The sequence below is a fragment of the Mus caroli genome, unplaced genomic scaffold, assembly GCF_978045245.1.
Source record: "Mus caroli unplaced genomic scaffold, Mus_caroli_1 scaffold_12, whole genome shotgun sequence".
Lineage (NCBI taxonomy): Eukaryota > Metazoa > Chordata > Mammalia > Rodentia > Muridae > Mus > Mus caroli.
The window spans coordinates 75,028,408-75,564,845 of NW_028227267.1; the positions used below are offsets into that span (position 1 = coordinate 75,028,408).

The 536,438-nt window shown below is 43.2% G+C and overlaps 3 protein-coding genes, 1 long non-coding RNA gene and 1 pseudogene across 4 annotated transcripts; 2 read left to right on the top strand and 3 right to left on the bottom strand.

Moving 5' to 3' along the window:
• The first annotated feature begins 29,661 nt into the window (after positions 1-29,661).
• LOC110308979 (protein kish-A-like) lies at positions 29,662-34,507 on the top strand (annotated as a pseudogene).
• Positions 34,508-60,528: 26,021 nt separating this feature from the next.
• On the top strand, positions 60,529-420,666 carry Vwa8 (von Willebrand factor A domain containing 8). Its single transcript, XM_021181216.3, has 45 exons — positions 60,529-60,921; positions 86,481-86,558; positions 126,473-126,603; positions 130,780-130,890; positions 142,310-142,477; positions 154,872-155,036; positions 155,748-155,797; positions 156,347-156,455; positions 158,302-158,406; positions 170,274-170,405; positions 172,412-172,546; positions 172,628-172,705; positions 204,342-204,502; positions 206,315-206,428; positions 223,562-223,730; positions 224,236-224,313; positions 231,657-231,772; positions 241,872-241,978; positions 243,827-243,933; positions 249,247-249,318; positions 261,158-261,234; positions 279,124-279,199; positions 281,146-281,281; positions 283,154-283,273; positions 285,132-285,337; positions 287,501-287,652; positions 303,493-303,601; positions 305,152-305,290; positions 308,996-309,195; positions 315,762-315,872; positions 317,034-317,098; positions 317,509-317,634; positions 319,005-319,114; positions 319,722-319,876; positions 321,529-321,724; positions 325,606-325,687; positions 326,879-327,083; positions 386,473-386,581; positions 389,372-389,528; positions 394,292-394,400; positions 405,323-405,448; positions 407,588-407,746; positions 415,822-415,920; positions 416,628-416,866; positions 419,466-420,666. Exons 1-45 carry the CDS (start codon positions 60,531-60,533, stop codon positions 419,572-419,574), a joined length of 5,949 nt encoding a protein of 1,982 aa, XP_021036875.1. The 5' UTR covers positions 60,529-60,530; the 3' UTR covers positions 419,575-420,666.
• On the bottom strand, positions 403,735-405,233 carry LOC110308882 (uncharacterized). Its single transcript, XR_002379624.2, has 3 exons — positions 405,069-405,233; positions 404,766-404,988; positions 403,735-403,845 (listed from the first exon to the last, which is right to left on the bottom strand). It is a non-coding gene; the product is annotated as an uncharacterized LOC110308882 (long non-coding RNA).
• A 10,959-nt stretch (positions 420,667-431,625) lies between the features above and the next one.
• Positions 431,626-433,581, bottom strand: LOC110309782 (transcription factor 20-like). Its single transcript, XM_021182520.2, has 2 exons — positions 432,668-433,581; positions 431,626-432,577 (listed from the first exon to the last, which is right to left on the bottom strand). Exons 1-2 carry the CDS (start codon positions 433,533-433,535, stop codon positions 431,679-431,681), a joined length of 1,767 nt encoding a protein of 588 aa, XP_021038179.2. The 5' UTR covers positions 433,536-433,581; the 3' UTR covers positions 431,626-431,678.
• A 72,591-nt stretch (positions 433,582-506,172) lies between these two features.
• Positions 506,173-519,359, bottom strand: Rgcc (regulator of cell cycle). Its single transcript, XM_021182070.3, has 5 exons — positions 518,777-519,359; positions 518,048-518,233; positions 509,114-509,221; positions 507,672-507,734; positions 506,173-506,542 (listed from the first exon to the last, which is right to left on the bottom strand). The coding sequence occupies exons 1-5, from the start codon at positions 518,823-518,825 to the stop codon at positions 506,535-506,537; spliced, it is 414 nt and encodes a 137-aa protein (XP_021037729.2). The 5' UTR covers positions 518,826-519,359; the 3' UTR covers positions 506,173-506,534.
• Between the last annotated feature and the right edge of the window lie 17,079 nt (positions 519,360-536,438).

A 536,438-nucleotide genomic window follows, 5' to 3' on the forward strand; every position in this document is an offset into this window, starting at 1 on the left:
CTTCTCCTTTAGGGTCTGCACCAATTTTAGATCAACAACTGTACTCTGTTTATTTGTTATTTGAAATCCTTAGAATGGTTTCTCTTTAAAATTTAAAAGAATATATATGCAAATGAGCATTTTGCTTACACAAATGCCTGTGCACCGCCTGCATGCCTGGTGCTCAAGGAGGCCAGAATAGGGCATCGCATCCAGTGGATCTGGAGTTACAAATGGCTGTGGCTGGAACTGGAGTTACAAATCATTGTGAGGTGCTGGGAACTGAACCTGGGCCACCTGCAAAAGCCGGAAGCGCTCTTAACCTCTGAGCCATCTCTCCAGATTGTTCCTGTTTGCCTAAATGGATACTACCTAATATATAGGTACCACAAGGGTTCGAATGTGCCCCCTTCTGCATGTATGCATGTTTGCCTGTGCATGTCTGTCTGTCTGTCTGTCTCTGCTCCGGTGTACTCAATTCTTTCAGTTTGCCATGTATCTCAGTTTCTTCCAAGTGATGGGATACTTTGGCAATCTATACGATATGCTCTTCTTCAGTCATGTGATCACAACTCTACCCACTCATTTGTTTCAATGTCTATCAGTTACCTACAGTGCTGCAGCTAACGGGCCGTGTGCACATGTGCATGCTTGTTCGGATAGATTTGTAGGACGACATGGAATTTCTGGATTGCTCTAGATTTACCGTGTGTATTAAGGACCCCGCCTCTGCCTTGTGGCCTACTTCTGGTAACTAGGTCGGAGCTGTTATTTTCCATGTAGAAATCCTTGTCTTTCTCTCATCAATGCTCTAATCTCCAAAGAACTAAAACTGACCTTTTCTGTGATCACAGCTACCTACAGACACAGACAGGCAGGCAGACAGACAGACAGACAAAATTTAATTACAGCTAAATTTCCTGCCAGGTTCATTGCCACCTTGCCACCTCCCAACAGACTTTCCTGACATCTGTTTGAGTCTTGAGATGGTTTCTGCGCCTTTATTCCAGTTCCAAGTCTGTGCGTCTCCCGGGATGTCTAGCTGTAAGCACTGAATCTCATTGTTCCTGTTTGCACCAACTTCCATCTGTTACCTGGATGTGTGTGCCATTCTACCTGTGAATCTGGATTGTTTATACCCATAGAGGAATTTCTAGAAAGTAGAGACTGAATTGCTAAATGATTCCTCCTTGTAGCTTCTGGTCTGGTCCTGTGACGAGGGTTTGCTGTATGCTGTGATATACTTGTGAATCTGAGGACTAGAGAGGACATAGGTGCTTAAATTGTCCTGCCTAGTTTTGTGTCAGCTTGACGCAAGCTGGAGCCATCTGAGAAGAAGGACCCTCAATTGAGAAAATGTCTCCATAAGAACAGGCTAGAGGCAGGCAAACCTAGAGGACATTTTAAAAATTTATTGATAGTTGGGGAGGACCCAGTCCATTGTGGGTAGAGACACCCCTGAGCTTGTGGTCCTGGACACCTTTAATTCTACACACCTTTAATTCCAGCATTTGGGAGGCAGAGGCAGGTAGATCCCTAAGTCCATCCTGGTCTTCACAGTGAGTTCCAGAACAGCCGAAACAACAATAGTATGATCCTGTCTGAAAAAACAAAAAAAAATCAAAAACAAAACAAGAGAGAGAGAGAGAGAGAGAGAGTAAGAAACAAACAAACAGAGGGTGAGCAAGACAGTAAGAGCACTCCTCCATGGCCTTTGCATCAGCTCCTGCCGCTTGGTACCTGCCCTGTTTGAGCTCCTGTCCTGACTTCCTCTAGTGTTGGACTGTGATGTGGAAATGTATGCCAAATAAACCCTTCCCCTCCCCCAAGTTGCTTTGGTCACCATATTCTGTCATAGCAACAGAAACTCTAAGACAAATACTATACTAGGATTAGAAATGAGACAGCATTTGGCTGAGAAAAGAGGTGAAGGAGAAAGGGGAAGTAGATGTGGACGGTGTTCATATCCAATTTCATTTTAAACAAAGAGGAAAGGGGCACTCGGTGCTGGGAAGGAGGCATCAGGGAAGTCAGTGGTCTCATGTGAAGATAACAGGGAAGTCCCGATATCTTGGTCCTGAGGAGAGACTCAAGAAACAGCTACTGAGGTGGCATCCTGAGATCAGATCCTCATCCTCATGACAGAGATCTCAGAATCCAGAAGCAGAACTGAGACCTCAGTACTGTGCAGAGGTGGTAGCACATGCTGTAAACCCAGCACTCAGATCACCAAGAAAGGAGGAGTGTGGTCTACACACTGAGCACACGAAAAGACAGGGTTAAAAGTTACTTTAAAGAAAAAAAAAGCCTAGTATATTTGTCTAAGGCTACAAACACATGCCACATATATGCACATATATGCACACACAGGCTTACAGGTATCTCTGGAAGAAAAGTGGATCTTTTTTTTTTTCCTTTTTTTTTTTTTTTAAAGACAGAGTTTGTATCGCCCCAGCTATTCTGTCATTCACTCTGTAGACCAGGCTGGCCTCTAACAAAGAGATCTACCTACCTGCCTCTGTCTCTTTAGTGCTGGTATAGGCCAACATGCTCGGCTTTTAAAAACAAATGAAATGCTTAAGGTATCTAGTTAGTAAAGACTAGGAAGTTTATTTTAAAGCACATTATGGATTGTTGCCAGTATGTTGTACCAAATGTCATTGTTCTAAACATTTTTGCTTGTTCTAAAGACTAATGTGTCTTCTACAGTTAAGAAAGTCCAAGATAACTACTTCCTTGTTGCAGGCTCAGTGATGGAAAGATCTTGTTCCCGGCTCCCTTGGATTGCTACTATAACAGATACCCAGACCTCAGCCTCAGACCTTAGCACAACTGACTCCATGATGGAAGTACCATGCATGCTGTGAAACTCAGTACATAGCCAGCATCATCTGCCAAAACTAAAACAAAGACCTAATCCATCAAAGTTCACAGTTCTGGGAAAGTCTCTCAATGTTACTAATCTTGCCTTTTGTCATCTGTAGTTCTACTTCTGGCTAACTGTTCCTGTTAACTGAAGTATGTCAACCCAGAATATGGCTTTGTCCTTACAATCTCACCCTGAGAAAGGCTCAGTGCTGTCTCAGTATCCAGGACACCCAGCATATGTGTCTCTTACAGGGGACTCATGTCACATCCCAGGCAAACTCTGAAGTTTAAGGAACTTGGATGTGAAAAGTATGGCTATTAAAAAGACAAAGTAGCCAAGATGAACTAGCTTATGAACACAGAACGATGAAGCTACCACGGCCAGTTTCGTGGTCAGCCACTAAAACAGGAGATTGCAGATATCTGCTATCATGTGACTAAATGTTGCAGACATTTGGCTAAGCGAAAGATGTCAGTAGAACTTACCTGAGATATCTGGAATGGTCTTAGACAGAAGAGAAGAACTGGTCCTTACCATGGGTAAAGAGTAGAGTGGAGTGTCTAATGGTTAGTAGTTTATGTTTAATGGCTATTGAGTATCGGTTTAGGGAGAGGAGGAGCTCCAAGGACAGATCTTGAGGCAGTTTCCATGTCAGTACGCCACCATAAACATGCTTAGGATGTTACGTGTTGTGGTGGTTTGAATAGGAATGGTCCCATTGGCTTATTATATATTTGGATTAGGCTTGGGGATTAGGAGCTGTGGCCTTGTTGGAAGTGTGCTGTTGGGGGTGGGCTGTGGGATTCCATAAGCCCAAGCCAGGCAGTGTCTCTCTACTCTCTGCTACCTGTGGATTCAGATGTAGACCTCTCAGCTACCTCTCCAGCGCCATGTCCGCCTGCCTGCCACCATGCTTCTACTATGATGACTGTAGACTAAAACTCTGAACTGTAAGCCAGCCCCTAATTAAATGCTTTTCTTTATAAGAGTGGCTGTGGTCATGGTGTCTCTTCACAGCCATAGGTCACTGAGTAAGATGCATTTTAGGTATATTTTACCACCACCACAATAACAATAAATAATAATAATAACAGCAGCAACAACAACAGCAATAATAATAATAAAAGATTTTCAAGGAGGAATGTATGACTGGAAAGTCTAAGAAGTCTTCCCCCAGGAATTTTTACTATGGTCTCATAAAACTGAAGCACTTCTCGGGGGGAATGGAGTGTGAGTGAAAATGACTATATTATATACATGTATGAAAATGTCAAAGAATAAAAAAGTGGGGGAAAACACTCTAAAGTACTTTCCTTTAAAAAAAAAATCCAAATAAGTTGGTTTAATGATCTTAAAAACTCAGGTCAAGTAGGAATGATAGCACATACCTGTAATCCCAAACTTGGGAAGAAGAGGCAGGAAGGTCAGAAGTTCAAGGCCATGCTCTGCTACTTGAGTTCAAGGCCCTTGGGGAGAGGAGTAGGAGCCCCTCAAAGATTTAGTCACAGGCTTCAGGTTAGAAATTTGTTGAAGTGTATTTATTTTGTCATGTGGTTATTTATCTTAAGGAAAGGGTCTACCCATGTCATGGATTAAGCATGGGAGTCAAAGGCTAACTTTCAAGCCTCAGTTCTCTCCGTCTACTACACGGGACCCAAAGATTGAGCTCAGGGAATCAGTCCTGGCCGCAAGCCCCCTGACATGCCTGGCCATCTTGCAGGCCCCTATCTCATTTGTCTGCAGAGGTGATGAAGTACCCACTTACCTAGTCTGTTACATAGGAGGAAGATACAGTCACCAGGACTGATTTCAACAGAAAGTCTTTGCCGCGACCACAGGCTATCCGCATCAAGACTTCTTCATCCAAAATAAGTGAGCAAATCACTAAGTACCGCATGGGAGTGCTGTACACGACCGCCTCCATGCTCCTGTCAAGGGGCTGAGCTTGCCACGCTCCATGTGTAAACCCATAAGGGGTGTGTGTGTGTGTGTGTGTAGCATGACCCAGACCCTCAGCAAACAAGCACCATTATGGTTAGAGCGTTCACTGCTATTCCTTTTCTAGAAGAACTCTGTTTGTCATATATTAATCTCTTCCAAAGCCTCCTTCCTTAAATTCTCATGTGCAACCTTAGATTTAACAGGCTTTGCCTCTGAGGCAGTTTAGCCAGCCGATAGCATGCTATTTTTACTCCTGCATGAGTCAAGTTCTCATGCCGAGCTCCACAAACCCTGCTTCCCAAACCGAAGGTTTTCAGCAAAGGATTGCATTTCACTGAATTACGTTTCTATAACCAAGCTCTCTCTCTCTCTCTCTCTCTCTCTCTCTCTCTCTCTCTCTCATTCTCCTCTCTCTCTCTCTCCTCTCTCTCTCTCCCTCCCCACCTCTCTCTTCCCTCTCCCTCTCCCCCTGCCTCTGTGTGTGTGTGTGTGTAAAAGTAGCAAATAGACTGAAAGCAACCTTAAAACAAGTACCCACCATAAATATCCAAAGCAACAAGTGGATGTAGGCTGCTAATGTGTTTGTGGCTTTGAGGGCTATGCTGTATCGGTGAAGTTGCTTTTTCTCTTGTAAAACTATGTTCAATTTTTCATTAATAAAATTATTCATTCATTTTCCATATCACATTTTCTGTGCTGCTCAATAAATACCTAGCAATGTCCCATATTACAATGACAGACTGCTGGGTGGTGGTGACGCATCTTTAATCCCAGCGCTCCAGAGGCAAATGGAAGTGAATCTCTGAGTTCAAGGCCAGCCTGGTCTACAGAGTGAGTTCCAGAACAGCCAGGGCTACACAGAGAAACCCTGTCTTGGGGGGTTGAGGGGGAAAGCCCAACAACAACAGCAGCAGAAAGAAACGAGAGACCTCAGACATACACACAATAGACAAACGACAGACAGAATAGAGACCACAGAAAATAGGCACAGAGAGACAGGTGGAATACTCAGATTTGGGCTTGTTTCTGATATAAACTACTTCAAAGGAAGAAATTTTTAATTCTTTAATGCAACTTGAATATGTGATATCATAAATATGCATTTATTTCTGGTGAGGATTAGCCATGTACATTCTAACTCGTTATGTAGGCACATGTGTAATCCTGGCTTGGAAGTTACTGAACCCTACATCAAAAGGCCTGACTCTCTAAGTTAACTTTACAGCGTAGCTAGCCACAAAACGAAAATAGTACTACTACAGGTGTCCCCACCCTGTGTCCAGTTTGTCACCTCCCTGGGTACACTTTATAGGTTGGAAGACCACAGTTTCATCGACTCCTCAGGCATCATCCCAGGGTATTTGATACATCATCATACTCTGTCTGTGTGTGCATGGCCGTGCACCAGCCAGTGGGGTTGGCTGGTGGCCACTAAGACCATTCTGTTCACTGACTACAAGGCCTAATGACGTAGATGATCAGAACTCGGGCTCTAATTCAATTATTTGACTCCTCAAAATTATTTACCTTCATAGTAATGAAGTTACTATGTAATGAAGTTACCTTTACACTCTAGTAATTTTTGTTGTTACTTTTTCCACTTGGCTATGTGTCTAAGCCACTGATTTCTTATTTAGTTCTATTGGTAGCCATGATATTATAGTGGAGCTATTTCCTGTTTAACTGTGGCATTAAGAAAAAAAAAACAACCCCATTTTTAATGTCTACTACATGCTACTATTTAACTTTTTTCATATGAGTTTCTCCTTTAAACATGTATAGTTAATTTAAAAGGGAGAAGGGATTTCTTAAAGACATGGGAGATAGCTAACATGGCATTGTGTTTGCTATGTTATTGACATTTCATGCTTGACAACTCAACTTGATGTGCTTGGCTGGATAACAGAGCAACTGCTATAAGGAGTGCAGCGGGTCAGTGCTCTCCAATGTGTTCCACAGAACTCAGGTTTCATAAAATGTTCCTACTTGCTATGCCTCGAAGGGTTCCTTTATCCAAAGAACCTGGGCAGCAGCGAGATAAAGAGAGTAAGCGGGTCTATTTATAGTATGATGTCTCTGTGTGTAGCAAGTGAAGAAAGGAGATTTTATCAATGCAGGCACTGGGTGCGGGAACAGATAACCATGCTCTCAAGCCCATCTTCAGGATACAGACATACGCTTGGTGTTTGGGAGAATTTGGGACTAGGGCAAAAGGGATGCATAACCAAGCAATTTTAACCAAAGTTAAAGTGTAGCATCCTCTCTCTCCCCTCCCCACTCCTCCCACCAGTATTTTGGCTCCAGTCCTGGAAGGTGATTGACTAAGAAATTGCCATCATTGTCATCTGTCTCCATAAGATGATCCCATCTGTTCCCAGGCTATAGTGTGTGTGTGTGTGTGTGTGTGTGTGTGTGTGTGTGTGTGTGTGTGCGCGCGCGCGTGTGCGCGCGCGCCTCCGTGTGCACCTATGGGAGTGTCAAGGAAGATGTCTGTGTCCTGCTCTGTGACTTTCTCCCTTACTAAGACAGAATCTCTCACTGAACCTGGAGCTAGCTCACTAGGCTAGCTCCTTCCCCTGACTCCCACAGCACTGGGGCTGCAGGCATTCAGAGCCATGCCTGGTTTTTATTTTATATTTTATGTGAATGCTGAAAACTTGAACTCAGGTCCTCATGCTTGTGCAGCCACCTCCCCAGTCCCTTTGGGATTACCCTGTAGCACCTTTACTGCAGTGCCAGAAAGCATCATTAAGCTCTAAGGGTCAGGAATGGAATGTGGCATTCCCAGCATGTGTCTGTGCCTCTTTCTAAACACCAGAGAGGAGTGATCAGTGTTGTACAAAACACACTTTGAAAACTACTGGCCTAGCAGGTGAGTACCTGACACCACGAGCAGCCTGGGGTAGCATAAAGCTAGGTGATGTCATGACCTAACGTATTTTCATGACTTTCAAGTGCCACATTGAGAATTTTCATTAAAGTTTATAATGCGTTAAACCATCAGTTTTTAAATATTAGATTGCATTCTTTGAGCTATAAATGTATTAATTTCATCAGTTCATGGGATTCAACGGATTTCTGTAACTGTCTATGTGGTACATTGGTGTCCATCCACATGTCTTCTCCTCTCAAGTCTGCCCCCAATGCTGGTTGTTGTTTCCAGTCCCTAGAAGTCCCTCTCTATCTCCTCCTGTCCCCTCTCCCCTTCCTTGTGCCATTTCTAGTGACTTTCATCCCCTTCCTTTCTTCTATAAATGTCAGAACATGTCATTTTCTTTTCTGTGGCATTTTTCATTTAACAGAATCATCTTTATTTCTATGCATGTTGTTGCCAATAAGAGGATTTCATTCTTCTCTTCTTAAAAAAAAAGTTTATTATCGTTGGTGTTCTTGGGAAGGGTGAGCATGGGGAGTGTGGCCATGTGGACATCATGGCATCATTGTGGGGTTCAGAGAACAGCTTTTGAGAGTTGGTTCTCCTTGCCCAGGAGGTTCCAGAAATTGAACTCAGGGCATCATCAGGCTGGCACAGAATGGTTTTGATCTGCTGTACTATCTTGCTGGCCTGGATTTCATTATTTTTATGACTGAGTAGTATTTCATTGTGCAAATATATCAACCTTTTCTGTCTCCATTCATCCCTTGATGGGTATTTAGACCAGCTCTGTATTTTGACTGTTGAAAGTGATGCTGTAATCAAGATGGAAGTGCAAGGATCTTTTAGGTATAAGGATCATGTCTCTTTGAGCATTGCAAGAAGTATAATTACTGGACCATACCATAGTACTAGTTAAGTTGGTTATTGACACTGCTATGCAGCCCTAGGGGATCAGGCCGGCTCCAGACTTACAAGGAATAACAGTGATCACCTTGCTCCTACTCACAAGTGTTGGATTATAGATGTGAGTCACCGTACTTGGCCAAGTTGTCTATTCAGTTAGTTAAATCCATGTTGCTATTTAGACAAAGATCATGAGCCATGAAAGTGGCCTGTTCTGGAACTGGGCTTCAAAGTGCAAAACATGAGAGCAACTGCTGCATAAGCCTATCTAATGAGACAACACAGCAGGTGCCACAATCATGCTTAGTCATGCATAATTGGGGAGGGCTCTATTTTCCCTTGGATCAGACACAACACACATTCCACTTGTGGCAGGATGACCACTAAGGGCCAAGAATCTGGTGAAGAAATTGGAAGTGCCAGTCGGAGGTCTCTTCTCTATCTTTCTCACACACACTACTGATCTCCCTCTTCCTCCCTCACTCCCCCTCCCCCTCCGTCTCCCCCTCCTGCTCTTCCTTCCCTTCTCCCCTTCTCCCTCTTCATATCTCTCTCTCTCTCTCTCTCTCTCTCTCTCTCTCTCTGTGTGTGTGTGTGTGTGTGTGTGTGTGTGTGTGTGTGTGTGTGTGTGAGGGGTGGCAGCAGTAGCTATATGTAAATCATGAGGAAAGCATAAAGGCCAAACCTGGCAGGCTAAGAAAGGAGGGCAGGAAGATGGATAGCCAGCCCAGGTTTCCTGCAGCTTCTCTGAGCCATGCAGGAGCCCTCGACTGCTTTGCTGTCAATGTTTTGTTTTGAGACATAAGTTAAACTATTTGCTTAAGCTATCATTCATAAGGCCTCTTCTCATTTGCAGCTGGAGCCCAATACTCTGTCTTGATTAGGAAAGGGCAAACCTTGAAATAATAACTAGATGGCAGGTATACCAAAAATCACACGTCTGAACATTGCTCACAAAACAGTAGGATGAACTTCCCAGAGGGCCATTTGCTCTGCGCCTAGGAAGCCTGTCGGGGTGTGTCCTAGTTTACAGTGTATAGTGCTGTGATAACCAAAAAGCAAATAACCATAACCAAAAGCAACTTGGGAAGGAGAGAAATGATCTTACAGGGTCTAAAGTAGCATCAAGGGAAGCCAGAGCAGAACGGAAACTGAAACCGTGGAGGAGCACTGCTTATGGCCTGCTCCTGCTGGCTTTCTCTGCTATCTTTCCTGTACAGCCCAGGCCCACAAGCCCAGAAACAACACTGCAGTGTCTAAAGACAGCGATGACTGGGGCCAACCTGCAGGAAGCAAATTCTGTGACGTAAGAGCTGTGCTCAAAAATAAAGCTTTGGTAGTTGGAGAAGACTCATTATAGAAACAGCACTTATACATTCAAATAGTAATGGTGTTATTGTTGTTCTGGTTTGGTTTCATATATTTATATTATTGTTGTTTTGTTTTTGTTTTGTGTTTTGTTTTTTTGAGACAGGTTTTCTCTGTGTAACCTTGGCTGTGCTGGAACTCATTTTGTAGACCAGGCTGGCCCCAATCTCAGTGATCTACCTGTCTCTGCCTCCAGACTGCTGGGATTTAAGGTGTATATTATCACTGTCCTACTGCCCCTCCAATCTTAATCTGAAACATTAAACTTGGATATTCAAATTTCTTTCCTGACTGAAACCCTACTGAGCACATGTTGGGTAAGTCAGAGTTGGGGAAAAATCCATAAAGACAGAAGTGACAGGAGGTACTTACTTAGCTTTCTCTAACACCAAGTTCAAGCTCAGCACCCCCCAAGTGTGTCACACATGAGGCCCTCCCTCCCCCCCACCCCCACCCATGTTAGTAATGCAAAGGTGCAGAACATGGGTTTCTCAGATTCCCTCTCCATGTATCAGCTGCATTCGAGGTCCTGGACTTCCAGGAAGTTGATGGATAGCAGGTGTGAGAGGCGGGTCCGGGAGTAGTGGGGGAGAGAGATGTGTTTGCAATAGTCCCTAGATAAATCCTCCGAGGACTGCTCAGAGTATTTGCAGAAGTCTTTTCAGGGAGATTAAGGGAGAGCTGGATGATGCCAAGTCCATGTGTCTGAAGGAACCTGGGTAGATGCTGTTGACACAGTCTCTAGGGCCCTAGAGAAGCTTTGGTGCTCACAGCGCAAGTCATTTGTGCCTCCTCCCCCCAGCAAGGGCTCAACAGAGCTGGTGGCTAAACCAGCTGTGTGCAGAGGTGACAGGATTCAGAAGGTCACTTTCTGGTTTCTTATGGTTTTGCTCTTGCAGAAGGAGGCATGATAGTGTGTGCCATCTTAGGCAATGCTTTGAAAAATACAACATTTTGAACCCTTTTGAGAATTTACACATGCATATGGCATATTTTGGTCCTATCATGCCCCACTGTTCTCCCTGATTCCTCTCACATCAATCTCCTACCCCACTCCCTCCCAATCTCTCTCTCTCTCTCTCTCTCTCTCTCTCTCTCTCTCTCTCTCTCTCTCTCTCTCTCTCTCTCCCCACATACACACACACCCACACCCTTCTTTTATGGTCCACTGATTCCAGTTTGTGCTGCCCATATACAAATGGGTGTGGAGCTATCCACTGGAGCATGGTAGACTTATTAAGGACCACACCTTAAATAAAAATTATTCTTTCTTCTCCCAGAAGCCATCAGTGGTCAACATCTCCTAAGGTGGGGGTGGGATAGCCACTTGTGAGCTCCTCCTCCCTCCATGCTGAAATGGGAATATTGACTAGCTGGATCAGGTAACATTTTTGATTCCTTAGTTTTAGGAGAGTGCAGAAAATGCTCCTGAGAAACAGACTGCTCAGAGCAGGCCCTGGGCTCAGAAAGATGACAAGTTCTGCTTGTCACGCTATCATGTTCTCTAGTCAAGGTCAGTAGGATGGAAAGCAGGTAAAGACACAGGGAAGAAATGAGGCAAGTAAAATAGTGCCCTGCTATTTATTCTTATAAACTGCAATATAACAAGAGGGAATCTACCGGACCTAGGCTCATTGCAATGGATTTATGGGGGAAAATAAAATATAAATATAAAACCTAAATGGGAGCAAAATTGAGCTTGTTTGATTTGTTCTCCCCTACACACCTTTCCCTATCATAGACATGCACACACACACCTATTTGTGTGCACACATTTACTGAGCATTTCTCAACCCTACCCGGTAACGGATTGTCTTAAAAGGGAGGAGACAGGGTAACCCTTGGGGCGAGGACAAAGGAGTTTATAGAGTAGCCTGGCAATTCTAGCCTCATGGCCCTAGTCACCTGAATGTGGGTAAGTCACTCTGGCTTTCATTTGTAGCTTCCTTACATACACTTCCCAGTCTATCTCATAAATGTAGTTTGATAAACAACTAAGGTACATGCATGTGCTGCCTAGTTGTTTGTTGTTGTTGTTGTTTGTTGTTGTTGTTTTGTTTTATTTTGTTTTTGTCAAGTTGACACAAGCTAGAGAGGTGAAAACGGGTTAGAGATGGTTGCCTTGTGGGTGCTGAGACTCAAATTCCTGGTCCTCTGCAAGAACAACGATTTTAACGTCATCTCTCCATCTCCTTCCATTTCTGTGATCACAGGAGGCAGAAGAGCACTAAACTGTCCAATACAGCAGAATGTCTAAGCAGCACTGGCTGAAGTGTTTTCTGTGGACCTAAGGGTTTATTTCAGTGCCCTGTGTGGGATGCAACAGCATGCCCAGAGTAAGATAACAAAATTAAAAAATTCCTGAACCATGGTAAATCAAATAAAAGAAAAATTCCTTCAGACGCAGTGTAGTGTGAAGGGCTTGGAGCACAGTAGAGGTCTGTAGCATTCCTCATACGTTTCTGTATAAGATGTGGGGATGAGAAAAACAAAGAATCTCCAGAAAAATTAATAAGAGAGAAAAGGAAACGTGATATTTAAAAGCCAAAGTCAGGAGATGAGCTAGCGAGCATCTCCACTCCTAGAAGAAAGGATACGCATAGTTGTCCTTAGGCACTCATTTAATTTTGAACGGAAATCTCACTCTGTAGCCTGTGGTCCAGACTTGTCTCAAACCCACAGAGATCCTCTTGCCTTAAGCTCCTGAGTGCTAGGATTACAGCCAAGGACCACTGGATCCATCCTCCCTGTCTGTGTTGAAAATGTACCATCAAAATACGCGTGAGGTTGACTTGATGATGTTAACAAGGTCCGTGTCTCCAGCAACACTACCACCACTTTACTAATTCCTAATTAATTCATTAATTAATTTCTTACTATGTTTTATATATTTGCCCACACTGATTTATTGCTGTGACAAAACGCCATGACCATGGTCACTTATAAGAGAAAGCATTCAACTGGTGGCTTGTTCAGCTTCAGAGTGTTAGTCCATCATCATTGTGGCAGGGAGCATGGCGCTTGGAGAAATAGCTGAGAGCTCACATCTGAATCAAAAGTTGCAAGCAGAGGTAGAAACTGGGCCTATACAAAGGTTTAAAGCCCTATTCTGGCCTCCAGGGCACAAGGCAGGATAATGGTGCAAAAATATAAATGCCAGCAAAACACACATACAAATTAATAAACAAACAAATAACGCATGTGTACAGGTAGCTGAAAAATGCTAAGAGTGAGAAAATAGCCTTCCCTAGGGAAGAGCCTCTCTGGTGGCTATCCAACGCCAGTGGTCATCCCTGAAACTGTATGTCTACAAATAATATTACAGAGACCAAATATATAAGTTGTGCTTATATATTTAGGGACACACACACATAAAGAAAAAGAAGCCATAAATTTGAGAGGCAGGGTACACAAAGGGCTTGAAGGATGGAAGAAAAGGGGAAATTATGCAATGACAATAATATTTCAAAAAACAAAAAATAAAGAAGTTAATGAGAATAATGCAGTCCAAAAGTAATTGAAAATGAGAGCCACGTGGCAAATCCTTGAGAGAGGAAGCACGAGGGGCCTGCTCCTCCACTGACCGAGCTGGCCCAGCTCTTAGAAGAAAGGTATTTATTGTTGAGAAAACGCATACAGGACATATCAGTCCCAAGAATAGGTTCCAGATGAGAAGAAAACCTGCATTCAAAAAGTTTAGGACAGTAGGCTATGTCTGTAGTTCATTTGAGAAGTGGAAGCATGGTCCCTGTGTGTCTACTAGATGAGTCAGAATCTGGCCTGCTCAGAGGATGTCTTAGGTATCTGTCCCCATGTCTGCGTTTACTTGTGTGTCCCTAACAAAGGGCTTTATTTTTTCTTATTGAACAGGACAGAAAGCACCGCATCAGGAAGGAATGAGGGATGTCTTGCAGAGAACTTTAATGGAGTTTTTAAAAAGGGATGAAGTCACTGACTCCAACTGGCCCAGATAACAAACAAACACACCATCAAGTAGTATTGGAATGCTGCCTTCAGCGTTTATGGTGGATGGTCATTTTATAAGGCCACTTTCGACCTATTTTTTATTTCCAGCAGATGGTTATCACAATACACACACACACACACACACACACACCCATGCATCGCTCTAGGTCAGGGTAGGAAGAGCACATGACTTAAGATAACAGCTATGTATTAGCTTAGATTGTAGAAGTTGATTTCACTGGAAATTCAAAGCAAGTAAGGTTGGTCATCACGTTGTTCTCTTATAGGCAGGTGAAACAAAGAGTTTGGGTACACAGCAGGATAACAATCGTAGGTGTGTTATTCACTCTGGCTGTGAGATCCGGCAAAAGTTTCTGTCTCTTAGAATGGAAGAGCTATCTTTATCATAATGCATCTCTTCAACCTCCCATAAGAGTGGGGCCTGTCCCCTGACTGTTCTGACAATCTTTCCATGGTCTAATGCCAACATATTACATCAGAATTGGTTATTGTATTTGCAAAGTTCCACAGATCATCACTGGATCCAAATGGCCCTCTGTCAAACTCTGTGTAAACTCTTAGTTACTCATACTCCCCACCCCACCTCCACCTCAGAGGAGTTAAAGCTGAAGAATCTAGTTACATTTGAGGACACCTTATTCATGTTAACTCTCATGTGACTTCAGACAGTAATCAATAGGAACAAAGTTTAACAGAACATTACAAGTGTAGTCTGACATTCCATCTTTTCTCCCCAACCCCCAAGACAGGCTCTGGTTATGTATCCTTGTGCCTCAATCTCATGGTCCTCCTGCCTCAGCATCCTGAATGCTCAGACTACACATGCTTACTAACATGCCCAGTCTAATATTCTTCCCAATATGTGATTGATAGTGTTAGCACTGAACTCAAACACATTTTCCCTAAAAGTATAAGTTATAAGACTATTTGCAACTCAAAATCTGTTTTTTGAAGCAATGGCATTCGCTTTCCTAGGTGAACACAAAAGATAAAGGACTTAGACCCCTAGAGAGTTGTGTCTTTCTTCTACTGTAAGATATACTTATTGATAATATGCATTTCAAAACACGTTCAAGTCAGCAGGTACTCACTGGTCTCCATAATACAAATCAATATGGCTGGTTAACTGTAAGAATCTCCAAATGGGAACATAAATGACTTAAAAGGAGCAGGGGCTTAGAGAGTGGCCTGAAGGGAAAGGCTAGAGGAAGCTCTAAATCTCTTTTCTATCCCTCCATCTTTAATTATTTGGTCTTTTTCAATGATCTGCCAAACAAAAACTCAGACTGGTGGGCATGGTGAAGAGCATCATGGGAAACCAGTCCCTTTCCCTATCTCCCTTCCACGCTCTCTCTAGCTCCACCTCTCATCTCCACTTTCTTCCTCCATATTCCCTTCCATCCTAACCTCCTAGTTAACTCCTCAGTCCTTCCCTGAGCTGCATCTTCATTGAGTGTGTGTGCGTGTGTATGTATGTATGTATGTATGTATGTATGTATGTGTTCATGCATCTTCACCTTCTACCTTGCTTTGAGGCAGGGCTTCCTTTGTTTGCCCCTGTGTACAACAGTGAGCTTCTGGGGATTCTCCAGTCTCTGCTTTCCATCTTGCCACATATTGCCTGCCTACAGTTTTTGTGCGTTCTAGAGATTCAGATTAATGTTTGTGTGCCTGATGGCAAGTGCCTTAACCCACTAGAACAACCCTAGGTCTCTTTTTTTCTTTTGAGACAAGGTCTTACATTGTACCCAGCATGGCCATATACTCATCACAGTCCATGAGCTTCAGTCTCTCCAGTGCTGGGATAACAGGTGTGAGCCACCATGTTGACTCTCCCATCATTTCTTATACTGTATCATTTCCATTTATATGTGTCTTTCACATGTTTATTTGTATGAGTCAATTCTGAACTCTTTCTAATTGAGTTCCCCCAGTATTTTGAAGATTGGATTTTGTAAGCTTAGATTAAAAAACAAACAAACAAACAAACAAACAAACAAAACCCTACTTTTAATAAGGGTTTTCAAATGCTTTGACCCCTTTTTAGCCCACCATCTAAAAGTAGGAGAGAAAGAATAGTAAATGGGACAAGGAGGTATGGACCTGTTTAGAAGTAGTTCTTTGGGGTGATTCCAATCTCCATTTGTCAGGATACCAGCAGTCCAGTCCTGTAGTGTCAGGATACCAAACATGAATCCGCAATGGTGGCAAGATCCAGCAGAAACTGCCAGGCCTCTGCTGAATCTGCACAAGACAGCAGGAACAATCAGACTCTGCCATGCCTCTCTCAAGGAAGTAAAGATCAGTGAAGATAAGAGGCCAAAGACGCATTGCAAGGCTAGCTATGCAAGCACCCTTCACTGTCTGTTGGGTCCCACTTATACTCTCTCCAAACATCATGTGTCCTCCCACAGATCTTGCCTCAGCAAAATACCACATGAGTATATCACATGACACAACCGGAAACTTCTACTTCAGGATCTAAATGCCCTATGCCTGTCTCTCCAAGCCTCTTCACCCCCATCGCCTTCAGTGCATCTGATTGATTTATTCTTAGATTGCAGATCATTTTATGTACATCCTCTTCAGACCTCTTCAGTGTCTATTTCTCACTTAACATTTGGAATACTTTCTTCCCTGTAGCGTACCAGACAATGGACACTTTGAATGCAAACATTAGGTCTTTACTCTGTAGTAGAGTGGTACACAGTTGAGCCTACTAGCAAGTTTGGGATACAAAGACAAGTAGAGAAAGCAATGCTGGGATGAGGAGCAGCTGCAGGTGTCTAAAGTATGATGCTCCAAATACAACTGGTTGGCATTAGCAACAACAGCAAAGGAATTCTGAGATGATGGACATTCCCTGCATTTGATGAAGGAGGGGACACTTTAGAGCAGCCTCATGCTGTATAGGGTTATCTTCCAGGCCATCATTAAGATGCCATCATTAAGAACGTGGACTGGGCTCTTCCGGCCGGACCAGCACCAGGGTAGCTAGAGCGCAGGGTCGGCTGACACCCGCCAACTACCCACGACCCCCGCCTCAGGATTTTGAGACTGCTGGTGAGTGGAACACAGCTTCTGCTCCAGTCCAATCACGCGGGACCTGAGACTGCTTTGGTTGGGGAGGCAGAAATCCGGCCTGAGTGGGGCCACAAGCCTCTTCCGGTCAGAAAAGCACCGGGGTAGCTAGGGTGCAGGGTCGGCTGACACTCGCCAGCTACCCACAACACCCGCCAGAGGATCTTAAGACTTCTGGTGAGTGGAACACAGCTTCTGCTCCAATCCAATTGCGCACGGGACCTGAGACTGCATTAGTTAGGGAAGCAGAAAACCGGCCTGAGTAGGGCCACAGGCCTCTTCCAGCCGGACCAGCACCGAGGTAGCTAGAGCGCAGGGTCGGCTGACACCCGCCAGCTAACCACGACACCCGCCACAGGATTTTGAGACTTCGGGTGAGTGGAACACAGAGTCTGCTCCAATCTTTAAACAGTGACAACTATAACAACTAACCCCAGAGATTACCAGATGGCGAAAGGTAAACGTAATAATGTTACTAACAGAAACCAAGACCACTCACCATCATCAGAACCCAGCACTCCCACTTCACCCAGTCCAGGGCAACCCAACACACCGGAAAAGCTAGACACGGATCTAAAAGCATATCTCATGATGATGGTAGAGGACATCAAGAAGGACTTTAATAACTCACTTAAAGAATTACAGGAGAACATGGCTAAAGAGTTACAAGTCCTTAAAGAAAAACAGGATAACACAATCAAACAGGTAGAAGTCCTTAAAGAAAAACAGGATAACACAATCAAGCAGGTAGAAGTCCTTAAAGAAAAACAGGATAACACAATCAAACAGGTAGAAGTCCTTAAAGAAAAACAGGAAAACACATCCAAACAGATGATGGAAATGAACAAAACCATACTAGACCTAAAAAGAGAAGTAGACACAATAAAGAAAACCCAAAATGAGGCAACACTGGAGATAGAAACCCTAGGAAAGAAATCTGGAACCATAGATACCAGCATCAGCAACAGGATACAAGAGATGGAAGAGAAAATCTCAAGTGCAGAAGATTCCATAGAGAACATCGGCACAACAATCAAGGAAAATGTAAAACGCAAAAAGATCCTAACTTAAAACATCCAAGAAATACAGGACACAGTGAGAAGACCAAACCTACGGATAATAGGAGTGGATGAGAATGAAGATTTTCAACTCAAAGGACCAGCAAACATCTTCAACAAAATTATAGAAGAAAACATCCCAAACCTAAAGAAAGAGATGCCCATGAACATACAAGAAGTATACAGAACTCCAAATAGAATGGACCAGAAAAGAAATACCTCCCGACACATAATAATCAGAACAACAAATGCACTAAATAAAGATAGAATACTAAAAGCAGTAAGAGAAAAAGGCCAAGTAACATATAAAGGCAAGCCTATCAGAATTACACCAGATTTTTCACCAGAGACTATGAAAGCCAGAAGATCCTGGACGGATGTTATACAGACACTAAAAGAACACATATTCCAGCCCAGGCTACTATACCCAGCCAAACTCTCAATTAACATAGATGGAGAAACCAAAGTATTCCACGACAAAACCAAATTCACACATTATCTCTCCACGAATCCAGCCCTTCAAAGGATAATAACAGGAAAAAACCAATACAAGGACAGGAACCACGCCCTAGAAACAACAAGAAGGTAATCCCTCAACAAACCTAAAAGAAGACAGCCACAAGAACAGAATGCCAACTTTAACAACAAAAATAACAGGAAACAACAATTACTTTTCCTTAATATCACTTAATATCAATGGACTCAACTCCCCGATAAAAAGACATAGACTAACAAACTGGCTACACAAACAAGACCCAACATTTTGCTGCTTACAGGAAACTCATCTCAGAGAAAAAGATAGACACTACCTCAGAATGAAAGGCTGGAAAACAATTTTCCAAGCAAATGGTATGAAGAAACAAGCTGGAGTAGCCATTCTAATATCTGATAAGATTGACTTCCAACCCAAAGTCATCAAAAAAGACAGGGAGGGACACTTCATACTCATCAAAGGTAAAATCCTCCAAGAGGAACTATCAATCCTGAATATCTATGCTCCAAATACAAAGGCAGCCACATTCATTAAAGAAACTTTAGTAAATCTCAAAGCACACATTGCACCTCATACAATAATAGTGGGAGACTTCAACACACCACTTTCACCAATGGACAGATCATGGAAACAGAAACTAAACAGGGACACAGAGAAACTAAGAGAAATTATGAATCAAATGGATCTGGCAGATATCTACAGAACATTCTATCCTAAAACAAAAGGATATACCTTCTTCTCAGCACCTCATGGTACCTTCTCCAAAATTGACCACATAATTGGTCACAAAACAGGCCTCAACAGATACAAAAATATTGAAATTGTCCCATGCATCCTATCAGATCACCATGGACTAAGGCTGATCTTCAATAACAAAATAAATAATAGAAAGCCAACCTTCACGTGGAAACTGAACAACACTCTTCTCAATGATACCTTGGTCAAGGAAGGAATAAAGAAAGAAATTAAGGACTTTTTAGAGTTCAATGAAAATGAAGCCACAACATACCCAAACTTATGGGACGCAATGAAAGCATTTCTAAGAGGAAAACTCATAGCTCTGAGTGCCTCCAAAAGGAAACTAGAGAGAGCACACATTAGCAGCTTGACAACACACCTAAAAGCACTAGAACAAAAGGAAGCAAATTCACCCAAGAGGAGTAGATGGCAGGAAATAATCAAACTCAGGGGTGAAATCAACCAAGTGGAAACAAGAAAAACTATTCAAAGAATCAACCAATCAAGGAGCTGGTTCTTTGAGAAAATCAACAAGATAGATAAACCCTTAACCAGACTCACTAGAGGGCACAGGGAAAGCATCCTAATTAACAAAATCAGAAATGAAAAAGGAGACATAACAACAGATCCTGAAGACATCCAAAACACCATCAGATCCTTCTACAAAAGGCTATACTCAACAAAACTGGAGAACCTGGATGAAATGGAGAAGTTCCTAGACAGATACCAGGTACCAAAGTTGAATCAAGATCAGGTCAATGATCTAAACAGCCCTATATCCCCCAAAGAAATAGAAGCAGTCATTAATAGTCTCCCAACTAAAAAAAGCCCAGGACCAGATGGGTTTAGTGCAGAGTTCTATCAGACCTTCAAAGAAGATCTAATCCCAGTTCTTCACAAACTATTCCACAAAACAGAAACAGAAGGTACTCTACCCAACTCATTCTATGAAGCCACAATTACTCTGATACCTAAATCACAAAAAGACCCAACAAAGATAGAAAACTTCAGACCAATATCCCTTATGAATATAGATGCAAAAATCCTCAATAAAGTTCTTGCTAACCGAATCCAAGAACACATCAAAACAATCATCCATCCTGACCAAGTAGGTTTCATCCCAGGGATGCAGGGATGGTTCAATATACGGAAATCCATCAACGTAATCCAGTATATAAACAAACTCAAAGACAAAAACCACATGGTCATCTCGTTAGATGCGGAAAAAGCATTTGACAAGATTCAACACCCATTCATGATAAAAGTCTTGGAAAGATCAGGAATTCAAGGCCCATACCTAAACATGATAAAGCAATCTACAGCATACCAGTAGCCAACATCAAAGTAAATGGTGAGAAGCTTGAAGCAATCCCTCTAAAATCAGGGACTAGACAAGGCTGTCCACTTTCTCCATACCTATTTAACATTGTACTTGAAGTCCTAGCCAGAGCAATTTGACAACAAAAGGAGATCAAAGGGTTACAAATTGGAAAAGATGAAGTCAAAATATCACTTTTTGCAGATGATATGATAGTATATATAAGTGACCCTAAAAATTCCACCAGAGAACTCCTAAGCCTGATAAACAGCTTCGGTGAAGTAGCTGGATATAAAATTAACTCAAACAAATCAATGGCCTTTCTCTACACAAAGAATAAACAGGCCGAGAAAGAAATTAGGGAAACAACACCTTTCTCAATAGTCACAAATAATACAAAATATCTTGGCGTGACTCTAACTAAGGAAGTGAAAGATCTGTATAATAAAAACTTCAAGTCTCTGAAGAAAGAAATTATAGAAGATCTCAGAAGATGGAAAGATCTCCCATGCTCATGGATTGGCAGGATCAACATTGTAAAAATGGCTATCTTGCCAAAAGCAATCTACAGATTCAATGCAATCCCCATCAAAATTCCAACTCAATTCTTCAACGAATTAGAAAGTGCAATCTGCAAATTCATCTGGAATAACAAAAAACCTAGGATAGCAAAAACTCTTCTCAAGGATAAAAGAACCTCTGGTGGAATCACCATGCCGGACCTAAAGCTTTACTACAGAGCAATTGTGATAAAAAAAAAACTGCGTAGTACTGGTATAGTGACAGACAAATAGACCAATGGAATAGAATTGAAGACCCAGAAATGAACCCACACACCTACGGTCACTTGATCTTCGACAAGGGAGCTAAAAACATCCAGTGGAAGAAAGACAGCATTTTCAACAAATGGTGCTGGCACAACTGGTTGTTAACATGTAGAAGAATGCGAATCGATCCATTCCTATCTCCTTGTACTAAGGTCAAGTCTAAGTGGATCAAGGAACTTCACACAAAACCAGAGACACTGAAACTTATAGAGGAGAAAGTGGGGAAAAGCCTTGAAGATATGGGCAAAGGGGAAAAATTCTTGAATAGAACAGCAATGGCTTGTGCTGTAAGATCGAGAATTGACAAGTGGGACCTCATGAAACTGCAAAGCTTCTGCAATGCAATAGACACCATCAATAAGACAAAAAAACCACCAACAGATTGGGAAAGGATCTTTACCTATCCTAAATCAGATAAGGGACTAATATCCAATATATATAAAGAACTCAAGAAGGTGGACTCCAGAAAGTCAAATAACCCCATTAAAAAATGGGGCTCAGAACTGAACAAAGAATTCTCACCTGAAGAATACCGAATGGCAGAGAAGCACCTGAAAAAATGTTCAACATCCTTAATCATCAGGGAAATGCAAATCAAAACAACCCTGAGAGTCCACCTCAAACTAGTCAGAATGGCTAAGATCAAAAATTCAGGTGACAGCAGATGCTGGCGAGGATGTGGAGAAAGAGGAACACTCCTCCATTGTTGGTGGGATTGCAAGCTTGTACAACCACTCTGGAAATCAGTCTGGCGGTTCCTCAGAAAATTGGACATAGTACTACCGGAGGATCCAGCAATACCTCTTCTGGGCATATATCCAGAAGATGTCCCAACCGGTAAGAAGGACACATGCTCCACTATGTTCATAGCAGCCCTATTTATAATAGCCAGAAGCTGGAAAGAACCCAGATGTCCCTCAACAGAGGAAGGGATACAGAAATTATGGTACATTTACACAATGGAGTACTACTCAGCTATTAAAAAGAATGAATTTATGAAATTCCTAGCCAAGTGGATGGACCTGGAGGGCATCATCTTGAGTGAGGTAACACAATCACAAAGGAACTCACACAATATGTATTCACTGATAAATGGATATTAGCCCAAAAGTTAGGATACCCAAGATATAAGATACAATTTGCTAAACGCATGAAACTCAAGAAGAATGAAGACCAAAATGTGGACACTGTGCCCCTTCTTAGAATTGGGAACAAGACACCCATGGAAGGAGTTACAGAGACAAAGTTTGGAGCTGTGATGAAAGTATGGACCATCTAGAGACTGCCGTATCCAGGGATCCATCCCATAATCAGCTTCTAAACGCTGACACCATTGCATACACTAGCAAGATTTTGCTGAAAGGACCCAAATATAGCTGTCTCTTGTGAGACTATGCAGGGGCCTAGCAAACACAGGAGTGGATGCTCACAGTCAGCTATTGGATGTATCACAGGGCTCCCAATGGAGAAGCTAGAGAAAGTACCCAAGGAGCTAAAGGGATCTGCAACCCTATAGTTGGAACAACATGATGAACTAACCAGTACCCCTGAGCTCTTGTCTGTAGCTGCATATGTATCGAAAGATGGCCTAGTCGGCCATCAATGGAAAGAGAGGCCCATTGGACTTGCAAACTTTATATGCCCCAATATAGGGGAATGCCAGGGCCAAAAGAATGGGAATGGGTGGGTAGGGAAGTGGGGGGCGCTATGGGGGACTTTTGGGATAGCATTGGAAATGTAATTGAGGAAAATATGTAATAAAAAATATTAAAAATTAAAAAAAAAAGAATGTGGACTGGGTGGGCTTGCTTGCCCAACATCATCACAGCTGGGCTTGTTGACTGTTGACATCACCTCTTGGAAGGAAGGGGCAGTCATCAGACTCTTACCTGATTATTTATCCATTCCTCCCAACCAGTTGTATGCAATTCTACCCTAATTTTCAGCAGACTTGTGGTACCTGGAAAGGGTTGGAGGACATAGGTGGGGAAGGATTAAGGCAGGGGACTATCTACAAGGCTAGGGAGGAGTCATCATGCATGCTGGATAGAGAATATTTCCCAGCCCTTTGTTGTTCTGGTGCTGCGAGTATTCAAATGCCATATTTTGTAAAACAGCCATTGGAAATAATTCATAAACAATCCATAATTAAGCATTATATGGATGACATTTTGCTGGCTGATTCAGATAGAGAGACCTTAGAAGAAATATTTAATTGAAGCAAAGAAAATTTTACCTTACTGAGGATTACAAATTGCTCCTGAAAAAAAATACAAAGCGGAGATTCTACTAATTTTCTAGAATATAAGATAAGTCTACAGAAAAGCTGACCAGAAAAGTTACAAATCAGAAGAGACCAATTAAGAACTCTTAATAATTTTCAGATTTTGGGTCTGGAAGATGTTTTTAGGACAAAAATGTTTTTAGGTGAGTGATACTAGTTATGATAAAACGTGATTTAGATTCAGAACTCTGGACTCACCAAGATAGGAGATGTGATAAAACACCTTATCCAAAGATTGCCAAATACAAATAAGACTAGACCTTTTGAATATAACTCTTACCTAATAGTTTTCATAATTGTTTTATAATTGTTCTTACTGTATGCTGTTTATTATTGTAAGAAAAAGAGCCTTTTTATTTAGACAAAAAGAGGAAAATGTAGAGGGTTAGTCTGGTGCAGCTTATATTCAAATGCTAAATTCTGTACCCCATTATCTGGTGCTCCAAGATGAGTGGATCCTCACATATTCCAGGCTTTGCTGTGCAAACCTTGTTTACCAACTTAAAACTATTGGTTAAATACTGGTGACAGCCAATTACTGGGGGAATAGAGCGAGGTGGAGTTTGAGTTACCAGGCTGGGGTTTGCATGTAAGGACCATGAGGAGAAGGAGAGAGGAGAAAGGTGAGAGAGAGAGGAGAATGGAGGAGGAGAAATTGGAGAGAACAGGAGGTCTCCCGCATCATCTGCCAGACTGAAACGCCTCCCCAGGATGATAAACTGCTGGAGCAGAACTAACCCAGAGAATTTCAAACAGCAAGTGTTTGGGGAGCACAGCTGGGGAAATAGCCAGATTAGGGCCAATCCCTCAGTAATTGCACAGAGCCTAATAATTAAATATCAGAGTTTGAGTCTCATTCATTTGAAGTTAGATGGCTTTAAATTTAATTGTAATATTTTCCAATAAGGGGCAACATAATCTCTTCTGTAACTGTTTTCAGCTGAAAGTAGGATGCCACTGTCAGAGCCCAGGAAAACTGGAATTCCCATCAAAAGTGGGAAGGGGAAGGGAATTCAGGCAATGTAGGAGCATTTGTCAGAAGCATCTGGTTCACTGACCCAGCTGGAAAAGACAGGGAGCAACCACATCTGCTATTCTGATTTACATAAGTTCCTGGACCACCTGGGGTTGGTGTGTTGGAAGCAGTTTTGGAGCAGTTTGCAGGCAAAGTTGCTTCCTAGATGATATCAGTTGCCTAGTGAAAATTTGCTGGGACAGATATACAATAGGGACAGAAGGTAAAGTCAATGAGCTTAGGGGGGCTTTACCTTGGGTGTACACTAGAAATCTCCAGGCCTGTGGTCCTGGTTGTTGGAGGTGGTGGTAGTAAGAGCCCATCCTCGGGCAGTAGTTGGGAAAGCTTAAGCTTCTGGCTGACGTCTGGCCACTGTCTGTAATATTCACTGAAACTCTCACTGTAGAAAGAGCAGCTAACAAGTGTCTCTTTGTTACAGACACTTGGTACAGACCCATGCCTTTGAGCTATAGCAAAACCTTGAGGACCCCAAAGGACAGTTCTGAGTTTAAAACATGAATACTCTTTCCTCTGCCCAGAGTGACTGATATATAAAGATTGAACAGAGATGTTTTTAGCACAATGAGAATTGCTTTTAAGTCTATATTTATAGACCAGCCAAAGGAAATTTAAATTTTTGAGCCTGTAACTATGATAACAATAGCAGTGTTTTCTCAAGGCTCGATTAATAGCTTCTCAGAACTTCGTTGATTAATATGTTAAAATTCTGAACTTTTAAAGTCTTAACATCATGTATGAACTTTAAGCCTTATTTTTCACATCTCTTAAATCACCTTCTCAGACGTCTACAACTTACATTTGCTTTTCTTAATCACTTTCTTAGACTCCCACATCTTACGTAAGCTTTAAACCCTTTCCCCATCCAGTCATTTACCATGAGACAGTGAATAGGTAATTGATTACTGTGTTGGTTTGAACAAGAATGGTTCTCATAGGCTCATATATTTAAATGCTTAGTTGCCAGGGAGTGGTACTGCCTATGAGGAATAGGAGGTGTGGCCTAGTTGGAGTAGGTGTGGCCCTGTTGGAGGAAATGTGTTACTGGGGGTAGGCTTTAGGGGTTAAAGAAGCCCATGCTAGGCCAAGTGCCACTTTCTTTACCTACTGCCTGTGGATCAGCATGTAGAACTCACAGATCCTTCTCCAGCACCATGTCTGCCTTGATGCTACCATGTTTCCCACCATGCTGATAATGGACTGAACCTCTGGAACTGTAAGCCAGATCCAATTAAATGTTGCCAATTACTGAGAGCAGTGACTGAAAAGCAAGTATTTCTAAACAGAGGAATATAAAAAGTATTTTACTGAATAGAAGCACGATAGTTTAAGTTTGTCTTTACACTGAAACAAGTTTTGTGAGTTTATGTTTTTCAGAGTGAATCCTGTTAGAAAGGTAAATCCATCTGTGAGTTGGCCTTTCTTAGCAGGAGACCTAGTAGCTCTAGAAAAAGGAAGGCCCAATTTAAACTCATTGACTGTGCATGCTGTGGCAGCATTGGAAGGAGATTTCTGGCTAAGATGGCTTCCTGAAGTTAAACTAATAAAGCTACATGCAGCTTGCCACTGACACTGTCACAGAGGTCTGGGAGGCATAAATTTGATCAGGAAGTGGAATCCAAATGGACTCTGTATCAATTAAAATAAGAGACTTGCCTGATACTGGAAGAGCCAGCTGAGAATCCTCCTTGGTGATCTTAATGGTTTGGTTGGGGACAGAGGTCATCAGTCTTTGGCTGTCACACAGGGTAGCATCAACCTTTGGCCACCAAACCCAGAGTGACTGAGAGATTTTCCTGTGGTGGAGGAACTGACCCACCTTGGCAAGGCAGAGCAGAGCAATCGCCCCAACCACCCATAGTTTGAACAAGGCCCTGGTGGTGTGTTAGGCGTGGGCATCTCTTTTCTCAGTGGTCACAACAGTTGAAGTGAGCTCCAGTGGAGTCTGTTGAGGCCCACCTTCGTTGGAGACAGCCTCAGTTACTGATACCATAAACTAATAGTTTTGTCTATCAGCGGAAGCCTGTTTTCATTAAACACCTTAAATGCCATATTCAGCAGACCTCTCCGAGGGGCTTGAAGGCAGTCATGTAATCAATTAAGTTCTCCTGATTTTAAGCAAACTTTACAAACTTTTAAGCACTTGATTTAGGCTTAACCTTGACAACATACACAGGAGGGTGAATCTTGTCTATGTAAATTGACTAATTTTTTTACTAACATGATGATTTTTTTAATTATTTAGAAATTTTATAAAACGCACTCCAATCATATTTGTTCCCCATTCCTCCCAGGTCCACCCCCTGACCCTTGTGCCTCCCCCTAAAGAAAAAAGAAAAGAAAAAGAAAAACCACCAAATCACATTTGTGTTGCCCATGACTTCTGATGGCAACACAGGCCATGGACATCAACTGAGACTCTGGCATCAACACAGATCACGGACATCAACATGCCTTCTGGTGCCAGCACACCACGGACATCAATATGGCCTCCTGCAACATCATGGACCATGGACACCAACATTGCGTCTGTCGCTAGCATAGACTATGGAAGTCTTTCAAGAAGGGTTAATCCAGAAAATGAACCATTGCTTGTCTTGGATATCTTCTCATTGGTCAGAGTCAGGGTTATGCTGGGGTTGGGAAGCATAGCAGGAGCAGGAGCAGTGCAAGCTCCAGGATGCTGTAAACTACCCTGCTGGTACCCTGGCATGCCTGTCATGTTTGCATCCAGAGCAGTGGCTCCATGCAGCAGGCCGAGCCTGAGGGCTGAGTGGTGACAGCAGCATCAGCCTAGTGGGCCAAGATGGGGCAAGGAAGCCTGGTGGTGGCCAGAGGCCCACTCAGCAATGACATGCTCCTCTGACTGATGTGGCCGCCTCCCGCATCTGTCACTGCTGCCAGTGCATCTGTGGTTCCACTTCTCTCTCTTATGTACCCACTCCATCCTGCCATCTTTCCCATCTCTCTAGCCATGAATTTCATTTTTAATTAGTATGACTATATGCGCGTAGTGCTGAGCACACTGAAGAATATTGTCATTTATAAGGTGACTGAGCATTAATTTGCATGCCTCTCTTTAATAGTTAGCAACAAGTTACTAGCTTTTATAAGATTAGGATTTTACAGTTGTTATCCCTGTTAAGTTTGAGCCTTAAAACGTCAAGATTTAATTGAAGATTCTTTAGCATCGAAATAGCACTTTAAACTATAAGTGCAGTTCACAGAAAGATTGGGCTCTCCTGACTTTACTGATCCTTACATAGTGTAGCTTCACAGGAAGTCAGGTTCTGCTAGTCTGATTAGACCTTAGGGATTCATAAACCTTATTTACCAAACGTAGCTTTTTCATCAAACATATGTTGTTACTTATCTAACATTCTTCTAAATGCCTGGTGTTGAATACAGTTAGCAAAGATATAAGTGTTTACACACCCATCTCTAAGGTTCTGTTACCTTGAGTAGATCTTTATAACCTGAGGAATTTATAAACCTTAATTAAACATACCTTTTTCATCATATGTATGTTGTTAAAAGTCCCATATTTTATGAACAATTGAATCTCTATACAGTACACATATACAGTATACATATACACAAACATTATATATGCATATACCAAATCTATTTTTTTAACCAGAGTCAAACCCAATTACATACAAGTGTGTTGTAGAAAATTAAAATTACCTATGTATTGATTTTTAAACTATCAACCTTTGGTTAAACGTTTTAAATTCACTTTTAGTTACAGATTTTATGATTTTAACCACACCCAATAGATTTACAAGTCCTGACAGAGAGTTTAAACACTAGTCTTAAGAGGCTTTGTTTTAAGAGTGGAAAGTAAAAAGGGCTTAGAGATAAGAAAGTTTCCAGAGTGAAGAATAGAGAAAGCTTAGCCCTAAGAGGCTTTGGGGATCATTTGCTTGTGAGGTAGCAGAAGTTGTTATAGTCGGCAAGAATTTGGAAATGTAGTGTGCCATTCTGTGGCCAGTGAGCGGTACTGAGGCCAAGCCATTTGCAGTCAGACAGCAAGACTCTCACACACGGGGCGTGGTGGCACACGCCTTTAATCTCAGCACTTGAGAGGCAGAGGCAGGCGAATTTCTGAGTTCGAGGCCAGCCTGGTCTACAAGACAGTCAGGGCTATACAGAAAAACCCTGTCTCCAAAAACCAAAAATCAAAAACAAAAACAAAAACAAAACAAAATAGACTCTAATGAAATCTCTGAGTTTGAGGAGGACAAGAGATGAGAGAAGGCAGGAGACAAATCTGATGCCAAAGGGGAAGAGCTCAGGGTTAGAGACCAGAGACAGAGTAAGCACAGAGTAAGCAGGGAAGCTGGGGATAGAGAAGGTGGGGAGGCTTAGGGAATAGAGTCGGGAACAGGAACTCTGCTAAAGGAAGCTTGCAGCAGCGGAGCCGGTTAAGTTCTTTAGCAGAGCGATGCCCTCAAGTGAAGAGGCATCCAGCAGACTCCGGAAAACCCACAGGAGACAGAGTATTTCCATGTGATGGGATCCCAGGAGGGCAAAGCAGACTCCAGGAAATGACACTTACGGAGTGGGCAAAGAGAGTGGAGTGGTTCGAGCAGACGAAAGAGGAATCAGCTGAAGGGGCAGAGAATCCGGAGTTGACTATGGTGGGCAGCAGAAGCCATCAGAAACAAATGATCCATACTTTAAAGGAGTCAAATCAGTAGCGGATCAGTTATAAGAGGCTGAGACCCTTGGAAAGGAATCCATTGTGCCCCTTCTGGGTATTTGGTGCCAGGTATTTAAGCTGACAAAGTGAATATTTCATGGTATGGTTAAGGGGAAGGTTTTTATTGTAGATGTGGAGCGAGAATGGCCAGAGGCATCCAGAAGAGTCCAGAGCAGAGAGAGAATGAAGTAGATCGAACATGGCCAGCACACTGGGTATGGTGAGAGCTATGGTGAGAGAGGGCAGAAGGGATATAAAGCATAGCAGGGGATAAAGAGCAGAGAGAGAGAGAGAGAGAGAGAGAGAGAGAGAGAGAGAGAGAGAGAGAGAGAGAGAGAGAGAGAGAGAGAGAGAAAGAAACTAAACACACACACACACATGGGGTGGGGAGCATAGCTGAAATGGCGAGGTTCTGAGGAGAATGAATAACTAGGGGAAAGAAGCCTGTGAGCTGGGTGGAGTTTAGGGTGGGGGAAGAGGTGAGAGGCAAGAGCAGAGGAACAGGTACTCCTGACTCCATGCTAACAGGCACCAGGGGTATGAAAAACTCCTGTTGGAACCTGCTTCACAATTTCCTGAGGAATACTGGTTTTTATCTAGTCACCAGAAATCCTCCGATTATGCAGTTTGAGCTCATTTCTGGACCTATGGACTGTCTTTTGGAGATGGGGGGATGGAAGTTTCCTTTGGACCCGGAAAAAGACCTTCTGCGGTGGCTGCTTTCTGCCTGTAATCTCTCATCCATTGCTCTGTAAATAATAAATTTATTACCTAATAAGTTAATTGGTTTCTCGGAGTGAACTTTAGTGGGATTTCACCAAATTGTTGTGTTATTGGAACCATAGGAGGAGGGAGTCTCCCCAAGAGAAGGAATTTTAGCAATTACCCCACAAGACCATTTACAAGGAACTGGGGTTAAATCAGGTGCATGGTAGTCGGGCACTTCCTGTGTTCTTGTCTTACTCAGTTGCAGTGTAAACAAAAGCAATTGCTGAAGCCACAGCCTGATGCTTTTGTCATACAAGCTCCATTGCAAATATGTGTTACTATTGCAATTTAGTTTTTTTTAAAAATCCTTGTAGTGAAATTTTTGTGAGAAAAACTTCTGATAATGATTATATATATATATATTGCATATATGATTGTATATACATTATATATAACACTATATATTATATGTAATATGCATATAATATATATGTTTCTATAAAATGTACAGTGAGACAAACCAATTGCAAGTGCTTTCTCATGCAGCATAAGTTAAGATTGTCTTTTGTGCTGGGAAAACCTCTCTCAATAGACAAACCACTCTCTTTCAGTCAACTCTTGTCCTTAAAATAACCCTATTGAGCTGTTTGTGGTATTATCTACATGCAATTCCAATGCTCTGGAGGAAGAAGCCGGGGATTGCCACAACTTCAAGGCCAGCCTGTTTTCCAAAGGAGTTCCAGACTAGCCAGTGAGACACGATGAAAACATGTCTCAAAATAAAAGTAAAAATAAACACTTTTGACTAAAGCATCAAAACTAACCGAAGATTCCTGGTAATAGTTATATTTGCTAAAAACAAAAACAAACAAACAAACAAACAAACAAAAAAACCCTTATTCTTCTCTAGGACTCAGAGGTGGCCACACATTAACTATGTCTGGCCACAGGGAAAACACTAATTTACTAATTCTGAAGTAGATGTTCACCTCTAGCCTACTTTGCTACCCACCCAAACCTGCTGGCCAAAGGCTGCACCAACACAATCAGGGCTACGTAGACAGGTAATTTAACACAGACTTTAAAGAGAGAAGAAAGTGTTCTCTGACCTGCTTTTGTACAGTAAATATTTAGTAAACATTCCAAATAAGATATGTTTCTTTTTATGAAGAGGAAGTCAGGAGTCAAGGAGAAATGAAGAAGAGATGGGGTTGGGAATTACATCCTAAAGAGAAAGAACTAGAGCTAGAGAGCTACCCAGAGCTCAACAAGCAAGTGGACAGGTCAGGAAAGACACAAGCCAAGTCAGGGGAAGTGGAAGATTCCACCTCAGTGGTTACATAAAGGTGAGGTGCAAGATGAGAAAGGCTGGGAGAAATGTTATCAGGGTAGAGGGGTGAAACCGAGGAAGAGAAAGGGGGCTAGTCTAGGGAGAGATGGAGTCCCAGCTCTGCTGTGGACATTTGCATTTGAGGGACCCACTGAAGATCAGGGCAGAAGCTGAAGCAAGCTGAAAGATGTAGCAATATAGAACGAGGAAGAACTTGGGTAGAAAAAGAAACAGAAATAACAAGAAACAATTCCATTCTCTTACAGAAGTGTTCACAAATCTTTCAAGTGGCTTTACAAATGCCCAGGAAGTAGGATTTCTTCTTTCTCTTTACTAAAAGCATAAATAGTGTTTCTATTTATAGGAAAGAAGTGGCTGATTGAGCGTGAAGAAGGGTGTGGAAAGGTGAATATCAAGGAGCGGCTCCATTGAAATACTGAAGTGGCATGGCTTGTTTTAGTAGTGAAAGAAATGGGATGTTGAATTACTCAGAAATATTTTGGCTTTGTGTTTTGTGGTCCATTGACCTAAATGCCATTTCTAATGTCTTATTATTGTGCTTGCCTTCAATGGTGAAATACTCAATTATATGGTTGGCACTTACCAAATAATGACACTTATATTCCTGTTTTACTAGAACTCAATGGTCAACTTCTGTTGCCCCTGATACCAATTGACTGTTCTCACAAATCAGTTGGAAAGTGATATTAATGAACTATTCTTTGATATGGCTTTAAAAAAAGTCAGGATTTTGTAACATGTCTTAGGCTAGCCTTGAACTCACTATGCATCCCAGGCTGCCCTTAAACTCTTGGAAATCCTCCTGCCACCACCTCCTTAGAGGATAATAGGCACACACAATGACATCTGCCTAAAAGTTGTAATTTAAACTTTTAACAAATGGGCTCAAGTTCCACTCAAACTCTTTCATTGGAAAGATATGAGAATTGGCTTTGAAATCCTTCCTCCCAGTGTTTTAGGTGTGCAGATAACAGTAGTGTCTGTGAGATGAATGTTTACATTTAGACGACAAAATCATCGATGGATGGGAATACTGCCAAAGCTTCTGTTGTCAGAATTCTCCCTCCATAGCACAGTGTTCTCTTTAAAAGGCAGCTAATCAGTGTCTCATTCATTGTCTGCCTTGAGTTCAGACCTGACTAGATCAGCACTGCTTGGCAGTTGGTTGAAAATCAGGGGTGAGAATACAGAGAGAATGAAGAATAGCAAGTTTTCTTTCTAAGATGCTCAATGGCAGAAATTTCTAAATTATCAGCCAGTTTATATCCCTTTGGCTGAGGTTGCTACTCTTATCCTCCATCAGTATCATAGTTCTGGAGATTGATAGAACTATTTGTCCATGTTTCATGGATCTGTCTATTTAAAACTTGGCATTGTACGCCATAAATCCATGTAGCCTACAGAATGTAGTAGTTTTCTGAATGAGTTCATAGTGGGCTACATAAACACCCACTATGCAGTTCTCAGTCATTCCCAAGGACTTTCCAGTGACAGATGGACAGATGGCAGCAATGCCATTCTCCACATAAGCATCAAGTGAGATGAAGGGGATGCAGACCCAGGATCTTTCACTAACTAATTCACCTGACAACTAGTTCTCTAGGGTGGTCTTGTTTCCCAAGAAATATGCAAAAATGGGTCATCAGGAAGGGCTAAAGCCTCCTACTGCTGAAGAGGTGACCTGGATAATAATTGAAATTCAATATCTACCTGTGCATTTTACCCATTTGAGTCCCCTCAATCTCAGCTAGGATATGTGCCAGTGGCTTTTCTAACACTCTGACCTCATTCCTGCAGTGTTAAAGTGAGCTTGCAATTTCTAAAGTTGTTTACTTACCATTTAAATGAGGCAAATGGAACTGAAGGATTGTTTCCATGAACCTGAGCTCCCAGAACATTCTCCTGGCTGTATGGTGTAGAAACTTCATGGCCTAGCTTGCCTCCTATACCTTCCACACAAAGTTCACTGAGAAGGGACCTTGATAGAAGCATCACTATATTTTTGAAGCTGGGTGAGTTTCATATAGCTATGATACCTTAAAGATGCTGTGATGGACAAACATGGTTTCTCATATCTGTAATGCTAGCTTTCAGGGAGCTAAAGCAGGAGAATCACTGAGTTCAAGGCCAGCCTGGGCTATCTTATCTCAGAAACCAAACGATACAAGCAAGCAAACAGACAAATGAACAAACAAATGAACAAGAAAAACCCAAAACAAAAATACTAAAAAACAAATCTATAATTTTAACTTTCTTACTTAAAATGTCCTAGATCAAAAACACATAAATTGAAGAATTTCCAATCTTGTTCTAACTTCCCCATTTTTTCCATCTAGATATTGATATTGATCATGAACCCCTGTCCAATGCTTTCTTTTCATGTTTATTACCTAAATCTTCAAAAGAATAGCTCATATCAGAATTTCCCAAGCATGAATGATAGTTGAGGTGGCTGGACCAGCCAAATGGGTAAAAGGCACAGGTAGATATGGAATATCAATTATAATATCCAGATAACCTCTTCAGCAGTAGGAGGCTTTAGTCCTTCCTGATGACCCATTTTTTGCATATTTCTTGGGAAACAAGACCACCCTAGAGAACTGGTTGTCAGGTGAATTAGTTAGTGAATTAGTCTGCATCCCCTTCATATCACTTGATGCTTATGTGGAGAATGGCATTGCTGTCATCTGTCCATCTGTCACAGGACAGTCCTAGGGAATGACTGAGAACTGCATAATGGGTGTTTATGTAGCCCACTATGAACTCATAGTCTGCCATTTTCAATTTTCAGAGTTTATTGACTGTAATCTTGCTGCTTATATGTATTTGTGCTTATATCCAATCCCTGGCACCCAGCGTCCTGGACAGAAATAAAACTGGACTATTGGGAATATTTTGAAAGTGTGCCCGAATTGGTGAACACAAGAGTCCTTGTTTCGCCATATGCTGTATAGTGGTGGCCCTCAGCATCCTCTTCATACAGTAGCTTTGGAAACTACCAGCACATGATTGCCATCAGACTGTAAACAAGGACTTGCCTCCAGAAAATAGTGAGAAGAATGGTTAAGCCATTTGTCTCTGAACATGGAATGAGATAAAATTCAAGATGCCGTTCTCTACTTTTATGCTATTGGACTAGTGAACTGAATGAATAATTAAGATGTAACAGTTTAATACACAGGAATGTGATTGTAGCCATCAACCTCGGTTCTCTCACTCGAGTATTACATTCTGCAAATGTCATTCTGTTGTGTCAGGACTGCTTTTCATAAGGTTCTCCATGCATGAAGTAGAAACCCAGTGGCAAATTTAGCAGGCTCCTTTGACTAGGGCTTCAAAACAATGTCTTCACAGAATGGTACCTTCTAGCCACTGACCTATTATTGAGAAAAAAGATTGTTCTATTTTTGTTGTTGTTACTGTTCTTATGGCTTGCATTCATATTTAAACCCTTTGGATTGCTAACAGAGTACCTCTAGTCTTGGCAAATTCTGTAGTTTATTACAGATGTTTAAAGTATTTTTTAAAAAAGGAATGATAGTTGAATTGTATTAATTTTTTTATACTGAATGCCTTTGGGAATGTTAATTACAAATAACAGCTTAGCTTCGCTGATAGCTTACTGCAAATCAGGGATTGTCCTAAGAGCTTTAAACTATCATTCCTGTTATTTAGAAACCCGGCCAACACACATTGACTCTGCAGCTCAGGCAGTCCTGGAACTTGTGGTCTTCTTCCCTCAGCCTCAAGCATAACAGGAGCTGGAGTTTTTTTGCCAGTGGACCAATTCAATAAACTGAGTTTATTTACTGAGTTTCTACTCTGAAGAAGCCATCTTGATAGGTTCCAGGAACAACACATGGCAAAACACACAAAAATAGAGCCTCTACTCTCATGGAGGTCTTGCTGTAGCTGGAAGACAGCTGTCATTCAACTGAGCTCACTAAGGCAGAACCATAGTGTTGTCTAATATACTAAAGGAGAGACATCTAACGCTAAGATGATACAACTGGGAAGCCAACTTCAAAAAAGCCATGAATGGCTTCCTTGGGATTCAAAGTTGGCCTGGTGTAAGAATAATGACTATGAGATGAATATATTCATATAATATATGCATATATAGTTATCATATATATGTACATATATTAACCAAATATATATCTTTGGTTTCTAACCCCCAGATTTCCTGTATTTGATTTAAAAAAAAATGTCTGTAAGCTAGAAATCTCAGCACACTCTACAAAGAAAGTTGTACTTACATTATGAACAGACTCCTAACAGTAAAATATTAAGAAAAAACTTAGATGCAGCTAAAATTTAAAGACGCTTTTCTGTCATTTCTGTATCTGTTTCCATCCTACCCCCTTACACACAAACACAATGAAAGAGTAGAGCTGACTTGTGATCAGCTTGGGGGTCTAGGTGATGGTGTGAATGGCCTCTTTGGATAGTTGGATACAGAGGGTTAATACAGAGCTCTGTGTTCTGAAAATGTCCTTCAGAAAGGAAGAAGAGATTCCTTTTATCCCAGTTACAGATGAATTGAGAGATGGTATTCTTCTGAGCAAACTTTTCCGGGCTGAAGGACATTATTAGATGGGAAAGCAGACCTAGAAGATGAAATGTAACACATTGAATGTGGTAAAAACAAATAGTGGACCACCATGCCTGGGTTTTCACCGAGTTTGGTTTTAGTGAGGGTATCTTTATGTAGCCCTGGCTGGCTTAGAACTCATTACATAGGCCTTGCTGGACTGGAACTCACAGAAACTTTAACTGCCGTGTTATGTAATGCTATCCTGTTTTTAGTTCCTATGTCCACTCTTTACGGGTCTGGGATTGTTCAGAGATTCACCGATCTCACCATGAATACATTTTTAAACAAAGAAGAGGCTTTATTCAGATACTGGTGCCAGGTGTACACCCCAGATTCATGATCCCTAAGGTGTGATGCCAAATTGCATTAGTCAGGGGCTCACAAGGCTAAGCTCTTCTTGCCTTCATGCGATCATGAACAATCACACATGCTGATGTACTTCCTGCACACATGTAATCAAGCACACATCCCGGTATGTGCAGTCAAGAGCAAGCAAGCTAGTTTATAGAAGCGAGAACATACATAGTGTTATCTTATGTGAACAAAAGTTCCGTTAAAATTGTATAAGGGCAGGCAATTAGAAGAACAGCCCCCAGCATTCCAGGAAGCTATCTGCCCTTGAGTAAAGGGGGTTATAGGTTAGGGGCATTTGTCTTTTATAGATCTCTTAAGCACAGTAATTTAAATGTAAAACAACATATTTGCCATCACACACTGACTTCTCTTTATAGTATTAGATGGCCATGTTTTCCTTCAAACCATTTCCTGTACTTTGGGCTTTGCTGGTTCCATGTTATCTTGGTTCTGTAGCTAATACTACTTTCCACCCCCACCCCCCACCCCCCAATTTTACTTTTCTAAACATGTGCTCTTATGCTCAGACCTGTATATGCCCCCCTTAATTAGTTCAATAAACAAATTGGATCTGTTCATGCTGAAAGAGGTCCAGAGATTCTAGATGATGGTTTTACCTTAGGGTCCAAAGTCTACCAGGAGAGGCAGGCTATCCTTGGAAGAATGCTTACAGTACACTAAAATAAGAAAGGAGAAGGCTGGGAATAGTTCATCTGATGGCTAAGGAATTTTGGGTTAATCTTTTTTGTTTGTTTTGTTTTTGTTTTTCCAGTCACTGTTTCACCCTGTACCCCTGGCTGTTGTAGATTCCGCTCTGTAGACCAGGCTGCCCTCGAACTCACAGAGATCTGCCTGCCTCTGCCTCCTGATTGCTGGATTAGTGAGTGCACCACTACCAACCACCCTGCGGCTCTTAAAGGTAAAATGGAAAAAGTGAAAGATTTCATGCAATGAATAACAGGAGATTCATATTGTAGAAAGTTTCTACTGAGGAAGACAGCAGAGGCTCCTGAAGCCCTGACTACGGTGTTACCAGGGGAACGGATTATGTGGATGTGAAAGAATTACAGTTGATGGATTTTGCCTGTGTATGAGAAGTACAAACACCGAGGGAGGGCCAAAGATTTCTAATTTGCCTAAAAAATGAAAATGGATGGGTTTTTTTTTTTTTGGTTGCTTTTGACTTTTGTTAACAAGTCTCACCTTTTCATGCATTTGGCTGGCCTGATATTACATTGCCAGGGTAACCTTGGCCTCACAGCAATCCTCTGGTCTCCAGTTCCTGAGTACTGGGGTTTCATACATGGGTCAGCACACCCAGTATAAAGTGGGTTATGATTGGCAGGAAAGGAGGCTTGGGAGGGAAAAGGAAAAGTAAGTTTTGAAGGAGAATGGACAGGTTCAGTTTCTTCTTTGAATTAGCTACTCTTCCTGGTTGGCACTATTCAGCATAGAGACGACTGACATGGTGGGCCAGCTAATTATTTTCTGTGTGGTCAAGGCTTGTCTTGTTCACTGCAGGTTGTTTGTTTGAACTCTGTCTCTGACTTCATCTTACTAGATGCCAAAAAGGGCATAGCCACAGTCAGGAACATCAGAGATGGCTGCAGACATACACCTGAGGGTCAGAACCTCTCCCTCTATTGCAAAGAATCACTGGTTTAGGTGGAGATTGTGTTCCTGGCTTCAACTGTCACACTAATGACTTGAGTATTTGCTTCTTTGTCCAGAGCTCTAGACTCAAGCAATAAACACTCAGATTGGCTGAACAGGATGAGGGTCACCGCAATCCAGGGTGACAGTTAAAGCTCTTCTGCTTTCCTTCTTGTGAGGATCTGAGTTGAGTTTCTCTGGGCATAAACTGCTGTGAAATTCTTAAATGAAAATAGAACTGTTTCCCTCCCTGCCTGCCTCCTTTCTTCACTTTGTTCTTTCTTGGTTTCTCCTTTCCTTCTTTCTTAAGATATAGTCTCACTATGTATTCCTGGTTGCCTGAACTTACCATGTAGACCAGGCTAGCTCCGACTCATTAGATCCACCTGTCTCTGCCTCCCAGATGCTGGGGTTAAAGGGATGAGCCATCTTATGAAATAGCATTTTTTTTTGAGAACTATTTAATTTTTCCCAGGAACTAACTAGGTACATCTTTTAGGATGTCAGCAAAATGTACGAATTCAGAGACAGAGTGTCCAGATAGCTGGCATTGCTCAGATAATAGCTTGTCCTAAATTCATGGATTTAAATGTGTCAACAATCCTCTCTGTATGGAAATAGAATAACATTTTCCCCCTCTCCTTTTCTTATTTCCTCAAGAATCTAATAAGTGCATTCTTATAACAGAAAAAAATAGTTTTATATACATATATATGTGTGTGTGTGTGTGTGTGTATGGTATGTGTGTCCCCCATGGAGGCCAGGAGGAGGAGTCAGGCCTGCTGTTGCTGAGTTACAGGGAGCTGTGAGCTACCAGGTATAGGTGCTATGAAACAAACTGAGATCCACTGCAAGAACAGCGAAGACTCCTAACACAGAGTCATCTTTCTAATCTTTCCATAATAGAAACATTTTGAAACATAAAAGATCCAACAGTAATGTGTGGCTATTCTTGGACTGGTCATTCAAATGATTTTGTTTTCTGTTTCATATCCTTATGCATTTAAAAATTTAGAATTGTGTTAGGTGTGTAATCTTGTTTTTGTACATTTTAATCATAATGTAAAATTTTTATGGCTGGAGAATTGTAAGTTATAAATTTACTTCAGTTAGCTATTCCTATGGAATAATTTTCAATGTTTAGTACTATAAATAATGTTATGGGAAACAGTCTCATTCCAAATGGTTTAGAACATCTCCGTTTCCTCCAGCCAGGCTCATAAAGGAGTATAAAATACTTCTAGGTCAGTGACATAGGTTGCTATAGCGCATCCAAGAATAACTACACCACTTTCCACAGACATCCTCAGCAACGTATAGGATAATCCTCTTAGCTTGCGCTCATCTTTATTACAAAGGCATTTTATTTTTATTAAGTTCTTGCCCAGCTGCTGAGATAGCTCAGCAGGTAAAAAATGCTTGCTCTGCTGTCTTGGTAATCCCTGTAAGGTGAAAGGAGAGACTCAGCGCCACAGTGTTTTCCTCTGACCTTTCTCTCTCTCTCTCCCTCCCTCCCTCCCTCCCTCTGCCCCCCCCCCTCACACACACAATTACAACAGTGAAACTTGTCTGTCTATAACATTTTTTTGTTTTTGTTTTTGTTTTTTTTTTTTTGGAGACAGGGTTTCTCTGTGTAGCCTTGGCCGTCCTGGAACTCTCTTTGTAGACCAGGCTGGCCTCGAACTCAGAAATCTGCCTGCCTCTGCCTCCCAAGTGCTGGGATTAAAGGCGTGTGCCACCACACCTGGCCATTTTTTTTTTTTTTTATCTTATGTTGAGGGATAGAATTTGTGCTGTTAGGCAGTTTCTAAGAGGTCTGCTGTCCACTGCTATATTGTGTGTATTGTGTGTATACTTTATTTTGTGTGCATGAGTGTGTACCTACATGTGTGTATATGTGTGTTCCTGGTGCCCGGGGTGAGAGCTCCTGAAACCAGAGTTATACAATGTTACCATATGGGTGCTAGGAACCAAACCTGGGTCCTCGGTAGGAGCACCTAGTGCTCTTAAGAGTGTGGGCTGATGTGGTTACTCAGGGAGGTGCAGACTGTTCTCATGGGCAAGACTTTGACAGTAGTTTGTATCTCTACCTCCCTCATGCTCAGGGGCCTCCTATAACCTACGCTCTTCCCTCAGGAGTCTCAAGATCTTTATTATTATTATTATTATTATTATTATTATTATGTTAATTCAAAATTTTATTTAAAAAGGTTTAATAGATGCTGGGCATAGTTGAGTTCCTTAATTGCAGATGGACATTTAAATGTTGGTTTTGGTTTACTTACAAATTCAAATGATATGTTCTATAAGCCTTTGAAGGTTAATGGAAGATGCCCGTGGAAAGACTGTGAGAAGAGAACAAACCCAGGAGGGTGCAATGCTATGGCTGATGCGTAGTGTACCTACGAGATACTTGTAGTGGGAGCGTGGTCTCCAGTACCGAGATGTAAAAGGGATCTTTAGGTGGGTGTGTGTTTGTGTGCGTGTATACACACAGTTAGAAGGAGGCTCGCTCTCAGAAGGATAACATTTAGTTTAACTTATGTCTGAAGGGGCTTCTACTCTCCATCTGTCTTCTTGTCTCACTGTGAGATGATTCTCTACCCTTCCGTGAACATGTGATGCCAGCTGCTAGCAGGCCTAATCCTGAGTCCAGAAGTGCTGATGAAATGCCCCCTTGGACCCCTAGAACTGTGACCTAAATTGTTCTTTTTCAAAATACTTTTATCTTATGTGTATGAGTGTGTACATGCATGTGCTCCACGTGTGAGCCTGGTGCCATTGGAGGTCAGAATTGGATATTAGAGTGCCTGAAAGTGCAGTTATGGGTGTTGTGAGCCACCTATGAGTGCTGGGAAACAAACCTGGGTCCTTTACAAGAGCAGCAAGGACTCGTAACCACAGAAGCACCTCTTCAGCAGTAAACCCTGTTCTTTATGAAGTAAAAGACACGGGGGAGGGCAGAGGAGCAGAGGCCACTGGCTTAAGTGGTGCTATCTAGCTCTGAAATGGGAACTTGAGAACAAAGAAGATGAAATACCTGACCCTCAACCTGCCCTGCCCTGCCCCGCCCTGCCCTGACAGACCTGCTTATGGAGCTGTGGGCCTGTAGACTTGGCTTGCTGGGACTGTGATCGAGGTCATAATGGAAGAAGCCATTACTCCCTTTCTTCCACAGTTCTTTCTTTTCTCCTTTGAATTACATAAAAAGTAGCACCCGTCAGCTTTGTGATTTAATAAAATAATACTAAAGGGAATCACACTTTTCTTTTACCCTACCATTCACTTGTCTGAGATAATCCCATGAAAGATCATTCCATCAGAAAGCATTCTTCAGAGTTTTACATTTTAATTTATTGATCATAATGGAGTCTCTGAAGCACCAAGGTAACCCCTGATGCATGGACCAGCACTTGGAACATGACCGTCGTGGAGCACTGGCTCCATGGAGCTCATGGAGCAATGGCTTGGGTTTCCTTGTCAAGTTTTTGCCTTTATGAGGACCCTTCTTATGCAGCAAGTAGTCTTGGATCTTCCCCAACAACTTAAAATTCACAAAAGGCTGGGTGGCATTCGGGAGTCAGAGTGTCAGAGAGTCAGAGAGTCAGAGAGTCCGAGAGTCAGAGAGTCCGAGAGTCAGAGAGGCAGAGAGGCAGAGAGGCAGAGAGGCAGAGAGGTAGAGGCAGAGAGGCAGAGAGGCAGAGAGGCAGAGAGGCAGAGAGGCAGAGAGGCAGAGAGGCAGAGAGGCAGAGGCAGAGAGGCAGAGAGGCAGAGAGGCAGAGAGGCAGAGAGGCAGAGGGAGGCAGAGGGAGGCAGAGGGAGGCAGAGGGAGGCAGAGGGAGGCAGAGGGAGGCAGAGGGAGGCAGAGGGAGGCAGAGGGAGGCAGAGGGAGGCAGAGGGAGGCAGAGAGGCAGAGTGTCAGAGAGGCAGAGAGGCAGAGAGGCAGAGAGCAGAGAGGCAGAGAGGCAGAGAGGCAGAGAGGCAGAGGCAGAGAGGCAGAGAGGCAGAGAGGCAGAGAGGCAGAGAGGCAGAGAGGCAGAGAGGCAGAGAGGCAGAGAGGCAGAAAGGCAGAGGCGGGCAAATCTCTGAGATCGAGGCTAGCCTGGTTTATAGTGTGAGTTCCAGAACAGCCGGGATGATGTCTATGTACCCTGTCTGTGTAAGAGAGATTATGTCAAAAAAAAAAAATCCTAAAAGTCATTTTGCAAGAAAATACCAAAGAGAATAAGATTTTCACTTTTTAGTGTTTTAAAGTAAAAAAAGAAACAGAGGAGGAAAAAGAAAAAACGTGTTAAGGGTCTTCCTTCTCCCAAGTCATTTTCACTAAAATAAAGTACATGTAGGTGTGAATGCTGTAGATCAAGTGTGTCTCCCTGATGGGTAACTGCAGGGTTCCCTGGTGCCCCATTTCTGCACTTCCTTTTTCATCACTCCTGCAGCCCTGGTGACAATTGCTGAGCCTGTCAAGCCCTTTTGTCTAAAAGAAGACCCACATCTACCAGTTTGTTCTGTACTTCAACCAAAATTAGAGGTTCAAAGATCAGTTTCCATGACTATTTAAATTACACTTGGTTTTGACAGGAACCATCAGGATAGCATTCTCAGTGGGAACCCTTAAACCTATCTTCATCATATGCCAGTTTATCCATGAGAATCATGCCAGCTTCCCAGGGCTCATTGGAAGATGCTTTGCACCAGATACTGCCAGGACCCTTATGAGTGTTAACAAACATATGGATAATAAGTCATACCCTGGTCCATGTAGGTAATCCAGGCCAGACTCCTACAGAGATAAATGAGCAAAAGAGTCTAGGATGTGACCTTTGGTTCTAATTGAAAAAAACAAAAAAACAAAACAGCCCTACTCTGTGGATGTGGCCTTTGAGGACATATTTGAAGCATTCCCCCTCAGAGACCTAAGCGGGGGGTGGGGGGTAGGGGGTGGGGGGGAGAGTCCACAAAATTTAAGGTCTTATAAAGAGCACTCAAGTCAATGTGGTACACCTTGTCCAGGGACAAGGTCCTATTGGCACATAGTGAATACTGACACTGTTGGGAGCTGTGTTGGAAATCACTATGAATCTCAGGGCTACAAAGTCGGTCTCGACTGCAACTGAGACTCAGTTTTGTCTCAGCAGCTCAGATCTTGGTCATGCCGTCTTGGAGAACCTCTTTCTCCTCCCACTTGAACGCACAGCATCTTTAGTGTTGGAAGCTATTAAGACAACACAATTGTCCTGATCTCTGAATTGGGCCTCTGCCCCCGAGAAGAAAAGGGGGTCAAAAGCAGGCCACCGATGCACTGCTCCAAGAACAACCACACAATGTTCCAGCCCTAAGTCAGTGCCAGATGTCCTGACCACACCCTGATACCACCAAGTTCCTGCTTCCCCATGTAGCTGCCAAAAGAAAAATTTCCACTGCCCCACCCCTCCTGCTGAGAAGTACTTGTACTTCCCCTTTTGCTTGTGCATTTCCACTGCCCCACCCCTCCTGCTGAAAAGTACTTCCCCCTTTGCTTGTGCATTTAAGCCTTGAGTCTTGCTAATACAGTGACACCTTGATGCTTCTCAGACTGTTTATGTGTCGTTTCTCGCACTTGGTGTCCGTCCTTCTCTTCCCCCCATTTGGTTCTTAGGAGAAGGTCCCTCGAGACCCTCAAATAACTGGACCTGCTGGACGGGTCACTTTAGTATAAGACTATCCTGATGCCTTATGAATAAGCTGCCTTCACGTGGCTTTGGCCACAGCGATAGGTTTTCAGGGCACACAGCAGTGATGATCCTTGTGGATGTCCTCGAAGCATAGCCGATCTTGTCACTGGTGCACCTTTTCTCCCTCGTAGAGTGGTTGGTACACAGGGTATTGACCTCTGCTCAGGAAGGGCACCTGAATTCTAGATTCTGCCTCTAGACCCAACTCAAGAGATAGGTTCCCTTTCACTTCAGGAGCATTTATACAGACCCATTGATGGTTGCATAGGAGAAAAATACTGTTTTTTTTTTTGTGGTGGTTTGAATATGCTTGGTACAGGGAATGGCACTATTTAGGAGGTATGGCCTTCTTGGAGTAGACGTGGCCTTGTTGGTAGAAGTGTGTCACTGTGGGGGTGGGGTTTGAGCCCCTCCTCCTCGCTGCCCATGAGACAACTTCCTGGTTTCCTTTTGGTGAAGATTTAGAACTCTTGGCTCCTCCAGCACCTTGTCTGCCTGCACACTGACCTGTTTCCTGCTGTGATGATAATAGACTGAACCTCTGAAAGTATAAACCAGCCCCAATTAAATACTGTCCTTTATAAGAATTGCCTGGTCATGGTGTCTCTTCACAACAATGCAAAACCTAACTACAAGAGTTTTGCTCCTTAGAGATCATCCAGGGAAGTAAACAAAATCCATCCGATGTTCTTCCCCTCAGCCATTTCCACTTGAAGGCCCACAACCTTCTCCTTCTCGGAGATGCCTATATAAGCTGTTCACAGGGTGCAGGGTGCATGCAGAGCCACCCAGAACAATTTGTCCAGATTTTATTGACACATTTCTCCTCCACAACCATGAACGTGGTGGCTGGCACTTCTCAGACCATGTTCTTATGTGGGAGTAGTCAGTGGGTCCACACCTGCCCTTCATCCTTCCTCAGGCACACTTACCTCCCAGTCCTCGTGACTTAGCATGTCCTTGAGTCCCAGCTTCATGAGCATCAGTTAATGGGTGTCTGCTTAGCAGCTTGAAGAATGAAGAACATTTGTGTCTTAGTAGCCACATGGTTTTCTCCAATAATAGTGGTGCCTGCAAAGCCATTGCATCTAGAGACAAAGCCAACTGACAGTCACACTGAGCAAAATAAGATGACAGATGCCTGCGTTAGCTCTGCCACATACTCTGAGTTCCTCATGGCTTGTCTTAGTTGTCAAGGCAGCACCAAATTCACTCTTTAAGTCACTCAACTGTCTCTTATCACACCACTGTCTCCTGAGGGTGTCATCTTGTCAGGTTCCATTTATTCTTAGCTTTGTCAGTTGAAAATCCTGGAGATCTGTTCTTATTCACGGTGGCTTTCTGGAGGCTGCCATTCACAGTGATGTGCACTAGACCATTTCAGGGGAGCATGGACTTTTCATGCCTTGTCTCCCATTCATGTAACACATTCAATATGAACATGGAGAAAACATTCATGCCTTCCCTTCCATTGTCCTGCCTGTTCCATCAGTACTGTCAAACCCAGCACTGTACTGCTTGCTCTGCAATACCCCTCATCCCAATTCAAGTGATCAGGTATGGACGAACTTATTCCTCCTCCCTTAATGAATAGGCACTGTGATGGCTACTCGTAGTTGTCAATGTGGACAACCAAAATGAACTACAATCCTGGATTGGAGAGCACACCTGTTATCCAGATCTTAAGGCCGGAAGACACAGGCTTTTGATTCAGGTCTCTAGACATAGTGGCCATGAAAAGCTTAGGTTTAGGCTAGGTGGTACATACACACCTTTAATTCCAGAAGTCAGAGGCAAGCATGTCTCTTGAGTTCAAGGCCAGCACGTGACAGAGCAACTATTGACAAAAGGAACGCCCATTGCACATTCTGAAGACTCCAGCCAGTATCTTGACTAGCAAGCATACTTTGTAGTATTTCAGGAGGCAGGATGGTGAGACAGAAAGGAGAGCAGAACAAGTGCTAGTGCACTAAGCAAATCATAATCACCTGCTGTGAAGCAGCCTCTTATCCCCACCAGGGACTAAAAAAACATAACTTTTTTTTATTTTTTTATTTTTTTATTTTTTTTTACATTGAGGCTGTCCATTTTGACAACAGAAATATTTCTGTTTGTTTTGCACAATCCTGTGTTTGTGCATATTCAAAACATAAAACAACAGTTAGAAATAGTTTTTGGCAGCTGGATGTGGTGGTGTACAATTTTAATCTCAGCACTTTGGAGGTAGAGGCAGGTGGTTCTCTGTGAGTTTGAAGTTAGCCTGGTCTACAAAGTGAGTTCCAGGATAGCTAGGAATGTTTGACAAAGAAATCCTATCTCAAAAAACTGTAATAATAAAAAAATGAATAAATAAACAAATGAATGAATGAATAAATAAATAAATAAAGATAATGATCAAATATATAGTTTTTTTCTTCTTCTTTTTTTTTAAACCAATATCTGATATATGGATGAATCTGTTTGGTTTAACAATGTTGAAATCATGCTTCTTATTCATTTTCTGCATATATCAGAACAATTTTCTCTTAACACATGACATTTCCTCTTACTGTAGACATCACAACTTCCTGTAAACTGACATCATGTCATGGTTTCAGTGGTTTTTTAAATTATATTTTATTGATCTCTCTCTCTCTCTGTGTATGTGTGTGTGTATGTGTGTGTATGTGTGTGTGTATGTGTGTGTATGTGTATGTGTGTGTGTGTATGTGTGTGTGTATGTGTGTGTGTGTGTGTGTGTGTGTGTGTGTGTGTGTGTGTATGTGTGTTGTGTGTGTGTATTATGACTTATGTATAAAGGTCAGAAGACAACTCGTAAGTAGAAATCTGTTCTTCCATCATGTGGGCTCCGGGGATCAAATTTAGGTTATCATGACTGGCACCAAGTGTGTTTACCTATTGAGCTATTTCATAGGTCCTCAGTGTGTTCTTAAAATTCATCTTTAGTATATAGTATGTCTCTTGTGTTTTTATATAAATAACTAAGAACAATTTCTCTCACTGAATATTCTGAAAAGACAGATGGATCTACCTATGCACATCCTGGAAGAACAAGTTCAAACATTGCATTCTCTGTGAAACCTCACTGGCCTTTCCTAGGTGTAGTATGGTTTGAGAGCCTTGAGCCTGCATCTTACACACACCAGTCTGTGTACATGTGTTGAAATGTCTGCTTTCTGTATTTGCTGTGATCCCATTGTCTCACAGCGAATGGCTGAATGTACCACAATGTCTGAATCTCTTCATTGTCTCAACTCTGAGAGCACTTGGATCATTTACTTTGTTAAACTACCTTGGATTCTTCTTACAGTCCATACACCTCAACCCCTGGTGTGTACTGAGATCTACTGAATTTAAATCAGGAGGCCTTGACTGTGGTATCTAACAGAGCCTCAGTTTCTTCATCTCTAAAATGTAGGTGTGCTGGATAGGGTTGTGTCAATTTGAAACAAGCTAGAGTCATCTGAGAGGAGGGAATCTATCTCAATAGAGAAAATGCTCACTCCCACAATGTCATGCTGTAGTAGGCAAGCCTGTGGGTGCATTTTCTTAATCAGTGATTGATGTGTGAGGCCCACACAGGTGAGGCCTCCCCTGGGCTGGTGGTCCTGGGGTTTGTAAGAAAACAGGCTGAGGAAGTTAGGGGAAGGAAATGAATAAGCAACACCATGGCCTCTGAATCAGCTCCTGCCTCTGGGCTCCTGTCCTATTTGAGTTCCTGTCCTGACTTCCCTCAGTGACCCATAACAGTTACCTGGAACTGTAAGCTGAAAACAACGCCCCCCCCCCCATACACACACATCACCCCTGCAAACTTGCTTCTGGTGATAGTGTTTCATCAGAGAAACAGTAACGCTAACTGAAACAGTTAAGTAATAGTACCTCCTATTTGTGAATTGTGTCAAATAAGATTGTTAATTAAAGTGTTTAACACAATTTCATGACATAGAGTATGTGCTCTGCATTAGCCAAGTTTCTCTAGAACAATCAGAATTGAATGAATATATGTCTCACAAAGGTGTTTAGATTAGTTTGCATTGTAGGAGCTGGGAAATCCAATATTGGATGTCTGTACATTAGAGAGGTGGAGAATCTGGTAGCTGCATAGTCCACAAGGCTGGGTTCTTCAGCATTCCCTGCTGGTGGTGAATTGGATTCTGATGGTAGTGAATTATGATCCTCATCAGCCAGAGACAGAGACAGGTAAGCAAGAGAAAGGCTTTTTCCTGCCCACTCTTTCTTTTCAAGTTTTCTCAGGAAGATACTGCACATGCTAGGTGGGAGAGTCTTCCCCTTTGAATTACTGCTTCCTTGAAATGTCCTCATAGACAGTTCAGAGCCTTGTCTCTTAGTCAAGTCCAGACCCAATCAAGTTGACTGTAACAATGGTCAACTATCTCAGGCTGAAAGGGGGAGAAGCAATTTGTAAGTTTCTATGCTGTTGCATGCTTGCCATTAACCCAAGTCACATAGAGGTTGACTGAAAAATAAAAGAAAAAAGAAAGACAAAGAAAAAAGGAAATAAAAGGACCTGGCTGCTGCTGGGTATCATGGAGGAGAATGTGTATTGTAGATGTGAGGGAGAAAACTCTCAGAGGCAGAGGCATCTGGCAGGGTCAGGAGTGGATATGACCAGCTGACTGAGACTATGTGTGTGTTTGGGTGTGTGTGTATGTGATTAGATTATTCCTCCTCCTTTTACAAATTGGCACTGTGTCAGCTATTCCCTGACATCAACTTGGATAACTTGAATCAACTACAATCCAGGAATGGAGGGCACACCTGTAATCCAGATATTGATGTGGGAGACACGGGCTTTTGGTCTGGATCTGGAGGCATGAACAGTGGCCATGAAAAAAAGCTTAGGCCTAGGCCAAGTGGTCTACACCTTTAACCCCAGGAGCCAGAGGCAAGCATATGTCTGAGTTCAAGGCAAGCCTGGGACAGAGCAATTTCCAAGTAAAGAAGAGATTAGGTTCAGGTGTGGTGATGCACACCTTGGAATGTGGGCCATACCTTCTGATGGAGGACTATCTATATAAGGACAGTGGAGGAAGGAAGGTTTCCTTCTTTGCCTGCTTGCACTTACTTGCCAGTCCATCTATTGAAGCCTAATTCTTCCAGGTTCCAGTCCCAGTTACTACAGAAAACCAGCTGAAACACCAACTGTGGAAATGAGAAACGTTTAGATTCTTGGACTTCCCATTCACAGCTGCCCATGGTTGGGTTAGCTGGACTGCAGAATGTAAGTCATTCCAATAAATCCCTTTACTATCTAGAGACATTCCATAAGTTCTGTGGCTCTAGAGAGCCCTGACCAATACAGGTACCTTATGTATATCAAAACAGCACATGGCACCCCATAATTATGTATATTGTTTTTTTTTTTTTTGCTTCCCATTGACCTTATCTTAAAAGTCAAGATGCTACCAATTTTTATATCCTCATGTATCAGCTTGTGAATATACTTTAGAAAATAATAGACAACTCTAAGTTGCATAAAGATATAATTTCACATGATATAATGTCAAGCAGTCCAAGAAGCAACTGCCTGTGGTAACACTATGTTAAGAAAGGCATTTTTTTTTTCTTACTAGACTTAGAAAGTAAGCATAGAGGACATGAAAAGCTTAGGCCTAGGCCAAGTGAAACACATCTTTAATCCCAAGAGTCAGAGGTAAGCATATCTCTGAGATCAAGGCCAGCCTGGGACAGAGCAACTATGGACAAAAGGAATATCCATTGCACGTTCTGAAGGATCCAGCCAGTACCTTGACTAGCAAGCATACTTTGTAGCATTTCAGGAGGCAGAATGGGGATGTGAAATAGAAAAGAGAGCAGAACAATTCCCTAGGCCTTAATGGGAGTGTCTCAGGAGACAGCTATATCAGGCTCCTCTCAGCATGCATTTCTTGGCATCCACAGTAGTGTCTGCATTTGGTGACTGTATATGGGGTGGATCTCCAGGTGAGGCAGTCTCTGGTTCTCCTTTCCTTCAGTCTCTGCTCCACACTTTGTCTCCCTATTGACTCCCTTGAGTATTTTGTTTCTCCTTCTAAGAAGGACTGAATCACTCACACTTTGGTCTTCCTTCTTCTTGAGCTTCATGTGGTCTGTGAATTGTATCTTGGGTAATCCTAGCTTTTGGGCTAATATCCACTTATCAGTGAGTACACACCAGGTTTGGTTTTTTGTGATTTGGGTTACCTCACTCAGGATGATATTTTGTAGTTCAGTCCATTGCCTAAAAATTTCATGAATTCATTGTTTTCATTTTTTAAATTTTATTTCACTTTTAATGTAGTTTTTACACTCCATATTCCATTCCCTGCCACCCCCAATCCAACTGGTCCACATCCCACACCTCCTCCCCACCCCACCCCATCTCTACATGGATGCCCCCACCGCCTACCCCACCTGACCTCTAAACTGCCTGGGGCTTCCAGTCTCTTGAGAGTTAGGTGCATCATCTCTGAATGAACACAGAACTGGAAGTCCTCTACAGTATGTATGTTGGGGTCCTCATATCAGCTGGTCCGCAGAGCTCAAAAAGCTCAACAAGCTGAAAGTGCCTGAGTGAGGATGCCTCAGTCCCACTTGGGAGAAAGAAGAAATCAGTCACAAGTGGGAAGGGAGGGAAGGAGGGAGGGAGAGAGTGAGGGATCTGTGAGGGAAAATGGATGGGGGGGGGAGTGGGAGGAAAGTGTGTGTGGGGGTCTGATTTGGTATTGTGTGACTGAAGCCCTGAGGGCCAGCAGAAAGAATGTAAACAGGCAACCTCAGGACATTGGAGGTTGGGGGGACCTCCTAGAATGCACCAGAGACTTGGGAGGTGAGATACTCCCAGGACTCAAAGGGAGGGATCTTATATTAAAATCCTAACAGTAGAGAGCTTACCTCTTATTGAGCCCACCTCCAGCAGGAAGACAGGACATCAGGTGAGGGATGGGGTTGCCATTCCACAGTCACTTCTCTGACCCATAATTGTTCCTGTCTGAAAGAATTACATGGATGGAAATGGAGAGGAGCCTGAGGAAAAGAAGGTCCAGCAACAGGCCCAAAGTGGGATCCAGCTCAAGGGGAGGCCCCAAGGCCTGACACTATTACTGAGGCTATGGAGCACTCACAAAAAGGAATATATCATGACTGCCCTCCTAAAGACCCAACAAAGCAGCTGAAAGAGTCAGATGAAGATATTTGCACCCAACCAATGGACACAAGCAGCTGACCCCTGTTGTTGAATTAGGGAAGGCTGAAAGAAGCTGAGGAGAAGGGCAATCCTGTAGGAGGACCAGCAGTCTCAATTAAACTGGACCCCCAAGATCTCTCAAACACTGAACCACCAGATAGACTTCTAAAGAACCTTTGATACAATTAGAGTTTTCATTTGAACAAGGCCGAAAAAGAGAGTAACAATGAGTACAATTATTTATCTAGAAATAGTGGTAAGTAACAGGCAGAGGATCCTAATTGTACCCAGGAACGTAAAGAGAGCCAGTCTCTTTGCCCCTGCCAAAACCGTATAATCAGTGGAAGGTTTGTGTTGTTACTGATCTAGTGAGTTCTACTGAAGTACAGTTCCTACATATTGGGTCAGGGATCAGGGATGCTAGAAAACACACAGTATACAAATAATATCTCACCCCTTGCCCCATAAATAAAGAAAAGTAACCAATGACATCTCACGTCAAGACTTTTTGCATTCAACTCTTCAACATACATCTACTGATTCAGGTTCTGTTTTAAGCCTTGATCATATTTTCTTCTAAGTCTATCAACAAGAAGGAAAGGGGAACTGCTGTCTATCAAGTACCTGAAATACCAGGGATCTGCCCAGAGCTCTCAGGACATAGGAACCAAAGAGCAGCCTAGGACAGGATCCTTCCGGTTTCTGTCTGTGCCTGGAGCTGATCCTCAGCCACAGTGCTCCATACCCAAATAAGAGCAGTAGAGAGCTGGTCTCCAAGGAGTGCTGACACACCTGTGAGGACAGGAAGGACCACCACTTCTGCTCAAATTCCTGACCCAAGAGGGAACTGCCCAAAGCCATCAGGACACAGGAACCAAGGAACAGAATCCTTCAGGTTTTTGTCTGTGCCCGGAGCTTATCCTGATCCACAGCTTTCCACACCCAAATAAGGCTAGGAGAGAACTGTTCTTCTAGGAGTTCTGACACACAGGCTTGCAGGAGGGATAAGCCACAGTCAGAGACAGCAAGACCAGCTAACACCAGAGATAACCAGATTTCGAGAGGCAAGGGCAAAAACATAAGCAACAGAAATCAAGGCTACTTGGCATCATCAGAACACAGTTATCCCACCATAGTGAGCCCTGGATAGCCCAACACACCAGAAAAATGAGACTCTGGTTGAAAATCACATCTCATGATGATGATAGAGGACTTTAAGATGGACATAAATAACTCCCTTAAAGAAATACAGGAGAACACAGGTAAACAGGTAGAAGCCCTTAAAGAGGAAACACAAAAATCCCTTAAAGAAGTATCTGAAAGGTCTAGAGAGATGGCTCAGCAGCTAAGAGCATTCACTGCTCTACCAGAGGTCCTGATTCAACCTCCAGCAACCACATCATGGCTAACAACCATCTATAATGGAATCTGATGCCTTCTTCTGGTGTGTCTGAAGACAGCAACAGTGTACTCACAACTATAGATTAAATAAATCTCTCTTTTAAAAAATAATTATAGGAAAACACAACAAAATAGGTGAAGGAATTGAACAAAACCGTTCAGGATCTAAAAGTGGAAATAGAAACAATAAAGTAATCCCAAAGGGAGACAACTCTGGAGATAGAAAAACCTAGGAAAGAGATCAGGAGCCATAGATGCAAGCATCACCAACAGAATGCAAGAGATAGAAGACAGAATATCAGCTGTAGAAGATACCACAGAAGAAGTTGACAAAACAGTCAAAAAATGCAAAATGCAAAAAGCTCCTAACCCAAAACATCCAGGAAATCCAGGACATAATGAGAAGACCAAACATAAGGATAATAGATATAGAAGAGAGTGAAGATTTCCAACTTAAAGAGCCAATATATATTTTCACCAAAATTATAGAAGAAAACTTCCCAAACCTAAAGAAAGAGGTGCACATAAATGCATTTGGAGTCTACAGAACTCCAAATAGATTGGACCAGAAAAGAAATTCTTCCATTCACATAATAGTCCTAACACTAAATGCACGAAATAAAGAAAGAATATTAAAAGCAGTAAGGGAAAAAGGTCAAGTAACATATAAAGGCAGACCTATCATAATTACACCAGACTTCTCACCAGAGATTATGAAATCTAGAAGATCCTGGGCAGATGTCCTACAGACCCTAAGAGAACACAAATGCCAGCCCAGACTACTATACCCAGCAAAGCTCTCAATTAGCATAGATGGAGAAAGCAAGCTATTCCATGACAAACCCAAATTTACACAATATCTTTCCACAAATCCAGCCCTACAAAGGTTAAATACATGGAAAATGCAAACATAAGGAGGGAAACTCCACCCTAGAAAAAGTAAGAAAGTAATCTTTCAACAAACCCAAAAGAAGATTGCCACATAAACATAAAAATAACATCAAAAGTAACAGGAAGCAACAATAACTATCTCTTAACATCAATGGACTCAATTTCCCAATAAAAAGACATAGACTAACTGGATAAACAGACCCAGCATTTCGCTGCATACAGGAAATCCACCTCAGTGTCAAAGAAAGACACTGCCTCAGAGTAAAGGTCTGGAAAACAACTTTCCAAGCAAATGGTCCCAGGAAACAAGCTGGAGTAGCCATTCTAATATTGAATAAAATCAACTTTCAACCAAAAGTTATCAAAAAGGATGAGGAAGGATGCTTCATACTCATCAAAGGAAACATCTGCCAAGAAGTCCTCTCAATTCTGAACACCTATGCTCCAAATGCAAGGGTAACCACATTCATAAAAGAAACTACTAAAGCTCAAAGCACACATTACACCTCACACAATAATTGTGGGAGACTTCAACACCCTACTCTCATCAATGGACCAATCATGGAAACACAAACTAAACAGAGACAAGGTGACACTAACAAAAGTTATGAACCAAATGGATCTAACAGATATTTATAGAACATTTCATTCTAAAACAAAAGAATATACCTTCTTCTCAGCACCTCATGGTACCTTCTCCAAAACTGACCATACAATCAGCCAGAAAAGAGGCCTCAACAGATACAAGGAGATTCAAATAATCCCATGCACCTTACCAGGTCACCACAGACTAAGGCTGATCTTCAATACCACAACCACCACCACCACCAACAACAACAAAAAACCCTAGAAAGCCCACATACACATGGAAGCAGAACAACCCCATACTCAATCATAACTTGGTCAAGGAAGAAATAAGGAAAGAAATTAAAGACTTTTTAGAGTTTAATGAATATGAAGGCACATCATACAAAAACTTACAGGACACAGTGAAAGCAGTGGTAAGAGGAGAACTCATAGCTCTGAGTGCCTCCAAAAAGAAACTGGAGAGAGCATATTTTAGCAGCTTGACAGCACACATGAAAGCTCTAGAACAAAAAGAAGCAAATACATCCAAGAGGAGTAGACAGCAGGAAATAATCAAACTCAGGGCTGAAATCAACCAAGTAGAAACAAAAGAACTATACAAAGAATCAAAACCAGAAACTGGTTCTTTGGGAAAATCAACAGGATAGATAAACCCTTAGCCAGAATAACCAGAGGGCACAGCGATAGTATCCAAAATAACAAAATCAGAAATGAAATGGGAGATATAACAACAAAAGCTGAGGAAGTTAAAAAAATAATCAGATCCTACTACAAAAGCTTATACTCAACAAAAGTGGAAAAATTTGCATGAAATGGACAATTTTCTAGACAGATTTCAAATACCAAAGTTAAATCAGAAACAGATAAACCATCTAAACAGTCCCATAACCCCTAAAGGATTAGAAGCATTCATTAAAATTCTCCCAACTAAAAAAAGCCCAGGACCATCTAGATGGGTTTAGTGGAGAATTCTATCAGACCTTCAAAGAAGAACTAATACCAATACTCTTCAAACTATTCCACAAAATAGAAACAGAAGGAACCTTAACCAATTCATCATTCTATGAAGCGGCAGTTACACTGATAACAAAACCACAGAAAGACCCATCAAAGAAATATAACTTCAGGCCAGTTTCCCTTATGAATATTGATGTAAAAAATTCAATAAAATTCTCACAAACCAAATCCAAGAATATCAAAATGATCATTCACTATGATCAGGTAGGCTTCATCCCAGGGATGTAGGGATGGTTCAATATACTGAACTCCATCGACATAATCCACTACATAAACAAACTCAAAGAACAAAACCACATGTTCATTTAATTAGGTGCTGAAAAAGCATTTGACACAATTCAACATCCTTTCAGGTTAAAAGTCTTGGAAAGATCAGGAATTCAAGACCCATACCTAAATATAGGAAAATATACAGCAAACCAGTAGTCAACATCAAACTAAATGGAGATCAGGGACTAGACAAGGCTGACCACACTCTCCATATCTATTCAACATAATACTTTAAGTTCTAGCTAGAGCAATTAGACAACAAAAGGAGGTCAAAGGGATACAAATTGGAAAGGAATAAGTCATAATATCACTATTTGCAGATGATATGACAGTATATTTAAATGACCCCCAAAATTCCACCAGAGGACTCCTAAAGCTGATAAACAACGTCAGCAAAGTGGCTGGATATAAAGTTAACTCAAACTAACCAGTAGCCTTCCCATACTCAAAGGATAAATGGGCTGAGAAAGTAATTAGGGAAACAATACTCTTCACAATAGTCACAAACAATATAAAATATCTTGGTGTGACTCTAACAAAACAAATAAAAACCTGTATGACAAGAACTTCAGGTTTCTGACAAAAAAAAAACTGAAGAAGAGGTCAGAAGATTTACTCACTGATAAGTGGATATTAGCCCAAAAGCTCAGAATACCCAAGATACAATTCACAAACCATATGAAGCCAAAGAAGAATGAAGACCAAAGTGTGGATGCTTCATTGTTTTTTAGAAGGGGAAACAAAATACTCACAGGAGGAAATATGGAGACAAAATGTGGAGCAGAGACTGAAGGAAAGGCCATCTAGAGACTGCACCACCTGGGGATCCATCCCATATACAATTACCAAACCCAGACACTATTGCTGATGCCAGGATGTGCTTGCTGACTGGAGCCTGATAAGGCTGTCTCCTGAGAGGCTCTGCCAGAGTCTGACAAATACAGAGGTGGATGCTCACAGCCAATCATTGGACTGAGCACTGTGTCCCCAGTGGAGGAGTTGGAGAAGCAAATGAAGGAGCTGAGGGGTTTGCAGCCTCATGGGCAACAACACTGTCAACTGCCCAGAGCACCTGGAGTGGAGTCAAGTGCCCAGAGCACTGGGGACTGGACCACCAATCAAAAAGTACACATGGAGGGACCCATGGCTCTGGCCACATATGTGGCAAAGGATGAACTTGTTGGACATCAGTGGGAGGAGCAGCCCTTGGGGCTGAGGGTGTTTGATGCCCAGTGTAGGGGAATGCCAGGGTAGGAAGGCAGGTGTAGGTGGATGCATGGGGGGAGCACCCTTCTAGAGGCAGTGGGAAGGGGAATGGGATAGGGGTTTTCTGGAGGGGAGACCTGGAAAGGGGGTAGCATTTGAAATGTAAATAAATAAAATGTCCAGTAAAAAAAAAAAAGATATAGAAGAAAAAAAAAAAAAGAAGAAGAAAAAGAACCTGAAATTGCAAACCTGGCTGTTGGTCTTTGCCTTTGATCCCAGTATTTAGAAGGCAGAGACAGGGAGATCTCTGTGGGTTTGAGGCCAGTCTGGTCTACAAAGTGAGTATATACAGCCAGGGCTATTACAAAGAGAAACTCTATCTTGAAAAGACAACAACAACAACAACAACAAACCCCAAACAACAACAATAAGCCCCCTAAAAAACCTAAACAAACAATCAAACAAAAACAACCAAATCTTGAAGTAACTAATGATGTCCTTGGACTTGCTGCTCGTATGGTCACTGATGGTTTATGCCCCATTTTCTTATTGAGGAGTGTAAGACACTAGTTAGAGGAAAACTACTTCCTTTAGCGACCCTTCCTTCCCTGTTTCTATTCTGCTCACTTTTAACTTCAAATGTTTTGCTTCCAAGTCGGCTTTTCTCAAAGGGACATCCCTGTCCTTCAGAATCTCGTTTTCTCTGAATCACAACCTTAAATTAACTTGGAATCTTCTCCTTTCTTCTTCTTTTCATTTGTCATCAACCAGTTGATAATTCCTCATCTGTGCAGCTCTTGGATTTAAACTCCTCTGTTGTCATATTTTCTCTTAGCTATTGTATGGGGTTCTTATATTTAATACCCTTCCAACATTTATTCCACCCTGATCTGTTCCAAACACCCAACACTGGGTAAGAGGGAAAGAAGGTTAGAGAGGAAAGGGATCATAGACTTCTTTAGACTACTTCCTGATTAAAGATAGTGGGCTCCTTGGGAGCAAGTCTGATCTTTGGTCATCAAGATAACCAAATTTTCCTTCTTGTGACTTTGCTCATGACCACAGGCCCTCATGAGGTTCTCCCATTTATATTCTTTCCAGATTCCCCAGAATTAAACTCTCTGCTGCTAATGCACTAAGTAAATCATAATCACCTGCTGTGAAGCAGCCTCTTATCTCCACCAGGGATCTCCACCAGTTCGCGCAAGTGTGTGTGTGTGTGTATGTGTGTGTGTGTGTATGTGTGTGTGTGTGTGTGTGTATGTGTGTGTATTGTGTGTGTGTACTATGACTTATGTATAAAGGTCAGAAGACAACTCGTAAGTAGAAATCTGTTCTTCCATCATGTGGGCCTCCGGGGATCAAATTTAGGTTATGACTGGCACCAATTGTGTTTACCTATTGAGCTATTTCATAGGTCCTCAGTGTGTTCTTAAAATTCAGTTATAATATATAGTATGTCTCTTGTGTTTTTATATAAATAAGAACAAATTCTCTCACTGAATATTCTGAAAAGACAGATGGATCTACTTATGCATATCCTGGAAGAACAAGTTCAAACATTGCATTCTCTGTGAAGTCTCACTGGCCTTTCCTAGGTGTAGCATGGTTTGAGAGCCTTGAGCCTGCATCTTACACACATCAGTCTGTGTTCATGTGTTGGTATGCCTGCTTTCTGTATTTGATGTGATTTCATTGTCTAATAGTAAATGGCTGCATGTGCTACAGTGTCTCAATATAGGTCATGCTGTAGTAGGCAAGCCTGTGGGTGCATTTTCTTAATCAGTGATTGATGTGTGAGGCCCACACAGGTGAGGCCTCCCCTGGGCTGGTGGTGGTCCTGGGGTTTGTAAGAAAACAGGCTGAGGAAGTCAGGGGAAGGAAATGAATAAGCAACACCATGGCCTCTGAATCAGCTCCTGCCTCTGGGCTCCTGTCCTATTTGAGTTCCTGTCCTGACTTCCCTCAGTGACCTATGACAGTTACCTGGAAGTGTAAGCTGAAAACAACCCCCCCACCCCCCCACACACACACACATCACCCCTGCAAACTTGCTACTGGTGATGGTGTTTCATCAGAGAAACAGTAACTCTAACTGAAATAGTTAGGTAATAGTACCACCTATTTGTGAATTGTGTCAAATAAGATTGTTAATTAAAGTGTTTAACATAATTTCATGACATAGAGTATGTGCTCTGCATGAGTCAAGTCTCCCTAGAGCAGGAAGAATTGAATGAATATATGCTTCACAAAGGTGTTTAGTTTCCCCAGTAGGGGCTGGGAAATCCAATATTGGTTGTCTGTACATTAGAGAGGTGGAGAATCTGGTAACTGCATAGTCCACAAGGCTGGGTTCTTCAGCATTCCCTGCTGGTGGTAGAGGTTTCAAGGCCTCCTTTCAAGCCACTTGGTCTTCAGTCTCTGTTTGAGAATTGGATTCTCATGGCAGTGAATTATGATCCTCATCAGCCAGAGGCAGAGACAGGCAAGCAAGAGAAAGGCTTTTCCCTCCAATTCTTTCTTTTTAAGTTTTCTCAGGAAGACACTGCACATGCTGGGTGAGAGAGTCTTCCCCTTTGAAATACTGCTTCCTTGAAATGCCCTCATAGACAGCTCAGAGCCTTGTCTTTTGGTCAAATCCAGACCTAATCTACTTGACTGTAACAATGGTCAACTATCTCAGGCTCAAAGGAGTAAAAGCAATTTGTAAATTTCTATGCTGCTTCCATGTTTGCCATTAACCCAATTCACATAGGGATAGAAAAGAAAAGAAAAGAAAAGAAAAGAAAAAGAACAAAAGAAAAAAGGAAATAAAAAGAGGATATGATTCCTCCTGGGTAAGAGGGAGGAGAAGGTGCATTGTAGGGAGAAAACTCTCAGAGGCAGAGGCATCTATCTGGCAGGGTCCAGAGTGAAAATGAACACCTGAGTGAGGGTGGTGTGTGTGTGTGTGTGTGTGTGTGTGTGTGTGTGTGTGTGTAGAGGGGAAGCCGGGAGAGGAGAGAGCCAGGATCCAGGAAGCCAGACCAGGAGACCAAAAGAAGACCAGAGTAATCAAAGAGGCTGATTGTTGATGGAAGAGCAGCTTGGGGGAAAGGCAGCACTGCCTTCTGGGTTGGAGAGTTCAGAGTAGGGGGCTGAGTGCCTCTACCAAGAGGATCCTGTAACAGCTGGGGATGGAGAGATAGGAGGAGGATCTGGTGGCCAGCACCAGCTTTGATGTGTTAATAGGGACCTCAGTTAGCTTTTACCTGTTAACTGGCACCTCCTATAGCTGGTCGGCTCAGATTTGAGACCTAACAGGTGTGGTTGTGAAATAGTGAGAATCTATCCATGTAATAATTATGCTGTTTTGACATCTTACATGTTCACTCCGGTATTTTCGACTTCTCCAAACTGGATTAAATTGTTTCTCCTCCGCCTCCATTTACTTCTAAGTTTAGTTCCTCAGGAAGTTTAAGTGCTTGGGAGGTGGGTGCTTAACATGGATGTAAGACACAGGTAGGTCTAGAATTGGCAAGGCCATTCTCTGAGAGCCAGGCCTGCATCTTGTTTGTTTGATTTCATTGTGCAGAACTTCATTAAAACTTTTTGCTTTGGTTAATTCACTCTTGACATTTTGGGGAGGCAGCCTAATTACATTAGACTTTGTTTGCTTTATGGAAGACTGCCGCTGCTTTTGGAATGCATGGAAGGGAGGGAGCCTTAGTCAAGTGTCCTACTTTTTGCTCACTAAAGACATAAATTATGTTTATATAACCCTTGCCTTGTAACCTGACTGGATCCTTCTGGTAGTTGAACGTTTTTTCATTCACCATTATAGTGTAACATTTCCTCTTGCAGTTTAGAAGATGATAAAACAGGAGCGGCAAAGGAAGGCTAAACTAAGGCTTTCAATGCCTGTAGTGTGGGAACCCTGGGAAGATGACAACGAATTAAAATAGGTGAAGTTCCAGAATCTCTTGAATATTTTCTCCATTCTGAAAAAAGATCCGAAGCAGTATCGAGGGGAAAGCCCACAGTGCATCATAACACAGTAGGCTAGCAGCCAAGAAAGAAACAGGGCATGCGCTCAACTGTGCTAAAGGTCTTTGGCATCTCCCCAGCTCCGGGCGTCCCTGGGGCGACCATGCCTGGGGCGGCGTGCCGTGCCGGTGTAGCGGATCCTACCGGCTGGCGCTCGGCCTGCCCTCCGCCCCGGGTCGGGCCCATCCCGCGGAGCCCGGCGAGCCGGGGGAAGGAGTTTCCGGCGGACCCGCCTCCCTGCCGCTTCCTGTCCCGCTCGCCCACCGCCTCCTGCCCGGTCCAGGGACTGTGCTTGTCCGAAGCCCCTGGAGGTCCCACGCGTGCCTCCTGCACCATGCAGTCACGCCTCCTCCTCCTAGGAGCCCCGGGCGGCCTTGGGGACGTGGCTTCCCGGCGCGTGCGGCTGCTCCTGCGGCAGGTGCTGCGGGGCAGGCCGGGCGGGGACCAGCAGCGGCTGGAGGTCAGGCTGCTGCACGCTGGGGCGACCGACTCAGGTAACTGGGCCCTCCGCCTTCGTTGCTGCTGCCGCTGCGGCTGCCCTCCCTGCTTTGTGATGTGGGGCAAGGCGCTGGCGCCCCCTGGGCTCCACTCTGAAACCTTAGGGGTCCGGACTAAGGTCTCTGATGCCTAGGAACACAGTTTTCTTCTCCCACTGGAGATTTTAGTACAAGAATCCTCACGTAGACTCTAGGACACTGAGAGGTTTATGCAGCAGCCTTTGGGGGCTGTTTAGACTCGTGCTTGACCTTGATCTTTGACTCCGGAGAGCTTGGTTTTGTGTCCTGAGCCAACCAGGGCTCGTGATGGCATAGACACGTGTACAATCTTGCTGGAGAACCTGTGCCCATGTTCCTTCCCAATTTTAACAGAAGACTCGGTTTCAAGCACTCTTAGAACTGAAAGTCATAGCTTTAGTTAAAACCCTATACTATAGTCGGAATAAATGAGTCCCAGAAAGGGGGGAAAAAGTGCCTTGCCGAGGATCACAAGGTGAAATTACGATTCAAAACTTGCCTGTCCTCGATTATAGCTTCTAGAGCATGTACTTGCTTTCCACTCTGTTACTCAGTTTTCATCTGCATGACAACATTAAAACACACACACACACACACACACACACACACACACACACACACACACAGAGCAGCCTAAAACAAGGGAAGATTTCTTGGCTGGAAGTTACAGATGTTTCAGTGTATGCTTAATACTTCAATCACTGTGGCCTGTGGTGAGGCAGAAACTCATGATGACAAGTGGACTTAGCAGAGCAAAGCTGCTCTCTCAGGGAGGCAGAGAGAGGGGAATCGGGGATAAGACCTACTTTTCAAATATAGAATCTACTTTGTCTCACTAGGCTCACCTCCTTGTGTGTGTCATCTCCAGACAGTGTCATTTCATCTAATAAATCCATCATTTCACCAGTCCAGATGATAATACACTCTTATCAGAGAAGGCAGATGTCAAGGGTAGAATGTGGTACAATCTGCCAGGCTTTGAGGCTGAGCAGTTTTGGGTAGACTTATTTATTTATTTATTTATTTATTTATACTCTCTAGCTAACTATAAGAGCCATGAGTCAGCAGATAGGACATTTAATTGAAAAGAGGTTTTTAAAAAAGTGAAAAAAAATTTCGTTTTGTACTGATAAGCCTCAGTACAACAAGGGACACTGAAGCTGAGAACTTGTGTATTCACCAGAGACCTGGGCACATGGAAGAGCCCTTATGACAGAGTGAAAGATTAACTCTTGGCTATCCAGACGTGTAAGGTTAAGGCTTTCAAGGTGAGAGTGGCACAGTTGGAACCAGAGGTCATACACAGGCCACAGCCGTAGCACAGAAAGCAGCAGGCTGTGATGGGTGAATGTGGATGCTGGGAAGACTCTCAGTTGTATTCCAGCACGTGACCAGACGCCCTTTGTCCTCAGTTGTCACTGCTTCGTAGCAGTGTGACAGGAGAACAAAGTACATGAAAAACAAACTGAAGTTGTAGACTTTTCTTCTCCCGCACTGTATGCCTGTTTGTCTTGTCTGCACGGTCCTTTGGTGCCTGTCATCACTGGGTACCTAACAAGCGTTCAGTGGCTTACTGGGTCAAAGTTCATGGAGACTGTTTTTGTAAGAGGCTGCAATTGCTTTGCTGGCTTTCATGATAGTACCTTTACTAAGCTTGATATGAAGGGGGAAAAGGCCATTTATGTAAACGGTAAAAAAGAAGTTGGGCAACTTTAATCCCAGTACTGTGAGTTGAAGATCAGCCTGGTCTATAGCAGTTCCTGTATAGCCAGCTCTATGTAGAGAGAATCTGTCTAAAAAAAAAGCTTAAACCAAACCACCCCAAACAAACCAGCGGACTCTCGCAACCCCTGCTTAGCATCCTTTTCCGTCGGATGGGGTAGAGCCTATAACTTGTAAATTCTTTATCTGTATGCTTTAATCAGTAGGAGTGGCATCTCAAGGGTTTAGAAACAAATGGTCAGTCAGCAAGGAGGTTATCACTCCACAGCATAGTTGACGGATCACTGTGACATCATCATAGATGGGGCCAGCTGGCTCAGTAGGACTGGATCTCAGAAACCAACGAGCTTGGAGACAGTTCTCTCAACCTGTGGCTTTCCTTCACCACCGTTCCATGTTCTGTAGACTTCACAGGCTTTTCCTTCTGTGTGTGTGGAACAGATCTGTTTATACAGACAATAAAATGTTCCTGCATAAGCTGTTTATTACTTAGAAAATTGAGAAATGAATCCTGTAAAACAGCCCTCAACACACCAATCAATAATAATCATCAGTTTTCTGTATTGGTTCTGTCAGATTATATATATCTAACTATACAGGTAATTATTTGTACAAGTATGTATTTGTGCAAATTGGATCATTATTTTTCTGTAATTTATCAGTGTATCCATGGTTGGTGACATTAGCATAATATTGCCCTTTATGATCACTTAAATTAGTTATTCATTTCAGACATTTATCCCTATAATTTATTTTATCAGTTTCTTGTTCATGAACATATAAAATGTCTATTTCTAAATATTTTTATATAAAAGCAGTAAAAATGATTTTCATTCTTATACATGTTTTATGACTTCAAGATTGTCATTGGGCCATAATAGCAATAGTCATGCGACTTTGGGGAGGAAACATTCAGAATTCTGTTTCAACGGAGAATAACTATTATGGTTTAGCTTTGTCTCTGTATTTACCAGATATTGAACCTCATGGAATTCACTGGCTACTTTGACCTATAGCAGAGTATTAGACCTGCGGCTCTCCCGGCTTTGTTGTGTGTATTAAAGACTTTAACAATAAGATTCCAGAACAGCTATAGCCAGATAAATCATTAGAAAGATTTGTATCAGGAGCACATAGACTTAAGATATATGTTGTTGATACATTTGTTTTTTAATCTGCTCTAAGTTATACATTCTTCTTAAAAAATGAAGCTCAGTGAGAGATTGCTTGCCTAGCATGTTCGAAGCCCTGGATTCAGCCCTTAATACAAAAACAACACAAAGCAAAAGTGGTGTCACTGAACGATTTGTTTCAACCTGATGTGATTCCTCTTGCCCTGGGGACTTTGGCAATACCTGAGATGAACCAAGGGAGAGGGATGCTATTGACATCAATGGAACTAGGGTGCTCACGTGGCCGACAGTCTGCAGCACACAATATCTCAAAACAATATGCATTCTAAAATGCCAGAACTATCACTCTTGCGAACCCTGAACTGAGCCAACTTGTCCATGTGGCTGCTAAAATAAAAACTCAAAACAATTTGACTTTAATAGAATCGGCAGCTCAAAGCAGAAGGTGCTCAGAGAGACCTGCTGGACGATGTGGGCAAGCAGCTTACAGATCACAGAAGAGGTGGAAACAGCTTGCTTATGCTCTGCTCTTGTTTTATTTGAGCCTGTTCTGAGCAGTTGACAGCTGGTGACTGACTGTAACTAAGCTACCGTGACTGACTCCGATTTACTTGATAAAAAGTCAAATAGCTTGGGCTTTCATTGTGTAGGACTCAAAGTACAAAGGTATGCTCAACTTGAAGTCCAAGTTGATTTTAACATTGCGATTGTGTCCTGAGGAAGGTTCACAGAACCAAGTGCCAAGTGGGGTAAAAGTTAGTGTGCTCACTAACAGGATCCATGGTCTCTAATCTGTACTACAAGCATTTTTACTATATATACATGAAATACAGCAGTGTTGAGATTGGTGAAGATCTTGAAGTATCTGGGCAGAATATTCAATTTTTTTCAGGGGTTTACAAACAATCTAATTAAAATTATTGTTATAGCAACATTTTATGTATGTATGTATGTATTTATTTATTTATTTGTCAGGGTCTCTTTATTTAGTGCAGTCATTCAGTGCTGGGGTTGAAGGTGTGATGCCACCGTGCCTGGCATTGATAATTATTTTTTAACTCTTACACCTGGTGTGTGTGTGTGTGTGTGTGTGTGTGTGTGTGTGTTTCCTTAAAATGCTGCTACACAGCATTCAGAAGGCAGGGGCAGAAGGTTCTCTGTGACTTTAGGCTACCTTGATCTACATAGGAAGCTCCAGGACAGCCAGGTCTACACAGTGAGTTGCCAAATGGGTTCGTGTAAGATTAATTACTTTTTATTATTTCAAACATAGAAGTATTACCTTTGAGCAATCCTTTTAAATAAGAAATATTCTGGAAAGTAAGATTAAAACTTCCTACTTTAAATATTTTCTAAATTTAATTTCATTTGGAAGGTTTTAGCCTTGAATTCCTTTAATTAAAAATTTCATCCAAGAGACATATAGTAATTGACTATAGCTATCTGTGGCAATTTTGTACAATATATGGATCTAGCTAATGTGTTTTATTTCCATATTTGTTATATAAGTGCAGTTAAATACTCAGCAGTATTGTTTTTGTACTCCTAAAATGAGCTCATTCTGGTTACTGAAATCATTCTAGCAGTAGTAATTATTCTAGAGTAGACGGCTACTCTTAGGCAGGTCTCACGTAGTCTAGGCTAGCTTCAAGCTTTGTATGTTGCCAAGGCTGTCCTTGAACTTTTGATCCTTCTACCTTCAGTATTTCTGCTGTGCAGGGATTAGAAGGTGTACCTCCACGCTTGCCCTGTCTCTTTATATTTCTTGACAGGGTTTTATGTAGCCCTGGCTGGCCTGGAACTCACTATGCAGACCAGGCTGGCCTCAAACTCACTGAGAACCACTTGCCTCTGACTGCAGGGATTAAAGGTGTGGACTACCCCATGTAGCTTTCTTTAATTATTTGATTTTTTTTTTTTTTTTTTTTTTTTTTTTTGGATATAAAGTCTTGCAGTGGTGCCTTGGGCAGCCTGGAGCTTGTGGCATCCCTTCCGGGATTATTCACACCTGTGACTGCATCTGACTTTCAATTTCTTAACTTAGAATTAACAAAAAGCTTCTCTTCAAGAAAAGCCTGTATTGGTTTCTTCTGCATAAATTGTTACCCATTGATTTTTACATTCCACCTTAACCACCTCATTTAAAGAGATCTGTTTCAAATGACTTCACTTATGAGCATGTCCATAGATAGTATGTGTTCAAAAGATGCAGAAAAATTACCATTCATGGCTTAAAAACAGTATCTTAGAAGACAGTAGTTAATTTAAAACTAATCACTTGTTCACTTGTCAAACATTTGTTGAATATCTAGAGTTTGAAATACTATATTTGGCACAGGATATAGTGATGATTAAAACATTCATCCTCTACCAAGAAAAACACTCTTGAAAACTAAACAGTAGTCTTCAGGTCTTCAGACATTTTCCCCATCTGCTAAAAGGATTTGCAAGGATGTATGTTTTATACATTTTTAGGTTGCTACGTAGAATTTTTCCTTATTGGTACAAATGGTAGCAAAGGGTATTGTTTCTATTACACTGTAAACGCTGACATTTTAGATGATTTCTGTTTCATATTCTTTTGAACATGTCTCTTAAGAGGACCCAGTGGTTGGTTTGCCACTGTGTTTTGGAAAAACTGGAGGCTCTTGGCCATCAGCTAGTCCTTACACCGTTATCTCCCTGAGTTTGTATTCCAGCTTTAGGTGGATTATGATTTTTATCTGAATATGCCTTTTCTCCTAGAAGCTTTATTTTTATATTACTTTTCTGCAACAATCCCCCCTTTAAACCTTTATGTTATTATAGTACTTGGTTGTTCAACATGACATCAGTGTCAAAGATAACACTTTGCTATACTCTTTAATGACTTGAGCTACTCTCTCAGCAAAATATTACTTAATATTAATTAACTTATTAATACGACTCCTATTCCCCAGTTGAATGTTAATTATTGTTGGTGTTAGCAATTCCATCCAATGTAGCAATGTCAATTACATCTTTCCAGACCTTCTAAATTATATGTCAACAATAATATGTTGATCTATATTAATTGGCATGTTGATTCGGGTCTTATTTAATATTGTTGGTAACAGACATAGAGCTGGTTAGATTTTATTAATTTGATACAAACTGAAGTCAATTAAGGAACTGCCTCCATCACATTGGTCTGTGGCGAATTTTCTTGGATAGTGGTTGTGGGTCAGCCCAGCCCATTGTGGGTGGTCCCATTTTCTTTAAGGAAGCAGGCTGAGCAAGTCATGGAAAGCAAGCTAGTAAGCTGTGCAACCCCATGACCTGTGCTATAACTCCTGCCTCGGGTTCCTGCTTGAATCTCTGCCCTCGCTTACCTCAGCGAGAGGCTCAAAGCTGTGAGATGCAATAAACCCTTCTCATCAAGTTCCTTCCGGTCATGGTCTTTATCACAGCAACGAGAAGTAAATCAGGACAGACAGATGCCACCTGACTTGCAGAAGAATGGTGTGCTGGCTTAGTGAAGTCATTTGTGTCTCAATTTCTTAGAGGGTCGTCAAAATCACCTCGCTATAATTTATCATATGGCTTTACCAGTTCTTTTCTTGGTGGCTCCTTGGTTAGTGTGTTTTACTAGGATTTGGGGGTAAACTAAAATTATTATTTTCAAAGTACTTTTGCTAATACATTTTTTAAATTTTTGAGAAAATACTTTAGTCTATATTTAATACATTTTTGTCAAATTCTTAGGTTTTTGCTATTAACAAAGGTATCTGTTCTGTCAGACTAGTCACTCAAGTTAGCTTTTCTGACAGAAAAAGCAGTTACACCTTTTAGTTAAAAGGAGTGTAATATAGTTTAGGGAATGGGATTTTCAAAAACTATTGGGGAATAAGTTATGGGATTTCTGTGAACTGGTTTACTAAAACCAGTAAAGCCAAAAGTAAGGGAATATTGTGATTATATTTGTGACTCTTTTCATTATATATGTCATATTACATTGATAACATATTTCATAATAAGTGATTTTGTACCTTTGATATTTTTAAAAATTGACAAAAAGAATACAATATTAAGGTAAGATTTTCATGAATTAAGGACTCTAGTAGAGGCATGGTGTCCTGGTAAATGTGTAGTAAACTGTAGTGGCCATGTTTGAAGAATAATTAGATGAAAATCACAAGAATTGGAAATAAATTTGTTGTTTTTTTTTTTTTAAAGCTTCATGTCCATACATTTGATCTATTTAGTGAAGCAGAAAACGAATTGGTTCAGTGACTGGAGTTCATCATTCTCACAATAAAAGCATGAAAATAGAGTTTTATATGATGGGGGATAACTAATGGGGTTGAATATTTCATTGTGTTTCAGGAATATGTTTTTGCCTGTCTATTTGAAAGGTATACATTTGTTCTGAAACACTTAAGTTCCCTCTGATATTTAGTCAGAGCATTGTGAATATTTGTGTAGTACTCTTCCAGGAACTATGCATGACATCAAATGGATCTGCAGCCATGATCAATTATATGAAATATTTAAGTTGTTCAGTAGTCCTCTTAAAAAGGTATCTTATTACTTTTTGTGTGAGTGTGAACATGAGCACAGATCTCAGTCCAACTTTTAGGAGTTGGTTTTCTCCTTCCACCATGTAGGTCCAGGAATTGACTCTGGTCTTCAGGCTTAGCAGCAAGCACTTCCCCTACCCCATGCCATCTTGCTGGCCCTCAACAGTGGTTTTTGTTTTGTTAAAGCAGTAGCGTGAGACAAGCTTATTTTCAAGTGTGCAAAAAAGCTGTGTTTGAAGTTTTTTGTGCTTTGCTGTTTGACATTTCCCATCTTGGCTTCTTGGTAATACTCATTTCTCCACTCTGTAATATGCTTTATTTGACACAAGCCAGCACAAACCCAAAATAGCTCTAAAGCAAATCTTTACTTCTAGTACAAACATTAATATCTAGAGACAGATTTATTTATATTGACTTGAATATTATTATAGTGTTCAAAGGATGCTTAGTTTTGACCATACACATATATGTCTCTTTAGCTGATGCCCTGACACAGTGTACTCTTGGTAAAATAAGTCAGGGAAGGGACTATTCTGAACACAAGGACTTGAAAGTCTGAAAATGGATTCTGAAAGACTGCTGTGTTCTGTAACCGTAGAACATGCTCACATAGCTTCATCCCAAGCTTTTAAATAGGAAAGCCAATAAGTACTTATTACCAATTTTAAAATGAATTAAACCCTTTCGGCACAGAACAGCAGATGGGTAAGATGTAGCTGCTAGAGTTTCCTGGTATCATGTCAGATCCGCAAGGATTCGCCATCAGAGGAATCAGATTTTAATAAGGCTTACAAGATTAGGTTTTAGTTGTTACGCCCAGAAATTGAGTTACCATTGTTTCTGAACTAAGTTTGTGTTGCATTTTCCTTTACCGGGCAGCTGGTCTTGGTTCAAGAGAGAAAGGTACAGCGGCAAAGCATGGGTTTGCCAGATGTGCAACACAAAGGCCGTGGGGAGTTTGAAGCATAGGATTGGTGGAAACCTAGTGAGCTGGGTGGAGAGATTGTGGAGATCTGAGTCAGAGGCTAATGACATAAAAGCGAGGCTGCTTGGGGCAGAGGCACAATCCCGGGAGGGTGTGCGGTTCGTTCTTTTTAAAATATTTCCTGCAGCAGGTGGTGAACCAATGTGTTGGGCAAGAATCCACTAGAAGTTTAAGATTATTAGCCTGAGAGTTAGAGTTTTATTTTATTTCTTTTCTTTTTTTAAGTGAGTAGCTGGATAGCACTGAGACAAGTCACTTGAGACTAGTCATGGACTCAAGCACAGGAATTGAAACAAACTGCTGGCAGACTCTGAAGTCTCCTGCTGTGGGGAGTGCAGGCTGCTCTGAATCAGAGAACTGTAGAATTGAAGTTGCCTACTTCTTGGAACAGAAATTGATTGCATTTATAAAATTGGGATTATTTGCTTTTAGGATAGATTTATATACAGATTTTGTCTGAATCACGAGGGGAATTTTGCCTGTGGTTTGGAACTAGGATAGGGAAAATTAGTCATTGACTTCAAATAGAGAGGGCAGTGAACAGGTATTAATAAAATAATGTCTGTGGCTCTAGGCAGAGAGCCAAACAGATAGATAGTATAACAAGATGGCTGCTGTAGGCAGAGAGTGGAACAGGAAGATGGTATAAGGATATATTGCTCTATCTAGTACATCTTAACAGGATACTCAAATTCTGTCTAATGTGCACTCCACGGGAATTATGGGTTATTATCCTGCATGGCAAAATAGAAGAGACCTAAGAATAGGCACATACAGTATTTTAGTTTTACTTCATTTGTTTTGGATTATTTTAATTTGAACTAGGATAGGGGATATTAGTCTCTGACTCCAGAGTAGAGAGTGCAGTGATAATCATTGCCTGCTTTGAACAGGTATTAATTATCTATGTCTGTGGCTCCAGGTAGAGAGTTCAACAGACAGATATTATACAGGTATTAATAAAATATGTCTGTGGCTCTGGGCAGAGAGCCAAATGGAAAGATAGTATAGAACTAGCTACAGAAAGCTCATATTCTGCTAACGTGGGCTCCACGGGAATCTTGACTGTCTCTTTCTGCTTGGCAAGATAGGAAAGGCCTAGTATAGGCACATACAGTATCTTAGTTTACTTCATTTGTCTTATATTGTTTTAGTTTTCAAAATGGGTATGATGTTGAGTTCTGTGGTTATATTATACCTCTAGGAGAAAGATCAAAATAATTTTTTTCTGGTTACTGGCTTAAGGATATGCTGATTTGAGAAAAAGGTTTTGTCTTTGTGTTTTTGGAAAAAGTGATTAACGTATTTATACCTTCCAGAGTTATATGGATCAGATTTGATAGAGGGAGACCCCCTGAAGAACTAGATTCCAGAGAATCAAACAAAAAGGTTATCTTGATGATACTAAAATTTTGCTTTGAGATTTATACATTACAGAATATACAGCCTTAGTGAGTCTCATTGTCAAATATGCTGAACTGACCTGTTTGAACTCCTGATGTCTTGGACTTTCAGCCAGATCCAGTCAGGACACAGACATCAGAGACTAACACAATCATTGGTGTGACCTTCTTAAAAGGCTGACCAACTCCCCCATTTCCCCTACCTCACCCCCTTAAAAATATCTCAACACCCATATTCATCTTGAAGACGTTATGAAGAGTTGTTGCCCCAGCTCCCTGGAGGGGGTTACTATAGGTTGTCTTTCTAGGGAATATAGAAATGATCATAATTGGGCAGGGAGGAATAGCTAGAATTGATTACATAGCCATAATCTCATTTTGTAGAAATCTTTTTAATTGTTATTAGGTTGAAGTCATAGTTTCTTCTTTTGGTACAGAATTTACTTTGATGCAAAAATCAAGGTTTTCATTGGTATAAATTTCTTCTATTGATACAAAAAATTTAAAAGTACAGGGCTTAGACCCAGTCCTTCTGTAACTGTTATTGTAAACTGATCTGAGATGATTAAGCCTGTGAGTTAAGGACCGAATAGCAAATTCATGGCTCTGAGTTTATTGTTAGGGTGTTTTCAGAGACTTAGAATTAGAAATAGCTAAGAGTAGTTAATGGAGAACAGTCCAGATTACTTTATATAGATAGTTGGTTTTCAAAAATGTCAGAAATCCACAGAATCTGACATTTAATGTTATTTATTCATTTGCTGTTGAGACTAGTCTGCTCCTGACAACTTTTCCTGTCTTGGATTCAAAGAAGAAATTCAGCATCTATGAGTTACTCCAGTTGTTGTGAGATAGCCACTAGACAAGAATAGTCTTTTTTTCATCTACAGACATAATACTGTCCAAAGAGAGGACATAATTACAGGTTTAGGACAGCTTAATTCTGCCAAGACAGAGTAGGCTAGTCCTTAATATCCTGTTTCTCTAGGTCTGTCAGATGCTCCTGGGCCAGAAGGCTGAAGACCTGCTCCATCTTTTTGACTTATTGGGGCTGTATAGGTAGGCACTGTCTCTACAGTTTTTTTCAGTTCTGGAAGCTGTGTTAGGCTTTCTATATATTTTCAGTTAATGTTGGTCATTCTCGGATATCTGACAGGGTTGAAAAATTACTTATAGTTTCATAGTCAACCCAGGCTATTTACTTTGAGATAATAGATCTGCGAGGATAATTTTCTGATGGTATACCATTTAAAGCCAGGATATGAGTCAGGTGTAGAATGATAAGTCTTTTAATTTAGGATAAATGATAAAGTTCTATCTTAATGAAAAAGATGATGGACTGGATGTTAGGTCTCTCTTATGCCTTATAAATTGCAAAATGGTAATAGCTGTGTTCTATATTGAGAGAAAGGTTTTGTTTTTTATTAGAATAGAAAGGGGGAAATGTTGCGGATGGCTCTGTGCTGCTTGCTCTCCTGGGAGAGGCTGTCTGGAATGAGGAATGAGTCACATACTCAGGTGGCTTTTTGTAAACCAATCCCCTAATGAATAAAGGAGCCAATCGCTGGGCGAGTAGGCGGGACTTTTGTTGGAAGGAGGAAGAGAGGAAGCAGGGGAGAGTTAGGTCCCTTTGGGAACTGGACAGCAGAGGGGTAAGAGGGTAAGGGGTAGCTGCTAGAGTTCTGCAGTATCATGGCAGATCCGCAAGGATTTACCACTGGAGGAATCAGATTTTAATAAGGCTTACAAGACTAGGTTTTAGTGGTTGTGCCCAGAGATTGAGTTACCATTGTTTCTGGGGGGGGGGGGGAAGGGAAGAATTAAACAATGTATGTGTATGGGTGTTTTGCCTGTGTGTATGCATGTGTACTGCTTGTCTGCCTAGTGCTCATGAAGGCCAGAAGAGGGCACTGAATACCATGGAACTGGAGCTTAAGACAACTGGGAGCTGCTGAATGGCTGCTGGGAATGAAACCGGGGCCCTCTGCAAGAGCAACAAGTGCCAAGCCATCTCTCCAGCCTGCACATTCAGTAATTATAATACAACACGAGAAGTGCTTACAGAAAGGAATGGGATGATACGTTCTTGAGGGAGAAGGAGATGGCACCAGAGGAAAAGTTGGCAAAGATTCAGTGGAGGAGATGAAGCTCTCTGAGGAGCAGCTGAGTGAAAGAAGTGTGAGATGTATAGAAGGCTGAAGGTTCAATCAGTCACTGAAGCAGGAATACAAGGGTGGAGCTGGCTGGAGATAGTTGGGCGGACAGAGAGGAGAGTTCTGTTTTTTCTCAGGTTGAAGAAAGCTGTCTCTAGACAGAGGGTAACTGTGCGGTAGTCCACTGACAGCTGTGCAGTGCAGGGGAGAGTAGTGAGCCCAAGCCAGACTTTTGGGAACTGTGTAAAGACAGAGCTATTGGTATGGCTTAGATGGCTCCCAGGTCTAGCACTGTAGCCAAAGATGGACAAGCTCATGATTTCTAAGGCAGAAATGATTAAATGCCTGGTTCATCTCGATGTCATGCCGCCTCCTCTTTGTCTGCTGGAGACATGGTTGATTGATCATTGCCCCATTTCTCAATGAAAACAGTTTCCATTGTGGTTTCTTCCTCTGTGTTTTTAAAAAGCCTCTAGCTTGATGGTTAAATGTTAGGGATCTTCCATTTACTTGTTTTGTCATTGATTTCTACTTTAATCCTATTATGGTCAAGAAACATACTTCAGGGCTTTAGTCCTTTGAAGCTTACTGAGGCTTGCTTTATGCCCAGCCCGTAACATATTTTGGTTAATGTTACTGATGCACTAAAAATACGGATCATGCCGTTATTTGCCGTTATTTAGATTAAACAGTCTGGGTGGGTTCGGAGTGTCTCTGTCCTCAGCTCTCCCCTTGGCTTGGCAAAAGTACCAGGAAGCATCTTCCTCGGTTCTATAGCCATTTATCCCCTACTTCCTCCCTAACTTACGGTGATGAACATATTAAATTATCTAGGCATATTTCGAGTTTATCTTATTTCTACTCCCAGTTGTGTTGAGATTATTATTTTTTTTTAAATAGTTATTCTCCATTTCTCTCCTTGTCAGGTTACTCCCAAGGGTTTGCTGTGTTCTTTCACAAGAGGACTTAACCGTTAGGAGAGTGAATCATTTAGGTACCTGCTATGCTTGCTTTCTCCAAAGCCCCTTGGGCCTCTGGGTGGCCAGGACTTTCTGTTATTGTTAGTTTCAGAGTACTGCATTCCCCTTATTTTTCTTGAATTCTACCCTCACCTTCATGTGGTTCCTTATCATACAACAAAATACAATAAATTGACATTTTACTGAGTGGGAGGCCCAAGCTAGCAATAAGAAATAAGAGTGGAGAAGGATTTCTTTTTTTTTTTTAATTTTTAATATTTTTATTACATATTTTCCTCAATTACATTTCCAATGCTATCCCAAAAGTCCCCCATAGCGCCCCCCACTTCCCTACCTCCCATTCCCATTCTTTTGGCCCTGGCATTCCCCTATATTGGGGCATATAAAGTTTGCAAGTCCAATGGGCCTCTCTTTCCATTGATGGCCGACTAGGTCATCTTTCGATACATATGCAGCTAGAGACAAGAGCTCCGGGGTTCTGGTTAGTACATCATGTTGTTCCAACAATAGGGTTGCAGATCCCTTTAGCTCCTTGGGTACTTTCTCTAGCTTCTCCATTGGGAACCCTGTGATACATCCAATAGCTGACTGTGAACATCCACTCCTGTGTTTGCTAGGCCCCGGCATCGTCTCACAAGAGACAGCTATATTTGGGTCCTTTCAGCAAAATCTTGCTAGTGTATGCAATGGTGTCAGCGTTTAGAAGCTGATTATGGGATGGATCCCTGGATACGGCAGTCTCTAAATGGTCCATCCTTTCATCAGAGCTACGAACTTTGTCTCTGTAACTCCTTCCCTGGGTGTTTTGTTCCCAATTCTAAGAAGGTGCACAGTGTCCACACTTTGGTCTTCATTCTTCTTGAGTTTCATGCGTTTAGCAAATTGTATCTTATATCTTGGGTATCCTAAGTTTTGGGCTAATATCCACTTATCAATGAATACATATTGTGTGAGTTCTTTTGTGATTGTGTTACTTCACTCAAGATGATGCCCTCCAGGTCCATCCATTTGGCTAGGAATTTCATAAATTCATTCTTTTTAATAGCTGAGTAGTACTCCATTGTGTAAATGTACCATAATTTCTGTATCCATTCCTCTGTTGAGGGACATATGGGTTCTTTCCAGCTTCTGGCTATTATAAATAGGGCTGCTATGAACATAGTGGAGCATGTGTCCTTTTTACCGGTTGGGACATCTTCTGGATATATGCCCAGGAGAGGTATTGCTGGATCCTCCGGTAGTACTATGTCCAATTTTCTGAGGAACCGCCAGACTGATTTCCAGGGTGGTTGTACAAGCTTGCAATCCCACCAACAATGGAGGAGTGTTCCTCTTTCTCCACATCCTCGCCAGCATCTGCTGTCACCTGAATTTTTGATCTTAGCCATTCTGACTGGTGTGAGGTGGAATCTCAGGGTTGTTTTGATTTGCATTTCCCTGATGATTAAGGATGTTGAACATTTTTTCAGTTGTTTCTCTGCCATTCTGTATTCCTCAGGTGAGAATTCTTTGTTCAGTTCTGAGCCCCATTTTTTAATGGGGTTATTTGACTTTCTGGAGTCCACCTTCTTGAGTTCTTTATATATATTGGATATTAGACCCTTATCTGATTTAGGATAGGTGAAGATCCTTTCCCAATCTGTTGGTGGTTTTTTTGTCTTATTGATGGTGTCTTTAGCCTTGCAGAAGCTTTGTAGTTTCATGAGGTCCCACTTGTCAATTCTTGATCTTACAGCACAAGCCATTACTGTTCTATTCAGGAATTTTTTCCCCTGTGCCCATATCTTCAAGGCTTTTCCCCACTTTCTCCTCTATAAGTTTCAGTGTCTCTGGTTTTATGTGAAGTTCCTTGATCCACTTAGACTTGACCTTAGTACAAGGAGATAGGAATGGATCGATTCGCATTCTTCTACATGTTAACAACCAGTTGTGCCAGCACCATTTGTTGAAAATGCTGTCTTTCTTCCACTGGATGTTTTTAGCTCCCTTGTCGAAGATCAAGTGACCATAGGTGTGTGGGTTCCTTTCTGGGTCTTCAATTCTATTCCATTGGTCTATTTGTCTGTCACTATACCAGTACCATGCAGTTTTTATCACAATTGCTCTGTAGTAGAGCTTTAGGTCCGGCATGGTGATTCCACCAGAGGTTCTTTTATCCTTGAGAAGAGTTTTTGCTATCCTAGGTTTTTTGTTATTCCAGATGAATTTGCAGATTGCACTTTCTAATTCGTTGAAGAATGGATTTGGAATTTTGATGGGGATTGCATTGAATCTGTAGATTGCTTTTGGCAAGATAGCCATTTTTACAATGTTGATCCTGCCAATCCATGAGCATGGGAGATCTTTCCATCTTCTGAGATCTTCTATAATTTCTTTCTTCAGAGACTTGAAGTTTTTATTATACAGATCTTTCACTTCCTTAGTTAGAGTCACGCCAAGATATTTAATATTATTTGTGACTATTGAGAAGGGTGTTGTTTCCCTAATTTCTTTCTCAGCCTGTTTATTCTTTGTGTAGAGAAAGGCCATTGATTTGTTTGAGTTAATTTTATATCCAGCTACTTCACCGAAGCTGTTTATCAGGCTTAGGAGTTCTCTGGTGGAATTTTTAGGGTCACTTATATATACTATCATATCATCTGCAAAGAGTGATATTTTGACTTCATCTTTTCCAATTTGTATCCCTTTGATCTCCTTTTGTTGTCGAATTGCTCTGGCTAGGACTTCAAGTACAATGTTGAATAGGTATGGAGAAAGTGGACAGCCTTGTCTAGTCCCTGATTTTAGAGGGATTGCTTCAAGCTTCTGACCATTTACTTTGATGTTGGCTACTGGTTTGCTGTAGATTGCTTTTATCATGTTTAGGTATGGGCCTTGAATTCCTGATCTTTCCAAGACTTTTATCATGAATGGGTGTTGGATCTTGTCAAATGCTTTTTCCGCATCTAACGAGATGACCATGTGGTTTTTGTCTTTGAGTTTGTTTATATACTGGATTACGTTGATGGATTTCCGAATATTGAACCATCCCTGCAACCCTGGGATGAAACCTACTTGGTCAGGATGGATGATTGTTTTGATGTGTTCTTGGATTCGGTTAGCAAGAACTTTATTGAGGATTTTTGCATCAATATTCATAAGGGATATTGGTCTGAAGTTTTCTATCTTTGTTGGGTCTTTTTGTGGTTTAGGTATCAGAGTAATTGTGGCTTCATAGAATGAGTTGGGTAGAGTACCTTCTGTTTCTATTTTGTGGAATAGTTTGTGAAGAACTGGGATTAGATCTTCTTTGAAGGTCTGATAGAACTCTGCACTAAACCCATCTGGTCCTGGGCTTTTTTTAGTTGGGAGACTATTAATGACTGCTTCTATTTCTTTGGGGGATATAGGGCTGTTTAGATCATTAACCTGATCTTGATTCAACTTTGGTACCTGGTATCTGTCTAGGAACTTCTCCATTTCATCCAGGTTCTCCAGTTTTGTTGAGTATAGCCTTTTGTAGAAGGATCTGATGGTGTTTTGGATGTCTTCAGGATCTGTTGTTATGTCTCCTTTTTCATTTCTGATTTTGTTAATTAGGATGCTTTCCCTGTGCCCTCTAGTGAGTCTGGCTAAGGGTTTATCTATCTTGTTGATTTTCTCAAAGAACCAGCTCCTTGATTGGTTGATTCTTTGAATAGTTTTTCTTGTTTCCACTTGGTTGATTTCGCCCCTGAGTTTGATTATTTCCTGCCGTCTACTCCTCTTGGGTGAATTTGCTTCCTTTTGTTCTAGTGCTTTTAGGTATGTTGTCAAGCTGCTAATGTGTGCTCTCTCTAGTTTCCTTTTGGAGGCACTCAGAGCTATGAATTTTCCTCTTAGAAATGCTTTCATTGCGACCCATAAGTTTGGGTATGTTGTGGCTTCATTTTCATTGAACTCTAAAAAGTCCTTAATTTCTTTCTTTATTCCTTTCTTGACCAAGGTATCATTGAGAAGAGTGTTGTTCAGTTTCCACGTGAATGTTGGCTTTCTATTATTTATTTTGTTATTGAAGATCAGCCTTAGTCCATGGTGATCTGATAGGATGCATGGGACAATTTCAATATTTTTGTATCTGTTGAGGCCTGCTTTGTGACCAATTATGTGGTCAATTTTGGAGAAGGTACCATGAGGTGCTGAGAAGAAGGTATATCCTTTTGTTTTAGGATAGAATGTTCTGTAGATATCTGCCAGATCCATTTGATTCATAATTTCTCTTAGTTTCTCTGTGTCCCTGTTTAGTTTCTGTTTCCATGATCTGTCCATTGGTGAAAGTGGTGTGTTGAAGTCTCCCACTATTATTGTATGAGGTGCAATGTGTGCTTTGAGATTTACTAAAGTTTCTTTAATGAATGTGGCTGCCTTTGTATTTGGAGCATAGATATTCAGGATTGATAGTTCCTCTTGGAGGATTTTACCTTTGATGAGTATGAAGTGTCCCTCCCTGTCTTTTTTAATGACTTTGGGTTGGAAGTCAATCTTATCAGATATTAGAATGGCTACTCCAGCTTGTTTCTTCATACCATTTGCTTGGAAAATTGTTTTCCAGCCTTTCATTCTGAGGTAGTGTCTATCTTTTTCTCTGAGATGAGTTTCCTGTAAGCAGCAAAATGTTGGGTCTTGTTTGTGTAGCCAGTTTGTTAGTCTATGTCTTTTTATCGGGGAGTTGAGTCCATTGATATTAAGAGATATTAAGGAAAAGTAATTGTTGTTTCCTGTTATTTTTGTTGTTAAAGTTGGCATTCTGTTCTTGTGGCTGTCTTCTTTTAGGTTTGTTGAGGGATTACCTTCTTGTTGTTTCTAGGGCGTGGTTCCTGTCCTTGTATTGGTTTTTTTCTGTTATTATCCTTTGAAGGGCTGGATTCGTGGAGAGATAATGTGTGAATTTGGTTTTGTCGTGGAATACTTTGGTTTCTCCATCTATGTTAATTGAGAGTTTGGCTGGGTATAGTAGCCTGGGCTGGAATTTGTGTTCTTTTAGTGTCTGTATAACATCCGTCCAGGATCTTCTGGCTTTCATAGTCTCTGGTGAAAAATCTGGTGTAATTCTGATAGGCTTGCCTTTATATGTTACTTGGCCTTTTTCTCTTACTGCTTTTAGTATTCTATCTTTATTTAGAGCATTTGTTGTTCTGATTATAATGTGTCGGGAGGTATTTCTTTTCTGGTCCAGTCTATTTGGAGTTCTGTAGGCTTCTTGTATGTTCATGGGCATCTCTTTCTTTAGATTTGGGAAGTTTTCTTCTATAATTTTGTTGAAGATGTTTGCTGGTCCTTTGAGTTGAAAATCTTCATTCTCATCCACTCCTATTATCCGTAGGTTTGGTCTTCTCATTGTGTCCTGTATTTCTTGTATGTTTTGAGTTAGGATCTTTTTGCATTTTACATTTTCCTTGATTGTTGTGCCGATGTTCTCTATGGAATCTTCTGCACCTGAGATTCTCTCTTCCATCTCTTGTATTCTGTTGCTGATGCTGGTATCTATGGTTTCAGATTTCTTTCCTAGGGTTTCTATCTCCAGTGTTGCCTCATTTTGGGTTTTCTTTATTGTGTCTACTTCCCTTTTTAGGTCTAGTATGGTTTTGTTCATTTCCATCATCTGTTTGGATGTGTTTTCCTGTTTTTCATTAAGGACTTCTACCTGTTTGATTATGTTATCCTGTTTTTCTTTAAGGATTTGTAACTCTTTAGCAGTGTTCTCCTGCAATTCTTTAAGGGATTTTTGTGCTTCCTCTTTATTGTCTTCTGCCTGTTTAGCAGTGTTCTCCTGCATTTCTTTAAGTGTGTTATTAAAGTCCTTCTTGAAGTCCTCTATCATCATCAGGAGATATGCTTTTAAATCCGTGTCTAGCTTTTCCGGTGTGTTGGGGTGCCCTGGACTGGGCGAAGTGGGGGTGCTGGGTTCTGATGATGGTGAGTGGACTTGGTTTCTGTTAGTAAGATTATTACGTTTACCTTTCGCCATCTGGTAATCTCTGGGGTTAGTTGTTATCGTTGTCACTGTTTAAAGATTGGAGCAGAAGCTGTGTTCCACTCACCAGCAGTCTCTAAATCCTGCGGCGGGGGTCGTGGGTAGCTGACGGTACCCCGGTGCTGGTCCAGCCGGAAGAGGCCTGTGGTCCTACTCAGGCCGGTTTTCTGCTTCCCTAACTAATGCAGTCTCTGGTCCCGCGTGCAATTGGATTGGAGCAGAAGCTGTGTTCCACTCTCCAGAAGTCTTAAGATCCTGTGGCGGGTGTTGTGGGTAGCTGGTGAGTGTCAGCCGACCCTGCGCCCCAGCTGCCCTGGTGCTTTTCTGACCGGAAGAGGGTTGTGGCCCTATGTAGGCCGGATTTCTCTCTCCCCAACCAGAGCAGTCTCAGGTCCCGCGTGATTGGACTGGAGCAGAAGCTGTGTTCCACTCACCAGCAGTCTCAAAATCCTGTGGCGGGGGTTGTGGGTAGCTGGCGGGTGTCAGCCGACCATGGGCTCTAGCTACCCCGGTGCTGATCCGGCCGGATCGAGAAGGATTTCTTATGTGCAGCAGTTAAGAGCTGCATGGAGTTACTCCCAAAGCAATGTTCCCCTTGAGGAAAAGAAAGGAAGATGGAGGTCTTTTTTTTTTTTTCTGGAAGTCTATATATAATCATGGGAAAGGATTTTGTGGGCATATTCCTGTGCCTACTCAGTTTACAGTTAAGAAGGGAAGGTATTCACTTTTTTTTTTTTTTTTTTTTTTTTTTGGCATTCTTAGCTTAAGGTCATAAAACACATGTTTGAAAAGTTAAAACTGAGTACTGGAACATTTTGGGGCATACTCTGCTCATATTGTAACAATGGTAGTCAAGAAAGCCTCTGGCCATGCTCACCTTGCGTTTCTAAAGATGGCAGGCAGGTGTGGCAGTACAGTCCTATAGTCCCAGCACTGTAGAGATGGAGCATAAGGGGTTGTTCTAGGTCAACCTGAGCTATATTATAAGTTCAAGGCCAGGCTGAGCTTCATAGCACAGGAAAGGCCAGCCCAAGTAACCTCCTGTCCTAGAGAGCGGGGTGTGGTGGCAGACAAATGCCCCTGAGCGTGTTTGGTTTTCTCCAGAACGTTTAACTGGATAAAAGGAAAGGAGAGTTTGAAAGTATGTTAATACAGGATTTTGCCCAGAATGGTGCGTGTGACTAGTGATCATGTACTTTCAGTTTCTCATTTTGAACCTACCAGTATTCCGTTTGTTCTTATTAGCAACCTGACAAATGGCTCTTCTTAGGGAAAGGGTTTTGTTCAGTAGAAAATGTAGTGCCAAGGCCTGAAAATAATTTAGCATGTTCAGTATGTCACCTCAACATGAGCTAGGGTTATGTGGGAAGAGGGAACCTCTGTTGGAAAATGTCCCCAGCAGACTGGCCTGTGGGCAAACCTGTGGTGTGTTTTCTTGATTGGTGATGGGATGGTAGGTGTGGGTCGTATCACGTCTGGTCTAGTCGTGTTAGGTACTATAAGAAAGCAGGCTGAACAAGACTTGGGGAGCAAGCCAGTAAGCAGAGGAGCATCCCTCCATGTCCTCTGCTTCAGCTCCTCCTTCAGTTTCCTACTAGGTTTGAGTTCCTGTTCTGACTTCCTTCACTGATTAACAGTAACATGCAAGTGTAAGCCTAAGAAACCCTTTCCTTCCCAAGCTTCTCTGTTGCGGGCACAGAGTTTTATCAGACCAATAGAAACCCTAGCAGACAGTCAGTGTCTAGTGAGCAGAGTGTGGCTGGAGTTGGATAAGTGAGAATAACTGGAGATGAGCTCAGAGAGGAAATGCAGATTAGAAACACCCTTTCGAGGTCATTAACGGAACCCAGCATGATTTGACTCTGACTGCATTTGGCTGTTATATTGCCTCCTTAGATGCTAGATGGTGAAGAACAAAGCCTAAAACAGTAGGCCTGTGGGGTGTTCGAGAGAAGGCTGCCTGGGACTACCATGGATTGTGTTGTAAGTGGAAAAGAAGGATCTTAAGTTGCCATTAGTACAGCTGGGAGTAGTTTTAGTGGAAAGATCAGATGTTCAGTTCTCACTACAGAAGAAAAACTTTCCTTCTTTTTAAACGTTTGTAAAGGCAATTGGAGATGTAGCTTCATTGGTAGAACACTTCTCAACATTTATAAAACTTTGGGTTCAATCCCATTGCATAAACTGGATGAGGTGGTATGTGCCACAATGCCAGCACTCAAGAGGTGATTAGAATATTGGGTGTGTAGACAGATGGAGGCCAGCCTGGATACTTGAGACCCCATCTTAAGCAGCAACAGCAAGAAACCCTCAATCCCCAAAACAGACAACACCTCCAACCACAAAACACCTCAATGAAGAGGTTATAGTATATAATCCTAACATTGCATGTGCTAACTTTATTATAAAGCTTTTAAAAACTCATTTGAGGTTGGGTCTCAGTATGTAGCATAGGCTGCCTTTGAACTCAGTCTTCCAGTTACAATTCCACAATGTTAGGACTGTGAATACTTTATATGAAGAAGAGTGAGGGAGAAAGGGAAGAGATGACTCCCTGGTACTTGCTGCAGTAAAGGTCCCTGTGCTACATAGAGTCTCAGGGGTCTGCTTGGAGATGCTGAGTCTGCAGGTTCCACATGGTGGGCACTGTGATGCTTAAGAACTCCTGTGATGAGAAGGAAGAAAATGTGGCCTGTGGGGATGGCCTAGTGGATTGTGGAGGAAGTTTGCAACCCTCATGATTTTTTTCAGTGTGTTTTGCCATGGCTCCTTCTGGCAGCTAACATTAGACCTAAAAGGACTTACCGTTGTGTAGAGTGGCTTTTCTTCTCTCAGTTTTTCCTGAGTCTTTAATAAATTTTATCATCTATAAAAAACAACTTTCTGGCTGGGCGTGGTGGTGCACGCCTTTAATCCCAGCACTTGGGAGGCAGATTTCTGAGTTCGAGGCCAGCCTGATCTACAGAGTGAGTTCCAGGGCAGCCAAGGTACACAGAGAAACCCTGTCTTGAAAAAGCAAAAACAAAAACAGAAGCAACAAAACAAAACAAAAAACTCCAACTTTTTAAGAGTCTCAGATTTTCTCATTTCAAGGCTCTGTTTTAGAGGGTTATTTTGAGACTATAAAGGACTTGAAGGAAGGAAGTGTTGAACAAGTGTTAGCTGTCTTGGTCATTGCCACAGCCTGTGGTTCTGGTGTCTAGTGTACCTCAGCAGCTCTGAACTAGCCAGGCGGAGGGATGAGCACTTGGAATAACTACTTTTTCTGCATGTCTTTGAGACCTTTCTAGACAAATTTCTAGATGCCAGGACTTTGCCAGTTTGGCTTTTGGAGAGAGCAAAGTAGAGGGAGATTGACTTAGGTCTGCACTGTAGTCAGAGATTAACATTCCTTACAAAACAGAACTGTGTAGAACTTTCTTTCACTTGTCTTATCTAGAAATTCTCAATGTTTATGGTATTTGGTCTGACTTCTGTTTATTATTTAGAAATAATGAATGTTGAGGGTAGGCTGCTGAGAACTTGATTTTGTGAAAGCTCTGAACAAATGTGAAATCTGTCCTCCTGGGGTTTGGATGATTTCATTAGTTAATTGTTCTCTTCATTGTAATCCAAATGCTGGACACAGGCAATTTAAGGCAGGAACAATTTATTTTGCTTATATGATTTCAGAGGGCTCAGTCTGTCACTGTGTGGGAGCCATCTAGCCTTCATTGAGGCGGGTGGGGAAACAGCTGTGGAAAAATACCTCAAAGACACACCAAATAACGTACTTCCTCTAGTAAGGACTCATCTAAAGTGTCTAGAACCTCCCCAAATAGGACTGCTACTTGGGGGCCAAATGTTCACATCATGAACCCATGGTGAACATTAAAAGATTTCATAAAACTGTGCCCTTGTTCACAAAGGCTCATTGCCATCTCACGAGTATAGTGCATTTAGTTAATATCTAACAGTGCCTTCAATCTTGACACTTCCAGTATTATTCCAGAGTCCAAATTCAAAGTCTCTTCTGATACTCTGGTCAAACTCAGCTGAATCTCTGTAAAATTAAAAAGAAAATCATATGCTTTTAATATACAATGGCATATTCTAAGAAGGAGTGGGAGATTACCATTGGAAGGTCAAACTAAAGCCAAGACCATGGAAGTCAATTTGTGCACATAGCAGTGCTGTTTAGAGTCTGGTGTACAGTGTGCTGTTTAGAGTCAGCTCAACCCCTGTGGCTTGGCTGAGCCCTCTCATCTCTCCAGCCCTTCCTAGGCCTCCTTGTATAAGCAGAGTGTCCCAGCAGTTCCGTCTTCTTCAGGGAAAGTCTTTCAAAGGAGGTTTTACATCAATACAGTGGAACTTAGAGCAGAAGTTCCTCTAATTCCTGAAACACCACCCTCAAGGCACCTATCGTCTTGGTTTCTTTTTAATTGTCCATTTTTCTTTCACTACCTACTCCTGACTTGGGATGTAGCTCAGTGGTAGAGTTCTTACTTAGCAAGTAAGAGGCCTTTTATTCAATCCCTAGTATAAGTCCATCTCCACCTCCACCCCCTCCCTCCACCCCCACCATGTGCTAAGGACTGGAATATAGCTGTATGGTAGAGTTCTTGCCTGAGTCCTGGTTTCATCCTCAGTGGAGTCGGCAGAGAAAAACAAAACCAGCCGTATGCTTTTTTTTTTTTTTTCCTGAGACAGGGTTCTCTTTCCTGAGACAGGGTTTCTCTTTGTAGCCCTGGCTGTCCTGGAACTCACTCTGCAGACCAGGCTGGCATTGAATTCAGAGATCTGCCTGTCTCCTGAGTGCTGGAATTAAAGGCATGTAACACCACCCCTTGGCTTCCAGATCAACTTTTAATATGTTCCTTTCTTGTCCAGATTACATAGTATTGAGGTCCTTCCATTCTGCTTTTTTTTTCTTATTTTCATTAAAAGATTGGCTAAAAAGATAACAGTAACCATGCCACAGCCTGAATACTATAAAGTTTTGAAATTTCTTCTGTCAAATTAATTACTCTGTTATTTTGAAATCAGCCTCACTCAAATTCACATTATATGGACAGAATATAGAAAAGTCCTTTCTCAGAGCATATCGTGAGAACCCTGTAATCTGTTCTTTATAAAGTTGTTTTCCCATCTAAAGCTTTGTGAGTAACGTCTTCACGGGGTGACTTTGTGTCGCTCTTCTGGTCACCCAAGCTCCTGATAGATCAACTCTTGAGCTTACAGCATCCTTGGACTTCTCTAGCCTGCATCTCCAAACTCCCTGCCCACATAGTTCCAATGAGCTAAGAACTGCGCAGTCAGGTTCAGTCACATTAATGACCCCTCTTTGTTATTCATTTTCTGGGTCCAAGTTGAGTTTGCTTTTGCACAGTCATGAAGGATGATGGGCATGGGCAACAGAAGAAGGGCAAACAAGCGGAATTTTTGAGGAGATTAATTGCAGCAAAAAGGGGTCATGAAAACCAGCTGCCAAATAGTGTGTTGGAGCAGGCATCATTATGTCCTAGGAATCTGGCAAATTTAGTCCTACCTATATATAAATTAGTCATCTGGGAGGTGTTAATTTGAATATGTGAGGGAATTCTGATTGATTGATGGGGCAGGTGCAAGAGCTTGGGCTCAGGAAAGCCTGCTGGTGGAGAAAAGGCCACCATGACGTGGGGAGGAAGAGCCAAGAAGCAGAAAGAACAAAGGCTGGGTATTGGCTCACATCTTGGTGGGCCAAGACTTTTGCATATAAGCTCTTTGAGTTCACCAATTATATAAAGTTTGTCATAAAGCTTGAGTGTTCTCAAAGCTGACAGTACATTCTACTGGGGCATGTAGACACATTTTCTTTGGGTCTGTAACCCGAAGTGTCTATAGAATGGAGCTGTCTTGCTCCCATTGTTTTGGTACCAGTTTTCTGAATTGTTTTCATATCATTGCAAACCAGTTATCTGACACAGACAGTTTAGAGGAACACACATTTATTTGACTTACAGTCCATTATGGTGGGGAAAGCCTGGCAAAGGGCACTCTATTTAGCCCTGTCGGGCCTGGACTAGAGAAAGAAGTGGCAGAGGTACCCTAAGGACTCAACTCTAGTGGCTTGCTCTCCTCACCTAGCTTCTGCTTCCTAAAGCCTCCAGAATCTCTTAACACAGTGCCACCAGGTAGGGATAATGTGTTCAAGGCACGAGTCCACGGGGGACATAGAGTCAAACCATAAGAGTAGCTAGAAATAAAGTCTTGTCAGGGACAGTGAGATGGGCATCTGTTCGGGCCTGTAAGATGGGCTCTATGGCCTTCATGTGTGTATTCTCCTCCTAGTGTAAGCAAATACATATAAAAAGTCAAGCTTTTAAAAATATTTTTCTGTATTATTTTTGCTTGTATTAGTATTGATATTAACATAAATTTAAGATGGTTAATATAATTTAATCTATGTGGCAGCCTAACTCCTGAAATATAATTTTCTCATTATTTACTTCTCTCTGATATAACTTATGCTGTTTATAGAAATGTTAGAGACGTGTGCATTGTACGTTTGTGTGACATCCCTCCTTGGAGGTCAAGAGAGTTATCATTGCTAGAGTGTAATCTGTGTCACTTGTCTATTGTAATGAATGTATTTTTTTTTTCTTTCTTTTTAGGTGAAACGGTTAGTATTGGAGATGTGTCCTACAAGCTGAAAACTCCCAAGAATCCAGAACTTGTCCCACAGAACTACAGTAAGAACAGTTATTTGTGAATGAATATATTTGAGAATTTCATTATGGGCATTACCATACACAAGTTAGAGTGGCTGGTGTAAACCCAGTGTGCCATCATGGGTTCTATGCTGGTCTGTACTACACAGTGTTTGCCTTGGCTTCTGTTGTGGGCTTTGGCATTGTGAAGCCTGCGAGAGGCAGAAGTGTCCACGTGCGTCCCATACTGTGGCTTGAGTTGGATGTCAGGTACAATAAAATGCACATGATAAAGGGAAGCCTCTAATTTGGTCAGTTTTGATCATTTTATGAAGTCGTATACACATCAAGATGACTCTCATTACGTCTGCTTTTCCCTACCTGGAAACCACTGCTCTCTTCTCTGCCGTACTAAGTCAGCTGAACTTCGTTTTCAGCTTTACAAAAATAGTATCATTATGGTATGTATGAGTGTATGTGTGTGTTTTATGCATGTTTTGTATGTATGTTCATGTTTGTGTGTGCATGTACATGTTTTGTATGTGTGTAAGCATGTATGTGCATGTCTTTTATGTGCATGTTCATGTTTGTGTATGTGTTTGTATGCTTGTATGTGTATATATATATGTGTATACATGATTGTATGTGTATGCATGTTTGTGTATGTTTGTGTATTGTGTATGTGTGCATATGTGTATATGTATTTGGCTTCTTTCCATTAAGAAGATGAATTTGAAGTTCATCCATTTTGTTGAACCTTTCCATTGTTTTATTGAAATTCAATCCATACACTATACAGTTCACATTAAAAAAGATTTATTTTATTTTATGTGTATGTTTGAGCATATGCATGTGCCTTTAGAGGGCAGAAGAGCATTAGATCTCCTGGAATTGAAATTATAAACGATCATGATATCTGTGTTGGATCTGAGTCTGGGTCTTCTACAAGAGTGGTGAGTGATGTTAACTGCTGAGCCTTCTTTGCAGCCCCAAAGTCCACTCTTTTAAAATAACCATTTAGTGCAACCAGTATTTAGCATAGCAAAAGACCAAACCTCAACAGTAGGGCCTGAGAAAGTTCAGAAAGCCAGGCAAGAAAGCAGTGAAAGCAGCTGGAAAGGCTGGAAAGAAACACTTCCCAGAGCAGTTTTCTAGCAGGGCAGAAGCTAAAATCCCTTTTAAGAGGGGGTGGCCTGTGAGCTAATAATCCATAGGCAGGTGCTGGAGGTGCCTCAAGGTCTCTGTTGGACAGGAGACTGAATGCCCTGTAGCTACAGCTTCTCCAAGCATAGCACAGTTGCAGAGAGAGCCAGACAGCCCAACTCAGGTCCACAGGAGAAAAGCCTATGATTGTCCAGGGAAAGAATTTGACCCTGAAGTGGGTGGAGCTTAGTGACCCAGCAACAGCACCTGCTAGACCAAGGCAAGGGGTGGAGTTAGTCACAGACACAAGCTGGCCTGAGGAGCCTGCAGATTTTCCCAGAGCTAAAGTGGGACTGAAAGGCTCCAAACTTCTGAACTAGTAGAGTATTACTGAAAATAATAAAAGGGAAATGAAATTGGGTATAAATAATCATAGAAAAATAGTTTATAATGATAAAATGAAGTCCTTAAAGAGAGAATTAAATATATTTAAAGAAATAAGACATAAAGATGAGAGGCACAATGACAGAGCTTTTGGACTCTATATTATGCCATTTTAGATGGTTTAAGTATAGAAACAAAAGAGAAAGAGATAAGTGACTTACTTGGACAACTTTTAGAAGAAAAATTAGAAAAATTTATAAATAAGAATAAAAAAAGAGAAAAAAGCACCAGGGCAGCTGGGGCGCAGGGTCGGCTGACACTCGCCAGCTACCCACAACACCCGCCACAGGATCTTAAGACTTCTGGTGAGTGGAGCACAGATTCTGCTCCAATCCAATTGCGCGGGACCTGAGACTGCATTAGTTAGGGAAGCAGAAACCGGCCTGAGTAGGGCCACAGGCCTCATCCACCCGGATCAGCTCCGAGGTAGCGGGAGCGCAGGGTTGCCTGACACCCGCCAGCTACCCACGACCTCCGCCGCAGGATTTTGGGACTGCTGGTGAGTGGAACACAGCTTCTGCTCCAATCCAATTGCGCGGGACCTGAGACTGCATTAGTTAGGGAAGCAGAAACCGGCCTGAGTAGGGCCACAGGCCTCATCCGGCCGGATCAGCGCCGGGGTAGCGGGAGCGCAGGGTTGCCTGACACCCGCCAGCTACCCACGACCCCCGCCGCAGGATTTTGGGACTGCTGGTGAGTGGAACACAGCTTCTGCTCCAGTCCAATCACGCGGGACCTGAGACTGCTCTGGTTGGGGAGAGAGAAATCCGGCCTACATAGGGCCACAACCCACTTCCGGTGAGAAAAGCACCAGGGCAGCTGGGGCGCAGGGTCGGCTGACACTCGCCAGCTACCCACAACACCCGCCACAGGATCTTAAGACTTCTGGTGAGTGGAGCACAGCTTCTGCTCCAATCCAATTGCGCGGGACCTGAGACTGCATTAGTTAGGGAAGCAGAAACCGGCCTGAGTAGGGCCACAGGCCTCATCCAGCCGGATCAGCGCCGGGGTAGCGGGAGCGCAGGGTTGCCTGACACCCGCCAGCTACCCACGACCCCCGCCCAGGATTTTGGGACTGCTGGTGAGTGGAACACAGCTTCTGCTCCAATCCAATTGCGCGGGACCTGAGACTGCATTAGTTAGGGAAGCAGAAACCGGCCTGAGTAGGGCCACAGGCCTCATCCGGCCGGATCAGCGCCGGGGTAGCGGGAGCGCAGGGTTGCCTGACACCCGCCAGCTACCCACACCCCGCCGCAGGATTTTGGGACTGCTGGTGAGTGGAACACAGCTTCTGCTCCAGTCCAATCACGCGGGACCTGAGACTGCTCTGGTTGGGGAGAGAGAAATCCGGCCTACATAGGGCCACAACCCTCTTCCGGTCAGAAAAGCACCAGGGCAGCTGGGGCGCAGGGTCGGCTGACACTCACCAGCTACCCACAACACCCGCCACAGGATCTTAAGACTTCTGGAGAGTGGAACACAGCTTCTGCTCCAATCCAATTGCACGCGGGACCAGAGACTGCATTAGTTAGGGAAGCAGAAAACCGGCCTGAGTAGGACCACAGGCCTCTTCCGGCTGGACCAGCACCGGGGTACCGTCAGCTACCCACGACCCCCGCCGCAGGATTTAGAGACTGCTGGTGAGTGGAACACAGCTTCTGCTCCAATCTTTAAACAGTGACAACGATAACAACTAACCCCAGAGATTACCAGATGGCGAAAGGTAAACGTAATAATCTTACTAACAGAAACCAAGTCCACTCACCATCATCAGAACCCAGCACCCCCACTTCGCCCAGTCCAGGGCACCCCAACACACCGGAAAAGCTAGACACGGATTTAAAAGCATATCTCCTGATGATGATAGAGGACTTCAAGAAGGACTTTAATAACACACTTAAAGAAATGCAGGAGAACACTGCTAAACAGGCAGAAGACAATAAAGAGGAAGCACAAAAATCCCTTAAAGAATTGCAGGAGAACACTGCTAAAGAGTTACAAATCCTTAAAGAAAAACAGGATAACATAATCAAACAGGTAGAAGTCCTTACAGAAAAACAGGAAAACACATCCAAACAGATGATGGAAATGAACAAAACCATACTAGACCTAAAAAGGGAAGTAGACACAATAAAGAAAACCCAAAATGAGGCAACACTGGAGATAGAAACCCTAGGAAAGAAATCTGGATCCATAGATACGAGCATCAGCAACAGAATACAAGAGATGGAAGAGAGAATCTCAGGTGTAGAAGATTCCATAGAGAACATCGGCACAACAATCAAGGAAAATGTAAAATGCAAAAAGATCCTAACTCAAAACATACAAGAAATACAGGACACAATGAGAAGACCAAACCTACGGATAATAGGAGTGGATGAGAATGAAGATTTTCAACTCAAAGGACCAGCAAACATCTTCAACAAAATTATAGAAGAAAACTTCCCAAATCTAAAGAAAGAGATGCCCATGAACATACAAGAAGCCTACAGAACTCCAAATAGACTGGACCAGAAAAGAAATACCTCCCGACACATTATAATCAGAACAACAAATGCTCTAAATAAAGATAGAATACTAAAAGCAGTAAGAGAAAAAGGCCAAGTAACATATAAAGGCAAGCCTATCAGAATTACACCAGATTTTTCACCAGAGACTATGAAAGCCAGAAGATCCTGGACGGATGTTATACAGACACTAAAAGAACACAAATTCCAGCCCAGGCTACTATACCCAGCCAAACTCTCAATTAACATAGATGGAGAAACCAAAGTATTCCACGACAAAACCAAATTCACACATTATCTCTCCACGAATCCAGCCCTTCAAAGGATAATAACAGAAAAAAACCAATACAAGGACAGGAACCACGCCCTAGAAACAACAAGAAGGTAATCCCTCAACAAACCTAAAAGAAGACAGCCACAAGAACAGAATGCCAACTTTAACAACAAAAATAACAGGAAACAACAATTACTTTTCCTTAATATCTCTTAATATCAATGGACTCAACTCCCCGATAAAAAGACATAGACTAACAAACTGGCTACACAAACAAGACCCAACATTTTGCTGCTTACAGGAAATTCATCTCAGAGAAAAGGATAGACACTACCTCAGAATGAAAGGCTGGAAAACAATTTTCCAAGCAAATGGCATGAAGAAACAAGCTGGAGTAGCCATTCTAATATCTGATAAGATTGACTTCCAACCCAAAGTCATTAAAAAAGACAGGGAGGGACACTTCATACTCATCAAAGGTAAAATCCTCCAAGAGGAACTATCAATCCTGAATATCTATGCTCCAAATACAAAGGCAGCCACATTCATTAAAGAAACTTTAGTAAATCTCAAAGCACACATTGCACCTCATACAATAATAGTGGGAGACTTCAACACACCACTTTCACCAATGGACAGATCATGGAAACAGAAACTAAACAGGGACACAGTGAAACTAAGAGAAATTATGAATCAAATGGATCTGGCAGATATCTACAGAACATTCTATCCTAAAACAAAAGGATATACCTTCTTCTCAGCACCTCATGGTACCTTCTCCAAAATTGACCACATAATTGGTCACAAAGCAGGCCTCAACAGATACAAAAATATTGAAATTGTCCCATGCATCCTATCAGATCACCATGGACTAAGGCTGATCTTCAATAACAAAATAAATAATAGAAAGCCAACCTTCACGTGGAAACTGAACAACACTCTTCTCAATGATACCTTGGTCAAGGAAGGAATAAAGAAAGAAATTAAGGACTTTTTAGAGTTCAATGAAAATGAAGCCACAACATACCCAAACTTATGGGACGCAATGAAAGCATTTCTAAGAGGAAAACTCATAGCTCTGAGTGCCTCCAAAAGGAAACTAGAGAGAGCACACATTAGCAGCTTGACAACACACCTAAAAGCACTAGAACAAAAGGAAGCAAATTCACCCAAGAGGAGTAGACGGCAGGAAATAATCAAACTCAGGGGTGAAATCAACCAAGTGGAAACAAGAAAAACTATTCAAAGAATCAACCAATCAAGGAGCTGGTTCTTTGAGAAAATCAACAAGATAGATAAACCCTTAGCCAGACTCACTAGAGGGCACAGGGAAAGCATCCTAATTAACAAAATCAGAAATGAAAAAGGAGACATAACAACAGATCCTGAAGACATCCAAAACACCATCAGATCCTTCTACAAAAGGCTATACTCAACAAAACTGGAGAACCTGGATGAAATGGAGAAGTTCCTAGACAGATACCAGGTACCAAAGTTGAATCAAGATCAGGTTAATGATCTAAACAGCCCTATATCCCCCAAAGAAATAGAAGCAGTCATTAATAGTCTCCCAACTAAAAAAAGCCCAGGACCAGATGGGTTTAGTGCAGAGTTCTATCAGACCTTCAAAGAAGATCTAATCCCAGTTCTTCACAAACTATTCCACAAAATAGAAACAGAAGGTACTCTACCCAACTCATTCTATGAAGCCACAATTACTCTGATACCTAAACCACAAAAAGACCCAACAAAGATAGAAAACTTCAGACCAATATCCCTTATGAATATTGATGCAAAAATCCTCAATAAAGTTCTTGCTAACCGAATCCAAGAACACATCAAAACAATCATCCATCCTGACCAAGTAGGTTTCATCCCAGGGATGCAGGGATGGTTCAATATTCGGAAATCCATCAACGTAATCCAGTATATAAACAAACTCAAAGACAAAAACCACATGGTCATCTCGTTAGATGCGGAAAAAGCATTTGACAAGATCCAACACCCATTCATGATAAAAGTCTTGGAAAGATCAGGAATTCAAGGCCCATACCTAAACATGATAAAAGCAATCTACAGCAAACCAGTAGCCAACATCAAAGTAAATGGTCAGAAGCTTGAAGCAATCCCTCTAAAATCAGGGACTAGACAAGGCTGTCCACTTTCTCCATACCTATTCAACATTGTACTTGAAGTCCTAGCCAGAGCAATTCGACAACAAAAGGAGATCAAAGGGATACAAATTGGAAAAGATGAAGTCAAAATATCACTCTTTGCAGATGATATGATAGTATATATAAGTGACCCTAAAAATTCCACCAGAGAACTCCTAAGCCTGATAAACAGCTTCGGTGAAGTAGCTGGATATAAAATTAACTCAAACAAATCAATGGCCTTTCTCTACACAAAGAATAAACAGGCTGAGAAAGAAATTAGGGAAACAACACCCTTCTCAATAGTCACAAATAATATTAAATATCTTGGCGTGACTCTAACTAAGGAAGTGAAAGATCTGTATAATAAAAACTTCAAGTCTCTGAAGAAAGAAATTATAGAAGATCTCAGAAGATGGAAAGATCTCCCATGCTCATGGATTGGCAGGATCAACATTGTAAAAATGGCTATCTTGCCAAAAGCAATCTACAGATTCAATGCAATCCCCATCAAAATTCCAACTCAATTCTTCAACGAATTAGAAAGTGCAATCTGCAAATTCATCTGGAATAACAAAAAACCTAGGATAGCAAAAACTCTTCTCAAGGATAAAAGAACCTCTGGTGGAATCACCATGCCGGACCTAAAGCTCTACTACAGAGCAATTGTGATAAAAACTGCATGGTACTGGTATAGTGACAGACAAATAGACCAATGGAATAGAATTGAAGACCCAGAAATGAACCCACACACCTATGGTCACTTGATCTTCGACAAGGGAGCTAAAAACATCCAGTGGAAGAAAGACAGCATTTTCAACAAATGGTGCTGGCACAACTGGTTGTTAACATGTAGAAGAATGTGAATAGATCCATTCCTATCTCCTTGTACTAAGGTCAAGTCTAAGTGGATCAAGGAACTTCACATAAAACCAGAGACACTGAAACTTATAGAGGAGAAAGTGGGGAAAAGCCTTGAAGATATGGGCACAGGGGAAAAATTCCTGAATAGAACAGTAATGGCTTGTGCTGTAAGATCGAGAATTGACAAGTGGGACCTCATGAAACTACAAAGCTTCTGCAAGGCTAAAGACACCATCAATAAGACAAAAAAACCACCAACAGATTGGGAAAGGATCTTCACCTATCCTAAATCAGATAAGGGACTAATATCCAATATATATAAAGAACTCAAGAAGGTGGACTCCAGAAAGTCAAATAACCCCATTAAAAAATGGGGCTCAGAACTGAACAAAGAATTCTCACCTGAGGAATACCGAATGGCAGAGAAACAACTGAAAAAATGTTCAACATCCTTAATCATCAGGGAAATGCAACTCAAAACAACCCTGAGATTCCACCTCACACCAGTCAGAATGGCTAAGATCAAAAATTCAGGTGACAGCAGATGCTGGCGAGGATGTGGAGAAAGAGGAACACTCCTCCATTGTTGGTGGGATTGCAAGCTTGTACAACCACTCTGGAAATCAGTCTGGCGGTTCCTCAGAAAATTGGACATAGTACTACCGGAGGATCCAGCAATACCTCTCCTGGGCATATATCCAGAAGATGTCCCAACCGGTAAAAAGGACACATGCTCCACTATGTTCATAGCAGCCCTATTTATAATAGCCAGAAGCTGGAAAGAACCCAGATGTCCCTCAACAGAGGAATGGATACAGAAATTATGGTACATTTACACAATGGAGTACTACTCAGCTATTAAAAAGAATGAATTTATGAAATTCCTAGCCAAATGGATGGACCTGGAGGGCATCATCTTGAGTGAAGTAACACAATCACAAAAGAACTCACACAATATGTATTCATTGATAAGTGGATATTAGCCCAAAACTTAGGATACCCAAGATATAAGATACAATTTGCTAAACGCATGAAACTCAAGAAGAATGAAGACCAAAGTGTGGACACTGTGCACCTTCTTAGAATTGGGAACAAAACACCCAGGGAAGGAGTTACAGAGACAAAGTTCGTAGCTGTGATGAAAGGATGGACCATTTAGAGACTGCTGTATCCAGGGATCCGTCCCATAATCAGCTTCTAAACGCTGACACCATTGCATACACTAGCAAGATTTTGCTGAAAGGACCCAAATATAGCTGTCTCTTGTGAGACAATGCCGGGGCCTAGCAAACACAGGAGTGGATGTTCACAGTCAGGTATTGGATGTATCACAGGGCTCCCAATGGAGAAGCTAGAGAAAGTACCCAAGGAGCTAAAGGGATCTGCAACCCTATTGTTGGAACAACATGATGTACTAACCAGAACCCCGGAGCTCTTGTCTCTAGCTGCATATGTATCGAAAGATGACCTAGTCGGCCATCAATGGAAAGAGAGGCCCATTGGACTTGCAAACTTTATATGCCCCAATATAGGGGAATGCCAGGGCCAAAAGAATGGGAATGGGTGGGTAGGGGCGCTATGGGGGACTTTTGGGATAGCATTGGAAATGTAATTGAGGAAATTATGTAATAAAAATATTAAAAATCAAAAAAAAAGCATTCCACAAAAAAAAAAAATGTAGCTAGCCCCATGCTACATCTACCAGCTGCTTCCAAACGCAAAGCAGACAATATTATTTGAGACTGACTGTCTATAATTTTCAATGTGGATTTGTCTGTAGAATTCTCTATTTTTAAAGTAGTTTTGCTGAGGGCAAGGGGAAAAAAGCATGAATGGTTAATATGTATGAATAAAGATGTCAACAACAAAAAAAAAAAAGAATAAAAAAGAAATAACATGATAGAGATACAAGAAGAAAAATATGAAAAATGGAGACAGGCCTTAGAAAACATTAGAAGAATTTATAAATAAAATTAAGATATTAAGATAAAGACAGAGGAAATAAGGCCTACAGCACCACTGTGTTAGTTAGGGTTTCCATTTATGTCAAGAGACACCATAACCAAGGCCACTGTTATAAAGGAAAACATTTAATTGGGGCAGGCTTACAGGTTCTGAGGTTCAGTCCATTATCATCATGGTGAGAAGCATGGCAGTGTCCAGGCAGGCATGGCACTGGAGGAGCTGAAAGTTCTACACCTCATGTTCCAAAGGCAAACATGAGAAAACTGACTCCCACATGGCTAGGTGGAGGTTCTTATAGTCCACTTCCATAGGGACATACTTCTTCTATCAAGGCCACACCTACTCTAACAAGGCCACACTTCCTAATAGTGCCATTCCCTGGGCCACCGCATTTTCACATGCTGGCCCCCATATAGGCTTGTTTAAACATGGGGACCAATACCTAAACATAGCATAATGCAACATACATTTAGTCCAACTTCAAAAGTCTCCATAGTCTTTAGCAGTCTCCACAATGTTAAAAGTTCAAAGTCTTTTCTGAATTTTAATCTCTTAAATGTAATCCCTATGAAATCAAAATCAAGCAGCAGAGCACATACCTCTAACACACAAGGTATTTACTACCATTCCATAATTCCATAGCAAGGAAATACTGGACCAAAGCAACACAAAAAAACCAGCTGGGCAAACTCCAAACTCTGCAGACATGAAAATGTCTCTAGCTAGGACTTCAGCTAAGTATAGCCAGTAAATCTTGTTGGCTTCAGAATCCTCAGAACTTATCATACCATTCTTTCAAATGGCTTAGCAAACTTATAAAGACAGACAGATAACTTACCTGCTCAAACAGAGAGCAGGCTGTCATATTTAGCTAACTTATGTGCGCTGCACATTCCATACATGTGAAAATGCAAAAATGTGTATTACCTCTAAAAGCTTATATATTCACAGAGAAAAACAACCAGACAAGCATCCCTGACAAGATTCACCATTGGGGATGCTGAAAAGGATGCTGAGACATATTTACTCTACCATCCTGCCGGATGTAACCTCAGACTGCCTTCATAGCTGTTTTATTGAAACTGCCAGAGCAGCTTCAAAAAAAGCTGCCAACCTCAACTAGTCTAGCCTTTCAGACTGTTCCAGCCAGGATTTCATTTAAGCACTGAAAATTGGTTACAGTAAGCTTTCTTAAGACTAACCAATATCTCAGTTTTCTTGCCCTCCCCTACAAAAAAGGACAAACTATGCCCCTAATCAGAAGAAAGGCATTTTATGAGAGTGATGCCTCTTTCCCAAAAGGCGGGATGGATGGTTTTTGTTCACTCATTGGGTTACGATCGTCATTAAAGGGGAGTTGATTGCAAGTTGTTAAATGGTCTTGGTCAGGGAGGAAACAAAATAAGGGAGGTTAGATTCAGAGATTTCTTTCTTTTTTTTTTTTTTTCCTTTCCTCTGTTCTTCTTATTCTAAGGAGTAATAGGGGGTGGAGAAGGGATGCAAAGAAGAAAAGAGGGATATAGAAATTATAGTATAAAAGGAGAGATTATTGTTTCTACTTTTAAACCAAAGAACATCAACAAGACAAAGATTTTAACCATGGTATAGACTTTGTATAGTGATACAGTTGTAAGGTTATATTTTGCTACACACTACTATGTAATTCTTAAAACTGCGGTGTTAAGTTCTAGTCCTTTTAAAAGCTGCCACTACAAACTGTTTAGGCCAATTAAGGAATCTAAGTTAGTAGTCAGATAATCAATCTTGTGTTCATGTTAGATACTAGTTTAGCTAATTACAGAAATATGCTTCCTAGGTTGAACAGATAGTAAATAGTTAGAAATAAACAATTCAAATACAGTATAGACAGACAGATGTTGTCAAAGACTAGAGATCTACAGAATATGGCATTTAAAGATCTTTCATTAATAAAAGGATTTTTGACAATAAGACTGGTCTGCTCCTAACAGCTCCCCCATTCTACTGAAGATGATGAGCATCAAAGAATCTCCTTATGGAGTTTGCTTCATGGGAGACAAGCTGGCCATTGTTGGGGAACCCTGCTATTAAGGTAGCAGTATTTCCATGACCAAATGACTTTCTGAGCTTGGCACAAAATGGGGGACTCTCTTTTTCAGCAGGGCTTCCCTGTCCTACCTCTGGAGAGTGTCTTTGTCTGGAAAGTGTCCCTGAACACAGGAACTGTGGCTGGCCTTGTCTGAAAAGTGAACTTGTACAGAACTCCCTGTGAGACTGCATAACTCAGCACATAGGTCCTTCTCTGGCTTCCCACCTGCATGATAATTAGATGCTCTATTATAACCAGTCAGCCCTTCCAGCTCATTTGATACTATGACCAATTATCCCTTTCCACCCATACCCGTATAAAAGCCCTTACATGCCCTATCCCTGAAACGATAAAGTAGACTTGTCTTACTGCAGCAGTCTCCGGAGGTCATTTCACTATACTCATGGCCCTCTGAACCCTCCTCTGCTCTCTTTGTCCCCTTGGGCTGGTGACTAACATTATCTGAGGGGAAAGAGGGGCAAGAAACTGCCCATACCTCAACCCATGATAGCCTGCTGGCCAAACTGGACATTTTAGATGCAAGGAAGTTGACTGCCAAGCTTTGCCAAGATAGGGAAAGCAGTCCTTCATATTTCCTGCTTCACAGAAAAGTCTGTCAGATATTCTGGGCCAGAAGGCTGATGATGAGGCTTCAGTGACAGAGAAGTTTTAGAGGACTTCAGACAGACAGCTTTCTCTGCCATTTTTACAGTTATGGAAGCTTCTTGCCTGTACTTCCTGCATATTCAGCTAATATTTAATTCTTATCAGGTCTCTGATGGAGTTGAAGACTAGATAGTTACAGTCTCACAATTAACATTAAGTTGTTTATGATTTATGAAAATGTTTTAACATCTAAGATGTCTCTACATTGGTAATCCAAGTTATGATAGAAACTAATTTAGGTAAAGAACTTGAAACTTATCAAGATAGAATATATAATGGAATATTTTCTTCAAGACTGCCAAATACATATGAACTGGACATTATGCATGTAATCTTACCTTATAGTTTTATAATTGTTATTGTTTATAGTTTATTATTGAAAGAGAAATAGCCTTTTATTGGACTAAAAGGAGGAAATGTAGAATCTCTTGTGTATTATATGGAAGCACTGCCTGTCAATAAAAAGCCGATTGCACTTAGGAGGCAGAGGCAGGCGGATTTCTGAGTTCGAGGCCAACCTGGTCTACATAGTGAGTTCTAGGACAGACAGGCCTATACAGAGAAACCCTGTCTCGAAAAACCAAAAATAGGAAAAAAAAGAAAGCTGATTGGCCAATGAGCTGAGGCAGGAACTAGGAGGTAGTATTGAGAGAGGAGCTCTGGAATAGAGTCAGGCATGGGAAGAGATTCACCCTGAACTCTGAGGAGACAGATGCATGAAACTGAGAAGTCACTAGCCACGTGGCACTCATAGAATAGAATAAATGGATTAATTGATGAGCTATTTGGGGAACAAGCTGAAGCTTATGGGCTAGTCATTTATTCATATATAATTAAGTCTTGGAGTCATTATTTCAGAAACTGGGGTGTGGGTAGAGAAGCTCATGGTTATAGTTCAGATTAATGTTTACTTACACACACATACATACACACACATATATGTGTGTATATATATATATATTTATATATATATATACACATCACATCCACATGCACAGCACAAAGCTTTGCTTCAATATTAAAAACACTCTTCATCTGATCCCTCCTACCTATTTTGTGCTATTATTGTCATATGAATTATATCCTTATATATAAGTCTGGGTTTTTGTGATAGTGAAACCAATAAAGGGGTAGCCATGCAAGCGTGACATGAGAACCTAGTTTGTTTCTCAGAACCCACATAAAAAAAGCTGAGTGTAATGTCAAACGTTTGTGATTCCAGTGCTGGCAAGGTAGACAGGTTGATAAGCCACCCTCACTTAACTGGTATGTTTCAGATGAAATAAAAGATCCTGTTTAATAATCCAAGGACAAAAATTCTTGCGCCATGATGCCTGAGGTTGACCTCTGACATCCTTCCACAAACATGTGCGCGTGCGTGCGCGTGTACACACACACACACACACACACACACACATACACATTAAACCACAAAAACATACAGTCACCAAAAATAGTTCATTGACTGCTTTATCATCGGTGTTTTATAAACATGTCTTTTAAGGCAGTAAAAGAAAGACAGACAAAGCATGTTTATGTTGTCTTCATATTTACCCATGCAGTTTCCGTTACTAATTGTCTGTTTCTTTGGATGAATTTGAATTGCTGTCTAGTGAGCTTTTATATCAGCCTTAATGTACTTGTACTGCAGTTCAGCTATGGATGAATGCTCTTGTTTTTGTTATCTTGAAATGTCTTAATTTCTTCTTCATGTTTTGAAGAATAGTTCACCAGATAATGGATTTCTCAGTTACTGTTTCTTTTGTGATTTTGAATATGTTATCTTGGTGCTTCTGGCCTCCCTGATTTCTGGTGAGGAGTCGGTTCTAATCTCACCAGTAACCCTTCTTACACAATGAGTTATTTGTCATTCTTCTTAGAAAGAGTTGTCTACGCTTTTGATGGTTTGACTTGGACCATTTGTCCAGCAAAGGTTCCTGCCTGGCCTACAGTGTGAGTGTGCTGATGGGATAATGGAACCTTTAAAAGATGGGGCCTTGGCACTGACAATGATTTATCTTAAAAAAGACCCAGACCTGCCCTTCCCCACTGTTTGTCTTCCCCATATCATTGATTTCTTTTTCTCACATACTCCTACCATGATGCTTCAGGTGTTTGGCTATAACAATGGAAAACTAACTTAATACAGTGTCTATTAAGTGCTAATTTCTGAGTTTACCATTTCAAAGTTTATTAAGCTTCTTGGATATTGGTTAATGCTTTCAACCAAATCTGTCAAGATTTTGGCCATTTTTTCCCTTTAATCTCTGCCACCCTCCATGCTTTTCTTCTCTAGAATTGTCACTATTGGTATATTGATAGACTGCATAACCCCTCTCAGCACCTGAGACTGTTCATTTCTGTTTCTGGACTGGATTCCGTCAGTTCATTGTCTTTGGGCCTGCCGCCTTGTGCATCCCTTCCAGGACCCTCTTTATATCACATGATTCTATTGCTCGCTCACATCTGCTTCTTTGCCTGCCGAGTTTATTTTTCCCTTTACTTACTGTAGCTTTCAAGTTCATAGTTTCTGGTGGGAGTTTTTAAAAATTTTTTTATTAAATATGTTCTTCATTTACATTTCAAATGCTATCCCAAAAGTCCCACTTCTTGGCCCTGGTGTTCCCCTGTACTGGGGCATATAAAGTTTGCAAGACCAAGGGGCTTCTCTTCCCAATGATGGCCATCTTCTGCTATGCAGCTAGAGACACGAGTTCTGGGGATACTGATTAGTTCATATTGTTGTTCCACCTATAGGGTTGCAGACCCCTTCAGCTCTTGGGGCCATTGGGGGCCCTGTGTTCTATCCTATAGATGACTGTGAGCATCCACTTCTGTATTTGCCAGGCACTGGCATAGCCTCACAAGAGACAGCTATATCAGGGTCCTTTCAGCAAAATCTTGCTGGCATATGCAATAGTGTCCGGGTTTGGTGGCTGATTATGGGGTATATCCCCGGGTGGGGCAGTCTCTGGATGATCCATCCTTTCATCTTAGCTCCAAACTTTGTCTCTGTATCTCTTTCCATGGGTATTTTGTTCCCTATTCTAAGGAGGAATGAAGCATCCATGCATTGGTTTTCCTTCTTGATTTTCTTGTGTTTTGCAAATTGTATCTTGGGTATTCTAGGTTTCTGGGCTAATATCCACTCATCAGTGAGTGCATATCAAGTGACTTATTTTGTGATTGGGTTACCTCACTTAGGATGATGCCCTCTAGGTCCAACCATTTGCCTAAGAATTTCATAAATTCATTGTTTATAATAGCTGAGTAGAATTCCATTGTGTAAATGTACCACATTTTCTGTATCCATTCCTCTATTGAGGGACATCTGGGTACTTTTTAGCTCCTGGTTATTATAAATAGGGCTGCTATGAACATAGTGGAGCATGTGTCCTTATTACCAGTTGGAACATCATCTGGGTATATGCCCAGGATAGGTATTGCTGGATCTTCTGGTGGTACTATGTCCAATTTTCTGAGGAACTGCCAGACTGATTTCCAGAGTGGTTGTACAAGTTTGCAATCCCTCTGGTGGGAGTTTTAAAATTATTTTTATTTATTGACATTCATTGTTTGATGGCACAGTGATGTCATGCTGTCCTTTAATTCTCTACATGGCGTCTTTTAGTTCTTAGAATGTATTTACAATAGTCAGTTTCTGGCTGTCCTCGTTTGCTTTCTGTTGCTGTGATAAGCACCCATGACCAAAAGCCGCTTGGGAAGCTAAGTGTTTGCCTTATCTTCCAGCTTTCAGGCCACAGTCAGTCTGAGGGAAGTCAGGGCAGAATCTCAGGATAGGCATCTAGAGGCCCAAACTGAAGCAGAGACCATGGATGGATGCTGCTCACTAGTTTGCTCAGCCTGTTCTTTTACCACCCAGAACCACCTGCCCAGAGTGTGGCCAGCAGTGACCTCGTCTTCCTGCAGCAACCAGGAACCACAGACCTGTTATGATGTGTGCCCTCCAAGCCTGCTTCCAGGCCAGCCCGGTGGAGGCAGTTCTCAAGGGCCTGTCCTCCCAAATGGCTTTAGTGTGTGTCAAGTTGAGAAGAACTAGCCAGCAAACATGCCTACTAAGTGTCTGTCTGTCCCTGTCTACTACTGAGAACAGTTCCAGACCCTCTCAGACAGCTTTTTTTAACTTTCAGTGCACAACCAAGTCACGAGTTCCCATTTCCTTGTTCCAATAGCTTCTGTTGTTGAAAATGCACAGTTAAAGTAATGTGGCAGCTGTGGAATACAGTCTTTTTTGTAGGATATGTTGTTGCTGCTACTTTAAGTGACTTCACTTAGCTATTTCCTTGTCACCCTCAGTTAATAAGGTTTCCTTTTAATATAGTGGTCACCTAAGAGTCCCACAGATTTCTTAAGTGCCCTGAAGTAGCAATTCTCCTGGTCTTTACTGAGAGTCCTTTGTTGTGAACATACCATGTTAGAAACAGGTTGGCATGTTTGCATCTCTACAAAGTCAGAATTTTTTGAGTAAAAAAAATTCACAAGCTAAATCCATCTCATCTCATTGGCAGTAATTCTCCCAGTGCTACTGAATTCACCTGATGGTCATGGCCATTGGCATTCATGGGTTCTTTAACTGCATTATCAACTATGTTAATTCTGAGATTACACATTACAGTTCATACAGTTGTGCAAGTGTGTGTGTGTGTGTGTGTTTGTGTCTATGTCAGAATGGCTAAGAAAGGGCTAAGGAGGTTACAGAGTTGGAACTGCTGGACCTGAAAGCAGAGACTGAGAGCTCGGTCATAGGCAAGAAAAGTGGAGGGGTCAGATGAGAAACTTTACACACCGCAGGCACAAACCTGTTCAGAGCAGAGTTGTCAAATGTAGGGAAGAGGTGGGCTAGAATGACCGTTTCAAGTGGTCTGTGCGCCACAGGGAGAAACTGTTGGAGTTGGGGACAGAGGCAAAGGTTTTTGCCATGGCTGCTGTGGTTGACCCTTGTGATAAAACCTAGGGGAGGCTCTGTGTGCTGCTATATCTCAGACTTTGGGAGGCAGGCGGGACAGGACTTTTCAGTACCAGAAGTGGGAGTTACAGCCGGTGTGGCTCATGTTACACCTGGATAAGCACATGTGTTGGCTGTTTTCCGAGAGCATTTGACTATCTGTGCATTCCTCATTTAACTTGAGAAGTCCATATTTTATTTGTGTGAATGTTCGCCCTCAGTCTGTGCCATGGCGGAGCCAGACAGATGGTGGTTGTTTACTTACACAAACAAGATACTGAGTCACTCTGCCACAGCGTTTGCTCTCAGAATCTAGTCAACTGCTTCTGCTGATTAGTTTTGTCAACTTGACACAAACTAGAATCCCCTGGGAAGAGGCAACCTCAATTAAGGAAGTGCCTCCATCAGACTGGCTTGTGGGCGTGTCTGTGGAGATTTTATTTTTTTGTCTTTTAGTTAAGGACTGATGTAGGAGGGTCGAGCTCACTGTGGATAATGGGCAGGTGGTCCTGTGTTACATAAGAAAGCAGACTGAGTGATCCACAGAGAACAAGCCAGTAAGCAGCATTCCTTCACGGCTTCTGCTTAAGTTCCTGCCTTGACCTTCCTTAGGAGGGTGACATCCAAGTGTGGGCTGAAGTAGACCCTTTCCCCTCTAGGCTGGCTTATTGGAACAACAGAAAACAAAGCAGGACACTGCTGTTTGAAAAATGGAGTTACTCAAGGCAAGACACAGCTTACAACTGCTATCTCATAAGATAAGGAATGGCTTAGGACAGTGCAGGGCATGATCTCCACACCTTTGCTGAGCACCAGAGCATGCGCCCACTCTAGATATTCCTCATCCTCGTTGTAAATATGTCTTTACCTGCTGTTTATGCAGACCCTCAGGGCTAGCCAGAACTAAGGAATCAGATCGTCCTAGTATTTGCCTGGAGATATGTTTGGACTTGTAGGTTCCTAAGCATATACTGGAGCCTTGGGTGAGCATCTATTTCTTAGTTTTTAACATTTTTAAGCTCTAATTGATTTCTCTGCTGCAGGCTGCTAATGTTAAATACTTGTAGCTGAGATGTGGGTAGGGTGAACACAGTATTATTTCTACAACAGTGAGCTATGAGTAGATTAAATAAGAACAGATTCAAATCATTGCCAGACCAGCCGAGGGATAAGTCTCTGGGAATGGGCTTTTGGGGACACTCCAACCTATTTTGGCCCCTCCAGTGGCTGCTGGGGTTTGCTGTGATGTGGTGGTAGGTTTATAGATACCATAGAGGCTGCGTGAGAGGCTGGGCTGGAGTAGGTGGTGAAAACACCACCGAACTCGTTTTTACCAAGGCTGATCCGTTTTCCTTGGATTAATGTCTATCAGATGACTGAAAGCCTTTTGTTAGTTTCTAGGGTTTTGGAAGACTTTCCTCGGGCAGCTTTAACGAGTGTTCTCATTTGTTTTTTACGTGGAGAGACGAACTTTCAGAAGCCTTTCTCTGTCTTTCTAGCAATAGGAGCTTACTAGGGTTGCGCTCTCCCTGCGTTGTTCCCCCCCCCCCCCCCCAGGAGTGGTGAGGTCCATGCTACTTTTCCATTACCTCCTGGCTGTTGTCATATCTGCACCTATGAAGTGCTTGCTAAAACCATTTTGTTGTCTGAGGATATTGGGTTGTTTGCCTTTTAAAATTAATTTCCATGATGTTCTCATATATTATGGCTACCGATCCCATGAGTGGTGTGTATGCTTGTGTGTATGTGTGCGCGTGTATGTATGTATGATAAACAGGTGGGTGGGTACTCACATGCCACAAAGCATCTTTAGAAGTAACAGGAAACTTTGTGGGAGTTGGTTTTCTCCTACTGTGTGGGTCCTGAGGATTGGACTCAGATTGTCAGGGTTGTGACAAGTACCTTTATTTACTGAGCCTAGAAACAGCTTCAAAAATTAATTAAATCAATTTAAAAATTACTTTATGTGTATGGGTGTTTTGCCTGTATGAATGTCTGGTGCCCACACATGCCAGAGAGGGGCTTTGGAGTGCCAGGGCCTTGCCACAGCTTGTTGGAGCTGACTGTGAGCCACCATGTGGTGCAGATAATGAAACCAGGGTCCTCTGGAGGAGTGTGAGGCACTTACCCACAGGGCCATCTCCTCAGCCTCAAGATTTCCCTCCCTTCCTTGTGCGTTCGTTATCTCATTTCTTCTAAGAATTACTATTTCTTTCTTTATTTTCACTTCAGTTTTTTTTTCTTATTCCAGCTCCGCAAAGCCTGGCAGACCAGGGCATCTTCTCTCTGCTTTGTAGCCACCAGAGTTTGGTATTGCTGAGGAGCTGTGCTTGCCCTTCATTACCGTGCCCTGTACACTGTAGCTCTGCTCCCACTTTACCCTGTTACTCGGCCTCGAGAGGCCATTTCAGTGAAGGCCAAACATGTCTCTAAGGGACTTACAGTCTGTTATTGATAAAGAAATAATTATGAAATACATTTCCTCTCGATTTGACTATGGTTTTGTCACAGCTTGTCTGATTGAATGCCTTTCAAATAAACTTCCATTTAAGGATGCTCGTGCTTGTGCTCCCGTGCACTGTATAAAAACCCGAGTGCCCGAGGAGAATTACTGTCATGTCTTCTGTCCTGTCTCTGCTGTCAGTGGGCTGTTGACGTGCAGTAAGGAAAGGTCTTGCATGTTCCTAGAAGGGCAACCCTCAATTAGTGCTGCCTCTGGACCTTCTTGTGTATCCCTGTGTGCTTGTGCTTGAATGTCTGGTGGGAGGAGTCAGCGGACTGCTGCAGTGTGTCTCTGGCTAGGAGGCCTTCGTGTGTGCATTCATCTTCCCAGCTCCTGTGTGGTCATTTGTAAGTTCTTATAAAGGCACATTGTCTCTCCTAACATGTCCACGGCAGGCAGGCTGCCTTTCCTCCTATCATTCTACTAGGGGTAAAAGTTAGCCTGTCCTTGAGAGGACTCATGTTTTTCTTCTCAGAATTTAGATTTAGTTTCTTCTCTCTCTCTCTCTGTCTGTCTTTGATTTTTTTTTCTATGTGTATATGCCATATAGAAACACTAAGAGTGTTTTCAGAGGCCAGAGAGGGCATCGGCTCCCTTACAGGCAGTTGTGAGCTGTTCTTGTGAGTGCTGGGAACTGAACCTGGGTCCTGTGGAAGAGCAGCCAGTGCTCCTAACCACTGAGCCATCTCTGTCTTTGTATTCTTAACTGTGTGATGAGTGTCAAGAAACTGATTTTTTTTTTTTAATAAATGAATTGTTTTGTTCTGGTTGTTGGGCTGATGTGCAATTCTCTTGCATCCTTTCATCCTATCAGTGGGTGTCAGGAACATTTATTTTTAATGTTCATTATTAAATGGCTGTGTCTGAGTGCATTATTGTAACAGACAGCTTTTCTTTTCTAGAGGTAAAACTGGTGACATAATTTCTTCAACAAATTGTTATACATGTCTGCAGAAAAATTAAGAAAATAGACCTGTAATACCTTACATACCTTGAGTACAAGATTAAGTTAAAAAAAATGATACTGACCTTTGATTTCTGGGTGGTTTTTTTTTGACTATGAATGTAGCTCATTTTTCATAATAAATTTGATAGTTGAGGAAGAATGCTCCTTCTTAATAGAAAATGGGAAAATGTATTTAGCCCAGGTCTCAGGGAAATGGTTGCTGAGGGGGAAGATTGTGCTTAAGAATTTGGCCATGCAAGCTGGCTGGTAAATCGAGAAAAGACATCCCAGGAACCAAAATAGCTGCAAGGAGTTGTCTTTGCCTTCCCTCCTCATTCCTGTCACAGTGTCACTGTGTTCTCTGCACAGCTCTGCTGAGGTTCTTGTTGCACACCAGCCAGGGTGCTAGCCAGTTTTCCACAGCAGCTTTCTGGAGGAACTGTCCTGGAAGCTGAGACCCCACTTCTGTAAGCTAAGTGGACCATACACTGAGGTTGGATGGAATTTTGCTTCTTATTGTATTTCAACTATTGCATTCTCCTGCAAGTTTCTTCATCTTCCATAACTAGCCTCTAATCCCCACATACTCATATTAGAAATTGAGCTGTGTGTGTGGTATATTCCTATAACCCTAGAGCTCAGCAGAGCTAGGAAGCAGGACCCTTTGTCAGAAAAGCAAAAAGTGAAAGGCTGGTAGAAAACAAAACAAAACAAAACAAACAAACCAAAACAAAACAAAATTTGGCCATGCTATGTTTAGCTGTGTGAATTTTTCTAGGATGTTCAAATCCTGAGTCTTCTCAACCGTTTGGAGCTGGAGTCTGTGGGCAGGGCAGGGCAGGGCAGGGCCAGGTTCCTCCGTAGACTGGATGGCTCAGTGTTCACATCCTTCTTACCAGCCCTCATGTGGCTATTTCTAAGTCAGCTGAAAATCCTGAATCTACTGACAAATGTCCTCTGGAGTCTGACTCTCGTACGCTGACATCTCCTGCCTGCTGAACAGTGTGGGGTTAGTAAGGGTTATTATCTTGTTAAGACACACGCTAAAAATACTCCTGTCTTCAGTTCTTCTTTAAAATGTAAGTCTGGGCAGGGGTGATTGCAATTACGCTCCAAAGTGTAAGCGTTGCTAAACAACACACTCTCCCTGGTTGCTGAAACCCTCACAAAACCAACAGAGCAGTAGAGCAGCCACTGTGATGTTCTTCCTCACACACTCCAGATTCCAGCATTTCACGAACCCTTATGGCATCATTTTAAAGCATGTTTGTGTCATTTGTAGCTTGCTTGCTCTTTGAAATGTCCCTGAAGACTTTGTAGTGGAAGTAACTGGCTACTAAACAGCCTTTAGATCGCTGTTTGCATTTGCTCGTGTTTGCTGTCATCTGTCACTGATATTATTCAGGCACAGTATCCTCACCTGTCACCTTTTGCATATCAAGAAGGAGGTAGCATATGTTTGACTCAGTGGTAAATTGTTACTTGTCTCTACCAGTTTAACGGTATCCATTTGTTAGATAAAGATAGATGTTGGACTTGGAGAGGGAGGTGTGGCTAGGTCAACCAAATCTCAGAAGTGTCTGTACAGGCAAAATGCAACAGCTAAGTGACAATCCCACAGAGACAGCGTATGATTTTGTTCACTTGTTTATTGTATTCAGATACTGTGTTTATTTCAAAATGGAAAAATTACAGGTCTTTACTTTCACTGCTCTGTAATTGACGGGACATTATGTCTGTAGGTCCTGAGGGAACTTTGAAGCACTTTTGTTTTCCTTTTGGAGTTTCAAAATTATATTCTTAGAGCATAGCTTCTTTGGTCACGTGCCTGTAGCACAAGCATGCAAACCTGATTTCTTTCCCAGTAACAGCATACAAGCCAGGTGTGGTCTGGAGCTGCAGTACTGGAGAGTGGGTGGGTGGAGATGGGTGAGTCACCTGAGCTCACGGCCAGCCAGGACAGCCAGGTGGTGAGGTGCAGCTTCCTGGAGACCCTGTTTCAAAATGTGAGCTAGCCAGCATCAACCTCCAGCCTCCACTTTTTCATGTGTACACATGCACACACACAAACACTGCACACACACACTGATAAATAACATACTTTAGAAATGGTGTTTTTTTTTTTTTAAATAAAGTTTCATTCCTTTTTTTTTTCTCCTGTATTTATGCATCAGTGCAATTTATTCTAAGGATATTTTTTGTCTTTTTGGTAGCTAATATCTAAAGTGGAGCATAGACTGTTGGCCCGCTGTTGCAGAAATGTGCTTTACCAATAATTAGTCACTTGGAAGCTTTACTTATAGCTGGGGAAGTTGAGCATAGGAAAGAGGTCAGAAGACTTAGGAGTTGTAAAGCCCACGTTTTCTGACTTCAGTTTGGTTTCCTTTTTACCCTCTTAGACTATCTGATACTTTGAAGGTATACTTGTTTTTCCTTGGAATTAATCCTGTAATTTAAGGAAACTTGATCCATTGGAGAATTCGTTTGCTGCCGTTGTGGCGTGGCCGTGTTGTACATATCTGTGCTCACCAGAGTTTGAGAGCACTGAGAGACCAAATATTGATAAAGCATCTTTCTGTGCTCCGTTTTAAATATTAGCTATCTAAAAGACAAAAATATTCTTAGAATAAGAACCCAGTAGGAAGAAGCAGAGGCATTGTGTTGCAGTGACAGAAGCCCTGACCTGCAGGAGGCACAGACCACAAGTATTCTCCAGCAGAAGCCCGGAATTCCATGGCTGACTTTGAGAGAGCATCTTTGTCTTTTCACAGTGCACTCGCCCGTGTCGTAACCACCTGAGATAACTGCACGCATGCTGCATCCTGCAGTCATCTGCTAACACCCCCTCTGAGCTGTTTCTGTCTTCATAGTGTCCCCACCACAGGACACCTTTCTCGTTCAGCAGCTAGGCTGGGGCCTGGCACATCACACACAGGAATGGGCTTGCTTGTCAGTGTTTATTATCCAGACCTTGTCAGTTCCTGCCTTTGCCATTATACCTTTGCATACAGCATCTTAGTCCGGGTCTCTCACCTGCAAGGGTTGGAGTTGGTAATTGAAGCCCTTTTGCTGTTTTGTATGAAAACTGAATCTCAAAGCTTAGATGAAGTTGGCAGGTTTTTGAAGACATTCTTTCATATTTTGTGTTTGAAGTTAAAATATTTTGTATCAAAGAAAGTATTTCTTCCAGAGCCTTTGAGGTGCTGCTCTCCAGGTAACAGGTCGTCAGGAGACAACTTTAGCTCTCCTTACAGGTACATCCTGATTCCTTGCATAATCTTGTTGTCACCTGCAGACAATGAGAGTTGATGTCATTTAAGGTCACTGGGCACACCAAACGTTTATTGAAGAAATTAGGCCCCACAGATACTGTCTGTAAGAATTACATACAACATTATGCTCTCAAAATGGTTTCTGAGATTGAAGAGTGTTTTCACTTTTTATTTAGCTTATAAATAATTCAAAGGTATGAGAAATTCATCAATGTCATAAATGACAGGATAACATGAAGAAACAATGTGATTTCTGTGTCAATGTAAATACTGTAGAACAGTCATTACAGCTATCTGCCACTTTAATGAATTAGCACAGAGGTTACACGTAGGCCTCTGGGAAGTGTTATCTCTGATTCTTTTTAATAGAGGCGGAGCTTGAGGAAGGCTTCCAGTGCTTAGGGTCTGCTTTGTTTAGTTATGCTAAACATACTCTTTACAGTTTCACACATGGATATAATACATCTGTCACACTTATCATCCCAACCTCTCATATTTCCTCCCACCCACCACACCCTCCCTCTTCCCAACAAGCCCCCTCCCACTGTAGTGTGCCTTTTGTTTGTTAGTTTTGAGACCCACTGAGTTTAGCTAGGGCCATTCTTGACAAGGATGTCGAGCTGTAAGCTAGAGAATGGTCAAGTCAGCAGTAGCTATACCACTGAATACAAGGACTCTCTCTCTCTGCCTCTCCATCAGCCATAGTTGCCATTAGCTTTCTAGGAAGGCGTTAGGTCCTGTGAGAGTCTCCCCACTCATGACTGAATGTCGGCAAGTCCAGACTTGCCAAGCAATGCCTTGGACAATACCCATAGTTTTTGTGAGTTCATGAATGCAGTGACCATGTCATGTGAGGAGACAGCATGACCCTGTTCCCTTTGTAGGGCTGTTTCATTCTTTCAGCCTCCTCCTCCGTCCTGTTCCTAGATTATGGGTGATTGTAGGTGTCCCACCAGGGATGGGCGTCTTGACCGTACGGTCTCTCTCTTAATTGCATTTGTCATAAGTAGAAGCTTCTGTGACCAGGGCTGAGGGCAGATGCTTTAATATTGCGCAATTCCCTCTTCTTACATGAGAATTATGTCTCATATTACTGCTGATTTTTTTTTTAAGGATTATTTTACTTTTGAGACAGAGTCTCACTCTGTAACCATAGATGGCCTGGGACTTTTTTGCTACATACATAGATCGGGCTGCCCTTGAACTCAGAGATTCTACTGCCTAAGTAATTGGATTGAATGCATGTGGTATCATACCCAGTTACATGTATCTCTTTAAAAAGTATTTTATTTTTAATTATGTATATATGCATTATATATGCATGTCATGTATATATAGGTGCCTATAGAGGCCAGAGACAGCCAGTCTCTTGGAACTGGAGTTACAGGCAGTTATGAGATGCCTGACATGGGTGCTGGGAATTGAACATAGGTCCTTCTAAAAGAGAGATATATGCTTTTAACTGCTGAGCCATCTCTCCAGCCACAGCTAGATGCATTTTTGAGAATATATGCTCAAAAGGAAGATGTAAATCAACCTCTATAGTCTTTGACTTTTTCATAAAGGTTCTCCTTGGACTTGGCGTGAGCAGTCTTTATCCAGTGCCTAACTTTTCTTCAATCTTGTTTTGAAACATATTGTAAGACACATTATATTTGATATACTTTATCACTTTATTTTTTCACTTAATTGATCTTGTTGCTCTCAGATGTTTTATCACAGATATATAATTTAAAATTTATATTAATGTCTTAATTGATAAATTGAAATGGTATGTTATTTAGCATATATTTTCATTTTTTAACACATTGGAGAGCGATTAAGTTAAACTTACTATATGTCCATTTCTTCATTTACATTTTTTTAGTGAAACTATTTAGACTCTATTCTCATAGCCATTTAAAAATATATGGTGCTGTTCTGGCTAGTTTTATGTCAACTTGAAACAAACTGGAGTAGTCTGACAATTGAGAAATTGCCTTCATAAAATGGGGCCACGGGGCACTTTCTTAATTAGAGATTGATGTGGGCATTCCTAGCACATTGAGCGTGGAGATTGATGTGGGCATTCCTAGCACATTGAGTGTGGTACCACCTCAAGGCTGGTGGTCCTGGATGCTGTAAGAAAACAGGCTGACAAGCACTTCCAGATCAGCAGTCCTCCTTTGCATCAGTGGCTTCCCCCAGGTTCTCATAGTTTGAATTCCTGCTTTGGGTTCTCACAATGGACTGTGATTTATGATATGCAAGCTACATAAATCCTTTCTTCCCCAAATAGTGTGTTGAATAGCACACCATTTCAACCTTTGGTCATGGTGTTTCATCACAGCAGCAGAAACCCCAACTAAGACTTGATATGCGGTCACCAGCCATAGTCAGCATGTTTTCTAACGTATCTCAACTTGTTCTTCCTGATATTTTCTTCTCTTTGACCAACATGTCTGCAATGTTCTCTGCCTTGACACATTTTGGTGTTTGTAATAGGTTAAGTTGGATTTTCTGGATCTACCTGGCCATTTTTGCTGTGGTTAATGACCATAATTAAATGAGAAAATGAATGCAAATAGTAAACCTTTAAATTAAAAATAGCATTGTGAAATCCATATTTGTGGTGTTAACATATTTAGTATACAGATATTCCCACAAATTGGTGAGAAGAATCATGTGACCAGTAGATGTGTGAATGGTGTTCTAACTTGTGTGACAGCCAGCAAGCTGCAAATTTCCTTGTAAGGTGCCAGTATTCATACATCACCTTGGCTAGAGTTGAAAACTATTATGTCAGGTAGAGTGTCCAGGAAATGGCACTCTGAAATATTGCTGCCTGAAGTTTTAGTTCCTGTGACTTTCCAGGAGAGTGAGATGACAATGCACTTCCAGATAAGAGTAGTGTCTGTTCTTACCATCTACACTGACAAACATACTGGTGTGTACTGTGACAGGAGCATGCCTGCCATTCCAGTCATTTGGGAGGCAGAGATAGGACGAAGAGTTTGTGTTTAAGCTAGGCTCTATTATGTGGGCCTGTAATCTTAGCCAATCAAAGGCTGAGGCATGAGTGTTCCAAGTTCAAGTCTTGCCTGGGCCAACAGAACAACTTCAAAAACAGCCCAGACAACCTATCTTGACCTTTCATCAAAATAAAAAGTTAAAAGGAGTAGATGGATTAGCACAGCCCTTAGACCTCATCAAGAGCTATTTTGTGGTGGATGGTGGTTAATGCAGCAGAAACTCAGCAAGCCATCACAGCGCATCAGTGGGATGCTCAGCCACAGATGGGATGTCGACAGCACTGCATCCCACCCCACAGATGGGATGTCTACAACACTGTATCCCACCCCACAGATGGGATATCTACAGCTCTGCATCCTACCCCACAGATGGGATGTCTACATCGTCTACAGCACTGCATCCCACCCCAAGGCTCGGGGCCATCTTAGAGGAGGGGCAGAAAGATTGAAGGGCCAGAACTTGCAGCAAATAGTGTCTTCTGCAACACACACTTAGGAAACAGGACTCACATGATTCTAGCTGCATCTAATCTGAAAGCTTTCTTCCTGCAGTCTCCCTTCCATGGTATCAGAAAATACTGTCCAAGCTGCCAAGGGAGGGAAGGAGTTAATAGGCTTACCTAGCTGCAACATCCATGAACCACAGCAATGACTATCATGGCATAAAGGTGACACTAAGTGACAGTCACATGTTTGTGGTAACCAATGACTGCCTAATTGGACTTTGGGCCCACACAACAAGAGGAACATCAGGTTTTGCATTAGAAACCTAGCCAACTTTCTGGAGCTAGTGAGGTCATGGGTTTATAAAAGAGTTTACGGTGGTTGTTTTACTAGAGCAGAATGAAGTAGAAACTTAAGGGTTCTTTGGAAAGTCAGTTGTGTTGGATGGTGCTTTACTGGGACAAACACCATGAGGGACTGTTTCCTTGTGAAGAAACATTTTGCTCAGACAGACATGGGTGAAAGGATGTACTGCTAAAGCAAGCATGTGAAAGGACATGTGATGAAGGCTTCTTACCTAATGATACACATGTATCAGTCTGCTTTATATTGTGTATTTGAGCTCATTTTGTTGAGACGCCATAGAGAGAAATGCACCAAAAAACCTTCTGGTGGTGTGCTGGTGGCTTTTTGTTGCTTCTGTGGACTCGGGCTGATTGGCAGAGTGATGTCAGCTGAGACAGACTCATGTGCTGAGGCAAGACAGGTGGTGAGCAAGAACCATGGAGGACACATGATGCTTGGAAGGAGTATAAATAGCACTCGATGGACAGTGATGGAGGCTGAGCTAGGCTTGCTTATAGAGCTAGCTGTTGGTCTCGCATCTTCACTGATCTTCACTTTGCTGAGAGAGACACAGCTGAGAACTTTTCCTGCTGTTCCTGTTGGCCCTCATCCCTCCTGCAAATTGTGCCAACTTGGCTGAGACCTAGCTGTTCCTGCTAGGTCATGCCACCACTGCTGCTATCCCAACACTACTGAGTTGGACCGCTGATATATCCACGAAGTGTTGGTGAGTGGATTGAGCTGACCTGAGAACTGAACTACAGATTTCCTTGCAACACAGATGGGATTTGCCCCAGAGAACCATTTCTAAACAGGTCCACTTTCTCTGTATCCTTTGTTTTCCACCACCCCTGGTGGGCTAGAAGGGAGGTTAAAGCATTTATGAACCATAATTAAAAATAGGTTTTGAAAAAATTAAGATTACACCAGCATAATTCCCAATTGCATTCAATATCTGATCCTTTTACTTCAAGTAAATATAGCTATCACCTGTTAGTTATCAAAGAGCAAATGGAGACTGTTGCAGACAGCTACAACTAGGCACAATGCAGGGATCAGTAGAACATGGGGAGCCTAACCTGAATATCTATATCACAGCCCTTGCATCTCTGGTTCAGAGAACTCTGAGGAGAAGGAAGCAAAAAGACTGTGAGAGCCAGAATACCAGAAGTCTGCAACAGTCTCTCATAGAAACGGCTGCAAGACTGGAACAATACCAATATCAGTTGACATACTGCCGTAGAAGGTAGAGAATTTGTGGGGTCCCACAACTATACAAAGGACTATCTAAAACTCATGATTGTTGGGAAAGGGAGAATTAGCTCTTCCAGAGATACCCCTTATTGGTTGTCCATTCAAAGTGGTCAGAATTGAAACCATATACACACAAACATATACACCACCGTGCTGATTCATAGATTTGTAATTTTCCAATAGAATAAAAGCTCCATGTGTAAAATAAAGATTTTTTTTAAAGAATGGCTACATTATACATCTTAACTGCATTTTCTGTAATCTGAATCCAGAATATTTACACGTTATGTTTAAAGAATCTGATCTTGTTTAGCAAGATTGGAAGCTTGTTGGTTCTTCTGAGACCCATTTATAACCAAAGGCAGTTCTTTTCCTTTATTTTCTTTTTGGTGGTTGTTTTCCCTCAATACAACACTGAGACAAAGACATCTCCAGCAAATTGTTAACTCCTCACACGTTAGCGGATAAGTTGTTAATTGACGTTGAATATTAAATGGTGATGAAAATATTCTGATATGTGTCACTTGTCATCTTGCTGTCCTTTTGATGACTCACCTTTCTTCCTGTGGAGCTGTTGTTACTGTATGATATAGATTTTTTTTAAAGAACCAAAACTTTCTGCTACTGTTGCAAAAATGGATCAACACAGAAGACCAAGAAAGCTCAATCAAACCACCAAAACACAAAACCTAAATTGTGCTGTAGGCCTGACTGTAAGAACTAAGAATATTTTACTGTGTGTTAGTCCAGTACGGTAAGATAGTGTTACTAGGTACAGTGGTTCATGCTTACATACTTGAGGGATACAATTTGTTAAATTTTGGTTTGTGCAAGAAAGGTTGCTAACTGGTTGAAATACTGATCAGGTAAATCTGTGACTTACAAGCTTTGTGTGTGTGTGTGTGTGTGTGTGTGTGTGTGTGTGTGTGAGAGAGAGAGAGAGAGAGAGAGAGAGAGAGAGAGGAGGGGGGGGGGAGAGAGACTTTTAGATTGTCTGGAATTTTGTATAAATAGAATCATACTGTATTTTACCTTCCCTATATAGCACAGCGCAATTACTTTGACATTCTGCTGTGTTTCAGTTATTTGCTCCTTTTTAAATTTAGTATTATTCAGTCGTATAGATGCATCACTTCTCTGCCTGTTGATGGGCATTTGAAGGTCTTACTGCTTTTGAGGCTTTTAGAAATACAGCTGGGATTATGAGATAGTAGGCTTATTGGTGCTTAGCTCTTTTTGTTTTTATTTTTATGTTTAAATCAGGATATTAATTTTTTTACAATTGAAATGTAGCAATATATTTGTTTACTATGAATTCTGGATAGTAACTCTTATTCTCATGTATCCTAGTCATATATATTTGTAAATATTCTCACATACCTTGTACATTACCCACTCTCTGGGTTACCATTTCACTGTGTTATGTTTAATTTTTCCACTTAGAAGCATTTACTTTGCTATATTACTTGTATTAGTTAGGGTTTTACTGCTGTGAACAGACACCATGACCATAGCAAGTCTTATAAAAACATTTAATTGGGGCTGGCTTACAGGTTCAGTCCATTATTATCAAGGTGGGAGCATGGCAGCATCCAGGCAGGCATGGTGCAGGAGGAGCTGAGAGTTCTACATCTTCATCCAAAGGCTGCTAGTGGAAGACTGACTTCCAGGTAACTAGGGTGAGGATCTTAAGCCCGCACCCACAGTGACACACCTACTCCAACCAGGTCACACCTCCAAATGGTGCCACTCCCTGGCCCAAGAATATACAAACCATCACATTACTCTTAATTTATTTTGGCTTTTGTAGCCAGAGCTTTAGTGTGACATGCCAAAAGAATCTAGGTTTATATATGCCTGTGTACACACATATAAGAAAGCAGAAGGGGTCCACATGGGTGGGTGGAGAAAGATAGGCAAGGGGAGAGAGGAAGGATGGGGAAGACAGTGGGGCTTGAGCAATGATACACATGTAGGAAACTGTTATATGCAAAAGCCATTGTTTTGTATACCTGCTAAAAATACAAAAGGAAAGAAAAATATTCTGTACATATTATTTTGTGCTGATATTCACAAAGGAATATACTATGAAAATGTTCTTATATCAAATATTTTCTAAAGTTTGATTTTAAAACATTACTTTTAATATAATTTACTTTTATGGTTCATATGTTAAGACAACTCTCTCTCTATATATATTATATATATATAGAGAGAAGTCAAATTTTCTTCTGTTGCCTTTCAAAGTTCCGGGGAGGTCTCTTCTTTCTAATCCTATGCAAATTCTAGTGACTACACTGCCTTCACAAACGGTGTACAGTATGATTTTCTCAGTATATATGGATATGTAGTAATTTACTTAAGCTATGTTGATGGGTTTTTCTTGTTTTGAGAAAAGCCTCCTTTGTGCAACTCATTTATGTCAGAGTTGCAGTTTTCATCTAGGTGTAGCTGTGCTGGATGAAGACTCTCAGTGCCCCTCATGGCTGAGGTTTATATACGAACTGTTTCTCTTTGACATCTCTGAGAGCCTTATTATCCTCACCTTCCTGTTCTCAGTGCTCAGCATATAATAGGTCCTCACTAAGTAGGGCTGTGTGCTTGACTTTATTTTACTCATTTAGCCCCATAGCCTATGTTGTAAATAACGAGGACTTACTTGGGCTTTGGATGCCTTGTTTTGTATCCTCTATGGACAGATTGACACATGCAGGTAGAGGGGACAGTTGCAGTGAGGAGTCTCGTGGCACTTCCTTTATAATCTCTGAATATATTGGAGGATGATCTGACTCCTGGTAGGCCTGGGTTTAGGTCTTTCTGAGTAATTTTTCTAATAATGTGAATGAGTGTTTTGCTTGTATGTATATATGTGTAGTACATGCATGCCTGGTGCCCGTGAAGATCATAAAAGTCAGAGCTCATAGAATTATAGTTGCAGATGGTTGTTAGACACCATGTGGGTGCTGGGATTGAATCCTGGTCCTCTGCAAGAGCAATAGTAGTGGTAACCACTGAGCTATCTCTTCAACCCCTCTGCATAATTTTTATGGGGGTGATTATGGTGAATAAAGTGCTATGTCACTGGAAAATACTTAGCACATGGCTGCGGTAAGTTCTGGGACTCCTTCCGAGTGGACCCTCAGCCCCATCCATCTGTGTCTACCAGTGCACACTGTGTACCTGCTGCCCAGGCACACAGCAAGGAGAGGGCTCTGCAGGCGAGGACAGACTTTTGCACACTGGGTTTTCACTGACTTGGACTGAACAGGATATTTTGGGAGCTGTAGTGCTCATGGTGGTGATATCTGTCAAAGACTAGCTTTCTTTGGAAAATGAGACCCAGAATGGCTGAAGTGTCTGGCCCAGGAAGCTGAGGCCAGGATGAAGAGCCACACTTGGTTTGTTGGCTCCTGATGCTTTCTTTCTCTTTCACTACATTACAGTATTTCTTAGAATACCAAAGCCAAACAACGCTTTCTAAGGGTTTATTATGGGGGAATTTGAACTATGCTTAATTTTAATTTTAAGTCTTTACATAGATGATAAATTGGCATCTACATGGGAGAAAAATTATAATTTAGAGCACCCCAATAAAATTAATTTAGAGCTCTTAAATATGACAACACAAGTAGTTAAGTTTTTAAAAGAAAAATCTTGGCTAAGACTTTAGTTAGAAATGTAATTTACCATGACCCAAATGTTTTAGCTTCACAGGCAGAGGGTAGCCTGGACTGTAGATGAAGTCCCACAATAGAGCTTTAACACTGGGTTTTTCTTAGTGGACTCCTGGAGGATAGTGGCATCTTGTGCCTGGAGTCAAAGCTAGGGCTTTCTCCCATGTACAGGCCTGCTTATGTTACATTGTGCATGGCAGTTTGGCAGTTTACTTTGCAGATGTTCGTAATGTGCAGCCTTAAATCTTGCTTCTATTTCTGGCATGCTTTTAAGTATGACTCATGTTTCCTTGAGGCTGTCCTAAAAATACTGCTGCTCTGAAGCATTAATGTGAACGACACCACAGGCATCACACAGCACTGCACAGTGCTTGCTTTCTGCAGGGTAAGGCAGCTTCCCAACCAATTAAGTGGGAAAGTGCCGTGAAGAATGTGCTGCACTAAAAATATGAGGAAGGAAAGTAGAAATTTTATAAAAATATAATATATAGAAATAACAGTGACTATTAAATTCTAATGAAGGATGAAATATATCATTAATGTTATAAAATATAACAGAAACAGGATTAATGTCCAGAACACCGTGGGCGGTAAATGCTACGTTTGATGTAGTCCTGTGGTAAGGAGAGTCTTGAGCTTGAAGGTGTCAAAAGCTCCTGGAGGGAGCTGGTGGGATGGCTCAGTGGGTAAACGCGCTCACTGTGGAGTGCCAATCTGCGTTTAGTTCTCCTGAACCACATAGTGGAAGAAGAGATCTACTCAAGCAACCTCTTCTTTGATACCTCTCTCTCTCCTCTCTCTCTCTCTCTCTCTCTCTCTCACACACACACACACACACAAATACAGACATACAGACATACAGACACACATGTCAGAAAGGCTTCTGGTGGAGTATGTGAGACATGATGACTGTGCAGCAAGCTTTGGACTTGAACAACAGAAGTCTGAGTTGGCTTTGACTTAACCAGCCTTGTGCAAATGCTGATGCTTTTCAATTGTGACGTCTCTTTGCAGAATGGGAGCAAGAACTTGCATAGCTATTACTTTATAAATTATCAATCTGTGTGCTTACTTCAATTCTCACGACTCAGTAAGGACAATTATATCTATTAAATAGGCAGTGATATTAAAGGGAGCATAAATGATTTGATTAAGATTACATAGGTAATAATTACCAGATTTGGGATCTCAAGTCTCCCCTTACATAGCGCTGCCTGCTGCCCTTTGGGCCTGTTGTGAGATCTAAATGAGAGAGAGTGCAGAAAAATTACTTGTGTATTTCTTTGCCACATGATAGGTAAGCAATGAATTGCACCATTACTACTTAATGCATTTTGACATAGAGTTGCACACCGCAGAAAATCAGGCACTGGGGATTGCATACATTCCTGTGAGTGCTTCTAGGAGTATCTCCACATCAGCACAATGCATGTGTGTTGAGGATCACTGCCTTTAGAGGCAGCTGGCAGTCTCAGCAACCCCTTCATCCACTCTTGGGCTCTCTAGTGGTTCTTTAACACACTGGCCAGAACTAACTGGCATGGAATTAACTAAGGAGGCCAGCCTACCTTTTAGCTCTTATCACCCCCCTGCTTCATTTCTCAGGTGTTGGGGGTACACATGTATAAGCTACCACATCAAGCCCCATCGTAACCACTGTTATTGGGGGAAAGATAAAAGTATGGAGACATGGTCTTCGAGAAGATGTGTCGTATACTACCAGTCAGACACTAGATTCAAAAGCTGCTTGGGATGAGGGAGTTAGGAGACCCCCAGTCCAGTGTCTACTGTAGATAAGCACAGGACTGTGGAAGACCTTAGTCACTAGTAACAGGCCTCCCTAGCGGTGTCATCATTTAGAGGGCTGGGGAGACTAAGAGAAAATATATCTCAGGGCTTACTTGTGATTAATTAGAGAGTGTTCATCAACAGTGCTTTAGCAAAAAGAATCTATATGCATTCTCAGTAAGAGTGTCATTACTCTCTTGGACAGGGTGGACTGTGTTGGACTCTACAGTTAGCATCACTGAGATAGTGTCTCAGATTACCCCTCACTCCCCCAAACCTGGCAGCATCATAAAGCATTTCCAGATGCTTTCTGGCCAGCACAGGTAATGGCAGTGTGTTGAGTGTGAAGAACCACTAGAGAGTCAAAGTATAACTAAGGCATTGTTGAGATAGCCAGTTGCCTTTTAAGCCAGTGGTCCTCAACACACAAGCATTGTGCTACTGTGGAAGATACTTCCATAAGCACTCACATAACAATATGCAATCCCAAAGGCTCCTTAATTAAGAGACCACATTGGTATATAGCATTGATTCTGTTTCAGTATAGTTTTTTTTTTTAAAAAGAAAAAGGTAAATAAAATATTCCTCAATTTTATCACTTGTTTAAAATGACAGTTGTAAGGGGTAAGCCCTATTAATTGGTTACCTGAAATGTATGTAATCCTAAGGTCAAGGCATTTAAAATAGATTATAATTATATAGGATGGCTATTATACCTATTTTACTTGTTTGGGTGTGTGCTGGAGAAGGAACCCTCATACATGCTACATACATGCTACATACATGCTACATACATGCTACATACATGCTACATACATGCTACATACATGCTACATACATGCTCATACATGTATGTAGTCTCATACATGCTACATAATATCCTAAGCCTGAGTTACATCCTCAGCAGGAACAATGCTTGCTTTTCTTTTCCCTCCCTCCCTCCCTCTCCCCCCTCCCTTCTTCCCCCCTCCCTTACTTCATTCTTTCTTTCTTTCTCTCTGTGTGTGGTTTGTTTTTTGATGGTTAACTACTCCTGAACATGAGACCTGCCCTGGAGTTGTTGACCCAGTATCATTCTATTGGAGAAAAGTGATTTTACCTCACCCAGCAAGTATGAATGGCAGTTCATTTGTTAACTATTACCCGAGTAGCCATTCTCATTCATTCATTCATTCATTCACTCACTCACTCACTCATAACAAAAGTATAATATGGTAAAGCAGGAACTATCATCACTTCACTATTGAACAAATGTTGGATGTTGTCAAACCAACAAGAAGGAAAAGAACCCAAGAGAAGGTGCAAGAATCAGATCTACTCATTTGCACATTTAGGAGTCCCATAAATACACTAAATTGGCAGCCATGATATAAACAGAGAGGACCTGGTGCCAGAGCCATGCAGGCCTTGTGCGTGCTGCTTCAGTCTCTGTGAGGTCATGCAAGCTTTGTTCATGTTGATTTGGAGGGGCTTGTCTTCTTGGTGTCCTCCATGCCCTCTAGTTCTCACCTCCTTTCCTCTTTATCTTCCATGGGGTCCCTTCAGCATTGATGGGAGGGATTAGATGGAGAGACTCCACTTAGTTATGAGTGAGGAACCATGTTTTCAGTCAGATCATTGCTGTTGTTTACCTAAGGATATTCTTCCAGGTTCCACTTGTTCCTCTCCATCCTCATATAAAACTCACTGCCACAGATGCATGGTGTGTCTGTGTACTAAGTCGTTTGAGAGGACTACACACCACTCTAACACTTCAGAATTTGTCTCAAGTCCTCTTTCGGAATCTAGCTTTTGCCCCTGTGGGAGTGATATGACTCCATGTATATAGTAGAGGACTTTTGGTTTTCAGACATGGGCATGTTTGCTTTGGAGAAATAATATGATTTAGCCTGGCTCCATTGACATGATCAACCAGTCTGTTCAGAACCTTTCTTCCCCTTGATTTACCTGCCAAGATAAAGAACTTCCAAAAAAACTGTATTTCTCAGCAGTTAGCTGTTAACTTCTTTGGGGTGAGACTTCCTTAGTAATATTGTGCTGTGTGTTGTGTATGAATGTAAATGGCAATGTGTGTGTGTGTGTGTGTGTGTGTGTGTGAGTGTGGGTGAGTGTGAGTGAGTGTGTGTGTGTGTGTGTGTGTGTGTGTGTGTGTGTGTGTGATATGTGGTATACCTTTAGTCTTAGGTAATTGTTTCTTAGATCTTTGAATTCTTCCATGACCTCAACAAAAATCTAAGAATATAGAGTATATTTAGTACATGCAAAAGACTTCTTGTAGTTTATATCTTTTTCAGTATAGAATGCAATGTAAGGAAACAAACACCATAACCTGTCTCCAATAATAGTCATGGGTTGTGAGGGGCTCATAGGAACCTATTCTTCTGTATTAGTCAGGCTTATCTAGAGTAACAGAAAAGAATCCCATAGTTGCTCAGTCCTGGAGGCTGGAGGTCTCAGCTGGTCTTCAGTATATACTGGAATCCCAAAAAAGTAGACTCTAATGCTACAGAAGGAAAGCTTTCAAGGCAAGAGCAAGCAGGCAAAGAACAGACGCTTCTTCCATATTCTTATGTGGATCCAGCTGAGGATGGGGCACAGATTAGAGGCCAGTTATTCCAGATCAAAAGGCTTGGTTTAAAGGTATGTTCTCTTGCTCCAACATCTGAATTAGTTATGCTTTCCTTCCTCAAAGATCAGGATTAAATACAGATCTTCTCACTTCAAATTAACCAAAAATCCCTTATAATTGTGCCTTATTTTTGGGTTTTAGTTCATTTCAGATGTAGTCAAGTTGTCAACCAAGAATAGCCATTATATTTTTCTTGCTGAACTATTGATTACTGAAGGATTCTGGGTGATAGGGAGTATCCATTGGCTACATTGGATAATTTCATACCCCTAGTCAAATATATGGTTTCAGTTGAGTTCATTGGTTCACAAAACCAGATAATACATGACATGAATTCTGGAAAGGGACCTGTAGGCAGGAGGGCAATTGGCAGTGGTGGGAGGAGATATAAGAAGGTTCAGGGGTAAGAAAATCAGAATGTGCTACATACTTGTATGGAATTGGCAAAGAACAGATTTAATTAATAAAGAACTCGAATATTACCAATGCTATTGATGCTATTTACAAGACTATCTGATCCATCCCATTCCTCATTCCCAGATACCTAATTAGCTTGAATAATATTATTTACTTTCTTATTTTGCTTTTTTGAGCACCATTTTAGTATGTATGTATGTATTTCTAAAAAATTCACATACTAATGGGTTGAGCTTAATATTATGGTGTATGTGATTTTTTTTTTTTACTCAGTTACATATATATTTATTTAGCAACATGTATCCTACTTTGCCTGGGATGATACTAATACCTGAAAAATTCCATGCAAAGGGAACATTTGTTAGTTTGGCAGTTAAGAGGTGGATAGTCAGGTGAAATCTCCTGTGATTAAGACTTATCTCAGCTTTCTCCAAATGAGACAATTTCTGTTCATATTTGAAGACTGGCCTAAAGAAATTGAAGATGAAGCTGGCCATGCTTCACTGATACAGGCATCTGGTCAACCCCGAATTATTGACTAACTGTAGCCCTTGCACATGCTGAGAGAGCTCTGCTGCCTAATAGCTCTTGCTCATTTTGTTCTCTCATAATTAGCTCCCTACTTTCTTGCAGGCTGTGTTAGATGGCTTCATTTATCTTTCACAGAAAAAGCCACAACACCAACAGTAGAATTGCATCAGAGCCTACTAAGAATAAGAATTCTTAACAAAATATTTGAGTAGATTTGAGCACACTGAGAAAATGGATTAACTGAGAAAGAAAGAGAGAGAGAGAAAGGAAGAAAGAAAGGAGAGAGAGAGATGAAGATCACCTCCCTTTGCCTTTTCTTCTTAACAAATTCCACTTTTTCCTATAATCCCCACAGGAGATTCTGTCCATTTGCATCTTTCTCAACAGGGGTATGGCTCTACAGGCTCTCTGTTATCTTTAAGGGTTTGATATATTGTTGGAAATTACCATTAAGTGAATTTTATTTAAATTTTTGAATATTTGCTTGTTGTTGGGGCCCAGGAAACACCCCACAAGCCACACAGACACTGATTTCCATCAAACAGGGATAGTTTATTGAATACACACCTCAGAAATGATTGATCAGGGACACAGGTCAGACTTGGGAGCTGTGACTGTGACCCCAAGCCAGAATGCTACCAAACTTTTAAACCTGAAATACACAAACATCTGTGCCAAGTTATCCCACCAGTCAGGATTTAGGGACAGGGGACTTCTTTACGAACGTGTCTTTGTGGTGCATTTATCCTGTTCCCACTGGTTGGGTTATTCAACTGTGGTAGGCAACTTGCCTAGCATTCACATCTCAACTTGCCAGCCAGGATGTCAGTTACCCAGGGAAGTCTTGGGGACTTAAACTTTGCTGTGATTGGTTCTAATGTAAGGCGAGCATTTGGGGAGTTTCCCAGACCACCAAAGCATGGACCGTAACCTAATATACAATCAGCCCTGACGTGAGAAAGTTCCTAGTAACTTAAGGAACCATAATATTGCTGGCCACAGGCATGAGACAGCATGGCTACAGTGACACCAGACAGGCACTAGTTATCCAGGCCTTAACACCTGTATTATATAATAAGATACCTTGGGGTGGGTCCCAGGCCATTTCCATTTTATGTATCTCATATGCATATAGCTTACAGATGGTTTCAAGTGATAGTTTCAGTGCCTTTGCATTTTGACAATCACTTATTACATGGGGTTGCGTGTGGAATTTCCCTCTGTGATGTGACTTGGGCACTCAGAAAATTTCACATTTGGGAACATTTCAAAAGTTTTCATGTTAAGGATCCTCAACCTTTGTGATAGATTATTCAGTTTTTGTTGTTACACAATTACGGTGTGCATTTTGTCCATTCTCCTGTCTTCTGTGTTGTTTGGAACAATTAAGACTTTTTTTTTATTTATGTCTTTTTCCTCCCCTGCCTTCCTTTCCTCTCCCCCTCACATTCCTGTAAGAAACTTCACACCCATCTTGTAGTAAATAAGCCTTATACACTCATTAGTTCCAAGTAGACTTGGGTGGGTTGATTGTTCTTGTCTTCTCTATGTGCGTAGACGTTTGTTTACATCTTCCTAGGAAATGCTCATGTAGCAAAGGATGCACACGAGTGCACTGGGATTACAGGTTCCTTTGGGTGGGGTCTTCCAAGCACTGGCACTTGAGATTGGAGCAGACTCCAGCTTCTCATGTCTGTAAGGATCATTAGTTGTCTGGGATCATTTGGCTATGTCTCCTTTTAGAATAAAATGACTCCTCCGTAGGCAGCATTTTCATTCCTTTAAAGACACCTGCAGATGGTGATCCCCGTGTTCTCACGGGCTTTGAAATGGTAGGTGTGTGACCCTTTGATGGCTGTTTGGCATTTTTCTGTTTTAGCATTTATAATAATTTTCATATAAAACTGAATTTTTGTCAGCTATTTATTATTCTATCTATCTATCTACATATCTATCTGTCATCTATCTATCCATCCATCCTATACAAAAGCATGTTTTCAATATATAGTTAACATTATTTGGGGATTTATATAGTTCTATAGTAAAGTTATAATAGCTAAATTTGCATTTCATTTTCTTTCTTTTCCTAAAGTTTCAGACTCTCCAGCTCAGTCCATAGTCCAGCATCTGAGATGGATGATGCAGAAGGATCGGCTGGGGCAGGATGTCTTTCTCATAGGACCTCCTGGGCCTCTCCGGCGCTCGGTGGCTATGCAGTACTTGGTGAGCAATTAGTTCTTGTCCATTCCTTAGGGTCTTAGCTTTAAAGATAAAGGATGTAATACAGTAAATGACAGTGAAGAATGTATACAAATATCAGAGTTAGCTGTAGTTTTAGGTATTGCTGTCATCAGGCAGTGCCTCCATTCATAAAGGGCTCAGCGAATGTTGTTCAGGGAGACCATGTGCAGCATATATTTTTGCTGTAACTTGAGTGCCTTCCACTTTTTGTAGAAAAGAAATAGAAGCCGGGCGTGGTGGCACATGCCTTTAATCCCAGCACTCTGGAGGCAGAGGCAGGCAGATTTCTGAGTTCGAGGCCAGCCTGGTCTCCAGGGTGAGTGCCAGGACAGCCAGGGCTACACAGAGAAACCCTGTCTCGAAAAGCCAAAAAAAAAAAAAAAAAAAAAAAAGAAAAGAAAAGAAAAGAAATAGAAATGAACGCGGTCAGCAGTGAGTGCACAGAATCAGAAGCTGTGAGATTGTGACAGCCAACATGTCTACCCCTCCCCTAGCCCTTCCTTTGCCACTCAGTGGACTGTTCCTTATCTCGGGTTCACAACTTAAAAGAATGATGCTTTTGATGTTTTGAAGTTGTGTGGTTTTTAGAGGGAACTCAAGGAAAAGGGCATTTTAATGTCATAGCCATGTGCCGCTCTTTCTCCTATTTAAATAGATTAGAAAACAGATGAACAGGGGTCGAATAATCTGCCTGATCTTTATCTAGCTAGAGAATTACAGTTAGGCTTGAACGCCCCTCCCTCCCCCACTGACCTCTTTGACACGTGTTTTTTGTTTTTTGTTTTGTTTTTTTAATAACACTCCTTCTTAGGCAAATGTTATTAAGTGAATTGAAATATTCTGTTCTCAGTGCCCATCAGGATGTTTACAAAGCCTTTCTGTTGTCCTGTATTAATAGGGATTGTGCTCTTGATCCAGGTACAAATGACCTCTGAGGACAACTTTTTAGAATGGAGAAAAAAAAACCACTCTTGTTAAAATTTGCTTGTGTTATTTATTATCAAAGAGTTGATTTTTATGCCATTGAAATCTGCTTTCTTATATTTTCCCTCAGTGGCACATTTAGTTCATTTTTAATTTTTAAAAGCATTTACTTTTTGTGTGAGTCACATGTCTGTGAATGCTCCGTGAGGCCAAAAGATGCAGCAGATCTGGAGCTGGAGTTACAGGAGGTTGTGAGCCTTGAGTCCTCTGTAAGAGCAGAGAGTGCTCTTAACTGCCGAGCCTTCTCTCTGGCCCTCAGTTTACTTCAGAACTTCAGAGTGTTGGGAGACAGGGGTGACAGAAGTAAAACTACAGAGAGAAACATAAGTCTCACTGGCCCATAACTTTTACAGCTTTAATTCATGCCCAGAGTCAGTTTGTGAGGTGTAACCTCCCACCATAGCATCAGCCTTAGTGAGTACACAAGGCAAATGTGTCTTGTCTAGGAATGGGAGCGGGGGCGAGGGTGGGGCTTGGAGGGTATGCAAGACAGGATCAACTACACAGGATTCTTCGCCTGACTCATTTCAAAGACTGTGATATCTCATTGAGATTTTGTGCTGGCTTTGACGTTGTTAGAATTCTGAAATGAGAGGCCTAGGAGCTCATAGGGATTTGGTCAAAAAAATGCAGTGTTTAGTCTACAGGTGCAAAGCCACGTGACTACTATGACCAAACTTTACATGATAAAATAGATCTGAAGTAGGCAAACATATATGAAAACTCAGTGCTACCGTGCCATTTAATGCACTTGTGGAGACTCAGTGCTGTCCCGCCACCTTGCACGCTCTGCAGTGAATACTGTTGTCACTGGATATAAGAACCTTCAGTTGGTAATGTCCTGAGTAGATATTGTCAATGGGGCTAAACTTGCTGAAACAAATAAACACAAAATGGAGACACTTGGTACTTGCTGTGATTTTTAACTCACATTAAAGGAGATTGTGGGTGCCGGGCGTGGTGGCGCACGCCTTTAATCCCAGCACTCGGGAGGCAGAGGCAGGCGGATTTCTGAGTTCGAGGCCAGCCTGGTCTACAAAGTGAGCTCCAGGACAGCCAGAGCTATAAAGAGAAACCCTGTCTCGAAAAACCAAAAAAAAAAAAAAAAAAAAAAAAAAAAAAAAAAAAAAAAAAGGAGATTGTGGATTGTTTAAAACAATTCTATATTCTGCCTTCTCTTGCTGTGTGAACTAGTTCACTTCTTTCATGAAGTAGTACCTGAGGAGACTGGTGCTTGGCTGAGGATGGAGGCTGTCAAGACTGAGGAGAGTGACAGCACTGTCCTGTCCTCAGGGTGCAGTTCAAGGTAAACTGTGGTGCTCTTAGGTAACAAGGGGTGCCAGGCATGGTAGTACATGGCTTTTTATTCCATCACCCAGAAGGCAGAGGCAGGAGGCATTTTGAGTTTGAGGCTAGCCTGGTCTACAGTGTGAGTTCCAGGACAGCCAACGCTACAAAGAAAAACCCTATTTTGAAAAACCAAAAGCCGTGATACTGGAGAGATAGCTCAGTGGGTTAGAGCACTGACTGCTGTTCCAGAGATCTGGTTTCAACTCTCAGCACCCACGTGGCAGCTCCCAACTGTCTCTTCCTCCAATTCTAGGGGATCCAACACACATGCAGACAAAACACCAATACATGTGATATAAAAATCAATAAATCATAAAAAAAGAAAAACCAAAATCCAAAAATAAAAAAGGGCTTATACAGTTTTGATAATCATTGCACAGGAAAGGGTTGGGGAGGTGCCATTCAGTCAACCAAAACAGAGATGTGATGTTTGTTATCAGTGATTATTCTGAGATCAAAAAGTAGGCATCTGTTAAAGGAGAAAATGACTACTCAGGAATTGGCTTTCACAGTCAGACAATTCATTTATATTTAGGAAAACGTCATTTGATATTATCATGTCTTTATGACTATGTACCTTCTCTATTTAAAATGTTGGCCACTTTTTCATTATACTCCAAACTGGCAATCTGGAACAAAGAAATCTGAAAGAGCCAAATGACAATAAAGTATTGTTCATCAGTAGAAGACATGGTTAACTTGCAAGGTCACACAGTCTCCTTGTGCGAAAACCTCCTTCAGCAATGACATGCTCTGCCGGCTCTCCTTCCCCTTAAGTAAATTGATTCCTGTGATTAGTAAAGGCCATTAGACCCTTATGTGATTGCGAATGTGCCTTGTTTAAAAGCCAAGGGAATGTACATACCTGGCTGTGAGGTTAGGGCAAAATGCTCTATGAGCAGGTAAACTGTCCCGAGGTGGGATGGGTTTGGGATGGATTTGGGATGGATTTGGGATGGCTCCTCCCCTCACATTACAGAATAGTTTTTTCTTCTCTCCCCTTTTGGCTTCCTCTTCCTCCTCCTCCTCTTGCTCTTTTCATCTCCTTCAGCTGTTTTTTTCTTCTTCTTTGTTTCACACTTGGTAAAGTATCTAACAATGATATAGTTTTCAATTGCTAAACCTTGGTCAATTGAGTAAATGAATTAAAACCCTACTTTAAAAAAAAAAGATAAATATTCCTTACAAAAATTTGTTACAAGTTGTTGAAAAATTGCCCAATAACTATTCATGATATTTGAAAAAGTTTTACAGGATAAATTAAGGTTTGAAGAATTAAATTTTGATTCTTATTACTTAAGTAGTAGGATACAGTTTAGTAAAAATGAAGCTGTAAGGATGTGTGTGTGTGTGTGTGTGTGTGTGTGTGTGTGAGAGAGAGAGAGAGAGAGAGAATGTATGTGCTTGTATGTGTGCATGTGTGCATGCATGTATATGTATGTGTGTGTTTTTGCTTGTATGCATGCGTGCATTGTGTGTGTGTGCATGTTTATGTGTGTTTTGTTGTTGTTTTGAGACAGTGTCTCCTTTGCAGCCCTGGCTGTCCTGGAACTTGCTTGTAGACCAGGCTGGCCTTCAATTCACAAAAATCACAACTTCTGCCTTCCGAGTGCCGGGGTGAGAGGTGTGGGCCACACTCCTGCCATGTTTATGTTTTAGTATCCAGTTTATTGAAGTTTTCTCAGAGACTGGAAATACTTTAAATCCATAATTAACAGTTTCAGTGCTCTTCTCTAGGCAGTGGCTTTGTTGAACATGTTGTTCTAAATTGTAGGCTGGTGGTTTGATTTTAGCTCTGGAATAACTTAGCTCTGTGTTCTACAGGAGCTGACCAAACAAGAGGTGGAATACATCGCCCTGTCAAGAGATACCACCGAAACTGACCTCAAACAGCGCCGGGAGATCCGAGCTGGCACAGCCTTTTACATTGACCAGGCAAGCTCTCCCCTCCAGCCCATGGCTGACTCCTCCAGGGCTATGTGAAACTGACTTTTAAAATGGGAAGAGAGTAGTCATGTGTCACTGACAGACAGATTTGCTTTAGGGCCTTGTTCTTGGAAGTGTCTTGATCTCGCTCTGGAGGAGGAGGCTCAGATGAAGTGACTGATGCTCACGCAGCAGCTGACGGGCAGGGTTCTGTACCTTCCAATGCTGCTTACAGCTTGCTTATAGAAATCTCATTTTCTAAAGAAAAAGTAATACAGCTGCTTTTAGTACAGGAGCTTCTCTAGCATGTTGACATGAGTATTTTCAGTCTAAAGGTGAATTAGGAAACTGTGGATTAAAACACATGATGTGAAATACTTTCAGGTATTATAGCTTTGGGGGGGGGCGTAGGGGAATGGCTTAGATGCTGATATCAGCTAAAATATTGTTTTATGATATTATGAGAGACTGTATTATTTCTGTCTTAAAACATTATATAAACTATTAAATGTTCTTTCAAATGCCTCATAGTATATGGGATGCAGACTAAAATAACCAAGTTATACAGAAAATATTTGTTGTAACCATTGACTTCACGGGGCTGTCTTTGACTCTTTAATAAATACTACAAGTTAAGACATAAACTATTCAACTCTAAAGATTCACTGGTCTCCATAGTTAGTGAAGAAGGAGAAGCAGTAAAGAGCTGATGCCGATGCAGGTCTAGATAATTAGCACTGTCTCTCACAAGACAATAACAACAGAGAAAGCAGTGGTTTTCATTTGCGGTTATATTTGCATTCAGCGGTTACATTTCCAGCATCGCTTTCTTCCAAATGTGTGAGGGGTCTCTGCAGCCTTCAGGGGAAGCAGAGGGACAAGCTGGGGGCGGGGGCCGTAGCCAGCGTTCATTCAAACCTGGGAAGTCTGACTGTGAGTGTTTCTTTTGCTGTATTTAAACACAGCACAATATGGTGAAAACTATTCCTGTATTAACTAATCAATCCTGCATGCACAGCAAAGTGTACCTAGATCTCTGAGGGACAGATTAAGGCAAATACATTTCAGACATGACTACAGCGAAACTCTTTGTAAAGTACATGTGACACCTTCCATACAGATAGACTCTATAGATTGACCAAGAAAAACAAGTTTACAAGAAGGGTCTGGAAGGGGAGTCAGGCTCTTGAATTCCTCCAGCCACACCGATTGTGCCAAAGTCAGCTGGCTAGAATGCACATCTGCTCCAACCTTCTGGGCAGACAGCAGATTTTGTATTCCTTCTCTTGAAGGAACAATTTTATGTGCTTAAAATTAGCCTGTCTGTGAGCATGAAGCCCTTCATGCCCCCTACACAAATGTATTCATAAAGAACTGCCTTCAATGATACTAGCTGCAGTACTTTCAAAATCAGAAACCTAACCAAAAAAAGTAATGATACATATTGAAGAGGCTGATGAAACCATTGTTAATATAATACTCCAGAGCCATTCAAAAGAATGAAATCATGCTAGCATTTGCTTCATGAAAGAGTTGTTGCCTAGCAGGTATGAAGACCTGGGTTCAAGTCCCTAGTGCACACTCGTGCATAGATCTCACAGGGTGGGGCATTATTCTATACTAAGAAGAAGTCCAGAGCATGGGTGGAAAGAAGTGGTCAGACAGTATGTAATCTCATTTGTGATAGAAGAAATGTGTCTATGCTTTTGTGCACATTGAAGTTTTCCAGAAGGCTGCACAAGAATCAGTTATGGATGTAAGATTAGAAATCTGGAGTGAGATAAAGGTTTGTTTCTTTTGTGTCTCATGACCAAAATACCCGGCAGCCATAGCTTAAGGGAGGAGTGGCTTATTTTGCTTCATGGTTTCTGAAGGTTTTCAGCCAGTCTGGCAGGGAAATCATAGCGGAGACACTGTCCTTGTGGTGGGAGTAGCTGCCAGAGGCTGTTCATGTGAAGACAGACCAGGAGGCAGAGAGAGAGTGGGCTGTAACAGAGCCCTCAAAGGCCCGCCTGGAGTGGCTCAGTTCCATGGGCCAGGCCCCACTCCTTTCCCGTCATGGATGATGCCCACGAGTGTATTCTAAAGCAGCCTCTTGTGAGAACATTACGGATGAAAGCCAGTGGGTGACGGCTGTGGTTAGTGCTTCCTGCTTGACTTTCCAGTCTTAAAGCAGGCTTTAGTGCGAGTGTGATGTTTAAGGGCCTCAAAACGTTGGCTCTTCAGAAATGGAATTATTTAGGTAACTACGTTTACTGATGAGCTGAAGATTTTTTGTTTGTAAATTTTAATTATCTTTTAAAAATTGTTTTGGGACTGGAGAGGAATGGCTTAGAGGTTAAGCACACTGGCTGTTCTTCCAGAGGTTCAGTTCTGAGCCCCTACACAGCAGCTCACAACTGTCTCTTAACTCCCGCCCCAGGAGATCTGACACCCTCATCTGCCCTCTGAGGGCTTGAGGCATGCATAAAGTCCACAGCCATTCTAGCAGATAAAATACCCATACACATAAGATAAAATGCAAAACAAACAATTGTTTTCTTGTTGCATAGCCATTGGAGGACTTATTTCTTTTTATATTTAATTTTATCGTATGTGCATGGGTGTTTGTCCTATTTGTGTATATTTCTGTGCACCATATGTATATAGTGCCCACAAAGGCCAAAAGAAGTTATCAGATCTCCTGAGGGCAGAGTTTCAGACAGTTGTGAGCTGCCATGTGGGTGCTCAGAACCAAACACTGGTACTCTGGAAGAGGAGCCTCTGTTCTTAACTACTGAGCCATCTCTCCAGCCTGAAGATCGTGAGGCATAAATGTAAACTATTTTCAGGAAACTTTCTGCCATTCTAAGATATGTGTTTTCAGACATATTTCACAGTTGCTGCAGTGTATAAAATGTTTGAAGAATAGATGTATAGATATACGGTGTATTTTATACTCCCCATTTCTTGATGAACCTTGTTCATGATACACATCAGCTCTTAGCATGCAGTAGCATGTCTACACCTTCAAAGCCTGTGACTGAATGTAGGCAATAATGGTCTCTTCTCTCTCAATTGCCTCAGACTCTTGAAGTTTAAGCTAATTTTAAATTTGTTTTTCGGTACTTAACAGGTTGTTGATTAAAGGCATGAAATAACTTCATAATATGATAAATAAAATCCAAATCCTATAACACGGCCTAACATGACATCAGCACGCAAACTTACCATGGCTTCCACGTTTATTTTCTGCTTTTTTTTCTATTATCTATTATTTTTTTCCTTATCTATCTTATTCATATCTGGAACTCAAAACTGGAACATTCACAGCACTTATATTTGATGGTAGATTTTGAATTTAAATTATTATCCTTGGTAAAATTTTAAGTAAATTGAAAATAAAACGGCATGACTAAGAACATTTGGCTTTTCTGTGGATAAGTGATTGGTCCTTAAGAAAAAACTTGTTTTTTCTTTGTGTGTGTGTACATCGCACCTGTGAGTGATGCCCACAAAGGAGGGGAGGATGTCAGATCTTCTGGATCTGGAGTTAGCATGGTTGTGAGTGTGGGTCCTGGAAACTGAATCCAAATATTGACTTTTTAGAGATCTGTTTTGAATTACCACAAGTTATAATTTCCATTTGAATTCTAGGTAGACAAAATTGCACATTGATTGCCACCTAATCACATTTTTGAGACTCCAAGTCCTTTAAGAAATTCCTTTAATTTCTTTAACATTCTTACCCATTGGGTTTGATTCCAGGCTGTAAAGATAGTAGCTTTACTCACCACCAAGGAATACTGTTACCTAGCTAGGTGAACACAAGAAACAGGGCCCATAGCTGTACGTGGCTAATGGGGGAATATTTGTGGTCTTCAGTGCAGTTAACATTTACTGGTGTCCATCCTATTACTAAGAATTTTAAACTACTTGCTATGTGCTTTACTAAGACCATCATTTTGAATACTTTGTACAGTTTTTGTCTATGTCCCTATGTATTTATCATTTATGATGAATAACTTTGACAAAAGTAGAATTCCATATATTAAATTTACAGCATTCCTTATTGTACATGGTATAATTTCTTTTAAAATTAGAAGACATTAGGTATTTCTTTAAAATACGTTTTTAAATGTCTGTACTACAGTTCACCAGATAATGAGGCTGTTATATAATGTTGCCGTTTTGTATTCCCTCTCACGTTGCCAGCCTCTATGTTCGTTGTGGCTTTTCAATATTACAAATAACGTGTGTTGCATCTTGTCCTTGAATCTTGTTATGATCAGATGAGGATTTTAGGTGTGAATCCTAGAAGTATGAATCTTCTTGGGCAGAGTGAGACTTGAAGAGCCTTGTTCTTCATTGTCAGTTTGCATTCCAGGAAGTCCACCCACTCATGCTCTAAAGGGCACCTCATTGCCTCATGTGGTCATGGCCTTTCAGAGTCTCCTCTGCACTGAGTGCCTCGGTATACTTGGCCAAACTGATAGGCTTTAATTTGCACTTCCAGTGTTCATGTGAGGTCTAATTTTTAGAATCCATTCGCTCTCATTTCTCTAAGCTCCCAGTCAATGGGAAAGGAGTGTGGTGCTGACTAAGGAGGCCAGAGCTTCCCAAGAAAGGCTGGACTCTGCCACTGGACCACTGCTCTGCTCACACACTTGCCACTTCTGTGGTGGCAGAGCTCCAAGGCTCTCCAGGCCTTGGCTCCTACTTGTGTTGCTTTCAAACTGAGACCAGCTCTTTCCTATCTAAAGACTATGAACTGTTTGGTATGTTTGTGAATTAAGTTTGAAAATATCAAGGGAAATGATGAGGAGGTGTTTGTTGGAGAGACTTCTCTTGTGCTAGGTGCTTTATATCAATGCTATTTAACTTCTATATTATATTAATGCTATAAAAACTTTCTTAGTGCGGAGACTACTTACCTGTCTTACAGATGGGGCAATAAGCTTCCATGGCAAGGGTCATATAATTGACTAATAGCAGAGAGGGAATTGATTTTGTTGCTTCTCCCAAAAGTAATGATGATCATGGTGACCACATTGACAACTGCAGTGACCACATGCTACTATTCATAATTATAACAATAACTAATTTATTTTAAAAAAGAAAAACTTGTATTTAATTTATATTAAGAACTGAATGTCAGTGCCTTGTAATTAAGTACTCATAGCATATTTGGGTCAGATATTATAATCCAGGCAAAATGAAATGTACTTTGTATTTGTAAAAATAGGTCATTTAGCTTGCTTGATTGGGTCATAGTTCTCAGGAGGCCAAGTCTATAGGTTTCATGCGGGTGCACACTAATACTGTACCTCAGGGTCTTCCTGTTACAAACTAGCCCTCACCTTGTCCAGTTATCTTTTTTTTTTTTTTTTTTTTGACAAAAGGGGGACTTTGTTTAGTATGAAGATGTTAACATTAGGTATACAGGCTTGTTCTAGACCTTGAAATAGACCCATGAATTGTATAGAAATGAAAACAAACAAAATTCTCACAGTGAGACTTTGAACTGGCATTTTGAAAAGCAGGACACTATTATCTGTTGTCACCCTGCTGTGGACAGCACACCTGAACAGAGCTCCTTTCCAGTAGAACCCAGTACTGCTCCTCATTCTCTTCTTGCCCTGCTCTTCCCTCCTCCCTAGCCTTTAGAAGCTACCAGTGAAAGTTTTTAGGGTCCTTATGTAACTGAGATCATGGGGAACTTGTCTTTCTGTGTCTGTTATTTAATGCAGTGGTTTCTGATCCTACACATGTTCTTTCACTCATTGTGTTTATTTTTCTGAGACAAGATCTTACTATATATATAGTATATATAGTATATATAGACAAGATCTTACTATATATATAGCCTTGGCTGTCTAGGAACTCACTCTGTAGACCAGGCTAGCCTTGAACTCACAAAGATTCCCTGCTTCTGCCTCCCAAGTGCTGAGATTAAAGGAGTGTGCCATTACATCCAGTCACTGATTTTTTATTCTTAGGAGTATAGTGTGTTCTGGGGGTTTTCTCAGTTGATTTTAACCCCATTAAAAGGAGAGGAAGGCTCAAAGATGAACCTGAGTAAAAACAGAATGCCTGAGACTGATAGAATAATGACCAGGAACTTATTTGGCTCATAGCTCTGAAGGCTGGGAAGTCTTTCTTTATCTGAGAAAAGCTTTCTTGGCATAAAGATTAGAAGGGCAAAGAACATGGGGGAGGGGCAGGAAGAAAGGAGAGGAACATAAGAGAATTGAGAGGAGATACAGGCCAGATTCATCCTTTGCACAATAATCAATCCACGTTTGAGGCTATAACATCAACCAGTTGATAGTAAGTAGCCTTGATTACCTCATTACCTTTTAAAGACCCCATTTCTAAATACCGTTGCATTGAGGACCAAGTATCAAACTCATGATCTATGAGGGACACATTCACACTATAGCAGCAAATAAATATCAACTTATCCTATTTTGATATTTATTTTAGAGAAAGGGCTTACTAATATTCTGATATTTTAAAATAAAGATTTAGGGCTGAAGAGATGGTTGAGTTCACTAATGTGCCTATTGCACAGACATGAGGTCCTGAGTCTGGATTTCTAGCGACCTCATAAATGTCAGTTATGGTTACAAATCTGTAACTCAGTGGGTAGGGTAGGGGATGGGGTGGGGGACAACAGGTCAGGTATAGTTCAATTTCTGGAACTTGCTGCCTGGCTGGTCTAGCAGAATTTGTGAGCTTAAGGCTCAGTAGGACCCTATCTCAAAAAGTGAAATGGAAGCCATTGAAGAAGATACTCAGTGTTGACCTTGGGCCTCTGCACTCAGGTGCACACTTGCATAAACAGGTGTACACACACACACACACACACTCACAGAGTAAAGAACTTAAACTCTAAGTTGTTCATTGTACCCCGCTCCTCTAGTATGTTTAAGTTTTTAAGTTAATGTGAAGCTTTGGGGAATTTATTTTCATTAATAATGACTGTATCAGCAATGATTTACATTTTAATAAATACCGTTACTTTTTCATTCTAGTACTGCTTTTTAAATTCTTATGTTCTGGATACCCCTAGAGGAGACTCTCATTTAGTAAATGAGGCCACAGATATCTAGATTAATTACTTGCTGCAGGTCTTATCAAATTGGAATCAAATCTAGAACAAACTCAGTTTTTTATTTCAGGTCATACACCGGCTTCTGCTTTGGACTCCTTTCTGTCCACGTGTTGGCTTATTAAAGCTGAGGTACGAGGTGGCTGGGTCGGCAGGGGCTTGCTGTATTTTTTCCTGGTTTTTATTTGAAAGAATTAGGTCTGAGAGGTTCTGTTACTTGATAGACAAGAAAGACTCTTTAAAGTTGCTCTAATTTCTCCTCTGAAGGAACACCACCATAGCTAGTCTTGCCACATTCTTCCCATTACAGAACTTATCATTTTTATAATCAAGTTTATAATTGTGCAGGTTCATTTTTGTCACAAACTGGGGTCCCTCTACCAGGTCACCCAGCAGGCATGTCTGTCTGTGAGGCATTTTCTTGATTGCTAAGTCATGGAAGAGAGCCTCACCACCATGGGCAGTACCATCCCTGAAAGCTTGAGTCTGGGTGGTGTAAGAAAGGCAGCTGAGCAGGCTAGGAGGGAGAGGCAAGCCAGCCAGCAGCATTCCTCTATGGTTTCCACTCCACTTCCTGACTCGGGCTCCTGTTTCAAGTTCCTGCCAGGGCTTCTGCTGTTGGACTGGAAACTCTGAGCACCTCCCCAGCCCCACCAGGTTGGTTTTCATCTTGGTGTTTAATCACACCAACAGAAAGCAAGATAGATCAGTAACCCTCTTTTCATAGCCACATGCTTGGATTCAACTGTGATAGGAAACTTCCAATTCAGCGCATGAGATTAATAAATAACAATGTCAAATTAGGAAAAAACTTGGAGAGATTGACTGGTTTTTAAATTCTTAGTTGAGCTATGGATCTCATAGAGAGTTTATAGATGGCTTGCTCCAACACAAAGCAACAACCTTCTTAAGTTTTGTTTCAGTAATTAATTACTCTTTTTTCTGTATTTATCCACAATTTCTTCCTCCTCCTTTTGATACACCACCTTTTGAATCATTCAACAAATGGCTGCCACTACCCACGTGGTACCCAGCTGACTTTCTGTAGCAGAACTTGTCCTCTTTGTGGCCTGTAATTCTGGAGACTGTTGCTCAGCTTTGGCTTGCCTGATGTTTCCTCCTGTTTGAAATGATGTAGTCTTGTTAAGACTATGTAGCAGTGACAATGTGTGTACCCTAGCACAGTGTCAGAAGCCTACTGTGTGAGCCTGGCAGAGCTCACTGCTGGCCACATTGGTTTTGACCATGCTTCTGGCCTGCCACACTTACTGCTAGGATGTCTTCTGAATGGGGAATCTCTCTGTTCTTTAGTAGCAGTGTTCCTAACTTGAGGACCCTACTGTGTGAGGTTTGCTCTGAGGTGCAGTGTGGGTGAGGGTTTTCGGATGACCACGGGGGCTCTGTCTTTTCTCATCCACCAGTTTCTTAGTTTCTCGTTTCTACACATCCATTAGAGTAGAGGAAAGAATCTTTGTGTCCTTGACTTCTGTCTGTGGTCTCTGTGTTCATTCTCTGGATTGTGTGTGTAGTATACACAGTGCCTGTGAGGTGAATGAAGGCAGAGCTGCGTGTTTCCTCTGCCTTGTGTTGTCAGATGTTGCTTTTCCAGCCCAAAGTTGTCAAACTATGAAATTTTCTGTGTATATTTAAGTTTTTCTTTGCAAATAGGAATTTTTATTTTTGTGAAGCTTCTAAGAATCAAATACAATATTTTGTCTTAAATTAAAGGTTGATAAAATTTAACAAAGGAATTTTGCTACTAGTGGAGGTATTTAATTAATTAATTTTTTTATCAGGAGCTACGTGTTCTTGAGAAGACAGGTTTCTTGTAAAAGAAAGCTTAATTGAAAAAACCTCACTTGAGGTGGGTTTTTAATAAGAAAGTATCCCAAGCCCTTCCGTGCCAATCTGTTGTTTGAGTTTTGAGTTTTGATAATGCACATAAATAAATAAATAAATGCATGACATGACATGATGGTCGGTTTTATAGAAGAAAATCAAAATATTTGCAATAATCATAGATTTGAAGAAATATTTGTGAGTTGATCTTGTTCTTAAAGTGGGAGAGTTATCTTTAGTCTATCATTAGATCCTAATCTTATTTTCTTACAATAGTTCATAGATACCTGAAGTAAATGAACCCTTTGTTACACAGTGCAAAATTTAACAATTTATTGAAAGAGAATCCTGGTTTTTTTCTTTGATATTTGGAAAACGAAGGCTGTAGTACTCCAGAAATTTCTCTAGTTATTGGATGGGTATGTGGACAGAGTAGAAGTCGTTAGTTCTTTTTTCCATTAATCAGTAAAGAAAAAATTAAATTTAAGTTAAAAAGTTCATTGTAAATAAAGATTGAGAGGGAGAAATCACACCAAGTTCACTGTCACTAAATGGCCACTGATAGCAGGGGGTGTTGCAAATGCCCTATTTGCAACTATACTTTAGCACCCTTCTATAGTAAATCAAGCAGCTTGGACTCTCAGGGAGGAGATTGGAGGGATAAAGAAGGCCTGAACTAGGGGAGGGGCAGAAAGGGATGAGTTCACAAATACTCTGGCCTTGGATTTTTGCAGTAAGGTGGACCCAGGCGTCTTCCTTTTGCCTTAGGTTCCTATGTTCTCGAATGTCAGGCCAGTCACCATGCTGGATAAGTTTATCAGAATATGAAGATAAAGCAGATCTAGCTGATGAGAGATGATTTTGGGGCCCTGTCATAGAGGAAGGACATAAAACATGCTGGTTAGTTTTTGTCAACACAACAAAAGCTAGATTATTCCATTGCTGCAGTTACCTGGGAAGAGGCAACCCCATTGAGGAATCGCCATCAGACTGGCAAGTCTGTGGACATTTTCCTGGTTAATGATTGATGTGGGAGAGCCCAGCCCGCTGTAGGTGGTGCTGCTCCAGAGCAGGTGGTTGGGTTATATGAGAAAGGCTTCTGGAATGGTGGTGCATGCCTTTAATCCCAGCACTCAGGAGGCAGAGGCAGGCGGATTTCTGAGTTCGAGGCCAGCCTGGTCTCCAGGGTGAGTTCCAGGACAGCCAGGGCTATACAGAGAAACCCTGTCTCGAAACCCCCCCCCCCAAAAAAAAAAAGAAAGAAAGAAAGAAAGAAAGGGAAGGCTTCTGCTTTGGGTTCCTTGAGTATCTATCTACCTTGTATTTTCTCGTTGGTTGTAACCTGGGAGTTGTAATATGAGACAAACCTTTCTCTCTCTCAGTTGTTTTTGGTCATGGTGTTTATCACAGCATGAAAAACAATCTAGGATAGAAATGAAGCAGATTTGGGAGAAATGAGGTGTGCTTAGTGTTGTAGGGGGAGCCTGGGGTGTTGTGGGGTCTGATTGCAGACATCTACGAAGTGCAGCCATGTGAACCTGAAGCTTGGGAGAGCTGGAGTTTGGAAATAGATTAGCATAGAAAAGGTACCTGGAGCCTAGGGATGAAGATTACTTGGAAGCAACACAAGCAGTTGTGAGTAGAAGCCATGGGTGATGAATGTAAGTCTGGACCTACGTTTAGTGAATTTACAGTAAAGGAGAGCCTATTGTTCTATGAAACTCCAGTGCCATGAAGGCAAAGATGATGCAAGGAATGGCGAGATATATTTAGCAGCACTAATTCTGTCTGTGTTGCATGCAGAGAAATGTGAATTAGATTTTCCTTTAAAGCTGATTTTCAGGGACTTTGAGTATAAACGTTTGTGCTTGGGACCTGAAAGTTAAAGGAGAAGTTCACCACTTTCTGGGCCATTATCATTTCCTCCCCGTTTCCCTCCATTACTAATTGTCTTAAATCCACGGGGCTACAGTACTTACTTACCAGTTCAGCCAGCCAAATGTGTAATGTCAGCATCGAACATCACACGAAAACAGAACTTGTTTTAATGACGCAATAACAAACACTATGGTCTTTAAACTCCCCTACCCAGACTTTTGGTTTTCACAAGACTTATAGAACTGATGCCAGGCCATTACCTTCGTTTCTCTTCTCCTATTAAGGAATCTGTTACCTTGTTTAATTATGTTACCCATTCATAGATAACTGTTAGTTTTCTATTTCATTGGCTATGTAATCTAAAATGTAATGTTTCAAAAACCCCTAGAGAGCATCTCCAGCTCTCTTCATTTAACAGATGAATAAACAGGCACAACAAGGTGCAGCCGTTTGCCTGAGGTCAGGTAGGCAGAGAAAACAAAATGAAGACTGAGTGCACCTGTCTGTCCTGATTCTCTGTCTCTAGAACAGGGAACACGCTTAGCTTCAGTGCAAGTGTGATCAGACAGGCTCCGCTGCTCTCGTTGATTTCAGTTCCTTTGTGTTTCCTGGAAATAGTGTGCGGTTCGGGCTGCCACAGAAGGCAGGACGCTGGTTTTAGAAGGCTTGGAAAAGGCGGAGAGAAACGTGCTTCCAGTACTGAACAACTTGCTGGAGAACCGGGAGATGCAGCTTGAAGATGGGCGCTTCCTCATGTCTGCGGAGCGCTATGACAAGCTTCTCCAAGTAAGCGAGGGAAAGCCAGGGGCGGCCTCTGCTCCAGGCATGTGACATGCCAGTGAATAGACAAGTGTTCAGGGGCATGTGACATGCCTGTGAGTAGACAGGTGCTCAGGGGTACCTTCTGCTGGGCAAACTGCTTGAGTAAATCATGAGTTTATATGATTTTAGAAGGCTTCCATCTGCAAAGACCTGGATTGCTGCTTTCCCCATTTCTTTGACACCTCAATAGCTATTCTCCTCTTCCCCATTCTTCTCCTTTTTCCTTCTTTATTTTAACAACTCTCAAGGCAATGACTTTTAGACAGTACTGATATCTGGGATACAAAAGTCCAGCTCTTAAATGCAGTATTGAGTAGGGACTGACAGACGTAAATAGGATGTTAGAAAGATACTCTGGGGACTGGAGAGATGGCTCAGTGTTAAGAGCAGGGGCTGCTTTTCCAGAGGATCCTAGTTTGATTCCCTGCATTCACTTTATGGCTCACAACTAGCTCTAACTCCAGTCCCAGGAGCTCTGCTGTTCTCTCCTGGCTTCTAAAGGTCCCAGGTGCACATGTGGTGTGTACACATACATGCAGGCTGAACCTTCACACGTGTAAAATACCTGATGATCCAGGCCACCAGCTTTCCTGCCTGCCACTGAAATTAACTCTGTTTCCATCCTGCTCTCCACTTGGTACTCAACACCTGAGTCAGTGCTTGATTTGAAACATGTGCCTCCCCCCTGTGATGCCAGCATTTCACAGGCTGAGGCAGGAGAGTCAGAAGTTCAAGGTTACCTTTCAATTCCTAGTGAGCTGCATGCAGGCCCACAGGCATGCTGATGACCCTGTCTCAAAATACAAAACAAACCACAGCCCCAATCTCAACCAAAACAAAATACACAAATGTGAGTCTGTAGTGTGCTTTGAGCCCAGTGGCTTCCTGTTTCAGAGGGGAACAGGGGTCCCTTTCCAGTGCAACAGGGCACCCACATAATCAGGCCCTTGCCACCTCTTTCCTCAGGTCTTTGTATCTGCCTGCTTCTTGACTCTTGTCCAGCAACTAGACATTGCTGTGTTATACTTGTTCAGTAGGCTTCCCCCTGGTCTAGACTTTGCACAGGTATTTTCTTGTTCCTGAAATGGTTTTTCCCAGGTATTTGCTCTTCTCACTCCTACAACCCCTTCAAGCCTTTGTTACATTTGTTACAAGTATTTCACTTGTAAGCACTTGATATTTGCTTATACTGCAGTCTGTCCTCTACGTCCCCCTTGTGACGCTTCAGTTCTCCGGGTGCTCTCTCCTGACACTCTAGGGGTTACTTATGTTCTGGTTTTACGGCCTCCTCGCTCTACACATTTTAAATGGGCAGGGATTTTTTTCATACCCTGTGAAGAATGTTTAGCATATGATGTTCATGAACTATTTTGCTGAATGAATAGTCAATGCAATAAATAAATGATGTGACATAACACATACAAAGAGAGCAACACTTATGGACAGTTGTGAGCCATCACACGCATGCTGGGAATTCTGGAAAAGCAGCCCCTACTCTTCACTGCCTGTCCCAGGAGAGCTCTCCCAAGGCTTTACAGTGAGGCATCAATGATGAGAAGCTCCAACCTCGGTCACTGAGTCTGTGCTGCACTACACTGAGCCTCTCAGCAGCTGGTGCAGCCTCTGCAGCCAACTGACACCATGGGACTGGAAGTCTGTCTCACGTTTCTGTTTACAGATATGCATATCCTAATCTGTTATACTTTGCTCAAAAGTGCCATCATATACTGCTCTGTGTGTGTGTGTGTGTGTGTGTTTCCCTCTCATCTCCCTGAAGGAGCCCTGGGATTACAGATATTTATTTTATGTGTCTGAGTTTTACATGGGTTCTGGAGATTCAAGTTTGGGTCCTCACACACTGCCAGTACATTCACCCACTGAGCTCTCTCTCCAGCCTTGTGTCTTGTGCTTCACTCTGAAACTGCTAACGCAGGTCTAGAACACACTGGGCACTAGATAACAGATAGTGATGTTGGAGTGTCTCTGACTGAACTGAGGCTTTCATTCCTGCACACGGAGTCTGCGTCTCTGTAACTCACTTTGTAACAGTGTAGCAGTCTATGGAAGTCCCTACATGGTGTTGTCCTAGCTCAGTGGTCATTTTTCTCCTAGATACATGTAAAAGTGATCTCATCCTAATATAGGTAGATGATTGTAGATTTAATCAATAAGAAAAAGTTAAGCTCTTCCAGTCAGAAAAGCACCGGGGCAGCTGGGGCGCAGGGTCTTCTGACACTCGCCAGCTACCCACAACACCCGCCACAGGATCTTAAGACTTCTGGTGAGTGGAGCACAGCTTCTGCTCCAATCCAATTGCGCGGGACCTGAGACTGCATTAGTTAGGGAAGCAGAAACCGGCCTGAGTAGGACCACAGGCCTCATCCGGCTGGATCAGCGCCAGGGTAGCGGGAGCGCAGGGTTGCCTGACACCCTCCAGGTACCCACGACCCCCGCCGCAGGATTTTGGGACTGCTGGTGAGTGGAACACAGCTTCTGCTCCAATCCATTGCGCGGGGCCTGAGACTGCATTAGTTAGGGAAGCAGAAACCGGCCTGAGTAGGGCCACAGGCCTCATCTGGCCGGATCAGCGCCTGGGTAGCGGGAGCGCAGGGTTGCCTGACACCCGCCAGCTACCCACGACCCCCGCTGCAGGATTTTGGGACTGCTGGTGAGTGGAACACAGCTTCTGCTCCAGTCCAAACACGCGGGACCTGAGACTGCTCTGGTTGGGGAGAGAGAAATCCGGCCTACATAGGGCCACAACCCTCTTCCGGTCAGAAAAGCACCGGGGCAGCTGGGGCGCAGGGTCGGCTGACACTCACCAGCTACCCACAACACCCACCACAGGATCTTAAGACTTCTGAAGAGTGGAACACAGCTTCTGCTCCAATCCAATTGCACGCGGGACCAGAGACTGCATTAGTTAGGGAAGCAGAAAAACGGCCTGAGTAGGACCACAGGCCTCTTCCGGCTGGACCAGCACCGGGGTACCATCAGCTACCCACGACCCCCGCCGCAGGATTTAGAGACTGCTGGTGAGTGGAACACAGCTTCTGCTCCAATCTTTAAACAGTGACAACGATAACAACTAACCCCAGAGATTACCAGATGGCGAAAGGTAAACGTAATAATCTTACTAACAGAAACCAAGACCACTCACCATCATCAGAACCCAGCACCCCCACTTCGCCCAGTCCAGGGCACCCCAACACACCGGAAAAGCTAGACACGGATTTAAAAGCATATCTCCTGATGATGATAGAGGACTTCAAGAAGGGCTTTAATAACACACTTAAAGAAATGCAGGAGAACACTGCTAAACAGGCAGAAGACAATAAAGAGGAAGCACAAAAATCCCTTAAAGAATTGCAGGAGAACACTGCTAAAGAGTTACAAATCCTTAAAGAAAAACACGATAACATAATCAAACAGGTAAAAGTCCTTACAGAAAAACAGGAAAACACATCCAAACAGATGATGGAAATGAACAAAACCATACTAGACCTAAAAAGGGAAGTAGACACAATAAAGAAAACCCAAAATGAGGCAACACTGGAGATAGAAACCCTAGGAAAGAAATCTGGAACCATAGATACGAGCATCAGCAACAGAATACAAGAGATGGAAGAGAGAATCTCAGGTGCAGAAGATTCCATAGAGAACATCGGCACAACAATCAAGGAAAATATAAAATGCAAAAAGATCCTAACTCAAAACATCCAAGAAATACAGGACACAATGAGAAGACCAAACCTACGGATAATAGGAGTGGATGAGAATGAAGATTTTCAACTCAAAGGACCAGCAAACATCTTCAACAAAATTATAGAAGAAAACTTCCCAAATCTAGAGAAAGAGATGCCCATGAACATACAAGAAGCCTACAGAACTCCAAATAGACTGGACCAGAAAAGAAATACCTCCCGACACATAATAATCAGAGCAACAAATGCTCTAAATAAAGATAGAATACTAAAAGCAGTAAGAGAAAAAGGCCAAGTAACATATAAAGGCAAGCCTATCAGAATTACACCAGATTTTTCACCAGAGACTATGAAAGCCAGAAGATCCTGGACGGATGTTATACAGACACTAAAAGAACACAAATTCCAGCCCAGGCTACTATACCCAGCCAAACTCTCAATTAACATAGAAGGAGAAACCAAAGTATTCCACGACAAAACCAAATTCACACATTATCTCTCCACGAATCCAGCCCTTCAAAGGATAATAACAGAAAAAAACCAATACAAGGACAGGAACCACGCCCTAGAAACAACAAGAAGGTAATCCCTCAACAAACCTAAAAGAAGACAGCCACAAGAACAGAATGCCAACTTTAACAACAAAAATAACAGGAAACAACAATTACTTTTCCTTAATATCTCTTAATATCAATGGACTCAACTCCCCGATAAAAAGACATAGACTAACAAACTGGCTACACAAACAAGACCCAACATTTTGCTGCTTACAGGAAACTCATCTCAGAGAAAAGGATAGACACTACCTCAGAATGAAAGGCTGGAAAACAATTTTCCAAGCAAATGGCATGAAGAAACAAGCTGGAGTAGCCATTCTAATATCTGATAAGATTGACTTCCAACCCAAAGTCATTAAAAAAGACAGGGAGGGACACTTCATACTCATCAAAGGTAAAATCCTCCAAGAGGAACTATCAATCCTGAATATCTATGCTCCAAATACAAAGGCAGCCACATTCATTAAAGAAACTTTAGTAAAGCTCAAAGCACACATTGCACCTCATACAATAATAGTGGGAGACTTCAACACACCACTTTCACCAATGGACAGATCATGGAAACAGAAACTAAACAGGGACACAGTGAAACTAAGAGAAATTATGAATAAAATGGATCTGGCAGATATCTACAGAAATTTCTATCCTAAAACAAAAGGATATACCTTCTTCTCAGCACCTCATGGTACCTTCTCCAAAATTGACCACATAATTGGTCACAAAGCAGGCCTCAACAGATATAAAAATATTGAAATTGTCCCATGCATCCTATCAGATCACCATGGACTAAGGCTGATCTTCAATAACAAAATAAATAATAGAAAGCCAACCTTCACGTGGAAACTGAACAACACTCTTCTCAATGATACCTTGGTCAAGGAAGGAATAAAGAAAGAAATTAAGGACTTTTTAGAGTTCAATGAAAATGAAGCCACAACATACCCAAACTTATGGGACGCAATGAAAGCATTTCTAAGAGGAAAACTCATAGCTCTGAGTGCCTCCAAAAGGAAACTAGAGAGAGCACACATTAGCAGCTTGACAACACACCTAAAAGCACTAGAACAAAAGGAAGCAAATTCACCCAAGAGGAGTAGACGGCAGGAAATAATCAAACTCAGGGGTGAAATCAACCAAGTGGAAACAAGAAAAACTATTCAAAGAATCAACCAATCAAGGAGCTGGTTCTTTGAGAAAATCAACAAGATAGATAAACCCTTAGCCAGACTCACTAGAGGGCACAGGGAAAGCATCCTAATTAACAAAATCAGAAATGAAAAAGGAGACATAACAACAGATCCTGAAGACATCCAAAACACCATCAGATCCTTCTACAAAAGGCTATACTCAACAAAACTGGAGAACCTGGATGAAATGGAGAAGTTCCTAGACAGATACCAGGTACCAAAGTTGAATCAAGATCAGGTTAATGATCTAAACAGCCCTATATCCCCCAAAGAAATAGAAGCAGTCATTAATAGTCTCCCAACTAAAAAAAGCCCAGGACCAGATGGGTTTAGTGCAGAGTTCTATCAGACCTTCAAAGAAGATCTAATCCCAGTTCTTCACAAACTATTCCACAAAATAGAAACAGAAGGTACTCTACCCAACTCATTCTATGAAGCCACAATTACTCTGATACCTAAACCACAAAAAGACCCAACAAAGATAGAAAACTTCAGACCAATATCCCTTATGAATATTGATGCAAAAATCTTCAAAAAAGTTCTTGCTAACCGAATCCAAGAACACATCAAAACAATCATCCATCCTGACCAAGTAGGTTTCATCCCAGGGATGCAGGGATGGTTCAATATACGGAAATCCATCAACGTAATCCAGTATATAAACAAACTCAAAGACAAAAACCACATGGTCATCTCGTTAGATGAGGAAAAAGCATTTGACAAGATCCAACACCCATTCATGATAAAAGTCTTGGAAAGATCAGGAATTCAAGGCCCATACCTAAACATGATAAAAGCAATCTACAGCAAACCAGTAGCCAACATCAAAGTAAATGGTGAGAAGCTGGAAGCAATCCCTCTAAAATCATGGACTAGACAAGGCTGTCCACTTTCTCCATACCTATTCAACATTGTACTTGAAGTCCTAGCCAGAGCAATTCGACAACATAAGGAGATCAAAGGGATACAAATTGAAAAAGATGAAGTCAAAATATCACTTTTTGCAGATGATATGATAGTATATATAAGTGACCCTAAAAATTCCACCAGAGAACTCCTAAGCCTGATAAACAGCTTCGGTGAAGTAGCTGGATATAAAATTAACTCAAACAAATCAATGGCCTTTCTCTACACAAAGAATAAACAGGCTGAGAAAGAAATTAGGGAAACAACACCCTTCTCAATAGTCACAAATAATATAAAATATCTTGGCATGACTCTAACTAAGGAAGTGAAAGATCTGTATAATAAAAACTTCAAGTCTCTGAAGAAAGAAATTATAGAAGATCTCAGAAGATGGAAAGATCTCCCATGCTCATGGATTGGCAGGATCAACATTGTAAAAATGGCTATCTTGCCAAAAGCAATCTACAGAATCAATGCAATCCCCATCAAAATTCCAAATCAATTCTTCAACGAATTAGAAAGTGCAATCTGCAAATTCATCTGGAATAACAAAAAACCTAGGATAGCAAAAACTCTTCTCAAGGATAAAAGAACCTCTGGTGGAATCACCATGCCGGACCTAAAGCTCTACTACAGAGCAATTGTGATAAAAACTGCATGGTACTGGTATAGTGACAGACAAATAGACCAATGGAATAGAATTGAAGACCCAGAAATGAACCCACACACCTATGGTCACTTGATCTTCGACAAGGGAGCTAAAAACATCCAGTGGAAGAAAGACAGCATTTTCAACAAATGGTGCTGGCACAACTGGTTGTTAACATGTAGAAGAATGCGAATCGATCCATTCCTATCTCCTTGTACTAAGGTCAAGTCTAAGTGGATCAAGGAACTTCACATAAAACCAGAGACACTGAAACTTATAGAGGAGAAAGTGGGGAAAAGCCTTGAAGATATGGGCACAGGGGAAAAATTCCTGAATAGAACAGTAATGGCTTGTGCTGTAAGATCGAGAATTGACAAGTGGGACCTCATGAAACTACAAAGCTTCTGCAAGGCTAAAGACACCATCAATAAGACAAAAAAACCACCAACAGATTTGGAAAGGATCTTCACCTATCCTAAATCAGATAAGGGACTAATATCCAATATATATAAAGAACTCAAGAAGGGGGACTCCAGAAAGTCAAATAACCCCATTAAAAAATGGGGCTCAGAACTGAACAAAGAATTCTCACCTGAGGAATACCGAATGGCAGAGAAGCACCTGAAAAAATGTTCAACATCCTTAATCATCAGGGAAATGCAAATCAAAACAACCCTGAGATTCCACCTCACACCAGTCAGAATGGCTAAGATCAAAAATTCAGGTGACAGCAGATGCTGGCGAGGATGTGGAGAAAGAGGAACACTCCTCCATTGTTGGTGGGATTGCAAGCTTGTACAACCACTCTGGAAATCAGTCTGGCGGTTCATCAGAAAATTGGACATAGTAGTACCGGAGGATCCAGCAATACCTCTCCTGGGCATATATCCAGAAGATGTCCCAACCGGTAAAAAGGACACATGCTCCACTATTTTCATAGCAGCCCTATTTATAATAGCCAGAAGCTGGAAAGAACCCAGATGTCCCTCAACAGAGGAATGGATACAGAAATTATGGTACATTTACACAATGGAGTACTACTCAGCTATTAAAAAGAATGAATTTATGAAATTCCTAGCCAAATGGATGGACCTGGAGGGCATCATCTTGAGTGAAGTAACACAATCACAAAAGAACTCACACAATATGTATTCATTGATAAGTGGATATTAGCCCAAAATTTAGGATACCCAAGATATAAGATACAATTTGATAAACGCATGAAACTCAAGAAGAATGAAGACCAAAGTGTGGACACTGTGCACCTTCTTAGAATTGGGAACAAAACACCCAGGGAAGGAGTTACAGAGACAAAGTTCGTAGCTGTGATGAAAGGATGGACCATTTAGAGACTGCTGTATCCAGGGATCCGTCCCATAATCAGCTTCTAAACGCTGACACCATTGCATACACTAGCAAGATTTTGCTGAAAGGACCCAAATATAGCTGTCTCTTGTGAGACGATGCCGGGGCCTAGCAAACACAGGAGTGGATGTTCACAGTCAGCTATTGGATGTATCACAGGGCTCCCAATGGAGAAGCTAGAGAAAGTACCCAAGGAGCTAAAGGGATCTGCAACCCTATTGTTGGAACAACATGATGTACTAACCAGAACCCTGGAGCTCTTGTCTCTAGCTGCATATGTATCGAAAGATGGCCTAGTCGGCCATCAATGGAAAGAGAGGCCCATTGGACTTGCAAACTTTATATGCCCCAATATAGGGGAATGCCAGGGCCAAAAGAATGGGAATGGGTGGGTAGGGAAGTGGGGGGCGCTATGGGGGACTTTTGGGATAGTATTGGAAATGTAATTGAGGAAAATATGTAATAAAAATATTTAAAAAAAAAAAAAAAAGAAAAAGTTAAACTTATCCCTTGATGTTACTATAGTTTGTTTATTATAGACAGTAAAGGCAAATTGTATAGTTTGTCTTTAAGAAAAGGTGGATATCATGTAGAATACTTTTCTTTTAGCCACTTCTGATATAAAATAACTATACACAACTAGAGATTATATTAGTTGCTAGTTTTAGTAAAATTTTTAGAAAAATATTTCTGAAGCACAGGATTATTTTTAAAGCATATGTATTACTTCATATTAACAGATTGGTATATTCTTTATCTTTACAGTAGAATTTATTGAATGTATTATTGCTTTGGATACAAACTCAGGACATGAGAAGTCCAAAGGGTTTTGTAAGCACATGAGGCATAGTTATCATCAAAAGAGAAGGATCTATCTATATTTTTTTCCCAAGTAGTTGTTAACACAAAACATACTTTATATTGCTAAATATTTCTGAATCCTCAGGATCTCATGAATATAGGTATAGGAATACATCCTTCTTAACACTTATATCCTATGACACTTAACATGATAAAAATATATAATTACCATAACTGAAGTCCCACTTTCTTTTTGCCAGGTTCAGTTACTAAGTTTTAACATCTCAGAAACCTTGTAGCTGGAGGGTGGCTCCGTGGATAGAGTGATTGTTCTGCACCAGAGGTCAGACTCCTAGCACCACATAAAAAGCTGACCATGGCTGCCTGTACTTGTGACTCAAGTATTGGGTGTCAGAGAGAGACAGATCCTAGAGCTTGCTGACCAGCCAGCCCAGCCTAAAGGCTGAGCTTGAGTCATGGTGGTCTCCTGTGTGACAGCACTGAAGTGAAACGTGGTAGAGGAAGATGCTCGACGTTCTCTTCTGACCTCTGCATCTATGCACCTGTGTGCATGTGTTATCAGCCTGGGGCTCACCCTGTGCCTCAAGGCAGCTCTGCCCACCTACTCTCAATAGCCATTCAAAAGAACCAAACTAAAAATGGAATGAGAGAAAGGAGATTTATTCATGTAGTCACATTGGGAAGAGGGACAAAGGGATCCAACAAACCCCTGGAATCCTTGCTCATTTATGGGGCCCTGAGGTGAGACCAGAGGGCCAAGGATTGGGACATCTGAGTAGTCCTGGTCAAGGCGTGGTCCTGCCCATCACTGTGCATCACTGCAGAGGCTTCAGTCTCATCCTGTATGGTGTGGTCCTCCTGCCCATCACTGTGCATGATTGCAGAGGCTTCTATCTCATCCTGTATGGTGTCTGGTGAATTGTTGGGACTGTTTAAAATCTGTCCCACAGAGACGGTTCACCCTCTGACTGCTTCCTTTCCTTCTCCAGGCCAGAGATCCCTGGCGGTTCTTACATCTTTGGAGTCTATTGTTTTAATAATCTGATTGTCAGACTGAAAGATGCAAGTATCTTATTAAAGTATCTTAATTTCTGTCCAATTGGTTATGTTAGCATCAGGTGCATGTACCTCCAAACTCAATTACAGGTACCATACCCCTGGTCTGGCTGTCTCTCCTCTCTTTTTCATCTCACTCTCTGTTATGTCTACCATCTATCTCATCTAGTTCTTACTCTCTTATTGGTTTTGTTTAGATGAGGAAGGGAGAGTTTTATTATTATAGAAATAACTAGTTTGTATAAACTTCATATTCTGATTATCCTTGGTTTGAGGATTTCGGACAAGTCTGGATGCAAACATTTGTTTCCTAGTGTATGTGGTTACTTAATAGAGTTACATTAATAGATGTGTGATTTGTGATTTCAGTTATGATTAAGTTTATTTTAAAAATTGAAGTACACAATCATTCAACAGAACTCTTTCTGCTGTATACTGAAAAGGATAAGTCCTTAAGGTCTTGGAGTTAGCCTGAAACAACTTTTTTTTAGGAGTAAAGGCCCCAAACCAGAAAGCTAGAATGCTAGAAGCTTGTGAAACATACAGCTAAGTGACACCAAGGGGCCCCTAACGAGCAGTGCTCACAAAAGGACCCAGTTTTCTAAGTTCTTCTGTTGTGATTTGAACATGTGTGCTTATTCTGTGCAGATGGAAAGCAGTTCCACTGCAAATGCATTCATATTAGTGATGCATGCTGTCTTTGCAGAACTGTAGTTGTTGGATAGGATGAAGCCACAGGATCACAGATGGTGGGGGTTGCTGAGACTGGGAGAATCAGACATAAGCATGACAGGAAAGGTTTTGAATACCATGTTAACTATTTCTGTACCATCATATTGCTGTACTCTTGGAAGATCTGGTCAAAGCTGTGGCCTTAAAAGTCTTACAACAGTGGGTTTCAGCCTTCCTAATGCTGCAGGCCTTTAATATAGTTCCTCATCTAGTTGTGACCCACAGTAAGATTATTTTCATTGCTACTTCATAGCTGTGATTTTGCTACTGTTACAAATTAAAATATAAGTTCTGTTTTCTGATGGTCTTAGGCAACCTGTGAAAGGGCCATTCAACCCCCCCCCCCAAAGGGGGGGTTGCTACCCACAGGCTGAAAAACACTCTGAAAAGTGTGTGTGTGTGTGTGTGTACATACCTACATATACACATTTATAGACTGTAGAATACCGTGAATCTGTTTGAATGTGATGAGTCACTGATAATTAGACAGTGAAGAAAGGCACATTTAACAGGTATCTCTCTGGTACATATATGTGGACATTCACATATATCCTAATATTTAGTTTTTGTGGCACTCAGAATCATGTAAGTTATATAATTTGCACAGTATATGTGAGAAAATTGATGCTCTGGAGTGAAGTCACAGATAGTTTTGGTAGTTTAGCTAGAGCTTCTATCAGTTGGCTGAGTCACAACCTATTATGTCTCCAGAGCAGCCTGTTGCTCTTCTCTCAGCTTTGCCTTACACTGGACCATGAGCATGTTATGTAACTCCTTTGACCTTGTTTTGCTCATTCATTTAATGCTGTCTATCTGTATTGGCTAATTACATGTGAAATTTGTGGAATGTGGATGTGAAATTCTGAAAAGTTAAATCAGAAAAGTGAGTTTTTAAAAACTGGCGTTAGTCATATGCCTTAATAGAAGTACACCTACAGTATAATTCTCTGTTTAAGGTCTATGGACAGCCTCGACTCCAGTGATAAGTCCGTTCTAGGTCTAGCTTTTTGGTAATATATCGGCCCTCTCCTTTTGTGTTATGGACTAGAGCGTGGCAGTCTGTCTCAGGCTCCTTTGTTCCCAGGTATATGGGCTATCTTTCCCTCCTAACAGCACAGTCTTCATCCTGGGTATGTTGGGCTAGCTTTCCCTCCTACAGCACCGTCTTCAGGCTGTGAGCCTTCCTTGGCAATGGATCCTCATTTGTTTTGCTGTGTTCCTCAACAGCTTGATTTTGAGAGAGTTCTCAGACCCTCCCATAACAGCACTCAGGGTATGACTCTGTCTTGGCAGCTCTTGCCTTTGAAGTCTGTGTCACTGGCTCTGGCAGCTGCAGTCTGCATCACTTCTGCTGTGGTGTTTGATCTCTCACTTTCCTAGGATCACACTAAAGAGGAGCTGGACGCATGGAAGATTGTCCGAGTCAGTGAGAATTTCCGAGTGATTGCCTTGGGCTTGCCAGTGCCCAGGTACTCTGGGAATCCATTAGACCCCCCTCTCCGGTCTCGATTTCAAGCCAGAGATATCTATTTTCTACCCTTTCAGGTAAGTGTGCCAAGGACATAGTGCTAGAAGTGGGGGTTTTTGTTGTTATTGTTGTTTTGTTTTTTTAATCTATACTAAGACATTAAATTCTCTATCAGCGTTAATATTTGGGGTTTTTTTGTTTGGTTGTTTTTTTTGTTTTTTTGTTTTTTTTTGGTTTTTTGTTTGTTTGTTTGTTTTTAGATAGGGTTTCTCTGTATAGCCCTGGCTGTCCTGGAACTCATTCTGTAGACCAGGCTGTCCTGGAACTCAGAAATCCACCTGCCTCTGCCTCCCGAGTGCTGGGATTAAAGGTGTGCACCACCACTGCCCGGCTTTATTTTTGTTTTTATTTTATTCTATGTGTATGCATGTTTTGCCTATATGTATGTCTGTGTGACCCACTCATGTGTTTAGTGCCTGTGGAGGCTAAAAGAAGGCATTTGATCTCTTGGAACTGGAATTATAGACAGTTGTGAGCCACCATGTGGTTGCTAGGAATTGAACTCAGGACCTTTGGAAGAACAGCCAGTGTTCCTAACCGCTGAGCCATCTCTCCAATACCCCTGACTGTTTGTATGTTTAATGGGTACCTTTACCTTTATTAAATAGAATGTATCATGAACTGCTGCAAATTACAGCGTTTCTTAAAAGTTTGGTTTAGTTATAAAGCGTTTGTGTTTCATCTGTTGTATTCATTATTAATTGGTTGCATATGTTTCTGCTATTTAGGACCAACTAAAACTATTGTATTCAGTTGGAGCCAATGTTTCTGCTGAGAAGTAAGTATACTTTATAAATATTGGATGATTAAACATTTAATTTGTTTAAAAATTAAATTTGTTGTTGTTAAGCTAAAAATGTTGCTTAACAGTTTAGTTTGTTGAGTCTTTATAGAGGCTTCACAAAGACACGCACGTTGAAATGAGTCCAAAAGTATGAGTCGGCCTTTGCAGACAGACGAGAGTAAAGCAAGAGCCGAAGGATTTCAGCACAGAGTGGGGACTTGAGAGCGGTGCTTTCTCCTCAGCGTTCAAACCCTTTCAGTACCTACACCTTAGCTTTCAGCTTTAGGAAGGTGGGGATGATGCTCACAAGAGGGATTTAGACCAGGTTGTGCAATCCTCACATGTTGTGCTAGATTAGAGGGAACATCTAGACAGCCGATCAGTTTCTGAATTTTTAATGGGATATTACATGAACCATTGTTCTTTAAGAATTCATAGTACATTTCATGTTTCTTAGATTAATGAAATCCATCTACTTTAGCTGCAATGTACATTTCCCATGTTAAAGTTATTCAAACACAATTTGAACATTGTCCCCTCTAGGATTTCTCAGCTCTTGTCCTTTGCGACAACCCTCTGCTCCCAAGAATCCTCTACACTTGGGCTTCCAGACTTTCCCTTAGATAGTCTGCCAGAGGCAGTTCAAATCCTGGTAAGTATAAAATAATCAAACGTCAGATACATATACTCAAATGTGACAAAGGCAGATTGAAGCTTATCATTGAAGCTTGGCTACTTGAATTGTCATTTTCTTCTATAAAAGGCCTGAGATGGATGTGTGCACTGGAACAAACTGCAGACCCCAGAGGCATGCTTGGTCTCTGGGGAGCTTTCAGGTTTGAAGGGAGAGATAGAAATGCAGCCTTCTGGAGCTTCCAGGGGGGACAGACAGCCTCTGGCTGGTCAAACAATAGCTACACCTTAGGAAAAGAGATGGCTAAGTGGACCCAGCAAGGCAGCTGAGCTTTCCCCCCCTAGCTCCAGGAGTCACTGTTAGTGGCTATTCTAAAGCACACAGGTTTCCAGGTGCTCGCAGCTCTCCCAGCTTGTGAAAAAAGATGGTTCCAGTAGCCTGTATTTGCAAGACTTTTATAAGTCTGGGAAGGGAGAAGAAGCTGGGCCACATGTAGAAAGCATAAGAGCAGACCTGAATACATTTGCAGGGAGCACAGTTATTTTCCCAAAGCATGTGGCGTCCTGTCTGGAATGATGGGAAAGCCTTCAGGGCAGAGGGCACATACAGAATGTTCAGCCACAGATGGGCCTGGAATGTTTGCAGAATGAGAACAAGTTGTATCCTTAGAACTAAGTGTTTGTGGTAGAGACAGGGGTTAGAACCCTACCGTGAGTTATTTTGTTGATGAGTAAGCCTGCTTGGGTTTTATGGTGAGGGAGGAATGGCCCTCCTGAGGTTGTGAAGTAGACGGAGTGTGATGTGATCTTTTTGATGTTAATGGAGATCCTGGTTCACAGCAGTGAATGGAGGAGGCTGCTGAAGTGGGACCCTGTGGAGGACCAGGAAGGCAGCATCTGAAATAAGACTCTTAAGCCTGTTGCTTTCCCCAGTGTTTGCGGGTAGTCAGACAGTTTGCTTTCCTGTCTATTGTTTACATTGTTGTGTACACCCAGCCTACTTCTTGGTTACTAAATTCTATATATCTCTTTTTATTTTTCCTCAGTAATTTTTACTTTGAAAAATTCTCTAAACTGAAAAAAAAAGTTTAAAAATAGCAAAGCAACACTCAGAATCTCTTCAATTAGAAGCCCTGTTGTTAACAAGTTGCCACCCCTGCTTGCACATGTACCCTGCCACCCCCAGTTTTTTATGAGCTACTGGAAGGTAAAGGCAGTGTTTTCTTAAAGAATTGGAGCACCTGTATGTCCAGAACATGGCTCCCACGCTCCATAGCTTGTTAACAGTGATTCAGGAGAAGTATCTAATAGGCAGCCCACACAGGATCTTCTGTTTGCTCTTGGCAGTAAGTAACCTCTGAATGGTGTGAAGAGACTTGAGTGCAGTGCGATTTTGGTGAAGAATTTGAGGCTAATGAACACTTTCTAACTTTGAAGTTATAATTGTGAGGCTTGATAGATGTAGATGAGATTAATTCAGATTAGTATTAAAGGATGGAAATGTGGTGCTTCGAGTGACTAAGCGGGGGAGATGTGTGCTCTTGCAGGTGTGTCCTATCTAGATACTGGAGGGTCCTATGTCAGATAGCTGAAGGCTTTGATTAGAGCTCCTGAACGAGGTCAGAACTAGATAAAGAAGCCTGGGGACCAGGGATACAGAGGAAAGGTGGGAGCGTGTGGCTCGCTCAGGGAGATCACTCAGGACAGAAGAAAAGAAAGCTCTGCTTATTTACATTGCTGCAAGATGCTTTCTTTCTGCTGGGGAAATGCAGCACCTCAAGCATGGCATGTACATTCAGGATGCACCGTCTGTGACCGACAGACCGAGCTGTTGCTGACCTCTGTATATGTCTGCTCCTAAACAGGATGCCTTTCCCATGATGTCAATTGAACATGCAATCCAGTGGGTGTATCCTTACACTGTTTTACTCGGACACGAGGGGAAGATGGCTGTGGAGGGTGTTTTAAAAGTGAGTATCTGCTTTCCCTTCCTCTCTGTCCTCCTCAGTTCACGTTCTGAAAGACCCACAACGTGAGGACTCCCTCACATTCTGACTCAGGAGAGGCGACACCCCAAATCACACAAGAAACAGTCTTGCTGCAACTGCAAGAGGATTTTTATTCGAGAGCGTTCTCGGGCCCATGGTCATACACCACGCAGGGGTAGAGGACCATGGCGCCCCGAGTAGCTGTATAAGGGGGTATTTAAAGGAAGAAACCACAACTCAAGGAAGTGGGGAGGGCGTTGTTGGAAAAATACCAAAGATACCAGTTAAGAGTCACAAGGAAGTGTAAAGTCACAAGAGTCACAGAGAATACCTGGTAATTGTTCTGGTTAACTCTCAGTTTCTAAGAGCCCCTAACAATAGCACATTTGCATGGCAGTTTCCGGTGTTGGTCAGGGTGACTTTCTTTGAATGAACACTCTTTGAACCCAGGAAGCAGGTAGGTGGAGGAAGGAATGTCGCTATCAAGGTATGATTAGCATACCTTGGAGCAATGAGTCACAAAGGTCACATTCCCAAGCCTCATCCTAAAGGCCTAGAATTTTGTTACTTCTTCAGTTCCTTTCCATCTTCCTATTTTTTCCTGTACTCCTCTTAATTTTCCTTACATATCTTTTTTCTTTGTCTTCCTTTTTCTCTTCTTTTGAGAAAGTAGTTGATGCCAATAACAAGAAAGCAATGGTGGGAAGCAAACACTCAGGTGTGGGTGTGGCTGGGAGATTTTTTATATGGGGCAAATAAATGTACAGCTGAGCAAAGGAATGATATGTCCACTGCAGTGGGAGTTATATATCTCATTGCTGAAGAAAGATTATGAACATGGACAGAGGAAGACATGAAAGGACCCTGAGGTTCTGGATTAGCAATGGGGATAAGAACATGACTCATGTTGCTTTTCAGCGCATGCGTATCAGAATTGTTTCTCCTGGCAAGATGTGAACAAGCGTCTTCTTGCCCCACATGGAGCACACAGAGCATAGTAAGGAAGTAATTCCACCCAAGTCTAGTTTGCTACATCAGAGAGTTTCAACCAGGCCACCTTACAGGAGCCAGGAGAGTTTACAGTTGGCTGCACTGTGTACTCAGGGTGCGTCCTGTGGGTCTAGTGCATGGCCTTGTGAATGCGCCTTGTGTGCTGCTGCCTGAGAGATGCTTATACCCTGCCTTGTGATCGTGTTCTCCCTTCCACCAGGAAAGCACAGTGGGCATTCTTGTGGAAGTTTTACGTTGGTAAACACAGCAGCTCTGATTTCAGTATAACAGTGGCCGTGTCATGGCCAGAGGACACATTACCCAATGTGTATGAAAATGTGTGTGTGTGTGTGTGTTTACACATTTTCTAGCTCTGTGGCCTAACAGAGCCTAGAAGCTATGATCACACCAAGTGCCTGAAAGTCTAAATCCCGTGTCTGCTAACAGGATCTAATTCCTGAGAATTAGGGCTGAACTAAAGATTGGGTCAAGAAATAGATGATGAGATCAAGGAGATTTTCAGTAAATGATGTCAGCATATCAAAGCCACAGAAGAATTTATTGACTTGAACATTAAAAGTAAACAGTAGCCGGGCGTGGTGGCGCACGCCTCTAATCCCAGCACTCGGGAGGCAGAGGCAGGCGGATTTCTGAGTTCGAGGCCAGCCTGGTCTACAAAGTGAGTTCCAGGACAGCCAGGGCTACACAGAGAAACCCTGTCTCGAAAAACCAAAAAAAAAAAAAAAAAAAAAAAAAAGTAAACAGTAACTGATGATAATACATTGTATAAAATAGGTATCCATCCTATTAAAAAATTTAAATATGGAGGACAAGCAACTCTCTTTGTTACTGTAAAATGTGTGCCAACAAATATGGGAGAAATTATATAAATTGAAAAATCACTATTAGGCCATTATTAGATTGATGGTTGAGTTAGTAAGGTGTAAAGTGTGTGTGTGTGTGTGTGTGTCTACATGAACTTTCATAACTGGATATTAATGTCATCTCTGAATATCTTCTTGCAAATTACTCAGTTGACTTTAAAATAGGAAAGTGATATTTTTATAGTCACTGTCAACATGACCAGGCAGAACAAACTGACATTACATTGGCATTGTGTGCCTCTCAAGCATTGTGCTGGGAAGAGAGCATTGTTTGTCAGGAATCCTGTGGAGAGTTGAGAATTTGAGTTAGACTGTGAAGAAAAACAGTATAGTCCTGAGTTAAGGGACACTTTGAAGTCCATGAAAGACACCCGAAGAACTGCCCTGGGTTGCAGGCCACTGACGAGTGACAGCAGCTACATGCCATGTGTCTTCCTGCAAAGTCTTTGGTCACACAGGAACAGAGGCACTGTGGTTTGAGAACACATAACATGGTTCTGGGTTGTATAGATTTCTTATTTAGCAGCTTAAGGAGTGATTACATTTGCTAGAGTTCTTATTCTCAGGGAATAATGAACTCTGATGTTTAAGAGTACAGATTATCATATCTTCAGCTTGCTCTCAATTTGTTGATAGGAAAAAAAATGAGTTGATCGTGCGCATGTATGTGGAGTAGGAGGGAGGCCAAAACATGCTGGAATTGTAACAAGGAACTTGGGTGAAGGTGAAATGGAAGGTTTTGTATAATTGTGTCCTTTGATTTTCTTATGTTTGAAATTACTTCAAAATAAAAATTGTAAAAATTTTTAAAATATCTAACATTTAAAAATTTAAGAACAAATTTGTAATGTAAAAAGAAGTTTAAATTTACAATGTATTTATAGCCTAGAATGTATTTTTACAATTATGTAGAGTTTATACAGTTTTGAAATGGTTTTTAATATCTTCCCTGGTGTAGTTTTACTATTAAATTTATGTTTTTATTTTTGTCCTCAATTGCTAATTCTTGGGGCTTGCTTTTCTTTTAAAATATTTATGGCATCCTTTTTTTATTGTATAGTTACCAATGCCGAGTTCCAAAAGGCTAAAAATACCTTGTGATGTTTTGTTAGTGTATATTTATGTGTTGATATTCAGTAGAAAATTATTGGCTTACTAATTAGCTCCCTCTTGGAGGGACAGTTTGTTTTTCTTTCACATCTGGCTAAAGATATAGATTTCTCTGTAGTAGTTAGAACGTAAATACTGTCTAGGACCTCCATTATCTGAAGGCCAGGATTTGACAGCCTTAAGTATTCTTCAGGGTCTTGTTTAGGCAACCATATTTGATTTCATGGTTGCAGCAACCAGGTCATGACTTTGAAGTTATCATGTAGCAATAGGCGTCCTGGTTCTTACAGTCTTTCCTCCCCCTCTTCCATGATGATCTCTGAGCCTTAGACGTATACGTTGCATTGTAGATGTACTGACGGGCTGAGCAGGTACCATAAAGTCATTTATTCTCTTCTTTTTGTCCAGGCTTGGATATCTTATAGCTTCTATCTGTTGCAAAAGGAATCTTTGATAAAGGGCAAGAACTACACTCATCTGTTTGTTACTAGTATTTAGAATATAGTTAGAAATTATATTGGTTTAGGAAAACAGCAATAACAAGTTATTCTACTGTGACTTCTCCAGCCATGGGTAGTTGGCTAAGTTTATAGTACCAAGTATGAATTTTCACTTACTGCGTGGGCATTTAAGTTCAAATTGACAGCTAATAGTCACCCCCACAACAAAAGTGCCACTACATTGTACCACTGGGGATACCTTGCTGGAACAGTTCTATGGTCCATAGGCTTTAGAGCTGGATAGGGTAGTTGATTCTTCTCCCTTGGTAGCTTGCATAGTTAGCACTTTCAGATATTATGAATGCTAGTTCTCAGGGAAAAGGCTTCAGGGTGAATTCCAGACCAATTTCTCCCAGTCTTGTATTTGAAGTATGTGGTGTTTCCATACTAGAGCCTTACTTTTAAGTTCTGGAAGGCCCCAAGGACAATGGCAACAGCCTATATTGTTTGGGACCCTCTGGGACCTCCCTGACCAACAACTGAAAGGAAGTTTCCTATGTTTGGGGGGTTTGTTAGTCTACAGCTGCTGGGGAGCATTATAACTCTATGTGGCCTAATTCCACTTAAGCCCCACTCCCACATACGTATGTAAGTATTATATACATGTTTTTAAGTAAGTTTATAAAAATGTTTTCATGTGGCTTTTTCATACATCCTCAGTGGTCTTTATCCCCCTTCCACCTCTGTGCTGCTGTCCTTCCTTGCCCTCTCATAGATTCTTTCTCTCTCCATTTCTCTTATGCACTGTGTCCTGCTACCGTTCTTGATGGTTTGAGTGATGATGCTCCCCATAGGTCCATGTGCTCCTTAGTGGAACTGTGTGGTGAGGATTAGGAGGTGGGGCGTTGTTGGAGGAGGTGTTTCATTGGGTTTCGAAGAGTCAAGGCATTCCCAGTCAGCTCTCTGCCTCCTGCTTGTGGCTCCAGCTGTCTGCTGCCATATCTTTGCTCTCTTATCATAGACTCTCACACTTTGGGAGTGCCAGCCTCAAAGGAACCCTTCTTTGTGTAAGTGCCTTGCTACGATGTTTTGTCATAGCAATGGAAACTTAAGACACCATGTTTCTAGATGTCCTTCTCCCTGCCTCCATTTCTACTTTCCTGGTTTCTGTGACTACTTCAGGAGTTGGATTTCTCAAGAATGCTGTTTCTCTTAGCTTTGCTCTTCTTTTGGTCTTCATGATAAAGGAAGCAGAAATCGGGTTATTGGTTCATATTACAAACAGAAATCTTCTAACTTTGATAGTAGGTGTTGGAATTACTTTGTTAAGAGAAGAAAAAGTGTGACTGTGTTTGTCACCTTAATTATCTCACCTGAAGGTTGAATCACAGCCGTAGCTCGCCTGACCTAAGGAGCTGTTGCTCACAGTGATGTTCTTTACACACGAGGACTGAATGTCCTGTTTTAGCAGTGGAGCAGACTGCACACTGCTGTAGCTCTTTATCTGTTTTAGGGCACTCTGATGTATTTGCCACCTTAAATTTCTCTCTCTCATTTTTTCAAGGCATATCTTAAGCTAATGCTTATGTCTGAACAATATCCTCAAATAGTTTTGATAGAAAGTGTGAAAATTAGTGAACTTCATTAAATTCAGAAAGGATTATAATAAAGGACTGGGCATATCTGTTCTAACAGAACAAATCAAGAAGGGATTTATATTCCTTCATAGATATCATAAAAATTAATGAGTAGTTGCATTTGAATTTTAATGTAATCATTTAATTAGACTGGATTTTAAAGAAAAACCTATTACCCACTGAAAATGCAGCCAGCTAAAACTCAGAGGACTTCTCCTGTTTCTAAACCAGCTATAGAAGTGGCTGGAACGCCTTCAGTCCCCAGATGGTGCTTGTCACGTGATGCTCCTGTTCTTAAAACATCTCTGTAGCCATGGAATCACGTCTAGCTTTAGTTAAGACTCTGAAAGAAAATCCTTTCATTCTCATCTTGCCATGCTTTGAGAATGGTATGCTTGCTGGCAGTTTAGTAACAGACGCATCCAAGCTTCTTAGAACGTGTCTTGGCTCTCAGCCCCACTTAAGGAGGGCTCCGTCATAACAATGACTAAATTAGTATGTTCCCTGGGAGATTCAGGAAGGCTGTGCCACTCTTGTTCATTGATGATATAGTCTGAACCACCTCTCTCTCTTTGTGAAACTTGGAAAGATCTTGCATTTAGTGTTTTTGTCTAGTTCAACAAACATTAATTGAGCATTCATTATTTGGCAAATAATTGTCTCCATAGTGAATTCTAGAGATGCAGAAGCAGATGCTATCTGATCACTCCTCTTGGAGACCATACCGTCTGCGTAGGGCAGCAGACACTCTAATAACATTTTATATGGTGATTTTCTAACACTGTGGCTTAAAAAAGGAATGGCTCTGGTAAAAGCAATGGTTCGGTGAAAGCAGGCATGCAGGAGGCACAGGTGGGATGAGAGACATTAACTGGTAACAATTAGCATGAGGGGAGACCGAGCACAAGTGAGAGGTCAAGAGAAATGAAGCCCACTCGGACAAGTGAGCTGCGATGCTGCCAGTTAATGGAGGAGGGGACACAGCTCCTCATGGGGCTCTCTCTGACTTAGCGCTTTCTAGCAGCTTTTAAACTCTAGTTCTATTTCTAGAGCTATTTTAATATTAAAGATAACTCCTTGGTGCTGGTGCAGACACTAAGTCCAGGTGGGGCCTGATCAGGGGGGTCTTGGCAGGAGATTTCCAGGCAGCAAATGCAGTTTGCTGTTTTGGGATCCCATGTCTGTCTCTACTGGGCTTTGGGACCCCTTGCCCATGTCAGCACAGTGTTCGAGGAATAAAAAGGATAAATGCTTAGGAATCATTAGTGTGTAAGTGTTAGTTGAATTCATGGGGAATTATTTAATAGGTTCTGGGAGCAAGAAGAAAAGGAAAAAAAAAAAGAAAAACTGGATATTAAATTCTGGAAACAACCACATTTAAGGGTTAAGATGAGAACTCTGGAGTATTGGGGAGAAAGCTAAGGAAAATCAGCCATGGGACTGTTACATTAACCCGGTTGAGAGATTGTGGGGGCTTTGGCCATGAGGTTGGTAAGAGGTAAATGCATTTAGGTGGTTTGGAGGTAAAGCCAATATGACTTCCCAAAGACCTGAATACAGGGCTCAGTCAAGGAATCAAGGATAACTATAAGCTTTTCAGATTGTGGGATTTTATTGATGAAGTTGAGGATGGAAAGGCTGTAGAAAAATCAAGATCCCATGTTTGAGCATATTTGATGTGCTTGTTAGATATCCACATGGAGAGTCAAAGGGGCTATGGCAGGCACAGGTCAGCATTTCATAGATTCACCAGAAAAAAAAACAGGAGTTATGAAAATTGATGATTTCTAAAATTATTTATCTGGATATGATAGAATTTTTTTTTAAATAAGGAAATATACCTAAGTCCTCCTGGAAACATGAAACAAGCATCCTGTTCCATGACGGTTTTGGTATCCAATCAACTGTGAGCACATTATGTTCTCACATTAACAGATGTAAGCGCTGTGTCTCATCAGTCTGGGATTAGTAAATGTTTCGATGTTTTTCTCTCTCTGCTCCTCACAAAAACATAGCCTGTGTTCTATTGCATAGGTTTGACACATTAATAATAAACTCAGAGTTACCAATAATAACTCGGTGTCAAATTAGGAAAAGGAATCAAAGTGCTTCTCCTTGGTGTCATTAAATTGAGAGCAAGCCCAGGTTTGGATTCTCAGCTTCTCTTGTACCCACATCTTCCATTGTCCCTTTCTGTCTGTTGTATGAGTCGGAATCTCTGCCTGCTTAAATGCTGTCTTGTGAATCTGTCCCTGTCTCTGTGTGTGCCCATGTGTGTCTTCAACAAAGGACTTTCCTCTCCCACTTATTAAACAGTACAGACAGCATCACATCAGGGGAGGATTGGAGGCTATTTTACAGAGATCTTGAACTGTTTTATAAGGGATGAAGTCATTGATTCCATCTGACCCCAGCTCACCCAGGTGACAGTTTTCAAACATCATTGTTAATAGACGTACTAACTTATAGCATTTGTGATGGATATGCACTTGATAAAGCCACTTTCACCTATTTTCTGTTCCTACCAGATGGTTATCATAACACATATACCAACACATGTATTACCTTAGGCTGGGGGTGTGGAAAAGTTCATAATTTATGATTATGGCAAAGCATTAGCTTAAGTTGTAGAAGTTAATCACATAGGAAATTCAAAGCAAGTAAGGTTGTTCTATTAAAGATAAAACAGGCCGAGTACACAGTGAGATAGCAGTCACAAATGATCAAGGTATGTTATTTATACTTGGCTGGGAGGTTCTTCTAAAGTACCAGTTTCTTGGAATGTAAGAGATGCCTTTACTGTAATGCATACCACATTCTTTCAGTTGGTAACTTTTGTTAAATGGTTCTCTCCTGATGTTTCCTAGAGTGACCTTGGAAAACATTAAGGAGAGCTTTCAGAGTACACTGAGAAGGAAGAGGTGGTAAAAGATAGGGAGAAAATGAGCTTATGAACTTTGGTGGTAGTTTGTGGATTTACCAAGAGCAATGTTAGTAAGTGGGAATGTAAGCCTAAACCAGATGGGTAGTATGGGTAGACGAGCACTGAGGAAACAGGGAGCTGGACCTGGATGTGCTGCTGGTAAAATGTGTGTGGTACTGAGCAGAAGGAAGCAAAGGATGCTGGGGGTCTATGATGACGTAAATTCGAGAAGTCTCCGTCTATTGTAACAAGACAGATAAACATCTTTATAGGAACACAGGCCAAAGTTCACAAGTACATAGTCTGTAGGCCTTGGGTAATGGGGGCATTTCTAGAACATCACTGCACCTTGCTTTGAGTGATGTAAACGTTGTTTTACCAGAGATAGGATGATGATTCTAGTAACTTTTCGTCACTTACAGTAGAACTCCTTTTTTCATTGAAGGAGCAGGAAAAGAAGATTATGATGAAAAAATTGATGAGTTTTCAAACAGGATTATTTTATTTTAGGTACATGAGTATTTTGCTTCCATATCTGATTGTGTACTGCATGGCAGGAGCCTGTGGAGGCCAGGAAAGGGAACTGAGTTAGAGGGTTGCTAGCGGCCGTGTGGGTACTGGGAACTGAACCTGATCCTCTCTGAGAACAGTCAGTGGTTAGTTTTCTCTCCCGCTCCCAAGCATGGGTGATTTTGAGGGTGAAGGGGAAAATTACATTTGCACTTTTTAAGGATTTATTTATTTATTTGATGTATGTGAGTGCATTGTCACTGTCTTCAGACACACCAGAAATGGGCATCGGATCTCATTACAGATGGCTGTGAGGCACCATGTGTTTGCTGGGAATTGAACTCAGGAACTCTGGAAGAACAACAGTCAGTGCTCTTAACCGCTGAGCCATCTCTCCAGTGCCCCCATTTGGGTTTCTATTTAACCAACTTTTATTGACTGACCCCTCACTACGTCCCAGGTGTGATTCTGGGATCTAGAGATTGTGGAGTGAGTTAAATAGATACATGTGGTATTTTCCCAAAGGGTTGACTTCTCATAAGGCTGTGTATCTGAAGGCTCTGTTGTGAGAAGAGAGCCACCTGGATTGCCCGCTGATACTCACTAGATAGGCTCCCATTGTTGACTCCTTGGCAGAGTAGCCATGCTTTGAATAGCTATTGACAGGAAAAGCACCCCACGGGACCACATATTTAGTAGCTGGTGAACTTCGTCTGTAGAGTTTCTCTTTTTGTGCTCCATAGCCTAGAAATGAGAAAAAGTATTACTTAGTGCAGTGTTTTTTCAACATTCTTTTTTTTTTCTTTCTTTCTTTCTTTTTTATTAGGTATTTTCCTCATTTACATTTCCAATGCTATCCAAAAATCCCCCATACCCATGCCCCCACTCCCCTACCCACCCACTCCCCCTTTTTGGCCCTGGTGTTCCCCTGTACTGGGGCATATAAAGTTTGCAAGTCCAATGGGCCTCTCTTTCCAGTGATGGCCAACTAGACCATCTTTCGATACATATGCAGCTAGAGTCAAGAGCTCCGGGGTACTGGTTAGTTCATCATGTTGTTACACCTATAGGGTTGCAGACTCCTTTAGTTCCTTGGGTACTTTCTCTATCTCCTCCATTGGGGGCCCTGTGATCCGTCCAATAGCTGACTGTGAGCATCCACTTCTGTGTTTGCTAGGCCCCGGCATAGTCTCACAAGAGACAGCTATATCTGGGTCCTTTCAGAAAAAAACCAATACAAGGATGGGAACCACGCCCTAGAAAAAACAAGAAGGTAATCCCTCAACAAACCTAAAAGAAGACAGCCACAAGAACAGAATGCCAACTTTAACAACAAAAATAACAGGAAGCAACAATTACTTTTCCTTAATATCTCTTAATATCAATGGACTCAACTCCCCAATAAAAAGACATAGACTAACAAACTGGCTACACAAACAAGACCCAACATTTTGCTGCTTACAGGAAACTCATCTCAGAGAAAAAGATAGACACTACCTCAGAATGAAAGGCTAGAAAACAATTTTCCAAGCAAATGGTATGAAGAAACAAGCTGGAGTAGCCATTCTAATATCTAATGAGATTGACTTCCAACCCAAAGTCATCAAAAAAGACAAGGAGGGGCACTTCATACTCATCAAAGGTAAAATCCTCCAAGAGGAACTATCAATTCTGAATATCTATGCTCCAAATATAAGGGCAGCCACATTCATTAAAGAAACTTTAGTAAAGCTCAAAGCACACATTGCACCTCACACAATAATAGTGGGAGACTTCAACAAACCACTTTCACTAATGGACAGATCATGGAAACAGAAACTAAACAGGGACACAGTGAAACTAACAGAAGTTATGAAACAAATGGATCTGACAGATATCTACAGAGCATTTTATCCTAAAACAAAAGGATATACCTTCTTCTCAGCACCTCACGGGACCTTCTCCAAAATTGACCACATAATTGGTCACATAATGCTGCCATCTTTTCATACAATCCCTCATGATGGTATGACACCCCTACCATAAAATTATTTTTCATTGCTACTTCATTACTGTGAATTTGCTACTGTTATGAATTGTAACAGTAGCTCTGCTTGTAACACAGGCTCTGACTTCAGCCCTGCATCACTGTCCCTGGGGAGAACACACCTTTAATTCCACATGGCTGTTTGCTTTTCTAGACACAATGGCTGTATGGTTTGATCCAGATGCATTTCGTTCCTTGGCCGTGCCTTGCCACTTTTTGTTGACTCTCCCTTGCAGTACCATGTCATTCCATGAGATCCGTGTGTCACTGCCCAAGATCCACAAGTCACTTGTTGGTACAATGTGGAAGCAGTTTTCACCACACTGGTGTATACTGTGTGGATTTTGTAAAACATTGGAATTCCTTTATTATGGTTGCACAAATAATTTTTTCCTTAGGCTTCTGGAAATTAGTGATTGTCTGTGGGATCTAAGTCTCCAAAATGAAGACTAAACTGGGCTGTTGTTTTTGAATATCGAGTTTGAACATGATTTTCTTTGAATACTGTTTTCTGCAGTTCTGTCATCCTTTTCAATAGTAGATGGTTGTTCATGCATTGCCCTGCATAGATCATTCATTTTAGAGATAATGTTCTAAAATGAGTATAAGTGTTTAATATTTTTTAAACCCCTCTGTTTTTCATATTGAAAAAACTCTATGCATGGGTTTTAAAAAATTTCAATTACTGTTTCTATGTGTTCACATACATATTTGCTTTCTGTGTTCATTTTTTAATATAGAAGCTAGTATAAGATAGTCAGTGTTAGAGTGTTAATGGTTCACATCGAGAGTGTTAATAGTTGGTTCACATCAAGAAACAACCAATGTTCTGGCTTTTTAAGCCCATTTTACAAAATTAAGAACTATGCAGAGATGCCACCAAGCCAGAGATTGTGCAAGACTGATTGTTGAAATTTATAAGTTACGCTATCCACCCAAAGTTACTGCTGAATGATATCTCAATTCTGTTTTCCTGAATTTAGGGGACACATTAGCAGCTATCCCCTGACACAAGTCTGTTTCAATAGTGGTTTCTAGAGTTGAATCATCCCTTTTTAGTAAATTGTGATGTTGAATTATCAAGAAGTGTGGATTATGAACTTGAGCCAGCTCAGGAGTGGAGAATTTCTATTTTGTATTAGTAGACTTTAGGGGTTATTTTTATATCATCTTTAATTATTGTTCAAGAGGAAAGGTATTAGTGAAAAGTAAAACATTCTCATTAACTTCCAGCTTCTGCTTGTATAATAACATGGAAATGGTTTCAGTTCTAATTAGATAGGACTCCAGTTAATTAACAATCTGACATATCTTCCTGGTGACTTACAGCGCTTTGAGCTCCAGGGTTCTGGACATTCCCTGCTTCCTAAGGAGATTGTAAGAGTCGAGAGGATGACTGACAGCCACGGCTCCTATGCCCATGTGACAATCCGGGTCGCAGGAAAAGAGGTGACCATTAAGGTACTTCATCATGGTTTATTCATCCTAAAATCTGTCACACGCCAGGCACTCCTGTGGCCTAAGTTAGGCTCTTGATCCCCTGCTAAGTCTTGGGCTCTGCTGTACCTCCCTAGATCCATCATTTTATGGCTACATCTGTGTGGTAACCCAGAGCTGTGTGTGAAAAATTCAGAATGAGGAAAGCCTTCCTTCACAAATCAAGTGTTGATTAACAGACATGTTTTGTGCTATGAGTTCTCACTAAGGAATAGTGCTTTCAAATGGACACCCACTGCCAAAGGGAAAACTGGTTTCCTCCAATGGAGTGTCACAGCCACACTCCTAGACAGGCCCCATGCCCAGAAATAGTGGGCAACAGAAAACAAACTCCATGGCATTTGTTTCTTTCTTTTTGTGAGCTCTTTTGTTTGTTTTGGCATTTTTTTTTTGTTTTATTGGGTTTTTGTTGTTGTTGTTGTTTATGATGACTTTTGTGTTGTTTTGAGAGAAAAAGAACATGAAGTAGGATGGGTAGTGGGTGGGGAGGACCTGGGAAGAATTGCAGGAGGTGTAAAAATGGTAAAAAAGTTATATAAAAATTAACAACAACAACAAAAAAGCCGGGCGTGGTGATGCACGCCTTTAATCCCAGCACTTGGGAAGCAGAGGCAGGTGGATTTCTGAGTTCGCTACACAGAGAAACCCCGTCTCAAAAAAACAAAACAAAACCAAAAAAAATTAACAAAGATGGAGAAAAAGGTAATAGTGCTTTCAAACAGTTTCCCTAGTAGAGACCCCACAGCTGCAGGAAGCAGCTTGCATGGAGGTTGTGCTGCTGAACACGTTAGTGAGGGTAAGGAAGGTGTGTGGCCCTGGAGCTCCAGCTGCTTGGTCGGTCTTGTCCTTTTCTTCCAAGCACTGCTGTAAGGGCTCCAGGATCCCCAGGAAACACAGCTTGAAAATGCTTGGCACAAAGGAGTAGGGAAGAACAAATGCTTGCCTTCTTTTAAGTGACTAAGCAAAGTTCTATTGTAATTATTTTGTTTAGATAGGGATTTACTCTTTATTCATGTAGCTATACTGTTTCTTAGATCTAAATATCAGTTATGAGTATCATGATCCAGGCTGTTTGTAATTGGATTTAGTGAGTATTGATTATATAGTAGGGTTTTGTTGTTGTTTGTTTGTTTTTGTATACTAGATTCTTATATACTAGATATAGGGAGACTGTCTCTCAAAAAACAAAACAAAACAAAAACAAAAACAAAAGAAATGAGAAGTGTTGGATGATGCAGATGCAATCTAGGTTTATGTGCATAGACCCTGTGTAATTGTTAAGTCATGTCATCTTGGTAAAGACACGGCAAGGTCATTGCCTCCTCTCCCTCCCAGTTAGCCTTTTATGTTAGTACTAGACACTTATGTAAACATTACCCAATGTATACACAATATAGAATGCAACTTACACAAACACATGATTTTTTAGTTTATGTGTGAGTTAAATTTAATTTAAAAAACCATCCCTAGAGGGGCAGAAGAGCTCAGTAGTTCAGAGCTCTAGCTGCCTTCCCAGAGAACAGGGTTCAATTCCCATTACCCATGTCAGGTGGCTCACAACCTCCTGGTGCTCCAGCTCCAGGGGATTAGATGTTCTCTTCTGGTCTCTGCAGGCACCCCCACCCAGGCATACATACACATACGTAAAAAATAAAATTTAAAACCAATGTCCCTTGAGAAGAAAAGAGCAAGGTCCAAAGCCCAGTGATTCTGGGGAAAGAGAAAAACTAAAAAGCAGAAAGCAAGTGATTTGGAGGAAATATTTGCACACACCTAATGGCTCGGGACTTCAGTTTTAGAGGGATGACTAATTAGAGATGTGATGAGGATCATTAGGTTGGAGTGAAAAAATGATTGCATAGAGTTGAATTAAAATAAACTAACAAGGGACTTTTGAGTAGAAACTATGTGCTTTCTATTGCTTATTCTTGGGAAAAATGTATATTTTAATTGCCTTTTTAACTTAACAGGTACCAGCTGGGACTAGAGCAGTAAACCAGCCTTGTGCTCCTGACCATTTCATTCAGACTGTCAGTCACAAGCAGTTACTGGCTGAGATGGTGCAGTCTCATATGGTGAAGGACATATGCCTAATTGGAGGGAAGGTAAGTGGCGGCTTCATTGTAAGCATTCGCTCTCAGCTGTGAGTTGACTCATCCATCACCTGCCTGTGTTTCCCTTTGTAGGGCTGTGGGAAAACGGTCATCGCTAAGAACTTTGCCGCTCTCCTAGGATACAGCATAGAACCCATCATGCTTTACCAGGTACGCCGTTGCTTTCTCAGACTTGGCCTGCAAGCACACAGTGCCTCTGACCTGCTGAGCATTTGATGTAATGTATAGCTGCAGCAGCATTCAGATGAGAGAGCAGTTATATTTGTGTAGGGGTTTTGCTTGTGCATTAGACCATCCGATGTGTGTTCTAAAGCAGGATCTGCTTTGCAGAGTTTGGTTTGTTTGTTTGTTTTGTTTTTTTCTAGACAGGGTTTCTCTGTGTAGCCCTGGCTGTCCTGGAACTCACTCTGTAGACCAGGCTGGCCTTGAACGCAGAAATCCACCTGCCCCTGCCTCTGCCTCCCAAGTGCTGAGATTAAAGGCGTGCTCCACCACGCCCAGTGGACCTGCTTTTCAGTAGAGATACATTTTCTGAACATGCACCCTCTGCATACCCTGAATACCTTTGTTAGTAATGGTTCCCCATTACTAACAAAGCCCACGGACTGCATATTCTCTGATATTGAATTCTGTCTTCTGGACATGGCGTGGTGCAGTTCTCTTGAGATCAGAGTAGCTGACAAGATACCCAAGATCCCTCTCTGCCTGAGAAGTGAGTGTGAGCTTAGGGAAGGATATTACAATTCCCAGGGGGACCATGCTGCTTTAGGTGCTTGTTCATCGCCACATCCATTCACACCTCACCACAGAGACCTTCGGAGAGTCTCCCCTCATCGTCTCATCGTCTCACTGCCCCGACCCCATCCAGCACCCTTCCCCTTAGTTTACAATAAAAACGATTCTCTACTAAATACTGAGGGGAAAGGAAATTGATGTACTTTGCAATACATCACTATAAATATTAGATCAGTTTACCTTCCCAAATGTCACAAGACATTTTCTAGGAAGACAGATTTTTTTTTTCTTCCTTTTAAAATTTATTTTTATTTTTTGAGATTAAAACATAATTACACCATTTTCCCCTTCTTATGTTTATACAAATACATATTTTTCTAAGTCTAACTTCAGTGGGTATAACGGTACTTGTGTGTATATCTTCAGGGCTGACCATGTGATACTGGATAACTAATTGGTATGCTCTTCCATAAGGAAGACCATTTCTCCCACTCGCAGCCTTCCTTAGTTGCCTGTGGTCCCGTTAGGGGTGAGACATCCTGGTACTTCCTGTCCACTTTAGCATGTCTGTCAGTGTCATCCTGTTTAGCTCACGTTTGAGCTGTCATTGGTGAGACTTTATTGGTGGAATCTGTCTCCTGACATTACCAGGAGGCAGAATCACACAGCAAACTCCTGATCCTTTGGCACTTACAAGTCTTTCAAACTTAGTAATATTTGTAAAAGTATCAACATTTTTTAACTTTAAAATAAAACTCCTGTCCTTTTTTTTTTTTAAATATTTTTATTAGGTATTTTCCTCATTTACATTTCCAATGCTATCCCAAAAGTTCCCCATACCCTCCCCCACCACTCCCCTACCCACCCACTCCCACTTTTTGGCCCTGGCGTTCCCCTGTACTGGGGCATATAAAGTATGCATGACCAATGGGCCTCTCTTTCCAGTGATGGCCGACTAGGCCATCTTTTGAAAATATGCAGCTAGAGACAAGAGCTCCAGGGTACTGGTTTTAGTTCATATTGTTGATCCACCTATAGGGTTGCAGATCCCTTTAGCTCCTTGGGTACTTTCTCTAGCTCCTCCATTGGGGACCCTGTGATCCATCCAATAGCTGACTGTGAGCATCCACTTCTGTGTTTGCTAGGCCCCGGCATAGTCTCACAAGAGACAGCTATATCAGGGTCCTTTCAGAAAAATCTTGCTAGTGTATGCAATGGTGTCAGCTTTTGGAGGCTGATTATGGGATGGATCCCTGGATATGGCAGTCTCTAGATGGTCCATCCTTTTGTCTCAGATCCAAACTTTGTCTCTGTAACTCCTTCCATGGGTGTTTTGTTCCCAGTTCCAAGAAGGGGCAAAGGGTCCACACTTTGGTCTTCATTCTTCTTGAGTTTCATGTGTTTCACAAATTGTATCTTATATCTTCGGTATTCTAAGTTTCTGGGCTAATATCCACTTATCAGTGAGAACTTATCATTTGAGTTCTCTTATGATTGGTTTAACTCACTCAGGATGATGCCCTCCAGGTCTATCCATTTGCCTAGGAATTTCATAAATTCATTCTTTTTAATAGTTGAGTAGTACTCCATTGTGTAAATGTACCACATTTTTTGTATCCATTCCTCTGTTGAGGGGCAACTGGGTTCTTTCCAGCTTCTGGCTATTTTAAATAAGGCTGCTATGAACATAGTGGAGCATGTGTCTTTCTTACCAGTTGGAACATCTTCTGGATATATGCCCAGGAGAGGTATTGCTGGATCCTCCGGTAGTACTATGTTCAATTTTCTGAGGAACTGCCAGACTGATTTCCAGAGTGGTTGTACAAGCTTGCAATCCCACCAACAATGGAGGTGTGTTCCTCTTTCTCCCACATCCTCGCCAGTATCTGCCGTCACCTGAATTTTTGATCTTAGCCATTCTGACTGGTGTGAGATGGAATCTCAAGGTTGTTTTGATTTGCATTTCCCTGATGATTAAGGATGCTGAACATTTTTTCAGGTGCTTCTCAGCCATTCGGTATTTGGGTGAGAATTCTTTGTTTAGCTCTGGGCCCCATTTTTAATGGGGTTATTTGATTTTCTGGCGTCCACCTTCTTGAGTTCTTTATATATATTGGATATTAGTTCCCTATCTGATTTAGAATAGGTAAAGATCCTTTCCCAATCTGTTGGTGGCCTTTTTGTCGTATTGACGGTGTCTTTTGCCTTGCAGAATCTTTGCAGTTTTATGAGGTCCCATTTGTCAATTCTCTATCTTACAGCACAAGTCATTGCTGTTCTATTCAGGAATTTTTCCCCTGTGCTCATATCTTCGAGGCTTTTCCCTACTTTCTCCTCTATAAGTTTCAGTGTCTCTGGTTTTATGTGGAGTTCCTTGATCCACTTATATTTGACCTTAGTACAAGGAGATAGGAATGGATCAATTTTCATTCTTCTACATGATAACCACCAGTTGTGCCAGCACCATTTGTTGAAAATGCTGTCTTTTTTCCACTGGATGGTTTTAGCTCCCTTGTCAAAGATCAAGTGACCATAGGTGTGTGGGTTCATTTCTGGGTCTTCAATTCTATTCCATTGGTCTACTTGTCTGTCGCTATACCAGTACCATGCAGTTTTTTGTTTTTTTTTTAATCACAATTGCTCTGTAGTACAGCTTTAGGTCCGGCCTGGTGATTCCACCAGAGGTTCTTTTATCCTTGAGAAGAGTTTTTGCTATCCTAGGTTTTTCGTTATTCCAGGTGAATTTGCAGATTGTTCTTTCTAATTCGTTGAAGAATTGATTTGGAATTTTGATGGGGATTGCATTGAATCTGTAGATTACTTTTGGCAAGATAGCCATTTTTACAATGTTGATCCTGCTATTCCATGAGCATGGGAGATCTTTCCATCTTCTGAGATCTTCTTTAATTTCTTTCTTCAGAGACTTGATGTTCTTATCATACAGATCTTTCACTTCCTTATTTAGAGTCACCCCAAGGTATTTTATATTATTTGTGACTATTGAGAAGGGTGTTGTTTCTCTAATTTCTTTCTCAGCCTGTTTATTCTTTGTGTAGAGAAAGGCCATTGATTTGTTTGAGTTAATTTTATATCCAGCTACTTCACCGAAGCTGTTTATCAGGTTTAGGAGTTCTCTGGTGGAATTTTTAGGGTCACTTATATGTACTATCATATCATCTGCAAAAAGTGATATTTTGACTTCATCTTTTCCAATTTGTATCCCTTTGATCTCCTTTTGTTGTCGAATTGCTCTGGCTAGGACTTCAAGTACAATGTTGAATAGGTATGGAGAAAGTGGGCAGCCTTGTCTAGTCCCTGATTTTAGTGGGATTGCTTCCAGCTTCTCACCATTTACTTTGATGTTGGCTACTGGTTTGCTGTAGATTGCTTTTATCATATTTAGGTATGGGCCTTGAATTCCTGATCTTTCCAAGACTTTTAACATGAATGGGTGTTGGATTTTGTCGAATGCTTTCTCTGAGTCTAAGGAGATGATTATGTCGTTTTTGTCTTGAGTTTGTTTATATAATGGATTATGTTGATGGATTTATGTATATTAAACCATCCCTGCATCCCTGGAATAAAACCTACTTGGTCAGGATGGATGATTGTTTTAATGTTTTATTGGATTCGGTTAGCAAGAATTTTATTGAGTATTTTTGCATCGATATTCATAAGGGAAATTGGTCTGAAGTTCTAATAAAGCTGGAAATATTTTACAGACCTCGTGGGTTTTTCTAGACACTGCTCTGTGGCTCAGTTTTTACTGATGGTTTTATACTTCCTGTCTAACTGTGAAGCTTACCTTTGCTTTATTTGGCTGTCCACTGGAAAAAAGAACCAAGCAACACATTACATGTATGGTTCCTAATAATTAGTTCTCTTATACTGGAAAACCACTCAAAGTATCTTATTATTGTGGCATTACCCTAATATGTGAAAGAATTAGTTTTAGAATCTGTGAACACATTCTTATATACTTTTGGAGTGTGACAATAATCTCATAAAAATATATTAATTTTATTTCTGTTCTGTTTGTTGATGGATAGAAAGTTGCAACTTTTAAAGTGGATAACAGATTATTCTGTTTTTTTTAATACATTTCTGTGCTGGAGAGTTTTATTTAAACTTGATGCAAGCTAGAGTGATTTTCAAGGAGGCAACTCTAATTGAAAAATTACCTCCACCCATTGACATAAAGGAAATCTGTGATGCATTTTTTTCAAGTGACGGTTAATGTGGGATGGCCCAGTCCACTGTGGGTGGTGCCAGCTCTATGCAGGTGGTTCTGGGTTCTATAAGAAAGCAGGCTGAGTAAACCTTGAAGAGTAGCTGCTAAATGGCACACATGGCCTCCTGTCCAGACCTTCCTGGATGATGGACTACAGATGTACGATAAAAGAAACCTTTCTTTCCCCAAGTTGATTGTGGTCATGGTGTTTTGTCACAGAGATATGACAGGTCAGAGATGTGTCTTAGTCAGGGTTTCTATTCCTGCACAAACATCATGATCATGAAGCAAGTTGGGGAGGAAAGGATTTATTCAGCTTACACTTCCATACTGCTGTTCATCACCAAAGGAAGTCAGGACTGGAACTCAAGCAGGTCAGAAAGCAGGAGCTGAAGCAGAAGCCATGGAGGGATGTTCTTTACTGGCTTGCTTCCAGTCTGCTCTCTTATAGAACCCAAGACTACCAGCCCAAAGATGGTTCCACCCACAAGGGGCCTTTCCCCCTTGATCACTAATTGAGAAAATGCCCCACAGCTGGATCTCATGGAGGCACTTCCCCAACTGAAGCTCTTTTCTCTGTGATAACTCCAGCCTGTGTCAAGTTGACACACAAAACCAGCCAGCACAAATAGAAACTCTGACTAAAGAATTGGTATCCAGAACATGGGGTGCTGCTGTGACAGGCCTAAGTGTGTTTGTGGGGAGAACTGTGGTGGCATTTGAAACTTTCAATTAAATTGAAAAGACTCTCGTGCTCTGAGCTCAGTGGACTGCTCTGCAGGAGCTGGGAAGGCAAATATGTTAAGAACAGTGCAGACTTTGGAGGCCTGACTTGTGAAGTTTCAGAGTCTTTTAAAGCTTATTAGGAAAGTTGAATATTTTAAATTAAGAATCTGTGGCTTGCTGGGTGGTGGTGGCTCATGCCTTTAATCCCAGTACTCTGGAGGCAGAGAAAGGTGGATCTCTGAGTTTGAGGCCAGCCTGGTCTACAGAGAGAGTTTCAAGACTGCCAAAGCTAAACAGAGAAATCCTGTCTCAAAAGACAAACAGAATGTCATGAATTCATTGTTTTTAATAGCTGAGTAGTACTCCATTGTGTAAATGTACCACATTTTTTGTATCCATTCCTCTGTTGAGGGACATCTGGGTTTTTTCCAGTTTCTGGCTATTATAAATAAGGCTGCTATGAACATAGTGGAGCAGTTATCCTTATTACATGTTAGAGCATCTTCTGGGTATATGCCCAGGAGTGATATTGCTGGGTCCTCAGGGAGTACTATGTCCAATTTTTTTGAGAAATTGACAGACTTATTTCCAAAGTGGTTGTACCAGCTTGCAATCCCACCAGCAATGGAGGAGTGTTCCTCTTTTACCATTTCCTTGTTAGCATCTGCTGTCACCTGAGTTTTTGATCTTAGCCATTCTGACTGGTGTGAGGTGGTATCTCAGGGTTGTTTTGATTTGCATTTCCCTGATTGCATCCTAAGGATGTTGAACATTTCTTTAGGTGTTTTTGATGGTTTGTATATCCTTGGACCAGGGAGTGGCACCATCTGGAGGTGTGGCCTTGTTGGAATACGAGTGACCTGGTTGGAATGGGTGTGTCACTGTGGGTGTGGGCATAAGATCCTCACCCTAGTTGCCTTTAAGTCAGTCTTCCACTAGCAGCCTTTGGATGAAAATGTAGAACTCTAAGCTCTGCCTGTGCCATGCCTGAATGGATACTGCCATGGTCCCACCTTGATGATAATGGATTTAACCTCTGAACCTGTAAGCCAGCCCCAATTAAATGTTGTTTTTATAAGACTTGCCTTGGTCATGGTGTCTGGTCACAGCAGTAAAACCCTAACTAAGACAGGTGCTTCAGTGTTCCTCAGTTGAGAATTCTTTGTTTAGCTCTGTACCCCATTTTTAATAGGGTTATTTGGTTCTCTGGAGTCTTAGGCAAATGGATGGAACTAGAAAATATCATCCTCAGTGAAGTAACCCAATCACAAAAGAACACACATGGTATGCACTCACTGATAAGTGGATATTAGCCCAGAATCTCAGAATACCCAAGATACAATTCACAGACCACATGAAGCTCAAGAAGGAAGACCAAAGTGTGGATACTCCTTCTGTCCTTCTTAGTAAGGGGAACAAAATACCCATGGGAAGAGATACAGAGACAAAGTGTGGAGCAGAGACTGAAGGAAAGGCCATCCAGAGACTGCCCCACCTGGGGATCCATCCCATATACAGTTACCAAACCCATACACTATTGTGGATGCCAACAAGTCCTTGCTGACAGTAGCCTGATATAGCTGTTTCCTGAGAGGCCCAGCCAGAGCCTGACAAATACAGAGGTCGATGCTCGCAGCCAACCACTGGACTAAGCATGGGATCCTCAATGGAGGAGTTAGAGAAAGGGCTGAAGGAGCTGAGGAGGTTTGCAGCCCCATAGGAGGAAAACAATATGAACCAACCAGTACCCCCAGAGTTCCCAGGGAATAAACCACCAACCAAAGAGTACACATGGAGGGACCCATGGCTCTAGCAGCATATATAGCAGAAGATGGCCTTGTCAGACATCAAGGGGAGGAGAGAGGCCCTTGGTCCTGTGAAGGCTCAGTGCCCCAGTGTAAGGGAATGCCAGGTCATGGAAGCGGGAGTGGGTGGGTTGGTGAGCAGGGGGAGGGAGGATGGGATAGGGGGTTTCGGAGGGGAAACCAGGAAGAGGATAACATTTGAAATGCAAATAAAGAAAATATCTAATAAAATTTTAAATATGGAAACACACTAAAACAAACAAAGAAATAAAATAAAACAAAACACCCAGAAAATATCCCCTCAGTGTCAGCACACAGAAACTGTGGTCCAGAGAGGGCTATGCTTGTATGTATCTCATGTTGACAGTCACAGTTACAAACAAAGCTTTCCCAGATAATACTGGCATGTAGGGGATATGGAGAGAGGCTGAGACATGGGACCATGTGGCAAAGATTAAAGTCCCTAAAGAGAGCCCCCAGGAGGTGATTGGTAGAGTTACAGCCCAGTTCCAGGAAACACTCCAGCACCTTAGACATGTCAGTACCATGGGCCAACCACCAAGGGCACCTGTGGTTGTGGAGTGGAGCCAGCCTGATCCTAGGACCCAAGCTGTGTGTTCTTGGGGTAGGAGAGCTGGAGAAATGGGGCTGTGCCAAGCTCCCATGGAGTCTAGAGGAGCCTGAGCAGGTCCCAGATGTCAGGCACTGAGCCTTTTTATTTACTTTTATTTTACATCCCAACCACAATCCCCCCCCCCTTTTTTTGAAAGATTTATTTATTCATTTAGTGTATGAATACACTGTTGCTGTCTTCAGACACCAGAAGAGGGCATGGGATCCCATTTCAGATGGTTGTGAGCCACCATGTGGTTGCTGGGAATTGAACTCAGGACCCACTGAGCCATCTCTCCAACCCACAATTTCCCCTTCTCTCCCTCCTCACAGTCCCTTCCCACCTCTCTCTTCCCCTCCCCCCACCCACTCCTCCTCTGTTTCTCTTCAGAAAAGGGCCGGTCTCTAGTAGATATCAACCATCCGTGGCATATCAAGTTGCATTAAGACTTGGCACCTCCTCCTCTATTAAGGCCAGAGAAGGTAACCCAGTAGGGCATACGGGTCCCAAAGGCTCAGAACAGAATCAGACAGCTCTTGTTCCTACTGTTAGCAGTCCCACAAGAAGATCAAAAACACTGGACTTTTATATTTCAGTCTGATTGTGACTGTGCCCTGGTTCTTCCCACTTTGAATAACAAAATATTTAACTTTATTTTTTTATTTTGTAGGAGCCCTCAGGTGAGAAATTTTTGAACCTTTAAAGATATTTTGGAATTTTATGGAGACTTTGGAGTTTTACATAGAATATTTTAGAGAGAATTTTAAAATTTTAGGGAAACTTGGGATATTTTAGAGACTAGGATTGGAGGTCAGGGGCTTTGAATATTTTAGAGAGACCATGGGACTTTAGACGTTGTAATGTTTTATATTGTGATATGGATTAATATCCCCAAGATCTCCTAGGATTATATGATCTCATAGGATTATATGAGATCTTGGGGATGAAGAAAAAAGAAAAGAAATATGACTTAATGGTGCTGTGTTTGTGTATCAAGTTGAAAAGGGGTCATTTGTACTGGCTAACTTTATATCAACTTGACATAAGCTAAAACAATTTTTAGCAGAGGAAACATGGTTGACAAAATGCCCTCTCTCTAGATTGGCCTATGGATATGTCTATGGGGGCAATTTTTAAAATTTGATTGTTCATGGATACAGGAGGGCTCAGCTCACACTGGGCAGTGTTACTCCTGGGCTAGTAGTCTTTGGTTCTATGAGAAAATAGGCTGAGCAAGGCACCAGGAGCAAGCCAGAGGGCAGCAGTCCTCTTCTGAGTCTGTATAGGTTCCTACTCCAGGTGCCTATCTTGAGTTCCTGCCCTGACTTCCTGGATGACAGGTGGATTGCCAGTTGTAAGGGGAGACAAGCCCTTTCCTCCCCAAGTTTATTCTGACCATGTTGTCAAGGCAGTAGAAATCCCAACTTAAGACATAATTTGATTTGTGTCTTAGCTAGGGTTTTATTGCTATGTACAGACACTATGACCAAGGACAACATTTAATTGGGGCTGGCTTGCAGGTTCAGAGGTTTAGTCCAGTATCATCAAGGCATGGCAGCATCCAGGCATGCATGGTGCAGGAACAGCTAAGAGTTAGGAGAAGACTGGCTACAGGGAGCTAGGATGAGGGTTTTAAAGCCTACACCCATAGTTACACTTCCTCCAACAAGGCCACACCTCCTAGTAGTACCACCCCCTGGGCCAGGCATATATAAACCACCACAACGTGTGAAGCCAGTCTTGGTGCCTATGGCAGAATGCCATTAGTCATGTTTTATCAGTCCTTTCTCTCTGAAACTCATCATAACTGAAAGACATAGGCTTCTCCCAATGAATATTTTGCCTGTGATTTGCATATACTTCACTGACTTTAGAAATTTATTTTAGAGATGAGCAAAGTCACATCTTCTGAAAACACTTCCCAATCTGTTTATTAATCTTCAGAGGACATTTATGGACAGAACAGTTTCCGGACGTGTAGGATGTGGGAAGGAATAAAGAAATAGAAAAACTTAACCTGCTTGAACTTCCTTCTCTCTCTATGCTGCCAGCCATGAGTTGCATCAAAAAAATCTGTGCTGTGGATTTTGCTAATTGCCAATCAAGTAATTTTCATGCTAGAAATTAAGCTCCTTAGATGAAGCATAAAAATTTGCTTTTAGTTTCATATTTTTAATAAAGTTCATTGATCTTTTGGGACAGATGATGAATTTGAGAGACTAAAGAATCAATTTGTTTTTGTAATAATCGGAACATTTCAGAGGCCTGGCCCAATATGAAGATCCGAGTAGGAGCAAGTGAGGCCCCACCATCTGTTTCCATAGAGACAGAGACATCCTGTTATTTGTATCTGCGTAAAGGCGCACTTAATCCATGAGTTTTGCTGTACTTATGATGACTATTTTTATAACTAGTTTCATATGAAGTCAAAGGAAAATGGGGCTTGAACAGATTTGTGGCAGTACATAAACTATGTTTCACACTGGGCTGTAAAATCTCAGATCGCTTGGCTCGTGTGTTAAGGTGGATTCTTTTCAATTTTTATTCTTTGTCAGTTTTGTGGCAGTGACTTTATAGCATTGAAGAAACGCTTGCTGTTCTTTTCCTTCTGGGCCAAAAATCCAGATATTGTTTTGGTTTTTTTGGTTTTGTTTTTCTTTTTGTTTTGACATTGTCAGAGTGCTGTGGGTTTGAGATCTCCTTCTCTCAGATGCTAGTTGGATTAAAGGCTAAATTAAGTCAAATTAGAATTTTAAGGCGATCTACATCTCTGGTACTTTGAATGAAAATAATCCTTGTGTCGGGCACATTAACATTTTAGGGTTATCATAGCTCCTTAATCTTTTTCTTGCCCCTGAGTTGAGCTGCACCCATTTTCCCCTTCTTCTATCTCTGCTGCTGCCCTTGCTTTTTGTGTTTAAATGCTGAGAACCTTGTCACAATTTCCTGCTGTGAGCGTGCCTCTATTTATTCTTCATTTGCTTTGCCTGTGCACCTCAGCCTTCCTAACCAGCCTTGGCTCCCCACACTTCCATTTTTCCAGTCCAGATTTTACCCAGTTTTTCTTTCTAATACTTATTTTTGTTCTTTCTAACTCCATTTTATATCTTGTGACCACGTTTTATAATTGGCAAGATAATAATAATTGGTGGCGCACACCCTTAATCCCAGCACTTGGGAGGCAGAGGCAGGCGGATTTCTGAGTTCAAGGCCAGCCTGGTCTACAAAGTGAGTTCCAGGACAGCCAGGGCTACACAGAGAAACCCTGTCTCGAAAAAACAAAGAACAAAACAAAAAAACAAAAAACAAAACAAAAACAAAAACCCCAAAGTTGCAATCCAAACCTTGGTTGTATGTATTTCATGTTGGTGGAAGTGCGTTTCAGGATCATGCTGGAAGCCCATTGCTAAATAGACCTGCTTTCTTTGGATAGACTTTCTCTTAACATTCCTCTGTAAGAACTGTGCCAGTTGACCACCTTCCACCAACACCACTAGACTAGAACCTGTCAGAGTGCTCAGATTCTGCCCGTCTGGCAGTTGACATGTGTCGTACGTAGTACAGCTTTAATTTTCTTAGGAAAGAGTTGAATTTTCTATTTTTTTTGTAAGAGCTTTATTAAGATACAGTTGTTAATAAAGAATCTCATATAAGATTCATTTTAATATCTTTATAATTCATCTGTTCATTTTGTTTGCTTATTTTCTGTATGAAGTCCTTCATTTTTAAAAATAAACCCAAACCTAAAAAAAAAACAGGTTTATTTTATCTTATGTGTATAAATGTTTTGTTTATATGAATGTGTGTATCCCATGAGTTTGCAGAATGCACGGAGGCCACTCAGAGTGCCAGAACTCTTGGAACTGGAGTTTGGATGGGTACTGGGAACTGAATCCAGGTCTTCTGGAGGAACAGCCAATCCTCTAAACAGCTGAGCCATTTCTCCAGCCCTGATTCCTCAATTTTTAATGTACTAGATTTATTGGCGGTTTTTACTTTTTCAACTTTTCACTTGTCTTTTGATTGTATGATTACTATTTTTTTTTTACATGTAAAGGTTAAAAATGAAGTGATGGTTAGATTTGACAATATTTTCCTTAGTTAAATCTACGTTTTAAATCCTGGTTAGGAAATCTTTATTATATTTCAAGTTATGAGGAAATTAAACTGTTGGTTTGACAGGCTCTACATCAATTTCTTTCCAGAGAAGAGGGCTCCAAATTCTTCTTACCCTGCTGTTCCTTTGTCTTGCTCACAATTGAGGAAAATCTTTATTTTCAAGACACATGTTATAATGTAGGGCTGACCCAGATTGTTCTTCACTGAATCCGATCTTCAAAGTTCCTTTTGTGATTGAAGTAAGGCAGCATAATCCTAGGCTTTAGAGCTTATGACATGGACATCATTGGGAATGAGAACAGCCCTGTGTTCTTATTGGTTTGTTTTTGGTTTTTTGGGTTTTGTTGTTGTTGTTTGTCAGTTTGACACACGCTTCAGTCATCTGGGAAGAGAGAGGAGAAAATGGCTTCATCAGACTGTCCTGTAGGGTAATCTGGTGGCATTTTCTTGGTTAATGATTGATGTGGAGTGAACATCCAGTCTACTCTGTATAATGCTACTCCTTGGGCAGGTGGTTCTGGGTTATATTTTACAAAAAGAAAGGAAAGGAAGAATGGAAAAATAAAACAAGTTGAGCAAGTCATGAAGAGCACAAAAGGAAACAGTAGTCCTTCCTGGCATTTGCTTCAGTTTCTGTCCTGACTTCTTCAGTGGTGTCCTGTGACCTGAGAGATGTAAGATGAAATTGACCCTTTCTTCCCCAGGCTGGTTTTGGTCACAGTGAATTAGAAAGCAAACCAGGACACACTGTCTACTATACTGTCTTAGTTACTGTTTTATTACTGTGAAGAGACACCATGACCACAGCAACTCTTATAAAGAAAGTGTTTAACTGGGGACTTGGTTACAGTTTCAGAGGGTTAGTTCATAATCATTATGGTATGAGGCAGGTAGGCATGGTGCTGGAGGAGTAGCTGAGGGCTCTACATACTGATCTACAGACAGCAGACAGGGAAAGAAAGACGCTGGGCTTGATGTGAGCTTTTGAAACCTCAAAGCCCATTCACAGTGCATACCTTGTTCAACAAGAGCCCACCTTCTCCAACAAGACCACATCTCCTAATCATTCTACTCTCTCTCAACCAGCTCTATGGGGGCCATTCTCATTCAAACCACCACACAGAGTGAACATTTTTAAAACAATCCATCACTGAAACTGTTACCATACATCCACATATATCAGTCTTTATAGTTTCCATATTCACAATAGTTTTACACTTTGCTGCAAATCTCTGATTTGATCAGCATGCTTTTAGGGTAGAATGTACCCATTTATTTGATGAAGGATGTATTTAATAAATTATTTTTTTTCTGATAAGTATAGGCATTATTTTGATTTTTTTCCTTTGAAATTATATGTGTCGACATTACAACTACGGCTTTTAAAAAGCTATAAAGTAGGTGATACAGAATATTGTTATAAAATAAGGATTTGGTAGAACAGGATTAACCAGTGGGCTAGACCATAAAACTGTGCATGCACAGTTTGCTATGCTGAAGAATATATTTCCTTCTAAAGAGTAGGAAATCTAAAAATGTTGGTAGTAGAAGAGGGCCTGCTATGGTGTTCATCAGGCAGGTGAGTGTGCTCGTCTAGTTGTCATTGTCATTCTTCTCCTCAAATTATTGACACCCTTCAGTGTTCCCTAACAAGAAAAGCATAACGGTTTCGATCACCTGACTTCTGGGAACTAACATACTCATCAAGGTCAGGTAAGCCACCCAATTTTGAGATAGAGTGATTTCAGTGCAAATTTTACAAGCTTTGTTATCTTGTTCAACAATAGTTTTGCAAGGTTTAATAAATTTTTAAAGTTCTTTGAAGTGATAGAAGTTATTTACCAGAAGTTAACCCACTAGTTGCTCAGAAGTAGGCCAATAAAATGGCATTTCCTATCTTTCCGAAGTGAGGATAAGAAAATAAAGCTCCAAGTTTGTAGAACAGAAAATAGGTGATTAACTCATAAGCCATTTTCTTTCCCTTTCAACTGTGCATCTTTAAAAACAATAAGCAGCAGCAGGCTTTCTGTGAGATTAGAAGTGACTGAGCCTCACGCTCCCAGGTGCCATGAGTTTGACTGGGAGTGCCCTGCACACAGCCTTACTTACTTTAGCATGCTGTGTCTTGTGCCTCACCCTTGGGTTTTTTTCAGTATGTTCTGGGTTTTGCGCTTGCTAGCTCTCAATAAACACAAGAGTAGAAAAATGAATATAATTTCCATAAACTGATGATCATTTTCAAATAAAGCCTATTTCAGGAGTGCCTTTTTAGTTTTTTGGATGTTGTATGACATCTTGACAGTCTCAAAAATTGATGTAATGACATTTTATTTAAAGCTCTCCTATAACCACTTGTATCATTTATATGATCTGATATTATACATAGCAGTATATATCATATTGCATATGATAGTATATATATTTATATGGTAGTATGTAGTTGTAGTGGTGTTTTGAAGAGGAAAGATATTGGATAATGTAACTTTTATGTAATGTAATCTTTTGAACTCTTACATAATACATTTTCTAGAGGTGAGAGATATACCTTAAAGTTTCACCTTTATAGATGCTATAAAAGTTTGTTTTAACTGGCTTGTGTTGTATACTGTTTTCATTTAAATGCAGCAAGAGGCTAGAGCCATGACACAATCGTTAAATGTGCCTACTGCCCTTGCAGAGGACTGGGCTTGGTCCTCAGCACCCAAACAGCAGCTCCCCACTACCTCTAACTCCATCTCCAGGGGATGTGATGTCCTCTGGTCTCTGTGGACTCCTGTACACACATATAAGGGTATACAAACACACATGTGCATAAAAATTTGAAAACTACTGTTTAAAAAAAAATCCCTTGTCAGATTTGGGATTGAAGGGATGGCTTAGCAGTTAAGAACACTTGCTGCTTTTCCAGAGGACCTGGGTTCAATTCTTAGAACTCACATGGCAGCTCACAACCACCTGTAATTCCTGTTACAGGAATTATATATCTGAAAAAAATTAAGTGATTTTGTTTAAGGTCAGGTATTTTGCTTAATTTATTTATTCTTATGTTCTTATTTCCCCATGTTTAAGATTTAATTGACAATAAAAATTATTTTTTTATTTTAATTTTATTTTAACATATGTATAAATTATAGAATGATTACTGCAACCAAGCTAGCTGACATAGCTGTTACCTTACATGGCTGTGTGTTTTGAGTGGTAGAAACACATGCTTTACTCTCTGAGTCATTTAAAGTATGCTGTAAAATAGGATTGTCTGTCCTCACATGCTGTGTCTTAGCTCTCCAGAATGTTTGTCTGCTTACTGAAGCTTTCTGCCCTCCGACCAGCACTCCTCATTGTCTGCATCTCCCAGACCTTAGCCATAACCATCATATTCCTGAGGCTGTTAGCTTGTCTGTGAAGGAGATCATGCTGTATGTGTGGGTTTCTTGAAAAGATACTTCCTCAGTTTTTTATTTGTGTAGTTTGTTTGCCTGGATGTATGCCTGTGTACCACTTACCTACCTGGTGTCTATAGAGGCTAAAAATAGGTATTTTATTCCCTGTGACTGGAGTTACAAATAATTGTGAGTCATTATGGAATTGAACCTATGTCCTCTGGAAGAGCAGAAAGTGCTCCTGACTGCTGAGCCATCTCTCCAGCCCTTCATATGTGTGTTTCTGTGATTGAAACTTACTTTGCTTAGCATCATATCTTCTCAGTTCATCCACATTGTTGAGGCAAACAGAAGTCTGTCCTCTGTAAAAGCTACATACCATTTTGTGATGTATATACCACATTTTCTTTATTCATCTCTTGGTCAATGATGTTTGTTATGCATCCTGACTCTTATGAATAAGACTGTAGTGATATGGGGTGTAGACAATATTTTGAGTTGCTGATTTCACTACCTTTGGGTTTCTACCCAGAAGTGGGCTTGCTGAATCATGGGCTACTTCTGTTTTATCCCTTTGAGGAACTTCCCTCCTTTCCATGTTAACAGTATTAGTTTACTTTTAGAACTGCAGTGCCCAGAGTTCCTTTTTCCTCCAGTTTCTCAATGTATCTCCTCTGCTCCCCACTCTTATCCACCAATCATTCTTCCAAGTCTGACAGTATTTTCTTGAGACTTCGATTTGCATTTTCTTCATGGTTTATGATGCTGACCATCACACTATACTCAGTGATCAGTGTTTATCCTTTTTTGAGGGTTATAATAATATCCTCAACAATAAGCATTGCTTATTTTCTTATTTTATGCCCTTTTGGTATTTTTAAAATTTTCTTATAAATTGTGGTATTTATCCCCTTATTAAGAGATGTAATTTCAAAATATTCCTCCCTTTTCATAGGTTGCCTCTTGGATCTGTCTTCCCCATTGCTGAATAGTATTATTTAGTTGATTCAATCCCATTTATCGAACTTAATTTTAGTTGTCTTTGCTTTCGGTGTCATTATTTTGAATCCCTTGTCTAGGTAAGTATAATAGAGAGTTTGCTCAGTGCTTTCTTCCAGGAGCATCACAGTTTCAAGTCTTTCGTGTTCATTTTGGTTTTCTGTGTGCTGTGATATATGAGGCCTCAAGAACTCCTGCATGTCAGTCCAGGATTTCCCCAGGACTGGTCACTGAAGAGACTGCCTGTTTCCCATGACAGTTGCTGGCATCTATGTGGCCACAAGTGGGTATGCCTGTAGGTGTCTTAGTCCATAGGCTTCTGTTCTCTGACTGCAGAGCCATGTTGTGGAGACTACTACACCCTCACGGTGTATTTGGGGATCACACAGTGTGCTCATTTTCGCTTTTTTCAGTTTGTTCAAGATTGTTTGGGCTACTTCAGGTCTTTTCTTACTTCACATGAACATTAGGACTGCTTTCTCATTTTGTAAAATGTATCCCTGGAATTTTTAGCATTGGATCGGTAGGTCTTGTTGACCAGCACGGGCATTTTAATTCTTCTAATCTATGAACATGTTCTTGTATTTATTTGTGTCTCTAGCTTCTTTCATGCCTGGATTGATCTTTAACTCCTTGTTTAAGTATACTCATGCTTGTCTTTTGAGATCCTGCTACAACCGACACTGTTGCAGTGTTGTTAACAAACAGGGATGTTGGGTTTCTGTATGGACTTGGAATGCTGCGGCTCTGTGATGCTATTTGTTCCCATAGTTTGGGGAGGTGAAATCTTAGGCTGTTAGGCTGTTTCTCCATCCAGAAACAGACACATGCCTTTTATTACTCTTGCCTGATAGAGAGGAATCACATCGCCACCACTGAGCACGTTAGGCTTAGGCTTGTGTGCTGACGCACATCCCTTTTATACCTCATCATTGAGAGTTGGGTTCACGAAAGAATAAGGGTTTTGTTCCATGACTTTCAGCATGTATTGAGATGATCCTGTGATTTTAATGTTTTATTAATATAATGTATCACTTTTATTGATATTGTATATATATTAAGACTTCAATAGGCTGTTCTTAAATACCTTGGATTTAAATTGCCTTTGATCTTATTGTATAATCTTTTTAATGTTGTAGTAATATTAGCTTGCTAATATTTTATTTAAGCTGTTTGCCTTCACTGCCATCAGGGGTATTGGCCTGTAAATCTCAGTTCTTTAACTTCTTGTCTCTGTCTGTAGTTTCAGAGAGAAATTCTGGCCTTATCAGTGAGGCTGGCAGTATACGCCAGTCATCAGTGTCTTAAAGCATTTCATGAGTGTTGATGGTAAATCTTAAAACGTTTGCAGGTATTCACTGCTCAGGTCACTGGATCCTTAGCTTTCCTCCATGAGTAACTTGGGAACTCATTGGTTTGCTATCATGGTTTCTATTTCATGGTATGATGTATTTTTCCAGAATTTATCTACATACTTTCTAATCTATACAATTTGGGGAGGTGGTCTACAAAAGTGTTCATGGTAGTCTTCTGATTTTTTATACTATTGTTCGCTGTGGCTTATAATTTTGAGTCTCAGGACTCTTTTTTCTTTTGGTCTTATGGATTCAGGTAAAGACTTTTTCACAGAACTTCTCCGTCAGCATCGGCCGCACTATTTGTGGTTTTCTATTCTCATTTATTCTTTCCGTGAGCCTTAAGATCTTTCTTTGTCTATCTTTGAATTTACTTCTAGCTTTCTGCTTCCATGAGTTCAGCATTGGTTCTTGGAGGTCTTTCTTTTTACTTCTTATGGCTTACAAGTTATTCTTTCCAAGTTTTGTATGTATATTCAATGACATTTGATCATATCCATATTGGTGCTTATAAATATTTGTTAGCTTTTGATTTTGAGAATTTGATACGTACTGTTTGTTGGTGACTATAATCTCTTTCGGTTCTTTGAACCCTCATTTATCTCTTCTGAAAATTCAGGAAGTGTTATGTCATTGTTATGTCATTCAGGAAGTGTTATGTCATTGTTATGTCATTCAGGAAGTGTTATGTCATTGTTATGTCATTCAGGAAGTGTTATGTCATTGTTATGTCATTCAGGAAGTGTTATGTCATTGTTATGTCATTCAGGAAGTGTTATGTCATTGTTATGTCATTCAGGAAGTGTTATGCCATTGTTATGTCATTCAGGAAGTGTTATGTCGTCATTGCTGTTTAAGTAAGTTTTCTGCTTTCTTTTCTGCTCTACTCCTCTGCCTCTATCATGCATCCATTGGCTTGGTTCTTCCACCAAGTCTCTAAGCTTTCTTTAGTCTTTGTTTTCCCTTTTTCCTTTATCTTCTGTAATTTCAAATGATCTTCTGTTAGCTCATTGGTTTTCTCTTTTGCTTGGTAAAGCACAGGTCCCAAGCTTTCCATTGAAATGTTTTGTCACATTTCTGTCCTGCCATCTTATTTAATAGTACAATCTCTCTTTGGTACTTATATGTGTTTTCTGCATTTGTTTTTGAATTCTTAACTTAGTTACTGTAACTTTCCTAATGTCATTTCCTTGTGTATCTGTTGTCTTATAGCTCACGGCACTTCTTTAAGGTAGCTCTCTGAAAATGTCTGTCAGCTTTCTGTGGGTGAGTATTGTTTTCAGTCAGTTAATGGTTCCGTATCTTATTCCTCTGTTTTCTTTGGTTACCTGTGGTCTGTCTTTGTGTTAGTATTTGTTCATTTAAGGAAGCAAGCACCTCTTCAGTGTTCAGACTGACTTTGACAGTGACAACCATGTAGTAGCCATCAGGACCAGAGATTCTAGGAGAGCAACTCAGTGAGGTTCTGAGTAAGTTTGACACTAGAATCCTTGTGTCACCAGGCCTGGTTCATGAGTCAGCAGGTGTGCAGGCCTGGATTCTGGCCTTTTGAGAGCCAGCATGTGCTGTGGCAGACCTTGAGTGTGAGTACACAGGGGCCACGGCCTGGCTTTGCTACCTGAGTGAGGCCCCAGGTTCTTGTGATGTGTGACTTGCTGCCATACCTAATCAACACTGTACTTCAATTTTATTATTTTATTTATTTTGGTAATGGAAAATATCTTTATGTTAGCTTAACTGATATGATTTACCATGAGATTTTTATTTTTCAGTTTATAAAAGCAAACTAACCTTTGGGCACGTGTATAAAATAATCATCATAATAAGACCAAATCTATTAGTTCATGAGAGGAAGAAATGAGCGAAGTGATAAAGGAATTGCTGTTAGGGCGGAGAAGTCAGCATTTGAATAATACAAGGATGATCTTTACCCAGCGCACAGTACCACGCCTTCAGAACTGACCTCAGGTTGTCATGCTCGGTGGTGAGTTCTGTTCCTACTAAGCCAACCATCACACTGGCCTGGATATACTGCCACCATTCTTATGAGTTTTGCACATATTGTCAATCGCGTGAATATGCCTTATTTGTTAGAATGAGAACTAAACACATTCATTCCACTTTTACCCCTATTGTATCTTCTAGGATTTCTTAACACCTTGCTGTTTTTTTTTTTTTCTTTTTGTCCCAATTATACTAATTATCCAGGCTCACTTTCTGAATATAGTTATTGCTGACTTGGCAGTCAATCTTGTAGTCAAAATAGGATTTTCTAAGCTGATGGAAATCTTTTACTGAAACCATCATGGTTGAGCCAAAAAAAGCCTCAGACAAGAAAGGGCAATGCTTAACAGAACTTACCTTGTGTCTCCAGGAACTTGAAATTGAAGACTCTTGGGACCTGAGGTGGTAGCTGCTGTCAGAACATATTCTGCTGTACACTCTATTGGGTACTATTTAAAAACCTGAGTGCAGAAGGATTTCAGACAGCTCTTATGATGGGTGCTTTCTGCTCGTTTCCTGTGCTTTCCTTGAGCTTGCTCCTATTTAGGAAGCTTAGCTCAGGTACCTCTGCATAGGGGCTTGATGCCTGTGATGCAGATTGGTGGGAAGGTGGGCAGCTTGGAAACTGCCCTGTTAGTTCATCCAGCTCATTTGTCAAGTCTTGGCCAGCCCCTCTTCTGTGCTTCCTTGGCAGCTCCTCACTGTCCTCCTTGACAGCCCCCTAAATCAGTCACTGTGTTCCAGTTTCCGACCCAGTAACCAGATGTTCAGCTTGCTACCAGTTCTCCCACGGAAGAGGAAGTCAGGGATAGCAGCTTTAGCTTTGTGAGGAAAATGTCAAAAGGGTTACATTAAGCCAATAAAAAAAAGTCGTCATGTTTGAGGCTGTGGCACAAGGTTTAGATTTCTTCTCATCCTCATTACCGCCAACAGCTCATGGTCAGTCTTCCACCATTTGTGCGGAATCTGCCGGAAGCACAGACATCCCCTGTAATTCCAGCACCATCCCTGGATCCACTGAGGCAGTGATGCAAAATGCGTTCAGCAGATGGAATTTTACTTCATAATTTTGAAAAGCATGTGATTTATGTCACTTGAGCATTTGTAGATATCTAATTAGAAAATATTGCACTCCACAGCCATTCACTAGGTAGTTATGACCTTCTAAGAACATAAATCTGACATTCCCTGCTTCAATTGCCAAAGGTTTTCCATTATGTTTAGATTTAAAAAAAAAAAAAAAAAGGCATCTTTTCTCCAGTTTGTGAGCTTTCCTCCAATGAGGTTGCCTATTAGAACCACTCAGGCATCTTCAAAAAATTTCCTAGTTCCAGACATACCATCAGGAATCTGTGAAGTAACTGGGTAAGGTGAGGTCTAGTTGAACTTTTTTCTTATTTTTTGGTTTTTCAAGACAGTGTTTCTCTGTATAGCCCTGGCTGTCCTAGAACTCACTTTGTAGACCAGGCTGGCCTCAAACTCAGAAATCCGCCTGCCTCTGCCTCCCAAGTGCTGGGATTAAAGGTGTGCACCGGCTTCTAGTTGAACATTTTAATTGTAGCGATAGCCAGGGTTGAGAACCCCTGCTCTATCTGACCTGACCCCAGTGTCCTCTCCAGTCTCTTCCCGGATGGGCCTCCTGCTCAATACGCTTCTTCTCACTGGCTGCTTCTAGACCCTTACATTTGTCGACTTTTTCTATGTCAAGGCCCTCTTCACAGCCTGTTCCGTTCCCATGTCCTGGAACGGCTTGCTTCCCTCTGATGTCTGCTGGCTTTTGACAGTTAGATTCGAGGTGACTGTCCTTAGAGAAGTGTCCCTGACTCACCAGGGCATCTGCTGTTGTGTCCCCTTTTCTGTGTGGCACTGAGCATTATGTGGTGTCTTGTCATTTGTGTTCCTGTGTCCCTTCTCTTGCCTGTTTTCACTTTCCCTGTCTGTGAGCTGCATGCACATCTTTTAATTGCTGTGCTCTTGGCACGTAGAACATTGGCCTGCACACATAGACTTTCAGCCTGTGACATACATAGCTTTGATGAATAATTAAATTAAAAATGTTGACTACCTTTAAGTGATCAGCTAGCACAGATCATCCCACCTTTGATCAATATTATGTGGTGTTATGTGATGCTGAACTGAAGTCCTGTTGTCCGGTGACATCATAGGCCTCACACCATCATAGCAACATGTGTTTTGGTGATGCTGCTGTAATCACACCGTTTATGTTTCCAGACACTCAAGATATAGAACAAGCTATTATGTCCATAATACTTGATAACAAACAACTGTTCATTTCATGCTGTTTGAACTCAGGCCCTAGGAGTATATATACCATGTATAATCACACACAGCTTACTTTCGTGATAGGTTCTCTGATTTAAGTTTGTGAAAGCACACTGGATGATATTTGTACAATTAAATTGCTAAAGGATGCAATTCTCAAAACATATTCCTTTTGTTAACACTATGATATATTTAAATCATAATCACGTATATGTATTGTTTCTATGTGTTGATTCACATTTGACTATTTTAAAAATGCCTGTTAGTGTCAGGCATGACCTCATTTTATTCCAATGGTGTCTTATGCCACCAATAATAAGAAAGCTACAAAACGCTGGGCGGTGGTGGTGGACACCTTTAATCCCAGCACTCGGGAGGCAGAGGCAAGCGGGTTTCTGAGTTCGAGGCCAGCCTGGTCTACAAAGTGAGTTCCAGGACAGTCAGGGCTTTACAGAGAAACCCTGTCTTGAAAAACCAAAAAAAAAAAAAAAAAAAAAAAAAAAGAAAGAAAGAAAGCTACAAAACTAGATGGCAGCCCTACCCAAATAGCATAATTGAAAATACTATCTGTTCAAAGATGTTGCTTTTCATACTGGCAGACTAGCAGGAATTTTGGTAATTTTTGAGTTGGATCAAATGACACAACATAGATGTCTTTGCTGAATACCAACCTTCTGTAGTTAGGTAATCACATGCCTGCATAAGTTTTGATCTTGCTTAATATTTGACTTTGAAACCCATCTCCTATAAGGCAGATTTGCTGGTGCTTTTCTATCTGTCCCCCTATGGAGTTTGTAATTGGGGGTAAAGTCTGGTTCTTTAATAATTGGTCTTTCTCATTAATGCTATCCTTAAGTTGTGGTGTTCTCTATAGACAACAGTAGTCATTTAGGCTAATACCAAGAGCTATTTATTACAGGGTGTTAAGTAGGTTACAGCTTAGGGAAAGACAGTTTACCCAGTCTAGAATGACAGATCCAGGAAAGTTTCGATGACAGCTGCCCTTAGAAGAGCAGCTGCCTCTGCTGGCTGCCACCTTCCTTGCTCAGTAGAGAATGGCTTGCTTACAGTCACCAGCTGCAAAGGCGTTAAGGAAGGCTTTCTAGCCGGTGTAGTATGGAAAGGATGGCAGGAGGCGATAGATATAATTAGACCTTTTCATTTAACTTGTTAAGTTATTTGCGCCCCTCCTGACCTTGGCTGTCTGTTTCATTTGGAGGTTTTAGTAATATGACCTTTAGTCATTAATAAGAAAACAGACTCAGTTAGTGTCTGAGTCAGGGTTTCTGTTCCTGCACAAACGTCATGACCAAGAAGCAAGCTGGGGAGGAAAGGGTTTATTCAGCGTACACTTCCACATTGCTGTTGATCACCAAACGAAGTCAGGACTGGAACTCAAACAGGTCAGGGAGCAGGAGCTGATGCAGAGGCCATGGAGGGATGTTTCTTTACTGGCTTACTTCCCCTGGCTTGCTCAGTTTTCTTTCTTATAGAACCCAAGACTACCAGCCTGAGGATGGCACAATGGGGCCCACAATGGAGCCTCCCCCTTGTGATCACTAATTGAGAAAATGCCTTACAGCTGGATCTCATGGAGGCATTTCCTCAGCTGAAACTCCTTTCTCTGTGATAACTCCAGCTTGTGACATGTTGGCACACAAAACCAGCCAGTACAGTTAGCTATAACAAGAGACATTTTAATTACTGTGCATTTGGTGAGGCACATGTGTCACAGTGTGACCACACATGCTCACAGCTTACTCATGTGTACATGTGTGTGCATGTGTGCGTACATACGTGTAGGTCAGAGGACAGTGTGGGGGAGTCCATTTTCTTGTTGTACAGTAAGTAGAATGTGTTGGGCTCCATTTGTCAGGCTTGTACAGCAGGTACTTTTACCCACAAAGCCATGCCACCAGCCTGAGTCTTTTGGTTTTGTTTATGAAGTGAATCTGTAACTAGAGTAGATTATCTCTTACCCACAAAGCCATGCCACCAGCCTGAGTCTTTTGTTTTTGTTTATGAAGTGAATCTGTAACTAGAGTAGATTATCTCCAAATAGATCCTAGTGGTTTCAATAGAGATATATGTTTCAAAATTCCGTGAACTGTCCACAGAAAAGTAGCTGAAACAGTCATAGCAGGCTTGTGATGCCAACATCTCATGACATAAATAAAGGTACACATTTATTTTTATGTGACAGACAAGTTCTTTAAAAGAACATGAGGGAGGAGCATGGGGAAGTTTACTAGGATTTCATACTAGATGGGAAACTATTGTTGGCATGCCTGTGCTCTGTTCACTTAGCTTGCTTATGCTCTGTAAACAAGGCTTGGTCATTTCATTACCATGCTTTGTTTACACAATCCTGCGTAGTCCCCGGTCATTGATAGAGACATAATCCCTAAAGTTGGAGGTTTGAATTATCAGATCATCTTAATGTATGCCTTATTCACTGAAATCCAAGAGTTTCTTAGTATGTAATATGAGCAGTAGGATATCTATATAGCCATGTCTATATCTGTAACTATATTGACCTCTATATCTGAACCTATCTATATCATCCATATTAATCTATATATCTATATTTGTCTATATATCTGTCTACATCTATATCTATATATCTTCTGTATCTGTAACTGTATTTTTAATCTATATGTCTATATCTTTTTATCTATCTATATTTGATAGACTTAGCTTACAGAATTATAGCTAATTTCTTTCAAAAACCAAAATAGTTGATAGCATTTGCTCATAATACTTAGCAAAATAAGAAATAACAAATGCCCACTGGTAATATTTTAAGTGATAAGAAATAATATCCACCTAGAGAAATGCTTTCTTTAACTAGGACATTTAAAAAAGATTTATGTATTTTTATTTTATGTGTATGAGTGTGTGCATTCATTTATGCAAGTGCACCACGTGCTTGTCTGTTGCCCATGGTGACCAGACACAGCATCGGATTCTATGGAACTGGAGTTAGAGTGGTTGTGAGCCACCGTGTAAGTGCTCAGAACCGAAACTGCATTTCCTGGACAAGCTGAAAGATCTCTTAGTCACCAAGCAGGGTTATATTTCATTGTGTATTTAAAGACACTTTACAGTGGTAGTGGCAAGCAGATATAATTGAGGCCATTTTTTAATGAAATAGTTAACATAATAAACACTACTTTATGATTTTTTTTAAAGAAATTGGGGATTTGGCTTGTGAAGTGAGCCTAGGACATGTGTAGTTGGTGGCTCTTCCCTCTGCAGTCTGCCTGTGGCCTGGCTCAAGGAGACCAGCTCTTAAGGTGGAATCTCTGCTACAGAGATCTGTTGCTGCCCTTGTTGTGGTAACCTTTCTCTTTCTCTTTCCCCCACAAGGTTCTCTTACATAGTCCAGGCTAATCTCTTACTCTAGATTCTCTTGTCTACCACCTGGAAGCACAGACATGTGTCAGTGTGTCACTACACACATCTTATGGCACTTTATGTTGGATATTACACAGTTTATATTCAAATTGAATTGTTCTTGCAACATACGTTTTGTATACTCTTTTCCTTAGTTTCATGGCCCTGTGACTAATTTTTTATTACTTGCTTGCATTTAGTCTTTAGTGTGTTGGACAGATATTCTAAAGTTAATTTAAATGTTTTCTGAGTTCATATATTGGGTAAAAATATGTATTGTTTTGGGGTCAGGTGTGTACACATTTAATCCCACTACTTGGGAGGCAGAGGCAGGTGAACTTCTGATCTGAGTCCAAGGGCAGTCTGGGTTTTATAATCCAGTATAATCATGGTCCAAGTCGCCTGCATAGTGAGACCCTGTTTCCCTGCCCGACAGAGGTACCATGTTAAACTGAGCGAGGTCATATTCTGTATGTACTTTGATACACTACTTTTGCCAAAGTCATTTTACTTCTTTACATATGCATTATAGTGTAAAAGTGTAGTTCTGATGTCATTGTCAGTATATTTAAAGAGAGAGATAGTTAACTTTCCTTTATACACCGAAAATACACGGACAGTTTTCTTTATAATGACATTATAACTTGAAACTGATTGTAACATAATTCCAGCTGCTCTGTAAACAGCCATGGTTATCTTACTGATTTATGTCTGGATCTCTTAAGAATATGTTGGAAAAATTAGCTTAGATACAAATATCCTGTAAATATCTGGAGCCTATCGTTGCTTTATAGTTTAAGTCTATCTTCTGAGATACATGGAATGCACCTGACCTTCTGAGGGCGCCATTCATTTTGGGCAGGCTCTTCCTGCTTCAAAAGGCATAGTGCAGTATTGGACACCAGAGCTTAGGAGATGGTGTGGGTGTTTTCATGAAGGTAGAATGGAGTAGCTGTGTTGAGGCGAGGCAGTGGAAGCTTTTAGGTGAGCGAGGCTTCATGTCCTTCTCTAAAGCTGTGAGGAAATGCAGGAAAGGAAATGGTTGGGCTCTATGGCATGATTGGTGCTATTTTTATTCTCTAAAGTCCAAAGGTTTCAGGGGCAAGAAAAATATATGCAAAAATGGCATTCATTGGTCATAACATTTTATTAGTGTGCTTCCAAGATGCCCATAAAAAGCAGGTTTAAGAAATCTTCATTTGGCTAGGCAGTGGTGTCGCATGTCTTTAATCCCAGTACTTGGGAGGCAGAGGCAAATGGATTTGGGAGTTCGAGGCCAGCCCGGTCTTCAGAGTGAGTTCCAGGATAGCTAGGGCTACACAGAGAAACCCTGTCTCAAAAGACCAAAAACCAAAAAAAAAAAAAAAAAAAAAAAAAAAAAATCGTTCATTTTTCAATTTACTAACATGCATATAGGTAGACGAATATACATATATGTATATGTATATAAACATACACACATTGTGGTGGTTTGAATGTGCTCGAAACATGGGAGTGGCACTTTTGGGAGGTGTGGCCTTCTGTGGAGCAGTTAAGATTACTTATCATTCTTGCAGAGGACCTGGGTTTGATTCCCTGTACTCCAACCATCTATAATAGGATCAAATGCCTTCTTTTGCTGTACAGACATACATGCAGACAAAGCACTCATATACATGAATATGTAAATGAGTAAATCTTTTTTAAACAAAGAACAAACAAGATGTTAAAAGAAACCACACTTGAAAATTTCATGTTTTACTAATAAATCTTTTTCCTGAAATTAATTCTTATCCCTAACAGTTCTGTTTTTGCTGTTGATTGCATGTGGTCAGGTCCAGGTCTATGGCTGTTTAGTTTGCTGCCCTTGAACTTTAATGCAACTTGAAATCGCACACACATCAACCTCTAACTTCTGCTATTAACTGTTGTGGGGAAACGGAACCGACTATTCCCTTGAACGACTAGACTTTTGTCTCTCAGCACAGGGACTGACTGACTTACTCAGCAGCACATATTAAAGGGAATACTTTCTCTCAATAGAGTTTTTAAAATTAATAAACAGTAAGCTAGAAATTAATGGTTTTCATGAAGGTGTGCAGAAAGTTGAGGTGATCAAGTGAAATGGGCCAGTCTGTAAAACGCCATTCAATCTCTGTTTTGAAGATTCAATAAAGAAAGGTTATTTCTGGTCTATAGATGTGGTTTGCAGTTTGCACAGGTTAATATTGATCTGTACAACTTGTTTTGTTATATAGCAACAAATAATTATTCCATTTTGCTCCAGTCACTATAAAGGGCTCATCAGCTGCCAGGTTAGAAATGGACAGTACGTTGTGCTGGCCTCTCTCTCATCTTTAAGTGAATATTAGCATACATCAGTGAGATGGACATTGTAAACAGTGTGTGAGGTAACTTAATATTAAAATAATTTTAGATGAAGACCTATGGACTGTTTTAATATTATACAGAGTTGTGATTCAGGATTTGCTGGGTCGAGAATGAAGATTTATTTTTTCCTGACAGAATAAACAGTAATAAAACCGCAACAAAACAACTTCCTGGGACGCTGAACTTGTATGACAGAGGATATTCCTTGTCTCATTTTGAGGGGACAGAAACAACATTAGAGCTGAATTGGGCCAGTGTGTTGCCAGTTTTCAGTGTGGGCCTGGAATTTCTAAAGTCAGCATCCATTCATTTCTTTTGCCTTCATGATGTCAGGCTGCTTCCTTCCCACTACCACCTCTCTGAATCCAGTAGGAGTGTGTTTTTATTGTTGTTATTTATTTGTTGTTGAAACTGTCCATCTTCAAGACAAAAATCTCACAGCCCAGGCAGTGCTGAGGTCATGCGTGCAGGCTTCCTGTATGGAGGCAAGCACTCCACCTCCCAGCAGGTAGGTTTCCAGCCAGGCAGTAAGGGCACCAAATAGGACACACATGTACCCATGTATTTCCCCACCTTGTTTTTGGTACTTTGTTGCATATTTTGTTTGCCCTTGTACAACCTTGTAAGTATTGTTAGGATAAAGGAGGGGTATAATAAATGAAACTCAGGTTCATGCTAACTTCATTCCTTATAAAAGATTGTGTTGCCTAGGAGACGTAGCAGGACTATAAATATGATGTTAATAAAAACAGGGAGGTTAGACCTACTCAGTCTGACTCTTCAGGGAGATGGAGCCTAAGAGTATGTGCTTCTTCAGAATTTCTCCAGCTCTTTCTGAAACATAGCCTGGGTTTTATCACTGTGCCAAGGCATGTGTTTATTTTATATCTCTGGGTCAGTATGTGATGTGACTCTGTACTGAATATTTTATCTGGAATAGTTAATGTTGAGAGTTTTAAGTTAACTTGTTCTAGTATTTTATACTATTTTATGAATATATGTATTTTATATGTGTATATGCTCATGTTTGATTTTTTAAATAATTTGAATATGAAAATGATCTACTGATAATTTTAATATCTAACTTTTCTTACATAGGAACAACTTAGCACTCAGTAGCACAGCGCTGAGGGGAGAGTCCCCTACCCTACCATGCACCATCTCACTGATGATATGGCTAAGTTTAGTCTTGGATGATGTTAGCTGTCACTGTCAGTATGAAGTGATACTGCTCACACAGCTTGTATAAAACCTTAAATTTATAGTTGAATTGAGAAGCACTGCTACCCCCTCAGAGCTCTGGGAATCCCCTGGAAGATGAGGCAGAAAGCAGAGAAGCCGTAGAAAGGATGGAGGACACCAGGAGCATAAGGCCCTCTGAATCAACCGAGCGAGGCTCATTAACTCACAGAGACTAAAGCCACAGCACAGGGATGGCAAAGCCTGCGCCAGGTCCCTGAGTGCATACTGTAGTATAGCTTTCAGATTAGTGTTTTTATGGGGCTGCTGAGTGTGTGTGCACGTCTCTGAGTCTTGTGCTATACTTGGAGCTCTTTCCCTTCTATTGGGTTGCCTTGCCCAAACTTGATATGATGATTTTTGTCTTATCTTACTACATTTTATTTTGTCAAAAAGAAAAAGGGGGAGGGGAGCCACTATTAAAGTGTGGCCTACTTACTTTTTTGTTTTTGTTTTGTTTTTTGTTTTTCGAGATGGGCTTTCTCCATGTAGCCTTGGCTGTCCTGGAACTCACTTTGTAAACCAGGCTGGCCTCAAACTCAGAAATCCACCTGCCTCTGCCTCCCAAGTGCTGGGATTAAAGGCGTGCGCCACCATGCCCGGCACTTACTTTTATATTACAATTACAGAACCATGACCAAGGCAACGTATAAAAGAATTAATTAAGGGCTTCTGTCGTAGTCAGGGTTTCTATTCCTGCACAAACATCATGACCAAGAAGCAAGTTGGGGAAGAAAGGGTTTATTTAGCTTATACTTCTACATTGCTGTTCATCACCAAGAAAGTCAGGACTGGAATTCAAACAGGTCAGGAAGCAGGAGCTGATGCAGAGGCCATGGAGGGATGTTCTTTACTGGCTTGCCTCCCCTGGCTTGCTCAGCCTGCTCTCTTATAGAACCAAGACTACCAGCCCAGAGATGGTCCCACCCACAAGTGGCCTTTCCCCCTTGATCACTAATTGAGAAAATGCCTTACAGTTGGATCTCATGGAGGCATTTCCTCAACTGAAGCTCTTTTCTCTGTGATAACTCCAGCTGTGTCAAGTTGACACAAAACCAGCCAGCACACCTTCCTTATAGCGTCGAGGGTGATTCCATGGCCAGCATGGCAGAGAGAATAACTGTAAGCATGGTGCTGGAGCAGTAGCTGAGAACTTACATCCGAGGCATGGGATCGGGGTGGGCCACGCAGGGAGAAGGAACACAGACCAGGAATGGTTTAGGCTTTTGAAACCTCCATACTCACTCTCAGCAACATACCAACTCCAACATGGCCACATCTCCTAATCCTTCCAAAACAGTACTGCCAGTGGGAAAACAAGCATTCAGGTATATGAGCCTATGAAGGCCATTCTTGCTTTAACTACCACAAAGAATAAGGCTAAATGTTGATACCGTATCTAAAACAGCATTTTAAGGCTATAGAGCTTGGTTGGATTTGAATGTTATGTTTAAGAATGTCTTCATGATGATGGAGAAATGGCTCAGTGGTTAAGAGCACTTGTCAATATTGTAGATGACCCAATACCCACATAATTGAATATGATTCCAGTTCCAGGGAATATAATGTCTTCTTCTGACCTATGGAGGCACCCGGTATGCATGTGCTACATACACATACATACAGGCAAAACACATGTATGTATATTATGAACACATCAAATACAGAAAACTAGAAAAATGTCCTCATAATTTAATATATCATACTTTTGTTTATTAAGCCATTACCTTTTAATGGTAGTTGTATTTATCTATTTTTATTTGATTATCACATGTCATAGTGCATTTAACTATCACATATTCATGTATGTATATAATTCATTGGTTCACATTGGCCTTGTTAGCCTGAGTTGTCCCCTTCTGACCTATGCTGATTGATCTCATCATACTCACAACTTCCCTTCCACTCGCTTCTCTCTTATTTGGGGGTGAGGGACATGAGCCAAATGAATGTCACGTGGTTTTGTACAGGAATCTGGACATGTTATTAGTGGCTACGCCACAGAAGAAATGCTTCTGCTCTGTCAGCTAGTATCCCTGTCTTTAGGGAGGGATGGAGCCCCGAGTCTCCGTCCCCCATGAAGAGATGTTGATGGGCCTCTATTGTGTAGATTTTTGTAGACAATCACAGCAGTGCCACGTGTGGATGTTAGCATTCCACACCTCTTTCCTCCCACTGCCCTTAACAGTTTTTGTATTCCTCCTCCTGCAGTATTCCCTGCTCCAGGAAGGAGTTCTGCTTAGGACCGAGCACTCAATACTCACTTAGTCTCAGTGCTTCACCCAGTTGTGAGTCTGCAGCCGCCATTGACCACTGCTGAAAGGAAGCTTCTGTGACCCAGGCGCCCAGATCCCCTGCTCTGGCGCAAGCGCACTTACTCAGGAGGCGGTGATGGACATGTCACGTCCATTCAGCCAGACAACAGAGACAGTTTCTCTACTAGGGCCTATGGCCTGTCCACAAGGCTAAAGAAGCATTGCATAGGTCTTCAACATTGACTCTGCATATTCTTTGCTGGTGCCTGCTTTTAGGATATGACTGCGCGGGACCTGCTACAGCAGCGGTACACACTCCCCAATGGCGACACCGCCTGGCGCTCCTCACCCCTTGTGAGTGCTGCCCGGGAAGGCAAGCTGGTCCTGTTGGATGGCATTCACCGTGTCAACGCTGGCACACTGGCAGTATTGCAAAGGTTTGCATCATAGACAGTCTCCATGTCTAACTAAACGCTGAGTTTTCAGGTCCTGAGGAATTTATAGTTCTATATTATTAAGTTGAATACAATATTATTAATATTTGGTTATAAACACATGCCTATCAGACCCCAAACCTCATCTCTGTGGCAGAATTTGCTGTGTAAGAGCTAATGGATGAAAGTGTGCCAGCTGTGGCTCCAAGAAGCTTATGGACATAGATCAATATGTGCAACAAACCACACAGCTGGAGCATCTGCAATTTTATCTTAACAATACATCTAGACATCATCCTGGACAACATTGGAGCTGAGCTTGTTATAATATTTTTTTTTGAGAGAAAAGAAAGATTTAATATAAAATGTGTATTTATTTGCTTATTTCACTCAGCACAGATATGACCATTTCTGTAGCCATCACTTTCTTATTTTGAGTGAGAAACAGTTATCCACACATTTAAAAAAAAAACTCCAGCCTTCCAGAGTTTAATGTCGGAAGATTCTCTGTCTAATTTCTGTGGAAAGTCTTCCCAGGCTGTGTCATCTCAGAGGTTACTGATGCTTTTCAGTCCTTTTCTACTGCATGACTTTTTAATCTGACTTACTGGGAAGTGTCAAATAAATGAAAGAAGCCACTTCTTCACCCAGCTAACCACAGTTTTTATCGCTGACAAGATGCAGACATTGAGTGGAATGAAAGACTCCAAATGTGTTTGTTGTATTAATCTTGATTCGGTCTGTGTGAGTTTAAAAATAGTAATCATAAAGTTTTGGTGATTTACCACATTTCATAGACTCATAATTTAATATTCTCTGCCAAACAGATAAATGTGGATACAAAATAAGAAAAGGCTCAGCCCTCTCTTGTTGGCTGTCTCTCAGATGCCTGGCCAAGGACAAAAGAGCAGCAACAGCAGTGAGGAGCCTGTGCTGCGCTAAACTAGAGGCTCCAGTGTCAGCCTCAGGCCGCCTGCAGGATGGAGCTGTAAAATACAGTGCCTGGCCTCCATCCCTACCAGGGCTTCAAATGATCCAGGCTGGAGTTTTGAACATGGACATTTTAAAATGCTGCCTAGGAATCCTAACTTAGGAAAACTGAGCGAGATGATGTTAAGCATCTATTTTAAATGACTTATTCAATTTTCACACCAACTATATGAGGTTGACATTGTTGTCTTAATTTTTTTTTTTTGGCCTTAATTTTAGAGTAAAATTTAGAGAGATGGAATGGTTCTCCCTTCTCTGATTGTTCAGCACATTGGACTTGAACCCAGCCCTTCCAGACTGCACTGCCTGTGCTCATAGCTTCTAGATTAATCTTTGCCCTCTGACCTTTGCAGACCTATCAGTAGAGTCTTACATAGTATGAGAAGCTAGTTGCTTCAGGGCTGTCATGTGGAGGAACAATGGAGTTATTTCTGAGGCTTTTGATATTTTAAATCCTGCAGTTCCAACAGTGGAAATATTAGAGTGATACTTTCCCTTTCAAAGCTGCATTGGATTTAGGAGTGTGTGTGGCTTACACATGAACACATGCCCCATGGGTGAGCTGAGGCATTGTCTCCCACCTCCTCCTCCCCTTCTTCATGTCTCTTCTCCCTCATACCCACCTCTGGCATTTGGGACTGCTCCTCTGCAGAGTCCAGCATGTCTGCCCAGGATAGTGCATAATAACACTGACGAAGTTACAGTTGTGAACATACACCTAAGACAGTTGTTAGGCTTGTCCTCCAGCATGACATGCAGACTGAGTGATGCTGCCTCTCCTTACATCATTGATTAACTTGTTTCCCCCAACCCCTTCCCCATCAGACTGATCCATGACCGGGAGCTCAGCCTGTCTGATGGATCTCGGCTACTGAGGGAAGACAGGTACCTGTGCTTGAAGGAGAAGCTACAACTGACCGATGAGCAGCTACAGAACAGGTCATTGGAAGGACGTTATTATCAGTTTGTTCTTTAACTTTTATTTATTGTATGTGTATGTGCATGGATGTGTATGTACACACACTACAGTTCACATACAGAAGCCAGAGAACAACTTGAGGCAATCTCGTCTTCTTCCTCCAGTTGGGTCTTGGGGATCAAACTCCTCCTGAGGCTTGGCAGCAAGCACCTTTACCCTTGCAGCCAACCCTTGACTACACTATTCTTATCCTTAACTTACTGCTAAGTTGAAAGTAGCAGTCTTTATTTTTAGCTAAGCTAGAGTCAAACCAAACAATAACTGAATGGCTTAGTTTGGTGTCCTGTGGATGAGATAGCCTGACACTTCCTAAAACCTGAGGTTTAATCTAGGCCCTACTGACTTCTTAGCCTGTACTTTTAAATAACTGTCTCAACTGTATTAAGAAGGTAAGCCAGCTTTACTAGGAAGTCATGGGCATAACTGTGGGTGTCCCTGAGGCATTGCTGGCCTCCTGCCCCCAGCTTCCTTACAGCTCTTTCACTAGGTATAACAGTCAAATGCTATGGGTGAGATTCGATTTTCCTGTAACAGGAAACAACATGAAAACATTTACAAAACGAGAAAAGATTAGTCCTGGGAAAATGGCTCAGAAGTTAAAGCACTGTCTACACAGGTTTGACTTAAGTCTGGATCCCCAAAACCCATATAAAAAGCCAGGTGCTATGTATATAGGAACTGTAACCCCGGCATGAGGCAGAACTTTAACCAAGGCAGGCAGATCTTTGAAACTAATTGGCTGACTAGCTTATCCCTGTAGATGAAATTTCAGGTTCAGTTAGAGACCCTGTCTTAAATTTAAGGGTAGAAACCAGGGTTCAGATGTACCAGGGACGCAGCTGTAGATAGACCACTCTGAGCTGAAGGCCAACCTTGTTATTCATAGTGAGGTCAGAGGCAGTCAGGCCTACAGCAAGACCATGTGTCAAAAAATATAACAAAATAAAAAAGGGAGCAATCAGCTGAGCAAAGTTGGTTACCTCTGCTCTCACACATGCACCTGTACTAACAAGAACCCACAAACAGTATACAGCATAGGCATACACATGCACCTGTGCTAATAAGTACACACATGGTACACAGCATAGGCACACACATGCACCTGTGCTAATAAGTACACACATGGTACACAGCATAGGCACACACATGCACCTGTGCTAACAAGAACCCACAAACAGTACACAGCATAGGCACACACATGCACCTGTACTAACAAGAACCCACAAACAGTACACAGCATAGGCACACACATGCTCCTGTATTAACAAGAACCCACAAACAGTACACAGCATAGGCACACACATGCACCTGTACTAACAAATAAAAACACAGTATACAACTCAGATTCACACATGTACCTGTTCTAACAAGTACACCCCCACACACAGTACACAGCAGAGCCACAACCCTCCCGTACACCCCCAAATGAAAAATGATTAAATATGTACAGTGTGTATATTCCCTCCTATTGGATTCACTAATTCTGTTAATATCATAATGGTATTATGATTGTAAAAGGAGGCCTTGTGTTTGCATGAGCTGCTTATTGAGGTTGAAGGGATAGATAAGCTTGTGAATGTGTCAGTAAAATAAGCATGCCAAATGGTCCAGGAATTGCCAATGTGAGCAAGAGTATAAACTGATAAAGTCTTAACACTTGGGGAAATCCGAATGAAGGGTGTGAATGGTTGTGTATAGGTCTTTACATTTGAAGAAAAATATTTTTCAACTGCATGTCACTCTTCTCTGATGTCACCCACATGCCGGTACCTTCTGGTGGGTATCACATATTGGAGATTGGTACTCTGTGGGAAGGGGACGGGGTTACAATGATGACAAGTTCTTCCACAAGTATGTTAACCTGGAGCAGCCAAAGCTTTACCTTTCCCAAACCAGTGAAGTGTGTTAACCATTGGATGCACAGGAAAGGAAATGTCAACTTCTTGCTACCTGGCTTATTCAAGAAGGACTGTGGATTTCAGAACTGCTTTGTGAGGTGTACCTGTCAATCAGCTGGAGCTCAGAAGGGCTCGATTTGGCACTTAGTGTGTCCCTCTGTATGCACTCAGGGCTTGTACGTTGTGTGCATGGGAATCATGCCCAGGGACAAAGACAGACTTTGAGAAAGATGAATCAAAGCGACTGAGCAACAGCTCCCGAGCTTGCCTGGCAGCTTCCCCTAGGATGATGGGAGTTCTGTATTTCCGCCAAATAGCCAGGAAATGACAGCCCTTTTTGGCAGGGGTGGAGTGGGGGTGGGGTGGGAGGTGGGGTGGGTACCTATGTTCTCTCTAACAGTCATACAAAGTTTTGCAAATAAAAACACTCCCAGGAACAGAGCGGCCTTAAGTCAGGTGGCGGGTTTGGCTTGTGGTGGCCATTTTGCACACTCCATCCCCCAGCATCCTGCAGAGACAGTGCAGGGAGGCAACATCAATACTTACTTTTCCTCACACAGTTAAAAAAGCCCAGTATTTCCTAAGCCAGATAGAACTCTCAAAGCATTTTATGGAAATACCATTTCTCTGTCCTAAATTCTGTGACTGCCTCTCATGTCCGTCTTTCCATTCTGAGAGGTTTTCACTCCTAATACCTAGCAGGTTCTTCTGACGTTTGCCTCCCATCACCAAGCACCATGCTTCCTAGGCATTTCTTGACGTGCCAGTGTGGAGAATTACCTCTCGATCCTACACACGAATTGAGGGCGCCAGCCTTCGTCCTCTCTCTGCTCAGTGTACATACTTTTTCTCCACCCCCTTATTCTTTTGGCATTATTATATTGGTTGGGAGTAGAGTCTACAGCCGTGTTACTCAGTACACTAAGATAGATAGATGTCTCTCTTTCACCGGTCCTGTCTTCCCTAAGGCTGGTAATTACCTGCACGAGAAAGGTGGCACTGTCAGTAAGCACAGCGAGTGGGAGCCTGTGATGTGAGGACACTGAGGGGAAGTGGCCTCTTCTGTGCACACATCACCTTCTCCCCCAGTCCCTTCTCTCCTCAGGCACACTCTAATCCATGATGCCGAGTTCTCTCAGCTGCCCATTCCTAATGCAGTGCATAGGGAATATGTAGTGCATATCCTGAGCCACCCTAGTATCCCAAGCTTTTGTCCCCGCCGGCAAGAACACACTCAGGACAACCGGAATCTTCTGCGGCAAAGCTTTATTGCTTACTTCTCAGGAAGACCCCGACCCCAGAAAATGGAGTCCCTTATATAGCGCTCAGCCATGACATTTCAGCACCTGATGTGGCGTGACAGTTCCTGATTTGTTGCTCGCCCATCACCCCACTATTACACCTGAGAATGGGCAGTGACTAGGAGTGAGTTCACTCTCGCACTTGCGCACAGGTTTGTTTACTAGTTAGGCACAGCGGAGGCCAGCGCCATCTTATAATGGCGATTGCTCGCGGCACACGCACGGCTCTCCACAGCGATTGCTCGTGGCGCGGCTCTCCACATCTCCCCCTTTTTATTTTATTAAATTGAGGCTGGAATAGGTCTGTGTAATTATGCCCATCCGCTGTGGCTCCTGTCTTAGGTCGTTCCTCCAATGTCACAGCCTTTCCTGTCATAGGGTAACCCTATGGCCACCGGGCCCCGTGTCTTAGGTTGATCTGTGCATGAGGAAAGTTGCCCGTCCCTGGATACCGCAGTGCTATGTGACAGTAACTACTAAATGACCTAGGGCAAACTCTACAAAAGAGGCCAGCCACCAATGTCAACTAATTTTTGAGCATAGATAGCCAGATTTCGGGGGAGGCCCCTTGCTCAATGGCAGCAAGTTCTTGAGCTATCACAACCTTGTCATTTGTTTGTTGGGTTCTGAGCTTGCAAACCGACCAGAGCATGAACACAAGTCCACAGCAGGTGGCAACACCAAATAAACCTACCCCCACCCATTCCTTAAAATAAGAAAATGCAGATGAAATCCAGGAGGAGAGGCCCTCTGTCAATGACAGGTCCACTCGCATTGAGTTGATCTTTAAAACTGCCACCCTCAGGGCCTCAAGAGTCTCATCAAATCCCTCAGACCAATTTCCTGCAAGATACAAGGAAAGCTGTCTAGACAGTTTAGCTGCATAAGTAAAATTTTCATATTGGACACTGGTAATACACAGAGCTTCCAGTTTTCTTTCACAACCCAACTGGGCCATCTGGTATAGAACTCCTATCTGTTCTTCCTCCAGGTCAAGGCGCTGATTCAAAATCATCAGCCCTCCCTTTAACTTGGTACTAGCAGAATTTTGGACAGTGATGGCATCAGCCAGATCTGCTGAAAGCTGATTTAATTTTGTGCCTGATTGAACCATACTAGCCATAGCGTACCCTGCAGCTGTAGCAGCAGCTGCACTGGCTGAAATTGCTATGATCACGGCAGCAGTAATTCCAAAATCTCTCTTTTGTCGAAACAGGGATAAGGTGGAGGGTGTTTCTACCAGAACAGGGATCCAACGTGGGATCTGTGCTACCCTGGCACGGGTATTCTTTGTTACATCCCAACATTGAGAAATCCAACAAGAATCATTGGAACAGACTTCAAATGAATCATTTGAAAGAATTAACAAGAAAGGGGGGTAAACACAGACTGGGGTAGATGGATAATTAATCTGGTTTACCAAAGTTTTATTGAACCCAGTGATCTCTACACTGGTATTAGTATATCCATAAGAGTCCTGGGAGGCATCATATATTCCCCAATACTGAGCAAATCTTGAGATGCCAGTAAAAGAAGCCTTTCCAACTGTTCCTCCCTAGATAAAGATCAAAGGATTGAGTTCTGTACAACTGCCATTGACTCCACAAAGCACCCACTTGTGAAAGGGATGCATTCTAAAGTCCTGTATGAAAAGTCCCTTTTTCATAACAAATTCCTTCTCTGGGTCATCTATCATGTTAGGAGAAAAGGAAAAGATTTTACTCTGATCTGCCCAACGAGTGATGGAGGATTGACAATCAGACCAAGGCAGTATCAGCCCTTCCAAGCTACAATGAGGGGCTATTTTTGGTTGGTGGGGACGTTCTTTGTCTGAAAAGTTAGGTGGTAGAAATGTACCATTAACCCAAATTGCCTCCTGCCAAAAGGTCTGATTTGTAAAGGTTATATCTGCGTTGGAAGTATCTTGGGTTGTGCTTACCCAACCTCCTCGGTGCTCATAAAACTTGCCCAAAGCTCGGGCTGTGAGGTTGATACATTTTCCTGGTCCATTAATTTGAAAACATAAAGAACCCTGTTCTAATAAAGAGCGATTTTCTCCTAATGGTGCTCGGGTGGGATCATAGGGTAGATATGGTAAATCTAATGTTTTATTAGTAGTAAAGAATTTTGGAAAAACTATAGCATCATGGCGAACTGGCATTGGTTTAGGGAAAGTCGAGAGAATGGCCCATCTCTGTTCGCCCCTCATACTAGGAACCTGAGACAAGTTCAGCATTGTCAGGATCAGGAGCAGTCCTCGGGAGGTCTGCATATTCTGCACCATCCTTGATGAATATCTTGCGGGTGAGTCGTTCCGGCAGCCAAAATGGGTTGTCTTCACTCTGTGGAAAAACACAAACAGCTCCCCTGGATCTTATCAAAATAGGATCCGGGCCTTTCCACAGACTAGTTAAGACATCCTTCCATTTGACCATTTCTTTTGGTCTATCAGGGTCTGAGCTATGTCGATCAGCTGCAGAGCGACCTTGCTCGTCAAGATTCAAAAAATTAAGTGTAAAGAGTGCCATAGATACAGCTACTCTTGGCACTGAGGGCAGAGTCTCATCAACTCCCCCTTTTTGTTTTATAAGATAAGACTTGAGTATACGGTGGGCACGTTCCACAATGCCTTGTCCTTGAGGATTATAAGGAAGGCCAGTCAAGTGAGTGACATCCATTTGATGACAAAATTGCTGAAATTTAGTAGAGGTATATGCTGGCCCATTATCAGTTTTAAGAATTGTGGGCTTGCCCCAAGCACTCCACGATTCTAAACAGTGCTGTATAACATGAGAGGCTTTCTCACCTGTTAAAGGTGTAGCAAACATAACACCAGAGCAGGTGTCAATGGAAACATGTAAATATTGATTTCTTCCAAAGGAGGAAATATGAGTGACATCCATTTGCCAGACCTGTAATGGTCTGATGCCTCGGGGGTTTACCCCTACATGAGGAGTAGGCAGAAATTGACAACAGTTTTGACATTGGGTGACAATGTCATGAGCTTCTTTCCTGGTTAAAGTGAAACAGCGGCGTAATGTTTCAGCCGTCACGTGGAAGCGTTTATGAAACTCCCTTGCAGCCTCTGCCTGTGAGGACAGAGCAGCAGCCACGATTCTAGTGGCTTTGTCTGCCAAGTCATTTCCATGAGACATGGGGCCAAGAAGGCCAGAATGAGCCCTAACATGAGTAATATACACAAGATGTCTTCTATGTAACAAGGCTGACTGAATTTGCTGAAAAATGTGAGCAAGCTTGCTAGAGGGTCTAATTAAGCCAGCAACTTCAAGCATATTAACTGCATTGACCACATATAAGGAATCAGATACAATATTGAGGGGTCCCGGAAAAGTTTCAAGGACTTCTAGAACTACCAAACACTCTACAACCTGGGGTGATGTCTCATTATATTGTTTAGATGTTACTTGGCCATTTACTACATATGCACCTATCCCAGATTTGGATCCATCTGTATACACTACTACCCCATCTGGAAGTAGGTGTTTGGCTGTTATTACTGGAAACACTATGGCTTGGCGTAAGGCGAACTGTAAAATTGGATGTTTTGGATAATGATTAACAATTTGTCCTGAATAAGAGGCTACCAAGACTGCCCAATCGTTAGTTGTTGCTGCCAGGGTTTGAACTTGAGCAGAAGTATAAGGCACGATTAGCATATGAGGTTTTTTCCCAAAATAAGTAATGGCTGCTTTTATCCCCCTAAGTGCAAGTTGAGCAACTGCATTAGGATACCACTCAATGATTTTTGCAGGGGAAGCATTAGGATGAACCCACAATAAGGGTCCATTTTGCCATAAGACTGCTGTTGGTAACTGTGCAGTTTTTAATATGCACAATTCAAATTACTTTGACTCCTCAATGCGTTGTAATTGAGCATCTTGTAAGGCCTTTTTTTATCGTTTGTAAAGCTTGACATGCAGCTGGGGTAAGTGCTCTGTGGGAGGAGATGTGGGTATCTCCCTCTAGTATGTCAAATAAGGACTTTAATTCTGCTGATGGAATTTTCAAAAATGGTCTTAGCCAATTAATATCTCCTAGCAATTTTTGGAAATCATTCAAGGTATGTAGTTGATCTTTGCGAATCTCTAATTTTTGAGGAACAATTTTGTCAGGATAAATGAGTGACCCTAGGAAGGCTCCCATTCGAGCAACTTGCACCTTTTCAGTGGCCACCTGCAATCCCCATTGCCCTAACATTTTTACTAATATAGGGTATGCATCTTGCAATAATTGTGAATTTTTATGGCAAATCAGAATGTCATCCATATAAATTATCACCTGTAATGATGGAAAATGCTCTCTAACTGACTAAGTGCCAATTGCACATACAGTTGACACATGGTGGGACTATTCGCCATCCCTTGAGGTAGGACCTTCCATTGGTATCTTTGATCCGGCTCTAAATGATTAATGGCTGGGATGGTAAATGCAAATCTTTGCCTATCTTGAGGGCATAAAGGTATAGAGAAAAAGCAATCTTTAATATCTATAATTGTAATTTCCCAATTTTTGGGTAAGGCAGAAAGCAATGGTAGCCCTCACTGAACTGGTCCAAACAGATGCATTTGTGCATTAATTGCTCTAAGATCACGTAATAAGTGCCATTTGCCAGATTTTTTCTTAATTACGAAAATAGGTGTATTCCAGGGTGAGGTAGAGGGCTCTAAATGACCCAAGCGTAGCTGTTCAGAAATTAGTTTTGTGGCTGCTTCTAACTTTTCAGAGGAGAGAGGCCATTGAGGAACCCATACAACTTCCTCTGTAAGCCATGGTATGGGCATGGAGCCCTCAACGGCCCCTAGAAAAAAACCAAACCTTGTCTCCCTCCCATTATTACCTTTTTGAGGGATAGGTTCAAGTTTACCCTGCTCTCCTTTCCCTAATCCCCTTCCTTCTTTATAGCCCATTTTCTTCATCATCTGAACAGCTTGTGGCGAGTATATTCATTAGTCAAGGTCAGTCCTAGTGCCTGTAAGATGTCTCTCCCCCAGAGATTTACTGGGAGTGGTAAAACATAGGGAGTGAATCGTCCTTTTTGACCTTCAAGAGCTGTCCAGCTCAAAGAACAGGAACTAATAGTGGGACAGGACTGATAACCTAAACCTTGCAAAGAACGTGATGACTGAGTAACGGGCCAAGTTTTTGGCCACCATTGGGAAGAAAGGATACTTTTATCTGCTCCTGTGTCTAAAATCCCTTTAAATTGTTTTCCTTCTATAACTAATTCTAAGAATGGCCTGGAGTCAAGAGGCATCACTAAGTAAGCAGAATCATTTCCAGTAGAACCAATCCCTCTGGTAGCACGAGGGACACCAGAGGAAGGAAAATAGCCATGTAGGCTTGGCAAAATTATTAACTGAGCTATTCTATCCCCTTGTGAAATAGAAAAGACACCCTGAGGACAGGAACAGAGAACTTGAAGTTCCCCTTCATAGTCTTGATCTACGACTCCAGGGTGAACAATAAGACCTTGTAAGGTAAGGGAGGTCCGGCCCAATATTAGGCCGACACTCCCGGATGGCAGAGGTCCTTTATAGTCAGTAGGAATAGGCTGCACCCCCATTTGGGGCATCAGCACGAATTGGGTGGTGGTACGGAGGTCCAACCCAGCTGATCCTTCTGTTGCCCTGCGGACTATGGGGTCCACCTTTTGCCTGTCGAGGACCCATATGTTTTCGGGCCCTGAGACCTGAGGGCCCTGTACTGGTTTTTTGAATGGTCTCATTATCTACTGCTTGAGGGAATCCTGGCTGCAGGGGCCTGCCTCGAATGTCCCTGACTGAACGACAATCTCTAGCCCAATGATATCCTTTTCCACACTTAGTACACAGTCCTGGCGCTCTCCTTTTGACAAGGGCTCTACAGTCCTTTTTTAAGTGTCCTGGTTTGCCACAATTATAGCAGAGTTTGAACTCAGCCATGTCAGGGCATTTTTGCCCTTGTAGAATGGCAGCTGCTAAACCGGCATTAGTGAGTGGCCCTCCAAGCTCACGACAAACCTTCAACCAGTCCTGCAGTCCCTTGCTCTTTCTAGGTGTAATAGCTGCTCTGCATTCCTGGGTAGCCTGTTCATAGATCAACTGTTCAATTAAAGGTATAGCTGTCTCTGGGTCCCCAAAAATTCTCCCTGCCGCTTCTGTCATTCTAGCCACAAAATCTGAGAATGACTCCTGGGCGCCCTGAGTAATCTTGGTCAAATGCCCACTTGCCTCTCCCTTCTTAGAGAGTGCCTTCCATGCCTTAACTGCAGCAGCTGAGATCTGAGCGTAAGCTCCCCAATGGTAATTTGTCTGGTTATTAGCATGTTGTTTCTGACCTGTAAGCAACTCAAAAGTCCATGTTCCTTGGTCCCCTTTAACATTGGCATTGGCCCTTGCCTGTGCTTGGCAGGAGTCTTGCCACAAAGCTTTCCATTCTAAATACATTCCCATGTTAGGAGATGCAGCTTTTACTATGGTCATCCAATCGCCGGGGGTCATTGCCAGAGTCGCAAGCCTTTCGACTTGGGCTACAGTAAAGTTGGCATTGACTCTATAGTTACGAACTGACTCTGCAAGTTCTTTAATCTGTATATACTCCACTGGGGCGTGAACGCGTCCGCCCTCTGCGCCTTCAAAGACTGGGAACGCTTGCTGCACTTTTCTCTGTTCCTCTTTTGAAATGAATGAGTCTGATTGATACCTCTGCACATAGGGCGGAGGTGTACTAGGACCCAGAGGTTGCAGATCTGAAGATCGCTTAGTGATTTGACATTTGTCTCTAGCTACTTTTGCTTTCTTTATGTTATTCTGTGACTGATTAGCTCGTCTTTCATCTGGCTGGTATCTTTCTTCCTCTAAGTCTGTCTCCTCAAAGGAGCTAAATTCCTTATCCGATTCTGAGCTACTGACAGCTAGTGCCTTGAACTCATCTAATGGCGGGTAGAGGCTCCTTTCCTTATATGCCTCTCCAGTTCTTTCTCTCTTCTTCTCTCCCTTTCCATCCCTTTTTCTAATCTCACCCAAGGCATTCTTTCCTTTATATCTCTTTTCGTCGGGCTCAAGGCCCGTGGAAAGGCCTATATTCTTCGGTGCACCTTGTTTCGTTCCAACTTTCAATCTCTCTCCCCACTCTGCCTCTGATAGGCTGTCTTGAATTTTGTCCAAAATCTTCTGCCCTGCTTCTACCATTTGCTGACAATCCTCATCTGTTAAGCACGATCTCACCAATTTCCACAACGGCATGATCCCTGCTTTAAGTTTGCCGTTCTGCTGTTCCCTAACTAGATCTCCTTTCAGTTTGTCCCAAGAAGCGACAGTTAACGAACCTGAGCAAGCATACCATGGTGCCACACGGTCTACCTCCCTGACAAATGCCTCTATACTCTTAGTGGCGATTTTTAGGCCACACTGCTTCAGGACCAACCTTAACACCACTACTACAGAGTGAGAAATTCCCATACTGCCGCTGTCCAGTCCTGACCGCGACTGAAATTGGTCGCTGTCCAGGTGCTGTCCAGGCCTGACTGTGATTGGGAACCAGTCAGCAGTTCCAGTGGTGGAAGCAAAACGAAACCAAAAGGGAAAGTGCAATCGCCCATGCAAACAATCAAAAGGGCATCTAACTCTGGAGACATTTCAAGACTATACTTACCTTGCAGAGCTGTAATGTCCCGCAGTTCTGGTTCCGCCCCACGAACGAGGCATCTCCCTTGCTCAGGTGTGATGGTATAAAGTTCCCGGGTTTCGGCGCCACGTATCCCAAGCTTTTGTCCCCACCGGCAAAAACACACTCAGGACAACCGGAATCTTCTGCGGCAAAGCTTTATTGCTTACTTCTCAGGAAGACCCCGACCCCAGAAAATGGAGTCCCTTATATAGCGCTCAGCCATGACATTTCAGCACCTGATGTGGCGTGACAGCTCCTGATTCGTTGCTCGCCCATCACCCCACTATTACACCCCGAGAATGGGCAGTGACTAGGAGTGAGTTCACTCTCGCACTTGCGCACAAGGCTTGTTTACTAGTTAGGCACAGCGGAGGCCAGCGCCATCTTATAATGGCAATTGCTCACGGCACACGTACAGCTCTCCACAGCGATTGCTCGCAGCAGGGCTCTCCACACCCTAGACCTGGAGTTCCCTGGTTCCCCACGTTCCCTTTCTCTCTACTTTTCCCTGTGTAGATGTAGGTTGAATTTCCTGGCCAGAACTTGTATTTTTTTTCTCTTTTTTATATTCTGTCATTCTTTTGTTGTGTCTTCATTAAATTTTCAGAAGCAGGATATTCTAACAATGATCTTTTCTTGTCTAAAATCCTTCAACCTGTTAAGGGACTGGAAAGATGGCTCTGCAATTAACACATACAATGCTCTTGCCTAGGGCCTGAGTTTGCTTGGCTCACAACCATCTATAACTCCAGTTTTAGGGGATCTAATGTCCTCTTCTGGGCAGGGAGGACAATAAAATAAAATGAATTCATTAAAATATTTCTTGTGAGATCCAAAGGAATTTGGATTTAATTCTTGTGTATGACTTAGTAACAACAAATGTTTGATGATTATAGTTGTAATTCTAAGGTTCTAAGATCTATTCAGGCTAGCAAGAGCTAAATGAAGCTATATGTCTAGCCTCTTTGTCTTTTCTAGCTTTATTATGACTCATTACCTAGCATGAGTTGATTCTTTATGTTGTCCACATATACTGTGCCACTCTGGGCAATAGCATGTAAAGTTTAAGTTCATGATCCAAATTACCAGACCATTAACTTATAGATGACTGCAGGTCACAAAGCTTTTGTAGCATTTATGCAAACTCACTTTCTGTTTTTACTTATGCCTTATTTCCTTCTGGGAGATTAAAAAAAATCACAGATTTGGCAAGGGAGTTTTCGTTGTTTAAAAGGACAGATTTTGGAGGGATGGTCAGAGGTCCTGCCTCATTGTAGCTGCAAATGGAATAGTGCCTATAGTCTTGCACAAATAGATGAATCTATTTCCTCTTAGGAACAGGGTTCTGAGAACCAGTGCGGGAGCAGAGCGTCCTAAGGAGTGACTGTACGCTCCTGGCTTTGTTGAAGGTGGATGGTTTAACAGTAAAGAAGACCTAAGAACATCTTTGCCGTTCAACCCAGTTCTGAAAATGCAGATTCCCATCTCTGCTTACATGTAGGAGCAGTTTTCGTACTTGTGTTTGGAAAGACTTCTTCAGCTGTCAATAGCAGAAGATTTCAAGTTGTTTTCCTCAAGGATAGTAGGGTCTCACATATGAAGGGCAAGGGTGGAGTTGGCCCTTAGGAAATACATAGATTCTGGGTCTTGACTCTTGTCAGGAATCTATCTTCTGTCTTGCATTCCTTTGTTTCTAACATCACAATTGAAGGCTCATAGTAGACTACTTACTGAATGCTTTATTTTTGATTGGTTTATTTACTTTTATGTGTGTTCGTGTGTTGCCTACCTGTATAAATGGGTAGCACATGAGTGCCTGGTGTCCACAGAGATCAGAAGAGGCCACCACCCTGGAACTGGGGTTAGATGGTTGTGAAACACTGTGTAGGTGCTGGAAATTAACACAGTCCTTCACATGAACAGTAAGTGTGTGTAAATGCTGATCTGTCTTCAGCTCTAGTAAATGTTTTTGAGTGACTGAATTATCTTAAGCTGAGATAGACTTTAGACAGCCAACGAAAAATGCTTGCTGGCTGTTTAGGCTATAAGTCTGTTCACTATGACTACCTTGATGGACTTTCATAAAATGATTCCTTGATAGCAGCATAGGAATTAACAGTGATGGCTGTGGGCTCCCAGCCCTTGCAACTTTATGGCATGAACTCAGTTTCAAATAATATTTGATTCCTTCATTGTTTACTAGTTCTTCCAAGGGTCATAACCTTGTCATGTTCAGATTCGGGGTTTTACATTTTTCTTAGGCAGTTATATGCTTAACCACCTTTAGAAATGTTAGACTTTTCTTGTATTGTCATACTGAGAGTGCATGATCACAGCGATTAAAAATCGTGTGATGGCCCCATATATCAACCACACCTACATCTCTGCAGGAAGAATGGACCAAAATAGAACTACTTCCTTTAATGAAGTGCTTCTTTAATGAAGTCCCTTTCCAAAAAACTTTTTGGAAAGCAGAAGTGGGAACTCTAGTGTCTGTTCTTGCTGGAATCTGACACAGAGAAGCAATTCACATTTGCAGCCTGTGCCTGGGTGTACTTAGCCATGCCCTACTAGTTTTTATTTTTAGTTAATATTTTGTTTTTATTGGCTGTTATTGAATGTTGAAAATAGTTCACAATCTCTCAGTCTTTATTAATTACTGATGAATCAGAACAATATTTACAGTTCTTATTAGAGTGTGTTCTGCAGGCGGCCCTTTATCCTTACTGTGTTAGAAGTGGGCACAGTATGAACATTCTCTCTGACCCTCCTAGAAGCTGCAGCATATTTTTAAACAATTTGTTCAAAAAAGAAATCAACAAATTTGAGGGAGGTCCCAGATTTTATGTGTTTGCTTCCTAAACACAAGCCTTAAGAAAATTCTGATTTTTTAAACTAATCCTAACCATTTTTACGGTCAAGGAGCAGTGAGGTGTAATTACTTTTTATTGTGCATTCTGTTCGTCTGTTGATCCAGGGAATACAGCTTCTTGCATAGATTCATTCAAGAGCAGGTTGAGACTAGCTTTTCAGCAGGAGAATATTTTTAGTTCTTACCCCTTACCACTAACTGTCCTTGGTCTTTTGATCATGGTGATTAGATGCAGCAGCCCTGACTTGCTTACCTGTTATTGATTTCCTTGTTTCAGTCAGTGCTCAGCTCCTGTATGGAGTGCATTAGGAATGTCTCCATGCGGTGCAGTCCTTGCGTGGAGAGAACAGAACTGTGGCCTGTGCTCACATCTGGGTAACTTGTTGGTTTTGATGGGAGCATTGGTATTATGCCATAGGAAGCCAGTTTTAAACTCCTGTTGTAGCCCACAATCTACATCGTTATAGAAACCTTCAGTATCAGTCCTTCAAGTTACTTAAATACGTTTTCCACCAAGAGGTAGTATAATTCCCTTCACAGGACTGGGGCTCATTGACGTCCGCCTTCGTTAGGAAGAGCTCTGTCTAGGTGTAATTCATCTGCGGCACTGCACTGTTATCAAATCCCATTTGATCATTTTTGTCTATGCTTCTGAATTCATTACCACAACCAAGACAATGAGCAGATTACCATTTCTTGAAACACCTTTGTACCCTTGTGAAGGTGCCCTCCTATCCTCACCGTCCTCTTCCGGTCCTTAGGTATGGCTTGTTTTGTTTGTGTATAGTCAGAATCACACAGCACAGTGTGCACTCCGTTTTGCTAGCTTTTCTACTCAGCTCCTTTGAAATTATTCATGTTGTAATGGTTTATGTTCATTCCATTCCGTTGCATTTTATTTTGACTATGATTATTTTTGGTTTTTGAGACAGGGCTTGTCTCTGTAGCCCTGGCTATCCTGGAACTGACTTTGTATAACAGACCAGCCTTGAACAGCAGAGATTTATCTGCCTGCCTCTGTGTCCAGATTGCTGGGATCAACACATGTGCCACCATTTTATAAGGACGAATGTTAGAAAAGATTTTACATTCTCAAACTTAACCTGTACCCACAAACATATTGAACCCCAATAGTCTTCAAATAGTTAAAAAATACATTTTTAGCTACTAACATCTTTAATCCTTAGATGATTCATGTTTATCTGAAGGAAAAGCCACAGCTTGAATTGTCCTTGTTTTTGTTATCATTGTTAAATTTTAGCAAAGTTAGACCTAACCTCCATTTTATATATTTATAGTCTCTGTTTATGTACTTATAGTGAAGAAGCACTGCTTCAGCCCTTCAGCCTTGGGAGTACCCCAAGGGCTGCTGATTCACACTGACAGATCTCTACTCTCTAATTTGCCGACTTAGGAAACTTGGGATCAGGAAATGACTCTCTGCATAACTATTTGTGTACTAGGAAGCCTTGACAGAGACCCTAGGAGACTCAAAGGTCCTTCTCATCCTGTTATTCAGTGGCTTGGTGGGCTGTTTTTATCATCAGCGTGTACCTTGGATTGGTCTCCATTAGGTTGCCAGCTCCTCCCTCCAGTGCTTGTGAGAATCAATAGTTAAAAAGCTAGCTGTGGACAGTGGATGTTCCAGGCAACATCTATCCCCCACATCTACACTCAACCCCCAGCTCCCCTGGGCTCAGTTGCTCTTCTGCTAACTGTGCAGCTTAGCTGTGCTCTGCGTCCTGCCCCTTGGTTTGAGAATACTCACTAGGCATCCCCTTTGGTTTGTCTGGTGGATTTTTAACTTTTATTCCTAATTTGCTGTCCCTCCTCATCTTTAGTGAGAAACTGTATCTGCAGCTTTAATTGTCTGCAGCCAAACTGTGCTCTATGCCCTACCTTCTGCCCAGCCCCAGCCAGGAGTCAGAAGGATCAGGAGTGAATCTGGCATCTGTAGTTGAACCCCAGGAAGTCATTACCTGAGGAGAACTGTGGTAGCCTGCCTTTTCTAAGGATCCCACGAGCAGTGTCTGCTGTGGTCTGAAGACCCACCCACTCTGAGAGACTCTTGGGGACGTGAGGGCCCAGGCTGTGTTGTATTCCATCTCTGCTTTCCCAGAGCAACTTCTTTTGATACATCATTCCAGACTCTTCTAGAACATACAGACACACACACACACACACACACACACACACACACACACACACGCTCGCACATATGTCTTCTTTTTTAAAAGTTTAATGACGTGAAGTATCTATGAACTTCTAGGAATTCACTCAGTCTTACATCTTTAGGATGGTAATTTCCAAAGTTGCTTTTCTCCCAGCGTACAAATAATGACATGGCCTCAAAAATCAATGCAGTCAGGACTTAGAGCTGCGCACTGTCTAGTTGCCACTTTCTCCCCTTTCAGAGTTCTTCTGATTTCACACACATCCCCCTGCCGATACTCCAGCCTCCTGTCCTGTAAGTCTTGGGTTCCACAGTCACCAGTGGTACACTGCCAGGTTCATAGCTGTAGTTTTGTTTTCTGCAAACCCTTAGCAAGCACCTGGACTTTTAGCAATTTTCTCTCAGCAAGAACTATATTACCCTCTAAAAAATGTTTTGTGCCTGGTTAGTCTTAGTAGGATTGATTACAAACAGAACCCCAACAGTACCACCCACCTGGCTGCACCATAGTACGGGGACCTTATTTCCTGGCTCCTCCAGACACTCGGTACTTGCCTGCCCAGGAGAAGTAACATCCTCCCTCCTCGGTGTCCGTGGATGTTGGCATGCTTCCACAGACTTCCTACCACAGATTTGTTAAATCAGTTTTAAAATTTTAAATGTTTGTATCAATGACAAATGCCTTCAGCTTTCTTTACCTCTTTAATTACTAAATACTCTCTTGCTGACCTAATTATAAATCTAACGTGACCCCATATGCCTGAGTTAAATGACTATATTTTAAAATATTTCCCGACCCCAAATAATGACTGCTAGTTTTTCTGATTCATACAGAGTAGGCTCCTTAAGAAGTGGATTTTGAAAAGGCTTTAAGTGACCATGTAAACAAGGAGGATCTATGTAATGAATGTAAGCTTGGCGTGGCTGCATTTCAAGGGACTTTGGAGTAGTCACTGTGGGAGGGCTGGAGTTTCATGAGCGCATACTGTACACTTAGCAGTATTTATTCCAGTCTCTTACTCTTGGAATCTTAGGGTTTTTTTTCCAAAGTCCATTCTTTGGATGGACAACAACATTGGCATTATTAATAGAATGAGAGTTTTATTGCTGAGTTCCATGCCTCATGTCCCAGTTTCTATTGTGGACAGTTATGTTTTGGTTTTTCTTCTTCTTTCCTTTAGGTCCATTTTTCCTATCCACCCTTCCTTCAGAATCATTGCGTTGGCAGAGCCCCCAGTTGTTGGAAGCACAACACAGCAGTGGCTGGGACCAGAATTTTTAACTATGTTCTTTTTCCATCACATGAAGCCTCTTGTGAAAAGTGAAGAAATCCAAGTGATAAAGGAGACGGTAAGAGTGAGGCCTGCTCTAGGCACCATACCCAGCAACTGTGTGCTTCAGAAGTCTCAGAGATAGATCTTGAACGTTCATTTTGTACCCAAGAATCCTTTTGGGCCACCTAGTAACTGGATGTCGGCATATAATATGTGCCTTAAATTACACCCAAATTAAATGACTTGTATGAATTACTATTCTACTGTGCAAGTTTGATCTCAGTAAGACAATGCCTAACGTGGCTCTGAATAATCACATGGAAGCTTACAAATCAGGAGCTGGTGTTCATGGCATGCTAGATGTCTGTGATTGGCTGCATACAGAGAGGGTGGCTCGGTCTTATTTGCCTGGCTGTTTCAAAGAATGCCAGGCCTCAGGTGTTTGCTGAGACAATGAAGTGGTAACTTCATAACTTCAACGTGGACCCAGTACTCAGAGAATATCTAAATGCACTCTCCTGGCATTATTTGCTGAATGTCCTCATTTCTTCCTGCTTTTCCTTACTTCCCTCATAAAATAGGTTCCAAATGTACCTCGGGAAGCGCTGGAGAAATTGCTGTCAGTCACTCACAAACTCAGGGAGACCCAGGATCCCACAGTAAGTCTGGGCTGTTCCTGTACCTTTGCTGTTGCTGGCCTGCTCAGTCTTCAGCTGCTGCTCTTGTCCCCGTGCATAGTGCAGCCCTGGTACCACTGCTCTTGTCCCCGTGCATAGTGCAGCCCTGGTACCACTGCTCTTGTCCCTGTGCATAGTGCAGCCCTGGTACCACTGCTCTTGTCCCTGTGCATAGTGCAGCCCTGGTACCACTGCTCTTGTCCCCGTGCATAGTGCAGCCCTGGTACCACTGCTCTTGTCCCCGTGCATAGTGCAGCCCTGGTACCACTGCCTTGAGCACTGTGGCCCTTCCTCACTCAGCCGTGGAGGATGGCGTAGCTTCAGAGGATCAGTGAGGCCCTGAGGCTCTGCACTGTCCCTCCATCCTGTCTGTTGAGGGCACCCTCTGCTGCCTAGGCCTTCATCTTTAGCTTCTAATTTATCTTCACTGACAGACTTCTCATATTTCTGTTTCAGGAAAAAGACAATCATTCTTTGTAAAAAGGCAGGTAGTTGTATGCATGTGCATATAAGGGTCAGAGACAACTGATAGGAGTGATTTGTCTCCACCCACCGTGTGGGTTCCAGGGACTGCTCTCAGGGCTGTCAGGCTTGGTAGCAGGCACCTTTAACCACTGAGCCATCTTGTTCACACAAGGGCAATAATTCTGTCTTTATTTTTATCTGTAAAATGGGGCAAGGATCTTATAAGACAAGTGTAGTGATTAAACCTAAATGTATATGTTTTAAAAATGTGTTTAGTAGTTGCTTAATAAATAGTAGTTTCCGTGTTGACCTGGATACCTTAGGTTTATTATAAATTCAACATATATAACTATCTCTTAAATAACTATCTTTAACTCTGTTCATGTTCCTGATTTAATCTGCTGAACTGCCTAAATTTGAAGCCTTGATATCCCCTGGCCTGTGCCTTTCTGATACAGTCACTTATTCTGAAAGCAGGTCTCTCCAGTGACTGTGAGCTTAATCTGCTGTTATCTGTAGTCAGCAACTGTCCTTGTCTCAGACTTTCACAAAGTTGGTCCTGGAATATTACTTCCTCTTTATTGACCCTTCACTAGTAACTATCTGAAGCACGGATCTCTGCTAGTTTTCTGTAAAAGTTTAACAAATTACCATTGCTATTTTAACAAATTGTGCCTTGATAAAGAAATTTTTGGTCTGGACAAAAGATTTTGAAATCAGTCACAGTGGAAGTGTCAACAAAGCTGCACACCTGGGAGGCTCCCAGGAGAACTCCCTCTTAGTTCCTTTTCACTGGGGAGACTGCTACCAGCATTCCTCCATCTATGGTCTCATTGTCCAAGCCTCCTTCTGTATTCCCAGCAGCTCTGCTGTATCTGCGTTGAGTTTTCTTCTGCCTTCTTACAGAGAGATGCATTTGGGGAAGCACCAAATTAGTCCAAGATAATGTCCTTTAAAATTCTTAATCTCATCTCCAAAGACATCTTTGTCTTAAAAAGTCACATTCCTAAGCTCCAGGAGAGAGAGAGAGAGAGAGAGAGAGAGAGAGAGAGAGAGAGAGAGAGAGAGAGAGAGAAGAAGAAGAGGAGAGGAGAGGAGAGGAGAGAGAGAGGAGAGAGAGAGAGAGAAGATCCAGTTACCACAGTTTTCTTACTAATTACCTCTGGGACCTCACCTCATTTTTCCCCATTAGTCTTTCCAGCTTTGTTATTTTCTTTGCTGTTACTAAGTTTTAAAATTTATTCTTAAGCCGGGCGTGGTGGCGCACGCCTTTAATCCCAGCACTCGGGAGGCAGAGGCAGGCGGATTTCTGAGTTCGAGGCCAGCCTGGTCTACAAAGAGAGTTCCAGGACAGCCAGGGCTATACAGAGAAACCCTGTCTCGAAAAACCAAAAAAAAAAAAAAAAAAAAAATTATTCTTAGGTTATTTCTTATCTGAGTATAGTGTATTTAGATTATACCCACCTCACTGCCCTCTCCTCTTCTCCCTGTAGCCCAGTCCCCATCCCAACTTCATGTCATTATCACTGTAATGTTTTCCTCCTTTCCCTCTCCCCTATATAACCCACTGTGTCCAGTTAATGCTGCCCATGTGCACATGGCTTTAGGGCGCCACCCACTGGGCCATGGGCAACCTACCATGGGCTCCACCATTGAAGAGAAGACTTCTTTTTTTTTTTTTTTTTTTTAAGATATTTTCTTTATTTATGTTTCAAATGTTATCCCCTTTCCTGGTTTCCCCATCTGAAAACCCCTTGTTGCCTGTCCCCTCCCCCTGCTCATCAACCCACCAACTCCCTCTTCCTGGCCCTGGCATTTCCCTACACGAGGGCATAGAGCCTTCACAGGACTAAGGGCCTCTCCTCCCATTGATGACCAACTAGGCCATCCTCTGCTACATATGCAGCTGAAGCCATGAGTCCCACCATGTGTACTCTTTGGTTGGTGGTTTAGTCCCTGGGAGCTCTGGGGCTATTGGTTAGTTCATGTTGTTGTTCCTCCTATGGGACTGCAAAGCCCTTCAGCTCGTTCGGTCCTTTTTGTAGCTCCTTTATTGAGGACCCTGTGCTCAGTCCAGTGGATGGCTGTGAGCATCCACTTCTGTATTTGTCAGGCCCTGGCAAAGCCTCTTAGGAGACAGCTATATCAGGCTCCTGTCAGCAAGTAATTGTTGGCATCCACAATAGTGTCTGGGTTTGGTGACTGTATATGGGATGGATCCCCAGGTGGGGCAGTCTCTGGATGGCCTTTCCTTCAGTCTCTGCTTCACACTTTGTCTCTGTAACTCCTTCCATGGGTATTTCATTTCCCCTTCTAAGAAGGACCAAAGTATGCAGAACCCTAAAGAGAAGACTTAATCTCTCTCAAGTGGCTGGCTGTCAGTTGCCAACAGCTCCTCAGTGGGGTGGCTCTTCATGAGTCCCTCCCCTTTATGCTGAAGTGTTGCTTGGCTTGATCTTGTGGAGTTTTGCTGACAGCCACAGCTTCTGTGACTTCCAGAATGCAGTGGCCCTTCACACCCAGAGGATGTTGTTTTGTGGCAGACTTCATCTATTTCTGCCTCTTGGAATCTTACTGTCTTCTCTTCTACAGTATTCCCTGAGCTTTGGCTGGGGAGCAGGATGGGAGAGTGGGATGGAGGGAGAGAGAGAGAGAGATTTCTGTGATTAGGGTGAGGTTTCCACTAGTTTATGAATATAAGAATATTTAGAAGCCAGGTTGACACTATGTGCTCCTAACAAAACAGTAGTAGTAGGGACTGTGAACTTCACAGCCTGAGTTACTGGCCTGCGATACAATACCAGGTCTGAGTTCCCCAGTGTTAAGTCCAGTTACAACACAGCTGTCTATGTCATAATAGTCATGCCATCATTGGGCATGTCTTACAGGCTGTACATCAAAGCTTTAGGGGGTCACAGCCAGGCGGGACTGTTGATGGCTTTTCTTCCACTCAGTGTTCAGAGCGTCTTCTGACATATGAAATGGAGCTAGCAGGCAGTCTTCCCTGCTCTTGGACATTCTAACTAGTGCTAGGCTTGGAGCATCTTCCTCTGTGTTTTCCTCTCCTCGATGGCTTTAGGACTGTTCCCTTGCCCCCATTAGATTTGCTAAGATGTCACATTCCCAATCATTCTTTTCCAAGTCAATGTGAATCAGAGGCATTTTCCTTGCCATTTTATTTCTGTCTTCCCCTCTTGCCTCAAGACTCGCATAGGGGTAATGATCTTAGGTGTGGTAGACGTGCTTTAGGCACATTCTGTTGCCTGTTTGCCCCTTGGGTTTCGTTTGTTTCATTCTCTGCATCTGTTGACTCGGGATCTTTGCTTGCAGAACAGTAGGTATTTGGCAGGTATCTGATAGAGCAATGAATAGATGAGTCTTCCATCTTGTCCATGGAGTGATCCTTCGCAGTGAATTTCCAGACCTCTTGCTATTCACTGTTTGAGGAACCCATTGCCTTCGTGCATAGATGGACAACATGTTTACTGTGCTGCTGGTTCTGTGACTCCGCAGCCTTGCCAGCCTCTCTTCCTCAGCCTCTGCTGAAGCCCCTGGGCTCTGCTCATGCCTATCTTGGCGCTGTCTTTAGTTTTAGCGCACATTAAAATGCCTCTTCTTTAGAAATGCCTAGAATGTGTGTTCTCTCCATTGGCTTGTTCCTCTGGGCCTCCATTCTGCTAGGTGGCTATCTCTGTCCCCTAAGCAGAAGCTACACGTACCTCCCAGTCTGCTTTCGTGACACTAGAAATTCTCACCCTACTGACCCATCACAGTTGCTTGGGGTTTATTTTTAGCTCTCCAACTAGTACTTTAACTCTCTACATCTGGGGCTTGTTCAGTCTTCTAGTCTGACTTTCTAACTGGAACCTGACAGATAATAGATACTTAAATCCTTGAGGAATGAATGGAAAATTAATTAATTAATTAATTAATTAACAGTTTATTAAGAGATCATCTCTAGGCTTCTCTCCTGGCAGGGCTTTATATATAGATTATAGATATAGATATAGATATAGATACACACACATACATATATATATATACATATATTAATTCTTTAAGAGAAAGAAAAGAAACATTATTTTTGTTCATGTCTCATGAGATCTTTTGTATTTTAAGCAGTTGAAGGTACTCATAATTGTGCTAATATGAAAAAACCGTTGTGTGTGACTTTAACTTGCATATCCATGGTAACCAAGGAATGTACTTCACAATCTCACCTTCCTTTCTGCAAGATAAAATTGCTGTTAGAAATTTGATGTTACAATGCTACATACACCAGGACTTTTTAAATTAAATTCCATTCTGAATTTTTAATTGACAGTCTGAAAGCTGGAGTTACTAAGTCTTTTATTCAACACAAAAATGGGTCACATTATGCTTAGCCCCGGTGTTTTAAACAGTAGTGCTATTGTAAAGAATTCGGTGCTGTCCAGTGAAGGAATTGTTCTTCAAAGCTGTATGAAACTTTCAGGGTTTGCTGGGATGAGATATAAAGCCCATGTGATATTAGCGTACAAGACTGGGATGTTGGGTCTTAGGAAGTTATATTTGTTTATTATTAAACTGTTGAAAGACTCATGTTAGGGTGCATTTCTCAGACCTTGTGTGGGTGAAATAGGAACTTTTCATGGTCTAAGATATTAAAGCTGGGAATCCCTGAATGCTCTGTTTTCCTTCACTGGAGTAAGTACTTATCCACAGCTCTGCCTTCTTCCTCATAGGCCACTTAGCAGGTATTCAGGTCATTTGCTGCCGCCTTTCTTCCATCTTGGTGTCATAACCTTACTGTAGGACTTTGTCTTCTTGAGGAAAGACCAGTGAAGCAGCATCTGCTTCCAGTCTCACTTGTCTCTGTTCTTTTTTCTACACTATTGCCAATCAACTTAGACCTCAGGATGAAGTTCTGCTTGTAAGAGCATCCCACAGCTTTGAGGTCAGAGTCATTTCTGGAGTCATTGGTGGTCCAAGGAGTTAGAGAGCGGGCCTTCTAGAAGCATGGCTGGCAGGCAGCTCATGCTCAACAGGGCTGTATCTTCCTTTTGCTTTCATGCCTTTGTCCATTTCTCCTGCTCATGTGGCTGCTTTAAGCCACATTTGTCAGTGTTTTGCTTTGTTTTGGCTTATTTTAGCATTAAATTACATGTCACTTTTAATTAAAATTTATGGTTCTTTATATTTAAACATTCTCTATGTCAAGAATGCACATTGACTGAGAACAAGGGTTCACCAAGTCATTTCCGTGTAAATGAGTTCTTTGAAACTTGTCTAACAGGGGAAAAGTGTTGGTGCTGTAGCTGTTGGTCCTGAAAGGCTGTGTGACTCATACCATAGCCGAAGCACAGCACTAGTGGCAGCAGAGCCATACCTCATGGAGCTGTGTGATGCTTGAGGATGGGGATGCTGGTGCTCCTCATGCGGGTTTCACGGAGGTCCCCTCACGCAGACACATCTTAGGCATGTTCCCTTGTCCCCTCTGAACCCCGTGGTACTTCCTCTGTTTCCTCTTGCCGCTAAGATGCTCAGGGCCACTCTGCCGCCCTCTTCCCTCTTTGTTCATTCGGCCTTAGTGACCTCTCAGAGGTCACAGAGCTTCAGAAGAGCTTTATTACACTGCCTGAGCCTAAACCATGCTGTTGATCTGAGTTGTAAACTAGGTCAGTAATAATTTGATTCATTACAATTGTGTGGATCTTTGTGAGTGTGTGAGGCTGCTTTCATTGTAAGGGGGCCATCTGGCTCATCTGTTACTTTTTGTGCATTCCTATCATCTCTGTCATTTGTGGGGTACCCCCATCATCTCTTATTTGTAGAGTGCCCAATTATATCTGTCATTTTCTGGGCACCCCATAATCACTCAATTGGGTACCCCATTGTTACTTATGTGGTAATCTCTGTCAGTTGTCGGGTACCCCATTGTCTCTGTCGTTTGTGGGGCACCCCCATCCTCTCTATCATTTGTTGTGAACCTGTATGTAATGTCTGTTATTTTGTGAGTAGCCCTACTTTTCTGGCCTGTGCTAAGTGCTATAGAATCATTCTAGAATTTAATCCTCAGAACAGTTTCATAAGGGAAGGTGCTGTTCATGTCATCTTAAAGATGCAGGAACAGACTGGAGAAATCATGTCCTTAGTCAACATCACATGGCTAGTAAGAACCCGACTTACCTAACTTTAAAGTCGAGCATCAAAGCTTTACTGTGCTGCCTGCCAAGAGAATTTAAAGCACAGGTCAACAGATACTCTGACTTTCCTGGAGCCTTGGCTCTATGTTAGCAACTGTATTACTGTATTACTGAAATTAACAACTGCATTAGTGCATTACTGAAATTTGGGGCAAATGTAGGAAACAAAAAAAGGAACTAATTCCAACGGTATTAAGAAAAGGGTTCCAGTAGCAATCTGCCTCTGAGGTGATAAACTGGTTGACATCCTTATGGTCAGCAACCTAAACTGCCCACGATTCCTTTTTTGTATTTCAGAAACCACAGATTTGCTTAGAGGTCTGAGTTCAGAATATCTTAACAAGTCAGCTGTGTGAAGAAGAAAAGCAAGAATAGTCCATTGTACGTAAGGGTTTTGTGAGGCAGGTGTGACCTGCATTTAGAACAGCCTTTTCTCCTCTACTCCCTCAGTTAAATTTAATTGATAAATGCTTTCTATAGATTAGTAAAACTATCCTGGAGGCTATTTTAAATATAAAATGGATTCTGTTCATTTTTATTCATAACTCATTCCTTGCACATATTTAAATTTGGCCTTGTCCCTCAGGAATAGTGAATTGTACGGTGACATCTATCTGCAGGGGCATTAACAAGTTGAAGTGGAACTCTTAGCAGGCTGTCTTTGCCTTCTCATAGGCACAGTCCTTGGCAGCCTCGCTTTCCACCCGTCAGCTCTTACGGATCTCTCGCCGGCTCTCGAAGTATCCCAGCGAAAATCTTCATGATGCCATTACCAAAGCCTGTCTTTCCAGGTAATTCTGTTCCCCTTTTGCCAGAGTTCAAATCCCTGACCCTTGGCTAGAATGGTACCATAAGCTCAGTTAACTGTCTCTGTTCAGTCTGTAGGAGGTATTGTATTAACCATGTACCTGGCTCAGCCTTGCTCTCAGTTATTAGAACATACTTTGTAGTTTCTCAGGAATAAAAGCAATTTTAAGGATGGTTTAGTGGTAGAGAGTGCCCTGAGTGCAGTCAGTAGTGCCAGAACATAAAATAAGAACGAATTAAATACATTTCCCAAGTGTTTCATGAATGAGAAAACTAGTTGGGTCCCACGGGAGTAAATAGTGTGCTTGTGGTCTGCGTGGTCGTCACAGGTCTTCTGAGGGAAGTTTCCTAAGAATTAGGATTGCTGCTTCCCACATTGGCTCTGCAACTTGTTGTCTTAATAGTACCAATCCTGTAGCTACATTTTATAAGACTAACATTTTTTCCTGTATACTAAGAGTTCATGTATCAGTTTGGAAGTGATTATAATGTGCATCGCTTGCAGAATTTTCTTACAAAATCATGTTTGTATGAAATTATTTTAAAAAATTAATTTTAAAAGATGGAGAGCTAGCTCAGTGGTTAAGAACACTTGATGTTCTCACAGAGGCCCTGCATTCAGTTTCCAGCCTCCAAACGACAGCTCGCAGCTGTCTGCAACTCCAGTCCCAGAGCATCTGGTGTTCTCTCTGGGTTCCGTGGGCACCAGGTGCACATGTGCACACAGATAAGAACATCCATACACAGTAAATAAATAATTTTAAAGAGAATATATTCTCTAAAAATATATTCAAAGATTAATAACAGTTCCCAGTAGGCAAAGTTTTTCTTAGATTATTTTATATATTTTCATATTTTAGCCTATTATTTTTAATAATATTAGTTATGCTTGTTGTCTATTCCTTGACAAGAGGAATTAAAGGAGACGTGTTTGGTTTAGGGAACTTTGCAGTTGTCCTTTGTGCAACTTTTCTTGTAAATGCCTTGTGCTATGGCTTCAATTCTCTCTGTGATCATCCAACTAAGCTCAGACTATCTGCAGTGGAATTCCTTAAATAGCCCATAGTTATAAGAGATATCATTCTTGTGTTTTAAACAGAATAATATTAGACTTCTAAACAAGTTTCGAAGCAAAGAAGCCTCAACTGCATATTTTAACGTCATAAGCTGCAGAGAGTACAGACATCTATCCTTGTTACTTACAGCATAGCTTGTTTGGGGCAGGACTTAAGAGCAGAGATGCAGATCCTCAGTGCTAAGCAAAGCAGGCAGTTTAGAAGACCAGGGAAAATAGTGGGTATTTTAGACGAAAATAATCACTACTACCTGTAAGATTCTTTGTTTAAGAAAGTAACAGTATATCAAGAAATAAGAACTAATCAAAGAAATAAAGAAAGATCAGCCAGGAGAGTAAATACAAAACAGCCTCAAGTAGCAAGAACGTGGAATGGGAAAGGTGAAAATAACGCAGATGTTCATTGACTATTGAGTAGATGAGTTAGATGGGAGGCGTTTGTGACAGGACTCAGCAGTAACACAGAGGAAGTAAAATGCACTGAAAGTATGGGCTGTGGAGAGTAGGGCAGCACACACTGCCGGTGTTCTACAGCCTGGGCACTGGGAAGCGGGGCATTGTGGGTTTGCCCTTGGGATGATGACTGACTATGCTACAGCCTGGGGGATTAGGAAGCGGATGGAGCATTGTGGGTTTGCCGTTGAGTAAGCAAAATGTTCTAAAATCATTTGAGATGATGGTTGCACTACTGTGAACACAAAACAACTGAATCATACACTTTTGGCAAATTGTGTAGGTGGAGATTTTGCATCAATAGAGCTACTATTAAAATAAAATTAAAGTTAGACTAGAATAAGAAAAAGCTGATATTATAGCTGCCAAGGATTTAGTGCTAGATTTTAACGAGCAGAATCCGAGGGTCTAGATGTGTGAGAGAGAGTGTCTTCAGCAGTGCTCCTTGCTGTAAAGTGGTAAAGTAGACATGTTTGCTGCCGTTTTTGACTGAAGTGGTTTTGCTCATGTAACCAGAGAATGCTGGAACTTTGTGGGGGAGAGAAAGCCTGGTATATAAAAGCCAGTGCCTGTGTAGCCTGGTGCACGTCTGAGGTCTGTGCTGACGCTGTCTTATTAGGGTGAACACCGCAGGGTGCTATTTTAAGTTAACTCGTTCAGAGTTTTGAACAACTGTAGGCTTCATAGAGCAACCCTAGAGCCCAGTATGCATCAATACTTTACTACCCAAGGTATTAAGCAGGTCATCCGAATATAAGGTCACATTGGGAGGGACTTAGGTCACATTTGGCTTAGCAATTAACAGCACTGGCTGCTCTTGCAGAGGACCTGGGTTCAATTCCCAGGACCCACATAGAGGTGGCTCCTAACCATCTGTAAGTTCAGTGCCAAGGGATCCAGCAGCACCTGACTCCTGTGGACGTTAGTGACATAAGTGGTAAACAGACATATAAGTGGGAAAAAACACTTGAAAAGTATATTTTTTAAGTTAAACTATACTTGAGAAACAAATTATGAAGGAACATTGATAAATAGAACTCCAGGAACCCAACATAATTGATTTCCCAGTGAACATACTTCAGATGGTGTTAACATTAGGAAAGCCAGCAAAGGAGACCTGGAGTTGTGGATTTGAGAGAAAAAGTAAACAGAAATGTGTAACAAGATTTTTGAAATAAGATTCCTACTGGGCTATGAATAGTAGACCCAGAGCTGTAAAGCATTGAAGTGGGTAGGAGCTAGCACAGCAAGTTGAAGAGATGCAAAATGAATGGTTGTTGGTAAGCAAGACATAGCAGGAGAAAAACTGAGATCCACCTAATGGAACTTTTGTGGGGTTTGGAGGGATTAAATCCAAAGCCCGGTGCATACTAATCTAACCCCTATTCAGTCTTTGAATAGAATAAGAGACAGGAATTATTCCAGCAGATTTTAACTAAGAGTGTTCTAGATCAGTAAGATGTGAGTTTATAGGTTGAAATGTGTCAGGTCCCAAATGGGGCAGATTAAGCAAATTCCCGTGGTGTAATGATAATACTCAGCAGTAAGGACAGTCCTAAACATTTCAAGAGGAAATCTGCAAGGAGACAAGGGTTATCCGTAGAACCTGAGAACAGCCACAGTCGATTCCAGAAGAATTAGATATATCTTCTTAAGTTTCTGTGGTATACGTGAGAAAAAGATTTGATAAAACCTAGTTCCCCAAGCTTCTGGACACTGTCAATCGGGCAAAACGGCAACCAACAGATTAGGAAATATGATCTTTACCAAGCCTAATCCAATAGAGGGCTAATATCCAATATATACAAAGAACTCAAGAACTTAGACTCCAGAGAGCCAAATAACCCTAGTAAAAATAGGGTACAGAGCTAAACAGAGAATTCTCAACTGAGGAAACCTAAATGGCTGAGAAGCACCTAAAGAAATGTTCAACATCCTTAGTCATCAGGGAAATGCAAATCAAAACGACCCTGCGATTCCACCTCACACTAGTCAGAATGACTAAGATAAAAAATTCAGGTGACGGCAGATGCTGGCAAGGATGTGGAGAAAGAGGGACACTCCTCCATTGTTGGTGGGATTGCAAGCTTGTACAACCACTCTGGAAATCAGTCTGGCGGTTCCTTAGAAAACTAGACATAGCCGGGCGTGGTGGCGCACGCCTTTAATCCCAGCACTCGGGAGGCAGAGGCAGGTGGATTTCTGAGTTCGAGGCCAGCCTGGTCTACAAAGTGAGTGCCAGGACAGCCAGGGCTACACAGAGAAACCCTGTCTCGAAAAAAACCAAAAAAAAAAAAAAAAGAAAGGAAAGAAAACTAGACATAGTATTACCTGAGGACCCTGCTATACCACTCCTGGGCATATATCCAGAAGATGCTCTAACATGTAATAAGGACACATGCTCCACTATGTTCATAGCAGAACATATTTATAATAGCCAGAAGCTGGAAACAACCCAGATGTCCCTCAACAGAGGAATGGATACAAAAAATGTGGTACTACTCATTTATTAAAAACGATGACTTCATGAAATTTGCAGGCAAATGGATGGAACTTGAAAATATCCTGAGTGAGATAACCTACTCACTGATGGTATGCACTCACTGATACGTGGATATTAGCCCAAAAGCTCAGAATACCCAAAATACAATTCACAGACCACATGAAGTTCAAGAATAAGGAAGACCAAAGTATGGGTACTTCAGTCCTTCTTAGAAGAGAAGAGAGAACAAAATACTCATGGGAGGAAATATGGAGACAAAGTGTGTAGCAGAGACTGAAGGAAAGGCCATCCAGAAACTGCCCATCCAGAACCTGGGGATTCATCCCATATACTGTCACCAAATGCAGACACTGTTGTGGCTGCCAAGAAGTGCATGCTGACAGGAGTCTGATAGAGCTGTCTCCTGAGAGGCCCTGCCAGAGCCTGACAAATACAGAGGTGGATTCTCTCAGCCAACCATTGGACTGAGCACCGGTTCCCCAGTGGAGGAGTTAGAAGGGTTTGCAACCCCATAGGAAGAACAATATCAACCAACCAGACTGTACCCGCCCCCCAACCCCAGAGTTCTCAGGGACTAAATCACCAACCAAAGAGGACACATGGAGGGACCCATGGCTCCAGACTCATATGTAGGATGGCCTTGTCAGGCATCAAAGGAGAAGAGGTGCTTGGTCCTATGAAGGCTTGATGCCCCAGTGTAGGGGAATGGGAGGGCAGGGAGGTGGGAGTGGGTGGGTCGGGGAGCACCCTCATAGAAGCAGAGGGGGGAATGGGATAGGAAGTTTCTGGGGAGGGAGTCAGGAGAGGGACTAACATTTGAAATATAAATAAAGAAAATATCCAATAAAAAACCGGGGGAGGGGGGAGGGACAAACAATACAGTTTCCCAACTATAGCCAAACTCCTCTTAACCCTGGAATATTCTTAGTACATCATGGATAAAAACAAAGTTCTTCAACTTGATAAAGACTGCTGAATTGAAATTTACAGCAAACATTTCTCATGGTAAAATACTTGGTATATTTCCTTCAGCATTAGGAGGAAATGAGTATGGTATCTTCACCCTTATCCCCTGTGTCTGCCCAAGATGACATGATCAGTCACAGTAAAAGTATTCAAGGGACAGTCATGTAAATTACTAGAACAAATAGAGTCTAAGGAAGTTCCTATGTTCACAGATCGATGGCATTCTTGTACTCTTGCTGACAAGAGTCAGTCAAATAAATGACATGCTATCCTTCTGTGGAGAAAAGAATCAATCTATTGATGGTTGTCAGAGGGAAGCTCTCCTTATGGCTGCATAGAAGAGATTCATTGTTATAAAAGTGCCCTCCCAGCAGTCTACATGTGCATAGTCAGAATCCCACAGTTAATAGTGAATTTGACAAGTGAGTCTCTGGTTGGCATGGAAATAGAAATCTCCAAAAATAGCCTAGGAAAATCTGAGTTTATGTGATCAGATAGTGTCTGTTGTGTAGCTGCATTCTTCATACCATGTTACTGCAAAGAAACTGAAACTATAAAAGCTACCGATTTGTAAAGCTTAGTGAGTGTGAGCACATCATTATTAATGTAGAAATGGACAGACATGCCAACAGAGTGTTAAGACTAACACTATTCACATTGTCTTATAAAAAAGGAAAATCTGGTCATGTACCCAAAGGAGTGTAATCTACTGTGGAAACTGAAGCCAACACCTAGGAGCATGATTGACAAAGCTGATGGTCAAGGGTGGACAAGCACCCAGAAAATGACTAATTAGAAAGGAAAAGAACTGTGCCTGCATAGGCAAAGGATTGACTAGGCATATACGTGGAGAATGAGTGATTCCAATGCAGTTAACACTTGGCAGGATCTGACCTTATTACTGATCAGGCCAGCGAGCATGCAAACAGTCCCAATGGTAATTCCACACTTAAGGTTTTGGTAATAGCCTCTGAAGTTTTCTGGAATGTTAACATATTTTAGAATTTTTAAATGTTTACTTTTTACTCCCTTAAATAGATAATTGCATGTGATAACTAGTATTTCCAGTGTTCTCAGAGGACCACAGTAAAAGTCTGTTTTCTTTTTGGTTTTTCGAGACAGGGTCTCTCTGTGCAGTCCTGGCTGTCCTGGAACTCACTTTGTAGACCAGGCTGGCCTTGAACTCAGAAATCCGCCTGCCTCTGCCTCCCAAGTGCTAGCATTAAAGGTGTGTGCCACCACGCCCCTCAAAAGTCTGTTTTCTTATCACCCTGGAACCCTTTGAAAATGGGTCCACCACCTGTCTTGTCCACCCATCATCTGTTGCCCTTAGCAAGCCTACAGTGGGGCTTCATCATGCCAGCCACAAAGGAACACAGAGGCAGGAAGGAACCAAAAATTATTGGTGCATGCCTTTAATTCTGCACTCGGGAGGCAGAGGCAGGTGGATTTCTGAGTTCGAGGCCACCCTGGTCAACAGAGTGAGTTCCAGGACAGCCAGGGCTACACAAAGAAACCCTGTCTCGAAAACAAAACAAAACAAAACAAAAGATTATTGGTGCATGAAGTGGGTTTTCCTTTCTTAATAACCTCTTTTCATATTGAAGCAATGAAAGGGACTGAATTTTATTGAGCCTTTAAGACAAAAATGAAAAGTTTCATAAAATACCTGTGAAGTACTTATTAAGCAGATAAAAATCCAGAGAAGCCAGCCTCGTGCTGGGCTATCTTTTGTTCATGCTCCTCATCTGAATTACTGTGTAGTCCTTCACTCTTTACTCTGCATATGACTCCAGAGTTGTAACGTACAACTACATTATTTGGTGTCTAGATACTCAAAACCCAGGGCTAGAGCAAACATTTAGAGTCTCGGGACATACACAGTTTGAGTTCTAAAACTGTCTCTTTTATAGAAGGATGAAAGGCCACCATATATAGATTTCTAGTCCACTCTGTTATTTTCCATTACATTGACTTATGCACTTCTGAATAATTTTGGAAGAAATGATCCTTTAGTGGTAAAATATTGGATAGAGCTGTAAGAATCCAATCAGAAATAAATATTAACTATCTTGGAAAGTGAAGTAATGAAAAAAATTATTCCAGGCACCAAAAACTGAGTTACACACATTGTTTTTTAAAAAAAAAATTCCAGCTGGGTGTGGTGGCACACGCCTTTAATCCCAGTGCTCGGGTGGCAGAGGCAGGAGGATTTCTGAGTTCAAGGCCAGCCTGGTCTACAAAGTGAGTTCCAGGACAGCCAGGGCTATACAGAGAAACCCTGCCTCGAAAAACCAAAAAAAAAAAATTCCAAATGATATAAAATGAATAGTATGTGTATAACGTTTCTACTTTGTAAGTGGTTGTATAATTAATTTAAAGTAAGCCTGATAACTAATTACACCCAGTGTTTATCAACGTGACATTTTTACTGTCTCCAGGAATAGAGACTGACTGCCGAGAGACCGCTTTGTCTTAAAAACTGATGCTTTTTTTTTTTTTAAGGCTGTGTTTAAAAACTTCTTTGGGCTTCTCTTAGTTAGGTTCATTAACTGTAAGTCTACTAGATCTTAATAATTGTATTTAAAGGCCTTTGGAAAAACACTGAATTCCATTTGTAGAACTGCCTAAACTTAATACCTTGGAGCTTTGAAACCATACTAATAAATTGCACTTATAACAAATAATCACAGATTACAAACTACATTTACCAGGTAGACTAGACTATATGAAGTCTTATAATACCACTTGAAAATTATCAGTTCCAATCACCAGTATAAACTAATTTCTTATACATTATAAATAAGACTCTTTGATATCCATCGTGCTGCTAAAGCATGTTATATCACTCTTTCAACAAGGCGTCCCTGTGAAGCTGGCTAGCCCTTATTGCTATCTTTGTGCCTCAGACCACCCATTGCCAGCACTACTGCAGTATAGGTCCTCATCTGTTCCTTTAGACCTAGTATTAATATCTCTCTTCTCAAGTCTTCTATCCTCTAGTCTTTGGACAAGACCAGAAGTGTTCCCATATAGGGCCAGCCTGAGATGTGTTAGTAGACACTGTGGAGATCAGGGGTGCCAAGAACAGCAGACAAGTCAAAGCTTGTGAGTGCTAGGTATCAGTCCAGGTGATCTAACAGGGAATGGTAAAAAGGCCCAGGAAGGGCCCAATATTCCTAGGCTCGGGGGCAACTATGAGAAGAATGTTGTGCATGATGCCAGGTCAAAAGCTCAAGAAACAGGATGGAAACCCCATAATGGGCTCAGTAGATAAGGTGGGGGCTTGGTTTTGAACAGCAAAGCCGTGATCTAAGACATGTGATGACTTGTCAACTGGTAAGATAGAAACCTAGAGGTATGTAAACGTCCCCATGATCTTATAGGACCCAAGGGAGGCAGTAGGTAAGACACAGTGTCAGGTCTGTGGCTCAGAGTCTTATGGGGACAGGGACTCATAATCCCCCTAGTCCCCCAGTATTTTACACTCTCATTCACATGCCTCTGGTTTATGTCAACCTTTGTACTATTAGGGGTTTGTTCTCAAGTCTGAGGGAGCATGTGCAAGGTTTAGTACTATGTAAATCTAAATTTGGATGGTGTTTTCTGCACTTGTTTATTTGGGACACTGCATTACCTGATGGTTGCTTTATACTAGCACAGAATAGGCAATCACTGACTGAAGATCCTTCCTGTGAGTTAACCGGGATCATAAATTCTAAACATAACTTTGTGCAGAAGGAAAACTGCAGCAGACTAACCCCCTTTTTTGGGTCTCCTATCTGTGCAGAACGGGTCTCTGATGGCAAGTGGGTGAAGGAGTCAGCGAATGACAAACAAAGACAACACAAGAAAGTGTGTTGTATCTGAGTGTAATTTTTCAAATCAAGCATCAAACTTTTTATACAGAAGAATAACAAGAAACCAGGCGAGACACATCCACCAAGTTACAGTAACACAAAGCAAAAGAAATGTATACATCAAAAGATGGTGGGGACCAGGCCACTTTAACCACTAAGAAGGGAGCTAGGTTTAATGCTAGTCTATTGTTAAGCCCACCACCAGGGGTTCTTAGTAAATGCCTGATTTATGCTGTTTCTTTGAACCTAGTGAAGAAACCTGTCTCTGGGGGATTCCCTAACTGTTTCATGGTAAATCCACCTATTCCTTAGGCCATTCTGTATTCCCTTGTTTGGGTGAGACTGGCTACTGTCCTAAGTAATCTCTCTGCAGACTAGCCCTGAGCTATTCTAGCTCCGTTCTTTGTAATGCCTAATTAGTTTCACCTTCTCTGCTAGAAGTAAATTTGAATGTTACTGAATAGGTATCCTTCTCACTGAATTCCTACTGAATTCCAGACTTCAAGGATTTTCTAGGACGTTGGATCACTGGTGGAGGCTTACCTATGTCAGAATTCAATCTTTAAAGGCACTTATAATAAAACAATACCGAAAGAGAACATACACCATACTAATGTGGGAATAGGGCATGAATATACGGGTTATAGAATTCCAAGGTTCCAGGAGGCTGAGTTTCCATGCCTTGTGAGTGCTTCCAGGCCTCTTGGCCTGTCCAGCAGACTTCACTGGAGTGGGTGTAGCAGAAAACTGTTCCAAGCCACAGTGCCTACAGTGTCTTTGTAGTTGAAGAGTGTCTTGTCGCACACAGATTGTTACTTTGACAATAAAATAGGTAGAAAGAGATTTCATAATGGAAGGAAACACAAAAATGAATGATCTTTCTGTAATTTATGTTTAAAAAGTAAGGAAAGCCACGTTAACCTACTTCTGCTGATTTAAGTTTGTGATTGCCACCTTAGAGCAGGCTGGAATATTGCTGTTTTATTTACTTAGGAAAAATTTGATATGCCACAGTATACAATTACACAATAAACAGGAAGTACACAAAATACCAATAAGTGAATATTGGTATTACATATAAGCTTAGTTATTAAAGATTACAGTAACATATGCTTTACACACAGTTTCTCCTTAATGGGTTGCAATTAGTGAAGGAATGTGTGTTAAAAGACACTTGAGAACTGAAGGAAGCACTGCATTCCTCACGGTCCTCCATCCCTTACTAGGTTCTTACCAAGCCTTGCTCAGTCTGCACTGGAGAAGAATCTGGCAGATGCTGCAATAGAAACAAACACTGAAGACAGCCTGGAACCAGAGCTGGAAAATTACAAGTGTAAGTACTTGACTTGGCTAGGTGAAAGCTACATAACAAATCAAACACTTGGTACCAGAGCTTTCAATAAAGCTCTTGTTAAATCCATTTCGTTTTGTGTATTGTACTTAACAAGTGAATCTATATTCCTTTCTTTAAGAAACAATCTGTGGTCAGGCATAGTTGTGCATGCTATGAGTTCAAGGCCAGCCTGGTATATAAAGTGAGTTCAAGACAGCCAGGGTTGTTATACAAGAGAAACCCTGTCTCCAAAAACAAAAGCCAAAGTCAAAGTCAAACAAATAATAAAAACCAGTCTGAAGCCATTTTTTTTATATCACTTCTTTCAATGAATATTAGACAAACCCCTGCCCCCACTTTGCATGCGTGCCAGGAGTCAGTTTGACACTAACATACTAAAGGTTTTAGAAGTTTCTGTTGTAAATTAACTTGTCTAATTTTGACAAATATATGTCTTTGCAAATGTGTTTTACCATACAGACGAGAATTCTGTTTTCATCATACATTTGCATTTTGAGGGCTGCCAAGTTTCCTTTTGGAGCATGTCATGGAGCATTTTCTAGGGTGACATAGACTAATGTAATGAGAGTCCCCTCTGGTCCCTCATTCACCCACAGAGCCACCTCTCTTCTGCCTACCCAGGAGGAGAAGCTTGAACTGGGAAAGACTGAACACTCTAAAAGTTTTCTGTCCTTCAGTTAGAATACAGGGAAATTTTCCACTCTTAGTAGAAGTCCTTGTCCTTCAAAGCATGAGTGTGTGACTGTTCTCCAAGGGGACTGTAATGGCTGCTTTTGTGATTAGTGTTTTAGTAACTGTGACTATATTGAGCTAAGAATTTAGTATTAAGGACATTGAATGAATTTTTAAAGATAAAACTATAAATTTGATATTGATGGATCTGAACAGATGTGCAGAGGCCGCTCACAGAGACATAATAGCCCTGGACGTTTGATTAGAGCTGATAACATATCTGAGGAAGATTATGTTGTCAGGATGGTAGATTGCTCAGTTCAGGAAAGGTCAGGCCTGGCAGCATCCATCTAAGCTTCCTGTAGGGGATGAGGGATCTAAATGAGGAGACTGTTCACTTGACTGGCTTCATTCATCTTAAAAGCTACTGCCTTATGGAGAATGTATTTAATTCCCTCTCCTTGTCTAGAGCCCAGGCCTGCTGAACAACCCTCTCACCAGGGCTTGCTCTCCATGCAGGTCTCTCTCCGAGTAATGTGGTGATGGCAATCTGTGTAGCATGGTCATATAAAAGATGAGCCTTTATATGCAATGCCATAGTCTCTAATTCTTATCAGAATATATGTTTAATGTTCTCCTGAAATTATTTTTGTTCTCATTTGTGATGGCAAAACCAGTCTTTGCGCCTACAAGGCTAATAGCCTTGGCAGACTTACACAGACAGTATGAGACTTCTTGAAAAACAGCTAGGCTGTTTCCTCCCAGTGTGTCCTCTTTGTAGTTGAAATGTTATCAGTAAGCATTGGTTGTACGAACAAAATGATCCTGAAAACCTCTATCTACTGAATGTTCTGTAAGCTGAACTCTAATGGGTGTTGTTGGAGCTTACATTTCGTGTGTTATCTCAGCAGATAGGTGTATATGTGGGTTCATGGCCACATTCTTGCTCTTTTCCTTTGTGGACCTATATTGGGTCTACAATATAGACTGGAGAACAATAGTGGTTTTGGTTTACTTTTTCTTTGCTTAATTTAAATCCTGAAGACCTGGAGGTTACAGAGGCCACCTTATGTTGTGTGTTGGACAGACTAGGCTTCTCTGGATATTAGCAAGATGTTGCTGAGTCTAATGCTATGTCCTGTACAAAATGTTCAGGTGAAGTAGTCGCCGGGTCTCTGAAGATTGGCACCGTCAGTGTGCCAGTGCACAATGCCCATGAGAAGATGAAAGTGCCTGACGTTCTTTTCTACGACAATGTTCAGGTGAGACCATTGCTTTGTGGTCTTGAGCTAATCATGTCATAGGTGTCAATTCTGATCCAAATGATACTGATGTGTAATTGCAGTCATGATTTCCTAAGTTGAGTTCAGGTAAGGTAAAATGAAGTGCTGAAATATTTTTATTACAGTGATATAAGACTTAAAGTTCCTTCTAATGGTCAAAATTAGAGGAGTTACTGCTATGGGTTTAAATATGTGTGTGTTATGTGCACACATGTGTATGACTGTGCTCGCGGCTAGTAAAGCATTTTATTGAATAAAAACCAACAGACCTATTGGTTATGGCTTTGGTGTCTAGTTAAGTCCTTTCTGTAGCTCACAGGAGACAAGCATCTTATACATCCTGTCTTTCGCTTTCTTCCTTGCTGCATATTCCAAGCTTCCCCTTTGCTTTCCTTTTTTTCTTTGGAGAGTGGACTGTGGCATAGATTTTGCTTTTAAACCTTACCAGTAACTGTGGACTGTTTCGGAAGTCACAGAAATAAGTTTGAACTTAGAAAGCTTTATTATTATAAGATTAATTTCTGTAAGACTTGGTTCTACTAAATATTTCTGATGCTATTTTCATATATTTCTTTTATTATAAAAGCATGCTTATTTTTGTAATTCTTATTTGCTAATCTGCATGCAGATAATGACATTTACAAATTATGTTAGCACTTGCCTTTTTATCTTTTTAAGGAATGAGTATCATAATTTATGCCTCTAAGAGAGATAAGTAGTATAAAGATATCTAGGCAAGTTTTTTTCTTAATAAAATAGTTCTGTTTAAACATTTATTTATCAAAACTATACTTTTTATTTCATTCTAGAATCAGTTAACTGATTTCTCCTTTAATACTGCATCATTGTATATTGTATATCACAGGAGTAGAAAATGAAGCTATATAGCTAGAAGGAAAACACTCCTATCTACAATATAAAAAACAAAACCCTGATTAAAAGAAACAATAATATTTCTAAGCACTCTTTTCAAATTTCACATTGTATCCACATAGCAGAAATGAGAAAAAGAGAAGAATGTGAAATTTTTACCAGTAACTAAGGAAAAACTCCAAAATAGTTAAGGTTGCAAAGGCTTCATGACCTAGAAGGACGCAGAAGAGCAGTTCAGTGGGAAGGAAGACCAGTGTGTCTTTGTCCTTGAGCAGTGTCTGTTGCCATGGTATTGGTGACACAGACATTGAGGACTGCAGGTCCTCAGTGAACTTTCCACTGGCGCCTCGAGGGGCTTTGTGTAATCCTCCATGCTCCTCCTCCCCCAGAGCATAATGAATCACCATTAGTGAGGAGTTTAGTTGCTTCAGGACTGGCTTACTGCATTTGCTTCTGTAGTTGGCATTACCCCTTCACTTCTGCTGCATCATTTCGTCTTAGAAGCAGGAATCCCCAGTGTCACTGACAGAGGGTATATTCAGTCCATTTTTTCTGTGATGTCCTATTGTCTTCTTACCACAGAGCACTGAATGATCTTTAAAATGTTTTTCCCCTGGTCTTTCCTTCATCTGCTGTCTCCATTGAATAGCAAAGTTTCTAACACATGGTAAATAAGTATTGAGGGAATTAAAAGGGATTAATAAGATTTGAACATCTATTCTAAGGAGTATTGTTTCATTAAGTCCTTTATTATGGAATATGACCTTTGGAGCAGTAACTAAGAGAACTTGTAGAGTAACAAGATTAATAGCTTTTTAATAAACCCAAGGAGCTTTAGACCTGAAAAATTAAACACGAGTCAGACTTGGCCTTAGGGTACCCTTGGCATCAGGGTACAAAGATTAAAATGTTCGCACACAAGCAGATCCACCTCCAAGACTCAAATTGCTTTTTATGTAGTGGAAAATACAGGCCAGTAAGTACATATGGTTACTACAGAGTGTGATGGAGATACATGCAGGTTACTACGGTGATTGACGGTCACTGACGGAAAAGATCTCAGAAAACTGGTTTACAGAGCAAAGTTGGAAACTTATTCAGGCTGAGATGGGTATTTGCAAAGCCTTGGTCATGTATGAGAGACAATGTCTTAGAAAGACACATACCCTTGAACTCAGTCCACAGAGCTTTGGTTTCCAGTGGTGTTGAGTAATGAGGCTGGTGCGTGAGGAAGGACCGCATTGTCCAGGCTTCACTAAGGAAGGAATTAAGATCCTTGTCAAGGAAACCCAGAGTTTAAGCACATTTGTACTTTCAATAACTTTCCCTTCACCTTCCCGAGTTGTCCAAGAGTCAGAAATCAGACAGACAGTCGAGCAGTGCTTACAGAAACAGTCCAGGTCACAGTTAAGGAGGACCCAAATGATCCGAGGCAGTGGGAATGGAGACAGGGCAGTGGACGCCGTACAGGACTCCTTAGGTGGTACCCTCGAGGACTTTGTTTCCGGCTCTCTCAGCAAGCACATCATCTGGTGGATAGAGAGTGACCAGAAACTCATTCCTGATAGTGCCCATACTGGAAGGAGGAGATGGGGTGTGTGTGTGGCAGAGGTAAAAGCAGAGGTTGGCCCCGCACAGGAACAGGAGAAAGTGCTATTCCCAAAGCACTAAGAGTCATGTCAGGAACTTTGAAAAATGAGTGGCAAGCCTCTGAACAAAGAAGCAGCCACAGCTGTAGTGTGGAGAGCATATTTGTCCTGAGAGAAATGGGAGTTTCAGAAGCTAAACTGGCCAGTGAAATCTAGGCTAGAGATTATAAATGCCCTGAATCCCAGCTGTGGCAATAGAAAAGGAGAGTATTCTGTGTGTGTCGTAGTTTTAACTAAGACTTGGCTTAAGGCTTGGTTTTAATGAGATCCCATTAAAAGAGGAGCAAGATGAGCAGAGTGGCCATGGTGATGTCAGTGCCATCAAGAGAAAGAAAAGGATCCTGTTAGTGAGCTGGGGATACGAGAAGAAGACAAGGGCTGAAGATGAAGACGCAAACAAGGGGTCGAGGTTAGGTTGCGTTTCAGAGTCTGGGGAATAGCAGTCATCACTAGAAAGCCTGCAGACCCTGATCTCGTGTCACTATCCCTAGAGCTGAAAACTCTGGTGTTCGGTTTTTGCATGTTGTGAGTTGATGGATATTTGTGGTCACACACATGTCATGCACACGTGGAAGAAAGAGCAACTTGTGGGAGTCAGTTCTCTCCTTCCACCGTGTGGGTCCTGGGGACTGAACTTGGGTCCTTGGTCTTACAGGACAGAGCAATTACCTGCTGAGCTGTCTCACTCGCCCTGAAAATTCTTTTATTTATACAAGAACATAAGGAAATAAAACTTGTCTGCAGTTCGGAAGGTTTGCTTGGAAAGGGTGAGGGAGAAGCCCTGTGCTTTTTGACCACCAGCCTGTAGCTCTGCTCATATCCCTTACCTGGTTCTCAGATGGGGCCCTGTGTCCATGTAGGCACAGTCCACTCTGTCATATCCTGGGTGTCCAAAGCAAAACATCCAGGAAGACAGAGAGCAAAGGACAGAGCTGCAGGAGGATGGGTACAAGAGAGAACCTGCCTGCATGCAAGGGTGACCATGGGGCAGTGACCTTAGCCTCAGCTGCTGCGCGTTGGTTCCAGTCCACCAGGATGGTGTGACAAGGGTGTGTAGTAGAAGGATATGAGCGCGGAGAACAGACAGAGCCCGGGGTCTGCAGTGTCACCTGTGCTGGCCCCTTCAGGATGCCTTTGTCCATTTCTCCAGCTGCTTAGCTCATTAGTTCCAGGAAGTACTAGGGTCTTGAGTTTACCACCAAGTTTTCACTTAGTTAAAAGAAAGCAGCAAGTCCCAGTATAAGTGATGTCCTAGTTCCTCCTTCTAGAGCAGTGCTTCTCAGCCTTCCTAACGCTGCCACCTCATAGAGCTCATGACCTGGTGACCCCCAGCCATAAAACTATTTTCACGGCTACTTTATAACTGTCATTTTGCTACTGCTATGAATCATAATGTAAGTATCTCATATGCGATCCTGTGAAAGGATTAATCCCCAAAGAGATTGCAGCCCGCAGGCTGAGAAACACTGCTCTAGAAGGCAGTGAGTGATACCTGCATGCTATCAGGATACTCTTGATTTATACTAATAACCCAATGCCTTTTATTTTATTTTTTAGTGTTCCAAAAAGACAGTAAACAAATGCAGTCATTTTACTTTAAACCTTGTTAAAACTTTACTTCCCCAGTGTTTCTAATTTTAAAAAACTAAAAGATACCAATATACTCATTATTCTTGAAGGAAGGAAAAAATAGCCTTGTAAGTTGTTATTTCTAATTGAAAAAAGAATGAAAATATTGCAGAATTTGACAGATTTTGAGTGTCAAAAAAAAATAAGTTCAAGAAAAGCAAGCAAGTAAAATTCTGGGAGATACCTGTAGCATGTATGCATAATAAAAGGTTAATTTGCTGTTTTCAGAAATAGCAGTTGAGTACCTTGAGCACTTCGGGGCCATTGTTGATTTGATCCAGAAACCTAGAAGAGGGACTCAAGATTTAGAGTGTGCTGGGATACAGCTCCTCCTTCAGTCCCATGAGCCTTTGTAACCTACTCACAGATGTCCTATTTCTCAGTCTACAAAGAGAACACAGCCTCCTCGGTGGCTGCTGCAACCAGTATTTCACCGTTTTTATTATGTTGTGTCACACATAATTCAAGTGAAAAGAAATGGAAGGGAAAGAGTGCTTTTTAATTCTGACTCTACATAGCTTTGAAGGTAAATGGTTAAGCTCTGTGTGGGGATGAGTTCATCTCTGTTTCCCATACCTTCTCTTGACACACACACACAAACACACACATTTTAAAAAGAGAAAGTTCAAAATGGAGACATTTGTTGCTTTTGGTAGCCTTTGTTTGCTTATTCTATCAATTGTCAATTTAAATTTAGTGTTGCATTAAATTAAAGGCAAGTCTACAGAGTTTAAATACAAATATTTAAGTTGGATTATAGAAATTTCTTGAAATATTGGTCAATAGTTTACTCTTGCTCACATGAGCTATTTGAAGTTGTCAATATTGATGACACAATTGATTACTGGACTTACTTATATCCACCTCATGAAACATGTTTTTAACTATAGTCAGTGTGGTAGTGCTTGCCTTTAATCCCAGTACTAGGTAGGCAGAGGCAGGTGGATCTCTTGAGTTTGAGCCTAACCTGGTCTACATAGAGTATGTAGGATAGCCAGAGCCATAGAGAGAGACCTTGTCTCAAACAATAATAAAAATGTATTTAATTGAAGTCGGTTACCTATTTTATTACAATATATGTTCTGTACTCCTAGATAACATCCATGTAGCTAACTTTATCTGATTGTATCTTTTTTTCCAGCACATGGTAGTAATGGAAGACATGCTTAAAGACTTTGTCCTTGGAGAACACTTACTATTGGTTGGTAACCAGGTGAGCTTTGACTGGGAGCCAAGCACAGGGGAGAGACTGCCAATACAGTAAGATCCTTACTTGGGGAATAAGCATTTGGAAATTCTTCCTCCTCCTAATAAAACGATATATTTACATTTACAGCATACAACCCTTTACCATCAAACAGGGATCTATATGAACTAAGACTGAGAATTATCCCAAGATTCAAGGTGTTCCCCACCTCCTGTCACACTGTCCATTTACCTCATGAACATTTGCAGCTTTCCAGCTCTGCAGCACTCGTTATCTGTGTCTTTTACATTATCTAATGGAGTGGTCAGACTCCTTCAGATAGTCGTTTGATATCGCCATGTCTGATCCCATTGTTTTCAGCCTGGCATCTTGAGAATTCCTCACCTTGAAATCTGTTCTCAAATCTAAGCTTGGGTTTGCTTCCTGAGTGGATCTTTGTCCTGGTGCTGTATTCCAGCCTCTGGTCTTAGTCAGCATCTCTCCTCCATGCCCACCCCAGCCCCTTGTCTTTGTGTGTGTGTGTTCTCTTATCCTCATAGTGGCAATGTGCTGTTGTGGAAATGAAGCAAGCATGGAGACCTATTGCACGCCCAGGTTTTTAGTTGTCTAAGACACTGAGTAAATCACCATCCTAGCTCAGTCTCTGAAGTGATAAAGTATACCACTTTTAGGTTCCTTTCAGTGTCTGGTTAGATTCACAAGTTTACCTGCTCCGTCTCCCAGTGTGAGTGAGCCATTGAGCGCCTGGGTTTTATTGGCCTCCTCTCTGATGCTCTGTGTACAGTGTTTATCGGGTATTTGAAAAAGTACCATGTATTTGAGAAATATCTTAGAGGATTCCACATTTCCTACTTAGTAGACGAAGTATAAATATCAATAATTCATAAACTACTAGAAGTAATTTGAATTTAAAATTTAGACAGATTTTTCAGGAATTCTGAAAACAATGGACTGAGCTCTTCTATAAATGTGCCCCGGCTGGGTCAGTAGGAACCTAGGTAAGTACATGGCTCAGTGCCCATTTGCCTAAGATAGCTCAGAATCTGAGACAGGAGCCCTATGATCAGAGCTGGGTTGTCTTTGTGTTCCAAACAGTCATTAGCTAGCACTTAGCTATGAAGAGTGGCATCTCATGCTTTTATTTATCAATCAGGAGGTGGGAGTTGGACCAACATGGCTGGCTAAATACCCACGTGGAACAGGATAACAGGATAACAGAAACTTGAGCCAACTGAGTTCCATTCAAACTTGTTTTCAAGAGGCGCCATCTGTGTGTAGAATGGGCAAGACTCTAGTTAGCCTTTGTCCACCTGCTCCTGAGGGTGTGAGGAGTACAGACTCAGAGGGCCCTTAGCAAGTGCACCTGCTCCTGAGGGTGTGAGGAGTACAGACTCAGAGGGCCCTTAGCAAGTGCACCTGCTCCTGAGGGTGTGAGGAGTACAGACTCAGAGGGCCCTTAGCAAGTGCACCTGCTCCTGAGGGTGTGAGGAGTACAGACTCAGAGGGCCCTTAGCAAGTGCACCTGCTCCTGAGGGTGTGAGGAGTACAGACTCAGAGGGCCCTTAGCAAGTGCACCTGCTCCTGAGGGTGTGAGGAGTACAGACTCAGAGGGCCCTTAGCAAGTGCGGGATGAGGCTGGCTTGCTCTCTTTCTCTTCTCTTTATTCAGGATGGTGGCCTGTCACAGTTACGGTAACTAGGTCCTTCTTCAGTAGCTTTGAACACTAACACCCAGCTCTGCCGATCAGTAGTTTTCATACCTCCCAATGTTTTTACTCCTGCTCACCTGTGTTCATGTCCGCCATGTCAAGCATCACCATGAGAAAAGGCAGGCAGATGAGAGAGCAGGCCACAGGCTATGGACTCTTAGCTCCCTGTGGTGCTGTAGCTGCTGTTTGACTGAAAAGATCAGAGAAAGTACCAGCTCCATCAGTGTAGCCGTGATCTATCTCCCCCTTCTCTCTTTCTGAAACGTCGCTGACAACTCAGGAAACAAAGAGAATGAAGTGAAGCTTTGGGGCTTAAGTATGACAGAGAAGTCAACAGTGGGTTGGCATAAATGTAAATTACTCAGTACTCTTTATATGATGAAGTGGTTATAGTTAAAAGATGCCCAGCCTTCTGTTTACAAACGAGTACTGGCTGGACTCCATGAGGAAGTTTAAGTTTTATTGTAACTAGAGGTATTTTAGAAGATTGTTGGGATACCAACTGCAAGTTTTAAGCAAGGGAAACTACAGGAAGTAAATGTTGATTTTGAGGTATCTCAATGATTTTTACCTTTATTAAATCAATCCTACCTTGCCCCTTGCATAAAATTCCATCCTGCTTAAGTATCTAACGCACTAGCTAGGATTTCACATATATCCGTTAGAAAGCGGAAAACGGGTCCATCCATGTACAACACTTGCCAAATAAAATGAGAATAACATGGCTTATGTTCTACTTAGACAAAATACATTTTTAAGCTTCTATTTTTGGTGTAGGGTTTTATGTCAGAGCAGCCTTTCTAGTAAATGAGGCAGAATTGCCACCTTTGAACCAAATGGGACAGGTGCCCTGGACTTGCACGCTTGGTCACTTAGGAGCCTCTGCTGCAGATGTAGGAGCTCTGCACAGTGCCCCCTCCCCTGTAACTACAGCATTACAACTTCCCCTGGTAGCCAGGAGTCTTCATTTTTATATTATCATGTTAACATGACATTCCATTCAACAAAAAGAGCACTGTCTGCTTGTTTCTTAGTAGATGATGCTTAGGGAGGTGGGTAAGGGGAGTCCCTAGCTCTAGAAATACAAAAAGCAAACTTCTTGGTACCTCCTTTTTTGTGAACAATCGTCCATATGAAGCACACATATTTATAGAAATTGAGTTACTGGATCAGCCTATAAGTATGTCATTTCATTTAATTACAAAGTCCCTATAAATAAACGTTTTGGGATAAGAACACTTGTGTAAAATACGTTATGTTTTAGCGAGCCCGTTATTTACAAGCTGCAAGCCTAGGCAGGTTGTGAGCTATTCTAACTTACATCCCAGCTGTGTGTCCAAGTTACTTGCAGTTTGAGCCTTGCCAGGCTAATTCTCTTCCTTCAGCTTGTCCTCAGGGTCCATTTCTCCTGGCCAAGTGCTCACGGTCCATCTCCTCTCATGGCGGCCTTTTCTTCTCTGTCTCCTTTCTCCTCCTTTCCCTGGTCTCTCCTGAGACCCCTCATTGGATCCAAGTCCTGCCTTTCTCTCTCTACTGCCCAGTCACAGACTCTAGCCTTTTATTAACCAATTCACTTTAAATTGGTGAGCAAGTTTTACACACAAAAAAGGCGGGTGTGTATGAGAATTCTTTCTTGGGGCAACCAGATCTTGGGGTACAGGATATAGCACTTGTATACACAGCACCAGACCAACCCCCAACATGCTTGAGTTTTGAGAGCAGCTGTGTTTTGCTAGACATTTGATGGGAACATATTTTTCTAATACCATCTAAAATGCTCGGCTCCACTTGCATAAGCATTATTTTAAAGTCTTGCCTGTTTTGTTTTAGAAGTTCAAGCTTAATCAGCTACATAATCAGCTACACAGTGTCATTTGGGCTTGGTATTAGGCAAGGCTTCACAGCAAATCATCAGCGTTTGGCCTGTGCTTAATGAGGTACAATTAATTATTCATAGTCGCTTCTACCTGAACAATCAATAAAATCACTTCTGACTTTTTTCATTTTAAGCCAAATTTTTGTTAAGTCTTACATAGCAAAATAATAGCTACCTGCTATAGTTTGTAGTCTTAGCTTTTTAGTGTGTTTCATGATTTTTATTTTTCCCTAAGATTCACACGACCACGTGCTCCCTCAGCCCTTGGCAATGTTGTTTTTGGTAAATGGCCCTGCTTTGTCATCTTAGCCTGTGAACATCCTCAGGTGCTTTGTTCTCTAGCAAACCTTTCTAATTTGCTGTCACAGAGAAATTCAGTATTGCTGTCCTCTAAACATCTATGCCATCTCCTACTAGGATTCAACATTAAGATAGCTGTGGTGCGTATTTTATTTCATCTGGAGTTGAGTTATATAGTTTTCTTATAAACAAGGGTTAAAATCAGTGATATGTGTGTTCTTTACAGCTACTAACGCCTTTAATCATTTACTTAGTTCTACAATAACAGTAAAATAAGAGTTGTGCTTTCTACATCTTCCCCGTAAACAGACAAGCTTTAAAGGGTTCCGGTATTTGTCCAAGATCACATAGCCACTTAGTGGCAGACTTAGATCTCCCATTTTCTCCAATATCACACACATTCTATTCGGTTGATTTTAATAATAGTAACAACAGCAGCAAAAATACAGTGGCTGACTTTGTTGAATAATTATGGTAGTCCAGGATAGAGACTGCACTTTTTACACAGAATAAAGGACATTCACGGTTTTCTTTTATATAGCAGTAGAGTATGTATTTATCCCACTCAACAGTCAGCAACATCTTGAAAATCTTCTATTTCTCCAAAGCCTCTGAGATTCCCGTGTCCATGTGCGTTTGCACTTAGGTGTAGCTAAAGGCCAGGGTCAGCATCTTCCCAGCCACGCCCCACTGTAGGTTTTAAGATGAGTCTCTTCCTGGCGCTCACTGATCGTGCTTGACTACATTGGCAGGCCAGCAAGTCCCAGAGATCTCTGGTCAACCTCTCCAGTCCTGAGATTGTAGACATCTACTGCCATGGCTGTGCCTATGACATGGGTGCTGGGAACCTGAGCACTCGCCCTCACACCTGTGTGGCAAATGCTTTACTGACAGCCATTTTGCATGTCATCTTGTAGTGCATTCTCTTAGCAGATTTCTTAGTGGTCTCTTTCCCCTGTTCTGCAGTCTGATTCCACTGCTGGTTGGCTCTAGTCAGTGTCCGTCAAAGTCTGTTTGAGAGTCTCTTCAGTTCGGTGTCTGTCACTGTGACACACGCCTGAAAGAAAGGCTTCTAACAAGAAGACTTCCTGTGGCTCCGTTCCACTGGGTGCACAGCAGCCTAAAACCTCCTGTTGGGAAGACTCATTTCACGGGGAAGGGCCCAGACTACAGGAACCTCTCAGAGGCACCTCTCAGTGTGACCTCCCTCCTTCAGCTAAACCAGTGTCAGCTCCTTCATTATCCAGTCACCTCAGCAGTGCCCCCAGCTGGTAACCAGCCTTTAGTACATAAGCCCGGTGCCATGATTAATGTTTCACATCATAACAAAAGGATATTTTCTCCTGTTATCTTTATTTTGAGAGAGCTTGTCCCACTTATAGTATAAATATATTTTATAGAATTATGCCAATTTGGGGAGGGAACTTTATTAGAGTAAACTTTATTAAGCCCATTTAATTTCTCGATTAATTTATACAACAAAATTAAATTATATTCATTTATTCTAAGCTAGACATAACCTTTTAATTTTATAGCATTTGATTTTATCTATTTTGCACTGTGAAAGTCAGAAAACATTTACTTATCATCAGCCAAGCAGGATTCTGCAACCATTGTTGTTATTATTTCCAATCTTCTTCCCTTTATTAATTACAGGCTTACTGTGATCAGTTTTTTTCTGTGGACAAAGGTTTCACAATTGAGTTATTTAGTATTAAGACACTGCACATATTTTGTGGCCAAAATTAAAGCATGTGTGACTTGTGCTAACTAGTTGGGAATGGGCCGAGCAGGTTCTTCTGTGTTTATCAGGCGCGTGCCATGTCCCTATGCCAGCGTAATTGTCTAATGTCTGCAGAGGGACTGAACAGTGTGTACAGAAATGTTCTCGTCTGCATTCCCCAGCTGGTAGTGACAGCAGGGAACTGGGTAACTAAGTGTGCTACACTCCAGTAATTCCAGCAGCCACAACCCACAGCTCGGGTGCTTGGCTCCCTCAGGTACAGCAGTGCTCACCTTCAGGCTGGTATTTGTACCTTCCCAAGCTTTCTTCAGTAGTTAAGTTGCCCGATTTGTATGTAGTCTGGAAACTTTTTGCTATCCTATCACATTCTCTCCACCATTTTAGTTTTTCTGCCTTGTGTTTCTTAGTAAACCATGTTTCCATGTTTGTGTTGGATTCATATTTTCTCTGGAGGATGCGTTGATCTTCCTATCTCCTCCATGGGGTGTGGTTGAGCTGAGGCTGACCACACTTCCAAACTTCCTTTGCTGTATATAGTAACCTTGTATTTCATAAGTAGATTGCAGATATACAGATTTTATTACTGTAAGAAAAGGAAGCTTTGTGTGGGAGCCATGCCTTTGAACTCTGTCTTCTTTTCTTGGCTGTTACAAGATCCATCTTTGTGAATATTTAGGATTATTTCCTGTTCATGGTTAGTAAAGTTTTTTTTTTCTGATTATATAACCTACCTTTATTGAGAGAACTTGAAAAAACAAGAATTTGTCACTGACTGTATGGCAGCAATCTCCTTCTTGGGCATAAGACTAAAGGATATGGTAGTATTTAGAGACCAGTTAGCCTGTGCCTTTGTATTTAGATGGGCAAACCTGAGCCCAGAGGCTGGTTAGGCAACCTCCAGGTAAGAGCAAGTGCACAGATTATAATCCTGGTGTCCACACTCCAGTGTAATGAACTATAAGGCAGGTTAAGCAAAAGATTTGAAGGTTCACCATTCAGTGAAAAAGCTTCAATTTTTAAAAAGCCAGTTAGAATTTTTTTCCAGTTTTTGCAATTATTTTACTTTGCTATTGTTTACTGTGTGTAATATTTAGGGACATTCAGTTACTTCTCTACCAAAGGGCTAGGGATGCTCTTGAAAGATAATTTCTAAATATCATGCAGACTGAATCAGCATTGTACAAATTACTCAAGAATGAAGGGAGACTGGAAAGAAGGACAAAGCCAGCCCCCGCAGAGAGCAAAAGTTGTGCCTGTCGATGGCAAGCACTGGGGCACACATAAGCACAGCTGCAGATGACTGTCCCTCACTGGCCGCCCTCACTTCCATGCAGGACATTCCCAGATACTTGGTCTGACCAATTTTAGAACCTTGGGTTGACAGACATTTGTTTGACTCCGTGGTATTGTTACACAAGGCCTCCTGAAAGCAGTCAAGGGAGCTGCCTCTTGATGTCTGTTTTGTGTGATAAAAATATGAGGTACAGCTCAAGATGCTACAGCACATGGGGATATCTTCCATTCTCCATGGCCTAGAACTTAATTTAAGCGTGCCCCCCTCCAAAATAGGCATGTGACTGTTCTCCATGTACATGGCTGGTGTGAGCATGCGAGCCGTTGTGCGCTGAAGGAGTATTTGTGTATGAGCAGCAGCTCCGTAAATGTTAATCTCCACTTTCTGTACAGAGCATCACAGAAACATTCATCATAAAGAACAAAAGACACTGACAAGAGATGTCTGGCCCCCTCTCACATTTCAGTCTCAGGGCCCAAAGCCATTTCTGGATGGATTTCCCTCGGCCTGACTTCTACTCTTCTTAGCCCTTTTCTCCTATTCTTTTTCTCCTTTCCCTCTGTGATAGAATACAAATAGAAAAAGGAAAGCAGCCCTAGATCCCTTTCTTCTTCTACAGAGAGTTTAATTGCCCAAGTACACAGTTTAACTAAAATAATAAGACTTATAAGTTTATGTGATCCCAGAATATATCAAAGTTCTTAAAGCTGTGGCCCTGAGCTCCCGAGCTCCCCAAGCTGGAAGATTGTAGCGTTCTGGCCTTTGGTTTGAGTTCTGCCTGTGAGCTTCATATCCTCTGTTACTCCAGCCCTTTGACTCCTGCCCTTCTGAGGCCACCTCCTTTTAGTGTGCTGTCATGAAGGGCTCAGCAGGACGATGATGGAGAGAAAAGAGCTGATTTCATGAGATCTCTAATACCTTCACCTTTTCAAAAAGTTTTACTCACCAAATATAATCTCAATACCTATGTAAGAATTTATTTTATGTTACTTTTATTAAAAGAGACAAATTGCATTTCTAGAATAGTGGCCAGCAAGTAAAGATAAACTTGCACAGGGATAAAATGAAAATATTAGCAGATAATTTTTTAGCAGTTACATATTGAATAATGTCTTATTGTCTACATTTCCCAGTGAGAAAAGGGAGTGCATGAAATTTTTATGACAGAAAAATTAGGCATTATTTATGTACTTATTCAATTAAAGTACTCCTGAGGATCTTCTGTTCTAGACAAAACTATGCCGAGAAGGAACACATGGCTGTAATTGTTTCATTTTGCTCAGGATATTTACAGAAACTCCTTCCTAGATTATTCTGTCAGCATTTCCTCGAAGGAACTGTGAGAGCCTCTTAAAGTGAAGTAGGAAGTGACCCAGTGAGATCTCTGGCTTAGGAAAGGAGCCGAACAAAGTGCGGGGGTGTGCTATGCTGTGGTGAGGGCAGAGGTGGGGAGACAAGCGGGGCCCTTTCTAGCAGCCCAGGAGGGTGTGCAGCTCTAGAGTCAAGACAGGGAATGAAGAGGAAGAACCAGCTGTGGGAAACAGGCACTTCAAAATAAACATGTCCAAAATTAAATCGCCTTTGTAAACTTCCCTCCCCTACCCAGCAACCCCTCGTCTCCTCCCCCATTTCTTTCTCAGTTAATGGCCTCGTCTTCCCACTCCCAGCCCAGGATGGAGGCTGATGTCTTTTACCCTCCTTCACACCCTCCATGGTGATGTTAGTAGTTTCCTGACTGTCTCTTTTGTCTGTTGACTTCTCTGTGCTCCTGGGTTTAGGCCATCTTCATTATGGAATCCTTTAAAGAGTTTCTCCACTGCTTCCCTTTGCTCTCACTTCTTTCTCTCTGCCATTCCATCAGACTAGTTTTCCAGAACTGAACATCTGACTCTGCCACTCCCCCGCCTCAGTGACTGCTCTTAGAAACAATGCAGATTCTTGGCTGCCTGGCCTCTGCCACACTTTGAGCCACCTCCCTAAACAGCCTGTTCCTTATAACCCCTTCTCCACCTCTGTGTAGTCTTTGACTTCTTGCAATCCTCTCTGGATCACAGAGCCACAAGTCTCCCATTATAGCACTCTCTCTACTAGGACACCCCCTGCGCCGCCTTCCCCATACCTTCTAATTTCATGATTACTTTAAATCAAATCTTACATGTGCTGGACCTTCCTCCGTCTCAGGTTAAAACTCAAAGCATCTTGGATGCCTCACTTAGCCACATTCACAGGGAACCTCAGCAGTGATCCCTTGTGTTCTGTATTGCTTAGGAAATGACCCAGGAAAGCCAGGCTTTCACTTTCCCTGAGTTTGCAATTATCTAGCAAGCAAAGGAGAATAAAGAACAAGTAGCAGAAAGAAGCAGCCGCTCAGTACCAAAGTGCTGCTAAATCCGATGCTCTCAACCTCCAGCACGATGCTCTCAACCTCCAGCACAGACAACTGGAGTAGACCAACTAAGAGAGCAAACAAACAACAAAAAGTAACATCAAATTTGAGGGCTTACAAACATCCTCTAAAAACTGAAGCCTCATTGAAACAGCCAGCTGGGGGCCTCCATAAAGTGCCTCCTTTGCTGCGTTTCTTGGGATGAGTATGAATGGGCATATAGAAACTGTAACAACCACACCTGGGCACTTAGAGTCATCTCGCAGAAACTTCAGTTCTGGACTGAAGGCCGGGCAGAGCAGCAGAGCAGAGCAATTGCTCCACGAGTGAGCTCTGCCTTCCCTCTTCCACAGTTTTGTTCTATGGGGTAAGCAACAGGGGCCTCTTTAGGGAGTGTCCCCCTTCAGGCTGTTCTCAAGGGTAAGCTGCTTTCCTTTGAGCTCATTTTAGTTTTCTTTTGTTAAAGTAAGGAGGCCAGCTGTCCCAAGACAGGGATTTGAAGGGGGCAAAAGAGGGCCTTCTTGTTTCACCTGCTTTTTAAATTTGTTTTGATTTTTGAATCTTGACATAAGGGCTCTCTTTCTAGCACTGGCTGGCTGTTCTAGAACTAATTGTCTAGACAAAGTTGGCTTCTACCTCACAGAGATCTGCCTGCCTCTGCCCCTCTCGTTCTGGGACTAAACGCATTTACCACCACACTCCATCCAGCTGTCTACTTTAAATGGGCTTAAACAGCACATGATGATCTACAATATAATGTATATTACAGCCTGTTTGTATGAAGCATGGCCCAGTGTTATATCATATATGCTGTCATATATGTTATCATATATGCTATCATCTCAAGCTCATTCAGGACAGCTCTCAGCCTGTGTACTCATGGAGCTAATAACTGAGAAAAGAAGACGGGAAGGAAGGGAGGAAAAAGACGCGTTTATACTAATGTCCTTGCCTTGAGTGGTGGAATGCAGAGCAGTATTGTCCTGCTGGGCATGAAAGGAAAGACTGTAGGTGTGCACGGGAGTCTGAGTGCGGCCTGGCCTGTGCATCCCTTCAGTTGGCAGGAACAGGGGTCTCCAGTGCAGCCGAGCAACCAAGTGTGGACTCTGAGCATGGGGCATCTTAGCCTGGGCGTCTTCCCAGCCACCAGACTCTGCCGTGATGGCTAATGAGGAGGCGGAGCTCCTGATGCTTTTCAGGACTCAACAGCTTTTAGATTTTTGCTGTGTCTGTGATGTTTGCATTTCTCTGTGATTACTGAAATTAAAAGAACTGGAAGTTTTAACATAGACATCTTCATCATCTGATTTTATCTATTTTAAACTAAGTTTCTTCCAGCATGCTACTTAAAGCTTCCATGCTGTTGTAATGGACATGCAGATGTGCAAGTATAATTCTCCTTGTCTGTGCTTCTGTGCTAGGCTTACATTTTTGTGGGTGAAATCCATGTAGACAGTAAGCCGATTCCTAAGAGAGGAAATGACCCAGTATTCCACATTAGTGAATCTGTCAGGCTGCTTCTTCAGCTTTCATAACCAAATGTGACGCTTTGGGGTTGGCTTCTAGGAATGAGCAAGGACGTAGCTTGAGGCCCAGATTGTCTAAATGAATTTCATACTGAAAAACATAACCCACTGCACAGAAACTAAAGTGATGGGCATCAGGGCCAACCCCCAGCACTGAATGCTGTCAGTGACTGTGATTGGTGTACTGCTTAGCATTTCTGAGCCTTACTTCCTTGGGTCTGTGAGATTAAGACAGTCTTATTTCCTAGCTGATGGCACCACATCTGTGTGGTGATTAAATGGCATATAAGAACAGAGACCCTGAGAAAGTATAAGAAATTAATGCTGTTAGTGATATTTCCCACGATGCTGAACTCAACTCTTTAACTGTTGCTTGTCACACACAGCCTAGTGGTTAGGTTTAGTTGTAGGGAAGTAACGTGGGCACATGGTCTACCTTCTACAGAAGGTCAGTAGCTCCAGCATGAGTCAGAGGGAAAGACGGCACATCTAAGAAGAGCACATATGGCCAAATTATGCTAATGTGCCCAATGTTAGAGTCCCGGAGTTTTAAAGGAAAAAGTACAGGACTAAATCAAGAAGAACTACAGTGTTCTATTTCTCTTTCTATTACTGAAAAATGTTTTTCTGAGGAACTGAAGAAGAGCATATATATACATATGTGTGTGTGTGTGTGTGTGTAGATATAGATATATATGAATGATTGCCTTTGATGGCATTTTATAACCTGCAGTCTTCGATGTTCTGTGGTAATATGAGACTTAATTATGAAAATAGAGGTCAAGTGGCAGACGCCAGCATCTGGACTTCCTCTCATAAGAGCAGCATAGGGACGCCACACTTCAGAGTCAGAGCAAGCCTTCAGTGGCCTCTGTGTCACAGGTGATGTGCCATGCATGTTTGCTGGTTTGGGTTTAGTAACAACAAAAGTAGTAGACTTTTGAAGAAGTAGCTTGCCAGAAATTTACCTCCAAAGTTTCTTACTGCTTAAATCTGTTTCTATACTTGCAGGGTGTAGGAAAGAACAAGATTGTGGACCGATTCCTTCACCTGCTCAACAGACCCCGAGAATATATCCAGCTGCACAGGTAGGAGAATAGTACACGAGGCCTTTAAGCTCTGACTAAGTTAGTCATCTCTCTCCTCCTGTGAATTACATAGACTCTCCTAAAAGCCTGCTTTATAAGCCAGCTTCCTTCCCATTCCTCAATCTCATAGCTCTCCTTTCCTTAAAATGTCATTAGGGCCAAAGGATGGCTCAGGGAGAAGAGCACTGGCTGCTCTTACAGAGAATGCAGGTTTGCTTCCCAGCACCCACATGGTGGCTCAGAGCCCCCTGTAGCTCCAGTTCCAGAGGATTTAGTGCCTTCTTCTGGCCTCTGCACATGTGTGGTCCCCATACTCAGGCACACACGTAGACATAAGTAAATCTCTTTTAAAAAGTACTGAATTATGAATACCCTGTAAACACAAGTTGATAGATGCCTTGTGCACAAAGAGATGCAGCAGGTCTCATCAGCATCAAGGCACTCAAGTTGGAAGACATATGGTGTCCAAGCCCTTACTCCTACTCAGAAGCTAAACTGGCCAACAGGGAGAAGCAACAAGCTTTGTGGGCCCCAGGGTGGGATGAGGAGCACAGACTATGGAAGGGACATAGTATCGCTTGCCTTTCTTAAGATACTGTGTGGATAATTTTGTTTTACATGGTTGGAGTAGTGTGGTTCAGAGATAACTCTTAAACAAATGAGATTTCTCAACGTGAGTTGTTTAAGCTATAGCAGTGGACTGGTTCTCATTTTAGAAGTCAAATGGAAGCAGCAGATGTACTAGAAACTAAATACTAGGGCAAATCAGGACACAAGCAAGATACACACACACACACACACACACACAGGTATTGGGCAGCTTAAACCTAGTGTCATGGAAAGAACACTGGACTGTGTTAAAAGGATGAGTATCTGGTTTGAGTTCTTTACTAAATAATTATGAGTTCCTGAGAGTAATTTTTAGAATAAGAACAGTTAGCAGGTCAAAGGTCAAAGAGAAAAGTTCTAAGGGAAAGTTGAGATATGATTTAAAAAAAAAATGTAAAAACAAAGCAAACCAGAACAAACATTCCATCTCGGAGTTCATACCCTTGATGAGCCCTACTGTAGGAAGAGCATCTTACCCTTGAGGAGCCCTAGCCCAAGCAGAGCATTAGACCTGCTCACAGCCCCTGGGAACAGCACTACACTTAGGATTCTGTGAGCTGAGCCATAGTCACCAGAGCCTCCTGTCAGTGCTGTGGTGGTTAGACATTAGCCTATGTTGTGTATGCTTTAGAAGTAGGATTTTTTCATCCTTTCAAGAGCCATTCCGGACCATGCTGAGGTTACCACAGAACGTAAAGAATTGAGGCTTGCTGCTGACGGAGGTGGCGCACACCTGTAACCTCAGTAGTGAGGAGGTTGCGACAGAAGGACTGAGTGTGAAGAGCAGCCTGCATATTGACCCCAGCCAGAGGAAAGGGCAGAGGGACAAAAGGGAAGAGTGAAGAGCCTAGCTCGTCAGTTATATAATTCTGGAGCTTCTTACACATGCAAGACAACATTAAAAATAACAGAATGGATATTTTTAGAGGCAGTGAGGAATGTGGGACATAGAAAGAAGCAACAAAATTAATAAATATGCACTTAAGATGATGGAATTAACACAGAACAATTATAAAATAGCCACCATAAATATTTTCAAGTATTCTAAAAGGGAACTGAGAAGCAGAACAAGACAATAATTAGGAGTTTAGATCCAGAATGACAGCACTGAAAATGAGCAACATAATAACAGCTCCTAGAGTCTCAGAGGTGGGGACGGGGTAGAGCACGAAAGTGTTTGAAGAGGTAGCAGCAAGAAAGTTCCTGAAATTGATGTAATAACATGAGATTATCAATAACCCAATGGATCTCAAGTATGGTAAACAGAAAAGCAAAGCCTGCCACATCATTACCGGGTGGCTGATAACCAAGCGAGGATATCTAAAGCCATTAAAGTTGAAGAAAAGGCACATTGCATGTAGGAAACAATAATAAAAATGAATGTTGACTTCTTATGAACAATAAAAATGAAGTGATTCAATCAAATGGTTGCTTTGCCTTAAACGGAGAAAGTTTTGAATAGCACATTAAGAAAAATGCTCTTTTATATAAAGGAAAAAATATATTTTTAGAGCAACACGCACACACACATCCAACGACTTGTAAAGGGATAGTATGGGGCTGCTGGGGATGGCTCAGTAGTTGTAGCATTTACAAGCATGAGAAGCAGGGTTAGGACCCTCACATCCCCAGCAGCCACATAAATGCCAGATATGGCAGCCGTCTGTAATTCCAGCCCTTGCAAGTCAGACACAAACGAGGCCCGGAGCAAGCTGGCAAGCAATCTAACCATGCTGGTAAATTCTCAGCTCGGTTGAGAGACCCTGTGTCAGTCAGGTAGAGTGTAACCTAGGAAGACTCCGGACGTCAACCGTGGGCCTCCTCCAGCACAAGCAGAGCACATGCGCCCACACAGTTGTAAGCATGCACACACACACCCACATACACACACACATACACACTAAAGGTAGTGACCATATGGTGTGATCTCAGGAAGATAAGGTAAGTAATGGCCTCACTTGTGTTCCTGTTTGTGCTTGTTATTGTTGTTGTTTGGGTTTTGTTTTGTTTGGGGCAGTTGGGTCTATGTCCTGGGACTGGTTATGTTGCTCAGGCTGATCTTGAAGTCAGATCTGCCCACCTCTGCCTCCCGGTGCATGGATTAAAGATATACACCACCATACCTAGTTAATAATCTTGTTCTACTTAGAGAAATTACTATTATTGTGTCTTTCTTTCATTTTAGTAATTGCTGATTTTGTCTTTATTTCTCTCTTCTTATATTTCCTTTGGACTTGATCTATTCATTTTTAAACTTCTAAATGCCTAAGTCATTGACTTTCAGCCTTTAAATTGTAACGTGTATTTAAGATTCTAAGTATGTTTGGGTCTTAGGCCCTCCCCCACTAAGTGAAGAGCATAGACACAGTATTCATGATGTTTCTTTCTGTCTGGTATTCCAATATCTTCAGTGAAGAAGTTAATACCCAGGATGCTTTCAAAATCCTAGAGGATTAGAGATAGATAGCTTTCCTTGCTTCCTGTCTCAAATGCCTTTAATGTGAATATTCTGTTATGAAGTAACAAGTGGGCCACAAAATGGTGACACCTTCTGCCAGTACATAATCCGTTCTAATTCTAACACTGGCTAAGTAAATGTGTAGAGATAGTTTCTACAAGGAATTTTCTAAACTCGAAATAATAAAAATTTCAAAGTTGAAGTTTGTGGCACCTATTTTATGGCACTGATTGTTATAGGTGTTGCAAACAAAATACCTATTCATTTAATATGGGCCTAGATATCTCTACTCAATCATATTAAATATTTACCTGACTATGTAAAGTAGGAGACAAAAAGGTTCAATTTAAAATATAAACTATTATAGAGTTCTCACTAATTAGACTGCTATTCCCACTAATTTCAGCATAGGGGTTTCCTCCTTACCAACAGCATTAGAGCTACATTTCCCAAAGAATTTAATGCATGCATTGCTGTTTTTTCTTTTCTTTTCTTCTTTTCTTCTCCTCCTTCTTTTGTTTGTTTGGTTTGGTTTTTTGAGACAGGGTTTCTCTGTATAGCCCTGGCTGCCCTGACACTCACTTTGTAGACCAGGCTGGCCTTGAACTCAGAAATCCACCTGCCTCTGCCTCCCAAGTGCTGGGATTAAAGGCTTGCGCCACCACGCCTGGCATATGCAATTGCTTTAAGTGAAACATGTTTAAAGGACCTAAAACTAACCATCTGAAAGAATGTATAGGACTTCTCTAGTGTGTGGATGATCACTTAAGGCCTCTGCTGTGTCTGTGGTGGAATCCTTCCAACAGATAGCTGGTGATACCCTGCAATCAGCGCCTCTCAGTTTGGTTTATGGATGTCATTTGAAGAAATTACAAGAACCATTCAAAACAGTCCTGATAAGTGATGCACAGTGAGTGCCGTGCTCAGGGTGCTTCTGAATGTGGTCTCATGAGCTTAGGTTATGATGATCACAGTGCACATGATGAACAAGCTAAGCAGCTCGTGTCTGTGGTTAAAGTCAAGATGTCTGAAGGGTGTAGCTTAAGAGATTAAGAAGATTGATAGATGTGATTATGGTTAATTGTATACATTTCAAATGGAAGAATCTATAGAAGTCATATTTATACAAAGACTTGTGAAGTGAATTATTCAATTTTTTGATCATATGTTCATTTGACATGAAAGAGGACACCTGAATATTTAACAGCAGACAGCTCAGGAGACTAAGGGAGAATATGCACAGCAGTTCACCATGGCGGCAGGCACTCGCCACTGTCTTCCTGCTGAGCACTCGGGCTGAACTAATACTTGTTAAGCTCTTGATTCGTATCACACGGGCAGAATATTCCTAGTCCACAAATCTAAAATTTGAAATGCTCCAAAATCCAGGACGTTTTGAATCTGACATGACTTGCTACAGTAAAGAGATCTGGAGAAGGAAGGTACCATTCACATTGAGTTTTAAGGAATTATGGGAAGTTTTCTAATTAGAAAAAGAAACAAGGTATTGTAGTTATTGAAGAGAAGGCTGTATGGGGATTCCAGAAAAAGGCTTGGAGGAGAGAGAGAGGGCACGACCAGGATGGAGGAGAATCTGAGTGAATAAATGAGTGAATGTGTGTGTCCAAGAATACTGGCAAGAGAATGGCCATCTACAGGAAATGGAACAAGTTGAGGGAGATGTCTGTACATGTGACCTGCAATCATGAGGCCAACACTTTGACTCTCTGTGCATACTGGATGCAGTGGATGTTTATTGAAATTACTTAGTGTGCGTTCATTTCATCTGGACTGTCAAGCTCACTCTTGTCCATGATCAGCTTTCATTAACTACAGGAACCCATGGCTGTTTGAGAATTGAGTGAGATTCTTTGAGGACTCAGGCATCTCTACACAAGGGACCTGTGACTGTGTTCTCTAGATAATGTAGACAGCCCAACTAGTTAAAATATTATGGTTAGTTAATTTTAAACCATTTTACCTTTTCTCTACTTTGTATTTAAATTTGTCCCTTTCCAAAATGAAGTATACTTTGTAGCAAGTAAGTGCCAAATTAGCCCCTTTAAAATCAGATATCTTGGAGTGAACGCCTTTACAAAGCACAGCATCTGGGGCTGGGTCAGGGAACATGGCAGCTGCTGCTGAGCACCTCTGGGAACACCCGTGTCTCAGCTTTCCCCATTACACATCTGAAAACCCTATTTAGAAACATTAGCAGCAGCTAAGTGGTGGGTTTCATACTAAATGCCTGCTGGGGCTCCCACTTGACAGCATGGAGTATATGATAAAGCCTCACTCACATTACTATGTGTAGATCTTTGGTTTGTAATTATTTTTGACTTGTATCTGGTTGATTTCCAATTTCATCAAAATTCCTATATTTGTGTCTCCCACAAACATTTATATAGCACACAGAGATGACCAACTTCACAAGTTCTCCAATCACCTAGGAGAAAGGGTACACCTGTGATGGACTGTCTAGGTTAAATTTACCACCTTGAGACTATCTGTAAGGAATTATCTTGATTGTATTAATTGATTTGGAAAGACCTATCTTGATTGTGAATGGGTCCATTCCATAGAAGAGGATCCTGTATAAAATGGAGAAGGTACCTGCGTACCAACTTGCTCTCTCTCTCTCTAATTGCTGGTGGACCAGCTGTTCCTGCCACCGTGGTTTCCACCATGATGAACTGGACCTTGAACTTTGAGCCACAGTAAGCCCTTCAGCCCTGAAGTTGCTTTTGTGAGAGTATTCTCTCACAGCACAGAAGGGAAACTAAGATAGATGATGTCTGTCCCTGTTCCTAAGATGCTTTCAGCCTGTAGCTAGTTGGTGTTCACCGTGTGCTTGTGAATTCTACTGTGACTATCTCTGTTTTAGGTGGACCAGTGAGGAATAGGAAGGGTTGAGCTGACTGGGCACACATTGTTTATCATGGCTTCAGCTCTTTGCTTGGTTTCATTGTACTGGATCTGAGGTGTCTTACTGTATGTACTGTCATACAGTTAAACTGGTGGGCAACTGATGCTTTACTCTGACTCGGGTCTATGTATGATCACTTGATTGTTAAATTCTAGCATCGCGTTTCTAATACCTCCTCAGCTTGATCCCAAACTATTTTCCCCTGGGCAGCTGTTCCATCTTTTCACATTTTTAATTAATAATACTGTCCTTATTAGATTTTCTCTTCTGCTTCCTTGGCAATTTCTCCAGGTTGTTACTTTATCCATCCCTCCTGAGGTGTGTTACCAGCAAATTTTGTGGTCCTCTTTTCTGGCTCCCATGTGATTCACAGATCACATTAGTCAGGGTGGGCTTTGACTACCATCCCCCGGGATGGCCCTGCTTCCATAATGCCATCTTGTGCTTTGTTTCTAGCTTCTCGTCTGTGGGCTGCAGAGGCTGGTGAGTGAGCACTACAGACCAGGGCACTTCACTCCCACCAAGCAGCTTGCTCTCCAATGCTTTGTAAAAGCAGACTGGAAAGAGGGAGGAACCTGTGAGACTCTTCCTCAGCTCCTGTTCTAAGTCACAGGCTTAAGCATGAGAGCCACTGATACGGTCTGTCTTTCCTAGCCGTGTTATCTCTCCCCACCAGAGCACAGCTCCCTTTAAGTCTGAGAAAAACTTCAGAAATACAAATATATAACTCAGAATTTTTCATACAGATTTAGGAACTATTTATAATTTCTAAATTAGATAGTGTGCCTCCATTTGTAGAAATAAAACAGTAACCACAGCTCACACCGTTTAGCCACTGCCTCCAGTCTCTCCCCTTCTCAGTTCAATCACTATTAGAATTCAGTTTGCACAAGCTTGCACTCCCACCAGCAATGGAGGGGTTAGTGTTCTCCTTGCTCCACATCCTCGACAGCATGTGCTATCATTTGAGGGCTTTACCTTAACCATTCTGACAGGTGTAAAGTGGAGTCTCGGAGTCATTTTGATTTGCATTTCTCTGATGGTTAAGGACATTGAACGTTTCTTTAAGTGCTTCTCAGCCATTCTAGATTCCTCTGCAGAGTGCAAACTTGTACAACTGCTTTGGATATCAATTTGGTTGTTTCTCAGAAAATTGGGAATAGTTCTACCTCAAGACCCAACTAGACCACTCCAGGGCATATACTCAAAAAATGCCCCACCATAGCACAGGGACACATGCTCCACTATGTTCATAGCAGCCTTATTCATAATAGCCTGAAACTAGAAACAACCTAGATATCTCTCAACTGAAGAATGGATACAGAAAATGTGGTACATCTATGCAATGGGATACTATTCAGCTATTAAAAACCAAAACATCATGACTTTAGCAGGCAAATAGATGGAACTTGAGAATATCATCCTGAGTGAGGTAGCCCAGACCCAAAAGGACATGCATGACAGGGGCCTAGCATAACTGTCCTCTGAGAGGCTCCACCCAGCAGCTGACTGAAATAGATGCAAAGACCAACAGCCAAACATTAGCTGGAGCTCCAGGGACTCGTATGGAAGAATAGGAAGAAGGATTATGGGCCCTGGCGGGGATAGGAACTCCACAGGAAGACTAACAAGAGTCGGGTAAGCTGGACTCTTGGGGGCTCTCAGAGACTAAGCCACCAACCAAAGAACACATAAGGGCTGGACCTAGGCCTCTCTGCACATATATAGCAGATGTGTAGTTCAGTCTTCATGCAAGTCCCCCAACAGCTGGAGTGGGGGGGGCTATCCCTAAATCTGTTGCCTGTCTGTGAAATCTGTTCCCCTAACTGAGCTGCCTTGTCTGGCCTCAGTGGGAGAGGATGCACCTAGCCCTACAGAGACTTGATGTGCCAGGGTGGGGCATACCCAGAGGGACTGCTGCCCTCTCAGAGGATAAGGGGAAGGAAAGTAGGGAGAGGGGAAGCTGGGAAGGGACAGCAATCGGGTTGTAAAGTGAAGAAATAATTGTTTTGTTTTGTTTTTTTAATAATTAAATTTGTTAACTCATCCTTTTTAAACTCAAGCAAGAAATTTTAAATGTTTAAAAACAATTTTTTAAAAAATAGGCTGGCCTAGACTGTGTCTTATAGACTTAACTGGCATCAAGTTCAAAGGATTTTCCTGTCTCTGCTTCCCTAATGCTGGGGTTACAAGTATCTACTACCACATCATGCACATGCACAAAAGAGAGAGAGAGAGAGAGAGAGAGAGAGAGAGAGAGAGAGAGAGAGAGAGAAAAATAAAGAAATTAAGGAAATTATTATTTCACCTTTATTGCCAGTATAAAATCACTGGTATTCCAATGGAGGAAGAAACCAAATATTTTTAATATTTTTTATAATAAAAAATAAAACAAATGAACTCAGTGTTAAAGCTTTTCCAATCTCAGATCATCTGACCTGTTCGATTGCATGCCCCAACCATGTACGCTGCCACCCTCTCTGGGCACCTTTCCAGCCAGCCCCAGCTGCAAGTTCCTTGTGGCATCCCAGGGAGTGGAGAACAGTCAGTGGCTAAGACCTACCACCTCCCAGCTCATGCAGGTGGCCATGCTTCTTTTGAGCTTAAAGTGTGGAGCTGCTTTTAACAGCTATTGCTCTTAGATGGTGGCAGCAGCGATTCTTCAGATGAGCAGATGGTATTTCTTTTTATGATTTATTTATGTGCATTGGCGTTTTGTCTGCATGTATGTTTATGTGAGGGTCCCGGATGCCCCCTGGAACTGGAGTTATAGACAGTTGTGAGATGCCATGTGGGTGCTGGGAATTGAACTTGAGTCTTCTAGAAGAGCAGCCAATGCTTCTAATTGCTGAGCCATTTCTCTAACCCCTAATAGAAGGTTATTTCAACCAACAGATTTGGTATATGTTCCTGGGATTGCTCAGTGTACAACTCTATGAGAAATTCCTACAAACTGAGGTATATCTATAATGTTGTGCAGGAAGGAACAGTAACATTGCTGAAAATCTGAAAGTGATTGCTAATTTCAAATAGTCAATAAATATGTTAGGTCGGGTTCTCTTGAAGCAGAGCCAGAGATAAGAATGTTTGTGTAAGGGCTGGAGAGATGGCTCAAAGGTCCTGAGTTCAGTTCCCAGCAACCACATGATGGCTCACAACCATCTCATAATGAAATCTGATGCCCTCTTCTGATATGCAGGTGTACATGCAGATATACATTAAATAAATAAAACTTTAAAAAAAAAAAGAAGAATGTTTGTGTAAGTGATTTCTGAAGGACAGTATTTATAGGAAACTTGCAGGGAAGTCAAAAATGGTGTAGACATTTAAATAAATGACCGAGTGATAGGGAGTAAATTGAGACAAGTAGAATTTAAACACGAAAGTTTAGCAGCAGTGACTCACTTCGTAACTACTGTGGGATTATTCTGCATTTTAACAAATTTTCTAGTCTAGAGACTTAATGGGTAAGTTGATTCAGTATGAGATGGACCCGTAAGAGAACAGCAAAACGTGGACTGATGTCTGCTTAAGGGCCCAACCAGTAGCTAAAGTAAACAGGTCTCCCTCCAGTCTCTCTTGGGGAAAGAGAGCCATCCGTGTCAGCCTGTTGACATAGTGGACATTAGCCCATTCTATGTCTCTGCCCTGGTTTGCTGTAGCCTCTAATTAAAAACTCAGCCTCGATTCCGTCCTCTTTGTGCTTCACAGTCCCCCAGCTGATCACTCTCTGCCCTGTGGAGAACTTGTGGTGACTCCCAGTTCCCAGCAGCAAGTCCCAGAGCACCGTCCTTTCCTAATGCCTCTCTGCTCCTGGTCTTTGGCAAGCAGTTGTTGTTCCTGTTCTCTGTGCCACCTCTGGCCAAAGCATTTGCAGTGCACAGCAGAGCAGGGAGACCAAAGTGTGAATGTCACCTCAGGGCACTTGTCTGTGTGACATGTTCTTCAGCTGTTGATTAAACTGAACTTAGGGCTAGACTTTTAAATCACATCTAACTAAGTGGATCATTCCTATTGTTTGTATCAAAATAGCTGTCTTTAACTTTTAAAGAAGGCAAATGGGTAGTTTTAATTATCAACAAATAAAAAATGAAGATGATTTTAAGGTATTTTTCAGCTTTAGCTCATGTTTTTTTTGCTTCTATTTTTGTATGTTTCATGTCTCTTTTCAAGACAACCTTTATTGATGGTAGGTTTAGGGACAATGACCTAGGACAGACTCCGCTAGCATGCCTGTCATTCCTTATCACAGTTGCATGTTCCTGTCCCTGTCTACCCACTGGACAGTGAGCCCTCCGAGGGCAGGACTAGGTCAGCTGCCTATTTCCAGCAAAACAGCCATACAGCCAGTGTTCTGAAAAACGTCTTAAGTCCGAGTCAGTGAGTGTCTCTCCCTACCTACCCACCGCTCTGACATCCATTTGGAGAATCTTGGCTCTTGAGTAGATAGACATGAGACTGCCTGTGGACAGACTCCAGCATGATGTTTTGTTGTTGCTGTTGTTGTTGTTTTCTTTTCTTTTTCCTTTTTTTAAATTGGATATTTTCTTTATTTACATTTCAAATGTTATTCCTTTTCCCGGTCCCTTCCCACCCCCACAAACATCCTACCTCACCCCCCGCCCTTCCCCTGCTTCTATGATGGTGTTATCCCATACTGGAAGGATAAACAGGCTGAGAAAGAAATTAGGGAAACGACACCCTTCACAGTAGTCACAAATAATATTACATACCTTGGTGTGACTCTAACCAAGCAAGTGAAAGATCTGTATGACAAGAACTTCAAGTCTCTGAAGAAAGAAACTGAAGATCTCAGAAGATGGAAAGATCTCCCATGCCCCTTTTCCTTTTGTTTAACAATCCTATCACAGCTGATGTTCCTTCTGTAAGGGTAGGAGAGATCGCCAGGAAGTGGGAGGACTTTCCAGTCTCAGGATGACACGGCCATGTGACATCAGACAACGGTGCCTGTGCTGCTGGATCTATCAGCAGAAGCCAGCAAATGCTGTATGCATGCAGCCTTTTCCCAGCCTCACTCTGGATCACTCCAAAGCATTAACCCTCACACCAAAACCCATCGCTGATGAAGCCACCCGTTTGCTTCATTTGGGGGTTAAGGAATGATATGAGAGATACAAGCAAATGCGCTCAGATGGTGCGATTTAAATAAAAGGTGACATGTGAAACAACAAGGTTCACACGAATGTGGCCAGAGAGCCCTGCTTCTCTGCCCTGTGATCCTCTGGGGACACATGCACTTCTCCCTCTGCACTGAATGCACAGGAATGGAGAGCTGGAGTGGAAGCTGACTTTTGCCGCTAACAGCAGCGTCTCCCCCTGAGAGCATTAAACACGAAGCAGCAGAGGCAGGTGAACTGGAAAGTGCCAGCAGTGCACACTTGCTTGCACAACCACTTCTGCCCCACGTGACTCTAGCCTGCTCACTTGAGACTGGCGAATGTAGAACCAGATCAGTCGGAATGTTTTCCAGTCTATAAACCACCAGGAGTGGATTTCCAGAGTGAGCGACATCAGTAGCCATTTCTTTCCTCTGAACAAGACATTAGTCATGGACTTCCTGATGAGGAGAGTTACTGTATTGTCCTGATGACAGCCCTGGAGCATCCCAGGAAGAAAGGCGCCACACCAGCTTTCCAGTGAGCATTCTATGGGATCGAACTCGGGTCCTCAAGCTTGCATAGCACATAGCAAGCCCTTTCCAAATGACTCATCCGCCCAGCCTACTGCCTAATTTGTTTAAATATTCCTCCAATAAAGCCATGTGTGTTACTACCAATGAGGTAAATATGTCTTGGATGAAAGACTACAGAATATCATGCCATGAAAATTTGCTCAATTTTCCTCTTAAATAAGAAAATTAGAATGCACTACATTTTCTGATAGCAAAGAGCGTTCATCAGTCTTAGCCCCTGGTGGCCTCTGTGAACAACTTTTAATGTTTGTTCTTACCAATCCTTCTAACCCTTTCCACACTGACTAGAGAAACTGTACAGCGTCTTTCATTTTTGTCTGAAAAAGAGAAGTGCCTGCCAAAAAGCAAAATTGTTTTGAGTTCTTAAAATTTCTCAACCAAGAAAGCTAGTTTTCAGCGAAAAGGATCCAATTATCTACGCTCCATTTGAGCAGAGTTTTTTTATTTCTAAAGGCTGAACAACTTGCAAAGCTTTTCTGAGTTTCATGAATAAAAGGATTCCTTGTGGAGTCGCATGGATCCAGAAGGGCAAGCAGACATGGGAAAGGTAAACCCACAAGCAGACATGGGAGGGGTACGCCAGGCCGGCCTGAGAGATTGGCACCACGAGGAGACTGGCTTAGTTTCCTTTCTTCCTGATGTTTCCAAGAAGCACTACCCAAGAGCTGCAGAGTGGTACATCCTATCAGAAAGCTTCTCTGAAAAGAAGAATTACCCCTACCCAATCTTCTGCCCATCATGGTTTGATAGGACTTTTGGGGGTCTAGGCTTTTAGTAAGGAGCAAGTGGTAGTAGGTAAACTCTGTCCGCTATGGGACTATTTAAGGGCTGTCTTCAGTGTCTGGCAGGAATCCTAAGTAGTTTGTTCTCTAAAGGACTTTTCTTTCTAAGCCATGAGAAGGCTCAAGCACTCCTTAAACTTATTAGCATCATCTCTACGTGAGGACCTCCCTGTTTCATTAATAATTATTACCATACTTCTATTTTACTACTTATCTTAAAATAATACAAGCTTGTAGAAGACTGGGCCTGTCAACAGCCATCTGTGGATCAGCGAAGGATTCATGGGGCCCTATCCCTGATGAACTATTGGCTCCTGAAGGATTTGGGGGAAGGGAAAATCGTTACATTCAGTTGTGTATCCACTGGTGCCACTCAGATGGCTTGGTCAAAATGAATGGATCACAAAACAAAGAATTTGGGAAAGGGACCTGTAGGTAGGAGACAGTAATGGCAGAGGATGATGGGAGATGACGGTAAACAGAAAGCAGTTAAGTCCTGTGTGAAAATGTCAGTGAATTTAGCCAATAAAAAAAAAAATATGTCTTGAGCCAGGTGGTGGTGGTGCACACCTTTAATCCTAGCACTCAGAAAGCAGAGACCGGTGGATCACTGAGTTTGAGGCCAGCCTTATCTACAGAGTTCCAGGACAGTCGGGACTACACAGAGAAATGCTGCTATGAAAAACAAACAAACAATTAAATATTTGTTAAATATTTAATCCCAGCACTCAAGTGCTGGGGGCTGGGGGCAGGGGAATGCCAGGAGCAGGGGGAGGCTGGGGGCAGGTGGCTCTTTTGTGATTTGTGATTTCTAGGGCAGCAAAGATCACGTACTGAGACCCAGTCTTTAGAGAAACTTCATTTAGTAAATATTATTTATATTTTATTTGTTGTTGTCTAATAATTAATAACTATTAGTTCTAATTATGACCTGGCCATCTCCCCAATAATCTAGTCAAAGTCTTATTGATTTGTTTAATATTAATAATAATGATCTTAATAATTTAATAATAAAGCTTATTTAATCCGCTTTAGCACAGTTACTGGGTGATTACCCCTAATCTATTTTCTATGCCAGACTGGCTACTTCTCATCTGTGCTTCCCCATCACTTGCTGTTCGGGAGTCTGAGTCTCATCCACCATGCTTTTGTCCCATGTCTGTCCTCAGGGACACTTCTCTTAGCCACATGCTCCTGGTCCGTCCTGTCTGAGGGAGACCGCCTGCCCTCTCCGTCTTCTTTCCTTCTCCTCTGTTCTCTTTCTCACGGTCCCTACCTGGGACCCCCAAGCCTGGTAGCTGAAACCCCACCCACCTCTACTCTCCCCAGTAGTTGGCTGTCAGCCACTTTTATTTAACCAGTCAGAGAAGATAGGCGAGCAAAGCTTACAGCATCACTGGTGTACTTGAGACTGTGCTACTCTGGATTGCAACTGGATCTTTTTTTTTTTTAAAGGATTTATTTATTTTATATGTTTGAATACACTGTTGCAGACTTCAGACACACCCTAAGGGGTATGGGATCCCATTACAGATGGTTGTGAGCCACCACATGGGCTGGGACTTGAACTCAGGACCTCTGGAAGAGCAGCCATTGCTCTTAACCACTGAGCCATCTCTCCAGCCCCTGCAACTAGATCTTAAGGGTCAGCATTTAGCAGCACCAGACCAATCCCCAATAATTATTGATAAGAATTATCATTTAGTTCTACTTCTGAACCACCCCTCTGTTTACAATACTGATCAAATCTGTGTTCATTGTCTCCTGGGCCTTCTGTTTTCTGTTCTCATGTTTACCTCATTCTGAGTGTTCTGTAGACACTTTGGTTTCAGGACGTAGCAGGTACTGAAGGAGATACCAGCTTTTGAAGCTCTTCTGCCTTCTCTTTTTCTTTCACCCTCAGGTTTTTTACTAAGGAAAAAAAAAAACTAATCTAAATCTATGGAAATGAAGCTCATTAAAATATCCTCAAAATAAATATCTTTATTTTAATATGTTTTCGTCCTGGGTAGACTAGGGAACAGCTTTATGTACCTGTACAAACAGCATTTCAGAGCAGACTGCATTTTCTCTCCTGACCTCTCCCCACCACTTTCTGCCCCTTCCCTCAGAGGCTAGTTACCTACCCACACCCTCCCACCCTGTCTCCTTAGAAGTCTCCCTCCCCACACCACCCATCCACATACTCACACCAGTTTTATTTCCTCATTTTAACAAAGATTTGGTCTGTGCATAACTTAATTATTTTTATTGTATCTGGCATCATTTTTAAGTAAACTACTACATATAACAAATTTGACTTCAAAAAAGGATGTAAATTACATTTAAAAGAAAACTAGTTTAGCATACTATTTCTTTGTGCCACCCACATACTGACTTAAACTTTGATAGAAAACTGTACTATGTAAACTAGTAAGAAACAGGAACAATTCATAATAGCATAAATGCCAGCAATTAGCTGAACATTCATTAACTAACTCAAGCATTACCAGTAACTGGAAAGCCATCTCTATTAAAACTTAGGCCAAAGAACCTGAAGCAGAGATGTGGTTTAGCCTTTCTTCTCCCCAGTATTGTTAAAATTGTTGACTCTAAATTTTTATTAGCTAATATTTCAAAGATGTTTTCTGAAAGGAACAAGTCAAAACAGTTTTGTAATTGCTGTGTTCTCTTCAGGCATTGTTTTGTATGTGTAGAATTAGTATGTTTGACCCAAGATGCTCATAAATGTGGAGCAATGATTTAAATCTAATACTCTGGAAGAAATAAATATCATTGTATCCTTAGGAATCTGTGTCCAATGCTGTCTGTGGCCACAGTAAGTGCCTTGTTATTTACTGACTTCGAGTTTATAAGATGTCATGGAAATCTAGCTCTTCTCTTACTATTAGGTACCTTCAGAGCAGAGTACACTGTGCCATCCCCTCTCCCAGCACACAGACGCATCAGCACATAACTGCCCCAAATACAAGCAACTAAAGGGTTTTTTTTTTTTTTCTTTTTTGAGATAGAGTTTCTCTGTATAACCCTGGCTGTCCTGGAACTCACTCTGTAGACCAGGCTGGCCTCGAACTCAGAAATCCACCTGCTTCTGCCTCCCAAGTGCTGGGATCAAAGGTGTGTGCCACCACCACTCAGCGCAACTAGAGTTTTGTGTCATTCTCATTTTACATAGTTCACCAGCCCTTACTTTCCCTTTGATGTTCCAGATGAAAGCATCCATAGCAGGACAGAGCAGACACTGGCTTTATCCTGAAATAATTCTCATTTTCCCGTAGCCAGTCGCACTGACAGTCATGTTTCCCATTTGCTTTTATCCCCATTGTAGTCACCTCTGGAGAGCATCAGAACTTAATAATCATAGTAATAATGGTAAATGAAAATAAAACTAAAACCAAGACAACAACCAAGCAAAAAAGGCAAAAACCACGTGTTCTTACTTCAAGCACCGAACCATTAATGAAATCTAATTTGACATGTTGCATACTATCAGATGTCAAACATTATAGAGCAGTTTCATTGGCCTTTTTGAACTTTGAGTTCAGCTTAAGTTGACTGATCCTGAGGCACTGTGCAGCACCGTCACTGTAGAAACCGACTTTTCTTCCTTCACGCTGACAATGATGCAAGAGCTTCTTGTTCCTTTTCGGTGCTGGAAGGTGTCAAGTTGTTGCCCTTAAAAGATGTGAGAGCTGAGGTGAGAAATCCATTATGCTGCTATAAAAATCTGTGTGAACAAGTATTTTTCCTCTCTCCACCCACCCTCTAGTGCTAGAATATTAATAGTGGATTTAAGTCAGCTAATGAAACTTTGTTCTTAATTTATTCAAAACTGAAAATTAATTTGTCATTAAAAGATAGTATGAAATATAACTGACACTGAAGGTATAAGACCTGTGAATTCAGAAATGGATATATAACCACACCCCCTAATATCTTACAAAGGCATACTGAAGGGCACCAATAAACGGCCAGAATGTATTTCCACAGTTCTTTACATTTAGTGGGACATTTAATTTGATTTTTATTAAAGTCAAAACCATGATTCTTTGGGATATATTCTTGGTGAAGTGGAGGAAACTATCAAGTCTGGGGACAAACCATCATCCCACAAGACCATGATCGTGGAAGCTTGGAAGAGCGTCAGGATAGTGATGAGCCAGACCCAAGGGGCTAACTCAAGAAACCCATTACCTGTCAAATTAAAGAATTCTTTCTAACTAGGCATAACTGAGATGGGAAGTCTAGAAACTGGTAAAGGTGCATATTGCCCATGTACCTGTCCGAGCCCTGGTACATGAAGACTTTGATGGAGAGTTACCCAATGCAATAGGAAATCTGAATTCAGCTCATCTGGAATAAAAGGTGGACATAAACCATCAACTCAGTGCTGTGACTAGTCACCCCCAAGGGTACCTTGCTGACATTACAGTACTTTGTATGACAGACTTCAAGATGATTTGGACCATACCTTACCTCCAAGATGCACGTTGCAAATTTTTAAGTTTGTAATAAAATACAGGGTCACAGTCTGAAGTTCACAGTACGGCCAGTGTCTTACACATAGTAGGTGCTCAAGACTGCATCTGGAGCTTTGTTGTTTACTTTGAATAACTAACAGGGTCTTTTAAAAAGTAATTTGTACTTTGAGAGATACCGGTTACAATTTATTTCACGTGATTCCATCGTATAGCTTGGTCAGGTTGGCCATAGGACTTTTCATTTTTAAAATGCCATGCGTAAAGAAAGTAAAGGCATGAAATTGCTCGAAGCACTGCACACAGGTTTGGCAAAAACATCCACAGGTGATAGTAACTTCACAGCTCATTCGAAAAGAGGCTCAGAGCATAGATCACTCAGTGCTGACACTTTTCAACACCCAGAGTTAAGGGCCAGATAAAGAGTAAAAGGATAACTTTAAGTAAAAACAGTACAGCCTTGGATTTCATCTCCAAATCTTCAAGATCCTATGAAGTAGTTGTGTTCTTCAAGTAGCATTATGGTCTGACCTTTGCCCCAACGACAGATTGGGTGGGATGTGCTTGTTCACCTGATGGCCAGGAGTTTTAAATAGTATAAGCATTCATTGTGATATGTAGTAATCTCTGCATACTTTTAAATAGTCTATTCCTCCTCAGGAAATCATTTAGAGTAGTGAAATGACTACAAATAAGATTACTGGAGGAAAGGGAACTGATTTGGCTACTGTATTAATTTATAAACCACTTAGACTTACATTGTCAACAGAATCTTGTTGTTGGCAGTGGTTTTACTCATTCCGTCATTTTCCTTGGGAAAATCAAGATGATGAACAAATGCAAAGATTTACTCGTTGATTTATTTATTCATGCCCAACATCGGCTTAGTTCCTTACTGACTGATGTGTTTGGTTTGACTTTAGGGACACCACAGTGCAGTCTCTGACTCTTCAGCCCACAGTGAAAGATGGACTGATTGTGTATGAAGACTCACCTCTGGTCAGTAAGCCAATAATAACAACATGTAAAGGATGCTTTGCTTGTAACTGTATCTCAGCCTGTGGATGGGTTCATTGTCTGATTGGAGCACATGTGTATATTATTTTAGATGCTCAGGTCTGTCTCATTGGAGTACACACTTGTTATCATTGTCAATGCATGTATCTATCAAAATGACATTATTGGGAAAGTAGCATACTCTTTTACTGCACTGTCTCTCATGAGTGAGAGTCAGGGACTGACACAAATCCCCTGCTTATTTTCTGAGATTGTTTTTAAGTCTACTGTTGTTCTAAACTAACAGACCGTTAACTCAGTGTTTTGGGAAGTTGACTCAAGTCTAAGCCTGGCCACAATACTGCAAAGCAGGCAGCCATCGTGGAACTACTGTGGCCAGGCCCCAAGGCTGGGGACTTTGACATGTGTGCTAGGAGTCTCCAAGGTTGAGCCCAACTCTTCTCTGAAAAGAGAGGTTAAAGGAGCCACATGTTGGCTTTAAAAATAAATAAATAAATAAATAAATAAATCCTAAATTTAAAAAAAATCTTATCAAGTCTTTGAGAGTACAGTATGAGGCTTTGTGACGAAAGCGAGCATTTTAAGGCGGTGGCAGCACACGCCTTTAAGCCCAGCACTTAGGAGGCAGAGGCAGGCAGATTTCTGAATTTGAGGCCAGCCTCGTCTACAGAGTGAGTTCCTGGACAGTCAGAGCTACAGAGAGAAACCCTGTCTAGAGAAACTATCTCGAAAAACCAAAATCAAAACAAATAAAAGGTGGGGGAATGACCTTTATCAAATTGCTTTAAAATAATTAGTTAGCACTGTATAGTCACAACAATTTATGGCGTGGTCATAAGTGTTATAGGGTGTTAGTATCTCTTGTAGAAAGAAATCTTAGGTTTGTGTTGAAATGCATAGAGTATCTCCTATCTGCCTCCTTAAAAGCACGAGGAGAGGCATGGCAAGGTGGATCAGGTCTACAGCTCCCAGCTTCCTTCTCATGGCCCCTCCACATGGTTACTGAAGACCTGGCGAGGTTGCCTGCCTTTCTTCTTCCTATGCAAACATCTATAGACTACACCTTTATACAAGATCAGTCTAGTAATTTTACCTGTATTTTTCCATACCTGCTCCAATTTTCAAAAGTAAATATTTTGTGTATTCTGCCAAGTTCAGTATCCTGCTGGCTAGCCTAGTGCTCCATTTTCATAGTGTCGGAACTCACACGCGTGTAGTTGTGCCCTGTTTCTTTTTTGTTTGTTTGTTTGTCTCTTTGTTTCTTTGTTTTTCGAGACAGGGTTTCTCTGTATAGCCCTGGCTGTCCTGGAACTCACTTTGTAGACCAGTGTGGCCTCAAACTCAGAAATCCACCTGCCTCTGCCTCCCGAGTGCTGGGATTAAAGTGTGCCCTGTTTCTTATGTGGTGAAGTGCATAGTTCCTGCTCTGGCAGCCCATTCCTTAGCCTTCGTGTGCCTTTTCTTATATTTACTGTCTAAAGTCGACATAGGCCGTCCGTGTTCACTCTTCCGCAAGTGCAGTTTGACCATCGATTCTCTTTGCCTTGAATACCCACCTCCTCTGACCTATAAAACTTTGACAGTATTTGAAGATCCATGAAAGCAGTTTTTCAAAACATACAGTGACCGTTATGTCAGACTCCTGTCAGCTCTGTGGCCTTTCGTCTACATCTTACACTCCTTAAGTGCCCCATTCTAGGGAGTGAAACGTTGATGGGAATGATTCTAACACTGAGAGGAACAACACAGCAAGAGGAAAGCTTGCTGCTATGTTTTAGTAACTCAGTGAAGCTTTTGTTGCTGACTGTGTGGTAGTGGGCTGTAACCTACCAACAGCTCTGGCCAGTTCAAAGCAGTGAGCGGTGAGCTGTTAGTAGTCCTTACTCTGCTTCTTTTCTTGATTATTACAAATTTTTCTCTCTCAAAAGGTTAAAGCAGTAAAGTTGGGTCATATTCTAGTAGTAGATGAGGCAGACAAAGCCCCAACAAATGTCACCTGTATTTTGAAAACTCTGGTAGAAAACGGAGAAATGATTCTTGCGGACGGAAGACGTATTGTTGCAGGTGAGTACTGAAAAGCAACGTTTTCCTTTGGGTCGGTTTGCACCTTTAGTGTGCGTTGTTGGCTGGTTGGTTTCGTCTGATGCTAGGAATAGAATCGGAGCTTCAGTCATGGAATCACATGCTCTGTCATGCACATCATCATCAGCCCCTAGTTTCCCTCTTCTCTAACCAGTCTCTGTAATGCTCAGAGTAGCCGTGAGGCAGATCAGCTTATACTGTCCTCGTCTGAAAATGTCAACCTTGAACCTTTATACTAAGTTTTCATATAGTTGTGTATGACTGCATTATTGAATTGCTATCTGGAAATTTTTAGAAACATTGGTGTGTTTCTCTTGCTCACAAAATTTACTTTATATTATTGGTTCGGTACATTTAAAAATCACTACTGTGAATTGGAGAGCCGGCTCAGTGGTTAAGAGGACTTGCTGCTCTTCCAGAGCATCCAGGATCCATTTGAAGAACCCCCATGCTCACTCACATCTGTAACTCCAGTTCTGGGCAGCCCAGTGCTGTCCGCTGGCCTCCCCTGGCGCCAGACACACAGTAGGTGAACATGTGCAGACAAAATGCTAGACACATTTTTTTAGAGATCACTGGTTTTTTTGTTTAATTTGTATGTGTGTATATGTGTGTACAATTGTATAGATATAGATGGAGATCAGTCACTTGGGAAGAGGTTATTCTCTGCTTTAGATTTTCTTTTCTTCCTACCCATACACACATTCTCTTTGCAGTTATTGCTGGAAAAGAAATGAAGATAAATTGGTCTCATCAGTGTTGTCTTCACTAGGATTTCTGTTCCTGTCATAAAGTAGTGTGGTCACAAGCACCTTTGCGACTTCAGGTTGTAGTCCATCACTGAAGGAAGGCAGGGCAGAAGCTGGAGGCAGGAGCTGGGGTAGCGAGCATGGAGGAGCGTGGCTTACTGCCTTGTGCCTGGTAGGGCTCTCAGTGTGCTCTTTTGTGCACCTAGGACACCCCTGCCTAGGGGTGGCATTACCCACAGTGGGCTGGGTCCTTTCATTTCAATCACTAGCAAAGAGAATGACTCACAGAGTTTTCTACAGGCACACTTACTGAGGCATGTTCTCATTCGAGGTTCCCACCTCCCAGGTGAACTGCCATGTGTTAAGCTGACCAAAAACAAAACAAAACCTAGCCAGCACAAGTATATATAACTGCAAGACAATGTAAGTTTGCCTAACACAATGAAAGATTCTAATTTCAGAGGGTTTTAGGTTTTTTTTGTTTTTGTTTTTGTTTTTGTTTTTTTTGTCTCCTGGAAGACTTGAAAATCCATAACTAACCATAGAAAATACATAGCCAGTGCCATAAAATCATCAATATTTGAAGTGTACATACAAAGAGGACTCTGCTAGAAAGCTCAGCATCATAGAGGCTCTTTGATGCTGTTGGTGCACAGTCCCTACTCCAGCCTCTACTTAGCACCAATAACATCATTTTAACATTTCTCTTTCACAGTTAATGAAAAATGAGAATTTGCCTTAGTATTGTCCCTTTGACAGAGTCCCTTAGACTCTCAGAGAATAGAACTCAGCCTGCTCCCTTGCTCTGGAGCTCATGGCACTACAAAGATGGTACACCAAGAAAGGAGAAGGGACTCCGGAGACAGAGCTGTGACCAAGACTGGCTGTGTCTGGCCCTGTGTGTGTTCTCCTGTGATTTGGAAGGCTAGCTTAGAAGTAAAAGAATATAATAATTTTCAAACTCAAGTGTGATTTTCAAACAGCTTTTATTTCTTGTGTTCCAGATTGAAGCAGGGTCATTGAGCCATGTTTATCATAGGTGGCATTTGAATTGGGAATACCTGTTTTGAGCAGAGTTTCACAAACAATGCATTTTGTTTTTCAGATGCAGCTAATGTGGATGGAAGAGAGAACATTATTGTGATTCATCCTGACTTCAGGATGTTGGTTCTAGCCAACAGGCCTGGCTTCCCCTTCTTGGGCAATGATTTCTTTGGAACTTTAGGTAAAAACAATGACTGTAATAATAACAATGATAGTTTCAACCACAATGCTGCAGTGAGTGGCTGCTGTTACTTACCGTGAACTGTGTCTACCCTAGCCACATGAGGAGCAGAGAGCTTCTGATACTCACAGGAGTTATTTTTTCTGAGATCACTTAGCCAGTGAATGGTGGAGCTGAGCTTTGTGTCTAAGTCTGGCTTAGTCCCTTCCTCCTTAAGCAATTGTACTGTACTTTGCTGTTTAATGCTACATGATAAATGGCTACTAGTGTCTGCTTCTGTCACCTCCTATAACTAAAGAGACCAAGGCCAGCTGTGAAGAGACTGAGTCATACTGAGTAGGAGGCCCCCACACCCCCACACCCCACCCCCAGGATGCTGCTGCATCATCATCCTCCTCCTCCATGAAGGAGGATTCCACTGCTCTGGAATCTCACACACAGTACAAAGCAAGCCTGTGCTCCTGGTAGGATCCTGATGTGGCAGTTCATATAGGATTTGTCCCAATGGTTTATCTGAACAGCCATCTAAGTACTAGGACAGTCAGTACAACATTGTGTACAGTAATTAGAATAAAAACAACTACTGTCCTTTCTTCCAAAGGAGACTAGATAAAGAAATCCTGCTGTATCCACTCAGTAGATAGGATGCCACTACTAAGAGAAATATCAGTAATACTAGCATGCTAAAATACAAAGCAATAGTAATTGTAACAATAAGTGGTGGAAATGAGGGTGGTAGTCCATACGTTCCAGAAGGGACAGGTGTATGCTGGAGTCTTACTTACACTGTTTAGGTCATTTTTATTTTAGACTCCTGCATTACTGCTGCTGTTACAAATGTGCTCACATGTGAACACTCCAGGGCAAGCCTATAGTTCTCTCTAGTATGGAAAGGTATAAGTTCTTCCCAGAGACAGGTTCTTCATAGCTGCTCTCACCGGAGGGCAACGTTCTCACATTCATCCCAAGGCCCACAGTGCCGATGCTCAGTGTCTCTCCGGCTCTCCTGCTGCTCCCTTCCCTGGGCCAGGTGGACTTGCTGGAGCTGAATCAACCACCTCGAATGTTGGTGAAAGCAGCCTCGTTTTGTTAGCTTTCCCGGCTCGGTGAGGCTCACATGACCACCCTCTCCCACCTCCGGCTGTACCGCCATGGCCGTGCTAACTAATCATCCTTGTGACAATATCATTCCACAAGGATGGGGAGTTTTTAAATCATTGAAATATAGTACCTAGGGCTGTACCTAGGTAATATACGGTGTCTGGAAGATGTTTAGTAATTATTTGGTGACTGCATGGTAGAGGGACCAAGTGCCTTTTACATTCAGGATAACTTTCATTTTCAAGAAAAACAAACAAACCAACAAAAACCCAGAGCTGTCCTGCATGTTTGTATTTGAAAATGTCAGTCTGTGAGATGAAGCCTGAAGCTGTGATACTCTGCTTTATTTCGTTAAATATACACAGGCACTCGTACATATACACACATAAAATAGCTGTGTATCCAAATGGTCCCTAAATCAAAATAAGGCCTCATTGCTGCTGCTGTTGGTCTAGACTGAGCCATTCCCACTGAGTGTTTTGCCAGGGTTCTGTGTATTGTACTATCTCCCAGTAAGCATGTATTCAGACATCACATACCTTTTTATAGAATTAAACTCATGCAGAACAAACCATACATCATTTAGCTTTCTTCTGGCTCAGGCATTTTCTTTCTTCTTTGTACAGTCCTGTATTTAGATGGGCTTCCTGGGATTTGCTGAGTGACTCCTGGCTCTTTAAACCCTGGTTGCAGTTTGTGCTGCAGCCTCACAGTGGATTGGCCGCCTACTGAATGGGACTCTCCTTCTTCTCTGTAGGTGACATTTTTAGCTGTCATGCCATTGACAACCCCAAGCCCCACTCAGAGCTTGCGATGCTCAAACAGTACGGCCCAGATGTGCCTGAGCCCATCCTGCAGAAGCTCGTGGCAGCCTTTGGAGAGCTGAGGAACTTGGCTGACCAAGGGATTATCAACTACCCTTATTCCACCAGAGAAGTGGTCAACATCGTCAAACACTTACAGGTGTGGTACACTCCTGTGTCTTCCAGACTCTGGTTTATAGCTGGCGTTCCCATTCTGTGACAGGTCAGCCAGGCAACCTGATGTGACGTGTGCATAAGCTAAGCAATAAATCTAAAAGACCAACGATGTTCTTACTGCAGTCTCTGAGTTGACCTTGGCAAGGTTTTGTGCCTTGGGCATTACCAATCAGCTAAAAACTTTGATGAGTTGACTTTGGGTTTGTTTTGCTTTTTATATGGGTATTGGGTAGGGGTGTTGGAGGGGAAAAATAATTAAGTAACAAGGAAATGTTTCTATTGTTTGGCTTTTTACAACCAGCATGTGGTGTCTGGGTAGGAAGTATTACAAATGACATGAAGGTAGAAAGTAGAACAAGATCTAACAGACAATAAATATACTAAAAGAACGTTTGTCAAGATAGAGAAGTGGTCAAGAGGATAAAATTCCTGTGATCATATACAAAGTATAACCTACTTAAAGAAAAAGAAAAAAGTGTAAACTCTATGTAGCAAATAATGATCTCCAGACAACAGCACAGCCTTGTGACTCTCAAATTCTCTTTGACCTCTAGCCCTCCAAGAAAACCTTACTGAAAACATAGGCAGCTGGGAGGTAAAGGGAGGGAGATTTTACAGTGAGAAAAGCTTCCGTTGCAGAGGGAGAGATTCTGTTCCATAGCACAGTGGCTGAAGAGCAGTTGATAATAATGGAAGGCTCATTTCAAAGCTGCAAGAGAATAGATCTTAAATGAGTATATCCATTAAGATATAATTATGCAAAACGACAAATAGGTCGATTCACATGCTTTAATGATATTACATCATATGCACTACAGAAATATTGCATTATCCTGAAGTCTGAAAACTGACTTGAAAAATTTTTATTATATATTATGTTTTATGTATAATATATATATGTTATATATGTATAATATATATGTTTTATTTTATATGTGTATGTATGTATAATAGATACATTTATATGGGAAGAAAAAGAAAAGCTTATTCTCTGTAGGAGGCCTTGCTAGTCCAGCTCACCAGCATGGATGCCAGGTCCAAGAGGAAATGAGAGCAGTCAGGAGGGTACCCCCCAGCACTGGTCCAGCTGTGGTGGCTCCTGCCTTCTGAGCTCTGTGTCCAGGAAGCAGCAGGCAGCACCGTGCTCCATTTCCTGTCCCTAAGTTCCTCTTCTCCTCCTGGTGCCTTTATCCTTTTTTTCCCCCATTTATTCATAGACTGTGAGTTTTCTAGACATATCTGTGTTGACATTCAACATTTTTTTAAGCTGGTTTGTTTAACTTGGTCAATCTAGTGTGCCCATTTTTCTTTTTGTAAATTATGCTTTATTTAGAATACAGAACAATGGGTTTTCATACAGGTATAGCATGGTGCCTTGCTCTGTCCACTCCTCCCACCTCTGCTCCTCCTCACTATTCCTCCTCACCTCATATTGGTTCCCTTCTGCCCAAATTGTTCCCTCTGTTCTGTGCATGTGTGTGTGTGCATGTGTGTGTGTGCGTGTGTGTGTGTGCGTGTGTGTATGTGTGTGTACATAGTTAAAACTGGCTGTGTGTTTAACAGAGAACATGATATTCCGTCTTTCCCTTCCTGCCCTCTTTTGTGCCCCCCTCCTCTCCCCCTTTAAACCTCATCCTCGCCACTCAGAGGCCCCCTTCTACTTGCATGTCCTCTGTGGGCTTGTTAGTACAGAATCCACATGAGAGAGAACACAGCATGCTTGTCTCTGCTTCTGGCTTACATCATGTCTCATGATCTCCAGCTCCATGCATTTTCCTGTGAGTGACAGGACTTATTTCCTTTATGGCTGCCTAAAACCCCAATGTGTGTACATACTACATGTTAATCCAGTCATCTGTCAGCACACATCTAGTCTGTTTCTTGTCTTGGCTGGCGAATTGTGGAGCAGTAAACAGGTTGAGAAGCCAGCAGAGGGTCTGAGCAGGGCCCCACACCTGAGATACACAGTAGAAATGTAAGAGCTGCTAAACATGAGTGTGTGTTTCCTTACTGCCTGGTTATCAGACACAGCTAGTGCGTTTCTGCTGAAGTCCATGTGTGCGCTATTGCTCTCTAAGTTTTACAAACCTTTATAATGATGTATGCTTTATCTCATAGATAATGAGGAAATTTTTTTTTCATACAGAAATTTCCCACTGAAGGCCTCTCCAGTGTGGTTCGGAATGTATTTGACTTCGATTCTTACAACAAAGACATGAGGGAGATTTTGATGAACACTTTGCACAAATATGGGATCCCCATTGGAGCAAAGCCTACCAACGTGCAGCTGGCAAAGGAGTAAGGAAACACACTATTGATAGAACCTTGAGCATTGTCCTTCTGACTCTTAGACGCAGATAGTCCCTAATCCGCTGTAGACACTACTAAGCTGACTTGGTGTGGGAAGCCCTCCAGGAGCAGTGCTCTTCAGCTGCTACTGTTTGCTGGCTGGTCTCAGTTAGTAGCATAATTTATAGTCCTGTAAATTAAAGATTTCAGTTTTTAATGACTATCCCATGAGTAGATGTAACACACTCAAATAAAGGGGAATATTTGTTTCTTTATCAGTCTCCGTCCTTTTGTTGAATGACTGTGGGTCTCTATTTCATAATCCAGTGCAATTTAGTATACAGGTGTGAAAACCTCATAAGAGTAAAATGTTCATTTGTCAAGATGCTTTCTTTAGGACAGACAGGCTTTTAAATATACCAGATTAATGCAGATCTCAGGGTACTCATTCTAGCTTTATAGACAAGAGAGGTGATGAGAAAAATTGGACTCCCAGCACACGGGCTGACAACCCGCCTTTTATATGTTCAAACCAAATATGTTGTTGACCAGATGGTAGTTGGCATCTTTGTCTACAAAATGTAGGTTACCATAAATCCGCATGAAGCAATCACAGTTCTCAAGGTAAATTAGTAGACCTTAGTCTACATGAGGCACTATTCAGAATGAGGTTCAGTGCGTCAGTGATTAGTCTGGCCATGTATGTCTTCCTAAGTCTGTATATCATCATTCTTTGAAGTCATAAAAACATCATAGTAGAAGCCAAGAAAAACCAATTACTAACATCCCAAGAATTTCTCAAAGAGAAACAAATATTCCCCTTCTGTGGTAAAAGCACAAGATGGTGTTATGGTAGCCATTCTGAGTGTGCTGCTGTATGCTAGCAATGAGTCATTTTCTTTCAGGAACTGCGAGTGGGAGTCAGCTGCTCATGCTTACATGTTTCTATGCAATGCAGTTTTAGCGATTGGTTAGCAGTCCCTATGGGCATTTTGAACAATGTAGTTTCTTGAGTACAACATCTTCTATATTAGAGAGTCGAGAACATGTCTTTAATTTACAAGCTTCGTTTACTCTCATGTCTTTCTTACAGACCCTTCTCTTTCTTTTCACTTGGCAACGGGATGGTTTAATCACTGTTAATAAACTTATATCATTAAGATTCTAGCCCTGTGGAAAGTAGGCTTGTGAATTGCAGCTAATTTCTTCGTGTGTTATTTGTTAGTGTAACCTGTGTTAGTTCGGCACATCAATTATAAGAGAATCGTTGACAGTTTCTTTTGGAAGGAAGGCGGAATAATGGCTTGGCTTCTGTTGTCATGCTTATTGTGAAGAGCAGCCCTTGGTGCAGTGGGCTAGCACCTGCCAGGGCAAGAGATTGCTATCTCTGTGTTCACAATGGCGGCTTAGAGAGAAGAGGGTTGAACTTGCACTTGAGATTGGGCTAGACACAGCTGCATAGACCTAAGAATAAGCTGAGGGCAATGTGGAGAAAAGGGAGCTTTGTCTGGGGTAGAGGTGTTTGTATGGTGTGTAATGTGCACAGTCGTTCAGAGCAGGTTTGTCATCTGTGAACTGTAGGGACAAGACCCACAGGTTCCATAGGATTCTTCCTGGCAGGTTACCAGCCCTGCATTGGAGAAGTCAGGTGGTAAGGTCAGCAAGGCTTGGGATCCAGTGATGCGTCAGCTATCTTAGACTTCATTCCTAGGTCTACCACAGCTGCACTCAGAGAGTGCTGAGTTTCTCTTTAGGCCTAGGAATTTGGAGAAGTTTCTTCACTGAATGGAATCTCTGATGATAGAAAAGGAGAGCATTTTATTATCGAACACCTAAGAATAAAATTTGCTCTTCAGATCAGGGCACTTAGGAGAATGGAAGAGGAAGTGTTGGCAGTAACTGTAAAAGGAGATGTGACATGGACTGTCCTGGTCCAGGCTGGAGTACGTTTATCCTCATGCTCTATTCACTAGGCCCTTCTTGTCTCACAGCCTCTGCCTCCCTGGGTCCTGCCTGTCTCTCAGCTTTGCCCTCTAGCAGAGTTTTACTGCTCCCCATGTCTGCAAAAGCAAACAGACTTTATAAGAAGTAACACACATTGAACATCCTAATCTGAAAATCCAAACTGAAACTTTCAAGTGTCATAAGTGTTGCCACATCTTGACATGGTGGCACTGGCCTTTCTTCCCAGCACTGTGTAGGAAAAGGCAGGGGGACCTCTGTGAGTTCCTTTACAGCCTCGTCTACAAAGTGATTCGTAGGGTAGCCAGGACTATGGCGAAAGACCCCATCTCAAAAATTTAAAAAGATCCTAAAGTGGAAAAAATGTTTACCTAAAGTCACATGACAAGCTAGAGTTAAACACAGATATGCTAAAAGTGTGTAAAATTATGTCTAGCGATGTGAATAAGTTATATACAAAGAAACTTAATGTTTGTACTTGGACTTCATACCCACATTGTATATATATTCAAATACTCAAAACTTCAAATCTCCACACACTTGTGGTGTCAAGCTTTCCCAGAGAGCTCTGGCCTTGGCCAGTCCAGCCTCTCCCCCACTGGAGGATTCCCATTCCTAAGGGAGAAAGGTAAAAATGGACCAAGTACCTTAATATTTTCTTTCCATAAGTGAACCTTCTTGTTGAAACCTGCTAATTCTCTTGTTACGTAACTAAGCATCATCTTGATTCAGTGGGAGCAAAATTCACACTGACTCAGAACATGCGGTCACAGCTACACTGAAGATGAGGGCAGGGAAGTGATTTAGCCTCTGCCTGGTGAGGCTCAGAAGAGAAATGCAGTGGGCATGGGAGCAAAGGGAGGTTTTACATGGTACTGATACCTATCTGCAGTTCATCTGTCCTTCCTCAATTCCAGTCAGAGCATAGACAGGTGTTTAATAGGGGTGTTGTCAAGCCAGGAGTTCAATATCAGCCCTTGGGAAAAAGAGGCATCTAGATCTCTGACTAGATCTCTGAGGTGGAGGCCAGCCTTATCTAGACACTGAGTTCCAGGACAGCCAGAACCACACAATCTAAAGAGAAGAGGAGAAGCTCTATCACTGTGGTGCCCTGTGGTGAAGTACCAGGGAGAAAAGTGCTCTTTTCCTCTCTCTCTTAAATAGTACAGTCTCTATTCCCAGGCCCAGCGTGATAAGAAGAACTTTACTGTTTTGTTTAATAAAAGCTGGCAGGCCTGCTTTAGCTTTGGAGTGGGGGGTGTTTTGTTTTATTTGTTTGTTTTAGTGGTTTGATCACAAAGTAGCCCTTCTTCTTGATGCACAAACATATTCCCTGATCCTGGCAGCAGATCTGGACTGACTTCCGGGTTGCCCTTACCCTTTTCTTCCAGGACCTTCTCTGGATGGTTTTGGTTTTGTTTTATCCCTTTTGTAATTTCCACTACATGAGAAAGGACATGTCAAAGAAATGATAAATGCTATCAAAACAGGCATACTGGCAGAAATGACTTCCAATTAGAAATGTGCTTTAGAGGGAGTATAAATTTCATTACGTTTTTGTTCAGTGGCTAAATAACTAGTCAGAATTATCAGTGGTGTGTGCCATATGGAGCCATACAGATCTGCATGCTGTAGTGTCATGGCAGACATGGGGACATTTGGGTTGAAACTAATTGCTTTAGTTTTAAATGCTATTGTTTTTATATGTATTGTATGTATATGGCGCCATTTAATTTATATAGATAAGTATATATTACATACATGATAGAACTAGTTCTAAACATCCAAAGAAAAGCATGTACACCATGTACTATAAACACGGGTACCTATGCATACAGTTACACATCTCCTTAGCATAGATTGCATGTTTGTTCAACTGAGCTCTTATTCTGAAGTTCCTCTGAAGAGTAAACGGTTTGCTAGGATATCAGTGCTTCCAAATTAAAAGGTCAATTTTAGGATAATTTATGAAGTTCGTCATGTTGGAGATGTATTTTAAAAGGAGAGCATTTTTTTTCAACCTCCACTTTAAATGACATACACTATTTTATACTAAACAGCAATTAAAACCAAAGAGCTGTCATTTCATACATCTAAAATAAAATGCAGATGCTTGAGGATGCTGTGATTATAGCATTTCATTGTCACACTAATGAGATAATGATAATGCAAGCATTAGATGGTGGCAGCAGAAGCATGGTAGGTGACAGGTGCCACGTGCTCCCCAGGCAGTGTGCGCTGCACCAGCTAAAACAATTCTCAGAGTAAACCTGTTAGACACTTGCACATGCATACATACACACTGTGCATAAAACTGCATTTGTAAATAAGGAACTTGAGACAGAGACTCTTTGAAAACAGGGACAGAGTTGCTGTGTGTGTGTGTGTGTGTGTGTGTGTGTGTGTCTATGTGTCTGTGTGTGTCTGCACCCACATGTTGTGTGTGCTCCAACTCCAGTGACAATATAAACAATATTATTGGCAACTTCTGAGACAGTTATTAGAGACTGAAAAAAATTTTTGTTTGTTTAAAGAAGACCTTACTAAATAAAAGCAAAGAAACGTGTGGTTTTGTTATTCTACTTGGAAGCATCATTGTCTATGACATATACTGCACCATGTCCTCACACAGGTGTTTTTAAGGTTTCCCTGTGAAATGATGGATGCTCTTAGAATAAGACTGAATGATAATCTCCAACATCTCTGTCTCCTCACGTGGAACACAAGATGAACTCTCACTGACCATGGTCCTTGTGAAATGGATAAACAGGGCTGCCTCTGCTTCTTGCCCTGCCTGTGATACACAACCCTGAACCCACATAAGTGGCCACTCTTTTTGCTTCAGATTCATTGCCCTTGACTTGATTTCTCCTCCAGTACCTCTTCATTTTTTCTTAAGCCACTTTTCTTATTTGCTAGTTTGTAAACAAAATACCAAGAAACCAGAGACTCCAGTACATTCTACCCTACTGTTTGGAAGTTGGTTTTGTTTTTTGTTTGTTTGATTTTTGTGAGTCTCGTTCTCTTATACTCCAGACTAACCTCTGAGCACTGAGTCATGTGTCACCTTGAGCATGTGTCACTTTGCCTGTTTCATGTGAAGCTGGGATATCACTTTACCAACTGAGCCATGTCACCCACTCCCAGGAATGCCTGATGATAAATCCCAGGGACCTTTTACAGTCCTATGTGCTGTGTCATGATACTGAGGAATCGGTGTTGTTTCCAGCCATTTTATCTTCCTGAGGCTTTTCTCTTAGGAGTGCACTTGTTCCTAAAAGGCATTCTTTGTAAAATGCTTCATTCTCAAAAATAAAAATAGCTAGATTGAGAGATCTAACTCCGTATAACACTTCTTTCCGACTTCTCTTTTTGCTCCATTTCCTTCCTTCCTTGGATTTTAAGCTTAAGACACTTAATCCAACTACCGTGAACAGATTTGTAAGCCTTGTGACGGTCTCTCAAAAGAAAAAGGAACCCTGTTAGGTCAGTCAGTGCTTTGTGGCCTCATGGATATGGCTAAATGCCCTTATGGTTCCAGACATATACAAATGTTCTCAGTAGACAGCTTGCACATCTAAAACCAACTGATCAGGGTGACTGCGCTGTAGAAGTGTCCGCTGCCAGTGGCGGAGCCTTATTAGAGCCTGGCAATTGCTACTCGAATGTCTTATTGCTAGGCATTCTCCCACCATTTAATTTAAAATGTTATAAAATTTCACTTTTATGCTAAATAAAATAGCACTGAATTGATGAGTTAGGGAAGTATATTAACCCATGGTTTTATTAGGAGTTTTTGATGGTCTACACTTCAAACAACTTAAAATACAATGGTATCTACCCTTCCCTGGGAGAGGCTTTCTGTACTGTATTTTTTTAGTTTTAGAAAATATATATATCACTTCTGCATTCTAGTTTTTGAGCATCCACTGTGTTGACACTGGAATTTTTCTTTTTTCTTTTATCTTAAAAGTTAAGTAAAAATCTATTTATAAATTGCTCTTTCTTGGGACTTTTGCTTCTATTACAATAAAGCATTTGTCAAAATCCAACACCTCCTCTGACGACAGAATACTTCACATTCGTCTGTGGCAGATGAGAGATCAAGTCAGCAGGCACTCTGGTATTTCAGTACAATAGGTTTGCAGTTGGTACGCATCAACCCAAAAATGTCATCTGGGGATACACAGAATGCTCCCAACACCACCCCCAACACCCAGCGCCTGAACCCAAGGCCGCTTGCATACAGAACACATGGTCTGCCACTGAGCTACCCCCACCCTAACCCCATACAACACATCTTTAAAGCATCAAAAATTATAGAAGTTGGTATCTTTCAACTCCTGACCACATTCCCTAAGAGCATTACAAATATCAACTCCCTTATTCTACTACATATATGTGTCAACAAATATCAACTCCCTTATTCTACTACATGTATATGTGTCAACAAATATCAACTCCCTTATTCTACTACATGTACATGTGTGTTGGGGTTTGTCTTACACATTAAGGAACCAGGGCTTAGTTCCTTGAATAATGTAAGAAATGATATAGCTAATAAATAGCAGGATAGGGCATTCAACCATACTCCTTCTACAATGAAATTTCAAAGTTATTCAAAGAAATTTCCCTAATGGCTACAGAAAAGGGACATTTTTTAGCTATTTCTTATCCATTTTTTTCTTCTTATAAGATCCTAGGCACATTTTTTTTTAATGAATCAACTGCTTAGTTTATTTTGTTATGTTTTTTACCTCTTTCTATATATTCCAGATATTTGTCCTCTGTCATATATATAGCCAATAGAGATTCTCTGGCATCTTCGGGCTTCCTCTTCTCTAGGTTGTATCCTTAGATGTGCAGCAGCTTTGTAGTTTCATGAAGTCCCACTTGTTAGGCATCCCCACACCTTTGTCGTGTGGGATGCTGCCTGTGTCCTCTTCCAGCTTTTGTGGTGGTTCAGGCTTCACGTTTAGGTTGTTGAGACACTCAGGTTTTGCTCAAAGCAATAGATAAAGGTCCAGTTTTCTTCTTCTGCACGTGGACAGCCAGTTTTTCCAGCACCATTGGTTGGAGGTTCGTTGTTTTCCAGTGTTTATTTTTGGCATTTTTGTCAAATACTAAATGGCTGCAACTATGTGGACCATGTGGGGGTCTCCAGTCTTGTTCCATTTGCCTGCATGTCTGATTCTGCGCCTGTATTTTCATTGCTGTGGCTCTGCAGTAGTCGGAGGGAGTAATCCCTCCAGTGTTGTCTTTCTTCTTAGGATTGTGTTGGCTATGTGAAGTCTTTTGTGGTTCCATGTGATTTTTTTTTTTCCTATTTCCTTCTAGACCCTAGAGAAGAATGTATAGGATCTGACTGGGTAGAGAAGTTGAATGTGGGAGGTCTAAAATGTTTCATTCTTTGAGAACTTCAAGCAATGAAATATGATCATATCTACCCTCATTTTCTCCATTAGCTTCCCCCAAGTCCCTCTAGCACACATTCATAACTTCATCTGCCCCTAACAGATAGGAGCTCACTATTTAGCCCTGGCCAAGCTCACTATGTAGACCAGGCTGGCTTCAGACTCAGAAAGATCTGCTTGTATCTACCTTTTGACTGCTGGGATTGAAGGTATAATACCACTACATCCAGCTGTCTCTCTTCTTTTCAAAGAACGCATTAAATCCAGTCGATGTTGTCCACGTTTATAAATGGGCAACCTATCAGTAGCTACAGAAGAAAAAATTTTCCCCTTTGCTCCTAATTGCTCCTTGGGTGTGGTGGGGCCTTGTGAGCTCCTACCCCATCCACACTGGAATTTTGGCTGGCTTGATCTTGGGCGGGTAACCATAGCTACAATGTCATAGGTACAACGGCTATGTCAAGTCCAGATGACAGCATTGCATAGCACCCCTCCACATCTTTTGACTTTTACCTCCTTCTCACCTCTTCTTTTGGGGCGTGTCTGAGTTTTGGTGGGGTGAGAGGTTGAGGGTACGGATAAGGATGCTCCACTTATGGCAGAGCGCACACTGTCACTCATTCCAGCACGATAGCCAGTTGCGTTTCCACAGACTTGGCTTTGTATTCTCTTGCTGTAGTGTAAGGGTAGCTGCACAGCTGTTTGGTTTGATTCTTGATTGGAATGGGGGAAAATAGTTAAATGTGCCCTGCCTACAGAGAAGTTTTGAGATGTATCGGTCTTAAGCAGTCTCACATCATTATCCTTAATCCTTAAAGCTTTGGTAGGTGAGGTTTTATAAACTCATGCCACCTAGTCCTACAGAATGCCCCTTATAGAAGCCCGCTGAGGCCACTTTCACACTTGCATGCACGTAGGCTGCACCCTTTGCTGAGATCCTTCTCAGCGAAAGAAACATAGTAGTCAGAACACATCGGGGAAGATTTGCCCCTTCGAAGAAGAGGAAACAAATTGGTCCAAAATACCAACCATTCATTCACTCATTAAACAGACATTTTCCATGTGCTGCTGGGGTGAGGGTGGGGGGACACCATGTGAGAGCAAGAGCTTCAAAGGCGAGGAGGACTCAGTGTGGTCTTAAGTAGGTCACAGTGACCGAGAAAGTGGTCAAGAAAAAGTGGTGTGTGTCCTGCTGTTGATGTCTGCCAGTGGGAAAATGGGGCAAGCCCATGAGGGTAAGGAAGCCAGAGCTGTGCAGAATTCTTCTGTGTGCCTGGATACATCCAGGACGGAGGGCAACTCAAGCAGAGAAATTTCAACAGTTTTAAAATGACATTTTATTTCCCATAAACCTGCTGGAGAGTGTGCGTGGAGGCCGAGGAGAGTGTGCTGGTGTGATTCAGTTTTCTCCTTCAACCAAGTGGGTCCTGGGGATCAAAGGCAGGTCACGCGCAAGAACCTTTACCCCAATGGGCCCAAAAATTCGGGTGTATTTTGAGGTACAAGTACTTTGTGAGTGGCAGGGTGAGGTGATGGATGGGGGGTAAGGCTGGGCAGAAGAGTCAGAATGACCTGCGTGGCAGAAAAGGGCGCTTTTCATTGTCCAAAAGTGAGGAGGTGCACGGCAGCAAACCTGAGCATAGGAAGGCTCGGTGGGAAGCAGCGACGGGCATCCCTGTGGATGAAGGAGGGCCTAGTTATCTGTGGCAAACTGGGAAAGAGAAGACAACATTGAGAGAAGGAGGCAATCAGTGGACCCTAAATGAACCCTTACTAATTAAATAAAGCCTGAACCCTACTCAATGAATCACCAATTAACTAAATCAGAAACATGTGCTATTGATGTGTTACTTCCAATTGCTTTATTCTCAGGCGGGTTGTCCCTCTGTGGCTCTGTCCTGTGGGAAATTCACGATGTTTCTACATTGCCAGTGACAGTGCCTGGAGTTTCACTCCCAAGCATTCTCGGAGATGATTAGGAAAGAACACAAGATTTGGAACCACTAAGATGTAGTTGCTAGAGCAGATGACAGAGGAAAGGAAGGCATTTTCTTTCCAGGGGGAATTGAAAAAAAGATGAAGGAAAGTTTAAAGCCAGCCTCCAGACCTGTAGCCTGGTGGCAGCCTCTGAGAGAGACAGCCAGAGACCATGGCTCAAGCTGTCAGCATCTGCTTTGGCTGGAAGGCAGGACAGCTGCCCTGACACTGCAGGGTCATTCTGGAGAGGAGGAGGTGTGTTAGGAAGTGTGGGCCAAAAATAGCAGCTCTACCCAATCTTCCCATCTTGCGAATCCAGATGACAGCATTTCTCGGTGACCTCAGCAGGCTCTGGGTGGCAGAGGTACATTTCGTAAATGAAACTAACAACTAAATGTAGAGTCAGAAATACAGAAGAAAATACAAAAGCATACTCGCATACATACTGTGTTCAGCAAAACAATGTAAAGTTGCCAGGGACTTGTGAGCTGTGGGGAAGGAGAGAAGTGGATACTCACAGTCATCTATTGGATGGAACACAGGGTCCCTAATGGAGGAGCTAGAGAAAGTAACCAAGGAGCTAAAGGGGTCTGCAACCCTATAGGAGGATCAACAATATGAACTAACCAGTACCCCCCAGAACTGTGTCTCTAGTTGCATATGTAGCAGAGGATGCCCTTGGTCTTGTGAAGATCATATGCCCCAGTACAAGGGAATGCCAAGGCCAGGAAGTGGGAGTGGGTGGTTTGGGAAGCAGGGTGGGGTGGGGGGTGGTATAGGGGACTTTCGGGATAGCATTTGAAATGTAAATGAAGAAAATATCTAATAAAAAAAGAAAGAAAGAAAAAGTTCTTGGCAAAGGAGGATATTACTGGGCATTTGTAGTAGTGCCCATCACTGATATTTTGTGTTTAAATTGGGCTTTCTTTCTCTGTTAAGCATGTGGCTGGTGTGTGTAAGGGTATATGGGGGGGGGGGCTTACAATATAGCCCATGCTTCTCTGGAAGACTCTAGGATAGACTCTAGGTAGTCTATACTAGCTCAGGCTTCTGCCTTAACTTCCGAAGTGTGAAATTGTAGGCACATGCCACCATGCTTAACCTTGTGCTGAGTTTTTATTTTATTAAGTAAAAAATAATAATAAAAAAAAAAAGATTTCATAGACTCATTTCTAATCTATTCTCTCGAAAGTGGTGTTCTCTCTACTCTGTTAAATTGGAAAGTTACCAACTCTATAAGACTTTTCAGAGTTTCATATGTGTAAATTTGTATGGAAACCCTGAAGGGCAAAAGGTTGATTTTCTTTTCCGAGAATGAAATTTGAGGAGGGACTCAAAGGCAAATAATATGGCTTAAAAAAAAAGGATCTCCAAGATGAGTGTGGTGGTGCACGCAGCAATCCCAACACTTGGGACGTAGAGGCAGTAAGATTGGGATTCAAGGTCATCCTTTGCTCTGTGATAAGCTCCATGTTACCCGATCTCAAAGGAAGATGGAGAGATAGCTCATTGGAGAGGCTGCAGCAGAATGAATGGAAATGGCCTTGAGGAGGCATTAAAATTCACATGTTCAGGGAATAGCAAAAAGTAGTTTGAGCTAAGGCTGAGTTACAGGGTAGCCTGGAGCAAAAAGAGAAAGAGCGGGAAGTGTTGGTCAGGAGTGGTCTGTGAGAGTGCAGTGAACTCACTGTTGGATCTTAAGATGGTAGGAGTGAGGGAGGCCAGGAAAATTAGAGACGCTCTCTTTCTTCTCAAAGATGGTAGTAGTTGTTGAGTTTCTGGGTTGGTGGAACTACCCTGAAGTGTTCCATTATCCCCATAAACATTCGTAGTTCTTGTGGTAAGGAAATGTCTTAGGAATTGTTGATAATAGGTGGGCCAACAACTTCCAATTGCATAATGGCCCTAGAAAGATCCAAATCTTCATGTGTTTTCTCTCAGACTCCAGAAATAGTGTTGGCAGAGGTTCAGAGGAGGCAGAAATTTGCCAGAACATGTGCTTTAAAAGCCCACCCCACCCCCCTTTTGGAAGTTTTTCTGAGACAGCTCTCACATGTCCTTCACATGATGTTACCTAACTTTGCTGGCCATATGCGTCGTGTTATGGCTTGTCCGTGTCCTTTCTCTAATGCTCCAAGTACTATAATTTGACCCAAGTCATAACTCTGATATGCACCTTTCTTTTACTCAGAGCTCTGTCACTGCTTCCACGAGGGATTAGGAACCAGCACAGCACATGCACTAAAATACATCATTGTTTTAAAACACATAAATTCATGAATGACACTGAAAATAAAAAGCAGTTCTATTTATAGCCCCTGAGTTCACGCTCCTCCCCCCTTAAAATCAAACCCAGACATCATTCCAGCCAGGACATTAACACAGTTCAACAACAGCACAGTGACATAATCTTAAAATCATGGAAAATGCTGTTGTTGTGTCAATCAAATCAAACATAAAAACTTAAATCTGGTCAGAGTGGGATGCCACATTTCAGTAAAGTGGAAAAGAAGGCCGTTTTGCTAACTGCTTACCAGGGTAACCGTCCCCCAACTCCCCAACCCATTCTGTAGCCACCATTTTTTTGTTGATTATTCCAGAACTTGTTCATACCCCAAACAATGCTTCCTTTCTCCTCTGACTGCTAACACTGAAAGGATGAAAGTTAAGAATGGTCTCTCTCACACACACACACACACACACAGCTTTTGGGAGCCTTCATGGGAAATGAAATGGGGAGCTATGGTTTCCCAACTATTGCAGGGTCCAGGAGCAATCAGGGAACAGGATGGTGTGTGTGTGTGTGTGTGTGTGTATATGTGTGTGCGAACGCGCACTCAAAACCCCAGGCCACCTGCCAGTGCATCCTTCAGCACTGTTGACATTGCCAGTAGAAGAACACTGTGGTTGTGTGGTTCTGGGTGCAGTCTGTGTGGGGTATCTAATGGACCACCCCATACTCTGCCAGTCAGACAGCCAAGGCTGGTTCTTCAGATAGCTAGTCGGGTTGTAAGTTCCATGACTGTTACTTAGAATGAGTTGGCATCTTCTAAGCAGATTTATGCACATCCCTGGCATTGGCCATAGAATCTGAGAAAGGTTACCTTTCTCAAATGGATGGATTTTTTTTCTTACTTGGCATTTTAATATTATTTATAAAATTATCAGTGAATACATTGGTGGTGTTGTTTTTTAAGTGCTGGGTATCAAGCCAAGAACCTTGCTCGTGTTAGGCAAGCCTCTGCAACTGAGATGTATCCCCAGACCTGGATGCATTTCTTATGCTGGCTTATCAACAAATGGCTATTTTATTAAGCAGTTCTCTACCTGTAACTAGATCAAGAAGTGAAAACTTTGACCTCAAACAAATGGGATTATTTAGAGCCTCTTAAGCATGCCTATTGACCAAGGAACCCATCTGATTGATAGGTACAGATATCATTCTGATTGATCAATTTCAGTCAAGAGCACCAAAGTAATACAAGCCCTTTACACTGTTCTGTCACTTCTGGCTCTGGCTTCTATGGTTATCACAGACTCTCCAAGCCATTAGACCTTAAGATCAGTCCTTTCTTTAGAAGTGGAAACATTAATACTGAGATATTAGCTGGCACTCGTTACAATTTTGCATAGGTAGTTAGCAAAGAACCAGGACCGAGTCCCAGATACCTTTACATTCACCAATACTGTGCTAAGAAAGAAATTAATGAATCTCCTTGTGTTTCTCCTTCCGTATTTGGAGAACAGTAAACTTGGGAGAACAATTGAAGAATACAGTTTGTTCCCCAGACTAGGAGAGCAAGGAAGAGCCCACTCTCGGAGATCTGCCCTGTTCACATAGAAACACTTTTTATTACTTTATTTAAAAGAACACAACATCGTCTTCTAGTTCAGCATGGCCCCAGCCACCTCCTACTCTCAATCAAGGTCGTGGCCTGGGTACTTAAAATGTATTTTATTAATTTGTTCAGATTTATCTGAATATTCTTATTGATTTATATGAGGAGGCAGTGGCCATGGAGACCAAAAAGGGCATTGTATCCCGTAGAGCTGAAGTTAGAGGTGATTACAAAGAAAGGTGGGAATATAACTCTGGTCCTTTGTAAGAACAGCATGCGCTCTTCTTAACTTCTGTGTATCTCAGTTCCCTAAAATATATTTTAGATAACATATTGCAATGTGTCTTTTTAAGCAAGATATGGCACAGGGTCCTATGCCTTAGAAGACACTCATTATAAGGTCCCTTTCTTCCTCCCAGGTTTCACCAGGTCAAAAAGTGTACTCAACCAGAGCATTTAGTTCCTTATACAAAGAGTGATCAAAGCTTTACAGTTTTACTAAGCTCATGGAAATGCATATCAGACTATAACTTTACTAAAAACAAAATAACTTGGCAGTACACATATGTACTGTGTGAACGATCACCATACTCAGTGTAAACATATTTTGATTTTTTTGGCCACATAGAGAACTTTGAACTCTGACTCTTGTTGTTGGACCATGTGATGAATATGAAATATGGTTAAATGGAAATGACAGATCCTTGGACCCACTTGGTAAAGATTCAAGTAGAAAGGTTTATGATTAGGAAGTAGAAGTTTTATTCTCAGGTTTGCCTGACATTTTATCCTTTATTGCTGCCATATTTGCTTTAGTATAGAAATTGCTTCACTTAAAAACTGCTTAAGCAGCTGGGCAGTGGTGGCACACGCCTTTAATCCCAGCACTCGGGAGGCAGAGGCAGGAGGATTTCTGAGCTCGAGGCCAGCCTGGTCTACAGAGTGAGTTCCAGGACAGCCAGGGCTACACAGAGAAACCCTGTCTCGAAAAACAACAATAACAACAACAACAAAAAATGCTTAAGCCAGATGCTGTATTGCATGCCTGTAAGTCTAGCACTTGGGAGGCAGAGGTAGAAGGAATGCCACAAGTTTGGGGCAAGCCTGGTTTTACATAGTGTCTTCTAGGCCAACCAGGGCTATACATAAGATCCTGTCTCAAAAAAAGAAATAAAAATTGATCTAGCAGGGCAGAGTGTCACATGGCTATGGTGTTAACACTTGGAAGACTGAGGGAGCCATTTCAAGGCCAAGCTAATCTACATAGTGACATCCCGTCTCAAAACAAACAAAAAAAAATGTGTAATAATCAAATAAATCAAATAGGAAGCAATTCTGTCAGCAGTCAGGGTAGTAGCTTCCTAGTTAGCAGTGAAATGTGGTCTCCAGGGGGTTCTGGGTCCTGGTCTTAATTACTGGTTACAAGGGTATATTTAGCACTAGGTAACACATTTATGTGAATATGTCTGTATATATTTTACATATTAATCGCCAAAGTACAGTCTGTGGGCTTTGTTCTCTATGACCTTCCAACAAAGGTCTAAAGCTAATGTACCTTGGTTACTACTTGATCAAAATGTAAAAGAACAGATTGAAAATGAAAATGAATTGCTCCAGTTTCCTTTAAGCCTAGGAATACTCTACCAGGAATCCACATGTAAAGTTACTACACATTGTATCAACTCTAGTGGAAAATGTTTCACCTTAGGAGTAGTCGCAGATCCCTTTAGCTTCTTGGGTACTTTCTCTAGATCCTCCATTGGGGGCCCTGTGATCCATCCAATAGCTGACTGTGAGCATCCACTTCTGTGTTTGCTAGGCCCTGGCATCGTCTCACAAGAGAGCTCTTGACTCTAGCTGCATATGTATCAAAAGATGGCCTAGTCGGCCATCACTGGAAAGAGAGGCCCATTGGACTTGCAAAGTTTATATGCCCCAGTACAGTGGAACGCCAGGGCTAAAAAGTGGGAGTGGGTGGGTAGGGGAGTGGGGGGGGGGAGGGTATGGGGAACTTTTGGGATAACATTGGAAATGTAAATGAGGAAAATACCTAATAAAAATATTTTTAAAAAAGAAAAAAAAGAGTAGTCGCCATTAAGGTGAACAGGGTCTTATTTTCTGATTGTCTAAAGTGCAGTGTCTTTCATCCTAATGTACATTCTAAACACGATGTTATAGACTGCATTCTAAGTGACTTATGGAGCCATACAAAGCATTCTTCCTGTGCATTGTGCTCCTGGTGATAGGTGGCAGAACGTGTTTCCTGCTGGCTGCTTTTATGCCAACTTGATGCAAGCTAAAGTCATCTGAGAGGAGGGGACCTCAGTTGAGAAATGGCCTCCATAAGATCAAGCTGTAGGCAAGCCTGTAGGGCATTAAAATTAGACATTAATGGAAAAGGGCCCAGAACATTGTGAGTAAGGCCATCCTTTGATGGGTGATCCTGGCAGTACCCTTCCATGGCCTCTGTATCAACTTCTGCCTTCAGATTCCTGTCCTGTTTGAGTTCCCTTCCCAACTTCCTTTGATGATGAACAGTGATATGGAAGTATAAGCCAAATAAACCCTTTTCTCCCCAAGTTGCTTTGGTCATGGTGTTTCATCAAACACTTGATAATGGGGAAAAAATGCTCACTCTTTCAAATCATCTTTGACAGGTTTCCTCTGCCAGAGAAGACATTCATGGGCTACTGGATAGTTGGTCAGACGGGAAATGGAATGCAGAAGGTCTTGTGTCCAGCTGAAACAAATCACGTTGACATAAAGGTTGTTACCCTTATGGTTTCCTCTTAACACTGAGTCTAAGAAAGTTTCTGAATCCTCTGTTGATGCAGTCCATACAGTCTGAGGAATGACTCACTGGTTGGTTGGCTCTTTAGCTTCTGTGCCAACTTAAAGTTCAATCTGACCTCCAAGGAACTCAATCTGGGCAGTTGCTATCGGCCAAGCAGAATTTCTAACAGCCAATCTTGTGTTTCAGGACAATCAATTGGGTGTATTGTTTATTTTCCTTATAGAGTTACTCTCTGATATTTATCTTTACTTTATATATGCTAAAAAGATGAAATTGTCTTCCTTTTTCCATTTTTACTCATACTTTGTTGACGTTGTCTTCCTGAGAAAAGGAAAGGGTCATTTGTCATTAGTTATCATAAAAAAATCATTCTAAGCATTTCAGGTAGAAAGAGTTCCCCTCTGGGTGGTTAAGAACACTAGTCAGGGACCACACTGAAGTCAATGTTCTAAAATACATCTTTGTCTGTCTGCTACTATCCCCACTGCTGGGATCAACATGGACAGAAGAGTCAGCCGACCTTCCCTGTAAATGGCCAGAAAGTATATATGTTAGATGTTGTAGTCTATAAAGATGCTGTTGTAACAGCAAAATTCTGTCACTGTAACCGAACAACCAGTTATGGCAGAACACAAACGAAAGGGTGTTTTCTTCCACTAAAGTTGTATTTAGAAAAATCTGGCCTAGTCTGTCAGTCCTTTCAGGAGCACAGACTCTTCTCATTTGTCAGAGACTCTTGTCAGAGCTGTCCCTTCCTCTGCCCTAACCCCCTAATGTCACCTAAGAGTGATCAGAGCACCTAAGTCTCTTCCAGAAATGTTTTTTCAAGGTTTTAAGAGGAATACAGTTTGACTCTTCAGTCCCCTAGTTACAATCTAGATAGATTGGGACATGCACACCAATATCTAGCCCAAATATCTTGATTAATTAAGGACTGTGGGGTATACAAGTCATTGAAAACTTAGTTGTATAATAGAATTCTCCCAGGAAGTCATAGCTAGCTACCCAGAACTGATACGCACAATATTATTAAGTTAGTTCCTTTGCCTATGTTGAATAATCATTTAACTATATATGAAACATTCCACCTTTTATAAGTAGCACTGGATCCACTTTAGCCATTACATTTCAATATAATGATTTCACACTCTTTCTTCACAATGGACATATACTAGTCCTGGATTAATAACGTATGCTATTTTGCTGGCTTGAGCTACTCTGGGTCTTCTTCTATTCAGAGGTCAAAGTGGGTTCTTGGTTTAGGAAGAAATGTAGTCATAAGAAATCTTATAGTGCTTTAGACATGGTAGACTTCATTAAAGCAAATGAAAGAGAAATGTCATGAGCCCCAGCATGAGAAAGCACTCATGAAGGTAAGCATATGGTATTACCATAGTTTTAGGTGCCATGCCAAACGACAAAGTCGAGTATGTCAAGATATTAGATCGTGAGATACTGTATTCTGGAACAGCTGTTTTAGTGACTACCCAAGGCCTTGACTAAGACCATGGCTTTGTTATAGGGCCCAGTACTTGTGAACATGGAAAAGTACCCAATAGAAAAACATGAAGCGAGATTCCTAAGCTTTACGGAAGAGTGTACGTCTTGGAAGTTTCCATTGGATGAAGTCAATTTAATCTGTGACATCGCCGTATCACATGGTATGTCCATTGATTCCTTTGGTCTTTTCAAACCCCTGCACTGATATAAAATCAGAGGGATTACAGTAATCCTGAGGCATCAAGCACTCTGTGAGAGACACGGCTGGTGACTTGGTGGATCCAGATAGCAATTATATATAATTTAGAACTAATGTCCTCTTAACAGCCCCACAAAATATGATTGTGGACCCCACATAAGCATTGCTGGGTTGGTTTGCAGATGTCTGTTTCTCATTACAGTCATAGCACAAAGTTAAATATACCCAGGCATGTGCTGAAAACAGAAAGAAAGACGAGAAAGGAGAAACATTGGATTGGAGGAGGGAGGATAGGGGTCCAGTTTGCCACCTCCCATCATTATCAGGGATGCAGGTAAAGGCTGGCAATGGTTGGTTTCTGCACTTGGGGGCTGCTGCCACCATCGGCTCATTTGTGCCTTGGACCCTGGGTACCTTTGTACAAGGTGCTGTCAGTTACTAAAAAGGTAAGTACAAACTGGTAGAAGGCCAGGGCAGCTGCTAACCTGACTGAGATGGAATCACTGAGGTGAGTAAGTCTGGATCTTGCTTTTGTTGCTGTAAGTTCTATGGCTGTCATTTAGTCCTCACCTCATGTCAGCCACTTTGAATAAACGTTTGAGATGGTGTTATTGTTTGTTGGTGGTAAAGGACAGGTGCTCTCTTCAGGAGATGTTGCATTCACGGGTCAAGAGAGAGAAAGTCCAAGAGTCAGTAGATGAAGGTCGGACTTTGGTGTTTGTGATGGGTGGTGACCCTGTTAACGCACACCTGTCGGGAGCAAATTACCTGCCAGGCTTTTTAAACTTGCTCTCGGCTCCTCTGCTCTGAGCACAGTGCTTCAGGTTGCTCCAGCAGGCAGTCGCAGTTGGCCTTGAAAATGACTCATTTACTTTTCCTGATAAAATGTAACCCTTTCCTCTCAGGGTGAACCACAGCTGCAAACTTTTCCCCCTTTGTTTTTATCCTTCTCTTTTTCTTAAACCTAGTCTTCATTTTTTAGAGAAAACAGCACTTTCTTGGGAGGGAGGTGGAGTAAATTACATATTTACATGTTTGAGCCAGCGGCCCGACAGTACTTAAAACCTGTAGTATGAGAACAATTAAAAATCATGCAGTGTGTATTTCTGCCACTGCTCCTCCTGCATCCCTGCTGCCCTCTCATATGCACAAAAGTGCTCATAACATGTTAAATTGAACTTATTTTTGTTCATAATGGATGCATTTAAAAGGCCCATAAGGGACAAATTCTACTATCCTGACTGGTACTTGGAATTGCTACAGCATAGTTCATATCAGCTCTTAAATAACAGGCCAGATGTGGTGGCACACATCTTTAATCCCAGCATTCAGAAGACAGAGGTGGCTCTCTGTGAATTCAAGGCCAGCTTAGTCCACATAGTGAGTTGCAGAATAGTCAGAGCTACATAGTAAGACCCATAATCAGCTACCAAAAGCAGACACTATTGCATAGGCCAGCAAGATTTTGCTAAAAGGACCCTGATATAGCTGTCTCTTGTGAGGCTATGCCAGTGCCTGGCAAACACAGAAGTGGATGCTCACAGCCAGCTATTGGATGGAACACAGGACCCCCAATGGAGGAGTTAGAGAAAGTACCCAAGGAGCTAAAGGGGTCTGTAACTCTATAGGTAGAACAACAATATGAACTAACCATTACCCCCCGAGCTCTTGTCTCTAGCTGCATATGTAGCAGAAGATGGCCTAGTCAGCCATCAGTGGAAAGAGAGGCCCCCTGGTCTTGCAAACTTTATATGCCCCAGTATAGGGGAACACCAGGGACAAGAAGTGGGAGTGGGTGGGTAGGGGAGTGTGGGGAGGGGGTATGGGGGACTTTCGGGATAGCATTTGAAATATAAATGAAGAAAATACCTAATAAAAATTGGAAAAAAAAAGACCCTATCTCAGAAACGAAATAATAATAAGCTTCCTTCTTCCCCCTCTTCCTCTCCCTCATCCTTTTCCTTTTTTTCAGACAGGGTCTCACTGTGTGGCCAAGGCTGTCCTGTTATTTGCTATGTGGACCAGACTGGCTTCAAACTCATAGCAATCCACCTGCCACTGCCTCCCAATAGCTTGCCCCACCATGCCCAGCCTGGTGGCTGTGTTCCTCATTGATATTACTTTAGTTATTTAAATTTAACATATCATTTAATGTACTTTTCTAGTGTGTATCTATTTATTTTAGAACTGATATTTTGGGCATATTTGTATAAATCTTTTAGATATGGCTTGTACATGTATGTGATCCAGATTTTCTTGGATTGGACCAAATTTCACTCCATCTCACAGTCTTCCTTTTTATCTAATTTGACATTAAGAAAATGCGATTGCTGTAAAATTAATAACTCATAGACAGCCAATGCTTACAGCAGTCATCAGACAAGATCAGCTTGTATCTCAAGGTGCTCATGTAAGAGATACCAACTCTGGGCTGGAGAGATGGCTCAGCGGTTAAGAGCGCCGACTGCTTTTCTGAAGGTCGTGAGTTCAAATCCCAGCAACCATATGATGGCTCACAATCATCCATAGTGAGATCTAATGCCCTCTTCTGGGGTGTCTGAAGACAGCTACAGTGTACTTACATATAATAAATAAATAAATCTTTGAAAAAAATAGAAATTAAAAAAGAGAGAGAGATGGTGACCCTGTTAATTTAAGGGGGAGGCCCTCAAACTAGCACCCTTGGCATCCTTTGCTAAAGCACAGAACATGGCAGTCCACTCCCATTCCATTGACTTAGTATCTGCAGTCCCATCGGTTTTGCTGGTGATTGAAGCATTGCTGTCTATCTTAGAAGCTAGACGGAGGCAAGTGCCTGGGTGTAAGAGAGATTGCATAAGAAAATTTCAGATATGGATGTTAGATTAGAAGCTCACATCTATAGTGCTGGACTGTGAGGGTTTAACTCAGTGGTAGAGTTCTTACTTAGCATGTTCATTGCCTTAAGTTAAATCTTCATTACCATATCTGGGAGGGGGAGACTCACAGGGTTCTGCCCCCCAGCTATGGTAATGGAAGGTTTTTTTACTTATTTATTTATGTATGTGACTACACTGTCACAGTCTTCATGCACAACAAAAGAGAGCATCAGATCCCATTTCAGATGCCTGTGAGCCACCATGTGGTTGCTGGGAGTTGAACTCAGGACCTCTGGAAGAGCAGCCAGTGCTCTTAACCTGCTGAGCCATCGTTCCAGCCCAGGGATCAGATCTTTTAAAAATTAAATATCTTATTTATAGCAAGAAAGTTCTGTAACCTGATAACTGTCTAAAAGAGGAGAACTCGGCAAGTCGAGCAGATAGAGGATGTTGACGCCGTGCTTCTGAAAGAGCAATGTCCTGATTCAGGAAAGCACTGGGTCACGGAGCTCTTTGCTACCATACAGTGAAGTCTCCTCACAGCACAGACTGTCAGCTATCTAATGCAGTTATCATGGGTCCTCGTGGAATTCTTTAGGAGCCCACTACTATGGGGTGCTGCTTTACTGCTTTGGCGTCATCTGGGCACATTTAGGGTCGGAACAGAGGTTTTCAGCCTGATAAACCCAAAACCCAAGAGCTGAGCTTCCACCCGTGCTCAGGTGCAAGACTCAGCAGTGCTAGAACCCTTAGCCAGCCAGAAAACTGTCCATAAACTGCACGATGAATACATTTTTTTTTCATTTCAGAAAATGGAGAACAAACTCTGTATGTGGCTGCGTGCAACCCGGTTTCCTTGTACTTCATGAATATGACAGGGAAAAATGGCTTCTTTGTGGACTTCTTCGACATCTTCCCAAGGATGGCCAGTGGGTCCTGGCGACCATTTGTAACGGTAGCCCCACTGGGAAGTCCTCTCAAGGGTCAAGTTGTTCTGCATGAGGAGCAGGTAAGGCACACTAGTCACTCCCGGGTACCGATGTGGGAAGAGTGCTTTAAAGGAAAAGTAAGAGTGACGTCAGCTATGATTGAAAACCTGAGAGTTCAGAAAGATCCAGGACAGGTCTCGTGCTGTCGCAATAACGCAGAGCACAAACGTGGGCTACTGTCTTCTCACTGTGGAGACTTGAACACACTTTGCAAGTCTGGAAGCAGGCCACCAGTCAGTTTTCTACCTTACCACATGGACAGTTAAGAAACTGTCAGTCTCTTTAAAGAGATAGACAGAAAACTAGGAAACCAACAAATAAATACACCTCCTCCAGGTGGTGTAGAAGCGGGGTGACCTCAGAGAGCGTGGCGGGGATAAAGTAGGTCAGGAGGGTAATTGAACTCAGAGTGCCACGTTATCTCCTCCGAGGAGATAACATTTTATCTGAGATCTAAATGACATTCTCAGGAGATAACCACAGAAATCCCGAGTGTGATGCGCTGGGGTCCTTCTGTGTCAGTGATGCTCAGCCTCTAGCCATCGTGGTTATAGATTAGTCAGCTAAGGTCTCACTGATGAAAAGTGCAGGTGCCCAGCTAGTGACCAGCTGGAAGTAATTCCAAACAGATGACGCAGAGCAGAAGATGGGCTATGCTTCACTTAGTGCAAATTCTTAAGGTCTCATTAATCTGTACTATAGCAATAGCAAGTAGTCTGGCTTTGGGTGCCTATTTTCTGCCTAACATCTAGCAGGTGTTGCACGGAGCATAGCACTGATTTTACATTTCCCGTGCCTGCTGCTAGGAATACAGCAGGAAAGAGCAAAGATGGCTCCACGGTCAGGAGCACTTACTGTTCCTGCAGAGGACCCGGTTCTCTGATACCACAGCTCACTATTGCCTGTAACTCTTGTTCCAGGAGATCCAGTATCCTCTCCTGACCTCTACGGACTATGACACATGAACATTATACACATAAACTTGTGCAAGTGCACACATACATACCCATAAAAGCAATAAATAAATAAATAAATAAATAGTTTTTTTTTTAAAGAGATAGCAGTTGTTTTTATTCTCAGTTTATAATCTGGTCCAGGATAGACAAGAAGAGATATAACCACTAGTTAAATTCCGCCTTGGCCTGAAGTGTGACATGTGAGAGAGTGGATACAACGTAAAATAAGGCCACTGGAATGGCCTGAGTGGCTGATGGTGGCCAACAGGAATGGAAACCTAGACAAAGAGTGTAGGCACAGGGAATGATAGGCTCTGAACCCCAGAGGCTAGAACATTCCCTCCTCCTTTTTGAAGGTTGAAGCAGGGGGGGGGGGCAGTGAGAAAAGGTGAAGTAGAACCGTTATTCAGTGAGCAGGAGTAGAGGTGAGGGAGAGGAGGCTGTGGGTAGCAGACTGCTCAGAGTCTTGCATGCATTGGAAGGTTCTGGGCCCTGAGAGTAAGAGGAGAGTGTCAGAAAGGGGTCTCTTCATTTACTCTGTGTTATCAGGGAGTAGTAATGAGGCAGAATGAAGGGGCCAGTTCAGACCTTTTCACAGTGAGCCCTCCAAAAAATATTGATAGACTGGAGGCGGGTGAAGGTTATAAGTGATTGACCCTAGGTGCATTTTGACGGGATAGCTGGCAGGACTTCCTAACAGAACAGGCATGTGGAGTGAGTTCCAGGACAGCCCCCAGAGCATCTCAGTGAGACCCTACCTCAAACAAATGGACAGAAAGCATGAAGTCCTGAGTTCAGATCCTTATCCCACATCAGAGCTTTACACCCAGGGGAACCCACCGGAGAAAGCACCTGTCAGGGGAATTTAAATTTAATAAGCTAACCAGATTTGGATGAGACTCAGAAGTGGAAGTATTTATTCAAACAGTTCCCCCAGATTTTCAGCTTGTCACATTAACAGAAATTTACACATACAAATTCTGTAAAACTATTAGTTTTTAGATGCTCAGCTCCTGTTTTATTTCACAAAAGACCCAATTGTTTGGCAACATTGTGGACTAATTTTTTGTAGACTAATTGTTTTGTTCAGTGATTTCCATCAAGGAAATAAGGTTTTCATTGTAGAGCTGTACTTGACTGGCACAGCCTGTGCCTGGCCGGAGGCATTCTCAGACCCTGTCTGACTTGTGCATCCTGGGTGACATCTGAGGTATCTTTCCGCTGCCTCTCCTCTCCCTCCTCACAGAGGTTGTTCCAGTTGACTGTTTTAGAAAATGGTGCAGTCAGGCTGAGCCTTGGTGATGCACACCTTTAATCCCAGCACACGAGAGGTAGAGGCAGGTGGATCTCTGATTTTGAGGCCAGCCTGGTCTGCAGAGCAAGCTCCAAGACAGCCAGGGCTACACAGAGAAACTCAGTCTGGGGTCAGGATGGGGGTGGGGTGGGGCAAATGGAGCAGTTTAACTAGTGGTATAAAAATGTGGGCTGCCCTAGAATCCTTCTTCCTGATTCTGGAAGAACTGAAGGCAGAGTTGAAAGGGACACAGTGCAGCCACAAATAAATCCGTCCCTTGTCATTTTAAAATAAAGTTTTGCTGTAGATGCATCCTCCTGGTTAGTTGGAAAGTTGTTCAAAAATTCCTTGCTAAAATAAAATCTTAAGTGAGGACAGGAAAACTAAAAATAACGGCCTTGCCCTGCCCCTGTTCCCAAGGGTTCCTTCAGTCCATCTGCTTAGCCTTTAGTGTTTCAGACTTGGGCATGGAGGTCATCCAAAGGTCACTCTTCTCCCAGTCCGATACAAACACAAGAAAATGGCTCAGTTGCTCCTCTACCCTGCCCCCAGCTCAAGCAGTGCCAAAGCCACAGTTTCTTGTACTCATGTGTGACGTGAGTTTCTATTTTTAAGCACAGGCAGAATATATCATTAGTCATTTACAGAAGGAACCCATTAACATCTAAAAGGATGGAGCCACAGAGTTCCTTCAGGCTGCCAAGTGTTGGTGGAAGCCATTCTCAGCCCACGGGGCAGTGCACTTTGGCTGTGGACACATGTGCTAGGAAATAAAAGTGTGTGTGTGTGTGTGTCTCTGTGTGTGTGTGTGTGTGTCTGTGTCTGTGTGTGTCTCTGTGTGTGTGTGTGTGTGTGTGTGTGTCTGTGTCTGTGTCTGTGTGTGTCTCTGTGTGTGTGTGTGTGTGTGTGTGTCTCTGTGTGTGTGTGTGTGTCTGTGTCTGTGTGTGTCTGTGTCTGTGTGTGTCTGTGTGTGTGTCTGTGTGTGTGTGTGTGTGTGTGTGTGTGTGTGTGTGTGTGTGTCACTTAGCAGGATGGTGCTCGGGTCATGTATGCCCAGTTAGGAGGATGTAGGTTTTTGAACCTAGAAGAGGAAGGGAAATGGGAATGACAGTGAATTCTCTGTGTAATCGTCTGCTCGGTCCTTACTTCTAAGGGGGAACACTTTACTCTAGGACCTCCTTTAGCAGCAGATGGCTTAAGAGCTAAGGATTTATGACGGAGTTGTAAGTATTTATCATGCAAGAAACATTTTCTCTATTAAAAGCTACTCAAAAAGAATTTAACCTAGAACAAAGACCTGGTAAATTTTTAACTTGCTTTTATGCTTTCTTTTTCAATTATCTTTCATGTGTATGTATGTGTCAAGGCCACAGGATGATGTCTACTGTCCCTATGGGCCTCACTCTGCCTTACACAGTGAAGCGGCTCTCTCACATGAACCCAGAGCACACAGGCTCATCTGGTCTAGCTCACTAGATGGCCTGGCAAATCCCAGTTCTACCTCAAAAATGCTGGAAGTCCAGGTAGCCACCATGCTAGGCTTTTATGGCTTTTATGATTCTGGGGACCCAAGCTCTGCTCCTTGTGCTTGCTGATCAAACACTGTTCCCACAGACTTGTCTCCTCTGCCCTTGTTTTTATAATTGTACAAGGAAAAGCTTCTTGCTCTCACCACCATTTTAGAAATATTCAAATACCAGTAAACAAGACTTCCTGGGCTAGATGTTATTCTAAAGAGTATGTCTACTGTAAGTTCTTAACAGAGAGTCAAAAAACGATGCAACTTTAGGTGTGTCAAGGTCTCATCGTAAATAGAATAAAAGAGAGTTTGTTCTGTAGCCATTAGAAGTGATCATGGCCCCAGGGAACACGGGTTTATGTTTCCCCAAATTCTATGTCCAATGTGGAAGCGGGTTCGTGAAATTTTTAGAGTTTTACAGAGCAAAGAAAGTCATGAATCAGATCAAGTTTAAAAACCAGCTTCTTCGAAATCTTTGAAGATATTTAATCTTTTCTAGCTTTCTCTATTTTAAATCCCTATTGCATATGTCCCAGTTCATAAGTTCAATTTTTTTTTTTTTTTTTTTTTTTTTTTTTTTTTTTTGGTTTTTTGAGACAGGGTTTCTCTGTGTAGCCCTGGCTGTCCTGGCACTCACTCTGTAGACCAGGCTGGCCTCGAACTCAGAAATCCGCCTGCCTCTGCCTGCCGAGTGCTGGGATTAAAGGCGTGAGCCACCACGCCCGGCTCATAAGTTCAATATTTAGGTTTATTTCCTTTCTTGAAAAAAATTCCTGAGAGATTGTTACTGCACTGTGAGGCCATTAGGATGGGTCCCAGGACTGGGTTCTCCTCCTCCTCCAACTTACAGTAAGGGAGCAGGGAAGGCAAGGTCGCAGCACTCAGGCAAGTTTCACTGAAAGCCAAGGCTTTGTGTGTACATGCACACAAAGCAGAGCACCAGAGAGGACAGGATCCTGCCCCAGGAAGAGGAGGGTCCTGGAGATGAGTTCACGTCTACTGAGAGGTGAGGGATTGTGTATAGTCCTTCAGAACTGACTGCTCATGCTATCGCAGGTGAAACTGGATGATAAAAAGCCACATACTCTATGTTGGCATATGACTATGTGATACAATACTAGTTAGTGCCTGGGTTTCTCTGTAAATGAATCCCTTTGCCAAACACAGTTCAGACTTGCTCACTATTGACAGGAGTGGAACAGGAAATGGATTTTTTCCCAGCTTGAGAGCATGTTTAGTGGATTTAGGGCAGCAGTGTAGGAAGCAGGAGGTGGAGGCCAGTGTCACCTGACCAGACTATATGCCACTTCAGAGCAATAATGTTGGCATGATCTGAACCAGCCAGGAGGAGGTTGAGTGATTAGAGGCTTGGGATTCTTAGTTGAACTGAAGACTTCATTTGGGCACCAGAAACGTTAACAAGTAATCTCACACCTTGAGCCACAAACTTCCCTTAAAGTATGCTTTACTCCAGCGTGACACACAAACACAAATTCTGTTTGGGGTTATGGTTTAAGACGTGAACAGAAACATGATGAGGTTTGTTTAATGGCATACTGTACTGGAACGCTGAAGAACTGCAGCAGATGTAAATTCCAAGTCTTGTTATTTTTTAAGATTGTGAAATTATCAAAATGCATATGAATCAAGTTTTAATACACTGTCTGGGTGGATGAGGCTGTCCATTGCACCATTTCTTTCTTTGGGTTCTCAGGCATGGTTCCGACAGTGTAAGAACTCTGTAACATTTAACATTGAATAAACAGTAAACCTATGGAAAAAAAAAAAAAAGGCACATAAGCTTATTGGTTCCCACCACAGGAACCTCCAGTGTGAGATTTGAGAGTTCCTTACTCAGAATAGCTTCCTTCAGAGGGGAAAACAAAAACAAAAACAAAACTACCAAGCCTTTGTCACACAGAGGGAGGAGAATCCAGAAGGGGGCATCTTAAATGTTTAAATAAAAAGGACCTGAGTCTTCTCAGCGCCTCTTTCCAGTCTCTCTGCCCGCCAGGGATCGGCCCGACGGCTGGTCCCCCAGTTGCACAGCTCTGAGTGATGCCGTGATGCCACCGAAGCCTCGTTTGTGTGTTAGTGTAGCAACAGTAATGGAAGTTCCATGGGCAACAGGGCAGAGGCAGCCATATACCACTGCTCCCTACGCTGAAGATCTCCACTCAGATAATCCCACATCCTCGACTTCCCCATAGAAAAGAATTTCAAGCCAGGCCAATATTAAACAAAGCTGGTGGAGGGGCGTGTTCTTGTTATTGGGGGTAGTTTATTATTGGGAGTGGCAGATTTGTTTTGTTTTAAAATTTGTGTGTGTGTGTGTGTGTGTGTGTGAGAGAGAGAGAGAGAGAGAGCGTTTTCCTGCATGTAGGTATGTACATTACATGTGTGCTTGGTTGGGTACCGGATCCCCTGTAACTGGAGTCACAGGCTGTGGTCCACCATGAGGTCCTCTGTGAGAGCATCCAGTGTTCTCTCCAGCCCCGAGTGTGATCTTCACTTCCTGACTATAATAAACTGAAGTATAGAGCAGCCACCTTTGATTTTAAAACAACCTTCAAAAGGAAAGGTTACATAATTACCTAACTAGAAAGTCCTCAGTAAATAATTCAACTGTATTCTGTGTGAGGATTAGTGAGGGTTCTCATGATTTCTTACATTGCAATGATACATTTCTTATCATTGTGTTTCCTCTGGCTTATCATAGTAACCTTCCCTCCCAGGTTCCTAGTCACTGCTGTTTTGGTGGTGGTGGTGGTGGTGGTGGTGGTGTCTTCAATTTCATACTGTTTTCTTCATTTCCAGAGTAATGCCGTCCTCTTACTCGACACTACTGGCAGTGCCATTCGCCGTCTCGTCCTTCCCACAGAAGAGTTTACATCTAAGAAGTCTTCATGGTGGAGCAAGGAGGAAGGTGTAAGGAATACCAGATTTGCCTAGCAAACTGATGGCCAGGGATTTTCCCAACTGCAAAGATGGATGCCTGTCTGTCCCTCCCAGTGCCAAACAACAACAGAAACTAGAAGCCACAGAAGGGTTATTAAGCAATTTTAGATTTTGACATGGGAAAACTGTGTAGTTAGATGCACGTTAACTAGCAGGAGGTTCCTTTAGTACCCAGCATATTAGTGTGAAGATTGCCAGGACTGGACGGTGAAGGAACATTAGAGCTTTTTGAGTGTGATATTCATAGCAAATTCTTAGTCATGCAATCAACTTAATTATTTTCCAATTACATAGTTATATTTTGGATTTATATGTTAAGATCTTAAGTACAGCAACTGACTTGCCTCTATCAAATACATGTGTCAATTTATTAACTAAATTAAACAAATTAAACATGTAGCCTCACTCAAGGAAAATTGTTTCTTCTTTTAAATATAAATAAAGCTTGTCCAGTGCTTTGCAAATAAGCATCAATAGTTCATAAAATACTGAAGAAATATTTTTAAGTGTCATAATTGAATTAAGAGCTAAGAAACAAAGTATTTCCTGTATGCTTATATTATGATATAAACTCCACAATTAACCAGTAAATAGTAGCTTTTTTAACCAGTATTTTGCACTTTTTTAAAGATTTGTTTTCATATGTTGGGTGTTTTGCCTACATGTGTATCTGTGCATAATGTAAGTGCCTGGTGCAGAGGCAGAAGAGAATGTTGGATCCCCAGGAACTGGAGTTACAGATGGCTATGAGCCAACATATAGGGGGTGGGAACTGAACCTAGATCCTTTGTAAGAGTAGCAGGTGCTCCTAACTGCTGAGCCATTTCTCCAGCCCCATTTGGTACTATTTAAAATTTATTCTGAAGAGATTTTAGTAGCTCAATGATAGACTGCTTACCTCCCAAGCACAAGGCCCCAGGTCAAAGCCTCAGTACTCAGAACAGAACCCCAAAATGCCTAGAGAGCTTTAATGTATAGCACGCAGTATGTTTTAAAATATAGGTTAATGTATGTTCCCCTGAAAGTCTTAGCATGGCTAAGTGCTTCCCTGCCAGTGGCTTGCGTCATGCATTGCAGGAGTAGTTAAGAGATTATTCATGTGAATATTTGCCTTGTTCTGTTTTTCTTTAGGAAACTTATAGAATGTGTAAAGAATTCTCACACAAAAACTGGGTAGTATTCTACAAACAAACAGGGTAAGCTCTTCACTGTATAAGATTTTAAGCTGGAATTCTTATTTTGTTCATTCTGTTACCTGATATAATTATATTTGCTTAGTATAAGACAAACAAAAATAATAAAATTTTATTCTGAAAATAACTCTTCGAAAATCATAGATCGCTGAGAAACAGGCATAAGAAGTGATACGGTGATTTATTTAACACAGCCCTGGCTACACAGCAGGTGTCACTTCCTGTTAATTTCTCTCATACCTACCCTGACATATTGAGAATTTTGTACACCCGTGTTCTAAAATACCCTGTTCCTTTATTATTACTTAATTTTTTAAAAATGTGCATCTTTGGGCTGTATATTATATTGTAACATGATTACATTCACATTATCCTCATCACGTCCTTTCAGATATAATTTTCTTCTTTTTCAGGAATAGCTTGACTGTCCTGGATGTCTTAGAAGGACTAGCTCACACCATCTCACTTCCCATCAACCTCAGGACAGTTTTCCTTGTGGCAGAGGACAAATGGCTTCTTGTGGAAAACGAAACAAATCAGTGGGTAAACCCAAGGGTGTACTGTCTCGTGAAGGATGCAGAGGCCCAGCCTCATCTCCCATGGCTCTCCCTTCTCATTTGCGTTTCTGTGTTGGTCAGCCTTTCTAAGTGAAGTCTAGAAGAACACAGGGAGGAAAAGTTAAAGTGGTACTCTGTGTCTCTTCTCAGAGTATGACATGGAAATGAACAATAAAAAAGTGATGACTCATGAATGACCCACTTGTGTTTGGGTTTTCCCACTAGCACACTGAGTGTTCACTGTGTTCTTGCCAAACTCGAGCTGCCACAAAGCACACTCTCATCCTCTCTCCTGAGAGGCAAGGCCTCCTCCATCCTAGAGATGTTGCCTTTTTGTCACCAGTCCCACTCAGACACCCCTCCTTCCATCTTGTATGCTTACCGGGTCTAGCTATGGTGATGTCTGTGGACCCCACACTTCCTAGGCAGGTAGTATTCTGTACCTGCCTAACAAAGAGTGCATGGTGGGTTTCAAGTTTGTCTTCCTTATATGCTGTGTTCACTAGCTAAGTACAGACTCTTTCTGCTGACAAGCGAAGTGCCTTCTAGAAAACAGTATCTGGCTACGGATAGATCTATGTTTTAGAAATCTTTTTGAAATTATTTATTTACATTATGTATGTAAGTACACTGTCACTCTCTTCAGGCACACCAGAAGAGGGCATCAGATCCCATTATAGATGGTTGTGAGCCACCATGTGGTTGCTGGGAATTGAACTCAGTACCTCTGGAAGAACAGCCAGTGCTCTTAACCACTGAACCATCATCACTCTAAGCCCCTGTTTTAGAAATCTTAAAAGCAAATAAAAATGTGGGCAGTTATAGTCACAAGCACTTCTATTTCTCAGCTGGTCACAAATCTAAGGTCATATTCTCTTGTGCTACCTGATCCAACACTTATATCCAGATGGAGCTCCATTTCTGGGCATGGCAGTGCATGCCTGAAATCCTAGCACTCAACATGGAGGCCTGAAATCACGAGGTCATGGCCAGCCTGAACTAGTAATTGATTCCAATACCAATACCCTGTCTGATAAAAACATCCACAAGAACAACAACAAAGAGAGGGGGGCTCAATGGTAGTAAGGGTGGGCCCCATTATAACTCTGCCTGTCTTGTATAGGAATTTTTTTTAATTTGTCTTTACTATGTTATTATTTGGTATTTCTCTTTACAGTATTGTTGAAAAGGATTTTGGTAATTTGTGATGAAGTGTTTAAGGTACAAATTATGCTTAGGGGCTTTGAGAGGAAAAAAATTAATTTTTCTTGGTCTATCCTAATGATTGTTAGAAAAAAAACATTTAACATAAACTAGATTTAAATTAAGTTAGGCTTCTTGTTTGTTTACAGGAAGTATCTTTTGACTAAGCCTGCACACATTGGTTCTGAGGACACGGGGGCCTGTCAGTTGTATATGTTGAAAGAAGAGCTGCCTAGCACAGGATTTGGGGTCACACAAGGTAAATACTGTGTTCCCTGTGCTTGCTGCTGTGTGTGCACATGCTTATACATACACTGCCCTCCAGGCTGATGGGAGAACAGGAACATCAGCCTGTGTGATGCTTCCACCAAACCCAACAGCTTAGAAGTAGGAAATCAGGCTCTTCCACCTACAACCCTTCATCAGGAAGCCACGCTTTGAACTCTGTGTGAGATTTGTTTAACTGTGGAATGGCTTGTTTGTCTGTTCCATTTTTCACTTACCATTGTTAGGTCCCAAGTCTAGCCTGGGTTAGCATCTTTCCTCCTACCGACTGCTATCTTATCAGAACTTCTGCCCCATTCATCACAGTTTGCCAACCCTGGCTAGGGTCCTTGATCCAGGACAGTTACTGCTGCCAAATGTTGGGTTGCATAAGTGCTGGGACTCCCTTTGGAAAGACGCTTTGATGATTAAAACCATTTTCCCAGACAAAAGCTGGCAGGTGTAGTTTAAAATATTTAAAAAATGAAACTTGTTGTTTGAGTTATTGAGAATGAAATCTTGCAAAAAAAAAACCCAACAATAATAATTGCTGGAATGTATTAGGATTATATCATGTCTAAGATGTATCTGACATTTTTCAGAAACAGAGTTCTGTATACCTCATAAAGTGTCAAGTGATCAGCTGTCATCTGAAAACCTAACCTCAGCTGTGGGCCAGAAGATTGCCTCTCCTAACCGTATCCTCTCGGATGAAAATAGTCACGCTACCATAGTTGTTGGCTTCCCGGACCTCATGGTAAACACCAACCTGTGAAACTGAGTGAACTTAGTGAGTGTTTCTCCTCAGAGCAGCCCAGCATGTCTCGGCCTGTCTGAAGAAGAGTCACTGAGAGTAATGTTCTGGTTAACACTTCCAGTCAAGGCTGCATTTGAAATCAGCCACCAAAACTCTGTTCTATGTATATAGCTTCAGTACTGTAAAAATAGCGTTTGAACTGTGATGTGATAGAATTTAGTAAGGAAAAAAATTTTTTCCTCCTCTGGGAGTTTGTGTGACACAGCACTTGACATACTAATGGTGACTTTCTTACCACACCATCCTAATTGTGTGCTTATGGACTGACAAGAGGAGCAAACTGAAACTGATCAACGTGCCATGTTTTCTAGGACTTATATAGTGATTCTTAAATGACTTTAAGTAAAAGTGGTCCTCATCTTCCCCTGATGGATATGTAGGGGATGGAAAAGAAAGATTATTCCAGGACAAGTAGCAATCTGATAGTCTAAGATGTAGCCCTGTACATTGTGATTAAACATTCAATTTAAATAATTCCCTTTGTCACTGCAAGGTGAGCTGATAGGATCAGTTCAAGATAAAAATAGGGTTCCACTTATGCCCCAATCTCACATGCTTAGAAATTTTAGTTTAATTAACAGATAGGAGAGTCCTTAGGGATCGAAAACATTTGAAATCCAGAACCGAATAGATAACATGTGCCTTAGACCTTTGACGGGAGCTTTACTAACTGTCAAGTAACAGCCTTTGCTCCCACATTCTGTGACTCACAATGCAGAGTGCTGTCGCAGCAGTGTCTGCAGCAGCCCGGATGGAATGATGGAGCTGCGCTGATGAGCTCGCCACCGCCGCCCTTACTGCTTAGGTAGAAAAATAATAGAGCTTTTCTGTGGAAATGGGACTGTCTAAAAAGTGATCTCACCGCTTTACTCTGGCTGAAGATATCCGGGTTAAAATATAGTGCTGCCATGAAAAAGGTCGAAGGCAAAAGCTGTGTCTAGGCTACTGCTTATGTTAACCCTTTAGAACCCTTCATAGGCCACACGGTTAGTAACCTCATTAAAGCCATCCTCTAAATGATTGGTACCCACCATGGAGGAGACGCCCAGTTTAAAATTTAAAAGAAAGTCAGCATTCAAAGCAAGCACGCTTCTGAGGCCCACCCAGCACAGCAGTGACATACTGTGCTGCTCTCAGCCCATCCCAATAGCTCTTTCTCATACAGTAATGCCACAGAGCTTTACACATGGAGAAACAGGAAAAGATCCTCCCTCCCACAGAGACTGTAATGCCAGACCTAGAGCCTCAGCTCAGGTGTGATTAACCCCTAGCCTGTATCCTTTACCACGCTGCCTCCTGCGTGTATGCGAATTTCTTTGTATTTCTTCATAAGGTTGTACAAAGGGACATGTCATTCCTTATTAGCTCTTTATGCAGTTTTCAAAATCGATAAATTATTATAAACTTACAGAGTTGTCTTACCCTAATCTGCAAGAAATGTCATTATCAGTGATGACAATTCTTAAATTTATGCGTTGGCACTAGCTTAAGGGGCAAAGTACTCTAAGCATTGTGATGAGTGTAATAGGTGTGTGATTTTAGCACCCTTTCTCCTTTTCCTTATCTTCTCTTTTTATTTATTTATTTTTCAGTCACCCAGTGAAGTTTATTCATGGAAGAGGTCTTCATCTTTGAGACAACCAAGTGTTTCCAGCATGACAATGTATACAGGGAAGCGGACAAATGTCACCCCAAGGCACAACAACTGTGTGACTCTCACACATACTAATCAGGTGGTGAGGATTCTGCCCCCAGGAGAAGTCCCTCTGAAAGACATCTACCCAAAAGGTGCGGAACCATTTCAGCTTGCCAAGACGGTTGAAGGCAGCTTGCTTTTGTGGGGAGATGTTTAGTTTTTCATTGTCATTTTCTGTTTACACATATAAACCACCCTGACTGTTAAAGTAGCTAAAAACACCTCTGTGTGTGGCAAGTCTGTGGACACCTCCACACCGTCGCTTCTTGTGGGCTCTGCAGTGTTTATCTTTGCTCACACTGTACCTGTATGTACCCTGACTTACTTAGAACTCGGCTTCTGAGAACTTGCAAGAGGAGAGTTTGTGTGTGGCTTGCTTTATCCGCCAGCCTCAATCACCTCATGTTGATGACTGCGTACTAAGTGCAGTATTGATCATTTTTGTGTCCACCCATTCATCTTCAAACCCTCACGCCATTATTAGCTTGCTTTTCATTTAACTTGTGTTGAACCTTGGGGTAGGAAGAGAAGGTAAATTATCTGGGGTCACCTACCAGTGACCCGAGGGGTGCAGATCTGTGCCAAGCTCTCCCACAACCAACTCGAGAACTCTCCTTCCATATCACACTGGCATTCAGCATAGCCACTATAAGACCCGTCATTTGCAAGGCGATAGTGCTGTTATCCTGGACTTTATGTGTTTGGCTTGTTAGTGTGGTTGTTAACCCACTCTGAACTCCCCACTGGCTGTAGGCGCTTCTCACTACCATCCGCTGACATGTTCTGAATTTCTGAAAGAAAGACACACATACACAGCTTTCTATTCTAAATACCTTAAACAGCTTAATGGTGGGCACTCCCAAACCTCCCCATGGCTAGCACACTCTCCTCTCCAATATTCCTGAATTATTACTTTCTAAAATCTATATTCCATCTCTGCTACCCCAGACCCAATCAGAGGAGTGGCCCTGCCTCTGTCTCCCTGCCCAGCCGACAACTTTATTTCTTAGTCAGAGCCAACTGGGGGCAGGGACCCTCAGCGCAGACATAAGGGTTCCATTGGTGTGGGGAGCTGAATTAACTCAAATAGCATTAGAACCAGTCCACACCATAATGCTAAATGTGTTATAACCATTACTGAGTTGAAAGACTCTGTGTTTAAATGAGTATACTAAGAATTTGTTCTTTCCACACTGAAACTCATGGAAAATAATCAATATTGCCTTAAAATACTTTGCATGATAAAAGCAGCTGAACGATGTGGCAGCTGCAGTACATCACAGCATTACTATAGTAGATATATACTATACATACAAATAACATACATATATAATATAGTGCATGTATATATAATGTAGTATGTGTGTATATATGTGTGTACATATATACACATACACAATTAAGGTGCTCTATAAACACAGGAGCAGCTTATGGCCCAGTTGATGATAATTAAGTGATTCCTGAAATATGTGTGGAAGTTAATGAAATGAAGGAATTATGACAGGAAAGGGAGCCAAGTGACAAGTGTGGGGACTTGGTAGACACTTCCCATCACAGCACAGTGCCCTTCTATCCACCCAGACACGGGAATCCCCTTGGTCCCCCTCCTCATCACTCATGTCCACCCTCCTTCATCCATCTTGTCCCTGTGATACAGCTCAGGAGTGCTTGTTTCATTAGATGCTATTGCCAGCATCCCATCCGGACACACGCAGGTGCTGGCATGGCCATCAGAATTCCTTCTTCCATCTTTGCTTTTGTGTGTGTGTGTGTGTGTGTGTGTGTGTGTGTGTGTGTGTGTGTGTGTGATAGTTTGAACATTCACATTTCTTCTGATTAAACACAGTACATTTCACTGTTTTTACTATATTAGTTTTTTACAATTGATGATTACACACATACATAAAGACTGTTACTGGAAAACATCATTCAATGAAACGTTTTACGATAGCACATGTCACTTTAAACCCGTGAATGCAGAGGGAAGGACCTCAATCCTAGTGGCCAGCAGAAATGCATCATTACATTTCCAAAAGAAGTGACTTTTGTAAAGGAACTTCCTTTGCCTCTGCAGACTCTCTTGGTTGTTTTCCCTGACAGTTTTTATTCCTGCCCTAACCTTGGCCCTGTCCATATAAACACTCCACTGTTCATGGGAACTCAGTGATAAACACTGCGGCAATGACTTCCCTTTAACGGTGAGTCGACTAATCCCTAAATACAGTTTGTACCTATCTTTGAAATCCACCTGGGCTGTAACCATGGTGGGAATACACTAAGCCTCCATCTTCCTAAGTATGGGCACATTTAAAATGGCAGGATAAAGCTAAGCTTGGAGAGAAACCTGGCAGCAGATACACTTCCTTAATTTATCCACAAATTCCACTCAAGGATACCCATAAGGCCCTTTCTGTAAATACTTTAGTCTCCTGGTTTATTTTTAGATCCATAAGCTTTACTCTTGACTCTTTTTAAGCACTTAGCACTATTGCCACAACACTGCCAGGCACCTGTGTGACCACGGAGCCCTTTGCTGCTGCATGAAGTAGCTAAGATCAGTGTGGATTCTTGCTTTCTCCTGATTGGACAGAAGACATAGCCATCTCTGCATTTCCCTCCTCCCCTGTCTGTGGAATTAATTGTGAACAAAAAGAAAGAATGATGTAGTAAAAGATTTTAAAACAAGTAGACATGTTGTTCTTGCAGTGGTCTGAAAGTGGTGTTAGAGTAACTCAGCCTCCTGCTGTGTGCTTTTGAAAATGTCCTTAAGTGACAGAGCAACCTTGTTTAGGTAAGTTAGATAGGCAGTGCTAGCTTCAATAGCTTGTCCTTTTTAGAAAAAACAAGACAAACAACAACAACAAAACAAAACAAAAAAAAACCAAAAAGGTCAATAAATATATATTTGTAGACTAAATATAAATTCACCTCATTTCAGCTGGATTTTAGAATCAGAATCAAAACATTATAAATGGTGTACAGCCTTATCAAAGATTGGCTATATTCCACAGAAGCACAAGGCAGACAGTGTGACTTGTGACAAGCATGTGCTGCTTGCAGATGGTCACCTAGGGACAACTACTTCAGTTGGGTGGGAAAATTACATCTTAACCCTTTTCCTCAGTCCCCTGTCCCCTGGTGCCCCTGCCTCCAGCACTGCCCCCTCCTCCCCTCCTCCCCACACCCACACCTACTAACACCTCGGAATCTCTCACACCTGGCTCCAAATCGACAATCCCCCTTTTCCAAGTCCCCAGAGGTCCACAATGGCTCAGAAAGGAAAAGAAATGGGAAAGGGAGGAATTTTGCTCCCAGCCCCCCACCCACCCACCCACCCCCACCCACCCCCCACCCACCCACCCCTACCCACCCCCCACCCCCCCACCCCCCCACCCCCCGTGCTGTGAGCCGTATCTAGAGTGACCTGCCCCACCCCCACCTACCATGCTAGGTAGCAGGCTGCTGCAAATTTAGTAGGGTCCACACACACCTCACACCTCGGCTGCGTACATAAAGGTGCACTGAGGAGTCTAGACACCCCATTTCAGAAAAACCCATCACCTTGAGTTTTTATGATAATTTGGTTTGTTTGTTTGTTTGCTTGCTTGCTTACTTGCTTGTTTTTTAATCCTTCAACTGCAGAACTAGAACTCCTGTTGTTGTTTGTTTTTGTTTTCTTTTTCTGGTGTTGTTTGTTTATTTTGTGAACCACAATCAATGGATACAGCGTGAATATCCTGGGCATTTCCTTCTAATGATAGAAGGTAGGAACTATAATAAAAATGATGGAAGATAGGAAGATAGATGGTACACATGTAGCTAGACAGACAGACAGACAAAAACCTTTAAAAGCATGTATGTGTTGTGTTTGTGTTATGTGTGTGTTGTGTTTGGTTTTCCCAGAGCCCCACCCTTGGGTCCACCTTGGCCCCTGCACCTTTAACACTTGGCTTGTGTCGCAACTTATTTGCAGATGTTACTCCCCCCCAGACAGCTGGCTACATAGAGGTTACTGATCTCCAAGCAAAGAAACTCCGGTACATCCCTGTCCCCAGGTAATCTCTTTCCTCCATCCTTACTGTCCTATGAAAGCAAGAATGCTCTCCCCGTTCACCTGTTCACCACCAGGTTCACCTCCACAGCCCCCAAGGGCGGAGCTTGTCACCACTCAGTGCTGCTGTTATTGCCCTGCTGTAGCAGCAGAGCCTTTAAAGCAGGGAGATGTGTGATCTAAGCAGACACAGAGCCCCTCCTGTCAGACTCAGCAACAATGCAGATGTGCTCTCAGCCTGCAGTCTCAGCCCTGCAGGCTGTGCCCAGGCTCCTATTTTCCGACAGCTTCATTGCTGGTGACCTTTAGTCAGACATTAAAGCTGTGAAAAATGAAGTCATTAACCTGAGAGGTAGACTTACTTTCACTAATCCCTGTGGCTTCTTAGAATGCCTTAATATGTCCGCTTGGTGGGAGATGGTTTTTAATCATTTAAGGAAAGGTCTTATTCCATCCTGGCTGTCTATTTGTTTAAATACACAATTAGTTCAAGAAGCAAAGCAAAGCCCGGCATGGTGTCCCACACCTTTAATCCCAGCACTCGGGAGGCAGAGGCAGGCAGATTTCTGAGTTCGAGGCCAGCCTGGTCTACAGAGTGAGTTCCAGGACAGCCAGGGCTACACAGAGAAACCCTGTCTCGAAAATGCCCCCCCCCCCCCACACACACACAAAAAGAATCAAAGCAAATAACATCTCATAATGTTTTAAGGTTTTTATTGCTGTGATAAACATTATGGCCAAAACAACTCTTAGGACTCTCAGACCCATGCTATTACTGAGGGGAGTCAGGGCAGGAACTCGGAAGCAGGAGCTAAAGCAGAATTCATGAAGGAGTGCTGCTCACTGACTCGCTCTCCATGGCTTGCTCAGCCTGTGTATATAACCTGGAACCACCTGCCCTGCGGTGGCATCACCTACGGAGGGCTAGCCCCACACACATACACCCTTATCAATCACAAGTCAACAAAACGCCCTACAGACTTGCCTATAGGCAATCTGGTGCAAGCATTTTTCTCAATTAAGGTTTGTCTTCCCAAACACATCTACATTTGTGTCATTTTGTCAAAACCCGACCTAACGACTGTCAGCATTTCTCAAGTATTGTCACTTCCCCATGGTCCCCATAAGCTGTCTGCATCTGTATGCACTGCATTCTGTATGAGCGACTTATTCTTCCTTTGGGCTCCTTTTTCAGCGCAGAGTCTCTCTCGCCATACACCACATGGTTATCTGCTATTTCAGACACAGATGCTCTGCTGGCTGAGTGGGACAAGAGCAGCGTCGTGACTGTTGATATGGGAGGGCGTGTCAGGCTCTGGGAAACTGGACTTGAACGTCTGCAGCAGTCACTCATGGAATGGAGAAACATGATTGGACAAGACAGTGACAAACATGTGCAGGTATCTCTCGAAACTGACCTTTCCTCTCACAAATGAATTTGCTTTCAAATGCTGCCATTAAGGGAACTTCTGGCTTAGCCACTCCAACAGCTGCTTGAATGGCTAAAGTTTATTTTTAGACTCTTAATAGGAAAAACAATCTGTCCATCTTGAGAGTGACAAAGTAAGCCTGTGTCTTAGTCTTCTGCCAATGCTAAGTGCTACCAACGTTAAAACGTACAGATATAAGCAACATGTAGTTTTTAGACATAAACATCTCTGGATTCCCGCATCCTCTCTTCCTGATATCAGCATGGTTGTCGACAGCCATTCCTGCTGCCTAGGAAGGAAATAAGACCTGGGGCTGCCGCGTACAGCAGGCTCCTTTAAGGTCTGGGGCTGGAGACTGGATAAGGTAGGACAGCAACGCAGGCCTCTGGTAGAGTTTGTACCAGCATGTGTCTGCAGGTGGTGCACGCTTGGCAGGTGCCATGAGTAGGTGCAGCTCTGACTGAGAGAGCAGCACAGCCCTCGGAAGGTGAGGAAGCTGCAATGAAACTCATTAATCTTGATGCTGACAAGAACAAGCTGGCGGAACCAGGAGGGCTGCAGGCTTACTTAGACTGAAGCGGAAGTTAGTGGGATATGCTTGCAATTGGTTTTAATCTTCACAAAGAAATCTTTTCTTGTTAAATATCATTGTTATGTAGCAAACAGAAAGGTAGTCTCCAAAACTAGTTAGTTGGATAACTAATTAATTAGTGAACAGAAAGAAGGGTAGGTTGCTGCTACCAGTCTCGTCACTCTGCAAACCTCCACTAGCAAGGGAAGACATTACCCTGCATCATTCCTTCAGTAATAGATTAATAATTACTATTTCATATGATTGTCCTTAAAAGAGGTGTAAGTGTCTTTGTGAGTGGATGATACAGCGTTGTCTTAGAATTTTGGTTTTTTTTTTTAGCTGACAGGAATGTTTTAAAAATCTCAAACCAAAATAGGCTACTGACTTCCAATACTTTTGAAGAGACATAAACATATTAGTTTAATTAAGTTAAGACCAAAGCATTGCCTAAAACAATGTTGGTAAGTCAGTAGCTCTATTGCATCAGCAAGATGGCCCCTGTGCATCCACCGTGCTCAGGGATTTTTATGGAACCTGTTACCCATGGTTCTGTTCAGAACTATTCCAAACGGTAGCATCCCCTCTATTTGAACCAGTTTTCCTTCACTTCTGTTTTCACTGGTGCCTAGCAGTAAATACTATTATTGTGTTTGAACTTCAAGCATGTTCTTTGAATTTCTCATATAATGTGGACCTCAAAGGTCACTTTACCTGTGGTCGGGATGTGAGTGGGTGTGGTGGTGCACACGTGTTATTTGAAGGATGCATGCCTGTAACCCCAGCACTTGCTATGCCTGTAACCCCAGCACTTGCTATGCCTGTAACCCCAGCACTTGCTATGCCTGTAACCCCAGCACTTGCTATGTGAAGGAAGACAATCACAAAGTCAAGAGCTGCCTGGACTACATAATGAGTTCAGGATAATCCAGGCTCCATAGCAGGACCCTGTCTCGTCTCTAAAGTATAAAAGGGAAGGAAAACGGGGCTGGGCGTGGCAGTGCACACCTTTAATCCTGCACCTGGGAGGCAAAGGTAGGCAGAGCTCTGCACTCAAGGCCGGCTTGGTCTACAGGGCAAGTTCCAAGACAGCCAGGGTTACACAGAGAAAAAACAAAAACAAAGGAGAGGAAGGGAGGGAGGGAAGGAGGGAGGGAGGGAAAAAGGAGAGAGAGGAGAGAGAAGGGAAAGAAAAGATTGGTGACCTAAATTAAGCCTCTTATTTCTTTTTCCGAAAGAATCTTTACTTACAATTTTAATAATGGTTCTTGGCGGTTTAAAACACAACCCATCTCTCTGTGCTTTAATCTGCAGCTCTTTCAGTCCCAGGGCTTTTCTGGATATATTGAGAACCTTTGTGTACCCTTTACTAATGGGTACACACAATTGATGTCTTCTTTTCTGCTCTGTCTTGTCTAAGCTGGATGACACTGGTAACTGAAGCTAGATAGTAAGCTATCTAACTTAGAAACGAGCAAAATTATCTCAAGGACAACCAAAATATTATTATATGAACTTCCTCTAAATCAAGTGTTTCTCAGAAATGTATAGCTTCATGTCCCCAGCTCAAAGTTCAGCAAGCAGACATAAGACACACTTAGTAATAAAGCAATACAAATCGGAATTAAGTGGTGTTTTGATGGGGAAACTCCGATGCCAGCACGCTGCTTTTACTCCGTTGTCCCTCGGTCTGTGTGATGGACAGGAAGTGTGCGTACGTGGACCATCAGGCAGAAATACAACTTGAGAGTGTGCATCCTCAGGCTAAGTGGCCACAGTGAATTCTCAACGTAGTCTGCCACTGTTTGTGGCTTTTGGTCAAATCTCTGGGTAAATAATGAGGCAGAATACTAATTGCTCTATTTAGGCCACTCCTGTTGTGATTCACAAGTAGACTGTACAGCCAAATCTAAGAGTCGTTGCCAGTAATAAGAAGTAAGGCTTGTCCTCTACAGATCCCTTCCTCGTCAACCTGCAAGCTGCGTCATCAGTAGACCCTTCACTCAGAAGGGTTCTGCTCCTGGTTTTGGAGCCTGGGAAATCTGTCTTACAGAAGTGGTAGGGAAAGATACCTAGTTCCTGTTGCCCTACTTCTGGATGCCAACAGCTTTCCTCCGACTCTGGTGAAGTGCCCGCATCGCCATCTAGTGGGCATCAGGTATACTACACGTTATTGAAATGAATGCTCACCTTTGTACCCCAGCACTTGGGAAGTCAGCCTTCTGCTTGGGAGATTTCCACAGTCCCTTGTGTGGCTTCTGTTGGGTAGTGGATGCTCCTTTATTTAGGTCAGCAGTGATGGCTTGGAAAACAATCTTTCAAGCCATCTGCTTCATCTTTCCATGATTCTTCTGAGTATAGCAGACTGTCCTCAGACACACAGACAATTAGCTGCACTGTCCTTGCTGTCTTTGCTGCCTCCCGCTGTCAAACAGCATTAGCTTAGAAGACAGACTTGTTTGAGTTTTCGTTAGTAAATTCTCTGCTATATTTTCAAATGATAACACAGGGAGAGCTTACTGAACTCTTTGTATAACTTATGTTCATTAACTTGACACTCTGACAAGAATATGCATTTTTCCTATAGTTAGAACAACTATAACAATAAATTCAAGTATCACTACAACTGGAGTCCTAGACTCAATAGTTATTACTTTTTTTATTTATTTATTATATGTAAGTATTTATTTATTTTTATTTATTATATGTAAGTATTTATATGTAAGTATTTATTTATTATATGTAAGTACACTGTCTTTAGACACACCAGAAGAGGGCGTCAGACCTCATTACAGATGGTTGTGAACCACCATGTGGTTGCTGGGATTTGAACTCAGGACCTTTGGAAGAGCAGTCGGATGCTCTTATCTGCTGAGCCATATCACCAGCCCTAGTTATTACTTTTAAACTATATTTTTAAAACCATAGGCTATTATAAGCCAAAACTCACCTAGTTATATTTCACAATGTTGCTTCATTTTTTTATTGTATTACATTTTTATTCTTCTAAACAATTCTATTAAATATACACCATTTTCCTCAAAAAATCAAATCATCGTGTCTGCAAAGCTATCAATAACTGTTCTCATGAGGAAAGGTTGAAGGATTATAGCTTCAAATGTCACTTTCTAATAACAGCAGGACATTCAGAAAGCAGATCCCATATGGCACTGCTGGAGTCTGGAGAGTGCTCACTTAACCATAAACTTTAAAATGGATGGAATGTCCTGAATCATCACTGCACGGGACTAGAACACACATGCGCAGCAGTCAGGACTGTGCTCAGTACACACGGGAGGCACACACTCAGTGTTGAGACAGCAAGAGATGCCCAGAAAAAAGCACAGAAGAAAGACACTCTGGGACTATGAATACATGTAGTTTATTGTATATAGATAGGTGTGTTTCTGTTGCTGTGATAAAATACCCCGACCAGGGCAACTTATGAAAGAAAGTGTTCAATTGGGCTCATGGTTCTGGAGGGTTAGGGTCCCTGAGAGCAGGAACAGCTGACCACTCACATCTAAGCCACAGTAGGAGGCAGAGAGACACTGGGGGTGGCTGGAAGCTCTTTAAACGGCAAAGCCCAGCCCCAGTGGCACCCTTCCTCCAACGACATCACACCTCCCAATCCTTCCCAAACAGTTCCACCACCTGTGCATGCGCCTGTGTGGAACAGTCTCACTCAGACTCCAATGGATACCTAGTGGTTGGCAGATTTGTTTGTTTGTTTTTAGCAAGGAAAAGCTAATACAAGTTTATCTTCTTTTTTTATCTTATGTCTACTGCTTAAAACAATTTTTAAATTTAAATTTATTTTGATCATGTTTTCCCCTCCCCAAGTTCTTCTAGATCCTTTACCCCCTTGAGTTTTTTTTTCTCAAAACAAACAAAAGCCAGTACAACAACAAAATCCTCCAGTCCAGGAAAACAAAATAAAACACTACCCAAACAGAAAAAACTCACCAAACTGTAAACCAAGTAAAAAGTACATATGTACACACACACGTACACATACACACACACATACACACACACACACACACACACACACACACACAGAGTGGATTCTATCATATGTTGGTCAACTACTCCTCATCATGAGGCCTGAGGCCCTGGAGTGAATGATATACCCAATGTCTCAGAAAAAAACAAAAACAAAAAACAGATTTTCCCTCCAGCAGGTATAAGTGACAGTTCTGTTGTTAATGGTTGGCCATTTCTAGCCATTAGCTCAGTAGTTTTGGAGTTTTAAGAGTTCAGTTGGACAAGAAAGTCTATTTTCAGATATAATTGCTACTCTTATATTTAAACTTAACTTTTTCCCAATATCCAAGCAGTTATCTTGAGATCTTTTAGTGCTATACAGTGCTCTGTTCAGTTTTCAAAGAAGGCATGGGCCACTTATTCTTTGTTCTTTGCTTTGGCTAATAACTCTGGAGACAGGCTGCTTCCGTGTGCCACTGTTACAGAATGCTTCAAGCCCTGTGTGATTGTTGTTGTGAAATGTAAATCGGCAATGGCAGGAGCTGGGGAGTTCTGGGCAGCCAGTGCTGAAGTGCTGAGGCATCCCCTGAACAATCAATCCTGCCACTCAAAAGGCTTAGTATAAAAGAAAGTTTATTGTCAGGGAAAAAGTGGGGATCGGGGACCTGGAAATGGGTAGAGGCAGAGAAGGGACAGAGAAGGGCAGAAATTGAGAAACAAGGGGAACAGAGACAGAGAGAGGGGGGGGGGAGAGGGAGAGGGAGAGGGAGAGGGAGAGGGAGAGGGAGAGAGAGAGAGAGAGAGAGAGAGAGAGAGAGAGAGAGAGAGAGGCAGGCAGAGGGGGCTGGGGTAGCAGGCAGTCCTGTTATGGGCACCTGGTTCACACCTGGCAGGCAGTGACACAAGCTGTTGCTAGATCACTGTTGGGAGGAACCCAGCAGAATTGTCTGCAAGCCAACACTTGTTACACACGTGCTGTCTGTGGGAATCTCCTTTTCCCAGAAAAGCAATGCCTTCCACAGTCTTTTGCAATTTCCTGCTGTATCTCTATTCATATACAAGAACACCTGGCTTTTACTGTTTGCCTACACGATGACCCTTGGGCTATGCCTATAATCATTTTTCTATTGTTTATTCCTGCTAGAGAAATCCATAGGAGTAACTTTTGGCTCTGTAAGATTCTCAGGAGTACCTACTAAGAATGTAAGCTCTCCTGGCAGGTGTTCCTAGGATCTGCTGATAAGGCGGCTGTCCTGGCCACTGCGGACAGGGGGTGCTAATGATGTATGCCAAGTTCTGTGGTGTAAACCTGTCCTCCCTACTGATTTCCAGCTACCAGAGGTTAATGGTCTATTTACAAAATTCTGGAATATTATGTATGCAGTGATCTCTCACAGGCAGGTAGGGTTTGGTTCCCATGCGCCATTAGCTGAACTATCTTTATACCTACCCAATCCTTTGAAAACTGTGATGGTTTCTAAAATAAAGGAAGACTGTACTGTGTTGTGGCTAGCCCTGGGGCTAATTATATTTGATGTTAATTCCGTTCTCTAGTGAGTGCTTGTGAACAAGGAATGAGTCAGCACTCAGGTGTTTTCCTGTAAACCTGCTTCCCACCTTAATTTGTAAAATAAAGGAGAGCTGATGCTTGGGCAGATAAAAGGGAAGGTGGAGCAGAAGGTGAGGAGAGAGAAGGAGGTTTGAGAGAAAGGCAGTGCAGAGGAGGAGGAAGAAGAAGCAAAGCAGAGCAGAAGCACATGGCCTGGAGAAACCACAAGCTCTAAGGGGTCTCATAAGATGGGAAAGATGGTAGTGCAGCGGTAGATCTGCCCAATCTAGGCACACAGCATGTATTCATATTAACTGAGTTGTGTTGTCATTGCCAGGGCATATTTGGGTTGGAGATTGACTGCTCTCTCTGGGAAATATAGAAACCACGGTTGTCTCAACTACAGATAGCAATGTCTTTTAGAAAAATAAAAAAAAACAACAACAACAAAAAACAAAGCAAAGCAAAACAGAGAAACAAAGAAAACCCTTTTTCCCTGTCCAGTGCTGGATTGAGCACAGAGCCTCACACATCCCAGGCAGATGCTCTCAATCCCATCCCCAGCCTAGTCATACCCCGGGAGCAACATCTGAGGTTGAGCAAAGAATTAGAAGTCAGTCTGCCTCCCAGTGACGCTCCTGTAAGGGGACTGCCTGTCTTACATGCATTGCAGTTCAGAAACAGTCACTAGTCAAGTTGTCCACCCCTCCAAGGATTCCAGTCCATCACAGCATCAGAACAATCACATCTCATACAGTGAAAACAACAACCACTGCCCTAAGAAGAATCGGGAAGCTGATGATCCTTGGAGGCTATGAGTTTTCAGTTATACCTTGGGTGTATCCACTGAGAGAGGCAGCCCTAGGGACTGAGCCCTATATCCAGTGAAAGAGCCATATAAACTGTGCATATCCACTGAGAGAGATGGTCCTATACACTGTGCATATCCACTGAGAGAAATGGCCCTATAAACTGAAAATTGTACCTGTAAGAATTCTAAACAAGTATCAAAAATAGAAATCCTGTCTTGCCTCCAGACTCTGGAAAAAGCCTAAGGCAGTCTTCAGCATCTCCTGTTCACACCATCATCAGCATCTCCTCTTCACACCATCATCAGAATCTCCTGTTCACACCATCATCAGTACCATCTCAGTTCCCTTCTCTCCTGCCGAGCCTTAAGATGGTTGTATTCCCACTGTCGTATTAGTTAGATCGGGAAATAAGGGAACAATATTAGCAATGTTTATTAAATGTGGGAACTATATTAGCAATGTTTATTAAATGTGTAAGGAAGCAGATTTAAAACATGCCCATGATGTATTAAGGTGTCACAGAGGCTGACAGTCCATGCTCTAGAAGTGTTATGACTCTGAGCAGTTTTAATATGCATTTAATGTGGGCAATACATCACAGTGGCTATAGAAATAAACTTTCTTACCATTACCTTTCTAATAAAACTATGATTTATTTTTACCGGTAAGCAGTATAGCCTATTTTTTTAAGAGTCAAACTGACTTCAGGTCTGGGTCTCGAGTTGTATGTGATCTTTGGCAAATTCCTTATGCTTTTGAGATTTCACTTCCTGGTGACCTGCTGATATTGCTGTTTATACATGGCAGAGTTCTTGTGAGAATGAAATACTTTCCCCCTGACACAGAGTGTAGGTGCTCAGGAAATAATAAGATTTAGAGACTTAGAATGTAAGAAATATTGGACTACAGAGTTGTTTAATGTTTATGTGGAGACAAAGCCACTGTAAAATGAAATGCTATTACCCAGATACCCACTAGTGAACCAGAACCCAGTGGGCTGTGTAAGTCATCGTCTGCCCTGGTATTCAGGCCAAGCTTTGTTTATAATCTTGCTTAGAAAATGTTTTCTCAGACCCAAAAACGGAATTGAAAAAATAATCTTTGCTTAAGCCTGTCAGCTTGAAGAAGAGCAGACGATCAGCGACAGGACCATGGTCAGTAGAGGGCTGTGCTTGTTTAGTTATTCAGTCGACAAGCTAGAGCAAGACTGAAGTGCACTGCAAAGTACACAGCAGCAGTGGCGGAGGCAGTGGCATGCCTGAGGCCAAGGGCAAGGGCGAGGGAGTTGGATTCAGAGCTGTGCTGTTTTAACACACACGCACACACATACACACACACACACACACACACCTTTAATTTACCATTTGTCAGCTCTAGGACTTGAAGGCTGAAGTTTGGCCCATGTCTGACACTAAAATCTAGCGGCCCAGTTGTGTGGCTCTCCTCCATCTGATATCCCCAGCAGCTAGCTCTCTGCTACCTTACAGGAGCTGGAGTGGTCAGAGACTAGCACAGCCTGGGCTGGGAAGACTAGAGAATCCACCGTCCCCTGGGCTCCTTAAATAATGTGGCTACCAAGCTTACTTTCTGCAGACATGAAACCAGGGAAACCCTCGCTGACAGTTGGCAGGACTGAGTTGTGATGCAAAGATCTAGAAACCCCTCCAGATCACTATGAAAAACTCACAGATCTGCAAGCGCTACCTTTATACAGTGCCCCGGCCCCTCCTGCCTTACCCTTAAATAATCAATGGATCCCCTCTTACCCAAAAGCTGGGTGATAAACACATAAAGCAAAGAAAGATGAACTTTGAAGAAAGGGCCTGGGTGTTGGAGACAGTAGGGACACATGTTATAAGGTAAAATCAGGGAAATAACCCCTCAGATTAGAAAGGCAAGAAAAACTCTATGATGAGACAAAACTATATCCCTAATTAACTTAGGAATTTTCAAAACATGAGCTATACCTCTTGGGGGGTGGGGGGAAATCTGTAGGTAGAAATAAAAATTCAGTGGAAGGGAAGAGACAGACGTTAAACATCCTAGAACCAGCACACATATGCACACTGCACACGCTTGAAATAACAAAGAGAAAGCCAGGCATGGTGGTGCTCCTTTAATCCCAGCACTCAGAAGGCAGAAGTAGGCCTGTCTCTGAGTTTGAGGACAGCCAGATCAAAAAGAAAAACAGGGTTGGGGGAGGGGGGGGGGGAAGAAAAGAGAAGAAAAAAGGAAAAGAAAAAAAAAAGGTCTTTTTTTAAGACAGGGTTTCTCTGTCCTGGAACTCAGTCTATAGATCCGGCTAGTCTTGAACTCACAGAGGCCTGCCTCTGCCTCCTGAGTGCCAGGATTAAAGGCATGCGCCACCACCACCTGGCCAAATTTTTTGTTCTAATACAAATTTCAGAAACAGAAAATGAAAGAGTAGAAAATCATACCAAAATGTAACTTAAGGAAATTAGCAGGTGTTCAGAATAACAAACAGAAAACACAAATTCACATATTATCTTCCTAAAAGTTTAGAAACCCCCGTGGCTAATGGAACTCCTGACAGTTTGTGAATCAAGGGGAGTGGAGATCAGGTTACATACTTTTTAAAACGTGACAGGAATGCTAATGGCATTGGGTCATAAAGGGGGAAAGTAGTCCCAGTCCACAATTTAATAGCCGGCCACACTCAGAGTCAAGCAAAGCGGCAGGCTGACTAGATACCTGCAGATGCTCAGACTGCAGAGCATGCGTTTTCAGGAATTACTGTGTGGTGTGTTCTCACCAAAAGGACAGAGTGGACAAAATATGGCTAATGCTGGGAATGACGGGGAAGGAGTGTTTCAAAATTGGCTTGGTGTCGGAGAGCAGCAACAGCTAATCCAAGAGGAAGTGAGAGAGTGAAGAAGGAGCAGGAGAGGAGGGAGGTGAGGAGCGGGAAGAGGCAGGGGAGGACTACGAAGTGTGGACACAGGCTGCCGACATGATGAGCGGTCCTGCTGGAGGGGCTCTGGATTCCTAGTGCTAATACATCACATGGAGGTGAGAAACAATGACTGGTCAGCAGAATATTGGTTATGAGAATAGAGAAACTGCAGTACAGAACAGTATAGTACAACATAGCAACACAGTTTAAAATGAAAGATGCTGTGAGAATGTGAAGAAAGGGCTGGCAAGATGGCTCACCCAGTAAAGAAGGCACTTCCACACACACACATACACACATACACAGACACCCACACCCACACACATATACTCATGTACACACTCACACACACTCCACACCCCCACACACATACATATGCACATGCACACACATACACACACATGCACACTCACACACACACAGTTTCTAAGCAACTCCTCTTGAGAATGAACCACTGAGGTAAGAGTTTAGCAAGACTAGTGTGTCATGTATGGTGAACACCGCAAAGCACTAATGAAGGAGATGGAAACCAAGTACAGGACAAGGCAGACCAAGCTCACCGGTCAGATTTGATATGACAAAGACTCTCATCTCAAGACTGACCTATAGATTTAATGCAGCTCTAAGCAGTTTTCCAGCAGGACTTTTTTCTAGCAGCTGAGTACAAGTCAATTCTAAAATGTTTATGTTAAGGCGAGGAATTAACATAGCCCAAATAATCATTTTCAAGATGAATCAGGCTGGGAAATCCTGTTACCCAGCTTTAGGGTTCACTGCAGTGTTGGCAAAAGGATGAAAGAACAAATCAATGGGACAGAATAGAAAGTCCAGAAATAGACCAGAGACATAACACCAATTAGTAGCCAGCTGCCAAAGCACTCTAACGGAGGAAAGAGGGTCACCAAGAGTGAGGAACAACTGGACGGCCCTATACAGACAACAACAACTGTTCTCAAAGAGTAGGGGGCTGGAGAGATGTCTCAGCAGTTAGCACGTGTGCTGCTCTTGCGGAAGACTGGAGTTCAGTTGCAGCAGCCACATCAAGCAGGTCACAAATGCCTGCAAATCCAGCTTTAGGGGGCCTGATACCATCTCTGGCCTCTGCAGGTCCTATAACTCACACACTCAGATACACACATAATTCATAATTTAAAATGAGTAATAAAATAAGATCTTTGGGGCTGGAGAGATGGCTGTGTGATTAAGAGCACTTACTACTCTCACAGAGGATTGTGGTTTGGGTCTCCGTACCCACATGATGAGTCACAACAACACATAGTTCCAGTTCCAGGAAGGTCACTTCTGGTCTCTGCAGGCAACAGGCACGTATGTGCTACACATATGTACATTCAAGCAAACACTCATATACATAAAATAAAAAAATAAAAAATTTTTGAAACACATTTTAAAATATGGAAATAAAATTAATTAATAACTGCTGCAGAGTGCCCTAGCATTCGTTATTATTTGAAGAGTGTGAAGCTAACTAAGAATTATCCTAATACTGGGCTGCCAACAAGGCACAGTGGGTAAAGTCCCTTCCTGCCACGCCTGACCACCTGAGTTCCAACCCTGTACCTACATGTTTGAAGGAGAGAACCAACTCCCACTAATTAATCTCTGACAGCCACACAAGGATGCTCACTGTGGTCTGTGTGAGCACGCACACGCACACACACACACACACACACACACACACCCATAATTTAAAAGTATATTCTAACACTCTTACATTTTTAAAAAGCAATTTTGTTAAGGAGGTTTATTACAGCTTCGGGGTTTTGGTTTGTTTGGGTTTTTTGTTGTTGTTGTTGTTGTTGTTGTTTAAATGTATATGGGCACACTGTCGCTGTCTTCAGACACCAGACGAGGGCACTGGATCCTATTACAGATGGTTGTGAGCCACTATGTAGTTGCTGAGAATTGAACTCAGGACCTCTAGAACAGTCAGTGTCCTTAACCACTGAGCCATCTCTCCAGCCCCAACAACTTCATCTTTCCATATCAGTTTGGGAGTAAGAAATCCAAGTGTTTCATTCACAGACGTGAGAAGTTGAGGCTCACCAAGATTAAGGAACTAGCTTAAGGTGATATAGCTTGGTTTTCTTTGAATTCTTTTTTTTTTTTGGTTTTTTGTTTTTTTTTTTTTTTGGTTTTTCGAGACAGGGTTTCTCTGTATAGCCCTGGCTGTCCTGGAACTCACTCTGTAGACCAGGCTGGCCTAGAACTCAGAAATCCGCCTGCCTCTGCCTCCCAAGTGCTGGGATTAAAGGTGTGCGCCACCACCACCCAGCTTCTTTGAATTCTTAATCCACCCAGCTGCATGGTCCATGAACATTAACAGTGCTCAGTGTTCAGTCAACTATCCTAGAGGTCCATACTGCCACCCCAAAACTACTAAAACCCCAAAGTACCAGCGATTTCGAAACCTGGCACCGGTCTCTGTTTGAGCCTGTTAGGTCACAGGAGTGAATGTTTCTAAGGAGCCAAGTGACTATCCAGCCATCCTCAGCATCTTCAGCAAGGGTACTTTGAGATGCTCCTCAGTGTTGGCAACAGCAAACAGGAGTCTCACGAGCTTTACAGTGTTCCTTAACTTCTGAATGGCCTTTCCCTTAGTAAATACAACACTGCAGCATGGCTACATTGTGCATGGAACAGAGCAGTAAGTCTGCAGTAGGCTTTCAGAAGAGCAGGCGGCCTGTTAACAGGAAAGGCTAGCAGGAAATACCAGTGCCACAGGGGTGATGTGGTTGGGTACCACGTGTCACCTCTAGACCACTCTAAAAAGTCAAGTGATTGCTGGGAATGAATGATTGACTGACAGGAGGGCCCTCCTCATTGTAATAAACAGCTCATTTTTCCCCCTTGAAGATGTACTTGAATCACATTGGAATGAGTGAGGGGAAATGGAGTCTCTTGGATTAAATATAATTGTCAACTCCACAAGTAAGTATAGCTGTGGGAAAGCTAAACCCCAAATTTCTCCCTTTCTCATTATTTTTAGAAGGTGTTTCCAGTATAGGTATAGACTGTCAGGTTAACAGAGTCCAAAGATTTTGGAGATCAAAATAGAGGACCCCAGTCCCCTTGATGGCGCACTGATGGTGGTAGATTTGTTGTAAATATCTTGCTAGCCCAAGAAGCATCTGTCTTGTCTTATATCCTTGTAAATTTATTCAAATTTCAGATACATTATCTTAGGAAAGCATTTTTAGAATTCACCGATTTGAACTTATTTTGAATTTTGACAAACAGCTTTGCTGCTCTTAGTGTGATCTAGTTATTTATGCAAGGGTCAGAACCCTTTCACTAGTGACAGCAGATAAACACTGAATAGATACATCAGCATTCTATTGGATGGACCAAGGGGTATCTCCCCTGAAGCAGATAGAGTAAGCAAAGGAAACACCCTGGGAGTCACCTGAAGTGTCTGTATTTTACCTAGTACTATTCTGGCATCTGTGGGTTTTTTGAAGGAAGAGGATTCTATGGTGGTCATGACATGACAGTTTCTTTCTTTCCACCATCTGGATTCTAAGACTCAAACTCAGGTTGTCAGGATTGGCCACAAGCTCCCTTATTAGTAAGCCAGCTCACCAGCCCATCGCCACCCTCTTCTGTGCTCCCGCCCAGGACTGCTAGAGAAGAGCTAGTCTTTCTCTGCCCTGCTGGCAATAAGTCATGAGGGCACCACAGTGTCAGATTGGCTTATAGGATCCTTACAGCCTTGATTCTGGGCAGTGGTCTCTATTCCTTGACTTAAGAACTACTACAAGGGCTGGTGAGATGGCTCAGTGGGTAAGAGCACCCGACTGCTATTCCAAAGGTCCAGAGTTCAAATCCCAGCAACCACATGGTGGCTAACAACCATCCGTAACGAGATCTGGCGCCCTCTTCTGGAGTGTCTGAAGACAGCTACAGTGTACTTAAATATAATAAATAAATAAATCTTTAAAAAAAAAAAAAAAAAAAAAAAGAACTACTACAAAAGCGTGTTCTCCTGTTCACGTACGTATAGATGATTAACATAGCCTACCAGTCCAACTGTCTTAATACATAGCCTTGGAACAGGGGATACTCAAAAAACAAACAAAACCCAGAATCAAGACTGGCTGGCTTTTCTGGCATTGGAGTCCAGTATTGAGGTGCCGGCAGGATTTGTGTATGAAGTGGTCCCCGTGCCTCCCCAACCCCAGGGGTCATGTGTTGGCCACCTTTCCTTGGTGGGTCCAGTCACTACAAGCCAGCTGCTCTGTGAGAGACCTGCCTTCATCACTGGTAGAAACTTGTAGAGACAGAGCCTCCTTGGAAGAAGCAGGTTGGTAGGTATTAGGTATTAGGGGGTACCTTCCTGTGGGCCCCCTCGCATCTCTCCTTGCTTCCTAGTTTCCCCCATGTGTGCATCTCTGCTCCATCTCACCCCTCAGCCATGATGTTCTGCCTCACCACATCCCAAGCAGCTGAGCAAGCCAAGCATGGATGAAACTTGTAGAGGTGTGAGCTAAATAAGTCCTCCTGTAAATTCTTCCCCTCAGCTGTTCACTCAGTGATGAAAACTCTGGCTAACCCAGAGTTCAAGATGGCGCCTTGACCTCCATGTGGAAGAGACACTGAAGAGAGTGACAGTTACCCTTTCTTAGCAGTGTGCATTCCTCATTCCTTCCCAGGACCCTTAGGGCCAACCACCCCTCACTTTTTAATCCTGTGGTACAGTTAGGTTGCCACCTGAGCTTTAGAGGAGCAGGATTTAAATCATAACAAGACTAGACCTGACCAGGGTTAAACAGATTGCCTAGGCATGGTTTCATGAGAGAGAGCCTCTGGTGAAGTTACCAGAGGGAAAGCGGAAGTGTGGGCCCGAGGGAGGTTTCCCCACTCCTGCTCACCCCCAAGCAGGCTACCCCACGCTTCCCTGAGTTCTAGAGCCAGTGGCTGAGCCATCATTGCTCTTTGCTTCCACCAAAAATACTGCTAAGGGTGATGGGTGAGGGACCCCAGGGGGAGGAGTGACACCCTGAGCTGCAGGACAGAGCAGAAGCCTGACCGCACCACCCACCCCACAGAGCCTGGCCTCTCACTCAGAAGAGCTGTCTTTTTCCAAATTGTCCTGTTCCCATGATTCCCTTTGATTTGTAAAGTATGGTCTTATATCAGCAATGCTGGAATACTCATGAAATAACTGTGGCATTTAAAAAGTGAGTCAATTTGTAATTGTTGTCATATATATATATATATATATATATATATATATATATATATATATATATACAGTGAAAACTCTTAAGTACAACTTCAATGAAAATGGCATAATAGTAAGTAGCTCCTGGCAGCCCTAAACAACAGTTTATGCCATAGCTCCAAATGCATTTATATGTGAATAGCTCCAAACCATATATGTAGGTTCAGTGGCAAAGCACCAACCTGGGATGTACAGAGTCCTCCCTTCAGTCCTCAACACTCTCTCTCTCTCTCTCTCTCTCTCTCACACACACACACACACATACACACACACACACACACACCACAAAAGACCCCAAATTACATATTTATCAGCATAAAACAGCTTTTCTTGGAAAAGATGGCTTCCTGCCATGTTTCCAGTCTGCAGTCTAACAGCCTAACTGCTGGACTCTCATCCTTAGCATTCTACTGGTTGGCCCTCCCACCCTGTGTTTCTCGTTTATTTATAACCATACAACAGTGTCATCAGATCTGGCTTCAGGAAGTTCAACAAACCACAGTTTCCTAAGATGATGATGGCAATCCAAGCTGTGCCATTGGCAGGTTGTCATGCATTGAATTATAGACGAACAATAGGTGTGTGACACCTTTGAAAGTCATTTAGCCAGCTGCTCCTGGTGGAGCACTTCCTGGGAACCCACCGTCAGAACCTTCTATAGGGAACATAGTCCATGTAGCTGCTAATCACGAAATCGAAGCAAGGAGCCTGGTGGTGCCAAACAGTATGTAGTTAGTTCCGTGTTACATGAAGGCCTGTGAGGCCTGTGCCATGCTCTTGCTTACAATACTGGGATTTCAGGTAGATAAGCCCAGGGCCTGTTTGTGAGGCCTGTGCCATGCTCTTGCTTACAGTACTGGAATCTCAGGTAGATAAGCCCAGGGCCTGTTTGTGAGGCCTGTGCCATGCTCTTGCTTACAGTACTGGGATCTCAGGTAGATAAGCCCAGGGCCTGTTTGTGAGGCCTGTGCCATGCTCTTGCTTACAGTACTGGGATCTCAGGTAGATAAGCCCAGGGCCTGTTTGTGAGGCCTGTGCCATGCTCTTGCTTACAGTACTGGGATCTCAGGTAGATAAGCCCAGGACCTGTTTGTGAGGCCTGTGCCATGCTCTTGCTTACAGTACTGGGATCTCAGGTAGATAAGCCCAGGGCCTGTTTGTGAGGCAAGCTTTCTTTCTCTGAGTTACTTCTCTAGTCAAGGCGTGGCTCTTTGATTGGACGTGTTTGAGTAAGCAGAGAACAATTTACGACAGCACTTTAAAGCCCACGGGTGCAGACATAGGTGTAAGAATTAGCAGGGCATGCTCTGTTAGCAAGAGGAAGAGCTGTGCCACAAATCCAGGTATGACCAGGAAAAGGAACCACAGGGCCAAGCACAAAGCCCAGAGGGCAAGTCCAGGTTCAAACCTGCTATCCCCAGGATGGCGTGGGATGTCCAGCAAAGCCAAGGTGAGGGTAAGGGCTGGAGCTACAGGATGCACATGAGCTTAGCATGGGTGTGGGTGAGGTTCTGTGCCGTCTGTGAACTCAGAACATTTTTCAAAACAGTTTAAAGGAAATTCACCCTCCAGGCAGCCATTAGTTATCATTGTACGCTTTTAGACCAGGCTGATTCAAGTAAATGGTTCCCCTAACGAGTGGAGTCCAGGGCGAAAGAGAGACCAGACTGCGTACAGGCTGGGCGAGGCTTTCTGATTCCTTGAGAGTGGGAGTTGCTATGGTTTGCTAGAGGCTTGGTATCGATCAGCAATGTGAGAACCAGCCTCTCCAGTGAAGCAGGGCAGCCATGAGGCCCAGGTGATGACTCGGTGTGCTGGAGGAGGCTGGCTGGAGAGGGGCAGGAACTGTAGACTGTTGTAGTTAGTGTCTGATAAAATGGCTGAACACCGAGGCAGTCTGGACACTGGAAAGGAAATGGTGTTTTTTGGTTTTTTGGTTTTTTCAGGGTTTCTCTGTATATCTCTGGCTGTCCTGGAACTCACTTTGTAGACCAGGCTGGCCTTGAACTCAGAAATCCACCTGCTCCTGCCTCCAGAGTGCTGGGATTAAAGGCGTGCACCACCACACCTGGCCATTCGAGTGTTTTGAATACGCTGTGTTCATGGTGGTGAGATTGCAGGGCTTATACTCTGAGATAACAGTGTTCTGCTGCTATTTGAAATTAAAGGTCAGAGCTTCCAGCTAGTGTGAGTCATGATACTGACCAGGGAAGTACATTTAAAACCATGGGGGTTGTTAGATGTAGGGAGAGAGGCAGAGCAGAATGGTTGGGCAAGTGGGAAGCTACAGGTCTGAAAGTGCAGTGTCTCAGTCAGCTGTCTTTCAGTGCAGCTTCATAGGAACTTTGTTCTCTAGGGAGCCTATGTGCTAGCCATTGCAAGACACTGTAACTGAGAAGATGTTTACAGGTGAAGTCAGTTAGTACATCTGTTGTTGGGAATACCCACTGTAAAGAAAACAAATAGTTTAACCCAGTAGCCCTCAAAATTTACTTTTATTAAAAAATATTTTATCAAGTAGACAATTCTAGAAGACCTCTTAGAATGAGCCCTTTATTGTAGTTATGGTTATGATACAGCTGTGTTGCATCCCACTTATGATTTGTAGGATAAATAAATAGGGTTGGGCCGCTGCTTAAAACAGTAACTTCTCCTTATGCATTTGAAGAAAAAAAGCTATTATCTATGTGTTTGCAGGTTCATTGTGGAATCAAAAGTTGTGCAAGATGAAGGCACACACTTGTATCTTAGCAAAAACAAAAAAAACATACCAGGGTGTTGTAGCACACCTCTACTCCCAGGACTTAGGAGGTAGAAAGATGGTCTGGAATTCCAGGCCAGATTCAGCTACATAGTAAGTTTGAGGCTAGCCTGGGCTACATGAGATTATGTCTCAGAAGGAAAAAAAAAAAAAGACAGAATGTAAGATGATGTTTAATAGGAACATTGATTTAGTTAACACTAACTTAAGCTATAAATGGTAATTTCCTGTCTCATAGAACCAGGAAATCCCAGAGTAAAAGCGTCCAGCTCATAGCTAGGAGTCAGCATGCATGAGAGCTGTTCTTCCTCAGGGCTAGCTCCCTTCTCACGTACTCACCATCAAGTGGCACCAGGGCTCTTATGAGGCTTTATTGTTGCCAGGATAAAATTTGCCAACTTTTTCTTTGCTGTTCTGAATACATTTGCGTTTAGTGAGCTTCACCCAATTTTTCTTTTTGATGCATAGTTGTATGTAGCCCAGGCTAGCCTCAAACTGGCTATCTATCCAGGAAAGACCTACTTGATCCTCTTATTTCTGTGTCCAAGTATTGGGATTACAGGCATGTACCACCACATCTTGTTTCTGCTATACTGAGGATCAGACCCTTCATACATCTTACATATATACATACATATAAACCATACATACATACATACACATACATCTTACATATATACATACATATAAACCATACAAACATACATACATACACATATGGCTTTATACATGCCAGACACTCTATCAGCTGATCACAGAATGAGCTACTTAAAGCTGAGTAATTCTCATTGCATTTTATTTTAGGAGTGAAGATTAGGCTGCTAAACTCAATACATTCTTCATTGCTGGTGTGGGTTGGGCAATGTTCCCACAAAGAACACTCTCCTATACCCCCCCTGGAAAATCGTATACTTACATAGGCCTTGTGTTAACCCAAAGGAAAAGCACTATGTTCGATTGAAAACCGTCTCCTTAACCACACTGAATTCCTATTGATGAAAATGTACCACCAGAAACTGCGGTGTCCTAGCCTGGCTTGGAGGGGCCCATAGTGTGGAGGAACTGTCTCGTGGCTAACAGGATCCACTATTGCAACTGTTGTTCTTCCCCTATAGCTTATAATTATTTAGCTATGTAAAAAAAAAAAAAAAAAAAGCCAACAGCATGTCTCCCTTGTACCTCTGGATTAGTGGTGGGAGTAAGCTTGGGTTTGTTGTAAAAGTATGACAGGAATTAGTTAGCCATTCTGAAAATAGCTCACTTCTCACCAATGCCCAACTCCACGACAGATGACTGATGTATGCATGCATGGATGGATGATGTGTGGCAAATAGAAGTATATTTTAATATTTATTTATGTATGTGATTTTTTTTTCTAAAACTCCAATAGAATGTCCTTTAACAATAGATCTCGAATTTTCTCTCCAAGTTTATCACTACATGTTCTGATCGTCACTAAATGTGAGGGGAATCTGTTTGCACTGACATGCCTTGAATGAGAACGGGGCACAGGGTCACGTTATTAGGAGTCAAATTCTGTTTAGGTTTTCTGCCCTTTGGGAATTGAACCGTTTTGGTTTTGGTTTTGGTTTGGTTTGGTTTTTTACCTTCATAAACACTGTGTTTATGAAGTCTTTTAAATCTCTGTTACACGTGATACATGTGCCTATGTGTCTCTTTTTCATTAACTGCTTGAAAGTAAAGTATACATATCCTTTAGTTCTAGATACTGGAGTATTTCCTCCCCAGGCACATGGTCCCACATGGCCTCCATACAGACCTCAAGCTCAGGAACGTGAGATTGACACAGTGTAGAAGCCTTGTCCCCAGACCGTATTCAGCTCCAGTGCCCAGTGAGAACAGGAAGGAGTTGAAGAGCTGCCTCTTTGGTGTCTTTCTGTCTCATCAGTCCCTCATCTTGCTGGCTTTCATAACTGGTTCTCTGTGGTATTTTGAAGACCACAGCCCATTGTTTTGTAAAACATCCTTTGATTCAGGACCCAGAGTACGAATATTTGGCAGGAAAGTCACTGACAACATGGTTCCGTTCAGTGTGCCCTATCCGGCACTGAGAACTGGTCCACGGATGGTGAGGTGGAGGTGTTCTCTCCGCTGGGATTCACCTGGAGCTGCTATTTCCCATTATGATTGGGATGGGTGTTTGTGGCATGTGTCAATATTCATACTGTCAATATTCATCCATTGTTTTGGCGTTCTCTGCTTGTACGAATACAGTGATGGTTGCCAAGTTGTGATGTCTTACTCCACCACTCACTCCTCCTGTCCACACTGGTTGGCATGCTAAGTTAGAAAGACCCTCCCTCCCTCCTCTGTCTGTATGATGACCCCTTGACTGTTAGCCCCAGGTAGCAGGTGTCTGGCTACCCTTATTTGCCTTGCTGCTCTAGTTATCCCTGACTCTTAAGTCAGCATTTGAATACAAAGGGGGCATCTGTAAACTTACTTTCACTTAGCTGCAGGTTCGCCAGCTTCTCCATGGGGTGTCCTCACCCCAACCCCCACCCCACCCCCCCGGCCCCCATTCCAGAGCTGTGTTCATGGAGTGCATCTTGATAAGGCAACATTCTGGAGAAGTTCCCCAAATAGGATTCTTATCCATACACAAACCAGTGAAATCCAGAGAATCCCAGAATATTCTTTCATTTACAGCATTAGAAAAAAAAAACCTAAGGAATTGGTGGTAATATGGCTACTACCACATATGTTGAACATTATTCTTAATTATAATAGTATTTCTTTTATGAACAGCTGTTGCGGCCTGCCCGCAGTCCACAACACGAACGGTTCAACTGAAAATGGCAGTTCGAACTGAAAAGAGAGGAATCTAGACGGGGCGGAAGAAAGAATGGAGCCAAGACAACAAACGTTCTGATCAAGGCTCAATTTTACTATTTTCAGACACTCAGTTATAAAGGAAGGGGGAGGGAACCCAATATCCCGCCAAGTAACTCAGGGTCCAGTAGCAGGATGAACACGTGTGTGCCTCCAGGCAGCAAAGGCAGGTTCCAGCAGTAGGCGTGGCAGGATGAATGAGCAGTTAGCTCCACCCTTGAGCAAGCAAGTTCCAGGCTGGGGGAAGGGAGGCCACATCTCCTCCCATTAGTTAACAAAGCAAACAAACAAAAAAGGGGGTGGCCTGAGGCAGAAAAATTATTTATGTTCAATAGTTCTGCCTGAGTTCTTAGGGCTAAAGAAAAAACCTGTTTCCGTGGGATTCCCTAACTTTTCTAATGGTAAACTGTATTTGGCTAAGACTGTCTTTATTATCCTAGTAAACCACTTAACAGAATAGGCTCTGACTTTATAATGCTAATTAGTGCTGAATAGGTAGCTACCGGTTTGCATTTTAAGTAGGGCGTTGGAACCCTGGCTGAGTTTAACTAAACAAATTTAGAATAACACTGAGCTGATAATCCTCCACAATTTTGGGTGACAGGCAGGGGAAACAGTGAGAAGGGGTAAGACCAGCTCTTTAGTACAAGGCCAGTTGGCTTTTTATTTGGGTGGGAGGCAGTGAAGGGCTTGCCCTTACGACAGTAAGGTCTCCAACCTCTCTCCCCCCTATTAATTAAGTTTAAATAGGCAATGCTTAACAGAGGTGATCAAATGATTCTTTTCATCCATAGATGAGTGGGCCTTTAACCTTGACTTGGGTGGACATTGACCTGATTCCTCCCGTGAGCATTATAACAACTCACATCTGTGGCTCTTGGTATCTTTTGGGGAGGGGAGGCAGAGCCTTAAGTATTTTTGGTTTTTAGCTGGAATCAGATACCAACCTCTTTCAAATCAGGTGTGTCGCACAGGGAACTCAGAAACAGTCAAGCTGGACCTTCCCTCCGCAGTAATCTCCTGCGCCAAGCGGTACCCATACTGTATTCATATGATTATGAATCAGTAGCGCAGTCCTGAGTTATGCGCGGTCTTTATATGAGACTTGTCAACCTCAGATTTAGCAAGGCCTAGACAAAAATTATGTCAGTATTAACACCATTAATTTTGGTTAAAATAGGAGCTGAAAGTCTTTCCTCTTCATACCTGTTATTCCCAATAGCCTGAGGAACTAAGGACACCTTGCAGTAACAGCAAGGGTGAAAAGCCAGAGGCCAGCTAAGGGACTAAGCCCATCTCTATCAAAATAAGAACTAATCTCTGTAAATATATATGAAATTTCTACTTCCCTAGCTCTCCTGGTAAATCTAAATCTTATCTTAGACTGAAAGCCACATGCTGGGATGTCCTTGGAAGGGAGATTAGCAGTACCACCTGTTTGCTCTTAGGGGCGGAGAACCGGAGAATGTAGATTGACCTGCTTGAGAAAAGGAAGAAATCTAAACAATGAGAGAGTAGCACTGTAAATTTTCTGTTTGGAGAAGTCAAGGTACTTTATTTAGATGCAAATTGTAAAACTAAAGCTAATCTCCGGCCTCCTGTAGGGGAATTGGCTCAGAGGAAAACAGTTTTTTGGGAGCTTCCACTCCCAGCTGAATTCTAAGCACAAGAGGAATTTTAGTCTTTAGAATGATACTTACGAGAAGAGACAGAATCTGTGTTTACCTGACGAATTAATCTCTCTGGTAGCCACCGTGCTTCATCTTCATCTCGTGAAAAAACACAAACCGAGCCTCTTCCCCAGATTAGAACTGGATCCGGACCCTTCCATTTATTAGTCAGGGCATCCTTCCATTTTACCAATGCATAAGAATTAGAAGTAACTGGGTGCCAGTGGCGTTCCGCTGCAGACTGACCTTTAATGTCAGTTTGCAAAAAGTTTAGGACAAATAAGGTGAAGGCAAGATGAGCCTTTGGTGACCTTGGGGGAAATGCTCTGAATTAACTTTGCTGGGTAATTTAGAATATAGGAATCTCTAATAATTGAACTGAATATTAGACCAGTCTAAGATTGAGTTAGAATGGCTGGTCACACTGAAGAAGAGTGAAAAATCATTATGACTCTATTAAATGACTAATTTTACTAAGTCTGAATATACAGTCTCTGAATCTTTTGGGTGAGAGCAAGGACTTAAGGTAAACTTCCCTTGAGAAGCATTAGTTAATAAAATACTTTCCACTTAGGAAACAATATATACTGAAAGATTAAAACTTTTGGCTTCTTGTAAAGAAGCAGAAACAATAAACATTTTTCTTACATAATGTAAAGCTATATTAGCCATACGTAGAGGCAAAATTTTCTAGTGATTACCAGTTTACTAGAAGCAAAAATCTTTGAATTTAAGCATTATTTTAAACATCTGAATAGATCTGTAACACTGTTAAAAAGAAATTTTCTTGAACACAGGGAAAAACTTTTTTAGGCATTGTTTGCAAAACAAAAGAAAGGGCCACAAGCCGCTCTGGGGCTGCCCAGAGCCCTGTATTGACTCAAAGGTAAAATACTTTTTAATCTGAGCATTAATCTTAAATTTGCAATCAAACTGCAAGCTGCAGTCAATGGAACAATGGCAGTTTTAACCATAATTTTTAAGTTTTTGTGCAAGGTTAGGATAATATCTACAACTTTGGGAAAGCAAAACCTATGTTTAAAACAATTTATCACTGTTAAAATCAATATTAGAAGCATTACTATCATATTACGAAGTTTGGATATCAATTAATACCTATGAATACCTATTAAAGCAAGCTTTAACGCTTTAATAAAGAGGCATTGCTTTATATCTTATCTTAAATTTTACTATTTAGGATAGGAACCACATTAATCATTATCTAAACTAGAAATATCTTAAGAGACTCAGCCTCTGAAGCTTAATCTCGAACTCTAACTCGCTTAGCCGTGTGTCCCTATGAGTAGCACCTCCCGAAGTGGTGACTATAGGTGAAGCGGGAGATTCGCAAGAGGACCAATTCTCATTAAGGTAATGGGCAATTCCTCTATCTGAGTGATTTTTGTTAAAATTCAGTCCATCATCAGAGTTTCCACATTTATCAATTTTTGAGTTAAGAAGATCTTTGTCTGAGGAGGCCTTCTCTGATAGGCACTCCTCCTGAGATACCACAAGCTCCGCCTGAGGGCAATTTAGCCCTGGAGAAGTTGCATCTTTTATAGCATCATTTACAAGTGCCCAGAGACCTAGGGTAAAATTATCTGTCTGAGCGATATTCAAGACCTCACCAACTTTCTCCCAGGTTCCACAATCTATCGTTTCTTCTTCTTTGAACCATGGACAACAGCTATCTATCTTATCTAAAAAATTTCTTACTAATTGTACTTCAAGCCTTACTCCTCTGGCCTGAAACAACTCCTGAAAACTAAAAACAACCGCCTGATCCATGACTTTAAACCCTTCCTTCTTCCACCTAAGCAGCTTTCTAAAAAGCTGCGGCACACCGCCTGTCTCCGTATCTAGTTCCGATTAACGAACTACTGACCCCAAGCAGAAACAGTGTTGGGTCAGCACTGATTCAAACTTGATTCGTATCCTACCGCATCCTCAGCAACACTTTACAAAACTGAAATTTTAGGCTAGCGCTAGCATGTGTACCTGTCCGTTGCTCCGATGCTCCTCCGATACGAAGATCCTTTCCTTTCTTGTGGAGCTCCACACAGCAGTCGTTTCTCTTAGCATCCCTCTGCCATTCTTCAGGTCCCAGTTCTGGTGCCAACTGTTGCAGCCTGCCCGCAGTCCACAACACGAACGGTTCAACTGAGAATGGCAGTTCGAACTGAAAAGAGAGGAATCTAGATGGTGCGGAAGAAAGAATGGAGCCAAGACAACAAACGTTCTGATCAAGGCTCAATTTTACTATTTTCAGACACTCAGTTATAAAGGAAGGAGGAGGGAACCCAATATCCCACCAAGTAACTCAGGGTCCAGTAGCAGGATGAACACGTGTGTGCCTCCAGGCAGCAAAGGCAGGTTCCAGCAGTAGGCGTGGCAGGACGAATGAGCAGTTAGCTCCACCCTTGAGCAAGCAAGTTCCAGGCTGGGGGAAGGGAGGCCACAAACAGCACCACAAGAAAAACATCCATTCTCACCTTGCTGTTTCTTGAAGAGATACTTGGAAATATTTTTGCCTCTAAGCATAGGCTAAAGCCTAAAATAATATAATAACCTTTAAAATGTCATTTTACCCTTATTTATCTTGATATATTTAAGCATTAACTTTTCTTTTTTTCTTTTTTTTTCCGGACTGTAGGCATCTTTATTAACCAATCATGAATAACTTGTGGGGTAAGGTTTGCACAACAAAAGATGGTATACATGAGGATCTGCTCATCTTGGAGCAACCAGATCATAGGGTACAGAATTTAGCATTTGAATACATAGCAGTACCAGACCAACCCACTACTTTTCCCCCTTTTTGTTTTAATAAAAAGGCTCTTTCTCTTACATTAATAAACAGCATATGCTAGGAACAATTATGAAGCAATTATAAGGTAGTAACTACATTCAAAAAGTCTAGTCTTCATGTTTGACAATTTTTAGATAGGACATCCTATCTTGGTGAGTTCAGAGTTCTGTATCTAGATCATTTTCTATCATAATATACATTACTAACCTAAAAACATCCTAGAGCTAAATCATTTTCCTACATTCTTCATAACTTAAGCTTAATTGTGAAACTGTGACTGTCCGGTCTTCAGCTCCATCAGAGACCTGAGAAGAAATAAATTATCTGAGTATGCAGGAAATTCAGGGAAGCATCTTCCCAGTATTATAGAAATGACAGAAACAGCTGACTGCCTGGACAGGTCCCAACATTCTCTACAGCACTGTAGCATCTATTTTCAGCATTTTAGCCAAGTATATCAGACAGACCTATATTTGAAGCAAGAATTATTAAGGACTTGGTTACCTAGTATTGGCAGAGTTCAGAAGTCAACTTTGCCTGTGTTTCAGTTGGCCAATTTCAGAAAGCATCCTGTCTGCAGAGGGAGTTAGGGAATTTTCTTTGTCTGATAGCTAGTTTGCCATACTTGAAGCCATCTCCAATTGGAGGTCCTTTGATGTCCATCATCTTCTTTGAAGTGGAATGAGATGCTGCCAGGAGCTAACGTGTCTCAATATCAAAAAAAAAACACCTTAAATTAATAAAAATGCCTTTCTTTAAATGTCATATTCTGTGAGTCTCTAGGGTTTTTAAAGATTATCTGTTCATAGAATTTCTGAAAAAGAAAACATTCCTTGTTTCTAGCCATTTATTATCTGTTCAACCCAGTTTCGTATGTCAGATTAGTATCAGGCATGACCATGAGGTTAACTGTCTGACCATTAACTTGCATTTCTGAACCATCTCAAACAGTTTGCAATAGCACCTATTAAAACGCCTGAGATTAAACCTTGTATTTTCAAATGAGTCACATAAGCATAACATCTACTTAAGCAATGAAAAATACATGCATTATGTTGTAAAAAAATTAATCTTAAATTTTATATCAATATTCAAAGATTTCATTGTACCAATGAAAACCTTAAATGTGTATCAATATAGAATAACCTATACCAATGTATCAAAAATATCCTTGTTTGAAGATGCAATAGCTCTAAATTGAAGAGTAGATTTAATGATCTACCCTTTATCCTATTATTTTATATGGTATTCCCCCTTTCTCTTTTCAACCTCTTTCCCTTTATCTAATAAAGAAAGGATAGAGAAACAGAAAGATAGAAATCCCTGAGTCTAAGCTCCCAATTTCATTTCCTTCTGTCCAAGACCATAATTATTTGTAACCATCTTCTACTAAATGACGACAAACATCCAACATCCAATGAATGACCAAAAATCAACCATTCCTCTTAGAGCATGGCATAGTTTTCTTATAATTGCTTCCTACTGATTATGGTCATAGAATTCCTTTTGTGCGGGACCCAAGAAAATTAGAAAAATGGTTAGTCTTAAGAAAGCTAGCTGTAGCATTTGTTGTCTAGTCTCTGTGGGATGAAAAAGTGTACGACTTAATTGAAGCTCTGGTTGAATCAGGCTGCAAGGCTGGATGCAGCAAGGTCATACAGGGTCAGCATCCCTCCTTAAATCCATTTTGGAAGCATGTCTCCTGAGGAATGGAAATGAAGCAATCTGAGGAAGATCAGGCACTCCAGCATCCTCGAGGGTGGATCTTGTCATGGCTGCCTCCTTGGTTGTCATTTTCTGTGAATATAATCTCTCAAAAGTAGTACATGGTTCTATACCAACAATGTATGGTATGTGCAACGAGCACAATTTAGCCAAAGATGACATTCCACTCTCCATCTGAGTATGTGAAAGACATCTGTCTTTCTTTTTTTTTTTTATTACGTATTTTCCTCAATTACATTTCCAATGCTATCGCAAAAGTCCCCCATTACCCCCCCCCCCACTTCCCTACCCACCCATTCCCATTCTTTTGGCCCTAGCCTTCCCCTGTATTAGGGCATATAAAGTTTGCAAGTCCAATGGGCCTCTCTTTCCAGTGATGGCCGACTAGGCCATCTTTCGATACATATGCAGCTAGAGACAAGAGCTCCGGGGTACTGGTTAGTTCAGAATGTTGTTCCAATTATAGGGTTGCAGATCCCTTTAGCTCCTTGGGTACTTTCTCTAGCTTCTCCATTGGGAGCCCTGTGATCCATCCAATAGCTGACTGTGAGCATCCACTTCTGTGTTTGCTAGGCCCCGGCATAGTCTCACGAGAGACAGCTATATCTGGGTCCTTTCAGCAAAATCTTGCTAGTGTATGCAATGGTGTCAGCGTTTGGAAGCTGATTATGGGATGGATCGCTGGATATGGCAGTCTCTAGATGGTCCATCCTTTCATCACAGCTCGAAACTTTGTCTCTGTAACTCCTTCCATGGGTGTTTTGTTCCCAATTCTAAGAAGGGGCACAGTGGCCACACTTTGGTCTTCATTCTTCTTGAGTTTCATGCGTTTAGCAAATTATATCTTATATCTTGGGTATCCTAAGTTTTGGGCTAATATCCACTTATCAGTGAATACATATTGTGTGAGTTCCTTTGTGATTGTGTTACCTCACTCAAGATGATGCCCTCCAGGTCCATCCATTTGGCTAGGAATTTCATAAATTCATTCTTTTTAATAGCTGAGTAGTACTCCATTGTGTAAATGTACCATATTTTCTGTATCCATTCCTCTGTTGAGGGGCATCTGGGTTCTTTCCAGCTCTAGCTATTATAAATAAGGCTGCTATGAACATAGTGGAGCATGTGTCCTTCTTACCGGTTGGAACATCTTCTGGATATATGCCCAGGAGAGGTATTGCTGGATCCTCCGGTAGTACTATGTCCAGTTTTCTGAGGAATCGCCAGACTGATTTCCAGAGTGGTTGTACAAGCTTGCAATCCCACCAACAATGGAGGAGTGTTCCTCTTTCTCCACATCCTCGCCAGCATCTGCTGTCACCTGAATTTTTGATCTTAGCCATTCTGACTGGTGTGAGGTGGAATCTCAGGGTTGTTTTGATTTGCATTTCCCTTATGATTAAGGATGTTGAACATTTTTTCAGGTGCTTCTCTGCCATTCAGTATTCCTCAGGTGAGAATTCTTTGTTCAGTTCTGAGCCCCATTTTTAATGGGGTTATTTGATTTTCTGGAGTAGACCTTCTTGAGTTCTTTATATATATTGGATATTAGTCCCTTATCTGATTTAGGATAGGTAAAGATCCTTTCCTAATCTGTTGGTGGTCTTTTTGTCTTATTGATGGTGTCTTTTGCCTTGCAGAAGCTTTGCAGTTTCATGAGGTCCCACTTGTCAATTCTCCATCTTACAGCATAAGCCATTGCTGTTCTATTCAAGAATTTTTCCCCTGTGCCCATATCTTCAAGGCTTTTCCCCACTTTCTCCTCTATAAGTTTCAGTGTCTCTGGTTTTATGTGAAGTTCCTTGATCCACTTAGATTTGACCTTAGTACAAGGAGATAGGAATGGATCGATTCGCATTCTTCTACATGATAACAACCAGTTGTACCAGCACCATTTGTTGAAAATGCTGTCTTTCTTCCACTGGATGGTTTTAGCTCCCTTGTCAAAGATCAAGTGACCATAGGTGTGTGGCTTCATTTCTGTGTCTTCAATTCTATTCCATTGGTCTACTTGTCTGTCACTATACCAGTACCATGCAGTTTTTATCACAATTGCTCTGTAGTAAAGCTTTAGGTCAGGCATGGTGATTCCACCAGAGGTTCTTTTATCCTTGAGAAGAGTTTTTGCTATCCTAGGTTTTTTGTTATTCCAGATGAATTTGCAGATTGCACTTTCTAATTCGTTGAAGAATTGAATTGGAATTTTGATGGGGATTGCATTGAATCTGTAGATTGCTTTTGGCAAGATAGCCATTTTTACAATGTTGATCCTGCCAATCCATGAGCATGGGAGATCTTTCCATCTTCTGAGATCTTCTATAATTTCTTTCTTCAGAGACTTGAAGTTTTTATTATACAGATCTTTCACTTCCTTAGTTAGAGTCACGCCAAGATATTTTATATTATTTGTGACTATTGAGAAGGGTGTTGCTTCCCTAATTTCTTTCTCAGCCTGTTTATTCTTTATGTAGAGAAAGGCCATTGACTTGTTTGAGTTAATTTTATATCCAGCTACTTCACCAAAGCTGTTTATCAGGTTTAGGAGTTCTCTGTGGAATTTTTAGGGTCACTTATATATACTATCATATCATCTGCAAAAAGTGATATTTTGACTTCATCTTTTCCAATTTGTATCCCTTTGATCTCCTTTTGTTGTCGAATTGCTCTGGCTAGGACTTCAAGTACAATGTTGAATAGGTATGGAGAGAGTGGACAGCCTTGTCTAGTCCCTGATTTTAGTGGGATTGCTTCAAGCTTCTCTCCATTTACTTTGATGTTGGCTACTGGTTTGCTGTAGATTGCTTTTATCATGTTTAGGTATGGGCCTTGAATTCCTGATCTTCCCAAGACTTTTATCATGAATGGGTGTTGGATCTTGTTAAATGCTTTTTCAGCATCTAACGAGATGATCATGTGGTTTTTGTCTTTGAGTTTGTTTATATACTGGATTACGTTGATGGATTTCCGTATATTGAACCATCCCTGCATGCCTGGGATGAAACCTACTTGGTCAGGATGGATGATTGTTTTGATGTGTTCTTGGATTCGGTTAGCAAGAACTTTATTGAGGATTTTTGCATCAATATTCATAAGGGATATTGGTCTGAAGTTTTCTATCTTTGTTGGGTCTTTTTGTGGTTTAGGTATCAGAGTAATTGTGGCTTCATAGAATGACTTGGGTAGAGTACCTTCTGTTTCTATTTTGTGGAATAGTTTGTGAAGAACTGGGATTAGATCTTCTTTGAAGGTCTGATAGAACTCTGCACTAAACCCATCTGGTCCTGGGCTTTTTTTGGTTGGGAAACTATGAATGACTGTTTCTATTTCTTTGGGGGATATAGGGCTGTTTAGATCATTAACCTGATCTTGATTCAACTTTGGTACCTGGTATCTGTCTAAAAACTTCTCCATTTCATCCAGGTTCTCCAGTTTTGTTGAGTATAGCCTTTTGTAGAAGGATCTGATGGTGTTTTGGATTTCTTCAGGATCTGTTGTTATGTCTCCTTTTTCATTTCTGATTTTGTTAATTAGAATGCTTTCCCTGTGCCCTCTAGTGAGTCTGGCTAAGGGTTTATCTATCTTGTTGATTTTCTCAAAGAACCAGCTCCTTGATTGGTTGATTCTTTGAATAGTTCTTCTTGTTTCCACTTGGTTGATTTGGCCCCTGAGTTTGATTATTTCCTGCCGTCTACTCCTCTTGGGTGAATTTGCTTCCTTTTGTTCTAGTGCTTTTAGGTGTGTTGTCAAGCTGCTAATGTGTGCTCTTTCTAGTTTCTTTTTGGAGGCACTCAGAGCTATGAGTTTTCCCCTTAGAAATGCTTTCATTGTGTCCCATAAGTTTGGGTATGTTGTGGCTTCATTTTCATTGAACTCTAAAAAGTCCTTAATTTCTTTCTTTATTCCTTCCTTGACCAAGGTATCATTGAGAAGAGTGTTGTTCAGTTTCCACGTGAAGGTTGGCTTTCTATTATTTATTTTGTTATTGAAGATCAGCCTTAGTCCATGGTGATCTGATAGGATGCATGGGACAATTTCAATATTTTTGTATCTGTTGAGGCCTGTTTTGTGACCAATTATGTGGTCAATTTTGGAGAAGGTACCATGAGGTGCTGAGAAGAAGGTATATCCTTTTTTTTTAGGATAGAATGTTCTGTAGATATCTGCCAGATCCATTTGATTCATAACTTCTGTTAGTTTTACTGTGTCCCTGTTTAGTTTCTGTTTCCATGATCTGTCCATTGGTGAAAGTGGTGTGTTGAAGTCTCCCACTATTATTGTGTGAGGTGCAATGTGTGCTTTGAGCTTTACTAAAGTTTCTTTAATGAATGTGGCTGCCTTTGTATTTGGAGCATAGATATTCAGAATTGATAGTTCCTCTTGGAGGATTTTACTTTTGATGAGTATGAAGTGCCCCTCCCTGTCTTTTTTGATGACTTTGGGTTGGAAGTCAATCTTATCAGATATTAGAATGGCTACTCCAGCTTGTTTCTTCATACCATTTGCTTGGAAAATTGTTTTCCAGCCTTTCATTCTGAGGTAGTGTCTATCTTTTTCTCTGAGATGAGTTTCCTGTAAGCAGCAAAATGTTGGGTCTTGTTTGTGTAGCCAGTTTGTTAGTCTATGTCTTTTTATTGGGGAGTTGAGTCCATTCATATTAAGAGATATTAAGGAAAAGTAATTGTTGCTTCCTGTTATTTTTGTTGTTAAAGTTGGCATTCTGTTCTTGTGGCTGTCTTCTTTTAGGTTTGTTGAGGGATTACCTTCTTGTTTTTTCTAGGGCGTGGTTCCCATCCTTGTATTGGTTTTTTTCTGTTATTATCCTTTGAAGGGCTGGATTCGAGGAAAGATAATGTGTGAATTTGGTTTTGTCATGGAATACTTTGGTTTCTCCATCTATGTTAATTGAGAGTTTGGCTGGGTATAGTAGCCTGGGCTGGAATTTGTGTTCTTTTAGTGTCTGTATAACATCTGCCCAGGATCTTCTGGCTTTCATAGTCTCTGGTGAAAAATCTGGTGTAATTCTGATAGGCTTGCCTTTATATGTTACTTGGCCTTTCTCTCTTGCTGCTTTTAGTATTCTATCTTTATTTAGTGCATTTGTTGTTCTGATTATTATGTGTCGGGAGGTATTTCTTTTCTGGTCCAGTCTATTTGGAGTTCTGTAGGCTTCTTGTATGTTCATGGGCATCTCTTTCTTTAGATTTTGGAAGTTTTCTTCTGTAATTTTGTTGAAGATGTTTGCTGGTCCTTTGAGTTGAAAATCTTCATTCTCATCCACTCCTATTATCCGTAGGTTTGGTCTTCTCATTGTGTCCTGGATTTCCTGGATGTTTTGAGTTAGGATCTTTTTGCATTTTCCATTTTCTTTGATTGTTGTGCCGATGTTCTCTATGGAATCTTCTGCACCTGAGATTCTCTCTTCCATCTCTTGTATTCTGTTGCTGATGTTCGCATCTATGGTTCCAGATTTCTTTCCTAGGGTTTCTATCTCCAGTGTTGCCTCATTTTGGGTTTTCTTTATTGTGTCTACTTCCCTTTTTAGGTCTAGTATGATTTTGTTCATTTCCATCACCTGTTTGGATGTGTTTTCCTGTTTTTCTTTAAGGACTTCTACCTGTTTGGTTGTCTTTTCCTGTTTTTCTTTAAGGACTTCTACCTGTTTGATTGTGTTATCCTGTTTTTCTTTAAGGACTTGTAACTCTTTAGCAATGTTCTCCTGTAATTCTTTAAGTGAGTTATTAAAGTCCTTCTTGATGTCCTCTACCATCATCATGAGATATGCTTTTAAATCCAGGTCTAGGTTTTCGGGTGTGTTGGGGTGCCCTGGACTGGGCAAAGTGGGAGTGCTGGGTTCTGATGATGGTGAGTGGTCTTGGTTTCTGTTAATAAGATTCTTACGTTTACCTTTCGCCATCTGGTAATCTCTGGAGTTAGCTGTTATAGTTGTCTCTGTTTAGAGATTGTTCTTCTGGTGATTCTGATTACTGTCTATCAGCAGACCTGGGAGACAGGCTCTCTCCTCTGAGTTTCAGTGGTTAGAGCACTCTCTGCTGGCAAGCTCTCCTCTTACAGGGAAGGTGCACAGATATCTGGTGTTTGGACCTCCTCCTGGCCGAAGAAGAAGGCCCAAAACAGGACCTTTCCCAGATGCTGTGTTGCTTTGGCAGGTCACAGAAGCTGTCAGCTTCTGTGGTTCACACTCTCACCTGTGCAGACTAAGTTCCTAAGTTCGGTGGAGTCCCGGAACCAAGATGGCGCTCCCTGCTCCTGAGGCAGAAGCATTAACTTTTCTAAATCACTCCAAATTTATACTTAACTAAAATTATTCTGCTGACCACAAGAGGGTGTCAGCGAGCTTAAAACAGAACTGTTTCAGTGTAGTCAGTGTTAGAATTCCATCTGCTGAGCAGTTCCTGAGCAGTTCCTGTCAGTTTAGTCTTGCAGAACTGTAGTGAAAAAGACAGGCATGGGGAGGGGTCCAGTGATCCCTCTGTCCTTTCATCGGCATGACCGCATTGAGTGCCTCTCTTTGTCTGCTCTCACTAATATCCGGGCTCCTTGGTTACGTGATTAGGATGGGTGGCTGACCCTGGCTTGTCAGGGCACACCTAAGGACAGCAGCATTATGACAGTCACAGAAGGATAAAAAGAAATACTTTGGGGTGTCTGTCACCCACAAGAAGTTGACTCCAGAAAGAGGGGAGAATGAGAGGCTCCAGCAGCTTCTGAAGTCATTTTACTCTGGTGACATTTTTCATAGCTGAACTACCATGTGCCTCTTGCCTCCTATTAAAACTCTACCCTCTATCAAGGCCCCTCAAGGTAGACGTGGAGAAGTTGATAGATCCCCTTGTCCTCATCCCAGTATTGCCACATTGAACAATGTCTATTTTCTGCTTTTACTATTAGTATGGCTTCTTTAGTTAGCTTATTAAGGACAAGTGACCAAACCTGGCTTGTTGGGTACACAAGCCATGACCCTTAACTGCAATAAAGCTTGTCCTTTATAGCCGGGTCATTTTGAGCTGCTTAGCCCCTCCCTGGCCTGCTTCTTTCCCTCGGAAGCATGCTATCGTTTTTGTGGGAGGTGCATGTGTGCACACATAGAGGCCAGAGGTCAAGGTGAGCATCTCTTATTTAACCTGGAACTCACTGATTCAGCTAGACGGCCAAGCCAGCAGCTCCAGCGACTATCCTCTGCTGGGATTACAGATGTGCACCAATCGCCATGGGTTCTAGGGGACTGAACTTAGGCTTCATGGCAAGCATCAACCAACCGAGCCATCATCCAAGCCCCTGAAATGTACCACCTCTGAATAAGCTGTCTCTGCTAATGTCACCCTCCCAAAAGAATGACAATTAAAAAGCAGTCAGTTGGCTCTCTGCACTAGAAGAGTTTTGATCCTCAAAGGAAAGTCTTGTATGAGAAGCGTTGGGTGAGGTGGCATAACCTGAAAGATGGGACACAGTGTGGGTCCTGTTGAAGCCACAGGTACAGAGAAATGTCCTTAAGCCTATAACCCAGGAAGGAGGTCCTCGTTCCTGAACCTTTAGCATGTGTCCCTGAGCACTCATGCCACCTCTTAGGACTTCATTTCTTTTTCTATAAAATCGGGTATATTATAATCTTAGCAGGGATATACAAAGAAACCCTGTCTCAAAAAAACTAGACACCAAAAACCAAAATGAAAAAGAAAAAGTAAGAAAGGAAGGAAGGAAGAGAGAAAGAGAAAGATCATGATAGCCACTGCTTCCGGTGTGTGCTTCTCTTTCCATCTTGAGGTTTAAGTAATTTGGCCACAGTTGCTGTGCTAGTGAAGAGCAGAGCTGTAATTTCAACCTGGTTCTCTCTGCTGTAGAAGCCTATGTGTCAGTCCCTTTCCTGTTGCTGTGGCAAAATGTCCAACAAGGGCTCATTTGTGCTCGCAGTTCAGCGGAATTCAGGTTAGTGGTGAGGAAGTCGCAGCAGCAAGAGCGTATGGCTGTCCCATTCAGTCCCCTGTAGGAGAGAGGGAGGGAAGGCTGCACTCGGCCAGCTTTCTCCTGTGACATCAGCCTGAGACATCAGCCATGGGATGCCCACAGCTCACATCCAGGGCAGGTCTTCTGACTTCACTCAACCAAATCTAGAAAGTCCCTCGCAGACACACCCAGAGGTTTGCCCTCTGGATCAGCGATTCTAGATCACTGGTTCTCAACCCGTGTGTCAGGACCCTCTTAGGGGTCACATATCAGATATCCTGCATATTATATATTTACATTACAATCCAGAACAGTAGCAAAATTACAGTTATGGAAAGGCAATGAGATCATTGTTTTCCATTGGCTGGGGATCACTACACCAGGAGGACCTGGATTAAATGGTCACAGCATCAGGACAGTTGAGAAGCACTCGTCTAGATCCCGTCAAGTTGATGGTGCTAGCTGTCATGCCTTGTTTTTATTCTCTCCACCATTTAGCTTCCCTAAGGCCTAAAGACTAAGTACGTAGAGGTGGTACTGTCAGAGAAGACTACAAAAGAGTTTGATCAAACGCACACATATTGGTATTGGTGACACAGGTATGGGGCACAAGCCAGGAAGGTCTCAGGCCAACAAGGCATTGTGCATCTCAGAATCCAGACTTCTACATGAAATCTCCTTCATTTGAAATTTAGGCAACAACATCGGAGTTTCTCGTAGTTTTAAGAAGGAGAATGGCAAAACTCTCCCTACTGACTTCTGTTTCCTCTTAGCAGGGTGGGCACACAGCAGGAGACAAAGCCAAGCTCTCCCCAAGCTTTGTCAGGCTGTTGAATTTGTTACCCCTCCCTACAGACTCTTAGCTTCTCCAGAAAAACCTTAAACATTTGAAGAGTTATGTAATCTGGGGAACTGGCAAAATATGTCCCTGGTTTTGTTGAGGTGACAAACATGTTTTGTCTTTTTTTTTTTTGTTTTGTTTTGGTTTTGGTTTTTCGAAACAGGGTTTCTCTGTATAGCCCTGGCTGTCCTGGAACTCACTCTGTAGACCAGGCTAGCCTCGAACTCAGAAATCCACCTGACTCTGCCTCTGCCTCCCAAGTGCTGGGATTAAAGGCGTATGCCACCACGCCCAGCACATGTTTTGTCTTATTTTGCTTTGTTTTTAAGCATTTCTAGCATTTGAAAAATCAAGAGTTATATCAAGCAACTCATGAAAATTAAATGAAGTTCAGATTTTGGTATCCACATAAAGTTTATTGGAGCACAGCTATGTTCGCATGGTAGTACCTGTGCCTGTCTTTGTGTTAGAAAGGCAATGCCGGGTAAGTTGCAACACGACCCACCAAAGATAAAGTGTGTGCCATCTGGCCTTTACAGAAAAAGGCGAGAACTCTGGTTTAGAATTCAAAACCAAAAAAGATGGGCAGTGCCCACCCGCCTCCCAAGATAAAGTAAAAATAGAATTGTGTAAGTCTGAAAGGGGAGAAGAAAAGGAAAATTATTAGTTTTCCAAAAAGCTACCTCAGTATAAGATTCAAAATATTTTTTATTGTATTCATTGTGGGGGGAATCTGATCTGGCCCAGAATGGTGTTCTAGAATGTTCTGTATTTTATGAATGAAAAAGCAAGATTCTTTACTCCTAAGAAAGAATGCTGACAACGAAGCCAGACCACTGTCCTCCCGACCTCAGACATGCACTGTGGGCTCCGTGCCTTCAGTCCACCCACTGCTGGGCCCCAGCCTTCATAGCTGAGGGCCGCTTCTGTCTCCACATGCCTGGTGGGCCAGCAGCCTTCCGTGATCACACTCCCTGATTGTTCACTGTGATCTGTCTGGAAGGCAGGCTTCCCAAGCCCAAAGCTGATGCCTGAAGGCTGTACCCCCAGTACTGCCTGTAGGCCTGCCCCCGGTTAGTGCTCAGTAGCGTCTGGGTCCACGGTAGAACCGATGGATGTGTGTCTGAGTTTCTGTGGGGTCTCGTGAAGAGCTGGACCCCTTGGTGCTTCCAGGAAGGATGAATCTTCCTTTTCTATGAGCTCACATCTCACTAGGGTGACAGAGAACACTCTGAGCAGTTTCTTTGTTAGCCTTTTTCCTTCCTACTGCTAAGTTTGTGGCTCCTGAGTGGACACCTGTGAGTCAGGTGCCGTAAGTTCTACAATTTGTCTGCCATGATCATTTTTATTTGTCTCTAATATGTGTGAACTCCAACTGACTGTGGAATGCCATCCTTCCAAGCAATGAAGCTCAATGTGAGCATATGACAGTTGGTATTTTCTCCTACCTTTACAGATACCTTTAAAGTCTATGATTTCATAGGAGCCCAAACTCTGTACATTATAAAGGTAAAGGTTCATTTCAAAAGAAAAAAGAAAAAAAGTGCCACCACCACCCAGCCAACAAGCCTGTAGAAATTATGCAATGAAATTTTAAAAATTGTTGTTAAATACCAACATACCCAAAACAACAATATTCAAACTATTCATAGATCTTCTCTATTCAAAATATTCACCAAGAAATACACAAAATAGTATTATCCCACAAGAAACCCAGGTGATATAATTTCCTCTTTAGGTTTTCAGTTTAATAACTGTCTTAGGGTTACTACTGCTGTGGTCAAACACCATGACCAGAAGCAACTTGAGGAGGAAAGGGGTTTTTTGTTGTTGTTGGGTTTTGTTTTGTTTTGGCTTACATATCCACATCACTGTTCTTCATGAATGGAAGTCAGCACAGGAACTCAAACTGAGCAGGATCCTAGAGGCAGGAGCTGATGCAAAGACCATGGAGGGGTGTTGCTTACTGGCTTGCTCCCCATGGCTTGCTCAGCCTGCTTTCATATAGATCCCAAGACTACCAGCCCAGGTATGCCACCATCCACAATAGGCTGAGCCCCCCCTCCCTTGATCACTATTTAAGAAAATGCCCTACAGCCAGATCTTACAGAGGCATTTTTTTTTTTCCATAGAGGTTCCCTCCTCTCAGATGACTGACTCTAGCTTCAGTCAAGCTGACATAAAACTAGCCATCACAGTAACCAGAGGCTGGCTATTCATTTGCTTTTATTATACAGATTGAGTTTCCCTTCTGAATGCTTTGACCGAAAGTGTTGCAAGTTTCAGGTTCTTTTAGACTTCTGGAATGTTTGTGTAGGTGATGAAATTTCTTTGGGATAGTACTCAAATCTAAACATGAGATTCAGTTCCTGAAGGCAGCTTCATACAGTACTTTTAGCGTACTGACCATGCCCATCACTTGATTCTGGGATGGAATTCTTTACTGGTAGCAGTAATTTGGCTCTCTCTCTACATTAGGGATGCTAAGGTTCCCAAGAACATAGAGAAAGGTTTACTTCGAGTGGCAGGATATCTGATCCTTGATTGAAAAGGGAAATTTGCAAAGTATAGAATTATCCTCCTCCAGTCTGATCTACTAAACTGCTCGATTCAGCCATCGTAACGAGTAGCATGAACATGCCATTCTTGATCAAAAATTGTGTGCTATGATTTCATGTTGGCAACATCACAGGTAGCCATCGGCCCACTTCTGTCTTGGGGAGGGGGTGCCAATTCTGAACATTTTGTAAAAGATAAAATCAATGGTATGTAAATATTTATGGCAAGCTTTATTCAGTTATAATATTTTAAGGTACAACCACGCTGTAATAAACTTCAGAACTTCAGTTCCTTCTGTTTCTGAGTACTGTACCATTGCATACGTACACCTCGGGACTATGAACATTTGTATACTTGCTTTTGTGTGGACTCAGGCTTTTGGTTATATTGCATGTGCACCTGGTGTGGAGTAGCTGGGTCATGAGAAAATTCCATATGTAACTTTTGAAAGAAGTTCCAGACTGTCTTTCACAACAGCTGTGTTATTTTATATCCCCGCTGCGGTTCATGCAGGTTCCTGTTTCTCCCCATTTTCAATAGTGGTTTTTACTGTCTGTGTTTTCATTCTAATGTCCATAGAGTAGTATCTCATGGTTTTGATGTGCCCTTCCCAGTAGCTAACAGTGTTGCACATCTATCTGGTCGTCATGTGTCTGTTGGCTGTCTGTGTATCTTTGAGGAAATAGCTATGCAAATCCTTTGCCCAGTTTCCATTGGGTTGTCTTTTTGCTGTTCTATTATCAAAATTTTATATAAAAGCTCCTATCTGGCTATGATTTGCAAATACATGTTCTCTTTCTGTGAATTATATTTTCACCTTCCCATTGAAGCACAAAAATTTCTAATGGGAGCTGGGCATGGTGGCGCATGCCTTTAATCTCAGCACTTGGGAGGCAGAGCCAGGCGGATTTCTGAGTTCGAGGCCAGCCTGCTCTACAGAGTGAGTTCCAGGACAGCCAGGGCTATACAGTGAGACCCTGTCTTGAAAAACCAAAAAAAAAAAAAAAAAAAAAAAAAAAAATCTAATGGGATACACCCAATGTTACTTGGTTTTCCATTGGTTGTTGTCCAGTTAGGGTTTCTATTGCTGCAACAGAAAACCATGACCAAAATGCAAGCTGGGGAGAAGAGGGTTTATTTGGCTCAGACTTCACTCTCTCTCACTGCAGGAAGTCAGAACAGGAACTCCAACATGGCAGGAACCTGGAGGCAGGAGCTGATACAGTGACCAAGGAAGGGTGATGCTTACTGGCTTGCTAATCATGGCTTGCTCAGTCTCTTTTCTTATAAACCATCAGCCCGGGGGTTACACCACCCACAATGGGCTATGCCCTCCCCCATCAATCACTAATTAAGAAAATGACCTACAGGGTTGCCAACAGCCCAATTTTACAGAGGCATTTTCTCAGTTCAGATTTCCTCGTCCCAGAGTAGTTTGTGTCAAGTTGACATAAATTTAGCTAGGACAGTTGCTTATACTTTGGGTGTCATATCTGAAAAGTCGTTGCCTCGTCCAAAATCACAAATATCTATCGCAGTGTTTCTTCTAGGAGTTGTATAGATTTAGGACTTACGTCTAAGCCTTTGACCCATTTTGAGTTAATTTTTTTGGCATGTTATAAGATAGGGATCCCAAGTTAATTCTTTGTCTATGGAGATCCAGTTGTCATAGCACCATTTTTGTTTGTTTGTTTGTTTGTTTTTGAGCACTGTAAAAATAATTGAATTGTTTTGGTATATGTACAAAGCCATCTGACCATGAAGTCAAGGCCTCTCCATTTTATTCCACTAATGTCTAGCTTATGTCAGTATTACATTTTCTTGATGATGGTGACTTTTTAGTGAGTTTTTAAATGAGAGAGCATGAGTCCGCAACACTGTGGGCTGTCTTGGTTCCCTTGCATTTATTTGTATACACATTTTAGAACTAGATTATTGGTTCTTACCAGGAGCCAGGCAGGACATTAATAAAGATAGAGTGAATGTGGAGGATGTTGCTACCTTAGCAACGTTAACTCTTCTGGTAGATCGTGAATATGCATGTTCTGTTTATCGAGGCCATGAGTATGCATATTCTTATATTTATTGGGGTTCTTACATTCTTTCCAATGTTCGTAGTTTGCAGAGTATAGACTTTACATTGTTTTATCTTTTTTAATGCCACTGAGAATATTTTTTTTAATTTTGTCTTTGAATGTTCATTATCAGCATATGGAAATAATATTTAGTTATTGATCTTCTGTTCTGCAGCTTTGCTGTTCCAATAACTTGTTCTAATAGTTTTTAGTAGAACCCCTGGAATTTCTTATTTATTTATATTTATTTGTAGTTAGTTGGTTGGTTGGTTAGTTGGTTGATTGACTAATTATTTTTTTAAGATTTATTTTATGTATATAAATACAATGTAGCTGTATAGATGGTCTTGAGCCACCATGTGGTTGCTGGGATTTGAACTCAGGACCTTCAGAAGAGCAGTCAGTGCTCTTAACTGCTGAGCTATCTCTCCAGCCCAACTAATTATTTTGAAGCACAGTCTCACTCTGTAGAACAGGCTGGTCTGGAACTCAGAGCAATCTCCTGTCTCGGCCTCCTAAGTGCTGAGATTCCATGCATGAGGTGCCACACATGGCGAAGATATTCTGTTTATACAAGTCTGCGTTATGTACTTCTTTCTTTCCCATCTGAACATCTTTTATTTTATGTTCTTTCCTAGTCCTGACAAGATTCTCTAGTATAGTGTTGGGTGGGCATGGTGGGATAACAGTTGTCATGTTATCTTTGCAGTTTTCATATGACTTTCATTGGGTTGTTGAATTTTCTTCCATTTTTCATTTGTGGAACATTTTTGTCATGAATTCCTCAAATGCTACTTATGCATCTGTTAATATAATCACATAGTTTACCCTTTATTCTATTAATTGTGAATTATATTAATATATTTTTATGCATAAGTTCAACCTTCCATTCCCAGCTTAAAGCCCACTTGGTCATAATACATAATCCTGTTTTTACTGTAATAGGTTCAGTTTCATATCAATTTGTTGAAAGATGTTCACGCCTGCACTGGATGTTGGTCTATAGAATTTGTTTAATACAATGTCTTTCTAGTTTTTAGCACCAGCCATATTGGCCTCATAAAGTCAGTTGACAAATGGCCTCTCTTTCTGTTCTTTAGAAGAGTTCATAAAGAATTGTTCACAGTTCTTTAAATGTTTGATACACTTAGAGGTTATAGTATCTGATCTTGAGTTTTCTTTGAGGTATAGGCTTTTTAAAATTCTGTGTGTGTGTGTATGTGTGTGTGTGTGTATGTGTGTGTGTGTCAGTCAGAGGACAGCTTGGGAGATTTGGGTCTCTCCTTCTACCATGTGTGTCTGGGGCTCAGCTTCAGGTTGTTAAGCTTGGCTGCAGGCGCCTTTTTTCTCTGAACCATCTCCCTGGCCCCTTGAAAAAGGCTTTTAAGTTACTAGTTACTGGCTCTTAAGTTGTTGCAGGCAATTTGAGATGTTAAGGTTGTCAGTTGGTGTAGGCTATGACCTAGAGCTTATCCGTCATTGGCACCTTCTCAACTCAAACTGTTAAAAAAAATGATTATTGATCAGATGCCTCTCAAAATACTAGTCTACTTGAATGTAAATATTAATAAGTGGACCAGTCCTGAGGTCCTCTTAGTGCAACAGTAGTAGAAACTGAGCAGGGGTTGGGGGGTGGGGAGCATGCCTTGACCTGAGAAGTCAAAGCAGATGTCCCTGTGTTCCTCTAAGACCCGACCTGACCACTCACCTCAGGTGGGAGCACAGAAGAGGCAGAGCAGGAGAAGGGCACACAGGTCCTCCTTATGGAGGTAAGTCAGACACCAGGTAGACACTCCTGCATACTTACTACTCAGTGACTCTGTCTTCTTGTACTGTGTAGGCCAATGGGTGTCCTTGTCTTTACCCAGTCAGACTGGCAAGGCTTCCCTGCCAGATGAAGAGAGACGTGACAGGCAAACTCCAAAGGCCACACCTTTCCTCTCAAACCGGAAACAAAGCTATGGATAGTGTCTAGTTTATTCTTCTAAAACCAAGTCATTGGCTCATTTATGTCACACCTGTTCATTACTATGAGTAGCTTGAGACAGAGGCAGCCATGACCATTGAAGCTCTAGAATAGGGCAGAGCAGAGTGAATGCGGGCCTCCCTGTACCCACTGTGTGGCCATAGCAGCTGCCTGTACAAGCCTTAGTGTTCTTTGGATGAAATGGAAGTGATAAGACTTGAACTATGCATAGAAAACATTTCACTGAATGGATAATGTTAATATTTGGGTGTCACCAGTTTTAAGAAGCTCATAAATCATAGTGTTTCCAGTGTCCTTTGTGATCTGAGAAAAGCTGGCCCTGTTCACACCCAGGCATAGAGGCACAAAAAAGAATGTCATAGAAGCTAACCTCAAAGGCACAGAAACCCTGACCCTAACCCCTCTTATGGTCTCCCACCCCAACACAACACACACATCTATCTCAAATAACAGGGGCCTGTAGAATTTGATAATCATTATTTGAAAATAGAAAACTTCACATAAAATCTAAACAGTCTCTGACACTGTTGTCAAACTCTCTGTAGAGAATTTCTTAGGAATTTTCATCAGAGAAGAACCTCAGGGTTGGCTGTGTAGGATTAGAGCTGACACAGTGATAGAAAAATGCCTGCTAAATCAGCCAGGTAAGAAAAGACTTTTGGTGTTTCTATAATAATGATGTAATTTGTTCATTGGCATACAGCTCCACTGAATATTATAATCAGTGCCCATTTTAGCTTGCTGCAACGAAGAGATGTATAAATGATGGGAAATATTTCATCTAACTGCTGCTCCTTTTGGTTTAAACTGTTAATGCTCCATTTCTGTGACCCTTACCTCCTGAGCCATGTGCTCTGTGGGCCTTAAACTCTGACTGAGTGCAAAGCATCCGGCTGCTGGTGTAAACTGTGCCTCAGCATCCCTTGCTCCTGAAGACTGCCCTTTGCTGTCTGTCCATCCTGGCCATCTCTTCCCTTGGCAGCCTCTCATCCACAAGCTGTGATTGCGGCTCTGCGAGTGATGGAGAATTGTTCATCTCCTGGGATGATCAAACTTTTCAGGTCTGTGGGCAGAGTATTTGAGGAAAAGGTTGTTTTACTGTGTGCTAAATGTAGCTTCAAGCAAGAACTATTGTTTGAGACCTTTTATAGGCATAGATGGAATTCCTTTTGCCATTTGAACAGTGTTTACATTCAGGAAAGCCCACAGTTGAGTCTCTGACATACTGTGAAAGGCCCTTTTGTTCTGCAGAGAACCACACTTCCTCATCCTTTGAGTCACCTTGTTTTTATTCCCTTGTTTACTTTTCTGGGGAAATAAAGCCCATCTCCCCAGTAATGTCAAGGGAAGAGCTATTTCAGAAAGCTTAGCTGTTGATAGAAAAAAATTAAAAAAAAATATTTTTAAAACCTGAACCAGATAAATATCATAAGCTCAAGTTTCCAAAAATTCTTTAGATTTTTTTTTCCAAACACTAAAAAAAGGAATCTTTTTTTATCATCCTAATTAGTAGCAATCAGGCTCAGGAAACCTGGCGCTGCACATGGGGTGCGAGCACGGTACAGAGGCCTGTTCCTGAGGTACTGGGAGAGCCCCTCGCCCCTAACTGTGCAGAAATCTTAGCATCTTCCCAAGGTTTCAGAATGAGCTTAGCTTCGGCCGGCTGAGCCTGAAATCTTTGATAAATACTTATTTATTACCAAATTGCCAGCTTGTTCTCACATGTTCAGTGCCAGCACAATTCCCTATACTGACTTTACACCCACTAGGCTTCCATTGAAGGAATGTCTTCAGGGTGGCAAATAATAGGTTTTGGATTTTTATAATTTTTCTTTTAAAAGGGAGACCCTTTACCTGCACATATCCTGTATCTAAGAGAAGCTGATTGTCTGTGGGTTTGTATTTGAGTGGTTTGTGTGTTTAGCCTTACCGAAAGTGCCGAAGTGTGTTACCTGTGGGTTAGATCATCTTTTCAAACCCATTCTCCACTTACCCAAAAGATGACTTACATTCTTTTTAAGTATCATAAAAGCTTCCCATCTGCATTTAGGTCCCAGGTTTTGTCACAAGCAGAGCATCAGTCAGCCACCCATCTGCTCGGAGGTCTTTTTATGGGACTATTTTCTTCTGTAACTAAGAAGACAGTGTGCCTTGTTGCCATTGTCAGGAAGCTTAGGTGAGGGGAAGGCAAGAGACCTATCCCTGTCAGCATCGCTCCTCCTCCTAACAACACCCTTGTGATGCTGGCCATGCGGTCAGTCCCATTTACACATGAGAAACTGCCGCCTCCGAGGGATTGTATAATTTACCAGTGTCCTGTGACAAGGAAATCTCGGAGTCTCTCTGAGCCCTGCTCACAACTGTCTGTGTGTGTACAGCACCTGTTCCTAGGCTTCTGAGGATGCTGTGGTCCTTTGCAAATGCTGCCTCACTGATGTACATCTGTCCTACACGTGAGTTAAAAGGGAAGACACTGATGCCTTAGACACATTGCTTGCCACGGTGTACTTTAGAATAGAGAATTCTGGGACTCTCAAGAACATATTCCTTATCAAAAGCCAGCATAATAGATCAGCTCAATCTGGCTCTTGTACTGGCAAGAACTGGGCTTAGCATTAACAGTTTTGTGTGTGTCAATGAATGAGCTGTTTTTTCGCTTGAGTTTTACTTTCCTGCCCTGCAAAGTGGAAATTGCACAATATGGAGAATTGTGACTATTAGCAGCGGTCTGTGTAAGGTTATAGACTGTAATGGGGGTGTTGTTCTGTGCACAGCCCAGGCCTCTGAGTGGCGCTCAGTAGCAGGCCCGTGGGCTGACTGAGTTAAAGAATGACTGCATGTTCCTCAGCAGACAGATCCGTTCTTATTTCCAACCCTACAAATGAAATACAAGAAACTTCTCCTAAAAGCTTCCATGAGACAGAAAGCAGTACACACACTCTATTCTTTGCGTTTTGTGGAACATGTTTCCTTTCTTTTAGAGGCATGCCAAAAAACATATAAATAAATAAGAAACCTTACAGTTGGTATTATCTGACTTAAAATATGTTGAACTTGACAAGAAACAAGCCGAAGACATTGAAGTGCAAACTTGGAATTTTCAGGGGCGGGGGAGGCGGAAGCGGCCTTTCCATTGGCACTTGAACATATTTCTTCTCTTTCTTGTAAGATATCTTTCTCTCTTGAGTCTTGCTGGGAGCAGTCATGTGGACTATTCGCCACTGGAAGTGTCTCAAGTCCCCTTCATGCCATGCCTTTAGACACTGAGAGCAAACATATTTTCAGGAGTTGTAAGGCGAAGAAGCTCTCAGTCCAGCTGCAAGGCTACAAGAGGGAGCTGCAGTCTCGGCCTGGCTGCCCGAGGTAGGAAGGGTCAGCTTGGTGTTTAGAATATCTGCAGCAACACTGAACTTCCCAAAGGAGGTCATGGGTATTAAATGATTTGGACAGAATGCGGAATCTTACACAACTTAAATTTCACAAAGCCTTCTTGATTAAAACCTGACTTATTTTTCCCAGTGCTAATATTACCATGATATATACCTAACACATGCCGACTAAAAAACAGATGATTCACACTATGCCATATCTTTTACTCTCAGAAAGAGTAGAATAATAATGGTTAGTCTAGATAAGTATGGTGAGGCCAAGGATTTTTCCAAGCGATTCTGTGTGATTTCCTACAGTGACACTGTGGATAAGACAGGCACCTTTGTCTTTCTTGTAGATAAGGGCCTTACCTGGCTATGTGTCAAGAACCAGGGTTTAAATACAGGCAGACAAGTTACAATGCTATACTTGTAACCATGTTGAAGAGTTGTTTTTTGGTGTTTGTTTGTTTGTTTGTTTGTTTGTTTAAATACCAGCAATATATGTCTCTGGACAAAGAATACATTTGATGATTCTAGAAAACTCAGAACAGGCAAGCCGCTCCCCTTCATTCTGTGTTTTCTTAGGTTTCACATAAAGATTAGAGGAAAATCTCTTCAAGACCTTCCAAGGATTCACCCAAGGCTTTGGAAAAATCTTGCTTTAATATAACACATGGTAACACACACTCATCAACTTTTGATGAGGTGTGTCTGGGTGGACTTACAGAAGGACGTTGAGTTTTGCCTGCAGTAAGTAGAAAGGCATGTGTAGATTTATTCATTTCTAGATGTTTGGTTCTTTAGAGTTACAGTTGCCAAATTTTACTTATAATGCATCCTGTGGGAGTGGCAGCCCCTAGAGCTTCTTCCAGCATCCATGAGCACTACATCAAATTAGGAAAAGGACCCCTGAGTAGAAGGATAGAGAACACTTGCGTTCTCTGTCTCGAGTGTAACGTACAGCAGTGAAGAAACCAATCATTGAAATCAATAGTTGAAAAAAAAAAAGTATGTTTATTGGGGGTGAGGAAACACACACGTCAGACAGACAGAGACAAATGCCCTCTGCGTAGCAGAAGCTGGAAAGCCTTCTCTCCTGAGAGCGGGAGTTCTAAGTCTGCAGAGTTCCCTCCTCTAGTTCAGGGCTGGTCAGTTTGAAGAAGAATAGGGTGACTGATTGGCCCCCCCAACGGGTTTGTAACATGTTCTGATCCAGCCTTGAACTTATCGTGCCAGTCCATCACCAGGCAGCCTGCTGGTGGGAGATAAATCTCACCAGGCTCTTGTTTAAGATACCAGGTTTTATTTCAAGTCAGGAGTCTGAGGAAGAAGCAGTCATCTTGGAAGTTCACTGTCTTTATTACCTAGCCTTGGTCCCTCCTCTGTGTGTCTGCCTTCTGGGGAGTCTGTCTAACTCCTAGTCTCTCCCTTCTTCTACCAAAGGAGTGTTGCCCATGTTGATTGGTGCCAAGAAACAAGGTTTAATTTAGTACCCAAATAGCACAGTTCCCTCCTCTAAAGGGCTAAGCTGTGTGTAATAACCAGCCATGATAACTAGCATGCAATAATTAGTTAAGACTGAAGGCAGTGTTTTTAATCACTTAGTTGGACTTTTAGTGATAGGAGCAGGGAGATCTGCCTTGCCAAGGACCTCAGGTCTCACTAACCTCTTCAGCTCTTCCTCACCTCTAAGCCCCTGAACAAAATGGTTTGCTCACAACTAATAATCATTCTTATTATTATCCTCAGACAACTGGTGCTCACTGGGATGGCCCAGGTGCAGCAGGACATAAGATTGAATGGCGATTCCAAGCAGTAGTCCACCACACAGCAGCGCTGGCCCCAGCTCAAGTGGGCAGACATTACAGTAACATTTTTTTTAAGATTCGCAGGGGCTAGAAATGCTTAATTGTTAACAGTGCTTGCTACTTACTCTTCCAGAGGACCTGAGTTCAGTTCCTAGCACCTGAGTCAGGTGACTCACAACCACCTGTAATTCCAGCTCCACTGCCCCTGTCTGGCCTCTACAGGCACCTGTACACATGTGATGGGGCAGAAGGTGAAAAATAAACTTTTTTCTTTAAACTTTACCATATAAAAACTCCTGTTCTTACTTCAGGTACTCATTATACATCTTTCCCCCCGATAAAATGTCCTAGCCATGTTTTCCACCTGTATTTTGCCATAAACAGCAGTATCGCTCCCTGCCAGCACTCTATACAGGCAAGTGCTTAGAGGCCAAGACCTTCCTGGGTGGTGGGTGAGCATAGCAAGACCACTGGGAAGGGAGGCCTCTGTGAGCAAACGGTGGGCAGGGGTCTAGACAGAATCTCTTCCCCTGATCCAACCTCATTGTCCTTTTTGGTTGTATCTGCCACTTATTAAGTAACATAAACAATCAGGTTTTGTTGGTATTTTGATTCAAGCTCAAAATGTTACTTCCTAAAATCTCCTGTAAGTTTTCACTTGTCGTCAGGATGTCCTCTGCACTGAGTGGCATTTCTTTGCTGTTGTCAGGTGACAGCAGGTGTGTCTGAACAAAGCTCTCTGTCACTGAATACTGTAAAGGTTGCTGCCGATTTTACTGACATTTTCACGAATGCATACACTATACGTGAGTCACACTCCTGCCATCACTGCCCTCTCTCACCCACAGAGTGCATTTTATAAACGGCATGAAGCCAGAAGTGGGAGTTTTCAGCTAGCCAGCATGTGAGTTTTAAATCGCTGAATTCAGTACCTGTCCATTTAGGTTACTCTACCAGCACTCCAAATGATTGCTTTTTCTTGCCAGATTGGTTTATTTTCCTCCTTACGCTAGCCACCCTTCAGGCTTACAACACTCAGGTTTATTGAGCACAGGGAATATCCTTTTAAAGAGATCATTGCGTCTCAGTTTATATAAGTCTACCAGCAGGAGCATTTATCACTCCCTAGGGGTGACTGTGAACCATCCAGGTCTTGGCTGCCTGTTAAAATTTATGGCATTTGTGACAGGCCGGGGAGCTACAGCTGAGCTCCTGCTCTGGTGACCATCCCCTGGCTGCAGCTGGGGTCACTGCAGTCAACAGGCACAGACAGAAAGGTCACTTCTCTGTTTTGTTCATATTGAGAAACACGTTAGATAATTATCTGTCTTTTGTTGTCTCAGAAGAATAGGAGCATGGGAGGGGTGTTGTTTCGTTTCCTTGAATTTTCCCCACTGGGCTCCCTAAAACAGAATGGCTGTGCATACAGTCCACACAAAGAGCACAGCACTCCAGAGACAACCCACCCATTGGTCAGGATCTGAGAGTCTTTGTTCTCAAGGAGATACCTCACCGTATGCCAGCTGTCCTCAGGGTCTGGAAAGCCTCTGTCCTTTAAACAACCATCCCAAAGGTTGTGTTCTGTGGAAGGTTACAACAGTGTATGCCTCACCTGTGGGTCGTGGGCATGGTTTCAACCCTGCTCACACACACCAGTAGAGACAGGTTTGCGATGGATAAAGCACCCTGGATGGATGGGACTCTTGTCACAGGCAGTGGGGACAGCCTGCTGGGAAGCAAAAGCAGGTGCTGTATGGAAGCCAGGCTCACGTTTGGAAGGCCAGTCACATGGTGGCTCTTCTCCAATCCACATACTTGGAATTCATCCAGAATGCAGACTTTGCTGCTCTGATTTCACCTGATCCCTCTCACACCTAGCAAGCTATCTTTACCTCTAAACAGACAGCCATGGGCTACAAAACCTCCAGTCAAAGGAATATGCGTAGATTGTCAGAAATTCTTTTAAGCCCAGTCTCTGAGGAGTTCTATAATGTCTGCATGTCTCTGAGACTGAAAGCCCCACCACACACACACACACACACACACACACACACACACACACCCAGACGACATAGTTCCTTGCCTGTTCCTTCAAAACCTCTTAAAATCATTATCTGCGGGGCTGGCTAAGAATGCTTACTAATGAGGATGGAGAATTGGCTTCGTGAAAAAGAAGAACACTGGCTGATCTTGCAGACGCTCAGTTCCCAGCACCCACATGGCAGCTCATAACCATCTGTAACTCCAGTTCCAGGGGATCCGATGTCCTGGCCTTATTAAAAACTAAGTCCTGATCTGCCTGCCTTGGTTCTACTTCCAGACCTCCATCCACTTGCCTCCCCTGATGACTTTATCCCAGCCTCCGTGAGCATGCTGGATTCAGTGGGCTTGAGTTTCTCTTCCTCTCTGGCCCTGTGCTGCACCCAATCCAACACTCCAAGCTCTCTTTTCACCCACCTCTCCTCTGCCTGTCTTGTCCACTTCTTTCTGGGCTCCTTCATGCCACACTTCCCCCTGGGCCACGCTCCTCCACTCTTTCAAGGTAGCTTACTCATCTTCATGGTTTCAGGCTGTTAGAAAATACATGCACAAATAAAATAAAATAAGTCATAGAAATTGTGGGAATTTACAAAAATGAGCACTTAAAAGAAAATTCAAATGAGTTCTCTCTTTCCTGTCTTATTCATATTGTTAGTGTATCTCATATTTGGATGGCAATGAGTCACCCTCACGTAGATAGAAAAGAGTTTCAATCTGGAAATGACTTTTTTTTTAACATATTGTGCAATGGCTAAGGGGTGAGATTGAAAAAATAATAGGCTCCGAGAGTTTAAATCTTGTGAGTAGCAAAACAGTACTGAACTTGGGGTCGCCTGGTTGTTAAGGCTGCCAGTGTGTAGATGCTTCTTGGCGACTTTGAAGTAACTGTAGCTAAATTACACAAATGGTATTTGTATCCGAGGACTGGGTAGAGTTGTTTGGCTCTGTGGGTGGATGTTAGGATGTGGCATCACCTCTTGGTGAACCTCTCTGAGTTTCTAGTGTGCAGGTCTAGCTTCTACAGCGGGTCTGTATGAACCCAGGCAAAGGACTCTCATGTTCACAGTCAGCTGCAAGCCCCTCTTCAGCTCATTGTCTGCCCACTCCTTCTGGCTCTCTTCATTCAAAATAGCCTTCTGTATCATCTCTTCTAGGCCTGACCTCTTGCCATTTGGCTCTACCTCCTGCCGTATATCCTGCTGGCCCTGGCCTGGCACTCTTCCCCACTGTCTGTTCTAGTTACTGAGTGCAGGTCCCTCCTGCTCCTGGCAGAAACTCCACAGAACCAGGTCTCATTGGGCTGCACATCCTTAAGGTCCTATGTCTGACTCATAGCCCGTACATAAGTTGTAGGGATGGTCTCAGTTCCTAACCATGGCTTCATTTCCTGGAGCGTTCTGTGATCCAGAAACAGCTAAGAGAAGATTCTAGGTATAAAGGCTTCATACATTTTAAGTTTTTGCTCTGCCCTGGGTAGCATCATGAGTGCCTGCACTGTCCTGTGCTCCTTCCCCCACCAGGACATAAGTCTGAGCTACTCGCTGGTCACTTTGTCATCTTGCCTGTCAGGAGAACCATGTGGTGTTCAGGGAACCTTTATTTTACTTAATAATGGCCCTAAAGTGCAAGGATAATGGCGCTTGGCCCCTTGATTGCAGCCATTGTTCCAATTGATCTTTGTTATTGGTTGTTATTGCCCACCTTTTACTGTGCGCAATGTATCAGCTTCCTCCTCGTTGTGTGTGATGCAGGCTGTTCTATCTGTGGTTCCAGGCGCCTTTCAGGAACCTAGGAGGACACCCTGAGGTTCAGGGCAGACCTACTATGCTTGCTGGCCAGGAAGACAGGGGCACATAAAGCTTTATCTGAGCATAACTGAGCTATGTAGTTTTACACTGAAGTCTGTGGGGCCATCACGAGGCAGAGCCCACCTGTCTGCTGACACTGAATTCTCTTTCCCCAAACTCTTGCTTGTATGCTGATGTGCACTCATGGTTTTTCCTGACTTCATCCATGAAGTTCACTGTTTGGTACCTCCCTGCACGATGCATACATTGCCTGGTAACTTCCCTAACATTGAAGGTAGACCCTTGCACATGCCGTGCGCACTGTAATCACCATGGCAACGGCCCCACTTAGCAGAACTGCACCTGACTCACACTTTCACCTCCAAGAAAACTAAGGGAAGGGAAGGAACCCCGGCCAAAACCAGTTCTCCAGTTGGAGCCAGAAACAATATGGAAAAGCAGTTTTCTAACTCCTAGTAAAGTCCCCTTTGCCGGGACTGCAAGCTACCACTGAAGAAACTGTAAACCCAAGTGAGCCCATCTGGAAAGAAGCTGTGTGCCTAAGTAACAATCCCACACTGCTCAGTAAACTCGGCTTGGTTTTATTTAAATTGACCCTGGGAACTGAAGTAGAACCGAAGTGTCTGGAGGTGAGGACCCATGGAAGAGTGCAGCCAGAAAGAACACAGTCTGGGGTTCTCTCTGGAAAGCGAGAGCATCGGGCCAAGCGAGTTCAGAGCAGCACACGAAGTTAGGAGCCATAAGGGGCTCAAGTCTGGGCCCACCTTCCTTGTCTGGCATTTGTGCTTACAGATGCCTAACCTAATTCTCTATGCCGCACCTAGAAAAATGGCAGTAAATTGTGTCAAAATAAGACAAGTCGGGGACAGGGTGTGTTTCTGTTAAGCTGCCTCATGGTGGTGTGTACTTACAGTCCCAGCGCCGGGGAGGCAGAGACAGGTGGATAACTGGGGCGCATAGACAGAACAGCCTGGCCTAGCCAGTGAGATCCAAGACCAGGATAGACACTCTTTCCAAAACCAAAGTAGATGGTCCCTAAAGAGTGACACCTCTGGCCTCCATGCACACACATACAAGAATGTGTGTGGATCTATATAGTAAACACATGTGGGCATGAGCTGTAATAAAGATGTCCATTGCAGATATTTAATCTGTAACTTTGCACATGTCCTGGGTGTTAGCCAGTGAAGCAATGTGGAAGACTCCTTCACCCCATGAGCACTGAGCACCAAACCCATTGCAGATGCTCTCCACCTCTGAGCTGTGCAGACTGCCTGTCCCTGCTGCCACTCCTCATGCTATGATGTCAGAGTCCACTGGGTCGTTCTGACCCACAGTGGCTATGAGAGAGTCACCACTGTGCCTGTGGGAAAGAGGAAGACTGTTATCTCTGGGTGTCGTTAGGTGGTTGTATAAGCACTCAGGTAACTAGGGGGTACCTGGGAGGAAGTAAGGGTAAGTGGAATAGGGAGGGGTTCTGTAAATATTTTCACAGGCTGGATGGTAACGCATCAGGGTGTACCCGGAAGAAGTGATAGGTAGCAGCAACACACGGCTGTGTGGAAAGCGCTTTCTTCAGTAAAGAGGAGGAAAACGGTCGGGTGCCAGGTTTGTCACTAGAAATACCTCCCACGGGGACTCTACATTAGTGACACCTGCCTGGTCTGGTTTACATAGTGTCCCGGTTTTCAGAAAAGAGTCTCCCATGCTAAATGCATTGTGCACATAGCTATGGTGGCTGCCCCCAAGGTATGTGGACACTGGGTTCAGAGCACAGCTGCCTTTGCTTGTGATGGTAAGAATGGGGTTTCCCTTCTCTTTCCTGGCTGCCTCAGCACCTCACAAAACTGCTTTATATGCCGCCTCCTGTTCTGGAGAAAGCACAACACCAGATCACAAACTGTAGTCACCTGGCCAGGAAATGCTACAGGACACCCCTTAGCTTCAACAGCACTGCACTGCAGGGCATAAAGTGTCTACTGCCAGGGCCACTTTACAGAATGCAGACCAGAAACACTGGCATGGTCTTAACCATATCTGAGGTGACCGTGCATGACTTCAGAGGTCAGCAGTGTTGAATGTCACCTTTTTGAAGGTTTTAAAAATACCAGGCAAAAATAGAAAAGATGGAATATAGAAAGACCCAACATTTTGCCCCACCCCTCCTTTCTCGGAATTTAGCTAGCATGTTGTTTTCGTGGCGGTTTAGATTCCTGACTGTCCTCCTGTGAGTTGTAGCAGGAGGGAACCATTTCTGTGCCAGTAAACTGTAGCTGTGCCAATTATTTATGAGGTATTAGTGTTCATGGGGTTGTTTATGCTTTTGTTTTTGTTTTGTTTTGTTCACTTACCTGCACTCAACAACAAAAACATTTGGATTCCCTCAAACGTTCATTTTTTAAATAAAGCCCACAAAAATCACCTTGACCCCGTCATTTTTCATTCTCCGTTTCCAGAGTTTCTGAAAATCTTTGTCTGTTATTCCTTTTTGAACTTAGAAAGAGAACAAACAAGGTACACAAAGAAGAGTGAGAAGTGACTCTGGCAGAGGGTTCCGCACCCCTGTCTTATTTTTAGCAGCCATTCAGATAATTTGTTTGCCCTTGGTAGGAAGTGGAGAAACAGCTCCACAGACTCCCGGGCTGTGCCTGGAAGCCTCTCACGTGTCTAGAGGGAAGGTGGGCCAGAGGGCTGAGAGTCCAGCTGGGGATTCACAGGATCTGCACCCCTAAGCACCACTGAGAACCAACAGACAGGAGTGGTTCCTGCCCCTTAGAAGATGACCTGCTGTCCAGTGGCCCTGCTATGTGCCAACTATGGGCAGGCACACAGGACTGGACAGGGCCCATCATCTATTCACATGAAGTAGAGCTTGATTTGAAATTATATCCAGAAAGTTAACAGATTCTGTCTCCAAGCAGTTCTGACACTTGTTCATTGTACATACCGAGTATATACAAGACCAGTGTGACTTCTGCTGTCGGGGAATGAAAGATGCAGTAACTCATTAGCAAAGTGGTATCTCTTCTCTTTTTTTTAGTTGAAGTCAGTGGGATCTGTAAAATGTTGCTCATTTTAATTTGGGTAGGGTGGTGGTGGTTGTTGTGTAGAAATGGCTCCTGGCATAGAGGGTAAGGGAGAAAGCTCTCTGCCAAAGATTCCATAAACTGAAACGCTGAAATAACACAAGGTATAGTCCAAATATCTAGATGGAGAAAAGGTGTTTAGAGCTATAATTTCAAAATATGTACCAAGCACATCACTTGGACCCCAAATGAAAATGTGCCAAGCCTCTAGGGCTGCTTATCTGGAAAGAGAAAGGTGAGGAGTAGAGGTTGTGGGTGGGTTTGGGGAGGTGAACAAAGAGCCCAGCCCAGAGTCAGGAGGTAAATGCCGGTGAATCATTTGAAAAACTCACAGGAAAAGAACAGAATTCTTTCATACCAGAATATAGGGTTCTGCAGGACAGAAGAGGGTCCAGTCACTGCTCCTCAGCCAAGACGTCACAGGCAAGTACATGTGCACACACACACACATTCATGCACACAAGTATGCACATATACACCCACCATTCCCCTCCTGTATCTCTCCTTGCTTTTTGATTCCAGGACCTTCTATGAAAGGAAGAAGAAAAGAAGACCCGAATTATCAATTAGTAATAACAGTACAGTACTTGAAGTACAGGTACCTTGTGATGTTGGAAAACAGCAGGCAACTGGCGTACCTAGGGTTGCTGTGCCGATGTCGCCAGGGACTTGTTGGGAGGCTATACAGCAGTGGGAACTGCACCTAGGGCCTCCAGTATGCTGGGCAAGCATGCTACACCGCAGTGAAAGCAGTGGGTACTGCTGATGCAAAGCCGAGAGGAAGGCTTTTAGGACGGCTGAGAGTCAAGAGGGCAGAAGGTCACTGTATGTGTGAAAACAGATGTAGCAAGCACTAAAGATGAATTGCAAAGTGGCCAGCTTTGCCAGGGATGGAAGTTGGGACATACAGAAGCTACTGGTGAGACCGGGGTGTTTTTATCAGGCATTATCATTATAGAAGGGGCAGGTTATTTATAAAACTGACGATGGTCAACTTCTTATCATGAAAGGCCATCCCATGCTTGTGTGACTTTCAATCCATCAGGGTCTATGAAAGAACATTCCGGCCTGTGGGTGAGAATGGGCTGTGGTGATGCCGTGCTTCAGGGGCGTGTGTGTTGTACCTACCTCATCGTGGCCTGTGTTACCCTGCACTCTTCTGCTCCCCTAGACTGTGTCTCGCCAGAAGAAAGGCAGCTCTGCTTTAAGTACTTCGTATCCCAGCGAGCAGCAGGCTCCTTACAAACATGCTCAGGAACCAGAGTGTGGTAAAATCTGCTGTAAGCCTGCTAACAAATAAGTGTGCACTGTACTGGTTTCACCATGGGTTGTGTTGTTGGTTGGTGGCAGAGTGCAGATGGAACCCAAGGCATCATGAAATAAAGGCACTTTACCACTGAGGTATGGCCTCTGCCCCATGTGGAAATTGTCATGTCAGAAAGTTCAAGGCCTGTCTTCTCACTAGTGCGAAGGCATTCTCAGTTCAAGTCTTAGCCTCTGACTACTGTCCCCCACGTGTCCTTCATATACCAGTCAGATTGCTACCTATGCTTGTTTCAAGTAGCAGAAAACCCACCGTAGCGTAGCTTCAACTAGAATGATGCTCATTTCCTCCTGTAGAAGATTATAGCAGTAACTGGGTCTGCAGCTAAAGAACAGCATGAGTGGTGTGGTCTTTTCTCTCTGCTGTGGTTCATAGGCAGAGGCTATGGTGCTTTGCCATGTCCCTCAAGTGGGCCTGGCAGGAAGTGTGTGTGTGTGTGTGTACATGTGTGCATCCGTTTGTACTGAGCGTAATGCATGCCGAGCAGTGGGAAGTTCCTCAGCTCCCCGTTCTTCTGACTGGGAGGAAAGTCTTCCTCGGTGGCCTCCTGACACTCTCTCTGACACCCCAGGTCTCATCTCTAGACCTCATCTCTAGATGGTAAGGCCAAATGGAAAGGCCATGCTTAATTCCACCACCCATAATTCACATGGCTTCTGTCGAGAGGAAGAAGAGGGGGTGAACATTGGGTAGGGACCTAGAAGAGTCTGGCACCGCCACTCCCAGCCCTGCTGTGGAAAGCAGTAATCAACTGTGTGGTCCAGTCAGACCTCCAAGAGTTAACCTTCCCCCAGAATTATGATCTGGCCATTTATACCATCTTACTGAATTTTAGTTTAGTTTTTGTTTTGTTTTTTTTTAATTATAAACTCAAGGAGGAGCCTAAAATATATGGGCCTTTCCCAGAATTATAGGGCTCTGGTGAGTCATGTTCCTTCTCAGGTCTGGCTTCTCATGACTTCACTCTGCGACATTTTATGAGTTGCCGTTTACAAGATCCGTGTTTTCTTCCATTTAGTTCATGTGTAGGAGGATAATGGTTCGTAGGATTATATCACACTTCCCTAATCGGAATTAAAGTCCATCTGCTGTGAGGAACATGTCAAGGGGGTTAGCACATGGAGCAAGGTATGCCAAAAATTATGGGGGACTCTTCTCTGACTCAGGGGACATGTCCATCCCCTTGTGTGAACTCAGCAGTGTCTATTTTACTCGTTAGAGCGACTTTCTTGAGCCTTTTGTAGATGAGCCCAGTTCTCAGAGGTCGCACCTCAGTACTTTCAGGAAAGAAGGCAGGCGCTTATCTGCTTTCTGAATAGCAGTGCCCCTTGGCATGCCTCCGTCTGCCCCGCCAGCAGAAGTGTGTCTGTGAGTGAGACCACTGGCCAGATGATCCGAAATTAGATGAACTCCCCAGTTGCCATGCTCCTAATTAAATATGCCTGGAATGTCACAGTATGCATTTCTGTGAAATAAATCAGGGTTTGCGCCATGTTTCTGTCAAGAACTAGTCTATTTTGAAATGTCTCATTTGGGGTTGGTATGGGGTCGTTTGGGCCGTGTGAGCAGAGGCACTTCTCTGCAGATGGCCTGACAAAACTTGTTCCTTTCTGGCCAAAGCAATTAGCCTGTTTTCTGCCTCTCGGATAGCCATTATAAATGTCCTCAGAATATCAAAAGCATGACCCTGGGGTTCGTCAGGAGGTTATCAGACAGGCCTCCTCTTTTGCCTTGTCATCTTTTTAGTACTTAGTTCTCAAAAGTCTCCTAGCAGACTGGCTGGGCTGTGCAGTGTCTTAAGGAGAGAGCTAATGTGGACCAAAGTGAGGCCACTCCTCACATGGGAATTAGTTTCTCCTGCATCTCTCAACGTTCTTTATTTAAAACAAACAACAGACCAGAAAGGACACACACAGTCCAAAGTGAAAACCAGTGTCCAAGAAGTTCTTCCACTAGACCTGTGCTTGCTTGGACCAGTGTTAGAACTAGTACACACGTGTGCACATGTGTGTGCATGTGTGTGTTGATGGGGGCGGGGGTCAGAGGGAGGGAGGAGACAAAGAAAGGTTAAATGTCTTCCTCAGGCCTTCAGTCTCCCTTCTCCTGGTTGTGTGTGTTCTGTCTGTGTTTTGTTTTTGTTTTTTTCAAACTGACACAAGCTAGTGTTATCTGGGGAGAGGAACATTAATTGAGAAAACGCCTCTCTCAGATTGGCCTGTGGGCAATTCTATTGAGCATTTTCTTAATTCATGATTGATGTGGAAGGGCCTGGTCCTCTGGAGTTAGTGCCACTCCAGGGTCCTGGATGGTCTGAGAAAGCAGGCTGAGCCAGTAAGTCATGGGGAACAAGCCAGTAAGCAGCAACCCTCATGGCCTATGCTTCAGTTCCTGCCTCCAGGTTCCTGCTTTGAGTCCCTGCCTTGGATTCCTTCATTGATGGAGTGTGACCTGAAAATAGGCCTTTCCTCCCCACATTGCCTTTTTCATGTTGTCACAGCACCAGAAGCATAACCAGAGCAGATATTGGCAGCAGCGTTGTGGGTGTTGCAGTGACAGACCTAACAGCGCTGGTTTGGGCAGAATTGTGGAATGAGTTTGGAACTTTGGGCTGGATTAGCCATTGAGTGCTGAGCTTAATAAGCTGGTATCAGAACTTAAAGAAAAAGGATGCTGAGCGGTGCAGGCCATGAAGGCCTTGCTTGTGGATTTCTGAGGGAAAGTTGTGAATCCCCAAGACTCTTACCAGTCCATTCATGGGATGGACTTTGAATTGAGAATCTGCAGGGTCTGGTCAGCTGGTACTGAAGAATCAGCTGTGATCAATATGAGACCTGCAGCACTGACATGAAACCTTTACTGGGATGGTTGATGCTGGTCACTGGGACTCAGAACTAGGGCTCAGATTTAGTGAGGTGAAGCCTCCTGGGCTGTCCCCAGGGTCAGCACACAGAAGCTGTGGTCCTGAGAGGAGGGGAGGGTAAGGCTGGCTGCATTTCATACTGGCAACCGAACTGGGGCATGTGGACAAGTCTCCCAGGTGGTTCTAGTTTTGTAGGCATAAGGAGTCCTGGGGGTAGCTGAGGCTTGGCACTGTGAAAGGCCAGAATTGGTGAGGGTGCAGCCTAAGTGGCCGTGGCGATGGAAGGGTTGAAGAGATCCAGGCGAGTGCTCAGAGCGCTTCTGCACCAGAACGCTAAAGCTGGACACAGCTCAGCCCCTGCTTCTTTCTCTTCTCTTCTTTTCTTTTCTCTTCTCTTCTCTTCCTTTTCTCTTCTTTTCTTTTCTTTTCCTTTTCTTTTCTTTTCTCTTTTCTTTTCCTTTTCTTTTCTTTTTTTTCTTTTCTTTTTCTTTTCTCTTTTCTTCTCTTCTCTTCTTTTTTCTTTTTCTTTTTCTTTTCTTTTCTTTTCTTTTCTTTTCTTTTCTTTTCAAATTAATTTTCCTTCCCAACCAAATGGATGTTGAATGTGATGAAGCTTTTCCCAGACCCAGCCTCTCACGAGCTGAGGGCTCCACCCCTCAGGACTTGGAGAAAGAGCTTTATCCATCATGCAGCACCTGGTGCTCACAGGAGAGTGATCTGATCGTGTTTCAACTCTTCCTTTCAGATAACAATCGAAAGAGACAGTAACGAAGACGTGAGTGACCCCAAACATGGCAAGGAGGACCCAGACAACATGCCCCATGTGGGTGGCAATACCTGGGCTGGTGGAACAGGTTGGTAGCATGTGAGTTCTGCTGGGTCTTGGCAGGTTTTAAGTGTCGAGGCCAGAATTCCAGCCCTGAGATACAGTCCCGGTGCTGGTTGTCCTTCTCGGCCTCTCTCTCTGTTTGTTAGATGTGTTCTCACCTTCTGCCCCTGCATGACATCAAGACGTGCAGAATGCCTGTCATTGGGAACCCCACAGACTCTGCCACCCTATGACCTAGAGCCGTTTCCCCCTTGTTTGTATCTATAAAGGGAGGGAGGTAACATTATCCGCCTCACGAGGTCAGGCTAAAGATAAAATATGAACCTAGAGCACAGATCACAACAGTTGGGCTAAAGAACATGGTCGCTCGAGTGTCAGTCTCTTCTTTTCAACTCCTTGCCTTTGGAATTGTGCCAGAAATCCACAGCAAGCCCTTGAACAACTAACGTGGGGAAGACATGGCTCTTGTCCACAGCTGAGAAGGGAGTGTGTGGAGGTCTGTGGTTTGGAGATCAGGTTGTGTGATTTGCATTGATGGCCAGGTGCCATTCCTTCCTCTTGGCTGCCCTCCTAGACCATTGTTCCCAAGCCTGCCTGCCGTCTTCCTTCCCCCCCACCCCACCCCCAGCAGCTGCGGCAGACACATGTGCTGGATCACAGGAACAAAGCCAGACTGCGCACCGTCTGGCTATCTCGCCAGGAGAAGTGCTGGCACAGCTCAGTCCTTCACCTTCCCCGAGGATGGATGCTCTGTGCCTCTTGGCCTTGAGGGCCTTGGCAGGAAATGGGTTTCTGTGCTGAGACAATATGCTATCAAATAAGCCCGGGACTTCTTGCCTACTCTGTTTATTCATCAAGCATCGGCTTTAAATAAGGGCTATTTTTAGAATTGTCCTTTGATCTGGAAGTTAGTGTCAAGCCAACAATATTTAATCCATATGGAATGCATCTTGGAACGAGCTGGCCAGATGTCAGCTTCCCAATAGTGCCTAAGCAGAGGCAAAGTTTCATTTGTTAATAAACGTGAATCTACCAGTTCCAGCACCTATTCAGACCAAACGTCCCGTCTGCTTCCCGGCCTTAGATCTTTCAGCTGATCAAGGCTCCTGGGCTTCGACTTACTTTCTGTATGTCATCTGTGCCCTTCGGAATGCTCTGCATTAAACCCGGCTCTGGCCCAAGTCATTTGGTTCTTTTCCCGGGAGCTTGATGCTCAGTCCCAGCCACCGACCCTCGTGCAGCAGGTCAAGCTGCAGCTTCCCACCCTCAGGGCCTGTCACTGCCGACCACACACCTGCTGGAAGTGAAACCGAGGCGCATACAGTGTAGAAAAGATTTTCCACCACCCACTTCTAAATGAAATAAGATGTGCTCAACCAAAAGACTGAAATGCTGTGATTAATAGTCATCATGCTCTCATGGCGCTTCCCCAGAGCAAGGGACCTACCTGGACTTTGATGAAGCAAAGAGTTCACGCTAAGTTCTCATTTTTAATTTATTAGACAAATCAAAGCTCTAATGGAGGAGAGTAACGTAATTTATCCAAAGTCTAAAAGGTTTCCAATTTTCCACCATATGAATCTAGAAATGATCTCACTCTCTGTGTCACTGAATCAATTATCATGAGGGCACTCACTCACATAGCTCTTACTGCAGGCCAGATACATTCCCAAGCAGTTTGGCTGTGTGAAAATCCCATCAGGCAGGTAGTGCCCTCCTGTGTTGTAGGTTAGCCCTGAGACACAGAGAAAATGAGTAATTTCTCTGATGGCCCAGCTATTGAGTTGAAACCAGATTCAAACTCAGTCTGTCTTAATTATTCAACCAGCTTGCAGTATGGTGCTAGTCTGTGCAATATGGCACTGCCTCTCCAATACTAGATTCTCATTAAGTTCCCAAATTACATATGCATAAACAAAGGGGCCTGGTTGCTAGTTATCTAGGAGCAAGGATAATAAATCATTCATACAAAGGTCAAATGCTGCCAATAGATGTACATATTTTCTTTGGTCAACACAATGCTTTAAAATAATTTAAATTTGAACATACATTAGACCAAGCATTCCTATGTAATTGGCTACCCCTTTAAAATACTACCTAGTTAGCCTTATAGGCATCTAACTTTCATTTCAGAATAAATAGCTCATGCGGCATTTTGTGACGTGTACTTACAGGCATGCAAACTTAGGCTTATTCAGAAACAACTGTTCTGAAGCTAATGATGTTTATCTGTGGAGTATTATTCAAAGCATAATTATCAGCGCCAGCTCCTGGCTAAGCAAGTGATGTGAGGCCACAGAGATGTCATTCAGCCTCTCTGAATCATCTTCATTGTTTTCAAAACAAAAGACATTTTTATCTATATCTTGGTATTTTAGGGAAAGTCGATAACTAGAAGGAGAGTCGCCCCTTTTAACCAGTGGCCGTGTAATGCCACAGGGCCACTCGCTGCCACAGGGCCACTCAGCCAGGGCAGAAGAACAAGGACATCTAGCCATCATACCGTTAAGGAAAACTTACCGGGCTGCAGACAGTGCACAAAATCACCGATCCCCTCCCTACAAAGCAGAGACATCAGATGGATTGTTCAGGTTGAGTGTGGACTGAACCTTAACATATATGCAGATCAGGATGGATGAAATAAAAGAAAAGTTATCCTACGCAGAGGCATCTTAGAGTTTGGGCAAAGGTCGTGTGAGGCTTTAACCACCATTCAGTTAATATTCTCACAGGACTGTCTTAGAGCCATGATCTGACTTTTGGTTTGTGGCCAGGTTCTAGACATAACAACTGTGTCCCCATGATTTCTTTCCAGGGGGAAGAGACACTGCAGGTCTCGGTGGCAAAGGAGGTCCTTATCGCTTGGACGCAGGCCACCCAGTGTATCAAGTCTCTGAGGTAGAGAAAGATGCAGTTCCTGAGGATGTCAAGAGAGCTGCAAGAGAGATGGCCCAGAAAGCATTTCAGCAGAGGTGAGTGTGCCTTGTGCATCTAGAACAGTGCAGGTGAGTAGTACACACACACACACACACACACTCACATTCACACACACACACACACTCACACACACACACTCACACTCACACACACATTCACACTCACACTCACACTCACACTCAAAGCTAGAGTCACAAGGACTATGTCCTAGGATGATACTGAGAAAGGCAAAGATCTCTGAGCTAACATGAGACAGGGCCTGTCCTCATGGAGTACTACTCAGCTATTAAAAAAGAATGAATTTATGAAATTCCTAGGCAATTTCATAATGGACCTGGAGTGAGGTAACCCAATCACAAAGGAACTCACACAATATGTACTCACTGATAAGTGGATATTAGCCCAAAAATTTAGGATACCCAAGATATAAGATACAATTTGCTAAACACATGAAACTCAAGAAGAACGAAGACCAAAGTGTGGACACTTTGCTCCTTCTTAGAATTGGGAACAAAACACCCATGGAAAGAGTTACAGAGACAATGTTTGGAGCTGTGACGAAAGGATGGACCATCTAGAGACTGCCATATCCGGGGATCCATCCCATAATCAGCTTCCAAACGCTGACACCATTGCACACACTAGCAAGATTTTGCTGAAAGGACCCAGATATAGCTCTCTCTTGTGAGACTATGCCGGGGCCTAGCAAACACAGAAGTGGATACTCACAGTCAGCTATTGGATGGATCACAGGGCCCCCAATGGAGGAGCTAGAGAAAGTACCCAAGGAGCTAAAGGGATCTGCTACCCTATAGGTGGAACAACATTATGAACTAACCAGTACCTCTGAGCTCTTGACTCTAGCTGCATATGTATCAAAAGATGGCCTAGTCGGCCATCACTGGAAAGAGAGGCCCATTGAACTTGCAAACTTTATATGCCCCAGTACAGGGGAATGCCAGGGCCAAAAAGTGGGAGAGGGTGGGTAGGGGAGTGGGGGGGAGGGTATGGGGGACTTTTGGGATAGCATTGGAAATGTAAATGAGGAAAATACCTAATTAAAAAAAAAAAGAGCCTAGAAATTCAAGTCAAGTGAGCCTTCAGGTTTCAGATGTGCCATGGCTGCCTTGGGCTACTGATTGTCCCCTACTAGAAAGGAAGACTCTACAGGGTATTTTACTAGAAGTTCACATGTGCCCTTCAGCAAAAAGTGAAAAATCTCAAAGCAGCAGGGAGCACCCTTTCACAGTGAGGAGGGACAGAGAGCAGATTTCCATTTCTGTGCTCAGTGGAAGGAGCTGGGGCAGCCCGACAAAAACATGTTGAAGAGTATGTGAGTTATGAAATTCCTCCCACGTAGAACATCTGGAATGTTCTCACATGCCATGCTTTCACATCCTACAAGTAAACAGCAGAGAACAAGAGAGACAAAAATGCAGGTCCAGCCGCCACGCCCTCAGGAAAGCCTGCAAGCCTCTCACCCCTGTGGTACTGCATCAGGTAAACTTCACGTGTCTGGGCTGTGTTGCCCTCAGCCTCATCACTGACTTCCCTGGAGCCTCGGGCAGCTGTTCTGCCCTCGCTGTGCCATGCTGCATCCGTGGAAATGGGGAGCCCCCTTTCCCCCGCCCCCAGAGGTTGTGAGACTGGAAAACTTTTTAGGGATCAAAGTATTCATTTCTCAAAAGACGTGGAGGAAAGTCATGTCATAACAACGAGTCTTATTAGAATTAAAATTACTCAACATCTCATATGAAAAATAAAACTTCCTTTGAGAAAAAAATAGAAATTAGGCATGCATCATTCTCCTCTTCAATTAGTGAAGGGCTGTTACTGCCATGCCCCAGCCCTCACAAGTGATTATCAAGTCTGATTCTGCTTACATGGTCATACAGAGTGCCCTAGCACATAAGCAGTCATGGGAGGCAGGAAGCCTTCACAGTGGCACTTAGCCATGTGTAAGCTAAGAAGATTGCTCCTCTCTGACTGCCACCAGAACAAAACCTATCGGGACACTATGAAGAACTTCCAAGGAGAGGGGCCAAGGGCCACCTGTGATCCTAAGATAGCTGAATGTACCTGCCTATGAGGTGGTGAAGGGAAGGAAGCAGGCAGGGTGTGAGACGAAAGAGATGAAGCACACAGAGACCCTGGGAAAGACTGCACAGCAAAGCAAGAGCAAACGCTACCTTAGAAGTGGGCTTGCGACCCACCGGACAAATGTCTACTCAGCACTGCCAAAAGTGCATCTTTAACTTTTCTTCTGGACCTTTTCAAGCCCAGCTGTAAATAAAGAGAAGCACATGATGAACCCTGCAGACCCTGCCCCCATCCCATTCTCCTCTTTGGATTGTTTAGAGCTAATCCAAGATATTATCTCATCTTGTCATAAATCTTGCAGACTGTGTCTCTACCCACAACTAAATAAGACAGAAATCCCACAAGCCCACCGATACACACATCCATTTCTATGGTAATAATTCTTTACTCTCGTCTTGATTTCAGAATGAGTCACGTGCACAGTGAGGTCAGGTCCAGATGCTTTCACAGCATCCTGAATCGTGTGTCTAACACTGACCACTCTCTCCCATCTTATCACTTGTGGGAGGCATGGCTTCTCCCCTCCTCTGTAAGTTGCACGAGGACAGAGCCTGGAGTGGGGCAAACACACACAGAGAATGAGCAACACACGTGCCGGCTTTCACCTGTTGGTTCCTGTCCTACGATGGACTGACTAAGCAGTCCTCACCATTACTTAGAAGTCTTCCCTGGTACAAAGGACCTCCCCACGTCATTCACAGCATTCAGTTAGCATTGATTTAAAACAGATATTAGCCCTGCACCTCAAGAACTGATCAATTGAAGCTGTCTAACGGAGAGACACAAGCCTAAGACTTGTAGATCACATCCAGAAATGTGTGACGCCAGGGGAGTGGGGACAGGGAAGTGCTTGCACTGGCTCAAGCACACTTGGAAAAGCTGTCTGGTGGGGTGTTCCTTGCAAGTGTGTGTGTGTGTGTGTGTGTGTGTGTGTGTGTGTGTGTGTGTGTGTGTGTGACTGCACCCACCCCCATTTGCATAACTAAGCAGCTCCACACAGTAGGTCTCAGCTTGTGTTTGCTTTCCTCCTCACACTTTAATCCAAATTATAGTATTTAAGTCTAACCTATAGAAGAAGTAAAATAAGATTCCCAGACTCGTACATAATGATAAATACACCCTTTAAGCATGTACCACCAACAGCATGCTGTTTATCCACCAGGATTCCCAGGCTTGTCTAACCCAGAGGTTAAAGTTCCCTTCTTTAGTCTTTTACTTCCCGCTTCAGCCTTTAACATTGAGAATGTATTATCTCCTGTGAGCGAGCATCCTCTGAGTGTTCTAGCGAAGGCTGACATAACCCAAAATATGATTTCCAGATTTCTTCGTAATTAAATTGGCATGGGATGGTTAGGGGTGCACAGTGATCACCCCAGAGATAGCTATGTAGCTAGAGCTAACTCTGATCTCTCCCGAGGCCAGTGTGCTCCAGGCGGCTTCCCAGCTGCCGGGGTCCTCTTCTCTGTGTGTATTCATTCCCTACTCAGGCTCCTTTCCCACCTACTGTGCTCCAAAGACAAGCTCTGTCCAAACAGTTCCCAATTCGTACTGACCTGAGTTCTTTGAGAAAGTGCATTTGGCTGCCTACACATGAGGTGGTGTGTGGCATATCCTAAAGTGTTCACTGTGCCCTGCTTCTGTTCCCTAAAACTGTAGCCATAGCCTGACCTAGTGAAACTTACAGAGAACGCAGACTGTGAAAACTAAACACAAGTGTGTTGTTAGGAGGGAAGTCTCATGCACAGGTTCCTTTCTGTTCTTTAGAACAGAGAGCTAATATGATTTAGAAGGACATCTTGGCATGTCACCTTGAGGGGATGGCATTAGATATCAGAGTGGCTTTGTCTATATTTACTTTTTGATAGCCAGTGCTTTCAAAGTATTACATAATACCGTGTATTGAGTGTCACTGTGTATCAGGCACTGTGCTCAGTACTGAAGACTCAAAAAATAAGATGTGATCTTATTACATACACACATGGAGTCCTGAGCTTCCACCGTTCTGATTATATATTTTCCCAGAGTTTTCTCTGAGAGTGAAGAATAGAAACAACTCATTCTCCCTCGTTTGAGGGAGCGTTAAATGTATGTCATGTGTAATTTCAGCTTGCCTATAGGTTCTCTGCCTACACACACACACAAATTGAGACAATTGTGTCATGTATGCTTAGGCGATTGAGAGTGCGTTCCATATTCTTTGTCCTGGTATCACCACCTTTAATATTTATAGACTTGCACAGAAATGTGTGTTAAATTAGCACACTGTGGCTGTCACACTGGAAAATCCAAGTTCATTGCCCCCTTGCTTAGGATTAGCTTTAAATGGCTGTGTTCTGCTTTAATTTTATATTCAGTATCTGTGAGGCCAAAAGGCATCAAGTCTCCTGGAACTGCAGTTACAGGTGGTTGTGAGCCACCTGGTAGGACTGTTTGTACGAGAGAGGTCACCATATATGATGTACAGTTGGGGCTTTCCCTTTGTCCTGGGGACAGTTTGTTCATCAATTAGCAGTGGACTTTGAGCATTACCCTCCTTGTGAATCTAGGGACATTGCTGGTGACATCATTTCTTGCTTTTTCTCCTCAAAGTCATTTTGAGTCACCAAGAAGTTGTTAGAGGTCCTGTCATTGTGTAAGCAAGTGTAACAGACCCACACAAACGACATAAGCGGGTGTCATCTTCCCCCTCCGGTTTCAGATTAAAGGAGATCCAGATGAGCGAGTACGACGCCGCAACCTACGAGCGGTTTTCAAGTGCTGTCCAGCGGCAGGTGCATGCCCTCCGCATCATCCTGGATAATCTACAGGTAACTGGTCTCCGTGGGCAAAGAGAGGACTGGGGCAAAATCTGGACTTACACCGAAACTGCTGGGAAGGTTATCTGAGCACTAATCAGCCACCAGAAAGAGTCATTTCAGGGTTGACACACCAAGCTGCGAACCCAGCCCTATGATCTTCCTAGGGGAGTTAGTTCTCCAAGGGAAAATATGTGACCTCACCTTTTTCTTCCTGTCCAGGAAGCAGTAATTTTACCAGTGACCCTCCCAGGCAGACAGTGACTTCCTGACTCCCCTCAGGGAAGATCTGTGTATATCTCACCTCTCCTGGAAGTTCACAAATAGAACTCTCTCTCTCCCTGTAAATCATTTTATGGCCACTGAAGAAGCGGGGGCATGGTGGGGGGACAGATGAGATCAGGCAGGGTGCGTTTTCTCTCTGCCCCCTGCCCCTGCCTCTTCCTCTTGCCCTGTATTGCCCCAGCTCCTTGCTGTTTCACAGGCTCTCAGTGCCTCAGGACCCATGGGCACTGGTATAGCTTTTTAAAATATCAAGACACTTCAATATTTCCTAAGTAGAGGCTATAATTTCTGTCCGGTCTATTCCCTAAATGACACATGAAATCCGATTATTTGGTCCAAGGAGACAGACTCATCATTTTAGGGGAAGGCTGGGGCGTGGAGGCCTTGCCTGCACTGAAGTCTTCCGCATCCTTCCCATGGAGGGCTTGACTTTGGATCCCTTCGGCTCACTCTGTCTTCATCACTGTTCTTTCAAAGGAATGCTTCCGTGCTTTGTTAGATGTTGGAGTATGGGATGCACTTTTAATCTTCTGTTTTAACCCAAAACTTGGAGACTTCATTTTTATCGTTATTATTTTTTTTATGTATCTGTGTGTCTGTATGAGTGAATGCCATGTGTGTGCGGTGCACAGAGAGACCAGAAGAGGGCACTGGGTCCCTTGGAGCCAGAATTTAGGCAGTTGTGGGTCACCTGATGAGGGAACACTGCCCTCTGGAAAAGCATCAAGAGTCTTAACTGCTGAGCCATCTCCCCAGCCTAAGCCTTCATGTTTAAAGTTCTAAAGTTCACTGTCCAGAGGAAAGAGCTCCTCAAAGGATTGACCAGATACCCAGCTTCCAAGTCTAGCGGAGGTGGTCATCCCAGTCTTCCATGGAATATGGATATTTAGCCCCCATTTTATAAAGAAGGAAATTTAAGACTATACAGACAGTGCAGTTTCCTGGGTTGTGTGACCAATGAAGCAGCTGTCTGAGCCCAAGTCAGGTTTCTATTATCTGCCAGGTCCTTGTCACCTACCTCAAGCTTGTTGGTCCATTCCATGGGCAATTCTTATTCATAATACATTTTGTACCATCAGTCAGATGCCAACACAACATTTGCCCGTGTTCTCTTACTGAATCTTTAAGCCATAGGGGAGTTTTTTTTTTTGGTGGGCTTTCTAATCCACAAGGCATAGTCCTAAGGCTGCTTATCTTGGCCATAGCTACTGGGTAAGAATGGTTAAGGCCTCGTGTAAACTAGAAAACTGCAGATTGTGGCCAAATCAAGAAGGCTTTGATTTGGGCTCTTCCTGCCATCTTCAGCTAATCCTGTGTGACTCTGAGTAAGTAAAACCCTCCGGCTGTTTCGACATTGCTGTGTAACACCAGTAACCATGGCTGTTTCCTTGGTGACTGGACAAAGTGTGGCCAGAAACTAGCAAGATGGTTTTCCAGAGCTCAGCTTTAAGCCCACACAGTTTTGAGTTCATTCAGCATGGACTAATGCTTTTATAATAGCCAATAGAAATGAAATTACTAGGAAATGTTATTAAAATTGAGTACAAAATACAGGCCCCTCAGGGGTTGGGGTCATGGACTTTTAGGCCAGGCTGACCTCAGACTTGACCGTCTTCCCACCTCTGCCTTCTCAGTCCTGAGATTATAGACACACACAACACTAGCTTCAGGCTCCTGTTTTCTCTTAGCTATAAGATATGAACAGCACTGCTGGACAGCAGTAGTGCACACCTTTAATCCCAGCACTCGGAGGCAAAGATAGGCAGATCTCTGCGAGTTCAAGGTCAGCCTGGTCTACAGAGCAAATCCAGGACAACCAGGGCTGTTACACAGAGAAACCATGCCTTGAAAAATCAAGCAAACAAAAAGATACAAACACCAAATGTCTTTGTCCAGTTGCTATGCTAGGTTCTAAATGCTTTCTGTCACTCTCCGTGACCTGTGACACCCAGTAACAGATGTCTGCACACTGAAAGCTGTTTTTGAAGCCATCATCTAGACAGAAGAAACACCTGAAGAAAGGACTTACATGGCCGCCAGGCTATATGGAGAACACAGAATCCAGAATGACTCAGGCTTGGTGTCCTGGAGTTTGGAGAAAACATGAAAGAGAGCAAGACTGGCTGTATTGTGTCACCTCTGAGCCAGGAAGGTGCCTGGAAAAGACTGATGCTGTTCTGTCTTCAGAATGTGGCACAGCCATCTGGGAGAAGGATTCAGAGAGAAAGATAGAAGCCAGGAACCAAATCATGAAGTAATCTGAATAGTTCAGATGAGAAGTGACAGGAACTTGAGATAGGGAAATTAGTGTGAGAATGGAGAAGATGAGACAAGCTTGGGTTCAGAGGAAGGACAGGAGGACAGTGCCTGAGGGACAGGAGGACAGTGCCCGAGGGAGCCCTGGAAGACAGGAGTAGGGGACATGGGAGGAATGGCTTGTAAGGAAGGCAGTTCCTTCCTCTGGACGCTAGTGTGTGTTCTCATTCCTGGGACACCTGAACAACAATGCAGGCATGGCATTTAAAGGATTTAATATGCAAGCCTGTGTTTAGGATCAGAGTCGGGCCAGCATGGAGCGACACGCCCCGATGGACGTTTGTGTCTGTCTGTGGTTCTGTTGTTCCTTATACTGGGGTAGCCCAGGTCAAGAGAGAGGAAAGGTGTCTTAGTTAGGGTTTTACTGCTCTGAACAGACATTGTGATCAAGCCAACTCTTACAATGACAACATTTAATTGGGGCTGGCTTACAGGTTCAGAGGTTCAGTCCATTATCATCAAGGTGGAAGCAGGCAGGCATGGTGCAGGAGCTGAGAGTTCTATATCTCCATTGGAAGGCTGCTAGGAAGAGGGTCTCAAAGCCCCCACCCAAAGTGACACCCTTCCTTCATCAAGGCCATACCTGTTTCAACAAGGCCACACCTTGTTGAAAATGGTGGGCCAAGCATATTCAAACCACCACAGAAGGGGAAAGTTTAAAAAAAAACAACATCAGGCCGGGCGTGGTGGCGCAAGCCTTTAATCCCAGCACTCGGGAGGCAGAGGCAGGTGGATTTCTGAGTTCGCGGCCAGCCTGGGCTACAAAGTGAGTTCCAGGACAGCCAGGGCTATACAGAGAAACCCTGTCTCGAAAAAAACCAAAAAAAAAAACCAAAAAAAAAAAAAAAAAAAAAACAACAACAACAACAACAACAAAAAAAAAAAACAAAAAAACAAAAAAAAAAAAAACTGTGTTTCAGGAGCACCTTCCCTTTTCTTAGCACATCTGTAACTCATCTTTCAGTACAATGTCTACCTTGTGTGCAAGCCAAACAGAGTCCTGATTTCCAGGCTATTGAACAGTGACTATCTAACCAGGCTGTGGAACCATGGTTACCTAACCTGGCCCTTGCCAGGTGTGGTTAGTCTTGATTGCCAACTTGACTGGTCCTCAAGTCAACCTAGAGGCAAGCCCCTGGTCACACCTGTGAGGGACCATCTTGATCATGTGAGCCAAGGTGGAAGACTCACCCGCTGTGAGTGGCACTGTTTGTGTCTGGGATCCTGAGCTGGAGGAGCAGAGAAGCTGGGCTAGGCAGCAGTAAGCAATCACTGTTCTCTGGTGCTTGACTACGGCTGTGTGTAACCAGCTGCTCCAGGCTCCTACCAGCATGGCCCCCTTGCTTTGATGGACCATACCCTCGACCTGAGAGACGAAGCAAACCCTTTCTCCCATAAGGTGCTTTAGTCAGAGTATTTTACCACAGCAACAGGAAAAGAAATGACACTGAGTAACAGTAAGGTGGTTGAAAAGTAGAAAGCTAGTTTTACTATTTTACTAAAAAGTAAATTGTAGAGCCTTTCAATGCTGCCCAGGGACAGGTCGATATGGCAGTGTTCTTCATTCCCATTGTAACTTAAAGGGAAACCTACAGTGTCTGTCTAGAGCCTTTGATGTCCTGCAGTGAAGGAAGAGGATGTCCTCAGCTTCCTTGCCAAAGGAACCCTCATAGGTGGCACCAACCCTGACTTTCAAATGGAGCAATACGTCTGCGAAAGGAAAAGTGATGGTCTCTACATCATAAATCTAAAGAAGGACCTGGGAGAGGCCATTGTTTTCAGCTTGGGCTGTGGTTGCCATCGAGAACCCTGCTGTCAACATCCTCTCCTCCAGGAACACTGACCAGTGAGCCATGCTGAAGGTCACTGCTGCCACTGGAGCCACTCCCATTGCTGGCTGTGTGGGGACCTTCACTAACCAGATCCAGGCAACCTTCAGGGAGCCATGGCTTCTAGTGGTGAGTGATCCCAGGGCTGACGGCCATCCCCTCACAGAGGCAGTACATCAACCTGCCCACCACTGCTGTGTGTAAAACAGACTCCTCTGGGCTAGGTGGATATTGCCACTTCATGGGAAACAAGGGAGCTCACTCAGTGGTCTGGCATGGTGGATGCTGGACCAGGAAACACTCCACACGTGTAGCACTACCTCCCATGAAGACCTGTGGGAGGCTACATCTAATGTTTACTCTACGGAGATCTGGGGAGGTTGAGGAGGAGAAGCAGGCTGCTGTTGAGAAGGCTGTGACCAAGGAGGAATTTCAGGGCGAATGGACCATGACAGCCCTTGAGTTCACTGCTGCACAGCCAGAGGTGGCAGATTAGTCCAAGAGTGTGCAGGTACCATCTGTGCCCATGCAGAAGCTCCCTACTGAATACTGGAGTGCCCAGTCAGTCACTGGGGATGCTCAGCTGCTTCCACTAAGTTAGAGCCACCACTGAGAGGTCCTGAGCTGCTCTGCAGACACCTGAGCAAAGGGGAAAGGTGGAAGGGCAATAAAGTTCCTAAAGGCTGAATAAAAGAAATGAGTGTGGAAACCCTCATCCCTACAGGAGAGTGCTAATGACATGCCAGAAGCTTTGAAGAATTTCTACCAAGTCTGTACTGGAACTTATACCAAAGACGTTTTTTAAAAACCTTCCTGAAAAATCGCTAGCATGCGTGTGAAACCTAGCTGGAGCTGGGGAGAAGCACATCGCTTAACCTCTGTTTTGTCCATGCCTGGCAGCAGCATGGGAGCACTGCAGCACTGGGGAGGAGGGAGAGTAGAAAGGCCTACACATGCAGTGGCTCCAACAAGCAGAAAGCTAAGATGGTAAAGAAGCCAGCCCAGCTCCAGGATGTGCTTGGCTTGAAGACTGGTGGTATGAATGAGACTGGCTCCCATATTTCAGTGTTTGGTCCCCAGTTAGTGGAACTGTTTAGGAAGGACTAGGAGGTGTGGCCTTGGAGGAGGTGTATCACTGGGGATGGGCTTTGTGGTTTCAAAAGCCCCATGACATTCCCAGTTAGCTTGCTCTCTGCCTCCTTGTGGATCAAGATGTAAGCTCGCAGCTTCTACCCACAGCACAATTGCCCGCCCGCCCGCCCGCCTGCCATGCTCCCCACTGTGACGGTCATGGTCTCACCCTCTACAACTGTGAATCCCAAATTAATGTTTTCTTTTATAAGTTGCCTTGGTCGTTGTTTTATCATGGCAAGAAAATAGTAACTAAGACAAAAATCAGATCAGCGAAAAGCAGACACTGGAAGTTGGCCCCATTGCAGTGGCTCTTCCAACAAAGCTGGAAGCAAGGCAATTTGGAGATGTGGCTCTCCTGCTGCAACTAGACAGCCTCAGGTCCTTTCTCATAGTTTTTGAGGTGATGGCATAGTCTGAATCCAACCAACACCAGCTTAAATTCCTTAAGGGTCCCAATAGTAATTAAGAAGGAAGAATCTGCATGCAAGGGCAGCCCAGCTGCTCTGTCCCTAACACCTTCATCATTTGGGGACAAGAACACAAGCAAAAACTGCAACAGAACAGATGAAGGATGACATGGAAGGATAAGCCTCCAGGACACAGGAGTGGCAGCTGGGCTACCATGGCTTCTTTTTGTTCTCATTAGAAATGTCTCCTATTTGAAATAAGACAGAGATTTTAAAGGAATGAAAGCAGAGCTGATACAGGAGTCAAATGTAGTAAGGAAAAGTGGGAAGAACAGACAGACTCCAGCGCCCAGACTCAAGTCTGCTCAAGAAGTAGAACAGGCTTGACCCAGTCCTAAGTGCAGACCACAGAGGAAACAAGTGAGAACTTGAGAAAGCCAGTTAGATGGAAGTGAACACTGAAGAACTAGCGATGGATAAAATTTTATTTTTTGGTTTTGTTTTTGGTTTTTCAAGACAGGGTTTCTCTGCGTACCCCTGGCTGTCCTGGAACTCACTCTGTAGGCCAGGCTGGCCTTGAACTCAGAAATCCACCTGCCTCTGCCTCCCAAGTGCTGGGATTAAAGGCGTGCGCCACCACACCCAGCGGATAAAATTTTAAAACAAACAAAAACTCCGGAGAAGCGTCCAGGGAAAGGGTAAGAAAGTGCAGCTGAGCTGAAGAAGGCCCGCATGTGTGGGCTGTAAGAGAGTTACAGAGTACCCCAGCATCAGAGTACCTCATGCAGAGTCTCACGTCCTGGGGCCATCAGAATACATAGAGGAAATGTAAAATCTGGAACAAGGCACCCAGAAGTGCTGTAACTGGGTCTTTGGACAGTTATTTTTATTGCATTTTCTTGTGAGTGTGTGTGTGTGTGTGTGTGTGTGTACGGGGAGATACATGCATATAATGCATGTGTGGAGGTCAGAGGACAACTTTCTGGAGTCAGTTCTCCCTTCTACCAAGTGGGTCCCAGGGATTGAACTCAAGTTTTCAGGTTGACGGCAAGCTCCTTTACCGGATTAGCCATCTTGCCAGCCCCAAAGTCCTAGTCTTTTCTTGACATAGTTTAAGGAAACAGTCTTTGTGCTAGAGAATGCTTTGGGATGATGACCATTCAGGAAAATAAGGGCAGCTTAAGAAAATTAAGACTAAGCTCTCCAGTCTTGGGTGATAACCAAAGATAACAATTAGGATATTCTAAGAGGAAAATAACTGCCCCATCAAGGGCAGTAACAGTAACCCATGTCCAAGCAGAAACACTTTTATCGTGTTTTAAAAGAATTGTCATAATTATTATCATGAAAGAAAACCTCTTCACTTTGCTGCATGTGTGCACCAAGGCTCCCTGGAATCGCATGACTCTACAGCACGCTATCTCTGAGCCGCGTTCTCCCTGTCCAAGGTCCATGGCACCTGCAACTAGGGATCAGCTTCCTGTCCTCTGTCACAAGGTCTGGGTCAGAAATTGGACTTTATATAACTCCCACAAGAGTTAACAACCACTCTGTGGTCTTGAGGGCTGCCTCACAGTAAAGGTTTTTTAAGTCTTTTTTTAAAACTTTCTTAAATTAGGTGCACCTATATGGGAGTCTTCACTATGCTAATTTTTCAAAATTATGTAAGTACAGTCCTTGTAGAGGTCAGAAGTAGGCATCAGATCCCCCCGGAACTGGAATTATGGGTTTCTGTGAGCACTTGATGAGTGTGCTGGAAACCAAATGTGAATCTTCTCCAAAGCACTAGGTGCTCTAACCATTGAACCACCTCTCCAGCCCCATACGGTCATGCATAAAGTAACAAACCACAATGTTATGCTCACTTTATTACAGCAAGAGTGCTACAGATGTGGTGGTTCATTTCTTCTAATGCTGAATAATATTCCATTGCCAGAACATACCACAGTTTACCCATTTATATCTCAGTTGCTTCCAAGGTTTTGCAGTTATGCATAAAACACCATGTATAATTTTGTGTGTGTGTGTGTGTAGATGCAAGTTTCTTACTTGTTGTGTAAATACCACGGCTTGCAGTTGCTGGATTATGAGAGCGAGTTTTGTTTTACAAGAAACTGCCAAACTGTCTTCACAAGTGGCTGTAGCAGCTCCACCGGCAGTGAGCGTTCATTTGCTCAGCCCTTCCTCGCCCACACTTGGTGTTGTCAGCGGCTTGGATCAGGGCCATTCCTAGGCATAGGATGATATCTCATAGCTGTTTTAATCTAATGGTGGAGAATGTCAGACGTGCTCTCACATGTACAGTTGAGCAGGCCCCACAGCAAAGAAGGCACACTGGTACTAACGTGTTGCCCTTTAAAAGGACTTACTCTTTGAGACTCATGTATATGATGTATTTTGATCATACACCCCCCCCCATACACACACACACACACACACACACACACTTCCTCTCAGCAGGTTCCCTCCAGCTTTGTGTCTTGTCTTAGAGACCCCCTGAGTTTACGGGTGTGGGGGGAGCGGCTTATGTGACAATGGCTATGGGGTTATTGCTGGACTGAGCAACTTGCCAGTGGCTGTAGCAACCATTAGCTGCCAGTAACTCCTCAGGATAGAGGTGGGACCTCACGAGCCCTGCTCCCACCCACGATGGGGTGTTGAAAGCTCATCTTGGGTATGTTTTCTGCAGGTAGTGGTAGCTGCTGTTAGTGTGTGCATGCGACGGCCGGCCGTGTCATTTTATAACACCCATCACACCCTTCACCCTTCTTTCAGCTCTCCCTCCTGTGCTTTGTTTCCTGAGCCTTAAACATGGAGATGTCGATGCCCCCCATACAGTGCCCATTCAGTGGTACCTCAGCATTCACTGCCACCACAATAAGAAGCTCTCTGAGCAAGGCTGAGGGCAGCACTGATCTATAACTGTAAACATAAATAGTAAGAATGTAATTTTACAATATGCCCATTTAGTGTAACAGGTTTTCCCATAGGTTTTTGCCCATTTTTAACTTTTTAGAACATGGGTTTTAAGAGAATTTTATATATTTGGAGTATCATTCCTTTATCGAAATTATAAATGAATATTATATATTAATGTAAATATGAAATTAAAAAACCTGTAATGGGGGGAGAAAAAAAAGAATCCTGTAGCACACTAACATGGATATTTTAATTCTGGTGGGCAGTTGGCTCACGTGTATATTCTTGGCAAGAATTCCATGAGTGCACAGAAATAGGGTATCCTGGCACAAAGCTCGGACCATGGAAAGTCTTGGTAAGATATGTAGCTACCAGTGACAGGAAGGAAGGGCAAATATAAACTTTGAGCCTTCGTTCCTACAATCTTCTCAGGCCACCACCCCTGAACCAGGGATCAGGACTTGGCTCCTGTCATTCTGGTGACTGGTTGGTAATACCGCAGTCTTCCTTGGAGGCCTGGCCTTGCTGGGCATCACTGCCGAGGACTGACTCTTGCATGGTTAGCCACTAGGGAAATAAAGAAAAAGTGAATGAATGTGACATAGTTGCAGTAACTAGCTGTCATCAAAATGGTATGAAAGTTGAATTCTTATGCTGGGCTCAGGAGGAATATGGGATTTGTACTGGTATAAAATTGTATGTCATGTTAGATAACAGATGCACCATTGTTAAGCCTTTATTCGCTAATTTTCATAAATCAAAGGCAATGACCCTGAGGCTTCCCCACCTACCCTGTTAGCTGCTGCATGAACATGTTAGACCAGCATGATTTCAGTCCCATGCCACATCAAGTTCTTTTAGTGAATTTTTAATGCCTACCACAGCTATAGAAAACTAAATTTAAACCCCCTCCTGTCACCATAAAGGAAATAGAAAATATTCTAATTCCATTCTTCCCCATATTTTTATATTTATGAGACAGAGTGTGTCTTAAAGTCTGGTTTGTATTCCCAAGGCTCCTTTAGCATAGATCCCAATGTAACTGCAGTCATGGGCTCTCTTAAGTATGCACCTTCCTTGGGATGTTAGAGTTCATCTTAGTCAGTTAGGGTTTCTGTTACTATGATGAAACATTGTAGCAACATGCGAAGGAAAGTGTTTGTTTGGCTTATCCCTCTACATCATTATTAAGACAGGAGCTCAAACAGGGCAGCAACTACTGTCAAGGCAGTACCAGCCAGGGATGGTACCACCCACAATGAGCTGGGCCCTCCCGCATCAGTCACTAAGAAGATGCCCTGCAGACTGTCTACAGCCTCATCTTACAGAGGCATTTGTTTAGGTCTCTTCCTCTCAGATAGCTTTAGTTTGTGTCAGGCTGACATAAAACTATCCAGCATAGAGTTTTTTTATCCTTTACCTGTCTGTTTGGGCTATCTGGCACAGTTGTGAGTTACCGTGGCAAAGCATGCTGTGAGTTAAAGTACCTTCCAAAAAGTTCAGATGCTTTCCAGACCTAGAAAAGCGGAGAGCCATGTGTCGCACAGACGGCTCCCATCCTCCCCAGCTGTTCCAGTTTGCACACAAAGTCTCAGGACGTGACTAAATTCCCATGCAGAAGGGAGACGGCTGAAGCTCAGTGCACAGACTCTGTCACCGTTAACAAGTTCAAGCTGATTGTTTTGTTACCTAATAAATTTTCTGGGATCCCTGTAACAGAAAATCCATAAGAAATACGTCATCATTACATTTCCAGACATTGAACTTTCCCTTGGGGTTCATTTGCATACCGTCTTCCTGTTCGTATGTCCTCTGTGCGAGTTCTTTGTATTGTTCCATGTGTTAAAACAATTACAACTGAGAAACCACACTCCAAAGGCCTTGCCTATAAGCAGAGCAGAGGCCATGTGACCACATTCTGGCAGAGACCTCTCCGACTGATAGGATCCCGGTGTGTTTCCTGTTATTCATGAAAGAAAGTGTGTCAAAGAACTGTAGCACTAAGCACGTAAAGATTCATGTGTCTTTGTCTGTGACATTGCAGGCCAAAGGCAAAGAAAGACAGTGGCTAAGACACCAAGCTACCGGAGAACTGGACGACGCCAAGATCATTGACGGGCTGGCAGGAGAAAAGTCCATCTACAAACGTCGGGGCGACCTGGAACCCCAGGTAAATAATGGGGAACCCCGAGCCTCAGATCCACATAGTTCAGCCTTCTGTACAGAGTTCATGAATTGTGTCAAAACACCATTAACCCAAAATATGCAACTACAGAAAGCATTACAGGAGACATAACTTTTTTTTAAAAAAAGACTCAAGATATGGAACATGTACACAAAATAGAATAATATTAAGAACAAGCAATGCAAGAGCCAGGCATGGTGATGCACTCTTCTAACCCTGACACTCAAGTGTCAGAGATTGAAAGCAGCCTGATCTACAAAGTGAGCCCAGGACAGCCAGGGCTACATACATACATCCTTTCTCAAAACAGCAACAAAACCGGCACAAAGGTAGGGTGAGCTTTAACCAAATCTAGAGGAGTTAACACCAGAGTTCAGACTGTGACCTAAGGTTCAACCAGGCGAAGCAAGGGAATATATACTAAAACCGGAAGATGCTAGTTTATATCAGAACAGAAAAGGGTAGTTCATGGTGCTACGGTCTTCAGTGGAGGGGAAGCCAACCTTCCTACCCTAGTCCAGCCACCTCAGAGAAGAAACCAAGAATAAACACTGCCCACCAGCCCTGCACCAGCCAAAAGCTACCTATGCGGCCACCTCCAGGCCCATCCACTCCCCAGATGCAGAGTGGGTGCTCTGCAGGTGTGGGGATGGGAGATGCCCTGCTGCTTGTGGATCCCAGAGGAGTCTTCAGGAGAGAGAAACAGAGCAATCATACAGTCTCCTGCTCTGCTGGAACTGTAACAATCTGTGTCCATCACATGCCTTTAGTTTGTAGGAAACAAGGAATTCTCTCTTAAGTTATATTAATTGTAGTAAATAAGTATTCAGCAGACTGTGGCAACGCGGTCAACTATTGAACCCTAGTGAACTTTGGGGTTTCCTATCGCCCTGAATAATCAAAACTGGTGAGTAGCCACCGGGATCCGGGGCGCAGCGAGCGAAGACAGGAGTGTCACTCTCTGTAATGTTTACTCAGAGTGGATCTGGTAGTAATTTGGGAGGTCTTATTTCTATGTCATTGCCATGAGTCAACAGCTGCTTTCTCTGACTCACTGTGGTCAGCAAGCATGCGGACACATCTGTGAGTTAGTCATGCCCACGTGTGTGCCACGCCGCTTCTAATCAGGGACACTCAACGTAGTTTAAAGGGATGTATAAAATTTGCTTCCTACTGTTATTCTCCAAACATTCATGATATCTTAAGTTATTTATTTATCCTGTATATATGCATGTATGTGATGTACACACACACACACACACACACAAGGGAGGAGGCATGCATGCCACAGCAGGTATATGGAAGTCTGAGGACAGCGAGCAGGACTCAGTTCTCTCCTTCTCCCATGTAGTCAGGCTCCTTGGCAAGTCCCTTAGCCACCAAGCCATCTCGTGAGCCATCTCACCACCCTCTACAGGATTTTCTTGAAATTATTAGTTCTGCCTATCATATTTCATGCATGCCAGCAAGTATATAATAGAATAATCTGGAATTTTTCTTATTTATTATTACTGACAAATTAAAAAAAAAGTGCATTGGCGGGTCTGGGCCCCAAGCTGATCTCTTAAGATTTCACATTTTAATCAGTAATTTTTGCCAGATAGCGGCTCAATGCCACTCTAACTGCCAAGAAAAGAAAAAACAAAAAAGTTCACCAAGCAGAAGAAAACCCAAAAGCTCTAAAGAGACGTTCAGAAAACACTTACGCTCTTGGCCAGACCACCTCTCACATAACCGTGCTGTAGCAGTCTGGTATTTCTTCAGCCTAGGTGAAAAATGACCTTCAAGTGACTGCGTAATAAAAGAAATGAAGCTCCCCTCCAGCTACACACTCTCCCCAGGGGTGCTGACGCACAGAGTAAAGGATGTGGGGCTTCTATCCTCCCAGGCTGACATTTCTAAAATACATTATCTTTAAGTTGTCAACCTCCAGACGGCAGCTTTACCATATTCCAGAGGCAGCTCTTTTCCTTGTGCAGCCAGTCTGACATCTGCTTACTAGGGTACCGCCATCACCTCTACCCTCTGGGACAGCCCTGTGCAGACCTGCCCACCTTGGGCTGCCACCTCAGAGCCTGGGCAAGAAGTCAGCTGACCATGGTTTTCTGCCATCCCCTCCCTCAGCTAGGTAGTCCACAACAGAAGCCCAAGCGCCTGCGCCTGGTGGTGGACGTCTCCGGCAGCATGTACCGCTTCAACGGGGTGGATCGCCGGCTAGAGCGCTCGATGGAGGCAGTGTGCATGGTCATGGAAGCCTTCGAGAACTACGAGGAGAAATTCAAGGTAATGGTTCCAGTGGTAGAGCTTCATTGGTCACTTAGGGTCAGTACCGGTAAGGTGGATGCAGACTCCACCCAGAGCTCCAGGCACCATTCTCTCAGCAGCAGGGAACATGACTGCTGCTTCGCCTGTCCTAACAGTAACATAACTGAAGGGCCAGTAACCTCTAGTTCCACAGAGAAAAGCACTGTAACATGTAAGTTGTGTGATGCTAAACTGCAGGGTTTCCTGGAAACCCTGAAGCCTGTTCTCATTTTCCTGGGCATCCTCATCGAGTGCCTCTGAGCGCTGACATCCCATCAGCAGCCAAGGTCTGCGCACAGCATCCTGTGCTGCGATTCCCTTTCCCTGTGAACCATGAGCCGACAATAACATACATCCACAGCTGGCATGGCGATTCACCCGAGAGGAAGCTGCCTTCTGCTCAAACCATTTCCAGCTTGTTATTGTGCAGTTTGCTATCAAATCCCCCATTTCAGAGGTCTGAGGATAGGGAGGCAATTCCCGCTCTACAATGTTGCCAGCCAGTGGGAGCCACCTCATCTTCTTGTGATTGTCCATAGAAAACACAGGCATCACAGCAGATAACCTGACTACCAACACATGCCAGAGAGAGCCATGGTATGTACAGATGTTGTGAAGGGCACACAACCTAAGCATGCAAACTCTTTAATGGATAAAACAATCCTTGAGCAACAGAGTCTCAAATCCATTGCCATTTAAGCAGGCACCCCACCTGTACCTGAAGACTGTGCCCCATGCCATGGCTCTGTATTACGCAAAACCAAGAGACCAGTTGACTTCCCATTTCCCTCGGGCTCCTTGTGAAGGGTGCAGCCCACTGGCTCTCCCAGGGTTCCTGTGTAAGTCCCTGGAAGAATGGCTTTTCGGCGCTCAGTGGGGAGCAGCGAGCAGCGTCCAGCAGTGACTACCACAGGGCTGCAAGGCTCTGCACAGTACGGAGATAAATGCATCTAACACACGGCTGAGCACGAGAAAGCTCTGCTTCCCTTCACGACAGCAACACTATCCCTCGTGGTCACCGAAACCCAGGGAAGTATGTAAGAGTCCCTCTTGGCTCTATTGTAGTTGCCAGCAATCCCAGAAGCCCAATCAAAGACTGACTCTGAGAGGGTGAGGACAGGACACGGGAAGACCCCAATCAAAGCCTGACTCTGAGAGGGTGAGGACAGGACACGGGAAGTCTGGGAAGCTTCTGAGAAGCATTGCACAGCTTGGAAGACACACTACTTCCTCCTGTGGGAGCCAGAGGTGGTCAGCCTTTTAGAGTACACTCTCTGTGCTCTCCACACTGAGAAGCCATTCAGACTTTCCATCTCTTGACCCTCCTGTACCTCATACGTGATTGCATCTGCATTTTTTTCTTTTTAATAGAAAATGTTTATTTAAACCATTTTGACCAATAGGTGGCTAGGCAGCCATGGGTCAGTATTAATAGCCACATCTTACCTAATGTTCAAAAGCATTGAACCTGCCCCAACATCCCCGTCACAAGCTCTTTCCAGGCCTTCCCTCCGTGCTTGTGTAATGGACACTGTCCTTTTGCCGCCACCCCGTACCATACATCTTGAGAGTTGATTGGCTACGGGCTTCCCGGGCCCCCTCTGAAGAGAACAAAGGAATGATGGAGTCCCATATTCCATGAAATCTCCTGCTCCTAACTAGGGTGCATGTGGGTACACAGCTGCAGAGGTGCCCTGGAGGGCCCATGAGGAGGAGGTGCACACAGTACAGAGGAGGAAGAGTGGAACTGAGGCTCTGTCTCTCAGACTCTGGCTGCACGTGTGCGTTTTCATCTCTTTTTAGAAATATTTGATATTCTTTATATAATTATTCCCAGCCACTTAGTCTGTCTGCATGTTTAATTTCTTGTTTATGAAAGAAGAATAAGGTCCAGCAATGACTCCTGGGCAAATCGATGATGGTTTGTGGAATACTAGGGATGGCATCACCCGGCATCTTTGGGAATTGGCAGTGCAATCTAAAGCTCCTGCCTGAGTTCCAGACAGGTCTTAATTCAGTCTTCCTGCAGCCAGTCCCGGACCCCGCATGTGCTCGGCAGCCTTCAGAGGTGCCAGCTGGTGAGGGGGTCTGCAGGCTGCCCACGCCTCTTGGCACCTGCTTGTGTTGTGTTTGGCTAGAGCTCTGTGCTGCCTTCTGGGGTCATTACAGTCTGGATGGGAGGCTCACTTACAGTCCTCACCCCCACTCTCTCCCACATTAGCACAACCCATGCCAAACCACAAGGACCCTCAAGCATGAGCAGTACTGAGACCTAACTCAGCAGCGTGACATTCGCTAAGCCACTTGGAGTCTTTAAAGTACCTCAGAGTGTTCAGCCACCTGACTCCACAGGTTCCTAGAACAACACAATTTACAGACAGCCAACAGCCAACTCCTCGAAGCTAGAGCCAGCACCGTCCCTGCCAGTCACACAGCGCATAGGGTCACACAGCACATAGGCAGGACACTAACGATTCTGTCAACTATGATTTCCGTCAAGGAGCTTTTCCTTTCCTTCATTCTGTTTGTTATTTTCTCCAAGCTCCCAGGAGTCATCAGTGTCATCTTAAAATAGACTTTCTTTTCAAAAGCTCTTGATGTCCTGACAGTTTTTTTCAGACTGTTTTTCCACTAAACATTCAAACAATGGTACCAGAAAATGGATTTGTTCTCTCACTCAGAAACTGGGCTTTGGAGAGACAATAACGTAAAAGGTTTCATTTTATTGTTTCCATGAAAGTGTTTAAAAGTCAGGCAGACAGTATAAAAGGAAGCCTGGGGGAGCATGTGGGGTTAGGGCACCCCACGCCTCCTGCACTACCCAAGAGCTCCACTTATGCTGCACAATGTTGTGTAAAGTGGACTTCTTATAGTTGATTCCATTGCCACAAGGATTCCATTGCTGAGAGAGCGTTGGGGATGTAGCTTTGGTGGTAAAGACTGTGACAAACACCATGACCAAAAAGCTTTAGGGAGTAAAAGCTTATGTGGCTTAATTTCCCAGTCACTGTCCATGGAGGGAAGCCAGGGCAGATACCATGGAAGGCTACTGCTCACTGGCCTAGGCTCAGCTTTCCTGTACAGCCCAGGTCCACCTGTCTAGGTGTACAGCCATCTACAGTGGGCAGGGGCCCCTCTCCTCACTCAGGACAATCTCTCACAGACATGACCCCAGATCAGGCTGACCTAGGCAATTCTTCAGCAAAGATTCACTTTTCCTAGGTTAACAATAAATTCTAACCAGGCCCCCTAGCCTGTGCAGGGCCCTAGGGTCTATCCTCAATACTGCAAACACTAAAGATGGAAAAGAAACCCACCTTTCTAGAACCATAGTGAGCTCTGGCTTCCCACCGACTCCAAGGACTGGGTTCCTTCCGTAGATGGTGTTGTGGGTCCTCACATCACACGTATGAAACATGCTCCCTCAACAGATGAAGACAAGACAATTCATACGTGTTCCTCAAACAACGTGAAGCTGGTTTTCATTCCATTAATTGTCATAGAACCTTGCGTCTGGGCATTATTTTCACCAACCTCTTTCTACAGATGAGAAAGCCAAGGTTCAAAAAGGTTAAATACTTGGCCCAAGGTCACACTGCTAAATGTGAAACACCAGCTTCTGACCCTGTCTTAGTTGGGGTTTTACTACTGTGAACAGACACCATGACCATAGCAAGTCTTATAAATAAACGACGTTTAATTGGGGCTAGCAGGCATGGTGCAGGAGGAGCTGAGAGTTCTACACCTTCATCCAAAAACTGCTAGTGGAAGACTGACTTCCAGGCACCCAGGGTGAGAGTATTAAGCCCATACCCACAGTGACACACCTACTCCAACCAGGTCATACCTATTCCAACAAGGCCACACCTCCAAATGGTGCCACTCCCTGTATAAGAATATACAAACCATCACAGACCCCTACCCCCACCCCATTGGGGATCTTTCTTTCTTGTTCTATCCTATTTCTTGGATCTGTTTTACATATGCCCAAACTTATGCAAAAATTCATTCAAAAGTAAAAACATTTTATTATCATCTTCTACTCTTACACAGGTGATGTAATGAACACAGCTTCTTTGAAGATCTTAGTCAGGAAGACTCCATTGCTTCCCAGAAGGCTAGAGAAAGATATGACTCACAGAGACACACTTAGCTGAGTGTCTGTAATTATGCCTTTCCCAATGCCTTAAGAATGTTCTTTGAGTTTAAATATGGAGACCAGTCATCCTATTAGGCTTAGGCTTTGAATATATCTACCCAGAGATAGGACTCAACAAAAAACTGCACAAAGTTTGCTGAGACCATCAGGACTGACTCAGTAACTGATGTAGCAATATTAGCCATAAAAACAAGACACTTAAGAATAGGTGCAGGACTAGCTTGAGGAATCAGTATTTCTCTGTAGTAACTTGAATTGATAGATGAATTTAGAGACAACACTAAATCTGTCTTAGGAAAGGCAGACAGCTGCTCCCAGCATTGGTGCTAACACCTACAGTGGAGCTGATTCAGAGACTCTAAGATGAGCCTTGTGAAGATGCTGATCATGTGGGGAGAGCAAAGCAAGTCCTGACCATCTTCATCACGAAATGGACTGCGCTCTCCACCCACCCCCTCTGTGACCCTGGGAAGTGGTCAGACAGATATCAGTCCTCTTTGTCAGAGAGAAGTGATTTACAAGCAGGTACCATTAGAGGCCATCTAAACTAGCATCTCTAGCAAGGCCAGAAGGAGCTTTGGAAAGGTTAAGTGCCTTGCTCTAAGTCAAAAAGCTTTTCATGTCCAAGCCATGTCACACCTCGACTTTGAGAACACTGTTCTCTTTATATTGACTTCCCTAATAGGAAGCAGGGCAAAGCAGATACGGTAGATTAGTAACTCACATGTACCCAGGGCTCTGGAGACATCTCCCTTGACCTATTCAATCACTCATTCACTAACTGCCTGCTGTCCATAGTATTGCCAATTTAGAACAGAATTCACATGTCAGTGTTCACACCAGCCTCAGATATCACCACATACCAACTTACAACCAGAAGGCTAATAAAGCATAGCGGATACCCAAACCAGCATTTCACGGTCTTCCCCAAGAGCAGGAGAAGCCTCAGACATATTCACAAACATGCCAACAGCACTGTGCATTTCCTCTGCACACTGCTTTAAAATTCTGGTGAAATGGTAAATTTCTCTCTTGATAAGACTCTGGTTTGTTTTTGCCATACCTCTCCCTAAAGGAATGAGGTTTTCAAAACACATCCAGGAAAAGTGAGGTCCAAACAAATTGTGAAGCAAAGAAGCATTAGAGAGGGCCTCTCTGTGTGAGGGTTTCGGAATAGCTGTCATTTAATATTTATGCTGAGGGCTTAAGTACAAAACTCCACAAAAATTTCCAGGACACCTTGCAAGCCACATAGAAAACTTACAGCCTGGATGCTGGTGGTTGACAGGGACAAGGGGGCTCTTGTTTATTGAGTCCTGTGCTGCTCCTGGAAGCACATATGTGGCCTGTCCTGCTGATTACATGATGGTCCTGGCAGGGCCCAGCTTGGGTGAGTGGCAGAGTCAAGAGTTAGAGTCCAGCTGGCTGTGATGTGCTCTCCCGTTATCTGAGCACTGAGTGACTGAGGCAGGAGGATCATGAGTTTGAAGCTACCCTGAGCTCACACAAATAATAACAAAGTTAGTTTATGTATGTTTTCCTTGAACTCCGTTTTAAGGATTAGTGAATTACTGTTTTTAAACACATTGGGATACATGGGCAAAGGCCAACCTGGAGATAAAACACATAGGGAAAGCATTTGCCTAGCACAATCGAGGCCCCAGGTTCAACCCCAAGTAACACAAAAAAAGAGGTGGGGGTGAGGAAGGGAGGCTGGGAAGTTTACAATCATCCCTCAGCCCTGCCCTGTCCAGGCCCCTACAAGGGAAGTGCACATGGACCTAGGGCCAGGCCTTCTTACAACTTCTAACTACCCTGATGAGTGACCTACCTTTACTCTCTGGTCCTTTGTAGGCCTTTCTTAGGTCTGCCTTCCTAGGGAAGACTCAGCTGGTATAAGCATACCAGGATCTGAAGGGGCAGCCAGATGGGACCATAGGCAAGAACTGTCCACACTGCCCGTGTTCTACAAGCTTCAAGAAGGCCACAAACTAATAATTTGATCGTGCCTCTGCAGGTCCTTAAGATGTAAAATTTTCAAAGTAGGAGATAAGAACATGTTTAACCTGTAAGGAGGTTTCTAGTTTTCAAAGGCGTAAACATCCTTTGTAGACCTCTGGTTGTGTCCTCGTCCTGGGGATGAGGGCTCGGTTTTCCCTCCCACCCTCCTCAACGCACAGTATGGCCACATCCCCAGTGGAGTTCATCTTTCCTAGATAGCCTCACCCACTTCCTGTTTTAATGGCTCAGGCACTTTCACCAGGAATATTTCTGCTTCCTATTTCAGACGTGGCAGCCTCAACTATGTTATTTTGTATTTGTGATCTGGCTTAGGAAAAAATAGTGTTCTGGTTTCTGGATTGTAAAAGAATGTAGCCCACACACAAAAGGCAAGCTGCTTTTTACCCCAAGTTTATTGCAAGCTCTCCGAGAGCATCTATTCTACAGTAAACATGCACAGAAACTAAACGTGCAGAGATGAATCCCATAAGAACCTATCTTACCATCTGCAAAGATGCAGCTGGGCAAAGGCTTGCTTTCCCCATAACACCTAGTGCTGGGTATCAGGAGGGTTGTGGAGAAGAGCTATTGATTGATACTGGATTGGCAGATATCCCAAATGTTCCCTGAAGTCTTCACCCTCAAACATACACTCTTTTCATTGGAGATTCCTCAGTTTCCCCAGTGTCCCAGCCTTCGTGTAATTACAAAATGTCTCTAGTAGAGGGTTCAGAGAGACCGACTCCTAGATAATTTACCTCTGGCTGCTTCTTGGATTTTGTGGCAGAGCACCTGGCTCCGACACTGGGCTCCTCTCAGCAGTCAGTACTTCATGTGCCCAGGAGATAGGGAGTTAATAAGAGCTTCCTAAATTGAAAGCTACATGCCATATATTAATAAGTGGAAAAGCAGATTATTCAGTCACATGATCAATATCAGCCAAAGTTATGCTGATGCTGGTGTGTTTGCAGTGACCATGCTGCTTGCTATGTCTGTCAGAAGGAACTAAATGCCCGGGGGCTCTATCATAGAGAATCTTCAGAGCTCATCTTGAACACAGTTGTGAATAATTTTTGCCTTCTCTGTACTTTGATTTCTTTGAATGCTGTTTTACCTTTGGAAACAGAAGGGAACTAGATATTGTTGTTCTCTGGGGAAAGGTCTGCTTCAGACTGAGCTTGTTGGTAGAATTGAGTTTCTTGGAATGGTGACAGAAGTCCCTAATTTCCTGCTGGCTCTCAGCTTCTGGGGGCCATGGACACGAGTGTCCGTGGCCTCATCTATCTGCATCACAGGTAACTCCCTCATGCCAGATCTCCCTGAAGCTTCAAATCTGCCTTCCCCTCCTACCAGCAGCCACAATAGAGCCTTTCAAAGGAGCTCTGTGATTAAATTAGGCCCACTCAATAACTTCTCTTTTGACAGTCAAGCTAACTTAATTACATTGGCAGAATCCTTTTTGTCATGGAAGTTAATGCAATCATATGTGATGTCCCATTATGCTTACCAGACAAGACTGCAGTTATGGAAGAGTGTAGAGAGCAGGCACGAGGCAACTGGAATCCCCAGAGCCCCTTTGAAGTCTGCCTAACACTGTGTGTGCTTCTTACAATGTCTCCCTTGAAGTGTACACATGGAATTTGGGACAGCCACTAAAGTCCCCTTCATACCTGTTTCTAGGGGGGCAGAGATCTCAAAAGAAGGTGGACCCAAACAGAATGAGTCCAAAATCGTTTGCTTTGTTGATAGCACACATCTGCCTCTCCTGTCTTTCTGCGTTCTTTTATGACCAAATATTGACCAGCTCGGAACATTCCAGAGTTGGGGCTCTGTAGCACCAGTGACCCTTCTGTTACTCACCAACTTCTCGACTCTCCAACTCTCTTGCATGTAGTACGACATCGCTGGACACTCGGGAGATGGCTACAACATTAAGCTCGTTCCAGTTAACCAAATCCCCAAGAACAATAAGCAGAGACTAGAAATTCTGAAGGTAAATTCATTGTTCCTTCTGCACTGTGAGAGTCTCTATCAGATTAGATAAAAACAAGGACTCGCTGAAGAAGCAACAGCTATCTCAGGCAGCAAACGGAAACCACCTTTCTTGCTTGACACCTGGTTTTCCACCATCTAAAGCTAAATGTTCTCTATACGTTTTCAGAGCACTCATTGTTCTATCAGGTTTGAACAGCTGAGACCAGAATTCCATAGTCACACAGGCTCAGTAGAAAGGGAAAGAAATGGCTCCTTTCAGGGTACTCTATATTTCAAATTTTATATTTCTGTTGGTAATTTTGAGTGACAAATTCAGTCTCATATACTTAAACCTGCAGAAGATGCCATGATCTTAAAAGAGATTGCCTCCTTTGCCACAGGAAGCAGGGTTCAGCATCGGATTAACTTGTTTACTGGAAATTCAGCCCACTCCTTATTTTGCTCCTACATCTTGCCCCTCTCCCAGATGATACCAATTACATATTTTCTTACTTTAAATAGAAGGTTGAATTGTAACAGTGTCAATTGTGAACATTTGGGAGCACTGCCTGATTCCAGGAAAAGTCAACCCCATACAACACTCCCTGTGCCCTGTTGTCTCTCAGTACGTAATCAGCAGGCAGCAGTCTGCCGATACAAAGACCATCATGTTTGTTGAAAAGGAGATGTTCACCTGTGGTCTCTGTGCCCACCTCTTACCTGCAGACGATGCACGCGCACTCTCAGTTCTGCATGAGTGGGGACCACACACTTGAGGGAACGGAACACGCCATCAAGGACATTACCACAGAAGAAGCTGATGAGTATTTTGTCATCATCTTAAGTGATGCAAATCTGTCCCGATACGGAATAAACCCGGCCCGCTTTGCCCAGATCCTGACAAGCGATCCTCAAGTAAACGCCTTTGCCATTTTTATCGGCTCTTTGGGGGATCAGGCAGCCAGGTGAGTATTGTCGCAGCACAGAGCAGATGTAATAAATATCTGGCATGTGTTGTTTCTCGAACCTCAGCCTGAGGGGCTGGGGAGGGCGGGGAAACAGCCCATAGTGTCTACCCTCAAGCAGCTAAGGGCATCCGTGGGCTCACAATGCCCTGGTTTGTTCGGACAAGCAATCATAGTTTTGATGGAACATAATAGAGTTTGTTGGACAAGATTTATAATTTTAATTGTTTTTTATAAAATAAGTATTTACCAAATTGATTTTTTCACTAATAGATTAGACAGTATTTTATAGATTAAGTACTTTCCAGAGACCACCAAGCCCAATCTCATCAGGTTATTTCAAATCATACTCAAAATATTACTATAGCTCAGTGGGGTACTAGCTCGGAGGTAGAACACTTGCCTAGCATGCATGACACTCCAGGTTCAGTTCCAAATATTGCCAACAATAAAAAATAAAGGAAACCAACAATAGTAAATTCCCTAGCTTAGCAGAAACTGTACTTGTCTGTATGCAATGTGTGTCTATGTGCTGTGTGCAAACAGACATCATCTCAGGCACTGTTCTGTCACTGGGAAGAGACACTATGACCAAGGCAACTCTTATAAAGAAAGCATTTACCTGGGGGCTTGTGCACAGTGTCAGTGGGTCGATCTGTGAGCCTCAGGGTCGGAAGCAGACAGGTGTGGCACTGGAGCAGTAGAGCGATCTTTACAGCCTTATCTCCTGGCAGCAGGCAGAGAGATACACACTGGGTCTGGCATGGAGCTTTGAAGCTTCAAAGCCCACCTCCAATGGCACACTTCCTCCATCAAGGCCATAGCTCCTAATCCTTCCTACCAACTGAGGACCAAGCTTGAAAATATATGAGCCTATAGGGCCATCCTCATTCAAACTAGCACAAACATACAGAGACTTACATATGCACATGCATACATATGTACAAACATACATACATACATATCCCCATAATCAAACTTCAGTAACTAACATGAGTAAATATTTAGAAATGTGAGTGTGTGTATATATATGCATAAATATATATGCCTGCATATAGAGTGTGTATGTGTATATATCTCTTACTGGGGTGACATGTAGGTGAAACACCTTGGACACAAAGGAAGACTATATACGTGTATATAAATGTGTATGGACAGTTTTATGCTATAGCTATCGTGCTGCATGGTAGCTGTAGGAATTTATAACCAGACAGTAAGCACCGCTGGGATGACCCAGCAGGAGAAGCCAGGAAACACTGTCCATAACTTAAATACACTAACAGAAAGCATTCGTGGGTTTCCTCTGCATAAAATACTCATAAAATGCAGAAAACACAACTAAAACTGTATCTCAGGGGGAAAAAAAAATATCCCGTCTTACAAATGGAGGGCCTGGTTTTGCTCTGCTCTTCTGCAAGCCGAGCTCTGTGGCACAGACCCCCAGAAACCGGGGCGGTGTCAGCCCTGCAGGCGCTGCAACATCCACAGCAAGCTTGAGCCTTGACATCATGGACTCAGGCTCGCTCAGTCAACCGACTGCACCTCCCCCCCCCAGCTCTCGCGCGCAAGCTCGCTCTCTCTCTCTCTCTCTCTCTCTCTCTCTCTCTCTCTCTCTCTCTCTCGTGTTAGCACTTCACATTTTCTGGAAACTTCCTGTCCTCAAAGCATCTCTGTCCACCAGAGCCAGGCAGGCAGACGGCAAGCTCAACAAACGCTGGCTGAGCTGAAGCAGGCATTTTCTTTCTTTCTTTCTTTCTTTCTTTCTTTCTTTCTTTCTTTCTTTCTTTCTTTCTTTCTTTCTTTCTTTGTAGTGAACAGATCCTGTTGGAGTACTTAGGAAAGCACAATAATACCCTTGTGGTTTCCTGGGGAAATGGTCCAACCATTGCTGGCAAAAAGGCATGGTGCAGACTTAGCTGCTCTGCCCCGCACGCCAAATACATGATACTGCACAGAGCGCCTGACTGTTATTAAATGTCATTCCAAAACCAAACTTTGTTGGCACAATGAAAGGCAGCCTTCTTTCCATACATCTGTGTCTTGCCGCCTTATTGCCTCCTTCAAAGGTGGCCTTTTGTTCCAAATGATAAATTGACATTTAAAAAAAAATTACCATAAGCCTGTTCAGCCTCGGTTTTGTCAAGCAGCAGTTAGATAATGCAGATTGCATTTCACAGTATGTGGTGGGGAGGAACCAGAGACCCACTTGGGGACTTGGCTGCTAGTGCGGAGGACTGTTTTCTAAAAAAGGAAAGGCTTTTAAAAGTGCAGTGTGTGGCCAGATGCAGGTGAGCTAATTCCAGATGGGCCCCTCAGGCACTGCCCTATCAAGGGACTAGAACATCTCAGGAGAGGCCAGAACTTGAGATCCATTCATTTTCTCACTGAAAAGCTCTTGCTTTCCCTGCCTCTCCCTGATGCTTTCCCAGGCCTTCCATTGCCTAGAGACAGACAATTGAGCTGCAGGTAAGGTATGAGAGAGTGAAAGCATCCTTCCCTAAGAACCCATTAGGATGCTGTGGCGGCCAGGCAGGGGCTGGAATGGAGTCTTGATTTGCAATGGTGATTTCCCTCCCTTCCCTTCCCTTCCCTCTGACAGGCTTCAGAGAACTCTGCCAGCTGGCCGGTCCTTCATTGCTATGGATACCAAGAAGATCCCTCAGATTTTACAACAGATCTTCACCTCCACCATGTTATCCAGTATCTAAGACGCACCCTTCATCATCCCAAGATTGGACGCAAATAGGAGCAGAGAGAATTACGAAGAGGCAGCAACCAAGCCGACCAGTGCTACGTTCAGCAGCAAACAGACCTATGAGTAGAAGTGTACTCTGGATGGGTTAGAGGTCTGCAAAGGAAACGGGTTGACCTGCATTTCTTAAAAGGTCAGGGTTGAAGGATGCAGGCTCAGGAACTGTAAGGCTAGGCCTAGTTCTAAACCCAAAGGATAAAAATCATCCACTGTTGCCTTAATATGTCATCTGCAGCCAGATGTCATACGAAGCCTTTTAATAAAAGCCCATAGTTTGACCCTGAGGGACAAGTCTGCAAACCCTCCCAACATGTTCCTGTCTATGGTTATTTCTGCTTTCTCTCCAGTGTGTATTGCCCAGCAAATAACAATTTTACAGCATTTAACCTTAACTGGAGAGTATTTGGACAGCAGTACTTGATAAGGCATTAGATTCTCTCAGTAATTCTGTTCTCTGGACAGAAAGGAACCAAACAGTCCTTAGGGTACTTGCTGTCCCACCTGACTTCTATTCACGCTGCTACCCAAGCTGAAAGATAAAGATATCCTTCCTCAGGTTCCCTGTGTCAGCCCTTTTCAGTTCTCCAGAGTTCCACCGTGGAGTATAGTATACTTTGCCATCCAAATTACAGCGCTGAAAGTAGTGAGTGCTTATATCTGACAAATTACCCAAAATCCAAAACACTGTGTTTGACTGGGTGTTGCCTGGAGTCTTGTTTTGATTTAACTAAAGAAAAGCATATTTTTCAGCCCAATTCTCTTGTCTTTCAAAGTCTTTAAAATCACACAATCCAACAAAACCATCTCTCGAGCCACATGATGAAATGCTGCTCTGACATGAATTCAGTGCTGAGGCCCCACTATGTGCATGTTTACCTAGTGTAAGCGGGAAAACTCACCTAGCCAGGTACAGTGTCATTGTACAGGCCCGTAAATTCATTTCATTTGATTGTAGGACAGAGAAAAGGTTCCCCATCTCTTCTAACACCCCATCTCCTGCTCATCCGCTGTCAAATAAAAGCAGTCGCTTCCCAGTATGGTGTCACCACCCAATGAGTACGCGTGGTTTGCCTTTCTAGTCACCTGCTTGTTCCGGGTGCTCAATTATCCCAAGATGCACACAATTCCAACTCAGTAAGTGCTTTCCAAATGTAATCACATGACTAATTCCCACCACTCCCATTCGCTGGTGATTCACTGCCCTGCAGGAGCGTGCTCAATGTTTCTGTTCTCACTCTAAGAGGGGCACTTTTTGTTTGGTTTGTTTTTGGTTTTTGGTTTTCGAGACAGGGTTTCTCTGTGTAGCCCCCGCTGTCCTGGAACTCACTCTGTAGACCAGGCTGGCCTCGAACTCAGACATCTGCCTGCCTCTGCCTCCTGAGTGCTGGGATTACAGGCGTGTGCCACCACGCCCGGCAAAAGGGGCGCTTTTTACCGATAAAGTGCTTAAACTCAGAAAACCCATTGCTTTTGCAAGATTCCCAACCACAGACTCTTGACCGTTCTCTGAATTCGGAGTATGACTTCACAAATGAAGACATGGATGGCTCGAGCCTCAGAGCTATCCAGTCCCAGGCAAGCGGGCAAGGCTGGAGGCCCCTGGCTTGGCTTGGGAGCACTGGCAGGAGCCCCTCACCCACACTGCATGTTGCTGCTCTCTGGGTTCATGGAGGGCTCCCATGCCTTCTTCCTTTCTTCTCTTCTTGCAAAATGTCTTCGCTTCATAGAGCCACCTTCCTCTCTCTTGTCCCCACAAATTCTATCTGTGTGCTTTCAAGCACTCAGAGGTATGGGGGCTGGGGCATGGGACACTTCTGAGAAGAATCTTGAAACAGCACCCTTCTTCCTGGGTACAGCAGTGAACTGAGGAAACACCCATCAAGGGGCAGCTTAGCCCCAAGGACACTGACCCTGGCAACCTTTGGAAATAGCAGTCACAAGTTGCTCAAGAAGCAGGCTCTCCACACAACAACCTGAGTATGCAGAGCCATTCTTTTTAAACATGGAAGGAATGTTTCCCAGTAATTAAGTTTCCCTTTCCTGGTCGCCAGACATCCTTTGCAATTGTTATCTGAAAGAGAAAATAGACTTCTGTGTTTTCTTATTTGTAAAGGGGAAGATGGTGAGGGAGGAGAACACGGCTTTTTTTTTTTTCACTTCTTACGCTACCTACAAAGTGTATGTGTTTATTATTAAATGTACTTAATTATAGGCCACTGTGAGCTGTTCCCAGGCTCTCATTAGCGCCAGGACATAATAATAACCGCACTGTGTGCCCGTGGGGTGTGCACTGAAAGACATCTAACCCGAATCTCTCTTGCAAGCAAATGAAATGCTGAGAAGGTTCGTTGTTAGTCGTGAGCAGCCAGGAGGAACGAGCACTGTGAATAGCCGCAGTATGTGATGTGTGTTCCCCCTGGAATCCTTTGTGCCCCCAATAAGATGACCTCATTGCATATGGGGCGGCTTGAGCGCAGCCACAGAGTGGCTCAGAGCGGGAGGATTTGAAGGAGTGTCAGATGTCTGGAATGAATCACTTAATTCTTTACCCCCTTTCTTGGGAACCCTCCGAGGAGGAGAAATTCCTCAGTGCCTGAAGAATTTTTCTCTAAACCGACCTTGAGGCTTTGAAGGCCCATGACTGGGTTTCACTGGGTTTCTGAGCACAGCCTAATCAGAGGTCCCCAAAGGCCAGCACCAAAGTCCACCCTCCCTGCACCTGGCTCCCTCCTGGGCCTGCCGGGTCAGCCAACTTGAAATTCCTCAGTGGACCCAGCACAGATGCAGAGAGAGGGAAACAGAAAATGGTTGCTTTATCCTCCATCTGTATTTGCTTCCAACAAAGGCAGTAGAAGAGAAATCCCCCAACTTCTAAGCCAGGGTCCCCTTACATGAGCAACCTGTTCTGAAACCGCATCTCTGGAGTGCCGCAGTCAACTTTAAATTCCACCCAATAATATATAGAGCAGAAAAACACTTAAATGAACAGGGATGTGTAGTAAAGATCTTACCTACTGCCTTGAGCTGCTAACATTTGCTCTGGCGGCAGGACTAAAATTCCAATTTTCTACTGGTAGTAGGGAGAATTTATAACTCTAGTTAGAACACTAGTCTGTAAAGAGGTTTTAGATCCTGAGTTCCATTAACTACCTGGCAAACTTGAGCCAGTCTTCTGGGTCTCATTTGAACTAAGCCAATGCCTTAAGATGTTTGAAGACAATAAATACTAAAACTACAGTTCTGTGTTCCTGTGGCGTGTTCTGGTTTCTTGTAATAGCCATGCCACTTCGGTGTAACCTACGAGCATATTTAGCACATGGTAGCCTGTCTCCCAGCACACAGGACCTTGGCACCTCTATCAACCACACTGTTGCTGACTGAATGTGAATACTCCCTTACACGAGCATCATCAATATGACACAAGAAGGATCTTTCCCTCAACAGATAAGGGTTCTGCCTGTTGTTTCCAGCTTTGAATAGTAAAAGTGCAGACGAGTCAAAAAGATCAAGGATTGGAAAGCTACTGTACATGCAAGAGCTCACCGTAGCTGAACAATGCCAAGTGCTCAACATATGTGCATGTTGAGCTCTGCAAACTCAGCCTGCTCCAGAGGGGTGTGCTTGCCTAACATCTCAGATGGAGATGCAGTCTGAGCACTGTCTGAGGTGTCAACCTTCGAACGCAGACATGCGCAGCATGCGCTGGCCTCTGGAGTGCCAGGGTCATGTGTAACTTTGGACTTGAGGAGTGTTTGTGGTATTTGGGCCACTCAGAGCAAAATACAGCACTCTTAAAGTGGTTCGGATCCCAGAGGGTGATGAGAACACCATGCTCTACTTCAAGAAATCTTATCAAGGGGATGTGAGCCACTTTGTAAGGTTGTCCCTCCCCTGTGGCCCACAGGCACCAGACATCACAGGCTTCGGAGTAGATAAGAGTGTATGCGGATAAATTCGGACTCTGAAGACAGTGGTGTGGCCACAGAGGAGTCTCAGAATGTAAGGACTTACTGATATCAAACCCAGATGAAGCGGTAGTAATAGTAGCTGGCATGACCTGGAACTGAAAGGGAACAATGGCTCTAAGCCTCATGGAGCAGGTGTGTACTTCATGTAGGTCTCAAGATGGCCACATGAACCTGACAGGATTCTCCCTGTAGTTGGTCTCATGGCACCAGGCCATACGTAAAGCCTTTCAGACTTAAGGAAAAAGAGGTGTATTTACTCAGAGGATATTAAAACTGGACTTTCTTGTGCTGGGATGTTTATATTCATAAATGCACATGCTGATTTAATGACGCTGTCAGTTCCCTTATTCTACACTAGTAACACTTTTATGGTGGGAACTCCAGAAACAGTGAATCTCACCAAGACTGGTTGGTCCGAGTCCTTTTACAGAAGTTGCATAGCCCACATGAAACTGGGCCCTAGGAAGAAGAAAACAGTGATCACCCCTGCACCATCCTGACGGAAACCACAAGGCAAAGCTGGAACTAGCCTGATTGATTGGACAGCCTTGGTCTTAGTGCGGCCTGTGGGAGACTCTCACTCCTGAGGGAACCAAAGAAACTGCATCCAGGCCAGGGGCTCAGAGCCCAGAAATTCACAAACATGCACACATACACACATGCATGCATACGGGCATGTTCATGTATGCAAACACATACTTGCACACACACACGCACACACATTCACATCCACATGCATGCATGCACACGTACACCCACACATGCACACAGACTCACACACACAAAGAGAAGATGGCAAGTGAAGAAGACAAGAAGGTCAGTTGATGTACACACCAGGTTAATCAATTGCTGTGCTTGCTGACAGAGAAGGGGTCCCTCTCGGGTGGATTTCCTTTAGTGTTCTCAGAGGTTTGAACAACTCCATTCAAGGCTGACGGGTATAAGCAAGCACATTCATTACAGGCTCTCAAACAAAGATTTGGAACCACATGTGGAACACTAGCACTAAAGAATCTTTCTCCCTGTGACCTTTCTTAGACACTGGAGGAGAAGGGCAGGCCCTGCGCGGCAGAGGACTGTAACAGCTCCTCAGGCCGCCTGAAAGCAGACATTCAGTTGCTTGGCTGGAGTACAGCTCCACACAGCTGGCCTGGCTCTGTGCCTCTGCGTCTGAAGTCTCTCCTCAGAATGGCATATCTCAGTGAGAAAGGATGCTCCGTCATAATACAGATCCCCCTGCATGGCCATCCATCATCACGGCTTGCTTGGAGTCCTTTTGTCCTCACGCTCTCCCCGAACAACAGCTGGGGTGAATTTGAAAGCCCCCGAGGCAGAGGAACTGTGGTTGGGGTGAGGACAGAAGGGGCTGTGTTTGTTATTCTTGTGTCATGGTGGCCAAATACCAGACAGAAACAGTTTAGGAGAGGGAAGGTATATCTGGACTTATGGTTCCAGGGGTTTTCAGTCCACCCTGAGAGGAGATCCCAGGAAAGATGATAGCCCCAGGACAGCATGGCAGAGCAGCAAAGATGATAGCCCCAGGACAGCATAGCAGAGCAGCAAAGATGATAGCCCCAGGACAGCATGGCAGAGCAGAAGCAGAAGAATCTTGAAAGACACAGGCCACCTTATGACTCACATCCTCCAGGACACATTCGATTGTCATGGAGAAGAACTAGAGTGGTTTCAGGTGGGGGAAAAGACATTATAACTCTACATTTATAAGTATCCGGAGGTAGCTGACTGAGCACAGAAGAGAAAAGGAGAGGAAAAGTTAACTCTGATGGCATGCATGACGGGTGTCCGTGTGTATGTGCAGGCCTCGGGGAGGGTTATTGGTCAGAGAGTCAATGGCACATGTCTTCTTTCATTGCTCCCTTCTTTAGCTTTTGAAACAGGGACTCTTACTGGAACCAGTGCTCACAGATTAGTTGGACTCTATGGCCAGTCAGCACCAGTCTCTACCTCTACCACTGACTGGGCTTATATGAGTATGCCACCACATCTGGCTTTTTCCATGGGTGCTGGGGTAAACACACATCCTCTTGTTTGCTTGCATATCACCCAGTATGCCCTTTCCACAGCCCAGGAACGTTTTGTTTTGTTTTGTTTTTTTGAGACAGGGTTTCTCTGTGTAGCCTGGGTGTCCTGGAACTCACTTTGTAGACCAGGCTGGCCTCAAACTCAGAAATCCACCTGCCTCTGCCTCCCAAGTGCTGGGATTAAAGATGTATACCACCACCGCCTGGCTGGAACTATTTTTTTTAAGCTGATGTTAATTTTTTGGAGGCATCTGATCTTTAATTGTTAAGAAACTGTCATAAAACCATGTTTTGTAGAGGCTGGTTACAGACTCTTCCAAAAAACTTTCTAGTGAGTCAAATATGACGGCAGATGCCCGAAATCTCCTAGGCAGAAGAATCATGAACTCAAGGTCAGCTCTGGCAATGTTGTTCCAGGACACCCTGAGCTGTGAAGCAAACCCCTGTTTCAACAAGAAACCAAGTTTCAACAGCCAAGCTCAATAAATGAAACAAAACAAAAAATGGTGGTAGACTATGCTCAAAATATAAGATACACTTGTAAGAAAATGTCCTTACATAACACAGTACCATGTATAATGAATATTCACAATGAACATTTAAAATACAAAACCCAAATGTATTTCCAAGTGTAGGAGGCCCCATCAAAGCACACCATTACCATTTCCCCTCACTGGACAGGAGGAATATGTTCTAATGTGAACAGGCTCACGTTACTGCCATCCAGTCCTCACCGGAGAGAACTTGAGAATCCCAAAGCTCTTTTCACAAGATCTCCATGGATCATAGAGCCAGTGTATCCAATGAGGCTGGCATGGCTTCTGCTTCTGCAAGGAAAGTGGCTTCAAGGGTCAGGGCCTCCTAGGGAGTATGTGGTCCCTTTGCATAGGTCCACACAGGTCTTCTGTGAATAGAGACTGTATGACACGTGCTATAAGTCAGACTCCCCAAGGGATGAGCTACAGGAGAGAGAGATCCACAGCTACCTGAGATACCCAAAAGTTCTTGGATCAGGTTCCTCACCCCTGAAATAAGGACAATCCCATCTCCCCTTTATCAGAGAACTGAAATAAAATAACCAAGGGACTCCATCAACCATAAGTGAAAGTCTGTTTAAGAGGTATTTGGAGATTGTCCCCAAAATGTATTTATTGGAGTGGTTTCCTGCACACCTCAATTCTGGTACTGTTAGCTGAACTTCTGAGGAACACCCTTCTGGAAGCTTTGCTTTTCTTCCTAGAGACACAGGACTGTAGAGCAGCCAATCAGCATTTGTGTCTGGCCAGCAGCTCAGCGCCATCATAGCATCCTGTCATCCCACATCCACAAACTAGGGACCAGGGTCCTGTACCCAGTGCTATGCTTTCTTTCTCTTCACTTCTGGGAAGAAGACAGCCATCCTCTGAGAGTCTTACTTTTGTGGGAAGGCCATTGATACCCCAGAAGCAAAAGACATTTGATTTTAGGTCCATCGTGGAAGGTCCTGGCGATGAGAGTCTCCTTGACCAGTTTTGTTTGAGAACCATGACATCCTGATCAAACATCTCAGACCTTGTTCCGAGCCCAGAGTGGCCTCTTTCTCAGCAAAGCTGCTGGAGGGGTAAAGATGTCAGGGCAGGTAACTGAGGTTAGCCAGATCCTCAACTTTACTTTTTGTTAGGAGCAAGCAGAGTCCATTCTTTGACTTCTTTATGATGATGAATTAACTGTTTCTTGGGATCTAATGACCTATCTCTCAGAAGGGTCAAATAACCTGTCTTAGAAGTGGTTCCTGGCAGCTTGCATTGCAAGCACAGGCCTCCTCAGGAGGCTGATCATATTGGACAATCTTAAAGACTATACTCAAAGACATCTCAGATGACCTCTCAACTGTACTCTTCCCTCAGCCCAAGAGAAGCCTCTGACTCAGCTAGTTGTTATTTAGATACTCTGCAAAGGATTGGTCTCATTAGTCAAATCTTTCTGGCAGTAACAGAGGAATATATACAAAGACTAAGGGCATGAGGATGCAGCCATCATGGATGTGTTTGTGGCCTATCTGAGTTATGACAGAATACCACAGGTGATCATTTATAAAGCACACCATTTTTTTTCTGGAGAGAAAAAATTTATTTTTGTGTTTAAACATCATTCCCTGCACTTTTGAAGATGACCATCCCCATTCTGCCCCCTCCCCCAAACTTCCCCTGTAAGACAAATTCTGACCAAGGGAAGGGTGGCTGTCATTTGTCTGCTCTTTCAGTCCTGGGTCTAGTGTTCACTGAATTGTTGTGAGACAGGCTAAAGATCAAAGCCAAACCCCATCCTTTATGAAATGAGTTTGTTCAGTTCAATTTCACATTTAAATTTCATTGTCATTGGAACAAATTTTGAGTTAGCTAGATAACTTTAAAAGAGAATCAAAAGGGATAGCGCGACTGTCATTTAAACAAAGTCTTTCCAGACTAAAAATACATTTATAGCTTCTGGTTCCATCTGTGTCAGAGCTGATCCTGTGCCACAGCACTCCATACCCAAATACCACCAGGAAGTTATGGTCTCCCAGGAATGCGGGGCACAACTGTGAGCACAGGTAAGACCACCACTTCTGCTCAGAGGGGACCCATGTGGAGCCCTCAGGTCACAGGAACTGAGGAGCAGCCTGGGGCAGGATCCTTCTGGTTTCTATCTGTGCTTGAAGCTGATGCTGTGCCACAGTGCCTCCATACCCAACTTCCTTCCTGAGAGAGCTAGTCTCCTAGGAGTGCTGACACACAGGCTTGCAGGAGGGACGATCCACAGTCAGAGACAGCAAGACCAGCTAACACCAGAGAAAACCAGATGGCGAGAGGCAAGGGCAAGAACGCAATTAACAGAAACCAAGGCTACTTGGCATCATCAGAACCCAGTTCTCCTACCACAGTGAGTCCTGGATACCCGAAACATACCAGAAAAGCAAGTCTATGATTAAAATCACATCTCCTGATAATGATAGAGGACTTTAAGAAGGACATAAATAACTCCCTTAAAGAAATACAGGAGAACACAGGTAAACAGCTTGAAGCCCTTAAAGAGAAAACATAAAAATCCCTTAAAGAATTACAGAAAAACACAACCAGACAGGTGAAGGAATTGAATGAAACCATCCCAGATCTAAAAATGGAAATAGAAACAATATAGAAATCACAAAGGGAGACAACCCTAGAGACAGAAAACTTAGGAAAGAGATCAGGAGTCATAGATGCAAGCATCACCAACAGAATACAAGAGATAGAAGAGAGAATCTCAGGTGCAGAAGATACCATAGAAAACATTGACACAACAGTCAAAGAAAATGCAAAACACAAAAAGCTCCTAACCCAAAACATCCAGGAAATCCAGAACACAATGAGAAGACCAAACCTAAGGATAATAGGTATAGAAGAGGGTGAAGATTCCCAACTTAAAGAGATAGTAAATATCTTCAACAAAATTAGAGAAGAAAACTTCCCTAAAGAGATGCACATAAACATACAAGAAACCTACAGAACTCCAAGTAGATTGGACCAGAAAAGAAATTCCTCCCGTCACATAATAGTCAAAACACCAAATGCACAAAACAGAGAAAGAATCTTAAAAGCAGTAAGGGAAAAAGGTCAAGTAACATATAAAAGCAGACCTATCAGGATTACACCAGACTTCTCACCAGAGACTATGAAAACTAGAAGATCCTGGGCAGATGTCATACAGACCCTAAGAGAACACAAATGCCAGTTCAGGCTACTATACCCAGCAAAACTCTCAATCACCATAGATGGAGAAACCAAAGTATTCCATGACCAAACCAAGTTTACACAATATCTTTCCAGAAATCCAGCCCTACAAAGGACAATAGATGAAAAAACTCCAACAAAAGGAGGGGAAACTACACCCTAGGAAATGCAAGAAAATAATTTTATTTCAACAAATCCAAAAGAAGATAGCCATACAAACATAAAAATAGCATCAAAAATAACAGGAAGCAACAATCACTATTCCTTAATATCTCTTAACATCAGTAGGCTCAATTTCCCAATAAAAAGACATAGAATAACAGAGCGGATACATAAACAGGACCCAACATTTTGCTGCATACAGGAAACCTACCTCAGTGTCAAAGAAAGACACTCAGAGTAAAGGGCTGGAAAACAATTTTCCAAGCAAATGTTCCCAAGAAACAAGCTGGAGTAGTCATTCTAATATCGAATAAAATCAACTTTTAACCAAAAGTTATCAAAAAGGATAAGGAAGGACACTTCATACTCAAAGGAAAAATCTACCAAGAAGAACTCTCAATTCTGAACACCTATGCTCCAAATACAAGGGCACCCACATTCATAAAATAAACTACTAAAGCCCAATGCACACATTGCACCTCACACAATAATAGTGGGAGATTTCAACACCCCACTCTCATCAATGGACAGATCATGGAAACATAAACTAAACAAAGACACAGTACAACAGAAGTTATGAACCAAATGTATTTAACAGCTATCTATAGAACATCCTATAACAAAAGAATATACCTTCTTCTCAGCACCTCATGGTACCTTCTCCAAAACTGACCATATAATCAGTCACAAAAAAGGCCTCAACAAATACAAGAAGATTAAAATAATCTCATGCACCCTATCAGATCACCATGGACTAAGGCTGTTCTTCAGTACCAACAAAAACAACAGAAAGCCTACATACATATGAAAGCTGAACAATGCCCTACTCAATGATAACTTGGTCAAGGAAGAAATAAAGAAATGAAAGAGTTTTAGAATTTAATGAATATGAAGGCATAACATAACCAAACTTATGGGACACAATGAAATCAGTGCTAAGAGGAAAACTCAGCTCTGAGTGCCTCCAAAAAGAAATTGGAGAGAGCATATACTACCAACTTAATAGCACACCTGAAAGTTCTAGAACAAAAAGAAGCAAATACACCCAAGAGGAGTAGACAGCAGGAAATAATCAAACTCAGGGATGAAATCAACCAAGTGGAAACAAAAAGAACTATACAAGCAATCAACAAAACTAGGAGCTAGTTCTTTGAGAAGATAAACAAGATAGATAAACCATTAGCCAGACTAACCAGAGGGCACAGAGACAGTATCCAAATTAACAAAATCAGAAATGAAAAGGGAGACATAATAACAGAAACTGAGGAAATTAAAAAAAATCATCAGGTCCTACTACAAAAGCCTATAATCAACAAAACTGGAAAATCTGGATGAAATGGACAATTTTCTAGACAGATGCCAAGTATCAAAATTAAATCAGGATCAGATAAACCATCTAAACAGCCCACAACCCCTAAAAAAATAGAAGCAGTCATTAAAAGTCTACCAACCAAAAAAAAAAAACAAAAACAAAAACAAAAACCCAGGACCAGCTGGGTTTAGTGCAGAATTCTATCAGACCTTCAAAGAAGACCTAATACCAATAATACTCCTCAAACTATTCACAAAATAGAAACAGAAGGATCACTACCCAATTCATTCTATGAAGCCAAAGTTACACTGTCTATTTTCCCTTGGAGATGGAACAGTTTCTGTCTAATCAGGAACTTGTCACACTTTCCTTTCATAGAGGACTTCACAAGAGGCTTTTTTCCTACTTCTATCATGTTAATGTTCCAAATAGATTTTTAAAACTGGTTGAGTGCATATTACTTTTAGCTTCAGAAGATATCATGTATATTTAAGAATCATTTAACTATTATAATTTTGATGACTTTAAAATGTCAATACTGAGTTGCATATTTTAAAATAAATTTTATTAGTTTAATAAAAATTTATTTATATAGATATATATTATCCCTCCCTTTTAACTCCCCGTTTCCCCATCAGCCCACCCCTCCCCCTCCTCCACATGTCACAATGGAGATTGTGTCCACGGAAATGGCCATTCCAACATCTTGTATCTTTTTTTTCCTGTGGTGTCACCAGTTTGAGTGTGACGTGAGAACATAGGAAGTGCTAGCCTAGGCAGACGCAGCGGGGGTGCAGGGTTGGGCAGAGTGAGGTATGGTTGCACAACAGGAGGATTCCGTTCTGTCATGTTTGTCCATCACCACCTTCTCGTCTCTGCAGTCTCACCTTGTGCTTGGGGCACCTCACCGAGAAATTCTCCTCATTCAGCAAACAATCTGCATCAACGGCACATGGGTAATGGTATCGGAAGGTGCAGCCTTTGTTGTAGCAGCCCAGAGTAGCGCCAGCCTTCTGGCAGTGGGAGCATGTCACATCTCTGGCGTTTTCCAGCGCTTCCAGCAGGCCATAGAGCCTGCCATAGACCAAGTAGGTTCCATTGGCCCAGAGAATACAATCCTCATGGACCCAAAATTCATTGCTAGCAAGAGGTCGTTCAGGGATTTGTAACTCCCACTCAGGACCACCTTTGGAAGTGGTAGGTACAGAGGGCTTTGTGTCTAAAACAGCCTCTTTACTGTTGCCCTTAGGGGCTACATTTTTACGAGGGCGCCCCCTGGAATGGGACCGAGGACCTCCACCAGAGTCTTTGGAGCGCTGGCGCAGATTGAACCTATGAGCAGCCGGGCTCCTCTGCTCCTTCCGCTGCTGTTGCTCCTGAGTGTCAATTTTTGAACTATTAGTACCTTTTGAAGTGGTAGGTACAGAGGGCTTTGTGTCTAAAACAGCCTCTTTACTGTTGCCCTTAGGGGCTACATTTTTACGAGGGCGCCCCCTGGAATGGGACCGAGGACCTCCACCAGAGTCTTTGGAGCGCTGGCGCAGATTGAACCTATGAGCAGCCGGGCTCCTCTGCTCCTTCCGCTGCTGTTGCTCCTGAGTGTCAATTTTTGAACTATTAGTACCTTTTGAAGTGGTAGGTACAGAGGGCTTTGTGTCTAAAACAGCCTCTTTACTGTTGCCCTTAGCGACTGCGTTTTTACGAGGGCGCCCCCTGGAATGGGACCGAGAACCTCCACCAGAGTCTTGGGAGCGCTGGCGCAGATTGAACCTATGAGCAGCAGGGCTCCTCTGCTCCTTCCGCTGCTGTTGCTCCTGAGTGTCAGTTTTTGAACTATTAGTACCTTTTGAAGTGGTAGGTACAGAGAACTTTGTGTCTAAAACAGTCTTTTTACTGCTGCCCATAGCGGCTGCGTTCTTACGAGGGCGCCCCCTGGAATGGGACCGAGAACCTCCACCAGAGTCTTGGGAGCGCAGGCGCAGGTTGTACCTAGGATGAGCTTCCGGGCTCCTCTGCTCTTTCCGCTGCTGTTGCTCCTCCTCCTCAGTGTCAGTTTTAGAACCCTTAGAAGCGCTTTTGTGCCGAACCTCGACTTTGCTCTGCATTTCTGAGGACCTCTTAGGAGGTGGATTCTTCCGAAGAGTGGCTGGATAATCGTGGGGATAAAAGGGTCCATAGAGGTCACCCATGTTACTGTAACCGGCCCCCTTGCCACAGAGACAGCAAACCACCGGCTCCACTACAGAAGATTCTGTTACCACAGGCCCCTGCAGCATAAAGGATGAAGCTGGGAGCACTTTGCTTCCTGTGCTGCTGTAGGAAGGGGTCAGAGATCTCTGACTCTTCCGGCTCCTCACCAATTTGGTCTGTTCTTTGTCTTCTTCAGCATTGACTATTGTACAAACAGCTCCAAGTTCACCCTTATTTACTGCATGGATGTAAGGGGGGAAAGACTTGGTTTTGGCATTGGTTTTATCTAGTGGCTGGGTAGCGTACTTTAGCTTGATCTCCGGTTCTTGAGGTTCTACAATGGGAACTCCTCGTTTGGTTTTCCGCTTCCTTGGCCGGGCCCCAGGCTTCCTTCTCTCCCTCCTTTGCCTCCGCTTTTTTGGCTTTGGCTCTCCATCTGCAGAACTTTCTGGAATCTGAGGGGGCTGAGGAGGTGGAGGTGGTTGCTGCTGCTGTTTCTTTTGCTTATTCATACTACCGACTGGTCTCCTCTAAGCACACCGATTTCTTTGTTCACAATTCCAGAGCCTTGAAGGTTCAAGCTCAAGGGAGTGACATCTGTTGTGATCCTTCTTGCTGCATGGCCTATGGCAGAAGGTGGAAGGGCAAGGGAGCCTGTATGAAGCTGAACTTAGACTTTTTACCAGAAACACATTGTCTCAATAACCAACCCACTCCACGATAACCAACCCACTCCATGATAACCAACCCAGTCTCGAGAGAACAACACTGATCTACTTATGAGAGAAGACCCTCGTAATAACCACTTTGTACAAGTCCCAATTCTTAATACTTTTACAGTGGTTATTTAATTTCAAGGTGAGGCTTAGAAAAGCCAGGCAAACTGCAACAAGACTTTCCCTTTACCACCAGCTGGAAGGCAGAACACGCCATCAAGAAAGCACGAAGAAATTATGTTCCACAATGCTTGCCCCCAGCCTCCATGGGCAGAGCCAGTCAGAGCAGTCATGGGTGCTCAGCATAGCCTGTAACTGTTTTCTTATCTGTCTTCCCTATTCCGGGGGATAAAGGCAGGTGCCGAGTCTTGTTTGTCTTTGGCTTCAACATGAGAAGGTGGTGAATGTGTGTTTAGTGACTGGATAGCTGTGGGATCAAGAGGTGTCAAGGTCCCAAAGAGACAGAAGTTGGGCTGGCTCTGAAAAAAGAAACCAATAAGAATGGGATGAGCCAGGAAGATTGAGGGACTCCTGGATGGAGGCAGAGGGAAGGATAGTCTGAACTTGGCGCGCTCTCGGAGGCAGCGGGGCAGGCAGGCCTGAGACTACAGTTCTCCCTCTCTGGCTGCCACTCCCCAGCTAAGCATTTCTAAGCAGCCTACTCAAAGGCGCCAGCCAGCCAGCCAGCCTTTAGGCCTGTCCTACAGCTAAGCCTGAATGGCCAGGGGTGAGATGGGAGGCAGCTGGGCAGCCCAGGAGCCCAAAGTAATAATAGCTCAACATAGCAAGCCTTAGGACTGCCTCATGCTGTGACTGTTTTGTTTTGCTTGCTTTGTTTTTTTGCCATCTCAAAAATAAGTGGAGAACTTTCTTCCCCAGGATTATAAATTGAATTAGTGATGAAAGGGGCTGTGCTGTGCAGAGGAGCCCTCAGGGGAGAGCTTGCACAGCTTGCACATTTTCAAGTCCTCTGGGAGAAGATGACTTGCTCTACAGCAAAGAAAAGAAAGGAGATTAGCAGGGAAACTCAGCTTTTGTGAAACTGCCTGGGACTCCTTGACTGGGTCTTCATGACTGCCAAATATTTCCACCATCCACACATCCCATTAAGACTCCAAGTTTATAAATTCATAGAAGACTTAGAAAAAGTAATTACTTGGCTCATTCTCTAAAACACAGATTTACGAAGAGCCATAATGAATTGGAAGGGTTGAGCAGAATGACAATGAATGAGTAGATGGATGGATATGTGGGTGGATGTATGAATGAATAGATGGGTGAATGGATGTGTATATGGATGGATGGATGGATGGATGGATGGATGGATGGATGTTTACAGAAGGATAGATGAGTAGAACCTAAATGATTAAGTAGCTGCTAGACAGGTAAATAGATGAGCCAAAGAGGAGAAAATCTGCCCTGTTTAAAGACTTCAGGGAAAGGATATTCTGGGACTCTTATTAATACCTATGACAAGAAGCAGAAATGGATATCCACCTTCAGCCCAAGCAATATTGCTACTGTGTTTTCCCAAGTAGCCCCACACACAGCCATGGAGGAGCTGGAGCACTGTGTGGAAATGATTTTACCCAGGAGGGGACAGAACCAGACACACAAGCTTGAGACTGTGATAAAATCGTCATCATGACAGGGTCGCAGTTGTTTGGGTCACTTTGAGATGAATGTATGTCCATGTCAGTTGCTAGTGACAGCAGACACCCAACTAACTGTGCCCTAAGCACCCCCCAGAAGAAGCCATTCTGTGAGTACCTGAGACAGTTCCCAGGGGCCCCGGTTGCCTAGCAAGGCTTAACAACACATGACCTCAAACTCATGGACACTGACTTCAAATCATAACTTCTATACTAACTAGTTGTATATCCTGGGGAACTTTTTCCCTAATAATTTGTGTTGAAACACTATAAAATTCATTTTTTTAAAGTACACATTGCAGTGGTTTGACATATATTCAAAACTTTATGCCAATATCACCACTGTCTAATTCCAGAACATTGTTATTATCTCCAACGGAAACTTCATCCTGCCTGGGAATCACTGCCCACTGCTCCCTCCCTTTCCCTGGCACAAGTCTACTGTCTGTGGATTTCCCTGTCTGGACATTCCTATAAATGACTTCATGCCAGATGAGCTGCCTTCATCTACCATAATGTTTTCGTATCATTCATGTTATATTTATTATTCTTTTTTATGGGCAAGTAATATTTAACTATGAAAGTATCACATTTTGTTTATCCACTCTTACAGGAATAAATCTTTGGCTAACACAAAGAGCATTCATGTATAAGTTTATGAGAACATGTGTTTTTAGTTATCTTGGGTATAGAATTAGGAGTGGAATTTCTGGGTTAGAGGATGACTCTGTTTAATGTTTTGAGGAACTGTCCCGGCTGCTTTCCAGAGGAGTTGTACCACCCTACATTCCTACAAGCAGTAGGAAACTTCTGTCTCTTTGACCCTTGTCAACAAATGCGCTCTGCTTTTTAGCTATGAACATCCTCGTAGATCCTCAGGTGTCTTTCACTGTCATTTTGTTATTTCCCTAATGGCTGTTAATCCTGAATATCTTTGCATGCACCTATTGGTCATTATACATCTTCTTTATGTCTAGGGTATGGCTCAGTGGTTAAAAACTTGCTTGGCACACAAATGATCCAGATCCTAGGCTTTTTCATTTCCAGCAACATAGACACAGGAGTGTATTTTTCTTGGAAGAAATATCTATTAAGACACTTTGTCTGGACAACACCCAGAGGCAGCTCCACTCCCATATATAAGACTTGTAGTCTTTTACATTTCGTTTCTTAATTTGTTTCCCTTTGATGCTATTATATATATATATATATATATATATATATATATAATTATGTTAATTTAATTATCATATTGTTCATTACTCATGTGCAGAAATACAATTTACTTTTACATATTAACTTTGTATCCTGTAACTTCATTGAATGTATTTATTTTACAGGAGTGGGTATTGAACATACATGCTAACATTATCCTATTGAGGGAATCCTAACTGTTTAACCAACCTACCTTCCTTTCTTTTTCTTTCTTTCTCTCTTTCTCTCTTTCTTCCTTCCTCCCATCTCTCTCTCTCTCTCTCTCTCTCTCTCTCTCTCTCTCTCTCTCTCTCTCTCTCTCTCTCTCTCTCATAAGGTCTCTCTATTTATTATGAAACCCTGGCTCTAGAGCTCACTTTGTAGACCAGGCTGAACTTGAACTTCCAGAGATCCACTTGCCTCTGCCTCCCAAATCCTTGGATTAAAGCTATGTAGTACCATACCTGACCTTTTCAAAAATATCGAGACAAGGTCTCTGTAGTCTAACTCAGTTGTCCTTGAACTTTCTCTAGAGACCCAGCAGGCCTTGAATTCATGATCCCCCTGCCTCAGTGTTTCAAATAACTATGACTCACTAGGCCACACTAAATGGGTCTACTTCCAACAAAACACAATGAAGCTCACAGCTCTTACTGAATACAGGGCAGGAATGAGGGGTTGTTAATAATGCTCTCCAGATTTCTGCAAATCTGAATATTTTTGCCAGTGTTCTTGCTCATATATAGAGTCATATATATCATATAAGAAGCCTTTAGTGGGCCAGGCACGGTGGCACACGCCTTTGATCCCAGCACTCGGGAGGCAGAGGCAGGCAGATTTCTGAGTTCGAGGCCAGCCTAGTCTACAAAGTGAGTTCCAGGACAGCCAGGGCTATACAGAGAAACCCTGTCTCGACAAACCAAAAGAAGAAGAGGAAGAGGAGGAACAGGAAGAGGAAGAAGAAGCCGCAGCCTTTAGTGTTCTCTCTCTCTCTCTCTCTCTCTCTCTCTCACTCACTCACACACACACACTATACTAAGGAAGCCTTGTACATTCTATTCCCTTGACTAAAATGAATTCTCTGTCATAGTTTTTTGAGATAATTATAATAGGTAATTATGAAAATGTGACTAAACACCTATTGTCACTTGGTACTGGTAAGTACTCAGGAAAGTTTAAGTCACCAGATGAAAAGGAGGGAAGTGACAATGAATGCAGAATGGCTGCCTAACCACGGTCACGAGGTCCTCAGAATCCTCAGCTCATACCCAGAAAGCCTCCCTGCTAGTGCCAGCACTGACTGACAGTCAAAGCCCCATGCTCCAAGTCCATCCTCTGCACCTGTCCCCTTCCTGCCAGGGGGTAATATGTTCATCCCTGGTGTGTTTAGTCCCCAGGTAAATGAACCCAGGCATGCTCACAAGTCTGAGTGAGGCACACAGAACCACAACCATCCCGGGCCACAGCAGCCTGGGTAGAGGCAGAAGAAGCAAGCACCCCCTTCACACTACACAGGCTCCATCACCTTTTCCTTGGGCAGCCCTGGCTGACCGGACTTCTGTTGATTTACAAATTGTTCTTTGCAAATTAAATCTAAGGTTACCCATCTGTGTATCAACTGGAAACATTAGCTGAATAGTTGTCATAAACTTCTGCCTGGGGCTTCTGTGCACATCACCTAGAGAACCCAAGACTCTTGTCCCAGGGCATGACCCATGCCCTGCACTATACTTGGCCTTACCTCCTGATTGATTCCATATCTCTTCCCTTTGCAGAAAAGACTCCTATTCACATCCCATCTGCTCACTCTCAGGCCTTCAGGGCCAACATGACCTCCAGAGAGAAGACTGACTTCCCATGAGTCTCTTTTGCTACAGCTTTGCTTCGGGAAGCCAGAAAATACCTAGTGAGCCCTTGCTCTTTTGCAGACACTGTCCTGGCTTCCTCTTTAAGGAGTACATTCTAGTGGTCAAATGCAGCGAATAAACAGGTCAGCAGGTAATGTGTAGTTGTGACAAGCTCTCAGAGTGAATTGAAGAGGGTTAGGTTTGGATTCAGGGCCACTGTCTTAAATGAGGTGCACAGGGAAAAGATAGCTGAGGGAGTTGGGTAGAGACTCTGTCAGTAAAAGCCACAAAAGCATGAGGACTTCCCAGGCTCGCAGAACCAACAGAGAAAGCCAGGCTCCGGAATTGCACTGGGGGTGAACAGGGCAAGGGATGGCAGCAGGAGGATGCCTTGAAGCTCACTGTCCAGGCAGCCCAGCCAAGTCAATGAACTTCGGCTGCAGCAAGAGACCACCTCTCAAAAAGCAAAGGTTGACAACAGTCAAGCGAAGAAGCTCGGCAAAGAGTGACACATTCTCAAATGTAGTCCAAGTCGCTCAGGCCACTAGCTTCAAAACACGCTACAAGAGGAACACCATGCCTGGTACTGGAAAGTTAACCAACTACCCAGTGCTAGTGAAGTCATGGATCCCAGAAGAGGATCTAACACACCGCTTTACCAAACCAGCACAATCCCCGACTGCATCCTAAACATTTGTTCTTGTAACCACAGAGCAGCATAGCCCTTACGTCTCATGGGGGAGGAAGCTTCTCTTTGCAACAGGCAGAGACCATTACAGAAAACCATGACCAATTAAAAGGCATAATTGTGGAGCCCAGGCCTGTCAGATACATCTGCAGTACAATTCTATCACCTAGAAGATGGAACAGCAAGACTGTCAGAGGCAGAAAACCAGGGTGTTTGTTGTGCAACTGTGTCTCCTAGAAATGTCAGGAACTATAACCATAAAATCTCACCAATGGGACTGCCTAGACAAAATCTAAGCCAGGATAACAACAGACACGCTAAAGTGGGCGGGGGGCGGGGTGGGGTGGGCAGAAACCATGAGGCCTCGGAACTATACAAAGAACTACAAGAGCTAAGGAATGGTGAAATCTAGAGAAATACTCTTCCCAAGGAAGAGCACACCAATTGATTCTCCAATACCAAATGGTCTGCCCTGAAAACATACACACAAGTAACATTATACAGACTAAGCAGGTTGTATTAAGTGTTTAGGAATATGTTTGTATATATACGTACATGTATGTAATAGCCGTTAATGAAAAGAAGAGGCCATGAATTTGAAAGAGAACAAGGAAGGGTAAGTTTAGGAGGAGGAACGGGGAGTAGGAAATGATATAATATCAAAAAATCCAAAAATTTAATAAAGAGAGAGGACAGGCTTCTGAAGGCCAAGGTTAGCATGAGAAGACAGTTGGCAGCAGATCAATAACTCAGAGCTAAGATGGCAGGACTTAACGCACCAGGACCCGGCTCTTGGTGTATTTTGAAATTGGGGCGCATTTGCTAATGACTACTTGTGTGAGAGAAGCACAGATGAAGAGGACTCCAGGACTTTGGACCCTCAGAGTTGAAAGCAGGAAGCTGCCACTGGGGGAATTCAGTCTGGAAGAGCGGGGAGTATAGTCTAGTCCATATCTCCTGCCTCCAAGACCCGTTTCCTTGCCACACAGCATGAGCTGTGGTATAGCTCCTGCCACAGAGGTTTCCTGAGCCATCTCCAAATAGCCCCAGGTTTTATTCTTTGTCTTCTGTGGTCGAGGGCTAGAGGCACCTTGGCCACCTCCAAATAAAATTTCCTCAGCCATACTGAATAGCCTGGGAAATGTAGGAACTTCACAAACCCTAGTGGTCGTTAGAGGCCACACCCTAAGCAGACCCTACGCTGTGATACAACAGGCTTGTCTGAGGAGGGTTGGGATGGTGCAGGCCACAGGGACAAGGAAGGAGCAGAGAAAAGGAATACCAGAGCTTGCCAAGGTCATTGAAATCTTGTTCAGAATACATGGGGTGGGTTGGTTTTATTTTTAGGTTACAAGGAGAGCCACTTAACCAGAACATGGTTTTCTTTTCTTTTATTCCCTGTAGCATTTTAGTCTGCAGATTTTTTTTCTTTCTTTTGTTTTTGTTTTTAGCGTTTTAAGTTATTTGATAACAAGGGCTGGTGAGTTAAAGGTGCATGCCCACAGTCCCCACAGTCCCCAGCGTTCATGTTGGGCAGCGTGACTCCATCTCCAGGAGATCCAATATGACTTTTGGTCTCCTTGGGCACCCATACCCATGTCCACTTAGCCACATTCATAATTAAAGTAAATCATCAAACAAAAACATTTAAGGAAATAACCATAAAATAACCACAGCTTGGTGTCTGCATAAACTATGTTCATGGTGCTCTATGTAAGTAGCTCTCGGGATTTTCACCAGCATCTTCACCATAGAGTCACGTCTCTTAAATCCAAGGCCTCATTTCAGTAGGCATTCCATTTTTATTAGAGACCTGCTTTAATTTATATAACTTACTTGGTGTTTATCAGCATCTGACTTCATGAGTCACATGGGTGAAAAATGTCCAAGCAAAGACATTCATTGTTTTTATGGGGTTTGGTTTTGTTCTTGGTGCTTGGAACGGAAACCTCATGCATACCATTCAGTGTTCAACCACCGAGCTGTCGTCTCATCCAGGACACTCTTCTTCTACATATCTGTTCCTCTAGAGGTTTTCAAGGTGTCCAAGTCATCACCCAGGGCTGAAAACTACTACTTTGGGTCAACAACAAATCCTTCCTCAGAGCCTCCTGCCATTGGCCAATTCCAACTTCGTTAATCAAAGGATTGGGCACTGAGACGGTATACACGCATCTCTCCTCACAAAGTAAAATGAAGCAGACAAGGCTGAGGGGTATTCTGTGCAGAACTGAAATCAAATCCAAGTCTCCAAGGAAACACTGCTCATCTGCCAGGCCTCGCTTCCTGTCTCTCCACCTCCAGCCCTGCACATATTTCAAAGACTTAAAAAAAAAAAAAAACAATGTTCCCAAGCTCTGGGTCTCTCCAGTGTGTATAATAAAGAGGTAAGACTACAGGCTGACTCAAGTGTTCCGGTGTTTGAGTGATCCTTCCCCCAGCTTGGTGGGGTGGTGGCCAGGAATCAGAGGAGAGAGAGAATGGCAAATCTTCTGGGACAAATTGTGTCAGCAACAGGTTCTGTTTCAATTCCAAATAGAATAACCTTTGATACAGTCTCCTGGGCCCCTAGTTAACACCCAAAGGTCCATCAGAACAGGTCCCTAAGACATAACTATTCAGTAGCTACCTCCAGACCTGCTGTGATGGCTACGACTTCTTCCCTTGTTGCTCCACTCCCTAGACACTTTTGTGGATAGACTCCGAGAAATGCCTGATCCTTGAAAACTCGGCATCTGCCCTGGCTAGCAAGCCAGCACGCTGATGAGGAAGGAAAGCATCCTCTAGGATCCAGATGAAAGTGATAGCTGTACCTTGTACGCCCATATTCCCTACCTACCTGCTTATGCGGTGTGGTGACCGAGAGGCAGATGTGGCCTTGCTGACCTGGGTCAAGCCATGATTCTACAATGACATCTGCATGCCCATGAGGCAACCCTGTAACCCCACTTTCTTCAAGGACTTACGAAGGATCTGAGAAGATGCTGACAAACACGGGTGCCCCATTTTGTCCCCCATTCTTTGGTCCCCTCGTTTGTCCTTTGGACCACCATTTGACAGAAAGGAGACTTCTCTTAATTCCACCCAACAGAGGTGTCCTTTCTGCAGCTGCAGAGGTAGAAGAGTAGAAGGGCCAGCTGCCCAAAGGCCCTGGTTTTGTAGAAACAAGTCTAGCTTCAGCATCCTACTAGGTGAGTAACTGCCAAGTGCTATGCACACTGGGAGAAAGGTCCAGGATTGGTCCCAGATGATTAGGAGGATGGCCCATGACAGACAGACAGACAGACAGACAGAGAGAGAGAGAGAGAGAGAGAGAGAGAGAGAGAGAGAGAGAGAGATCTGATATCTCCTCTTAGCTGATGATGAGGCCTCAGGGAAATCTAAGGTTACAGGATTTTCCCTTTCCATCCAAGTCAGTGACCACATGGGGAAGAAACACAGGTTGCAGTAGTTCTGGGTCTGACCCATGTTTAAGTGATAGTAGTAGCTCCCTCCTCTTTCTATACTGAGGACCTTCAGGGAGCCCTGGCTGATGAACAAAAAATGTAGAGGGTTTTTATTGTAGGGGACTTTCTACTAGCTAGAAGCCACAGTTTTCCCAGGAACAATGCTGCCAAGCATACCACCTAACCTTACTATCTGAAAGCACCAAGCGTGTATTACTCCTGTGCTTCTGTGAGTTGCTAAGGCTCAGTTGAGTGACTTTTTTGGTTTTCTCATAGAACTACAGACAAGATACCCAGGATTGGAGTCTCCAGGAATCTCTCCTAGGACCCAGGGACTGCTGGCCTGTCTATGATCTAATCTCTAAGCCTCTGTTTCCCATGTGGCCTCTCTGTGTGATTTCTGAGGTGAGCTGGCTAAAGGGGGTAATTGCCTCTGACTTAGCAGGGAGCTGGCCTGGCCTGGCTTCCTCTGCGACCTCCTGATGGCTCAGAAATGAAGGGAAGGAGCAGCAGCTCTGCCTCTTCATGGTGGAGTGACAGTGTCATTTTCCCCTGTAATCCACTACACAGACCCAAGTCAGTCCTCACAGCAGAAAAGAGTTGTCACCAAATTCAAGTAGCTGTGACAGACACCAGAAGTGCGCTGGCTTGCTGTCTGAAGCCAGAGGCTGAGGAGAGACTTGTAAGGGCTGAGCCCATGCTTTGAGGCCGTGCGAAGACTATACTGAGCTGAAGCTGAAGGCAGTAAACCCTGAACCCAAAGAAGGCACATGTCCCCAGGATGAAAGAAATGTGTGGAGGATAGCAACTCCAAGGACTGGCAGCCCCTGGCTGAGGAGGCGGAAGGGAACCGGACATTCTTATTTGGTTTTAAAACTCCAGGACATCATGTTGATTTGATCTTTCTCTGAGCCCCAGTGTCCTATGCACTGCCATATTATGTGCCACATCAGATGGTGGACTGCAGACTGGCGTGCACCCTGAGGGGCTCCTTGGGGTCACCCACAGCTTCAGACAGCTCTTGGGGGTTGTCCCGTGCCTCAGCTTTACCTCTGGCACATCCTGACAGACTCATCTCCCTTAATGTCCCAATGCCACGTCCCTACTAGCTCCCAGGCCACCCTTAGATGGGAGCTCCAACCTTCCACATATGCAGGAGGATGTAAAAGCCTCCTACTGAGCCAGGCCCATGCTCAGACACCCTCCAAAAGAGAGCTGGGAGAATTGCTTTCTTTCTACTTGGCAACTACCCGAGGCTTGGCCTCTGAAAGCCAGGCACGGTTTCTAAATGTTCACAGCAACTGATAAAATAAACACGGGCAGACTGTCATTCAGGGCCTTAGCAAACCAGATTCTGTCATCTCCCTCTGTCTTCTCATACCCTCTCTTCAGAGTATTCTGAGGCAAATCCAAGGCATCTTTTCTTTCATTCACGAGTATTTCCAAATTTGACTCTAGAAGCAAGGTGTCTTCAATGATGAGACTCTAACTCAGAGACTTTGAGAACTCTAACCCAAGGGAAAGCCACTCAGTGGAATGTGGCATAGATGAGAGGGCACCAGGCTGGCCCAGAAGTTCAAGTTCCCAAGAACATGAAGGCACCGGAAGAAGAGAGAAGATAAACAGACACCAGGAAGATTCCTGAAGGTGACAGCTTGAGAGCAGCCACATGCTACTCTGCACCAGTCTTCCTGTTCCGAACTCTTCCCACCAGAACCACAATCTACACGTGTGTGGCCCAGGTGTGCCTGAAGGTAGAAAGAATCTTACCATTCATTTCTACCCCAAGACAGCACAGACTATAGTAAACAGCTCACCACAGAAGGGGTTAGACACCCAACAGCCACAGCCACAGCTTCACTGTCCCTCCTGCTTTGTCCCTACCCACAATACCCGACTCAGAAGAGTTCCTAAAGGACAGCGATTGTGCTTGAGTCCCTCTCTAAGGGCATAGGCCAGGGCCTCTCGACCTCGGCAGTCCTCAGTGAATCAGAAGGCCGGTAGGTCTTTGTTGTGGGTGATTAAGAAGCTGCAGGCACGGTCCCCTGGGTGCTGTGGCAGTCCTAGCAAAGATGTCTGCAGACATTGCCAACCGTCCTTTGGAGGCAAAGTCGCCCATCCTTAAATCAGCCCATCTATATTTATAGTAAGTACACTTGTGTACTTGTAGCTTTAAAAAAAAAATAGAGTTGCTTTATTCTATATAGAGAATATATTCATATTGAGAATTTTTAAGGACTGGAACCCAGGATCTTCTGAAGAAAACTCACTTGCTCATTAAGGTCATCATAAACCAAGCCAGGCCCTGACAGCACCCTCCCCCATCTGGAAAGGGGAGGGGACCACTGCCAAGGTCTAGGCGTGCTGAAGTCTCAGGCTGGTGGGTCTATATTCCAACAAGGAGACACCGCTTAGACACTGTTGCTTCTCAGTCTAGCACAGTGGTTCTCACCCTTAATACCAAGACCCTTTAACACAGATCCTCACATTGTAGTGATACCAACCATAAAATTATTTTCGTTGCTACCTCATAACTGCTGCTACCACACACACCCACACACCCACACCCACACCCACACACACACACACATAAAGGATTTGAACCCACAGATTGAAAACAACTGCTCTAACATCTATTATGTCGTAGGAAGCAAGCTGAACTGTTCCACTGACTTGAGATGGGTGCACAGAACTAAATCTTCTGTGTTGACATCACTGTGGAGGCTGTAGGTTATCTCACAACAGGTGAGACCCAATCCAGGAGCTAGAAGAAGGAATACCCCTTGGGGAGATCTGGGGAGTCATTTTCCACCCAGCATCACACAAACCATTGGGGTTTTACTTTAGATGCCTGTATGCATCTCCATCCTCTCCCTGTCTCTTCTCTAAGAGAGAGAGAAGCTCACTATTGTTTTTTAACCTAAAAGTTAGATGATGACTAAATTTTTCTCCCTCTTCAGAATCCTTGAGTAGAAGCCATAGAATTCCTTCCTCTGATACTTTACTTTGCTATCCAGAGGCTCCACACCCAAGGGTAATTTCTTCTGTTGTATCCACACCGATCTAACTTGGATGTTTGTTTGAAAAAGAAAGGTGGAGACCGTCCACATTTAGTCTGTGAGATGCTGGCCTCTCATGGGGACTTCATGTCCTGGGACAGGATGGACTCATTTTATCACGGAGCTGAGCTCATTACAGGCAGGAAGTAACCAAGGGTCTCTGTTGACATTAGCAGACTAGAGGTCCTATCAGACCTTCGTGGCAGATTCCTTGGATTTTAACACAATTGTGTTCCATGAAGTATTTACTGACTCATAAGGAGTTAGGAGCTTTCTCATCTGTGTGGCCCCAATATTGGTTTATTAACACTGTGAGATTTGCAGTGGCCCGGGGCCAAACACTGGGCACTTTGTTTTCTGTGTCTAGTACTTTCTAAGTTACAGGGACTTGAATCCAGGTTACATGTGGTGAGTTGCAAGGCAGTTCTGCCAATCTAGACAGTCACCAGGGGTGCTTACCACACTTGCTGTCTACCTGGGCTGGAGGCAGGGAATAATATGGACTGATAGATTAAGAGAATAGGCATGAAGTCAGGGAGACCCTAAGGCAGACAGATCTCTCCCCTTTCACTTCATCTGGACCAACACATCCACCGCCACCCCCACCCCCCCGTATCTATGAGCCAGGAAGCTTATATAGGCCCAGCACCTAACAGTTTCATTTCAGCTAACTTGTTCAGGCTACTATTAGAGATGTGCTGTGGTCTCGTACACTCCCCTACCAGGAGAGGAGAAGTTACTTTAGTTTATATCACTCTAATCAGCAGGGCCTTAAGCCAGTTGATAGTTTAGGAGTGGGGGATTCTGTCTTTCAGACTACAGGCGTATCCCTTGATCAGTCCACTTGTGAATAGGGCTAGGAGACAACCATAGTCTCTTAGACCGCGGGTTCTTCACCTTCGTGTGTCCTGCGGATAATGCTAGAAGGGAATAGGGCGCTTCCAGGAATAAACACAGCAGAGATTTCTGGGGTATCAGGGGAAAATAATGAGACCAAGACCACAGGCAGGGATGAGAAGAACTAGTCAGACACTGGGCATGGATTGCAGGGTGTTTTGTCAGGTCAAACTGACTGCCTCTTCAGTTGGCTAGAATATGCCTCTCAGGTGGAGGCTGGAGACTCAGGAGGCTAAGGAGACCGCCCCAGTCTTGGGCGATGGAAATGGAAGCCACTAAGATTTCTTCAGGTCCCCCTTGGCTGGCCTCCTGGACAGCTGGAGTAAATTAAACCCCAAGGACTTAGAAAGAAAACTTTAAACTTTCTCTCAGCTTGTGTGAGGTGTAAATACCCTCTGGGGGATGGTGAACTGTGCCCCCCCCCAGGGAGGGTGCTTAATTATAATACCATCATTCAATTACAGCCTTTCTGAGGGAGGGAAATAAACAAGAGGAAAAGGTCCCTGAAATTTCCTATGTCCAAGGGTTCTCTTACCTCAGGACCACCCAGAACTCATTATAAACAGCAAACCCCTGCAGGGTGGACTTGCAGACCCTATCGAACAGGAATGCCAAATGGCTCCAAAGACATGGCTGTGGGAAAGACCTCGTCCACGCTGAGAAAGGCTTTCCAGTGCGCTTCTCTCAGGTCACCCGTGCTCTCTAAGTGAGCCTCACAAATTCACTGGTCCCCCAGTGAGCTTGGCTGAAACTGAACTTTGGTTTGTCATTGGGACCTTATGGAGAGGGGGTAGACGTGGCTTAATCCCCCTGGAGAAAACTCTCACAACAGGCAGTCAATGTATTTGCAGGTGTTATTAGGTTGCCATGGTATTAAGAAACCAGTAAGATGTTGGGGTGTAAAGCTGAAAATATTTTTAGTAAATAAAGATTTGTATATGAAAATTAAGATGGCTGGATTTTTTTTTCTCAGAATGGGAAAGAAAATTGAACAGCTTATACAAGTTACAAGGGTCTAAGTAAATTATTTAAAAGTTATGCAAAAGGGGAAACATAAAATATATATATGTGTGTGTGTGTGTATTTATTTTATATATGTATTTATTTATATATTTATATGTTATATGTATGTGTAAGTGTGTGTGTGTGTGTAAAATTTCTAAGGACAAACTTTAGAACACTAATACCAAGCCTCTGCTTGACTGGAGTTGTTACACGTTATTAATCTACTTTATCTAACAGGTTTGGGTACTGGCTTAGAAAATGTATGTCTAATCAAGATTTACTTTAAAATGTTACAGTTCTACTCAAGCTTTATCTAAATATTACACAGAAGTTAAAAGCGTCAGACTGCGATGTCACAACACGCCTTTAATCTCAGCATTCGGGAGGCAGAGGCTGGCAGATTTCTGAGTTCAAAGCCAGCAAGGTCTGCAGAGTGAGTTCCAGGACAGCCAGGATTACAAAGAAAAACCCTGTGTTGGGGGGGGAGGGAAAAGTACAATACTGATGAAACTGATCTTTTGTGCATCCAATAACCATACTTAGAGCTCTATCACCGACGTGTTCCGGGAGATGAAAAGGGAGAAAATGTTTACCCACTTAACTTCCCAGCTCAAGTAAATCCCAGGAGGCCATGGTGTCCTTCTACACTAACCGTGGGAAGTCACCTGTTCTCTCCCTCAGGAGGCTGTGGCATCTCCACCAGAAGGACTCTCACTTGTTGTCAACACACAAACACTATTTTCTCAACGCTTCAAAGCATTCGTCAGGCAAGCGCTTTGGTTTCCCCTCACATGGAGGTAAAAGGCAGACTAGAGGAGCCAGAAGTTCTCTCCAGCTCAAGGGACCTCCTGAGGAGGACCAGATCCTCAACTGGCCTTGACAGTAAAAAGAAAGTCATTAATTTTGGCCACCTACATGGTCTTAAAACAACCAGCAGGAAAGTCTAGCCAAGGTTAAGGAGATCAGTGTGCAGGCTAGGGATGGCTCTGTGGTTAAGAGCACACTGTGCTCTTCAAAAGGACCTGGGTACAGTTGCCATACCTGTGAGACATGACAGCTTATAACTGCCCCAGACCCAAGGGATCCAACTCCCTCTTCTGCCCTCCATGAGCACTGGGTGTACACGGGGTGCACATGCATGCAGGCAAGACACAGACACCTTTTTAAAACAATCAGTATGTTAATATGTTGAAATGTCTAAGGGCCTGCAGTCCTCACACATTGGCTTACCCATGTCAAGTGTTATCTAGACGACTAGTTCTTAATAAGGATAACGCTGTCCAGACCTAATCTGGGCTCAGTTCAACATTGCAGTGTTATACCTGCAGCAGATGGAAAAGGCATTATTGTTATTATTAATTTGCTTTTTTTGTTGTTTTTTTTTGTTTTTGTTTTTGTTTTTTAGATGGTTGCTCTGTATAGCCTTGGCTGTTCTAGAACTTGCTTTGTAGTGAAGGCTAGGCTCAAACTCTCTTCCACTGAGTGCTGGGATTAAAGGTGTCACCACACCACCACCACCACCACCACCACCACCACCACCACCACCACCCAGCCTTTAAGTCCCAAACCTTCTTAAATGCCCAGGCCTAAAATCTAAAATATTTTTACCGACTATGGAACACTGTCTCCCTGGAAGAGTACTTTTCACAGTTGAAATGCATGCAGCAGCCTATCTTCCCATCTTCTCTGATTCAAGAGGCTACCAAATACCCTGTTGTCAAACTTACAGATAAGGGGAAAATATCAGGAGACCCGAGATAGTGTCCGTGAGGCATTTCTGGGCAATATTCTAAGACCCAAAGGAATTATATCTGCCTCTTAGATTGTCAATCAGATGTTGACACCTGATGTTCCCTCAACAAAAATGGAACCCAGATTTCATCCTGGTTTGGCCCATTGTGTCAACCCCCACTGGGCATTGTGCCTGGCACAGGCAGGAACACCTGTTGCCGAGAGGGCACTGCCAATGAGACAGCTGCCGTGATTCCTCCCGTAAAGTTTCCAGGTACTGTCTCCCCTGTGTAGGAGTCTGATGTAACATTGCTCAGTGACACTTTAGCTGTGAGTCAGAAGCCGTAACAGCTGAGCCATCTCTCCTACCCAGCACAGTCACTCTTGAATCTGTTAAGTAAACTTATGTCAATATAGATGTAAAAAATAAAAAGACCACTTCTCAGACCTTATCTTTCTCAGGGCCCTGCTGCAGCCTTCAGCTAGCTGCATGGCTGCATTTCACCTTACTGCACAAGATATATACCAGTCATGATGCTGTTAAGGTTGTTTCTTAGTGTTCTGAGGTTGTGACAGAAGGAACCCGCAGACCTGCTCTGAACTTAAGCTAGCTGATGAAAAGCCTCTCTAACTTGAGTCAGATTAATGGTGTGTACCCATAGTGGACAATAGTGACAAAGAAACCATTAATCTGACACCCGTGGTGAAACCTGCCGGGGGTTACCTGGGTGGCTCTCTAGCCTGTCCTCTTCCCCCTCATAAGGCAAACCTGCCCTATTTCCTTATCTACACTCTCAGCGGGGAATTACAGTAATACTAACGGTCTTGCTCCATATGCTGCAATGCTACTGCAATTATGTTCCATGTGGCCACCAAATGCTATCGTATGTTCTGTATCTTCAGCATAGATTTATTGTGGCCCCTTAAACTGACCTTTGCAGAGGCACTCCCACCACTGCCCTCCCTACGTCGTCCTCTTGTCAGCTTGAAGTATTTACAGTAGTGTGTACCCCTGAATCCCTAACAGAAGTTAGGGTGACCCCTGAGATGGGGAAATGAGAGACTAGGAGTTAGGCCAGTGGTTCTCAACCCGTGAGTCAGGACCCCTTAGGGGAGGGTCACATATCAGATATCCTGCATATCAGATATTTACATTACAATTCATACCAATAGAAAAACTGCAGTTATGGAGTAGCAACAAAAGTTGTACCGTTGGGGGTCCCCACCACATGAGGAGCTGTATTAAAGGGTAGTAGCATTGGGAAGGCTGAGAACCCTGTGTTAGACAGATTCCCTGATAATCAGATGGGAAAGGAGCCACAGACAGACAGACAGACAGACAGATAGACAGACGGTAAAGCTGGCACTCTTCCTCTTTCTTCCTCACCCTTCCAGCCTAGTAGGCTTTGTCTCCTGACCAGTCAGGCCCCTTGACAGTGGACAGCTCCCACAAGTCCAAGGCTAGACCAGAACATAGCAGCACACCTTTAGCTAAAGTTGTGGGCTCATTGGCTTCCCTTTCTTTCTTTAAACTGAGATGCCCTAAACTAAGGGAGGAAGAATGCCATTTCCACCTACAGAAGCCCCTTAAAACACCCAGGTCTTCAAGAGAAGCCAGGTTTTAGCTTCCCAAATTCCCCTTCTGCTGTGCAGGGGAGCTTTCTTTCAGTGTCCCTTCCTGTATGTCTGCACACGTGCACGTGTGTACTGTGTGTGCATATGTGTGTACAAATGTGCACATGAGTGTATGAATGTGCATGCACTAAATTTGCATGCATATGTACAAATGTGCACATGTGCATCTTCACCTTCAATAAAACTATTTTTTCATCAGTTGATTCTGGTGCTGCATCTAAAATTTCCCCTGTGCTACCTTTTGTGCTTGAAATTTTGTTCCTGCCTTTTAATTCTTCAACTGGCAGAGAAAACGAACTCACTGCAGTCCATCACATGGTAACACTCGTTTGTTCTGCTCTCCAGTGGGAAGTTAGAGTGCTGCCTCTGAACCCTCAATTGCTGGGCCCAGGGAAGGTTCCTGGCCAGGGTAATTAATGATTGTCAGAAGTATAACAGACTGGCCCAAGTGTCTATAGAGATGGGCACTGTCACCCTAGATTCCTGGGGGTGAAGGTAGTACAGTGGAGGCCACAGGGCCAGCTGGGGAGCCACTCACAGCTATCTCTAGTGATAGCATGAGGGAACCATACAAATAAATGGTCACTCTAGAAGACAAAGTGCAGGACCATTGGGTACTCAGCTGAGAACCAGGCAAATGAGGAAGTAGGGCAGGGTGAGGAGGGCTGTCTGCAGCCTTCAACGCCTCTCAGGAGGATGCAGGCAAAACATTATATATACAACGTAAACAAGTCTTCATAGTTTGTTTTGTGCATCCTAACCATTAGAAAATGCAAATTGAGACTATTTTGAGATATCACCTCACTCCAGTGAGAACGGCTATTCGCAAGAAATCTGACTACAAATGTTGAAGAGGATATGGAGAAACAAGAACATTTTACTGCTGGTGAGGTGGAAATTAATACAATCATTGTGGGAATTAGCTTGGAGCTTCTTTGAAGAATTTAAAATAGAACTACCATATAACCCAACTGTTTCCCACATGCGCACATGCCAGGGAACACCACGCCCTACCACGGAGGTATTTGTACTCCTGTGTTTCTTAGTCTGCTGTCTACACTATAACAAGAAAATGAAACTGACTAAGCTGTCCATCCACAGATGAGTGGATAATGAAAATCCAGTACATATGTAAAATGGAATACTACTCAGCTGTGAAGAAAAATGATATCACAAAGTTTCCAAGAAAATGGGTGGGCTTAGAATATGTAATATTAAACAAGATTACATAATCTTAAAAAGAGAAAATGCATTCCCCTCATATGTAAATCCTAGCCTACAATACATGTGTATACTGTCAATGAGTGTGCATTGCGTAGAGTGTACCATGTAGAAAGGAGGAGAAGGGTAACTCTTAGGTGCCCAGGAGGGACAGAATGCAAATGATGGACAGGTGAGGCATGAAAGAGGATATGAAGCAAATTGTTCTGGTTTTAACTCCATTGTTGATGGTTTGTGGTTTTGTGGTGGAAAGTGTGTAAAAAATGCATTTGACAGTGAAAGTGTGAACCCAGGGCGAAGCTCCGGGGCTTCAGAATGACTTTGATAAGCCTGTAGAGGTTCTCTGGCTCACATCACTGAGTGGGTTTTATAAGCCAAGTTCTCTACAGTAGACTTAAGAGAGGGAGAAAGGAGGGATGGAAGGGAAGAAAGAGAGGGGAGGGAGGGAGGGGAGTGGGAAGGAGGACTTGGTGAAGAGATGATGAACGGATAGACAGAGGGACAAGAACGAAGACAAGGGAGAGATGGCATGGCAGCTTGAATCTCCTTGAGTCAAGAAAGAAATTTTAACCTTTGGGCTTCCTGAATGAATGGGGAGGCTGTTCTGGGAAACCGTGGGAACAGCCTGTCTTCAGAGGTGCCCTTGACCAGGGTGCCAGGGACAAGGGTCAGATGTGCTGGCCCTCAGGCACAGGGAAAGTATCTAGGGCCCTGGGCTCCCACATGGAAGCCACGCCAACCCCCACAACCAGGTCTCAGCAGGGCCAGGCGCTGCCCTCTCCCACCCTCTCCCAGGGTGTAAGCATGGATGGGGAGGGGCCACCCAGAGGGGCTGGTTCAGGCCCCCTACTGAGCTGGTCATTCCTGGTACTCCCAAGACTCGAAAGCAGCATCTCCTAACAGAGGGGCTTTGTTCCAGCTGGCCTGGGGGTGTTTGCCCTCTTCACACGGGGTACAACTACTGAGGCGGGTTTTTGTTGTTATTTTCAGCTTTGCAAAAATGTAAATATGAACGTTCACACAGGCTGGAAATAAACGGCACTGTGCTACAGCTGTGGCGGTCAGGGGGTGGCCCAGTCCACAGCTCCCCTCAGTGGATGGAGAGGCCTGACCTAGGATACTCCATACTCCACCCTGTGAGGCTCTGAGCCACACAGGTCTGGAGAGAAGCCTTTCCTGCAGCCAGGAAGGGGACATGGTGAAACACTCTTGTAATCCCAGGCCTGGGGAGGCAGAGGCCAGGTTAGCAAGGTGGAAACCGACACTGTGAGGGTGTCTCAAAAGAGAACAGTCTGCAGGTGAAGGTTCCTCCTGCTTCCAGAATGAGCAGCTATTTGGGCTTGCTCCCCACATCCAAACCAGGACATATTTTTCTTTAAAAACAAACGAACAAACAACTCGTACATCATGAAAGTTGCAGGCAAATGGATAAAACTGGTGGGAAAAAAAAAATCCTGAGTAAGGTAAACCAGACCCAGAAAGATAAATACGGTATATACTCACTTATATCTAGATGTTCACAATTAAATAAATAACCAAGCTACAATCTATAGACCTAAAGAGGCAGAGAGAAAGGAAGTAGGAGGGGGACACGTGGATCTCCTGGGGAGGGGGAAATGGGTTTTATGGGTGGGCTGGAGAGGGCATGCAAAGGCTAAGAATGGGAGAAATGGGCGGGGCGGGGGTGAGGGAAGGAATGAGGGGAGAGATCTCGAGAACTGAAGAGCATTGGGCGGCAGTGTGCAGACTGGTGCCGTGGAAACTTCAAGTATATGAGAGGATCCTAATGAGGTCTGCAAAGAATGAGGGAGCCAGAACCCCTTCTGCTCATCATGTTTAACAAACTAACTGTCCAGTGCCAGGACTGGGCTTCATCCTATTGTGCAGTTGGCCGAAAGGGTCCCATGGAAACCCTCCAAACAGCCCAGGCTGTTGCCAAGACCACAGGTTGCTCTCCACAAACTGAATGCAACACCCACACAACTCTGAACGTGGAGAGGATACACTGATACCTACAAAGAACCTCGCCCCCATGTTCTAGTGTCTAGGACACGGAACGGCACTCTGCAGGCTACGGAAAGAAAAAAAAAAGCAAACACCAACCCAACCACAGAGCCTTTGATCTATAATCTCTCCTGACTGCAAAAATACGCCAGAGCAATGTTGACACAAGCATGTGGTAGGAGCCAGCTGATGTCTGATTTCACGTGAGGCACACTCTAAGAGATGGAACCCACGCCTAACACTGCTTGAGAGACCAGGGACCAGAGTATAGACAGCCCAGAGAGCTAGGGTAAAACCAAATACTAGTGGGGAAAAAAACAAACATTAAAAAACCTCCTAATGATATCCTGCTGTACTCAGAGATAAGTGCCTTATTCCGCCGTCATCAGAGAGGCTTCCTCCTGTAGCAGATGGGAACAAATACAGAGACCCATAGCCAGACACCATGTAGAGAGGGATACCTTGGAACACACAGATCTAAACAAGATGTCTCCATCAAACCCTTTCCCTCAGAGCTCAGGGAGCCCTGTGGCAGGGGAGGCAGGAGGAGGAAGAGAAACAGAAGAAACAGAGGGCACAGTCTGCGTGGCTTGTCCAACAGGAGAGTTTTCATTTTATTTGACTCTATTTTGTCATGTTTGGTTGTTATCTCCTAGAAGGCTGTTCTGTCCTAGTGACAGAAACGGGGTAGATCCAGATGGGAAGGGAGGTGGGGAGGAACTAGGAGAAGCAGAGGGAGGGGAAACTGTATTCAGACTATGTTGTATGCGAAAAGAATCTGTTTTAGAATGGGAGAAAAATCAGCTCCATACATGTAGTACAGTGAATTGTGGCCATTGTCACTCCTGTTCTGCTCTCACCCTGTCCCCTGCCCCAGCCCCTCCCCAAGTCTTTTCCCAGCAAGCTCCCCTACCCATTTTCACTCTTGTCTTTAATTCATTTATGCTATGTATAGGAGTGTTTTGCCTGCCTGCCTGTTGCCCATGGAAGTCAAAAAAGGGCACTGGATCCCCTGGAACTTACAGGATCCTCAGGAGGTACAGGAGATTGTGAGTCTCCGTGTGGGTCCGAGAAATCAAGCCCAGGGCCTCCGAAAGAGAAACAAGTGCTCTAAACCCCTGAGCCAGCTCTCCAGCCCTGTGTGTGTGCGATAGAGACCCACTGAGTTGACGTAAATTGCTTGCACGAGTTTGGTTATTGACTAGATTACGATCAAATATCAGTGGCTATACCACTGAAGGAAATGGTTGCCTCTCCCCTAGCAACCATTAACTGCTAGCATTACCTTCCACCAGTGGTGACGGCATGGTTACCGGCCCAGTCTTGTGCCAGTAACCAGAGCTTCTGTGAGTCCGTGGGTCTGAAGACTATCTCATGTGCAGAAAACATCTTTTTGAGGTATCCATCCCTGCCTATTTTCTGGCTCTTAAATTCTTTTTGTCCCCTCTCTCACAATGCTCCCTGCTTCTTGGGAGGGGTTAACTGTCTGCCTGGATGTCTGTCTAGGGCCCAGTGCTCCTCTGTCACTCCTCAATACTGCGACAAGTTAAAAGAGGCTTCTCTGAACAAGGCTGAATGCAGAATCATATGCGCATAAGAATGGGCATTTAGAAGGCGTTTTATGTTGTTGTTGTTGTTGGTTTTGGTTTTTTTGGTTTTTTGTTTTGTTTTGTTTTGTTTTGTTTTTTTGAGACAGGGTTTCTCTGTGTAGCCCTGGCTGTCCTGGAACTCACTTTGTAGACCAGGCTGGCCTCGAACTCAGAAATCCACCTGCCCCTGCCTCCCAAGTGCTGGGATTAAATTAGAAGGCATTTTGACATTATTTCCATTGAGCAGACAACAGTAGTAGGTTCTTCCCTAAGGCTTATGTCTTCCCAGTTGTTACCCATAACCATGTTTATAGTATGTAGTGTGAGTTCCTCCTATGGAATGGGCCTCCATTCCAATCAGAAAGCCATTGGTTATTCCCCAATAGGCTTACACTATTTCACAAGCGGGCACATTCTTCCTTGAAGGTTATTACTGTAGCCTCAGAAACCCAGGACGTTTGACCATGGACAGCTGCAGCCCAAGCTGCTGAGAGCCAGCCGTCCACATCCTTCCAGCTCCTGGAGCTTGTGCTGTGTCACGTTTACTCTCACACCAAATCTGTTCACTCTTCCAACCAGTCCGTGACATCAGAGACGGACAGCACCGAGATGGGACGAGGGTGATAAAGAAGGTAAACACGCAACTGCAATACTGGGTGGATGAGTGGTGGCCACAGAAATAATAGCCAGTAGTGACTTAGAATATGTGGCATGCTGGGTAATATAAGCTCGCGTAATTCTTCCAGCTCTGGGACAGGCCTATACAATCCTAATTTTTCAGAGAAAAATTCAGTAGACTGACCAATATCACAGAGTTGGTAAGTGATAGAGCTGAGGTGATGTGCCCAAAAGGCCAGGCACAGAGCCTAGCTACAACCTTGTAGTTCTGGCAGTGAGGAGGCTGAGAGGTAGGAGTATCAAGAGTTCGAGGTCAGCCTGGGATGCATAGTAAGACTTTGCCACACACCCTTTTTCCAAGAGGGAAATGCCCAAAAGCTGTTCCCTAGAGTAAGCCCTCAATTTACAGAGCCTGTGGACATCAACCAGCTGTAGGTGGGTGGTTGCTGCAGCAGATGGATGTTTGACCCCTGTATCCAGGCACTGGATGCAAATGTGTTTGACCCCTGTAATCCTATTTGTAGCCAAGATTGTCCACAAAAGTCCTAGTCTGCCAGATCAAAGCTAATATGGCCACAAACTTAAGTTAGTCTTAAAGAGAGGCAACCACAGCTATTTTTACCCTCCTATTGTTCACTCATGCTGGGGACATTGGACACCACGCTGCTAGAGAAAGACTCGAAGACCCCAGTGAGCCAGCATCCAATTTCTAGACACACAGTCTAACCTTCAAGCAATGAGTCAGGCAGAATTGTAGTGTGCAGATAGCCGGAGCCTCCCAGAACACAAGAGAGCTTTGACAAGAAATTAAGCAGCTTCACCCCGGGTCCTCCCACCACTCCGTAAGACGCTATCTGTTGCCCAGTGAGAACATGGTGGGCAGCTTCACCCCGGGTCCTCCCACCACTCCGTAAGAAGCTATCTGTTGCCCAGTGAGAACATGGTGGGGGCAGGTGAGGTGTGGCAGCCTGGAGAGTGGCTCACTGTGAGCTGACAAGGTGCTCAGGAATCAGAGGTGTGGTGAGAATTCAGCGCTGTGCATGCGTGCGGGTGGCATGTGCCAGCCTGAGACATGGGGAGTTGAATGGGTGTCAGATGGTTTCCGAAAGTGTCAGGTAGGTGTCCCATCGGAATCCAGAGGAGAGAGTCATCACTTGAACTTGTTTGTTAAACAAGTAAGAGTAGGAGAAAGATGCCCCAATAAACAAAACAGAACAGTAAAATACTAAAACAAAAATTTAAAACCCTGCAAAGTCTAGCCTATGAACCAAGTGCAATACCATGAGAAGAATGAATGTTTGAAAGGATCCAAAGGGAGAGTATGCCTGCTGCTACTACCCACCCCTCTTGCCCATCCCCTGGGAGCCATGAGGCCCCGCTGGTCCCAGTGGCCTATAGTACAACCCTTTCTCCACTCTCCCATGAAGTGCAGATAAGTGCTTCAGCCAGCTGTGTTTTGGGATCTGTGCTACGAACCTCCCCCTGTGTCTCAAACTCTGCCCCTTTGCTTGCCTGCCAGCCCAATATACAGACGGGAAGACAAGATCTCAAATGAAGCAAAGAACCAGGATTGTATGCTAGGTTCCCTGTTGTAATCCCAAAAGCAATTATGTCCCGTCCCCCTCCCCCACCCATCCTTCATGACTATCCAGGAGCCAAAAGACAAATCCTCCTTAACCAGCACATTGCTTAGGCAAAACCTACTCTTGACAACATGGGTTTTCTGTCCTCACTCAGGCATTTCCTCTCAGCTCTGAACGTGGGACTTACCATTTTATGACATTGAGTCGGGCCAAGAAAGGGTCTGAATTTATGACAGAATTTTACTTGCCTGTCAGATCTCCACCACAAAAACATAACCACCACCATGCAGTGGGAACAGGTTCCTAAGGGCTGGGTGTGGGTCAAGAATCAGTCACCCCGCAAACTGGGGACCGGAGAGAAACAGAGGTTGTTGCAGGAGAGGAGCATCCATGACTAAGGCAAGCACTGAACAGAGAGCTCAACTGCTGTGCTCTGGGCTCCTTTAGGAGCCTCACAGTAGTCAGGTATGGCAGAGAGGACTCTGGGAAAGTCCAGTTTAGTACAGTCCCTGGCTTCAGTGAGCCACAGGGAGAAGAGAGAGCAGATGATTTAAAAAAATAAGGAAAAGGAAAAGGAAAAGGAAAAGGAAAAGGAAAAGGAAAAGGAAAAGGAAAAGGAAAAGGAAAAGGAAAAAGGAGGGGTGTGGACTTGACCTGTGATTTTATTGAGATCTTCTTAGGAAAAGCAAGGTGCCGGAACATGGCTAGTTTAAATACTGTCTACACACTTCCAGCTACTCGGCTCCTGGGTTGATTAGGGCAGAAGATGTGTCTGCAAGGGTGCACGGGCCAGAGACAGAAGCAAGCTGCAGGGCTGGTCTGCATCTCAGAGGCATGCTTCAGTCTGGGCCCTTTGTTGTCTACAAGAACTGACTGGTCCAGAGGGCAGCCAGATCAAGTTTTATAAGATATCAAATATCCTGCTATACAAAAATTTTTTTAAAAAAATTTTAAACACAAAACAATATCGTGTTCTTAGCCCCAGTGTCTCCATGTTCAGCTCTGAAGGGGAGGGGTTCTCTCTGGAAGGGAGCAACCCCAGATACTCCGACTTAGGTGACATGAGGCTATGGCAGAGCTAATGACCTTGGGCTGACCCCTCTGAAGCAAGACTCAAAGGCAACCCTGCAATACACAGAAGTGTGTAACTTGATGCTGTCTGTCCAGATGTGAGATTTGATGCTGGCCATTCCACTTGTACTTTGAGCTGAGGCGTGCACGCTACAAGACACTTGCTCTCAGCAGCTCTATGTGACAGGTTAAGCCTACAGCTCTCTTCACTCAGCCCCAGCAAGTCTTCCAATAAAACCGCCAGGACATCAGCACTGACTCAGGGGTACTACACTGCATATCCTTCAGCAAAGCCCAGAGCAACTGGAGGGAAGAAACCTTTTCCCAGCAGAGAGACCTTGCTGGCTGGCATCTCAGACCTGTCCACCTAGATAAAAGAAGAGCTGGTCAGACAGCACCAATAAAGATAAACCAACCAAAAAAATGAGTGGCAAACAGGGACAGGCAGGGCAGTTTCTGGAATACATTCCATAAGCTGTCACTCAAATCCAGATCACCTAGTAAAGATCCAGTGGCATCACTCAAGACAATCTGGAGACGATTGACCTGCGTTGGGTGGTAGGTTGAACCAAGAGAGGGCAGCAGTCTTACTTGCTATCCCTGCACCTTCCCAACCATTCCCATTCCTTGAGCCCACCCCTTGCAGGCTAAGGATGGCAGAAGACTGGGGAACAGGCCTGCTGTAGAAAACCCCTGTATAGCACCCATGGCTTTCTCTCATACTGCAGACCACAGTTCACATCTTCCCACAAGATGGAATCACTGTCAGTCGAAAGGGGATGAAATTGACAATTGTGGTAATCCTGATTTGTGTGTGAGTGTGTGTGTGTGTGTGTGTGTGTGTGTACCTTCTCCGATACTGAATAATTATCTTCATATTACAAACTCTTACCATTCACATTGCAAGTTTTTCCAGTTTGCTCGATCACACTGAATGTCGTTTATGGTATCAGCTCTCTAAAGATTTAGAACATAGTCCCTACAGGAAACCCCACTCGCTCCCTCAAATAACACTAAGATGCCCCAAGCTACCCAGCAGCCTGGGCAGGCTTGAGAGTCCGTGCGGGTTTGAGAATTAGGGCCTTTGAGAATTGGTTACTTTTTCTGTGGACTATCTGTTCCTCTTTAATTCTTTTAAAGCCTTGCTTTTATCTTACATAGATGAGTGATTGCCTGCATTTACCTGTTGCCTTATGTGAGTGCCTGGGCTGGCAGAGACCAGACCGCTGTTCCCCCCGGACTGAAGTTGCAGGCAGGTGTGAGCTGCCCCAGGGGTGCTGGGAACCAAATCAAGGTCCTCTGCAAAGGTAGCCAGCGCTGATAACCACTGAGCCATCGATCCAGCCCCTTGGCTTGGCTTTGGTTCCGTTTTTTCCCTATGAGCAATCTTTTTTTTTTAAATTAACTTAAAAGAATACATTTTTGTAATCAATATGTTAGTCAAATATGTTTCCCAGTTTCTCACTCTTCACCTTGTTTATAGTGGAGGTTGTTGGTTTTATGTTTGTTTGTTTTTTTTTAATCTAGCTGCTATGCAGATTTACTTTCTTGGTATTTTGTTGAACTAATTTTTTCCACAGCAGTGGTCCTCAACCTTCCTAATACAATTCCTCATTGTGTGGTAACCCCAACCATAAAATTACTTCATCAGTACTTCATAACTGCAATTTTGCTACTGTTATGAACCATAATATAAATATCTGTGTTTTCTGATGGTCTTAGGCTATGTGAAGGGGGATATTCCATTCTAGGGGGTCTCTACCCACCAGTTAAGAACCACTGTTCTATAATGTTTTATGATGCTTAGAACTTTTTTCTTGGGCTAGAGAGAAGGCTCAACTGCTCTTCCGGAAGATCCTGACTTGATTCCCAGACCCACGTGATGGCTCACAACTCTCTAACTCCAGTTCCAGGAGGATCTAATACCCTCTCTGCTGTTGGCATCCTCAGCCACCAGATGTGCATATGTCATATACTACAGGCAAGCAAAACACCATACACATAAAATAAATACCTTTTAAGAAACTGAAAAAGAGAAGGAGGGCACTTCTTTGCTGATACGTGTTAAGTTCTTGGAAATCAGATACTTTCCTGGTTTTATTTTATACAGTTAAATACTGGTTCCACCTAGAATTCCTTCACAGAGGACGTGAGAGGGGTAAGGTCTTTGTCTTGGTCTGCGCAGACTACTATAACAGATTACCCTACACCTAGTGGCTTACACTACACCTTTTTAAACTGTGTCACCAGCCATGTAGGGGCTGCAGAATTGAATGTGGGGGAGGGGTTGCAAACCCTTGGCAACCCTGAAAGGCTTCTGAATGCTCACCCAAACAAAACTCAGCTCAAAATCAATGGTGTAACGAACCTGGATGTTTCCTGCAGCGCTCACCCTGGTGTCACGTGACCGCACAGCAGCCTTGTTTCTGTGTGCCCGCATTGCCCACAGTCATACAGCACCAGTGAACACTTCCTGCTGGTGCCTCAGAATTGAGACCCTTTTATACCATGAGCTGTGGCGTGTTATGTTCACTGTATGTACAAAGTTCCTGACTTTAATAGAAACATAATAGTTGGAATACAGCACGGAAGATACTGTTATATTGTGTTAAAAACATTTGATTTTAAAAGTTGCTGTTTGAATGCTTGGCTTGAATTTGTTTTTTAATCACTTATTGAATTTAGGCTTGGGATTAGGAGAGAATTCCCAAAGATTTCTGAAATGGTCCTAAACACACTTCTGCCATTTTGTTTTACGTATTTAGACAAAATGACATTCTTAGCATTCAAAATTAGAAAACCAAAATATCAGTCAATTCTGAAAAACTTGTTGACAGAGCTCTATATCCTGCAGTATAAAACATTTAGCTAAGATTTAATCTCCACGTAAAAATGAGCATACCAACCTCATTAGTCTGCAAATTCTCTTTAATCTTTAATAAGTGGTAAACACACATGTATATGAAAGATTTTTTAAAATAAACTTTATGATATATTATCAGCAAATATCTTCTTTGTATACCTATTTTATATACCCATATACCTGTGGTCAAGTAAATTTTTCTCCAGTGAAAACATTTTAAAGGGCCTGTCTTAAACAGCCAACATTTTTTTCCTCAAAATTCTTGGACCTAGAAGTCTAAGATCACGGAGCCAGCAGATCTTGTATCTGGTGAATTCCTGTTTCCTAGCTTGTAAATAGTTGTCATCCCACATGGGAAGTAGGGGGCAGCAGGGAGGGCCAAGAATTAAAGAACCAGTATGATTTTGTTTTATGCAACTGAGCATGCAAGTCTGGAACTCCAAGGACAGACCTACACTGGAGACGAAAATTCGGAAGCCTTCAGAATGCAGGTGGTGTTCAAGGTCATGAGAATGGCTAACAGAGACTTGGGAGAGGACCAGGAGCCAAGAGTGCTTGGAAGGGAACAGTAGAACAGAAACGTTCAGGGATTAGGCAAAGAAGGGGAGCCAACCTGGCAGACAGAGTGGGAAGCCACAGGGAAGATGGAGGACACCAGACATGCGAGTTGTCATGGAAACAACACTGTGTTTCAAGAAGTGGCTAACCAATGTCATTTACCAAGACGGAAGGCTAGGCAGTACAATAAGAGTTTCCATGGAATTGTGCTGAATCAAACAGAAAAGAAAGAAAATCTAAGTTTCTAGAGTCAACACAGGGCAGAAGAAATGAAAAAAACTAATAAAGAAGAGATGGAGTCCTCTTCTATGCCAGACCAGCTCTATCTGCCTCCGTTCAGTGACTTGCCCAATTATTTTGATTAGATCATAGCACCCTTTCTTCTAACACAATTAAAAACGTGTCACTTTTATGTTTTTCCATAACATCAGTGGGATTCTAAGTGAAAGGAGAGGCTAACCAACCTGCCCAGAATTCTGCACCAGTTACATCCACTGTGAGATTCAGTCCTCATCACAACCTTGTGAGCAAAATATCACCCCAATATTACAGATGAGAAAGAGGGGTTCAGGGGTAACAAGAGACCAAGGTCACTCACTCACTGGGCTGGTGAGTGATGCAGCTGGGACTCACACACAAATGTATCTGCTTCCAAAGCGCAGACCCTTTTCATCCCACTCCCCACCCCACCCCGACCTGGACAGAGTACAGAATACAGCATGGAGGGGTTGGGAAGCAAGAGAAAGGGGGGTGGGGTGTAAAAGAAAAACCCCATGCTTCCTATACTTCATACTCTGGTTTCTTAAGTTCCCCTTCCTTTAGTAAAATTACTCAGGTGTTTCACCTGGTCCATACAGGATTCATGAAGCATGCTGAATGTCTGCAAAAGGCCTGAAGCTTTCTGATGCTGGCACAGGAAGCCACCATAGCTTTACCTTCTGCAAACTCCCTTAATTTCTTAAGTTCTTTCACTGTGCTATGACACCATGACTGAAAACAACTTGGAAGAGAAAGGGATTATAAATGGCTCACACTTCTACACCACAGCCCATCATCAGTGGAAACCAGGCCTGTACTCAAATAGGAACCGGGAGGCAGGAACTGCAGTAGAGACCCTGGAGGGTGCTGTTTATTGGCCTGCTCTCCAGTGCTTGTTCAGCTTGGCGGTTTTTTTTTTTTTTTCAACCCAGGACTACCTGCTCAGAGTAGGCGACGCCTACAGTGGGATTGGCCCTCCACATCAATCATTAATTAAGAAAATACACCACAGACTTGCCTACAGACCAACTTGATGAGGACAATTCCCTTTACCAGGAGACTCTAGCTTGTGCCAAAACTAACCTGCCCAATTGACTGACCCTTTGTCAACTTGACACACAAACAAAACACATCACTATTAAACCATAAACTTTCCTCTTTTGTTTGTCCCCAAGATCACATTAAAATTAATAATGCAATATAAAATACAGTTTGACTTTGAAGTTCCATATCTCTTTAAAATACTTAACTCTTAACCGTGTGGGTGCCTGTGAAATATAAAACAAGAAATTCTTATTCCAAGAGGGAAGCACCAGGCTATAGTTGTAACCAGATCAAACCAAAATCAAAACCCAATAGTGTAAATAATTCCTTGTCCAATATCTGGACTTTACATCTTCTGGACTCTGAAGTATTTAGGCCTTCTGCCACCCGTAGCACACACAGCTTGTCTTCCAGGCTTAGGTCAGCCTACTCCACATCTGCTCCTGTTTTGGCAGATATCCTACTCTCCCAGCATTTCCAATATCCTGGGGTTTCTACTGCAACTGAGGCTGCACCTTCACCAATGGCCTCTCATGGACTTTCATGGTGCCAAGCCTCAGTTGCTTTCCAGGACTCCTTCATGCCTTCAAGGCCAGCACCATGTGGGAGACTTTATACCCTATTTGCCAAGTTTTGCTGCCAAGTAAATGTGCATTCAACTCTGAACCACAGCTTCAGTGAGCTGACCCCGAGGAAACGCTTCTCAGAAGATTTCACCTCAATCATGGGGGTCGCTTATGAATCACAGCTGGTTCTTCAGCCCCAAATGACTGGCATCTATTGCACCCAAGGAAGCACACATTTCACTTCCACTGATCCCTAATTCAAATACCACATAAATGAACAATAGAGCCTTTGCTTCCCTCTAAATATTCACAAGCCAGGCCTCCACCATCTGCATTTCTCTCCATGTTTTCCCCATTTTTCAAGACAGGGTTTCTCTGTGTAGCTTTAGCTGTCCTGAAACTCACTCTGTAGACCAGGAAGGCATGGAACTCACAGAGATCTGCCTGCCTCTGCCTCCTGAGTGCCGGGATTCAAGGCATGCGCCACCACCGCACCGCTCTCTCATCCTTACACATTCTTATCACCCAAGTTCCCACAACCACTCCATAAGCTCTAGGCGTTTTCAGCTCAAAGTTCCACCACCGCATGGTCAGGTCCATCCTAGCAATACTCCACACTGTCCTAGCTTGCCGTCCATCGCTGTGATAAGAACAACGTGACCAAAACCAACCTGGAGGAGGAAAGGACTGGCATAGCTTATACTTCCACGTTCTAGTCCAGCAAGAGAAGCAAGAGCAGGAGCCTGGAGGTGGGAATTGAAGCAGAGACCACAGAGGAATACTCTCTACTGGTCCACCCAGGACCACCTGCCTAGGGTTGGTGGAGCCCACAGTGGGCTGGGCCCTCCCACGTCAATCGTTAATGAAGAAAATGCCCCACAGATGCGCTTACAGGACCATCTGATGGAGTAATTCCTCAGCTGAAGTTCCCTGTTCCCTGATGACTCCCGTTTGTGTCCAGTTTACAAAAACAAACCAGCACAAACATATTGATTAATTATGCCTCAATGTGTGTTTTATTCGGTTTGGCTTTTTTTTGTTTGTTTTTGTTGGTTGGTTTGGTTTGGTTTGGTTTGGTTTGGTTTGGTTTGGTTTGGTTTGGATTTGGTTTTGGTTTTGTTTTAGACAGGCTCTATTGGAGCCTCCCTATGTAGCTCTGGCTAGACTAGAAACTTGCTAAATAGACTAGGGTGGCCTTGAAGATCCACCTACCTCTACCTCCTGAGGGCTGGATTTAATGGCTTGTGACACCACCCTTGGTTTCTTAGTGCTTGTTTTAATTGTACCTAACAAGGTAGCACACCCACAGCCATTAAGAGGCAGGTGGGTTAACTAATTTGATTGTAGCAATCACTTTGCGATGTATACTTGCATGCAATCATTTCCTGCATCATGCATCTTCAATTCTATATCTTAAATAAACACAATTAATTAGCCTCCATCCCTTGACGTCTCTAGTTTCTTTGCTGGGGAGAAGGTAAACTGCCTCTGCCCCTTCCAAGAAACACCCCTTCTTGATTCCCTGCCCTGCACATACTGTTCCAGAGAGAGGCAGTTGTAGCCATAGCAGCAGTGAGGCCAGGGTCTAGGGAGTGCCACAGTGGCTGCTACAGCAGAGGAAGGTATCCTCGCTGTGTGGGTTTGCTGTCAGGGGCTAGGATGCCCCCCACCCCGGCTGTACAACTTCCAGAAAGGTACAGAGTGACCCTGGAACCCTGTGAGCAGCCCCACTGTCTTGCTCATTAGCCCTGCCCTGTCCCATTAGCTGTGTGATCATTTGCTTTTGCTTGCAGCTAGAAACTCAGACTGATAAAATGATTTCGTATTTTCTTGGCTAGGAGGGAATTCCTTTAGGCCTTCATATCTTCAGTTCTTACACGTGCATCGAGTATCCAGCCTCCCTGGCCCATGGACAGTGTGGACACAATGGCCTCCCGCTGAGCTAAGACATCCGATACTCCCAGCTTCCCTTTACAGAGCTCCAGAAGTTGGCCGCCTCTCCAGCTGCCTCCTATAAAGTCTCGCTGTGGATGCCTGTGCCTGCTTCCATTCTTGGCTCAGGGAAAACCCAGCTGCCCCTCAGCACTGCCTGCTCTTCCCCAGGGAAGGCTCTGCAGAGCCTGCACTCTCTAGCTACTTGCTGCATTGAAGGGAAACAGAGACATCCCTGCTGTTGAAACTTCACCGCAGCATCTCATAGGTTGCGTCTCCTTTGCTCTGTTTGCTGCACTCTGCCTGAAACTGAATGAAATTGTCACCTGTGGCTCACATTGGATGACTCAAACCCTGTATCCCTGGGAACTCCTCAGTGGTCCCTCAAGCCGCTCTTGATAAAGACACTCAGCGTGACTCACTCACAAGCCCAGGATAATGTCTGACCATCAACACTGACAAATATTCAAACTATGCCAGAATGTGTTGTCTCTTCACTTAGGGCTATGTCTGAGGATCCTAAGACTTCCCGGAGGTCTCCTCGCACTAATTACATGTGTGGTAAGCTGAAGAGATTTGTCGGCGGTTGAGGGACATGAATGTCACGCACTCCCTTGAGTATAAGGTTCTTTTCCAAAGCATGTTCTGTCACATGACCTGCATGGCTTCCATTGAAGTAGGGGTGGGCATAGATTCTGTAACCTCAAAATGTGAGCCTTGGTCCTAGTACAATGGAGAAGCTCACAAGCTTGCGTCATACTCACTCAGGGCTGGTGGTGACCATATCAGCTTCTGATGCCACCACCCACGCAGCTTATCCTAGAAAAGCGCTCTTGTAGCTTCCCTTCTGTCCTCCTCTGTCGGCTACTGAATACTCCGACCACCAGAATCTGGAACACCAGAAGGAGGCTACCGCTTTCCCCTCTAAGAAGGGATGTGTTCTTCAGGAAGATTTAGGATCCTGTGCTCTTCAAGTCTGAGCCACAGATTGGTGTGACCTGGTGGGGGGTGACATCATCTCACCCAGGGCCTTACACCAGAGGAGAAAGCAGTGGTGAGGAGTGAAGAAGACAGCATGGGGTTTGCTGAGACCTCAGCAGCAGGGAGCAAAGATCCCAGCTGGGTGTAGAAGAGGTTTGCAACATAGTATCTTCTCCCTCTATATCCTGTTCTGGGGTCAGAGTTGGTATTGTCAATGTGTAGAATGCGTGAGTCTTGTAGCTTCTGACTCCATAGATTTCTTTGCTGTACCCCTCTTCCAACCATAAGCTCTCAGCCCCTCTTTTTACAGTCACCCAATGCAAAGACAAAAGCAGAGGATCAAGTAGTGATGCATTCAGGGCTGAGACATGGGAGATACACTTGTGCTTTGTCTCTGAGATCCTTTGGCCCAGTCTTAAAGCCCAGCTTGAGGCCTGGAGAAGGAGGCTGGCCAGCACAACTCTTGGATTCTTCACAGCACAAATCCAGCCAAAGAAGAAGGGATGAGAAACAGGTCAGGGGACGGTCGATCTTGGAGGACAACTCCAAAGCTCTGCCTCCCTGAGAGAGGCCCACACACCCGTGATTGCTCCGACTTATGGGAGCTCTGACGTCAGTGAAGGCCCTCAAAGCAAAGAGCTTCTGAGGAAAAGCTAAGCCCATCTAAACCATCTGGGATCTCCATCCACAACATCTTTTTCTACTTCCCTCCTATGAAGAAACATAAGGCCCCCATTTCTCTCAACTTTGAAGTAGTTCACTCTGCATGCACGGCATCCATCTCCATCCACCTCCACGGCTGCTGGAAGGAGCAGACACTAGATCCAAGCAGAGCCTACCTCCAAAGCTTGTTGATGGAAAATCTAAGTGTGCTGGGGCTGGCTGGGACTCACACCAATTGAGCCTGGGAAGACACACCACAAAAAACTACCAGCTTCTATGAAGCCAGGAGGGGGACACTCAGATTGATTAAGGAGATCTTAAACCGAACACTAGCTTACAAAGATACCAGTCCCTAATGCCCTTGAAGAGTCTGCCTTACAGGGGAAAGGAACTCTGCAGATGGACTAAGGGACTGGAGATGCACCTTGCAGATGCAAGGTCCTCACAGAAGGGAAAAAGGAATGCAGCTGAGATAGAGAGCAATCAGATTTTCCAGAAGCTTCGAAGGAAGCCTTGCCAGCACATTAAGTCTCAGATTTTTGAACTCTAAATAGTTAGAGAATCAATGTGTTTTGATTTAAGCCACTAAAGGTTTTTTTTTCTCTTTCTTTTCTTTCTTTCTTTCTTTCTTTCTTTCTTTCTTTCTTTCTTTCTTTTAATGGCTGCATTGGAACTACTGTACCGAGCTCAGTGATGAGCCAGGACCAGGAGGGAATTCAGCATGGGGCTGTGGACTTCAGATCCCCAGGCCACACACAGGTCTCCTGGCCCTGGAAGACTCTTTGTAACCTCAAGTAACAGAAAACCCAAATCAACTTAGCTTATCCGCAAGTCCTAAGGCAAGTGTGTCCACACTGACTAGTGACTAGTGATGTCACGGAAGAGCTCAGTTCTTGTCACTCTCTCTCTCATTGTTTCTATTCACAGGGTAGATGCCAAAGCTGCAGACAGCACATCTAGGCACATCGTGGCCCACACTCAGGATGCGAAGGCACTTCATCTTTGAGTCTCTTGCTGTGAATGACGAAAGCTGTAGCAGAGCATCCATCGTGCTGCTGCTCCTCTCTGAGGCTGCATCTCCCCTCCCCGTCCCTCTGGCCCATGCCTAAACCAGCCACTGCTGAGAGAAATCAGACCACTTTAATGATGTGGGTTAATGAGGTCCCGCCCCAGAATCCAGACTCGCTGAAGTGTTTAGCTGTTGATTAAAGGGTGAGCACCAGAACTGACTTGTTTGAACCAAGAAGTAAACCCATTTCCCAGAGCATCTACTCCACTGGTGTATGGCTGGGTGTCACAGACACAGGCATACCCTTGCTGGACTCTAGATAACTGGGGCACACGTGTCCATTCTTCACCTAGGGAGGAACAGGCTCTTGTTGGCTTGCTTCCATCACCATGGAGACCAGGTCGACCTTGGAGATCAAGTTCCCTTTTGCCTGGCCCATTGCTTTGATTGCCCTTGGGATGCCTAGAAAACCTTATGGGTTTCAGGTGACAGCACTGGGTCTCACTGTGTGTTAGCCCAACTTCTCTGGCACCCACAGTTGAAATGGGGAAGAACTGAGATCCTTTCCCTAGGAGGAAGCTGTGGGTGTGGCAGGGACCTTGGACTTCTGGGCTGTCCCATAAACCCATCTTGTTATTGCCTGATCTCTCAGCCCACCTGCCTGCAGCTCCCTCACCTTGATCATGAATAAGCCCAGAGTGAGGAACCTGGAAACCTAAATATAGTCTACTTAATTTTGCTATTATCCCAGCTTTAATTTTTTTTTTAGCTTTGGCAGATAGTTCTGCTTATAGAGTCATGGGATGCTGAATGAAGGATATATCTAGAAACTCTATATTGTTGTATCTTTCCTGTTAATATATAGTTATTTCAAACAATAAATTGAATGAAGGGCATATGGGAACTTTATATTGTTGTATCTTTCCTGCTAATCTATAGTTATTTCAAACAACAGACTCATTCTAAATTATTTCTGATTATATGTGTTCATGTTCATGGGGAAGTTCACTTGTGTGCTCAAATGCATGAGGACATGGATATTCGTGCATGTGGAGACTGGAATACAGCTCTAGAAGCACCACCCACCTTGGTTTTTGAGACAGGGTCTCTCACTGGCCTGGGGCTCCCCCGGAGATGGGCCTCAGGGATCTACCTGTCAATGCTGACAGTGCTGGGATTTTAAGCATGTGACTCCATGACTCTGGGTTCTGGGGTCAAACTCAGACCTTCTTATTTACATGGCAAGCACTTTACTGCCTGAGCTATCTCCCCAAGCCCAGTAAACTTATTTTAAAGGCAACAGTACGAGGGCAGTACGAGAGGAAGATAAACCGGTGTTGGGCTCTGTCACAGTCACACCGTACCCTGTCTCACTGGGGATATTCTCTGCTCCCTTGAGAATTCTCTGCCCAACTGCGGTTCGACAAGAGAAAGAAGGAAAGTTAAACTCAAAAGGTGGGCTGGGGAGATGGTCAGCCATACAGACATGAGGACTCGAGGGTAGACGCCCCAACACCCACATAGAAAAACAAGTAAGGGACAGACATGCTCCTGCAGTCCCAGCACTGGGGAGGTAAAGATAAAAGGATGCAGGAGCCTGCTGGCCAGCCAGTCATGCCAGCTGATGAGTGCTAGCTTCAGTGAGAGACTCTGCCTCAAAATAAAATGAAGAAGCAACTGAGGGAGACATTCAACAGTGACCTCTGGCCTCCATGTGTGTGAAGGCACACCCTGACATATGCATGTAATGTGCACACACACGCACACACTCAGGTTTGTGGCGGGGAGAGTAAGAATGAAAATGGGTGGGATTAGGTGGCTTGATGGACATTCTCAATACCAAGAGCATCTTGTGCTACAACTATCTAAGAAAAAGCTAAATCATGAGATCTTTGCCACAAAACTTCTAACAAAGTACCGCCCTTACTCACTGGTTAAAGTCAGAACACCAAGAACCCAGACTAACCTGATTCTGGTGCTGTTTTGTCTTCATTTGTGTGTGTGTGTGTGTGTGTGTGTGTGACTGTGTGTGTGAGTGTGTGTGTGTGTGTGTGCATGTGTGTGTGTGTGTGTGCATCTGTGTGCATGTGACTACGTGTCTGAGTGCGTGTGTGTGCAGCATGTGTGTGTGAATGTGTATGTGTGTGTGGGAGAGGAGAGAGAGAGAGAGAGAGAGAGAGAGACCCATATGTACAAATAAAATATCTTTTTAAGTGAGTTATGAAGGCTAGAGGGATGGCATTCTCTGTAGAGTGCTTGCCATGCAATCATCAGAACCTCAACTCAGTCTTCAGAACCCACATTTTTTCTTTTTATTAGATATTATCTTTATTTACATTTCAAATGTTATCCCCTTTCCTGGTTTCCCATCCAAAACCCCCCTATCCCATCCTCCCTCCCCCTGATCACCAACCCACCCACTCCTGCTTCCTGGCCCTGGTCTTCCCCTACACTGGGGTATCGAGCCTTCACAGGACCAAAGGCCTCTCCTGCCACTGATGCCCAGCAAGGCCATCCTCTGCTACATATGCAACGGGAGCCATGAGTCCCTCCATGTGTACTCTTTGCTTGGTGTTTTAGTCCCTAGGAGCTCTGGGGGTACTGGTTGGTTCATATTGTTGTTCCTCCCATGGGACTGCAAACCCTTTCAACTCCTTGGGTCCTTTCTCTAGCTCCTCCATTGGGGAACCTGTGCTCAGTCCAATGGTTGGCTGAGAGCATCCACCTCTGTATTTGCCAGGCACTGGCAGAGCCTCTCAGGAGACAGCTATATCAGGCTCCTGTCAGCAAGCTCATGTTGGCATCCACAACAGTGTCTGGGCTTGGTAACTGTATATGGGACGGATCCCCAGGTGGGGAGTCTCAGGATGGCCTTTCCTTCAGCCTCTGCTCCACACTTTGTCTCTGTATCTCCTCTGATGAGTATTTTGTTCCCCTTTCTAAGAAGGACCGAAGCACCCACACTTTGGTCTTCTTCTTCTTGAGCTTTATTTGGTCTGTGAATTGTATCTTGGGTATTCCGAGCTTTTGAGCTAATATCCACTTATCAGTGAGTGCATACCATGTGTGTTCTTTTGTGATTGGGTTACCTCACTCAGGATGGTATTTTCTAGTTCCATCCATTTGCCTAAGAATTTCATGAAGTCATTGTTTTTAATAGCTGAGTAGTACTCCATTGTGTAAATGTACCACATTTTCTGTATCCACATTTTCTGTATCCATTCCTCTGTTGAGGGACATCTGGGTTGTTTCCAGCTTCTGGCTATTATAAATAAGGCAGCTTTGAACATAGTGGAGCCTGTGTCCTTATTACATGTTGGAGCATCTTCTGGGTATATGCCCAGGAATGGTATAGCTGGGTCCTCAGGTAGTACTATCTCCAATTTTCTGAGGAACTACCAAATTGATTTCCAGAGTGGTTGTACCATCTTGCAGTCCCACCAGCAATGGAGAAGTTCCTCTTTCTCCACGTCCTTGCCAGCATCTGCTGTCACCTGAGTTTTTGATCTTAGCCATACTGACTGGTGTGAGGTGGAATCTCAGGGTTGTTTTGATTTGCATTTCCCTGGTGATTAAGAAGGCTGAACATCTCTTTCGGTGCTTCTCAGCCATTCGGTATTGTTCAGTTGAGATTCTTTGTTTAGCACTGTACCCCATAAATAGGGTTATTTGGCAGAACTCAATCCAAACATGATGGTATGCACTTGGAATCCCTGTGCTGGGGAGATAGAGACATTTTGTCTTGCTGGTCAGACAGTCTAGTTGAACTGGTGAGCACCAGGCAAATTGTAGACTTTGTCCTCTGATACCACATGCATGAACATCAGATACACACACACACACAGGGAGGAGTATGTCAGAATCCAGTCCTGTCCCACAGATTTTCAGGTCCCCCAGTCTTGTGCATGAGATGCAGACAGACCAGGCTGAGATTCAGTACCATTGGTCTCATAAAATTTCTGATGTGTCTTTGCCATTCCATATACTTACTTAGAAAAGGGAGGCTACCATGCAAACGCATGACTATTTCCTTTGAATAGCACTAACATGGTGATATTTCTTCTGTCTGTTCATAGCCCATCCCTACAGGATAAACATTCCCATAAAAGCTCCACTTTTAAGCTGAGGAAATTTTCCAACTGAAACATTGAGTCTTTGTTCTTGAAGGATCTCTCCTCAAGTGTGCGTAGTGACACATTTCATGTTAAACAAATACACCATGAAGAGCCCAGACTGGTTTTAAAACAACTCCTTTATTAGGTTTTTTTTTTAAATTATTATTATTTAAGCATTAAACTCCAGGACTGCACAACTTGAAACTAGCTCTTCAGTCTACAACAGCTTAGAGGAAATGACACCTACAAAGACAAGACTGGCCCAGGTGCAGCTTTTTATGGTGCTTAGAGTTTTTTGTTTTGGTTTGGTTTTTGGTTTTTTGAGACAGGATCTCTCTGTGTAGCTGTAGCCTTGGCTATCCTAGAACTCACTCTGTAGATCATGCTGGCTTTGAACTCAGAGATCTGCCTGCCTCTCTGCCTGCCTCTCTGCCTGCCTCTCTGCCTGCCTCTCTGCCTTCCTCTCTGCCTGCCTCTCTCTGCCTTCCTCTCTGCCTGCCTCTCTCTGCCTCTCTCTGCCTCTCTGCCTCTCTGCCTCTCTGCCTCTCTGCCTCTCTGCCTCCCAGGTGCTGAGATTAAAGGTGAACGACACCACTGCTCAGCTGGGCTTATCTTTTTAAACAGTGTTTTTATTCTTTGAATGTTGGATGCATGTATACCAAGTATATTGATCAGCACACTACCCCTCCCCACCCCTCCCCCTCGTGCCCTCCAGCCCATCTCCCTCCTGACTTTATGTTCTTTTTGTTACTATTATTAATAACCACATGTTCAGTCAGCTCTGCCCATATGCACTGTGGGTATGTGTCCGTCCACAGAGGCGCGAGCAATGTACTGTAGGCCATGTCCCCAAGGGAGAGTGACCCTTCCTTCCTCAGCAGACGTCGGGGCTTACCCCAGTCTTGTAGATTCCTGCCACCCACAACTGTTCACCCAGTGATTCTGTGAGCATCTGGTCACTGTTACAGATCTCTGAGGAAAGACTTAATTTTGACTCCAGGTTTGGGTTTGAGCCCAAGGCTAGCTGCTGCATTGCTTTGGGCCTAAGATAAGGTGAACTATCCCAGCAGCAGGGATATGAGGCAAAGGTCACCGCTTCATGGCAGCCAAGAAACAGAGGAGCCTCATGGCCACGGAGGAGCCACAGACAGGAAGCACCTTAAAGGCTCACCCCAGGAAGCTACCCACCACCTATTACCACCCAATAATGCCATCAAAGTATGAATCCATCAGTGCGTTAAGCCATTCATGAAGTTTGAACCCCCTGATCCAACCACTTCCCTGGGACTGCATTACCAGCTGACGACCAAGACATGAGCTCCTTGTAAGAAACTTCATACCCAAACCCTGACAGCCATTCATTGCTAAGTCTTTCCTCTTTGTTACCTTGTCCTGCTTTTATTTTCCCCATAGTACTTGAAATTATTTTTGTAAGTTGCTTATTATCTTTTTTTCATTATTTATTTATTCACTTTACATCTCAGTGTCAGCTCCCCCTCCTCCCACACAGCTCCTCCCCTCATTCCCCCTCCCCTTCTCCTCTGAGAAGATGGACCCCCCCGCCCCCGCATATTCTCCCCCCCCCATCCCGCATATTCTCCCCCCACCTCCACACACACACACACACACATCAAGTCACTGCAGGACTAGGTGGATCCTCTCCCACTGAGGCCAGACAAGGTGGCCGGCCCAGTTAGAGGAACCGGATCCACAGGCAGGCAACAGGTTCAGAGATGGCCCCTGCTCCAGTTGTTGGGGAACTCTCATGAAGGCCAAGCTGCACATCTGCTACGTATGTGTGGTGCCTTTGTGTGACCTTAAGATCGATTTGCTTATTGTCTCCCTGTTCCAACATGACCCTGTTGAGGGGCGGGGCTGTGGTGGGCTCGCTCACTGCTGGATCTTCAGGGCCTCTGCTGCCTCCTCATCCTGCTGGTCCCCTTAGCTGGGTGTTCTCTCCCAGAGACTACACTGCTTTCAGCTTCCTTTCCTTCAGCTCAACCTTGGGTTCTGTCCCAGACAAAGCCACTTTGACAACGGGAAAGGAAAAGGCAAGTAGATGCCATGGATGTGCTGTTGGAGCCAAGTCAGACCCTTCATCCCACATGATGCTCCCCTCCTAGTACATCATCACAGACCAGAGCTTAGGACAACACTTTTGATGAAAACAGGCAGCTGCTTCTCCAACAGGACCTCCGGGGGCTATTTCCTCCTGCCTGCCTCTTCTCCACAGCCGGTAGCTGTCCTGAGAGACAGGAGGATCTTTGGGTTCAAGCCCAGAGCGATCTGGGGTAGCCAGTACTTCATGGTGATACCCCATCTGAAAGAGAAGAGACAAGAATGGGCATGCCCCAGGCTGAGCTGTTTGTGAGAGGGGCACAGCGACCTGGGAGTGGAGGAGATCAAGGGTTATACCCATCTCCTGGCCTTCTCAGATGTGGATAGGGCTTGGAGGAAGTCTCTAACTCACCAGGACACCCCTAGTCATCTCTCTGACACGCCCAGCAGGTGATGAAATCAAGCAGGCTCCAGCTGCTCAGCTCCGAGGGTCTCCCAAGGCCCAGAACATCTGCAGGCTGTCATCCCTGAGGCCGGTCCATTCTAAGTTCACTACTGGGAAAGCTCCCAGCCAAGGGTAACCTCAGGAAGGCCAGGAAAGGACACAGGAGGCCTCAGTGACATGTTAGAGACAGACAAGGTCAAGGGCAAACATATTTCACTGACAATCACTGTGTCTTACTAAACAGATGATAGACACACACTATAAAAAATAAACAAAAGGTAGGGTAGGGGATGTGTGGAGGTGTACACCTTTAGTCCCAGGACATGACAGAGCTAGGTATCTCTCTCAGTTGGAGGCCAGCCTGGTCTATATAGAGAGTTCTAGTACAGCCAGGCCTATATAATGAGACTCTAACTTAAAAAAAAAAAAGAATTAGGAGAATCATTCCTTTCTCAGTAAAACCTTGAGTCCTTTCTTAGTCTAAGATTCTTCAAATATGGGATGCATTGATTTTTATGCTTTTATTAATTTAATGGACTTTGACATTCTAAATAATAAGTGTTCATGTTTTTAAAATGTTTGTTATTTAATGATTAGAATAGTAATTTTCTTAAGAATTATTAAAACATGATTTTTTTTCTTCCTTTTTGTGCTACCGGGAATTGAAGTCAGGGCCCTGTGTATATTAGGCAATGCTTGCAGGAATTAGGTAGGCATGTTCTACCAACTGAACTACATCCCCAGTCCAAGATTTAACGTTTAAAAATCTGACAAAAATTGAAATAAAAAAATCAAACTCTATATACTTTTCCCTAAAGTTACTATCATAAATATACAGCAGTTACATCATTTGAAAGAATCCGTTTTGAACTGACTTTGAGGTATAATTGGCATACAGTAAAGTGTACATACTGTTTACAATGTGATAACCCATCACTGTGCTACGATAAAGAACTTCCTTCCCCAACTTTAAACAAATAACTGAAAGGGGACCAAAGACTTACATGAAGAAAGATAAAACCATAAAACCCTTAGGGAAACACACATAAATCTTTATGACTCGGGGTTAGATAGAAATTTGTTATACACAATAGCAGAAGTACAAAACTCAGCTAGAGGACATTGAACTTCATTAAAATTCAAAACTTCAAAGGACATTATCAAGACATTACCAACATCCTTTCCCACCCACTTAAGAGACTACAATCAAAGAGGCCGACCTAACACCTGTGGACCAGTGGCCAGTTTTGTATCATTATCAATAAAGCTGATATGCTCATTTAAAACTGTTAAAGATCAAGCCGGACATGGTGGCGCACGCCTTTAATCCCAACACTTGGGAGGCAGAGGCAGGCAGATTTCTGAGTTCGAGGCCAGCCTGGTCTACAAGGTGAGTGCCAGGACAGCCAAGGCTACACAGAGAAACCCTGTCTCGAAAAAACAAAAACAAAAAACAAACAAAAAAAAAAACTGTTAAAGATCTGCCAGTATTGTAGCTAAGAGACCTCTATCCAGCTCAAGATCAAAAGGAAGCCGTGTTCTCTTCCTATAGTTTAACACCAAGATTTGGTTTTGTGCATATTAGTTGACTACCTAGTGATTTGGGGTGTTTTAGGTTGTGTGTGTGTGTGTGTGTGTGCGTGTGTGTCTGTGTGTATGATTTGGGCCTTTTTTTTAGATTTTATTCCTATATATGTATTATATATGTATGTATGCACACACATGCTCAGGAGCTGACAGTATGGCACACATTTGTTTTGTGGGGGAGACCACAAAAGCCAGAAGAGGACTTTAAACACTCTCAAGCAGAGTTCTATGTGGTTTGAGCCACCCGATATAGATGCTGGGAACTGCACTGTGTCCTCTGGAAGAGCAGCAATTGCTCCTAAGCACTGGGCCATCTCTCCATCCCTGAGGACAGCTAAGGGTTCCAATTCAGTTGTGGGGGATCTCCCACTGCAGCCCTCCTGGGTGGATCTTTGCCCTGCCTAGTTTTCTCACACATTTGCTTTGTTACGCAGTGACTGGTACTTGCCCTAATCTACAAGGGGCCCCTCTGCTGACCTCCATCGATCTGTCTCTGCCCAGCCTCTCCTCCTCCAGCTCTCAGATCTAGCTTAATTGGAGACTGCTGAGTCTCTTAGTTTACCCACCAGTGTTCAACAGCTTGGAAACTCTAGACGATAAAGTAAAACCTGCAGGCAGGACTGTGTCTCAGGGACCTCAGTCTTCACTGCCTGATCTACGAACCAGTATCTTAACAGTAACAGTGATTGCTCTGTTTTGTGGCACCTCCTAGGTGGTCAGCTTAATATCAGGATGAAGCTGAGTATCTTCTTCCCAGCCACCCACGGTTAGACGCTCCCTGTCCAAGTTTGTGTTGGACACAAACTTTGTACTTTCCATTGAGAAGCACACAGTCACAGAAGTAGCTGCTGCTGCTGCTCTGGGTAAAGAATGGAAGGGCTACGTGGTCCTGGTCAGGGAGAATGACAGACAAGGTTTTCTCATGAAGTAAGGTGTCTTGATCCACAGCAGAGCTTGCCTGCTGTTGAGTGAGGGGCTTTCTTGTTATAGACCAAGGCAAACTGGAGAGGGTGAGCACGCAGCTGTTTGTGGAGGCACTGTGGATGCCAATCTGACTGTTCTCAACTTGGCTATTGTTGAAGGCAGATGGGGGTTATGCTGAGACTGATACATTGTGCCTTGACAGTTGGAGCCCAAGAGCTGGCAGAATCCAAAAGCTTTTCAATCTCTCTAAAGATGAGTGTCAACCAATATGTTGTGAGATAGCCCTTAAACAGAGACGGTAAGAAGCCCAGGACCAAAGCAGCCGAGGTTCAGCATCTTGTTACTTGGTGTGTCCTGAGGCACGACCACTGACTGATGTATTGTTCTGAAGAATTAATGCACTGGGTCACAGGTGTGCTGGTGCACATCTTTAATCTCAGCACTACAGAGGCAAAGGCAGGAGGATCTCTGATTTTGAGACCAGCCTGGTCTCAACATACATAGCAAACTCCAGGACAGCCAGGACTAATAGAGAGACCTGATCTCAGAGAGAAAGAGAGAGACAGAGAGAGAAAGACAGAGAGCGAGTGCACTAAGAAAAACAAGGAGGCTGCAGAATATACTCATCTTTTAGCCAAAGGAGTGAAAGAATCCAAAGGAAACCACCAGGGACAGGTCACCAAGAGACATCCACTGTCCTCGCTGAGATCTACGTGTAAGTCTCAGTTCAGTCAAAACTAAACCTTGAAGAGGAACAAATAAATGATCAGACCTTGAATCTCAAATAATTTTAAAGTAATAAATAATAACAATGTGTCACCCGTCTCAATCTGTTCCCTGCCACCTCAGGTACATGAACGGCCCATCCTACCTCATCCGTGTGGAAGCAGACATTGAAGGGTGTTTCTGGGTTTTTTAATTTGGATAATAATTACAGAAGACAGAAAGCTTAACAAATATAAAGTCTAGAATGTTTGGATCAGGTAGGGAAGAGTTACTGAAGCCACTGATGGTCATATAACTCCCTACTTCCCAGGAACACGACTTCATTTTACAATGACATTCACTTGGTACTACAGGGCTCATTCCCAAGATGATGTCCCAAGACTGTCTGACGCCTCCTCAGGATCTAATAAATAGACTCCTTCCGAGAACTGCTGCTGCTAAGATGACTAATCATAGATCTAGCACCTCCAGCTAGCACCTGCAGAGTTCTCCCATCTCTAAATCGAGACCAAAATAAAAATAATTAATCATCATAATTAAAGAATGTACACACAGAATGAGTAAATGAAGTGTACATTGAAAATGCCCTTCCCTCGGGTGATATTAAGAGCAGTGTGCTCTTTCATGTCTTAGATGGTCACTTTCTCAGCTTGCTTTTTTTTTTTTTACGGATTTGTCTCTTCCTTGCTTTTTTTCTGGGGTTTCCCTCTCTTTTGACTTTGAGTTACCTCACAGGAATCTTTTCTTCCAGGCTAGGAGTTGCTAGACAGTTTTTTTTTTTTTTTTTTACTTCCTCGTAAAATCTAGAACAAAAGCAAAGAATATTCAAACTTGTCTTTAACTGGGTTGCTGGCTGGCTCAGCCACCCTGGATGAAGACTCATGTGAACACAGCATCTTCCAGTGCACGGCAAGGTAAGACAAGACCTCCCAGGAGGAAATTAAACTGTGAAGTATCTTGATGTCTTGTCTTGTCTTTCTTTCTTTCTTTCTTTCTTTCTTTCTTTCTTTCTTTCTCTTCTCAGAGCTGAGGACCAAACCCAGGGCCTTGCGCTTGCTAGGCAAGTGTTCTACCTCTACGGCTGAGCTAAATCCCCGAGGTATTAAGCCCCAGTGAGCAGCCTCTCCCCTGGTCCTACCTCAAGCTCATGGCACAGAAAGGATAGTATGGATGGGAAGCCATAGAGGGTGATTTGAGAATTATACAAACTATTTGGATAGTTTCTACCTAGCTCCTCACTCTTTTTACAAAACTATTGTTCTTGTTTCTCCATCATCTTGCTAAGCATGGTTTCTGTCTCTTCCTGGGCCAGCAGGAGGACCCTGTCATGTGTCTTAGATAGCTTTGCTGTCTGTGGGTCACAGAGTAGAAAGCTCTGTGCTTCTCTCCTGGGCAAGCTCTGAGTTTCTGGAGCTCCATCTCAATGTCCCTACTTCATCTTGTTGGTTGCTCATTCTCCTCTGCCAAGGCTTCTCCAAGACATCACTCCCTGGGCTGGGACCCAAGCAGGCAATGAAGGAAAGGAGCCTGAAGGCAGTGTGGTAGCTGGCAAAGGACTCCAGCCGTGGGCACAGTGCCCATCGCCAAGGCCCTGAAGTACAAGCATGCTGTGTAGAGAGCTATAGTGAAGAGATGGGGGGTGGGGGGGCGGGGCTGGGGCAGGACGGCAGCGAGGTAGAGGTCAGTGAGCCAAGGGTCTCAGAAGCCAGGGTCTCGGCTTTATCATGAAATGGATGGGAAGCCATAAGAGGGTGATTGGAGAATTATACGTTGTCAGTTTAGCATCTACATGGAAGATAGCTTTGGGAGAGGAAACTGTGGGGAAAGTCAAGCAAACAGAGATTAGCTGGAAGCTTTGTCACCATCTATGTGAATGAGGGAGATGATGCTATGAAAGATGTTGGCAGTGCTACACTAGAGAGAGGTAGAGCCAACAGAATCCTAGATAGTTTGGGTCAGAAGTACTAAAGGAGAGAAGAGTCAAAGTTGATACCAAGGATTTCAGCCTTAACAAGTAGAAGAAGGAATTAGCCAAAGGAAGCCTGTATGTTTGGGGGCAGGGATTGAATCAGGTAGTTGTTGAGACATGTTTGCTTGGAGATCCTGTGAGAGCCAAATGACAAAGCAGACAGACACTCCATCCCAGGATGAGGTGGGAGGTTAAACCACAGTTACCAGCAACCCTACAGACAACCTTGAAAACCATGAGACTCAAGGGAGTGAGTGTGTGGGAAGGAGCAGAGGTCCAGGGCTAAGTCACATGGCTTCTAGCCTTGAGATACAGAGATATGAGGGGCAGCAAAGACGGAGATGGCCCATGGTTGTTTATGTAAGCAGAAAACAAATCTATAGTGCCCCAGAAACCAAGGCAAAGTAAGCACTCAGGAATGTGTCAAGTGTGGAGCTGAAGAAGATGCACAGACCACTGGAAACCCAGCAGCATCGCCAGGGACCTTGGCCACTACTTGACAGTGAAGACAATTAAAGTCTGGTAGAGAGAATGGGAATAGGGGAGGCAGGGAATGTGAGTGGCAGTGACCATCTGAGGACTTCCGCTGTAATGAGGCAAAGGTGCTCACAGATACAGAACCAACGAAGAGAATGAGCTGTGCTTCCAGTTTTTGAAGGCTGAGAGGTTTCTGAACGTGGTAAAACACACTTGTAGTCCCAGTGACTCTGGAGGACGAGGCAAGAAGCTCACTTGAAGTAGGAGACTGAGAACAGCAAGGGCAACATAGCAACACCCTGCCCCAAAACAAAGCAAAGAAAAAATAAAAAGATGAAAAGTTATCAGAGCATGCTTGTATATAAATGGGCACACTGGAGAAAGACTCCCAAGTCTTTCTTAGGTAGAGAGATGACCAGATGTAGTCAACACCACACAACAGCCATAGGAAGGGTAGATGAAACGGGCACATAGAAGTCAGATGATAAAGAGGAGTCATGGGATTTATATTCCATTTGACCTTCTTTCTCAGTAAAAAATGGACTAAAGGGATTGGCAGAAACTGAAGATGAGATGAAGCTTGCACTTAAATCGACAGGCAAAGCTCAGGGTCCACTTCAGTTGAGTGAAACTAACTTCCATGGCTGGTTTTCCCCTGTGGCTTAGTCCCTGGACCTCTGTTCCTCTTCCACCTGCTCCAGCCGTCCCTGAGAGGCATAGGTTAGATACAGAACTGTAGCTACAGGGTATGTACATGTATACATACATACAGGGTAATGTTCTTCTAGAGAGTTTGCTGTATCAGCAGATTCTCAAAGAAGTGCCAAGAACTGAAATCCAAGCGGTCATAGGTCCCTGGTAAGAAAACAAGAGTGAAGCTGGGCAGAGTGACACAAGCCTTTAACTCCAGCACTCAGGAGGCAGAGATAGGTGGATCTCTAAATCTGATGCAGGCCTGGCCCACAACGAAAGTTCCAGAACAGCCAGGGCTACCCAGAGATACCCTGTCTCAAAACCAAAACACACAAAGCAAAGCAAAACAAAACCCCATATACAAAAACACAACTGAATACAATTCCAAACACCCCATGGTGTCCCATAATGGGCTGTAACTTCAGTTCCAGTGGATCTGATGTCCTCTTCTGGCCTCTGATGGCACTAGGAACACACAGATAGACAGACAGACTGGCAGGCAGGCAGACAGACAGACATGCAGGCAAAGCATCCATACATATTTAAACAAATTAACTTGGTTGGGCATAGTGGTATACACCTTTAATCCCAGCACTCAAAAAGGAGAGGCAGGGAGGAGTGTGTGAGTTTGAGGCCAGCCTAGTCTACAGAGCAAGTTCTAGGACAGCCAGGGCTAGTATACAAAGAAACCCTGTCTTGAAAAACCAAACAACCAAACAGTACCAAACAAACAGACAATTAACCTGCAACTGGTAGCACATGTCTATAAACGCAACACTCAGAGGAAGTAGACGAAGGAGGATAGTGAGTTCAAAGCCAACCTGACCTACAAAGTGAGATCCAAGCCAGTCTGCACTGTACAGCAGGAGCTGTCTCAAAAGAAAAATTAGAAAATATATATCTAACATTAGATTGATTATACAAACATCAAAATAGTCAGCCAATGGGAGAATAGCACTCATTGAGACTGGTATTTTCCAAGGTTTTTTTTTAACAGTGTGGAAGAATTACTAAGATATAACATACATTGTTTTAAAGACAGAATAAAAAGCATTAAGAATTCCGGGAAAATTCTAAATGCCAATTGTAATTATCTTTGGGCAAAAGATCATAGATGAGTCTCACTTTTCCTTGTCATTTTCTGTATTCTCCATATGTATATGTATAGTTGTGACAGCACAACTCAGATAATCTGTGGTCCTTCCTGAAAGGGCTTGATGGTGTCTGTGTCACCTCTGGTCTTGTTGTTCACATATGGCAGCCTCCTCACATGTCAGACTGTGTGAATTCCTGGCACACAGGGTCCTCGTGTGTCCCATAAGGGTTGGCCACCCAGAAGCTTTAACCCAAAGATCAAACAGTCGTTCATTTCACAACCACCTATTTCTTCAGTAACAGATTCTTTCCCCACAATGATTCGTATCTCCTAACTCTTCCTTCCTTTCTAGACTTGCTCACAACTCCTGCTCTTGCCCTTCAGCCTTCTGGACTTGAAGACATATAGATTCAAACACATATACCAACCAAGGTTTGGGAAACTCTGACTCGAGGCCTCGGCCATGAGAACGTTGGAGCAGAATACATTAGAAGAAATACTGCGCTAGAAGCCAGCTACTGTAACTAGGCTCTCAGAATATACACCCATTCTGCTCGTTCATTTACATAGTGGCTGGATACAATCTGATGCAGGCTGAGTGTGGCCAACTGCAATCAGATTGGCCCCATGTGTCTAGCCTGGCGGGCTAGCCTGGCATATGCTATAAAGACAAGACAAGGCCAACCATGAGAAACTATGTCAGGTCCTTGCTTGCCATGTCTGCTACAACCCACTGACTAAAACAAGGTACACAGCAAATGCAGAGACAAGGGCCAAGTAAGGGAAGAACCATACAGCCGTATGAGAGAATGTGTAACTGCAGGAGGTGGTGGGGGCTGGAGACAAATGTCAGCCAACACAGCCAATAAAGGATGAAAAATAAGCCAAGTGCCAACATGGTGGGGAAATGAGGTACAAGGGGCACATTCTTGTAGGCGGTTCCTATTGGGAGTTACTTTCTCAATACTTCTGTTGAACACCAACCCTCAAAGCCCCAGAGACAATCATTGGGCACATCTCCTACAAAGGTCCTCCAGAGGAGACCTTGGAGCCAGACTGGTCTAGATGGGTCAGTAGTAATAAATGTGGCTCCAGGGAAGAGATGGAAGCCTTGGTTCTGTTCTGGGAATACTAGAGGCTAAAGCCTCACTTCACCTTCAAAACTAATTCCATGCTAAGCCTCTCAGTTATCCATCTGCTCTGCACTCCCAATTCCTGTCAAGGAGAGGAAACAGGTCCATGGGTTCACCTCTCCAGCCTTTCCTGGAGGTGGAAACTGAGCTATTTTACTATTAAAATGCTTCTATTTGAAAAATTTGAAGATTCTGCTATCATTGCAAGAAACATTACTGAAACACACAGAAAAACAAAAGAAATTCATTAATGGCATTAGAATAAGCTAAATGTATGGCTAGAGTTGTCTCAGCAGTTAGGAGCACCACCTGCTCTTCCAGGAGACCTGGGACTCACTCCCAGCACACACATGATGGCTCACAATTGTCTGTAACTCCAGTCCCAAGGGATCCAGTGCCTCTTTCTGGTCTTCACACATGTGGCCCATAGACATATTCGCAGGTGGTTTTCATAGGCACTACATACATGTGGCCCACAACATACTTGCAGGCAAAATACCCATACATATTAAGAAACGAAAGCTGGGTGTTGGTGGCACACTCCTTTAATTCCAGCACTCAGGAGTTAGAGGCAGGCAGATCTCTGAGTTCAAGGCCAGCCTGGTCTACAGAGCTAGCTTTAGAACAGCCAGGGCTGCACTAAGAAAGAGAAAAACCATAATTAAGAATATGCTACTTGCAGTCTGACAGTTCTTCCCCTTCTCTTCCCCCAAGTCCACTTTCAAAGCAGACCTGCCCTTTCAACCAGAGCCTGAACCAGCTCAGTCACTCTGCTGGAGGAACCATAGAGACAACAGAATCTAATTTGCTTTCTGACACAGGCAGCTGAACAAGTCTGGGCTTTCACCCTCTGTTGCAAAACACAGTGGTCAAGAGAATGGGACTCTGGAGTCTCAGAGACCTGGAGGGAACAGTGTGTACTCACTTACCACATGGCCTTGGGCAAACTTAGTCCCTCAAGCCCCTCCTGGGTCAGTACAGTAGCTAATGCCTCAAATAATCATGTGGATCCCTGAGATAAAATGTTAAAATTCTGGTTGCAGTGCCTCCCACGTGTAGACGTCCAACAAGCCTAACAAGCAATCTCACGGACGACATTGGAAATCTCAACTCTGAGAAGCAGGAACCCTGAACCATGATGAGCCACACATCTACTGAAACCCGTAAAAGATTGGTCCCACTTTGGAAGTTCGAGGAAGGGCCAGTTTGGAGTTAAGCACCCACGGGGCTGGAGGGTGCAGGGGACATGAAGCATTATAACCAGAAATGTTGTGGTCTGAGCAAGAACATGCAAAAAGTGCAGGTGTCTGTGAGCTTAGAACAAACGCTCCCAGCAAGAAGCCAGAAACATCTGTTGCAGGGACAGGAACACCTGCTGCTATCTGCTGGCACATCACAGAAGCAAACCAGCCTTCCTTCTAGTCACCAACTGAATCACGTGGGGTTTGGTTTCAGTTTAGGGTTTTTTGCTTGAGACAGGTTCTTGCTTTGTAACCCATATTGGCCTGGCATGCACAGTGTAGCCCAGGCTGGCCTCAAACTCTAGATCTGACCATCTAGTTTCTTCCAGAGTGGTCTAGATCTCTGTATCCCAGGCACTGAGACTACAGGTTTGCACCACCATGTCTGACTCTATTTAGACTGCCTGAGAGGTAAGGATGCCAGCTGCTATAACAAACCATTTATTTTCAAACTTGTGCCACTTTCCAGTACACTTGATGTTTCTAATATATTTCCAAGCACCCTTGATTCAATTTGATACAGGTGTATGGAATGTTTAGACTGTGGCAGATTATCAAACCTTAAAAGGCAGAAAACAGCCACGATTTTAAATGTCAACTAGAGCAGACAAACTCACAGCTCTTTATAAACCCCTTTGCTCTGCTTTAAGAACAGTAGATCCAGAGGAAGAAGAGCCCACATGTTTGGGGGATCACAGGTTATAGGGCACAGTGCGAGATCTTGATTCTTTGAGTGAGAAAACAAGGAATGAAAGTGAGAAGCAAAGACTCCAAGCTTGGGAGAGGGCTGGAAGACTTCTGGGAAATGGGGAGGCAGAAGTAAGAAGGCTGAGATGGCAGGGAGGGAAAAAAAGAAGGGACTGAGATGGGGGGAACTGGGGCGGATGTGAGGAAAGAGAAGAGCCACTTACGTGAGACCTGGGAAACACGCTCTTCCAGGTGTGACATAATTCCCTCCCAGGTCTCCATGTGGCTTACTGATTTCCCACACTCAGGAAGTGGCAGTTGTACACCATGCAGAGACTGGCTTTGAGAGATCAGGGGCCCTCAACTATGTAGCTCTCCACTAGCTAGTTTTTGAAAGTTCTAGAACTCCTAAATAGGAACTGTCTGATAATAGAGCTATGTGATTGGTGGAGAGACTTGGGAAAACTAGAGAAGGGTTATTAATATAATTAATATAATATGCACATATCCTTCCTCCTTCCCCACTCCCCAGTGTCTGTGATCCCTCTCAGTTGGCCAGCTCTACAGAGCATGCTCTGGGGAATTTCTGCATGGGTAGAAAAATTGTGGGGAAAGGGTTGGCTTAGAGGATCCTGATGCAGGAAGCAAATGTCAGAGTATCTTAGATGCTTCTAGAAAATACAGACCTGCTTAATTATAATTGATGTGAAAGTCCTCTCAATTTTATTATTAGGAAAATGCTACCTGCTTCAAGAAATGACTCCAATGTTTCAGTCCACGTGGTGATTTAGGCCCCAAGTTCCTTGCACCTTGTGGGCCTGACAGCCCCAATGTTCTCAAAGCCTCCCCACCCACCCCCTGCCCCCTGTACTCAAAATGCAGGCCCATCTATTTCTTCAAAGCCTCTTCCAGGAGACAATGGTAATTTCTGTTCACATCTCATTTCCAAAGGCTATTCACATGACCACACCTGGTCATAGATTAGACCATAGAGAGAGAGAGAGAAAACAGAAAATGTGATCTTTGTGCCTGCTGAAACAGGAATGGTCCCATAGTAACTAAGGAAACAGTTTTGGTAGCAAGCCAGCTATGCACATGTGTGCCTATTAATAGAATTGTATTTGTTTGCCTATTTCCTCCCACTGTATTATGAATTCTACAAGTGTGGGGAAGAGGGTTTGCTTTTTTCACCCTCTTGTAATTGTATTTTTTTTCACACTAGTTGTAATTGTATTTTTTTAATTCGCCTGATGTAATTGTTGTCTCAGGGACTTATTGCCTCCATCTGCTAACCTAGGGCTAATCCTGGAAATTTCTAGCCTCCCTACAATCTAATCTAGGCTTACAATGTTTTCAGCCTCTGAGACTTGTTGCTGAATAAACTCACCTCTTCCTAGTTCTTTCTGAGCTCTGGCTGGCTGGTTCAACTCAGTTATTTTGGCTCAAACTCCTCTCCAAGATGAATGATTCAAACTGGCTTCTCTCTCTGCCTCTCCTGAATTCCACTGCTTGGCCTCATCCTAACTTTGGCAATGTGTTCTAATCTTCTGGCTCCTTCTCATTTCCTGGCTCATTCTGTCTTTACTGGTGTCTAGCTTGCTGTCTCTTCAACTCGTCTCTGTAAAACTCTCCCAGTAAAACTGCCTCTTTCTCTCTGCACTGCCCCTCAAGAAGCTTCCCTTTCCTCTCCCTTCTCCTGAGAGTTGGGCAGATCCTGTTCTGTCAAATCTTTCTCTGATTCGTCACTTTGTCTGCCACTTAGCTAGACACCACTTTCAAACATGGGTGCTTCCTTCTACAAATTGACTTTACCTTCATTGTTTGGGATTAAAGGTGTATACTAAGAGTGTGCCTATATTCCACCTAGAGGGATTAAAGGTATGCTAAGGCTGAGTCACACCACAACTAGAAACAGATTTTTCCAGTCAACAACAATCTTGGGGTTTGCAGTGTGATCAAATATCCTGCAACACCTAGTTGTCTGAGGAGAGCTCGGATGAGTTGTCTCCATTCAGAGATTACAGGCAATAGGTTGCTGGAGGTGTCCAGGTATGATATGATCCAAGAGAAAGGAGAAGGTTCTAGGACTCTACAAGAACCCCTTATAGACCCCAAATGTGTAAAATACTTGTCCCTCAGTTAAGAAATTGAAACCACTCCTTAAATACCAAATGCCTAGGAATTTCATTCATAACTGAAAACATTTGCTTACACAACCCATTAACACAACTGTATACAACAGCATATTTCAAAGTTTCTAAAAGGAGAAACAACTGAAATATTCATGATAATAATGTTAACATAAATGAGATAAATGAGTCAAACAAAATCTACACATTGAGCCGGGTGTGGTGGTGCACACCTTTAATCCCAACACTCCAGAGGCAGAGGCAAGCAGATTTCTGAGTTCGAGACCAGCCTGGTCTACAAAGTGAGTTCCAGGACAGCGAGGGCTATACAAAGAAACCCTGTCTAAAAAAAAGAAAAAGAAAAAGAAAAAAGAAAAAAAAGAAAATAGCCACAAAAGGTTACATAACGCATGAGCCCATCTAGACACAATAGACAGAATGGGAGAATCCATAGAAGCAGCAGCCCGGGCACTGCCAGGGGATGGGGCAGAGGTGAGAACTGGTGAGTATCAGTTTCCTTTCAGGGGTGATGAAAACACTCTGAAATCAGTAGTGATGGGGGCCAAGCCCCGTGGCTACACTAGAGAACAGCCCCATACACGGGGGAGATGCTGTGGTAAGTGAGCTTCACTCAATGGCACAATTATGTAAAAGTCTGTCTTGAGACAAGTCAAGAAGCATGGAAAGGCTCTGGGCAAGCAACAGTGACCCAATGAGACATCAACACAGAGCTGGTGTCTTCAGTTTAACAGTGAGGACAACAGAGAAAAAATTCCCATGAGCCCACTGAGCCCTAACCAGGAGTTGATTGAAGCTGGAGGCCTGTGGTGGTTGGAAAGAAAATGGCCTCTGTAGGCTCATAGCCAGTGACACTATTAGCAAGTGTGGCCTCCAGCACCATGTCTGCCTGCACAGCACTGTGTTTCCTGCCACGATGATAATGAACTAAACCTCCAAACTGTAAGCCAGCCCCAATTAAACGTTTCCCTTTATAAGAGTTGCAGTGGTCATGGTGTCTCTTCCCAACAATAGAAACCCTAACTAAGACAAGGCAGCTGCATAGAAAGAAGGTACCAGCTGCCGGGGCAGAGCCCCACCCAGTGAGGGGCAGCTCCAGGTCTTTGCCATGGAGGAGCCACGAGATGGGTAACACTGTAGACTCAGAGATTCACCTCCAAGGAATTTGTCCTTTCATCACTAAAACGTGAAGCAAATTCTTGTCACAGCACACCAGTGACTCCCCTGCCAATCTGAGTTGTGCCTTTTGGTTGTTTTTCTTTTACAATATTAATAACTGCTCAGCCAAAACTACTTCCGTACACTTGGACCAAGTTCCACTGAAGCAGAGACTCGGGCCTGAAGTAACGGCTGGCAGTTTGACATCCTGTCCTACAGCCAAATTTATAACTCAGTTGGGTTTCTTGAGCACTTACTATGCGCCAGGGATCTTGATATCAGAATGAAAGAGGTGCCGGTGTCTTTAGAGAGCCCATAGGTTGCCCTGAGGCAGATGAGGTAAGATTGCCACATGTGGTGACAGAGACAGGAAGGGTACAGTCAGCCTGGAGGTGAGGAAAGGCCTGCAGCCTGGGCTTCCTCCTCCTGGGCTCTGAAGGACCTGGGGCTGGCCTTGCAGCCATCAGATAGCAGTGCAACTCTTCCTGGGAAAAACATTCCCATCAGGCCTTGCAGTCTGGAAGTCCAGGGAGGAGGAAGTAGAGCATAGGAGAGAGCCCAAACCAGGAAGACTTTCAGATCCTCCCTAGTCTAGAAGTAGGGACATCCAGTGTGGAGTTATCTTTAGCAGGTTTTGACCATGAAGAGCCCCCCCCCCCAAGGGCTTTCTGGATCGGTAGCACTCACAATTTAAAGCCATATCTTGGGCCTTCGTGATAATTAAACTTACTCATTACACATTTTTCAATAACACAAGAACTCTCCCTTTGTTTTTCTTCATGAATACGCTCCATGTGTTTTCGTTTCTCTCTCTTAATACGTCTTACGTTGCTTGTGGTATTTACACCAAATACCCAGGCTCCAACACAGGTTAAAGACTTACCCCAAATCTCCAACTAGAAAGCAGCAGGGCCAAGATTTCAATCAATTCTCAGGTTCCCAGTTCAGCTTTCTTATTACTCCAAGCTAATTGGTTTTCCTTTGAACGAAGGGTTTGAAGGCCACAGCTTGTGCCAAGCCAGGTCTAAGAGCACACACGGCTGCTTCCAACCTGGAATGATTTCAGCTCAGGTCAGCCAGGCTACATCTCCCATGGGAGCCTTGGGACCTGGTGGGGTGGCAGCCATAGCTTCAGCGGAGAGTGGAGGGGTCGTGAGCAAGGCTGCCCCTGGTCTAAGCAGGTCCAGGAAGACAAAATGCAGGAGACTCCAAGGGCAGAGGAAACAGGCGTTGAGGCAGCAGGGTCTCGTGCCCAGGGCTGGGGCTGTCCCTCAGTCAGGTTGACAGGATGCTCCCCGGGGCATGCACAAACGCCCTGGGTTCGATCACCAGCCCAGTATAAACGGTGTGGTGTACACATATGAAATCCCAGCATTTGGGAGGCGGAGGTAGAAGGATTAGAAATTCAAGGTTATCCTTAGCTGCACAGCAAATCCAAATTCAGCCTGGCCTACATTAAGACCCCGTCTCAAAAACAAACTAAACAAATTCATCTCCAATATACTTAGCTGTATTGGGGACCAAGCTAGGTGGCTTCTAAATTAAATGTCCCAGTTGCTTGAGGTCTACAGAAATGAATTTTATACATTTCCCCCTTCTCTCTTTTGCTACAGAACCTCTGGACATAGCCTGAGAAGCCAAAGGGAAGAAGCCTGGGGCCCGTATTCATCAACTCCCTCCTCAGAAGTCATAAGGTAACCATGGCAACACTGACCCAGGTTACTTCTGAGACTGTCAGTTTGTGGCAAGATGATGAAGGGAAAAGCTGAACTTCATGGTCACGGGGCAAGATTTATGAGATTTAATTTGGATCAACGTCCCAAGGAAGCTGACTCCTGAGCCCTGGAATGGCAGGAAGCCTTGAGTGGGAACAAGATCTTCTGGCATGACAGAGAGAGTGTGGAGCAGCCCCGCCTCTCTACACTGTCCTGACTGAAGCTCTTCCTGTCTGCACACTGGGGGGTGGGATGGGGGTGACAACTGCCTGGCTAGAGGGGCTGCTCTGAGAACAAATGAGTCACCTGTGTCAAGTGCCTTGCCCACGGGACAATTGCACTTGAGTCCCACTCTCAAGAGGCCTCCAGAGCATGGCTTTCCAAACAGTGGTGGATTCTCCTGAGGTCACATCCGCATAAACATCCCTCGCAAGTGGCCCTCTGAAGGCGACTGCACACTTAAACGCTAGATTCGTCTATTTAAGTCCCAGAACAGGATGTCTTTGTCCTAAGAAACCCTGAAGTGACTTCTGATGCTTCCGTGCCAAGCTAGAACAGGCATATCTCGTGTGACAGTCCCCTCTTCCTGTACTGCCTAGAAAGGTGACTAAGGTGGACTCTGGTTTGTGCTCCTTTTAGACTGCCTAGCAGGCTCCGCACAGCTCCGGTGAGGAACTGTCATTCAGTTTGCCAAAGTCCAACATCACAAGAGGTCCATACAGGGACTGGAACTCTGGGCAGAAAAAGCCTCACCATATCAGGTCCACCTCCCATCCTCAGACAGGGGCCTCCTAACATCCAATTGAACACACTATAATCTATCATTTAAAAAGGAAAAGGGGAATGGAGAGATGGCTTAGCGATTAAGAGCACTGACTGTTCTTGCAAAGGACCTGGGTTTAATTCCTAGCACCCACACAGTGGTTCTGGGATGTCGGTCCCAGAGGATGACACCCTCTTCCTATGTCACCAGATACTTGTACATAGACATACATACAGATGAAGAAAATTTCTTTAAAATTTCAAAGAAAGAAAAAGCCAGGGTTTGGAGCCAGCAGAGTTCACCCCTCCCCCACCACCTCTGAGTGTTAGGAGGGACCTGGAGGTTCTTCCAGTGGATTCTGTCTCATTTGTAAAAGTATTCAGGTCAGGGGTGGTGGCCTCACCTTAAATCCCAGCACTGGGGAGGTAGAGACAGGTGGGTGTCTGTGAGTTCAAAGCCAGGCTGGTCTACATATCAAGTTCCAGCTTAACCAAGACTATATAGTGATACCCTGCCGTTGTTGTTGTTGTTGTTGTTGTTGTTGTTGTTGTTGTTTTGGAGGTTGTCTCCCACCCACTCCCCACACCCCTACACCCATACAGGGTTTCTCTTTGTGTAGCCCTGGCTGTCCTGGAACTAACTCTATAAACCAGGCTGGCTCACAAAGACCCACCTACCTCTGCCTCCTGAGTGGTGGGATTATCAGGCATACACCACCACTGCCCAGCAATACCCTGGGGAGAACTATTTTAGTCGATTTCAAAAGAATAACGGTGCAGGAGTTAACGTTGCCCCCAGACACTTTGATAAGTTCCTCCATTCCATTAAATGGGGAAGATTTCTAGTGGTTAACATTCCACACTAGCTTTCCTAACACTGCCCGCAGCAGATCCCTGATGTTCTTCCACTCACTTTGGTCACTTTGGTCACTGCCAGCAAAGTCAGTCTCCAGTCAAAAGAGGAAGCCACACACACAGCCCTCTAACTACCCCAGTTTATAAGTGGCCTGCAAGATCTGAGAGATTCTAACAGACAACCTCCCCCCACCCCCGTCCCTCCCTCCCCCCACCCCCACGGCAGGTTTTACACCATAAGAGAGAGCTCATCTGTCTGAAGTCACTTGTCCTTTGTCTTTCCTTCTGGTTGACCTTTCAGAAGACAAACTGCACGTCTTGGCAGCTGCTGACAGAGGGAGATGGCTAAGAGGATCGAGTTTTGAGTCAAGCCAAGTTCAGGGCCAAGAAAGCAGGCAAGTCCAGTAGTGCAGGCTGAGAGCGAGAACGTCATCGGAGTTAGAACGAGCAAACATGTTTAGGTTTCGAATCAGTATCCACAGAAGCGAAAGCAAAGGAAGAGAGGAGAGAAGCTGTGCTTTATATGTCAGAAAGGTCGACAAGCTTAGCAAGGAAGATTGGCAAGCCACTGCCTGCAAGGCTGTTGGGGCTCCTGGGTGTGGAAATGAGGGATCGGGATTCAGGCAGATTCCCCGAGACAGACAGATAGGGAGAGTGTCCATAACTCACTAATAAAGCTCAACGGCTTCCAAGATGGCGGGCTTCTTCCCTACCCTGGGTTAGCATTACTTCTAGGCTCCGCCCTACAGTTGCCTAGCAACAGCCTGGCTCACATATAAAAGACTGACCTGGCTTCTCTGTCTCCTTCCCCCCCCTCCCCTCCCTCTCCCTCTCCTCCCTTCCTTCCTCTCCCCCCTCACTCCCTGTCTTCTCTCTCTCTCTACTCCCATCATCTCTCTCCCCTCCTCCTCCTCCCTCACCCCATCCCCCCACCTCCATATTCCTTGCGGCAGGGTGTATGTGGGGGTGGGGGGGGGTTCTTCCCCTGTTTCCCTCTCCTCTCCTGTCCTTCTCTGTCCCCTTTCTTTCTCTGCCTCTACTCCCTTCCCCACACCCCCTTCCCAAATAAACTTCTTTTTATACTAGACCCTGACGGGATGATACCTGGATGCCCGCTAAGGCACTCCTCCTACTGCATCATACCACCGAATCACAAAAGTACCACCCTCCTGACCTGAGACAAAGACCTGAGAGGCATTTCCTCCCACCAATAGGGGTCTGTGGAACTGCCTGACAAGTTCAAGGCCAGACCACATGGTGTGTTTACCCCAAACCTATGGGCCTATTAGCCTCCAAGTCTGTGTTCTAACTGACCAACCCTAAACTGAAGGAGGAAGATCCCCCTCATAAAGGACCCTTGAAACTACCAAGCTTGCTGGGCAATGGTGGTTCACACCTTTAATCTCAGTACTGGCAGGCAGATCTCAGAGTTTGAGGTCAGCCTGGTCTACAGAGCAAACTTCTGGACACAAGGGAAACCCTGTTTCAAAACAAAAAACAAGCAAACAAACAAAAAAGCAAAACAAAAGCAAACCATCAACCTTCGAGGAGAAACCAGGCCTCAGCTTCCAGACTCCACCCTCTTGCTTTGCCCAGGGTCTTTATCTCTGAGTGTCCCTAGGATGTGTGCACACACCTATGCATTTCCTCATTCCTAATAAATGTCTTTACCAGCTGATTCTGTCTGCTTCCCTCTGATACGTCTAAGATTTACCTACTGTCTATTTTCCTGCTTCTTAATTTATTAACTGACAGGGGGAAAAAAAACTAACAGAACCATCTAGGTAACAAAGTACATTGTTTCTTTAAGGAGATAGTTATTCCCCCACCTGCTCATTCAGGTAAATCAGCCTCCACGTGGAGCTGTCCGGACACATGACTGAAAGTCCCAGCTTGTTTCACCCTTGACAGAGACAACCGTATGTAATGCTCCGGTTTCCAGGGCAGTTTACAATGTCATGCCCACTCTGTCACTTAACTCTGGGTCTCTTGCTCCCTCCTTGACAATAAGGGAAGTGGCTGAAGCAGAGAGGTTTTAAATTGCCACTGGCCAGTTGTGCAGGACAGCTCTTTTTTTTTTTTTTTTTTGGTTTTTCGAGACAGGGTTTCTCTGTATAGCCCTGGCTGCCCTGGAACTCACTTTGTAGACCAGGCTGGCCTCGAACTCAGAAATCCGCCTGCCTCTGCCTCCCAAGTGCTGGGATTAAAGGCGTGCGCCACCACCGCCCGGCAGGACAGCTCTTTTGAAGGAAGGCTTTACTCCCAACCCTCCTGTTTTCTATGTCTCTCTCCTGAATTACACAACCAAAAGCACCAGAAAGTAGGAGCCCAGACTCCAAGGACAGAAGCAAGCCAGGTATTTGACATCTTATAAGAAAGAAAGCAGTGACTGTTGGGGCCCTCTTGATTCTCTGGAGGAAATGCTAATCTGACCTTTTAGACAAGCTCTTTATTCTCACTGAGGACAGTCTGTCTTTCAAAATGGGCCTTAGTAGATACTCAGGAATGGGTTCTAGATCTGGGGACAGACAAGACAAAAACAGCAGATCTCACAGGCGTGGAGAGCCACCAGTACAGAAGCACTGGCTCACAGCTGTCCATTAACAAAACAAGCAAACAAAGAAACAGTGACAGCTGTCTTAGCCTGGCTTTGCTGGCCACCTCCATCCAGCTAGCTGCCTGCCACGTGAAGAGCTGTTCCTCTGCTTTCTCTGATGAGACTTCTTTTATTTCCTCACCTTTCTGGAAGGACCCAGATTTCATTTTCCCTTGTACCTTGGGTCCCCAGGGGCCAGCCACGACCTGTTTCCTAACCTCTCCGCTGGCTCTATACTTAGCACAATAGGGCTTCCTCTCAAGGTGACCTCCCTTCCCAACTGTTTTTCTTCTCTGAGCTTCAGGCTCCCTGGCCTTCTGCCCTAGGCAACCTTTCTTATCTGCACCCAAGCACCTAGTCCTTCAGGGAACAGTTAACAGCCTGGTCAGCACGGATCCCCTAAGATTTATTGATTCCTTCTGAAATCAACACCCAAGATCTTGATTTCACCCGCCTGATTTTTAATTTATGGGATCTGTTGTTTTCTTTTTCTTTCTTTTTTTTTTTTTTTGTTTGTTTGTTTTTCAAAATAAGGTATTGCCTTGGCTGTCCTGTATGCGCCTGCCCCTGCCTTCCCAGTGCCTAGACTAAAGCCTTATGCCTCCACCTCTGGCTGCTTGTTTACTTGGTTTTTGCTTGTGTTTGGTTTTGTTTTTTGTTTTGTCTAAGAGATACAAGATCTGATAGGCACCTAATTCTTAGGAAGTAGCCTTCATCTTCTAGTCTCTAAAACGAGGAGATTGGATTAAATTCCTTTTTGTTTGCTGGCTTGTTTTGTTTATAGATCAGTTCAAAGAAAGCCAGTCAGTCTGGACCAAAAATCAGACACTAACAGCTAATGTTTTCAGAAAAGGTGCTGCCAGTCTACCTTCCAGAAAGATCCTGGGCTCCATTTCACTCGCATGAAAGAAATCTGAAAGTTGTCCAAATGAAATGGACTTTTGTGTGCCATTCTTACCAGGAAAAGAAGTGACTAAAACTGGCTATGGTGGGAAGGTTCTCATACAAGATGGCCTAAGAATAATCGTCACCAAAGATTCTTCCAGGCAGGAGCCCACAAAGGCCATCACAACCTTATACCCAAAGAACTTCTACAAGGACATCTGCCCAGAAACCATCTGCTTAATCTCAGACCATGTCACTCTCGTAATTAGTCACCAAGGCCAAGGGTGGTCATTTCAAAATGTGTGCCTTGACCCTTCTCATTCTCTCCACAGACTTCCCCTTACCTCACCCTCCTCCTCTGATAGGCCAAAGGTTATAGCTGGTCATGCTCCTGCTGCAGGCCCTGCTCTTCCCACTGCAACTCAGCTATTCCCAAGTAAATACTAGTGTCCTTTGATACTTTTTTTCTTTTAAGGTTAGCTTGGCCATTTCCTTTCCTTGAGTCTCCCTATGTGTCAGAAGCCTCACTGAATAATCCCCGTTTCTAAAATTCCTCCCTCGTTGGCTGAGCGATCACAGAAATTTCTCTGCCCTCCTGTAGCTGTCTGAGTCATCCCATGAACTTTCTCTGACTCCCAATGTCCCGAGCAGGAAGGTCCCCTCACCTGAAGTCCACCCTGGAATGGCTGGTGACCCTGCTGCTAACTCCCCCTGGACTTACAGGGTCTCCTTCCTGCAATCTCTGCCTTCACTCTCAAGACATCTATGACAAGAGAAGGGTCACACTCTGCTCCTGTCCTTCCCAAACCTGTTCTTGGCTGGGTGGGGGCTTCCTCTGGCTCAGAATTCACAGCCAAGCCCTGACTTTTCTGGTTCCAGAACATACTTTGGCTTCTGGCCTAGGACAACAGGCCTGAAGACTTCCAGGGTGCACGTGGAAATGGGCCCTTCCCATGTGATGTGCGAAACCCTAGCTAGGAATTGAATCCTGTTCTGTAAGGTGACAAGCAAAGGCAAGTTTGCAGGAGGTGAGGCTGCCCTAGTGCCAGGTCTGGGAACTGTCACCGCCCTCTAGGCCAGCCCAGGGAGCCACTACAACCAGTTCCTCAAGGCCCAGGTCTTCCAAACTGGAACCTATATCCTGGTCCACTATTCCTTTATTCCTTTAACTGCAGAACTGATAAATACATGAATACCTGGGTACAATTGTACATGTGGGACACCACATACATGTACACCCACCCTGCATAAAATTCTATACAAAAGTCTCCCAAAATAGAGCTGACTTTAGAGTCTGTTCTACAGGGAAATATAAACTCTACTGAGATCAAGGAGTGATCTATTCAGTGACACTTAAGACCCTGAAATCCTACACCCACAAATTCATTTCTTTGGGTCTCCAAGATTTCTCGGTTTTCAGGGGCCTCTTCTTTCCTTGTGAATTAGAAGTAGCTGGAGAGGGGACTGTTGTGGGCTCAATAGCAGTTTTGGTTCTAAATTCATGTCCATGGTAGGATGGGGAGAAAGGCCTGGAGAACAGGAGGTGGCAAAGTCTGTGTAAGCCAAGTGCTCAGTTTAGGAGGCAAGACCAGCAAGCAGTGCAGGACCAGCAAGCTCCCAATGCCAAGCTCCCGATGCTCTCAGTGTGCTGGAGGAGTTGAGAGCGCTTACCCACTCAGTGATCATGGACTACGCTTACGTCCACCACCATGGCAGTCAGTGAGGCTGAACCAAACAAGACCCTTGCTCTCACAGAGCTTATCCAGCTGCAGGAAGCCTGGGAGAGAGGCACCACAAAGTTTCACTGCATTGTTTACTTTTCTCACAGGTGTGACAAAGCACCCAACAGAAATAACCCGAGGAAGAGAAAGAAAGGGCTTAGGGCTCACAGTCTCAGAGGGACTTCAGTCCAGCATGGCAAGGAAGAGAAGGTAGCAAGAGCATATGGTAGATGTTGTGATTACAGAAAGATAGGGGGCTGGAGAGATGGCTCACTGGGTAAGAACACTGACTGCTCTTCCGAAGGTCCTGAGTTCAAATCCCAGCAACCACATGGCAGTTCACAACCACCCATAATAAGATCTGATGCCCTCTTCTGGTGTGTCTGAAGACAGTGACAGCGTACTCATATAATAAATAAATAAATAAATAAATAAATAAATATTTTTTTAAAAGATAAAGAAATATAATAATATGTTCTATCGGGGTGTGGTGAGGTGTAGGAGAAGGGGGTGTCTCAGCGAGCCCATGCAGAGGCATCCCGTCCCCCTGAGGGGAAGCAACTGTGGGGCTAGCACACATCAAGCATGATGGTGTAACAGGCCCAGTCAGCAATGGGGCTTGGGCTCCCAGGTACATGGTACACACTGGAGTTGAAGCCTAGCTTTACCTCAGGAATAGAAGTCCATGGTGCCTGTGGATATGAAGAGGAAGGGTGCTGGACACAATTCATTGGCTCTGTTTGATTTTTGTCATGACCCTAGCAAACAAGGACTCACCTCTCTGCTTCAAAAATAAAGCCCTAGAGATGCTGGGTGTGAAATAGCTTGTTCATGGTCCCACAGCTACTACACAGCATTGATGAGAGCTTAACCTGGTCAAGATTCAAAATCTGCCCTTCATTAACCACCACACACCCAGAAGGATACATCCACGAAGAAGGTTCATCAAATCCAACCTTGGTTCTCAATGGCCAATCAGCATCATCTCCCCTCAGCTCAGACATGATCTCTCACACCTGAGGTGAATGTGATATCCAGTCCCTCAGTCATGGTTCCTGAGGAAGCGACATGTGCTGGGACCCTCCAGAGGCTGGGTTGGCACATCATACTTGAGCTGGCACTAAATCGTCTTACTTGTGGGTGTGAAATATTTTCTGTTTTGTTTTTCTTTGGCCGTTCCTCTCAGAAATTAGAACAGAATATTTCCACTCCAAAAAAAAAAAAAAAGAAAGAAAGAAAGAAAGAAAAACAAAAACCAAACAAACCTGCATTGCCTGCACAAAATCCAGTCTTGCTATGTCACTGAAAACACTGCTGGCTAATCTTCTCTGGGTCACAGTCAAGTGGTGTTCCAAGGACATCCCAGGTCCTGGAGAAGATTAGTTTTAGCCTGTGATTAAGACTTGAACAAGGGACTCCATGTGAGCAAAGGTGGTGTGTGTCTTCAACAAATGCTGTGGAAAGAGACAAGCCTGGGGTTGACCAGCCTTCTCTCCTTCCCCTGGCTGACAGATAAATGAGGGTGCTAGAGGCCTAGCCATGCTTGGGACCAGAGAACAACCCTGCCCTGCTCACTTCTAGAAAGCTGGTGAGAGAGAAACCTCCAGCTAGTCTACCTCTTAATCTCCGAGCCAACGGCTTATAGCAACGCCCAAGAAACACACACAGAAATGTACGTGACAAATCTTCAGGTGGGGGCATTCATGTTTTTCAAGTCTAGATGACATAACACCTGTTTTTCAAAACAGGTGAGGGCCTTGCTCCTTGAACCACTTCTTAAGGAGCTCTGAAAACACTTCACATTCCCAGAACCTCAGGCTGTGACTCAGGCCACTTGTCCCTAAGTCATTATCCAACCAAGGCCCACAGAGCGCAAGCCACCCCTCCTACCCACTCACAGAAAAGAATCCGTTCCTTTCCCCAAGCTTATCACTCACACCAGGCCGCAGAGCCTGGCGCCCTCCCTGCCTGTCCAGCTTGGAACCCGGGTCTTGGGAGCCCCAAAAGAAAGAACTGCAAGGTAGCTAGTTCCTCAAGTCCAGCATCAAAAGACATGGAGAGAGCAAAGAGCCACTGGTGTCCTGAAGAGAAAAACAAAACGATTTATCCACAGGAGACAAAGAGTGGGAACGTGGGCAAGAACCAGAATCACACAATGGAAAAGTTAAAATCTAGAAAAGAAGCCAAACACTTGTGTGATCCAAGAGAGGGGCTGGAGAGATGGCTCAGTGGTTAGTGGCCATCTCTGCTGCTGTGTCAGAGGACCTGGGTTTGGCTCCCAATACCTACATGGCAGCTCACAACATGGAGTCTATCATGCCAGTTCCAAGGGATCCAGCAACTTCTCCTGGACTAAGTGTAAGCACGGCACACACATGCTGCATAGACATACATACAAGCAAAACACACATGCCTATAAAATAAACATAAATAAATCTTTTTAAAACTGAGAAAATTACCAATGTAACACTTTACAACAGGGCCATCATGCCATCTTGCTTAATGGCACAAGCTTGACCTTTGAGACCAAGAACCAAAGGAGAACACAACCAATGCAGTGAAGAAATGGGAGGCATTTAGAGTGTCAGTGGAGAAGTGTGATGTCATGTTTGTAACACACACGCACACACCCGAGGCATAATAAACACAACAAGGATAAAGGACACGGGACCAACATACACAAAATTGATGCCAGTTCTATTCACTACCAATGAAGAAAAGCTAGAAGCAAACTTTATAAAAATCTATTTTCTTTTTTAAAGTTTTTATTAGTTTTATGTTTTTGTTGTGTAGGTGTGTGCTCCTGATTTATGACTGTGGGCCTGTGTGTACCACAGTGCACGTGTAAAGGTCAGAGGACAACTTTACAGATGGGTTCTCTCCTTCCATCTTTACTTGGGTTGTCAGATTGATCTCAGATTGTCAGGCTGGTATGACGACTGCTTTTCCCCACTAAGCAAACTCTTTATTTTTAATAGAATCAGAATATTTAGTGGGGTGATTTAAACAAGAATGGTCTCCCTATAAGCTCATATTGTTGAATGTTTAGTCATCAAAAAATGGTACTATTTGAAAGGATTAGAAGGATTAAGAGGTGTGGCCTTGTCAGAGAATGATGTTGGAACTAGTTTTATGCCACTTAACTCAAAGTAAATCACAAACCTACATGCAAAAGCTAAAACTACAATTTATTTTGTCTAGTTTGTGTGTGAGAGCATTGAGTGTGTTCTGTATTTTATTTAAAAAAAAAAAAAAACAGTGGCGTGAGGGGGGTGCTTTGGTGGGCCCTGCCAAGGTAACCACCCCCCAACAGTCAAGCCATGTGACAAGCCTAATATAAAAGGGGGGTTATTTGGGACCTGGAGGAGGGGGTAGAGGCAGAGGAAGGAAGGGGACAGAGAGAGAGAGAGAGAGAGAGAGAAGAAAGAGGGAGAGGCCTGCTGGGACATATAAGAGATGGGAGAGAGACAGAGAGAGGTGGAAAGAGAGGGAGGGGGAGGGGAGAGGAGGGGGAGAGGGAAACAGTCCTTATATGTAGCCCAGGCTTGTACCTGACTGTTGCTAGGTAACGGTTGGATGGAGCCTAGAGGAAATGCTCACAGTGTGAATGTGTGTCCAGCATGCACGTGGAGATGGCAGAGGACAATCTCAGGTACCTTTTGTTTTTCTTTTTTCTTTTTCAGTACTGAGGGTTGAGCCTAAAACGCCATTCTAATAAGGCAGGCGCCCTACTACAGAGCCACAACCACAGTCCCACCCACCTATGCTTTAGAACCAACGTCACTGGGCTGGAACTTGCCAAGTTGGGGTAACTGACTGTACCCCAAGGATCTGCCTGTCTTCACCTGCCCTGCACTGGAATTACAGGCATGCCACAGTGCCCAGCATCTTTGTGTGTGTTCTGGGTATACAACTTGAGTCTTGGTGCTCTTAAGGCAAGCACTTTACTGACATTTCTCTCCTGGCGCCTGATTTGTATTTTTTGTTTTGTTTTGAGATGGAGTCTCACTATGTAGCCCTTGAACTCGCCTATGTAGCCCACGTTCACCCTGCACCCAAGGTGATCATACCTCAGTTTCTGGGATCACAGTCATGAACTGCTATGCCCATATTGAAAGGTGAGGAGCGACTGTTTCTGAGCTGGGACCTGACTGGTTTCTTAGAAAGAACACCACAACTGCAAGCAACCGAAGGGGAAAAAAAAATATATTGGATTTCAACAAAATCAAAAACTGTCATCGCTTCAAGGCCAGAAACATGAAAATATAGCTCCACTGCTGAAGTCCTTCCGCTGCTGAAGTCCTTCCGCTGCTGAAGTCCTTCCGCTGCTGAAGTCCTTGCGCTGCTGAAGTCCTTCCGCAGCTGAAGTCCTTCCGCTGCTGAAGTCCTTCCGCTGCTGAAGTCCTTCCCTGGAGAGATGGAAACAAGGTATCACCCTGTTCCTAAAGGGCCATTAACAAACCAAGGTGCAGTTTCACAGTTCTACAAAGTTTACCAGGGGCAACCAATGTGTTTTTTAGGCCTACTTACAGAGCAATGAGTGAGAGGTTATGGGAAGGAGATAGGTGACCTTCAGGCAGCTGCACTGGAGGTTGGAACACAACCGGGAAGACAGCTTCCCCCTGGCTATGCCGATGAAGTCCCCTCCCTTGGTCATCTACCGGGAAAGCCCTGCCCCCTTAACTTAAGGTCATCTGCAAGTAGGAAGAACTGCATACAGCTAGTTGGGAGGTGGGGCGGTTGAGTACCAGGTGAGGGTTCCATGACCCTCCCCACCTCCGTTCAAGGAGAGAAGGGAAAAGGTCAACAGACCCAGCTGTGAGGGTCTTTTATAAGCAGATATCCTGAAGATGTGGCCAGAGAACCCTGTACAACAGGCCCACAAATAGAGTATTTTTCAAGTCACATATGTGGTAAGGAACCTGTATCCAGAATGCTCGGTCATTTTCTATAGCTCAACCCTGAAACAGAAGCCGGTAATCACATGAGAAGACTTCATTGATCAGACAGGAACTGCAAGACAAGTGAGACCGGACTCCTCAGTGGAGTGCCCTTCAGAGAGAGACACCATTGCGGTGGATGAGGGCATGGGGCAGTAGGAGGCCTCAACGACAGCTGGGAAAGTATCAAGATGTGGCTGCTTCCATGACACTCAACAGTTCCTCAAAAAGTTAGCACAGACCTTGACCTGACCCCATAATTCTAGTTCTGCTTCTATCAAGCAGAGGTAAGAGACCTCCAAATCCATGGTCATGGGTACTAAGGAGAGGTCTCACTAGGTCAGAAGTAGAAACCTAAATGCTATCCATTAACCAAGCAATGGGTATACACAGAAGGTGACCTATCCACGCGGTGGAATATTATTTCATTATTCAAAGGAATGACATATGGATTAACCTTGGAAATATGCTAACAGAGGAACATGTATAATTTCATATAATGTGTCTAAAGTAGACAAATTCACACAATGAGCAGCGATAATGGCTATAATATCTGTGGATATGCCAAGAGCCGCAAAACTAAAATTTCAGTGAATCATATCTCAAATTTTCTAAAAAAAAAAAAAAAAAAAATGTGGGGAGGGCAGTGAGATAGCTCGGTCAGCAAGAGGCTACACTAGCCTACTGACTTGAATTTAATCCTAGGAACCCATTCAAAGGTGGAGGGAAAGAACTACCTCACAAAGATGTATTCCCTCCTCCACACTTCCTCACACTGTGGCACATGTGTTCCTATCACACACACACAGACACAGAAGTTCTTTAAATTAAAAAAAGGAGAGAAAATGTTTACATCATACACAAAGCTTTCTCAGAAGACTGAGGAAAGAAAACAAAAGGTGTCTTTTCACAATACCCTAGAAAAGATCAAATCTTATTAGTTTTCCAACATGCGTTGCTAAGTGATTTTTACCACTGTCGAACATCATAGAAAGGTCTCAGCCCAAATCTGGCCAGCATATGTTGACCAAGTGTAACGTCTTCATACAATCAAGAAAATTGGTAACTGATGTGAGAAGCAGCTGGCAGTACAAAAGAGACTGTGTACAATTAAAAAAACAAAAACAAAAAAAAAAAAAACCTTGAATACCTAAAACCTGTGACCTCTAACCATGGAAAGAAGGTAATAACTGCATGAGCCAGTAAGTAGCGTGACTGTTACTGTCATGATCAAATCTTTTTTTTTTTTTTTTTTTTGGTTTTTCGAGACAGGGTTTCTCTGTATAGCCCTGGCTGTCCTGGAACTCACTCTGTAGACCAGGCTGGCCTCGAACTCAGAAATCCGCCTGCCTCTGCCTCCCTAGTGCTGGGATTAAAGGCGTGTGCCACCACGCCCGGCATGATCAAATCTTATGACTGTACGTGACACTATACATGACCCGAAGCACAGTAGATTTACACCAGCGTCACCACAAATATGTAACGCATCCCACTACAACACCATCATGGTGACTGTGATGTCATGAGGTGCTGGGAACACTTCCAGTTCTGTTGTAATCTCTAGGACTGTCATCAAATGTAGTCTGTCATGCACAGGAACTCAGGAAGGAAGACCACTCTGCACCATGTGACTATATGTATGGCCCTAGCTTGTTTTCTGTTGCTGCGATAAAATCATGACCAAAAGCAGTTTGGGGAGGAAAGGGATTTATGTGACTTCCGTATCCCGATTACTAAGGAAAACTCCTTACAGGAACTCAAGCCAGAGCAGAGGCAAAAAGGAAACCATGGAGAAATGCTGCTTACCCTCGGTGGCTCCCTCAGTTTGCTTTTTTTTTTTTTTTTTTTTTTTGGTTTTTCCAGACAGGGTTCCTCTGTATAGCCCTGGATGTCCTGGAACTCACTTTGTAGACCAGGCTGGTCTTGAACTCAGAAATCTGCCTGCCTCTGCCTCCCAAGTGCTGGGATTAAAGGCATGCACCACCATGCCTGGCTCGGTTTGCTTTCTTAAATTAGCTGCCAGGATCACCTGCACAGAGATAGCACTGCCCAGAATGGGCCAGACCCTCCCACATCAATCATCAATCAAACAAAAGCCGGGAAGATGTGCCCACAGGCCAGTCTGTAGGGCACGGTTCCTCAATGGAGGTTCCCTCTCCCAGGTAACTCAGGTTTACATAACCAGCCAGCACAAAGAATATAGGGATGGGTCCTTCATCAGCAGCACATATGCAAGACTGGACCTTACGGAGCTCAGCACAGTGCCTGGATGAGGATGGCACAGAAAGTCATGAACTGGTCCATGGTTTCCATCTTCCTCGGTGGTGTAGCCACTGAGACGCTGCTCTCCCTCGGGAATAAACAACCTCCCACCCACGCTCAGGCAAGAAACTCTAAATCAAACACTGGACCACACAAAAAGAAGACTTGAAAGCAGGAGGGTAGCCAGGCGTGGTGGCGCACGCCTTTAATCCCAGCACTCGGGAGGCAGAGGCCAGCCTGGTCTACAAAGTGAGTTCCAGGACAGCCAGGGCTATACAGAGAAACCCTGTCTCGAAAAACCAAAAAAAAAAAAAAAAAAAAAAGAAAGAAAAAGAAAGAAAGAAAGAAAGAAAGAAAGCAAGCAGGAGGGTGACTTGCTGAGCAGGGTCCAACAAGAGAGGAAGAGACTGAGGGAGGGATTTGTGGTGTATGTGTCAGTGACTAAAACATATTATATAAAGACATGAAAACTATCAAACAGTAAGAGAAAAAAATAAGTCAAAGGCTTTTAAAAAAAAAGATTTATTTCTTTTTATGTGTTTGAGTGTTTTGGTTTTGTTTTTTTTTTTTCCTGCACATCTGTCTGGGCGGCACATGTGTGTCTGCTGCTGTCTGAGGAAGTCAGAGGTTGTGTTAGATTCCCTGGAACTAGAGTTACAGATACGTTGTGAGCAACCTATAGTTGCTGAGAATTCTACCCGGGTCTTCTGGAAGAGCAACCAGTGCTCTTAACTACTCAGCCATAGCTCTGGGAAAAATATTTCTTTGAGATTTTATTTATTTTTTAATGTATGAGTGTTTGCCTAAGTGTCTGTGCATCACATGCATGCAGTACCAGAAGAAACCAGAAGGTGGCGTCATATCCCCTGGCACTGGAGGTTATGCCAGGTGTGAGTGCCATGTGGGTTCTGGGCATTGACCCCCAAATCCTCTAGAAGAGCCGCTAGTGCTATCAACCACTGAGGCTTCTCTCCACCCCCATAAAGAAATGGTTTTAAGAATGTAAGGAGTTGTAAGGAGTCTGTGTAAGCACAGCACACGGGATGCTCACTAGGGATCCAGGAGCCTGTCTCACTAGGAAACTACTGGGTGGAAATATACTGATGGAAATAAGGCAGCTTTCAAAGTACAGATCTCCGTTTAAATTTTATTTGTATACAAAAATATATTATGATGGGAAAGCTTATTATGACCTCCAACTATATATAAGTAATTACAAATATTTCCATAAAAGCATTTTAAATTATAGAAGAGCTATGTTTAAAGGAGTAAAAACACATTAGATAGATCCTCTGTTGAATATGCTGCAGGTAGGTAAACAAAGTCAGCTTCACTCTCCGAACTGCCCAGAGATGGGCCCAATGGCTAATGTTATAGTGAACCAAGAATGGCCAGGGGGCAGGAGCCTCAGCTCTGCCCTCTCCCGCAGCAGATTCTAGTAGCCAATTTGCCAGGTCCTCGGGGCCTTCTGGACCCCAAACTCCTTGCTTCACATACCTGAAAAGAGGACAAAGAATAAGTTATCCCCGCCAGAGGCTCACAGCTCGCATGCTTAACCACACCACATAGTCTCAGAGGAGCATCAGAAGCAAAGTTAATGGCAGGCTTCCCTGCAGCGCACGGCTGGCTAACTGGAAGGACTAGGGGGCCAGCTGCAATTTGCATAAAGTAGACAGGCGTGTTGCATGGACTGATTACAAATTGTGCTGCAATTAGAATAAGCTCTGTCAAAACAGGCCTACATCTTCTGATGTAGGATGTCGCAAAGGGGCCAATAAAACCATCAAGCAAATACAGAATGATAGGGTGCTAAGAACATGGCTAATTTTAAACAGATTATTCTAAAGTTAGCTATGGGGTCTAGCTTTTTAGATTTTTACCTATTTGACAAAGTAAAAACATAGAATATTTCTTGCAGAATTAAAAAAAAATCATTTTCACTAAGTAAGAAGCCAGAACACAAATTCTCCAAGGCTTAGCAAGTTCCCCATGAGAAATGCTGACACCAGCAACCCTGCAGGCTGGGGCTGGTCCTTCTGCCTCCTGCAACCTTGTCCTTCGAAGTAGGGCATGCAGAGAGTGTGGCAGTTCCTTCCTCTAACACAGGTCCCCACCACACCCCCACTGCAATTTTGATTTGATGTTTTCCATTTGGGGTCACACAAAATGGATAATGACAGTGAAATTCCCAAATGAGAAGTGCATAATGAATCGGGGCCGCTGGCGAGTTGACATGGGTCAGACCTCTCACCAGGCTCCTGTATCAAACCCGGGGAAATTACCCTGATCAGACCAGACCAGGCTGGCCGAAGGAAGGCATTTGTGACCAATCAGTCCTCTTCTCTCAGGACTGGACATCCTGTGTGGACCTCTTCTCAGCAAAGATCTCACCATTTTCTAATCAACATGTCATTGTGCCCTGCTGACCTGTTTGCACAGTTGGGAAACTTTTCTGCAGGCTTATCCTCCAAACTGCTTTCTGAGCCAATGAGGTCCTGTTGCTATACCTAGAGCAGCCTTATGGTGTAACTTCCTACCCCCAGGGCAAGCTGGGAAACATCATAGCACGTTATCAAAGGCGGGGCTCAGTGTTCTGCTATACTTTAAACACCCAGCGTGTACTCACTTGCTAAGGTTCTGTCCAGATCGGCGATGAAGTCTTCGAGCTCTTTAGTGTCACCTAATTTGGCTGCAAAACAGAAAAGAGTTCAGCTTCCCTCTCAAACACAGCTGATAGGGGACTTTCCCAGGGATTAGGAAAACCTGTTGTTTTCAGTGACCTCACGGGAGTGTGTCACGCACCAGACCTTAGTGTCTGCCCCACATTTACTTTCATTTTAGCAACTGACCTGGAGGCTAATCTGGGTGTTTCTCCTGTAGGTCTCTATCATCCTCACTCCTCACCCCACCCACCACCCCACCCACCTTCCTAACCTTGAAGACTGGTCTCTCAGTGTCATAAAAGTTGGGGGTGGGGAGGGATGACAAATTGTGCTGTTACTGGAAGACAATACTGCGATCCTCTGATTTGAAGTGAGTGTAAAACTACTGCTGTCTCCTGTCAATGTGGAACATGGACCAGGCGGTCTTACTTGACACATCCAGAGTAGCACAGACCTTGCTACATTGTGTCTAGACACTGCTGCCTGTGCAGCCAGAGGCAGACGCTTTCTGCACGTATTTTACTTTCTTCTGTATAATTCGTCATTCATGACTTCCTTGAAATGCATTGCTAAATATTGTTTTTAGTCACCCTAGCTGCCTACAACAGATGATCATTCTTGGCTTTCCAGTCCCCTCGCCACAAGGGCCTTTTCTCCTTCCGTAATCCCCACCTCTAGAGGATTAGGTAGCGGATCTGAGCAGTATTTAAGCCATCCTCTAGACTGCTCTCTCCCTGGAGTGCACAGACCCATTACAGATCGGAGACTGAACCACGGCCGAATCCCCCGTGGCTGCTAACTTTTGCGGTGGGAAGGGAATTTTAAAATATCTCTTTCAAGAAAGAGGGAAGTTCTACTTGAATGCCACGTGGAGACACGTAGTGGGATCGTCGCATTTCTTTAAGAGTTTGGCTCCATTTGTATTGTCTTTTGCAACTATTTTCAGCAAGTTCAACTTTCCTTGGAGGGGGTAGCTTCCTTTTGTTCTCAGCAGGGCGCCTGTCAATGTAACAGAACATTCAGGTCTCTAGCTGGTGAGACTTGGCCAGTTCCAAAAACTAAGCACCCATTCATGAAACTTAAACCCCTCTTTAGTCTGCTAAGACCTAAGCAGAGAGAGGGTGGAGCTGTTGCTTTGAATCATGTCCACTTATATATATATATGTGTGTGTGTGTGTGTATGTATGTGTGTGTGTTTTAAAAATATATATGTACATATGTATATGTATTTATATATACACATATATATGTATACATATTTGTAACATCTATATGTAGATGTTTTGATCTATATTAAAACAAATATATATTTGGTATGTATGAATGTATACATGTGGGGAAAGCCTAGTTGAGGATACGGGGTGGGGATAAAGGAGCAGAAAAGCAGTCTAGTTGGCGAGGTCACCTTTCCGAGGAGTGACAGCGGAGGGCAGGAGAGCTGGAGAGGAGTTGGTTGGAGAATTCAGCTTCTCATCACTGAAGGTGAAGCTGTCCCTGTACACTGAGTCTGCACCTTTAAGGAAGGAAGCCATAGTCATTAGGGGCTGTCCTTACCAGACCACACGCTTGCCAGTCTGTCTACAGAACCCAGCAGTTACTCTCCCGGGGAACCAGATGTTACAGATCGATATTTTAAAAAGCGGGCCAGTTCCCAAACTAGGCACTACATGATATTAGGCAGAGAAGTGTGTGTTTGTCCAGTCAAGTCCACTGTCAACCTTTGTTCCTTTAAAAAAAAAAAAAAAAAAAGGTGTGACTGATTGACAGGACTAGGCCTCTGCTGCACAGGAGTCTGCTGGCCAGATCCTGGCTGATAGGATGAAGGATGAAATATGACATAACCTAGTTGGTAGGGTGCTTGTCCAGAAGGCCTGATACCCTGGATTCAGTCCCCAGCACCATATACATTTGGCACAGTGGTGAAAGACTAGGAATTAGACGGACTCCCTGGTAGGCCGGACCGACGGGCAGAGGGGCCATGGTTAGTAACAAAGGTAGAGAGCTCTCAAGATGGCTGGCTTCTTCCTCAGCTTCCTGACTTGAAAGAAACACCTGGCAGTTTAAGCAAAAGGCCTTGCAGGCTTTCGTCTCCCACCCTCAGGCTCTCTGCTGATGGATTGGCTCAACAAGTTTGAGGCTGGATCAGGACAGATTACAAAACAGCTGTGGGCCAGTCAACCATCCTGTCCTCCTTCAAACTGACCAGCTTTAAATTAGGGGAGGGAAACTCTAGTCTTAAACAAACAAACAAACAAACAAACAACAACACACCACCTGGCTTCTGCTCTAGAGAGGGTCTTTTTCTGTGTGTCTGACACAAATCGGTGTTTCCTCACCCCCAATAGCCACCATTTTTTTTCAAGAGGTAATTCTGCTCCTGTTTGCAGTACTTGAGATTTCTCTGAGGTTCCTGCCGCCTTTTAATGCTTTAAGTGGTAGAGAAAACAAACCCGAGCAGGAGGCCCTGGACTGGATCAGTGGGGCACACCGGTCAGTCAGCGGCACGCTGATGATCCCAGCACTCTGGAGGTAGAAATAGGGGGATCGGAAAGTCAAGGTCATCCTTAGCTACATCCTGAGCTTAAGGCCAGCCTGACACTGGAAATACAGGAGGCTCTGTCAAAATAGGGGGGGGGGCAGGGGGAGCAGGGACTCATCAGTTAAGACCTAGCTGCTTTTCCAGAGGACCTAGGTTACATTCTCAATACCAACCTAGTAGCTCCCAACAATCTGTAACTACAGTTCTAGGGGTCTAATGCCCTTTTCTGGCCTCCTCAGGCACCACATATATACGGGCAAAACACTCATACAAGTCAAATTTAAACACTCAAAATATAGGCTACTTTTCATGAAAAATGTCCTCTTTCTTCTAAACACTTTTCGAATATAAGCACAATGTTGGGCCCCATATCGAATTAATGTCCTTTCTTTGCTCATGAGTCTTGAACACAGAGTTCCCAAGACTCTGCACTCCTGTACTGGAGTCAGAAACAAAGACTGTTTTTGTTCTTGTCTGTTCATCCATGACAGTCAAGGGACTTAGCGGCTCCTTCTATACTTATTCCCCAAATGTCAAAGCAGCAGTCGACGGAGTCCTTGCCAGGCCACGCTGCACCAGGGCCAGCTACTGCAAGCTCAAGGGTGATGAAAGAGACCATATTCTAGGCCTCAATTTACCCGCCAAGAAGGTAGAAAGGTGGCCTGGACAATCCTTCCAGGTCCTCCCAGATCTGAGATTCTAAGTCCTGCGGAGGAGGAAGCCAGCCCTGCTCTGAGGATGTAACAGAGGCTCAAAGACAGAGGTTAACGGAAGCAGGGTGTGGTCCCAGAGGTGGTGGTGAAGAAGCCAATTTTCTGGTTAAAATCGAAAGGAAAGGAAAGCAAAGCCAGCCGGGGCACTGCAGGCGCTCTGGAAAGGCCCTGAGGTGAGCAGCTGAGGAAGAGCCTGGCCAGGTCCCTGCTAGCCAGCCAGCCTGCCCGCCCGAGGCTCCTGCCCTTCAAGCCGGTTCCCTCCATTCAGGGAGAGGAAACACATCTTGCTCTAGTTCCACAAACACATTATGAACTCGTCTAAATTATTTCTTCATGTGCTCAGAATAAACGAAAATCAGGCTTCTGAAAGAAGTTTCTAGCCGTGTGGGAGTTGGGCTCTGTCCCCTAAAGGCTGCCACACCTCCCCAAGTTGTCTTGTTTGGTTGGCTGTTTCCTCTGTCTTCCAGCCACCTTCCTGTCATCTTTTCTGGCCTATATACCCACCTACCCCACTTTTCCAAACATCTCCAGAAGATCTTCATGAGTAGCCCTCATAATCTTTCCTTCCTTTAGGAGTTCTAGCCCAGATCACCTTAAAGGACCACAGTCATTTTTCAGGGCTTTGATGACAGGAACCCATACTGAGATTTTCCACATTGAACCTTAAACCCAGGTCTCCCCTCTAAAATTGTTATAACTCGCTCCCACCTCCCACTCCTCAGAAAGCTGGTCCTTGAAGTGTGAGACCAACTGTGTTTTGGCAACACCAAGAACACCACGATCCCTCCCACTGCGACTACCCTGAGAAGTATAATCACTTCTGGTCTACAGGTCTGGCCTCAGCCCTACTTCCCAAGTGTACTTGACAATGGGATACTTTGTGCCCTCCTAGTAATATCTCTTAGGATGTTGGAACTCTCTAGAATTTGACTTGGAAGCTCTTCTGCTTGGTTTTTTTCCCCCCTAGCTGAGTCCTCCTATACAACAGCATCAATGACAGCAACCCTATCCCCTGCACATAGGAAAGTGCACCACGCATATCCGTTGCAGATCCCTGGAAAAGCATCACTGTTATCTCTGTAATAACCAGGGGGAATCACCACAGATACAGACTGAGAAACATATGAAGAGAAGATAGAATCGTCTTTGGTGGCAAGAAAGCCGCAGAGAGACCCAAGGGAAGCAGGCTATATAAGCCAGGAGGGAATACCAAGTCCCTTGCCACCTTATTATCCTTGTCTCTTAAAGACATCCAAGAACATCTTTCCATCCTTAGACCAGAGTTCCAGCTCTGAGACTCACTACACTTTACCCAGAGTGTAAAGGCCACCCTGCTCCTTGCTCTCTATCTCTCAGAACAGATGGCACTTAAGAGCCACCTTCAATACCACACCTCATTCCACCCCTCCCTGCAGACGCCACAGTCCTCGCCCTAGCTTTGAACTTCATTTCTGTTCAGCTCCAAATCTCCAGAAATTTCACATCCACATATAATCAGGCTGGTTCATCTTCTAAACCATGGCTGTTTAAAGAAGCACTAACCTCAACAGGGGGAAAGGTCATTACAAAAGAGAATCACAAAAGAGTGAAGAACTCCCTCGGAGGAGTAAGGGACACCTCACCCCAGACAGCATGAAGCGACTGTGGGGAAGAAGCCAAGTCTCCTGGCTTGCCTTTGATCCTTTAAAATCTAGTCCATATGATAAATTCCTTAGCCCACAGATTTCCCTCAAGGTCAGGAAAATAAAGGCAGACTCTGGTTTGGACATGACAAATCAATTCAGTTGTAAGCCAGACTGATCTATGGTTGCCTCATTGCTGAGGTACTCACACTGCTCTCATAATGAGGGAGGAAGAGGGGTTAAAATACAGCATCTATATCTATATAACATACACATACAGAGGCAGGGCAAGCATAGCCTGTACTCACTTCCCTTCTTCCTGACCCCACCTCATGCACACTCGCGCACACGCATACACACACACGCACACACACACACACACCACACACTGTCTCACATCCTTGTCAGCTCATCACCTCACCATGGTTCTACCTGCTTTCCATGTCTTCACAGACCTTAGGCCAACTCCAGGCTTCACTTTGTTCCACCCCTAAGGACCTGAAGCTATGTCGCTGTAGAGAGGGTGAGGAGCAGAGCCCATGTGAAAAGCAATAACAACCTACAAAGAATTCTGTGTAGGATGCAGTGGCTTCATAATGACTTGATTTTCGAGTTCCTAGCAAAACGGAGACCAGCAGGTCCAGGAAGGAAGCCATCATCACTGAGGAGAGGACGAACCAAGACTCTGAACCCTGGCTTCCCGCTATTTTCAGATTATAGCATTTGTTTTTAAAAGGTTCTCTTCGGAGGTAATTCACGGAGAACATACCCACGACACAGAGATACCCAGACCCTGAGCATCTTTGCCTGCATGAACAGAATCGCATGCTAGAGGTTATGGCAGATGGATAGGTGAGGCAGGCTCAGCCTCTGGCTGAGTTCACTCCCTTAGAGCTCTTGCAAAAATAATATTCAGCCAGTCTGATAAAATGACAGCGGTGTGCCTCTGGCTGATAGCACAGACATGTATTGCTGTCCCACCCTGCTATCTAGTGTTGTCATGATCAAGGGGCCCAACGATGATCTGAGGAACCTTTAAATGTGGTAAGGTAGACCTTAAGGCGTCTACTTCAGACTGCCTTGAAAGCCCACCTCACCAGAATCAAATCCCCATTACAAACATCCTTTAAATTCCTGATCCATTTAATGTATTGAAATCTCAGATTCTGGGACTGGGTCTCCTTAGAGACCATCAAAAAATAAATAAACAAAAGCATATTATATATACACAACCCCTAGCTTTAGGTATGCCCATCAAGTATGAGAAATTCCATAGTACAAACAGAAACTTTTTTTTTGTTTTTTATTTTTTTTTTAAAAAAAAGGCATAGACTTTTTTTTTTTGGTTTGGGGGTTGGGAGAAAGGTAATTTAGGGTTAGAACGAACACATGCTACCCTGAAGAAAAGTAAAACCACAGACAGCGAGCCTTGCCCAGAGTGCCTGCAAATATAGAACAGTCCACACATCTGCAGCAAGGGAACTACAGTAATTAACCAAGAAAAAGGAAGCCCTGAGTCTGTGGCGCTGGTTCCATGGGGAATGGCAGGCATGAGGGAGGGTCTTTCTTCTCCTCCAATTCTAAATTCTGACAGCTTCAGTGAAGCATGGCACAGTGCCAAAGAATCCTGGGTCTCTGTTTGATCATTGTGCCCCCCCCCCCACTATCCTCTGGAATGGCCCTGACCCTCTAAGATAGTATACCAGATATCAGAGAATACGATCTGTCACTCACTCCTAATGTGGTACCAGGTATCTGGAGGGCTCCTACACCTCACACCTTGCCAGGTTTCAACTCCCGACTCCTCAGCTCCATTAGCCACTGGCTTGGTAACTGTCATGCTGGTTTCCAGGATCCCTAAGGTCTCCTCTTTCAGAGCCAGACCAGCATATTCTAAACATAAGTAGATGTTCTAAATCTTGCTATGCTAAAGCACCCAGTCCCTATTCTCCCCAAATATCTACAATCTTATCATAGCTACGGCATGGACAGTAGACCTCAGACCTTTCCTATTAAACAGCAGCACACAGTCCTCTCACAGGATGACTTACGTGAAACCCTAGTATATAAGAATCACACCTCAGCTTCCTCTTTAAAGGCATAAGTCAGTATAATAAACCATTTACGAAGTCAACCAGTAGAAGCATACAATAAATACATGGGATAAAATTTGGGATAGAATGGGTGAAAACTTTATTTAACCTACTTAAAGATTACTTTCAAAGCTTATATATATATATGTGTGTGTGTGTGTATATGTATATATATAGGTAGATAGATATAGATATAGATATAGATATACTGAACAAGAGTGAGGCACGGTGGCACACAACTTTAATCCCATCATTTGGATCTCGGTGAGTCTGAGGCCAGCCTGGTTTATATAGTGAGTTCCAGGATAGCCAGAGAGAGCTACATAGTAAGACCCTGGCTTGAAATAACATAAATAAATAAATAAATAAATAAACCCAAAGATGTTCAACTTCTACAGCACCCCAAAGGCTCAACAAACCTGAAGACCACTTTTCTAGCTCCCATCTGCACTGCTCTTTTACTGAGACTTAAAACTGTTCCTAACAGAGTGCTATGGGAAAGGCACAGCCCTTTTAAAAATCCACTTTCCCTTATCCCCAGTGTGAATGTGTGTGTCTTGTCTATGCATTTGAGAATGGTGCCCTGAGAGGCCAAAGGTGTCAGATCCCTCGGAGCTAGAGTTCCAGGCAGTGCAGTTGTGAGCTGTCAACATGGGTGTTCAGAAACGAAGTCTGGTCCTTTTGGAAAGCAATACCTGTCCTTTACCTCTGAGTCATCACTCCAGTCCTGCAACCTGCTTTTGGTTTTGGTTTTTGGCTTTTTTTTTTAAATGGGGGGGGGGGTAAGTATTTTTCAAAAATGAGGAGGAATATTCATCACCTAGGTCCACAGACCTTTGATCCTGAAAGCCTTGAAAAGGACCTGCAATACCACGTATAAAAAGATACATGATCTGAGCTTGAGGGAACGCTGGGCTACTCAAGTTCTGGCTCACATGCTAGGCAACCCTTCGTGAAGACAGAACAAAACTAATGAAGATAAAAGTGCCTAACTTGTAAGACTGTGGTAAAGATTTTGTGTGATAACATTGGAAGACCAGCCAGAGATGGCTGATAACAAGAGCTATCACGTTACAATCAGAGCAACCCCAGTGAGGGCTTGCTAAAAGTAAGCTAGCTGCCACCACCACCATGACAAGCCTGATTGGCCCTCTCAGGAGGCTAAGTTTCAGTAGGCTGCACCTCTCCCAGACATCCACTTCCACCAGACAGGCGAGTATTAGGAATGTCTGCACTCCATTCCTGGAGACAATTAAGGCAGACATATTATGTGTCCTTAAGAAAGCATGACTTAGATGCACACAAAATCCACCAAGATGATTTCTAAGCATGCAGGGAACAAACCACATTGAAGGCAAAGACCAAGGTCATCTGTGCTTTCTTAGATCCTCCCTGTTACTCTCCAACCACCACAGAAAGAAAGCTTAAGTTAACCACAAAGGCAGAAAACAAAATGCACAGAGATATGCCTAAGAAAACAAATTCTATCAATCTTCTCTCCAACTGATAAGAAACGGTAGCGAATTCTCTTTTTAAAACTCCTAAAAACACGCCCTGGATCTGAAACCCCTCCTGGCAGAACTGGTGGGTGCTGGTCGACATCACTGCACAAATCCAGACACTAATCTAGACTGAGGCTGGGGCTTAGCAAGGAGCTGTCCTTGATTGCAGAGCATCGGGGACAGACCTAGCCTTCTCTTCTGTGGAGAAGAGAATTTATACACAATGAAAAATTTGTTCCTTGTCCCAGTGGAAAGAAATATATTCAAGTTACACCACAGCTATGGAGACAAATTTCCAGCGTCAGGCTTCACTTGACTGCTGAGAATAAGTGACCAGGTCATTGGCATCAAGACACAAAAGTTCTAAATGGAAATGAACAGCTCACCAGCCCTCTTCCCTCCCCCTTCACCTCCTAAGTCACGTGGTGATCTGTGTAGGTGGCTAAGGAAAATCAAACCAGAGCTTGGGTTTCAGATTCAAATCCTGACCAGGATGTCAAACATCATCCCTTCTCAGGAGGACAGCTCAGGCTCAGAATCTTCACCCAGTAACAAAGGAAAATGTTTCTAGATTTCAAAACAGCAATGTGACTTTTACTCCCAGAATTGGGGACAGCACAATTGGTGATGTCTGAGCCTGTATCTAGGGACTAAGGGCACAAGAACAAACAGAATTTAAAGTTCACATTGAAAAACAGTGAATAAGCCAAGATTTGAAAACAATTATATAATAATAAATAAAAGGTCACCAAAGTCACTGTTCTTGCAGGTCACTTGAGTTACTGAAAACTCTCTCTCTCTCTCTCTCTCTCTCTTTCTCTCTCTCTCTCTCTCCCTTCTCTCTCTCCCTCTCTCTCCAGAGGCAATGTGGAAAAGTTTACTAGGATGACCTTCTGTGGGTAACCTGGAGGGTGGGCGTGCCTGAAACCCTGTACTTGAACTCAGCAGCCCAGCGGGAGACTGTTTCAAAAGTGCCTGGAGTGGCGAAAGAGCCTGGGAGCTAGGCAGAAAGTGAACGAAGTTATTTCAAGCATTCCAAAAACAGCAGCTTATGAAACCATTTTGGTTTCACAAATGTTTCCTTCTTGTGCTCACTCGTGTCCTCATGTCCCCCAACACCCATTCTGGAAAAGGAAAGGGAGGGTGCTGTTGGTCTAGTGTTTGCCTAGCGTGCAAGAAGCCCTAGGTCTGACCCCCAGCATTGCCTAAAAAATGATGTGCCTAAATGTGGTGGCATTGCGCTGTCACCCCAGCACCCTGAAGCCCGAGGAAAGAGGATCAGAGAGGTTCGAGGTCACCCGCAGCTACATAGATCACCTTGGGAGAGTCTCGAAAGAAAGAAAGAAAGAAAGAAAGAAAGAAAGGAAGGAAGGAAGGAAGGAAGGAAGGAAGGAAGGAAGGAAGGAAGGAAGGAAGAAAGAAAGAAAGAAAGAAAGAAAGAAAGAAAGAAAGAAAGAAAGAAAGAAAGAAAGAAAGAAAGAAAGAAAGAAAGAAAGAAAGAAAGAAGAGGGAAGAGTGGGGAGAAAGGCGGGAAAAGGTTGGAAGGCCTGGCTGGACTGCCAGGAGTTCTGGCTGACTGCACAAACCCTCAGGCCTCGTGATACACACCTGCCGTGACAGGTAGACCCACAGCTCTTTAAGAGCCACCCACCCACCTCGTACCTCTCTCCCCAAGAACGCCTTAATGACCCCCGCACATCTGGGCTAAAGACTCAGAAAGTCAACTCTTCAGGCATCTCAGAGCCGTGCAGATCCCCGGGTCTGAGTTTCCCCCAGACGTCCTGCCTCAGTTTAAAGATAACCCAGGTGACTCTAGAGCTTTTGGAAGCCTGAGTCTGAGGATTACTGACTTCAACAGGGCTTCACTTACTCTCCGAGTCGCTGAAGCCGCTGCTGTCGCTGACGCTGGCGCTGCTGCGCCGCTTCATGCGCTCCAGGTGCTCCTCATAGTGGAAGTGGCGCTCGTGGAAGGGCGACGCGAAGTCGGCCAGCACCGCGTCGAACTCGCACAGCACGTCGGTCAGGTCGGCAGCGGCCGCGGAGTCCATGGCCGGGGCTAGGGGAGGGAGGGCACAGAGGGCATCTGGAGGGGCGGCCAGCGTTCCCTAGAACGGCTAACTCCACTCTGCCTTTGCCAGTGACAGCCACGCAGTCAGTTACTCCGTAACCTCCCAACCACCCTCTAAAGCGCCTGTCACCAGACACGGACGAGAAGAAGCCTCCGTGGGTGGAGCTGAAAGTCTGCAAGTCACCTAGCCCACCCCACGCGCTTTCCTACTGTTGCCCACGCTCGCTCCCTGGAGCGCGTGGCGGCGGGAAGTCTGAGTCAGGAGGCACCCGTTACGTGTCAGACTCCGGTTCCTTGTCCCGCGTGGAAAACCAAACTAAACCTGCATCGGACGAGCGATCCGGGGACGGGATGCCAGGGTGATGGAGGACAGAAGGGTGGGCAGTGGAAGAAGACCTTAGCGACCTCTCTACCTGCAGGCTCCAGCTTTCAGGGGCCCCGGAGCTGAGAGTGTAGCTTAGCGTGGACGCAGTCCCTGGCTTCGATCCCGGGGCGCAGAGGTGGAGAGGGCACCCCCAAATAGGCACTCACCTGCGGCCGCGACCGCCGCGGGACTGCTCTGCGCCGAGGGTGGCTTCATGGAGAAGTTGCTCAGTGACACGGGTATCAGAGATGCTGCGAGGTGTTGGCCCTAGTGGCTGCCTGCCTGCACTGCGGTCTGCTCCGGTGCTTCTGCCTTGCTCCTTGCCGAGCCTGAGCGCTAACTACTCGCCTGCGCCGCCACCCGCCGGCTACTCCGTCTTATAGCTACGGGCAGGGGCGGGGCGGGGCGGGGCAGCTGAGTAAGTCCCAGACGACCTAGGGGACGCCCCTGTCTCCCCACCCCCTACTCCCGGCACCGCCCTAGCCACGCGCTGGCCTCTGAAGAACCGCAGTGACGGGTGTCGCCGGAGCCCAGGATACCGCCCCAAATATTTACCCGCCGCTTTCTCTACCACCCTGACAACCCGACCCAAAGAAGTGTCTTTACGGGCATCAGAGTTCTCCAAGAGTTTACCCTGTTTCCCGCCTTCTGGCTGAGCCTCCTTGAGCCTCATCTATGAAATGGAACTGCACATGCAGAGAAATCTCCTTGTTTGCTGCAAAAATAAAGGAACCAAGGGCCTCAGTAGCCTCTGTGAAGAACCAGTCCTCCATCTGATTTTTCTCAAGGAATTTATAAGATTGTGCGTGGACAGAGTGGACAGCTGAGGGCAGTGGGTTGAGGTGAATGCAGACTTCAACTGAGATGATCTCTGAGCGCAGAGTACCACATGGCCAGATGCATTCTGGTATAGGGTCCGTATGATTGAGCATCCATCCTTAGCACAGCCCAGTAGAATTCCTGCCTCAGGTGACCAACTGCCCTTTGCCCCAGGTAGTTATTAAACGTAAAATAAGAGGCCTGCTGGTGGCCTGTGCCTATAGTCCCAGCCCTAAGGAGGATGGTAGAAGGGGGTCTAGGCAAGAGAGTGGAGATTTTAGGACTACTGCGTGAAAAGAAAAGAAAAAGAAAAAGAAACTACATAGTACAATCCTGTCTGTAAAGTGTTTACTGTGCACGCATGAAGATCCAAGTTCAAGCCCCAAAATCCACAGAAAAAAAAAATCCAGACTGGATGGACACCACTTATAATCCCTGAGAGGCAGAGGCTGGCAAATCCCTGGGACTCCCCAGCCAATCCCAAAGTGAGAACTCCAAGCCAATGAAAAGCTGCATCTTAAAAATGGAGGTGGGCAGTGCCCAGGGAATCGATCACATTTGAGGTTGACCTCTGATCTGGTCGGGCACAACATACGCCTAGTGCATACCTGTACATGCTACACACACACCACACACACACACACACGCACCACTAAATTAATGTAAAGTAAGGGGTTAGTTGGAGGCTGGGAATATGATTTAGTGATAAAGTACTTGCCTAGCATGGGTGAGCCCTGAGTCTGAAGGCTCATCCTCAGACCTGCAAAAGAAAATAAATAAACTTTTCATAAATAAATATAAAACAATCAAAATTAAATAAAGTGAAAGTTTTCAGTCCAGACACCAGACACTTTCTTAGCTACACCAGACACTTTCAAGTGATCAACGGCCATCATCACAGAATCTTTGGATGGTGTTTTGTGAGGACATCTCCCCCGGTGACTCCAGCCCTCCTAGGTGTCAGAATGTGGCATGCACCAGGTCACTCCTGACAGCCACCCCTGAATAATATAATCATTGCCAGTGGTTGGCAGGTGTGAAAACTGGAGTAGAGTAGCTAAGGGGCTTGCCTACACTTTAGTGGTTTAATAGGAGTCAGGTCTGTCTCTTTTCAGAGCCACTTTGAGGTTAGCCATATCCTGCCTTCCTAGGGTGGAGAAGAACTAAGCAGTCAAGGGAGGCACTGAGCCCCAGAGCAGATAAGCCAACAGCAACAGCCAATCTGGGAGGTGCAGCCAAAAAAAAAAAAAAATGCAAATTACATGTTCAGTTAGTGCGCAGAGCACAGTTCATTTGTCCACAGTTCACCTGGTGTGCAATTGGGTTGCCCCCAGCCCATCCTTACACACATCTTAGTGCAAAGGCCTCACTCAGGGCTGCACATGTGCTGATCTTGATTTCTTCCCTAGAACCAGGTAAAGGTTTAAACCCTTGCTCTCCAGAGCCTTCTGGCTGGGCTCCATATCCTAGGGCCTTTTAAGGCCCCCACCCACATGACAGTGGTGACAGAGATAGTCAATGACCTCAGTGTTCAGGGTGACCCGTCCCTCAGGAGGGATGAGAAGCTGTATCCTTCATCTCCTCACTGAGACTTACCTAACTTCCAGGTTTCAAAAGGTCATTCAGTCTCTGGATGCAATGGCCTCAAGAAAAATACTTGATGTCACCTTTAATTTCCAACAGGAAAGTCAGAACTTCTAGTGCTGTAAAGACCCGATCTTTATTTTAACCAGTCTCTCCCGTGGTCTGCTTTGCTATCATATAATAAAATATCACAGGGTAGGTAATTTGTGAACCACGGAGATATCTTCCCCACTGTCCTGAAGGCCAGGCGGCCCAAGATCAAGACTCCCACCCAGTGCTGTCTGGTAAGGGCTTGCTGGTCGCTCACAGAGCAAAAGGAAGGAAAGAGAGCAAATGGTGCCCACTTCAAGCCCTTTGGTAACCTACTTCCATCTGGGAGAGCTCTATTCTGGTGACAGCCACAAAGGATCAAACTTGCAATGAGATTGCAATGTTCAGGCCACCCCAAGGTCTGACATAGTCAGACCATAGCCACCTCTTCTCTGCACACTGCTAGCCACTCTTTTCATGAAACTTGTCCAGAGCCTCATCTTTCTGAATCCTCCAGGTTATCATGGCTAATCTCAGCCTCCCTGCCTGCTTCTCCTGGACCCTTCCTTTTTCTTTTCTTTTCTTTTCTTTTCAAGACTTATTTATTTATTATATGTAAGTACACTGTAGCTGTCTTCAGACACCCCAAAAGAGGGCATCAGGTCTCATTACAGGTGGTTGTAAGCCATCATGTGGTTACTGGGGATTTGAACTCAGGACCTTTGGAAAGGCAGTCAATGCTCTTAGCCACTGAGCCATCTCACCAGCACCCTCCTGGATCCTTTCTTCTTGGACTTTACTTTCTCTCAGCCATCTCACCCTCCTCCTGGAAATGTGTAACTAAAATTCAGAACAAATATTCCTCCCCTTAAATGTCTTACCTGCAATTACCCATAGGACTTCTGCACTTGATATTTCTCCACAAACACTCTATGGAAGATGCTTCTAGTTGAATCTTTAAACAAACAAGTAGACTCGTGCATTCCCGGAACAGTATATTTCCAGTCTATCTTAAGTTAAAATTGGTGATATGACTAAATTTTGGGCAGCAGACAGAGCTCTCCTATGTGGCTTCCTGAGTAAGTCTCCCTTGCTTGGCTTTCTTTACAGGATGACAGGCAGCCTTGAAGCTGGATTTTAGCCATGAGGTAGAGGTCACTTTCCTAGAATGGCAGCAGAAACATAGAAGTGTCTTGGGTCTCTGATGTCATGAAGCAGCTATGTTAACCAACCCTATCGGTAACTGACATCTACAGGGGAAAAATAAAATAAGCCACCAGGGCCTGAAGATGTAGCTCAGTGGACAAGCATGTGCTAAGCATGTGCTAAGCATGTGCTGAGCATGTGCCGAGCATGTGCCGAACATGTGCTGAGCATGTGGGATTCTGGATTTGAGCCTCAAAACTACCAAAAATAAATAAGTAAACGGAACTCACCATCTTGTGCACACTCCTATAGGGGAAGGGTATGTTCTGATCTTTACAATTCAGCTTTAGCCTGAATGCCTCCTGTAACAAATAAATAACAGTCTTGGCAGTTCTGGTCCTGTAACTCTAAGAGACAGACTCTTCTACCCCAGCCTAGCTTGAGTCATGTTTCAGCTTCTGTCCATAGCTGAGTTGCTAGGGAAGTTAGAACAACAGATGTGCATTCTCTCCTGGAGCTCTCGAGACTGGAAACCTGGGATCGCAGGCTGCCTGGACCAGCTTCCTCGGAAGGTATGCAGGGAGGATCTGCCCCAGGCCTCTGCTTGGTTCCTGGGGGTGTGCAGGTCTTCCTCAGTGCCTCAAGATGGTCAGTGTGTCACCCTGTTCTTCTGGTGTCATGTGAGATCCCCTGTATGTCTGCTTGGATCTCTTCTCTTTTAAGGGTAGCAACTACTACCTGACTCGGATTAGGCTAGCTGTAACTTTGGATGGCCTTACCCTATCTCCATCTGGTCTCCAAAGATGCTATCTCCACGTAGGTCACACCCATAGGTACTTGAGCAAATCTGAGAGCAAGACTTGGTATAAAGCTATGATGAAGAAAGCTGGTTTAAGATGCAGCTTAACAACAGACTGCTTGCACACAACAGGCTGCTTGCACACGTCCCACCACAAAGGAAAAGAAAGATTAATTTGGCAAAGGATGGTTATGCAGGAGGCTGAGGCAGGAAGATTACCAATTCAAGGCCAGTTTGGCTATTGGCCTTGAAACCAGTGATACTCTGTTTCAAAATGAAAGACTAAGCCAATGACCCGCTAGAACAGGATAGACTCCCCAAATGGATACAAACATGTTTGATAAAGTGACTTCTAAAAAGTAACAATATTGTGAGAAAAGTCCTTTTGACAATGATGCTGGCATAGCTGTCTACCGCAAACCAGATCCAAAAAAAAACTGATTGGAAATAGAATACAGACCGATAGCGGATGAGCTAAAACTAAGCTGCTTTCGGTCGGAAATGGGAGAATATCCTCATGACTCAGTGATTTCAGACATGGTGCAAAAGTAACTTTTCCTCTTCATTTATTCAGTACCGAGGATCAAACCTAGGCTCTCATGCATGCTAGGCAAGCACTCTACCACTGAGCTATTTCTCCAGCTGTCTTGACCTAAACGGGCTCTCCCTTTGCAGTCTAAGATGGCTGGGAATCCTCCAGCCTCTTCCTCTACAAGTGCTAGGGCTGCACTCTGTGCTACTGTAGTACCTGGAAGGCACTTTGTTTTTTTTAAATTAAGAGATCAGACTTCGTAAAATTAAAAATGGTTGCTGACCAAAGACACATCGCAAAAAAGAAAAAAATGTAAGCAGGAAGAACCCCACCCATATTCACATACATGTGCGCTGCATGTGTATGACAAATAGTTTGCTTTTAAAGCATAAAATGACCTTCTACAAATTCATAAGAGAATGACAACCCAACAAAAATGTAACAGACGAGACACTTGAAGATATGCCTCACAAAGGAAGAGATGTTAGCGACCCCCATGAGCACATAAAGTCTAGCCTGCCATCTTCTCATGGGTTAGCAATTCCCCTACAAATGCAATGAAATACGAGGTAAGAATAAGTTCTTATGTGTAATGGCCCCAGTTGCTAACAGCCTGAACATCCTTCAAAGACATGAATGTAAAAATGTGCAATATGACTCGTGGGGACATCACAACAAGGTGGACGAGGCTGAGGAGCATCACTCTTGCCCCTCAAAGGTCTGTACCCCATCATCCTGAGTGGGCGTACAAGCGAGCGAGCATGGCAAAGGGGCACCTACGACAGGGGCTGAAGCTCTCGCCATGGGAGATAACTGTGGATCATCTGAGCGAGCCTGTGTGCTGTTTGTAAGAAAATGGCCTCCACAGGCTCACAGGGAGGGGCACTATTAGGAGGTGTGGCCTTGCTGGAGTAGGTGCAGCTTTGTTGGAGGAAGTGTGTCACAGACTTTGAGGTTCTCAGGAGCTCAAGCCAGACCTAGTGTGTTTTTTCAGTCTGCTTCTGCTGCCTGTGATCCTGATGTAGAACCCTTAACTTCTTTTCCAGCATCCTGAATGCTGCCATGCCTCCTGACACGATGATAATGGACTAAGCCTCTGAAAGTATAAAGCTAGCCCCAGTTAAATGTTTTCCGTTATAAGAGTCTCCACGGTGTCTCTTCAAAGTCCTAGAAACCCTAACTAAGACAGCCTGCATTGATTCATTTTCTGTGGCTGTAACAGAATACCTGGCTCTAAGTACGTTACAAGTAAAAGGCAGGTATTCAGCTCACAGTTTTGGAAGCCAGAAGCCCACCACTGGCCAGCCTTACAGCTTACAGCTCTGGCAAGAGTCCTTGCTATATCACACCATGCAGACAGCGTTATGGTATGGACTTATTTAAGAGCAAGAACACTGAGAGACAAAAACTCAGTAAAATGCAGGGTGGTTTTTTGGCTTGTTTATTTTTATTCTTTTCATAATAATTCATCTTGAGAAGTAACCTGAGTCACCAGAGAACTACATTTGTCCCTTCCTAGGACAGGGTCACAATATACAAATCTACGGGGAAACAGCGTATTGAAGCCAGACAGGGCCCAGTCTGATAACATGAATCTCTAATAGCAGAGAATGTTTCCTGGCCACCGCCAGGGGCAGGGGGAGGCTGTGGATGGGGAGGATAGAAATAAGGGGTGTGTTGCTGCTAATTTTGAAGACTGGAGAAGGAGTTGTGGGTCAAGTATTGTCAAGGTGGTGGGGGGGGGGAGGGGAGAGGTTAGTGGTGGGGGGGATGTATCTCAAGTTAGAAAAGACAAAAAGACAGTTTCCCTGTTAGGGATCTAGAAAAGAATGCAGCCTTGCCAGCATATCGACTGACTCCAGCCCAGCAAAACCTTTGATGGATTTCTTTTATGCTTTTGTTTAGCTTTGTAGTGCAGTACCTTAGGCTACCCGGGATTCACAGTCTTCCCTCTCCTGCCTCCTGAGTGCTGGGATTTCAGGACTGCATTGCCATACCTATTTCCTTGCTGGACTTCTAACACAAAAAGCTGCAAGACACGTGTATTTGTGTGGTCACTTGTCACAGCAGGAGCAGGAATGCTGACAAGACTGCACACAGTATGACTCCATCTGCATGAATCTAAGTTCAAAGACGGACAAAAAGAATCAGTGGAGATCTGAGCCAAACCTACAAGGGGTAGCACCTTGCAGTAAAAGGGGGACCAAGGGAACTTCGAGGGAATGTTCTGTGTCTCCATTTGTGTGTTTAATACTTACAGTATACAAAAACAACAACAACAACAACAAAACCATCATACTTAGAGTTAGTGTGCCCTTGACTGGGTGTAAAATACACTCTTGGAAACAAGAGGGACTATGCAGTTATTTTTCCACACTCTGAGGACCTTCAGCGCCTTTCTGTTTCCCCTCCAACAGTAAGCTCACACCCTTTATCACAGACTCACAAATCACCATCTTCCAGCCACAGACAACATTTCTCTAATTATCCTTATAAAATTCCAGAGAAGCCCGAAGATTTCCGGAATGCCAAGCTGGTGTCCCCAAACAGTCTTTAGAAACAATACTAGCCCTTGATACTTATCAGACAGACTCTTGACATTTCTCTTCTTGAGCCCTGGTGACAAATTCATGAAGTTAGTATTAGGACCTGTATTTTACAAGTGCAAAACTAGTCCTGTCCATGTGACCCAGTTAATGGAGTCAGTGCTCAGCTCTGCACCAGTTTACTCCCTGGGTGCATCCTTCCTGTGACCCTGGGTGGCTCATTGCCTCCCTAACTCCCAACACCAAATCTGCTCTCTGGCAGGGCTCACCAGTGATGTATAACAAACAAGCAATGCAGTTAAGTAGAGTACTCCAGAGGTCAAGGCATTCCCTTAGGATGGCTGAGCATGGCAGAGAAGGTAAGAGATCCTCTGCTATGTTTGTTGGTTTTAAGGGGGTGGTAGTGTCTTTTTCATAGTTCTGGGTATCAAACCCAGGGCCTTGTGCATGGCAGGCATCTGCCTTTGAACTCCCCACAGCCCTAGTCAGTTTGTTTTTAAGCCCAGATCTTGCTCTCTGTCCAAACTGGGTTTGAACTCATATTTCTCCACCTCATATCACCTCCCAAGTGCTGGGGTCACAGGCATGTGCCACTGTGCACACCACAAGAGAACTTTTAAAGACAGAAAAAGGCATCACTGTGGTTATTTTTGTATTTGTCTCAGTACAGTTCACATACAATTAGCTACCCAAATTTAGAGGGTTAAAAAATGTTAGCATACACTCACAAGATATTGAACATAGATACACACAGGTTTTATTTCCTGCCCTACTGTGATCCCCCCGCCACCCCTGCAACCCTGCATCACTTTGTCACCTTCAATTAGTTATATAAGGGAACCAATCACGTGCACTCTTCTATAATTATGTTGAGACTTACCCATGTTGCTGTGTGATTCCTTTTTACTGATGGGTCTTACTCCACCATGTGGATCTACCATGGTTGATTTACACATTTGTTGGATGGGCATCTGGGTTGATCTACTACAAATAAAGCCAGTATGCAACGAGGGGCATCTGCTTTTCTTGAATAAATCTAAGGGTAGAAAGACTGGGTCATGCTGGGCGTGGTGGCGCACAGCTTTAATCCCAGCACTCCGGAGGCAGAGGCAGGTGGATTTCTGAGTTCAAGGCCAGCCTAGTCTACAAAGTGAGTTCCAGGAGAGCCAGGGCTATACAGAGAAACCCTGTTTCAAAAAAGAAAGGAAGGAAGGAAGGAAGGAAGGAAGGAAGGAAGGAAGGAAGGAAGGAAGGAAGAAAAAGAAAGAAAGAAAGAAAGAAAGAAAGAAAGAAAGAAAGAAAGAAAGAAAGAAAGGAAGGAAGAAAGAAAGAGAGTGAAGTAACACAATCACAAAAGAACTCACACAATATGTATTCACTGATAAGTGGATATTAGCCCAAAACTTAGGATACCCAAGATATAAGATACAATTTGCTAAACGCATGAAACTCAAGAAGAATGAAGACCAAAGTGTGGACACTGTGCACCTTCTTAGAATTGGGAACAAAACACCCAGGGAAGGAGTTACAGAGACAAAGTTCGTAGCTGTGATGAAAGGATGGACCATTTAGAGACTGCTGTATCCAGGGATCCGTCCCATAATCAGCTTCTAAACACTGACACCATTGCATACACTAGCAAGATCTTGCTGAAAGGACCCAAATATAGCTGTCTCTTGTGAGACGATGCCGGGGCCTAGCAAACACAGGAGTGGATGTTCACAGTCAGCTATTGGATGTATCACAGGGCTCCCAATGGAGAAGCTAGAGAAAGTACCCAAGGAGCTAAAGGGATCTGCAACCCTATTGTTGGAACAACATGATGTACTAACCAGAACCCCGGAGCTCTTGTCTCTAGCTGCATATGTATCGAAAGATGGCCTAGTCGGCCATCAAGAGAGGCCCATTGGACTTGCAAACTTTATATGCCCCAATATAGGGGAATGCCAGGGCCAAAAGAATGGGAATGGGTGGGTAGGGAAGTGGGGGGCACTATGGGGGACTTTTGGGATAGCATTGGAAATGTAATTGAGGAAAATATGTAATAAAAATATTAAAAAAAAAAAAGAAAGAAAGAAAGAAAGAAAGAAAGAAAGAAAGAAAGAAAGAAAGAAAGAAAGACTGGGTCATATGGCAGGTTTGTGGCTTGCTTTTAAAAAATAAAATAAAATAAAAAGATTTATTTTTTCTGTGTGTTGGTGTTTGGTTGCATGGGTGTCAGTGTGAGAGTGTCACATCACTTGGAACTGGATGACAGGCAGTTGTGAGTTGCCATGTGGGTGATGGGAATTGAACCCAGGTCCTCTGGCTATCTCCAGCCCTGCCCCCTTTGACAGTGTCTTGCTATGTGAGGCTGGCCTCAACCTCATGCCCTCTGTCTCAGCTTCCTCCATGCTGATATAAGAGTCGTACACTACCAAAACAGTACACAGCACTTCTTGGGTGGCCTTCAAGCCAGATGATGCCCAGAGGTGGACTCTATAACTTTCTGCTGCTACTCTCTGGGAAACCAAAAGAGAAGAGTACTGTCTCCAGGAGTTGCCCCAACACAGGATCTGTCCGACTTTTCTGCTCTCTCTAGCTGTCCCCACCTCACCGTACCCATAACTGCACACCTGTACACAACTACAACTGTACACACCTACAACTACAGCCCCTTCAGAATTTCACCAACCCCACTTGACTACAGTTGAAGGGTTTCTTAATGGTTCAGTCACAAATAAAACTCCTGAAAAGAAAACAGATGTGACCTTAAACCTACTAGGGGTACTATTCTGGAAGAAGCATCTTATTGTTCCAGAGGGAAAAATAAATTTCTCAAATGGCAGAAATGAGGTGGCATATTCTTTGCAATCAAACTCAGTCATGTGTGTGTGTGTGTAGTATTTTTATACCCTGTCTGGCCCATGATAAATACTAAATTTTCATTTGTTGCATGTCCCTGGCTAGTTTTCTGTCAGCTTGACATGAAGCTAGAGCTATCTAAAAGAGGGGAAACTTGAGGAAAGAAATACTTCCATAAGATCCAGCTGTAAGATATTTTCTTAATTAGTGTTTGCTGGGGATGGCCCCGCCCATTGTAGGTGGTACCATTCCTGGGCAGGAGAACTTGAATTTTATAAGAAAGCGGGATGAGGAAGCCATGATAAGTGAGTTAGTAAACAGCCCCCTCCATGGCCTCTGCTTCAGCTCCTGCCTCTAGGTTCCTGCCCTGTTTGAGTTCCTGCCCTGACTTCAGTGATGGACTATGGATGTAGAAGCGAAAGCCAAAAACCCCTCTGCTCCCCATGGTGTGTCACCACAGCGATGGTAACCTTAACTACATCATGAGTGAATAAATCATTGCCACACACGTTCCTGACCCAGGCACTCACACGAGTGGAAATCATTAGATGGACACACAGGAACCAGGCGACCGACCGGGCCAGTAGCACTTTGTGTGGAGAGATGAGAGAAGAATGCAGCCGGAGATGGTGACATTAACCGGTAATCCCCAGAAGTCAGGAGTCAAAGTCAGGAGGTCAGCTTCAGGCTAGAGCAAGCCAGCTAGACCCTGTCTCTAAAACAAAAGAAACAAGGACAACAACCATATTGTGGTGATCTGGAATGTAGGTCAGTGGTAAGACACAGGGCCTGGCATCACAGGGGTAGGGGTGGGGGTGGGATAGGTCTGAAAAGAATGCAAAATTCCCTCCTGAGAATTCTCAAACATCCTGTTTCAGAACCCCCCCCCCCACCACCTCCATAGAGAAAACTTCAAGATGACCATATAATTACAATGAAAACTAGGCAAGGCAGAGATCTCAGTAATAAGAAACAGACTGGCTGCAGGAGTTCCCAGAGTAAGGGAACATACACACCACACACCCCCCTCCATTCTGTCACACTGTGCGAGAGAGAGAGAGAGAGAGAGAGAGAGAGAGAGAGAGAGAGAGAGAGAGAGAGAGAGAAGCTCACTGCAAAGCTGTCCTGGTCTCCCCACTTGAACTGCTCGTCAAAAGAATGACCTCTGAAGAAGGAAGTGCAGTTTAACTTAACAACTTCTCAAACGCTGAGACTAGTTTGGGTAATTGGAAAAGAAACAGTGACAGGAAGGTCTGGGTGGTCAACGTAGAGAATGTTAAAACCGCATTCAACCTCACACACAAGGGACACTGAGGAGCTTGGGTGGACTGGGCAGGGGCTGCAGGTACACTCTCTCTTTCTGGAGCTGTCCCTTGGATGGTCCCCAGCATGTATGTCACTGGCACTGTGATATCATCCTCTGGCTTCTCTAAAGAAGACACTGTGGAGAAGAGAAGCTGATTGACTGTCTCAGGGAGGAAAATGATTCACTTTTAATCTGGAGTATTGTACTGTTCCCAGAAAGCAATGATGCTTTAAAAAAAAAAATGCTTGGTTGAGCCCCAGGGAGAAGATGCCACGGACAAAGTGTCTGGCACAGAAGCCTGAGGACCAGAGACTGGATCTCCAGAATCCACAGCAGAGCCAGGTAGATCTTCTGGAAAGGCTAGCTTGCTAGCTCAAATTCCTGACCTCTAGGTTCTGCATGAGACCCTGCCTCAGCCAGTAAAGTGGATGAGGATGGGGGAGGGACACCTGGCATCAGCCTCTGACCTCCAGGTTCACTTGCACTTGCAAAGTGTGCACACACATGGTTACACACACATCACACACACAAAAGGGGCTGGTGGTATGGAACAACCCAGGGGAAGCTCCCACTGAGGTTGTCAAACTCAAGTGAGCATCAGTAAAAACTACACGTGTGGAAACACACTACCTGGCCCATCTCCAGAGAGCTAAATTTAGCAAGTTTGCTAAATCTGACTTGGAACTTAAGAATCTGCATTTCTGGCTGGGCGTGGTGGTGTGTGCCTTTAGTCCCAGCACTCGGGAGGCAGAGGCAGGCAGATCTCTATGAGTTTGAGGCCAGTGTGATCTACAAAGCAAGCTTTCAGGTCAGGCAGGGACACACAGAGAAACAGCTGCCTTGAAAAACTAAACAACAACAACAATGACAGACAGACAAATAGACAGACAGACAGAATCTCCATTTCTAATGCATCCCCATTGGGCACAATTTACAAACTATAGATAGAAACTGTAAGTCAACTGGATAAGTCTTATCAGGGGACTTATCCTAATACTCAGAAGACAAGAAAATGAATATAGAGTGCACAGAAAGGCAATTTCAAAACACCATTATAGCTATTAAGATATCAGGATGCTTAGGTCTCTTCTAATGAGTTGGCTTAGAAAGCATAGTTCACTTACAATCCATATAATCGATAAGTGCACATGCGTGGAAAACCGCAAGTTAGTGCAACCACTCCAAAAATGCAGGAACTGTCCCCAAAGCAGATAAGACTAAAGAGCACCAGCTGTGAGTGAATAACACAGCAGAGAGGGGGGCCAGAAGTCAGTCAACACCAGCAGTGCACTGCACTATCACCAACCCAAATGCACTGCTCCAAAACCAAAAAATAGGCGAACGGCCTAAAGGGGAGGAGAGCTGCATTCTCTCTTTCCTAAGGCCCAAAATGCAAAAACTAAAACTAAAAAGTTAAACGATTCACCGTAATAAATATTCATGGGGCAGTATGGCTTCATTTAAAAAGAAAAAAAAAAAAAAAAGAGGCTGGAGACATAGCTCAACAGCAGAGAGCTTGTGTTAGGTTCCAAGCACCATAAAAGAAAAAGCAAATGAGCCGGATTAACATGCAAGTGTGGAGCAATGAGTTTGGCAACGCTCACCAGATGAAGCCTAACCGGATACCCTGTTTCTGAGCAAGCTAGAATCCATGAGAAAGTGGATCTGAGAACTGTGGATAAAAGAGAGTGGGACTTGAGTCTCTTAGGCGTCCAGCTGTGGCCCAGTGGTTATCTCTCCCCAACTAAAGACACCGTGTGAGCTGAGCTCTCAAACCTGGAACCAGTCTGCAACAGAGATCCCGAAACCTCAGAAGGTCCAACCTGAAAACCATTTTTCACTTTTAGAATTTGTAAGGTCACTGCAGCCGTAGAGAGAAGGAGGCAGAAACAGTCAAGACAAAGGCTGCTACTTCCCCACACTTCGTCTGCTAGCAAGGGACCGCATAAGAACAAGATACCAGCGAAGGACTTAGCAAGGCATGGACAGCTGAGAATGGTTTGATCTATAAGATTCCTCAGACTGGGAACCAGCCCAAAGTCTATGAGCAGGAACAAGAAGCAAATTTTAACAAGAGAGAGGCTGAATTACTGATGCATGCCACAATCAGATGACTCTCAAAAACAGTATAGGAAGGGAGCTGGGCGTAAAAGCATGGACAAGCGGCTTTTTAAGTCCCTTGCCTTTTGCTTGTCTACTGAACTTGTTAGTGTCTTAATCAAGTGATTGGAAAATGTTGTTAAGAATTTCTTTCTTAAGATTTGATAAAGCTTTCATTTGTTCTGTTGTTTGTTTTTTTTTTCAGACAGAGTCTTACAGTACAGCTCTGGCTCAGCTAGAACTCACTCTGGAGACCAGACTGGCCTCAAACACACAGAGAGATCCATGTGCGTCTGCTTTCAGAGTGCTGTGACTAAAAGTGTGTGTGCCACCACACCCATCTCTGGTAGATAAGGATCTTAATCTGTCAAAATTTCAAAAATTGGAGCCGGCAAGATGGCTCAGTGGGTAAGGGCCCTTTCTCTCAAAGCTGACAGTCGGAGTTTGATCCCCAGAACCCACGTATCAATTCCAAAAGTTACCTCCTCTACGTGTATACCATGGTACATACATAGGCAAGCACACATGCAAGCATGCATGTATACACACACGTGGGAAAGTGCACACACATGGGAATGTGCATGCATGCACACTTGCAAATAAATAAATGTAAAAATATTTTAACAATGTTCAAAAATCTACATTTATTAGTTATGAAAGTCATATATAACTATGTTAGGAAATATCATTTGTATGCAATTCTGGGAACCAACCAAGGGTTTCATGCGTGCTAGGTAAATGCTCTGTCGGTGGGTTACATCCCAGCCCAGTGGTTTTTAAACGTTAATGGTTAAGGGACTGCTAACTGCTCAAAATATTTATAAGAAGAAAATAGTGTTTTGCTAATCAAGTCAGAATAGAGGGGATGACTCTTCCTTGCACAAAAGCTTGTTATAGGTTCACTGTTCGTCAACAGGAGTTGAACAAGCCCCTCCGGTCCTCCCACATGAGAGCACATAAACAGAGCACAATCTGATAGCACAGGCCACCTTGGGTCCTGTCATTTACAGTGAATTATATTCAATGTGTGTGATTTTAGAGATGGCCCACAACATTGCTCCGTGTGTGTGTGTGTGTGTGTATGTGTGTGTTTGTGTGTGTATGTATGTGTTTGTGTGTGTGTGTGGTATTGTTATTGTTGCTGCTGTTTGAGACATTGAGAAGGCACCCACAGTACACCACACTTGGCTGGTCTGTGTCCACATTGTCTGGATCCAGTCAGAATTACTAGAGACTGTTGTTCCCAACCATGTCTTCCTTGCTGTGCCATACTGGCTTTGCCCTAAGACAGGTCAGAGTGCAGCTCTAAGTTACAAACACGTGCAACCTCGACCTCTGGCCTTTCCACGCTGCTTATGGAGAAGAATACACCAAATACGTCTACCGTGCCTGGCCCCTGTGGGTGCTTAGCTCACAACGGATGCTTAGATGTACCGTGTTTTTTCTCAACACTGACTCCTGTCAGACTTGCTCTTCAGGGGACCAATTCTTCCCCAGCTGCACCAGCAGCTGGCTTCCTGCTTTGGGCTGGGTGTTTTTTATAATCTGTTTCTGCTATTCTTCCTGCCTTGCTTTCTTAGGGTCGACGTGCTTACATCTTCCCTCAGACTTTGCCTTTTGTTTCCCAGTGCTGTGCTCACTGTTGCTGCCACAGTCACCCCTCCTGGCCTTCTGCGTCCCTCTTCTTCAGCAGTGTGAGTTCTGGGCCTCCAGTTCAGGTCATCAGGCTTTGGTGACAAGTGTCCTTATCCCCTGAGACTTCTTGCCAGCTCAAGAATATATTCACAGAGGTTACATTTCTAAGTTGAAGAAAATATAAAATGTGAAGCTCTTGCGTGAATTTCTGCATAGATAGTGTGGATTCTTCAGACTGTGTTCCAGCCCTCTGCAGACAGCACAAGGGAGCACTGTCCTGCCTGCCATCCATTTTTATTTAGCATTCTTTTCCTGACCAATCTACAGAAATCGTAATTTGTTAATAACGCAAAAGGATCTGATGCAACAGAAGCCACTACTTTCTGAATTGTGACCCAAATCAGTGTTCTCGAGGTACCACCTTGCAATGTGGCGCCACCTGTTGTATAAAATAGTGTTCAGAGCTGGGATGTGGCTCAGATCCTCAATACTTGTCCAGAGCATGCAAGGCTCCAGGTTCGATCTTGAGCACTGGATAAAAAGAAAGAATTCACTGTGGTGGGATTTGATGGAAGAAAACATGAAACCTCTGGACTGGATGGGGACTGAGGCTGGAGGAATGCCAGAAGTTTTGGGCAAGCCTGGGTTATAAAATACAGACCTTGTCTCAAAACAAAAAAATCCACCCCACCCCCAAAATCAATAAATAAGGTGTATACACTAACAAATTAAAACAATGTAAAGGCCCATAGAGCTGCTGCCAGGTGGCAGCCTGTCAGCACCCCATCCTTCTCCACTCTATTTTGTCCTCTGGGTTCCCATTAAGCACTGTTTTCAGCCATAATCCTCTCTCTGGGCTTTACACAGCTATGCATGTCTTTCAGATTAACCCCCCCCCCCCATCTCTTCCTTCGAGTGGCTGCTTTATTCTTATAGCCAGCAGGACACAAAACCCAGAGTCAGAAAAAATGTCTTCTATGTTGTTTAATGTCTTAAAAGCATGTCTGTGCCCATCTGTTCTCAATCGGAAAGAAATCAGAGTTAGGCATACAAAAAAAAAATCCAGTATAGAGGATCGATCCACTTGTTAACTCGTGTTGGGTGCCAGTGATGTGCAGGATGGTGGGATAAACAGAGAATGCACCGGAATACATGGAGCAGGCTGGGAGCCAGCTCAGGAGTGGAGCATCGTCTGGCACTTGTGAAACCCTTGGTTAGACTTCAGGAGCCAAAAAACCAAGAACAAAACCCCCGACAGAGATTCGAACTCCCTTTAGATCTAGTACTTTTTCTGAGTTGGGTGAATGCTTAGTTTGTGGTTTGTTTCTCTAGATGCTTGCTTCACCTTAAACTACAAAAATAGTGATAGGAGAAGGGAGGGAGGGAGGGAAAAGAAGAAAGAGGGGGGAGATGGAAAAAAAAGGGGAGGACCAGAGGGAGGCAAGGGTTAGAAATTAGGTTTTTAAAGTACCCTGTTTTCTTCTAACAGGCACTTTTTTTTACTGTTGCGTTGTTTGGAGACAGGGTCTCAGTATGTACATCAGGTGGTCTTGAACCCACAGAGATCCTCCCGAGTACAGGAGGGCTCCACGGAGGCACAAGTGGACTAAGACCCCAAGTGTGTGCCAGGAAAGAACCACAAAAGAAAAGACCCACTACGTGAAATGTGAAACCCGAGCCTCGTTATGTAAGAGACTAGAGTAGTAAACCCTGATATACTCACAATGTGAAATAATGTACAACAGAGAAAATGATCGACTGCCCAATGCACTATGGGTGATTTTCAGCAATATGTAACATTAATTGAAGGCATTAAAAGAGGGAATTCTGGGATCTGGTGTAGCCTCGGGCACTAGAGATCAGGAACAGAGCTATTTACCGCCAGAAGCTCATCTACCGTCACAGGAGGGCTGTTCTCTAAGGACTGAGCCTGGTCTCTCCCACACTGCTTCCTAAGGAGTGTGGTGGGGACCGAGGGGACAGGACACTGAACTGTCAGCACAGGCCAACTCAACTTGTCCCCTTCACTGTTAACCTCTCTCAGGAAGGAGCTACTAGAGTGTTCCAGGAAAGATCAACAGGATTTTTAGCAAAACAAAAAAAGAAAGAAGGGCTGAGAACTTCGAAGAACTGGTGGTGTTGATTGCTCTGCCTGGGTCTGTACAATATAGTATAGCTGGCAAAGGAGGAGGATTGCCAAGTGCTTGTGAAGTGTAACAATGTTACAAGTGGTATGGTTATTACAATGTAACAAATGGACACCACCTGCCACTCATGTGCACTTTCCTATACTTAAAGTTAACCACTATATATTGATTATATATATACACACATATATAAATATAAAGTATACATATCTTTATAAATATAAATATATAATATATATGTATGTATATATATATATATGTGTGTGTGTATATATGAAGTAAAGAGAAACAAATGATATCCATTAATATGTAGTATATGTCATGGGATTCATGAACTATGA

Coding starts and splice junctions, on each gene's coding strand:
- Rgcc (XM_021182070.3), bottom strand. CDS start 518,825: ATGAAGCCACCCTCGGCGCAGAGCAGTCCCGCGGCGGTCGCGGCCGCA. Junction 518,234..518,776: donor CGCGGCGGTCGCGGCCGCAG/GTGAGTGCCTAT, acceptor TCCCTCCCCTAG/CCCCGGCCATGGACTCCGCG. Junction 507,735..509,113: donor CGCTGTCACTCCTCGGAAAG/GTGACCTCGCCA, acceptor TCTGTTTTGCAG/CCAAATTAGGTGACACTAAA.
- LOC110309782 (XM_021182520.2), bottom strand. CDS start 433,535: ATGAATAAGCAAAAGAAACAGCAGCAGCAACCACCTCCACCTCCTCAG. Junction 432,578..432,667: donor CACTTCAAAAGGTACTAATA/GTTCAAAAACTG, acceptor AGCGCTCCCAAG/ACTCTGGTGGAGGTTCTCGG.
- Vwa8 (XM_021181216.3), top strand. CDS start 60,531: ATGCCTGGGGCGGCGTGCCGTGCCGGTGTAGCGGATCCTACCGGCTGG. Junction 224,314..231,656: donor GGGAGACCCAGGATCCCACA/GTAAGTCTGGGC, acceptor GCCTTCTCATAG/GCACAGTCCTTGGCAGCCTC. Junction 287,653..303,492: donor AACGTGCAGCTGGCAAAGGA/GTAAGGAAACAC, acceptor CATCTTTGACAG/GTTTCCTCTGCCAGAGAAGA.